Raw genomic sequence first — 576,716 nt, forward strand, 5'->3', positions numbered from 1 at the left:
TGTAGCCACACCTGGAGCAGGAATGTCACAGCAGGTGCTTTGCCTTTGAGATGGGAAAAGATCTAAAGCAGAAAGCTAATCTGAACACAAAAGGGGAATGGGAGCCTCAGTTGTTTGGCTATGGTAAAACGATCTTGCAGCTTTATTGCATAATGAGTTCTGCTCACAGGAAGGGCTGCAGGATAAGAAAAACTGATATTGCATTATTTTCATTAAGCAGTTAGAAGTTAGGCTATATGACCTGTTTGAGCTAATTTGCCTTCTTGACTCATAATAAATGTGTGATCATTGCATGTTTGCTGCTGCATCCTCAGATGTTAGTGCGCGTTCACACCGGAGTACTTTTCCCCTTACTTTTCCCGTTTAGTTCCGTTAGTACCCCTTATGTCGCGTTCACACCAAAAAGAGTACTTAGTGCCGGGAACTTTTACCCCCATTTTTAGTGCCTGCTAGAGAGGTAGTACCAAAAAAGTACCAATTTCTATTGGCCGGGCGAATTGCAAACCACGCCCCGTAAAACTCTGAAAGGTTTTTTGAAGCCGCCATTGTATTTGCTGGCATTAGCATTATTAGCATTAGCCCCGCACACCAACGGAGAGAGAATAACTTATGGCAACACAAAAAAAAACATGGGAGCGGTGGAGTGATGAGGAGGTGTCGGCGTTCTGGCGATTTACTCGGAAGGCTTCAGTAGAAGCTGCTGGGAGTCCCAGCTTCTACTGAAGCCAGTCCCCAACTCCGGGGACTTCCGGCCGGGGACTTCGGGTGGCAGTATACGCTGTGAAGTTGTTTGCGGCCTGCCAGTAAACCCAAAGCAGAAACGCAGAAAACGATAACGGGTCCCTAGGTGGGTAGATCTGCAAACGAAACGCTCTGGGGGGGGCAAACGGCTCCGTGTTTACGCCTATACGATCATGTCCTGATAACGATGACGCAATAGCCCCGCCTCTCCCCACTTCTCCTGCTCAAAGATCAGCTGCTGGGCTCTCAGAAGAGGGGGAGGAAAAGAGAGGCTCCGTTTTTTATTCTTATATTATTATATAGAGTCGTTATTCATTTGTTTTAAAGCTCAATAAAGAAGACCTTTGACCGGCACTTTTCTAATTTTGTCTGGAAGATTTAAACTTTAACGGACATGTTGACCGGCGACAAACAATCTAACTGAAACTCTGCCGCACGGTCCCCTCGTCCCTTGGAAGAGGTGGAGAGGTGGGTGTTTGTCATCTGCTGCGTGGACTACCGGAGAGAATTACAGCGCTTGCCTCGGGGAGGGAGAAAAAGAGCCAGAGCGTCCACATCGGAGAATAAACAGAAGGGTAACCATGGCAACCATGCGCGGGAAGTCTTCTTCGCTGCTTCTGTGGTAGGAGTACAGCGCCACTTACAGGACTGGCATATGTACTATAGCGTCTCCAGCGCTTTCGAGCGGTCTCGTGTTCACGTTTCTGGTGTGGACGGAAGACCTTTTTGATAACGATTGCGGTCCGTTTGCGTTATCGTCCTAGTGTGGCTGCCGCCTAAGTACGGCAAAATACTTGGTGTGAAAGCGGCCAAGTACGCTGAAAATTGTGACTTTTCTTCTTGTGTGTGACTAAAGATAAGAAGTAAAGAACCTTGATTTTATATTTTTATCAATTTCTTTAAGCAGCAGCACCAGTACAAATTACATGGAGGTGCATGATGTGCGTTGTAAGGCATCACTGTTATTTCTGTATACCTCACTTTCACTCTTTGTGTTTACCCCTATGGTTTACCCACAAACTGTGACTAGTTCCCTTCTTGTAGATTCAGCTACTTTCAAAAGACATGTCCCCCTGCTGTAGAGAGAGTTCAGACAGCTCGTTCAGCCAGAGGTCAACCTTCTTAACCCAGTGATAATCTGCTGGATGGAGCAGGAGCACAGCAATTCTCTGCCGCTGCAGTCTGAGTTATCTCATCGTCGTGTGTCAGCAACACCCTACAGCAGCTGATCTTTTAATTTACTCACAGCTCTTTTCAGCAGATTAAGAGTAAACGAGGGCGTGGGCGTGTTAGATAGGAGTTTATGAGGCAGGGACATGCTTACTTGGCATTGCCTCATCCTGCCTCTCCATGACTGCTATCTCTTTTTGTCACATACTAAAAATCACAAAAGAAAATGTTGTGCCCCAGTTCTTCACTGATATTGCATTGGATCTCCTAACCTTTTACACAAACATGAATAGTTATAAACATCCAATACAGTCAAAAACACAGTCATTCACACACACACCTTCTTTACATTACAGTACATTGCATTTAGCTGACGCTTTACTCCAAAGCGACGTACTAACACACACACTTCCTTCCTTTCGTTCACATAGTCAGCTTAATTTGTTTTCCAGCAGAGTGTTTTCATCAAATGCTTTCCAGTCTCTTCTGGTCCTTTACAACACTCACACACCCACAAGAGATCCTATTCTTAGCTGTTAACATTTCACTGTGAAATGTCGACTGTCTTTACTTCACATTTATTTTCGCCCTGCTGGCTTTTAACTTAATCTCCATCTTCAACACCGTCTTGCTGTTCCCTTACCTCTCTCTTTCCCTTCCTTCATTCCAGGCAGATTAAAAACCCAGCTGTCTTTTATCAACATAGAGTAGAAGAACCGTGTCGGCGGGACTGTTTTCTCTTTTTCCATCGAGCTAGAATGACTTGCAGTCATTTACTTGACTCTGCAGTAAATGTAGCAATTCATTTCATTTTCTCTAAAGTGATTCAGGTTTCAGGCGGGAAAATCTATCCTTTGGCTTTGTGCACGCTCTGCAGAGAAAGTGTTGAGACAATTTGTGAGAACAAGTTCACTTTGAGACACAAAGGAGTCGCGAGTCAGCGTTACCCCACCGAGGGAAAGGGCTCACATTGCACCTGTGGACTCTCTCGCTTTCTCTCTCGTGCACATACTCTGCAAAAGGATGGGTCATTCGTCCATCATGTGTAAATACTGCCTTTTTACTTCTCATATCACTCCGGTGCTGTTGTAGTAACTTAACAGGGCCTGTCTCAAGCTTGATCCACTGGCATTACAAAAAAAGCATAGGAATCACTTAATCATAAATGTTGGGGAAATATTTCCTAGGCCCATAACTTTGACCCAGTTTATCAGTTTGTAGTGCCCTCGCTGACTTCAGGCCTGCAACCTGTTCCTGCCTGTTGGTGTCAGCTGATAGAGGTGTTATGGTTTTATCTTGTTATGAAACATGTTGATTATTCTGTCAGAACTAGCTAAATACATGGGTCTGAGGTAGAGATCTTCAGAGTTGGTTTGGTATCCGCTGTGTCGCCTCGCGGCACATGACATGTCTTGTGAATTCTCCAGCCGAAGCTCCAAATAAACCCTCAGTGTTTGCTATCAAAGTCCCTGCTCTCCCTGTGTCTCTCTGAGTCCTGTCTCCATTGCTTCAGAAGTTTCCATCACAATAAATATGATTGCAGAAGTTGTCCCGCTGTCCCAGTAGTTACCGGGCAGTGCTCGGTGTCCACGGTGTTCTCATGTGACACCGGGACACAGGACCGCAGAAACCGAGCCGGCCTGCGGGGGGGCGAGCGGATCAGGACAGCTCCGACAGCCATAGGTAGATCATGTACCTTTTCAATGCTGCGAGTGGGGGAGGGGGTTTACTGTCCATTCACACACAATGCCAAGAGTCCAGGACCCCCTTCAGAGCCACTTCACAATCCCCCCTTTCTCCATAGTCTTATGTTACAGTGGGATTAAAAGGCTGTCTATCAGCTTTAAACCTCGTTGATTGATGGACAAGAGACCAGAGAATCAACTTGGGTTGCGATCTTGATATTAAAAAAGGTATTCAATTATCTGTATTTAGATTTGTAATGGATGTTTTCCAGTTCAGTGTCCATGTCATTACAAAACGGATATTTTTACATTTGTGGGGGGATTTTTAATTATGATAATACTTTGTCTGGAGATAATCTAGTAGCAGTTTAACATGCATATGACAGGGCAACTCCACAGAGACTGGCTTAGTGGAGGGTAAAGTTGATATGTTTTGCTTTTATTATAGCTTTAAATGACAAGCTTACCAAATGTGATCTGCATTTTGAAACGGCTGTCTGTTTGTGGAAGTTGGATGACATGAGGGTTAGTGGTCTCTGGTTCTGTGTACTAAAATATGTAAACTGAGCAGTCTTCTGTGCTGTGTCAAATGATATTATAGACGCCAGGCAGGACTTCTCTCTTTATCACCTATACAGAGAATTTCCTCATAATTCGCTACACCCCAGCCAGAGCTTTAAGGTCGGCTGACCAGCTGCTGCTGATAGTGCCCAAGACCAGGCTCAAAACCCGAGGACACCGAGCCTTTGCAGCAGCAGCTGGCCCTAGGCTCTGGAACACTCTGCCTCTCCATGTGAGGTCGGCCCAGACACTAGGGTTTTTTAAATCTACACTTAAAACTCACTTCTTCTCTCTGGCCTTCTAGTCTGAGCGGAAACTCCTGAAATGTCCCTGTGTGTTATTTTTTTATTTGTGCTGTTGTATTTGTTGTAAAGTGTTTTTATTGTATGTGCAGCACTTTGGCTCGACCAAAAATCGTTTTAAAAATGTGCTATATAAATAAAACTTGATTTGATAAGCTGCTAGTTTTCCGAAACTGCTGTATCTGTTTGAAACAAAGCAATCTATATCTGATCTGTACTCGGCTTTCCAGCAGATCAAGGAGGGGAAAAAAACGTTTAGCTCTGCATGCATCCTATCTGAAAATGAGGTACAAATGTGGATCAAACAAATAAAACACAGACGGAGAGCATGTGGTTCAGATCTCTCTCAGCTGCATTTTCTCAGGCTGATTCTTCAGGTCGCTCTCTTCTTACATTCAAGTCAGTGACCACAACGTCAACAGAAGCAGCTGAAACATTAAAAGCTAAACTTAAACATGAATGCATTCAAAGTGTGTACAGCCTATATTTAAAACAACAACGAAACCAGGTCTTCATACGAGCACATGTTCTTCTAACACTTCTAGGCAAACACTTTCTCAGTATTTTTAATATCCTCTGCTCTCTCAAAAGCAAGGTTCAAATTGTGGTGGCATGCAACATGTTATGATTGCAATTCATTTAATTAAAGCCAGTGACTGCTGGGTTTCAGTTTACAAAGCTATGTGTGTGCAGCTTTTGCCCTGCGGCGTCTCTTGATTTATTCACCCTCTGCTCCCCAGTTGGTCAAACTCCAACCCATTTTGGTGAGCTGTCAACTCCGTAATGCCGTCAGAGTTTGATGTAACTTCAATCTGAAAAGCTGCCACTGGCCATTAATACATCTACAGCAAACAGGGAATCTGAACTCTGCCTCTCTGACACGTTCAACGGTTCTTTTGTGTCTTAAACATTGTTTCTGCTATATTCTTTTGCTGTTTTCAATGTAGTCCCGCTAACTGTGGGCCCACAGCAGAAAGCATGCATTAAACAAATAGGCAATCCTTAAACCTCACAAACATCAGTGGCACACGCAGGGTCACAGACAAAACCAGGACTTTAAAATGTAAATTAAAATGTATTATTTTAATGTATTTTCATCATTTGGCTCAAGTCAATGTTAAAGAAGTGCACTTAAACTGCGCTAGTGCAGCATGAATTGTTATTCTCGGTGTAGCTCTGCATGAAGCACGTCAATGATTTGATTGAATTAAAGCACAACACCGTCGTAAAACACCTTCATTCTGGGCTGAACCACCTGCTAACACTAACTTCTTAAATCTAACCAAAGAGTGAAAACAGGCCCTGTGCTCCCTGTCTTCCCCCCCCCCCCCCCGAGCTCTCCAATCTGGCTGCAGGAATGTGTTCGGCTCTGTTGCACCCTGGGGAGACATTAAAAGGAGGCACGGAAAGCCACAGATTGTCCTTTTGCAAGACAAGCTCTCAACAAGGGTTCACTTGTGTTCACCGCCCTGCTAAGCATCTTAAATCTCTGTCTCAAGATCATGTGTGGTGGGTGTGGTGGGGTTTAGCCAGGGCTAGGGGTTTCTAGGAGTGGGTTTGGAGAATAATCATAGGGCACGCACAAAGAATTAAACTGTGCAATTAGCCAATGATAGTGCTGGAAGTCAGGCCTCCTCTTCCTCTTTCCGCCGCAGAATAAATGAGTGTTTTCTGTTTGTGCTGTGGTGGTCACCAACACGTTCTTCAAGCTAAAAGCATGAATTAGAAAAGGCATTTTTAGTTTTGGGCAGAGCTAGTTATTTCCACATGAGTCAAGGAATTTTGTGTTTCCTCAAAATGTTTTTGTATTCAGTTGTGAGGAACGGGCACATCATTTTCACAGTGGAGTGAATTTGAATCTTTTTAGAGAGTAGGAAAACATTAGCCTTGCCAAATACTCTTGTCGTGGACAAAAAGGCCTTTTCTCCACGTCTACTTTATCCTGGATTCTGTTGCCATGGAAACACACAGTCTATCTGGCAAAGGCTGTGTGTTCTTGCAGGAGACTGTTACAAATGTGCTGTCTCACTGCTGTTTGTGTGTTTTGGTGAAACAGTTTTCCTTTTTTTCTACTTGAGAATGTTTGTGCACATCTGTGTTTGTGTGCAAGAGATTTTCTCTGTGAAAAGTTTGTTTTTGGAAGCTTTTGTGTTCCACTTTCCGTTGCTTCTTCAACCTTTTTCTCTCTAATTAGGAATGATGAGGATCCATCACTCAGAGTTAACAGAATCACCAGATTAAGTATAAAGTACAGATAAAGTACATATTTGTACATGTTTGCCACAGTATAAGTGACAAAACAAATATCATTCTAGTTCAATGAAGTCAATATAATACATTACATTGTTACATTTCTCATCAATTATCTCCTGAATTCATTTCTTATGTAGCTTTTGAATCAGTCAAGAGTTATGAGGGTTATGAAATCAAGCTGTTCAACTACATCAGTCAATCAAGTCAGTCAAAGTAAACTTTATTGTCAATCTTTCAGTTTGTGTGTACAGACAGAGATCGAAATACTGCTTCCCACAATCCCGAATACAAAAATACAAATATATATATAACAATATACAAATATAACAAAATACAAATATATATATAACAATATGTATACAAATATGTATGCAAATATGTATGTATATGTAAATATGTATGTATATACAAAATAACAATCACTTTAATATCTTTGTGTATACATTGTGAATCAGACAAAACAATCGTAATTCACAAGGATGCAAATTTGCTATTTTTTTTAGCAGCAACCCAAGTTGGTGTAATGCAGAGGTGCCCAGTACGTCGACCGCGGGCGACCGGTCGACCGCGGGGGCAATGCTGGTAGATCGCGAGTCATTCATAAAAAAAAAAATCCTGTTCCGTTAAAATAGACAAAACAGTTTTTGATCCCTCCTCCCTTGGCCTCCCTGCCACTTAATTCAGGAGTTTACTTGATTGACAGAAAAAGCGACCTATCGCTTTCCAGTCTGTTAACCCAGAATGCAAAGCGATACAAAATCAGTCAAGTGCCGGGAAAACTCAAATTAAGTTTAAGAGACTAACAACAAAATGAGTGCGGGACCGAGCAAAAAGCTAAAGACAAACCACTTCCACCCAGAATGGGAGGAAGAATATTTTTTTGTGATGTCACATTCAAAGGTTATTTGCCTTATTTGTAAAGCAAGCGTCGCTCTGCCAAAGAAAGGTAACGTGGAGAGGCATTATCGGAGTGTTCACAAGGCATATGACAGCGACTTCCCTCCGAGTAGCGTTGAGAAAGAGAAAGGTCATGTATTATTGCTACACAAATATTATCTCGCAGTCTTAGTGTCGCCAACTCGTTTCTAACATGCAAAAAGACAAACAAATGTCGGTGTATTTTCGATCTTTCCAATCGAGACGAGATCTCTCTCCCCCGTCTGTGCGCGAGGGGGCGGGGCAGTTTACACACACGCGGCTGCTACAAGCAGCAACACACGGAGGAGATGGCGGAGAGAAGCGCTCCAAGGTGTGGTTAAATGTTACCCGTCTTGAGGTGGACAATGCTCCTTGCCAAGAGAGTTTAGCAAGTGAGGGCGGTGACACGAGCAATGTGTCTAAACATTTATCAAAAGTGCACCACATCCAGACGGAGGAATGCACCGGGTTCCACTGTCTTTCTAGCAGCTCTGCAGCCCCATCCACGAGTAACGTTTCCACGTCAGGTGTTATGTATGCTAGCAGCACCACACGGAGTTAACTCAATGATTCAAACATGGGTTAATGATTAGAGGTAACTGAGTTACTCTTTATTTTGTTAAAGTTTCAGCTATTCTGTTCACAGTTCTGTCATCAGATTATTGAATACGATTTGTTAAAACATTGTTGTTTCTTTTGATGTGAAATATTATTTATTTAATTTAAATAAAAAGCAATGTTAGTTTTGTTCACAATTTGTTAATTTAATAATATATGTATTTTTGAATCAAGTATTCATCTTTATTGTCTTCATTGTTAGTTTCCACATGCCTAAAACAACCTCAAGCTAAATCTAAAAGTTGATGGCTAAATAAGAGGGTTTGAGAAATTGTGCAAGGCATACAGTAATAGTCTGAATAGTCGATTAGTCGTTTCATTAATCGATTATCAAATTAGTCGTTGCAGCCCTATTATCCCATGTATAAATAAAACGTGTTATTCAGCAACCCTTGCCATTTGGGATTTTATTTTTGGTTGGTAGACCTCGGTGAGCTGGTCATTTCAAAAGTAGCTCACCAGCCAAAAAAGTGTGGGCACCCCTGGTGTAATGTAATTCAGAACAGAGTTACTTGTATCCATGAGATGCTGTTTTTGTTGTTCTTCCTGCTCCTCCCTGCCCATCCTCAGTTTCATGAGGACTTGCAACAATAAGCAACAGTTTGACCTTTGTGCTGAAGGTAGTGGCTCGCTGAGTGGACTCCATGCTGCTGTTTCTCTGTCTGTAAACTTCCTGTTATGTATCCTCCTTAGAAGCCCCCGCCTATAAACACACTCAGTTACACCATTTCATCAGACTTCTAAAAATACACTACTCATATCTTCCATCCTGTGACCTCTGCACCACATCTCTCTTTGTTTGTCCCCTCCAGGCGAGTGTGTTCTTCAGCGAGCTGTTATGGTGAGGAAGAAACTCTCTGCCAGGGAAGGAAGAGGATGGGTGTCTGGGACCCTTTTCTGTACCCACTTCAGAGTGGCCTTCGTGCCCCAGGACAGCCCCAAACCTGACGTGAGTCCCTCTGAACAGCTGTACTTAAATAATTGTTATTGTTGTTCAAAGGATGTCATTGGAAAAACATTTTTATTTGAATAACTAACTCTTAATTCCTAATGCAGGACAATGCAGACCCAGTGCTTTTAGGAGATCATGATGTGGCGCTGGCGTCCATAGAGAAGGTTGTGGTTGGTAAGTCATACCTCATCATGCCCACATTTATTATGACTACTATTTTAATTGATGCAATGAGTAGAGATTTGTTTTATGACAAGTATTTATTTTTATGACATTTGGGAGAGTCCCTGTTTGTGTCCAATCACAGACTAGTACACTGTCTATCATGCCTTTATAACATGCAGGCAGTCAAAGGGATTGTTTTAGTGAGGTTGTATGAAGTAGAGACGGAGAACCAAGCAATGCACTGCTGTGGATACGGAACAAATCAATACCAGTTTGAGTGTACGCTACATTTGGAATATTTTAACCGCTTTAGCCTGCTGTCAGACAGTGTTTCCAGACGAGGAACTGAAGCAATAATTTGTTCTCTTTTTTGACAAAAACAGTAATTTGACCTTGCAGAAAACCAGGGTTGCAGAGCTTCCCGTCCTCCAATGCTGTGTCACTGTCTGAGTGTAACTGAATCCGAAACAAACCAAACAAAGTTACACAATAACACAAACTAACCAATCAAAGCAGCAACTTATGAGTCATACAAGGGAATTATTGTTTTTGTCGAGGGAGTCGGCCCTTTTATGATCCCTTTTTAATGTTAAAGCTTACTGTAAAGGCATATGATGAAGAGAAAACTGACATGTAGCCTAGTTTGTTAAAGTGTTCAGTCTTTGATGAAGCATCTGTAGTTACCTTTGTAGAAGGTACAGTTTATTACCACAGCAAATGTGTTGGCAAACGACCAATACCAATAAAAGCTACTATACAGAAAAACGTATTTAAAATCTTAAGGGCTATAAAGTGGCACAATAGACCAACCAAAGTGTTTTCAAGTTGTAAAAGCATTTCTCTGAGATCATTATTACATTAGAGTTATGCAAAATAAGATGTTTAAAAATGTTTTTGAATGTGCAGGTTTGGGCTCACTTGTAAAGTTATTTTGAGTGGAGCCCTATAGGTCTAACCTACATACTGTAAGCATTTATGTAACCTATACTCAAGGGTTCTTTGGCTCTGCTCCCACTTGTCTGTTTAATGTTTAATTAACCCGTCCCCCCTCCTGTGTTGCAGTGGGCCCGAACCGGACCAAGCTGGTGACCCCGAACTCTTCTCTGAAGTTCACCCCCGAGGAGCTGGTGCTTTACTGCAGGGACCTGAGGGTCGTCTGCTTCCTGTTCGACCGCCTCACTCCTGACGCACAAGTCTTAGAGGTGTGTGCGCATCTCCTGATTTTAGGAATGTACTGATCTCATCTCTAAACATGACTACATCTTACACCTGCTTATAAACTAAGTGTGTGCATTCAAAACAATAATTAGCATAAAACCAGGTATTTTACAGCCTTTAAAATTACTTTATTTATATGTGTACTGTGCAGTTTTATGAAGTTTTCTATTTTTCGAAGGGCATTTTTGTGTGTGTGTGTGTGTGTGTGTGTGTGTGTGTGTGTGTGTGTGTGTGTGTGTGTGTGTGTGTGTGTGTGTGTGTGTGTGTGTGTGTGTGTGTGTGTGTGTGTGTGTGTGTGTGTGTGTGTGTGTGTGTGTGTGTGTGTGTGTGTGTGTGTGTGTGTGTGTGTGTGTGTGTGGTGTGTGTGTGTGTGTGTGTGTGTGTGTGTGTGTGTGTGTGTGTGTGTGTGTGTGTCTCCCAGGCTCTGGTTACTATCATACTGTTCATCAGTCATCTCAGAGACTAAAGACTTCTGTGTAGAGAGGTTGATCTGTGCCATACGCCAATGATCTGACTCTGTAGCACGTTGAAAGCTGATGACCTTTGTCATGCTGATGGCTACCTGTGGTTTCCCTCCTCAGATAACCTACACCATCGCCAAGACCTACCAGCCTCCTAAACCAGGGTCAGTGTTATCTTTCCAGAACGCTGCCCTCGGGAGTGTAGGTGAGTAGATTATTGTTTGAGCGCTCATGTATACAACCATCTATTCCCTCACTGTCACTGATACCAAACCTCATTTGTCTATCAGTCCGTCTGTCATCCTGCGGCTGTGTTCAGTTCCCAAACACATAGGGCAATACTCAAATATAATGTCATACCTTTTATATATGTATATCTATTTTTAAAGAATCTATGGCTCCAGTGTTTCCCACAGAATTTGATTCTATTTGTGGGGGAACCGCCAAAAGCCCCTTAACCCCCCCCTCAAATAAGAAAATACATGTGAGTTCATGGCTACTGTAGACAACGTTCTTGTTGCTCAGTGTTGCGTTGTTAATGAGTGAGACACACCGGAGTTGAGGATCTGTGGGGTTTATTCTCCCAAAAATATAATTTACAATTTAGCAGATGCCTTATTCCAAAGCGACTTACAAATGACAGGGACGTTCTCCCTGGAGTAACTGAGGGCTAAGTGCGAAGTGCCCTAAGTGACTCAAGGACACACTTGTAAGGGAAACTTCTGTGTAGCAATGCAGTCACCGACTCAGGAAAGAGACTCGGGAAGAGCAGGAGCTTTGATGTCAAACACTGATGGTTTATTTGGAGCTTCGGCCGGAGAATTCACATCACAAGTCACAGCAGCCACGGTCTGACTGCACGGGAGAGTTGCCACATCAATTCTGGAGCGCCTCTCTCTCGTTAGCCCATTTAACTGGTTTCGCAGAGAGTAATCAACATATTTGAGAAGATAGCCTAAACAGTTGGGAACCCTGAGTTACTTGCGTCTGACACTTATGGCCTCGAAGATTTCACACCTTGGAGTACACAAACACAGAGAAGGAAGTGTCCCAGTGTACCCACAACAATAAACCATCTGTGACCGTTCATAGAATGGGAACAACAACATTATGGCTTAAAGGAGATAAAAGACGTCAGGGTTGGTCATGCACGTCATATCTAGGAGTCTAGGACAATTATTTCCCTAACAACACTAGTAGTGGTGTTCCAGGCGGGATTTGAACTCGCAACCTTCCGATCATCAGCCCACCTCACTATCCATTAGACCACCAAAAAATAAAATGAATAAAATAAAATAAAAATAAATAATATATATTTTTTTTTATGAGATCCATTTGTGGCGGACGATATTTAATTGTGGCGGCCCGCCCTCAAATAAATCAATGTATGGGAAACACTGCTCTGTAAAATTGGTTAAGTAGGTATATTGATGGCCTTTTAAATTAATAATGATTACACATATTAATGCTTGTCCCTAATACAGCCGATAATGTGATATATTTTGGTGATATTATTGATATCATATTTAGCAGTACTATTATCACTAAAGGGATATTTATCATATCCCTTTAGTGAGATCTTTGCCCATAATAAAGTATTATTTCATCTTTTCTAAAGCCTTACCCGTAAATCTCTTTAGATTTGTAATGGCATGAAAATGATCACATCAGTAAATGTGTGTTTAATCTTTTTTTCTGTTCATGTTTCACTGTGAGGAATATTCTAAGAAATAACTGCTAAGTGAATGTGAGAACCGAATGCCAACATGAATCAGGAACACAGCATGAACCTGTTAGTCATGTGATGTTCTTGCTTTTTAAAGCCTTAAAGATGTTCTCTCTTCCTCAAGCCTTTTCTCACTTTGACTTCCACCGACTGTAGCTCCAGGGACAGAATGTACCCAAAAATCACAGTTTGTCATTCACACATGACTTAAACTCATCTATTTTAGTTTCTGTCTAAGTCTACTCTCTGACTCTGATGTTCCAACTCTTAAGACTGGAGAGAATATTAAACAGGAAACATGAAGGATCTCTGAACAGAGCAGACTGACATTCAAAGCTGACATCCTCTCTACTCGGCAAAATGTGAAACATTCTCCTTTATGAGACGCAATGAAAATACTGTCTCTGAAACCATGCCCAGCTGTGAGGAAATCTCTGAGTGGTTTTTAAGGCGAGCCGCTATAAAACTTTCAAGGTCAGATTTTCACAGTGATTGAAAGCCTCCATTTATGAAGATTAAACCACCATGATTAAATGTAATTGTATGCCATCGGAGAGAAGGAATTCAATTCAGTGTCAGCAAAAAAAGGACACACTTAGCAGTTCACATACAAAATATAAACTCTTATACATATCCCTGGGCTGTTTACCTCGACCGTATAGAGTAATATGAGCCTGTCTGTACAATACATTATGCTACAGTATGTTAAGCTATGGCAGGCTGACCAGGCTGTGGAGGACTGTCAGCTCTTGGATAAATAATGCAAGCCCCCCCCCCCCCCCTCACTGTACAAGTCTCTAGATGACCCACAGCTCAACTCTGCCGGGTCAAGTGTGTCCGGTGTGTGGTCACTGTGTCGAGGACAGCACTTTAAGACTTTACAAAAGATCGCTCCAGTGCCACTGACATATGTTTCTCAAATGTTAGTATAAAGTAGTTTGTAAATAATTGTATATAATTGTACTATTATGATGTCTCCTTTTTAATATAGTTAAGAGGAAAGGGAGCAATGTCTCAGACTCAATATGTAGAGAGGCCTCTCGCATTCAAAGCCTGTTCTCCAAAATGTCTTTTCAAGTAGCAATATCTTCATATACTGTACGTGTTCTTTCTGACCTAATCAACACAACACAATGTGTGCACACTGACATTGTAAGATATTGTGTATTAATAAGATGTTTGAATCACTTTCTTTCTACAGAAATGAAGCAGTTCCTAAGCAACCGTCGCCGTAACACCGACATGAACTGGTTTGAGTCGGCTTCAGACTGGGAGCACGAGCTGGAGCGGAGCGGGGCCTCGGGCTGGAGGGTCAGCTCCGTCAACGACCGCTTTGAGATGTCCACCAGGTAAAAACACTCCTCAGATGGAAAGTAACATTGGGTCTGTTGGATTTCCAAATCCATGTTTAGATACAGTCAATTATGCTTTGAACGTTTTCTCAAGTATCAATGTATGTGTGGGTTGTTAACTGTATTAAACTGCATACAATTTATCTATATTTCAGTATTTCACTATTAGTACCTCCTAGTGTGGGATTGTATTGTAACAGCAGCCCTGTTTTTTACCTTTTTTGTTGGATTTGTGAATACATCTGCCCGCAAGTAACCTTGAAAGGAGAATGTTTGGAAAGCAATGTTTTGCAAAACATGTAGGAAACTGAATGTCAGGAAAAGGCAAGGCCAAACTCTTATAAGAGACACAAATAATAGCACTTAGTGTGCTGCATTGATGCGTTCTACAAAGTCAAAGTTGTGGGCGTTTTGAATACAGAGCATCTCGCCTGTCTCCCATGGCTGCTGTCGCTCCACAGTTTATACTCTGTCAATAAACCTGTGTGTTCTCTGTTTCCTTACAGCCTGCCGAGGTCCATCGTGGTTCCACAGAAGGTGTTGGACACTGAGCTGAAGAAAAGCTTCGCCCACTTCAACGAAGGACGCATCCCTGTGAGTGCACTTAGTAATAATAAAGATTCAGTTTAAAGCTACCACCACTCATTAAAGATTGGTTCATTAATTCATGACTTTAAAGCGTTAATTCTATGATTTATAATTTATGTCATGGCATTTATAATACATAAAAACCAATCATTATTTTATTTCATAGCAATATTAAATATTGTTCTGATGGAACTGGCCTTTATACCGTATACAGTCACAAAAACATAACCATTTTCTATAAATGTAGCGCTGACAGACATATTCCAGTTGCTTCAGGGAGGACTCAGTTCAACATGCTGGAGATCAAAGCCCATTTTTCCGAGTATAACAAACCGTGCTGCCATAAAATAAATGTGTAATTAAAAGCTCAAACAAACATGCTGAATGTCCCTAAAGACCCATGTCTCTCAACTGGAGCCTTAAATGCAAATACATTACAAGTTTAACATTTTAATGTTTCAAGAAGGAGGTGCTTTTTAAGATTAACGTTGGAACCATAAACTAGTAATTATAATATTTACAGCAGTCATAATAATTTTCCCCTTGTTATTAACATTCCTGTGAAGTAAATTACACGATGCAGTTACTGTAGTGCCTTTAGTGATTTTAACTGTGGTAAACAGTGTGAACATTTTTGTTGTTGTTGCAGCGCTGGTGTTGGCGGCACCCTCGAGGCAGCGATCTACTGCGAATGGCTAGCTTCCAGAACAACATCTACCACGAGAAAGACGACATCAGGTGTGTGTTTTCAAAAAGCATTTCAGTGGTTAAGCGACTGTCAGTGTAGGCCAGTGGTTCCCAACCTGGGGGGCGCGCACCCCTTGGGGGGGCGCCAAAGATCGCAGGGGGGGCGCCAGGCCTCAGATGATTTGAGGCCAAATATCATTTTTTTTTACATATAATTGTAACTCAATACATGATTGTCACTAAAAGCCTTGTCTCTTCATTACAATACCATATAAAAAATAATTGATTAATTCATTTGAATACAAATTCAAGTTAGTAGCTATTAAAGGCATAAAAATACAAAAATGTATAATTTTTTCTTTGATAGAAATGTTTCTTCTGCCCGTAAAGTGTCCAAACCAGGCTTTGCTGGATAAGCGCATTTTTAAAACATAGTCATTGTCCATGCCGGTTTCAGTTGGATTATTTGTCACAGTTGCTCCGATCAGATCAGTCTCCTCCATTTAGATTATTTCCGACTTTTAAATCCACATAAACACATCGGCAAAATCCGGTTTACTTTGAGCATGTGTTTTAAACAGTTTAATCCCTTTGTGAATTGTTTCCACTTGTGCCGTCCTTTAATTTCTTCATACAGCGGGAATCCAAATTAATTAATCCTGAGTCCAATAACCATCAAAGTCACTCCAATAGTGCTCCTTAATTACGCTTTATCCTCCTTTAACAAAATACTTCACATTCATCCAGTTTGTGACAGTAGTTGTAGCATTTGTGAGACTTTTAAACTTTAATTACCGCTGTTGCGCCCCCCCCCCCCCCCCCCCCCCGTGAGTGTGTGTGTGTGTGTGTGGGGGGGGCAGCCCTTCCAACAGGAGTCATTTGGGGGGGCTCTTGGGAAAAAAGGTTGGGAACCACTGGTGTAGGCAATCCATATTTGAATGGCTTTTATCCGTAGTCTTGACTGCAGGCTGTAACCATCACAAGGCAAAGAATGGGTTACACTAAACTAATAACAGGGTTGAAGCTGCTGTAGGAAACGTTTTGTGTTAGTAGGGCAGCAGAGTTGACTGTGTGCAGTTTAGTATTTCAGTCTGCATGGCTAGATATAGAGGATGACTTTTGGTGCATTTAGCTTATGTAATCTTCCTGTAGAGAAGTTGCAGCTTTATGTTTAATGGTTATCTGAACACAGGAAATCAAATGGCAGAGATAGTCTTCACTCAAACATCAGCTGACCACAGCCTGTACAGTACAGCAAACTGTTGAAGAAGCTTCAGACTGCAGTTTTTAAAGCAACATTATACACAGCAAAGCAAGTTTATTTGTACAGCTCATTTCAGACTTAAAGGCTATTAAAATAGAATATATTCAATATAACAAAAGACAAAAGCAAAGTCACAAACAAAGGATTTAAGAGGTGGGGAAATATACAAATGCAACACTCTTTGGAAAGTCAGTGGCAAACAACATTTTTTAGCCTCCATTAAAAAAACAAAGGGCTGTAGCAGACCTCAAATGTTCTGGAAATGTATTCCAGATCTGCGCTGCATAGAAACTGAAAGCTGCTTTTACATGTTTTGTTCTCATAGATCTAGATGACTTGTAACAGAGCAGATTATCAGACATGTATTAAGGCCCCAAATCATCCAAGGTGAAATCTGAAAAGCACTCTCAATTTGCACTAATGAGGAGCAACATTTAAACCAATTACTTCCACACAGTTCTTTTAAAGGCTTTTCACTTTATTTCTTCTCTCAAAGGTATATATTAAAAAGCCACAGAGAAGCTAACTTGCTTGTTAACAGAGTAGCGTGTTGCAGATGTGGCAGTGTGTTAACGGCAGGATGTTCTGTAGGAACCTGGAGATGATCCTGTTTGGGTGCCAGTCGTCTCTGTGCGTGGTGGTGGAGCTGGACGAGGAGCTGCCCTCTCCTGCAGATATCCAGCTGGCACACAGCCGGCTGCGCGCCCTCTGTCTCGGAGGTGGGGATAAGACATGTACACACACACACACACAAACAAACAAACAAACAAACAAACACACACACACACACACCTGAGCAAACATGTATTCACGCTCAGCACAAAAGGACCTCCAGCATACTGTATAAGGAAATGTGACGGATGAAGCGTCCACATGGTTACATAAACCTCCATCACGTCAGGAAGGCAATCCAAAAGGTCCCATTTAAAAAAGAAAAGGATGATACTTGAACTCATTATTAAATGCTTTATAATGTTATAAATAATTATGAGTATTTATGAGTGCTCATAACTAGGGATGCATATCGTTGACTTTTTTACGATACCGATACCACTGAACGATACCGATACTCATCCGATACATATCGTGATACTTTGAAAATGTATCATCCCACAATTACTCCCATGAAGCGCTTTACGATATAGTTAACATGTCAAATGAATATTAAATTCAATTGTGGGACTTCTTGGACCTTTTAGTTCTGAACAAACAATGAAAAATACATAACAAATATGAAGAAAACCGATTATGGAATATCTTTTATAACACATCAGGTGTGCCGCATGAATAGCACATCTTGTCAATACAAACAGACCGTTATAGCACCGTTATAATTAATGTTAAACCTGAGATTCGACTAGAGAACAAATAAATAATAGAATAAAGGTCATGAGATCTCGGCATTGCACAAACAAACAAATCTCATCTTTAAAATCAACATTTACCTTCACCGGTGAGAGAAAACAAATCCCATCACAGTTCATTTGTGGGACTGTTACCTTTCTAGTATTGAACAAACAATGAAAAATACATAAAATATGAAGAAAAATTATTATGCAATCTAATTTATAACACCCGCCATCACGGGCCACGGACTCACTTTTAAAATTAAATTAAAAAAATTAAAATAAAAATATATTTTTTTTATTATTATTTTATTTTTTTTAAAGTATCGAAATCGGATTTGATTTCGGTACGGTATACCGTAGCCACCAGTAACCAGTATTTCGGTAATACCGGATACCGGTATGCATCCCTACTCATAACTATGATTTTAAAGTTTTATAAGCAAATGATTATATATCTTTTTTGTGTTAAGTAATGCATGAGGGCCATGGGCGTCATAGCAAGTGTTACTTTATCATTGATTCCCTTGAGTCACCTATTCATTTTAAGATTTGAATTCCATTCACAGCTGAGGCTTTCTAAACGTTTCTACAAAATGCCTGCTTTCTTTGTCACAGTCGATGTATATATAATGAAATCTCTGTTTTGCAGTTGTTTTGGTCTGAAACTCAAACAGTGGCAGCTCAAAACAGGCTTTGTGCGATGGCCTTTATTTTTGTTGTTGTCATGTGTGTACGCACAGCACATTCCATGGTTGAGTGAACAGAGAGTTAACAAAACTCAGGGTCGTCTACAACTACTGGCCCTGGGACTGAAATGCTGACCAGTCTCTCACACGCTGTTTTTTTGCACACAAACAATGTGTAAAGGTCGCTGATTTATCACGGTTCAAACACTTGTCAGCTCAGGGTTTTGTCTTCTGTGGGTGAGTTCACAACTCAGAGGATTGTCCCGTAAAAACATCCACTGTATTTGGTCCGTTTACTGGCAGTGGGCTTTGAGTCTTCACAACAGCAAGATAGAAAAAGGAAATAGACTTAAGGGACTGTATTAAAACTAATCTACCTGAGATGATGTGGATTTTACACTTTGGGTCCCATTCAAGATGTGGATGATTTATTATGAGGGCCAAAACTAAACATTTCACACCAATAGAAAAGTTAACGCCACAGCAAATACTTCTCCATAAGTAACAACGAGACAGCAGTTCTTTACAATTTCTTAATTGGTTTTAGTGAAAAATAATTACAAATTAAAATATCTATGTACAGATATACACAAAACAAATTAAAACAAAATTCCAAAGCAAGGTGGAAGTAAAGGAGCACAACGATCGTCTCTAAATGTTCCCCACTCAATTTTCAAGATATCTTTAAACATTGTTTTTGTTTTGACACGAGAGGTAGACACGTTATATTTTTTTGTTTGACAGAGAGGTAGACAAGTTTATAACAAAGCAGTCTTTCTACTTATGTTGAACACTTGATGTCATGTTGCTGTGTTCTACATTGACTATTTGTGCTTCTGCTGATATGTACTGGTTCTAACTGTCCAGTCAGTTGATGTGAAGATATGAGCCTTACTAAACACTTTACAAAATGTCTTGAGTATGATCTCTTTTTTTTGTTATTTTTCTTGTTTTGGCTTCTAGATATCTCCACATCTGTGTCAGTGCCTGATGACAAGTGGTTATCTACCCTGGAAAGCACCCACTGGCTCGACTACACCAGGTAACCGCTCTGATTGGCCTGTCTGGCCCGATCCATGTTACCCATAACAAAAACTCATCAACTCAGGTTCTTTCAACCCATAATCAAACATGTGCTTTAAAATTGTTAACTGACAACAATTAAAAAAATGTTAACTGACAACATTTTAAATCCTCAAAATCCTGTTATTAAGAGCAAACTGTATATATTTTAAATGCATTATCCTTGATGCGGAAACCCCTAAAAGTTCCTCCTATTAACAATAATTGTTTTACTCAATGGTACCATCAATGAATGTGCATATCAATGTGTATTGATGTATTTGTATAACTTCACAAAAGGAATCAGTAATAATAATAATAATAATTCCTTACATTTATTATAGCGCTTTATCAATGATAATAAGATTAATATCATGGAAACATGCATACAAAATGATAACAGTAAAGGGAAGAAATACATATTTTGTTGCCATATTTATGACGTGTTTACTGTGTCTGTAACTGAAATGAGATGAAGGTGATTTGATATCATCCCCCGCCTCTCTGTCTCCAGATCCTGCCTGAGGAAAGCCTCAGAGGTAGCCTGTCTGCTTCGCGGCGGTCACCTGACTGTGGCTCTGCAAGGTGAGTGACGTGACTTAGTCTCATATTATTCATCCATTCATTATTCACTCGCTCTCATTAATCCCACATTAGGGCTTGCCCTGAAGTGGCTGTATACTGACGACAAGCACACTCCACTGCATGCACATCGTCAATAGGCCTCCATACAACAACAGGCTTTTAGAAAACAAGGTAACAGGCAGGTTTATCTCAAGACTTTCGTACATAAGGTCAAATGTGTCAACTTTTAACACAAAGGAAATGGCAATCGTGCATGTCGTTCTACACGTATTTTAATCAGATACATTACTGACAATCTTCAGTGTACCATCTGTATCTGTTTAAAGGGTTTCATCCACAGTATTTGTATTTGAAAGACTGTCTGACCGGGACAGTTGTTAACTTGTATTGCAGTCAATGGTGTGGATATTATGCTTTGTTTGATTGTTTGTGGTGCTCACTGGCTCTACTGCTAAAAAATGTAAGTTTCAGTTTGAACAGAGCAGGTATTTGTAAGCTAATCGCCCACAAGACTAGGTGTAGTGGTCCGGCTTTGCTATTCCAGGATTAGGAGAAGGCAGTGGATTTGATAATCTGCCCCCTGGCTACAAACACTGGCTCTTTGGACATTAAAGGTAATTTCTCTGGTGGGGAAGGAGACATAGCTACTGTGGTACCACCCACCTGTATTAATAGCCTGGCTCATCTGTTCACATAGCACTGCTTCTGGCACCAAACTTTTGGAAAGGGGTTAGATTTCCCTTTATTTTTCTGGTGTTGCCCGGGACGCAAGCTTTTTGGGATACTCTCAATCCCCCGTCTGAATGTTACTGTGTTGGAGTTTACTTCTTAGAACAACAGGGTCACCTCAATGTGACTGTTGTTTGTTGTGAAGAAGAGGTGTCAACTGATCACCACCTGGCAGTGAGATGGGTCAGGTGACAGGGAAAGCTACTGGACAGGCACGCCTAACCCATGTTGTGACTCATTTAACAGACAAGAGGCTGTTGTTGTTTTCCAATCTGGATGCCTGTGGTTCATTCGTAAACACCCAGAGAGACAGACCCAACACTTCTTACTCAAACAATGGCCATGTACAGCTACGGATGTTTACATCTTGCGGCTGGTGTTTGACTTCTCTCTGAAACTCTGCAGCTGTAAGTGACTCGACATCAGGCCTTTACGACTCTTCTTCAGCCAAGAGGTTCATATATCAGTCGTGATGTAAGTCTGCTTGTTGCGGCAGGAGCAGCCGTAAATATCCCACTGCAGTAATGACTCACTGCGCTAGCAAACTTTGTCTCCGAGTGCCTCTCCCTCTTCTCCCGTGTCCAGCTCTGGGTCTTTGTCTATGTATTCATAATCATCTTTATTTGGCTCTCGTCCTATCAATACTTTCTTTGTCTAAACTCTTTCCCCCTTCCTCTCTCTATTCTTTAACAGTACAAGCCTCAAGTGGATTAAGAACAGAATGAAATGTTGGTTGTTAGTTAAAGTGTTGTTTGTACATTCTGGTGCTTTCACATGTAACACTGCTAGAGGTTAATACATACATTGAAATATCTCACACAACACAAAACCATTATATTGAGGACAGTGGATGCAGGAGGAGGTTATCTACAATCCCTCTAAATGCTAACATGATTATTACAAACATTAGGAATGCATTCATGCGACAGATGTGAGAATGTTCTTTTACATGTTGCACAGAAAACTAATTTAGAATCTATATTACTATGGAAGGGAACTGTAAGGGGTATGGTACATGGTAAGTACAGGTAAATCGGTGTAGGAAAGGGGAACAAAGGAAAATGGAGAATCCTTTTGTGTTTTTAAATCCATTTTTATTGGTTAACAATAAAGTATGGACCTGTAGATGGGTTTACGTAATTGATGTATAGTACTTTGAAAGCAGTCGATTTAACAGCAGTTGATGATAAAAGGGAAATTGTGAAATTTAAAAGAGAAACTCATCAAAATAATGTATAAGCAATATGGTGCTTCATGTACTTTATCAGAAAACTGTGTATAACATGTCATCCTATATGCACTGACTGTATATGCCACATACTGTCAACAAATGATGCATTGCATTAGCCGAAGACACCAAGAAAACGTGCTACATGGTAAATGGAGCCAGAGTTCCCAATACTATAAACAACGGACTCATCTTTAGCAGCTTGGTTCTATTTATAGGTAATAAAATAAGTCCTATGACCTTAGTCAGCGTGTGCCTTTCTGTTTTGACGTTTCAGAGGCGGACGACCGGGACATGGGCTGCGTTGTGTGCAGCCTGGTGCAGGTGATGTGTGACCCCCACTGTCGGACCCAGAGCGGTTTCCAGAGCCTCGTGCAGAAGGAGTGGGTGATGTCCGGACACCGCTTCTACAGCCGCATCAACTATCACCGCGACAACGACAAGGAGGAGGTGAAGGGTCAAGCTTAACACCAAAATTGACCATCACAAGTTTATGTTTCAAATGTATATTCATACAGTGATGTAGTAAAGGAAAGCTAGTTATACAATACAAATGCCTTGTTTATTGTTATTTGACAAATGAAAGATAGTCCTGTCTTTCATTTAGGGTTGGACAATAATTCAATAATAATTGCATGCTTGTATGGTGTGGTGATTATCATCTTAATCGAAGTCTCTGCCACACTGTGATATCTTGTATACTACTGTAGGGAAAAATGTTCAGTTTTCTCAAATATAACAACCAAATATTACCTTGTGATTTTATATTTACCTATAAAGCCCCATGTTACTTTAGTTTTGAGACACGCTATAGATAAACAAATCAAGTTGACCTACTTGCCACCTTCCCTTCCCTCTGCAGGCTCCAGTCTTCCTGCTCTTCCTGGACTGTGTGTGGCAGCTCTTGTCCCAGTATCCCTCTCGCTTCCAGCTGACGGGTGACTTCCTGTTGGCGCTGCACGACAGCATCCACCTGCCACTGTTCTCCAGCTTCCTGGCCAACTGCCAGCGGGAGAGATGCAAACGCTCCCAGGTACTGGACACCTGAGAGGGGCTTTAGTATTTTGGCAACTCTATGATGTCATCTTTAAAAATAGAGCATTTTAAAGTCATTACAATATGATTAGCTGCAGACACAGATACTGTATGTCTTGGCAATTCCCAAACATTACAGTGGGTACTATTTATAATACACAGGATAACTTGTGCAAAGAAAGAAAATATAACGTTTGAAATGTTCATCCTTCTCTCCCCAGAACCCCGGGCAGTCCTACACACCAGTGAATGGCTGGAGGGATATGCTTCATCCGGATTCTTCCTCCGACCCCTCGGACCCTCCTCTCCCCTCGGTGTGGGACTGGTCCCTGCAGTACAGCAAGCACAGAAGAGACCGCTTCACCCAGCCCATGCCCCCCATCCCTCCTCTCCAACCGCTGCTCAATGGAAACCTCAACACCAACCCAGACTCACACAGGGTAGGGCGCAGACTTACTCATGATGCAACACTCCCTCTAGTGGCCAAGGGGGGATCTTCAGTTTAACACTGGCTGACACCAGAGAGCATTTCATGTTTCTTTCCAGCTTTTGACTTGAAGAGAATAGTTATAGATCTGAAGTATTTTGGACAAAGAACAATGTCAGTTTATAGTGTTACTATGATATTGTTAGAAAACAACACATTGTTTTCAATAAACCATTTTCACTGATGAATAAGGTCACAAAGGCAGGACAATACAGGCAAAACATAATGTTTTTATGCACTGGTCCTTGGACTATTTTGCTTCCTTTACTCCTTTTCAGACTCAGACTTGTTGATAGAAGTGTGTACTTTCAGGTGTTTATTTGATTACACATTGTCTTTATGTGTCTGTAGATGTTTATACATTTTAAGAATGTAGTAATAATAATAATGTATTCATGTCCTGAAAGTAAGACATTTATTAAAAGAAGGCCTCATTTACACATTTACATAACATCATTAAATAAAACCAAAAATATTACAAAATGATTACAAAAGGTTATTGATTAAATGCAAGTTTTCAACTGGGGAAGTTTCAAGCCACTGCACCCTCTAGTGGCAGCCATAAAACATGCATCCAATTCAAATGGACTCCTTCTGACCAGGCTGCCTATAATGTCGTATACATTATGTTATTTCACGGATTGATGCCCATCTTTGGTTAGGGATGGTTTAGATCAAATAAGGAAGTCCAGCCTTTACTTTTGACTAAATACCGACAGAGCATCTCTTTACAATCATAGCACACGGTTGAGACCCACAGTACACAACATCACCTCACTACTGTAAATGAAGCGTTTAAAATGTAACTGTTGGGTTATTTTTGCAGGAATCTGATATTTAAAATGTTTACTGATCCTATCTTCTTCTCCCTCGTCTGCCCACCAGCTGACTGACACCATACCCGGATCGGTCTTCCTCCTCTCTCGGGGCATCTTCTCGTGTCCGGCTAACCTGCTCCCCTGGCGCAGCGGCAGTTCAGGCGTTTACAAGAAGAGCCACCGGAGAGCGGCGTCCTCTGAGAACGTGCCCGGCCTGGAGAGGCTGCTGAAGGCCTGGGCGCAGGCCGAGTTTCCCCAAGGCCTCACCTCCAGCTCCGGACCCCAGGGGCCGCTGGACCCCTATGAGCCCTTACTGCCCCTCCTCATGGGGCCCTGCATGGGCCTGTGGAGGGAGTGCTACCTCCGGGGGGCGCTCCACGCTCAGGTACGATGGAAGTGTCCCTTTAGGGGGTTAGGGACATTGAAATAGGAATTATTGTGAATCAGAAAAAGACAGCGTCGTTCCATATACTTCTCTAGATTTAAAAAGAATGTGTGTTTGACTTTATTCCTTTCGGCCATTAGCATAAGGAATTCAAAGAGGCCCCACATTTTCTTAAAACAGTTTAAACATATAAATCTGAAGGGTTTAATAAGTGATAAATAAATAAAAAAGGCTAATTTCACATCATCCGCATGCATTAAGATCCAAAAAACGCAAACATTTCCAACTTTGGGATCAACAAAGTACATCTTACCTTATCTTATCTTAAATATAAATGGCAGTAATGATCCTCGAGTATACAGAACCATCAGACAGGCAGCGCTAAACACTGGCTGGTATAATGGATGTAACACTGGTTACAACTATTCCCTAAACTGATCCTTTTAACTGTCGCTTATCTATATTTCACCTTCGTCATGTCTTCTGTGTTGCATCCTCTCACATCAAGAAGGCTTGTTCATGATATGACATTGTCTCTTTGAGGTGTTAATTAGTTTGAGCTGTTGAACTCCCATCATGGACGTGGTACAGTCTTTGTGATGTCTGTGCAGCAGCGCGTCAATCAGTGTCCCCATGGTGATTTTGAGGATATTTGGAGGGCTGTGTGGGTGCAGTTTTTCTATTTTAAGGGAGCTGCAGAGGAACAAGTGAAGCCTATCAAACCGCTTCCAAAGATTAGTAGTAGAGTCAATTCTGTTCATCTGTGTAATTGAAGTGCTACCCCAACAATTTCACACATCATTAAAGTGCCCCTAAAGGCCAACAAAATCCCCTTTCTCTCTTCTTTTCTCAACACAAGATATCTTTTCATTCAGAAATCATTGAGCATGTGTGCACCGCTCAGCTCTGGTGTTTTTTCACAGTTGTATCCAAGTCTTGACATTGCTACTGTAAACATCTCATGTATTATGCATTTCAGCACAACAAAACTGCTACATCTACAGCTACTATACACTTTCTAACAATGATGGCAATGATTGAGAATAGATTTAAACATTGCTATATCAAAACAGCATTGTTTGTTTGTTAAAAGATAAGAAAGATTATATTCTGTATTTGCCTACCATGTGTTGGTCTGTTTGTTTGTATACTATCCTATCATGGCTCTTAACTACAAGCCCATGTGTTCCTGCTGAAGACCAGAATCTTCACAGGTCCAAATTCTGTATATGATTTACGGTACTATAATTTAAAAGCTACATGCTTTTCTGAAACAGGCAATGTTTTATGGCCAATTGTTACTCAAACAACATTATAATGTTCTTCATTGATGCCTTAAAGAGACAGTTTACTACAATAATACATATCATTCCTCTCATGTGGAGTGCTATTTGACAATGATGATGTTGCAGATGTCTTGCCTCCCTCCAATATAATTGAACTTGAAGGCACCCAGATTGTGCAAAACAATAACATTAGTGAAACATACCAGCCATGTTTTCTTTCTAGAAATCATGACCCAGTTACATAAGCTAATCCACAGAGCTTGTTGTGAGTAGCTTCAAGTACTATTTGTTTCTACACATCTCACACCAAACGATTTCAATGGATAAATAGCACAACAAGCAATAAGAAAAGAATGCATTCTGGATTGTGTGGTTATCTGTTTCATTGATGGTGAAGCTTAAATAACCATCTCCTGTAATAAATATTAACCATGTAGCTCTCCATCCTCAGGCGTTCTCCCACCCCGTCTCAGCAAACCACCCCCACCCCGTGGAGCGCCTGGCCCGGGAGGTGCAGCAGCTCAAAGACAAGCTGGAACAAGTGTCCACGGGCACCGATCTCAACCCCCCCACCAAGATGGCCGAGCCCAGACGCACGGACACCAACCTGAACCAAAACACCAACAACGGCACCTTCCTCTTCCCAGCGTCCAGGCCTCAGAGTGCGGGGAACCCCAGAGCGGCGCCCCCTCCTACCTCCACCAACCACCAGACCTCCCAGGGGTTCCCCCCCGCCTCAGCTGCACCGTCCAGGCCCGGCCACAGAGACAATGGGGGCAGCAACAAACACACCTTCCTGTTCGGGCACTCTTCGGTAGCAGAGGCCCGCCCTGATCAGCGCTACTACCCAGCACCTCAAAACGCCAAGCTGCCTAAAAGCAATGGGATACAGAGCGCCCCTCCCCACGACAGACTATAAGCAGATCATAAGCTCAATATCAATATGTGTTTCCTGTCAAACCATATTAAATTAAGCATATAGTGATAAAACAGTGCAGAAAGTATGAAAATAATCCCTGCAAGATCTCTTTAATCTCCTACTTATCGTCTGTACTGTATGAAATGTGACAACTGTTTTGTAAATTTGTACAGACAATCTTAGCCTTCAATATTCCACCTATCAAATATTAGAAGAAGAAATAAAAAGGGCTGAAGGTGCTGAACACTGTGTAACAGCAGAACATTAGAAGCACATCTTGCCGTATCTTGAAAAGCAGGACATGACAGATGTTGTAGGCGTCCCCCTTGGAGAAAGACAGAGAGCTTGTAGTTTCCATATTTAGCTCATTATCCGAAGAGGGACACAGATAGCGGTGTGATAAGATGATTCTTAAGGGCACTTTGACAGGATGTGAGACTACATGTCTCCAGAAGACATAACTCTTTAGATCCTTATTAGATGATGTCTTGATAATGTGCAAAAGGACATGTTCATCTCCTAGGTTTTGTAACTTAGCTTCAAATAGAAAAGTAGAATACTGTTTGACCAATGATCATTTTTGAAACTGTCATTTTTTTTTAACTGCAGGCTCTGTGGCCGCCGGTGACTTTAATGTGGAATTTAGGGCATGAGAGCTATTTTGGTACCGCTCTCATATCTCTCCACTTGCTTTCATGCTTGGGTGCAGTGAGAGGCCTATTTTCATTCAGTGTTGTTAGCCTGGATGTGTCCGACATGATTTCAGGGCTTTTAGTTATATAATCTAAACTCATCTTTATTTCCAAGTATTTTTTACTATGATCTGTCACTTTGACATCTTACATGTAGATAAGTGTGGTTTTTGAATGTTTTTTGACCAAATTGAGTATTATTGTGAGATTTTCTCCATCATTTTGTGGTGGAATTAAAGAACTCAAACATTGTTCTGCCTTTTTGAATGACGTACCTTGAGAAGGTACCGTGTTGGAAGCACATTTCTTCCTGTGTTTACTTATCATGTTATATCTTTTTTTTCTTCTCCTGCCTGGAGGTGTGTTAGCACACAGCCAGCATTTAGGTCAAGGACGTGTCTGACTGTATTAAAGCACAGAGGGAAGTATCGCCTGTGCCTTTAAATCCAAAAGGGGTTTGTTTGCATGATGTGGGAGTCCAGTAGGTTCACTGACGTCATTCCCACAGATGGATGAAAGTGTTATTTTCCTCATTTTAATTTGTGCAGGATGACAGTTGTCATGTGTATGACTGATGCTAATCTCATGTCAAAAGGTACATCACTTGATAGCACTATGAATTATTAAACTGTTGTAAATATTCATCACATCAATATCAAGGCACATTGATATCAGATCTTTCCAGGTGTGATGCCAACGCACTCGCTCGTCTTCCGTGGAGAGAAAACTAAATCATGTTTGTTCTGTCGCATTGGAAAATCTAATTTGATCTTCTGCATCGTTGTGTGTTTGGTACGAACATCACTAACATTTGCCAGATGTACATATTTTTTGTATCCGCATGTTTTGATCCTGATAAAATAAAAAGTTATCAGTTCACAATCTCTCCACTGTGTTCATAATCTGTTCCACAAACAAAATACAAATCATTTCTCGTACACAGCTCACAAACTTTATTTTTTTAACAAAATAAATATTTACGTATGATCTGTAACACTTAAAAAGTAGCACGGCACTGTACATATAATTTAAAATCCAACCGCCTTGCATGATATGTATAGTCAGAATAAAACAGTTTGAGAATCATGTGCAAAATGCTCAATACTTGCAAAGGTAATGTACAAAGTAAAAACTCGGAAATGTTGAATATACAAAATATCAGTCGCCCCAGTTTGGTTTAGTCTCTCCAGTTTCCAACGTTATGGTCAGTAGAATGAAAATCAGTGTTTTGACAAAGAACATTTGTTTTCTGGCTCATGTTTCAACTAAAACCAAACTATTAGACTTGTTTTCCAATTTTGTTTGAACCATGTTTTTAGATGCATTTTGGCACTTTAAACCTATGGATGTAAGTCTTTCTCACAAGTAACACCAGACACTCACAGGAGACTAAAGTAAAGTGACCATTAGTTGCAGTCCATATCAACACATAGCTCTCACCAGCTGAAGAAACACGTTTAATCATCTTAAGAGTTAACATCTCTCCCATTAAAGAGCGTCACCCCGACCTGCTCCCATGCTCCTTCCCTGCACACTGCTCCTGCTGCAGGATGCCGTCCGGCCCGTAGAAGAACCCAGAGGAGGACGGGCAGGGGCCCCCCAGCTGGCGGATGGACTTGCACATGGGGCAGGGGTACTCGGACAGGCCCTCGATATCCTCGAAGGCCAGGTTGACGATCTGGTCGCAGCAGGGGTCGCAGTAGAGGTGTCCGCAGGAGAGGCGCTTCAGGCGGGCCTCGTAGGAGATGCAGCACTGGCAGTGGGGCACGTCGGGGCCCAGAGACAGGGAGCCCGTCAGGGAGCTGCTCTCCAGACTGCCGGCCTGACTGGAGCCCTGCTTAGTGGGAGACCTGAGGGGGAGAGTCAGGACGAGAGGGGACAAAAGAGTCACACACTGTAGAGCGGAAACAATGAGTCGACAACATGAATGGATGGTGAATGGATTCATTGTTGAAACTGTTGTTTTTAAAGCAGAAATATCATATATTGTCCAGCTTCTCAAATGTGAGGATGTTCTGCTTTTCACTGTTTTATATCATTTTAAGTAAAGACAGAGCAGGGAAATAGGGTATATATTCGAACTTATACCACCACAAATGTCCTTTTTGGATCTCCTTTGTGAAACTCCATGAATCAGAACAACATGTCAACAGCCATAACAAGCCATGTTGTCAATGTAATATAAAGCAGGCTTTGATTTGTGCATGAACAAACCCCTCAGGCAAAACCTCCAGAATAAAGATGGGAATTAAGTTTAGTGTATGTCAATGGTGTCGTGAGATGGAGAGTTCTGGCTCAGATAACAGCAAGGGAAAAAAAATGAGTTTAAAAGGAAGATCAATAGATGAATCAGTTTAGCACTGTTCTATAGTATAACATTTATCCAGGTTTGTCTTAAGGGTAGATTAGCTTGAAATCTAAAGCAAGTCAAACTGGGGCCTTAACTAAAGATATGTTCATCATTAACCTCACAGTTTTTTGTTGACTTATTGCGGCATTTCAGATATATAGTTACATAGTTAGTTAGATAGATATATAGATATATAGATAGATAGATAGATAGATAGATAGATAGATAGATAGATAGATAGTTAGATATATAGATAGATATATAGATAGATATATAGATAGATAGATAGATAGATAGATAGATAGATAGATAGTAGATAGATAGATAGATAGATAGATAGATAGATATAGATAGATAGATAGATAGATAGATAGATAGATAGATAGATAGATAGATAGATAGATAGATAGATATATAGATAGATATATAGATAGATAGATAGATAGATAGATAGATAGATAGATAGATAGATAGATAGATAGATAGATAGATATATATATATATATATATATATATATATATATATATATATAGATAGATAGATAGATAGATACTGTAGATAGATAGATAGTTCGTTAGATAGATAGATAGTTAGTTAGTTAGATAGATAGATAGATAGATAGATAGATATTTTATTGATCCACATTTGGGAAAAAAATGTGTTACATAAGCATCAGTGTATTCAGACATTATGATTTATAAAATGCCAAAAAAAGGACTTTTGAAGCTAACTTTAAGTCTGGTTTTGAGCAGCACATTAGATACACTGGCACCAGAGAGTTTTTGACATTTATTAAGGTAAAATGACTTAATAGTATCACATCATTGTTCAACCTAGAAGCCAATCGTCTGCCGCCTTAAACCAAATCTTAAAAACATGATACAGCCATTGAGACACGTGGGATCAAACTGGCATCAGGCTTTGCCTGTGCAGTGTGCACACACGAAACTGGTCAAACCTGAACTGCCCTCAGTTAGGGTGGAGCTGCGTGATTGTGCAATAATTTAAACTCTGGAGTGTTCCTGCTTGCTTTTATCTGTCTTTAGATCGAGACTTTGTGTTTCTTTAAAACAAATATTTCATAATAAAGGAACACATAAATAAACACAAGGCATGGTGTTTAAGGGTTTTGCAGATGACAAAGGTTTTTGACACACTTACCAGCAGACAGTGGCTGAATGACAGATGACAGTTACTTTAAGTAATTATATAAATGACTGGATGCCAAGAGACTATATCTGTGTCAGACTTTGGATTAGGTACAGTCTGTTACTTATCTGATGCAGCTCATTAAAAGGTGCAGTGGGTATAATTCATGAAAATGAACCTTGTGTTGCATGAAGCCTTATTAGCCATGTTCTTTAAATGATAGTAGAAGGTGCTCAGGTTTCTTATGATGTTAATTTTCCTGGATTTGATAATAAATGGCTTTAAATTATTTCTGATGCATGCAGAAAACAATGCCTCAGAAAACCTGTTGCCATAACAACTGTGAAGTGATTTATTTTATATATTTTTCTGCCTGATTTGTAATTAAATCATGTCACATATCAAATCCCCCCTCAGTCATTGAGCCTTGCTCTTTGCAGGATTATACAATTAAGATAATCCTGAGTATTATATGTTTTTTTTTTATTAATTTAAATATAGGCCTAGCTTACAAGCACATGTATGGCTACAATGAAATCACAGGAGAATGAGGAGATTGGTAAAGGTGCCTAATGAAGTCATTACTGGTGGCCACAGACCCACACAGCAGTATTCTCGGAATAAATCAGGATGTGTAGGTTATATCCGGGGAAATATAGGTAGATCACTCACTTGGACGACGATGAATCTTTAAAGCAGTCGAAGCTGAGAGCTGCTAAGATCCTCCACAGCAGATCCATGCCGGCTCCTATCATGGTAACACCGAAAAAAAATCATCGACCTGGTTTGTGGCGAGCGTCATATTTAAAGAGAAAAGGAGAGACGGAAGCACGACACCACCAGTATCTGTTGTCCTTAAATTCACAACAGCACAACGGGAAAAAATAGGTCTTGTACCAACTCACTCCCACGCTATGTTGTTAAATATACGAATGAGAAGGATGTGCCATCATCATCATCTGCAGGCATTTGAATGGAGGTAAACAAAGCGTCTGTGCCTGTCTGTTCCTCTGCAGTTCTCTCAGTGTCCGCAGGGAGGCGCTGCTGAGGCTCATTAGCATCAATCAGACCATGGAGCAGACTCTGAGAGGACATCAGAACATCCTCTGATGGTGTCCAACCAAGGTACTGTTAATGTTTCTCACAACCCAACATATACAAATAATTACCTCACCACACCTCGGGTTAAAGATGTGTAAATGCCATGTTGTGTCTATAGTATATTTCTATATATTCCTGTATAGCCTAATGAGACTGTATATTGTACTCAATGTATTCAATATTTCGGTATATTATTTAGATACTCTAAGGATATATGTCTTTCTATTCGGAATTTGTATACTTGCTGCTAATGTTTTTTTAATTTTATTTGTATCTTATTGTATCTTTTAAACATGTTTAGGTCGTGTAATGCTTGACACTGCTGCTGGAACACAATCATCTCCCAATTGTGGGATAAATAAAGATGATATCGATCTAACTATCTAAATCTAGGTGAGTGATTTGCATGTGAATAGGCTGTTTACAGTCATCTTCAGTTTGTATATTATAGTTTGTCAATCTAACATTTTAGTGAAAGCTATTTTCCTAACAGACTGCCTCTTGTTCTTTATTTGCATCATTAAGTGTCTGTTATTGACTTATGTCTTTTGTTTTCATAAGAAATGTATGTTGATAATATAGACTTTTGTATGAACAAACATCGATATATATGTCTGCTTCTCATAAAAAGTATATTGTATGCCTGTTTAAAAATATGTATATAAAGTCTCATGAAGAGGTGTCTACATAAAAACATTTTAAAATATTTTTACTATGTCTATAATTTTTTATAAATACATATATATATATACACGAATAGAAGAAAAAGTTGTTTTATTTAAATATTTTTTATTTATTGTAAAGATATATCCTCTTTATTTCTGTTATTGGGCTACTATGGCATGTAATTTCATTAAAACCTGTATGTTAAAAACATGTATTTAGAACGTTTTAAACCAACTTATTAAAAATCAAATACGATTTATAATTTATTTTTTTAAGTCTTTAAATAATTGTCATATAATTCAGAGTATAGTATAATATGACATGTTACATTATAAGCATTACAGGATTTAGCCACCAGATGGCGACGTGTATTTACCTTAAAATCAAACTCAAAACATTTTTTTCATTGGGGCAAATATAATACATCTATCATTAAAGGAAAAAATACTATAATCTCTGACTGTTCATGATCAACATAGTGTATCCTACGGTAAGCTCCCAAAGGAATACAAATATTGACATTGAATTCCCCGTAGAGATGAATGAGCCATATTTAATCATGGTTAACACTGTGGTATTTAATTATGGACACAACGTGAGATATATAAGCTACTAAGCATGAACCTTTTAGGTAGTTTTACATGAGATGTCTGTGTGTCGCTGATTTATTACATTACATTTACAGCTGCAGATAAGCCCTGAGAGAGGCACGCCATTAAACCCTGACTGTGTTATTGTGTCCAGGAAATGTGATCCTGTGAAAATTAAATTGTGTGTCAACCAGGCATGAGCATTTGCTTTTTGTCCTGGCAGGTAAAGAGGACACAGCTGCAGACACACACCGCCTGGAGAGCTGCAGGTTGTTTCTGGGAGTGTATTTTGGTTTGTGGAGATGATGATGTGGAGTGTCAGGGCTTCAGACAGTCAGCTGCACTGCTGCGGGGAAATGTGATCATCTGATCTCTGTCACATTTCCAACAGGTGCCTCTGCAGGGCAGAAGATGAAGAGCTGTTGCTTATCTTCTATGTTCTACCATGTACAATGTCACATGATTATGGGGTTTATTTGTGCCAAAATTATGTTAGTTGACTGATGTCTATTCAACTTTGGGCTATACTTCAGTTGTGACAAGCTCTTGTGGCCATCTTACTGTGTGTAGATTGCTTACCTGACAAAACATGTGTCGCTCAATTCAACCTTAATCTGTACTTTTGAATATGATTGTTCTTTGAAGTAATTATTTTTGTTTAAAACACTTGACAGGGACCAAATGGCAGGCTTGGTTAAGTAAAAATCTTAGGGAAGATAGCTTTTAGATGCGCAGCTCCTCTGTCTTGGAATAGTCTGCAATTGAAATGGAAACTGAGCAATCTGGTGCCACTAAATGTTTTTAAAGCTCGGTTGGATGCTACTCAATCGGAAGCTGTTGGTACCTGCTCATGTGGATCGTTATTGTAAATTGTAATCCCTGTAATGATGCTGTAACATGTCCTTTTTGTCTGTTTTGTTTATGTTTTTATGTTTCATGTGGAACCTACTTGAGCAGGTCTCCCTTGAAAAAGAGATCAATGATCTCAATGGGATACACCTGGGTAAATAAAGGTAAGGTTTGAAATGAAAATCTGGTAACAATAATGACAAATTCAGCAGCTAAAGAGCAAGATATTGTTCTTGATGTTTCATTTTGAACAATGTTGGTAGAAGCTCTGCTCTTGCTTTGATGTCAAACTCAATCCTAGCAGTTGTTTATCTGGATCTGAAGCTACACTGGTGTCCAGGTGTCGGATTACACAGAAAAAAGCTGAAATTCTACAACACTGAAAAGTGCTCGAAACCTTTTAGTATTTCCGTTAAAACCAATGCAAAGTCCTCTATTATATACTTGCTGTGTCTTAGAAACATCTAAATGCCAGTTCATCCTGAAGAGAAGATATACCTTTACTGTGAGGTCGAGTAAGATGTCTTATTTAGCTAGGCCTTTTTAAAATGGCCTATGTTACAAGTAAAGTCCTTCATTCCCTATAAAAGTACCAGCAAAACCTTTTACTTAAATGAGTAAAACCGCTCATTTTGAATGAGCTTTGGCCCATGTAACATCACTAATGTTGCAGCTGTTAAATGTTAAGTTACATAACTTTAATGACTGTTAGGTAGCTTTATCAATAATAATAATACATAATCATTTATGCAAGAGTAAGTCTAGTCAACAATAACCAGTAACTTATTTTGTCAGGTAAATGAAGAAGAGAGAAAACTACAATATTTGCCTTTGAGGTGCAGTAAGGTAAAAGTGTAAATAAGCAGAAACCCCAATTACTAAAGTAAAGTTTAGTACCCGTGTAGCTTTTCAAATAGGCTAAAGCAAATGCATCTTCCCCCACCAATAATGTGGTGTCCATTTGTCACTTAAACAGCACTCTGCTCCATCTCTCCTCACAGTCACACAGAGGTGCACACAGGATGGAGGTCCGGCATGGCCCTGCAGATAGCAGCTGATCAATAGATGGCCCAGACAGACAAAAGCAGCTGAAAGCCTGAAGGGACATGAAAGGCCTCATCTGATGGGGCGACAATCAGACGACAGCTGGACTGTCAGGAGGCTTTTAACACGTACTGTAGGTGGCCATGAAAGAAGGTCATTTGGTTTTGGACCAATCACAGATGTTCATTTCCTAAAAGGAAAAATAAAAGCATTTATGGTTATTTCTTATTTCCAGGAGGCATGAGATAAGGATTCCTCTGTTCATACATTTTAAAACTGTTTTATAAGTGAGGCCTGTTTTAAATAGTTAGTATTCTGGGTGTAAAGATCTCTATTTAATGATTGACAATCTAATTTCAATGGATGCAAAGTGAAAACATTGATACATACCAGCAAGATTTTGAAATCTCCATGGTATGTTTGTGTCATTATTTTGATCCAGGTGCACCTCCAGTCCTACCTAAACATTTAAACAGTGCCTAAATATAAGATATGTGGACATTTATCATCTTTATTAGAAGATCCCAGTAATAAAATTGTCTAGTTGCTTTTTGTGAATTTAAATGTAACTGCAGGATTTGTGAATAAACCGTCCAGGCAGCTTCTCCAGAAGTCTACCTGTTTAATACAAAACATATGAGACTGAACGAGATACAAAAATGAAATCATATAACTAAAGTCAATTGTGTTGAAAAGAGATACATAGAGATGCACCTATAGTCAAAAACAACCGTGTGGGCATTTTTAGCTTATCATCCTGATAGAAGTATTTTCATTTTTTAAATAGTTTTTGCGACGATGTTCTCACAGTTTATTTTCAGACTTCATCGCTGGCTCATATTTATCTAATATATTGAGTCAGATAGTTAGACAATTAAAAGGATGTCAGTTGTTTTCCACTGGGGCATCCTTGTCATTTTTGTTCTCTTCTTAACATGGCCAATTACAGGCACGAGCCCAGGCACGTGCAGGAAGAGGCTCGTCTTGCACAGTTCATTGCACCAACCATTTGGTGCATATGGAGCCAATGACAGTCCAACTGAGAGACACTGAACACGAGCGTGGAGATCACAGTTGTCCCCTGGATGTGTATGCACACTCTATAAGTCTGACCTCGTAACATTTCGCCTCACCAATGATTTAAACATTTAGGAGGGAAATAAATCGCCTTCACCCTTTCAGGTTTCATGCCCAAGCAGCAAACCCCCCTGTTCTTCGGGAGAGGTGGTGCCTGCTGGAGGAGGAGGAGGAGGGGGCGGTGTCTCTGTGCAAGAGGGATGCTGTGTAGTAAGTGAAGGGGGCGGAGGGGGAGGAGGGTGCAGCTCTCAGCTAATACGTCAGTGCACATCACAGGACCCTCTTGCTTCAGGTACTCGGGGTGACTCCCTGCACGGAAAAAACGCGAATCCCGGTCACCCTAAAAAACGCTGACCTTCCCACCAATAAGGTAAGAACCGGAATGATCCTGCTAAAATGATACATTTACCCCAATCTTCCCTTTTAATGCATTAATTACCCTACTTTCCTCGTTTGGTGCTGTTTTTTTTTTTACCGTGCATCCAGGTGCAGGAAAGTAGGAAGATTGACATGTGTTTTTGATACAACTCGACATTTATTTATCTCTTAAAAAACAGTTTAAAGGCCTGCACTGCGCGACAGAATGACCCCTAAACATGTACCAGAAGTGAATCAAGAAATAAGTCGAAATATGGATTTGACAATGTACGCTGTTCGTTTGAAATGCTGTATTCAGGCAATAATTCCATTTCTTATTGCGGATTTATGGTGAAATGCGCCTTGGTTCTTGTTCTTGCTGGGGGGTCTTGTGCTCGAACAGCGATCATCATCCATCCCAGTGCAGAGATTTCTCTGTGAGGAGGAAAGGAGGTTAGGATAATTGTGTTTTAATGTCATTAAACAGGACATTGTGTCCAACTTCCTGTCATCGATCTAAATGTGTTGTATAATAATTGGGGATGGTTTTGGCACCGATGCCCTTGTCCCTCTCCATCGCCTTTTTATGCCTTTCCTCTCCACTACACTTATACATTTCTAGTTCTGCCTTAACCCCACTTTTCCTTAAATTGTACAAAGTGCACTCCAGCTTCTTTGTTGTTAAATGTATTAATGCAATATCACTGAAAGCGTCAGTGAAGCCTCTCCTGCATCGTGCGCCAAAATGACCTTGTAGAAACCCAGTGGGGGAAATATGATGGAGAAGAGTGATGGGCTCTTTTTTTTCTCCTCTTCTAAACTATGGTAATGCTTTGCGGTGGTTTCTGCTAGTGGGGCTGAAACGACTTTGCCCAGAGAGGGTATCAGCTCTCATGATAATGTGAGAGCCCTTTGACTCTTGTTTGAAAGGGCAATAAGGAGAAAGAGTAAGTAGCTGCTGGAACATGATATGTGGCATGGATTTATGGTCTATTCCGTGTTTGGAGTTGGTTACAAATTGGCTTGTCTTGTCCCTGTGGAAGCCATGATTTCAGCTCAGGCTTGTCTGAGCTATTTATGCATCCAACCCACATGGGGGGGTGGCAGAAAGGGGAGCAGTGAGTGTTCCAACCCTGCAGGACTACTGACAGCCCTCTTTAAAAAAAGGTAAAGGTACAATGATGGTCTGTGATTGAAGGCAGGACACACATTCAGCCTCACAATAAACAGGTATGGCTGCAATAAGAGCATTACTGTAGTAACATCTTAACCTGGATGTATCTATAACCGCTGTTGCCAGTATTGTTTTTAAATTAGTTTTGGTTGGGATATGTTCGTGAGTAGACTTTTGATGCACTGATGTCTTCTTTAGATTACAGTGTAGTGCTTGGCTATATCCTTATGACATGCATGTTTGGGTGCAGGAGGAGAACATGCCCTTTATAGAAAGGGAACCCCAAATCTTCTTTCTGTTACAGTACAAATCATTATCTAGGTTAGAACAAATATCACTCGTCACCGGCTTTAGCTTCAATATCGGGATACATGTAATTATTATCCTTGCAAGAATGGAAGTAGTCAACACATACAGGGCATATGGTACAACTAGTTCCCAGAGCAGTGTCCTTCACATGCTTATATACAAGAGAGGGTGTTACAGTCACAAGATGGAGGAATACCGGTTCAAACCAGTATACAATGTTTAGTTTAGATTAGCTAAGGCCCACGTCAGAAATGATCATGCTTGTTATATCTGTCTCCATAGAGGCTGAATCATCATGTTAATCGTTGTCACATAGCTATCATATTCCTAAAACAGTGTGTCCTGACGCTCTTCTAGGTAATCATACATCCTGTTACGTACACAGCTACGTAGGGCTTTTGTTATCATGTGCTACTCTGATATTGGAAGAATACATTTAGTATTTTCCCATCAATCTATATTTAGGTTTTCAAAATGAATCCTAGTTAAGCTGCCTCTTTACATACAGCATAGGCTTTAATTATCTGTTCAACTTTGCAGATACTGATAAAGATTGCCACAAAATACCTACACTCTAAATATTACTTTTAGAGGTGCACATTGCAATTTGTTTTCTTATTTATTAAATATCAACTCACTCAAATGAGTGGTTTATGTTATTTAAAGATTTGGCTGTACTGGCTTGTATTTGTTCAAATCACTAGAGCAGGGGTGTCAAACTCAATTTCAACTCGGGCCACATTAGCATCATGGTTGCACTCAAAGGGCCAGTTTTATATATAAGACTATATAAGAATAAATATATAAATATTTTATATATATAAAAGTATGTATTATATAACATTATTGCATCTGCATTGGATTATTATCGGATTGGGTAATAACTTCATAATTAACTACGCCTGAAAGCAGAAGTCTAGGGCAAACAATTGCAAGTCTCTTCAGTGCGCATGTCACAAAATGATTTTAAAAGAAAAGCCAAATTCTGGAAAAACAAAAAAAAAGAAGTGACATTTAGAAAAAAAAAGTAACATTGTGAAAAAAACATTTGATGGGCAATGTGCTTCTGTAAAGCGGCATGTAACCGTATAATAAACATATTATATTCCTTGCAAGCTCTTGTGGGGCCACATGAAATGAAGTCCCGGGCCTTGAGTTTGACTCCCCTGCACTAGAGAGATGATAGTTTTCACATATCTTAATTGTTAGTTAAGCCTATCACGTACAATGTTGGAGCACTAGCCAATAGCGTGCAAGTGTTACAGAAGTAAACAAAGGATTCAAATTGAGACGTTTCGGTTCGGGGGCGGCAAGTGTGTGGTAAAGAAACTCACTTAGCTCATCATCACCGGGCATATCAAAGCAAAGTGACTTGGCCTCAGTGTTGCAGGTGAAGCTGTTCACACAGTGTAACACACAGTGTAACACACAGTGAAACACACAGGGAAACACACAGGGAAACACACAGGGAAACACACAGTGTAACACACAGTGAAACACACAGGGAAAACACACAGTGAAACACACAGTGAAACACACAGGGAAACACACAGGGAAACACACAGTGAAACACACAGGGAAACACACAGTGAAACACACAGTGAAACACACAGGGAAACACACAGTGAAACACACAGTGAAAACACACAGGGAAACACACAGTGAAACACACAGGGAAACACACAGTGTAACACACAGGGAAACACACAGTGAAACACACAGGGAAACACACAGGGAAACACACAGGGAAACACACAGTGAAACACACAGTGAAACACACAGGGAAACACACAGGGAAACACACAGTGAAACACACAGGGAAACACACAGTGAAACACACAGTGAAACACACAGGGAAACACACAGGGAAACACACAGGGAAACACACAGTGAAACACACAGGGAAACACACAGGGAAACACACAGGGAAACACACAGGGAAACACACAGGGAAACACACAGTGAAACACACAGGGAAACACACAGTGAAACACACAGTGAAACACACAGTGAAACACACAGGGAAACACACAGTGAAACACACAGGGAAACACACAGGGAAACACACAGGGAAACACACAGTGAAACACACAGTGAAACACACAGGGAAACACACAGGGAAACACACAGGGAAACACACAGGGAAACACACAGTGAAACACACAGTGTAACACACAGTGAAACACACAGTGTAACACACAGGGAAACACACAGTGTAACACACAGGGAAACACACAGTGTAACACACAGGGAAACACACAGTGTAACACACAGTGAAACACACAGGGAAACACACAGGGAAACACACAGTGAAACACACAGTGTAACACACAGTGAAACACACAGTGTAACACACAGGGAAACACACAGTGTAACACACAGGGAAACACACAGTGTAACACACAGTGAAACACACAGTGAAACACACAGGGAAACACACAGTGTAACACACAGGGAAACACACAGGGAAACACACAGGGAAACACACAGTGAAACACACAGGGAAACACACAGTGTAACACACAGGGAAACACACAGGGAAACACACAGGGAAACACACACAGTGTAACACACAGGGAAACACACAGTGAAACACACAGGGTAACACACAGGGAAACACACAGTGAAACACACAGTGAAACACACAGTGAAACACACAGGGAAACACACACAGTGTAACACACAGGGAAACACACAGTGAAACACACAGTGAAACACACAGTGAAACACACAGGGAAACACACAGGGAAACACACAGTGAAACACACAGGGTAACACACAGGGAAACACACAGTGAAACACACAGTGAAACACACACAGTGTAACACACAGGGAAACACACAGTGAAACACACAGTGAAACACACAGTGTAACACACAGTGAAACACACAGGGAAACACACAGTGTAACACACAGTGTAACACACAGTGTAACACACAGTGAAACACACAGTGTAACACACAGTGAATCACAATGTAACACACAGTGTAACACACAGGGAAACACACAGTGTAACACACAGTTAAACACACAGTGTAACACACAGTGTAACACACAGTGAAACACAATGTAACACACAATGTAACACACAGTGTAACACACAGTGAATCACAATGTAACACACAGTGTAACACACAGGGAAACACACAGTGTAACACACAGTGAAACACACAGTGTAACACACAGTGAAACACACAGTGAAACACACAGTGTAACACACAGTGAAACACAATGTAACACACAATGTAACACACAGTGAAACACACAGTGTAACACACAGTGAAACACACAGTGAAACACACAGTGTAACACACAGTGAAACACAATGTAACACACAGTGTAACACACAGTGTAACACACAGTGAAACACACAGTGAAACACACAGTGAAACACACAGTGAAACACACAATGAAACACACAGTGAAACACGCAGTGAAACACACAGTGTAACACACAGGGAAACACACAGTGTAACACACAGTTAAACACACAGTGTAACACACAGTGTAACACAATGTAACACATAATGTAACACACAGGGAAACACACAGTGTAACACACAGTGAAACACACAGTGTAACACACAGTGAAACACACAGTGTAACACAATGTAACACACAGGGAAACACACAGTGTAACACACAGTTAAACACACAGTGTAACACACAGTGTAACACAATGTAACACATAATGTAACACACAGTGAAACACACAGTGAAACACACAGTGAAACACACAATGTAACACACAATGTAACACACAGGGAAACACACAGTGAAACACACAGTGAAACACACAGTGAAACACAATGTAACACACAGTGAAACACACAATGAAACACACAGTGAAACACGCAGTGAAACACACAGTGTAACACACAGGGAAACACACAGTGTAACACACAGTGTAACACAATGTAACACATAATGTAACACACAGGGAAACACACAGTGTAACACACAGTGAAACACACAGTGTAACACACAGTGAAACACACAGTGTAACACAATGTAACACACAGGGAAACACACAGTGTAACACACAGTGAAACACACAGTGTAACACACAATGTAACACACAGTGAAACACAATGTAACACACAGTGAAACACAATGTAACACACAGTGAAACACAATGTAACACACAGTGAAACACAATGTAACACACAGTGAAACACACAATGTAACACACAGGGAAACACAATGTAACACACAATGTAACACACAATGTAACACACAGTGAAACACACAGGATCTCCACCTGAAGGCAGGCGGTGCTGAGGGAGCTGCTCTGTGATCCTCTTGTTCTGCCTGCTGCTCTGTGATCCTCTTGTTCTGCCTGCTGCTCTGCTGATTGGCCCGCGCTCCACTCTCTCTGCGGAGATTAGCTCTGTCACAAGTTACAACTCGCCTCTCCTCGCAGCTGGGAGCAGTGTAGCCAGATACATTAACACTCAAACCCACAGGTTGCCATGCAGCAGAGCACAGATATCCCATCCGGGTGGTGTCAGCATCAGCAATTAGCACCGCTGTTTCAACATCGGTGCTTCAAAGAAACACCGGCTTATTTGTGCTGCTTGGTTTTTCCAGATTGATCTGTTTTTGGCTCGGGATGCTGCTGCTGAAACGTTCCCATCTGCAAAAGATTTACTGCGAGTCGGAGAGAAAATCGATGGCCTTCTCCGTTGGTCTCCAGATTGGTGGGTCGAAGCAGCGATTAGTGACAAGCACACAACTCTCCATTAACAACTGACAGTGCAGTTGTCTCCTATAGAGGAGAGGAGGTGTCTTCTGCTCTTTTACCAACGCATATTATTCATAATCATTGGCCCTGCCTTTTGTAATTAATTTCATATTGGTGAATCCTGTTTTTACAAACCTTCCTTATCATTTAATGGAGAGGAGCTTATGTGTTTGTATAGGCTGTAACTATACAAACAATAAGTTATTTGGGCAAATAGAGATGACGTTCAGCTGGTACACCTCTGATTTACAATGAATTGATGGCATGTTCTTCTCTCACCAAAAGGACCTCATTGACTTGTAAATGCAGCTGCATGTAAAAAAAGATATGTTTCTATGTTATCTTAATCTATACTTGTTGATTAAGAGTAGATAATAGAGGAAATATGGTATCCAAAGAACTAATCATTTATCTATGCTAGTAAGTAATATTTATTTATAAAGTGCTTTTCACATATTCACAAAGCATTAACACATCATACGAATAAAGACGTGCTAAAAACACAATACATTGTGAAAAACCCAATACACGATAAAAACATACAATACAATAGAATGCTAGTTCTCTCTAATAAACTTTGAAATTCGTTGGTACTTAAAGAAACAGTTGGGAGTTGGAAAACATACTATATATTCTCAGAATATATAGAATATTTAGAACATTTTGATTGTCACATAATCACAAAGTCCTCTCAATAATCCTCTTTAGAAATCTTAAAACCTATGCAATAAAGCACCTTTTTCTTTGTTGATGTTTGAGATGTTTTGTAGTTTGACCTGAGCGTGGTGTTGGGAGGAAAAACAAAACCGCAGCTCCAGCAGAAACACAAACAGCTTTGATGCTCAAAGAATCAAGAGCAACGCAACCATAACAAACATCACATCCATTGTTCACTGAGAGAGAAGAGCCTCTGCAGAGAGGGAGTGGTCTGCACGGGTTGGTCTACATTTCTCTGGTGTCTTGGAAGAATTCACTTTCTTTTTGGAAGAAGTGGTTTGTTGTAGTGCAGAATTCACTATTACTCACAGCATGGTAACCGGCTTAAATATCTTGGGGCCTTTTTCTTATTTTCACAATAAATGTGTTCCTTTCAAGGTACTGTGGAGGTACTTTAGCCTTTCTGCTTTATGTAACTTTCTACTCCACTACATCTCAGAAGCTATATTTTATACTTTTTACATTGCTTCATTTGTCTGACATCTGCTGCACTTTTTAGGATTACAATTTTCATCTCTTCATGTAAAGTGAAAACTAAATGTGGTGATTTGTGAATATTTAAAAAAATCTGAAATATGAAGTGTTATTTTGTGTTGAAAAAAATCTCCTATGTCTTAAACTAAATTCACAATTTTTAATCCATCCTTGATCATAATCGTCCCAAATCTGAAAAGCTGTGAGCTTAAAAGTTGACTTTATAGATCCATGGTTTTCACAGGACAGCAACGCTACAAACCTGATGAATGTACAGAACATGATGCAATGCTGTCGATGAAACTACCCGCCGGTAGTAAATAAAGACAACCCTTAACTTGCAGCAGTACAATGCGACATACACTTAATGCAGGAGTAATATTAATCCAAAAACCTCATAAAGAAGTAATTTAAGTGCATGATACCTATACTTTGACTTAAGAGGTTTTGAAATCAGGACTTTCTCTTTTTAGTAGAGTTATTTCACATCTGGTGTTAGTACTTGTTTCCAAGTTAAATATCCGAGTACTTCTTCCACCACTGGTGATTAGTCCGTTCTCAGCATCTCAGTATTTTTTTAACAACAGCCATGAGTTTAAGTAAGACAGTTTGAGATGACTGCCGGTCATAACACCATTAACTTGTGGAGGCAGACGGAGTGAATGCTAATGAACTTTGGTTATGGCCCTGATGTGAGCTGTGTGTACAGTATGTGCTGTTACTCCCTCCCTCAGCTGTATTGTTTGTACAGTTTCTCCTCCGTGCTGCAGGGTTAGAGCTGCCCTCAGTCTGACTCCTCTTTAGTCCATTTTGCACCGAGCAAACCAAAATGGATGCAGAGTGCTGACGTCACAGTGTTTGCTAACTGCCTCGGTGCCACCAGGGTGACGGTGCACAGTGAGAGGGGGGCAATGGGGAACAATAACGTGACTCATGTTGGGCTGCAGACCTTCCCAAAGGGGACTCTCCATCCGGGGAGGAGCTATGACCCAGAGAGCCTAACAACCAATCATCACCCCCCCTCCTCTCAGGCTGCTGTTATCTCCTCGCCCTGGATGGGCCTGGAGCCGTACAGGAACATGGGGCAGCAGAGCTGTCACTTCCTGTGTGACTCTGATGTCACTCTCTGGTGCATATGAGCCAGGCCGAGGCTGCTTTTTTTAAACCTTTTTTTAACCTTTATTTAACCAGATAAAAGCATTGAGATAGAATCTCATAAATAAGAAAACAAAAGACAAAAAATCAGTCACTACATTGTTTCACATTAGGACAGTAAGAAAGGTGCTAGTGGTAAGGTAAGGATCTTGCCTACGTCTGTTTCCGGTTTCGTTGGGTATTATCGGATCATTCGTCACTGCTGAGGGCCGAGTCGACCCGAACATCTCGGCCCTGTGTCCCGAAAACAAGACATGAATAATTGATCCTTAACACAGCTTCAGGAGGACTTCCCTGGAAGCTCAGACCAGAACAGTGGATAGGAGAAGGATGGATGAGGAAGAATACAAAGTGCTGGTAAATGGGTGAAATATCACAATAGGCCTTGGCTGGGTCAAAACAATGTGTGTGTGTGTGTGTGTGTGTTTGTATGTCCGTGTGTCCGACCTCACCCTGCTTCACTCTAGAGGGCATTTCAATGACATTACAAATAATAAGTAAATAATTCAGGAAGTTCAAATATTTCCTACAAAAAATGTATATACATTAATATAATATAATATGTTGTTGTGGCGAGCCTTATGACCAATACATTGAGGCCTCATCAAACATCTTTATGAATTACTGCTCAGAATTGTCTTCTATATTTAATGCATTAATGTTACGATAAATCAATTTAACTTTTAATTCAAGAGCAGAGATTATTGCACTTCTTTTTTAAAGTAACTTGAGACCTCTACGTTTAACAAGATTAAGAGTCTACTACAGTCATTATAACATGAATGTGAAAGCTTCCACATACTGCATATTCATTGAATGACTACAGTTTGTTGCATTTAATCAATTACTCCTGTTGCTCAGCAGTCTGTACCCTCCTACAGTAAATGTTATACATGTACACAAACTACTCTGGCTAGTTGATCAGAAATGAGCATATGCGGCTGAATGTAATCTCCTGTGGTCTGAACAAGCTTTATTATGAGCGTAGGTGTTTGTTGACTGAGTCTTATCTTCAAACCGAGCAAGCGTGTGGGCTAGGCTGACCCTACCCAGAATGCAACGCTCCTGATGCGCCCATGAGAGCAGAAAAGACTCTCCAACTGAGAGCAGAGGCCATTTAGTGGATTGAGCATAAAAACAAAGTCAGAGTTTTATTAGTGTGCGCTGCAGGGGTGTCTTATGCAGTTCAGCGGGTCGTGAGGAATAATGATATAGATAGACATGTTTTAATTTGTTATCCAGTGGTGTTTGTGAAAAATTGCCCCTGTGACAGTATGATTATGACACGAATCATATTGATGTTTGCAGAAGTGCTGGAGTCTACTTTTATTGATTTATAAAGCGCTGCCTTCGACTTCATCTCTCCCCTGGATGATTGTGGTGTTTGGTTTCTTGCCATGTGAGGAGTTTTCTAAAATGACAAATCCACCTTCGACACAAATCCAATTCATACACTGCACATCGTTTGTATTTCCAACCTGTACCTTGGAAGAAAAATATAAAATGTAAACAGTTCAAGAATGAACTCATTCACCGTCTAAGCTTACTCTTGATCAGGATCGCACTGAGCCTCGAGGCCGATCTCTCAGAGGAGAATAATTATCTGCGTGGGTCTCAACGAGAAATCAAAGAGGTCAAGAGAAATGAATTCAGCGCCGCATGCCATTCCCAGCCATCTGCAGCTCCCAGCATTCACCACTGACCTCATCATCGCTACCTATCACACACTCTCTCGCTCTCACACACACACACACACACACACACACACACACACACACACACACACACACACACACACACACACACACACACACACACACACACGCTGCATTAAACCCTTAGTTTTGCACACATGCATTTCTCTTTGGCACACACATTTCTCTTCACACAAATGTATAACACTAATAGAGAAAGACTATTATTACTCACGCTCTTCTCTGTCACACTCGCCAACCGCAGCATCTGTGCCGTCAAAATGAGCGTCAAGATTTAATTCAGTTTGTGAATGTGTGAACGAAAGTGGAGAAAAGATTGCAGCAGTAACACCAAAACTGCAATTTAGACACATTATGAGTCCTATTGTATAGTACAACTTCAACGTTTATATTTCCTGTTATCTTCATGTTCAATTCTGCTTTTATTTTAATTAAAAAATGCTTTGTATTAAGAGTAATTTATTGTAACATTAGCCTTTTTGATTGATTTCCTACAAGTTGACTACTTAATTATAATGAACACACATTTTATACATTGTACATTTGAATATGGCTGCCATATCACGATGCATGTTAAAATTGAAAAAAACACTCGCAGAAACAGTAAGCTAAAATAACTTGTAAAGAAATAACTATTTGTATTCATTTTCATTCTAGTAAAAACATTTGTTTGTGTGTGATATTAAACTAAATATCTGTATTTTAGACTCCTTTTCAAACAAAAGAAGACATGAGGATGTCATCTTGGGGTGGAACATTTGAACAGGCTTTTTTTTTTAAATATTATGTGACATTTTTATTGAACAAGCAGTAAATGAATACAATTATTATGTAAAATGATCGTAAGCTGCAGCTCCAGTAGAGAGGGAGTTATGGATGAAGTAAGGTGTTAATGTGGAAGGTGTGTTAGTCTGCGTGGTGATGAAAACTGAGGTTATATTTGGAGACGGGAATGACTCATCCTGGCTGCGAACCTGAGAGCTGTTAATTAGATGCAACTTTAATCGAACGTGAGAAATTAAAATGTAAAACAACGCACCTGAGGCACTGAGAGCTCCGGTAACTTCAAACGCTGTTTCAACTTTTAATCAAAAATCATTTAAGTCCAATATTTCTTCTTTTTGTATGGAGCTCTGTTTCTGATCTCCAAAACTTAAAATGTCTATCTCTCTAGCTGCTTATTTCTCAACTATGTTGTGTTCAGGGGTTTATCAGTGATGAGAGTGATAATACTGGATCAAAACCCTAGTTGTGTTCCAGAAAACCAAAACAAAGAGCTGCAAAAGGATAAATGCCTCGTAGAGTTCAGGGAAAACAGCTGGGTGAAGTTTCTCAGTGGATAAATCACTATGATTTCACGATCTTAGTTTTATCTCACGGTTTTATTTTGGTCTGTCTTGTCATGGTTTCATTTTGCTATTCTGTTCTCCCTGCCTTGTCTTCCTGCCTGTCGTTAGTTTCCCTGGTGTGTCTGATTGTCTGATTGTGTTCACCTGTTGCCCTTGTGTTTCTCCTCCCCTGCCCGGCTGTTTCTCGTCTCGTGATTACCCCTCCCTGTATTTAGTCTTGTCTCTTCCTGTGTTCGGTGTTGGTTCATTATTTGTCGTTCATGTCTCCCTTCATGTTGGTCACTGTCACCTTTTGTTTGGATGCTACTTCGTACCTGTTCATGGATTCTTGTTTTACCTCGTACCTGTTCATGGATTCTTGTTTTACCTCGTACCTGTTCATGGATTCTTGTTTTACCTCGTACCTGTTCATGGATTCTTGTTTTACCTCGTACCTGTTCATGGATTCTTGTTTTTTCAGCTTTTGAAAATAAAGCTCGCCTTTTGAAACCTGCTTCCTCCTCAATCTGCATTTGGGTCCTATGTTTCCCAAACCGTGACAGTCACCCTTCTCATCAGAGTAGACATTTGTCGTAATGTTAATAAAACAATATTAGTCACACTTTCTACAAAGACCATGGAACAGGGCATTGTGAGAGCATTCACTCAACATGCATAAACTGTCATAACACATTTAAGATGTGACTTATAAAGAATTATAAGTGTCTTGATGATGCTCTTGATTCATACGTCAGAGGTTGACTGATGGGACTTCATACAATACATCATAAATACTGTACCTATTCTCACCTCACATTGAGGGACTCATGGCATGCTACAGTATCAGAGTCCATGCAGTATCATAAGTTATTACTGTATGTGTTAGGTTAAGTACATATTGATGCATCTGAATGCCCTCATAATGCACTTTAGATGCATAGAAAGTGTTACAGACATATTGATGAGGTAAGCATGAATGGAACTCTGTTGTCTTGTGATATGATTTACAAATGATACAATGGTGAACACTATTCTCAAAAAATGTGTCATTAATTCTGTGCAAACCAAACATTTTAAAGCTGTAGAATGTCACGTTATTGTCCTGCACAATCAAATAAAAGCTTATTTCTTTTTTTAGATGCTAAAACAACACCTGGGCTTGTGATAGTTTGAGTTTGTCCCCACCAGTCGTAATGAGGTCAAACTAAAGTGTGCAGCAGGTGGACAAGATCAAAGTCTCAGCAGTGATGCGGACATGAGTAGGCCTAGTGGTGTTAGACTAATCTACAAACAGATGATGAGACAAAACCACAATGTGGACATAACAGTCAACTTCATTGATAAAGATCCGTCTCATGATTACAATTTGATTTGCTATCAGGAAGAAAAATCCATCAGAGAAAAGATAGCAACCGTGAACCGATGTCAAGAAAATAAATGGTGCTTTGAGTGTGATGAGATTTTCCTCAAAGCTAGTTTATTCAGAGAGCCTTTTAAAGTGGTGTGGGGTATAAGGGTGATGGCCGCGATGCTCTATATGAACCGTTCACTGGTTTCTTCCTCCTCATCCATCTTCTCTAAACGCTTGTCTTTTGCCCGGCCAAAAGCTGTCTGCTGCTAAATGAGTCTTGCATTTCCACTAAATAAAGTGTCCCACTCCTATAATTGAGAGCCACGACCTGATGTGAAAGGGGAAAATCATTTCCGGCAGTTTAGCAGATGCTTTTAGCGTTTGGGTTTTAACAGTGCAGTAAAGAGTGAGTGTTAAATGCTCAGGGCTTTCAGCGAGAGTTATGAATGGCCATTATGCGCTGGTGTTGAAAGAGCTGCCTTGTCAGAGTCGGACTAATGAGGTTATCACTCCTCCAGTGGCAGCTGCAGATCTGTAGTGCTCCTCTGGACGTAAATAGTTGAGATGTGGGGCGACTTCATATAGATAATATAATATTCCCAATGTGCTACTCTACTGCAGACTAAGAGCATGTTGTACATCAATAAAGTTTACAGATCTAACATCCATCGAGACTCACTGTAACATTACTCACGCTCACAACTCTACGCTCTCTGTTGCCTTAACATCATTAAATAGAATGCCAGATTAAATGGCATAAAACACCTCCAAGTGCTGTTTTTGATAGGGTCAGTTCACCATTACAAATATATACCAATATTCTACTAAATGCTTCAGCTTGAGATTGCAGCACAAGTATCAATCGGAGATTATCAAAATGTCAAACCCTTTTTCGAGATAATGGCACATAACAAAGCATTTCCCACACACTTGAGTACATTTTTTGTTGTTGTGACAATTTCTTATATTTTAAAGCATTAACTTCTACTACTAATCGTTTACATCACTACAGGATGCAGAGAGGGTATATTAAACCTGCATGCATTTATTTTTCTGGCCACACAGCTGGACATATTATCATTTTACTAATCCAGGAACAAAGCAGAATTATTCATCTTTTATCCTTCATTTACCTACTAATACATCTAGCAGACAAAGAGCAACAATATTAATCCTTTACTTTTGTTTTGGTCAGATTATAAATGCAACAGTCATATTTTAGTTTTCCCTTAAACATCAAGGTGTGTGTGTGTGTGTGTGTGTGTGTGTGTGTGTGTGTGTGTGTGTGTGTGTGTGTGTTGTGTGTGTGTGTGTGTGTGTGTGTGTGTGTGTGTGTGTGTGTGTGTGGTGTGTGTGTGCGTGTGTGTGTGTGTGTGTGGTCCCTCTGGCATATTCTCTTGCTCACTAAAAATAATGGGATTACATAATTAAGTCTTTCATCAGCGGCAAATGACAGCACGGGTTTTCCCTCGGTCCCTCCCTGCGACCGTTAATTTATTATCAATTTACACTTCATTACAGATGCCAGAGTAGTTTGGAAAAGTGCTTTGTTTCACTGTAAGTCTTTTTATTGCAAGCTTATCAACTTTCTCTTTACTCCAAACACAATAAAGCCTTCAGTTTGGGCCAGTTGCATACAAATACATACAATTTGTATATTTAAATTGTGTGGTTATATTTTTACTGCAGTAAGAAAGCAGCCAGCATGGTAACGCTAAGCAGGTATTTGTTATTCATAGGCAAAGAGACCATCAACTCCCGCTCTTGTTTCTCGTTATCTCCAGCTTGTAAAAGGCTAATCGGATGGTGATGGGCGCCCTCACTGCCTCGAGAGTCTCCTTGTACAAAGGTCGTGACCATGGTGACGAAGGAGGATCATGCAATCATCTGACCCCTCAGAGATAAATAGAAAATGTATTGAATCAGACATTAGTGTAGACAGAGGACTCCAGTGTCCAAAGTAAAAATAATACAGATATATTGTCAACAATGCACCAAACGAATACAGCTGATTATATTGTAGCTTAGCGACAAAAGGACAAGAAACCACATGTGTATTTTAGAGTTAAAATGACTCCAATCCTTTATCGTTAAGGATTCGTCTCCTTTATGAAACCAACAGTGGCTTTCTCTCAATTTGTGTGACCTCTTTTAGACTGTGCTTAAAATGTATGGAATGAGCCCCAGTAGCTACTACAGAAGGGTTACATAATAATAGTAATAATCACAGAGACTTCCCGAGCAAATGAAAACGAAATCATTCAGACCTGTTAAATAAAGCAACACCAACATCCCTCATTGATTCGGCCTGAGCATGCGAGAAGTTCCCATCACCATTTTTACCTTTTTATTCATTTCTTTCCCAAGGTGTTAGTGCACAGAGAAAATAATATAAATGGCCGGTTAACATGAAAATAAGCAGCTTTGCAGGCGGTCAACCTTATAGTGTTCATAGATGAGACTTTTGGGAGTCATAATGGTTTATATATAATCATTTTTATCATAAAGAATATTATTGCACACAAACAGACCATTATTTCTAGGAATGAATGCATCTAACATCATGTTATCAGCACAACACACACAGTTATCTTGGCCTCCTCTTATTCTCCATTTAAAAGCTATATTTACATGGCTGTACAACCCTCCTCTGGCCATTAACATTATGTGTCTTTTATGGGAGTGGTGCAGGCTGGGTAAATGTCAAACTTGATAAAGATACAAAGCAAACTCATTGATTGTACAGTAGTGATGGGAATTCCGATTCCCTTCGGGGACACGAATCTTTTGATTCAGTTCACTTGAAAGATTCGTTCAAAAAGAACGAATCGTTCGCGAACGACCCATCACTATTGTACAGTAGGCCTACTCCCTGGCTGCTGCTGTCATCCAGCATTATTAATCTTTCGCTGAATAGTATTTTCAGTGTGTAGCCAGCTCTCTGTGCAGCCTGCATAAAGATTTGAACATTTTGAAACATAACACGGGCCGTCCTTCCTTTCAATGTATTTATGAAAACTGCAACAAGGTCATTTCTTCTTTTCCACCACAGACCTTATGTTTAATTCATCCGTTTGCACTGCAGCTTTACTGAACCACAGTCTGCTGACATTAGTCAACATGACATAGTGAAATATAATCTGCTGGTGATGTTGCTTTTACATTTACTGAAGGGATGGTGGTTTAAGACGGGGACTTTGAGTTTATCACTTGCTGCGTTCTTGACAGTTACCTTGAAATCCAATGTTCTGCTGCAGGGTGGAGAGGAGTGAGTTAGAACAGCTGTCATGACTTCCAAAGCCTTTAATATATTCATAATAGAGCAATCACTCTCCAAATTGCTTCCAAGATGTAGATTAGAGAGGAGTCAGGGTTTAACTCTTTAAAGGTGGGGTAGGTAATTTTGGAGAAACCAGCTCGAGTGCGCTAGAATTTGAAAATACACAGCCGGAACAAATCTGCCACTTCCTCACAGAGCCCCTCCTCCAACACACATGAACGCGCACATGACCAATGAGGGCACGAGATAAGTTTGTGCACAGATGGAAGGCTGACAGGCAGGTTGGCCATCCTGTTATTTTAGCCGGGCCGGCTAAAATGATTGGTCGTGCTTTTTAGAGTACTAAGGCTTCCACAGATGATATTTCTTTATGGATTTAAGCACTTAAGATATTCATTGCTATCGGGATGTTAAGAGCATTCCATGGAAAATAACAAAAAGTGTATCTCGAGCCGGTTTCTCAAACTTACCTACCCCACCTTTAACTGGAGAAAACAACTAACAAATTCACCGTTTTGAATGAAGGTGTATTTTTCACTTGCATTACATTGTGAATATGTGTGTCTCTTTTGTCATGCATGATGGTAAACTCATTATCTTTGGATATTGAAATGTTGTTCTGTTGGTTTGAGGAAATAACAACATGAATTTCCCGTATTTTCCTGATATGTTGCAGACAACACAATTATTCCGGCCATTTAAATATAATATATTATAATAATAACTTGTTGCAGTCCTAAATATATCTTTGAGAAGCACATGCCCAAATTAAATTCACATGTCTAAATCTGCACATCTTTGTTGCAACATGCATAGCTTTTTTACATTTGTTTGGGGACTGACTGACGAACACTGACTTACCAGCAGCTGGACATGTGAGTCAAAGCTTATACTAAAACAAAACAATTCATCAGACTCCTTTACAAATGCCACATGGTTGATTTTCCTGGCTTGGACATCATGAATTGTTTACTCAGTTACAGTATCACAAACATGCAAGTGAAAACTAAAATGAGCAAATGATGGGTTGCCATAGTGACAAAGCACCAAATGTTTTCACAACATTTGCAGATGATGTGATGCTGCCTGTCCGAGTGAGAAATTGAACAAAAAACAAAGACAATGCTGCAGTTTTCTTCGACCACAGATTGAAGGATAAACAGATGATGATGATAATGGACATGTGGTGATACATTGTGTGATGATATTGGAGCTCAACCTGGAACTAACATTTCTGAGGCTGTGAATCCATATACATCATTCAGTGACAAATTGTTTTTATGCATTTGGATAGAACAGAGTTACTAAGTGAGGAATTGAACAAGACCTGAGCCAAAGTCACTGCCACTGATACTCCAGTAACTGATGCTCACCGTGTTCATTGATTCAGCCCTGGCTGGTTCCTGTAGTTCAGCCCGAAGTGTTTCTGTTTTGACCCCCAATGATGCAGTTCAGCAACCTTTAAACTATCTGCCCGCCTGAAGTAATAAAATCAACATCAATCCAACATGGTGCTGCTGTGGTGGTGTATGGTGTACTGATTCTTATCATATGCCTGTGGGGAGATAATGTGCTGCTCAGCTATAAACCAACCTTACCTTGTCTGCAGGCCACATTTTGGCCTCTGTCGTTGCTCAAAAACTGACATTCATAGAAAAATCTGGTCTCGTTTTTATAGCAGATTTAATTCATATCAAATAGGCTATGCTCCAGGAAATGTGGGCATGATAGGAGATGAATAAATCCACTTTACCTTTGCCACCATCTTGCCTGCCTGTAATCAATGTTTGACATCTGGTTAAATACTGTTCAAAGACTTGCAAAAGTAGATTTGTAATCTGTGTATTTATTGTATTATTCTGTCCACATCCTTACAATTTGAGTGGTGGGGAATCTACAGTAAACTTCCTCCCTCCTTCCCCAATTTCAGTTGCTTTCAGCGAGTGTGTTCTCAGAAACTCAGTGGTCCCAGCAGACCTCCGGGCTGTGTGACGTTGGCTTGGCAGTAGTCTGTGTCTGTTCGACCCCCCCGAGGCTACACGGGAAGCTTTCAAAGGTTTCCTCCCTCCTGCCTGCTCCCCTCCTCAGACTTTTCTGGAAAACATCTGCTGCTGGTTTTTTGCCATAATGATAATGATAATTATCATACAGAAATACAGTTATTCAAATAGTTTGATAGATTTCAATGAACAGGAACGTCGATAATAATGTTGTCATTAATTGGCACTCGGCAATTAACATTGTAATGTAACACCGCCTTTCCATTGTACCAGATCATAATTACATGGCTCATTGATGTATTGACACTGACTGAGCGTCCTGATCACTTCCTGTACATCCAGACAGCAATAAATACAAAGCCATGGGGGCATGATGTTTGCCAAAATGTAATTGATCGACTCAGAAAAACTGATGTTAGCCTCTATTGCTCCTGCAACACCTTCTGCGCAATTGTTATAATGCAGTGGATTAAGGGAGAGTATGAATACTTTAAACTCTGCATTGTCATCCATTTTACTTTAAAATATTTTTAAATTACAGGTTTAGTGTAATATCTGCCACCTACAGCATTGTCTGCTACTTGATAGTGTATGGCTAATTATGGGTGCTTCTGGGTTTTTTAGATAAACGGGTACGGAGAAATAGTGATGACTCACGCGAAGGAAAAGTAATTGAGTATTGTTGCAAAATTACAGACAAGCAATTAATTTTTTCTTCATTCACTTCCAGTGTAAATGGGAGTATGACGGGACATTAATTAAGTATTAGGTAACAAATGTGGCACTTTAGCAGACAGTGTTCGGCGGTGCTGTTACACATTGAGCCAGTGTTTGTGTTGTTGCGTGCTGCCAGCTCTCTCAGGCTGAACATCATCTCCCCCCCCCCCCCCCACTGAAGAATGACTTCAGTGTTTGCTACAGCTGCAGCCGAACCCAAAGACTCGTTCTCTGGGCGCACATCATCTCTGCTGAGTCTCAGCACAGACATGCTGGAGCTGTGTTTGTGTGGGAGACACGCTGAAAAACAATCCCTCATCTTAGAGACATTGCGTCAGTAGACCAGGGTATACAGGAAGTTATGATTGGTTACTTGATGAGGCTATAAGTCTTGTTTTCCTATTCATTTTTATTGTAGTTCATCAAAGTGTTTGTAACAAACTTTTAGATCATGAAAAATGTGTCCCCCAAATATTTGTAATGGCCAGTCATCAACTATCTCCAAACGTTTAAAGTAAAGCTAGTTTCCTCCCCTCAATATTTAGTGTTTAATTGAGTCCAAAACATAGTGGATGGCTACTCTTGCTTGATATTTGATTACATGTCAACAAGCATCATTGAACACAACAGATGTGCTCACAGCTCAGAAGCAAAGGCCAATGCAAGACTGATCACTTGCAGGTCTACTACACACATACAAAACTGCTCAAAAGACACCATCACTCAGACACAGCCTAAATATGTTTTGGTCAAAAATATATGTCTGGCTGAGCTTTGCCCTTCTTTTGATAAAGCTGCTAACACACTAAGACATTGTTTATACTTGGGGTTGAAATACAGTATATTATGTGGATTTGGGCATTTTATCTGTAAAGTACATGTTATTAGAGGTGTAAGGAAATATCAATAGGCTATACTATCACATTGTAATATGTTTTGCTTACTGTACACTTTTATTTTTAAGCTACCCAGCTGCCAATTTAGGCTGATTTATTAACCAAGAGGTTCTGATTATATTTAAACTACAATTCATGAAAAACAGATGCTACTGATGTTTGTTTAGCCCTTCTTTTGTATTCTTGTTCAGTTGGAAAAACTAGGTTAGCATTACAGCGGCAGAAGTGTCACGGAAAAGATCAGGGTGGTGCTGATAGATTCACAATGGCTGTTCTTTGTTTTTCTCTTCTCAACTTAAAGAGGACAAAGATAATGGAGGCAGGAAAATGAAAGTAGTGATGGAGAGGGATGTGTGAGAGAGCAGGAGGGGGAGGGGGATGAACAAGTGGAAGAAAGGAATATAAATCCATGTTTGTGAATAATTGACCAAGAAGAATATTATGAGACAAAATGATGTTCTATATTTTTTTGATTAGTGCAAGGACATTTCCTGTCAACACCGAAACAACGTTTAATCACTTTGATCTGTTTCACACTGCATTAATTACGCATTTGCATTTTTGCAAAAACATTACTTCACACTTCACAGCAATACATGTTGGTTTTAACATTCGTCTCAATTCACAGATTCAACTCACAAGAGGGGTCGCTTTGCCATTTTTTTTGTATCTAATACTGCAACCTTGATTATCTTCAGACACCAATCCAATTCCTTCTTTTTATCTCTCTTTAACAATTACTGTAAACTAGCTAACCTAACCTAACATCTCATGCTTAAGCTGTGGAACATATTCTACCCCTATTAAAGAAAGAATCATGGCATTCCTCAGTGATGCAATACTGCTGCTTCTTTATATTAAAACGTTGTCATAGACAGCACTTTTAGTTTACCGCCACTGAAATCCTATCCAGTGGATGAATCCAGTATTGGACCTATACCGATAAACTGGATTGTGTCGCTGCAAACCCAACACAAGTGTACTCAGCGGGACATTCAGCCTAACAGCAGTAGTACTTTCTCATTCCATTGACCTTTATTGCACCATGCAGTATTGCAGCCATGCTTGTTATTCACAGATGTCTGTGTCACAGCATGGATCCATTATATGTTGGCTCTGCGGTGTGCCATGATGTAAATGCCACCGAGTGATTAGTGCTGCGCTGAGGAGAGAGCCATGAGATAACTGCTGTTCAGTCAATATAGGTCACTGAGCTCCAGGATTCATGTCAGCACCTTAAAGCTGTCATGTCTTTTTGTCCCGCCATTAGTGCTGAGACAGATAATGTAAATGCCAATGGTCCTTCAGTGTACATTTCCTCTGATCTACATTGTTGAAAAAGGTGCTAACAATGGATGTGTCTGCCTCACATGCACTACACTGCCAATCGATCACACTAACACAGACCATTTTTCTTCGCTTCTCCACAGGATTTATTATCCACCCGCAGGCTGGCCAGAGTCCCCCAGCAGCAGAGCCGGAGCAGGGAGCTGTCCTCGGTGCTGAATTCACCAGAAACAGAAATCCACATCGCACCCTCATGTGCCTGGGTTGCTCCTGATAGCTCCCATTCCTAGCAGCAACTGACCACCTCCTCCACTTCCAAGATGGAAGACGACGGGCGTTACAGAGACGGCCGCTCAGACTTTGTCCGCGGCGCCAAGGACATCGCCAAAGTGGCCAAGAAACAGGTCGGCAAGAAGATGGGGCGCGGCGCGGACAAAGTGGCCGACGAGTACACCAAGCGCTCCTATAAACGCTTTGAGGAGGAAGACGATGACGACGACTACGGCGGCATGCCGGCAAGCAACGACGACGGATACCATCGCAATGACAGCCGGGCCAATGACGATGAAGGTCACAGCGACTCCACTGAAGGTCACGACGAGGACGATGAGATCTACGAAGGGGAGTACCAGGGCATCCCCAGAGCCGAGTCGGGGAAGGCGGGCGGCGTGGACGGCGTGGAGGCCGCCCAGGCGCAGTTCAGGGATCTGTCGGCCTACGAGGCGGAGAGGAGGAAGGACCAGGAGGAGCTGGCCGAGCAGTACGAGACCATCCTGCAGGAGTGCGGCCATGGGAAGTTCCAGTGGACGCTTTACTTCGCACTGGGCCTGGCGCTGATGGCGGACGGCGTGGAGATCTTCGTGGTCGGCTTCGTGCTGCCCAGCGCAGAGAAGGACATGTGTCTGTCTGAGCCCAACAAGGGCATGCTGGGTAAGATTCAAGATGTATTTATTGTCATTTGTACATAGCTACAGTGTAGATATGTCAATGAAAATCTCTGGTCACAGGCTCCTCCAACAGTGCAACACAATGAAACAGATAAATATAAGCTTTCCAGATATCTTTATTCTAGCGTTAATAAGATACTTCTATAAAATGCATTTAACTAAACATGGCAGGAGGGATTACACTGGGAAACTCAACTTGTTTTGACACTTTTACAAAATCACAGGAGGCCAGGGGCCAGATAACAAAAATAAAAATGATGAGATAAAATGAATACACATTAAAAGGCCCATAACTCATCGGTCTTTATTCTTAATCTAACTAATGTAACTTGACTGCATTTAATAGTTGCAACTTCCTTTTAGTTGAGCAATCAGAATGATTCATAAGCATTACGATTTTGTGGGTGTTTTAGCCTTCTCTAAAATGTGTAAAACAGTGCTTCTCAAACTTTTTTCAGTAATGTACCCCCTTTGAAACATTTTCTCAGCCAAGTACCCCCTGACCGACCCCGAACATTTTTGATCGAAAAAGCCTATACAAATAATTCCAATATAGTGATGTTCCCTCAGTCTGTGATGTATTAACTTCTTCATGCGTGCATTACAACAAACTAAGGATATTTTCATTGTATGCATGAAAAAAATAACATAACGAAAACAAATGTAAACTGATTTTTCCAAGGAGTTTTTCAACTGACGTAATATCTGTTTAACAAACCAATGAACAAAATGATATATTGACATGTTTATATGAGGACCCCCTTGGTGGTTCTAGGAATATTTTATATACAATTGTGTTTTCTATTTAACTTATTGTACTAAGATTATTTTTGTAATCATGCATGGTATTTTTTTAATTAACTTTTTTTCGTTTTTTTAAATCTCACGTACCCCCTGCAGTACCCCAACGTACCCCTAGGGGTCCGTGTACCCCCATTTGAGAATCACTGTGTTAAAGGACAGCAGGCTGGATTTGAACCTGCGTCCTCCGGGACTGAGCCAATGGGCTCCAACTTTAATGTTTGTATTCAAATGTGAAACATGGTGGCAGGCCTGTCTGTAAATGGAGTATCACTGTATTAGGCATAAACATATGCTAGCTTTAGAGTACAACTTGTGCTCTGTCCACTGAGCCACCCGTCTACTGTCTTCTGTGCCCTTTCTCTGTTTATTTTCATCTTCGTGCCTCCTTTGGGAGTTTATGCCACCGCTTCACATTTTATCTCCATCTTCTCTTAGCGGTAACCTCTGGCGTTTATCCCCCAGTAATTGGTTTTCTTCTGCCTCGTTGGCAGAAGAACTACAGCTATTTAAGATTCAACTGCCCGTGCAGAATTGTAATCGAACTCACAGCCTCTCACTTCTCTGCTTCAGTGGGTGTGTGTGTGTTTCAGGTTGTAAAGGTGATCGTGGGCACAGTTTCTTTTTTTCTAAAATGCACATGTTCAATTTGTTTATCCCTAATAGTATATATGGTGTAAATGTGTGGCTTTGCCCACTGCACAGCATACAGACAAACACCAAATACCTTGTGATAGTTTCCTTTCTTGTTGTAAAAGATTTCACATCTGGAATGAATTAGATTTGAGTTGGTTATGTGCTTCAGAGAGCCATGTATGGATACATCTTACATGCTCTTGTAATTACTCTGTTGCTGCCTGGTCTTCTTTATCTGGAATCTAGACTGATTATGATTTTAAGAGATTTAAAATTGAAGTTTCTTCAACACTTTGATAAAGAATAATTTGTTGATACATAGCGCAATGTTTATTTCCAGCTCTTGCACATATCAGTGAGGTGAGATATGTGCGTTTTCCTGCCTGACCTTTGTATCACTGTGCAGTGTTCTCTCTGCATAAGACACACACACACACACACACACACACACACACACACACACACACACACACACACACACACACACACACACACACACACACACACACACACACACACACACACACACACACACACACACACACACACACACACACACACACGGCATTCATCCATGCCTTTAATCAGTTACTGGGTTGTGTGATTTTCCCATAGAGCATAGACAGCACACGGTATGAATTGCAGTGCTGACATCTAGAGTGACCAGCCTGTGTGTCTGTCTAGTACTATATATCAACATAAAAATGTGCATGTGTGTCATCCTACTCCTGATGTGTGTGTCTGTGCATTTCAGTGGTGGGGGAAAAGCATCCGCATGATAAATACGTGAGGAAAGGTCTTGCAGTAAAGGTCTGTTAAGAAAGGAATAAATGCAGAAAGCAAAGAAATAAATAGAATGATAATGTTCCTGCAGCCCCCAGATTAAACAGTGTTCTAAGAAGTACACTGAACAAAAATATAAATGCAACACTTTTGTTTTTGCTCCCATTTTTCATGAGATGAACTCAAAGATCTAAAACATTTTCTATATACACAAAATAACCATTTCTCTCAAATATTGTTCACAAATCTGACGAACCGGAGTCAGGTCGAGACCCCGATGAGGACGACGAGCTTCCCTGAGACGGTTTCTGACAGTTTGTGCAGAAATTCTTTGGTTATGCAAACCGATTGTTGCAGCAGCTGTCCGAGTGGCTGGTCTCAGACGATCTTGGAGGTGAACATGCTGGATGTGGAGGTCCTGGGCTGGTGTGGTTACACGTGGTCTGCGGTTGTGAGGCCGGTTGGATGTACTGCCAAATTCTCTGAAACGCCTTTGGAGACGGCTTATGGTAGAGAAATGAACATTCAATTCACGGGCAACAGCTCTGGTGGACATTCCTGCTGTCAGCATGCCAATTGCACGCTCCCTCAAAACTTGCGACATTTGTGGCGGTGTGATAAAACTGCACGTTTCAGAGTGGCCTTTTATTGTGGCCAGCCTAAGGCACACCTGTGCAATAATCATGCTGTCTAATCAGCATCTTGATATGCCACACCTGTGAGGTGGGATGGATTATCTCGGCAAAGGAGAAGTGCTCACTATCACAGATTTTTTCAGATTTGTGAACAATATTTGAGAGAAATGGTTATTTAGTGTATATAGAAAATGTTTTAGATCTTTGAGTTCACCTCATGAAAAATGGGAGCAAAAACAAAAGTGTTGCATTTATATTGTTGTTCAGTGTATATATCCTTGTGATGTTGTTTTGTTTTAACAATCAGGCCCTAAATAATACTTAATGAAAACAGGCTCAAATATGTACCTACATTATTTTAAGTAAATATACTGAGATGCTTCTAACATTTAATCCTCCTCTCTCTCGATTGTCTCCGATTCCCTCCCCTCTCCCTGTTACGCAACAAGCCTGACTCATGCTAGAGAGCCTCCTTTGCTCATGCCTCTCTGCATCCCATGAGTCCTAAGAGGCTTCTCAATACTCAAATTTCCCCTCCTCGACTCCCCTCCTCGGTTCCCCTCCTCGAGACTTAGACCCGCCCACAGGAGATGCGAGCGGAGGACCGAGGAGAGAGGAGGGGAAGCAGCAGACGTTTAAAGAAATGAGAACTCCTCTCCTCTGAGCGGTCATTTTAAAGAGACGTCCGTTCATTATTACGTGGCAACAGCTGCATCAGCTGTCGAGTGTTTTGTCATAGCGCTGTATCTCTGTTAGATCAGCTGAACATTGTTCCCCCACATATTTACTTTGAATTCATTGAGAGTGCGGTATAATGAGACAATAACAGGCTACAGATGCGGACACACACACACAAATATATTTATATAAATATATACAATTTAAAGTATGAGAGCACTCTCATAATAACGTAACACAATCAGAGACTGGATATATCCCCCCCTCTCTCTGGTCGCTGAAATGGGGAATTGAAATTACGGGCCAAAAGTTGTATTTACAAGTAGGCCTATTAAAAGTAAGCAGAGGACACCAAACTAACTGAGACCCGTCTGTCCGCCGCATTTACGCACTGTACAACACACAAATACACACTGTACACACACCTACAGCTCCTAAAGTATAAACCGTTGTGTATTGTATTATGTGAAGCAATGGTCTTAGAAAAATATCGACTCTTTGTTTGTAGATATCTACTAAACTAAAGCAAATAAAGAGAGTAGGCCTGTTATACTGAGTGATATATATTATACACACTGCTCTCTTTCTGCACGGACCTCACAGCTGTTCTCTCTGGAAACATCGCGACGCGATGAAAGCAGTTTCTAAAATAATATCCAGGGGATGCATGCATAGCTGTCATTGGCTGAGATAAGTCCGGCCGTGCGTCACGCCTCCACCGTTCCCGGAAATGCATCCGTGGAGGAGCCGTGGAGGAACCATCAGTGTATCCTCGGTTATAGCTCCTCCAGAGAGCCTCCTCGACGCTCGATGCTCGGTCCTCGGTGTGCATTTAGAGAAACGAGACGTCCTTCAAAATGGCGCGCTGAAATTCATTTCCGGGTCACTACCGGAGGACCGAGAACCGAGGAGTCGAGGAGGGGACATTTGAGTATTGAGAAGCCTCTCTAGTGTCCTCTCCCCCAACCCCCATCCTCACCCTCTTCTTCTCCACACGGTCCAAACGGAGCTTCTTCTGCCAGCCAATCATGTATAATGTGTGTGTGTGTGTGTGTGTGTGTGTCTACTGTATCGTGTGTGACAGAAAGCGCCTGCACATGTGTGAGGGGTAATCGCCTGCAAAATATGAACTCCCTTGCAGCAGAAAGATTTCAGATGTACCCAGAGAGAAGGATTCAGAGGGAACACATCACAGCTAGTTAGGATAACATTTTGTTTTGACTTTGTTAGATATGTTGTTGTACATATCCTTGATCCCATATTCATTTTATGTTTCCAATAGCACAGAGATATGGAAATGGCAAGGCAGAGTGAGGCTCTGAAATGGCAGCAGTGATGCCTGTGGTGCAGCGTTTCTGCACAGTGATGAGCAAGAGGAGACACTCTCACAGCAGCAGAGAAGCACAGAGGAGTTGTCATTGAATCGTCCTTGTTGGAGGCTGCAGAGGTTGCAGCTGCAGTGATGTTAGTGTGCCATCATTGGGATTCAAAGTGGGGCTTCATTACATACAGGAACTCTTGTATAGCTTTATAATACATATATGTGTAAGTATCAACATATCTGTGCGCCCTATATACCCAATTTGTGGGTTGGTGGAAAATGATACATATACAAAATATATAAAATAACAATTCCTTACACCAGCAATGTGACATATATGTTGAGGACATCTTTGACTACACATACAGACACAAAATAGGAGATTTGTTTGTATTGTCTCGTCATAAATGTACAACTTTGTTCTGGGAAATGTTCAGATTATCCTTAAATGTTACACCCCTCTTCAGTCTTTGGCATTTCTTTCTTCAAATGACCTTGAATGGCCCTCATATGCCATTATGTACATATGGCCCCATGGAACCACATTATTTTGGTATGCGAGCCATACTGCTGCTTGATATATTCAAGAGATGCAGCTACACGCACCATGTCTTTGACAAAGCTATGACTCAGTTGCTCCTGAGGTTAAAAGAAACCTTTATGTACAGTAATGTGTCTGTGGCCTTTACACTCACACAGAATCAAAAGCTGACATCAAGGGAGATAACCAGGATGTGAATGGGAGTGAAGAACCTGACCGTGGGTGTTTCTCAATCGCGAGTAAGCTGCTGCAGAGCCACTATTTCAAGCATACTACGTCATCGAGTGCCGTCGAAGTACTGTTCCAATGTCCAGTATACTTGGAATTCTACCGAGCCCGGCGTACTTCGTTTGGAGAAATTTCGAGGCTGCACATGTGTAGACTCCGCGGTCTTAAAATCCCCACAATGCTTTGCGCACGGACCAATTCCCCCAAATCTGTGGCGGAAACTATACGGCGGGGCCTCTCATATGACGCAAACATGCTCCTGTTCCACTCTTTGTTTTCCGAATGCCAGGAAGGATTCTTGCCTCGCTTCTGAAGCAAGTGACTCGGAAGACATGTGCTACCAAGCAAGCATAATCGACATTGAGAAACAACCTGTGTCTGTTTTATATGTTAGCACCTGTTGGAGATGCTGGTAGAGGAAATAATAAGAATTAGTTTGATGGAAAATATTTGAAAGCTATAATAGATGCATTAAGTAACACACAAACCACAGCTTCTGTCTTTACAATGACTCCACTGTTTTGTATTACATTACATCTCATTTAGCTGATGCTTTTACCCAGATTGACTTACAATAAGTGCATTAAACCATGAAGATACAAACTCAGAGAAGCAAGAAACAAAGAGGCACATTAGCATTAAATAAGCCAAATCATTGTAAGTGCTGGTGCGTTAGAGTCAAGCGAGCTAAACCTTTTAAGAACTAGTTTTTTGTGTTAGGTTTAATCGCAATGGAGGAATACTCCATGTGTAAAATGACACTTTTTGTAATTTAGATGTTTCCAACATTTGAAGGTGTTTTGATTTAGTGTGAAACCTGAATTGACATCCCACATTTAGCACTCACTGTCACAGGGCAAGGCTGACTGGCCTCTGATGAGGGAATGCTTCCTCCTCGGCCCCCAGCTCATTCAAAGCGCTCTGTGCGCTCTGGCAGAAAGGGAAAACCGGCTATTAATAGTGCCCCCCTGCCCTGCCCCCTCCCTCACTCGTGTACACAGACACACAACCCTCCAGTGGCACACACTCTTCTTTCCATGTACACACACACACACACACACACACACACACACACACACACACCCACACACACACACACACACACACACACACACACACACACACACACACACACACACACCACTTCAGGGGACATTACATTGACTTACATGCATTTCCTGGAGACTTATCCTAACCTTAACCATAACCAACACATGCCTAACCCTAACCCTTAACCCTAACCCTAATCCTAAACCTAACCAAGTCTTCACCCTAAAACTAATGATTCCCCTCATGGGGACCTCCATTTTGTCCCCATAAGCGAGGCGAGTCCCCACACGTGACTATGTAAACAGATGTAGGTCCCCACAAGTATAGTAATGCTAGGCCACACACACACACACACACACACACACACACACACACACACACACACACACACACACACACACACACACACACACTCTACCCTGGAGCCTTTGGGAGCTCTGTCACTGCACAGACTGGCCACCCTCCTCCTCCTCCTCTTTCTCCCCCTGCTCTCTCTCTTTATGCTCCCCTCCCCCCTCTTCCTCTCCAGAGTGACGAGGTGCTCAGCTGTCTGAAGACGGCTGCTTCTACTCTCCTGTACTATCGCTCCTCATCCCATCTCTCTCTTCAATACTTCTCAATGTTTCCAGCTCTGATTTCCTTTTCTGTTATATATATATCTTAATTGCATATCATATTAATTCTTGAAAAATATGGAATGAAAGAGAAAGCAAGAGCTCTTGTGATATTGCACATATCCTTTTCTGTTAAGTTTACTCATCGACTGGAAGTCATAGTAAGAAATGTAGACAAACCTCAGGGGCTTAAAACACATTTGATAGGAGACTTATTGACATGATCTAAGGTGGAAATTGTTAAATGAATGAAACGTACAAGACTTGGTAGCTTGTTTTAAAAATGCAAAAAACTGATGAGAATAGAATCGTGTGTCCAACCTTGTTCTGGCTTTTGAATCTTCTCTTTTCAACACTGAAAACAGACACATACAAATCCCAAATAAACGGTGCACTCTTTCAGAGCACTGTAGCAGAAGTAAACAGTTGCTTATTTACACAATCTAGCAGTAATGGAATAACATTAATGCTCATTTAGATGGTTATTCCCCCGTTATTCGAACCAATACAACACGGTTTACAGATAGGCACGTTTTGATCTCCTTTGGCGATCTGGAACTATTCTCAAAACACCAAAATCCAGTTAGCAACAGTTACGAAAAAGCATACAACTAAATGTTTAAGTAATTTTTGCCACAACTTCTAATCAATAATTTTGCCGATACATTACATAAATTGGGAATTGTTTTAACCCTGTGTCAAATGCAGCTGCTTACAAGTCACACAGATAAACAGACTTGATGTGACCACAGAGGGCGTAGAGAGGGCAGATAGTGATCCATTGAGTGCTGAAAAGGGTGAAAGGTCAGCACAGACCCTCAGACTTTGAGGTGTCATGGTCACTGTTTATGACTTCCTATCTGTCTGTCCTTATACTTCCAAGCTGCTGCATTGCGGCAACGGATATTGTGTTCAGTCATCATCACATGGGTTGTTGTTGCATTTTCAGGAGAATACACACACACACACACACACACACACACACACACACACACACACACACACACACACACACACACACACACACACACACACACACACACACACACACACACAGAATAAGAGTACACACTTGCAAAACCTGAGAACATGGGAATATTTGCACAAATCCACACATATGTTGGACTCACTTTTTTCCTTTGAAACACGTCAACATACTGAATGCAAACAAAGAATCCTTGCATTCAATCAAACAAGAGACTGAAAGTCACCTTCTTCCCCAATTCAGCACTGCAGTGTTTACACAGAAATAGGCATAGAGACAGATGGAGGGAATGAGTCACAAACACACTGCTATCAATACATCAAAGGTCTTTTCATCCAAAATAAAAGGAAACCCTCTGGCCTCTCCATATTATCCCGAATCAGGAATATCCTTCCGCAGTGCGAAACGTATCGCTTTCTCTCCGTTAATGTTGTAATTCTAGCAAAAGACTGTGTCTAATGTCATCATCCCAGCAGTAAGCTTGTTAGACTGTGTGATGGATGATCTTAGCTGATCAAACAGATCTGTTAAAAGCTCATGTGGGCGTCCTCTTGTGTGTTTATCCGTCTGGTTCACTCACACCATTTAGCAGTATGAAGCCAGGGCTGATTGGTTGTCTTTTGCAGCAAACCCTATCGGCTGTCGTGTGGTGATTCCCATCGAGTGGAGACACAAGTTGCACCTTAAAGGTTGCTGCTTTGAGGAAAAGAACAAGCTACAGGAAGCTGGTCATTACTACCAAAGAAGCTTTGACATGCAGCATGAGGAATATCTCAGTCCCAGCGTTGTTGGATGAACAATAATTATTAGTACGACTGGAAATCTGTCGTTCTCTGCTGCTTGATGCTCGTTTGAATTAAAGATCGATTTAAATGCACCAGTAAGCTGAGTTATTTATTTAAATACTGTTATGGATTTTACATTTATGGCTATTTATTCTTATGATTATGACTTGCTTACAATCCTCAAAATACCATAATTTTAGGACTCTGGCATTATAGTTAACATTTTCCATGTGTCATTGCTTGTGCGTCCATTTAAAGGGAAGATGGTTAAGAAACTTGTGGTAATGAGGAATACAATGAAATCACATAACAATGAGCCTCTAACCACCATACAAACACTTTTTGTTGCTAAGATTACAGTTGCAATTAAATGTTTTGCAACATTTGAAACTTTTTAATAAAAGAAAGGCCACAAAACGACTTGATAATGTAAAGGAAAGGTAACAAATGCATCCAATTTTGTAAAAACAAGTTTCAAAGACGTAGCTTGGTATGTTTTTATGTTATTAAGCTGACGGATGTTCACTTTTGGTTTTACAGGTGGCACTAACAGCAGTCTCCTTGATAAAGTCCTGTGTACTTCTCATCCATGTTGCCTTCAAAATTAAGCTCCTCAGTTAATTGTAGACCTTTTAAAACAAGAGTTAAAAAAACAATCTTAAATCAGATGAGAAGGTTAAAAGCTCTGGAACAAATGGACCTTGTCAATTGCCAATTGAATGCCTGCAGTAATGAGGTAGTAGCATTTTATTGGTGCAAGATGTTAAATGGATCCAAAAATCACAATCGACTCCATTTCCCTTACCTGGTTGATTGTCCATTCAGAATGGAGTATTGGAAATAGGGTTCAGTGGACATACTGTACATGTCTGTGTGCTGCGTTGTTTGATTGCCCTATTTAATAAAGGATAATAAAGCATATATTCCAAGCTTTTTATATATTAAAACTAGGAGTGACATTTTGAACGCAGATGTCAAGCCCAGGCACTAAACAACGCCCCTGTCCTTGTTTTCATTCTGCGGCATTTCCCCCATAACTCGTGTCACTGCAGGCTCAGGGAGCGTGGAGACTGTTGACAGGATGTCAATAAGGCAGGGATCTCAAGCGAGCAACGGGTGTGTGTGTATATGAGTGTGTGTGTGTGTGAGCATCATGTCTCAGAAAGCTATAGAGACAGACAGAGAGAGGCTGGCCTGGATAAGCGCTTGGGATGTGAGTCATGTTAGCACCTCATATCACAAGACTTGGTTGAAAACGTCTTCAAGTCATACTAAATGCTCGCTTCTGACCAAATCAAAGAGACATACCATTTTAAACTTCTTGACTTGACGATATTTTTGAAAATATGTTTACATATTTACAATTTGAAGCTCTCTAGGATCAGCAGCTAGTGCTACATACATTGTGTATGAGCCCATCTAGTTTCATTTATGTATTTGTTCTTTGTTTACTTACGTTTAAACCCCTTCTTTTTTTTTTAAGACAAATGGTATAAAATAAAGGTTGGTATTATTTTGATTGGTTATATTTTATTAAAATAATCTTGCCTTCCCTCTGCTGTATATGGTTCAGATGATTATGGTGCACTTCTCTCTGTTTTGGGCTCTACTCAAAATCAGTAGTCCAATTAGGCTGCCAAAAAAGCTAATTTTCTGGACCGTGGAAATCTAATGAGAGGCTGGAAGTAATATCAATGAGTTTTCTGATGAATAATAACTCATTATCATGCCCTTTGTCTCTTCACTTCCTCATTCTCTTGTCTCATCACCCCCTGCCATTACCCCCCTATTCATATCCACCATCTCTTCCCATTTTCTTTCTCTCCCTCTTGCTGGCTCCAGGTCTGATCGTGTACCTGGGGATGATGGTCGGGGCCTTTGTGTGGGGGGGCCTGGCTGATCGGATAGGCCGGCGGCAGACGCTGCTCATCTCCCTCTCCATCAACAGCGTGTTTGCCTTCTTCTCGTCCTTCATGCAGGGCTACGTCTCCTTCCTCTTCTGCCGCCTGGCCTCCGGTGTGGGGTAAGAAGACAGATGGGTCACACAGGCACAGGGTGAAGTGAGACCACCACCACTGTGGCACGTCAGCTGATTTGACAAGCGGGCAATGCCCTATGTCAGAGGAGAGATACAAAATTCAAAACATACATTGGGGTTTAAGGAAATCCCCCATCAGAGTCTTGGTTGTGTGCAGTTTGGCAACTTTGATAAAGAAAGACACTACAGGCAAAAACATCCTATTTGTGGTCAACTTTCAGAGTTTGGCTATTGCTCCCATTACAACATGGTGATTATGGATGTTTCTGCCATTTGGGCATTTCCCCCTTCTAAATGAAGTCATGGAAAAACAAATCTCTGCCCCTGTTTGATTGTAGAACTCTGAGTCTGATTATTGCTATCATTTCCCTTCTGACTATAGTGGCTAAAATCGGTGCTTTTGATTGGAGTCATCCATTATTGGTCCTTTTTAAGACTTAATCTTAATTCATATTCATCTACAAGGCTGCTAAATTGTCCCCCTATTATCTAAAAAAAAAACACTCTTTTCTATTTGTTGTGTTAAATGTACTTCCTTTTCATCCTCCCGCCTTAATTTCTTTTTGATTTCACTCTTTTTTCATAGCAAAACTAATTTATATTCTTTCCATATTCACCACGGTTTAAAGAAAGATTGTCTTTTTCGTTTTCTTTCTTCTCCGGTGTTTCTCCTCTCTCTTATCTCACCTATTATTTTCATCTCCTCCCGGATCCCTTATCTTGCTCTTCAATTAATTGTCTTTCCTTTTTTAATTCCTGCTTCTCTCTTGACTCCACAGTATTGGCGGCTCCATCCCCATCGTGTTTTCCTATTACTCCGAGTTCCTGGCCCAGGAGAAGCGAGGAGAGCATCTGAGCTGGCTCTGCATGTTCTGGATGATCGGGGGGATCTACGCCTCCGCCATGGCCTGGGCCATTATCCCACACTACGGTGAGAGAAATAGACCAATCACAGGCAGGGAATTAAGATCCAAGGCAATATGTCTGCCTGTTAGTAAATGTGTCAGTTAGATAAACAGACATTTTAACTCTTATCTGTGGAAATGCCATTTACATTAGAGACTTTTGAAAATAACTGAATACACTAACATAAGTAGCCTACTCTACTTTGAAATACGTGTTCTTGAAAAAGCAAATGGAAAATCGAGTTAAAGGTTTAATATGTAACATTACCAAATTATAATATCCAAAAAGGACTAAGCCTATAGAATGTTATGTATTTGGTTCAGTTGTCTATTTTTTCCCAAATGTTTCCAACAGTATTCAAACTTAGAGAAATCAGTAGTTTTAAGAAAAATGTAATATTCCCCAAAATGTGTCAGCGTTGAAGAAAGTACACTTGCCGGCACTCTGCCACGATTGTTGTCGTCAGAAACACCTCGGAGAAACACTGATTTGTATTATTTTACGTACCTGCATGTACCAGGTTTTTTTTAAAGAAGAGGTTACGTCTAAAGGGAATTGTCTCTCTTCTGAACAATGAATATTGAAGGAATCAAACCTAATGTGAGAGGTTGACTGCAATTACAACAATGGTTAATGCTTCGCACATTCAACATTTTAATAACTTCAAGTACCTGTCCAGAATGTTGAGTTATTTCTCTTATTACAATTGCTGATTGGAAAAAACAGGTCAGTCAGATTGCAGACAAAATGTAAATATTGTAAATGTAAAATTAAGAGAAGAGGAGAGCAACTTACTAAACCATACTGGAGCAAACCTGACAACTAATTGCTGCAGTTTAAGGACATATACAGAGCAGGGGCCTCATTTATGAAGCCTTGCGTAGGATTCACGTGGGAAGGTTGCTTACGTAGGACAAAGCAAATAAATACGCACAGACATTTTCCGATTCATAAAACGCGTATCGGCGTACAGTAGGACTTCCGTGCGACACGTCCTACGCCGGTTTCCTTTTATAAATCACAATCAACTCGAAATGCGGCGCAGCTTTTGCGGGCTTCGCGTAACGCCCATATTTGTCTATAAATAGTCAAAGAAACGCCCCGTATTAATATTCATTTTGACTGACTGCATGAATAAGATCGCAGGAAATGACGACAGAACAGCTAAAAAAGACATTTCACACCGTGTCAGATGTTGGTTCTTTTGGGGAGGTGGAGACAAATCACATTGTTTGGTGGATGCAGTTTGAACCAGAGTAGCTGCAGCAAGGTCAGATCGTCACCAAAATAAATACACAAGTGGTCCGAAAAAAGTTAATGACAAAAGTTACTTCCTCAGGCAGTGTGTCAGTGTGTTTGTGCCGGGGACAGGAGACCCCCCCCCATGATGAGAAACTGTAAGAAAGGGGGGAGTTTTTGTGCTTAGTGCCTCCGCATGGTTCAGAGTTTGCGTGGAGTACCGCACATTTTCCCGTCAAGTTTGTTTTTTATAAATCGCAAACATTGCTTCATGGCGTACATGGCGTACGCCATCTTTTGAGCGTACGCACCGTTTGTAGATGAGGCCCCTGACCATTACAGTATGAATAGAGGAAGTTTCCTGTGCTCTCAATTCAAGTCTTGCAGCTGCCTCTCACACCTCCCCTCTCTCACTCTCCTCTCACACCTCCCGTCTCTCATCCCCTCTTTTAGGCTGGAGTTTCCAGATGGGCTCGGCCTACCAGTTCCACAGCTGGCGAGTCTTTGTGTTGGTGTGTGCCTTCCCCGCCGTGGCTGCTATCTCCGCCCTCACCATCATGCCCGAGAGCCCCCGCTTCTTCCTGGAGGTACGCCTGTGAGCCCCAACCACACCCAGTCTTTGTTTAACAGCATACTTGAATACATTTGACCTTAGTGAATGCATAAACAATATTGAGAACTCAAACGTCTGGAAACTTGCAAAGTGGAAGATGCAAAGTGCTGCTTGCACACTTTTTCAGAATATTTCAGAGTTAATAAATATGTGCATATATACATGCTGGAGCAGGCTAAACAGCAAGGCACTGTGAGAGGCGTACATTACTGCTGAAGGTTTTTATCTCTATTCAGTTTATTGGAAATATTGACACACTAAAAAGTAAACAAGGGAAGTAGAGATAAAGCAATATTTTTTTAGTTTGATGAGAGATTGACTACTGCTCTTCAGCCATGAGCATGACAGTGGTTCAGTATCAATCTTTGGACATTAAAGCATAATAAACATGTCACAGTAGAGCAGGGGTGGCCAACCAGTCAGAGGTTAAGAGCCACATTTTTTCTATGTTACTGCAAAGAGCCACATCAAACACACAGTCACTGATAACGCTTGTTTCAGTTTTTTGTTTTCTGGAGACAAGATTTCAACCACGTCACTGATGCATCTTTGTGGCATTGGGATATATATTTTTTAAATCCTCTGGAGCAGAGAGAGGAGCTGTGGATTATTGTTATTGATTAATGCATCAGTGTTTCTTAGGGTCAAAAACACTAAACTCACAACTTAAAATGAAAGCGTTTAGTTTATTTAATAAAAGAGCACATGTTCAATGTGAAAAGTGACAGTAGTTATAGATTATTTGCAATTTGGTGCTATATATATATTTAAAAAATATATATTATATATATTTTTGAAACACCTTGAATTTCAGGGGGGGGCGCGGGGCTCCGTTGGCGGGGCGCAGCGCCCCTCCAACACAATGGTAGGGGAAACACTGGATAGTGTTTAATCAACGATAGGTTTCCCCCCCCTCAAAGGTGATTGGTTCACTGCATCGCAGGTATTATTGTGATTGGCTCTTGGGTCACATCAAAATTAGACGCGCTGTCATCCTCTCATACTGACACCTGACACCACACATACACACATAGGGAGAGCCGGGACGAAAGTAACACGGGACGAAAGTAACACGGGACGAAAGTAACAGAGCGATTTTATCCGAGCCCAAACAACTTTGACCGGCCAAATTACGTCAGAATTATCAGCATTCAATACTTAACAGACCTACTAAATATCAGGTTTAACTGTCAGGAGTAGCTAGTGTTGTCACGGTACCAACATTTTGGTTTCGATACCAAGTCAAGAATTGCGATTCCGATTCTTTTTTGATACTTTTCTTAAAAAAAGGGAAACAGTCTTAAATGTAATTATTGTGCTTTATTTCACACCAGAACCATAACCATAACATAACCTTTTAAACAATGAGAACAATAAATAAAATAAATGACAAGAATTCGTATTAAATAAAATTAATACATGTCTCACAGACAGGCCTCGTGGTGTCCGTAGGCTTGCCCTCACTGTCAGAGATATAGCTCAAATACTTCCAAATTTCGCTTCTGGCGTCTTTTTTGTCAACAAGCCGAGGCGCAGCGGCAGCTGCACTCCCACTTGCAGCCATGCTTCTCGTTTTCTCACATGCTCTGGCAGCTAGCGCGTGCACGAGAGAGGGGAGGCACTTAGAGCGTGCTTGAGAGGGGAGGGACTTAGAGCGTGCTTGAGAGGGGAGGGACTTAGAGCGTGCTTGAGAGGGAGGGACTGCAGGCAAGGCTGCAGTGCAGGGAGTGGAAGCAGAGCGCTGAACACACACGGCTCTTATTAAAACGGCGCTTTCTCACCGGAGTACTTTTCCCCGTCATTCTTAAAGTACCGATACTAATGAAACGGCGGAATCTTAACGTTTTTAACGGCAGGGTATCGCGGTACCTTTCAAGTATCGGTACACCGTGCAACACTAGTCAGGAGTCAATGTCTCTCCCCCAAACTCACACATATACAATTCGATATGAACTGAAGAGCCGCATGAAACTAGGCAAAGAGCCGCATGCGGCTCGAGAGCCGCGGGTTGGCCACCCCTGCAGTAGAGGCACAAAATTCAAATATGAACCTCAAAATAAGCACATTAACACTAGAACCGCCAGAGGTCGCTGTATACCTAAAACCGCCAACGGGTCAAATGTACCCGCTATTGATTTTCAAGGTACAATGTTCTTTTATTTATCATGTAGAACAGTGAGTTTGGATCGCACAGGGATGAAATGTATACCAATATAATCTGTGGACTCTCAGCTTTTCATATGCTATAGTTTGTGCAGATATCATGAAGTATAACATATCGCTACCAGTGCTGATTTAAACGCTTGGTGTTAGACTTGTGTTTTGTTTCGGTACAAATCTCTCGATCTATAACTATCTATCGATCTATCTGTAACTATATATCTGTCCATCTATCTGTCTATCTATCTATCTATCTATCTATCTATCTATCTATCTATCTATCTATCTATCTATCTATCTATCTATCTATCTATCTATCTATCTATCTATCTATCTCTCTCTCTCTCTCTCTATCTCTCTCTCTCTCTCTCTCTCTCTCTCTCTCTCTCTCTCTCTCTCTCTCAATCTATCCCTCTATCTATAAGGAACCGCAGTAGACAAAAGGCGTTGCTATAGCGACACGTCATGTTTACGCTGCATTTTCTATGAGGTAAATATTACCCGCTGGCGGATATATAAATGGCAATTTCTTTGACGATTTTTTTAATCTGACTTCATATTGACAATTTTTAACAACAGAGGGTGCTACATAATAACACACTTTCAGGAAAAGTCACGGACTGGGAGACTTTCATATTTTATTGAAAAAAAGTTACATACAATCAAAAAGCAGCTGCGGGTAAAATTGACCCGTTGGCGTTTCAAGTGTTAAGGCCCCTTTAAACCTTAATTTCCAGGGGGGTTCAGTACAACATGAGGGATTACTAACATGTTAATGTGCTTTTTGTTTCTCTCCTCCAGAATGGGAAACACGACGAGGCGTGGATGATTCTGAAGCAGGTCCATGACACCAACATGAAGGCCAAGGGATACCCAGAGAGGGTCTTCTCAGTACGTCACACTCAATGCTTCACACTTTTGTCTGTATGCAGGAGAAAACATGTTCACACAGTGCACGTGTGTCTGGCTGCAGGCTGACACACTGCAGCAGGTTTCCAGCTCTGTGCTGCATAACATTAGCATATTAATGAATTGAAAACAGATTTTCTTTAAACTACTGTAATCTCTTAAAGCTTCAAGCCGCACAGTTCACATTAATGCTTAACTGAAAATACGGGGAGAAAATGCTTTAGTACGTCTTCTTACCACTCGAATGAGAAAAAATATAATAATCATTGTAATAAAACAAGGTGTTCATGGTGAGACATTAGGCAGATCAGGTGCCTCATTATTAAGTGGAGCCTTTTTCTGTGTTGGGGTAGTGTGACAAGGGAGAGCAGGTTTGCCATCTGTTGTAAATATACTGCACAGAAATGAAAATCAAACAGTGTTAAAAAATTCCACAATTAAGGATTTTGCACTGCGTATCTTATAATGCATGCTGAGGACAATTAAGTATTTATAACACCAGACTGCAAGATAAGTTCATCTATAGGTCTCTGACTGACTATCTTTCCATTTACTGCAAGAAACATTTATACAATCTCAACAAATCTCACATTATTAAAAAGGTTTTGCTGTTGCTTCCAGGTGACCACCATCAAAACGGTGAAGCAGATGGATGACCTGGTAACCCTGGGAGACGGTGCCGCCTGGCATCAGAAATGGAGGATTAAGCTCACCTCACTTTTCCATCAGGTGACAGTTTGCTTCTTATTCCATTGTTTTCTTATGTAGCAATATTAAGTGTAAAATACTCTATTAGGATTAGTATGATTATTTTTAGCAGTTTTAAACAACACATTTGAACAAACAAAATCAGCTCAGCTTTTTGTTTTTGTGGACAGTTTGTATTTATTAACAGGATGTGTTTATCTCTCAGTTTGTGCTGCAGAGGCTTTATTTACTTCAAGCCTTGAAAAGGATTTTTTGGTGTGTGGTTTATTTATTGCAGGTGATAGGGAAATCAATCAATCAATCAAATCAAATCAAATCAAGTTTTATTTATATAACACATTTATAAACGATTTTTGGTCGAGCCAAAGTGCTGTACATAAAATAAAAATAGCCTACAGTAGAGACACTTTACAGCAAATACAACAGCACAGATTGTTCAGAATATCAGTATGAGAAAAACGACACCCTCTATCCTTAGACCCTCACATCGTACAAGGAAAATCTTCCGGAGAAAACCCACAGTTTAAAGGGAAGAATGGGAGAAACCTCAGGGAGAGCAACAGAGGAGGGATCCCTCTCCCAGGACGGACAGACGTGCAATAGATGCCGTGTGTAAATCGAAGAGATAATACATTTGCAACATAGGTAGTCCAAATGTTTGTAAATGCATGTGTGTATAATAGGAAGATGAATCCACGAGGATATCCATCCAGGACCACAGCCACGACTCAAGATCCAGGGCTCGCGATGCAGGACACAGGACCGCAGGATCATCCATGACTCCGGATCCCGGCGTATATAGACACCAAAAAGAAAGACATTTGGGGAAGCTGGGTTAATCGGAACATGAGAGTACACAGGTATAGACAAAGAGAAGGAAGAAGTAAGATGTCCCCCGACAAACTAAGCCTATGTCAGCAAAACTAGGGGCTGAATCTAATCAGCCCTAACTATAAGCTTTATCAAAAAGGAAGGTCTTAAGCGCACTCTTAAAAACGGATAGGGTGTCTGCCGCCCGAACACAAACTGGAAGCTGATTCCACAAATGTGGAGCTTGATAAGAAAAGGCTCTGGCTCCCATTGTACTTTTAGAGACTCTAGGAACAACCAACAACCCTGCATTCTTGGAACGCAATGCCCTAGTAGGACAGTAGGGTATAATGAGTTCTTTAAGGTAAGATGGCGCATGCCCATTAAGGGCTTTGTAGGTGGGAAGAAGAATTTTAAATTCTATCCTGTGTTCTATAGGGAGCCAGTTTTCCTAACTCTGGTTAGGAAAACAAATGTTTTCTATATCATCCGGTGTATGCCTCGTTTTTATCACTACTACCTTATTCTTTTGTTCTCACTGTGTCTCTTTCTTTGTGTGTGTTCTCTCAGGTGTGGTCTAATTTCCTGACAGTTTTCTCCCCCGAGTACCGCCGCACCACCTACATGATGATGGCCGTGTGGTTCTCTATGTCCTTCAGGTAAGATGAGGTTAAAGAACGGACCACCCCTACAGATTTGTCCGGGTCTTATTGAGATATATAGTAGAGTTCACACCATAGATATATATATATATAAACACTAGATGACTCACCCGCGATGCTGGCCAATGGCCAATGGCCAATGGAGACCGACGTTGCCACATGGCGGCCATCTTGCCACAGGCAGCTCGCTCATTCATAACATTATGTCTATGGTGCACTATTGAAATAACCGTAGATTGCTCAATTTTCAACCATTTTCAAACGGTTTAGTTTGTTATAAACATCAAAGATGTAGTTATGATACTGCATACTTATAATTATAATAATAATTATATAATGTACTATGGATTAAGTTTGTATGTCCTGTATTATTATTGGAATACCACATTGTAAAAATCCTGCATTGCAAATAAAATCTTACACATTTACAAGTTTCGGTAAAAAAAAAAGAAGTGTTTATTAAACAATAAAAGTTACAAACGAAGTATATCCTTTTCCTGGGAACATTCATGCATGCTGTAACAATAGAGGCCTCATCTCATTCCAAAGCCCTTTTCAAGGTTTTTTTTTTTTCTGACAGCAGTGCTCTCTCTTTCTCTCTGTCCTCCTCCCTCTCCCTCTTTTCCTTGTGCAGCTACTACGGGCTGACTGTGTGGTTCCCCGACATGATCAAGTACCTCCAGAAGCAGGATTATGCCTCACGCACTAAGTTTTTTGCCAAGGAGAAAATAGAACATGTCACCTTTAACTTCACCCTGGAAAACCAGGTCCACCGCCAAGGAGAGTACTTCAACGACAAGTGAGTCCGCTAAATTATCTAGTTTGTTTTGGAAGTGTGGAATGAGGGAAACATTTCATTTTGAATTAGGTTACATGATAGTCAAGTGCCGTCTATTCCAATAATATTACATTTGAATTATTTCCAACTTTTGTCGGAGGAATTTGTTCACAAAGTCTTTATAATAAGGTGGATGATAGCCAGATAGATAATAATATGAATGAGGATACAGCTAAATGTTTTATTCTGAGCATTGCTTTGATTTCTTGTTCATTTTTTAACAAGTCTTTGAAGGTTTCTTTTACCTTGCCTTTTCAACCTGAACTCTTCATGTTATTTGAATTCAAACAAACACTCAATGTCTTTGCATCTCTCTTTTGTTTCCCTCCATTCCTCACTCCATCTACTTGTTGTCTGTCTGCCTCAATTTCTCCATTCTCATCAGGTTTATGAACCTGAAAATGAGATCCATGGTGTTTGAAGACTCGCTGTTTGAGGAGTGTTACTTTGAGGACATCACCTCCAGCAACACCTTCTTCAAGAACTGCACCTTCATCGCCACCCTCTTCTACAACACAGGTAAAATACACTCACACTAACACCAGTAATCACAAAATAGCTTGAGCAAGTGAAGGTGCATCTAAAAATGTATTTTTTATCCAACAAATGATGAACAATTGTGTGAATCGTTCTATAAAGTACATTTTTGACATAAATGGAATCCTATCTGATGCACAAATGAGTGGAAGATGTGCTGTGTGGATGTAACGCAATGAGAACAACTTTTAACAAACAAAGAGAGGAAGACAGAAGACCGGCTGCCCGAAGGGAGAGGTGACGAAGTTTGGAATCCAGTCCGAAGATAGTCATCACAATTTAATCAAATAAAATCAATAAGTTGATTGTGGTGATTATGGGCATAACCTTGAATATTGACATGAGGAGGATGAAGGCCTAATCATTTATGATAACCTAATTTATGATAGTTTCTTTGCTTCTTTGACATGAATTAGAAAAAGTGAATAAACTCTGTTTTAAAGATCTAAATGTGGTGAAAGCTGTGCATTAACCCTCTGGCAGAACACCATTAACAAACACACTGTACATTTGATCATATCTGCTCCCTCTCTGCCCTGATTCTCTCTCTGCTATTTATAGTGCTTTAAATATCTCCTTATAAAACGCTCTCTTAGGCAAAGCTATTGGCACAATCCACTCTTTTGTGTTGCTGGCTGCAAATGCAATCTCATGAAGGGATTGTGTCACATTGTTGTTACCTAGACAGATTGGAGGTATTTCTATTCATGTTTGTTTATTACATCCATCTAGTAAGCACATAGTCACCTGCACCATGGTGGAAAGTAGCAACGTAAATGTACTAAAATACTGAACTCAAGTATAGTATTGAGATCCTTAGTTCAGTATTTAGATTTCCTGCTACACAATGTCTACTCAACTACATCTCAGAGGTAGATATTGTTATTCTATCTGCATACAATTTCTTTTTAATTTAACATGCCTATTGAAATATTAAAATAGGCTCTGCCTTAATTTGAATCATAATCAAATACAGTAAACATTATTGTTAAATGAGCCAATCTGAATAATGATAACTTTGTTGATATATTTTGATGCTGATACCTGCTGATTTAATGCTGTAACCGAAGTCCATTTTGAATATGTGTGTGGTAACCGTGACTGAGGTTACCATATGTAAAGCTAGTCACTGACAACGCCACCTCCTGCTAAGGGGCAGGAGGAACCCGTGGACCCTAAATTTAAGTGTATGTCGTGGACCAATTTGAAAGCTTCCCTTAATAGGTTCAATTATGACAGAGGCATGAATTCCAAAAATATACGCAGCTTTATTTAACAAGTGTTGGAAACTGTTTAAAATGTCAATTCATGTAAAGTGTTAAAATGGCAAATACAATTCAACACGTAGCCTATATAAGTTACCCTCCTCAGTTGGGCAGACCTGGGGCCTCATTTATAACGCCATGCGTAGGATTCACGTGGGAAGGTTGCTTACTAAATTTTCCGATTCACCAAACATTGCGCACCGGCGAGGAAAGTGCGTACAGCACTTCCTACGCCGGTTTCCCTTTATAAATCACAACCGACTCGAAATGCGGTGCAGCTTTTGCGGGCTTCACGTAACGCCCATATTTGCCTATAAATAGTCAAAGAAACGCCCATTCATTCATTTTGACTGACTTTATGAAGAAGATAGCAGGAAATGACGACAGAACAGCTAAAAAAGACATCTCACACCCAGGGCCGCCTTAATGCACGGGCTGACCTGGGCTGAAGCCCAGGGGCCTACGGAGATCGGGGCCCTATCATGAGCCAATACAAAATAAAAAAAATATTTAAAGTTTTTTTTAAAGTTTTTTATTTCGGATGTTTTTTTAAAATGTTTAAATAAACAAAGTCTTGGCTTTCAGAATATGAAACTTTTATTTCAAAAATCACACGATAAATACATTTTTGAAGCTAGTAAAGGGAAGAAGACAGCTCTCCCTCGCCACTCTGCTGTTCCCCTCCCTCCGCTGAAATTGTGAATGTAAGCGTATAGTAATCATAGATAACACGGCAGGGTCCCTTACAGTTTGTTTTCATCTGATTTCAAATAAACAAAGTCTTGGCTTTCAGAATATTAAACTTGTTTCGGCAAATTCAGATGATAAATACAACTTTGAAGCTTCGGCATAATTACAAGCGGAGAACGGAGTAACTTGACGTCACAGCAGGCACAACAACAGCCGGTGTTTCTCGTGAGTGGTTTCCCCGGGAAACAAACACAATACACACAAACGCAAAATTACACAAACACACACACACACACACACACACACACACACACACACACACACACACTCGTGAGCTTCCCCCAGACCAGTAATTCAAATGAAAATATCTTCCCTCTGTAGTATTTTGATCATTTGCTCCGCTAATCAATCAGATCGATGGATTCCATTTTTCTCAAAAATGATGACTCCGAAACAGTCAGTGGGCACCACTTAACAGCCAATCAGAATGAGAATATGTTTCACATGTGACTTATTCAAATTGCGAGTGATTGAGTGACAGATGAAGGTTGTTTAGGAGAAAAAGTTTGAGAAGAAAAAGTTTGAGAGTGGCGCTCGGAAAAGGAAATTGTTGAGGGAAAAGGAGAAAATGCGGAAGCTTACAGGTTATTTTAAACCTGTAGGCCAGGATGAGGAGGAAGAACAGATGAGTTCTGTACCGAGCGGCAGCGGTGCCGGCCTCGGAGCCAAGTAGGCCGTCTGGTTCTGATAGCGATGGAGTAGCGGGAGAGGAAAAACAGACAGGAGGGACATTATCTGTTGGAGGAGATGGAGAGGACGACGAGGACTTGCTACGTGGAGGGGAGCCAACGGCAACCGGACAAATACATGAGGTAGGCCCGATACGTCAGTCATCTGGAGGAGAGGACCAGGCGCGCGTAGAGCAGAGTGGAGAAGTGCGATCACAGAGCCTGCCGAGGCTATAAATGACTTTGATTTGTTGTTTAAATAGGGGGCCTATAAAACCATCAGCCCCAGGGCCTGATGGCAGGTTAAGGCGGGCTTGCTCACACCGTGTCAGATTTTGGTTATTTTGGGAGGTCGAGATAAATCATATTGTTTGGTGGATGCCGTTTGAACCAGAGTAGCAGCATGGAGGTCGGATCGTCACCAAAATAAATAAATAAATGGCCCAAAAAAGGTTAATGACAAAATAAATACACATGACATAGCCTTCCTCAGGCAGTGTGTTTGTACCGGGGACAGGAGACACCCCCTTGATGAGAAACTGTAAGAAGTGAACGGGGAATCCCCCCGGAGTGGAGTCATGACGACTGGATCTGAATTATGTTTTTGTATTTGGTGGTTTGTGTTCCAGCTGTCGATCAGCTGTGCGCAGCGTCTCCACTGCAGCCTGTGCGTCTCAACCCCCCCGCAGCAACCCTATATCCACGCAGTTAAAGGAAATACAACTAATGTGTTGTGTTATATTAGCTGTATAATTTACCACATATGGTGTTCTTAGTTTCCATACCTCCTGTGTTTTACGAGCGACTTATCAAGTCTTGGCAAACGGCATAAAACATGATTAAACATGGTAGTAGGCTATATAAAACCATGCTCGTATCTACAACCTATAGAAATGCAAAACGGCGTCAGTTTAGACGTAATTCTGTCCTCCTGCTTACCGCATCATTTATGAGAAAACATTTCATAACATTAACACAACATATTCGAGGTGGTTTTAAATAACATATCCGTATTTATTTATTTCTCCAAGTTATGTTTTTGTGTGCACTGAGGAGTCTCAAACAGGCGTTTGTTTAATCATTTTAAGATTGGCTTTAATCAATGTTTGAAAATGAATTCTTCATATAGATGAGAGTAACAAATGCGTCACTTCCGGGCAAAAATAACGTCTCCGCCCACTTTTGGGGGAAAACAACGCTGTCAGTTGAACGGCGGTCAATACAAATTCTGAAGTTTTTGCCAATCCGATCAGAAATTTAAGAAAACCGGAGATTTTTGGATCATCAAAGAGCCCGATTCCAATGGCTAGACAGGCAAACAATTGCATTAAGCCATTAGAAATCGACGATCGGGCTCGATATATGGTTAAATATAGCAGTAGGCTATCGATTTTCATAGATGAGAGTAACATCGACGTCACTTTACGGCCCCGCCCACTTTTGGGGGAAACAACGCTGTCATTTGAACGGCGATCGAGCCTGAAGCCACAGAGCTCTTCTTTTACTGTCCTTTCTTCTTAGAGGAAGTACAGAAACACTGAACTCTGGATTCTTTTTAAATGTTTGAGGTGCAATAAACGACACGGCAGCTTGTTGGCATGATACAACTATTTTGTTCCGCCTCGCTCATGAGAGTAACAGCTGGAGAAATTACAGCCTCGTCTACTGATTTTAATTTAACCATATATCAAGACCGATTGTCGATTACCAATGATCAAATGTAATTGTTTGCCTGTCTGGCCATCGTAATCGGGCTCTTTGAAGATCCAAAAATCGACGGTTTTCAAAAATGGATAGGATTGGCAAAAACTTCAGAATTTGTATTGACCGCCATTCAAATGACAACGTTGTTTTCCCCAAAAAGTGGGCGGGGCCGTAATTTTTGCCCGGAAGTGACGTAGGTGTTACTCTCATCTATATGATAAATGAGAGGTAATATTTTATTTATGGTATTGTAGCGATCCTGATAGGCTACTCAGGGTGTCACTTAGGCATCCCCCGTCTCTCTGCCAATCATAGAGCTGCACCGTGATAGTGGCTGAGGTGCGGGCCTGTGGTTGGTGGAGCGGACGGGGGAGGGCGGGGAGTTGTGACGTAGACAGTGCTATATATATGGGTATGTGTAGAAGTTAGTGTGAGTGGAGTGTGCGGTAGAACCCACGAAGTGTACTTGACCTGTTATCATCTGTCTTCAAATACTAGTTATTAAAGCCTAATAACTACAAGCCTGTCTCCGACTCATCTTGGGAATGTTACAGTATTATTTCCACATATTTCTCTCCATTCTTCCTTCTGCCAACGGTGTCGCAGTTTCTCGTCTCTCCCGTTTTTGTGCTTAGTGCGTACGCATGGGTTAGAGTTTGCGTGGAGGACCGCACGTTTTCCCGTCAAGTTAGTATTTTATAAATCGCAAACATTGCGTAGAAACTGGCGTACGCCATTTTTTGAGCGTATATCCCTTTATAAATGAGGCCCCTGGTCTTTCACAGAGTTATTTTCCAACTCAGCTTAATCCTGCCGGGGAAATGGTCACTTAATATCCCGGGTTGCTTGGCCGGTTGTGTACATTAAGCTCTGTAAAACACATAAATAGGTTGCTTAAAACACAATTAAAAACGTTGGTTTAAAACGCCATTTAAAAGCAAATTGCTCGTAACAGACCCGGTCTCGTCAACACATCCTCACTCCCAGGTCGGCCTATGTTGACGTTATGTCAAGTCCCCTGTCGGCAACACAGAGCACATGGTGTAGTCCAAACGATAGCTGGGGATTCTGGGTAGTGTAGTGTCTTCTGCCATCCTTTACTCCGAAAAAATATTTGTTTCTCCGAATCGAAGGGGAAAAATACAAAAGCATTGCACACAATTTAAACCAATCAATGTTGTGTAATTAACAAGGATAATCTGGTGTTTTTTAGTCGATGAGTAGTGCAGATATCACTGTAAAATCAATCGACAGTAAGGGGAATACTTACTTCCAGATGTACAATTCTCCTTTATCCAATGAGAATGGACGCTCACATTGCCTTTAAGGGCAGCCGACACCAACGAATGCCGTGCTTCCATGAGCGTCCATAGAAGCATATGGACATCCCGGAAAGCTGAAAATGGACGCTAAGGGCCCCCTCCTTGCGTTGAAAATGGACGCTAAGGCCCCCCCCCCTTGCGTTGGAAAAAGCCGACAGGGGACTTGACATAAAGTCAACATAGGCCGACCTGGGAGTGAGGATGTGTTGGTCTCGTGGCTGTCGGGAGAGTTTCCCTCCGTCAACGGTAAAATCTCGTACATATTTCTACCCTGTGATTTAACTACTGTTGCTAAAGTACATCTAAATACCTGAGTACCCTACTTATTTCCCCACTGACTGCAATTTCACATAGTCTAGCTATTATAAATACAATGGCGTTGGACATCTTTTAATATTTGCTTCTAGCAGTTGCAGTATTTCTCTTTCCTTCCCCTGATGTGTGAAAGAGCAGCAAAATCTGCTTCAACTGTTTGTCAACATGGCTCAATTACTCTCTTATTTCTCTCCACTGGCTGACTGGCACTATCCTTAATGCAGCATTGCAGAGCTGCTATGTCTCCTAGCAACCCAGGCCGAATCCACCATTATTTCTGCTTTAAAATTGCAGAGCTGTCTGTCTTTTCCAACCGTCAGATGGATTTCTCTCCACTGTAATGACAGCAAAAGATGTCAGATGTAGAAAGCCTGTATCTTTTGTACAATTTAGAAAAAAGAACACTGCCCGCCATAGACTCAGCTTCTGGATCCACACATGCAAACACAAGCTATATCAGCAGGCCGTGCTCTCTTTGTTTGTTGTTTGCTTACTCAGTCAAGCAATCACTCACAGCTGCTATCAGTGCCGCCCAGGGGCTCCTCACTAGAATAGTAATTAGAAACGTGTTTGCTTATTAATGCTCAATCGCTCTTTGGGCTCCCTGATCAGAACTTAATGCTGTCTGAAAGTTGCCAATGTGTAGGCCTACCTTTATTGTCACAGTGCGGCATGATGGGAACAAACCACATGGTGTCTGCATCTGTGTATGTGTTACGGTACATCATGGCTGCGGTAGGTACTCAGGCAAAGGCTCAAAGGGCAATTCTTCACAGACAATACAGTGTATATGTAAGATTACTGCATTTGATTAGTCCAAATGTTCACTTAGTCACTTCTCTGCAAACCAAAAGAGACCATTTCTCAAGTTATTCAAGTCAAGTTAATTCAATTCACTATAAAGAGGGTTTTAAAATGTGCATGAGACCTTTTTTCCTTTGACACTTTCCACACACAAACCCGTTTACAGGAACAAACTAGAAGAGCAACAGAGAAGGAATACCAGAAGTACAGAATATACAGAATATATAGCTAGCACTAAAGAGCTATAGGCAGTCTAAGTATATTGTAATGTTTAAAGGTTTCATTTAATTTCAAACCTTTATTTATGCAGGTGAATTCCATTGAGATCGTTGATCTCTTTTTCAAGGGTGACCTGCTGCAAGTAGGTTCCACATGAATACATATAAACATAACAGAAAAACAAAAAGGGCATCATACAGCATATTTACAGCGACTACAGTTTACATAGTAACATTTACAGGTTCCAACAGTTTCCGATTGGATAGCATCTATCCTTGCTTTAAACACATTTAGTGGAACCAAATTGCTCAGCTTCCATTCCTTTTGCAGACTGTTCCAAGACAGAGGAGCTGCGCATCTAAAAGCTTTCGTGCCTAAGGCAGTCCTAGCACTTGGCACATTTAATAAAACCACAGCATTCGATCTCAGGCAGTAGCCACTTACAATTCGCCATGAGATCAGGGAGCAGATGTAGGATGGAAGTTTCCCTAACATGGCTTTGTATATAAAAATGTACCAGTGACTGAGCCTCCGTACAGTTAGTGAAGGCAAACCTGCCCTTGCATACAGGGTACAGTGATGGGTTAATGCTTTACAGTTTGTCACAAATCTCAGTGCGCTGTGATAGGCGGCATCTAACTTGACCAGGCAATTGGCAGGTGCATTCATATAGATCAGATCACCATAGTCCAGCACAGGTAAAAAGGTCACAGTGACTAGCCTTTTCCTGGCCTCAAGCGAGAAACAGGACTTGTTCCTGTAGAAGAAACCTAGCCTAACCCCCAGCTTTTTAAGCAGGTTATTGACATGAAGTTTAAAAGTGAGACAATCATCAAGCCAGATACCAAGGTATTTGTAACAGGTAACCACTTCAAGTTGTATTCCTTGCGTAGTTACAACATCTAAAACAGGCTCTGATGTCTTTTTAGCTTTTGAAAAGAGCATTACCTTGGTTTTATCAACATTTAAAAGAAGCTTAAGCTCAGTTTAGAGCTCAGAGGATAAACCTCTCTTGTCAAAAGCAGTGAGCATATACATTGTTCCAAATAAAGCTGGACCATTTTCAGTTTCTCTTAGTCCATCTACTTCTTTGCATTAAACATCTCTCTGATTTGTTTGTGATGTTCCCTTGTCTTTATGTTTTTACAATACATTTGACAAACACATTTGGTTGCATAGAATGGTACATTTAGAGATGTGTTTTTATTTTCATTTTAAAGCCATAGTCATGTTATTGTGCCATTGTTAAAAAAACAAAAAACTCATTACATTTAGCATAGCCTACTGTGAGAGTGTCTTAAAGCAAATAATCATGAAACAGGAAATTGTTTTGCGGAACATTTTATTGTCACAAGAAATTCAGGAATTGCACGAAATGAACACTCAATCCACAGGAATAATAATTATTACATTGCTTGCTGTGTTTTAAACAACTTGGTTTATTAGATCGCGAAGTGGAGGATTGTAATGTATAGGGGTGTAACGGTTCACAAACATTTCGGTCCGGTGCGTACCTCGGTTTTTAGGTCACGGTTCGGTTCGGTACATTTTCGGTACAGCAGAACAAATTATCACAAAACATAAAATATATATATATTTTTTTAATTATTATTAAACTGTGAATAATGTATTCACTCAAATAAATACAAAATATAATAAAATAAACATTAAGGTGCAGCATTTCGATGAACTGAAATCATCTGTATTTGAACTGTACTGTACTAGTACCTACGCAGCCAGCTTGACATTAGGCTTGTCATTGTATTTTCATGTTTTTTTAAAGAAAGATGAACTTGAAAGATTGCTTGCCGAAAGGGCAGATCTGCTGGCACTAACAATGTCTCCTCCTGTGGATAACACCCTATCGCTAGGGACAGAGGTAGCAGATACAGCCAGGTAGCGCTTTGCTAAGGATATTTGGCGTTTGTAATAGCTCTGGCTCGGTCTGAACTTGTTGCGAGTGATGGAGGCTTAAATGCTAGTGGGAGTTGGGTTTGCATTTCAGTATTTTTTCTTTTGGTACCGTGATATTCACGTTCGGGGGATGCCTTTTCAAGAGTGTGCAAGTTTGATGTATAATACATCAAACTTGCGGCTGGCAATACATCATGTATTGCCAGCCGCGTAACCAATTTTAGTTGAACAATGCCGACAAACAGCTTTGGTTCGGTCCACCTGTCTTTGTCCGTCATCCTTGTACGTAACTGCGAAACCAAAATGTTCCCAAACCGGAGACTTCAATGATGCTGGAGGATTTTCGAGCTCAACTTTATCTGCGTTCGCCATTTCGCCAGTTTCTCAAATTACTGACTAAATTTGAACGCATCCCTGTGACCAGCTCTCTAGTATGCCTCTCGTCCAATTAAATGACTTGGTCGCTCTATGACGCGTTGAGCCCAATGTGAGCAAATTACTCTGAATGCTGCGACGCAGCACCTGAGATTACTTCCAAAAAGTTGTTCACGTTCTCAATTGTTTACGTTTAACGTTATATTCGTTCGGTACACTTCGGTACACACGTGTACCGAACCGAAGGGCCCGTACCGAAATTATTCGGTACGTGTACCGTTACACCCCTAGTAATTTATGTTTACCTCGATATTTACGTAGCCTGCACAAATGAAGCCACTCGCATAAAAGGGGGCCGCTTCGGTGCGTAAAGTTTACTCTGAAAAAGGTCTGATAAATGGGACTGAAAGGGAGACAATCCGGGCGGAATTTAAACGGAAACACTATTTAGTATGTTCACAGTTTCACCAAAACGCATTTCAAAATCCAACGTTAGAGGTGAGATCGAAAACGAGTAAGTTTAAAACGTATGTGCATCAAATAGGTTACTTGCACTCACACACTTGTGTTATCTAATGTATTACAAACACATTTGTAGATTGTCTTCGCTGTATGTACCGTGCGGTTTAGGTGAAACTGGAAACATTCAATTCAATCTCCTGGCGCTCTGTCCATGGTGCTGATCATTGGCGGGAGGCGTTTGTATAAGAAAAACCCAAAACAACTTCGAAGTATTGCGGATACAACTGTTAAAAAAACTGATAAAAAAAGTTTGGTAAACTATGGTGATATACTGTATGGTTATTCATACATGTTTTCAAGCTAATACTATGTTATGTCATTACATTTGACCGCTTGATTTTGAACACATCGCTACATATCTGTACAAAAAAAATGCAACCTGACGCAAATTACGTAATGTGAAATCTATGAAGTAATCGACGATACCACGTGATCTTGGAACGCTTATGACGTCACGCCCACCAACGTCGTATTCTATGACGCAGCTTGCCTTTGTTGTGGCTGCACCAAGTCTTAGAGTCTAATGTTTAGACCTTATCTCAGTACCAGTTACTGTTACTGACAGGACAGACGTGGATTGACTTCTCTTCCATTTTCTGTGCGGAGTATAGAGAAGACACTTGTTACATTTTACAAGACTCAACTCAACTCCATTTAACTGCCTTCATCCACCAAAATGCCGGTCTTACATGTGGGCTTAGTTGTGGTTCCTTGGGCCACCAAAGCTGCTGGTAGTCTGATCAGGTCTGGTCTGGGACTTTATTTCCCCAGTTCACCTATCACTGTACACCCAGCAGAGCCTGTGATCCATGAATCACCGATAGACAAATATTTGAAACCACTAGCCCAAACAGACTTTGGGATCAGAAGCTACAGAAATCTCAGGTTGAGGTTTCAGGATGCTGCCAGCCAGCCTACTGGTCTGGACTGTTTAAGAAAGGAAACTCATCAAGAGAAACTACAGCAAACAGAGAGTGAGGGGCTTAAGCTTCCTCGTATTGCTCTCTTCTTGTCTCTTTCTCTGTGCGATTCTTCCTCAAGAAATGAAACCGACAGGGACATTATTGAAGCTCTTGACCCAGAGCCATCACAGCCTGTTAGCAGAGAGTCAAAAGAAATGGAAACAGTACTTTCTTTAGCCAAAGCCAGAGTTGCAGCTGCTTATCTTATCACCAAAGTTGCTGTTGTGTCCCTGGCACAAACAAGAGCTGCTAATGTTGTCATTTTCACCCAGGCAAGACTTGTTGAGTTTTCCTCCAGGGCGCAAGCAGGAATTGCTATAGTTCTTTTTCCATGGCGCAAACAACAATTGTGGATTTCTCTTCCATGATCACTGAAGAAACTGCACCTGTTCTTGTTCAGGCTAGAGCAGTGTTGTCAACTCATTTCAACATAGCCCAAGAAAGAATTGGATATTTTTCGTCCATGGCAGAAGAACACAAGAATTGCCCCTTTTTTGTCAATGGTTCAAGCAAGATTTTCATCATTTCTGTCAATGGCACAAGCAAGAATTGCCCCTTTTCTGTCCATGGCACAAGCAAGAATTGCCCCTTTTCTGTCCATGGCACAAGCAAGAATTGCCCCTTTTTTTATCAATGGCACAAGCAAGAATTCCAAAATGTCAACTTCTCCCAACATAACCAAAGCTAGGATTGCATCTCTATCAATCACGGTTCGAGCTAAAATTGCATCGGCTATCTCCGGGACTAGAGCAACAATTGCTGCAGTTTTTTCCACAATCAGAACCAGAGTTTCAGATTATTTTCTCGACAACACACGAGACATCGAAGATAGAGATTTCAGGGAATATATCCTACAGATGATGCAAGATCTGCCTGAAGCTATGGGTCATTGGGTCAGCGTAGCTTCTCGTAACCTCATCCTGTATCTTCAGGCCGCTGGTTCTAGGCCCGGGAGAAAAGTGGTAAGGGTGTTTTACAGAGCCTGTTCAAGAATTGCAGCCGTTTTTTCCAGAGCACAATAAATTATTGAAGCTTTGTTAGACAGGGTCCAAGTAGAAATGGAAGCTTTATATCCATGGTTTGAATAGAAACTTCTTTCAGGCCTGCCACTGTTTTAAATGCCACTATGTGCTGAACAATTAGTAGTAGTCATTATTTCCTGATAGACATTACATAATGTATTTCCGCAAATGATGGTGGCATGTAGTGAGGGTTTTTTCTGGGTTCTTCAGTTTTGTCCCGCATATTGAATCATGTAAAAAATAATAATAACCAATAAGTTATTTCATGTAGCAGTTATTTCATCACTCACTTTAAACAATATATTTACATTTGTAAACATTTCCTTTTTCAGAGTTTATTTATGGCACACAACCTTGCAATTGTAATGAAATAACAGCACAACATTTCCGTCACTTATTTTCTCTTTACAGAAAAGGAAAATTGTGCAAAAAAAACAGTTTTAAATAAAAGTTTGTTAAGATAATATATCTCTCTTCTTTTCCTTTCCCGTTATTTTTGATCCACTGGTATTCACGCTATTGTGATCATGATGTAAAAAGGTTTTAAACATATTTGTTCCTGAAATTCACTTGAGGGAAAGTGTTCTCTTGGCTTATTTAAACACAAATCTAAATACATTTTCAAAATCAGTTAGTTATTATACATTATTTAGTCTCTGGGTATATGGGCCTCCTATTTTTCCTCATCTTCCATTATAAATTAGTAAAAAAACAGTAGTCCCTCGTGCCTGGAAACTTCAAGGATAAGGACATGTACAATCAAGTATTTATTACATAGGAACTCACAGCAGGTGAATATTAAAGATAGGTATCCTTACGCTGAAAAGAATAACTATGACCTTGATAAAAGTGTGATTTCTCATGTGATCTCAAAATGGCAAAGGTGTTCTTTTAGATACCTGCTATTCAAAATGTCAAGACTTTAAACAAATCAAAACAAATGTTATGGCATATTTCTTTATTATAGTGCCTATTAGACTTTCGACATAAATGGGACTAACTTTACTTCCTGCAGGTGTTTCACATTTAAACCTTTGACCTGTAGGGATTTAAAATGTCCTACATAAATAGAAGATTAATCACGGGTATCTTTGTCCTCCCATCCTATCAACACATTAACCTTTTCGTCCCCCTACTCTGCTCCGTTTCTGTCCCCTCCACCTTCTTTCCCCTCAGATCTCTTCAAATATAGGTTGGTCAACAGCAAGCTCATCAACAGCACTTTCCTGCACAACAAAGAGGGCTGCCTGCTCAGTGACGTGAGCGACGAGAACAATGCCTACATGGTCTACTTCGTCAGTTTCCTGGGCACCTTGGCTGTGTTGCCAGGCAACATCGTCTCCGCGCTGCTCATGGACAAGATCGGACGGCTGAGGATGCTAGGTAATATGACCGACTGGCCACATTACTCAGCACCTTGTGTATTCAAGAAGAGAAGAATGAGAGCTAGAGGAATCACTTTGTGTGTATCAATTACCTACAAGGACTCACTGTGTGTTAGCTTGACTTCTTGACCAATACTTGAAGAATCCAAAAACATATACAATTGCAGTACACTGGTTTATACTTAGTCCCCAGGCTCAAAACCCGAGGGCACCGAGCCTTCGCTGGCCCTAGGCTCTGGAACACTCTGCCCCTCCATGTGAGGTCGGCCCAGACCCTAGGGGTTTTTAAATCTACTCTTAAGACACACTTCTTCTCCCTGGCCTTCTAGTCAGAGCGGAGCACGACTCCTGACTTTTCCCTGTGTTGTTTATATATCTGTTGTAATTTATTGTCTTTTATTGTGATTGTAGTAATGTGTTTTTATAACATGTACAGCACTTTGGCTCGACCTAAAATCGCTTTTAAATGTGCTTTATAAATAAACCTTGATTTGATTTGATTTGATACTTAGATGCAAAACCAAACAAAATAGCTAACAATAAAAGCAACAATGGATGATGAATACAAGTTAAAATGCAGGATGCTAAACATGCTATGGAGTAGATCAAAACATTCAAAAGAGAAATAGGCTACAGTGAAGTATAAAAATAGTTAAATACAAAAAATAACCAAATAAAGATACAGTTGAAAGCATTTACAATAAATTCGAACAAGATCTGAATGAAGGCCTTTCGCAGATGGTTTCATTTATGAGGAATAATTTTTAAAAGATACTCTTAGTCATCGATCAAGAAAATATAATTCAATTCCCAACATAATTTTTTAAATCTTAAAAAAACTGCTTTTACAATTGTTCAGTTAATAGGCAAAGCAGGAATTCCCTCAGTTTTTATTAATACACTCTGTCCCTGCACCTTTCGCTTTCTCCCTTTTGTCTATCTCCAGCGGGCTCCAGTGTGATCTCTTGCATCAGCTGTTTCTTCCTGTCCTTTGGCAACAGCGAATCAGCCATGATTGCTCTGCTCTGCTTGTTCGGAGGAATCAGCATCGCTTCCTGGAACGCGCTGGATGTGCTGACTGTCGAACTCTACCCCTCTGACAAGAGGTAGGCAATTTAGGCAGGCCCTGAAATCTCCTTGACACCACAAAGACATGGTCAGTGGTGCTGAATGACGTGGCTAATGATGTCAGACGAGTTGCCCTGCAATGATTGGTTGGCTTGAAGGGATAGATGACATTGTGGGGTGAAATCATTGGTTGGGCATGTGATGTGAAGCACTTTGCTGCCTTGTTGCCACCTAATAATGGCTTTAGTATGATGTGTTCTTAGTGCAATGCAAGTTAACATGTGAATAGTGTTGTGGAACATAATTGAAGCATTTTTCCAATGCAAGAACATGTCGTTTTGTGATGCCCATCTGTAAGAGGTGGGAACAGCTTTTGAGTTTTTATTTTAGAAGATGTAGCTCCACCTTGTGGTTGTATAAAGTCCATACAGTCCATACAGCCTTTACAATGAATGTAGTGTAAATGCAGATAACACTCTTAAACACTGTTAGATTTAGACTCAAGCTGTTAATTTCTCTGTTTGGCATACAGAGTAGAGATACATCTTCCAATGTATCCATAATTTCCCTGCTTTCTCCTTTGGATGTATTTTATCTTGTTGAAGGGAAAATTCAGTACAAATTCAGAATACGTCTCTTACCTTTTGTGCTATTTATCAATCAAGATTGTTTTGGTTGCAGGCTGTTAGAGATATATATATAGTGGTTGTATAGATGTTTGGCTTCTCTCTAATATATAGAAACTAGTTGTGGTGCCCCAAAACGCCATCAAAATGCGATGTCTCTTAACAGAAATCATCAGCTGATTACTTAATATATTTCACAGACCTTGTTATGAGAAGCTTGATGTAGGAACTATTTTTCTTCTGCCAAACTGCACCCACCAACAGTAATACCTTGCAGAAGGAAGCTTGCATCACTTTAGCTCGCTGAAGTTACAGCTCGACAGAGGAGGATGTCAAAAATGTTTTCATCTCCTTATAGCGCAAGATTAAATCAATGATCGATATATTCAACACTCTGCAAACATTAAACTTTATTATATTATTAAACAACAGACTGTAACCTGACTGTTCTGCTTTTCTGCCCTCTTTCTCTTCTCAGATGTACAGCGTTTGGCTTCCTCAACGCCCTCTGTAAATTAGCGGCTATTTTAGGGATAAGCATCTTTACTTCATTCGTTGGTATCACCAAGGCAGTGCCCATCATCTTTGCCTCGGGGGCGCTGGCGGCGGGAAGTTTTCTGGCCCTCAAACTACCGGAGACGCGGGGTCAGGTGCTGCAATAGTATGGCGCTTCAACTTTCCCAGGGGAGGGCAGATGAGTTTTCACAACACTGTGAATGAACAGCTCAAGAGCCCTCTAAATCCTCCTCTCTAACCCCTCCCTCCAAATGATAGAGTCAAGTTTGTACACATAACACAATGCAAAAGAGCGATGCAGATCTGCTGTAAATATTTAGGACTTGGTATTATTTGATAGTGAAGATGTGACAAATCATTAGATTGGTCCAATAAATGTTGAGACAACATTGCTCATAATTGGTGCCAAGGCAAAAGTCATATTAACTTGTTCAGTGAGAGCATGACATTTATTTTCCCTGGATTATTATATTTTATTTAGATATACCCACCCCCCAAATACAAGTACAGTACTCACACCTGGGGTTGGAGGTCAGGGGATGGGGGTTCTTGATAATGAGCCATGCAAATAGACTGACCACTAGCCATTGTTACAGAGTTCTCTGTAGTCACCTCCATTCAACTCACCTGTCAAGTCTTGAGTACTTTGCCATTGTTGGACATCAAAAATGCCTTGATTTAAAGCATTTTTTTACTTTGCGGGTTAAAACCAGGACACAGCTCTTGGCTTGCTCTAAAAACAAAAACCTGTCCTCATTTTTTATCTCTAGAGGTTTTTTGTGTTGGTGTATGGACTTACTGCCATTTTATAGATTATAGAACATTCCAGGTTTGTTTTTGTTGTCAGAATGTGACAAATCAAGCCCCTTATTTCCCTTTAAGACATTGTTTCTTATCACCTTCAAACAACCATGAGATAAATTAAATCAGTTCATGGATATGTTTTCCATACCAGGTTAAAATGGTGTGCTGTCATGATTTCATCACATATGACGCTGTTTGTCAAAGTGTACATTTAAAGCACAACCATTTGCCAGTGTGAAAGTCCATAACATTTTCTTGACTTGATGAAAATGTTCAGAATCTCACATTCAATCACCACTTTTCAATCACACTGTATATCCCTTTGTAAGAAATGCCTTTTGAGTACCTCTCCTCCCAGGCTTACATTATGTTTGTGTCTTATAATATAGGCCTATGTTTTGAGGGTGTTATGCATGTCACAAAGTATGTATGCACATTTATGAAAATTGAGAGTACATCTTGTAAACAGCATTAGGGGCAAGTTGATTTTGCTCACTGGTTAGTCCGGTTTAAGTCACAGTAATATTTTTTATTTCTAAAGACACCACTGAGATTTGATTCTGCTGTTGGTAGCAGTAATATGAAGGTTTCTAGGTTACCTTATCAAACTCTTTCCAGAGATCACTAAATAGGAAGTCCTTCAAAATATTTATTTATTGCGTTAAATAATACACAAACGTGGGAAAAAATACAGGTGATGTCAAGGGAGAAAAATCACGGCTTAGTTTATGATGGTTTCAGTGCAGGTGTGTGAGAACCGACAGGTGAACTATAATCTAATTGTTTGTGTGAACTGAATGTTTATATAAATGTGAGTGTACTTTTTAGTGCAATATTGAACCTCTGTGCAATATTGAGATTTCATTTAATTTTGTGTGTCTTTTACCGTTTCATGTATCACAAACACTATTCTGATTTGTAAAGTGTTGTGGGGTAGCTGTCTTATAAAGATAACTGATCATGGTGTGATAACATGCTGGACTGAACTTGTTTTTTAATAACACAGGCTGAAAGAAAATATTGCAATTGTTGTAAAATACTGCTCCAAAATTTAAAAAAAAGAAAGGTGACATGCAGCAGAATTGTTGTGTTTTAAATGTCCCTAATTGGGGAGTTCCTTGGGGCACACAACATGTTAAATAGTGACTATTAACTGCAGTTGCAAATTAGTGGTGGGGTACTGAGGGTATGGATTTGGAGTGCACTGGGACCCTGTGTTTACTTGTGCTTTATTATACAGATGTAGCTTAATATAACATGAGATTCACCGTAGAGAACTCACTGCCAAGGGCTGATTGTCATATATCCCACATTGATAACAGCACAAAGTGTTGGTGACAATTGCCACATTACCTTGATTTACAAAAAGCATGGATGATATGTTCACAATTGCATGGTATAAGAAAAAACAATCATTAACACATCAGATTAACAGCAACAACGTTTTCGTCCAAACTGCCATTTTGTAGGATAGCAGCCATACGTAGACGCAAGACAGTTAAATAAATAGACAACCCATTGCACTAAATGTACATTGTCGTACATGCACAATTGTAAATGCCTCAAGATCTTTAAGAAACAATCTAATGTAGCCTTGCTAGAGATTTAATGAAGAACAAGGTTAGCGTTTAGCAAGAGCACAAAGACCAAAACATACCAAATGATAAGATTGTGAACATGAGTGCAGTTGTGAACATGAAGTGCTTCGAGCTTTGACGACATGCCCCTTACATTTCACTCCCTTATTCTCACACTGATCTAACTTCACATCTGAAATCATTATCCATGAGTGTGCCATGAGTATCACCTCTCATTAATTATTGCCAAATATTTTCTATGGCCTGAGTTTACACATTATACCATCAACTCTCTGATATAGATATAAATATATGTAAATAAAAAATACTTATAATGTAACTAATAAGATTGCTCTCCAAACATTTTGACCCCTGGAAATATTCTGCAGTAAAATATAAAAATATATATATTACTTGACTTATCATGGTAGGTGGTCTGCACTGCAAAAATGATGGCTACAGAAGCCAGGATGGCCAAAAAGTAAGAACATTTGCCCAAATTCCCTCCTAAAAGCACATTGATAGTATATAAACGCACATTAACTGTAAATTATAAAAGTCAGAAGTCCTATTCTCTGTATGTTTTCCTGTATCATCCCTACAATTTAACAGCAACAATGTCAAGATAACTGTATTTGTTCAACATTGGATGCTGTTTAAGCGCTAACCTTTCTCAGTGACTCAGTTCAGGCTCCGTCCAAGTTAAAAGTGTCTCTCGTAGATATTTATCTTAGCTTATGTTACAGGGTTTTTTGTATAATTGCCTGTGCAACAGACAGTCGTGAGTGCAAAAAGTTAACAAAGCAATAAGTGTTTGGGTATTTGTCTCTTATTCTCTTCTTTGAAGCTATTGGGAATTGGAGAACACTACTATATGCTGGCCTTGTCCACTAAAATGCTGTGTGTTGGCTTAATAATGACACAGGACTTAACAGCTAACCACCTTGTGTACTCTCTAAAACAACCCTAATTATTGAGGCTTTTTTGCAATAAGATTGCAATGCCATTAATTAAATGTAACAAAGAATTTATCACCTTTGTCATTGTACTGTGCTGTAGAATCTGTAGTTGATTGTTTGTAATAGAAACTGTTTGTGAAACCATGAATATACAAAAAAAAGTTATAAAAAAGAAGTGCAAATGAACTGTATGTTGTCTTTGGTTTTGTGTATTTTGTAAATGAGAATGAAATATAAGTAAATACATCAATGTTAAATACCGGTTATGAATCATAGTTAGCCTAAATGTGACAACATCAGTTCTGTTTAAAGGTGTGTGAGATTTTTCTTATATTTTATCATTGTTGATTTTTGATTGGGTTTGCACTGTGCTGTGCAACTGACCCTTTGGAATCACAATGGATGACAAAGAACCATGAAATAAACAAAAAGTATAAAAAGTAAATCTTTGTCAAGCCTTTATGTCTGTTTTTTTACGATTATAATAGAGACTACAAAACGTTAAAAGATGCCTTCAGCTGCAACAGGACTACGTAGGCTTAAAAACTACACCACCCAGTGTTCTGGCACTTCCGGTGAGTGTTGCGTCACGGTACCAGAGTAGCAACTGACTTCACTAGCAAGGTGAGTAGTTCACAAAAACACTCTACACTTTATCTTCAAGACTAGATAAAATGTATGAATAAACACATACATATGGTATATTATCGTGTATGGAGCTGTTCGGTTTAAAAACGCTGACAGTCACATTTTTCTTACGTATTGTTTGTGTGATGTTTATTATGAGAGCTAACGGCTAATGCTAACAAACAAGGATGAATTAAGCTACCTAGCTATCACAAAAACTGAAATTGAAAGGCATTAAAAGACGTGGCACCAGTTTAAAAAAACATCTTTGCAGTTTTGTGTGATGAGATGTGTGGACAACACAGGCTTTCTAGTTATCAAACGCGAGGCTTTTCTATGGATCTGATCTACAGGCTAATGTACTAGCTCAACTTCCAGCTAAATAGAACATGTTCGCGAATGGCACGACTCGCGATTATCTTGAGAGATTTTGCCGTGGCATTGACATCTCTGGTACACATGGATCTGTCCCCATAATTAATGTACACTTTAGTAATAGCTACACCTGTACTATATATTGCAATTCAATAAGTGCAAGAGAAGAGTGGCTACCCCACCACCAGCATGTATCACTATGTATTTCTTAATATAAAACACAAAGGCAACAAATCATCTCAATTTGAGAAGATGAAAAATGTTTGCTCTAATTCAATTATCAAAGTAATTGTAGATACATTTTCTGTAGCTTGATGTAGCTGTTATTTATTTTAGATTAATTAAATCAATGCCATTATGATTGATATGCACAGGCTTAGTTGGAAAACAGGATGACCTCAAATACAACCACACAAACCAAGACAAATACACAAGGTTTAAATGGGTGATTTATTTTCTTCTCTGCTGTAATTACTCAACTATAATGTTTTTAGGATTATATATCTACTGATCAAACTTAGTCTCTCCTGAATCTATTTATTCTTCTTACATTTCGGGTATCTATGCCAAGTACAAAGCATTCAGTGCAGCACCTCAAAGCTTTTTATTAAATCAAAATGCCTTCCATACAATAAATATATGTATGGTCATTAAATCGCACATCTTCTGTATTCATACCCATCTTGCTTTTCATAGGTGGTCTCTTGCCACTGCCTCTGATGCTTCCTTCTGTTCTCCGCTGTGTTCGGCCCGTCTCTACCAGTCTTTCCTTAAGCCGGCCTCTGGCCCACTTCAGACCGCACATGGACCCAGACCCGAGCCGGCCCGTTGAGAGGTCTATCAGAACCAAGCTGACCGACCAACTTACGCCGGACCACTTGGAGGTCCACAATGAAAGCCACATGCACGCCGTGCCCCCCGGCTCAGAATCACATTTCCGCGTCCTGGTGGTCAGCTCCCAGTTTGAGGGTCTGCCATTGATAAAGCGTCACCGTATGGTTAATGAGGCTCTGAAGGAAGAGTTGAGTAGCTGCGTTCATGCACTGGCTATCCAGGCAAAGACTCCTGAGCAGTGGGGGAGTAATCCCTCTTTGGCCAAAAGTCCACCTTGCCTGGGAGGCTCGAGGGGAGATCACACGGTAGAGGAGAAACTGAAGGCCGGGCGGGAGTGAGAGTCGGACTCATGAAGCTGTTGGACTGAACTGTGAAGAAGGCAGGTGAATGCTGCACTCGAGGTACAAAGAGAACTGTCATTAATGGAATGACAGTCAGTATTCTCTTGCAGATTTCAATACATACATTTGTTTCTATGGTTATTCTATCACAATAAAATATGAGTCATAAACATCCAATCAGGTGTATCTGTTTATAGAGGTTAAATCCGTGGATAGCAAAAAGATATTCAGGTGTTACTGGATTTTTGAAAAACAGTCTTATTTAGGAAAATGGTCGTGCTAAAGTTTTCAAAATCCTGTTTTAGTAAATGTGGATAGTGAGTTATTAGATTAGGTTCTAATTTCTTAATGCCTCGTGAAATTGACATGTGATGCATGTGCTTTGGAGTTTAATGTCAGTACCGCATGCTTAACACACGAGGGCAGTCTGTGCTCACGTTATGTGACAAACTGGATTGGGCGAGTTGGCCGATGAAAAAGAGATGTCTTCATTATTCACCTGCAAATGTTTCAGTCAGTTTTTCATTTTTATATCAGGGTTGTACATGTAGTCTTACTAATAACACAATTGAGTGATACAATAAGTTACCCTTAGGACTAACGTGTGAGAAATTCAGCTTCCAAATATATTTTATAAAGCTAAATAAATCGATATTTCAAATCAAAGGTTTTAGTTCACTGCATGGAGGACACAAGAATTAACCATTTTCTCTGTAATCAATTGGTTCAAAGGTTTTGATATTATTATCTAGAACATTACAAATCAATGCTCAAATATATTCATTGGTTTAATATTGTTCAGCGTTTCATAACATTTCAAACCAAGCCTGTGTGTGTGTGTGTGTGTGTGTGTGTGTGTGTGTGTGTGTGTGTGTGTGTGTGTGTGTGTGTGTGTGTGTGTGTGTGTGGTGTGTGTGTGTGTGTGTGTGTGGTTGTGTGTGTGTGTGTGTGTGTGTGTGTGTGTGTGTGTGTGTGTGTGTGTGTGTGTGTGTGTGTGTGTGTGTGTGTGTGTGTGTGTGTGTGTGTGTGTGTGTGTGTGTGTGTGTGTGTGTGTGTGTGTGTGTGTGTGTGTGTGTGTGTGTGTGTGTGTGTGTGTGTGTGTGTGTGTGTGAAGGTCTTCTTGTCCTTCTCTCAAACCTTGATGACGGCCAAAAATCATTCCTCAAACCCGTGAGAGTGACGAGACGGAAACAAATCCGTAAAGAAAAAACATTTGTGGGAATCTAAAAAAAACAAAGGTCCGTTACCCCAATAATCATACATCTGCCAGATGAATTCCCTCCATAAAACCTTTGAAGAACAAGTCCAGATTTGACAAGAATGACACGGCACCAAACTCGCACCACAGAGCCAAAGCAAACTTTTAATGCTTTGCTGCAAAAGCTATTCAAAGTTATTGTTAGCTCATAAAGACCGGCCTTCAGTGGAATGCGGTGTCACCTCAAGGTAATGCGTGTCGTCTTCTACAATCATCCTCCGCCTGGAATTGACAGCCTGTCAAGCCTCACAAAAGGCCTCGGTGAGGAGGTTGAACAACTGGTGTCACTGGTTTGGAAAGAGGAAAACGGTAACACAACCACTTTATGACCCCTGCTCGCCCATTAGAGCCAGGCCTAAGGGGGCAAGAAGCAAGGTCGGGCTGTGGGAGAAAGCAATAAGCTGGGCTGTTCTGCCCGGGGTCTTGCAGACTGTCTCTGCACATAAGATTTACGTGTCGCAAGTCCAGGTGCTGTTATGATGAAGAGGGAAAAGATGTCAAGTCGTCAAGGGTGATGAGGTGGAGTGCAGAGACTTGTCTTGCACTTAAAAGGTTGGGCTGTTTTACATGTATGAGTTGTACATCATGTGTTTAGTCTGTGGCAGTTATACAGCAAAATAACGGGTCGCTCAGGTCACATTCGTAGATTGGGACTTGTTTGGACCAGAGGTGGATTTTGTTAAGTGCTCGAATTGACTTTTGCTTCATGAAGTTGTCCTGTTTTTTAGTGTGCTGCACTTCAATTGATGCTGACGACATTATTTGCACAAATACTTTTGGAAAGAAACGAAGCAATTTGAGCGTAGCCTACAGCTCTGCAATTAAAGTCTAATCAGGAGAAAGGTCCACTTACGTTTGTTTTTGTACCTGTGTGTGCAGTCTGTGAGCAACACTGGTCACTGTTATAGTTTTCTCTTCATCAGCAATCTTCCACTGCAGTACTTTAAAGTTGAAGTACTTAATCATGTAATTATAATACTCTTTGTACTATGTTATGGATTTCTTATGCAGGTACCGTTGTTATGCGCGTTACTCAATTAAGATGTTATTGAAGGAGCGTCGGTGTTTTTAAAAATCAGTAGTTTTAGTTATAATTGGCAATTTGTGTTATGACATGTTTAATTGTACATACACAAAACTGATATGAGATGTTCATTTTTAATCTATAGTTTATTTTCCATAATGTAATGGCACGTTTACAAATGGGGTTGGTCTAACATTGTTATTAATTCTGGGCCTAACCAGTGGTGGACAAAGTACTCAGATCTTCTATAGGTAAAAGTACGGATACAACAATGTAGAAATACTCCATTACCTGCAAAAACTGGCCAGATGTAGCTTTTGTGCTAGCAGTTCTGCACATTAATCAATGGACAATTGTAATTTGATTTAAAACAACTATAAAATAAATGTTAATAAGCAATAAACCACATTTATTTTGACATTACATTTACACTTTCATGGAGTTGGTGTAATGGTTTTCACTTTATTGTAAGGATATCCTCTTATTTATCTACCTAACCTCAATGTTCCCACTCTCGGCTCATAGAGATGTGATGTACAGTAGATGTACAGCCAGCCCCTCTCCACCATGTCCAGTCTGCAGTGGTGATGGATCTGTCTCCAGGTCTGCTCCATATGGCCTGGTGGGTGCAGCAGGTCAGTGGGAACCCACCTTGGCAGCGCTGCTCCTGCGTCAGAGCCCCGGGACAGATGGTGCCAGGCTGGGCTGAGACCTCGGGCAGGGCAGGGTTCCCGCGATGAACAGCCGCTGATTTACGCCGCGGCTCCGGACCGAGGGCAGGGGTGCGGGGGGGGCTCCTTCTGCGCAGCTGACCCCTGCTGGTTGCAGGGTCATCCATCGGGAGGGGGGGGAGGAGGTGGGTACAACACATGGGTGTCTAAGAAAGGGTGGTTTGGTCATCCCATGGGACTTCATCCTGTGGTCAGCTGTAGGATCTGTGCAGCATGTGTGTAGGAAGAGCAGCCTGTTAAACACATTTCATTAAAAAACCCCACTAGGAACAACAATCGTTACTTTTACTGTCTCAGGCAAGGCGCTGTAGGCAATAACGTTGTTTTTTATGCATTGCCCAATTTTAAAAGTCATGCCTTTTGCCTCCATAGTCTTATTTTAGACTGGGTAAAAGAAAACAACCACACTCCGCTTTTAGGTGTTTCTTTTATTTGCATAGAATCCGGCTAAATCAGCCAAAAGGCTGTATCAGACAATGCCTAATTTGCATAATCTTAGTAAGTAAAACCAAAAAGTAAATGATCAACTCAAAACGTCTTATTGTGATATCTATTAGTAAAACATGTTTTACTTTTTATCTGTGGGCTTTTTTCCTTTCTTTTTGTCTCATGCTTTCATTCAGAAATCTCCACTTCAGTAGCACTCACAAACACCAACCTTTCCAGTCTCATTCCTATCTATATTCTTAAGGCTTTTACAGAGGCCTTTGTTGATATATCACTCATAGCCTAGTTTATGTCTCATTGTATTCCTGAACACATGGTGGAAATAGGTTATTTATGGCTGTTGACAGTAACCTTCGGATTTGAAGTGATATAAAGAGATACAACTCTTTGACTCAAAAATGTTCAATGTTTATCCCGTTATATATTTACTAAAAATAATAGCTAAATTCCACATTCAAACATAACATTTCAGAAAATACGTTTTATGATATGTATTATTTACAAATGTTACCCTATTCAACCCTAAGGTGTCTCCCCTTTTAATGCTCAATCATTGCACAATATAATTGGTGTGTCATAAAGAAAACTATGAGAAGTAGCATTGTCCTTGTAATATTTAAATAGTGACTACTACATGTTGCTCTCTGTTGTAGTCAAATCCTTCTAAGGCAGCTCAAATCCATCACTCCTAGTTAAAGTTCATTAATATAAGAATGGCTTTTAAATGCTCCCACGCTGGTCCCGTGATTTATCTTTAGCGGACTTTGTGTAGTAGAAAAAAAACACAGAGTTGAATTTAAGGTGATGGTAATAGGCTATTAAGGCGTTTTAATTGGGAACCCCCCCCCCCCCCCCCCCCCCATGGCAAACTCTCCCTCACACCACACCGCAAACTAATGAAATCAGTGAATAGCCAGCTTGAAAGGGAAGGACAAAGCAGAGATAGAGAGAAGACAATATCCTTGTGTGGGAGAATTAGTTACACTCAGTAGTCTAAGTATTCAAAGCGCACAGCAAAAAGAAGCAGGGGGGTTGGGGGACTAGAGAGGGATTAAGAGAAAAGTCCACACAGGTGGGTTTCTGGGAGGGAGGAGGGGTCACATGACAGGACGTTACCTCGTTTGATAAACAACAGCCGGGGCCCACAGGAAGGAGGAAGGGAGTTATTTTATAGGCGGAATTAACTGCTTCACTACATCAGGTGTTCATTATGGTAAATCTCCCAGGTGTGCTCTACATGCAAGTAAAGTCAAACATCTTAGGAAGTTGGGTTTGATGCAAAACTATTGAGACTGGTACATATTTGCCGTGGACATTTAGGGTGGGAACTGGCAAGGACCTCACAAACTGATACCAAATCACAACTGACGTGTTATTATTAGTGATGCTTAGCGATTTGTTCTTTATTTTTTTCAGCTTTTGTAACAGAAGAACTGGCCGGACAGGCACGATTCAATACAAAATCATTGGTAGACCTTTACAGCTTTTTTGGAGTGGATATACTACGATGAAAAAGTGCAAAATGGGGTCTAAATTCTGATACAACATCTGCAGTTGAAGCTTGACGGATAACACAAAGATAACAAGCTTTACTTTTTAAATGTATATAAAAGTGCCTGCAATTTATTTTACAAAATGTAATATTTATAAAATGCTGAAAGTCAATATGTTAAACCAACCCTAGAGAAATACAATCTTTATAGTCACAAATAATTCATTTTATGATGAGAATGGGCCAACTGTTCTGTGATGAATGATTTCCGACAGGTCCTGAAATAAATTCCCCAAATATGACTTTCAGGAGGTTAAAGTGAAAGTATAGATAACTAGGCAGCTGGTTTTCATTTCTCCCTTTACCTTCCTAGAAGTAAAGCTAGTGATAACGTTTTGGATAAGAATAACAGTGATAGCACATTTTGGAATTCCATAGTTTCGTGGTTCACTCATCTGCAAGAATAAAAGTTGCCTACGTATCTGATTTATTGTGTTTGTTTTAAAGTCAATAACACATATTTTTACAACTCCAAAAATTCCCTGAACACACACACACAGTCATCAGACGGCCCCTTTGCCGATCTGGTGATCCTGTGTCTTTCCCCAAATGACCAAAAAAGAAAAGAGACGCCACTGACAGAGTTTGTGACAGATCAGCTGACAGCGCAGATGAAAAGTTAATTGTCAAAGAAAGTAACATCTGTATCTTCACTGATGTGTGACAGCCTTTTTTGTTAATGTGTTTTCTTTGTTCCTCTTGTGCGGCTCAGTCAATCACATGATCACAGCAGTAAGTCATGAGAGTTTTTTCCTGGGGGTGTTAAGGCATAGGGCTGGTTAGGCTGGTTTTCGGGCCAGAGTGCACAGGCCAAGGCCTTAGCCCTAAGCCCTGCACACTCAGTCACTGACACGCTGTTCCCCCCCCCCCTCCCCCCTCCTTCAGGGCACTAACCAGAGGAGTGTGCATGTCAGGACAGATGGGTCACAGATAAGGCTCTTCAAGGCCTTCTTTCTGGGATCCCTCTGTACCCTCTCAACCTTTTTGCTCTGTGATCTTCCCACTCCACTCCTAGCTTTGAACCTCATTCATATTGTACCCCCCCCCTCGCTCCCACTCGCTGTCAATCACATCTGTGCAAGCTATGACTCCGTTTGCACACTTACCCTTTGCCAGAGAATATCCCTAGGGCTGTTATGTCACTTAATCAAACAATATCAGAAGATGGAGTTTGGTGACGTGAAGTATAGTGTGGGATCATGGGAGTTGTGGTCCTTACCAGCACTGTCGTCATTGCAGCGGATTCCTCCATTGTTCAGCTTTCAGGCAGTTTTTACGAGGACCCGAATGATCTGCAAAGGCCTCCTCCTCTTTAACTGTGTAAACGGCATACTCGGCATGGTCGTTGGCAAAAATAATCTGAAGAACCATGATCCTCCAACAGTGCAACATATACTTAATGCCTTAAAATGAAAAAAAGAGTAAAGTAGTGCAATAAAGAGTGCAAATAAAATGCAGGAATAATTCTCTGATAACCTAAGAGTCAGACATCCCACGACCAGTTTAAACATTTTTTCAAAGATCTTTAAAGTGTATTTAAAGTGTACACATGCAGCTTTAAACTGGATTACATTTGTGGATTATCTAAGAAAAGATATAGCATAGGTCTAGTCGTTTTTTGAATGTGGAAATGTTACATGTAATACCTTATTAAGCAGCTTTCTCTTCATAAACTTCTGTTGACCTCTTATTCACTTCCATTCAGCATTTCAAACAGCCCTCTCTTGGCATAACGATTGCCTCGAATCTTCCCTCAGCCTCTCTCTGGCTCCCAGTTGCTCACGTCTGAACCCTGACACATGACTTTCTCTGCCTCCCTTTTTCTTCCTTCTTTAGCTCTGAGTCTCAACGAGGATTACATTCACTTAACCCCCTGGAGTACTCAACACCCTATATGATCATGTTTATATCTCAAGCACAGCCTGAAGCCATTATCATATCACCATATTATGTTATTGCTTCTCCCCCTGGGTATTACTCAGTGCTGATGTTTTTAGTCAAGAGGTTGTAAGTTATTCAAACACCACTGTTTAGAATATTTTTGCGGTATTTGAATGAAAGCCAGCACGTAGGAACACGCAGCACAGCCATGAAGCATATGATATTCACATAGCTGCTTTTATAGTCTCTGCAGAAAGACCCAGCCACACTCATAAACTCCCACTACGACATGTTTATCATCATTAAACCAAAGGGAGAGTTAACAGAGATTGAGCACATTTATGGCTCAGCTTCAAATATCATAAAAAAAAGGATTGATTAGCACCAGGTTTTCTCCTGCAGGCAGTGGTGTCCCTTTGCACCTGCTGAACCCTAGGTCTAGATGATATTCATAAATGTTTGTGCTGGTTATTATTTCTCATTTTGTAGAGATGATCGTCGCTATGTGTATTCGTCCGCAACTTTAATCCAGACTGAAATATTTTAACAACTTTTGGATGGATGCTGTGACATTTGTTGCAGACATTCATGGTTCCTAGAGAATGAATCTAAGTGACTTTAGTGATCCAATGACTTCCTCTAACTCCACGAAGAGGCGGACATTTGTGGTTTTGAGGTGACGATTGTTATTACATTTGATAAAAACGTGTTTATGTTCCTCTGAGGATGAATCGTAATGAAACATTAGCTCATGACCAAATACCTGCAAAAACAATGACATTACAATCAGTGTAGCTACCCCTTGTATTGAGTGCTAATAAGCTAACGTTAGCATGCTAATATGTTGAACCCAAGCCCCCAGTAATACGCCACACTTGAAGCCAATGTGTGTGGTGGAAACCAAATTATATCCGGGTTATTTCCGTTTATATTGTTTTGTTGGGAGAGAGGTTGGGATGTGTTTTTATACCCAACATTTAAAGGTGTTTGTCTTCATGCACCACTGATCTACTTTCATAGGAATAAATGTAGGCCCAGTCTCTAACGCTGTGTCCACTTCTCGTTATCCGTGGACTAACTTAAACAGTAAAAGTGTTCAACATGCTTTCTAAACATCAGCATGTTGGCATGCTTTGTTGTAGTGTCTTGTTTCACTTTTCCTTTTCAAACAGCGACTTGCTGGTAATGAGCACTTTTGCATTGATTGGATCCCAGTCGCTTCTAAAGGGATGATTCATTGATGCCGACTAATAGGGCGTCTTTGAGTCCTATATTAACCCATAGGCGATATTGTTGAAGCTGCGGTTTGGGTCAAAAGGGGTCAGCCATACGTGAGGCCGGTAAACGGGGGTTTAATCTTAGCTCTTCCAGATGTACCAGCCAACTCAATGGATCTGCGAAGGCTCCACTCGGACTTCCACAAAACGTGATCTATTGTTCTTCTGTCAGCGGCGCCGTGATATATTCTATTCTACACTCGTGGACAAAACATACCCCGGCGATTATACAAGCGGAGCCATTCGCCCTGCAACAACGCCAGCACGGTGACTGTGGACACCAGGCAGCTTGACCTCGGGGTCTCGCACTCCTTTGTTTCCACTGACCTATGTTACTTTTACCCCCCTCTGAACCTAAAACCTCTGTCCTTCCAGCTCCCCCTCCTCTCCCTGCCTTCTTCTCCCACACACTCTTCACACACATACAAATAAAGAAATGGGCCCCCTTCAGTTTATTTTATTAGCACTTTGAAACCCAGGCCTTTTACAGGGTAGTGGAGGGAGAAAAAATAATAGGTAGGGGCTTTAATTAGGAGAGTTATTAGGGCTTGAATAAAACAACGGGGTCAGGGAGAAGCACTGGGTCAATTGGGAGTGTGTGGGCTTTGATATGAGGACTTTGTCATCTTTGGATTCAACACTCATATCCTCAGACTAGTACAAAGCTCAGGGTTACTCTGAAGAGCTTAGTCGTTGTGCAAGGGATGTGCACACTCTCCCCGTTTGTAGTGGCAGGAGCAATGCCTTTATGAATTGTGGTTATTGTAAACATTGGAGATGCACCCATGTTGCATTTTGGGCCGAAACTGAATCCGTTTAATTGCTAAAGTTCTGACTCATTCGTCGCTGCATTAAAAAGCTACATTTGAATTGTAATTCCTGTTGTTTGGGGATTTTTTACCAAGTTGCCTTATTAATAAACGACTATTCCATTAATAATAAATAATCTATCCATGTATTTATTTGTTACATTTAGTATGACAACGTTAGGAAAGCAAGTCAATCCTGAGGTTGCATTAAACCAAAAAGGATGATCCTAGTAATTTTCACACTGAGGCATACATCCTAATAATCAAACACTGGTATCGAATCAGTATTTGGTATCTTCCGATATTGGTATCCAGACTGAACATTTTAGATCCATCTTACACCTGATGGCACTTTCTACAGGTACTATCTATGTAATGGTTTACAATGCATGCGTGCCACATGAGAGCACAATGTACAGCTGTGTGTCTGTGTATACATATGTGTTTGTTTAGTGCCAGGTGTGCCCTCCCCTTCCTTTGTGATCAGTCCAACGGAGGATTGTGACAGGGAAGCCCCCTACAATTTCCTTTACTCAACTCTTTACCGGCTTCCGACTCAGTCATACCTAGGGTTGGGAACCGAAACTCGGTTCCAGATGAGAACCGATAAGAAAATGCCGGGTACCGGGTACCCATACAAAATACACAATTTCGGTTCTGCTTAACGGTTCCTAAACGCGGTAGACCCTGTATTCCAGCGGGTCCGTCTGCACCGCGGTGCTGCGGTGACCCGGTGGAATACAGGGCGGACCTGGAGAATCACAGAACGTCCGGTCGTCAGCGGGCCGTTGACGGCCGGCTCGGTACGCTGACGGCCGGCACCGCCCTTCATTTTTTTAAACGGCATCATATAAATTGCGCTGACAGGCGACAGAGGTCCACAGTTGCCCCGCAGCGATGCTCCCCCGCCCTCCCGTAGACATTTCACGAGCTCAGTCACTTCATAACACCAAAGATAGGTCGCGGTAAACACTCTGAAGTGAGGCTCCACTACACTAAAAAATAAAAGGCAAAGTGTAATGCCTGTTAATAGCTTGCCACAGGCATAGCTCAGTTAAAATAAAGCACAGCTATTGTGCAATACATTTGTATTGCATGTATATTTTTTAGTAACAATTTCAGTTAAAGCTTTTAAGAATAAATATATTTTTGTTATCTAAACGTTTGACCTCTTTATTTTACAATTTTGGAATCGAAACGGGGAATCGATAAGAACCGGAATCGATAAGCAGAACCGGAATCGAAATCGGAATCGATAAATTTCAAACGATACCCATCCCTAGTCATACCTCAGCGTACGATTCCCTTCTGTCCTCCTTCTCGTGTTCCCTCTCCTCCACTTCCCCTCTTCCTCTGGTCCCGTGTAGCCACTCCCTTCGGCTTTCTCGCTGTTTACCAAACACACCAACTGCCTCCTCTTCCTCCTCCTCCCTCCCTCTTCCTTCGCTCCTGCGCATGCATGTCTTTGTTTGTGCTCATCTGAGTAGAAAATGCTTTCCAACCATTGGCGGGGCTGCAGTGTGAGACAGGAGGCCTTAAGTGGTGCTCCCCGGGGGGAGAAACAAGAGGCTCTGGATGCCGCTGAGTGCTGCAGACGCTCCATCAACCTCCTCTGGGGGTGTAGAGGGGTAAGGGAGGGTGAGAAAGTATTAGGAAAAGGAGGGGAATCCCCAGAGCTTGGCACAAAGAGAGACTGAACGGTGGAGTATTTGCTGCATGATTGCTCCTTTTGCTGATTTACTGTAAATACTATATTTGACCATCATACCGACCCACCAAAGGCAAACAGTCCTTATATTTTTTAATAGAAATTCTCAGTTGAATTGTTCAAATGAAAGTACCTCTCTATGGTTATATCCTTTGTTCAGGGACTGCATATGTTTTCCAGGGTGGTCATCTCCATATAAGTTGCCTGAAAGTGGTAGCCCTCCACACGTGAAAACACATGAGAGATCCTGAGAGATTTGGATTAAAAAATAACAAACAGAAGGGCTGGAGAGCGCAATGCTTTTCCCAGAATTCAGGAAGCGGTCAAAAACAATATTTGGCACAAAAGGGATTAAACCTCTATCTCCTAACGTCAGCATCAGTCACAGTCGGAAGCCACCGAGCCCCGCAGACAGAGGAAGCAACAGACAGATGTGTATGAGGGAGAGCGTGCTGCTGGGTAAGATGTAGGTATTATAAGTGGCTTGCTCCAGGATGACCATGTAGGTCAAGAGAATCAAGGCGGGAGTGAACGAGCTCACAAAGCTGTGTGGGGAAGCTCAAGCGTGAAATCCATCTCCCCTTGCCACTGTGACCCCCCAGGGAGGAGCTGTGGACAAGCAGTATAGGTTGTAGTAGAGTATAGTGAAGACATGGGCATAACATGTGGCATTGGAAGATACATTCAGTACATAAAAGGCCTTTTTGTTGTACCATTTAGATGACACAACCACCTGTCGACGTACACCAAGAATGCTGGTTACACAGGTAATACACAGGTACACAGGTAATACATTGAGTAATATACATTTTCTCTAAAACAACATCAACAAAGCAGTTTTCCTTCTACATGTATGCTAATTAGATTATTAGGAGACGATGCAGGCTCGTAGATTTGTTGAGTTGAGGTATTTTTTGTGAATGTTTTGAGTTGAGTTGTTTCTAGACATTTGCCTGAGCATGTAAACTCCAGCCTTGTTAACAGCCTTACCTCAGGCTACATTCAAATACATTCAAGACTGGTTCAGTGAACTTCCCGACACCCTGAGGAAAGTTTCTGATGTACAAGCCGAGGGTGTATGATTGCTTTCAGTTTAATGAGCTCTGTGTTGGCATCTCTTGTTGTAAGGTAGTTTCATCAGGTGTTTTTTGAGGACACGACTATCAAACTGACCACATGTTGAGGAAGAATTGCATTTATGCGCAGCAGGTACATCGAATGGTGCACAGATGCTGCAGGTAGGCAGGACTGCTCTGTGTGTGTGTGTGTGTGTGTGTGTGTGTGTGTGTGTGTGTGTGTGTGTGTGTGTGTGTGTGTGTGTGTGTGTGTGTGTGTGTGTGTGTGTGTGTGTGTGTGTGTGTGTGTGTGTGTGTGTGTGTGTGTGTGTGTGTGTGTGTGTGTGTGTGTGTGTGTGTGTGTGTGTGTGTGTGTGTGTGTGTGTGTGTGTGTGTGTGTGTGTGTGTGTGTGTGTGTGTGTGTGTGTGTGTGGGGATTGATTTGAACTTGGAATGTATTACTTAACGATCAGTGATAAACCATTAACAATGAAATGTAGGTTGCTAGGTTGTGAAACATTATTGTACCTGCTCTATATCCTCACCCATCAGAAGCTGTATTGTCGATTTACCTAGCATTTTTATACATTAGTTACAAATTAGCTAAAACATTAAAGTGACTTCTAAGTGTTTTTTCATTTAATGTTTTGAGGCTTTAAACATGTTTCTGTTAAAGGTTCATAAATACTTTTCTAAGGTTTAATATTTAAGTTATAAGAACATCTTTGGAGTTGTTAAAATACCCCTTGACTGATTGAAGCATGTTAATACATTAATTAAAAAGTTAATTTATTATTCAATGGATTTGCCACATTTACAATTTAAAAAAACATACCCCTTACCAAAAAAGATCCCTTATAAGAAAAGTAGTACCAACATTTTAGATGTGTGATTGGTGTGTGTGTGTGTCTTTGTGTGAGAAAGTGAAAGATTCCTACATGTGCGCCCTGCAGTCTGATGGCTCATCCGGTCACACCCCGTCGCCTTCATGTCACTGCTGCACAGCTACTGCTTTTTCTCGCCCTCTCTCCACCTCAACGCCCGGCAGCAGCGACATCCTCATCTCCACTCACCCTGCACTTCCGTTCCTCTTCCTCCAAACACTTAGTGTCGTGTTCATTTAAGCGTCAATGCCAATTATACACATTCTTGATTAACTGGTTGATCAGTTTTTTTTTCTTTAAGGCGTTTCAAAAGTATTTAAGAGGGGTTTGAGCTACAAACACACACACATAAACAATACGTTTTAGTTTCAGAATGTGGTACACTCTTAGACAAACATAAAGAAAAAAAATTCACCATTTAAAAACTGGAATATTAGCAAGATGTGTTGACAGTGCTGCATGATATTTATTTTTCAGACAGTAAACACTCCTAGAGCCTTCGCAGATCCATTGAGTTGGCTGGTACATCTGGAAGAGCTAAGATTAACCCCGCTTTTACCGGTTTTTGACCCCTTTTGACCCAAACTGCAGCTTCAACAATATTGTGTATGGGCTAATATAGACGCCATATTGTCGTGCATCAATGAATCATCCCCTTAGAAGCGACTGGGATCCAATCAATACGAAAATGCTCATTAGGCATGTTCTGTATACAGTTGTGAACTCTTTATGAGAATAAATGATGTACAATCCTGCAAAACAAAATATCAGGGTCAGTATATAAAACAGTACAGGAAAAATCAAAGGAGTAGCTTGGGGAGCTATTGTGACTGATTACCGTTAGCATGTCGCTTTAGTCGTTAGCTTACAAGCTACAGTAGTTAACAAATAAGCCTTGAGAGAGTATACTGTAATCACTTAATCAAGAAACTTTGAGAACAAAAATAATTGTTAAGAATAAAATGTTTTGATTTGCCCACAGATGAACTTTGCTAAGCAGCTTCCTGCTAATCCGATTCATCTATAGCAGGGGTAACCAGGGTTCGAGTTATAAACTGAGCTCTATGGGGGTCTTTAAAACTAACGCATGCGCCTTATGCGCGCGTGCACGCACGCGCAGGCGCGCACACAGTCACAGATTGCGCAATAATGTATTGCACACCTTGGAGGTGCAGACTCCAAGTCTCATTAAACATGCTGGAACTCAGTTCTGCAACTTTCTTCGGAAGCACTTCTTTTAGTTTGAGCTCCGCTTTTTCAACAGCTCGTTTATGAGCAATATGTAAAAAATCGCGGTGTATGTAAAAAGATGTCCGCAAATGCTTCTGCACAGGGCTACTCACAGTCCCATTGGTCCAGGCATCAGTGGCGGTTCTAGACCAATTTGACTGGGGGGGTCACTGGGGGGCCAATTATTTTCTGAGGGGGGCACAATAAATGCAGGACGAAAAAGAGAACTAGACAGTATGAAGTAATTGTGCATAAGAAAACAATGCAATACAGTTATTGGCATTTGTTTCAGTACACTTATTTATTTCAGATATATCTTATAGTTATTACTGTTAGCTTCAGCTTAAGTTATAGTGCAATGTTTGCACTAACACCATATTTATATAAAAATAAAGACAATGAACAATTACATCTCTACTTTACATAAGGGTGTCTGCACAATTTCACATTACAGAAACAAAATCCTGCGGTTTTTGGCAAACCAAGTACCAGAAAATATACATTTAAAAAAAAACTTTTCATTGTTAGGGGGGCCACAGGGGGGTCAGAGGTCAGTGTTAGGGGGGCACTGGCCCCCCCTAGAACCGCCCCTGCCAGGCATCCACCAAATGCGTTCCATATTTTTTCTCCGAAAGTAAGAGAGTCTTGGCTTCCTTACAGACGAGGCATCCAAGACCAACCTCCTTTGAAAACAGCCAGGTGTTTCTTTCTTTCCAGGATCTCCACTGATTGTGTCCCCAGTTAAGTGGTGGTCCTTCTGTAGCAGTACCTCCTGCCTCCTCATGCCGCTCCGATTCGGATCTTTCTACTTGTGTGCAGGTGGTCCCACATTCAACAGCATCAGGTCCGCTAGCAAAGACAGCATCCTCCGTAGCAGCAAGGTTAGTGCTAGCTGCCACGCTAGCAGGTGCATTTTGGTTGTCAAAAGCTGTTTCTTTGTGAGAAAACCAAAACTAGCCAGGCTTGTAGACCCCGTCGGCGGCAGTGGCCTTTTTTTGGGCGGCATGGTAATCGTCTGCTAGCCTACGGTACTCGTAGTATGTGTGTATCTGGTCAATATATTTGAATGTCTGTTGATATACGGTTCATTCTTCGGGCGCGCGTCCCACAGCCTCACAGGCATAGATTGCGCAATATTTTATTGCGCACCTTAGAGGTGAAGTGCAGGCATATTGTCATTCAAGAGAGAATACGATGCGTAGTTCTTTTGGAAAACATTGTTTTGTTTGCCTATTTACCTCGTTAACGTAAATAATACTCATTACATTGAAAAATGCATTATTTGTGATCAAAATAATGGTTATTGGTAATGTATATTAGCGACCCCCACAGATGTTTGATTTCACTGGGTCTGTGGGAGCTCAGGCCCCTCCTTATGGGAGCTCAGCTCCCATTGGCTCCCACGTAACTCGAACCCTGGGGGTAACCAACAGGTCGATCGCGATCGACTGGTCGATCTTCAAAGCCTTCACTGTCGATCCCTAGCATTTAAAAAAAAAAAATCCAAAATAAAAATATTTTCCAAAAAAATAAAAAATGTTCATCCTCTGGTTGGTTGGTTATTTAAACAAACTTTTTAGACCTAGCTCTTGTTTGTTGATTTGAATCACGCACAGGTCATTTTACAAACTCCAATTGGTTATTAGATATGTTGATGTCTATGAATTGCTGCATGCAATTGTGGGTGGGGTTAAAAATGGTATCTTAACGGTCATCTTGAGGAGTAACTTAAACTGTACCAAGTTCTGCTAATCTTTAACCAACATCGATATGGCTGAGGGTCCGGCGAAAAAGAAATCAAAAACGTATTATTTCCACCCGGAATGGGAGCATGAATTTATTTTCACATCAGCGGACGAGAAGACTGTATGCCTCATATGCCAACAGGCGGTAGCCTTGGCGAAACGGGGCAACATGGAGCGCCATCATGCGAGCACCCATGGTAAATTCAAAGACTCATATCCACTCAACAGCGCATTAAGAACCAAAATAATTGATGAACTGAAAAGAGGACTATAAGCACAGCAGTCGCTTTTCATCGTGCCTACAGCAAAAAGCAATGCAGCTACAGAAACGTCCCTCCGGATTAGCCATTTTGGCTCAGCACAAAAAAACATTTACGGATGGTGAGATGATAAAAGAAGCAATGAGCGCCACAGCTGACGTCTTGTTTGCGGATTTCAAAAACAAAGAGGACATAAAAGCAAGGATAAAAAGTGTACCACTTGGTGCACCTACCATAGCCAGAAGAGTCGAGTCATTGTCCGAAGATGTATCCCAGCAAGTATTAAAAGACTTGTCTCTCTCTGAATACTTTTCAGTTCAATTTTACGAGTCTACCGATGCCACAGACACATCCCAGCAGGTGTGTTTGTCCGGATGGTTTTCACAGATTTTATTGTCAAGGAGGCCTTTCTTGCTCTTATCCCATTGAAAGAAAGAACCAGGGGTGAGGATGTTGAGGACAAGGCATTCAAGGACTATGTTCGTCAGTACAAGATTCCCATTCATAAAATAGTGTCCTTCACAACCGATGGGGCACCAGCGATGCTCGGTGTTCGTTCAGGATTTGTTGCGCTGTGCAGAAAAGACCCAGACTTTCCACCATTTGTAAACTATCACTGTGTGATACATCAACAGGCATTGGCAGCTAAAGCAATTGACATGTCACATGTAATGAATGTTGTTGTTAAGATTGTCAACTCAATTCGCGCAAAAACGCTCCAGCACCGGCTATTTAAGTCTTTATTGGACGAGCTCGACTCTGTGTATGGAGATTTGATCCTTCACGCAGATGTAAGGTGGCTCAGTCGGGGCAAGGTGCTCCAGCGTTTTCTGGATTTGCTGCCAGAGATCATCAGTTTTCGGAAGTCGAGGAACGAGGAGTATGAGCAGCTGTCAGACGATACTTGGTTATTGGATTTGGGGTTCCTTACCGATCTGACTGCAAAACTCAATGACCTTAACCGAGAATTGCAAGGGAAAGACCGAGAGCTTGGTCACATGATTAGCGCAGTGGAGGCATTCAAAGTGAAGCTCAGTTTGTGGATCACTCAGTTAAGACATGCGAGGCTGACACACTTCCCAAATCTCGAAAAGGTGTCACAAAACCTCACAGACAAAACTGCTTTCCATCCTGAACAATTCTGCGCCCATTTGAACAAACTGACATCAGAATTTGGTGCTCGATTTGTGGAGCTACAAGACATGGGGCAAGTAGTTGGTTTTGTATCAAACCCTTTCCTCAGCGTTGACATTGAACAGCTGTCAGCTAAAATGCAGGAGGTGTTTACATTACCTATGGGTGTTGACATGGAGATCATTGAAATGCAAAGCGACATTGAATTGAAGGCCAGAGCAAGAGATCAGGACTTTTGGTCACTCGTGAGTAGAGAGAGGTATCCACTGATTGTGTCATGTGCGCTTAAACTGAAGGCCTACTTTGGCTCCACATACTTATGTGAAACGGCCTTTTCACAAATGAAAATAATTAAATCCAAGTATAAAACTCGTATGACTGACGCACATCTTACTGACTGCCTCCGGCTGGCAATCACTAACTATCAGCCAGATTTCAAAAGGCTTACAGATAATGTGCAGTCACAGCAGTATCATTAAAGGCAGGCTGATAGAGCAACTTGAGCATTGAAAATATATTGTGCATTGAACAGAGAAACTTAATATGGATTACATTGAACTGTAGGCTAATATCTGTACATGTGAATATTACTAATTGAACTGAGAAACTAAATGTAGTGCATTGAACAGATACTGTAAATATTAATAATAGTTTGTATTGAACAGATATGCCTACCGCAAATATGAATATTGTACATTGCACAGATAACTGTGCATAACTGTGTCTTTCTTTGTGTGCATCTTTACACGTACATTGAGCCTGTTGTAACATAAATTGATTGCAAAAATAAATATGACGATGAATACTTACTCCCAAGTGGGTTTTTGGAAGATATCGGATTGGTAGATCTCGGTTTACATTTTGGAATAAAAAGTGATCTTGGGCTTGAAAAGGTTGGTTACCACTGATCTATAGCAACCCAGTCTCATGGCATTTCGTGTTCACCAACACGATTTTTAATCTATTGATTCGTGTTATTTTTATTTTGAAATTCAGTTCCTGACGGACGCCAAAAAAGCCTGAGATTATGGAATTAAACCAATAAATAAAAGCAAGGATAATTGTGTGTTATTGGTGAGTAAATAACAGTGTTATTTTGAAAAAAATAACAAATTAGAAGGAAAAAAAGATTTTAAAAAATACAGATTTCAGTATCCTGAGGCTCTGAGCCCCATTTATTTTCCTCACAGGCAACAAAAGTCCGAAATTATACGATTTAAAATAAAAGCAATAATTGTGGCTTGATATTGAGTAAGAACATGTTTTTATGAACCACACAGCTTTCGGTCTTCCACGACCCGACCGGAGAAAAAGACGTGCTGCAGGCACGAAACACATTACCAGTAGAAATACATTGCTTTTAAAATCGTGCTGTGCAACACGAAAAAAAGGGGGAAATCGTGTTGGTGAACACGAATCAATAGATTAAAAATGGTGTTGGTGAACACGAAATGCCATGAGACTGGGTTGTCTATAGACCAGCTATCTAAGATATTAACAGTAAGTCAGCTGCGGTCTGAACCGAAAGTTAAAGACTTATTTCTTACCATTTTGCGCAGACATTCTGAATTTAGAGAGGAAGCCATCATGGAGGAATCAGAATGCATGCAGAACACTAGTGTTTATTTGAGTATGGCTTACTTTCTTTCTCTTTTTTTACCAATAGGAATACTTCCCCTTTTCCTTGGCCTGATGTTTTTTTTTACAAATCCACACTTCACCCAGTATAACTACTATCCTTTCATTTTTGCCAATGACTATCTCTTTTTGGGTTAGTGGTTTTGTCTTACTGTAGCTGTATTATCATCTGGCAGCGGTTTTATGAAGAGCATCAGATTTCTGTATGAAATCCTGATGTACGGTTATTTGTTGAATGGAACTCTATATCAATTTGACATTTAATGGCTTTGCATTTTGTATTTAGACCCACCCTTGTTTTTCCAGGATAGGGCCTCTGTAATACCCAACAAAGGAAATAACTACTCAGGATTAAAATGGGATAATGACTTAAAGTCAGAATCAGGAAGTATACATTGTGACTGTGCAGGACGGGAACAATTTAGAACACAACTAAACAAAAATGAACAACTTCAATGAATCATTGTCATTAATAAACAACCGAAAACACACCTCCTCTTTGCCTGCTCGAGGTAATTAAGCTGCAACACGTCTAATTACTAAACTGGCCTCTTTTACAACGATACATCATCATCATCACAAAGACATACAATACATGAGAGCAGAGAGATTGATTTCCCTTGTGAGGAGAGGTGTTTCTCTGCTTCAGGCTCAGATAATCAATGACCAGTGAACTATTTTAGCTTTTGATTGACAGCTTGTAAGTGATGACTTAGAGGTTTCCTTTAACACGCTGTCCAGGGGAATAATGCTGCTGTCATGGAAGAATGTCTTAGTGAGTTTTTGGTGTTTTCCCTTACTTGAATTTAAAGGTTGAGTGGGTTTCATGTCCCGTTTGGATGGCGTTGAATCATTAAAACAGAGGAGAAGTTTCTTATATGTCAACAGCCGTAAGCTATGTGTGCAGTGAGGTTAAATGAGGTGAACAGGCTGCTTTGTGCTCCAATGTGAAACATTTAGCAGGATTTCAGAAAGTGAAGGTATTTAAAGATTGGAGGACAGGTTTCCAAATCCACATTTCTTCAACCTCTGGCACGTGCATACCCGACGAGAAGTTTCTTTGACATTATGCCACAAACAAACTGTCAAACAGTGTTGGAGGAGATGTTAATGCAATGTTTAACTGACACCTGCCAACCAAGAATTTGCTGTGCCCATAAGTTGTTATTTAATTAAATTGTCTTATTTGTGTATGAAGACAATGTGGGTGGAAGGCAAAACAAAAGTGACCAGTCAGATTCAAACAGAGGGACGTATCAGTTACTTCTTAAGACCAGCTGGTACGATGTGCTGTGTACGAACACTTCTGAAAGAGAATGTTTATGACTGTTTTTCCCATCACCCCCCTTGGAGGCGTCTGTTATATAGAGATGGCAAGGAAAGCAGTTTCCAGATATTTGCAACTAAAATGAAAAAAACTGCTGAATCATGTTTAAAGGAAAAACATCATTGATTATGACATATGCAAGTCAAAGTCAACTTTCTTTTTTGAGGCTCAAACTGTTATTGAAATTAAACCATCTGCAAGATTTAGCTTTAGGAATGGCATGCACTACTTTTTTATAATTCAAGAGATCACAAACTGAATTACAGTACTCACATTGGATGAGTAGCTTGAAGGCAAGGCGTGTGAGCAAAGTTATATTAAATATTAAGGTTTTATCAAAATGAATGTATTTGGAAGCTGGTGAGCATACTGTACATATGGATAAATGAGACTTGGACTGCACGAGTTCTGTGAGAGTTTGTAAATGGATGTTTTTGTCTAGTGTTGCTGTTGTTAAACCTGGCCTCCGTTAACTTCAATTCGTCAATATTTTTCGCATTTTTGGAAATTGTGGTGGCATGTCAGGGAAAAGATCAAGATAACGGGAGACGAGTAATTGAAATACAAATGGACTTTTCGGAGTGATGTATTCCTTTAGCTACATTACTTGCATACTTGCTTACCCTCTCCATGTGCATACAGTCCGTTTGCGAGAGTGAAAGTGTGTATATGTGTATTAGTGAGCGGGAGGCGGGTTTGTTGGTGGAGAGGGTCAGCGGGCAGAAAGGCGGTGGGCCGAGCCGGCAGCCGAGACCCTCCCGGGGGTCAGGGCAGAGAGGATGAAACCTGTCATTAGGGAGGTGAGGGGAAGAAAGCTCTCAGCGGGGGAGGGCATTGTCCTGGGGGCGGGCGGGTGGGATGGCTCTTTAGTGCCTCAAATAACACGGCCCCCGGCGGCCATTGTCACGGAGTGAAAGGGCCCAATGGGGGGGGTCACAGGGGTGAGGGGGCAATTCTGAGCAGTGGTCAGTGGGAGAAAGGAGTCTGTGGGTGCACGGAGGGTAAGGGATGGTGAGTGAGTAAGAGGGGGGGGGGGCTTTTATACAGTTGTTTTCCTCTTCTTTGTTGACAGCTCATCCAGAACTAGGTTCCTCCTGAAACCTCAATGGATTGTGTGTGTGTGTGTGTGTTACAAAATCACACCTCAGATTTTCCTTTTGCATGCATCATTGCTGTCTCTTTTGTCGTTGCATGCAGAATGCAGGTTTCTGTCTGTTTGTGTGTCCTCGCTCTGCAGTGGGGGTGTACGAGCGTGCAGGTTGAATAGCAAAGGTTGACATCTATGCCGGAGCTCAGTGCAGAGTCAGGACCTTTCACTCGTACGAAGTGTTTTAAGGGGATGGGTCACACAGATAATGGGGAACCCGAGAGAAAAGACCAAAGACCAAAGCTTCCCTCTTTACTGGAGGTCGTGGACAGAGCCTTTGACGGCCTGTCACTCCTCTGAGCTCCACACAACCACTAGGACACAATATATCGCCATGACAGCTTAAGTTAGAAATTGAATTTGCAACCGATACAGCTGCAGGTTTAGGAAAAGAAAGTGAGTGTGCATAGAGTTATCAGACAGTAAATATAATTAAATTACAGAAATAAATTGTGAAGGAATGTAAAGTAAATTGATTGCTGACGTGTTTTTAGATGTGAAACTATTCTGTAAATTACAGACAATAACATTGATTGCAGTTGTTTTTTAAAGACAAAATATATATTGTCTACTGCATGTTTACTTTTCCCCACTCTTCCTTAAAACAAACCTGATAAATACTATTTTTTTACACTTTATTCAAACAACATGCCACCCTGCTAACTCTGTTTTGACGAAAGGATCTGGTTATTTGCTAATGATGTATACTTTACTTTATACGTCAAAGCTGTTCCCACAGCCAGAGCAGCTAATAAACTGATAAACTGGACCAATTACTGACTCCATTAGAGGGCTTTCATCCAATCCCAATGCACTGATGACTTTAGAGGGCCAATAAAACTGCTAGGTTGTGACCTTAACGTTAAGGGACCTTAACAGAACGAGAGGGGACAGACAGGGGTCAACAACATCTCACACTTGTCACACTCCAGTGTGAAAGTGTGTTTACATCTCATTTCTGCATCAATACTGTTGGCAGTGAGGGAAATTGAATTGTCAAAATGTTGAAAAGGGAAATGAAACATAGAAAAGTGATGAGTACCCATTTCATTGTGGATTCATTTAGTTTTTGACATTGTTTCTATTTATAAAAAAACAAATGCTATACCATTTTAAATTCTATGTTGTTTGGATGTATTAGGCTTCACAAAAATAAGATAAGACTTTTTGGATATTTAGTATTTATATAAAAACCTTGTCAGCCATAAATAAGTGTGAATGATGGGTTCTTAGTCAATGTGATGATATTATTTATATGCTTTGGGGTCAATATTCAGGCTTTTAGGGATATGTCAGGGATAGTGCAGGTTATATTTGTCTTTGTATATTAATTCCCACTCCCGTTGGGGCGTTTTTTTTATACATAAAACAACCTACAAATGAAAATGTCCTTTTCTCTAGATAGTTTGGTTTTTGGATGAAAACGTTTCTTCTTCATAATACAATGCAATAATCTTCTTTTTCACCCTGTTACTTGTTTTTTTTTGTTTTTTAGGTCATAGTTCTGGTGTTTCTAATATTCTGCTCTCCTCACGGAGGGGAAAAGACACTTTTTGATTTATCCTGAAATGTTCTTCTTTTTGACACCGGTGTTTTATTATATGTTTTATTACTGAGATATAGTATATATAGTGCTGGTGTTGTAATCAATTTTTTTCTAGTCAAATCTAAATCTTGCATGTATTTTTAATTAAAAGCCACAGACTAAAATAATTTTAACATTTTTTTTTTTTTTTAACATTAAGTTTTAAAATGACAGGAAAAGCAAAAGGAGAGACAGAGCAGTTCATCAGATTGTGGATTGCAGGTGTAAACGTTGTGTATTGAAGACATAAAGGGCTACATTAGGGAGGTGAAGAAATTAGCAGCAGGCCTCATTGAGAGGCCCAAAACTGTTACATCCAGCATTGAGGCGAGGAGGAGGAGGAGAAAGAGGAGGAGGAGGAGGCAGGCCTAATCACTTTCCCTGCTGACTTCACAGGAGGGAGGGAGGTAAAGATCACAGCTCCACCAGCACATTGCAGCCGTCCTCCTCTCCTCCCTCCTCTCCTCCCTCCTCTCCTCCCGGCCTTTTGAAGGAGCGCCCTGGGGGCCTGCTTCCCTCCCTCTGCCCACTGGGCTATTGAAGGAGTGATGGATGGCTTCATAAGGAGACAAGGTCCGTCTCTCATTCACCAAATCTCTCTCTTTCATTTTCAGTCCGTCTCTCGCCATTTCCTTTCTGATGTCAATGATAACGGCTCTCAATTTTTTCTTTTATTCTTCATCTACTTTCTGTTGATCCCCTGCTTTCTTTCTTTCCTTCTTTCTTTCTTTCTTTCTTTCTTTCTTCCTCGTGGATGGAGGAATGTTTCCCTCTCCGTCTCGTTCCCTCACTCTTTCCGTCCAAGGCTTGGGACAGATGTGAATGCCTTCCTTTCCCAGCATTCCCTTGGGATAGTATGGACAGGTCTTAACACCCTCTTGCAGGAGGGAGGAGGGCGAGGGAGGGGGGGGGGGGGGGGGCAGTTTGTTGTCCGAAGGGTCACGTATTGGGAGTCAAGTGATGCATAAGTAATGCTTTGTTTGGACTGATCTGGGGGAAGGAATTTACTGGATTTGCCTGTAATTGGGTTATTTTCCTTTGAAACGGCTCATGAAACAAAGATCGGGGAGGTGAGAAAGGTCAATGCATCATGGGAACTATAACAGTTGGTCAGAAACATAAGAATTTACAATAATGCATCAATCAATGTAACACGATAACATTATAAAACAAATAAGTATAAAATGTCAAAAGACAAATACAAATTAAGGTGTGAGCTAATCAAAGATGCTTTCAAGTTACGCGGTTATCGGGAGAAATCAGGTTCACACACGCAGTAAATTCAATGTAATGTAAAGAGATAAGGCTGATAAGATTGTTCATAACAACATGTTAATTTTACAGAAAGGGTGCAGCAGTACAAACTAATGATTTTCTCTTTATACTTTCATTTTTCCTTTTCTATCCAAACTCATGCACACGTGTTTTTATGCATGCAGCAAAACTACCCTGTACACTAAGCTGAACAACGTCACCATTTTAAAAGTGTCTCTGTTTGTTTGCCAATGAAGGGATTCAGTTAATGTCGCATTAAAAGAAGATGTCACCAGACTCGTTGCAGCGATCAGCTGAGAATCCTGCATACAGTGAGGGAGGTATTTTCCATAGAGGAGAACGAAATACTATGACAGGACCTGGTTTTGGAAAAGGGACCAATAAGGTTAATGAAACTAAATTATTATTATTATGATCTGCTCAGCTCTTATGTTGATTTCTGCTCAGCTCTTATGTTGATTGCATAATGTGTCCTTGATGAAGTGGACAGAAAACAATTAAAGATGTATTATTTGTTCCACTGGAATGCTACATCATTCTTTAATTGATGCATCATTTCAGAAAAGTTTGCCCAGGATGTCTTTTGATTCTTTATTTGAAGAAGAACTTTACAGGCTGAGCCGAAAATGAAATCTAGTGATGACAGGTGACTTAATTTACACATCACAAAGTCTGTGTAAAACTGGACATGAGTATCAAACGTGTACCTTCCCAGCCTGCTGGTCATCCTCCTCTTCCTCCTCGGGCTGCTGGAGTGACAGCACACTGTGGTCGTGCTGTGAAGAGCCATTCAGTCCTCGCGGCCTCCGAAGCACAGGCGTGAAAATCGTCTACATTTAATCAGGCACGGTTGAGGATTTAGAGAAAAGGATCAAGAGAGCTTTGTCTAAATGGATTGGCTACAGTTTAGGGGTCCACCATCGAGTTATACCTAGTTAAAAGCACATCACTCGCTAACACTATAACTCAAACCACATGGCACCACCCTGAAACGTACCCGCTTGGATCTTTATTCCACATTTTGAAATGGAAAATATGTCGGTTCAAACAGTGATGTTGCTGTTGATCTTGCATGATTTGTATAGTGGTTTCCAAAATCAACATACATAAATACAACCATCTAGAACCAAGTACCATCAAACACAACTTTAACAGTAGAATAAGTCTCAAAACAAAGCTTGTATTGAAAACTTACCAACATCATTGTTCTTTTTTCTAAGTTATGTTTTGGCGACTACATTTGTGCAGTTAGACTAAAAGATGATCTTCATTGATTCTTCGGTCAATCATTTCATCCATGTTCAAAAAACAGAGAATTAGGAAATAAATCATCTTTTGTGCGTTAGAGGTACATCAAATGACTCACACACACAGTGGGACAATTCTTTCCATCTGTCTGTACATTAAAATTTCAAGCTTACGGCCATGGCAATTTTGACCAATACAGTAAGGCCATACAAGACGGAGGCGACATTCAGAAAAAGGGCCAGTGCAGTCAAACAAAGCACTAAATCAAGTGGCTTGACACATGCTCACAGACAGTTTGCCGTTTGTCACAGAGCCTGAATGGAACTAAAAGCAAAGTTGTGGACGCATCGGGCTGATCGGCATTGCTCAGATACTGCACAAGAGGCCTTTTCAGACAGCTGCAACACTGATTACATTGTGTGAAGGCCAATCAAAGGGGAAAATGACGAGAGCAGTCATGCCGGACACACACAATGCACAAATGGCAGCGGTCAGATGGTGGAGGGGAGAGAGATTTTAGAGATGGATTTTGGGATACAGGGTCTCATATATGGGAAACACTCACAGCAAGCATACAGTGTGTCACGTAACTTGATTCCATACGTTAAACAAAATACTGCAGCTTCTTTTGTTAAATGGCCATCAGTACAAGTAAATAAACAAAGTTGATCTGTGTCCGGATTTCATGTGAAAAACGTTCATATGGTCATTTAGAATATGTTCATGTAACTATGTTCGAGTTTTAGATTTAGCCTAAACAGACCAAACATCTTTAGATGTGTTAAACATTGCAACCTGAACATCTACTGATGACTATATCCAACCAATAAATTACCAACTCAAAATGGTTGCTCTCGTTATTGTTGCTTTTCTATCTGTTGGACCAAATTTAAGAAATGTTAAAGGGACAGTTTTACTGCCATTACATTGGTATGTTTCAGTTGGCTAAATGGCCAAACTGGTCCTTCCTGTAGTTTGTGCAACGGGCAACGTTTTAAACACATCGTCAACTTTGTAAACAGAAATAAATGTACTTGTTCGGTTTTGACGGTTTTGATGTGTTTCAGTCGGGCTTTAGACCTAACCACAGCACTGAAACTGCACTTGTAAAGGTCTTGACATTCATTTAAACACAGACAGTGGCAGAATATCAGTTTTAGTATTATTAGATATCAGCGCTGCCTTTGATACTGTTGACCACAACATATTGCTAGACCATCTAGAAAACTGGGTGGGAGTTTCAGCAACAGCTCTAAATTGGTTTAGTACCTACTTAAAGGACAGAAAAAACTTTGTCTCAATAGGCAACTACACTTTGACAAATATGTCATGCGGGGTTCCTCAAGGCTCCATCTTAGGACCTTTGCTTTTTAATATTTATATGCTACCTCTGGCTGAAATTATTAAAAAGAGCGATCTAAGCTATCACGTCTATGCAGACGACACCCACATTTATTTTAAAATCACACCAGGAGACTACTCTCCGATTAGAACAATGAGCAAGTGCATTGAGCACATCACTGACTGGATGACTCAGAACTTTCTCCAACTGAACAAACAAAAAACAGAGATCATTGTTTTTGGAGCAAAGAAGGACCGATTAAAAGTAATCGCAGAGCTTCAGTCTGCAGACTACAAAACCACTAATAAAGCCAGAAATCTAGATGTAGTGATGGACTCAGACCTGAATTTCAACAGCCACATTACAACAGTCATTAGGTCTGTTTATTATCACCTGAAGAATATATCGAGGATTAAAAAACTAATGTCACAACAGGACTTAGAAAAGCTTGTCCATGCTTTTATTTTCAGTAGACTCGACTACTGCAATAGTGTATTCACAGGGCTGACAACAAATATCCATCAGAAAACTGCAGCTGATTCAGAACGCTGCTGCACGTGTCCTCACTAACACTAAAAGAGTCACATCAGTCCGGTTCTGAAATCTCTACATTGGCTTCCAGTCGGCCAAATAATTGATTTTAAATTACTATTGCTAGTTTTTAAATCATTACATGGTTTAGGACTAAAGTATATTGTTGAACTCCTACATAATTACGAGCCATCAAGGTGCCTCAGGTCTTCTGGGACGGGTCTGCTATCGGTTCCGAGAGTAACAACAAAACATGGAGAGGCAGCATTTAGCTGTTATGCCCGACACTCTGGAACAAACTACCCAAATCATGCACGTCCGCAGAAACGCTTACTATTTTTAAATCGAGACTAAAAACATATCTCTTTGCCGCTGCTTTTAATTGAGATGATCATATTCGAACTACAGTATGCCTTTTAAACATGTATTGTATACCTGTGGTGTTTATTTTATTATTTTATTATCTTTGCTTTGTAATGCCTGTTGTAAAATGCCATTGTATAATGTGTTTTTACTGTATGTATTCCTAAAAAGTATTTTAATTTGTTTTGTAAAGCACTTTGAATTGTCGCGTACAGAAAAGTGCTATATAAATAAACTTGCCTTGCCTTGTTTAGCTTGAGGAATAGATCATGGTTAAGATAAAATAGGTACATTTGTCAAGCAACAAACATAATGTACTTAACTTAGGTAACCAACAATAAGTAAACACATTGATTTTTGGTTCCACAGGGCAGATAAACAGCTGTCTCTCAGCTGAAATGTCTCAAAGTTTGGACAAATAAAACTAGACAAAAGTGAGAATAGGATGTAGGAGTCCAGAACCATAATGATAGTCACAATTCAAACAACCCCTTATTGCCACTAACAAGGAAGTTACATCTGCCATATCTCCGACTTTAGAACAGATGGAGGCAGGTGAGACTCTGAAAACAGAAGAAATGTTATTTACAGAGACACAAAACACACTCGACACCACATAAACACAAAGTCAGGGGCAAATGACAGAAACACATGGCCCTGACACTCTCCTTGCTTCTCACTGAAGTATCTTCCTATCTGTTTATGAGATCAATGATGATGATGGTAATGATAACAAGTACAGGCTGTTCACTTAAACATCACAATCGCTCAGTCGTGTCTTTGTGAACGATGCAATGAAGGGATTTTAAAAGTCAGTATTACATTTTTTTCCTGTCTTATATCAAACATCATTTTGATCATGTGCCTCACAGAAAACCAAAGGGTGTTTTGCCTCAAATGCATCCCAAATGGAAATCAGTGTGTGTGTCTGCCATGTTTATGTGTGTGTGCGTGCCCGTTCATGTGTGGGAGGGCTGCTAGAACAGGGGATTTTTTGTGTCGGGGAAGAGAGAGGCTTGGGCACTTCATCTTCTCTTGTGTGCACTGCCAAAAAGGGCAGAGGTCAAAAGTCAGGGCGATTGGAGAATTCCGCGCTGCATGCCGACAGATCGGGTTTCAAGCGTGGGGGAAGGGTCGTGGATCGCCCTAGAGGGATAGGTGCTTACGCATGTGTTTGTGTGCATGTGTGCATGTATACATGTAGGTGCTGTGAGCGTGCGTGTGTATGTGCATGTGCTGGGCCTGCATGTGCAAAAATACGTGTTTATGTGTGAGCTTGTTCGGGCAGCCCTTTTTTTTAAAACATCTTTTTGCAGCTTTAGTGCTCAGAGCATTTGGAACTTTCTCTTGATGTTTACTGCTTTGTGGGAGTCATTTGGAGGAGACTCGCCCATCATAAGGCAACAGCTAAACTCCCCTGACCTCAATGTCACATCGTCCACAGTTGAAAGACATCTATTCCAAAAATGCTTTAGATCCATTTTGGGCCGTTTATCAGACAGGAGCTTTGAAACCTGTCAATTGTAAAAACCTAATTGTTTTTCTTAACAAATAACTTGTTGTCTTATTTTCAGTGTTGTTATTTGAAAACTGAATCATTCTTGTTAGATGTGGCACTTTGATTGCTTAGATAATACTGTATTCTGTCTAATGACAACAAAGTAAGTTTAAGTAGGGCTAAGGGATCAAAGCCTAGGCCTCCTTAACTGAGCAGGATAAGAGAAGATAGACAGATCTTAAGCAATGAATGCTGGAGCTTATTTCCCTTGAGTTGTTGTAGAGCTCCAAATGGCTTTACGGTTTCACAAAGATTGCACGAATCACGTATCAAACAATGGTTCAAACCATTTCATTTAAAATGTTTAAAAAAGCTGCATTCTTAACTAGCAATTAGGAACTTTAAGAGTGATCACCGACTAAAGCTGTTTCTTTATAACCAACAAAAACCTTTTAACAACTTACTCGGTAAGAGTTTAAACTGTTGACTCAAGCGCAATCAATCCAGGGAGACACATCCTGGGTTTAAACATTTAGCAGAAGGTGCAGTCATTCAAATGGTTTCAGATGCAAAGGAGTACAGACCTCAGCGACTACAGCTCCCTTTGTGGCCTTTGTAACTGATCATTAACGAACATGTGCTCCGGGCCTCCGCTGGCTCCCGGGGAGCCCGGACTGATCACCACAGCTGTGTTTCTATTGTGCTTACCCGCGGTGCCGAAAAATAACACAACACCCAGCTCTGGCTATGTGCTGGAATTTATTGTATTTACTTTTCTAAGCGTAAAGAAGCAAAGGTTGAAGAAAAAGCTGCAGTTGGTCCAGCAAGTAGGAAACATTGAGGATAACGAGAGAGCTTTTGTAAAACTGAAAAACAGAGTGATTTATGTCGGTGGGATGTTAGAGTTTCTTCAGGGATGAGGATGTTACACGAAAACTGAGGAGACTAAAGGTAGTGTGAACAAAACTGAGACACTTGACGTCAAAAGACAGATATTCAATGAAATCCTTGATCTTGCCATGCCTTGTAGATTTATTTCAAATGATATCAGAACCTTGAGATTTTAGATACATTTACAAAACCAACTTCTACACTTTTTGATTCTGGAGGTCTTTGCAGAAGATTTAGGAACTTTCAAAAAACGCAAAAGCGCTATCCATTAACAATAAAAGCTCTTTGTCAGCAGTTTCAATGTGACAAAGAAAACTGCGCAGCTCCCTCATGACGCTGGCTTTGACTTATACCCTGGCTCACAATATGTGTATTGTGAAATGATGCCTTTGGCACTTTGCGGTTCTGTGGTTTTTGGGGTGGGCAGAGGAAGTGCCATACTTGGACTGTGCACTAGCAGATCCAGAACAATTAATCCTCTCTCTGGGCCCTCTGCTGTTTTTCAGGGGAGAAATTGGGGTCAAAGAATCTGTGAAATCACACAGAAAAGTATTGTATGCGAGTGTATGCAAATTCATTTAACCCCTTAACAAGCCAGCCGGTGGGCATCACTCATTACAAACTCATACTGTGCAGCCAAATACTGTCAACGGACAAATTCATATTTCAGTTTACTGACAATCTCAATGTGTTCAATTTACTCTGATTTGGTGGGAAATGTCTATACAATGATGCAAAGGAAATCCAATCTAATTACATATTTGTATTAAATTCAAAGGTTGAAAATTCAAAGAAAACAAAACTTGAGTCTTGGGTTTTATTTGTTTATGATATCACTAAACTCAATGACGAGTTGGAAACTAATACATCACACAATCTGACAGTATGGAGGGAAATGAGTTTAACAAGCTTAACCTAAGGCATGTTCATACTTAATATTGACACAAACATCTGCACACTTGCATGAATATACAAATGTGCACTAGAAAACAAGATAGTGACCTCACAACAGAGAGAAGAGGTCCTGTGTTTGTGATATTTAGCTGAACAAAGAGAACTTTTTTCACTTTTTAAATGGTGTGTTCGAATAAAGAAAGAAAACACGTTATTCACATTGGTGCAAGCAGTTTGACATTTTGCTCTTCTAGTTCATGCGTAGTTGTAGTTAGTGTGTGCTCACAGTTTTTCGGATACATGCACAACGGCGTCGACCCGTGCAGCCACACGGATGCGGTAAGAGTTAACTGGGCTTTACTGGAAAATGGTTCTCCTGTGATTCCAAATCAAAGCAACAGTGGCCAATACTAACTTCTAGTGCATGAAATAAGCCAAGTTTCAGATGACTTGATCCCACATTTCCCATATAATGTAACAAAATATGATCTTAATTTTATTCTACCACACTTGTAAAATGCCCTTATCTTTCAAAATCCACACCCATAGTTCATAAGCCAGGTTTTTTGTATATTAGGCTTTATTCAAAAGTATTAGAAAAAAAGTATAGACTTTAGAAAGCTGCCACAGAAGACAGTATACAAATGTTTTCACAGGCTGAGTATTACTCTCCAAGATGAGTAAAAACACCTTAAAGTGTAAGAGAGAAGGGAAACAGAAAGCTAAATGGTATTTTAGGGTTTTTTTCTGTTGAGTTTCTTTACTCAACAGATTTATTTTGCAACAGATCTGTGAGAAGGTTCCACAGACAGTAGTGAAACAGAAACACAAATAAATACAGTGGAAAATCTTACGTAATGTACATTTGTTTTTGTTCAAATGTATTTATATAACTGTGAATATCAAATTATCCACAAGTGTGACACTCCTAAAACTAGCAGGAAGATTGTTTCCCAGTTACTCTCACCAGCACCTGCGCTCATGATCAAAAGCATGAACATGTTATCCACTCGCACACGCCTCACTTCCTTTACTTCTTCCTGTTCATGGGGAAGTTGTCACTTTAAAAGCCCCTGTCCACTCAAGTCCTTTAACAGTATCAGATCCTTTACTGCCCCGTTCATGCTCCGCTGTATTTTCTCTCTTTTTGGACATGGCCAGGGATCATGAAAGAGTGCAAACGAGTCATTGATGGATCGGATGGAACAGTGTAAACGTTGGGCTTGACCTCCTCCCTTCCTCCACTCCCCGGGCTGTTGGAGCAGCGTTCGGATCAGGACCGACTCTCAGGCCCTAATGGAGGCAACTCATTGAGAAGCTGGCTCGTATCTTTGATGCCGAACCCGTTAACAATGCGTCCTTTCTGTGACTGGGTAGAATTGGCCAGCAGGGTTCCTGCGAGAGGGGAAATGTAAACGGGGGATTAGCCGGACTAATGGCTCCAACTTGTCATTGATGTTAATTATCGTTAATTAGGACCCCTTCATTTAGCAGGTTGGACTGAAAGGCGGAGGCGAGCTGCTGGTGTTTTTGCAAATGTCCTGGCTCATGTTTGTGCACACATGGTCCAATTCTCATGCACACTTTTTTCACACACAAGTCAGAGCACTCTCTCGTTAATTCCAGCATCTCGTTGCTGCTAGCACTCGTACGCTGACGGGTTCCTTCTGTTTATTCTTCGCTCGTTGTCGGAGGCCATTTGCACTCGCCACAATGGCTCCCTTTCACTGGGTTTGATCTTTGCAGCTATTCAGCCTCCACTTTTCTGGTGGTCAAGAGAAGAAACCACCATTTCACCTCAACTCTTTGCACAGCCTTTAAGCCAGCTCTACCCCCTCCCCCTCCCCATGTGTGTGTGGAATGACAGTGGTAGGATTTGGGTTTTTTTTGCTGCCAAGGTTCCTCCACAGAGACATAATCGGCCACTTTGTTGGGTCGGTTAACCTCGTATTGTCCCGGAGGCCCCTTAAAGCTCTGATGCCATTTAGCCCGCTAGTATCTCCCCCCCCCCCCCCCCCCCCCCCCCCCCCCTCTATGCTTGTGGTGGCAGCTTTGTGCAACCGTACATGTGCAAACACACACATTCAGGAAACGTGTGACACTTACACGTGCATACAAACACAGAGAGGGCATGTCCTGCACCCTATCTGAAGCTTGTTTTTACTTTGACATGCACGGCCAAACCCTTCCACCGGCTCGCTCTCAGGCTCGCTGTCCCAGCAGGATTCAGTGGTGTGAAATGGGGGGCCCACAGCTTGCTGCTGGTGGGAGTTAAGAGAGAAGAAGGGGGGAAGAAAAACGCTTCTTTCTGGCCAACACCTGGTATCACTTTATTAACCCTCGGCTGTCTTGACCCCTGAGAGCCAAGGAACAGCAGGGCCAAAGGGGGCCGCAAGGGAGTGAGAGGTGGGGGGGATGGAAGAGGAGAAGGGGTGCAAGGGGTGTATGGACGTCACCGCGCAGCCTTTGAAGGGGGAAGCGATGCCCCCACATCGGAGCCCCTGCGATGACTTTACCAGTACTGTGACCCCCCTTGACCCTGACACCCCCCTCTGCCCAACCCTCTCTCCCTGCAGCTGCTGGTTCCCATTGGCCCGCCGTGGACCGCTGTGGCGGAGGGGAAGAAGGAATGGACGGAGGGAAGGAGAGCGAAGGAAAGAAGGGAGAAGGGAGAAGGGAGAAGGACGGGGAGCAGCAAGAAGGGGGCTATGCAAAAAGGTCAACTGTTGGTCAGAGGTTTTTATTGGGAGTGCTGAAGGGAGGGAGCGGGAGTGGGAGTATGCGTTAAAGACCACCGTCTGAGATTTTAACTGCAGGGAGGGGAATTTGGCCTTTTTCCACCCCTACACACGTTTAGCAGTTAGAGGACAGGCTCTGAGTAGACCTGTGTGCTAGCGGCCGAATGCTGAAGTACAGAGAAGTGAAGTGAAGTGACGCCCCTTGGCACCGCAGGGTCATTTCAACTTCAACTGCTTCATTCAATGATTTTGGGGACTGCTTGTTGACGGGTGCCCCACAGCAACCAGACAGCAAAATTGACAGAATACCCTGACGTCACACTCATATTGAAGATCTCCGGGGTCATGTAATTACCGTCGGATGGTAGGCATGTGGAAATTCCATCACAAAGACGTCACACTGGAGGATTAGCGCTGATTCAATCAGAGGTTACGATCAGTCCAAGGCAACTCTGAAAACCCTATGAGCCTCTGATTAGTCGCTGGCACTGTCGATAGGGATTCATGATCCACAAATAGATCCTGTCGGAACAAGTTAGCCCCTTTGACCTTTCATTAAAGTGACCATTAAGATGCTTGCTGATGAGTTGTTAATGCTGATGCACTTTAACGGACAAAGTTAGGGGAGCTTTGACACTGCAGGTAAATATATTTAATACATTAATGTTCTAATTGTTTTGATAATTAGTAGTAATAGTTGAAAATGATGCAGGGGGAATTGGTTTCTTATTTGGTTCCACTATCAGTCGATATTTAAAGTGTATTTTCCTTTTGTGACTTAATTTGGATGTGTGTCCTTCGCTGTGCAGTGTGTGACACTTGAACGTTGCTCCATCTGTTGAAGGAGGAAAGTGTGTCTGTACTCACCTTAAATCTGAGTTTAATACGTGGACGTACAAGCGTATAGTTTGGAAGCAGTTTGTGGTTCAGTATGCAATTTGGACAAGTGGGATGCGGAAACTTGAAACCTCCAGTTCAAATGTGCTGAGAATGAACTTTTCTGTGAAGTAGGAGACATTTTGTGTGTTCAACTTTTGAAACAAAAACAATCTAGTTTAAGTTGATATACAAATTCCTATGGGGATTATTAAGCAGGGAAAAGGAGTAGATGTGATTTCAGAAGGTTAACTTTAATGATGTGATTGAAACACTTTTGTGTGGTGTAGCAGCCTCCTTACAGATATGCAGCTTGTTCAAATCACTCAGGAGCCACTTGGAGATGAATGAACTCACCCTCACTATCTCCAGTCCCTCTGCTCTGAACTCCCTTGTTGCCTAATTTTGCTGCTGGCATCCTTATCACAACCTGAGTGCGCACAAAGATGACATCTGTCAGAAGACACAAGTCCTCTCAGATACACAGAAGTGGGCATGTGGAGTTTCTATCTGTAGAGCCTCTAACCCGGAGAACAGGTTACAGGCTCTCTCTGGGTCCAGTTGGGCATTCGTCCAGACTTCAGTCCACAACCAGGAAGACATTGTGAAAAACAAGGTTATCTCCTGACTCAACCCCTGCAATGCTGAGTCAACACCGCTCTGCTGCGGCTCGCCTCGACCGGAGAGTCACAAGGGCTCAGCCTTCAGCCAGGGTCCAGAGGTTAATTTATTGCCTGATCGCATGACCGCAGTTTGGAGTAAAAATGGCAGTAAAGGTTGCGTTATGACGGTGGAGGAAGGGTGGAGAATCTGAGTATACTCCGCTTGGTTAAGTGCATTGGTCACAGTCTGAACGCTTCATGGTTTATAATCAGGCCTGCTTGACCACCACTGACCAAGCAGGACAGTATGTCTGTGGAAATTAATCATTGATTCAGATAGATAGATAGCGACACATATAGACGGATAAATAGAGATATATTGATGGATAGATAATGATGAATGACCTTTTTTTAACTGCAAATTATGCAGTTTGTCTAATATCTGTTCAATCTAATTACACACATTTCCGATTTCTCCTTTTTTGTATTGTCTAAGTAACTCTCATTCTAGCTGACATCAGGGAAAATAGATCATCACTATTAATAGTGTATATAATAAAAGATTGATAGCAGTATCAATACAATATTGCCACGGTAAATATACCTAATCCTAACCCTTCCCCACCACTAGATAGATGTTAGATAGATAGATAGATAGATGTATACAATAGATAGATTAGATAGATAGATTAGATGTAGTTGTCCTCTTTCTCTTTACTCTCTGTCTTCTTTCATCCGTCTTTCTCTTTCTCTCTGTAGGCATCTTTTTATGGAACTGACATTCCTGGAGTGGTCGAAACAGAAGCCCTTGTTTAGAGGCGAAACCCTCCCTCCCTATCCCCTTTTTTCATCTTCCTAGTTTTGGAGCCCTGGGTCAAAGGTCGAGACCCCCTCCAGCTTCAGAGACATGTCAGGTCAGGCAAGCCACATAGCATTCCCTGTATAGCCCCCCCTGCCCCCCCACCCCCTTCACCCCAGCAAAAGGCCCGCTGCCTCTTAACAGCGACAAACCCCCTTACACAAGAGGTGTGAGAGTATGTGCGGCTGAGTAAGCGTGTGTGTGACATTTTGAGAGATAGTGAGTACTAGCAATCACTTGAGGATTTTACGTTGTTGAAGGTGGTTCTTGAGATGTCTCTATGTTCCTAGTATGTTCAAGCAACATTCAAACACAGAATGAGACCTGGTAGCTTGATAGTAAAACATGTAATTCAATATTATCTAAGAAGCTGTTTGCATATAGTCATTTGATTCTTTGGAGGACTGGCTGATAGATTTCCCACAGTAAAACTGTTGAATTAATATATATAATCCACTTCCTGGAAATGTTGTTTATTGTTTTGACACTGTGATGAATCTAAACTGCAAAAGCAAATAAACATAAGATGCTGGGTTGTAATAATAAATTGGTGATGTGTATTGATGATGATTGTTTTTTAAATCTGGGAACATTTTCCTGTGTGAAATGATAAATCAAAGTTTCATCTGTCAGGATTGTAAACTATGGTTTGCTACCATTGTGAAACTCACGCACTTTCATAAAATAATGCAAAAATAGGAAATAAAGGCCATAAATTAAAGTGCAGCTGAATTAAAACTGTCAGGAAGCAATTAGGAAAACACCATAATTCCTCCAAATGGGGGCCAAAGTTGAACAGATAGCAAAATACGTGTTAAATGAAAATAACCAATTTTGGGAGTGTATCCTTGCCAAATGTTAAAGGTCACTAGACTCTGCGGGGCCTTCCCTCGTGTCCTCTTCTCTTAGTCAGCAAATGCATCCAGCGCCACAATCCCACAAGAAACGACATGAGAAATGGGTTTGAGATGCACAAACAGGACTGAGATGTAGTGCAGAGAAAATGGTGACCCCGTCCAACAGATAAACAAATAACTAAATAAATCCTGGGGACACTGGGGGTGAGGGAAGCTACCCCCGAGGGGGTCAGAGCAGGAACAGATAAATCTCCCTTAAAGACGCCATGCCTCTGCACAGTTAACCTCTTAATCAACCCCAATCGGCCAAAGGAAACAGCGCTGACTTTCAAGAAACGTCATCATCTGTGTCTCTGCCGTGAGTAAACACCCTCGCACATTTGCACAGTGTGACTGTATGTGAATGTGGGGTCAGTCACTCCTGCATTATGACAATGTAATGCCTTGCAAAAAGCCCCTAAAGTGTATCCTCAGTGTGTCTGAGATTGAGATTTCAGTGATTCACTTATTCACATGCTGTCTTTTTTGCAGACTCACAGTACTTGGTAAGCTACAATGTACTTCTTCCCTGTCTGTCCATCAGCGAGCCTCTCCAGAGCAGCTCATCAGCGCTTAACCTCCTGTGAGCACAAGAGCATCCAGATACGATCTGTTCACGGGTCATGCAAGACACGGGCGGCAGACGTAAGACCTCCTAACAAACATGTCATTCTTAGCTTTGAATTTCTATTTCGGTAGCACGCTCAGGTTACATACCTGCTCGCTTGATGGCTCCTTTCCTCAATGGGATCATATTTAGCAAGCGGAGCATTGCATTGTGGGCTCTTGTGTTGTCAGGCCGTCCATAAATTAACAAGCAAACCGGTGGCCTCTGCATTTCCTAGGCCATCCGGTGCGGTCATGTTTACCACCCCCTGCCCCTGCCCTGACACCCTCGTGTGTCAGAGCCTCGCAGCACCAGTTGGTCCAGCCATCCATCACTGAGAAACACACACTGGCAAGCTATTCTGTGCATTTGTTTAACTTACTTTTAGGTATGATAGTGCAAGGTTCACTGTGATTAGATGGTTCAAGGTGTAGCAGCTAAATCAGTCACAGAAATGATGTTGCATTCTTTTTCCACCTTCTTATTGGGATCCCAAAAACAAAACTGAATGTCATGACCTTTATAATTAGTTTTTGAACTGTGACAAATACGCTTGAATACAAGTCTGCAAAAGTCTATGAGAAAACATGTGTTCATAGTGTGGTGTTAAGAAATACTTGTGTCCCCCTCAGGTCAGCTTTTATCTCCAAACATTAAACATTTGGCAGGATAAACATTTAGAAAATAACAGTGGTATAAACTAAGTACGTACTTTTACTCGCATTTGTGTAATGCTATACCTGTATGCTACTTTATACCTCTACATCTCAGAGGCACATTTTGAAAGCTTATTTTTATGTTTGTCTGAAAGGTTTAGTTACGTTTCAGATTAAAGTTGTTGTCTTCTTCCTGTCCAGTGATACATTGAAGGATTATTTGTCCCTAGCTGGGTTGAGAAAGGGATCAAACTTAAGCTAAATAAACGATTTAAAAACCTTCTTGGATCAGCTGGAAAATGCATTATCAGAAAGATGAAAACAGGGCTGTTTTTTTGGGCTCATTCAAAGTTGCCTTCATTGAGATTTGTGGTTCTCACCAGTCAGTGACAATATAGGATCATTTTAAAGAATATGATGCATTAGATTAAACTATCTATCATACATAGTGTAATATAGTAAAAACCTGTATTATTGATGCTGACTCTTTCAGACTTTTCCCAGTTGTAAAGGGTCTGAAAAGTTCTCTCATCACTAAAAATACACTTTAACGTCATTGTGTGAACCGTCTAAATGCAGCCAGGGAGATTTCACAAATGTCACTTAATTTGAACTGTTTACGAGTTTTAAAAAGAGCAAGAACTTTACTTTCTAAAGAAACTGAGGGAGATGTTGTCTTTATTGAGGGATTAATGTGTGGAGATCACATACAATAGTAAACCTGAAGTTGATCCTCATTTAATGAACCCCTTTTCTGGTCAAATTCATCATAAGCCTCAGCTGTATAGAATTACACTCTAATTATTGGACCCCAAACCCTGAGGTGCCCTTCGCCACTGGCCTACAGCTCGTGGAATCTGCTAATAGCGAGTCACGGGGCTAATTGGGAGACAGGTAAGGTTACATGTGACAGCAATTAAGCCGCGCGCAGGGCCAACCTCATGGCCTCGGGCGAGAACCGTGTTCAGGACCCCTAAGTGGGGTTTTGTCTTTTAGGCTTTCTTTCCTTTTGGGAGAAGCAAAGTTGGGAATTACAGTTCCTCTTTTTTTGTCTTTAGATAGATAAGATTCTGTTAACCGGATGTAAGTTGCTGTTGTTTCGTAATTCAGCTGCTCTTGCTCTGGGCATATATATATAAATATAGCCCAAAATAATACGTTATTTTAACAGCTGTTTCTCTTGTTTTGTTTTTGTTTATTTGTATCCAGTTTATTATCATTATTATTATTATTATTATTATTATTATTATCATCATTACAGTAGTAGTAATGGTATGGGTAATGTGCTGCGTAAGTATCATGAAGTTTGTTTTGGCATCGACACGTAACGGCTATTAATTTGAAAATATATTTGTTATTTATGACGGAGTTCTTGGTGTATGTATGATGTATGCATGTGCTTCAGAGGGGAAGTGTGAGAGCGTGTCTAAACACATTATCGCTTCTCAAACCCCGGTCCCATGCAGCACAGGCTGATGGGACACTCGCCCCCTGGCAGCGGTGTTGTTGGAATTACCTTCACATGACAAATCAAGACCGATCTGGGAAAATAATCAGGTCCCCGCTGCTCTCGGTGTGGAAAGAAACCCATTAGAGAACAACACTGTCACTGTTAATTACCGCAACAGCCTTTTGTGCGCTGCCAGAGACTGTATAACACAACAAAACGACAAAATCAACAATTTCTCGACTGGTAAACGATTTAGGGAGTTTTATGGCTTGGTGAGAAGTTTGGCACCTTTTGTTTCTGTTGCAGAGCTGAGAGGAGCATTTCTGTAAAGCTAAATAATAATGTATTATTCTGCAAGATTGGTTGTTAGTTAACTTTTTAGCACTTTTAAGATAGAATATTTAAAGTTCTAGGTGGGGTTAAAATGTGTTGACACCAGTCTGTTAGAAAACATCTGTGGGATTACATGCACAAGACAGCTGCCTAAGATTAATGGCAAGGCAATGCTGCATGGTAGATAAAACGGTTGGTAAACCGTGACCTTCAGTCGCTGATCAGAGGGCAAAACAATAAACAACATGACATTATATTTTCAGAGAAAACATTAATTTTTATTTCATGTCAGGAAATGACCTTAAAATATGGGAACCAGACAGCCAGTGCCTACATATCATTTCGTAAATCGTAAAGGACATGTTTTAGTCGTATGCAAATGCTTAAAACAATAATAATGTAACATTTTCTCTATACAAAAATTAGGGGAGAAATTGCTTTGTTCAAACTCTTATTAAATACCTATTTCTTATCTGTCATTGAAAAACAGAAGCTGTAAAAATGCAATTATTGTTTATTTCTACTACTACTTCACTGAAAATAAAATATGCTGGTTTCCATATCCGCCAAATTACTCACAAAATCATGATCACAAAGCTTAGACTGAGATTTAAAGTAAGGACAGAGACACTTTCCAGTCTTTACCCCCCTGTAAAGTGAAGGTAAAATATGTAATTAAATAGCAAAACACATGAGTGGAGAGGAACTTTAAATCCCTTCTCCCTTTATTATAAGTATGCATTATTATCCTTTAAAAATATAACGATTAAAACAAGTAAAGTAGAACACACACGAGTAGTTCCCAGAGCTTATTTAACTTTACAAACGTATTTAAATTACAAACTAACAACATGTTTATTGCACCTCTAAACAAACAAGATGCAGTACATAGTATTTTCAATGGGACACTTTAAAGTACTTGTATCACAACAACCGCGCCTGTCAGTCAAACCCATCTAATCGACTGCCGTCCAATCAGAGACGCGCCTTACTTTTTTAACAGACTTTTGTGGCCAATCACTGCAGACCTTTTATGTCTCACCTCTCCCGCTGAGGGGAGGGGACACTTCCTTATATGGTACGTATGACCTAATATGGAGCGCCGCCAGGGGGGCAGCCGTACGAGGCAGCCTGCTAGTGACACTTTCCCCCAAATTGTAGCTTTGCCTCTCTGAGATTGGACGGACAGTCGAAAGCTGACGGGATACACTCGAGCGGCAAACACTGGTGTGCGCGTAAAGTGTCTGCCTGTTAAAGCTGTTCTACCACACGGACGATCACCGAGGATATCTGGACTGTCTGTTGGGTAAATAAAGATCAGACGTCGCTCTTCAAAAACCCCACTGCGGCGCGCAAGAACAAGAGGAGCAGGGATTGCCTTCTGCGAGTCATATTGTCTCCAAGAGCTTGCTGGGACTAAATACATCTCTAAACACCATGAAACGCGGTCAGTCTGGGGGTAAGATTTTCAGTTGCGTGAATCCAAACGCAGAACGCTATTGATCGGAGGACATACTGGGGCGACTGGAGGGGAAACATTGCTGTCTGTTAACATTCCCCCGTGTTTCAAGTTATATAAGCGGAGAAGAAGTAAGATCAGATTTTGTTTTCACAGCCGACACGCTGACTGTATGGACTGAGTTTTCCGAGAGGTTGCACTCTGAAGAACCAACAACGTGTTTATGGATTGCTGCGCAGCGAGGAACCCCGGGAGTTGTAGGCTACGCTCTTATGCATCGATCATGTTGATACCTCGCTGTTGCTGTGAACTTTGATTAGATGTTTATGGGAAGAACTCAGTAATTCCGATAAACCATTTAGATAAATACGCTCAGATAAGCTCAGATTGACCTCTGGAGGAAGTGGGAAGCGCCTGTTCGCCCTTCCTCGTTTTTTTCTCTCCCAAGACGTCAGCAGGATCTCAGTCTCTCCTTCTGTGATTTAAACAAAGAGCAAAGTGTTTGGGGATAGCATGGCAATGGTAGTAAACCAGTGGCCAGAGAACATTTCTGCAGATCCGGGGTCTCAGCTCCAGATATGCAGCCAGGAGCCCGGCGGTGCACCGGGGACCCCCAACGGTTCCACCCCGGGGACTGACACACTTTCCGGGGACAAAATCCCCAACGTGGACTGCATGGTGTGCGGAGACAAGTCCAGTGGGAAGCATTACGGTCAGTTCACCTGCGAGGGATGCAAAAGCTTCTTTAAGCGCTCGGTGAGGCGGAACCTCTCGTACACCTGCCGGGGGAACCGAGACTGTCCCATCGACCAGCACCACCGGAACCAGTGCCAGTACTGCCGCCTGAAGAAGTGCCTGAAGGTCGGCATGAGAAGAGAGGGTAAGACTATAGGTGTGTGAAGGTGGTCAAGTGAGGCATGCATTTACTTATTATATTGCTGTGTTTGAAGTTGTGCGTAATGTTGATCACTGTAAAATATAAATGTTAACAGGCCATTAAGTTTGCAAGTCAGCCATAACATATTTTACTGTTTTAAAAACAAGTTAACTATTTAAACAGGCGTAAGCTCTGAGTGCTGTTTCACATCTATTGCTTTGATTTAAAAACAACATATTTGCCACAAAGTTTAAAACTTTAGATCATCTCATGTGTAGCATTTTAGAAAATGTTAAAACTAACACAACCTGTTTGGAAGCCCTTGTTTTACCACATTGACAGATTTTTTGCATTTCACATTTGAGATCAAACCTGACACTTAATTTGTCCTCTCACTTTTCGAACTGAAAAAGTGCCATTGGGATATGTGCGTAAAATACGCTCTGGGAAGCCTGTTGTTCCAATGTGCTACACAGTTTATATCCACTGTTGTTATTCTGAGTGAATAATCACTCACCACCTGCGGCATACACAATGCTTATTTCACATTCATTTACCAAATCTAAACCATTCACCCTGGTGCGCGGTGTTCTGTGTGAAATCCCTCTTTTGTCCCCCTGTTTTAATTATGCTGTTTGTTCACCGACACCCAGAGCCGCAAGAGGATGCCGCTACATTTGTTGTATTGTGTTGGATTAACAACGGGTCAGTTAGTGCCAAAAGGGAGCAGTGGAGACGTGTTGGTGGAGGACAGCGCTTCCCTTATTAATTATCCTTCAGCAGCGCCGTCCCATTCATGGGAGATGGGATGGTGCATATTTAAAAAATGTTTTCAACAAATGGAGCCACATGTATTTCTCTAAACATCTGTTTGCAGCTTTACTGATGGGTTATATTTTTAGGTTTGTTAATTCACCTTAAAACACTTAACTCTGGCCATCATTAAGTAGAAACATTTGGGTAGAAATATTACATTTTTTTTTAAAAAGAATGAAAATAGCCAACGGCAGCATACAAACCGCAACTCTAACACAGGTGTTAAATGGCAATAATGCTTTAACCAATTTACCCACTCTTTAATGAAGATGTCACACAGCACTCCGTTAATTTTCCCTCTAAGAGGACAGTATAAGGTCAGCAGCAGCATCTCGGTGAGCAATCTTGCTCAAGGACACTTCGGCAGGGGATTGATGAAGGACAGATAGTGTCTCACACCCACCCTGCCGCTCTTTGTTCTCCGCCTGTGTTCCGTACACCCTGAGATGAGATGATCCCTCAAGGGTTCCCGCTCTCTGCTACGCATCTCAGGCTGTGTGTGTGTGTGTGTGTGTGTGTGTGTGTGTGCGTGTGTGTGAACACTGTACAACCAGTCTTATCTCCTGTAAAATACCGCCAAGCCACACTGACTCGGTCGTGCTTCTTTCTTCTGAATGAACCCGTGTATACATCGCGTGCCTCGCTGCAGAAAACGTCTCATTCAGTGTGTTATTGAGACCCGAAATACAAAGATACATTCTAAAGTTTAAACAGGCGTAACCTATCGGTGTTTTTATTTTTGCGAATCAACTCACCTATTTCGTATCTTGGAAATAAATAGATACACAATGAATTGCATATATGAAAAGTAATTTTTCATGCATCTTTCATTTTTAACAATACCGATCCAGCCTTCAGCCTTAAAAAACTGTATGTTGCTCATCAGATTTAAGATAACTTATTTGCCTTAAGGGACGCATGAAAGGGAAAAGCATTCTGTTCAGATGAGATAACATTACAATGCTTTGATGCACCCAAATAAGTATTCACCCATACACTATTTCAGTGACTTGAAATACGTTTAGAAAAAGTTGTAACTTTAAAATCTGTTTTAGGATAGGCCTAATCAGTACTTTCTATATTTGTCCATACAAGAAAAATGCATTTTCTTTTTTTTAATATTGAGGCTTTAAAACTCATTATCTGCATCGTATCTCTTTCTGCAGTGCTCTGTTTTATTTGGGGCAAAAGGCTCAAATGTAGAGCAGGTCTCTCATTGGCTGAGCTCATCTGTTGGTGCATTCGAGGTCAACAGGATTAAACTGTGTCCTTAAAATCCTCTTTTTAGGCTGAATTCTGTTTATGAGCATTCATTTATCTACTTGTATGAATTTGTTTAGGATACATTAACCGTCTGTTAAATTAAAAAAAAACTGAATTGGTTATCATAAATAGTTATTTTGTGTTAAATGAGAAGCTAAGAAATAATCGTACTCAAATTGTGCATGAATAAAGTAAATCACAGATCCTTTAGTTATTTAATAATGGCTCCCATTGTTTGAATGAAGGAAAAATAACTACTCAAACACATTTGAATATTTGTGTAAACATAAATATGCAACAAGTATTAGAAACAATATCCTGGCATCTTTATTTCATGGTAACATCTACAGTAAATTAAACACTGCTGCATCCTAGAATCCAAAGATTGAGGGTGTCAACTGGAAAGTGTCCAGACTGTCCTCCCCCCCCCCGAGGTCTTACATAAGTTATGTTTCATCTGCATTATTCAACGGGTTGAGCTAAGGTTGTCAAGGGAACGCAGTGTTTATGCACACATATGATCCCGGGTGCAATATGCATTTGATATTTCCGTTTTTACATTTCCAGCAATATCCAAAATTCTTGAAAAGACAGTGTTGAAATAAAGCAGAAACTCACAAGCGAAAATGCATGTTTGCTGAGCTGAAGGAGTTTGACATGTTATGAATCATTTAAAACCCTTTTACTTAGTTTCAGAGCATATGGGTCACAATGTGCGTCACATCCGGACAGAGTATAAAAAGTTTGAGGGGAAAGTTCTGGTGAATAGGAGAGGTTATGGGATATATTTAGAACAATTTAAATGTGGTTTTATTTACATTGCTTTTTACGTAGCAGAACCCTGATCACCAAAAACAAGTTTGATACTGGTTATTCAAAATGACAGCATGGTTTGAGATCACTCACCCTGCTGCATGAGTTCTCTGTTTAGACTGAATTAATATTTAGTTTCCTGGGAAGACGTGCTAAAAGTTTCATGACTGGACCTTGTCCGATTTAGAAGTTCCTTGCTCTCAAGTGAGTGTTTCTGTTTTGTACCCCAAAGGAAGACATTTAACCTCTTTCTGCAGACTGCTGTGTAGAACATATCATGTGTTGCTATCCAGAGCACCTTCCAGCACCATGGCAGCAAACATTTCCGCGCTGGCCTCAGTGGGAATCAAACCTTGGCAGCATTAGTGTCATTGTCTCACCACACAGCTACACTGAACCTTGTCTTGTTTCTCTGTCGGCACAGTTTCTAGGTTGAATAGGAAGCGGGGAGGCAAAGAGAATCAGCATGACAGCTCCTTTGAGCTGGAGTGAATGTTTTAATTTTGAAGCAAGGACAAGGTGACTTCACTGACAGAAAGTCACTTGTGTTTATCACTGTGATTAATGCATGCAATTATCATCGTACCTTGTTGTGGGTCTTTAATCCATGTTTTCTTACTTTTTCAAACATGTAAACAGTAGCCTTATTCAAGTGTCAAATATCAAAGTAACATATGATTACTTTCCGTTTGGATTACCCCAATTTTCAAGCATCCAGAGAAAATAAATACCTATATATTTACTTTTAGTTCAACTTAAAACACAACTGAATAATGTTTAGAAATTAAAATGGGGAAACTACATTTTGTAGCCTCACAAATGTGTCTACTGCTCAGTGTATTTCTTGAAGCTAATGTTCTCAAATAAGATGTTGAGTCCTTGGATGATGACAGTATTTTCTGGAAGGCATGACCTGCACTCCACTATGAGCTTGATCTCCTTTCCCTTCTTAAACACCAAAATGATGGCAACATTTGCTCCCGGTAAAAGCATTTTATTTATAGAGTCTATTGTGTGAGTTATAAAGTGCTGTAACATGTGCGGTGCATATACATGTCTATTAGTGTGTCTATTTTTTTTTAAATGGTATAATTGTAATCCTGCTAAAAATGTCTACTGGATGTTTAATATCTTTGTTTTCTGTTCCTGCTAGAGTCAGAGCACAGCAATGAGAACACCAAATACCTGCAGACACAAGACGTTAGTATAGTTATAGTTAATAACTTAATCATCCATTTGTATCAAAGCCTAACCCAGATAAACATTCACATTCACTGCAGTCTCCTCTGACCCACTCTGACAAAACACCAGCAGCAGCGACAAAATATAGGTCAACCCAAACTAAAACATTGATAACAGACGAGATCATGTCAAAGTCCAAATGTGTGAACACGCCGGGGCCTCTGCAGTGAGTAAATACTCCACTAAAGTCTAACAGGCAGCGTGTATTGACTAATCCCTATCCTCCACAGTGGGCCATTTAACACCAAAACACCGCAGCCTCCTTTGGCTCTGTAAGCCTTTACATATCTCATTTAGCGATTGACAAATTCAAATACTTAACCCCTGTCACCATACTCACAGTCATTATCAGAGGCCTCTCAGAGGAAAATGACTCCCATTCACAAAATTGCTCACTACTGCAGCCTCCATTAAAGTGACACACTGAAGCCTGTGGCGTTATCTCCAAGGCTAACTTCAATATTGAATAATGGATGAGTGATGCTGTTTTTAATGCTTTTGGTAACATCAAGGTGAAGAAGCTTCTCGTTGCAATATAACACATAATGACCTCTTCCCTTTTAAGCTTATGCCTCCTTCTGTATCACTAATGTGACTAGAGTAATGTGACCCTCTCAGGTGCATTCAGTCAATCACTAAACTGACTGGACTGTTTTGCTTGAGACTTAAGTAGCTCAACCTGTTTTTGTGTGTCACTCGGGTCACTTGTAATGACACACACACTTGAGAAAGAGGCAAAGAATTGGTCCGAAACATTTAATCTCCTCAAGGTTTCTGCTTCAGTCTGGCGGACATTCATTCTCTAGTATAGCGCTGTGGGAGAAACTGTGCATTTATAATTTAGGCTTTTAGTTGATGATCTTATGTATGCTCAGTGAGTGGGAGTGCAGCAGCAGTGAGGACAGAAATAGATTTTTTAAAAAGCCAGAATGCACCAATACATTTTCCTATTTGGATTAATATAATTCATTTTGGCATTTGTAGAGGTATAGGATAGTGGCCAGACATTTGTTTTCTTCTTATAGGAGACTGACCACTACATTATTATTATTATTATTATTATTATTATTATTATTATTATACTTTGAGATATTATATCTCAATTTGACCTTTATGGTTACTTTTAGGATAAATAATTAAGTAAATGGCCCTTAGTCCAATGTCCTTCATCTTAACTTATTCTTAACCCCAACATTTGGTTTAAAGTCAGGTTTCAAAGCTTTAAAAATATCCTCTAGTTTACTGTATGAGAAATAACAAAAGCCAGTCTTTCTAAGAGAGGCATGTCTTATGCAATGACCCACTAAAAAATACATAAACGTATAACCTGCTGTGGCCCATATTGTGTTAAAGAAAGAGTAGGGGGTGTATGGAAGTGTAAATATAGGGATAGGGTGAATCAGAGTCACACAGGCTGAATTTGGTTTACTAATTAATTTAAGAACTGCCTCATCAAAGTCTAAGAGAGAGACTGAGGCAACATCTTCCACACACAGCAAAGCAACCTCCTCTGCCCTTCATGACTCTCTCTGTCTGTCTCTCTCTGTCTGCGTCACTGTTCTCCCTCTCTTCCTGCACTGCCTCCGGTATTCCTGCACTCACGTTGTGTTGACTCTCACGTTGCATCGCTGCTATTTCATGTTCAACACACAACTGAGTCAGACGTCTTTCAGTGTGCAGTTAGATCGTTAGAAGGGTTTGGTTTAGAGTAAAGTTTTTATGAGCAACACTTTTATAATAACACATATCCAAATCTGCTATTCCCTCCTTCTTTTTCATAATGGTGTGTTTCCTTATGGGATGCAACAATGAGTAATTGTCTGTGGTCCCTACTGCTCTGTTAAGTGCCTTTTTGTACAATTAAATATGCTACACAGGCAAGCATCACTTACTTTCTTCTTAGCAACTATTTTTACACACATTGTAGCTGATAAGCCTCTATTATTGATTTTATTTTTAACACTTGGGGGCAGCGGAAATGACATGTAACACAACACTGACATATTATCTCTTTAAGAAATTGATATGGGGTCTTGTTTGAGAACAGTTACTTATTTACACATACCGCTTTTGCTTTCCATCAACTCCTGAGGGAAATGATCTGGCTCTTTTGTTTCTAAATGCTCCAGTATGTTTAACAGCAAGGTACTAACTTTGTCCATCTGTTTGTTAGTTCTGAGCAGGTCGTGTACGGTGAGTTTAAAGAGCTTTTTGAAAGAGTAGTGAGAGTTAATCCCAACAGTAAGGTTTATTGGCTGAAAAACCTTAACTATGAGCTTGAATACACCAAAACACTCTGTCCAGTTGTCATGTCATCCATGTTATCCATGTCAGCTTTGACAGAGAACTGTTTTAAAATGTGTTGGAAAAGCTGAACACAATGTTTGGTTGATTTGTATGCACAAAAAAGTTCTGGCAGTACGAAATGTCTCTTTAAACCAAACAGAGAAGAACGCTCACTTGCACAATAGTTTGGGACTAATGCTGTGAACCATGGACTCACCAGACTGTGTGAAAGCACAGTTCACAGTATCTGTACATATAAAAACCCTTTCAAATAAACTATTGAATCCTGTTAACAGTGCAGTGACCCCAAGAGCAGTGTAAGTCAACCCCAATGGCATCCCAATGTTTGATTGACATATTGTGAGAACTTAATAGATCAGGTATTCAGACAAATATTTGCGGCTCCTTTACTTCACCTTGTTTGCCCCTTTATCTCTTACTCTCTCTTGGTTTACACATTAGCTCCCCTCTGCCTCCTATCTGAGTCTCTGTGGGAGCTTTGCCCCGCTGCAGAGCAGTGACCTGCAGGTCAGAGTTCAGAGCCAAAATAAAAACTAGGAGAGTCACAGGGATATTACCTTGGTGTCACATCACACACAGCCCTTTGATCCATATCACACCTATGTGCATTTACACAGGCTGGTGCAGTGTGACACATATAGGCACTGAAGCATATTAAACAAATATATATTTTACTTTCCAAATCTTTTTTTCAGTTGATAAATCTACTTTATAGCTTTACAAACACGTGTTTTGTAGTTTGGTTTGAAAAAATTTATAATGTTGTAAACCTCTCTCAAATACATAAACAGACATATGCATAGTCAGCAATGAGGTGTGGCAAGCTGTGATGTGAAGACGCAGGCGGAGGTTCATCCAGGAAAATGTGTTTATTTTCGCTGGCCAATGGGAGCTTTAGAAATGGAAAACCTACTTATTAAATGCAACCGTCAGACAGAGCCAAATCTATAATGCGTCTGTGTTTCCCCGGCACTGCGACCTTTTAGTCCAAATGTTGATAGGCCTTAATTGTATTTAGCTGCTGTAATTCCACGAACAGTCTGACCCAGAGGCTAATCCAGGGCAGCCAGGCAGCGAACTGTGCACTCTGCCAGCTGCCATTTGCTGAAGTGGCATTTTAAAAGTCGCAGCTGAAATGTCCCATGGGCGTGCATCTCTCCTCATCTATCTCATTCTCCTGCCCTCATTTTATAACCCTCCTTTGTACATGTGATGCTGTTTTGGGTTTTAGGGATTTGCTGGGCTTTGTCTGCCCTCAATTTGGTGTGTTACTTACAGTCGATGGCAGTCGACACGCCCCCAGTTTGAAGAAAGCTTCCATCCGTCTTCTCCCGCTTATCCGTGGTCGTGTCGCGGGGGTAGCAGTTCCAGCAGAAAGCCCCAAACGTTCCTTTCCCTGGCCACATCAACCAGCTCTGACTGGGGGATCCCAAGGCGCTCCCAGGCCAGCGAAGAGATATAATCCCTCCACCTGGTCTCTTCCCAGCTGGACGTGCCTGGAACACCTCCCTAGGGAGGCGCCCAGGTGGCATCCTTACTAGGTGCCCGAAAGGTGAAGAAAGCTTCAATAAGTAAATCAATACCAGGTCAAGTGTTTGCTAATTTTAGCACATTTTTCCTACTTTACCTTGCAGACCATGGGAGTTTCTGGTCTACTGCTGCCTCATGTTTTTGTGTGATTTTGACTAGTTTAGATTCACCAAAATCAAATAAACAAACTTATAAACGAACCGATCCAGGCAGCAACTCCTGTGTTTAGTAAAATCACACTTTTCTGCCAGCTTTTGCAAGAGCTATATGGCAAGATACGGCGAAACTATTATAGTTTCTATGTTGCACATTTCTTTCCTACTCTAGGTAATACAGTGACTTGACAACCCCACTTCAAACAATCCAAATTATCCTTCTAGCAGTTCAAGCTTTTTCCTCCTCTTGTTTTCTGATGACAAATTAAATCAAGCTAAACCACAGTGCACACCAATTAAAAAGCAGGAAACTGCTAATGGCAGACACCCAAATGTGACTTTATACCCCCCCCCTCCTTTATTCTCTATCTCTGACCCTGCATTCCTTTTTGTCTTATCCTCAGGCATCTGTTCCTCCGTAATGTCATTTCTGTCTCTGCGGCTCTCTCTCTCGCTGCCCTGCTCTTTGCCAAGACACGACATCTCTCTGTCTCTACACTTGTCTGTCTTCCTCTATTCATTTAGACCTTTCCTAAAATCTCCCCTCTCTCCCTTTTCTCTCCTCTCTGCTCTTTCGTGTCATCCAGCAGGCTGTAGGCGAGGAAAAACAGAGACTTATGTGTCTGAGTCAGAGCTACTCAAGTGCTCTGCCCCTCAGCCACGAGTGACCTCCACAATGAGGCTTTTGAAAAGTCAAGTGGATCAAGTAGATTCGCCACCATCTGCAGGATTAACCACTAATCAATATGAAAGCAGATTCATAGCTATGAATTAACATAGCAGACACATGAGAGGAAGCCGGGTCCCAACAGGTCGTGGCATTTTTGATGCGTTATTTCATTTTTAAGAATTTAAGCGAGGGACATAAATGTTTGGCATGATGAGTTTTTACAACTAGGAGATTTTTAGGTCATAGGACTGCTCTGACTTAGATTAAGACAATAAGGGAAGAGCCCCCCGAGGAACAACAACAGAATTGGTCCTTTTAGCATTTGCCCCGAAATGTCAATATTCAACCCAAAGCCCTCCAGAGGCCTGAGGAGTTGTGACTGTTGTCCCTTGTAAGCAAAGGACGAAATATCATTTTGGTAATTCAGAACGACAAAGTCTTTGTAGGGAGAAGTTCAGGGAATCCTTTGTCATCAAGTCCTAGACTCAGTACTTCAAAAACACGTGTGTTTTTGCTAAAGTCTAACTATTTTGCTATAGTATTGCTAATATTTCATCAAACATGTATTCCTTTCTTTGGGATTCTTCATTGACGGTGGAAGAAAACGTTTTTATTTGCTGCTTGATTAAGAGCACTTGTTGAGTGAACACTGTGGGATGCACCTCAGTGACTGGAAACATATCTCACCATGCAGGTTGACTTTGGTAAAGCCTTACACTCGTACTACATTCCCCCCCTGCTACTCAAGGCCGTGTTACATATTCTTTTGTTTGTGAAATCCTGCAAAGACAGACACGTGCGGCTAATCTGACAGCCTTCCTTTGCAAAGCGAGACGAGAGCTGCGGGAGAGCGAGTGACAAGGAATGTCCCATTGTGCAAAAACATCTTTGTGACAGGCAACACCTCTTCATATCTCTGCGCAGCGCTGTTTGCTCAAGGAGACCACATTCTTGTCCGGGAACACACAGGCTGACACAAGTTCACAGGGAAAACTGGTAGTTTGAGGTCAACACCTTTTTGTACCCAGGTATTTTTTCTGCTCAGAGGACAGGCTAGAATTAAAGGCATTTTTATAACGCTCGTGAGTGATTTGACCTCTCGTTTTTCAGCCTGTGCGTTCAATTGACACAGCTGCTGCGTGTGAGGTGACAGGTGATGCGGAGTTGAAAAGCATTTTCCGAACCCCCCCTCCTCCCTTTAATTTCACCCCTCTCTCCACCGCCTGCTCCCACCTGTCTCTTTATGTAAACCACCGCTCTCTATCTGAAGCCTCATCTCAGGCTGTATTCAAATACATTGAACTCTACACCTCTCCTCTCTCGACCCTCAATCTCTCTTTTTCTCACTTTTTCTCCCCCTCCACCTTATCTCACCATTTCACCCTTTTACCTAATTTTCCCCCTCACATGTCCCCCTCCTCCCCTTTGCATTCCCATCGCCTCTCTCCCCCTTATATCTCTCTGTGTAACAGTAGATGGAGTTATTAGTGAGACAGTGGGGATGACTGAACAGGTGTTTTCCAAATGGGCCTTTGAGCACTCGCTGCATCATCATTGCACCACAGGGGGGGGGGGTTGGGCGTTAGAGAGTGTGTGTGTGTGTAGGAGAGCTTGGCCTCTGCGTGCCCTTTTCGCCTCAGGCTGAGCCATTTGCCAGTAGAGGGAGGGGAGGGGGCAGCATGTTACCGTATGTATTCATGTGAGTATGCATATGTGGGTGCATAACATGCGTAGGTGTGAAAAAGTGTTATATATTTTCCAGCTGCTGCTTGTCATTACTCATTGATGCACTACATCCTTGGTCAGGCCACTTTCCACCGCTCCACTGAAAAGACGAGCGCTGACATATTTAGGAGTCGGAGAAATGATCCCGTCTCCACACTTTTTCGCCCCTTTGACCCCATTCTACAAACCCCCCACCCAACACATTTGACATACCCAATTTCACTCTTTCTTTTTTGTCTTTGTCTCCTTTACTTACAGTTTTTCCTTCAGGCTTTAACGTTTTACTACGCTTTACATGCAGATATTTTACGGTCCGTTAAAAGTCTTTGTGTTTACTGAGAGGAAGACGAAACATAAACTGAGTAAAAATTTCGCCCATTCATGGATTCTATATTCTGATTTATGCTGCTGAAGTGTCAATTTCATGTATTATTTTTTTTCCATCAGCTGTACAGCGAGGACGCACATCAAACTCCCAGACCAGCCCGGGGCAGTACCTGACCAACGGCACCGACCCGTACAACGGCCAGCCGTACCTCTCCGGCTTCATCTCTCTGTTGCTGCGTGCCGAGCCTTACCCCACCTCTCGCTACGGGGCCCAGTGCATGCAGGGAAACAACCTGATGGGCATTGAGAACATCTGCGAGCTGGCGGCCAGGCTGCTCTTCAGCGCCGTGGAGTGGGCCAAGAACATCCCCTTCTTCCCCGACCTGCAGCTCATGGATCAGGTGAGAATTTACACTAAATTATCTTAACAGCAACGTTGAAGGGATTATTTAAGAGAATCAACTCACTAATGGTCATGTTATATCTCATTTGTATTATGATTAATAAACGTATTCTGTATCTCACCCTCTCAAGCACTTTGAAAAAGATAAATAATTGATTTTTTTGTTTCCTTATCTGTGAATCGACATCACTCAGTGTCACATAAACATAATTCAGTTTAGTTATTATTCACTGAAGGCAGGAACAGGCGTGGTGTCAATGGTCCTCTTGTAGATTTACACCAGCTGTAAATTCCTGGCACGGAAAGAATCGCCTGACCTATAAATATTCACGTGCACCTTGGGCAGACATAGTCATCACACGTATGTCATGCTGTAGCTGCACCATATCTTATATATATCATTAAAGTCAAGTCAAAATGTAGCATGCATCGGTCCTGTCTCAAATTGTACAAGCAGCTCGGAGCTTTATATAAAACCGTTTTGTGTGATTATTTTCAATGTTCTTTCAAAACACTACACCTGACATCCACACATGTCTTGAAACTGAACTGCTTCTATGTTAACAGTCTGTCAGTGTAGACAACATCATTTAAATGCCTTAAAGTAGAGAACTTAGCAATTAACCATCATTTAAAATCCTGCTACAAAGGTGGGTCATATATGTGAAAATAAATGGCTGTTGTCCTTAAAACCATTAAAATAATTCTACAGTTTTTGACATACGATCTGTAATATTCATAAATGATTCACTCTCAGGAGCTATGCAATTCTCATTTAAATTCCCAATGCAGATTTTAGTATTATTATTTTAACCCATACAGTATAAATTAAGATTCATATGTTTACATATCAAAAGACTCGTCACATCCTCTTATAATTTTATGACCTTTAAAACTGACAATAAGCGTTTCATCACGGTTATTCATCCTTTTGACAGTTTGCCTGATTTGCCTGATATGTTCATGCTTCCTTCTTCCTTCCTATTGAATATATAACTTGTGTGTGTAGATATCATGTGCATGAATAGAGATCCTGTTGTCTGGCTAGTTAGCATTTCCTCTTTTGATAATGTGACCAAATTCTGACCTGGTTAAGATTATTAGATGTTTAGTGCTTTTCGTGTCTGGCACTTAACATTAGTGCTATTGAATTACAGTTTGACACGTGTTAATGATAGCTGGAAGTGCTGCTTGAAGTATGCAAACCATGAGCACTTGCCAAACCTGCGGCATTTACACATCATTCCTGAGAGATACATTTTGATTGATTGGATCCAATTAACAAACCTTTAGTATTTAGAATCATTATCTTGTCCCCATTACGTCCATATTTTGGATTAAAACAATGTTTTGGTTTTAAAGGTGACCTATTATGCAAAATCCACTTTTCCATGTCTTTTATACATAAACACGTGTCCCCTCTGTGTAAAGAGATTCTGAAAGTTTTAGGAAAAAAGATTCTCTCTCACTTTTGTCCTGATCCATTTATATAAAAACCTGTCTGAAAATGAGCTGATCAGATTTTGGCCACTTTATGATGTCATAACAATTTTTTTGCTTGTGTAACCATTAGCCAATCACCAACCAAGGTAACCCCCCCCACACCTTATCACCTGAATCTCCTCCTAGAGCACCATTGTGTTCTGTTTAACCAATATCTCTCTGAGGGGCTCCTTATTTTCAGAATCAGCACTTTTGGAACAGGGCTGAAACAGAGAGGATTATGGGATGCTACAATGCATGATCTGTTTGATATTTCGAGCCAAACACTTCAGAGACATGTTTGTATATATCTGAGAGCTATAATATATTGATCAAAAATAGTATAATAGGGGACCTTTTAAGTGACTCAAATCCAGACCTATCGACCACTTCTGATTTGACCTCAATCTGATTTCCTAGGTGGCTCTTTTGCGTATGTCCTGGAGCGAGCTCTTTGTCCTGAACGCCGCCCAGTGCTCCATGCCGCTCCACGTGGCCCCTCTGTTGGCAGCGGCAGGCCTGCACGCATCGCCCATGTCAGCGGAGCGCGTGGTGGCCTTCATGGATCACATCCGGGTCTTCCAGGAGCAGGTGGAGAAGCTGAAGGCCCTGCAGGTCGACACGGCTGAATACTCCTGCCTCAAGTCCATCGTGCTCTTCACGTCTGGTGAGTTTCATTAAAGCTTAATAAAAACACTGAGAGAAACTGCATGAAATGTCAAATGTGACGCGTCTCTGTGAAACAGGATTTTACTAGCAGTGGATGGCTCCAGAGTTGGTAATAGAAAGGATAGAAAGGATAGGAAATTCATAACCCAAAAATGTCATGTCATTGGTATTTCTGCTTTCTAAGCTCTTAAATGTTGCACAAAAATGAGAAGAGGAAAAGAGAGAAATGCTGCAAGTTGTGAAATGCATCTACAAATCTAGTTTTTTTTCTATAGCACTATCACAAATTAACATGAAACCACTAGGAACATTTATTCAGTCATCGTAAACAGACAGTTGTAACAATTCATAATTGACTTAAGTTTGAATAAGTCTGTATTTATTGTAAAATAAATCAATTATTAATCAAAAAGACAACAAATGAATTGTTGAGACTAACTTGGGTTGATTGTACCTGGTGAAGGAACTTTTAAGATGCTCTGATCTTTACTCTCTCTTTTCTTGGTAGATTCTGATAAAAAATGCAACACAATGTCAGGCTCTCTTGTGAGTGGCTTTACTCCTGCTCTGGCAGAAGGGAAGGAATTAGCAGGCTAGTGAGCTGACATTCATTGGCACAAAAATGTCCTGTTAATAGGTTTAATCATGCTGACAGGGACAGTTAATCACAGGGTATCAAACAACATGCAAACAGCTCATGGTGAGTAAGGGAAATTGCAGATTATTTTGCATATTTTTACATAGCCAAGGTCAAAGAGTAGATAAAAAAGGCATTTTGTCCATCCAAATACAACCACTGAACTCAATAACAAATGTAAAAATACACAGTATATTTATTTAAAATATGTTACTAGTGTAGAAATTAAGAACTTAAAAGGGAACTTCATGCTGGATTCATGGAAAATGCTGTTGATTCAAGCTTTAAAAAGATGTAGGCTCAAGCTAATTGATAAAAGATAAAAGTAGTGAGAATCTATAGCTTCCAAAATGTGTGTAGATTTGATGCAAAAATAATTTTAAAATCCATCAGTCGTTTAACTTTATGGACTTTCACATAACTGACATTTATGTCTACTTTTTAAAAAGCCATTTCACGTAGATGAAGTCAGTGATGTTACTAATCCATGTGTCAAAAAAGCTGACTAATTATCAGCATAAGACAATGAGAGATTATGGAGGTATTCATTTGTCTGTATGACTCAAAGACCATAGATAACTAAATTCCTGTCTGTGATTATACATTTGAACTTTTACTTGATGACTTAACCGCAGAAGAAGAGCTTTTTAGTGTGAAGAAATATGTCGTCCCTCTGATGAGTTGGAATCCGGTGTTACGCATGAAGCTGGCTTCAACTTTACTTAACTCGCAACTTTTTCACCTCGCTGAGCCTGACCGAGGCGTGACCTCCAATGCTGCAGCAGATATTGTCTCATTGGCTCCATATGTAAATGCTTCGGCTACAGTCTTCCCACTAGTCAGTCATGGTCTTTGCCCTCCATGAATTTCACTGTAATTTGATCGCTCTCTCCTAATGTAAAGTACCGCTACTGACCCTGTGAGTAGCTGCTTCTGCATCACTTAAATCACTTTTTGGCTGTTCTAGTTAACCATAAGCTTTTACCTATGTATTTATCCTGGAGATCCCTTCGCTTAGCCTTAATTTGATGTCTGCCCATGTAATAAACAAACATTTTGTGGGGAAGACTGATATGCAAGTACATTATACCATAACACATAGAGACTGATCCATTATTAATATACTACACACTTGCTTGAACTCCAAAATCCATGTCTTCGACCTCCTAATAAAATGGAAACGAGCAGCCTTGATCTGTAAAGTAGCTTAATTTTGACATTTATTTAAGATTCTTATATTTTTGATGATGGACATATTCAAACCATATTAAAACAATTCTCAGTCCTTCCTAATGTCAAAGAAAATACTTTTGTGCCATAGATTTGTCTATTTATGGCTATTCACCCCCAAAGATCATAAAAAAAGTCAGGGGTCTTGAGCCTCACACCCTTACCGTGTCACTGCATGTGTTTCCCACTGAGCTGCAAACAGGATTAAATCAAAATATAATGGTGTTGCATCTTGAGGAAACTCATGGCATTGTTTTCATACTGCTTACATACAAACACTGTTGAGGTTTATCCCAACAGTCACTGCACTCCAGTGCCAGCCAAAATACTGTCACTTCTGGGTTACTTCACTGAGAGATCATGCTTTGTGACCCAGGGGGAAACGGATGGTGAAGAAGCCAACACTGAGATGCCCCTCTTTGCATGGCTTGTCAGATTAACTCTGTTTGTACCTAGCGTCACTCCTCTGTATGTGGGTGTCTCTGGGTCCACCGCTCCCTTCTCCTCCTTGCTCTCATCAGCCATCCTTCATGATCCCATCTATTATTGAAACCAGTCATCCACCCCTCCTCCCCACGCTCCCCAAACCCAAGCCAAGCCCAGCCCAGGCCCCGGGACCCCTGCCCCCACCACGGGAGTTGAATTATGTATGGTGGGTTTCAGTGAGACGAAGGATTCGCAACAGCCACGGCCATGACCTACATAACCCCTGTAGCCCTGAGCATCCCATGTGACTAGTCTGTGTGCGGGCAGATGTACTCACATACACGTCACTAAAAACTGCAAATGTCTCACCAAAAGAAGACAATACATTTAGTGAATCGTGCAGAAAATTGAATTTAATGGAGAAAGACATGCTCACTCGCACACTAGATAGACTGGTTCATAAACCTGACTCCTGCAGGCCTGGTGCGACGAGCTAACAAGCTGAGACAAACACCGATAGACTCTCACCTCCCTCTGAGTCCCTCCCTACACTTCCCCTGTGAAGCCCAGTCCCGTCAATGCACATCAGACCACGGGCATCTCAGGCCTGCCACCCTGATCCCTCACCCCATTTACCCAGTGTGTGCCCAAGGATCAGACTAAATAAAACGCCACTAGGCGTGTAAGGGCGCCCGCAGAGCTGTTGCTTCGGCACGTGATGTGGTTTCAGTCCCACAGACAGCTTTACTAATCCCACCCAGGCAGGGACTGCTTTGTCACGCAGGACTCAAAATGGCGGCCCAGCAAAAAAAAAAGCTATTCAGTTGCCCCCCGAGTGGAGGGAAATAAAGCCGAAGTGGGGGCAATTATTCACTCAGAATGATAAGAACAGTGGCCACTGGAAGTGAGTCGAGGTTGACACGCTCGATTAAAAAATGACGTCAATCAAATGTTTTGTTGTATGGAACCCAGCAGGGTTTAAACAGGGGGCAGATCAAAGTGTGAGATGACAAAGGGGACCTACGATGCAAGGTTAAAACCTACGAGCCAGCTGTTTCAGACCGAAAGAACGCTCTTGAGGAGAAATTGCCCTCATCGAAATCCTGTCCTCCACCCGAGGGTTCACTCAGGGGGCAGAGTCAGAGAGCACTCCCCCTGAACGTACAGTATGTGGCATAGTACAGTGAAATGTGTCTTTGTTTTGAGTTCACACATCGTGACCTCTTTTGCTAAATCCCCCGTGCTCTCCCCTGCACACAGAGGGTGCGAAAAGTATTGCGCAGTGTTACACACTCTATCGGTTGTTTGAGACTCTTGCCAAGGCGGGGGCCATCGAGAGGAGGTGTGAGGAGGCGGGAGGCAGAACATGACTTCCAGCTGCGGGGAACGGGACTCTGTAGTGTGCTGTGAACACAGACCACAGGGGTGTATCAGATACGCATCTCTGTAGTGACAACCTCGATTTTTTCAAGTTTGAGAAAGATTTCTCTGACTTGAGAAATTTAAACTGAAAACAAAACAAAATACGTGGGCTCTTTATTACATTTGATTACCCCTCTGTTTCAGCATTTATCTCATATAATCAACACATTTAAAATCAGTGTCAGGTCAAGACTTCAAATTGAGCCTCCCAGTTATATTACACAACTAGTTAAATCAAAATAAAATGTTCACAAATTCAAGCCTCAGTTACAGACTACGGATGTCAACTTGAAAACGTGATTGTTATAAGGAACAAATTAAATGTCACACCTGGTCATTAGGAGTTTTGGATTTGATGTGTTTTTATTGCAGGGTGATTCAGACACTATAAGGACTCTGTTTAATAACTGTTTTTATTCTCTTCCTTCCATCTAGATGCAATGGGGCTGTCAGATGTTACGCATGTAGAAAGCATCCAGGAAAAGTCCCAGTGTGCCCTGGAGGAGTATGTAAGGAACCAGTACCCGAGCCAGCCGAACCGCTTCGGACGCCTCCTCCTCCGCCTGCCCTCCCTGCGCATCGTCTCTTCTCCGGTCATCGAGCAGCTGTTTTTCGTCCGCCTGGTTGGCAAGACACCCATCGAGACGCTGCTCCGCGACATGCTGCTCTCAGGCTCCAGCTACAACTGGCCGTATATGCCCACCGTGCAGCGCGACCGGCCCATCTCCCTCCACTACAACGAGAACGGGCCCTGAGGAGGACGGACAGTAAAAGCTGCGGGAGAAATCAGGCTGAACGTCCATCAAACTGGTCATCCATCCATCCATCCATTCTCCGCGTTCAACTTCCTCTCCCAGCTTCTCCCTCACCATTCCGCTTAAAAAACCCAGACTGACGATACCATCCGTTTCCCGGTTCCTCAAGCCAGCCAATCATTCATGGCCATTGCAGAGACTTGACGGCCCGTCAGCCAACAGTGCAGGCTACATTTGAGATGTGGCACGAGATGGACAAGTTGGTAGAACGGGTTATTGCGCAGTTCACTAGCAGGTCTGATGGACTCACTTCAGATGTCACTTGTCTCAAACCCCATGAGAAAAGGGGGTAGCAAAAGACAACATATTTGCTTTGCTGTTGGTGCCTCAGTACGGTGAATAATGAGTAAGGGCTTTGCCAATGGGACTCTACAACCAAGAGCACAAGGCCTATGTATATTCACACATTTTTGAAAAGAAAGCCCGAAGCCATAAAAAAAAAAAGACAAATGCCAAAATGTCTTGGACTTTTGCAGAGGACATGTTTTATTGTGTGTTTGTATTAGCACTGTTAATATGGAGAGAAAACTCATGATTGTGTCCATATGTACAGTATATCGTTGATTCATAGGCATCTATAGCATATTAGAGTTCAATGGGAAAAGCTCAGGTTCAAAGGGTGGGTAGAAAGACATGCCAATATCAGTACAAAAACAAAAAGACAAACACAGTAAACATTTACACTTATCAGCAGCCTTCGCCAAAGCTGACGATGCATATTGTTTGCATTCTTTTGTGATAGTGTTGGTGATGAAAATTGAATTTTTTGTTTGTTTATAATTTGACTATATAATTGTTTTGGGTCTCAGTGGGAAAGAAGGTGTTTGTAAAAAAGAAAATATACAAATTAAAGCTTATAGGCACTTGCATAGTCAGAACCAACACTTATTCACTCCCGTAAACAGCACTGGTAGATTCTTGCTACCCATTCGATTGATCTACCTTTTTTCATAATTCAAAAGGCCTACTAAAACTCCTCACATGTTATCACAGGAGGGACACAACTTCTCCTCATTATTGTTTTATTTTCATGATTGTCAATAGTGGTCCTTGGGGGGGAAGCATTTTACAAAACTAAATTAGCTGTACTTGCCTTAGAACAAAGATTTTGTCACTGAGCATTTATCTTATGACTGTGCCATAATCTCTCGTTACCTGTTATAACAGGTATTATGCCCTGTCAGGGGAGGAAATGAACTCACATGATGTACAAATTGATTAATGTGCACATTAAGTCATAGCAAAGTGATGCAAAATGCCGATATTTTCTAATGCATCAATAGAGAGAAAAGATAGTTCTGCTTTAATATCATCAGCACTTTGATTTTTCAGGTCTCATGAGAGTTATTTTCCTCTTCTTGATGAAATTGTCATGTTGGGAAAAAACCCTCGTCTCATGTCATTTGAGCTTATCGTAACGATACCGTAGAGAACCGTATCACTAACCTCTGAAAACCTCAGTCTATGTTACAATATTATCCCAGTTGGACTTATGACTGTGACTTAGTTTAGGACTATTTTACTTTTTTTTTTCTCTTCCCTTTGGTGGAAGCAAGTTTCTTTTGACAACCTGTCTCACATTTCCAACATGACACTGTGGTATCAACTTTGGCATTGGAAAAGCCATCTGGGACCTGAGAAAGCTATCTGTTGATCAATGAATTCACAGAAAGTTTGTTTTTATCTGCTCTACTTTTGTTTGGAAATATGGATTATCCAATAATTGAAATAAAAATCTGTTGTTTTTCTGTTATCTTTCACTGTCATAAATTATTAAAACAGTGCAAAAATATGTTCAAACCAGCACATACAATTAGTACTTTAGCCTGGTCTGAGATTGTTTGTTTAGTGCCTAAATGCACCTCTGAGTCGTATTTATCTTGTCCTCTGAAGTTTTTCTGTTCACAGGTGTAACTTTAAATCAAACAACCAGATATTTTCTAATTCAGATGTTCTTATGTACTGATGATTCAAGAGTTTCATTACCACACAAACCAAGGAAGTTTCCCAACTGGGAGTCTTGTTACATTATCTATAGCTATGAAAAGATTCATGTTGAGGGAGGTGACAGTCTGCACTCAGTTCACACTCTGTAGGAGATCAATGTTCATTGTTACATTACATGTCACTTGTTAGACGCTTTTATCCAAAGCGACTTACATACTCAATACTGTGGGCAATCCCCATAGGAGCAATTTGGGGTGAAGTGTCTTGCCCAGGGACACAACGACATGCTGACTGCAGTGGGGTTTGAACCTGTGACCTCCTGATCCGAATACCAACTCACAACCCACTGCACCACACGCCTCTTGTTAATAGTAAAAAAGAAGAAACATTGCAAAAATGTCAGACATCATATTATTATAGGTTTGGGTAAAGATTACCATGGCGTAGTAAAAAGTAACCTCTACATTACAAGGTTAATTTATTCATTAAATTACAAAACAGGGATGCACGGAAATGTAAGTTTGGCCTCTTTACACCACACACACACACCATATCCATATTCCATATAAATACAAGTAAACAATATATCATTAATAAAATAAAACAATATAAGTGAAATACACTAACTTGTACACCAATCCTATATGCCTACCTAGACACACTTATTTATCATTTATAGTGAGAGTAAGAGCACACAATACTGATTTAATACATCTCCTGGCCAGCACACTAGATACCCGAATCAAACACACCTAAAATTGGAACAGGTGCATTCTGGGTATAGTTAAAATACTGTACTAAGCTAGCATGCCATGCTTATGGTGGATGCTGCAGGTGAAGTGTGCATTTACTCTGAAAAACGTTTTGAGGAGCGCAGTGGGATAGAGAGGATGATTGGACGTATTTTATTTATGAATTAAGGTTGTGTCTGGAGTAGTGTTAATTTCGTTGACTAAAACTATGACGAAATATGTTCGTCAACGACCTTTTTTTCCATGACGAAAACGAGACGATGACGAGACGGCACCGACGGCAGTAAACAATAACTGCAACGAAATCATCATGCAATATCGTTGACGAAAAGTGACGAGACGAAAATGTAGTTTACTAATTAAAAACTATGCCAAAATCACTCTTTACTTTCGTTGACGAAAAATGAGGAGACAAAATATTATCAAAGATAACGTTACATCTCATAGTCAGTTTTTCTCCAAGCAGTTCCATTTCCGGTGCTGCGGCTGGGCAGCAGCTGTGTGTCTGTGCTGCGCGCGGCGGTAGATTTGAATTACACCGGGCAGCGGCACAATATGAACTGTCAAGAAGATTCGGGTCTAACTCATGGTCTAACTAACCTTATTTAACAGAAAATAAAATGGCAACAACAGGGCTTGGGAGCAGTGATCGCACTCGCGTTAACCGAATACCCCCCGTCAGCGCGAGTGATTGATAAATTGTGCACTCGACGGATAATAATGGATTATGACGGAAATGTTACGATCCTGTCCGTCAAAATGACTGACAACGAAAAAGTCTAAAGCCACCACTGCTTGGGAGAAAGAAACGATGTGATATTTGGGCCCATTTTCGGTACAATGAGGCGGAGAAAAAAAGCGAATGCATTGTTTTATCAGAAGGGAAGCAATGTGGCCATAACACAAAAGCACCACAAACCTGAGCAGATACTCTCTGCAAAGCTTCTTAATCATTCAACCTGTGTTTTTCATCAAATAAGGACAAGATATAATCTTATTGTGAAATACGTTTGACTAAAATGACAACATATTGGTTTTGGCTAGACTAGTTTGACTGAAATGTTCTATATATTCTGATGACTAAAAAAGACTCAACAGTTTTCATTGACAAAAAGTAGACTAAAATAATTAGTTTGCTTTGACTAAAATAAGACTAAAATGCTCAGACTTTTAGTCGACTAAAACTTGACTAAATAAAAACAGGATGAAGGTGACTAAATATGACTAAAACTAAAAAGGAAATGTAACACAGGACTAAGACTAAATAAAAAAATAGCTGACGAAATTAACACTAGTCTGGAGTAAAACAAGACGAGCACGAATGACGTTCAGACACGTGAGTGTAACAACTAACATTGTAACAATACTAGTGGGTGCTTGCATATGTTTGTGTGCTTGTTGCACTACATACTCTCTTTCTGCTGTCATGTGTGTGTTTGTGGGCTGTAGCTGTTGTCATGTTTACTTTGAGTTTACATCTCTGTGCTGTTGTCTTGGTGTATTTATTATTCAGCTGAAATGGCAGGTTATTTACTTACAGTAATGTAGCCTTATGCGCGCTCTTATCGATTCTCGGTCACTTTAGTTGATTTCTGACTGATTTCTCTTCTTTTGGATTCTAATGTGGCTGTTCAAATATAGGTGTTTTTATTGGGTTTATTGATCATCGAGTGTATACACAAGCAAATACCCATTCATAGAAAAAATGCATTGTTGGTATGGCAGTGTTGAAATCTAACTAAGGCCACCCTAGGACTGCACTTAGAATAATTGTAACATTCTTGCACTTTTCTTAAGTATTTCCATTTGTTTCCCTGCTTTGTAGGCCTACTTCTACTCCATTTAATTTATGTTTAAAGCTTTAGATATGTGTTACTTTTTAGATTCAGGTATTGATTAAAAATTAAATTAAACAAAGAAGTTATTCTTTCACACACACATACGGGTTTTGGGCCGAGGGCGACACCGTACTTCCGGTATCCGCCATTTCACACGAGGTGCAAGCAGAATATCATAGTCTATTGCCTTAATCAATATAGTCAACTCTAAAACACCACATATATGCAATGGCATGATAATATTATTGTGACAAGTGAGGTATTCACCTGGTGTTTCCAGAAGATAGACGTAGATGCTGCCAAAATCGACCGAAGGCAACTTTCGAGAGTCGTTTTTCCATACATCTGCAGGCAGTCTGTAAGGGCAATCGGAAAACCCACACAGCTCTAGTTTACGCTGGTAACGACCTAGAGCACACCCCTCAAGTCCAGAGATGTAATCCGAAGACATGCAGCGATTTCTTCGGTCGTTAATTCAGAAAAAAAACCTAGTGCACTCTGCCTGGCTACGTTAGCTAGCTGTTTATATTAGCACCTCCAGAAAAATGGCGTATTTATATATATATTAGGGCTGTCAAGTTAACGCGTTAATAAATAATTTAAAAAAAATTAACACCACCAATTATTTTAACGCGATTAACGCATGTGTATTTTTTGTCCTCGGCCGCCCCGTAGCTTCAGAGCGCATCGAGTTTAAAATACCATCTACAAGCTGATGCTGACAGCCCCGCTCCTGCCGCCCGCTTGTGGCAGACCACACTTCCACGCTCACCGGCAGGCACCGACTGGCTGTTGGGAGGACCGGGAGGGTGTGTGTATGTGTGGCCTGAGCGAGCGAGAGAGAGACCTTACGTGCATTGTTGTTGTTAGCATCTGGTGCTAGCTAGCTGCGCTAACGGATATGGAGCTGTTTAAATGAAAACAGAGGAGTGACATTTCGCCACAACTGCGCCGAGCACTTGACTTTATGCAGGCAGCCAGACAGTGGGACATTGCACGAAAAGTCTGCACACTCAGCACGGATAGTGCGCAACATGATTGCAGCGTCCAGGCAGCTCCCGTTCGAGCATATGCCTTGAGTTGCACATAGCTCCAACGATCCATCACACACACAAAACACACACACCAACACGTTCTCACTCCCATCCCGTCACATATTGACGGACGGTCAGGGCCCCTCCCCGTCGCTATGTGACGTACAGGGTACCCCTTGCCCGTCAGGCTTCTACGGGCAGGGCGTCCCATAGACCTTCATTGCGGACAGCGGACCCCTTGACCGTCAGGCTTCTACGGGCAGGGCGTCCCATAGACCTTCATAGACCACGTGATCAACAACAATGGCCGACCTTCGTGTTATTCTCGGTGGAAAAGGCCTATTTTAAGGTTCATTTGGCCAATAAAATGCGTTTTGATGTCATTTTATGCGATTAATATGAGTTGTTATTTCTGATTATTTGTGCAGTAGCCTACATGTACATGATGTTTAGTTCGCTAGTTATGACGAAGATTACTTCATGAATGTGTACACATTCATGGTTGCTAAGGTGGTTGCTATGGACGCTGCAACAGCTCCCAGACCACGTGATCAACAACAATGGCCGACCTTCGTGTTATTCTCGGTGGAAAAGGCCTATTTTAAGGTTCATTTGGCCATTAAAATGCGTTTTGATGTCATTTTATGCGAGTAATGAGTTTTTATTTCTGATTATTTGTGCAGTACATGTACAAGATGTTTAGTTTGCTAGTTATGACGAAGATTACTTCATGAATGTGTACACATTCATGGTTGCTGACGTTTTTTTGGTGGAAATGTGTTTTTTCACAGCAAAGTCACCCTCTGTACTTGGACTTATTGGGAGAATCTAAAGGCAAGAACATCCCAAATATTCATTTAGGTCTTTATTTTAGACCTTTAGTGTTGCCGTCTGTGAGGAAAATAAATGGGGCTCAGAGCCTCGTATTTTTAAAATCTTTTTTTCCTTCTAATTTGTTATTCTTTTCAAAATAGCACTGTTATTTACTCACCAATAACACACAATTATCCTTGCTTTTATTTATTGGTTTAATTCCATAATCTCGGGCTTTTTTGGCGTTCGTCAGGAACTGAATTTCAAAATAAAAATAACCGGAAACAGACGTAGGCATTTCGAGCGATTACCCAAGATCCTCAGCTACGCTGATTGGATGTTTTAGCCGCAATGCATGCTGGGATTTGGTGTTTATATTATATGAAATCCGGAAAACATTTAAAAAGAATAAAATAATACTTAATTCCGAGTGCTCTTGCTTTTCTCTTTGAAAGTCATCACATAACGGCATTGTAATACACGGTTCGGCTGCATTGTATATTACAGATCTGCCGTAGTTCTTTATTTATAGAGCCCTGATGAGAAGACCTTTGGAAAAACTGAAGAAATGCCGCCGAAACTGAATACTTGACGTGGATCATAAATATTTCAACAATTAAACAACATCTTCCATTTCTCTTCACACAATACGTCTCCTTGCAGTATCAACACTAATTCGGCTGACTTTTACATTTGATATAATTCATAGATAGGTTATATTTACACCATAACGGTGCACAGCTTATATAAAAGGACTTGTAGTTTTTAAAGATATTACTGATTAGAATTGGATTGCATTTTGAATGTAAGAATGTAAATACTGAGTCTGAAATAGTATAGCAATATGCTGTAAAATTATGTGAAAGCATGAATAAAACTACACATCTTCAGATGTTGTACATACAAGTGTCCAACACTAATAATACAAAGTTATTATGGCTGTGTGTACCTTGTGTGCACCGCCTAGTGGTTAAAGCACGTTATTGAAATATTGTTTTTAAGTGTTTTATTTGTTTAAAAAAATATTAAGAGTACATACTTTCATAGGGGGAAAAGTATAAATATAGAATATAAAAAATCAAGAAGATACTATAAGTGATCTCTACAATAAAACAGTTTAGTGCAGAATGTACAAAGATATTAATAGGAGGAGGTGAAAAACAGAAAAACGAATTAACCTTTATTTAAACATTAAATAACAGATTAAGGTCTTCTTTTAAATAAGAAAAAAACGTTGGGGGTATCTATCTACAGATAAATATTAAGCCTGACAAAGTACTTAACGTCTAATATATTGCTTTCCTGCAATGTTAACTATGTTGAAGCACTTATTTTAACTGATATTATACATATGGATTATACTCTTATGTAGATTGATAGAATAAGAAATGTGCAGAATATGACAGTTTAATGGTGGAGGGACACACATATTGATAGATGTCTTGTAATAAACTGTTGATTGCATAACTACACCGTAGTTGTGTATATGATATCATATGTCAATAAACCTTTGAAAATCTTGAAAGGGATGTGCAAAATAGCCATAATATACAGTCTTTAATTAACTATTAGTAGAGAATAACGAGTAATTAATATACTTTATTACTCGTTTCCATTCATGTCAATTGCAGATACATGTTTAGTCTTCTCAAGCACCAACTATCAAATATCTCTCCTGATTGTTGGCACTTGACAATCACCTTACCTGAATTTTACTCAGGTGTAACTAAAGTCTGATTTAAGGGTTGTTTATATTTCACATCATTAATCAGAATCTGCAAAGTAACTAAAATAAGTGTAGTGGAGTAAAAATACCAGGTTAACCTCTGAATTGTAGTTGAGTAGAATTACAACGTATCAATGAGCTGTCATGTGGGTATATATTAATGCTATATATTAATGCTGCGCATTATGGACAGCGATTTTCACCCATTTATTAATTATATGTTTTACATTTGATAACACCAATGTGTTTAATACTGGCAACTTCTAATTGTGGGGAACACGTTCAGTAGAGACGTCCCATAGAACATTTTGCGAAACACAATAGTGTAGTGTATAGTTCTGGGGGGGGCGTTCGATTCCAGTTTTGGATAGTCTGGCGTGGTTTCGTTCCATTTCAAACAGCTGTTTGACGCTTGGCGTAACCTTGGCGCACTCCAACATCCAATCCCAGACCTTGAAGATTAATCACGGGGACTGTAGTCCTAAACGATAGCTGGGGATTATGGGTAGTGTAGTGTCTTTGGCCACCCTAAACTAAAAAATGTTGACAATCGCAATGATGCTCGAAATGTCCCTTATAGGCCTATGTCTGTTTCCGGTTATTTTAATTTTGAAATTCAGTTCCTGGCGAACGCCAAAAAAGCCCGAGATCATGGAATTAAACCAATAAATAAAAGCAAGGATAATTGTGTGTTATTGGTGAGTAAATAATAGTGTGCTATTTTGAGAAGAATAACAAATTAGAAGGAAAAAAGATTTTAAAAATACGAGGCTCTGAGCCCCGTTTATTTTCCTCACAGACGGCAACACTAAAGGTCTAAAATAAAGACCTAAATGAATATTTGGGATGTTCTTGCCTTTAAATTCTCCCAATAAGTCCAAGTACAGAGGGTGACTTTGCTGTGAAAAAACACATTTCCACCAAAAAAACGTTAGCAACCATGAATGTGTACACATTCATGAAGTAATCTTCGTCATAACTAGCAAACTAAACCTCATGTCCATGTACTGCACAAATAATCAGAAATAAAAACTCATTACTCGCATAAAATGACATCAAAACGCATTTTAATGGCCAAATGAACCTTAAAATAGGCCTTTTCCACCGAGAATAACACGAAGGTCGGCCATTGTTGTTGATCACGTGGTCTGGGAGCTGTTGCAGCGTACATAGCAACCACCTTAGCAACCATGAATGTGTACACATTCATGAAGTAATCTTCGTCATAACTAGCAAACTAAACATCATGTTGCACACACACACACACACACACACACACACACACACACACACACACACACACACACACACACACACACACACACACACACACACACACACACACACACACACACACACACACACACACCACACACACCATTTGTATTGTATTATTGTATGAGAGAGGTTCCAGGTTGAATTGAGGCGAATATTTGTAATGTTCAGAGGTTGTTGTGTTTAATATTCATGAGAATATTTGTCATTGTTCAAATGATAATAAACATTAACATAAAGCATATTTGTCCACTCATATGTTGATAAGAGTATTAAAAACTTGAAAAATATTCCTCTAAGGTACATTTAGAACAGATAAAAAATGTGCGATTAATTTGCGATTAATCGCGATTAACTATGGACAATCATGCGATTAATCGCGATTAAATATTTTAATCGACTGACAGCCCTAATATATATATATATGGCGCGCGTTGCATTGTGGGTAGCTCGTGACGTCACTGTGTGTGAAATAATTAGGCTTGTTTGAGACGCGTTGCGGCTCGCCTCGAAAGTAGACGAGAATAGCCGATCGCAGCCGGGGGAGGTCTCAAAAAGCTCGCCTGAAGTCGGACAGCCCGGGCTGCTTCTCAGGTCGATTAAATGAAATCCTTGCTTCCCTCACTTGCGTCGTTTCCCTGCGTTTAGTCCCTCCCACCAGGGAAGCATGGAGGGACGCAAGGAAACCACGAGAAGCAGGGAAATTAGTTTTAAGAGCAATGGGACGTCCTTTCCTCCGGAGCGTCACGTGAAGCGACGTCCGTTTGTGATGACGCTGCACAGCTGATCGTCTGACAGCAGCTCTGTCCCCGTTATTTCCACACACCCCCCCGCCTCTGTTAGTACACATTTACTGACACAAACATTTGTATCATCTGTTGTAGACCCCAATAAATAAAATAAAATAAGAACTAATTCTCAAAAAAGATAAACGCCATTCTTAAAATTTATAAACGAACAATAGTTTGATTAATATTGATTAGAGTGCACAATAGAAATACAATAATTGAGAGAAGAAAAAGAGATATGTTATCTATCAAAACCCAGTTAGATTAACATTCATTGGATTGCACACTTTGTTTGTTTGTTTGGATATGTAGTAAATTAACATTTTAATAGCACTTAATGACTGACTGAATGGAAATGACAATAAATGAAAATGTAAAACGAAAAAAGCGATCATGAAAATGTTTCCAATAAATGAATTAAATGATTTTTGACCACTTTGTTGTTCAGATATATCACATATTTGTAACTAAATGATACATGAATTGAAACAAAACACGGTATAAACTGAGGAGTGACTCCCGTGAGGTTCATGTATTTTCTTCACTCTGCTCTCATGTCAAGAAGCATCAGATCAGTGCATGCACTGCCTCGTCCAATCAGTGAGCGATACACAGTAAGGGGGCGGGGTGAGTATCTGAGGATTTCATCGGAGGATGGTCTGGTGGTTCCTCGGTTATCGCTCCTCCATGATCGCTCCTCGCTCCTCGCTCCTCGGTCCTCCGGCAGAAATAAGAGCCATGGGACGGTACTCCAGATGGCGCAGGCAAATCAACTTCCGGTGAGACCGAGGAGCGAGGAAATGAAAATAGTCGACCTGAGAAGCAGCCCGGGGGGAGTCGGCTTCGTCTTCTTCTTCTTCTTCTCTCGGTTATTTGGCGGATTGCAAACAACTTTAAGGTGCATACCGCCACCTCCGGCGTCGGCTTGACTCGGTTTGCATTTATAAAGAATGCACACATGTGTTTAATCGTTAATGTCAGATATGTACTAAGTAAATACATTTGTTCCTGCTCATTAGATTCAACTTTATTGTTATTGCACATATTACAGGTACTGAGACAACGAAATGCAGTTTAGCTTCTAACCAGGTGCAACAAGCAGTAAAGTGAAAAGTAATGTACACAATAGACAGAATAAAATATAGAATGAATTGAATGATGAATAAACAGTGAGGGGTATGAATACACTAGATAGCCTGTGAGCAGTATGAACAGTGTGTATGAATATGCTAAGATATATAAAGTATGAAAACGGTAAGCAGTGCAAGTATAGTATAAAATATATGGATATTAATTTCATGATGATAAACATTGTGGAACAATGATGAAAAATGTGAATGGAAGTGGCGACGTAAAACTGACACAAAACAACAACAAACTTTTACCGAGCCAATTGGAGAGTTTCATCAGCAGCACGTGGTAAAAACCACCAATGAGCGCTCAGCTCGAGATACCAGCGAGTCGTTTCCCATCAAGCATTTCGCTACCGCAGCCCGTGGAGAGGAACTGCGCCGCCTCGCCGCGCCTCGCTCTCAAGCCTGCGGGCGTCTTTGTCCCGCGAGATTTCAACGTCTCATGTAGGCGAGCCTCCAGACAGAGCAAGTCGGACAAAATGACTAACCATCATGCAACGCACTAGCAAGACGTCGATCGCAACTGCGCAGGTCTCGCTTGTCTCAAACAAGCCTACTATCTATTATTATAGATTGAGATAAATATCAGTGTTTTCATTGATTAAATTACCTCCATGTTATCAGAATCAACTTTCAAAAGATGTTCACATTAAAGGTAGGTAATTCGCTTCAGAAACACTTTTTGTTATATTCCATGGAATGCTCTTAACATACCGATAGGCGAAGTCCCTCCCCTTCCGGGGGACCTCCATGGGACCTTGGCTGCTTCTCAGGTCGACTATTTTCATTTCCTCGCTCCTCGGTCCTCGGTCTCACCGGAAGTTGATTTGCCTGCGCCATCTTGAGTACCGTCCCATGACTCTTATTTCTGCCGGAGGACCGAGGATCGAGGAGCGAGGAGCGATCATGGAGGAGCGATAACCGAGGAACCACCAGACCATCCTCCGATGAAATCCTCAGATACTCACCCCGCCCCCTTACTGTGTATCGCTCACTGATTGGACGAAGCAGTGCATGCACTGATCTGATGCTTCTTGACATGAGAGCAATACCCCAGCGGAGTGAAGAAAATACATGAACCTCACGGGACTCACTCCTCAGTTTATACTGTGTTTTGTTTCAATTCATGTATCATTTAGTTACAAATATGTGATATATCTGAACAACAAAGTGGTCTAACATTTTTTTATTCATTTATTGGAAACATTTTCATGATCGCTTTTTTCGTTTTACATTTTCATTTATTGTCATTTCCATTCGGTCATTCATTACGTACTATTTAAAATATGAATTTGCTCCACACAAACAAACAAAGTGTGCAGTCAAATGAATGTTAATCTAACTGGGTTTTAAGAATGGCGTTTATCTTTTTTGAGAATGACTTCTTATTTTATTTCATGTATTTGGATCTACAACAGATGATACTAATGTTTATGTCAGTAAATGTGCACTAACAGAGGCGGGGGTGTTTGTGGAAATAACGGGTACAGAGCTGGCTGCTGCCAGACGAACAGCTGTGCAGCGTCATCACAAACGGACGTCGCTTCACGTGACGCTCCGGAGGAAAGGACGTCCCATTGCTCTTAAAACTAATTTCCCTGCTTCTCGTGGTTTCCTTGCGTCCCTCCATGCTTCCCTGGTGGGAGGGACTAAACGCAGGGAAACGACGCAAGTGAGGGAAGCAAGGATTTCATTTAATCGACCTGAGAAGCAGCCCTTATTTCGGAAAAAGTAGGCTTGTTTGAGACAAGCGAGACCTGCGCAGACCTGTGCAATTTCGATCAACGTCTTGCTAGTGCGTTGCATGATGGTTAGTCATTTTGTCCGACTTGCTCTGGAGGCCCGCCTACATGAGACGTTGAAATCTCGCGGGACAAAGACGCCCGCAGCCTTGAGAGCGAGGCGCGGCGAGGCGGCGCAGTTCCTCTCCACGGGCTGCGGAAGCGAAATGCTTGATGGGAAACGACTCGCTGGTATCTCGAGCTGAGCGCTCATTGGTGGTTTTTACCACGTGCTGGTGATGAAACTCTCCAATTGGCTCGGCAAAAGTTTGTTGTTGTTTTGTGTCAGTTTTACGTCGCCACATCCATTCCCATTTGTCATCATTGTTCCACAATGTTTATCATCATGAAATTAATATCTATATATTTGTATACTATACTTGCACTGCTTACCGTTTCATACTTTATATATCTTAGCATATTCATACACACTGTTCATACTGCTCACATGCTGATATCTAGTGTATTCATACCCCTCACTGTTTATTCATCATTCAATTCATTCTATATTTTATTCTGTAGATTGTGTACATTACTTTTCACTTTACTGCTTGTTGCACCTGGTTAGAAGCTAAACTGCATTTCGTTGTCTCAGTACCTGTAATATGTGCAATAACAATAAAGTTGAATCTAATCTTGAGCAGGAACAAGTGTATTTACTTAGTACATATCTGACATTAACGATTAAACACATGAGTGCATTCTTTATAAATGCAAACCGAGTCAAGCCGACTCCGGAGGTGGCGGTATGCACCTTAAAGTTGTTTGCAATCCGCCCAAAAACCGAGAGAAGAAGAAAAAGAAGAAGAAGAAGACGAAGCCGACTCCGAGCTGTCCGACTTCAGGCGAGCTTTTTGAGACCTCCCCGGCTGCGATCGGCTATTCTCGTCTACTTTCGAGGCGAGCCGCAACGCGTCTCAAACAAGCCTAGTATGTATTGAAGTCAATGGCGAGAGCAAGATTATCTTTCGATCCCGTTTGATTGTGCCACGAATTACACATATGATGTTTGTCAATTTAAAAGATAATTTTGCAAGTCAAAAAAATAAAAATGTGTCGTAAATCTGTGAAGTAACACTTTGTTTGTGTGAAACCGCTCAATGAACTACATCTCGCACCACACACCAAGACGGCTGTCACCACGTTGGCACATTTTACTTCTTTCTTTCAGAATGAGGCGAAAAGTATTAAAAGAGGTGAAAATCACTAAAAGTCTGGGCATGTTGAGAGCTGTACACACACACAAGTGGAGTTAGTCGGTTCCGTAAGAGCCAGCATGCGGGACCGGGATTCTGGGATTTGTAGTCTTTCTAGTTGCGTATTTTTCATAGTCTTATATTTCAACAGTTTTACGACAAACTGTGACTTTTTTGACATGGAAATGATTTTTTAAGATTGACAAACATCATATGTGTAATTCGTGGCACAATTCAAACGGGATTGAAAGATAATCTTTCTCTCTCCATTGACTTCAATACATAATTTTTCCGAAATAAGGTCCCATGTGTCGGAAGTAGATGGGCGGGACTTAGCCTCTCTATGACTACATCACACACCTCCACACGCAACCTCTGCTCCACAACCAACCATCGGCATCGCCCCCCGAGGACCAAACTCCGCACAATGGGGGATCAGGCGTTCTGTGCAGCTGCTCCTCACCTGTGGAATCCCCTCCCAGACCACCTGAGGACTCCACAGACCACTGACGCCTTCAAGAAAGGCCTAAAAACCTTTCTTTTAAAAAAAGCTTTTGAATAAACTTTTGTTTCTTTTGTTTGCTTTTATTATGCCTCCTGTAGCACCTTGGGATTGCTGTTAGCAATGAAAGCTGCTTTACAAATCGAATTTATTACTATTATTATTATAATTATTATTATTATTAAATGCTTTGACAATAAATACATCAAAAAAATTCATATGTGGAAGCCGTGGCGCAATAAAAAACACGACCAATTATTTTTGCCGGCCTGGCTAAAATAACTGGATGGCCTACCTGCCTGTCAGCCTTCCATCTCGTGCACAAACTTATCTCGTGCCCTCATTGGTCATGTGCGCGTTCGAGTGTGTTGGAGGAGGGGCTCTGTAAGGAAGTCTGAAGGAAGGGGCAGATTTTTTTCGGCTGCGTACTTTCAAATTCTAGCGCACTCAAGCTGGTTGCTCCCTTCTTACTACCTTTAATGCATCAATGTAATAATCCAGCTATATAATGTTTAATATTCTTAAATGGGCAATTCTGCATAATGAGTAACCTACTTTTTTGTAACAGCAAATTACATTTTATTTGACAATTCTATTTGGGATACTATTTGCCCATCTATCCAAAAATAGCAGGGTATTTGAAACAATCCTGCATTAACACAAATAACACTTCAACCACAGAATATCAAGGATACATAATTCTACTGCTTTCAGATATTTCGTTGTCAAAGGCCCTTTGATTCAATAATGGAAAGAGGAACAAGCGCCAATCAATACCTTGAATCAATCAATTATTTTAAACAAAGTGGGGGTCCCCCGCACTCATGCTGGGATACGGCCCAAGTGTTGATACAGGCCTGCTTGGTGCGTGACAGAAAGTAAGCAAACACTCAACTGTGTGTGTGTGTGTGTGTGTGTGTGTGTGTGTGTGTGTGTGTGTGTGTGTGTGTGTGTGTGTGTGTGTGTGTGTGTGTGTGAAGGAGAGACTCTGAGAGAAAGAACACACATGGTCTTTGACCCTGGGTTCAAGGTGTGTGCGTGTGTGTGTGTATAGTTGTGATTCAAGTTGGGTAAATATAGCTGCTGGTTGCTCCAAGTGTTAACATTCAGACAGGGACCAAATGGAAAGAAAGACGGATATGGACAAGAACAGGTTGGTGCATTTTGACTCTTAAACATAATGTCGACTTCCCTATATACACACACAAACACACACACACAACCCACTCCCCCCACATGGTAACCTTGTGCCCCTTACACCAGTCTCCCCTCCTCCAACTCCCTCCCCCAATCCCTCAATCCCCACCCTCGATCCCACCCGCCCACCGCCATCACGCCTCCCCATGTGTGTGTGTGTGTGTGTGTGTGTGTGTGTGTGTGTGTGTGTGTGTGTGTGTGTGTGTGTGCGTATAAGAGTAGCCGATTGACTTATGCCTTCATTTCTGAGCTGTCACTCCTGGCCAAACACCATGACCCCTCAACCTCCATTTTGGAGGCGCACATTTTTTTCTTTCCTTCAGCGTATGAATATAAAAAACACATGTGGCCCAAAAGTGTGTGTGGGGGGCTATGTGTGTGTGTGTGTGCACATGTTTATGTGTACAGGTAAATCAAACGGACACAGCTCCTTTGAATGGCAGGAGCTGAATTACTTTTGCACTTCAATTTTGCACACCTGCCATTTATGGCGAACACCAGGCTCAGCATAAACCATAAAAGCGAAATATGTTGCTTCAAGATACAAATCAGAGCCCGTAAATATCAGAACCAGGTGCAGCAATTACAGGTCAATCCTTTCTGGGTAAATTACTTTGCATATTATATGTATGTGGTTATTAGTGTAGGTTTAAGTTGTATACTATTAAGGGTATTTACTAAACATTTCTTGCTTTGATGGCAGTTTTTATTTTGAATCCTTAACAGTGTACAGATGGGGAAAAAAACAATAATACCTCACATAGGTTGAAAACTTATGGTAGCTTACGTGTCAAATCAGGGGCCCTGCGTACTCAGGTTCCTGCAGTGGTTTTATCGGACTCCTACTTTAACTATTTATTCGTTTTGATGTTTTTAAGAGTGACTCAGTCGTAATAGATTTTTTATTTTGGGTTTCTTTCCCTGTATTAATAAAGCTCTATAAACTACATTGATGATGATCAGCATCTTCTTGTGCCAGTAAACACACAAATGTTAACCTGCATGGGGACAGAACATGTATGTCAATAGACTTGAGTTAGCTTTAAGCAATTTCAAAATTGAACATTATGTCCCAGTCCCAACATGCTCTAGATATCACCAAATCAGGAATAATATATCAATTACATTCAAAGGCAATATAAACATTTGTGTATTTCTTTTTGTGTTGTGTAGGTGTTATATTTATTTTGACTCATTTTGAAGTCCATATTTTTCCTCCCATGCCACAGGAGAGCTTTACCAAATCAAGTGAGGGTCATTTAGGTTGCAGCGCAGTGCTATGATGCACACATTTACACATGCAGGACAGAAACAATGCGTCCGTCTTGGCCGTCTGTAGGTCGCCAGCCATACCAATCAGGTCCCAGCCAGAGGTCGAGATGACAAACACAATAAGGCAGCAGATTCATCACCCCGTGTGCTCTGACAGTAATTGTCCTGGGTCCATGTCACAGTCCCCCTGTTAAAAAAACAAGGGATGCTCTTCTGATAGAGATGACATCGGAACCAGTCACATATATTTAAGCCAGACACCTCCTCTATTTGTTATGACATACTTTCAATTTAGCAAAAGGGCCCCTCTGAAGATGAACGGTTCCCTACGTGGGAGGAGGTAGACCTGTGAATGCAGGTCGCCGTGTGTAATTTAGAATTTGGTGGAGGAGGCGAGACAAGCGATGGGATTTTGTTTTTAATAAAAAGGCATGTTTTGCCTTGTTGCTGAATGTGAATGTTGGCAGTACAAGGGCGAGCTAGACGTCTGTCTCTGGGGGATACGGCAGTCCAGATCGATAGGTGGAATGTCAGATTGAATTGAGGTCACTCTTTGTCTCCCCAAAGAGGTCCCACTTACTGACTTGCCATCAAAATGTAGCAGGGTATTAAGTGAAAGGGAGGGTGTGAAGGGGGAGGAGGCCGGACAGTTTGTCCCGCTGACCCTTGTCTTGTCAGAGCAGCGAGGCTTTCTGTTCTGCAACATGTTCATCCTCAGCTATCCTGAGACACGGTGTATGGGTGACACTGGTGTTTGAAGGATCAATAACCTGATGAGATGTGATCAGGCTGTTGTTATTTCATTCTATTTAAATGTTAAACAGACTGACCATAGTCTTCTGCACTGTTCGAAATTAAATAATGCACATTTGTGAGAGTGAATATGGTGGCGTGATATAACTTGATTTTCATTATGTTTCAACATCGTAACTAATAATTAAAGAACGATTATTGAACCAACAATAAATGTACTAATCAATGCTGCACTTTTACTAGCAGCTCTTTGTTTAGGTCTAACGTCCCATAACGGAGCTGTGACGTTATTCACTCTTATCGCTGTTGTAGAGTAATTATATTTAGATATCTTTATGGGAAGTTGTTTGAGACCAGACTGAATCCAACAGAAGAGTGATTACTGGACTTAAATGTGTCAAGTGGCCAGAAACACGACTCCAAACACAAGCTAACAATGCTCACTGTGTAAATGCTGACCCTTTTGTCAATGTCCACTCTATAAGGGGGTAATAGATTATGACAGTGTTTACAACTTGCTAAGCAAAACAAAGTACATTCAGTTAATACTATTTTTAATTGATTAAGTCATAAAAAGAGGGGTATTTTTCTAGCTTGTGAAATTGAATGGTTTCAATTTACTAGTCATTTCATATATTGAAAACACTCAAACTTCAACAACCCACAATGTTTATTATAGCATGACAAATGTGACTAAGAATCTCATCCACCAGTGTGGGTATTGCATACTGTTTATGAAAACAAGACAAAGCCAAAGTTCATTTTGAGTTTCATTAATTTCTGTTTTTTTTTTTTTTCTCTGTATGAGTTAAACTTGAATGCATGACAAAAGAGCCAGGCCTGAAACCCTTTACTGAGCACACCTCTCGACACTTGATATATAGAGCATTAGTTCTCCAAAGCTAATATTATAATGAATTGGATCTGTGTCTACGTGTGTGGCCCAACATCGGACTGTTTGTGAAGATGTCCCAAAGGCAATACCCCCTTCTCCAGAATCAACAGACCCCTATTTAGCATTCCCAGAGCCCCTGAAATGAAACGTTCATTTTTCCATAACTGTCATCTCCGGCAAAGCATTGCGGGGGAATTGGATCTGTCTCGGCACAACCCCTCTCTCCTCAGATCTCATCAAGCCTGTGTTGGACTCGCCCCTCTCCCACGGAAATTGCTCTGAACGGCAGGAAAACGCACATCATTGAGGTGCAGACCAAAAATGGTATTGGCCCCCTTTCGCATACAGACCCAACCCCCCCTCCAGCGCTCCTCTTATAAATCCTTAAAGAGGGTCCTGACTCCAATGTATGGCAACACCATCAATATTGATGTGGGAGAAAGTTCTTCCAAAGCCGCCACAGTCACAGAACATTAATATTGATAGTGTTGTGCACCAGCCCGGACGCTCTAAAATGGTAATGGCATCCGGACTGGGGGTTAGAGGCCAATATCATTGCTGCATATGGATATGGCTGTTTAGCTGCAAGTAGGACAGGAGGCCATGCCAATCTTCTTGTTCTCTTTTCAACCTGACAAACCTTAGCAAGGCATGGCTGGGGTCACTGACAAACTTTGACTCTGACTTCATTTGATTTGCTTCTTCTAATGAACTTTTAAGAAAACATTCCCAGTGAGATTAAGGATGCTTTTCAATGGACCAACCAAAATATACCACCAGGAATCATGATTCTTATCTGTGGTAAGGATGGCTCAGCGGATGGAAATGTTAGTGTGTCTTTCATTCAGTTAACCACCTACCGTATTTTCCGGACTATAAGTCGCTCTTATCGAAAAATGTGTTGTTAAGAGAAAAAAAACATATATAAGTCGCTTCGGTGTATAAGTCACATTTATCCACTGAAGTCTTCATCCTCTGTGTTGATGGAGCAGCATATCCTGCTCCGGGCTGTCGTGGGACTCTCCATCAGAATCAGCCCCGATTAGACCTTTCTGAATCCCGACAGGATGGTGTCGGTCGTCACTGAAGCCCATGCAGTGTCGATCCATCCCACAACATCCTGGAAAGTTACGTGACGCATCCTCCCGGTTGCCGTGATTTTTTTCTTTTTCGGTGGTACAGCAGTTTTCAGTTGTCAAGATTGTATACAGTGCCATCTCTTGGCCGTAATTTGAACGCAGTCAGACAAAATACAATATATAAGTCGCTTCGGAAACTTCTATGTTTGGGATTTAAAAAATGCAATCTCTGTTTGGATTTGAGAAAGTTTAACCCAGGGGCTCAGAAAACACAGAACATAAAGTAGTTATTCGGTTTTTGTTTTATATAAGAAATGACCACATGATGTCTCTAAATGAACTTGATGCTGTTGGTTGTGTTATGGGAAATGGAAGACTATGTGTTTTTGGAGCTTGACCCATATTAGAGACTAAAACTCTTTATTTTAACCACTCTTCCCCTTTGTTCGTCTTCCGTGACATTCAGTACTAAATTGCTGCAGTGCCCCTTTAAGAACATACAATGCCAAGTGACCAGATTTATCTCTTTTTGCATGATTTTAATGAACCTTATATAATTGGCAGTTTAAACATGTCCTTCATGTGCAGGTGACTTTGATGCATTAACCAGCGGTGAACAGTACAGCATGTATCATGCGTTTTAAGAGGAACCGTCAGCCATAATGATATCATGGCTCTGTCGCCCTGGTGTCCTCTGCTTGTGCAAACATATTATACTGAGGCAGTTTTCTGGGTCAGTAAGTTAAATATTTCAGATGGTTTATTTTTAGCACCGTCTGTTTCCACTTTGTGTATGTGCTGCATCTTGTGTGTGTGTGTGTGTGTGTGTGTGCATCTCTCTATCTGCAATAACTGCAGGCTGCATTTGACCCACTAAGTTATCTTCACATTCCCCCGGGGCTAATCAATTGAGTGTTGTGTGCAGAAGGGGGCCATTATAATTGCTTGCAACTGACTGTTAACACATGCAACAACATACAGGACATGTAGGGGCTGTTTTGACAATGGAAGTGAATTATTCCTTATTGTAATGTCAGTTTTACCCACAACCTATCAGTTAGGCTTCACTGTGTGCTTGTTTCAATTAAGCCATGTTTTAGCTGCTATGTTTACTGATCAATGAGCCATTAAAACCCTTAAAACACCATACAGTTCCTATGGGAGACACCTGGGTATCAAAAGCCAATTACTTTATCTATTTTCCAACTTTATAAGGTTGCTTGCACCCAATCCATTTAATGTGAACATAATGGTCGTGCACAGTAGTTTGAATAGTCGCTGTGATGAAGCAATCGGAAAAACTAAATCACATTAGATCACTTGTACATGGCATTGAACTGTCTGGGTGCAAAGAGGGCACAGTAATTGCTGCAGAGATGAGTGGTCATTGAACTGTGAAAAGCAGACAAGTTTTCCACAGATTATGAGAAGCAGAATGATTGGAAACTGCCCAGGGGCAAAGGTCCCATGATAGTTTTTGACCTTACAACATATGTGGAATCAATGCAGGGCTCTGTTGTTGACCTTAGCCTTTCAATGAAACACATACCGCTGCTCTGTTTCGTAAAAACAGCGCTGTAGTATCAATTCTCCTCCTCTGCTTTGCTTCTCTCTTTTCTCTTATTTCAACTTTCCCAGGCTTTCTTCAGATTTTTTAGACTTGAGAATACAGTCCATCAAATACAGATTAAAATGCATGTACTTACAGACTTGTATTCCTTCCAAAATTGGTCAATATGTATTTGAATTTTTTTTATTTGGTACCATAGTAAAGATGGCAGATACAAATTACTCACATAAGTCATATGCAACAATTTGTTTTATAAAATGAACAAGATGTCTTAGAAATAAAACAGACTATTGCCTTCATAATTGCATACATGAGAGCTGCCTGCTCTTGTGATGAGCCTGCTGGGAAAGTGCTGTTTTGTTTGGAGCACATGTGAATGGCAGAAAAAAAAACTAAAGTTATAAGCTACACCATTTATTTATTGTTTTATTCATTCGCTTGGCAAGTTAGGCACTATGATTAGACTGCATAGCAGGGCTTTTTAGATGAAAGCACAAGTAAAAAGAGTAACAAATAAAAACTTCCGCTGACTCTTGTTGTTCCTGTCGGCATGTGAAGTTATTCAAAGCCTAAATGAAGTGGATCCATACTGACCGTCTTGCTCAGAAACCCAGTGATATAAGCTTATGAACACACGACATACAGAGAATAAAGATACTTCATTTTGAAAGCTCTGTTTCAAAAGAAGTCTATCATGTCACTTCATCTGTAAACGGGCTTGCAGCCATTCCAGGCGCTGCCACAGGGCCCCATTGTGCCTCTGCCAAGCTGTGACAGGGCCCCGTCCAACTTCTCACCTGCAGCATTGTCCACCGGAGAGCTCAGTGCGGAGTAATTGGGAGCCGAGATTCCAGGACAAGTTTCTTTTTGTCCATTTTGTGGGAATCATTGACCCGGACGTGTGAGGTCACAGCTGTGGTAATTGGGGCTGTGTGATGCAGCTGTGTGTGTATCTGTGTATGTGTGTGTACAGTACAGTCTTTGAACATTTGTTCTGAATTACACTGGTTGTGTATGGAAAGTATTAGCAATGCGTGTTCTCCTGTTTCAGGCTAGTGTGTGTTCCTACTCTGTCCCTGAGCTACAAAGGCATGAGCTCTAAAACTGAGCGCCTTTGTTCGACCACTCAAAGAATGTTAGTGCTCTGTGTACCACACAATCACAGCTTTATCTATCAAGAAATGGCAACAATCATGTATTCAGACTATGAGAAATAGCACTATGTGAAAAAGGGGGAGATCAAAAATCAGCTTGGCTCTTGGCTAAACTGCTTCCACTGCACATACAGATTGTCACACTGCATGAAGCAACACTCACACCAGTGGCACTCTGGATTAAGGTTAGGAGTATAAATAAACAGGAAAACTGCAGGACACACTCAAAACCATTCCCCATAAGCTGGGAACAGAAAATGTCAACATTGATTCTGATAGGTGCTTTGTTCATTCAGCTGTTCTCGGCTATTCCTCTGTTATAGGCCTACCCCGAAAACAATGACCATACCCAAAACTCTCTTCCTTTTTTTCAATATGGTCTTAGCTACAATCATTTTATGGATGTATCTAGCCTTTCTTATGTTGGTGCATTTTTACATTTAGTGGAAAAGTGTAAGATCAACATCAGGGTGTGAATCATATCGTGCTAGCCAGAGCTATGGACTTGACTCACATGATTTGATTACTGAAGACACCTGACAAAATAAAAAAGAACCGCAACTCAACCTTGTATCCAACAACATGACTCGCTTCTTCCCTTGGACTTGCTCCATTTGACCTAAAAATACTTGATACATTTCCCCAAGCCCAAAGATTATAAAGTACGTTATTTAAAAAGTGTGCCACGAATCAATTAATTTTCCTGAATCAATTAAAGCTAACACTATTATTCCCGCACTAGTTGGCACTTAGCTCCCTAGATCCACTTTGTTTGAACCACCCTCACATCATCCAATCTACTTGCAGGAGAGAATTATGCAATATACATAGTAATATACATTAAAAAAAAAGCCGATCCAAAATAGATTTTGGTTAGTTCAGGATTTTGGGACATTGCAAAACAATGACTTGGTACAACCTTTGACATGCACAATACAAAACATGACTTCATAAACACTAGTGGTCATAAACTCAGAAAGCAATTGGACATTTTTGGCACACATATTTGAATCATTATGACAAAATCATATAAATCTGATAAAGACTTCAAGTTTATAAAATATAATGTAATTTCTTTGTGCATGAGTGTTTACTCTCTTTATCTCTTCAATAATTTCCTTAGAGGAATCGTAGTTTCCAACAGATAAAGAGATCAATGCAAATTCAATTACAAATATTCATGAACACACAAGATTATTAGAATCTTTAAAGAATGGACACTTGGAATCCCATGTGGTTAAAATCATGTTCAAAAATCGAATTGACAAAACAATGAAAGATTATATGTTGACATTGTAAACTTTTGGACCTGGAAACGGGGACCTCCATTTGGCCCTAGAGGTGAAACCCCATCCCAGGTCATCGGCCTGAACCCCGACTGACCAGCTGTCAGTCTGCACACCGCCCAGGAGTCCTCCGCCTGCTGTCGTTTCCACTGTCACAGCCCCGGGACGCAACCACCTGTCATGACCTCAGGGTTCACTCACTGTAATGCAATAGTCACTAACAGTGTAGGACTGAGGCATCAATCTTGGAGGATTTAACAGTTTAAAGCCAGTTAAACTTTGCTCGAGCTCTCTAGTAGTGCAGCAGGATCCGTCCAAAATCCCTCATTGGGAGACAGAGGCATGTTTTCCCAGACCTAGACTAATCCTCTTTACAATTCAGAATCTGGTTTTAACAAACAGACTTTGCTCAAGTCTGGACCAATTTACAAAGTTCAGAGCCAGGTCATTGCCATCGACACACAATCTAGCTGTACTAAAAATAAATGAAGGAAAGCATTTGAAATTCAAAAATCAAATGTAAAATTGCCATGTCAAGATTAGTAATTATTAGGGATGTGACGATATATCAAATATCGCGATATCGCGGTAAATAAATGTCTCAATACCGTCGTGAGACTGACAAAATATACAACATTTTTTTTAAAACATTTTTTTCAAGGGAGACCTGTCCAACATGGCAGCAAGTAGGTTACAACATGAACATAAAATAACAGATAACAATAAAGGACATTGTATTTACAGGGCTACATGTACATACCTAGAGACATTGACAAGTACCAACAGTATATTTATATCTCGCCCTGTCAATAAGCCTATTGTAAACGACCAAACCTCCCAGCTTCTACCTGGAAATGTGGACATGCTCATATTCCTAAAAGATAACCTTGATGATGCTGAGTGAGTGAGTTAGTGAGTTACTGTAGAGTTGAGTTACTTGAAAAACTAAAGTGAAACTTGATTTATTCTATTGCAGGGTCTGATTATTATATTGTTGACACTTTAAAATACTACTATCCTACTAAAATGCTGTACAAATCAGATGTATTATTTAATAAAGAAAAACAATTCAAGTAAAAAAAAGTGATTTTTTTTAAATTTATTTTTCAATATCGCGATATTATCGTACCGTGAGTTTTTGGTATCGTTACATCCCTAGTAATTATACTTAAATGTATTCACCCATAGTAGTAAGTGGTTTTCAATAGGTTAAGGAAGGCTTTTTTGGGAAGAATTAATAAAAATTACAGCTCAAGGATAATCTAAATAAGGAACATTTATTTATTTTCCTACTAATCCCTTTTTTTCGCAGCATAGACCCCGACCTATTTACTCTGCTTAACAGATATTAATTGGTCAGATCATTATTACATCAACGGATAACTTTCAAAGATAACAATAGAGTTTCTGTTTGAACGAAAAATGCAAAATGTGGTTACTAGATTCCAGTCTATGATTGTTACTGTAACATGTTAAAGTAGAACTATATATAATTGTAACTGTTTTGAGTTTTAAAAGATTGAAGATTAAGTATACACAGCTTTAAAACACTTGCGTTTCTTGTATACAAACTTCCGAAACAGACTTCATATTAGTGTATAATATAGAAGTGGGAGACAGTATCAGTCGATGAACGACACAGGGTCTCCCAGCCAGTCCTCCAGGGACAGCTCTGTGACCTTTTCATTTACGATGTGTGTGGCGGCACAAGTAACACGACTTGTTCTGGCAGAACTCTGTGATGCCCTCCAGGCTGGACACCAGCATGTGGTCCATGTGTGACGTACGCACACACACACACACACACACACACACACACACACACACACACACACACACACACACACACACACACACACACACACACACACACACACACACACACACACACACACACACACACACACACACACACACACACACACACACACACACACACACACACACACCAAACACACACCCCGTCCCTCTGACCTCTCGTTGACACCCTGTGACCTTACAGGAGGGCAGAGTTAATGCATAGATATGAAACAGCAAGGAATCAATTAGACATACTCCTTTCCTCTTATAAAGCAACAGCATTCTTTTCCAAAATATAAAAAGCTTTGTGTTAACAATACTTAGTAACTCATTTAAAACTGTCTCTGTGCCTAGACAAGCATCAGTGTCATTAAAGGGTGTGATACAGACCAGACTGACCTCTCAACAGACCTCTTTATAACAAGCTTAGAGGCAGTGTTTACAATGAGCGAAAGCCTCTTTGTACTTCAATCCGTTTGTGTCTGAAGTTACAGTACAGCATTTTATTTGTTTTTCAGAGGGACAGTTTCCTCATATCTTTCTTTCCTGTTGCAAAAAATGTGTTCTCCTGCACAATTATTTCCTTTTATAAATTAGGTTAAGCATTTTACTGCATTGTGACCACACTTAAGTGTATTTCTAGTCATTTGTGTCCATTTATATTTAATCTTTTTTGTGTTTACTCTGGTATATCTAATTGAAATGTAATACATTGTATTTTTGTAATGCACCTCATGTTAAACACTTTGCATTGGCTCTGTGTTACTACAAAAAACAGATAAGCCACATTGTTATTTTTGAAAAGAAACCTTTCAAAGTTAAGGTCCCTTTAATAATGGAGGTCTGGACCCTTATCAATACTTTGATAAATAAAACTGGACAGATAGACATTTGTTTATATTCTTTATTAATAGTTAAACTTCCTGTAGTCAATCGTTGACTTTGAGAAAAGCTGCCATTCACAGCATTTCTGCTACAGTTTCCAAATCCCTTTATTATTTTCAGAAGAGCTTCAACACTGAATTCAGACATTGTGTCTTTGAGCTCTGACAGGCCAGCCTTTAATCAGCTGATGCCATTTGTCAGCTAACATGTGATGCGAAAGGCCATTCAATAGTCCATACAGTTTTCTGCCTAAAAAAGAAGCTACAGATGTGAGCTTTTTCTGAAAGACAGAGAGATCTTTTCAAAGTGAAATCCTTATTCAAAGTTTTTGGTGTGAAACCTACAAGCAGTTTGTGGCATTTTGAATATAACTGTTTCATGTATGTATAACTATCTCTTGGCGAGAGACAAACTGAACAGAGCACTGACATGTTCATATTTCAAAGGATGCATTAAACTCGCCATCGATGCGTCCGGGGGAAACGACAATATTCACAGATGTTGCACAGATTAAACTGACTCCAACAAACTGCTGTCCTTGCCATGTAGTCACCATTCATCAGAAACAAACATCCACTATACTTTACATCTGCTCCTACCTTACTGTCTTCCTCTGTCTTTTATTAAAATAAACTATTCATATATATCTTTCACTTAATTGTATTCTCCTTTTTAAATCATTGTTAAACCTAATTGTATATATTTTAGACCGTGTGTATCTTATCTTAAGGCCTGCTTTTGTGTAATGATAAGAAGTCTGAACTGCCCCTTTGATGAGCGCTGCTGTAAAAGCAGCGTGCCTTGCTTCTGCACTTTGAGGTTAAACTCAACCAAGAAAATATCTCAGGGTCCAGAGAAGCTCTGAGGAAATGTTTGTATAACTTAGATGCCTATCTGCCCTTTAACAACCACTGCTGGACGCCCTGGACCCCCGCTGCCTGGGTGGAGGCAGGGTGGTGGGGGTCCTGAGCAGCCCCCTGGTGTGAATGTGTGTAAAAGTATAACTCTGAGATGTGTTGGTAAAATAAAAATGAGCATGCATGCTTGTAAATCTGCTCTCAGGATAAAGGGAAACCTGTCCAACACTGACAACTGGCTTTCCTTTCAGGGTCCATTTGTAGAAATACAGACTTCCACTCGTGGCTTTCTTCTACCTCGCAGTGTACCTGAGGGATATGAATAAGTCATTAGAGGAAAGTCTTCATGTCGTCAACCAGCTGAATGTAAAACTGGGGTTACTCTCCAGCTCACAGAGGAAGGTGCCGGGGTTGTTTTGCCCCCGTAAGAGGGGTTGTTTCATGTGTTTCTGTTTCCCTTAAATATTTATTTTTGCTTAGTGTGTGAAGTCTGTCAAACATAAAGAGGAGAGAACCTGCACGTTGTGAAGTTTTCACACATTTATCGTGATTTTTTTATTTAAAATATTGATGTTTACCCATTATTTATTTTTAATGCATTTCTATTGTACGGCAGAAACTGGGGCATGATGGGAGGCGAGAATATAGAATTTCCATCTGTATGGAAAGGGGGATTTAGTATTAATGCAGATATATTATATTTTACCAGATTTGGGAGGACGGCTCACCAGACTTCCAATTTAGGAGGAATTCCCAGAAGATTGATAGGACAGTTTGGATCTGGTAAGTTTATATAATATATATGTAATTTTTCATTTAAAAATAGCTGTTTTTAGCCTCTCAAATATTGTGATTTCCTTATTTTATTCTGTATTCATATTATTAAACTGAATACCTCTGGGTTTATCACAATTCAATCATTTCTACCAACAGGTTTCAAGGCAGGAAAAAACAGGAAATGCCCTTGTTGTTTATTTTCGCTCTAACCTCGGCCATCACCACCCCTCCCTCTCTCTCCATCTGTCTGTCGGCTGAGCACAAGACAGAACCAGGATCATAATGGTTAGTGGTGACCGGTGCGTGACCCCGCTGCATTCTGCTGTGCCCTTCTGGGTGTGCCACAGTGGGGGAAGCTAAAGAGCTTCCACAACCCCTGACATGTCTGCTGGGCTGTTTTGTTAAATGCACAAAAGCACGTGTGTGTGTTTTTGTTGTGTGTCGTTGTGTGTACATGCTACACCTTTAGGTTGTTACTTTTCTACATGATTGCAAAGCTCTGTGGATTAGCATGTGCCCGCTGTAAAGGTATGTAGGGCAAAGGGCAAAGTGAACATGCATGTTCAGAGGATCAATCTTCGTGTGTGTGTGTGTGTGTATGTGTGTGTGTGTGTGTGTGTGTGTGTGTGTGTGTGTGTAGGTGTGTGTATGTGTGGTGTGAGTGTGTGTGTGTGTGTGTAGGTGTGTGTGTGTGTGTGTGTGTGTGTGTGTGTGTGTGTGTGTGTGTGTGTGTGTGTGTGTGTGTGTGTGTGTGTGTGTGTGTGTCATCCCGTAGCTCCCAGGGAGATCTGTGACCAAAGATCCTCAAGTTTAGAGTTCATCTTCAGTTCATAGAGAGGTTCATCTGGCGGTCAGCGGGGCCACTGTTAGAGCAGCTTCATTCTCCCTTCCTCTCTCTCTGCTCTTACTCTCTCATACCAACCCCCCCTCACACACACCCACACATACTCTCCCTTTCTTTACATACAGCTTTCTATTTTACTCAAATTCTTCCCCTCTCTGTTTCTCTCAGCTGATGTGCCTTCAGTTTGACCCAGGATGTGGGCAGTCAGGTGGCAAACTACAAAAACAAGACGCTGTATTATTATTTTTCACTTTTTGTTCGAGCATTCAAATGACTGTCTTAGCCTCGATCAAACTGAATGAATGAAACATTGTTTTGTAAAACGTACCTGTAATATGTTGTGGAACATGTCATAAATATGTAAAATATATATTGTAAATAAATATATTTTATTAAATTACATATTTTTTGTGTATACAGTATATACACAAATACATATAATAGCATGGGAAATGGGGCTTGCAATTAGTAGCAAAGTGAAATTATTTGCAGCTGTTAGCACTTATCTGCCTGTTGCACAAATAGTTTGGTTAATTTGAGCCTTTTTGTCTCGCATGTTTTTTCTCTGATTTGCCCTATTTCAGTACATATGGCAAACAGCTTGTCACCAAAAGCCAGACATTTAGATTTTTTGGCTTAAATTGACTCAACATTAATCCTTTTTTTCAGGTCATTTATCCACATCTTATAAATAAACCTGAAAGCTTTTGTTTTTGTTTTTTATGATTGGAATTTTGATGAGGACATGCAGTCCTTTTTTCTGCTTGACTAGCATTTGCCGTGAGCCTGATGACCGTTATGGCTGCTAAAATTTAATCAGAAACCCCTTTGTCTCTCATTACAGGAAAACGATGACCTATTTCAGCAGCTGACCTCAAACAAAGTGCTGCAGAGAGTGTCGGGACTCGATTTGAGAGCCTTATTTGTGGGCAGTGCCTCGCAAAGTGGCCGACCTGACCTGACTGACAAAATTAAAACCAAATCACATTAAAATACTGTGAAACATACAATTCCATTGAGGCACACGCTGTCTAAGACACTTCATTTAACTTTGCATTGCATTATGAGAAGTAGTATTTCTCTTATTATAAATCTAAGGACGAACCTGAACACCCCGAGTACCGGTTTTCATGTTTTCCTCAGTTATTCTGTTCATGTTTATACAATCTGTCTGGCATATGCACTGTATAACTAATTGCTTAATGTGCAATGACGAGCATTATTATTTCCCAGCAGCTGTTTCCTGTCTGCGTTTGCAAAGTGCTGCTATCTGAGAATGAAATTAATGAAGGTAAGGCAAAATATTTAGTTTTAGAAAAATCTCCAACAAATTAATTGAATCACTTTAATTGACCCGATGTTTTTGCAAATATATCAGATAAATGAATGAACTCCATTTGAATGTTAAGCTTTGGAGATTAACTATCAATTTCCTGATATTTTATGAGTCATGTTGCCTGTTTTTTGTTTTGTTTTTGTTGACAGAATGACCTCTCCTATGTTGCTTTTAGCTGAATTTTATCACCAGCGTTGTGGTTAGAGAGGAAAATCCCCAGTGGAAGAACAACTCAATAAGCAACTGCTACAGTAAGTACTAAAGTGAACTGTTTTTGTTCCGGCTTCACCAAATCCCAACCAATGTCACGGCGGGCTTTGCTGTGATATACAGTGTGTGTTTGCTCGCTGTGTTCCCCCCTCATGCCTTCACCCCATGCCTGTCTGCTCTGATGAGGCGCAGCTTGTTAAGCCAGCCCATTGGCTTTGATCCAAGATGGATAATGCCAGATTGAAGAGGTTAGAGGCAGGGTAAGAGTTTACCACATGACACAGCCAGGACGTGACACAGTACAAAACAAACCAATCACACGTTATTGGCTTAGTTAAGAAGAGATGCTTCCACTACCAATATGTTGCACTGTCTGAGTATTTGTAAGAATGTTGATAGTATAAAAGGGTTTACTGTGTATTCTTAAGCATGATATATCCAATAAGAAATGTGTCTACACACATCGTACCATGTATATCATATTTAAAAAAGAATTCAGCTGATAATGATTTGATACGGTTTTATCATCATTGTGTGCTCATTCACAAATTACATTCACAAAATATGAAAATACATTTTCTTTTAGTTTCAGCAATTAGTTTTTAATTTTGAATTTCCCCTAAGGCTATAGCGGTTGATGTTATGACTCTCTGCTATTGCTTGCTGATAGTGTTGAATGAAGTTAGGACTCTTAAATTGTAAACATGTGTTTTTTAGCTATTTCAATTTGTATCATATCTCTTGGCCTTAGGTTACATTAACCATCTGAAGCCAGTAGATGAATGGCTCACTATAAATGATAAGTTTGGTACTTTTTGAACAATGGATAATTTAGTGTGGAGTAGAGTATGAAATCAAAAAAGGACTTCATGTAATTTTAATTTTGAGGATGAACTTTTCAAACAGCTCACTCATGCAGAATCATTAAAGTAGTTTATCCACAGGGATATACAGGAAGTTATTACTATGAGTGACTCTATGCAGACTCAGGCAGCTTTTTGCATAGTTGGAGCAAACTATGGGCTCAGCAATGGCACCTGGCGATGAAACCATCTTATCAGAACACAAGCTCTGCTGCCGCTGCTCTTTGGCTCCCGCCGCGATATCGTATTGCTGAGTCTCACTTTGCATGAGAAATCGAAGTGCAATCCCGTTCTTTATGGCCACTGCCTGCGACCTTTGTCAACCCAGCGAATTAACCTAGGGGCGTATCAGCCACGCTGGCCCTTTTCTCCCAGAGCCTTTCCTATTAACTGAGTGAGGAGCACGGTGCGGGTCACACTTAAGTAACCTTATCTTGTAATTGGGTTCAAGGTTAAGTGACCCTGGAGCACGGAGGTCCGGGGGTTAAGGTCACAATGTCAGGCAGAAGGGGGAGCTTTTAATCACTGATGGGGCTGGAAATCAAGGTCCGGGCTTCTGCTATCTGGCTAGGCCAGACCCGCCCACCCCCATCTCCCCCAGCGTCATCCACATCCCACGTGAAGCTGTCTGTGTAGGCTGGAACAAGGTGGGGTTAAGGGGGTCGGATGGAACAGTTGCCAGGCAACCATTATTAAAGCCAAGGTCTTGCAAGCTTTTAACCTTAGCACAAATCGATATAGATGGCAATTGGGCTAATATTCATCGAGCAGATGGGGAAATTAGGCGCAAGTCTGCCTGCTGGAGATAGAGGAGAGGAGCGCTGTTAGTCTGACGGGCGCAGCATCATTCAGACTCCTCCATGAGTGTATGCACAGTGAGGGAAGGCTCTGAATACTGGGGAAAGGATGACAGAGAAATAGCTGTGACAAGCCATTTATTGAAGCACGATTGGTCAGACCATTCTTCCTCTCCTGTGAAAGCTTTCTTCTATTCATCATGCATATCACTTCTCTAATCACTTCACCTGTCCTTTTTCTCATCTCACTCATTGCCTGTAGCCTTTCATCTTTCTCTTTCTTTCTTTCACCCCTTCCTCTTCTGAATCTGTATCAAAGCATTATTTGTGTTTATTATTTTTTTCAGTTAGAAATGTATAGTTTGTTCCATGACAACATATGCACATATCAGCAAGAATGTGAGATAATCATAAGCTTTAGCAGTCTTATTATGTAGTGTAAAACATAAAGGATTTATGGCTAGTAGGGACAAAATGTTGCATTTTTTTTCTATAGCAACATTGGTAAATAAAAACAAGATGAATAGTTTTACATTTATCCTTAAGGAAAAATACATCCCAACGTTCCATGCAAGAGAGCAATCTTTTAATTTCTCACAACTGCCCTACCTTCCCCCTCTCTCCCTCCTGTCTTTTAGAGAGGGAGATGGATGACCACTGGTGGAGGGGTTCAGGCAGCATGACCCATAGACCTATCCATTGCCAAGGGCGAGGAAATAGCCCAGATTAAAGAGCTTGTAAATAATGGCCCATAAACATCTGCCTGTTAGCCAGGCCAATCCATCTCAGTCTCCATCTGGTCCTCTCTTTCTCTCTTTCTCTCCCGCTTTTGATTTCCTCATTGCGAACGGTCCACAGGGCAAATGCATCATCAGACCAAAGTCAGTCATATTCCAACACAAATAAACGCGGAGATTGACCCCCAGGTCGTGTACAGTTCAAATCCCCAACAGTCACTGCATCCATGACTCAATCCAAAGACAACAAAGGAAAACATTAGCTTTGTTTTCTTTCCTTGGGCTCCTTTCATTTATAAAAACCCCAGTGTATATTGCTTTGTTAGATTAGCATAAGGCAAAAGTGAGTGTATGTGCGTATTTACGTACAAACACAGTCATGAATACCCCTAATTATTGTTGCATTATGACAGTCCGCCCTCCTGAGTCGAACCTTCATGGGGCTCTTGTTAGCCTCATCACAGCCCCTCCCTAATTAGTGATTAGGCGTTGTTAATGTCGGGTCCCAACATCTGCTCTGGCCACTTGCACTCCCTCAGGTCTCCTGTGAATAGACCTCTGGCCGTGATATTAACCACCTCAGTCGAAGCCTGACTGCAGGTGGCAAATTCAACCAAAGAAAAGGGCCGATTGCAGGCAGACTGAACTCTGGCTAACAAGCCTCCTTTTATTTCTTATCGATGAAAATACAAAGCTGAAGATTAAGGGGAAGTATGTGCGATTCAAATGTACATACAAAGTAAAACCTCTCCATGCAGTCTTCATGTGCATGCTCATAACTTATGCAGTTATGTGCTTACCTTGGCAAAGCAGCTCTTGGTGTCTGAAGGGAGTGGTTTGGAAGTAATTGTTATTTGCTACGCATGCAAAATTGAAAATGAGTGAAATGCAAGCTCAGAGAATCATCAAATAATGTATTGATCTCATTGCACTTCTTAATTGTAGAAGTAGCAATCTCGTACATTTTTGTAATAACTCAGCAGTCAGTGACCACTAACATGTGACTCTGTGTTACATGTCATGTATACCAAGCATCAACTCGTTTTTTTTTTCTTCTGGAAAACTGATATCTGAAGGTGAATCGAGACCTAAGACCAGCATCAGCGCCAGGTTAAAACAACACATGGAGTTGTGTCGGTGATGGTGTGTGGCTTCGAATACCATAAAGATCGGAAATGTGATCCAGAAAACCCAAATATAATAACTAATTCAATCCACCAATCTGAATGTTCCATGTCTTCTCAGATGCAAGTAATCTATATTAAGTTAACAGCAATATAAATACAAGTTCTTGGTTGTGTGTGAAATGGACTTTATCGTAGCTTACCGTGAAAAAGTGTGAGTATTTGCAATTAAAAGTGGGCTAAATATAATAATTAATTTCATGATTTTGACCTCCCACAAGCCTGTTGACACATAGAAAGTTGATCTACAATAGATATAAAAAAATGTGACGGTCGAGAAATGTTACGGGTCAAACAGCAGCCTGTTTTGTGAAAAGTTTTATTGAGGACTCGTCTGAAAAAATGAATTTTAGTTCCAAACAAAGTTGACAAACTATTTGTTGTAGTCTGTTCAGAGATGGCAGTCACTCATCCTTCCTCTCAGTGACACTCAATGTCAAAATAGATAGCACACACAGGCCTCAACAACAAGTAGAGGCAGGTAAGTAGATTTTCCAGGCAGCAACTAAAGCTTCATGATCTCACGTCACTGAGAGGGACACTGGCCTTCACTTCCTAAATGAGCCCTCTAACCTCACACTGTCAAAATGAGTGATATACCATCTTAGCGCTGGATCTCACTCAAGGTAAGGTGTCCAATGATGGGCACCTTATGTGTCTTGCTTTTATGCATCTTTAAATTGCACCATATTCTTCTCTAGATTGTTTCACGTTTCTTAAGTCATCACATTTTTCATTCGGAAACATTTTCCCTCAAAATCACTATTCCCCTCGCTTACCTTTTTTTAAGATGGCATCAGCTTCAATTTATGAGCTGCCATTTTTGACCTAGTAAGTGACCCCACACCTTAAACACATTCCAATGGAGCCAGCACATTTATTTGGCAGATAAATCATTGCTTACCAAATGCCGCCGGTGTGCAAGGTCAAAGTTGTGAAAGGGGATAAAAATGAAATCACAGAGATAGTGGGTCAAGCTGTGTGCCAACATCAGTGTTCCATGAGTTGGTGCTTACACACAATTGACATAGAGTTTGGGACCCCCATTGGTTGCATGCATTAAAGACATGTAGCCCTATTGTGGAGGCGTGTGGTGCAGTGGGTTGTGCGTTTGTGTTCGGATCAGGGGGTCACAGGTTCAAAACCCACTGCAGTCAGCATGTCGTTGTGTCCCTGGGCAAGACACTTCACCCCAAATTGCTCCTGTGGGGATTGTCCACAGTATTGAGTATGTAAGTCGCTTTCGATAAAAGCGTCTAACATGTGACATGTAATGTAATGTATTGCCGCCGGACAAGAACATAAATATTTGAAGACGCCAAGAACTCTCGCTTTCGCCAATATCATCGAAAGATTGTAGATTCAGTGAATAACAAGTTAAATGTTGATTGCAGATATCTGACAGGACATGAACTCCAGTCTTAGAAAAGTCTAATGTGCCACTAATCCATCTACTACAACAACCCCAGATCTACTTTAAGTCTGCATATAAAGGGCACACTATACACTACAACTACAACACATGGAAAACTCCACACAGAAAGACCCTTTGCTGACAGTTAGTATATGTATAAGGCCTATGATGCCCCCAAGTCCTGATAGCTTTTAGGTTTAAGATGTTGACCTGTACAGGAAGTGTAATGCTACCTGTTTGAGTACAGTAATGGAACATAGTTGCATGTTATCCCCTCTCTTTCTCTCCCATCATTATGAAGAATGATGTTATTTTGTAATGAATGAATCACCTTGTAATCAGCACGGTACAGTTTGCATAATGATCACGCAGTTCATTTAGTTTTCGTCCTTCTATGTGGGCTGGTGTGGCTATTTGATACCCTTCTGACACTCATAATCTATAATGATGATCATCTTCCAAATAATGAGTGTTAAAGCACACCAGACCTTCAAACACTTTATAGGTGGAAGCAGCACAGAATATACTAACTAAGGGAAAGGGTGACACAGAAAACAAAAACATTAAAGGAATATACCAATTATCAACTGTATCTTTAATTATTAATTTCTCTTTGTACAGCTCTGATACCACAAAGATAAATGAAATGAAATGTGCAGCCACCTCCTCTAATTCTTCATGGGTGGCAGTTTAAGAGCGGATCACCAGGGGATGCTAATTTGATTTGTCTGACCAATCATCCAATAGGGCGGCTTATCTGTGACCTCTGAAACTGTGAGTTTTCCAGTTGGCTGATCAGGGCGAGAACCTTCACTTGACCCTTCTCCGCCTGTATGGTAATGTCATTTAGCAAGGGGATGATCAGGGGAAAAGATGTGCAGCATGGGCTCAAGGCCAGTCGCCTCCTTACTTCTTATCATCGAAAGAATCAAACTTGTTTTCATGAAAAAAAGGAGCAGATTACATTTTGATAAAAAACTTTTGCTGTTTATTTTTTTAAATATGTGTGTCAACATTTGCTATAGTTGTTACTATACACGCATGCATGAATTCAGACACCTCTCACTGGTGTCTACAAAAAAAAAGTATGAGTTATATAAGAGTAGATGACTTAAAGGGGACCTATCATGCATGTGATTTGTGATGTCTTTTGTACATAAATATGTGTCCCCGGTGCGTCGGGGAACTCACGCAGCGTCAGAAAATAAAACCCTCTCTCTTTTCCTCCGTACCCAAATCTTTTAAAAACGGTTGTACAACGAGCGGATACAGATTTCCACACTGACGTGTCCATCCGAGGTGACGTCGGCGGACCCACAGAAAGTTGCTATCAGAAACAATGCCTGACATGTTTTGGACGTCTTTGTTTATATTAGCAAGCCTCGCTAACACTCAGAGCTAACCTGTACTGAAGAGCACATGTGTTTAAAAAGCAGGAAATAAAAAAAGAACTCACCTTGTGATAAACCTGCAGGAGAAAAAGCATTTGAGCTCCATACTATTTCAGAAATAATCTTTGATGTGGTTTAAACAGGATGGCGTTTTTTCACAACCGAATTTAACTTTATCTCCGGTAGAATTCTGATCAGGCATTAGCTCCGCCTCCTCTTATTTATTTTTTTCAAGCTAAGGACCCAAAATCTGCGTTTCTCTAACAGGGCTTCAAAAGAGGGGTTTGAGCAATTTGAGGCATGGCTACAATGGGTGAACTGTTTGGTATTTTGAAAGAAAAACTTCACAGACATGTTTTATATAGGTATGGCCCTACAATATATTGTTCAAATATAGCATGAGGTCCACTTTAAGTATACGTGGCAGGTCTAATCCACACCATAAAAGAAGCACTCTTTAGTCTTGTTATCATTAAGAAAGAACCCAGTTGATTTGAATAAAGGCTCTGATACAGTATGACCCCTTGATGATCCGTTGTGCTGCGTTCACTTTGTGGTGGAAAAAGTTGGCCTTTCCACATTTCTTACTTAAGTTAATAAAAAAAAGCAATATTACAGTGTCGACTACTTTTACTCATGTACAGTTAAAAACATTAAAAAAAAATCTTGAGCAAAAGTACAAATGTATTAGCATCAAATTATGCTTTATGTACCAAACCTTAAAGTGGGCTACTCATTATGCAATAATGTCAATTTCAGAACAAAAGTGGGGCTAACAAACAATACTGCTGGGTGGTTTAGTTTATAACAACTAAAGTAACAACTAAAGTACATTACCTTAAAATAGTAAGAGTAGTACTTTTTCTACGACTACATGTATCATCTTTCCAACATAAGGCATACTCATGCAAACATGTGTTGGAGCATGTGGATAATCCCATGCCAAATATCATCAATAATAGCAGTTAGACAGTAACAAGGATTTCCTGGTCAGACTCCAAAGCCCTGTGAAAGCATGCGGGGCTTTGCATGGAAGTGCTGTGATCAGAGCACTGGAGCTCAATTAGCTACTGTTGTGGGTATAGGGGTGGAGAGCGAGCGGAGGTCCAAATCCTCTCTTGCAGGCCCAGCTGGGGGATTAAGAATGGTTCCTGTCCCGTGGCTGACCTCTTCAAAGCCTGCGCAGATGTCCTGATCCCTCCCTTCACACACACACAGATCACCAACACACACTCAAATACCCCCTCTTCTCAAACCCTCCCTTGACCCCACAACCAAAACAAAGCACTCAGGTGACATTTCTTATCACAAGAGCACTCACCCACTCTTTGAATTGGTATCTCTGGTATCTCATCTCCTCTGCACTACATCTTTCTTTCTCTTTCTCGGTCCCTCTATCTTCCCTCTGCTCCTGAGAGGCCTACCTCCTGTCCTTTGACACCAAGCATGGTCAGATTTCTGAATGACCTTAGCATGGAAATTAGCCTGTCACTCTCAATACTCTGCCGCCCTTTGGTGGCTGTGGGTTTTCAAATAGGAAGCCAAGGTCAAGAGGCGCCGACGAAAACACTGAGTGTGAGATTTTGAATGACACATCTAAATCAAAATAGGAAATGAACACTTTATATGGAGATTGCTGAGAGGTCCTCTGGGGTCGGTGGTGGTCCTTTGAGGTTGTGACCCTTTTTTAAGGGGCTTTAAGTCATGTCTTGGTCAAAGTAATGGCCACCCAATTGGAGCTTCATTTAAGGCTGAAAGGGGCACGATGGACAATGAATGGATTAAATCTCTCTAGGGGGCACAATCCAAGATTACTTTCAATCAGTAAAGACCCTCACATATCTTCTGAGAATAATCAAAATGTGAGATTAGGTGTTGGGATAATTATTTTCTCTATTAGTACCTTCTTTGGTAGGCTTAGGCTTTACGTTTTTTCCCAGGAAGATTGGTTTCTACATCAGAGAAACAACTTATAGGGTTGATGAATACTGTAAACAAATATTTAAAGTACATACCTTTCTTGGTTTAAGACTTCTGTATTCCACAAAAGATGGAAGTGAAAACAAAACAGCAATTCAGTCGAGTGTTATCCTGTTTCGCATTGATGGTTGTCTAATTAGCTGGCTCCTTATTAAGTAAATGTTATACTTGAGTTAAGTAATCAATTCTACATAATGAAGTGTCTCCATATAACAGCTTGGTCTCTTACAAATTAAGTTTACATACACCAAAACTGCATTGTCAAGGACTTTTCAGGAAAACATTTGTATTTTTATAAAAACATTTACATCCAGAACACCAATAATATAACACACTTACCTATTTTGAGCCAACAAAGTATTTTACTAAACCTATAAATGTGGTTTTGTTGCCTAAACGTTACCATGTTTTTTTGTTTTTTACAACGTGATTGCATGGTTGATACTGTGACCATAATCAGTGAGAAAATGTGTTTTCCTCAAACCAAGATTGCAGTTTACTTGTATAGGGAACATATTGTGTGATCGACAGGATGGCATATACAGGATAATGGATGATGCTATGCAATTGAACACAACTAATAGCAGAAAGACATTTGTCAAAAGAATGTCTGTTTGGATTATGACAAAACTACTCGCCTAATTTTGATTAAAGGTCACCTATCATGCTATTTTTAGGCAATAGCATACTGTAGGTCTCAGATATATAAAAATACATAAAAAACATGTCTATTAAGTGTTTCGCTCAAAATACCAAACAGATCACCCATTCTAGCCATGCCTCATACCCCTTTATTTCACTTCCTGTTTCAAAAGTGCTGATTTTGGGTATAAAGCTTTAAAAAATAAAAAATTGATAGAAAATAAATAAGGAGGGGGCTGAGCTCATGCGGGACCCGGCAGCTACTGTCTAAACTAAATACTGCCGTGATGAAACGCCATATCATGGATTATCAAGGATTATTTCTGAAACAGTTTGGAACTCAAAGGCTTTCTCTCTTGCCGGTTATACCACAAGGTGAGTTCCTTTTTATTTCCAGCTTCTTCACACACATGCTCTCCAGTACAGGTTAGCTCTGAGTGTTAGCGATGCTAATGTAAACACCGACCATATTACGTCCAAAACAGTCGGGCATTGTTTCTGATAGCAACTTTCTGATAGTGCCGTGGGTCCACATTTCCGATATTACGTCATATGGGACGCAAATCTGGATCAGCTCCGTTGTACCCCCGTTTTTAGAGATTTGGGAACGGAGGAAAAGAGAGAGGGTTTTATTTTCTGACTCTGCCTGAGTTCCCTGGCACACCGGGGACACATCTTTATGTATAAAATACATCAAAAAGTGCATTTTGCCTGATAGGTCTCCTTTAAACTTGGTGGATGTAGCACAGGCCAAGGTAGAACCCATTGCATTTTCAGTGATGGTTACATGTATTATTTTCATCTTGGGAAGAGCCTAGGTGAAGATCTGCATTCTGAGTGCCTATAGGTCTGTTAAACATAATGAGTTGGCCGACCTGCACTTGTAGCATGTTATGCTATGGATATGTCGTTTCTTTGTACAATGATTAATAATGATAACCTGTTTACCGGTAGGGTGGCCTGTTACATTATTTTTAATTGGAGACTGTCTGTTAATGGGTATAAAAGCAGATCAGAATAAGTATGTTGTTATGGTCATCAGAACAAGTGCCTCTCTGTTTAATCGAAACATCTGCTCCCCATCTCCTGCTCATCCTCAAATCTATCCATCTTTAGTTTTTACTGTCACTTTCATCGCCTCCACCACCTCATCCCTCCATCTTTGCCCTCTTCCTCATTCCTTCCATCCCCCCCCCATAACCCCCCCCTCTCCGTTATTACCCCCCACCTCAGCGCAAGGCTGTCAGAGTTTTAGGGATCCAGTGAGCTGTGAAATCGCACAAATTGCTGTTGCTTTGCGTCTGGCCCTGCAACAGAGGGGGGAGATAGACAGAGAGACATAGAAAGAGAAAAAGAGAGAGAGAGAGATTTTATGCTTCAACACTTCTGAACCTGAATGCCCCCCCCCCCCTCTCGCTGCCCTTTCCTCCCCTTATTCACTCAGACTTGGACAAGCACACGCACAGCTGCAAGACTGCATATCTACCCACTACAACCAAAATACTTCCCCCCCCTGCCCCCCCCCCCCACACACACACACCCTCAACTTCTTCACCATCACCACCACCTCTGAACATGTGACCGCACCACGGCCCTCGCCACCCTCACAGTAAAGACACCTCCACCACTTTGCTTCACTGTGCGGGTCACTTGACAGAACAACTCTACGAGAGCCTGCAGCCCTCCAGAGGGATAACCCCCTTCTCAACCTGCGGAGAGCTGTTTCAGCCACCTCTAATATAAAGAGCAAAGCCCCCCCACCCCCAACACTGTACCCGCTAGGAACACCCGCTGAGATATGACAAAAAACTGGCTAAAGGTCACAAGCATACATGTTGTAACTGTTTGTGCACTCTTAATAATTAATGTTTTTTCTATTCTATTGTTCCCCACAAGCTAACAAGTAGGTGCCACACAGTGTGGATTATTGCATAACTTCTACTGGACTACTTTACCACCTGATGTTTTCTCAAATTACTCACATTTAATGGTACATTTTCTTGCATATTTGCACTCCGCTAAGGAAGTAATGTTTTCGTTTCGATTTGTACGTTTTTATGTATTTTTCGGAGTATTACAGCAAATCTACTTGCTCAGTTTTCATGAAATTTGGAGGAAGAGTTCAGCTTGGGCCATGGATGAACCCATTCGATTTTGGAGCAGATTGGACAGATACACGTTACTTTTCACTCATGGAAACACGAAACAGCCTTGGCTTTGTTAGGTTCATGTTACAGCATTTGTGTGTTACATTAAGTAGAAAATGCTAATACAGGAAAATGAACACAATCTGAGACCAAGACACGTTTTGACTTTTTCTGTTTAGTTAAAATCTATTTCATCAGTTAAAAAAAACACACATTATTGTACAATATATCAGTTTTAAAAGTTACTTTGTGCATAACTTAAATTAATCCCTTGACATTAATTCATGTTGTGTCTTTTGGTTAAATGCAATCATGCAAACAGATGAAAAAAAGAGACTTGTAACTCCATTCTAAAGTACACTGAATGATCAACTCCTTTGAGGCTGCAAATACAGAACTGTTTCTTTGACATCTATACTGCCCTCTAGTGGACCAAGCTAGCTAATGTCAACAATGATGCACCCCACAACCCAAGTTTAAATATTTTCATTGTATTCTGTATTTGTAGTATTTTGCAGAACAATTTTACATAATAGACCACATAGAAGGATACACACATAAAATATAAAAATGACCTTATGTCCAGGTTTTGGTACATTTTAGCTGCACACTCTTGCAGACTAACTTGTTGTGCGAGACAATACATACTGCAGTCAAAGACAAACTCAGCCAGAATGTGGCTGTCACAAAAATATTTTAAACAATATGTCACCATTTAATTATTTGTGTTACCTCTAGCCTACAGGTGGTGCACTGGCAGTTAACTCAAAGGTGTAAAGTGTAGTAAGGTCTGACATTTACATTTTAATTGTATTAGTTTAGCACTGATGACTGACATCTGTCGCCCCCAGGAAAATAATTTTCAGCAAGAACATTGTTATAGTTGTAAGGATTTATAGCTTAAAATAGCTAACAACTTAGCCTATTTAATTTTGGAGATACTGGGAAGTGAATGTATGACTTAATCTACAGAGAATTTGTTTGTTCTATTAATGTGATCACGTTATTGTAAGAGGGGCTTCTTAAACTGCACCACTGAACTTTAATTTAATGCGTTGCTTAAGGACATCTTGAATGATTCTTATTCTCACTACGAAAGAAAAGGCGTAGGAGTAAAACTAATACTTCAAAAGTAAAACTGTGAATATTATGGTTTATTCCATTGTGTTATTTTTAGACCAAGTTCATTTAGGACACATTTCTGAATGAAGTTGCAGATATTTTCAGCTGATACATATCTGCTGAAGTGTTGAGTTGCATTTTCCCTTCACACTAAATAGGCTGCAACACAAGGCGGTGATTTGCTGTAACCAGTGACAAAGGTTAACTTTTAACTACATCCTGTCAGATCAGTTCCTCGAATGGTCTTACACACAAACACTACGGCACGTAACAGTAACAAAAGCTTAAATCAGGAAAACACTGCTTCCTTCCCTTTAAACTGTACGTATTTGAAAGACAATTGCTCCATATATTTTGTTGATAATCAAAATCATATTTTATCAAAGTAACTAAGTAGGCCTTTATATTCAACCAAATAGTGTACTTAAGTACTTTTTAAATTTATTTTATGGTAGACCATAGGCCTACTTTATACTTATATTTCTCAGTAGGACTCTGTGTTGTTTTTTTTAAATTAATCTTGCAATTTAAATTAGGTTAGATTAACAACTGAAAATATGATCTCCACCTTTACCACCTAACGCTGAAAATATGTACATTAATCCATGAAAAATCTAATATAATCCATTATTACAAAGCATTACCCCCCAGATTAAGACCAGCTCTGCCAGATTCAGAAAGCCCCCTTTAATATTTCAGAGTAAAAGCTTTAGTTTGCTGAAACTAGAAGGGAATACATGACACAAGTGTGATTTTTGTGAGATTGTGAAAATGCACCGTTGAAGTCACAACAATGCAGCACTAACAAGGGGTTGCTTTTTTTTAGTGCAGTAAAAGTGGCCATTAAAACTGCAGTGGACTCTGAAAGTGATGGTTTTACTATCTTAATGTGATCTATTTATAATCGAGTCTGAACCACAGTCTATGTTAAAACAAATAAACAAAGCTGATTCTGATCATCATTACATTACATTACATTGCATTTAGCTGACGCTTTTATCCAAAGCGACTTACAATAAGTGCGTTCGACCAACAAAATACAAACTTGAAGAAAACAGAATCATATAAGTAAATCAGGCTTCATAGACCACAGTGTAAAAATTAAACAACAGACTTCATCACGGAGTTCCCCAGTGAGAACGATTCGGTAACTTTGTGCTTCAGTTCGTTCATGTTATTGAATGTATGTTATAAGAATTCAACAGCATTTACTTTTGGATGCCAATACTAATATTCCCTTGGGCTTGTTTTTAACCCAGAAACTTAGAAGATTCCCCCATAGCCTAATCTTGTGAAGTTTAGTCACTTGTGATTTGTTATATATGAATGCACCTGCCAATGACCTGAGCAAGTTAGATGCTGCGTATCACAGTGCATTGAGATTTTGGACAAATTGTAAAGCACTTGCGCATCACTGTACCCTGTATACCAAGGCGGTTATGCCATCACTTACTGTACGGAGGCTCAGTCACTGGTACTTTTTCATTTACAAAGCCATGTTGGATAAACTACCATCTTATATCTGCTCCCTGATCTCTCGGCGAATTGAAAGTACTTATTGTCTGAGATCGCATGCTGTGGTTTTATTAAATGTGCCAAGTGCTAGGACTGTCTTAGGGAAGAAAGCTTTTAGATGTGCAGCTCCACTAACATGGAACAGTCTGCAAAAAGAATGGAAAATTACCAAGCTAGTACCACTACATGTTTTTAAAGCTCGGTTGGATGCTACAAAATCAGGTGCTGTTGGTACCTGTACATGTGGTTAGATATGTAAATTGTAATCCCTGTACATTTTGCTGTATGATGTCCTTTTGTTGTTTATGATTTTATGTCTTCTTGTGGAACCTACTGCTGCAGGTCTCCCTTGAAAAAGAGATCATTGATCTCAATGGGATTTTACCTGGATAAATAAAGGTTTTGAATTGAATTGAATTAATATTTAATATTACTCAAGGTAACTATTCGTTTTAAACATCCATTGTCAAAAATGTAATATCAGTCTTTAGCCAAATGTGTACGCAACAACTTTTGTTTTTACTTATTTCAACCAAATAACTTTACATAAATGTTTCTGTTGATGATTCGGCTTAGAGAAGACAACTAGAGGAATCATAACTGGAAGAAGCTGTCTGCCATGATCGCAATGGTGGAGAATAACTATTATATACCACAATCCCATGGTCATTTCCACCACCAATATCCATCTTTTGCTATTGTTTTGATTAAGAGACCCATGGGGGCAGGAAACTAGCCCACATATTGTGTGTTTAGGGTGTCATTGCTGGTGTTAAACAGTGGAAACTTGAATACAGTGAGTATAAGATCCCCTTCTTATCAGATGTAGAATCACTGCTGACATCCAATCTATACCCCCCCCCCCCCCCCCATCACTCTGTGTGACTCCCCAGTAACTGCTGTGAAGTCTTTCCGCTTCCTGGGCACCATCATCGCCCAGGACCTCAAATGGGAGCAGAACTTCTGCTCCCTCATCAAAAAAGCACAGCAGAGGATGTTCTTCCTGAGGCAGCTGAAGAAATTCAACCTGCCAAAGATGATGATGGTGAACTTCTACACCGCCATCATCGAGTCCATCCTCACCTCCTCCATCACCATCTGGTACGCCGCATGCACAACCAAGGATAAGGGCAGGCTGCAGCGTGTCATCCGCTCTGCAGAGAAGGTGATCGGCTGCAATCTGCCATCCCTCCACGACCTGCACGCCTCCAGGACCCTGAGGCGGGCAGGGAAGATAGTGGCCGACCCCTCCCACCCTGGACACAAACTGTTCACCCCCCCACAGTTTCTTCCCCTCCGCTACCGGCCTCTTAAACAAGGCCCGGCCCCCCCACTGACACTTTACCTCAGCCACATCATAGACTATAGACTATATGCATTACATTAATGCACACAATGTTCATACTCCTTACTGTACATATTCTTATTTCACATTTCATAGTTTATATTCAAAATGCATTCATAGCATTCTATTTCCATGTAAATTACTGCTTTATTTTTTTTTTTTATTGCTATTTAACTATATTTTATTACGGTGTAAAATATTTTTTGTTTTATATTAGATTTCTTGTTTTTTATATTTTATGTATGCACCATGACATCAAGTCAAATTCCTAGTATGTGCGAACCGGCAATAACCCTGTTTCTGTTTCTGATTCTGATACAGAAAGACTGTTGGCCTATCCCCACCTCGCTGGAAGACATGGTTCTCTCTTTGCTCTAAAACGTCTTTCTCTCTCTGTGCCTTGAAATAGAAATAGATGGCATACCATGTGGTCAATCATGCTTCAGCCACATGGATCCCCTATCCTCACTGAACACGATGGACTCACTTGGCACTAATGTCTCCAGCCCTTTGGTTAAAGATGAGTAACCATGGGACAGAATTTAAAGGTATTGTAACCTACACAACATATTTCTGTATTCAAGGAGCTATTCCCGAACATTTCCTTATTTATAAAGTACAATGTGACATTCATCATATGTTGCCACCTGCATATCATCTCGCACAGGAAATTAGCAAACACAACAGAAACTGATTCCTCCTCCTTGAGAATGTTGTGTTAGTGTCAGGTAATATCTGCAGTCTTTATCAGTATGTACTTGTGTTTAATGTTGTGAACACAATGTATTCTACCTCATACGTTAGATATCTTAAAAGTACAAAAATAATCGTGTTTAAAGAACCACAATTCATTGAAAGTTAGTGCAGCATGTTATATACAGTAGTTGGCAAAACTGCATCGAAACAATTGAGAAGAACTGCAGCAGGTTAAAGTTAAACCTCAAATACAATGACCTCTAGTGGCAGAGAAGTGTTTGTACAACATTTAGTCCAACCCTTCTTAGGTCGCAAAATGGGGTTTTAGATTGTATTAGACTGGACTTGACTTTAGGCTCCAACCTGCCATCAAGCTAGAATATAATTACCTTACAAGGTAATACCACAAAATGCTATGAAATACTACAGGATGACCTAAAGTGACTTTATTAATTTACATGGGGAAGTGTATCCGCTCCATTTGACTCTTTCGAACCTGCAGTCACAGAACAGTGAGGTTTTTAAACCACAAATGCTTGTCTTTCTTTTTTGTAAAATAACGTCAACAACGGATGTAGCATCATTTATTTGCAAACTACGTTTCTATCTATCAATTACTGATTAATCGACTCACTGTTGCACAATGCAGCACCTGGAGGTCAATACTAGTTTTAAAGACATTGCCTTGTTCTGCAGTGGCAGTAAATGCTACAAAAGTATTTATTGGTCAGGTTGTTCTAAGCGGGTTTAAGAGCTACGTGCTAAGCTTTGTTTCATTTTGTGTGATCAAATGGCATTTGGCTTTGACCTTTACTGCTAGTGACATTAAGTGAAATGTCTGTACACTACCTGGTGATTTCAATACCACAAAGGCCCACCAATGTATGTGACAATAATTAATTGTGTTGTTAAATAGTTAAGATGGCATTTTATATACGCATTAAAAAGGTGTGTTATGCTTTGACTCCTGTTGGAAAACATGTATATCCAGTTGTAAATGATTGAAGTTAATATTAAGAGTTAATTTAATTATTAAAATTAAGCTCTTAGGGGCTTTAGAGCACGGTGGTGACTAATTTAGCTTCAAACAACTGCTGAAAACCCCCTGATAAGAGTCTATTAAGGGTATCAAACCACATCTCTGGTGTTGGTATTCAGAATCATCTCAGTACTGAAACATGTATGAGTTGTGTTTTGAGATAGTAAATTAAAACAAGTGGCTACCTTTGTAATGATTATTGCAGTTCTTGAAATGCAGTAAAAGAAACACAAACTGTTGAAGTTGAAAGTATCTCCATTTTCCTGAATTTTCTTTGACTGAAAGTGTATTGTTTTTCTAAACTAGTATTAGTATGTGTCTTCCTTTTATTGAGGTGGCATCATTATGACGGCTACATTTTTTTATAGAAGATAATTTCGGTTTCCTGTTGACTTTTTTTTCTTTCTGGTTAGCTGTTGCATATTCAAGCAGAGTGGAAGTGGGTGGAAGGATCGACACAGACTCAAAAGCTCAAAGGGTCTGAAACCACATCCTTCGTCACACCACGAATGATGATGATGTGTTCGCAGTGACACCAACATTGTTCCATGAAACATTCACACAGACATCAGCGCGTCAGTGACTCAGTCAGATGCTGAAAGTTTAGGTGGAAGGATTTCAAATTTAAATAAGGTAAGATACGGTTGATTTATTACATTTATTTGTAATGAGAAAAAGAGAATAGTGAATAAAAAATGTTTTATTATAAGATGTTCAGCTGGTTTAAGAGATGATTTATGTATTGCCTTTAGTTCTGACCGGTCAATGTCGATGCTCTTTAATGACTGCATTCAATTATTGCTGCTAATGCTAATGTTTTTGGTAGACAGACTTTGCGCCTTTGTGAATTAGATAATTAACTAACCGTTGTCTCAAATAAGCAACGAATCTCACACATAGTCTCAATTTCTTTTTCTTTTAAAGTTTAACCACAAAACACATTTCTAACGAGAATGTCTATATTTAGTTTCAGATGCTGTTTTATTCCGTCTAACCAGATAACAGTGGGTTTTCCCCATGGCTCTTAAACACCTGTTCTTATTGTTGCTGTGGGACCTCACTTTGATTCCCCATGTTGGTAAGTTTCCTTAACTTATTGTTATCTTACTCTTGTATTGACATATATTTCTCTCACAATCATTTCATATATTTGAGATCAAGTTATTATTTTACTCTTCTTCATTGTGTTTGTCTTGATGCTGTGGCCTTGCCCGACTTTTCCTTTAAAAACATTTCTGTAGTTCATTGAGATTTCGTTATAGAAACAAGTTATTAGACGTTTGTAGAGCATGCATTTTAAATTAAATAAATGCAATAATCATTGACCACACTTTCCTTTTTTGATGCAGTCTCGTCTATGTGCAATGTCAGCTGCACGACAGATTTTAAGGCCTCACTGAACTGTTCCTGCTTGGGCTCTGTGCCGCCATTCGCTGTCCTTCTCAATGTCACATGCAGGTACAGTACAAAATGTTAAGGGTCACTGATGATTCTGATTCATGTTAGTGCATTTCAAGTTTGTAAATGTATTGAATATAAACAATACTATATCATATCAGATGGTCTATAGTCTGAGAGACAGCTGTTCATTTCCCCCTCTGAATTTGGTTTTAGATATTGGGCTTTTTTGGAATATCCATGACATTTAGTTTAATCCTATGGCGTCAGTTGTTAAGTACCTTGCTTTGATATGATGGAAACACTTGTTGGAATGTTTATCTGATTTAACACTGCGTTATCTGTTGCAGTTGTGACGACCTTGTGTTTCATGGCAGCTGTGAAGTCAAACCCCCTCAGTCCTGGTGCGTAATACAATCAAAGGACATTGATGATGTTGCATACGTTGAAACCAAGTGTACCACGACAGTCAGTCAACAGGGTGATGATCGACTTTTAGTGAATGCCAGTGAGCCGTGGAGGCTGGCTGATGTGGGTAAGTTAAAAACCCTATGTGATTTTGAAGATTCAGTGGTTTGCATTTCGCTGAACAGATAAGAAGATAACACAGAATTAAATAAAGGTCACAGCATTTACATCCCTTATGACGTGTCGAGTGACATGTATGATGAAGTAGTTTTTGAAATATTTGTAGCATGAGAATTATTTACAAATTTAAGACATATTTAAATATTATACATATTTTTATATATATATTTAATACTACTTGAACATTACATTTGTATGTCTTTTTATATGTTTCTAGTTATTGTGCTTTTTATTATGTTTTTAATTATTGTTTTATTATTTTACTCCCATTGTGTTATTTTATATTGTATTTATTGCCTGTACAGCACTTTGGTCAACTGAGTTTTTTTTTAAATGTGCTATATAAATAAATAAAGATTGAGATTGAGATTATATTTAAGAGATATTTAATGTGTATTAAATATGAAAATTAGACATATTTGAAGCGCTTTCTCTCCTGTTGAATACTGCCACTTCTTCAGCTTTCGTTTGAATTACTATACATTAAACTATTTTCTGGTTTGATCGAAGGTTTATACGAGTCAGAGATGACTATAAGCATACTTTGTAATCCTCACAATTGGCAGCAAACGCCCTCCCACCTGCATTACCCTCCAGATTAAAACAAACTAAAATAATGCTCAGCTGCCACGCGTGGTGTAGAGCATTGTTGGCAAACATTTTTCAATTTCATAATATTCCCCTGTTCCCCCTGGGGCTTAACTTTCACAGTGAAACCTCCGCCTCCTGTCGGTGTCCAGGTGACAAACACTGACGGATTCTACAACATCACCTGGCACCTCGTCAACAAAAAAGACTGTCTCATATACAGTGTGCGCATAAGAGAGAGCAATAACTTGTCAAAGGTAATATGTGGGCAAAAATCCCAAAACAAAACAAAAACAACAGGCTGTTTATTATTGTCTGTGAAGAAAAAATAAGTTATATTCTTTATTCCCTTCTTACAGGATCCAGTTTACTCCCTTTCACCGGTACTACAAAGGTTCTTCCTGTTAGAAAGTAAGAGGCTCCAATCACATGTGCGCTATACTGTGGACATTCAGGCCAAAATGGATCCTGATAATCACTATCTTGGTCCTTGGAGCGAGTGGAGTTCCAGTGCAGAATGGAGAACTACAGGAACTTCAGAGATTAAAGGTAGAAGAGCCTGAAGCCATTCAAATAAAAAGACGTGTCTCAATATAAATCAGACTGATCAGACTGCCAGTCCCATAATGATACTTCATCATGTAAATAGTTCAGAGAGTGTGAAAATAGTTTGCAATTAAATGTATTTTTCTATGTTATATGTCCCTTACAGGAATGAATGAACAGTGGTGGTACATCTCCCTGCCTGTCATTTTTGTCCTTCTTGTGTTGCTGGGTTATTCCAAAAAATCGTGAGTACTGTAAACACTGAGTACTGTTACACGGCCTTGAGCCATGGCGTCGTAAGTGCTGAGTTCCCAGCAGTGATCCACCTGTCCATTTTATCAAACTCAATACATTTTTATAATGTCAACCCATCAACCACAACAACTAAATTAATCTGTCGTCAAACTGGTCGTCTTTGACATTCTACTAATCGCATTTGGACAAACTTGCAGACATTAATACATTTGGACTGAACTATTATCATTACAGAATTAAAATAAACAAAGTGTGTTATAGGTTGACTGCATCAACACATAATTAAATCTGCAGTCATTACACAAAAAAAGAACTGAGCTGAGAGAAATCAAATGTAATCCTAAGGTCACAGCACTTTGTCTTCCAGTAAATGATTAGCGAAGCTTCTCTCTCTGCTTCGATCAACATGTTCCTGGCATCACCTCCCACATGTAGAGAAACCACCGCTGTGCTTCATGCAACACATTGCACCAAAATGGCTAGCAGACATAGGAAGTCATGCATAGAATCAGAGAGCTGAAAACACATCACGGTCACGTGAAGAAAAAACATAAGCTTGAACAAATAAATGAACTTGCATTTTTGTTTCCATCTTTGATAGAGGATAATATAAGATGATGAGAGCAATAATTCAACTGTGGTTCTGTTTAATGCACTGCTTACATAAGCTATTTGCAATTCATCTAATTAGTTGCAGCAGTACAGGCGTCCTGATCACTTTGCAGACGTGTGATATTTAGATTTAGCTTTTGCTTCAAGATGTGGGATGTTGATTTAACAGGAAGCTCATTTTAGAGGCCGCACTTTGTGGTACAGTCGATATGTATTGTGTTATACTTAGAAGCGTTTTCTTATATTTACCCAACTACTTTCATATCAATGAGGGATGAAAAAATACTAAATACTATTTTAATGAATTAGCAATGTAAGCCACACCCTCTAAAATGAAATTAGAAATCCTTTATTTGTCCTGCAACGGAGAAATGTACATGATGGTGCAGATAAGGTGAGGGAAAAAATAATAAAAATGGCTAATGCAAATGTTAATAATAGCACAATAAGTAAATAAACAAAAACAAAATAGCAGATATGTACACCATGGTAAAAAAAAGTAGCAGTATATTAGTGACCATATTGGTATTGAATCAAAGCGCTAGCTGGTACTGTAGGCCAATTGTACTGAGAGACATTTTTTAAATCAACCCCTCTTTAAAAAAATGTCAGTAAAAACATTGTGACCTGAAGGTGCGACAAAAAAACACAAACAAGGCAAGATTTTACATCAACATTATTTCCACTGTATTAATTGTATCCATTTAGATTATTAGTGATCATTATTAGTGATCAATTTAATCTATCTTTTCAATATATTTAGACTTTAGGACTTTGCATTGAGTTGTTGGAAATGTTTGGATCACACAAGTTAGATATAATCCTTCCTAGCCACCACTTGAATCTGCCCTCACATACTGAAAACAAAATGAGCTCATCAAAAGTGACAGAAATTCAGAAATCATTTCATATTTGTTTCAGGTGGTGGCAGAAAAAACTCCAGCAGATTGTATTCATCCCCAAAGCAGATGAGTTTTTCAAGCCACTCGACCTCAGCTATGGAGGGAACTTCAAGGTGAGAGAAAACAAAACTAACTGGACTGTGTGTGTAGTTTCCAAAATACCCAGCAGGTGTTGCCCTACAGGGGTTTTTTAGCACATCTGGACCGTGCTTGATGGGACTTTCCCTTGACTTCACATGTAAGGCCTTTATGGGTTGAATGACTCAGTGTGCAGGGGCTTCAAGAGGCCATTTGTTTCCCTGTCTGTCTGACATGCTGTGGGTTGATATCTGTGTATCACAGCCTGTTCCACCCCAGTGGAAAATACCCCTGGTGCATTCTGTCAGTCTAAAAAAGGCCTGTTTTCCACCTGGGGCACAGAGGGAGAATTATGTGGGTTATAATTGTTATTGTTAAGCTTACCTTTTAACCATTATCTTTTCCATCACCTTATGTAAATATATATTTCCTATCTTTTGACACCCAAAGAAAGACTGATTGTTATTTTCTATGAAAAACTGCATCTTCTATGTTCTACAAAACGTCACTGCACATGTTTTTACTCAAACCTTACTATTTAAAAGAAACACACATTACTCATTGCATGTGTTACTGTTACTCAGTTACATTTTTTATAAAAAAATTACTTTACAAACTATTCAAGTTTGATACAGTGTACCACAGTATTATTATTATGATTATCATCAGGGGTGTGCCAGAGATGTTGTCTGGTATCATACTGTATCTTAATATTTGGAAGTAACTTTTAAGTAATCTTTTCCTGGAATTAAAGACCTATAGTATATTCACACTTGTATACTGAACTCATCTCACAGTTTAGGTTCAGTGGAAAGAACAATAAATGCCTCTAGTGTCACCTGTGCCATCATCATGTTCCTATATGATTTATTGAGTGTTGTTTAAATACCGTATCTTTATCGTCACCCCTGTAATATCATCCAATGTGTATTGGAGTATTCTGCTCGTAGTGTCACGTTGTTACTACGTCTAGCTCCAAACACGAGTTTAAAATCTGAGTGCAGTTACAAGCATTGGTCAGCAGAATGCGCTACTGCATCAAATAAACATAGAAACCATGCTTTGAGAGAGGAAGTACTGAAAGGGAGAGGTAGCTTTTGTAGCCTTTTAAAAGTGCTTAACTGAGCCTTATGAGGACAAAGTTCTGCTTTCATTTGAATCAATTTCAAATACTTTGTCCTGAAATGGGGTAAGGCAAGCTTGTTTAAAACAGACAATTAGTAAATAAAAACATAATAATATATATAATATAGTAATATGGTATGGAACAATATGTGAAATTAGATATTGTCTGTGGCACAAAGGCAAATGATGTCAGAAAGGGCAAGTGAATTAAATAAAATTATTACATGGAGTAAATGAAATGGCTTCTTTTACCTGGGCTGTTCTAACATGTATTTTTTTTGAGGAATTTAGTGGAAATAAGACAAATTTAAAAGGAATAAGATGTTGACAGTAATCTGTAGTCCACTTTTGGTCCACAATTTTGAGAGGAATAAAAATGTAGGCCCCAGTGTTTGGACCTAAAAATCATTCTTTAAATACAGATAGTGCGCTAGAATGTGAATATTGCACTCTCAAATTCATCAAACTGTTGAATTTCCCAAAACGCACTTATACATCATCCTAAATCTGTAACTGTGTATTACTGACAGTGAAACAACATTATATTGGTCTGCGGTGTGTAGTGCTTTGACAGCTTTGAAGTATAATGCTCTTTACTCTTAAAAAATGCTGTGTATGTATATATATGTACACGTATATATATATATATATATATGTGATTATGTATATATATACACACGTATATTTATATACATAATCCCTCTATATCAAATCTTCAAGATCTCTTCAAAAAACTGAGCTCGCCCTTTTGTTCTAGTTTGACTGCACTATCTCAGTCTTGTGGTGCAGACTGCTTACCTTTCAGAGATGCTGTTGAGCTCTGTAGCTCAGGATGTGGTGGCTTTTGCATATGAAAACGGAGTCATGCTTATCTGGTCATCACTTTGCTGAATGGAGACTATATATGGCTGCAGAAAGTTAACAGAGTTGTGGGGAGAGTCGCATACAATATACATTAAAGTCAAAATCACAATTGTACCTACTTAACTGATTTCAAAACATAAAATGGTCTCTTTTCATAATGGAGTGAATCATTGCAATATGTCCACATCATTTTCACATCTGGACTCACTGAAAATACTCCTGTTTATTGCTTGAAATATAAATATATTCAGTGTAAATCAAGAACGTTTAATTATTATAAAAACCGTGTTGAAACAAAACAACATTTCAGACACTAACTGATGTTCTCACTTCAGATAACCCAAGAAATATTTTCCTATACTTCAGCATCCTGTTGTGTCCGTACCGGCCTAATTATTAGATGTATATGATCCTTCATCATAGTAGCTTAATGTTCTGATGTATCCTGCTGAACACTGTGAAATCATCCGTTAATAAATACATTTAGGTACTTGCCCGAGTGTCCCACACTTCAAACAAGCAGAAAGAGTGGTAAAAAAAAAGTGATTAGATAAGGAGTAGGTTATTTCCATTTATGAGGTATAAAGTTGCCCTCATGCACTTTAAAGACAAGTTTTTTTTATCAAAGTGTGTCACACGTGTGTCATTTCCTCTCTTGCAGCGAGATCGAAGGGAAGATCAGAACCATTCTCGTGTCTCTAGGGTTTAAAGATTCCCTCCATGTTCTTATGTTGCCTAATATATCCTTGACTACACCAACATGTATCTGAGTAAAGTCTATTATAAGAGAGATGTTCACACATTATTCACATTATTCTGAAGGGCAGATCAGAGATCACAGAAAGCAAGAGTTTTATAGCAGTGAAATTGACTGTTTTTGATGTAGCTTCCTTCCATACCTTCCAAAATATACTATTGTCTGTTACACAACCACTAACATAATGTCAGCTTCCAGTGGCAAGCTAACAAACTACATCAAATAAAATAAATATGCTGACTACACTAACCAATATACCACCGCTAGCCCCTGATTTTCAAAATTAATGTTCTATTTTTCTTTAATTGTTGCAGGAGTGGGTGAAGCCTGTCTTCAGCGAGTGTGATTACGTGAGGATCAACTCTCATGCTCAGATGATTAGTGAGAAGCAGCCCAAAGTCCTTCAATGGAACAACGAGAAGCAAAGTAACAGGGAGGGCAACGGGATGAATGGAGGTGTTGATCTCTTCCACATGCTGCAGCCAAACAGCGACTCGCTGCTGTTCTTCCAGGACGGAGGCAGTTCACAGGGCGCCGGTCACTCCACAGGACACGTCTCCATCCATACTGTAACGCTGTCTGGAGAAGAAGAGTTTGAGCAGGAAGTGGTGTCACAGAGCTCAGTCAACACCTTCAGAAGTTACCAAGATGGAGAACATATCGGTTCATTTGAGGGGGACAACAGAGAACAAGCTCGATATGATTTAGAAGAACCTCATAGGCAAAGTGGGTTATTACCACAACATGGAATATCTAATGACTTATTAGAGGAAAATAGAAACTTTCAGCCGCCTGCTCAGATTATTGAACCAGAGAGGGTATCACTGGTCTCTTTCGCCTCAAACGAGCAGTCAGAAGATGGCTACCCTCGCATGGACCTGGACACTATTGACAGTGGATTTGGAGAGTGCAGCAGCCCTGGAGCCTCAGACTCAAACATGGCAGAGCAGATGGACACTGAATTGTTTCATGATCACAACAGCTCCAATTCTAACTATGTCAAACAGTGGATGATATGTGGCTCTATACAAGAAGGCTCCAGCAACTCAGAGAACGAACTTCACGAAACACAGTGATTGTTCTGCTGATTTACTGCCATCATCACTGTGGGACACGTATTCAACCCTTAAATGTTTTCTGTATGTCTTTATGTCTTGTGTCTTTATTAGGATCCCCATTAGCACTAGCATGAGCATTGGCTATTCTTCCTGGGGTCCTCACACACACAAAACATACATAAACATACATACAACAAAATTAAAACAAAACAAAACAGCTCATAATTTCATGGAATTTTACAGTGCTGTATTAAATGAAAACTAAAATGGTCATCCAATTATCGCCATCCTAAGGCCAAACAAAAGTAAATACAAATAAGAGTACATAATAATATATGCATACATAGCCACAGGCACAGTTCAAATGTACTTTATAATACTTTAAAAAATGTTTAGCAACCTTTTGAAATGTACTTGAGAATGTTCCCGAATGATATGGATGGGTAAAGAGTTCCAGCTGACCATGGCTCTGTACATGACTGTTTTCTGTCCCTTATTTGATTTAGATTTGGGTAATACAAACCTTCCTTCTATTGTATGTCGTGTTTGATAGTTATGTTGAGCATACTGCGCTATAAACCTTTGTGATAATATATGTGGTGAGTGAGTCACTGTAATATTTCTGACAAAATGTAACAAAATATAATTAGACCTCTGTCTGACACCATTTCAGTGTCTCCAGCATTTCAGTTACTGTGGTTCTGTAGGAGCACTGCAGTGCACATCGTGCTGCCTTATTTTGTGCTACTTTTTCTGCAGCACGAGACCATATAACCAAACAATAATCAAGCTGCGACAGAACCAAAGCATCCAGAACTTGTCTACTGACATCTATTGGCAAATATTTTACAATTATTTTTACAAGTGACACACCCCTTCCCATTTTTACAACATTATCAATTTGTTTAGACCAAGATAAGTTATGATCCAGGGTTATACCTAGCAATTGTGTCTCCTTGACCTGTTCAATTTGAATATTGTTTAAATGTAGTTGCAATTTTAGTTCACCTTTTAACTGATGATTTGATCCTATTAATAAAGATTTTGTTTTTCCAGCATTAAGTACTAACTTATTATATATGACCCACTCTGATATCAGTTGTAGATCTTTATTCATAACATTTGTCAACTCTCTTATAGTCGATGCTGCATAATATATTGTTGAGTCATCTGCATACATTACAATTTTGGCTTTTTCTAACACTAATGGTAGGTCATTTGTAAAAATAGAAAATAAAAGTGGTCCCAATCAACTACCCTGAGGTGCTCCACAAGTGACTGTCTTCATCTTTGACAGACTTCCATTGAAAAAAAACCAGTTTGACTTCAATTTGTCAGGTAACTTTCTAACCACCTCAGCGTATCAGAATTAAAACCATATTGTTCCAGCTTGTGTAACAACAAAGAATGGTCAATGACATCAAAAGCAGAACTAAAATCAAGTAGTACTGCACCCACTAACTTCCTATTATCCTGGGCGATGTATTAATCTGACAGGATATGTCGCTTTGTAAAAATTAATGTTATAACAGTGTAATATGGGGTTAACGTTGGTGTAACATGGATGTAATTTGGGTCTAATAACGGATGCAATAACAGTAACATCGCTATAACATGGGTATAATATGGGTGTATAACAGGTGTAATAATATTGTAACATGGGTGTAATAATAGTGTAATATGGGAGTAATAAGAGTGAAATTACGGTGTTATTTGGGTGTTATATTGCTGTAAAATGGGTGTGATATGGGTCTAATAACAGTGTAACATGGGTTTAGGGTGCGATGTTGGTGTAATTATGGTGTAAAATGGGTGTAATAATCGATTAATATGGCTGTAATACAGATGGGGCGAAGCCTGCGAGCTAGTTCAGGCAGTCAACTCGAGCACTTATGCTGCATTCATACATAACGCCCCCTTGCCACTCTACAACCAACCAAACAGAGTCTCCTTCATATGCCGCTCTATTTAACCTGCCAGATCTCTCTCCATGCATTGCTTGCTGCTGCTATTGCTGCAGCTACCTCTACGTCGCTGCTGCTTGCTGCCCCACCACCACCCCAGCTTCCACCCCAGCTTCCACCCCAGCTTCCACCCCAGCTTCCACCCCAGCTTCCACCCCAGCTTCCACCTGTAGGCTCGGGGGTTAGTTATTTGATCATCACTCATCGTGCTATGTATATCTATGGAGTGATGATGCCCGAGCCTAGTCGCCAAACTCAACTATATGCTGCTTCTAATAAACATGTTAAAGGAACACGTGAGTTGTCTGACTGAAGTGTATTAATGGTGTAATAGAGGTGTATTCATGTGTAATATGGATGTATATAGAGTGTAATATGGATGCAATGTAGACAATAGCAAGCAATAATCTTCACAAATATTGAGTGCCCATTTAAGGTTTAAAAGACATAATTGTTGACATTTCCATAAAATACACTTTGATTTGAAGTAAATTGGCAGTATCAGCTCAGCATTTACTTCTGTATACTGTTCATCAGTTAGCTGTGAACTTTGTTCTTTGTATATATTGTGTTTCTTAAAGAAAAAGAAGCCCCCCAGGTTAGACATTTTACATTTCCAAATACAATGAACTGATTTTCCCCTTTTTTCTGCATCATTTAAAGTTATGTATTGCTTCTTTTATAAAGAAACACAATTTATTGATAGATCATAATAAAGCATCAAGAAAGAGGACATTTATTTGTGGGCACTCATAGATTCATAGATGTGTATTCAAAGTGCTGGAGGAAATGTTCTGTTTATTTTATCACTGTCTAAAGGAGCTTCATTTTCTCATTGTCTTGCATGCTTCATTCACACGCATGAATGTGGCCTTATCAAGATGTCAGATTATGTCTGTTTTTCTCGTGCATGCATTTTCTCACTAACCACTGTAACCATCCGTCCTGTTATTTTGCAACATCAGTAAAAAAAGCAAACTTGTAGCAAGTGTTCATTATCTGTAAAAAAACAAGATTATTATTTCTCTGGCCTTTACCCCGTTCATCAGAAGGAAGTGGAAAAACACTCGCTTTGACAATCTATTCTTGAACGTTAAGTTATGAAGAGAATATTTGCCTATTTGTTGTTGTTTTTATTACCAAATGTCATGTTTCAGATGTATATAGTTACTTCACGTACACTATGGTGGAGTATTTTCGTAATTCAACTCAGGAAATATGACTATTTATTATAGGCACTGTAGTTGGTACGACATAACATACTGTAGGTATATTTAAGAGTTTTGCGCTTTTGGTTCTGATAAACATGTTTCTAACAGTGTACGATTATTTTTCCTACTGAAAATCCCCCTTATGGTTGTTGTTGTAGTGGGAGGGGGAACTGTTCCTCATTTACTTTCCAAGTCCAGAATTTCCCTGACAGCTTATTGTCTCACTGTGTTGATTGATGTTGAAATACAAGTTTGTCCCCCTACATTACATTACATTACATGTCACTTGTTAGAGGCTTTTATCCAAAGCGACTTACATACATACATACCCTACATTACAACACTCTGCCTGCAATTGTCTATACTTTTAATTACCTTCTGGTGCAATGAATATTGTTTTTTCATCAGTAAAATCTATATAAATATTGACAAGAGTATTTAAAAACGGGGACATGCGAACAAAGCAAATATCAACAATCAATTGTCAGAGGTAAGAAAACAATTTGGGTTTATATTACCTCGACAGGTTTAGGAAAAGATAAGAAGTGTTTATATACAGATTCTTAGATGTGAAAGCGTATAGATCCCTCTTTTTGTTGTATTTGTCATACTCCAGCTTCTGATGCTGTCACGATCTGTCTGTGTTGTGTTTTGTCTTGTCTTTTTCTGTCTTTGGTTTCCTGTTTTATTTTGAAAAGTGTTCACCTTCTGTCTTGCCTGTTGCTTTCTGTCTGTTTTCCCTCCCTGATTACCCGATTGTGTTCACCATGGTGCCCCTGTGTTTTCTCCTCCCTCCTCACCTGTCTCTTGTTTGTTTGATTAGTCCTGTGTGCATTTAGGTTCTGTGTTTTCTGTTAGTCTTTGTGAGTTCCTTGTTGTAGTTTGATGTTGTTCACGGGGAAGAGTTCTGTTTGGTTTCATTTTGCCTTGGAATAAAGGTGTTTTTTCTGAGAAATCTGTGTTTGGGTCCTGCCTGCTTCGCTCATCCCTGACAGATGTTGTGGTGAACTAATGTCTAAAACTCTAATAACTAATCATTCACAGTGAAGGTCAAACATACACAATAGGCAAAACACTTCAACATTAAATGATTAGGTACTGATGTAAAAATAAGGTTGAAATGCAACTACATTTTAGTGGTCAGATCTGAAATTAATATGCAAAGAATGTGACTTTACTTTGAACAGCTGTAATTATATTACATCTCAGCCCTATTAAACTGGAGAAAAAATATATCCAATCAATATCTTAAATCATTTGGGTCGACATTGAGAGATATGTTCCTGTGCAAAGGAATCAATATATTAATGGCTTATTATGTGACCAATGGAAAGCATGTAGATTTAGAAAGTAATGGGGCCCATAAACAACCCTTGGGGTGCACCACAAGAGAGTTTCACATGGAGAACAATTAAACTATCAAGTTAAGTGTACTGCATGTAGCCTATAAATATATGTGTTCATGTACATAAGGTGTGTACATTGCATGATGTTGATATGTTTTATAAAGTGTTTGATTACCGTCCACATATATATTATGTTGCACAGTAACGGTACGTCCACACGGTTCCGTTGCGTTGAAGCTTGCCGGTGGGCGTGTCTGGCGCCGGTGTCTCCCGCCCCGGACACACAAGCACGCGGTTTGATTGGCTAGCGCTTGTACTGGCATATGATTTGATAGACTGGCGCTTCCATCGACACTTGAAAAGTTGAACTTTTCTCAACTTTTGAAGCGAGCAACAGAGGCAAAGTGATGCGACGGAACCACAATGCAGTTCACCCCATTCAAATGAATGGGAAGCGTCTCCGTTGAAGCACGCGACGGAACCGTGTGGACGTTACGTAATATTGGTCCAGTTGTTATTGCAGCGGAAGCTATTGCTTTCCCATAAATTCTTCTAGTTTTCTATTTCTAGTCACTCAGTCACTCACTCAATAAAGAGTCAATATAATAATGAGTTGTTTTTTTATTTTAGGTATTATTTTCGTGTTTTTCCTTTCTTCTTCGTACTGTGTGTTTTGTCAGTATATGTAGGTGACAGATTAAGGAATTAATGGAGGTTTGAATACAGATGCTCTCACAAAATTTGTTAGAATCACTGACTGGTTTGTTGAGTATTATATGAGTTATATTTTGTGCAGTACACAATTTAGTTACCACTCTTTCCCACCTTCATCAAAACATCAAATTGAGAAATAGGCAAAGGAAGTCTGTTTTTTTGGGCTTGAAAAATCTGAAATTACAACATAAAATCCAGTACAACAAAAACATTATTACAAATAAGTGACACAAAAGGACAACGATTTAAAATAATATTAGTAAAAGGTGGCAATGCTGCAAATAAATGTTTCACTGGCATTATGATCAAAAGCAAGAGCATGTGCCCATAACCACACCAAAAAGGTAGAAGATGAAAAAAAACTGTGACGTAAAAATGGTTTGACTTCCTGTGACGCTACCGGTGATAAGGTGAACCTCAGTTCCACCACTCATTCACCATCTGAGACATCAACACGTCAGGACATCCCCGAGGTAAAAGCACTTTTCCATACACTATACATCATAGAGCACATGGCAAATGTTATATTTCTTGTCTTTTTCAAAAAATCTAAACTTGAGGTATATTCTTTTGTAAATGGGTTGTATTTAAGGTGTATACAGAGTGATATATTACTGCTAATGTTGGTGTACTGGAATGATACATGATTTGTTTTACTGATACTAATACATTCAAAAAATACACTATAATAAGAAAAGTTAAATTAATATCCACAGTGTGATACTTTCATCAATGGAGACATGAAGTCTCTGAAGCTCCTGTTCCTGTGTTGGATCTCCAGCATCCTGACAGTGACCAGCTGCATCAGAGGTACCGCTCACATGTCTGATCACATAGATGTTTTCTATTGTGGGAAATTATTTAATAAGGCAGCGTATGGCAAATTAGGGGATTTGAGGGAAATGTCAAACGTTAGAAATGATTTCATCATTATATTATCTGGCTGTCATCTATGATTAAGTGATGTGATGTGTTTTTTTTGCGTCAATGATGGGAAGTACATTTACTCAAGTAGTGTTCTTAAAAAATGACAGCTGGGTCGACAAGTTTATTTATTGAGATACCCTACTAAAGGTTAGTCCAGAGGCTCCGACCTTTTTGGATGATGATAGTTCAAAAAGCAGTGAGTAGTTATCATATTTTAGATCTCCGTGGCATTTACCCTCTGAACATATCTGATAGTGTCCTGTAAAATAACTACACCAAAATAATACAAATGATCCAATATGGATTGCGGATACTTTTAATTCTGTCCTACAAATAACAGAACAGATCATAACAAAGTTCATACCCGTAAAAAAATCATATAATCATATATTATATATATAATCACATAATCATATATTCATATATTACGAATGGGTAAAAGAAAAATCCAACGGATAAAAAACCATGTCATACATTTTTAAAGTAAAGGGTTTGTGTAAGTCATTGTTTTATGTTGCTCTGTTGCACATGTGTGTGACAGCACTCATTTGTGTGACAGCACACAGTTGTGTAACTTCAATCACTTTTTTTTAATAACATAAAATGTGTCAAAATGTACATGGCGATTAAATCTTTTTTCTTCCCACTTTCATACTCTAGTTGATGGATACTCATGTGTGACTGCCTATTGGGACACAGTTACTTGTGACTTCAACATCACTGGTATTCCTGTGGGACAGACAAACACCATCTACAACCTGACATTCACTGACACTGACACTGAGGGGTAATTGCACTTATTGCAGGATTATATGGATAAATATTACCTTCTTTTTACTGCAATTATTGTTGTGCCAAACTCATACATTAATGGTCTTTTGTTGTTTTTGATGTTCTAGGCCGACTGACCACTGTCCACTTGTGAAGAGAACTCATACTTACAGTTGTGTCTGTAAAATAACGGAATACTCAAATATAGGCGGTGATTATTATTATGACATAGCTCTTTGTTATGAATCTGGCTGTCATCCTGTAACACAGGACTTTCATCCATCAAATAACAGTAAGTATGAGTTTATTGTAACTTATAACTGATGCTAGAGTGACCCATATGTGTGTTGATGTCTTTTTTCATACATGCCTGCGTGATATTCGAACATTACAGAACATCAAGAAACTAGGATATTTTACAGTACATTACTTATATTAGGGAGAGATACCAACATCAAATAATAGGAAATAGCTGTGTTACAAAATGGGTTGTATATATTGGAAGCATTCACATAGTTTATGTTTTTATAAATGTGTTTGTAATCAGTTCAGCCGACACCACCGCATACACCTGAGGTCCAAGGAACACCAGAGAATTTCAACATCACCTGGATAAGTGGGTACGAAGATCACATGTACCTCAATACTGCCCTTGACTTTGAACTCTTACTTCAAAGATCTCAAAGCACTGAGAGCAAGGTAAGACCAGTATCATAAATAATACTTTGACAACATGTTTTGCTATACTGTATGATATATCTAAAAATGATTCATTTGTTTTATTGTTTTAACCCTTCCCCAGACCCTTAAAGCTACTTCACAAAAGATGTATGAACCGATTCCAAGGTCTGAACTTAAACCAGGTGCTACATATTGCATTAAAGTGAGATCTAAAACTAATCATGCTGATTATGATGGAATTTGGAGTAAATGGAGTCCATCGACATGCTGGAAAACTGAAGCAGAAGAAGGTGACATGACACTCTTTCAGTATCACAAAGGTTTTGCAGCACTGACTGTCACTGATATTCAGATATATTGTACATGTTAAGTCTGCTCTTAGCTGTATTGCGCTATGTGTATATTTTATGAATAACTTGAGTCTGAGTCTCAAAGATCTGTATCAATAGCTTTGTAGAATAATGCAAAAGATTCACCAGCCCCCTTATAGACTTACAGTCATCTCTGTAGTATGATTTACTAATTCTGTATTATTTCAATACACTTTCTCAGAACAAGATAACACATTAGTCATTTTGATCAAATCTCTGGTCCCGCTGTGTGTGGCTGTTGGAGTCATGCTGTTTTTACTCTACAGTCCCACTGCAAGGTAATGCCTCTGCACTTTCAAATGTTGGTGAAAGGAAAGTTCAAGATCCTCATAATTGCCTAAATGTGCTCTGCATAAATGGAATGTACTCAATCTAATCTGGATTTGTGTGACAGAATGAAGATAAAGACATTGTCGCACACACCATCCCCAGCGCCTTTCTTTCAACCATTATTTCAACAACACGGAGGCAATCTCCAGGTGAGGTGCTAATGCAATGTCCTTATTCTTGTATTAGTGTCTTATTTAAGGAAATGTCTTAGGTAAGAAATGTAATCCAGAGGTCTGTTGTTAACATGAAATGTAATTCAATTTCAACTTTACCACAGTGGAAATACCTTGCAATACAATGGTCTGAAATACTTAAAAACAAAATGATGCAAATGCAAGGAAATAACAACACATAAATTATACATTTTGCAATTTCCTTTCTACTCAACTGCTGTGTTACTTAAGAAACTTTACACGGAAAAAGTCACAGAGAATGCCCGCAAGCATTCGGTTTACTAAAAGAGTTTGTGTAATAATCTGTAAGGTATTTCATCTTTAAAAAGACCATAGGGAAGTTAGTGTCTCTGTGAGGCTGTACTTAGACACCGCAGTGCTTTCTGCTAAATGCATTACAGTGTTACACTTCCCTGCTCAGAATGAAAATGCTAACATGCCGATGATTGGCAGTTTCACTATTCACCATGATCATCTTAGTTGTTTGTGTTTACTTGCTAACACTAAACACCATGTCAAATGAATGCCTTTGATTTTCTTCTTCTTTCACTATACATCCATGTTGACCTGGATGAAAAGTCAGGGGATCATTAGGGATTACCTTTAGTCCACCATGAATATGTGAACCAAATATCAGATATTTTGTGGTTTACTGACCAACAGACAACATTGCAATATGGCTAACAAATATCAACTCAATTGATCCAATGTATTAATTATGAATATATAATTTTGATTAATTTTAACATTAGCTGTACGTTTACTACATGTGTGAAAATGACTTTATCACGCCTAATGTATCTCCATGCTTCTGATTTTTTAGGAATGGCTTTCACCTAAAGGCAAGTATGTGTTAGCATACAAAACTGAGGAGATCTTGACAACCGATGATGTGATTGTTGTGCCGAAACCCATTACAAAGGAGCCAGAAGAGAACGTGGACTATCACAACCCTACAGTCCATCTGACCTTCACTCAGGGTCATAGCTCCTATGTTGGTTTACCCGGTGTGCATGAGGCTTGCCCTCCTTTAACTATGATCTATCCAGGAGACACGTCTTACACCCAGCTCCCTTCCTCTGTGTGGGGGGTCGCCGTTGGAGAGAAAGAGGTTGCCTCCTCTCCACCTGAAGATTTCCTAAACATCAGCTGTGCAGACTCTGGCTGTGAGGATCCGACCCAGAGCCCAGAGTGCAGTTTACCAAACAGTCCTGTGGAGGACATCCCACCACCGTGTTACTGTAATGATTACTGCATTCTCAACAAAACAGCAGAAGGCTTTGCTCCTGTTTTAGTATCCAGATGAAGCAGCAAATTTTTTGATTCCCTGCAAAAAGATGAGAGTTGGTTCATCCAAATGTGTCTGACTATAATGGCTTTATATTGCATCGCAGGAAAAGATCATAATCAGTCTTGATGCTTGTGTGCTCGCATACACACGTTTGACCTGTCCCAGATAGCACTTTTTATTTTGCAAGTATGTGTGTGTTTTGTGGTTTGAATTTCCTGCATCATAGATGAACCAGTTGCATTTTATTGTTGTATACACTCCCTCTGCTTTGGCTTACTTACATTTGTTACACTTGACACATTAGCAATACTGACCGCAGAATGTAATGACCTGAATGTGTGTGGTTTGAACTGCTGACTTTAAACACACACAAAAAAGCAACATGTTTTTTATTTGCCTGTGATTTTACTTTATCTTCACTTATTAAAGAAGATAAACGATGAGAATAAACTACAAATGTATTTTGAGAGGAAAGTACTGTTTTGAAGATGCTCAGGATATATCATTTCCCAAGGAGATCAATAAATAATAATTTCAATCAGTCCATCAGTATTTCTGGAGGTGCTTGTATTGTATCATGTCTTTCTGATGATTGCTGGAGGGTGACCTTACACTTCTGAGTTATTATGTTGATTGTTTGGAGCATGTGATGCAAAACAATGATTAAATGATCAATTAATACCAATATTGTTTATGTCCATACAATCACTAATAAGGCTCTATAATACCAGTATGAGCAGTCATACGACCCACCAGGGGGTGCTGTGTGAGACTGCGATGTGCCGAAGAAGTACACGACACAGGAAGCAAACCGCTAGAGTTGCTGATTCAACGTTAGCTAAAGACACTTCTGTAGTGTTGACGCTTGTTTACACCACGGGAAAGCCTTTAAATCTAGTTTTTAATGGGACTTTATTAACTTTAAGCAGCGTTTGTGCACGGTGTCTCATCGAGCTCAGCGTCTGATCCTCTTTGACGCTCTCCTAACAGCTTTGCTAACCTGGTAGTGAAGATGAATTTGGTCAAAAACAAGACTATGCACCCACACATGCACGATGAGGAAGCTCTTGTGGTGGAAAACGCCATCAGGCTGGCAGTGGACTCGATAATAAACGTGCTGTACGGTGTCAACAGCGCCAGGTCTCGGGAGTACCAGCGGACGGTGGCCGACAGGGACAAACAGATCGAGCGACTGCAGGGCAGGCTGACGGAGGTCGAGCAGGAGCTGCAGGGGCTTCAAACACCGGGATGCACCTGCGGGGGGTTTGGAAAAGAGCACAGCCTCCTGGGATCTCAGACCTCCGGTGAACCACAGAGCTGCAGCCACCCTGAGAAGAGAGCAGAGCAGCAGGAGTGTGACATATGTAAGTAAACACAAGTTCATATTCGAGTTTTAGAGCAACACCAGAGGGGGGAGAAGTACTCAGATCTTGTCAAATTAGAAGCAACTAAATGTAGGAATACTGTGTGACAAGTATAAAAGTCCTGCAATCAAAAGGTTACTCTAGTAAATATACAGAAGTGTAAATATACAAAAGTATAAGCATCCAAAAGTACTTAAAGCACAGTACTTATTATGCAGATGTGGTAATTTCGGAGTAATATATTGTGTTTTGATTATAATTATTGATGCATTAAAGTGTTATCCAAGCTGGTTAAGGTGCAGCTAGTTTTAATTACTTTGTGTGCTGCAGAAAAGCTTGTGAATGATACTCCAAGTGTCACTAAAGTCTTATTAATGTGTTTATATTCCACATCATTAAACCAAATGTATTGGAGTACACGTGTGTTGTGTTTTGACCTTCAGAGCCACCATACTTTGCTGTTGTAAGTCTTAGATTCATGGTTAAAATAATAATAACTACTGTACCGTTTTAGTATGAATATTCAACATACAATCACCATGGATCAGGTTGCACTTGGAATCCCTGTCACATGACGTGGACATTTTTGAAAGAAATGGGACTTTTGAAAAAAAAACTGCTAAATAAAATAGAAAAAGCCTTTTATTTATTTTTTTGTGAGATAAACTCATTAAGAGGAAGGCGACCTAAACTTCAGGGCAGTCTTTCGATGTTTTTTATAATATTTAATTCACGTTTTTTACTTTATCCAACCTTACTTCTCCCATTTGTGGAAAGTTTAGAGGTGCTACCCCTATCTTATTTACAGACTGGGCTTGACACCTGCATTGTCTGAGAACTGTGAAAAGCTTCGGATCATATTTTAAAATATAAACAATATGGCTGTTTTTCTTCACAGTGGGTCTTTTTGCCAGACCCCCCTCACACGTGTCCTCCCAAAGCCACGAGTCGGCTCTTCCATCTTCCCCCAGCAGAGTGGGTCTGGACCAGTCCTGCACATCCCACTCCTCAGAGACTTCAGGTGTGTTCGACGAAGCCAGGAATCTGCCTACATCTCCCAGCAGCCTCGTCATCAAAGAGGAGCCGTGTGATATCGACACAGTTTTAATAAACTGGGAAATTAGTGACGAGAGATTCGAGGAGCATCAGGAGAGCACAGGCAGTCAGTGTCACGACAATGAGAGCCCAACTGAAAAAGGTAAAATACCTTTTATCCTATTTAACGTGAATATTTACAACGTTACATAAACAAAATGAACTCTCAATTCGTGCTTGTTTTATGTTGCACCAATGCCACGTTTTGTAACACTGGGCATCAGACTTCAAAATAATCAAGTATTGGCATCAAAATACTTGATTACTTGAAATAATACATGACTCTCTAGTCAGATATTTCCTGACTGTAGCTTAATTTAAACTATTACATTTTTATTAAATAGGGATAGCACTCCTCATTATTGCATTCAAGAATGTTGGCTTATTGTAAAAAACTAAACATATGTTTAGCAAAGTGGATTTTTAAAAACTGTATTTCTTTGAGATTATGCAAAGTTATGAATTATTTTCAAATAAGACCCAGCTCTGTGTACCAGCCTTGTAAAGACAAAGCTTGTCTAAATCTGTCATTGTCTGTGGCGTTGTATGACTGAGCAATTGTTTATTCCTTCTGATCCCTTAAGACAAAATGGAGAACACAGAAAGAAGAACGTTTGGGGAGAGACCTCATGCAGATGCAGGAGGACATTACAACCCTCACGAAGAAGACCTCAGGTGAGTTAATTAATTCAGATTAGCCAAATGAATATAAGACAATTGAACTAATTTAGATTTGTACCTAGAAGTCAACCCCAAGTCTTCCTTTGGATAATTATTTCAACTATATTCTGTATACTTCTGTTTTTAATAGTTCATAGTTTTAAAATCAGCATGTTCAACTGTGGCACCTGAGGACTATTTTCAATACTGATATTTCATGAATAATTTATACAAACACTTTCCCATCTCAATTTGAAAGACACTTTTCAAATTCCTTTTTTATTTCTCTTATTTCAATGTATCCATATGTATTGGGCATTGTTGCCTCTATTAGATAGGACAGTTCAATAGTAGACTGTAAACAAGAGAGATGTTTACCATGAATGTTTATTTATTACAGAACCCAAAGTTAGAACATTTTTAAAAAATCCTTACACATTACTTTTTTTACTCTATTTGATTAATAACTTAAATGATGACTCCATTGTTGCAGTTATCGATTTGTTTTCTCTTGATCCACTAATTGGATATTCGGCTAATCTTTTAACTATTATTAAAACATTAAAAAAAGAAATGATGAGATTATATGTTATGTCACATAACAGGCTGGATAAGGGTTAAAAAAAACTAATCTGTGTGATCCTTTCTGACTTCCTCAGGAACAGAAATCAGGGCGTGCCAACATCTGAGCGGGAGGAGGAGGCTCAGAGTCTGAAGAGGGCCGCCTGGAGAGCAGCTTCCAAACGCTACTATGCCAGAAAAGTAGCCCGCCAGCAGGCAAATCCCTCACGCTCGGGCCCCTTCCCCCCACGGCCCAACTTCCTCCCTTCACGGTCAGCCCCTTTCCCCCAAAGGTCTGGCCCCTTCGCCCACATTACCGATAACCAGTTTTCCCAGCCGATCTCTTTTGTCGATGAGGGAAGGAGGTCGCAGACTGAAGAGTCTCAGTCGCTGCAGAGGGAGGCGTGGAGCGCCGCGTCCAGGAAGTACTATGCCCGAAAAAATGCTGACCACCAGACGGAGCCCACACAGTACCCTCACCTCCAGAACGTGGAGCCGTCCAGAGAAACACTGGGACCCAGCAGGGAAGGGTCCCACTCTAACAGTGGAGGCATCATGTGCAGCTGAGAGACAGGGAAGCTGTTGATACATTTTCTATGATCTCAATATTGATTTCATTGTGTAAAGTAAAAATACTATTTTTGACGGTTTGTACTGATGTTGATATTGGTCTCAGGTCTTCTGATATGATTAAAATAGTATGCACCCTAATGTTTGAAATCATTAATCTGTGTTTTTCTTCATAGTTGAATTCTGCCACTAACTCTAAAATCAACAGTGCATTTATGTCACTTAGATTAAAATTGATCACCCTTTTATTATTTTCTTCATTATAACATGCTGCATTGCATGCCTGTGGGAAAGTATGACTGCAAGTGATTAAATGAATATATTCTGGGGCGATGTAAAGCTTTTTATAAGTAGTACTCATGTAACAGCATCTGCATTAATATAGCGCCCCTGGAGTCAAACATATGTAACTACAATGAAGGTAGTGCTCAAATTATGTGCTTAACATTTCTGTGTAAATAAAAAATAACAAATACTGGAAGACTAGTTTGTTTGCTTATTTTTTTTTAAACATAATTTAAATGCAATTGTTCAATAGTCTTTTAATGGCATGCTGTACAATATTTTGACATTTCTAAAAGACTTGTCTAATGAGGACATACTTCACTGGCTTTTTTAGGATGTGAATAAGTGAATTATCAGATAAAACGACCGAGTATAGTGTCGAAAGAGAGGAAAGAAAGTAGTAGGCTACAGGATGTTATAGGATAGTGGCACAGAAATATGAGACAATTATAAAAGGAAAGCATGTCAAAAAATATGAAAATGTGAGAAAAGTAATATAGCATGTTGAATTAAGTTATAGATTAGTATGTCAAAAACATAATGAAAAGGCCAAAGTATAGTATGTCACAACTTAAAAAAAACAAAAACGTATAGTATAGTGTTTCTAATAATTTAAACAAAAATAAATGATGGTATCATATGTAGAATAAATGACAAAAAAACATAGCTTAAATTGCCGGAAAAAAAGTCTTAGTATAGTATGTTGAAAATATCTGAAAAAAAAACGTATAGTATGTGGAATATATATATATTAAAAAAAACATAGTATGTCTTACTTACTTACTTGATAGTATATGTCGACAATATCAGTAGAAATGTACTATACTTTTAACATATCATACCATTACTTTTTTTTACTATCATATGATTGAATACATACATTCTGAGGCCCTCTAAAACTAATGTACTAATGTAACAGCTTCTGTGGCAACATGGCCACTTCAGATAAAAAAATAAGCAAAATGACCCCTGATTAAATAAAGCTTTCTTTGTATCTTTTTCTGGAAATTCCGCACAATAAAGACAAACAGTATTTCCATATATTTATTTTAATTTTAAAATATTCACACATTTAATGAAATCAGACAATATTAGGCTTGTGTAATGTCAATTACAACAATACAGTAGCCTATGCTCAGTGCTATATATTTTACCCAAATAGGCCTTCAATATAATTAACGTTAATAGTCCGTATTTGTACCCACACCTCTCTCTTGTGCTGTGTATACTCACTGCCTGCAGAGATCGTTATTGATGTCAACAAAGCGCTCCTCCTGCCACCAGCTGGAAAAAAAGACAGATCGTCTTGCAACAGAAGCTGTTTGTCCAACCTGAACATTACGCATTTTGACCGCCGACCGACTCACAGCTGATGTTGCACAAGTGCGGTTATTACAGCACCATATAGGATCTGTGAGTAGGTTATTCATCGCACTTCAGTTTGAAATATGATCTGTTTGACAGCTGCTGCGGCAAAAAGCACAATGAGGACAGGCGCGCGTCCGGCTGGAGCTCCGGCTGTGGGAGTGTATTGACTGATGGGCTACACATGCGCCTGTTTTTTTTCATTACCAAGAATACATCCGAGCATGAGTTGTGGACGGTCGTTTCTGAGCAGATAACAAGGTCTTTGTCATTTCTAACGGAATTCACTCGCCTTTCATTTCTATGTTGTCTTCCACTACAAATAGCGAGGACAGTGCTTCTGTTGTGTTGCTGTTGCCTTAGGCTTGGCATCTCACAGGGAAAGAGATAGAGGGGACACGGGGTCTTTAACCTGCTGCAGACGCCCATCATATTTGTGGCTACTACGTGTTGTTGTAATACACGACGTAAACATCACAGACATCACAGGCTCTGAGGGGAACAGGATTGTCCTTTAACGGTTTGCTGGCAGCTGCCAACATAATTTGCATAGAGGTTTATTTAGGGTAAAACAGCTTCAACCGTCGTCATCGTCATCCCCCACACAAGCATCCACTGGATTTTCTGGAGGTTTTACTATTTTTATGCTGCAGGACTGAACTACTGCTTGTTCAGGTTTGGATAAAGGACCAGACTACTTTGGCGCACTGAATGGGTGCGTTTGTAGCTCAGGTTTTGACTCTTTTGTTGCTTCTGTTGGTCCAATGGAACATAATTACAATTGTTGAGGATTTGTTACTGCTAGTATTAACACAAATATATTTAAGTAATTCACATCTTTAAACACGTTAAAGTATTTACTCTACGGTCTGTAGTGCTAGCTGCACCATTTGGTACATTTGACTCTAAAATTGACTTTAAATTCCAAAATATTTGAGTGTAGCTCTCGATTTTTTTATATAATTTGTAAGATTTAAAGAAAAGTGTTGTTATAATTACATTTTAAGTCAGGCAAACTTACTTGTTTTCCCTCCTGAAGCCTTTAAGGGCTCTCTGCCTTTGGATGCACCTGTGCACTTTTGGAGAAGTCCATTTGGATCCAAAGAGCTCCCTTTGGCTGGTTGGATTCTACGCTCATGAAAATATTTTTCTTCCAGTTGTTTTGGTCCAGTTAACAAGAAAAGGGTCCAATTGATTCATAAATACAACCAATGGTCTATTTCTAGGCTCTACAAGACGCTCTGGGGCTTGGCAAACGCACAACAGGCAGCAAAATGCGCCTGAGAGTTCAGCTGCGCACCAACTAACAATCGCCCTTCAGTATCAACTGTATGACTACTGGATGGACCATAATAAGTGGAAAACATAGGGGTGGTACATGGTATATTTGAGGAGTGGGTTTTGCTGTTTAATGCCATTAACATGCCATTTTAAAATTTAAATATGGAGAATATTTCTATTTGGTTCCAAAATGGCCATTCCTGGGTTTTGAGGTCTTTCTGGGCTCTTACAAATGAGTCAAGTTCAATTTGATCACCCCTACATGTTCAACTTACATGGAAGTGTCCTTTTTTGCAGGGATTGCTGGGAAGAAGAAGGAGGCTGTCGAAGTAGAGACTTTGGAGAGGGAGGTTTAACCATAGCCACTCTCAAAAGGTAAGAAATCCTCTCTTCTGCTGTTACCAATGCTGCCTAATGTTGGCTTAGAGGCAGATGGAGGTTATATACTACACATTTAGACGAAGAAAATGAGGTATATTTTGGTGTATTTGCTGTGTAATAGATCAGGGTGGGTCAGGGCATTATGGTGTGCATTAACAAGGAAACATGGAGGCACGGCTAGGGGGAGCCATAGCTGGAGGAAGGCAGCTGCCTGGGCCTGAGCTGTTAGGAGAGAGGCTGTTTTATTTGTTTTAGTACTCACGAAACAGAAGAACTCCGGAAGATACTTCATTGTTGTATGTTCGTCTCATTAATATAGTTATTGTTTAAACTGCAGCAGCCTCAAGGGTGTACACTTCCTTAGTAAAAGTGTCCCAACTGCCAAACAGGCTGTGATCTGTAAAAAGAGAGCAAACTGTCATTTAACATGAAGAAGTGTGAGGAAATCATTCAAATAAGTAATGAAAACATAAAATACGCACTTTGGGAATCATTTAAAAAGAATATAATGTGTAAATGTGGATTAGCCTAGCATTGCTGCTATCTTAGAAAACATTCAAGATGGCCACTCCACTGCAGGGAAGCAGGTGAGAGCTGCCTGCCACTTCCTGATTAGACAGACTCTGTTTTATTTACACTAAGTCAAATGTTTCTCCCAATATAACTGTACATTTATATTTTCTTATGGGTGGTTGAAGCATAGAGACACAACAATGTTGAACTCATGCAACATTTTGAGCCAAGGCTTTCCTAATGCATTTGGGTGTGATGTGAAAGTGAATTCACTAAAGGCCATGTTGCTGCAGATCAGTGATTGGTTAACCCACGAAGACATGCATTTTGTTTATTTACCCTTTATTAATATTATCTTACTTAATTACAAATGTATTTTGCACAAAGGGTTAATTCTGTAATGCAGATTAATATCAAGCTGCAGGAAGCTGTCCAAGTCACCAAAAGCTTCACCTTTTTGATATAGATATATCGAATATAATAACCAGTAGGCCTACTGTGAAAAAATATCACCATTAAATATAAGATTTTTAAATGGGTAAAAGTGTAACATTAACTGTAATTAACCGTTTCATTACCTGCATCTCCTCCTGCAGTCTGCCGTCATCTGGTGAGACATGGGGTGGTTTCTGTCATCCTCTGTGAAAACAAGGACACAGAATAGAAGTAAAACACATTGAAGTAAACATTTGTTGATAATTTTTTGGTTTTGAATTGTCAATTATTAAGCAAACACATTTTATCCGCAGTCATAATGGGGGAAAAGCAAAAAAAAGAGGCATATTATGGGCAGAGCAGATGTCTTTTAGCACAAATACTGAGAGACCGAGTTTATGATAGGACAATATTGAGCACTAGTTTTATTTTAAGAAGCATCTTACAACATTTCATAACAATACTTATGTGTAGTCAACCCCAGTGTTTGAATAAGACCAACATATGCCTATTCTTTCGTTGGATTTGTGCATTTAAACACAACATTTTGAGTCAATCAGAATCTAAAGGGTTAAATCCTGCTCCTGAGCGTCATTTCTTTCAGTCCACAGTGATGGTGCTGAAATCAGAGGGAGGACATTATGGCTGTTTAGTCGTTATAGGTAAATGACTGCCCTCTCTGGTTGACATGGGTATTTTAAAAATAGATTCTGTAAAAACAAAACAGAAACTCACAGCTGTCTCCTCATTTCAGTCTCTGGTCATGTTTGAACATGCTCAGCCTGGTGGTCATCCTCTGTGTTTTTAGTATCTTTGGGAGTGTTTTGTTATCTCACAGTGGTATGTGTCTGTAGTACCAGAGCACACAGCCGAGCCATTTCTGAAGTGTAAGATAACAGAGTGCTTCACACAAACACCTTTTCAGTGCTCTGAGTCCATGAACCACATCTACCTCAGTAGCTGATGTCACTGTGCTTGTGTTTGTAGTGAAATACCCCTGTATAATGCTGTTTTTACAAACACAAGTGTCAACAAGAGATTGTACTGCTCCCTCTTGTAGCCTTCAGCAGCTCACATATAGTTTACTTTAAACATCCAAATCCCTCCTCTTAACCTGCTTGTAATCATGTACCTTTTCTGTACGGTAGCTATTGTGAGGTAATAAACAAGTCTTACAGCTCAGTCAGCTGTAGCACATTTGTTTTTTCAGTGTACTGCTGCAGCTCTCTGTCCATTAGCTGCTGCTAGCAACTTAACATGCCGTCACTCCTTTAGCTCGCTCCTGCTGCTGAGGAGCTATCAGCTCAGCCCATAGGAACACACAGAGAGCAGCCTGGTGCTGAAAGGCTGGAGTGCTGAATACAGCTCCGTCACACAGGAGAGGCTGTTAACTCCTTCACTGCTGAAAGCTGCAACCAGCAAGGGAGAATAATCTGTTCACTTCCTGGTTTCAGAGAGACACAATGAGCCAAAATCCAATGTGTTGGGTATATTTGAATCATGTGAGTCTTGTGTCTGAATCTTTGTCTGTCTTTTGTTTCAGGAATCACCCTCATAAGGACCGGTGTCCCTTCTTACTGTAGCAACTGCAGGACCAGAATCCAGTGCTAGCTGAGCAGAGGAAATCTGATGTAAGATGCTCTCTTCAACTGTTACAAATCAGACTTTTTACAATATCATTTGTTTTCCATGGTGGAATATCATGTCAAACTGCTGTGAGATTCGTATTAACTATGCATCTGTCTAAGTAGTATGAAAATATATCAGTCTGAAAGGAACTGGGAGAATCAGTTACTAATTATTATAAAACGTTAATTTGCTTTCTTCTATGAATCTGATATATACAATTGTCAAGGATTTGGAATCATGATTAGAATACTATTGTAAACTGTGATAAAAACATTCATATCTCCCAAAAAAGACTAACTTCCTTCTAACACAACATCCACAGTTAATAACAAAGCAACTGAATAAAGAACTGATAAACTAACAGTACGTCCACACCAGCATGCGTTGAAGGTGGGCGTGTCTAGCGTGCGACCAACAACCAATCACATTAATCTCCCGCCCCGGACACACAAGCACGCGGTTTGATTGGCTAGAGCTTGTACTGGCATAGGATTTGATTGGCTGGCGCTTCCGTCGACGCTTGAAAAGTTGAACTTTTCTCAACTTTTGAAGCGAGCAACGGAGGCAAAGCGACGGAACCACAATGCAGTTCGGCAAAGCGTAACGTCACCCCATTCAAAGTGAATGGGAAGCGTCTCCGTTGAAGCACGTGACGCTTCCGTGTGGACGGGCCTTAACAGCTCGTGTAAAAAATGTATGGGATGGCTCTTAATGCTTTGTGTCCCATAAACAACAAAAAGCCTTCTTTTGATGACTGGCTGTAGCATCCTAAAACCATCAGTAATAGTCAACTGTGATGTTTTCTCTCCCATATTCTCCACAGACATCCACATCTGCACCTCAACATCTGCAGCGCGGGAGCATCATGATGGAAGAGGAGATCCTTGAGGACCGGGCTAAGCTGAAACAGGGCCTGGTCAAAGTGCTCCAGTGTGTGGCCACCATCTCCTCAGCAGCAGCGGTGGTCAACCCCATTTTTGGCGTGGCAGGTTCCCTGATCCGGGTGGTGCTGCACCACGTCGACGACGAGGACATCCGCACCCTGAAGCGTGAGTTTGGCTCAGTCAACCGAGCGCTGGACGAGCTCTCTCAGATGAACCGCAACACGCTGGTTCAGATCAAGAAAGAAACGCTGGACGGCCAATACTGCCGCGTGGAGGAGAACCTGAAGAACCAGTTCAGGAAGTTCATGGAGATGGTGGAGGCGCGGCCGGATCACTGCGAACGCAAGAAGGGCGACTTCGAAGACAGCTATTCCAATGACTTGGGAGACCAGAACCTGCACACGCTGTACGACGGCGTGGTGGGCAAACCCAAGCTCTTCAGCAGACCCATCCTGGAGGTGTACCTGAAGCACTCGCAGGGCGACCGCCGCACCATGGAGCGCCTCTGCACACGCCTCACATATCTGTTCTGCATCGGCCTTATCGCCCTCATGGGATACGCCGCCGTCATCGGAGACGACGAGGAGGGCCTGACCGAGGAGTGGGCCGAGAAGATGGAGCACGTGCAAGAGAAGATGCAGGAGGCGCTTCGCAGGTGCAAATGAAGAAGAAGAAGAAGAAGAAGGAGCTGCTTTTGCTTCATATTCAGGACTCGCATGTCCACATTCCCTCTGTGACTCCGTCCTCTTAGCTTTTTCTCTCCCAGTAAGCACCTTTCATAACATCTACGTTCACTGCTTGATAGCCCAGTGATAAAAAGCAACAATATGCAGGCATGCATGTTCTGTCCAAGGTAAAGAACTCTAAATTATGTCACTACATTTGCTATATAAAAGAGTGATGTGATGAATTCAGAAAGCACTACAGTGGTTTGAATTGATTGAGAACACTAAGACAAATAGGACATGGGAGCCTTATCATTAATCATAAATCTACTCTGAAAGCAATGTAGTGACATAACAGGCTTTATATCACAGACATCTGTAACTCAGTCTTAACATAAATGTATGTAGATATTTTGTGATATAGCAAAGCGTCCCCCGCATTATGCACTTTCTTTTGTATTACACTACAAGTTGGTTGGCATTGACAACGATCCTGGCCATGCAAGTTTAAAGAGGAACAGGAAACAAGCTTCATTGCAATGTTACTCCACTAGAGGGCCTCGTGAGATCCTCCAAGCTATATAAGGCTACATCATCTTTATGCAGATGTCGAACAACTCAACAGGTTGAGCTATCAATCAAGTTATAACAGAACGAGCAAACAAACCAAAACATGGAACAAATATCAAAATTTCCAGAGCTATGAATGTACCAGATATGAAATCATATAATCATTATCACACACTATAAATGATTTAATGACATGTGCCACAGATTGTTAGTTTTCCATGCATGGAGTTCAGTATACACAATGCATGATGTCACTCTCCGTGATTGATTAATATTCATAAACAGATCATTTACTTTTTAAATGTGCTATTTAAGGAAAGTGTAATATAACTGGATGAATCCTTCCACTCTTTAATTATCCATAACGTGCAAGAGGTGCCCCAAGTAGGGTTTTAATATATAGATACTATTATAAATTGGTTGTTTTTTGCTGTAGAGCCAAATAGACCCTATATAAGATTGAATATCCATTATTTGAGGCATTTTATATTTTATACAAAAGTTAAAAGTCATTTTCTCTTATTTAATTCCTCATCTGACCAACGTGCCTAAATGTGAAAGTTTTGTGATATTTAGTTTTTTTTTAATCTTAATCATTTAACTATCAGTATGCAACACTATGTTCGGAATGCTTTATACACTACAGTGCATATGTCAAAGTCGTGGTTAAAGTCCTTTTTGTAAGTGTTTGTCTATTTTCTTTGTTTGTCTTTGGGTGTTATCAATAGTACCAGGTGGGTCAACTAAACATGTGAAGCACAGTATGATCATCATGTCCTTACTTCCCCTACGTTTTTCATACTTTACACATTTCTAGTCCTTTTTACTCTCATCCCCTCAACACATAACTCCTAAGTGGTTTATCGTTCTGTGGCTTTGCGCCAACTCTCTTATTGTTACAACAGATTGAGTTTACGCGACGTGAACTCAGTCAGAATGCTGTCGATATGGAGGAATATTATGAGAACCTCAAGGCTTTTTTGAAATGCCATTATGTGAATATGTTGCCTTTTTTGTTATGAATCTTTGATGTGTGGTTGTATATGTACCACTATAAATAAACATGAGTGAATATTACTGATATGGAGTTGTCAATTACTTAAGACCTGACCTCAACCCCATCCCATCCTGGGATTAACTGAAACGCCAACTGAGAGTTAAATATTATACATCATCTTTGGATGGTCATTTGTATTTAGTCATATAGTATATTTAACTAAATGTAATTCCAATGAATTGTTCAAAAACATCAAAAAGGGCCAAAGATATGTTACAAGTATGGGTAGGAAAAAAAGTATTGTATAACTATTGTGTACAGAATGTCCTCGTTTTTCAATAGAAAATGTAAAGGAATATAAACATTAAATATCTGCCTTTTTTCCGTCAGAAATGTACACACCCCCTAACAAGTATAAACCTCTACGACTAAACAAGCGTTAATCTTAAATATTACTGACAAGAAAACAAATAATGGAGAAAACCCAAACAGTGAAATTAAAATAGAGAATATTGTAGTTAAATGCCAAACAATTGTTATAAACCTACAAAACTAGTTTTTTGGGGTAATTCGCTTTCATTGAAACGTGTTTTCCTCTCAATGTAAACATTTTAAGGAGCTTGTATATTATACTATGTGCCCAAATTCTAGTGTCGTTGGTTTCTGGAAAATCAGAAACCTTCATTAATATTAAGTGTATATCATTTTAGATAAAATGTCTACTTGTAAATGTCCCCTCTGTGGGACGAATAAAGGTATTCTGATTCTGATGTCTAAGAAGGGACGTTAAAGTGCAGTTTGCTGATGTGCACACAAGAGGGCGTGAGTACTTCGCTTGCTCCACCATTACACCTGTTTCCACAGAACTCCCCGAGGGCCCTCGGGACTGAAGCATCACACCTGTGTCTCAGAACTGACAAGCTATTAAAGCCTACGTCCTTCTTAAGGTCCACACTAAAAGACAATCAGAACTAATTGATGAGGAGGCTCAAAGGGGGGCTAAGCCTTTGCTTCAGGTGAAGTAAAATAGGCACCTGGCCATAGGATAATGCCTCTGGAATGGCCCTCATCTTTTTCAGGTTTGACAGCTTAGAGTTGGGGAACCGAAACAAGACAATGTGCATTGCAGGCGTTGGAAATGCAGATTACTGAGAAACAATGATTTAAGGTGCTTACCTGCCACAGACTGAGTGATGAGTGTCTCTGAAGCCACCAGAGCACGTCTGCATGTGATTGAGCTCAGTTCTCTCTCCTTGACACGAGCTCGTTTCGGATAATCAATTTCTATCTGAAGAAAACAATTGTTTATTATACAAAAAAATCATGAGTAAAGTGTAGCGCATGATTCTAAAAGACACCATCATAGATGACGTGGGTCTCTTCGTGGTTTGGAGAATAAACGATTTACGTAATGATTTTTCTTTTTAAGGGAGGTTCAGATAAGGCTCTCACAGGGTGCGTCGTGTGCGCGCAGATGAGGGGATGTGAGGTGTTATAGGCTAATCCTCATAAAGTCCTTTGACTAATACATACAAATACTCAAATCGTTTTTAACTTCGATTTGAATTCAACATGATCGATTACATTAGTGAACATTATTGACCCTGACATAATATATGTATTCCAAATCTGGGTGGAGAGGTGGCACACATAGTTATAAATAAACACTGTGTGGTTGACACATCCCTGCACATTAACATTTATATGAATATGATATAACATATTCTGAATTCAAACGTGTATTTCACGCCACAGCTGTGTGAGCACATCCATGTATTATTTTAGATGCAGTCATTGTAATGATAAAACAAATAAATACATCAAATCATCGTATTTTAACACTGAAAAGGCAAAATAACAATAGTTTCTCGATGTCTTACCTCAAGTTGGGATCCTACGTGGATGGAACAACAGCTAAGGCACATAATGGGAATGAGACATTTGCACCATAAGCGCAAGAGACCTCTTAGGCAAAATCCGTCGACATTTTTTTGGAAATGATGAAAAGCAAAACATATTTACTTCTGATGTTGAGAGGAGACTGAATCCTCCTTTCGTGCTGACATGGAGACTGAGAGGAAAATGGAACCGACCACATATTTCACCTTTTGCAGTTTGCGCCTGTCTCTCTCTCTCCTTTTCTCTCTCTCTCTCCTTTTCTCTCTCTCTCTCCTTTTCTCTCTCAACGTCTCCTCTCTCTCCATTCTCTCTCTCCTTTGCAGATATTCAGTGCGCATTTCGTCTTACTCTCTGGATCCTGTGTTTGGACCCCTGTTCAGCTCCACAGTGGATGAGAGAACCGTGGGAATTTTCTCAGACTTGAAGAAAAAAAACCGACTTTTTGCAGCTGTTGTTGCTCATCAGACGTGAAGGAGCAGCAGAGCCGGTTCGTTCAGGTACAGAACAACGCTCTTATTATAGGAATGTGATGAATGTCCTTATCTTCCATCCAAGGGGTAAATATGCTCTAAGGTGTGCCCGATGCGCTCAGGAGATTTGTGCGTAAAAAGACCTGCAGTTGCGCATTTCTTGCATGCGCATGACAGTTAAGGGTGACGTTTGGACACATGACAAACCTTTCTTACGATTTTCTTCATAATGCATACTTTTTATAACCAACTAAAGGATTTCCAGTGGTCGTTATTTGTTACTCTTAAATATAAATATAGCATAAGAGAGATATAGTGTTGTTTTTAAACAAATGAACGCAATTGATGATCATCTGTTGAGGAGTAGGGTGACGCAGCATCTGGAGTTCATCCTCAGACAAACATCTGCACAGAGAGGAGGTCATTTATGGATGTCAGGTAGCATGGAGGATGAAAGGGGATTTAAACTGGTTTGGCCTTGCTCTACTCTGAAATGAGACACATGCAGACAAGGGCATGTATGTCATTTTCTCATCCAGGCCCCCATTTTGTTTATATGACATCATTACCTGCAATCTTCTGGGTGGGGAGGTTTAGAATATGAATCACCGTCACAACTGGGTCAAGGTAGAGATATGTTTATGCTTGAAATCTTCTCCATTTGAGCCGGACATTATTCACCTTCATATTTATCTCCCAAAGGAACAAAAACAAATATTTTTGACAACTTTGAGTAAACATATTCCATGGCTGCGTTAATGTCTATTTTATTATTATTTGCCAATTGTTTGAATTGTATGAAATGTCCAAAAATAGTCAAAGATCATCACATGAGACAAAGAAAAACAGCAAATCCTCTCATTAGAGGAGCAGCAAGCGTCTGTTGACAAATTGACTAAGTATTTCAGCTCTGAAATAATGGAATAACTGTTCACCAATGTATTTTATAACTTCTGTAATAAAGAGGAAAGCTTCTTCATACTGTTTGCTTTATGGGAAATTATCTCCAGAGAAAAATGAGATCAAGAGTCTTTGAAAATCATTTAACTTCTCTTTTATTTGGCATTTACTTTTAGTAAGTTGCTCTGTTACACAATTATAGTGTTGTTTATTTGGCCCTCATATTTGAACTTTGCTTTCTTTTTGGTGAAATAGAGGCTAGAAGAGGTACAGCTACCGTAGCAGTTAATAGATAAAAAAACAATCTGAGGTTTTTACAGGGAAACACTTCTTGCATTCAACTGCTCACAAAAAACTGTATTTTTTCATGAATAAACAGAATAAGACTCCAATTGTATCACATCCTTCTTCTATGTTTGACACCAGGTGTTATTCCTATGTGTCTCAGACCATGAGCAGTCCACTTGAGAGGGCTGTGGCCCAGAAGAAGGAGGCCATCGAGGCGGCGATGGACATGTTTGAGAAGGGGTCCGAGGTGTTGGCCAGCGCTGTGGGCGAGCTCTTCCCGCTCTGTGAGGCCGCCGCTCCCGTCCTCCGCCTGGCCTTAGACAATGTCCTCAGCAAAGAGGTCTTCTACGTCAAGGAGCAGTTCCTGGCGGTGAGGAACAAGCTTGACGTGCTCTCCACACAACTGGAAGACATTGACTGCGAGATCAAGAAGGGGAGACTGGATTCCCAGTACTTCTCTGTGGAGGAGAACATTAGGAACCAGTTTCGGAAGTATATGGACATCTTGGAGGCAAAACCGCAGTTCAGGGAAGTGAAGACCAGACTTTTTGTGGAGCACTTTGCCAAAACCGGAGGAGAGAAGAACCTGTTTGTGCTGTATGACGCTCTGATGGGGACAAACAGCTTTGGAGAGTCCGTTTTAGAGTTAGTGGAAAGGTACGTTGTTATATTTGATTCTGTTTTTGATTAATTGCAGTTCTTTGGTTCTCCTATGTCTTTGTCAACAACACTGCATGCTTCTCTGGTTGTTGCACTATATGACATACATGTAAATAGTTATTTTGTTTTCCAGGTATGTAACGAGGAACCGTCGTCTCCTGGAAGATTTCTGTGTCCGGATGAAGGAGCTCTTCTGTCTGGGCCTGATTGCTCTACTGGGCCACTGTGCCTTAACCCAGCGCCAAGATGAAGAAGATGACAAAATCCAAGAGTGGAGCAGCAAAATTGAAGAAGTAGAGTCCAGGATGAAGACCACCATCGAGTTGTGCATCGCTGCTTTCCCAGAGCAAGCGCAACTAGATGCCAAACACCTCCTGCAAGAAAAGGAAGGCGATAATCTGCAAGATACAACTCAGCAGCTTCTGGAGTTCTTGGTGAAGAAGTATGATTGGATTAGCTGGTCGGTGCGGCTCATCAACCACTCAGGAAGCACCTACCGGAACTGGAGAGCAGGGGAGCATTTCCACCACGTGGCGGGGAAGAACTGGTTCGAGGTGCTGCAGGTGAACAACATCAACCTGGTGGTGTCGTACAGCACCAAACCACAGCCGGTGCCTCAGGGCTGCATCCAGCAGGCGATGGAGGGCCAGGGGAAGAAGGGGAACGCTCCGGCCGTGGTGGAGGTGTTGGAGAAGCAGCTGTGTGGGTTTGTTGTTCACGCCGTCAGTCGCCACAAGGAGTCTGCAGCTGCGTGGAGCTTTCCGGAAGACTGTCACTACTGGGAGAGACACAAGAATGTGGCAGTGTGTGTGCACTCAGAGTAAAGCAGACAGGTGTAAAGATGGTTATACAGATGATTATCATGGCAAAACATATATAGATTATAGATATGTTTGGGGGGGGGAAAGCAATTATGTTATCAGTATAATGAATCGTTGACCTTGATTATTATACATTTGTCTTTTTTTAACCAACGAATTACACTTATTTGTGTGTATAGCGGAGAGACAAACTTAAAAATGATTTAAGATTTGAGTATTTACATACACAACATTCTGTATTATAAGTGTATTGTTAACAGAATATCAATATTTAATTTCTGAAATATCACAGTTATCGATACATATATATATTGCAGTAAGACACCCCTACTTGATACTGTCATAAATACAATTGTATTGACCTGGTGTACACATAAATACCTTTCTCTTTGGAACTTTTATAGATGTCAATAATTTCACCTTTATTCAGTTGTATCTGACTGTTGACTGAATTCTGAGCACCACATATCCTTATGTTTCCAAACACTCATAAGAATGATTCCCATCAGATCAATGCAGTGTGTTGATTTTAAATTGGGTAAAACATGCACTGGTTCCCTATCAGAAACAATTTCCTTTAAGATGATTTGATCACAAAAGCAATTTCATTAGCTTTTTGGGTTGCGTCAACTCTTTATACAGTAGATATTTAAAATAAAGACATTTGATGTTAATTTATTGTATATTGTAGCTGTTTGAATATGAACTGCTTACATGTTTGAGCTGTGTTGCTTTGTATCAATCTGTAAATTATGAGTCACTAATCACTTATATAATAATGGAGAGTGTCTATGCTTTTACCTCAGCTGCATACGGTAATAATCCAGTCTCCCATGAGAAATGGCTCCTGCACCTACAGCTTTAAAGGGATGGTTTTGCTGAGGCTGCATCTACAGAGCTGTGCTCCCATTTTGTCTCTGCTGAGCAAGCTGGCCTACATAACTCTGAAAGGGGGGGGGGGGGGGGGGGGGGGGGCAGAGGTTACTTTTTCAGGCGTGAAAAACAAGAGGCATGGAGTTTGGCACCGGAGACTCCACAATGTGCCTTGTGTTTTAAACACATTCAAACCCCTCCAACCAAAATAACCAGACCTCACTGGTTACCAATGCTGTGCCTCAAGTTGTGCAAGGGATAAGAAGTGATTTCCTCTGCAAGATTCTCCATTTGTGCTTTTCATTTTTGTAACATTTGGTGTTAAATTATAAATGATTTGTTGTTTTCAATCCTCTGCCAAATGTGGATGTTTTTTATGATTTATTTTGTACTAACAACTCACATTTCTTGATTATTTCATCAAGCACTGTGACTTTTGTCAGTGACTTAAAAGTTAATTGTGCACCAAAGGATTTTCTCAGAAAAGATAAATCTATCACAACAAAGTATTTATTAATATAAAAATGTCATGTATTATTATTTAAACCACATCAGATTCATTATTCAAACTATATTATGTCAATAAAATCAGCGCATGATCAATGTTTACCATAATCTTTCTCTGCCATCAAATCAAATCAAGTTTTATTTATATAGCACATTTATAAACGATTTTTGGTCGAGCCAAAGTGCTGTACATATAATAAAAATAGCCTACAGTAGAGACACTTTACAGCAAATACAATAGCACAGATTGTTCAGAATATCAGTATGACAATACGACACCCTCTGTCCTTAGACCCTCACATCGTACAAGGAAAAACTTCCAGAGAAAAACCCACAGTTTGAGGGGAAAAAATGGGAGAAACCTCAGGGAGAGCAACAGAGGAGGGATCCCTCTCCCAGGACGGACAGACATGCAATAGATGCCGTGTGTAAATCGAAGAGATAATACATTTTACAGCATATAGACCGAATGTTAGGAAATGCATGTGTCTGTAATAAGAAGATGAATCCACGAGGATGTCAGCTACAATCCTGAGGAAGCCATTAGGGAAGCAGCATGGCGAGACCCAAGGCAGGACCGCAGAGACAGGTTCAGCCACGACCCGAAGTCCACGACTTAATCCAGAACTCGGGATAGAGGATCCAAGACACAGGACAACAGCAAGAGGATCAGCCTCGACTCCGGTTCCCGGCGTAGATATAGATACAAAACAAGAAAAAAGATTTGGCTGGGTTAATCGGAACAAGAGAATACACAGACACAGACAGAGAGGGAAAAGGTCATTGGATAAAAGTTATTCTTGATAACCCTCTAGAAAGATCTCATGAACTTCCCCACTCAATCTATCAAGACCCGAGCACTTCTATTAGATATAGGATAAGAAACAGAGATAGGGAGCACAACAACCTATCTCTTCGTCAGATGCACTCCCCCGCTTATCTAAGCGACTCTGTACCCCGTTACCCTCTACAAGGCCATAGACCAGCAGAGGGAAAATGGGGGGTGTGTAAGGGTAAGGGTTTTTAAGAATAAACCGCAAGGGTCTAAAGGGAAAAAAGATGAAATATAAAGGTACTATATTTTAAGTAATCCTATCTACTATTCCTATATTCGAATAATGTATAAACTATTTGAAAAATACTTTATGAAATCCTATGTTATGCCATATGTCATGTAATGACCAAATGCATAGTAAATGAATGTGTAAACACGTATAATCTAATAAATGCCTCTTATTTCTTGTACAGATGTGATTTACGCAGCACTGTTAGCGGCTGTGGCCAGTAAAATGAGGCAGTGCACCCTCAGCAACAGGCACTCCCACTAATTTAATTGATATTTACACGCAAGTCAGCATTTCCTGACCGCAGCTCTTGTTTGATAGTCTATGAATAACCTTTGGCTGAGCTAATATCCTGCAGACGAGCAGCAAAGTGCTGGGCTTAGCAGGATGGTATATTTCACAATGCCTGGTGTAGGTGCAGAGCCAGTAGAGACGGCCATCATTTCATATCTCTGTGGATCTGGAGGGTCTCTAGCTGCTTGTGAATCCAGCCTGTCAAAATCCATCAAGTGCTATCTGTAATACACAGCACAGTGCAGGAGGAAGTGTGTCGGCTCATCTGAGAGGTTTCTATGTCTGCAGTGGAAATCAGCTGCTAGTGGGAAGACACGGGTGTTGTGGATAGGAAAGACACATTTCAATTCAAAATGATCAGTTAGACTTTTTACTAGACTATGTAGTTAAATCTGATTATAAGCATTCCTAAATCTCAGTAATGTTATATTCTTTCTTAATTGTATACAAACGAAATGAAGTAAAACACAACACATTGCCAACAAGTCCAACCCCTGGTACAATGGTCAATTCTAATTGTTACACTTTCTGTAAGGATTTCACAAGGGGACCATTTCAAACTCAAGCTGGAAAACCTTCCAGAAATTATATATCATTTGTTGTTATTGGTCTCCAGCATTGTCATAAACAAATAGGCGAACTGTATTAAAGTGGTACGAGTTAAACATTGTTGTAAACATCCTGAACAAAACAAAAACAACTCTTGACACCTGACAAGAGTTTTTGTCACTCATCATTATTTAATCCAAATCAAATATGGTGGAGTACAAAACCAAAACAAAGCAAAATGCGTCACTGTCTAAATACTCGTGAACTGTAACACACAGCACTGCTACCTTGTTGGCACAAAGCCTTTTTATAATTAGAAATCCCAGACAGGTGACTAACATCCACCTTTGATATATCAGTACTTTAATCCTACGCTTAAAAACTGAAAAAGTGGAGCAGACAGACGGATGGGTGTGCCAGACAGCGACGACTCAAACACAACGGAACCAGTCCCAGAGCACAGACAACTGACATGGTGCAACACGACAAACAAAACTCTCTAGTGTCATGGCAATAGGCCTGTTCACCTCTCTATATACAACTTATTTTAATAAAACGCACACTAATCTCTTCATTTTGTTTCTTTCAATCCAATGTGGAGGGTATATTTGGATGCATATTACCACATTACCACAAAAAGTGATAAATATGTCCAAGCTTTGTCTCCTGTGTAGAGCAGCCTGTTCTGTAAGCCACTGGATTCATTAGTGGTTGTGTGGGCTTTGCCTAGGTAACAACTATTGATCCAAGAGGCTCTTCCCCTGCATAAAAGGCTTTGGCTGTGGTAGCCCGTCAATCCTGACTGTCATTAAGGGAAGACTAAAGCATCTGTTTACTGACAAGATCGACTGCATCCATCTCGCGCTGCAGGAGCCAGAGTTAGCTTGTTTTGTGGTTTAGGGTTAAAGAAAGCTTTTCTAAATAAAAGGGAGATCTGGTGAGGGACTGGTAACAGGGGTGGTTTGCATACAGAGGGCGCTATCAACAGGCAGATCTAAAAGACATTATGTTTGAAATGTTGCTGTGGGCCTTGTTGGTAAGCATTGAGTATTTAATGATGAGCATGAGTATTTCTGCCTGGATCAGTAATTCAAATATAAAAGTCTGCATTGCCTTGGGTTGTTTAAAGTGTTGTAGTTTAAAGCATTACCTCTCCTTTAAGGCTTCAATACACGGTTAAAAAGTAAAGTGATCGCAGTGTAACACAAAACTGCTGAGCTTTACGATTTACAGAAAAACTTACAAGGAAGCAGGTACAGCTGTTTCCCTTTTCTCTGCAGGGACTTTACTTTTAAAGAAGGAAATATGGCACGAAAAGCAAAAGCCTTCATGGTGTAATTCTGGAAATAATATACCGATTACGTCTGCCAGAGAAAAAAGTACTTTCAGTTCACAAAACCTTTTTCCCAACATGTCTAAACGCTTTAATTTCCATCAAGCGGAATCTCCCCATCTCCAAGAGGCGATAGAAAGCCAATATCAATATTTCATAAACAAATGAAACCCTGGATGGAGGCTAGCATCAGAGTGGCCCTGGAGGGGAGAGCCGATCAATGATAGGATAGCTCTGTCCGCCTGTCTGCCAATCCACAGGCCCATGCAGGATAATGCTATTATCCATCAGTCGGAGTGGACCATCGACCAGCCTGCTGCTATTTGAGCCCACTAATCCAATAAAAAGCATTAAAACATTTGTTCAGTGACACACTCGCTGCAAGTCTGAGCCCAGGAATCAGGACTGACGATCCTGCCTGACAAAAGACTGCAGCAGAGGGTCCCTAACTGTAAAGACCCCTTACAAGATACCTGGACCCCCCTCATTTATGGCATTGAAACAGTTTCATTATATTTAAATGTAGGAACTGAAAATAGTACAATTAATAATCTCATCACAATTACTCAGAAATGAACTCCCTGAACAATCCTCCCACGGTGTTGTGCTACACTTTCCTGTAAAATCACCTATTGTCTAATAACAAGTATGATATTCAAATTTAAAAGAGTAGAAGTAGCATACTATCTCTCTAGGTCGTCCTCAGACGAGCCCTCCATCGTCGCTTCCAGTCATCCCGGTTCTCCATACATCTGGCCAGTTCATTGGTACTTTGTGCTCGTGCGTCGTTCTTGAGTACGTCCACGTATGTTTGTGCGGGACGTCCTCGTGACCGATGCCCGTGTGTTGGTTCCCACAGCACCAATTTGCCGGCTGGCAGCTCTTGATGCCTTTGGCAATGTCCTGCTAGTCTCATTCTCCTGGCTGCAATTTTCTCGCTCACCCTTGGTATTCCCTCGTACAGGATGTTGTTGGTTAAATGTACACTCTTGCTGATGTTAAATACTGCTCGCAACATTCTGGTGTAGCATCCGTCTAGAGACTTTTGCAGGGTTGGCTTCAGGGTCCAGCATTCAATGCCATAGAGGAGAACAGACTCTACCGTTGCATAGACGAAGCTGAGTTTGATTTGACGGGGGAGGTTGGAGTTCCATACACTGGTCATGCCGTTCAGGGCCCTCCATGCAAGTGCCTTCCTCACCTTAAGATCTTGCTCGGTTGCGTTGACCCATGAGCCCAGGTACTTGAAGTCCTTGACTTCTTTAAGCACAGTACCTTCTGTTGTTGTCAGAGGTGGATGTTCCGGTAAGATGTTATAGGTAATAACCTCAGTTTTCTTGGCGTTTAGCCTCAGGCCAACCTTGGTACACTCTGACTCCACTCTGTTCAGGAGTTCCTGTGCTTGCTCCACGCTGTCGGAGAGCAGGCTGATGTCGTCCGCATAGTCCATATTGAAACACCCAAGTAAAGTACAAGTACCCCCAAATTGAAGTTAGGTTCAGTTCTTCAGTAAAAGTATTTGTTTACTTCCCCTCTTGTTCTATCAACTACTAGCCACTATTAGCTTACTATTTAGTCAGGCATAATACAGTCAAATCATACAATAAAACTAGTTTAAAGCTGACATTATCTCAATGAAAATCAGATGTGGTCTAACAGTTTTGAAATAATAACAAAACGTAGAAGAAAGTAGCTGTGCTTTCTGAATTGTTTGAATGATTGTTTTACCTTTTTAAGATGCGACTACCAAGCCAGCATCCTCACCATTGAGAAACACCCCAAGTGTTTCCATGGTCAGACAAGGACACTTTACAGAGTGGTTTCTGGCTACTTCAACCATGACACAACTCAGTCCTTGCTCATTGTGTTTTAGAGACAGTGGGTGTTTCTCAATCTCGAGGATGCTGGCTTGGTAGTCGCGTACTTCCAAGTCACTTCCTTCAGAAACGAAGCAAGTATACTTCCAAGCCACAGCTTCGGAAAACGAAGAAGAATGGAACAGGCTAACAAGTGTGCCACTCTCTCTAACGGTTTCAACATAAACTGTACCGAAAATAAATACCTCACAATGTCTATCTAATTATGAACTTGCTTTACTTTCATGGAACACATTTTTGGTGATAACAAACAAATGTAACAAAGTAACATATTTACCAAGACATGTTCTACGCCACTACATACTTACATTTAAATTAGGGCTGTCAAACGATTAACAATTTTAATCAGATTAATCACAGTTTAAAAATTAATTAATCATGATTAATCACCATTCGAACTATGTCCAAAATATGCCATTTATTTATGTATATTGTTGTGGGAATGGAAAGATAAATGAAAGAAGGCGGATATATCCATTTAACATACAGTAGGCCTATCTATGTTTATTATAACATTTTTCTGCGTGTCAAAATGAAAGACAACCCACACACCTATCAATCATCAAACCGTGGGGTCTTAATTCATTACGTGTTGATTTCTATCAACGGGGGAGTACTTGAGGAAAGTCGACAGAGGGGGGGGGGCGGCGGCGGCGGCTAGTGGAGTGACCACAGAGTGTGAACGATCAGCTGTTTTAGCGCAGTTTTCCAGTGAAGGGGGGGTCTCCCTCCGCAGCCGGTTGGCGTAGTTTTGGCACAGTTCCGTTGTACAGACCGACGTTAACAGCAGCCCTGTCTGTCTGTGCACACGGAGACCGACTCTGTCGTCCAGTGATCTAACCGCCTTCTGGAAAAGCTTCACAAGTACGTCGGTACGCAAATGCGCTTTGTGACACAAGTGACGGTACGCATTTCAGATTACACACATAACCTGCGTACCAGTTATGTGCACCCCTGTACTACAGCAAAAGTATTCTCCGTCGGGACTTCCTGCAACAACACCACGCCGTTATCAAAGATGTTCTATTGAGAAGACGATCACTACGTGACAAAAGTTTTCAAAACCGTGGCTACTGAAATCAATCTTACTAACTGCTGTCTGTGCAATTTACTCCGCGCGAGTTGGCAGACTTTATTTTGCTTACTTTAACATCATTTGTCATGGTGGGGCTAAGCCATTTATTGGTATGGGTGTAGCCCATGGTGTAGCCTACCCCAGCCATACCCTGGCGCTGCCACTGGTGGCATGTATGGGGCGGGCCATTCTGCACATGCGTTAAATGCGTTAAATATTTTAACGCAATTAATTCAAAAAATTAATTACCGCCGTTAACGCGATAATTTTGACAGCACTCATTTAAATGTGTGCTGCGTCGGTTCAGCCATTCTCCGCAAGGGTTTTTGAAATTGGTCCGTGCGCAAAACATTGTGGGGATTTTAAGGACGCGAAGTCTACCCATGTGCAGCCTCAAAATTTCCCCCAAACCAAAGTCGCGGCCTCGGTGGAATTCCAAGTATGCTGGAGATTGGAACAGTCCTTCGGCGGCACTCGATGACGTAACATCCTTGAAATATTGGCTTGGAAGCCAGTATCCTCGAGATTGAGAAACGGCCACTGATTTATACAAAACAAAATGGCTGAATGTTTCTCAATTATCCAATCAGAACTGGTTTTAGAAGGTCAGCCTCTAAAGGAAGCAGCAGCCCCCAAAGACATTTCAAAATAAAAGCACCCCCAAAAAATGTCCACTAACATTTAAGTACCACACAGTCGCAATATACGATATAATAAATAAGGAAAGTTTGCATTTAAAACCTAATTATATATTAAAAACTGGTAGAAGATGGAAGCCTTTTTCAGAAAAGGTGACATGAGTTCAGGGGCCTCCCAGAGGAATACATTTGTATTTTTGTACGACAGAATGTTTTATGTAATAAAAAAATAGCTTTAACAGGCATGTTACATAATAAACACGTTCTAATATTGCTTATTTTGATAATTTCCCAGGTTGAAAATATTATACTTATTCAATTGTACTACTCTTCCTGTTACATGAAGTTCTCACATGGAGTACTTTTACCATCAGGAGTTAGTTATCAAGTTTTGCATGGGTTGTCCCAGTGGGAATACAGTTTTAAATCAGCACCACCTTTACCAGCTGCAACACTAAACTTTGGCTTTAACATAATATAAATAATTATTATGAAACTGGCCATTCTGCATAATGACTCATTTTACTTTTGGTGCTTCAAAATTGAAACTATTTAGTACTTTACTGTAGATTTTAAACTGGTATACACTTTAAAAGTGATTGAAAGACTTGACATGTAGCAGAATATGTTGTACTGCTACTTGTAAATGTATAATATCTACGTTTTTAGTGTAACTTGCATGTACAGTAGGGCCTTCATGTGTCTGAATACATTACACTATACTGAACACAATGTCTTGGAAATCCATCGGTCAGTGAAGCTTTTAAGTGGAAATCCACCGGGTGGTAAACACGTGTCTTGGCCATCTGCAGCGCCCTAAACTTTCCCTCATGTTTTCCAGCAGTTTCCTTTCTGCTCTGATACCATCACCGTCTGGCTGCCCTCTGCAAGGCCCCATGTTGTCTCACTCAGACCCCCCCCCCCCACACACACACACACACACACACACACACACACACACACACACACACACACACACACACACACACACACACACACACACACACACACACACACACACACACACACACACGTAGCATGAGATGAAATTCCTCTATCTTCATTTGCAGCAGGTCATCAGCCCAAGAATATTAGTTCTTGTTTACCCCGACCTTCACTTTCCTCACTCTGTTTTTGCTCTGATTCTCCTCATTTGTAGTCCTGCAGCTCTTTACTTCTCTTTCTGTCTGTCTGTCTTCGCTCATCCTGTCATATTTTCTTCAACAGGTAGGATAAATCCCCATAAAAGCCTCACAATTCCTCTATGTTCTGCAAAAGAAAAAGAACTACGCTATAAACATTAGTGATTTAGGAATAATAAGTAAAAGACTGAAAGTTTGAGAAGGTCTTTGATCATTATGCAGGTCCAATCTGGTAAGTGAAAGCAGCAGAAACTTTGACTATCATTATGTGAGGAAAAATACACCTTGTTTTCATCAGTATCGTATACTGGTTGTGTGACACCAACGGGGGGAGGTGAAGTTGTGGATAAAGACCCCAAGGGAGTGGGAGGTGAAAGAGTGAAAGCGTGAGAAAGAGGAAATGAAAGAGAAGAGAACCAGGAAATACCATGTCACAGAGAGTCATTGCCTTCAGTGAGTATATCCCTGCAGTCTGCATCTAATCCTCATGAGAACATCAACAAATACAGAGGATCAGATGCAGGAGCAGACTTAATGATTTAAAGGTCCCACAGTATCTGAACTGTATCTGTCCTGAATGAGAAAAACCCTGTTTCCTAGATATCAGGATTATATACCGCTCATTTGTTTTAAAACTTTTAATACATTAAGAGTAAAATGATATTGCTGCACAGACTGTGTGGAAAGTATAGTTTGGTTGATGGTGGGTCTAAAAAAATGCAGAACTTTGATATTAAAGCAAACTCTTATCGCAATTTACTTTAAGCCCAGGTCATCTGTCAATTAATTTATGATGCATTTTCCCACTTCTAAAACTTTTTATCGTCTTCTGTTCTTTGCTAAAAACTGAAATGCAATACACCTGTTATCTTTGTTTTATGCTGTAATTTGATTTGAATGTGGCTTGGAAAATCCACCTCACAATGATAAACGATTAATTCAGGCAGACTAAAATCAGAATGCAAAATACAGTAAGTGTAATTTAGCAAGTGTTGTTCATTTATTTACAACACAGTTCATGCGTTCATTGAAACCAAATATACTTTGTTTCTGTGTTGGATTTGTTTTAGACACTTAAGAATCTCCCATATTACCATATCAATATTTCCTATAATATTTGCCTTTGGCCCTCACTAACAGTTCAAACAGAGCTGATGTTTGTCCAGTGGATTATATAGCAGCCATGTTTAAAGTTAAGGCAGCAGTAGACTGTTGAAAAATTCTAGGAATACCCAAAGGAAGATTTGAAGGATATCAAAGCTTAACAACAAACTGAATGAATGAACCCAAGATAGTTGTTGTCAAAAGAAAATGTTACGTTTAAACAAGTGTCTCATATCAAAGTAGCAACTCATTATTTGCATATTTGTGTAGGAGTTCACTCTGTAACTAACTGTGCGGTTTCCTACAGAAGCAACGGTATAATTTTAGGAGTGGGCCCGCGGGATGACGAAGTGTGACCTCAACATTCAGGGAGGCTCTGGGCGAGTTTCTCCCTCAAGCAGAGGCATTCAAAAAGGCTAACTTCTCTGTCCACAAAAGCCTTAGTGAAATACAGATGTAATTGCTATATTGATTTGCTTCGTTATGTTCTCTCCACTGCATTCATTTCTTTTTTTTGACCCAGCAGTCTTTACAATACACATGATGATATGCCTTGTCTCTGTGAATAACTGGGCTACATGATGGAGCTGGTTTCTCTACATAAAAGACAGACATGATGGCACAGACATACATTTTATTGTGGAAATAAACGTAGCTATATAATATATGATTACGTTTGAAAATACAGTTAGATCATTTGAATTAGTTTCACTTCTGTGTGATGTATGTGCAGCCTTTTTTTGGATGTTTTTGGTAAATCGGGAGTACAACAATGTGATTAAACAAAATGTCTGCCAGGAGGAGTAATTGGATTTACGCCGAGCTTGTAGGTGGTTTGATTCACTTGTGTAAGGGCAAACATGGACTCGGGGGTGAATTTGCTTGCAATCAATAACCCGCCTTCTCCCAGGCTCTGAACCTTTATCTGTTTCCTCAGATCTAACTGGAGCTTGTATTGATCTGTGTGAGTGACAGATGGGCTTGTATCGAGGCGGTCTGCTGGCCTTTTGCTGCCGCAGTCATTGTTGTGCATACAGATCGTTGGTGCGTGACTCAGACTGATCAAAGTTCAGTCGTGTCATGGATCATGAGCAAACTGTACACAGCAACACGATAAAGACAAGCTAGGAAGAGATAAGTGTCGTTCCATGATACTGTAAATGTAACAATAACAGTTAAAGTGATAATTATTAGGAAATCAGCTGTTGAATGTAAAATAGTGTCTGACTTTTACCCTGTAAAAATGATCAAATCTCCTCCCTTAAAAGTGCCATCTTAATCATTCACAACTTTCAACTTTAAACCTTTCAAGATATAGCACTAGATAAGCTATGAACAGTCAGCGGAGAGGAACTGATATCAGTCCTCTCACTTTTATTTTCCATGAAAACGTCCTTGAAATGAGCAAAGGAAGCACTTTCCCTCTGTCCCTGCCGTCCTATGACTTCTCTAGACCAAGTGATATTGAAATCTGTGACCAAACGCCATGTTTTCTGTGACCTGGAAACATCTGTAGGGGGGGAATACCGACATTACTCAGAATAAAAACATCACTTCGAAACCAAAACTGCAGGCTGTTGAAATACAGTGCTTCCAGACATTCTGGGCTAGTTCACTTATTCATAGAAAAATCCCTGAATGACACAAATTTAGAAACAAAGAAGAACTGGTATTTCAGTCAAAGTGTGAAGTAGGGGTTAGCTGAGTGATTCCAGGGATGTTAATCCATCCATCACGTTCATCCAGACATCTAAAGTAACAACTAATGGAAACTATTAGAAATTGTACACTGACACTCATGTTCCCCGAAAGATAAAGCATATTGACTTTGTTGATCCCCTGACACTCATTTAAATGTGCTGTTTTTAGTCAAATGTCCTTGTTAGTTAAGTGCAACGAAATGTTGGTGCAGACAATCACATTCACCTCAGGATGAATTGTAATAATTGTGCGTATCCATTAACTATTCACAGGTGTCTGTTTTTGCCGTTCATACCTGGTGTCAACATACAGTCGTTACCTGGGAACATGTCTGGTCAATGCTCTGCTTATGCCAACAGTAGAGGCAGAGTTAAGTGACCTTTGAACTTGTCAGGTGGATTTTCTTTTTAATTGTTTCCTGCATTTACTCCTGACCAGTGGCGGTTCTAGAACATTTTACATGGGGGGGAAAAGGGGGGGGGCAAGAGGTCATGCCAGGGTGGCATGGGAGGGCGGACAGTACATGGTATTTTATACTGTATATAACCTATTTATTGTTAATTCATGCCCTAACACAAGTGTTCTTAATGCACAAGAGAAACAAGGTGTTCAGACAAACAATCGGGTGCCCTTTGAGTCCCCCAAGCTTACCTCAACCATTTTAAATGAAAGGAAACTACAAAATGTATTTTAAAGCAATGAATTAATGGAACAGGTTTTTTTGCATTACAATGTAAAACTAAATATATATTTTGTTTTAAAAAAATTGGTTTTCTTAGTATTAAACAGACATATTTGCATGTCCTCACTAAGCATTATTACATATTAATTTAATATCAAACCAATCAAAATGGCCAATTATCCCAAAATGTTGCTGCTAATATAATCATATGCTTGTCAACTTTAACTGATCAAAAATAAATTCTGAAAAAATACTTGAATTATCTATGAAATTGCAATATTGTCCCTCAGATTGTTTCAACCCCATCACGCCATACCATTTACCCTCCTATTAAAATAATGGATCAGTCCATGTGTGATCTGCATTGAGGGAATTACATCACAAAAGTGTCAGTTTCTTCTCTTACCTATATTTCAGTTTTTTATTTTCAGATTAAGATTGACAAACTCAACATTTCAATTTATAATTAAGTACACAAATGACATCACCCATCTCTTCAGAGAGCTGAAGGTGACCTGTGCAGCAACACATTTCAATCAATATTTGTCAATACTAAGAGCTGCTAGATTGTGCTGCTGTGATGGAATATGTAAGGAGAATAAGAACATACCATGTGGTCCAGCTGGAGTTTCATCTGCCTCCTGATCCCTGCCTCTGTCCCTCTTTCTGATACTTCATCTTTATTCCTAACATACATTTATTCTGCTTCACTAATGTCTTCATCTCCTCCTCCTGCTCTGACCCTCCTGGTCTCTTCATCTCCTCCTCTTCCTCCTGCTCTGACCCTCCTGGTCTCTTCATCTCTCTTTTCCTTTTCCTCTTTCTGTTCGTCCTGATCACTTCTCATATGTCTTTGTGTTGTTGTTGAATCACTCCTATACTCTGGCCTGCAAGAGTCTACTTGTGAAAAGCACTGGTACAAATGCTTGTATAACTTTACGCGTTAGGGCCATGTAACCTAGCTAATATGTAGCATATCATATAACATCAGAAAGTATTGATCAAGCGCACACAGGCAGCTGTGTTTGGATCCAGTTTTTACAGTAAAGGATGTATCCTGGTTTCATTGATCTGGCCTCATGGCTGTGATGTTTAGTTTACGTGGATTTAATAGTAGGCTACCGCGTAGTTTAGCAAAGTGATCGATCTCCCAGCTAACGCTGTCTGCGTAGTATTTTGTAACGTAACGCCCCAAACAGCGCCCGTCTGTTAAACGCTATCGATTCAAACGGCAGCGTTTTATTAATATTTAGTTTCAAGCTCTCGTCCTTAGTAAAAACAAAACTAGTGGAAAGGAAATCCTCCCAGGGGAAGCTGATCCATAGGTGCTGGGACAGCTCGCTCCCTCTCTGCAGCTCTGTGAGCCGCGGTCTGTGTGAACGCCGCTCCGCAGTTTAATGCAGGGCCGTAGCTGCGTTTTTAACGGGCCTAAAATGATATTTAAAATGATTCACTTTTAACTAATGTAATGCTTGTTTTGTTGCTTGAGAAGCTTGTGGAAATAGTGTAGGTTTGTTTTAGTACAGTTTTAGGGAAACAAAAGTTAGGGGGGCAGCTGGGGGGGGGCAAGGCTCTACAGTGGGGGGGCAGCTGCCCCCCCGTAGATCCGCCCCTGCTCCTGACTAGTCTGATCACAATTCGAGTCCAACCACCTTCAAATGTGTTCTGCATGCATCCCACTACAATATGTAGACAACATTTACAGACAACCTTTTAATCTCAGGGTTTAATGGGCTATATGACTCCAATAATTATTTGTTTTGCATATGAAATGTCTTCTTGATGCTGATATCGAATGAATGAGTTCTGACCCTGTAATGCCTGCAATGTTCACCTTCACAAAATCACACAGTGTGGCAGCGAAAGCAGAAATAAATTCATTGTATATTCACAACCTCAAAAGGAAAAGGATGCCACAGATGTACTCTTTGAAGACACATTTTGGACAAACTGAAGAGGTATTTATCTTTCCAAAAAGCTTGCTATGAGATTATAAAATGATATCCACACGCTGCAGTGATGTTATCTCATTAGTTTTAAACACCTCAGCAATTCTTCATCTGGATATCTTTTGTTCTTATTGCATGAAGTACTTGTGAACACACCCCTTACTTCTATTCAAATGAAAGCCGTTTCTAGGGAGCTATTAATAGGTGAAATTGGGCATGCACCAACTTTGTATCTGCTGTTTGGGCCTCTGGCAATATTTCACAATCAACCATCCATCAAAAGGAGAATGTTTCCTTTTGAACGCTCAGCTGTGTGTAAAGAAACTGCCCACATTTATTTTCCCACGAAAGTCAAATCCTGCATGACTGGTGCTTAATCCCATCTTTCCCAATAACTTTCTCCCTATGAAGCAACATTTCACTGCACTGATGTGATACTGAGGTGTGGAGAAAATCAGAGCACATATGACTTATAAAGTCATATGTGCTCACAGAAATGTGTGTGTGACAAAAGTATCTTACAGTAATTGTTTTGCACTGCCTGTTTAGATAACAGCGTACTTTAGACCAAACAAAACTAAGAAGGGTGTACAGTTTGTGCAATTGAGTATTTGGCATTATATCCTTGTCTAGGCAGCTTGTCAACATTTTTTATTGGCTTTGTTTAAAGCTCTGCCAAAATGAAGTCTTGTATTTCAGGCTTAACATCTTTGTGTTTTGTGAAGTTCTGCCCTGTGAAAATGTCTCTGCATCCCTTTTGTGTGAAATAGCTTTTATTATCTGAGCTTATTAATAATACAAATCTCCTCTTATATGTGAGTGCTTTCTCTCGGGTCTCAATTAGTGCCATTGACGTTTTCAAACACCGATCCTTCCCAGAAGATGCTGCGTATGTTCTGTGAGAGGATGAGCCACCGGGGGCTTTTCCTGAGCTGAGGAGACATCTTGTGGTGAGGGGGAAACACTAGCCATTGGACAAGGTCAAAAGATTAAATGTGGTAGATTGCTTCCTCGGACCAGGAAGTTATTTATAATTTTAGCTTTCAGACACCAACAACAAAGATGGCACAACCTCTTGGCCTAAATACTATAGATTTATAGAGAAAAATGTATATAAAAGGAACAAAAAAGCTTGTTTTTCTTATTTTAGAGAAAGGAGACTCATGATGCAGCTGACTCTCATGAATCTCATGACTTTTCACTTCCTTTTTGTTGTTCATGAACACATTAATCATCAGCAAGGATTTAAAGTTACACCAGGACATTTTATTATAGTACTTAAAAGCATGTTTTCTTTATTATATGAGGGATTTTGTTCGGAAATGAAGATCATGATACTTGAAATATTAATGCCAACTCTATCCTATTAAATGAAAGCAGTAAAAGGTTGAAACAAATACCTCCAAGCAACTCTGGATTACACAAAACCATGAACGATCAGTTCAGCTTGCCCAACATGCTGAGTGGATGCATGCTGAGTAAAGCCAGACAAAACAGCAGAAGGCAAACAAACTCAGCTGGATGTCATTATCGCAAATATTTCAACCATGTTTCCACCTGGTGAGCATGAAACAACAAAGGCAAATTTTTTCTATAAATGAAACACTTTTCCGTTGATGCTGCAGCCAGAGCTTCTAAAGACTGTGTTGTTTGTTTGGTTAAAAGCTGTGTGTGTTTTCAGATAATTTGTACTGCCAATATAAAGAAATTCAACAAACACACAACACCAGAGAGGAAGAAAGGTCCTCCCTACTGAGTGATGTTACACTGAGGCCTTTACAGTGTGTGTTTCCCTGCGTCGGCTGTACCACCCATCACGCCACATACTGTTGAGTCCCTGCGAAAGCTCATTTCTACTTTCTGATGGTTAAACAAGTGTGAGATCTGACAGAGGGACGACACAGGAACAAGGCGGTGGCGGACGTGCTCGCCTGACCCTCCTCTGCCTGGCTGACCAGTATCAATTTGTAGCACACATCCTTCCCTCCTCTTCCTGTTCCCGCCCCTTTATGATCCATTTAAGGGGATGGCTGACAGTGACATCGGGCTGCATCATACAACACAAAGGCCTTGAGTGAGCTCTGACTGTCATGGTGTGTACTGGGAAACACAGACTGTCTTTCACTGGGCGGCACTGTGACTGACTGAGCGCTGCCCCTGCAGGGAAAATGACATCCCTTTTTGCAATGCTTGATTCCAACAACCAATAGCTTTGCATCCCCAATAATCAATTTCATAGTAAAGTAGGTCAGCATTTACAAAAGAATAGCTTCAACAACCGATCTTAGCCTGCTAAGTAATGGTTCATTTAGTTATTTAGGGTACTAACTTCCTGTGAATCCCAACTTGTTTGAGCACAGTGTCACGAAGTTAGAGGACCCACTGCAGTGACCATGGCAACCTCGTTCAAGCCACAACAAGAGGGGTTTTGTCCTCGACGGCCGCTCTAGTGAACCCTACTGCGCCTGCTCTCCTTTTTATATCTCTTTCTCACTCTTTCTCTGTCTGTCTCTTTTACACACACATACACAAACAGGCACACACACATATACACAAAAAACACTTTTTTCCCTTAATTTTCCCAGGGTGCATGGTGTGCCTGCATGGTGGAGTGTTTACGGGATGTTATCTCCGTCAGTGCCGGCCCCCCATCCCTCTGAGTGGGTTTTCTGAGGAATGCTGAAACGGGATGGAGGAGTTCCAAAGGGGGAGTGACGAGAGAGAGACAGGCAGACACTGGGAGAGAAAGGGAGAGAGAAGGAGGGAGGGAGGGAGGGAGAGAGGTAGGGAGTCTATATATGCATCCCAAAGAGGCTGGTGCTCACAGGCACAGCTGGACTACTGAATAACTGGACTGTAGCCCACTGGATATTTTGCTAGAAAGGTGAGTTTTTACATTTTAATTGCTCTAATTCTTTGTTCAGCATCTCCATCATCAACTTTTACCACTTTACCATCATTTTAAATGTCCAATTAAAGGTTCAAAAAGAGTGGGAAAAGAATAATAGACTAGGAAAGCAAGAAAAAGAGAGAATGGAGGAAACAAAAACCCTCAATATGTAGTGTTGTTGTTTAGCTTATCTCACCATTGTCAAAACCGAATCTTTGAAGAAATTAATTTTACTTTTTTTCTTTAAAAAAGTCTTGTATTTCCTTAAAAGTTAAATGTTTTCAACCAAAACAGTTCAAATCTAAGTGATGTTCAAGAAGTGGAGATGAATCCTTTGGAGTATGTGGTCTTGTTAAGGCTCTGCGGATGTGGTTTTCTATGTAAGCTCTGTAGCTCTATAGCACAGCATATCACATTGAAAAGTGAGACCAGTGTTTGATCAAGTGCTGTGTAGGACTCGCCTTTTTCCTTTCACAAAATATATTCAACTTTCTTTGCTAAAAGACGACAAACTTTACACATTTTCTGAAGATATTTTCAAACACAAACCAAGATAATTACTCAGTAAGTATTTATTTCATTGTTATTTGTTTTTTATTTAAATTAGAATGGAATTTAATTATTTTATATGATTACAAATTTTAATTTAAACAGTGCACTTTTGTTTTCTATCACACAGAAATGTAGAAATATTATAAAAGCACTGATGGTATGTGGCTGAATAAATTAAACGTAACGAGTGCAGTGATAGGAAAGGCTGTAAAAGGACACCACTGATCTCATCACTGCAGCAATTATTGGTGAGCCTGTTTTCTGTGGTTACACATGTAAACCTATATTTGTATATTGTTCTCATACAATAACCTCTTACAGATTTGTATGTGATTTTAATTACGGGGCTGTGATAATTAAGGAAGTGCGATTGCTTTATTGAACAAGTGCATTAAAGGGGATTTCTTGCTCTCTCAGACCTGGGTGTGCCTTTTTCTAAACTGGATATTGGCTTCAGGGAACGAGAGATTGGTTAGATCATCTCTCTTGTGTATTTTACATCGAAAATCATACTGTCGTTACCAAAGTAAAACACCCTCTTTTACCATGATGTGAACATCTGTGTTTGCTTTGGGACTTGGCTATTGTTAGAGCAGCACAAAACTAACATCCCAAAGGGCCAGTTCTGCAGTGTTGCACAATACTCACATCATAATTCATGATATTTGTTCTGAATTGCCATCCATGTGTGTCTCATTTGTACTTTCATTAGCTTTTTTCTGATAGCCTATGTGTCAATGGCACCAAGGCTTAAAAACGAGTCCCTGTCATTAGCTGAGGCTCTGAGGGTGCGGCATGAAACTGGATGCCTACATGTGCAGACATGACCTGCCGTTTGCTTTATGATAGGGTTTTGTTTCTCAGGAAAAAGGCCTGTGAGAAAAAAATGACTTATTGTCAGTGGTTTATGGTTTCATTGCCAACTCTGACTGAAAAAAAGAAAAAGGAGTGCGTTCATTTTTTACTGAAATGTCTTCACACTGAAATGAACTTTACAAGGGTTTCATTTTTCTTCTTCTTTCAGACACAAGCAAAGCCTCTGGAAGTGGGAACCATTTTAAATTAGTAAGTGTGAAATACATAAAACAAAGATGAACAATGTGGCAGATTGGCTCGTCCAGAACAGGGACAAGATCGAGAAAGGTGTGGAGATCATGGGGCAAGCCTCTGAGGTGCTCGCTGCCACTGTTGGCCAGCTTCACCCCATCTTAGAGGCTGTGTTCATGGCCTCAGCCGAGATACTCAGCAACCCGGACAGCAAGGAGGCTCGCTACCTGACTCAGCAGTTCGAAATGGTCAACCAGCAACTTGAGGGAATCCAGGATGAGATTGATCAAATTGCCCTGGAGCTGCAGAAGACGTCACTGAACAAGCAGAACTTCGACCGTGAGGCGCAGATGCTCAGCCAGTATGAAAAGTTCCAAGACTTTGTCAATGCCAAGCCAAAGTTCAAGGAGAAGAAGATGGAGAAGTTCATCAGCCATTACGAGAACACCGATTCCGACTTGAACATGGACGCCCTCTACAATGCCGTCATTGGGGAGAGCACAGCAGGAGACCCGATGCTGGAGACAGTAGTCGCCATAGAGCAGAGAAGCAGAAGGGCAGTTGAGGATTTCTGCGCCCGGCTGAAGAAGCTTTTTGTGGTCGGCATTATCTCCATCATGGGCCATTCTGCCCTCAAGGAAGGGGTGGTGGGGGAGGATATGGTGAAGAAGTGGCAGGGAAGGATGGAGGATGTCGAGAAACGAATGAAAGCGGCTGTCGATGAGTGTACAGAGAACTTTGCAGATCAAGCCAAAATGGACATTGAGCACAAGCTTCTTGAGAATCCCGGCACCGTCAACCAGGACTTCACCAAATCCCTTCTGGATTCGCTTGTTAAGAAATACGACTGGGTGAACTGGTCCGTCAGGGCTTTCAGCAACAGGGAGCGCATTTTCTTTTTCAACTGGCTGGCAGGAAAGAAATGCCATGGAAGCGGAGGAGCCAACTGGTTTGACATTTTGACCAAGACCAAGATTAAAGTGGTGGTCTCTTTCTGTGTTGACCCCAAGCCCATTAACAAGGGTCAGATCCTGGAGCAGATTGAGAGTCAGAAGATGAAGGGGAACATGATGGCAGTGGCTCTGGCGTTGAACAAGAGCTTTCCCAACTACCTGGTCCATGCTGTCAGCCATTACAAAGAGGTGGTGCAGTCCAACAACTTCCATGAGGACTGTTACTACTATGGGAAACACAAAAGGGCCTACCTGTGTATCCACTCTGAGTAGGCTCACAGAGAAACATAAAGTGTAGCCGCCTGCAAACAGGAAGAAATTAGCTATACATAAATTCATGAATGTCTACCAGAGCCCTGAAAATCTCTCCATTAAATATAGAAATGGATTCATAAATATTGTCTGTGTTGATGCATAATCTGCCCGGTGATGTGTGATTCATTGTCTTACTCCTATCAATTTCTATTATTTTACATAAATCTTTAATCTGTTGATACAGCAGCTTCAGGGCCGTATATCTCCATGCCAGCTTTGACTTAATGTCATAAAATGTGATACTGTCCCTAATTTGATGCTAGGATTGGGCGATATGAGAAATTAGTCAAATAGCTTCAAGAAACTTTGCCATGAGTTTATTGGATTGATTCATACCATTGAGGGCAATATTGTAAACGGATTAGCAGGACTACTTTATGGCGTGATTTGATTTGATTTTGCATTAATGTGATGCCTTGTCCATTTGGGTTATTTTGAGCTTTACAGTTTATTATTTGCCTTTGAAAGCTGTAGAATAAGTGAATGGACTGTGAGTTGATGCCGTTTTCTCAACTTCGGATTCTGATGTCAAAAATGTTCTTTGAAACTCAACATTTAAAGGAATACTTTTACATCCTGGGAAAAACACTCACTTACTTCCTGTCAAGAGTAAAATAACAAGATTGATACCACTGTTGTCTGTCTGTAAGATAAAATACTATAGCCAGGACGCAATAAACTCAAATTAGAAAAAAGACTAGAAACAGGAAGTCTAGGAATGTTAATTTACAGAATATCTACAGGAGTATTTCTTGGTGGGTGACATCCCGGATCTTGACACAAAACCTCCTGTAAAACACCAAAGTACACTTTGTTTTCTTATACAATTAAACAAACAAGATATTACTCTAAGCTTAGATAAACGCCTCCTGGCTGGAGCTTCATATATAGCAAACAGACATGTTAGTGAGACGAATCAGAAGAAGTCATTTAAACTTAATTTGAGATTTTGTTGTTATGTTTTGTTTCTCAATTGATTTTCCAGAATGTGCACCACCTAGGCATATACTTTATATCACAAATAAATGAATGACATGTACTACAGTAATTGATTATATTGATATTATCGCCTACTCCTCGATATAAATGTGTATAAAATTAAATCAATTCAAAGTTTCTTGCTGCTTTTAATGCAATTCATGGCTGCAGGGCAAACGTCCAAAATCCTTATTATACAATCACTTAATCAAGAGAATTGTGTATATTTTTACTTTAATTTGTAATAAACAAAAATATATGAATGGTTTTGTCATCATTGGTCATTATTACTCAGCTATTTTAAAGTACTTAAAAACTATTATAAATATTGAAAAGTCATGACTGATGAAGTGCATTGTTCTGCTGACAGTATTTCTACTCAGAACGAATCTCCTTCAACAGTAATAATGCTTTATTACCATGCCATTGTGTACCAAATGGGTGGAGGTAGATTTGTAATAATATCACCACATCAACAACCTATTATGCTCACAACCTTTTTTTTTTTTACCTCCAACACCCACGTTTTTTTTCTTCTGGGTGTGCCTTTGCTCTGTAACTTGAGAGCCACATGACCAATAGGAAGACAAACAAACTCTGGAAGTTAGGGTATTTCTTCCGCAAACTTTATGAGGTGAGTCCATTTCTGTTCCAAATGCTTTATAGTTGACAGGCTTACATAGGTTAACTGTGGTGGTAGTGGTAAAACACTTTAATATGAAATGATCGATTCAGCTTCATCGACTCCATTTCAGACTCGTTACATAATCGAGCTTCCCCCCCCCCCCTCTTTAAACACACTGGAGTGCCGTTAAAACACGTCCAATACGGGTATTTTGTCAACGTAGCTTTGATTTAATAAAGTGAAGTGGGCCATTAGATGAATCTGCACTTTTAAATGCAGTTTAAACAAAAAAGAAGTTTCGATTTTCTGGGCGTTGGTTGCCAGATCTGGTGCCACCGCTTCACTTTTTCCAGGAAGTGTCAAACTTACAAGGCGTTGTGTTGCGCTGTAACAAAAAAACAACGTATCTGTGGTGTTAACCTGCGATGTTTGTTTGGCACTCTGTCCCTCGGCTGTAAAATGATACAATTAGAGGCCTCGTACACGGACTGATCGATACTTTTCCATTAAGAGGGAGCATTAACAGAGCGCTTAGCTCGTCTCTCAGTGGCCAGCTGAGGGGTTGGTCATCTGTGTTCAGAGGAAGCTCTGCCACATAACATAAATGAAACATGAATCAGCTCAGCTCTTAAGAGACATTATGTGTGTCTGTTTGAAGTAGATACACTCAGATCAATACACTTCGGTATGCTATGTTTTGTTTTGAATCATTATAACAATTGCTGATATAGCCTTATAATAAAAAATATCAAGAAACAATTCAGTGGACGTTGCCTATTCTACTAACCTTTGTAAGAATACAGCAAACGCCACACTGTGATAGTAAAAGTCCAGCATTAAGAGTGTTACTTAGCCATAAGTCAGTACTTTAAGCTAAAGTTAATGTCTGTAAATGTACTTAGGGTATGGGTATATCCAAAGTAAAAAGTGTTAACATGACCAGATCAGAGATGCATCGATGTCGAGTATTTTACAATAGTAGGTCAATTTTGAGCTATTTTAAACTGCTTTTACATTAGTAGGCCAGTGGTTTCCAAACTATAAGGTTACAAAATTAGTCTGAGGTGTCTGGAGATTATTAAAGGGGTAGGGAAGACAAAAAACAAAGCTATTCTAAACAAATCTGCTTTCTTCTTTTGTTTACTTTTCTGTAATCTTTTCTTTTTTTGTAAAATACATTAATCCATTGGGCCTTTGAACAGAATTTATTAAGTCGTAAATTAAACCAATGTGTCAATGTTTCCCACTTAAATGTTGTACAGCGTAGTATAACATGGAAATATGAAGGTATCTCAAATTTGAAGTAAAGTACTTGATATATAAATTAACATTTCTGCTTCTGTGTATCACTGAATTTAAGTGGAAATCGTTGCAAAAAAACAGACATGTTATTCTTCTCTGCAGCCTGGCATTCATACTGTATCCTCTATGGTGAGAGTTGCCCTCCCAGCTCTCTGTCTCTGAAAATGCGATTTCTTCAAGCACTTTTGTGTTTGAATTGTGTGTGTGTGAGGGTGCTTCACATGCACTCAGACTGCAGTTACATGACCCCTGGGACCCTAGAAAAAGATACATCAGTAGGAAACAGGAATCACAATTTTAGCACGGTCAAATCAAATAAGATACAGTAACTGTAAATGTTCCGACATCCTGCCTGGATTTCCTGTTCTGTTCTCAAGTCTTACAAGGACATCATGTAGATATGACATACTAGTATTGTACTTTTTCCACAGTATTCATGGTATGCAGGTGTTTAATGCATCAGGTTGACAAAATGAGTGCCATCTTCTCTCTGCAATCTTCTGCAGTCTAGCTAAATAAACCCTGCAGAGCAGACCTCAGCAGAGAGACAACAAGCTGACAGATTATTTTCCATTGTCTTGTTGCCCTGGTTACTTGCTGAGTTTCACTGGAAAACGCACCCTTGCCCAGCAAGTTTAACCTCTTACATTAATCACTTCCCACGCCTGCTGCTCTATTATTGACTGGGCTGCAGCACTGCTGCTTCGCCGTTAGCCACAAATATTTTTTCAACTGAAGGCCAGAATCCTGATTATAAATGTGAGGCCAGCTTCATCACCTTGAGCTGTTGCATAGACAGTCATTGTGAGACAGAGTATGTGGTCATCATTTTGCAGCAAAATTAAACATTACCAGAAGAGCAAAAATGGGATATGTCTGAACATGCCTAGACAATCCATCTGGGTTGCTCTCACAGTCAGCCTTTTCTCTGTTTCCTGGCCTTGAAAGAAACTATTTGTGTTTAACAGGATTTTCCAAATCCAGTGGCCCCCTTTTTTCAAGTCTAGGCTTAAAGTGCACAGCAGGAATTAGTTTATATTATATCAATAATGCCTAGCATATGTACTTACATCTTAATCATTTGTATTATTATGTGAGAGTAAATGATTTACCACCTGGGTGAAAATGTAGCTGACTTATTTACAGACCGACTTATAAGAGGTTTCCATGCAGACATATTTGAGATATAGATATAAGAGTGGGCTTGATTTGCTTATTTAACTTTAGGCAAGAAAGTGTGTTTCCCAAAAACTAATACTTATATTATATATTATATTTTTTTGGACAGTCTGGCAACATTTAGGGGAGATAATATAATTCATTATTTCAGGCACATGCTTTAGTGTTTTCCAGACATCTTAATGTATACTGTCATTGCATGCTGTCTATATCATAGGTGAGCTCATTAAAACTACTCCTTGTCCCATTTCAACAAGTCACACTGTACTGAGAGAAATGGTAAATTGATTGTTGAAGTAAGAGTTACTCATCTAATTATCACAATGTAAACCTAAAATAATCATTAAGCCTTTCAATGAAACTTGTTGATTTTCCAAAAGTAAACACACAAATAACAAACAAACAGTTCAACCCTTATTGGCCATTCGTCACGGCTGAATTCCCTCTGCATTGTTGACTCATTTCTCACTGGGTGTGGCCAGCCGCCAGCTCTGAAGCTCACTTGGCTGTTTCTCTCTTTCCTTATCAGTTTTGCTGTGTTGTAAGCGGAGCAAAGGAGCAGGCCGTAATCCAACAACACTGAAACAAACGGTAAGTAAATCTAGAAAACCCAACATTGTTTTCTGTCAGTGAAACTAAAATGTCTGATACTTTCTGACTAATTTGTGTTCAGTGTTTACCTGTATGTTTGTTTTTAAAAGATGTTTCCATGCGTAAATATCACACCAGAAAATGTCTAACCTGTCCATATTTGTTCTCAGAATCAGTCCAAGAGACAACAGCAAAGATGGCAAACCAGCTACAGAAGCTTGTAGCGGAAAGGAAGGATATGGTGGAGACCGTGATGGATGTCTTTGAACAGGGGGCTGAAGTGGTGGCCAGCATCGCCGGCGACCTTTTCCCCATTTTCTCCATCGCTGCTCCAATTGTTAGACTGGCTCTGGACAATGTGGAAAGCAAAGAAGCTGTGTTCATGAAGGAGCAGTTTCAGAAGGTTCGAGATCATCTGGAGGTGATATCAGAGGAGATTCAGCAGATCAACGATGAGATCAAGAAGAGCGGATTGGATGCTGTGTATTTCCCAATAGAGGAGAACATCACTAACCAGTTCAGGAAGTACATGGACATCCTCAACGCCAAACCCAAGTTCAGGGAGGTCAAGAAAAAGCTTTTCTTGGATCATTTTGCCAAGACCGGCGGTGACAAAAACCTTATCACCCTCTACAACTCTGTCACGGGAGATAACTTCTCTGGGGAATCTGTGCTGGAGATCACCCTGAACTACGAGGAGAAAAGTCGCCGGCCGGTTGAAGACTTCTGCGCCAGACTAAAGAAACTCTTCTGCGTCGGGCTCATCGCACTTCTGGGCCACGCCGCTCTGAAGGGATACGACGAGGAAGACGCACTTCTGAAAGACTGGGGTGAGAAGATGAAGACTGTCCAGACTAAAATGAATGCCGTGATCGAAGACTGCATCGTCAGCTTCCCCAAACAGGCTGAGAGTGATAGCTGTCGTTTGGTGCGTGACGAGTCAAACCTAACCAACCAGCAGCTAGCTGACGCCATCATAGAGAAACTGAAGAAGAAGTATGACTGGGTGGGCTGGTCCGTGCGTGTATTCAAGTCCCCTTCAGGCCTGTTCGCCAGCAAGAAGGATTACCACTGCCCCACAGGGAAGAGTCGCTTCCAGATCCCTTCATCAGACGAGAAGCTCAACGTCTGGGTGTCCTACAGCTCCTCGCCCGAGCCCGTGGACAAGAATCACATCCAGCAGCTGATCCAGAGTCAGAAGAAAGTCACCACAGTCAGTGTATCAGAGGTCCTGTTTGAGAAGTTGCCCGGCGCCTGCGTGGTCCACACGGTCAAAACCAGCAAAGACCTGGCCTGCTCCTGGAGCTTCTCAGGTGACCTGCACTACTGGGAGGAGCACAAAAACTTCTACGTCGCCGTCCACTCGGCCTGACGTTTTAGATGGTGAAAAAGACTCTGAAAAGTCAGTCATTCTGTGATTGTTGGTTACTTCATATTAACATGGATAATCATAGTCTATGCCTCTCTGCCTGGCCTTAGCAGTGAAATACTACAGAGTATGTGCCTTAATTGAATTTCTCTATTAGCCTTTTTTTACTGACGAATTCCCTTTTTCAAAATGTGTAGCGCTGATGGTTTCTTGCATCATATCAAGTAACAAAGGTGCCTTCATTGGGATCTTCAATCTGTATGGAACAATACAAACCCTCTGACCCTTGATTTGGAGAAGGATTGGAAATTATTTAATGGGGAAAAATAAATAAATCTCAGGGAGGATCCCTCTTCCAGGACTGACAGAAATACAATAGCTTTCAGATGACTTTACTAAGAATAATGACCTTTTTGTTACAATACAGCTGTGTTTTGTTTATTTCTCAAAGCAGACAAATGAGCTCATCCCTTTTGTTTAGACTGTATTATATCCCAGTTTCTCTTTTTGTTAGAAAAAACGTGATATGTCAATGTAATTTCAGGAGGTTGTTTTGTTTTGGGGGAAGTTGTTGACCTAGAATCCAGCTGTCATACAGAGATTATGTGTTGCTGGTAGTGATAAGGCTTGACCTCGCCTTCTTGAGGACAAACACAACAAGGCTGTGTGAGAAAAATGTCTCAAAAATGTACAGAGACAGTGACAGAAACCTTATTATTGATTGCACTCCTACTCATCTGATTAAAAATAACCCTTGTTACAAGAGACAAGGCCTCGAACAACATTAACTCATGAAACTTTATTTACAAACCCTGCCAAGGACATGCAGAGGCGTAGTGACGGCAATACTTTGTTTACATACAGATGCCTAGCATAGCTATTCTTGGGTGGTTAGGGTTAGATTTCAACACTATGCTGGGAGAATATAATTATGTCACGGAGACACCACTGACTTGTTCTAATTGTTGCACATTATTTGTTTTACATTGTAAACCGCTGTAATCTGTGTGTTTCTCCTTTGTTGTGTTTTTTTCACCAATAAATGTTTTCGAACATTTTATTTGACCAACACATGCCCTGTATTTACTGTAGTATTGATGATGTTCTATTTTATACAATTTCTTTTTCCATACAGTTTATTCAGAGTCTTATATTCAATTCCTGTTGGTACACCAAAGCAATGAATGTAATAAATCTTCCAAATACACTCATTTGTTTGTATATGTTTTGTGAATTACTTGCGGTTTGACTGACTGTCACACAATCTCTTGACAAGCATTTTTATTACTTGTCTTATTTTTGGATAATTGGTCATGTTTTTGTAGTGGTGTTAAAAGTAAAATAAGACAAGTTGCCATACTTGTGCAACATTTTCCAGGAAATGCTAAAATGCAATATTATTTATGATTTTATTTACAGTTACAACAGTTTAATCAACAGTTTAGGTTGATAAAATTGGTGGTTATTCTCATCCAAAACAGCAAAATGTCTCAATTTTGCTAAAAGTTCAACATTAAATTATTAGTTGTCAAAAATAAATAAATGTCTTAGCTGTCATTGAGTGAGAGAATTAACACCCAGCTGTTCTTTGCAGACATCGTAAAGCACTGTCAAAAAAAGAGGAAAAGGATATTATGGTTAGTTTGGAAACACCCTTAGTGCTCTATAATTGTGCGGTTGTGGCTTTTCTATATTCAGCGCATAAAGACTCATGGCCCTGCAGTACATCACACAGGCGGGTCAAGTGCCTCAGCAGAAATGAACAAGTGCAAAGTAAAACAAGTGGCTCAAGGATTGTTGTCTACATGTATTTTTACTGACATTTCTTGGATTTAAAAATGGATATAGGAGGAAATTCTTGAGTTACCACATACGGTAATGTAATTACATGCTGTGGATCTACATGATGACATTGTATAATACAGGATGTATACAACTAGAATTAAATGTGTAAGACTTTTATTTCACTATGTGGACTTTTTGATCTAAGTAGACATGACTGATGAAATCACAAACATATCCCTCTCAGTAGACTGCACCCCCCAACATATCCAGAGATAAGTGTGAAATGTTACAAAACAGGTAACACGTTGGTCATGGAGAAAAAACAACAGGGTTATCTTGTCTTTTCTTACTTGTGATTTATTGGATAGTTGCAGTTCTTTAGGCCTCGGATATTCAAATGATCTGAGAAGGTAAACATGTTCTTTGCTTGAAATGCTAAGCTCATAGAAATATACAACTTTGAGAAGGGGCTGTGACATGGTTTTGAATGTGTAATATATCTCTCTGTATTCACTCACAGGTTGTAAAAACAAATACATACAGATAGTCACAACCGAGTCTCAATGGACTCCAAAAAGATTAGAGAATCTTCTAATAAAAAAAAGGAGAAAAGAGAAGGACTGTGCTACCCTGAAATTCTCTGAAAGAAATGTAATCTATGCAGAATGAATGAAGTGGAGTTAAAGCTTATATGAACCCAAAGAAGAGGTGGGATTTATCTAGTGTCAGCAGGACATGTGTCCTACATTTGGAGCTATAATCGTCTTTCGTGTCAGGAAAAATACTCCAATTACAAACCTAACGTTGTCTTTGTTGTCTGGATACCTGTTTGCCAATGGAAAAAGACTGAGAAGGAAGGAATTTAAAGACTTTCCCTTCACTTAACGAAGCCAATCTCTCAGAAATGCTTTCCAAATTTCCACTGGCAAGTTACATTATTACCCAGTGAGCTGAGACCCACACACTGCTTGATCAGCAACTTTGGGAAAAAAGCTTACAGAAAGTGAGCCTAGAAATGTATCAGTATTCACAAACACTGACAAACATTTGCAATATAGGAACACTTTAAATTATTCTGTGTATATTTCAGATGCACAGTTCTATCTAAGACATTTGGGAGAAGTGGACTAGAGATAATCCCCCTAAAATTGATGTGATTAACTTTAAACAGTTGCTTATTTGCACATCCAATAGATACAGAGCAATGCATTCATACATTTGAAGTCTCTCATGTTTTTGTCTCTGTCTTTTAGCTCATAGTTGGGTCTGCACTTTCCCCTGATGGAAATATCTTACTCCATGTTCTCCAGCTAGTCGTTTACTGTGACTCTCTGATGTTTGGTGCTCGGCAGGTATAGCTGGTTTTAAGTTAGTGAGTTTTTCTTGCAGCAAAAGACAAACAAATACCCAACAATGACAACATGAGAGTGGTGAGGGAGAATTAATTGGTAGTTTTGAGTTCACATGATTTCATACCTTGACCTCGGACTACAGACTACAAAACTGTGACTATAAATGTGACCTCTCTGTAGGAGTAAACATAATACAATATCACTAATAGAGTCATACATGTTCCAGTTTTTGGCATGGCCCCCCCATCTCTGTTCTCCATCAGTATGGAAATGCTGCTACAGGCCGGTTCCCGTCTACGGCAGGTGGGCAAGAGGGGCTGCTGACACACAATATCCGAAAAGGGGACGTGATGCTTTTAATTAGAATAACTCTTCATTGAATATGATTTGGCCACACAGCCTTGCATTGAGCCCGGTCCATCAGGTGACCTCAGGAACGCAGAAAAACATCACGCGGCAAAGGAAGGATTCGCCCGCCATGCAGGAATACATTGTGCTGACACCTCAGTGTAACCAACTCTGCTCACATATAGTCTCAATGGAAATAGCAGTCATTTTGGTTTAAAACAACAACAAAAAAGTCACATATTTTAATCAGGTGGTGCATGTAAGATGGAGTGACGGAGGGGCTAGTTTCCTGAGAGACATCATCTACTTCTAAGGAAACCTGAATGCTTATTAGACTAGGATACAGATATGTTTAGTTTCTATCATGAGGAACCAGAAATAGTGTGTTGATGCTGAACAAGGTGAAGGGGACTTCAGAGAAAACCAAATTAACTTAGTGACTAATATGCTCCCACATAGAGCTTGAAGGTTTGAAGCTTTGATCCTCTTTGAAGGCCTACTTTGCGTTTCAGCTGCTGTAAGCTACATGCAGTCTAGCAGTAGAAGGGTTGGGATTCATTATTTAACTTTAAAATACACGATTGAACAATAAATGCAGTTACCATGTGTCATGTTTTAAAATGTGTCACAATGGATAATCTCTTTCAACTGCAAACCAAATCTATCTACGTATAAATGGCCTGAGCCTGAACATAATTGTTTTATTTGTTGTAAATGTATTATCTTTTCGATTTACACACGGCATCTATTGCACGTCTGTCCGTCCTGGGAGAGGGATCCCTCCTCTGTTGCTCTCCCTGAGGTTTCTCCCATTTTTCCCTTTAAACTGTGGGTTTTCTCCGGAAGTTTTTCCTTGTACGATGTGAGGGTCTAAGGACAGAGGGTGTCGTATTGTCATACTGATATTCTGTACAAACTGTGAAGTCCACTGAGACAAATGTAACATTTGTGATATTGGGCTATATAAATAAACATTGATTGATTGATGATGTACCAGTATAGCTTAGTTTTTTAGCTTAAGTGGATAATGCTACTTCTGACAGCCAAAAAATGTAAAGCTGATTTGATGAGAGAAGCAAATATGCACTATGCTGGATGACACAGTGATTATACTTGTTGTGTAAACTGTCTACACTTCAAGTGTCTCTTCACAAAGTGAAAAGGGCTCTTTCATATTGGATCACATGAGTTTGCACTTTTCCGCAGCCCTATGGAGCATGTTAGCGTTTTTCTGCTCTTTTTAGGGGGTTTTAGGCGATAACGTGTGTGTGTCTGATGTGCTGCCCCCAAGTGGCCAGAAATCAATAAATGCAGGTTTAATGTTATTGATTGGTGGCAATTCTTTAATTATGAACATATTATGACTTTGGCTTCTGTATCAACTATGAGAACCAGGAAGAGGTTGTGCAAAAAACCCACAAACCTCTTGCTCTATAATCTTTGTCATCAAACACCATGTTTTCACTTGTGGCCCCCTTCCTCAGCCTTGCTACTGTGATCCTCTCTCCTCACATACCAGCGTCTGGGCAAGACCCAACAAGCTCATGTGGCACTGCTATCTGACGACGTGTCACAGAAAATACTCTTCTATGTAGCATTAAAGGGGTATCACACGTCTGTTATTGTTTTCAAAATGTAGCCTCAGGCGTCTTTAAGATCCTTTCATACCTCTTTCCTTGTTTAACATTGTATGAACATGTACTCCAATGTCTGTTATGATATAGAATTACAAACCAGCACAAATTATGCAAAGCTTCAAGCAATCATCTCCACCTCTTTAGTATTTACAATAACTCTAGTCTGGTTTCTCACCTATTATGCAACATACCAAAAGTTTACAAAAAGAAAACCTTTGACTTTAGAAGAGCAGCTGATCCCACAGTTGTGTTGCAGTAATGTGGCCAACAGTTATAACATATTGCTCTTAACCAGTACTTCTGTTATTGTATGAGAAGTATCGCTCAGAGCAGGGCTTACGTTTACAGGAATACTATAAACACCTTTAACAGCTCTTTTAAAAAAATAGAGCACATGAAACATTTGTATGTGCTGCCTATCCTTTCTATCACGTGTTTATTCAAGACCATATCATGTAAAATATTCACATATAGGCATTTCGTTTTTGTACATTTCACACATGACAACTAACATCGTGTTGGCAGATTTGTATATAAGAAAAGTCATGTGAAAAGGAGAATTTTACTTGTATTATGTCATGTAAAAAAGCCTTTCTCATATGATAAATTCACATGTGTATGCATGTGAGATATTTGAACAGTATATATGTAAGATACGATGTGCTATTTCCCATGAAAAGATTGTATTTCCTGTATCAAACATGCATTTCACATGAACTTTGAAGTGAGAAAGTTGGAGGGTTAAGAGTCTGCTCAAGGGCATCTCAGGGGTGGTAATAAGTGAGCTACATTGTAAAATGTTCCTGCTAATTTATGAGTGATATCAGCCTCCAATCCTTGATATTGGCACAAGGTACTACACCTTTAAACACATTACGTAGACATATTACACCTCATCATTCAGGATTTATAATACATGAAAAAACATAGACATACCTGTGGCTCTGCCTTAAGCCACTCTCTGTGTTGTGCAACATGAATTCAACATGAATCAACAGGTACTTTCGAGACACCTGCTGCAATTTACATTAGAAACAGTATCGTGTTGGCGGCATGAAAATAGGACAGGTGCATCCGTCATGCTCACCTGTTTGTGTGTCTACAGCTTCCAAGAATAAAGCTATTGTTCTATCTGTTCTATTGTATTGAGACTTAGTCTGCATGCAATTGACATTGTCTTGTGTGTCAGTAGGTAAAAGACAAGTTAAAAACTCTGGTTTTGTATACAGCTTCCAGGAATCCCACAATTTCCTCTCAGCTCCGTGTTGCCATTTAAAAAAATAAACAAAGTTTTAAAGGGTTATATTTGAGCAAACTTGGATTACATTACATTACAGCGCCATTACAAAGTCAGGGATTGTATTATTTTAAAAGATAGCTTGTCTGACTGAACAAAAGCAAAATATCTAATGAAGTCACTTAGACGGTGATTAAAGAGCTCTTTCAGCTTGATACTGTATCTCTCAATACATTTAGAATAACTTGGTGAAAATCAGTCTTGGACCAGATCTGTAAAAAGAAAATTGTGTGGAAATACAAGCAAGTGTAATAGAAATACTTAAGAAATAAAAAAGTTAACATAATATGCAAAGCGTCTGGTCCACTTCCTGTGGTGCATTTATTGAATTAGCAGCAGGAATTCCCTATGATAATATTTGTATATGATTACTGTTCATGCTTTGTCTCCTCCAACATTCCCCCCATTTTACCCAAGCTTTCCCCCTCAGTTTAAAGTCTGGAGTTAGGGAAACATTATGTAAAAAATGTTGTTTGTTGTTGGTTTTTGCCTCACAAATGCTGCATTGGTATTTATTATTTCTTTATCTAATGCCTTTTTATGGGATTCAGGCCTATATTTTCAACATCATTTACATAAAGTCAGATGGGATGTGTTAGTTCAATGGCACTGTAATCCCTTCTCCCTTTTCATAACAATTAAACAGTGAATCAAACACCCAGCAGGCAAAGTTCAGGTAAGTGACTTTAAGAGAATTACCACCACCTACTGGCAAACCGTGTTGTTGGGCTGAGACCATGGCTGATAATAATTGTGCTTTATTGTCAACAAACTGTAGGGATATATTAATACTGTATATAATATACACTTATTTTTTTGTTGATAATTCTGGCTGTGTAAATGCATATTGCATAGATTTTGGTTTGATTTTATTTGGGAAGTTTGGAAATAATTATGCTGTGAAAACAATTAAAAAACAATTTGTAATGAAAACAGGTTGAAATTACAGATTTGTATAACCATTTATTAGAAAAAACAACTTTAAATTACTTAAAACAAATGTAATGTATTGTAGTGAAGTAGAAGTAAAGTGTAGATACAAAAGATAGTATTAAGATATATTCCAAAACTTGACTTTAAAGACATGGTTCAGTTCATATAGTCCCATATAGTACATATATTCTACAGGTTGGATTTGACTCTGAGCAGACTGTCTTTAATCATATTATCTAAACTGGAGCAAGACATGTTTTTTGCTTTGATAGCCTGATTGGTAGATTAATGACACCATCAGCGTATGGATTGGTTCCTCCTTAAGAGGACAATTAAAGTTATAATCATGGCATTAAACAGTGGGAAATAAAGTGCAGTGTGTCCTGTGTAATTTTAACATTTTCCTATTGGAGATAAGATATACTTTATTAATCCCAAATTGTAAATAAATAGTCAAAAATAAAACAATTATGCAATATAAACATCTCCAAATAGCAGATAAAACCGAAATAAAAGAGTGAAAATATATAAGTTGATCGTGAAGAAAAAATATGTAAACCATCTGACAAATAAAAAAATATTGAAGGGCTAAATTACAGCTCACACAATATAAAAGTGGGATATGATTTACATTTAGTTTGCAATAAAGGCATATTAATTAAATATAAATAAAGAGTAGGTGGCACTAGCTCAATAGGTAATATAATTACCTTTTCAAATTATACTTCCTTAACCTCACACTTTAGTTATCTTTCCTGTTTGTATTAAAATACCACAACTAAGTATTGAACTCATTCAATATCTCAGAGGGGTTTAATATAAAGCACACAATAAACTACAAACAGAGCAAGTGTTTTTATTGTGACAGTCAACAGTTTCGATTACATTACTTTTTTTAAATGACTAAATAGTGCAATAGAGCAAAGAAAAACCTTTTCAGTATTTCACACACGCACAAACCTCCCTTTTACCTCCAAACAAGCTAAACGTAAGGTACCTTATTCAATAGAAATTGTAATCAACAGCTTTAAAACATTTACACAGAAGAAAGAGACACCAATATAAAGCGTATTATCTGAGATACAAAAAAATAAGTGAAAACGTTTTTTAAAGAAAACGTGTAGGAAACGGGCCAGAAGATTGGCAGCGAAAGTACCAGCTGAGTTTGAGTAAATCATTAGAGCACATTCAGTCCACTGTTTGATTATAAAACCTGTGACTGATAGCAGAAAGCAGGATTGTTTTTTAGCTAGACCTTGGGGTTACCAGGGACTTCGTCCAGCAGGGGCTTGTAGTATTCAGGTTCCTCATTCTTGTAAAAAAAGAAAAATAATATCATTAAGACATACTCAAATCTTGACCTGTTTCTAACCCTTAAGGCCACATTTAAACAACTTGTAAAGTAAAGGAGTCTTTCTATTGAATATAAATGTTTACAGTTCTGACAGTGAGATGTTATTTTGGAGACCATACCATCTTTTCGTCCTTCCCCCTTCTCTTCAGAGCCTTGATCCCCAGGACGGCGGAGCTGATGGTGAGGCAGAGCTCCAGGGCTGAGAGGACAATCATCAGACCGTGCATGCTCCACAACAGCATCTGGTGGGACACGAGAAGCAGTGCTTTCTTTAAAGATTCAAATCACATCTGCTTATTATATTCAGGTATAATTACATTTGTAGACTGTGTTCTAACTTGCACAATTTCCTTCAAATGTGGCTTTTTGTGGGACTTCTTATTGGTTTTAATGATGTTGAAAATCCCCTATTGATCTAGCACAGATATAAAACATTAACTCTCTGTCCATTAACATACAGATTACACATTACCACCAGTCATCAGGACATCTGGTTATTTACTCAGGGCAAAAAATACCAGAAAACCACAATAATATCCATATAACTCAAATAACGGTGATCACAATTTTCAGAAGAAGAATTTTAATTTCAGAAGCTAAAACCAGCTCATGTTGGACATTATCATTTGATATATTACTAAACAAATATATTGATTAATTAACAAACTTATGGGTGAGTTCTTTTTTGTCAAAGGACTAATTATCAAATAATTGTCATCGCTGATTTTTCTTCATTAGTTTATTCTTAGTGAACCTGTTGTAAACAGTTGTAAATGGTGATCATTCAAGACAATATCCAGGTAAGGACATTTTCCACACTCACCAACATCATGTCCTTGATTTCCAAGCAATTCTGCTCCATTCTCTTTTCCCCAGAAGATGCAGTGGGTGAGTGATGATAGTAATATTGATTGTCCTCACACAACCAATACAGCCAAATGCTTGTTATTCTGAGGCTGTAGAGTGTGATGGCTGTAATGGCAAAACCAACTCCTGCAAGATTCAGAATCACATTGACGATGACCTTGAATGAAAGACACAAAAACACAGCATGACAAAAATGCTCATCAAGTTCAAAAGCCTCCAACTTTCTCCCACTTAACAGCTGGGTGGCATTGCTCCTTCATTATGCCCTCCCCAAGACAATGTAGGTATAAATGCTCAAAATGGTGCGTGTGCCAAGTACAAAAGCTGACATACTCACCAGACATGGACTGGGGTACTTCTCAGACAAAATGGAAACGATGCCAAACAACATGAACTAGAGACAGAAACAAAAATGTTTTACCTACATTCTTCCATGCAAACACTTAAATTCAGCCAAGTAATTCCAGTGTCTTTAATTGGTTCAACTGAACAGCATTTGTAGCACCAAGAGGGAGGTCATACCCATCTGGCGTTTACATTGGCCTGGGTGTGAGTGCAGCCTGCTACTAGATAGGAGATAAATGATCTGCTTTGTATCATTTGAGAGCTAAAGAAGAACTAGAGAATTAAGAAAAACACACTTTGGTTTTGGCAGAAGTCTGTAATATATTCAAAACACAGCACAGTACAGAAGTGATTGGTTTTAACTGAGCCATTCATTTGTTCTTGGACGGATATCTGATTCTGAATCTGAAGGAAAAAAAGCCTTTAGGTTAATCTCTTTAGGACTAAGTCACTAAGTAGACAACCCAAGAAACGTACTGTTGGGCTTTGGTTATGATACAAATAACAATATAAAAAAACATGTAAGCATTGGTTTGCTTACCAATGCTCCTAACCAAAAGGAAAACCCGGTCATATTCCAAATGGGAGTAAAAGCAAAGATCGCACCAATGCCGATGTTGAGCAGCCCAACCATAATCTGCAGAGTCTGTGGAGAAGAAAACCTAGCATGAACCACAAACATCTGTACAGTACAACAGCACATAACAAGTCACTATGTGGTGCAGAACTGTTATACAGTATAATCTTATATTGTATGTATTTATTGCAAGACAAAAGACAAATAACTCACCCCCAGTACTGTCTGAGAGGTGTTCTGGAGCCTCCTCAGGTGCTGGGACACAGAGCAGCAAATTGGGCTGCAGCACAGGTTTTTGAGGATTTGGTACAGAGGAGGACAAACACTTTGGGGGTCAGAGGTCAAAGTGATTACAGTGCTGCCCTCAGTCTTGGAGATTGAGAGAGACATCCTGCCTGCTCCTGTAGACTGAAAGAAACAAGAGAGAGCTTTTAATTTGCTATATTACGGTTTTTTCTCAGCCACAGTTTTGTGAAATTGCCATTTTGGCTGTAAACCCAGGAGTGGTTTTCTCATATCTATCAGGTTTCTAAAAACCCTTGCTTTTGTAAATGGGGCTGCTAACCTGTACTATGAACAGAGCAGCTACCACTAAACGGCGTAAATAATGAACTTTTATAGTAATATATATAATAAAGAAAATAAAGGGAAAACAAGTTCCTTTTGAGACATTTTGTGAATCGAATTCCTTCAAAAATGTAACAATGAGTTTGAGGAAGTGATTGCGTTTGAGGTAGTGATAAGTGATAATAAGCCTATGTTTTTACTTAGAGAGAACTTATAAGGTTGAAGTGTCATTATTATGAGAATACTTTTCATTATATTGAGAAACTATGTAAGTATGTTGAGAACCTGCGTTAGCTATTTTGAGATATTATTTCTAGATCCTTTTATTTTAGTATTAGCCTATGTCTTTATTAAACAAGGAGTTAGCATTTAAATACATTAATCTCAAAAGCAGAAGAGATGGTTTATGCTAGATTTATAAACTAATGTCTTTAGTCCTATAGATAATACAGAAATATATAGGCTACTAAGCCTTTATTTTCAAAAACGTAGTCATTATGTTTTAAACACTAGGCTACGTCTTTATTTTTTAAAAGTGTGTCCTTTTAAAACCTTACAGAGAATGTTTTCCTTTACAAGTCTTACTTTTTGTCTTCCCTTGTTCCCGTTAGCCTTAAAAGGCCTTATGCGGAAATGGGCTTCGATAAAAGAACGGAGCGAAGCCTGCTACTTTATTTGTTTTTAAAACATAAATTAGTTTAATGTAATGTACTGTATGCTTCGAGCAGGCTTCGAGACACGGTTTGCCACACTGTGGCGTTCAGTCCGTAAATGAAGACAAGAGTAATAAAGTTGTATTCATTTCAATAAGAAACATAACCTCATTGTAATGCTTTCCGTCTGTATCTGTATCTCGATGTATAGCCTACTAAATAAAACACGACAGAAGCCCTTACCTGCTTGTATGGTTACAAATCTAGCGAGTTCTTTCTACCTGAAGAAATGTGTCTGGTTCGGTCTGGTTGTTGCGCAGTTATTATTTGGGAACCGGGAAGAGCGAGAGAGAGTTCCCAGAAGTACCGCCCTTCCCAGGAAGCAAAGGTAACCCTTTACTGATCATCAATCTGCACACAACGATACTGGGCGTGATTTTCATTGATATGCTACTTCTACGACTTAAACATTTTTGTATTTGTTAATTGACCTGCTAATATACTGTATATTACATATTGTTTATCTGACTATGTAATTATCTAAAATGTAGGACAATATTTGTATTATTATTATTATTTTGTGGCATAAACACAGTTTATACATGAAGAAATTGAAACAATCAAACAAACACCTAACTAAGCTTTTGCACATGATACTTTTACCTATAAATGAAGACAGTATTGCAGTAGTTTGGTGAAATAACATCAATAAGCAACACAAGCTTCAGATCAATGAGAAAGCAATATAATTGTATTTATTTTTGTCATAATTATGGTCACAAGATGCAATCAGCTTGCTTTATGATTTCCAGTTATTCGGCTACATAAGAATGTACAGTGAAGGGAAAGAATGAAAGTCATCAGTGAATCATCAGATATAAGCCCACTCAAGCTCATGTGGGGTGCATTGCATTATCATCAATAGTTTAAATTGATAACAGTTTGAATGAGGTCAATGCCGGGGAAGTCCATGGCAATGATACCAAAGCATGGTCTGGGCTGATTTGGGTAAAACTGTCTCAGGTATTGATTGAGCCATGGGTTTACCTTTTCAGCGACTCGCTTTGGAGTCAGAAACATTCCCCTGAAAGTACCAAAGCCTGTGCCAGTACTGTCAGTCAAAATAGCATTATCACCCCCACAAGCTTCAGTGGCTTGGTTCAGCTGCTTACTTATCATTTTGTCTTTCTTTTTAACTTCACTAACCTTATTGTAATGCTTTCCGTCTGTATCTATGAGGGGAATTCCCAGTGTGAAGGTGCTCTTTTGCAAAAAGACAATTTTCCCCCTGACCTGACCCATATTTGGCATTGCAGTGTTCACCCACACATTCTGGTCGTTGCCAATTAGACTCTGCACCATTTCATTGATAGTTTTCTTCTCAAAAGACTCTGGTTTGACTCTAATGAGCACAGCCTCAGTCTTAAACTCTGACAGGAAGGCTTGGACAGTGTCAATGACATCCCTGAGAGTGCTGTGCTGGTACATCACCCCATGCATGACATAGAGGGTGTGACCCAGTTTAATTACTTTGAGATCTAGGAAACGAATGCCGGCTCTAAGTTGATCCTTCAGGGACCAAGCCTGGTGTTCAGCCTCTCGACCGCCGTGCAGGGCCATGCTGTCGTGGGCACCGGGGAAGGTGAGGAGAGAGAGGGTGCGGAAATCCTGAATGCCCGCCATCCATGGAATATTGTAGGACCCCGGGAGAATGAGGTTTGCATCGTCATTGAAGAATTGGTCATTTCCATGGCAGAAAACACTGAGGGTTTAGAAAAAGATTATTTAAACTCAAATGCCACAAAATTGCAGCCTAATAACAACATATCTATTCTTGTGTTTTACTTGCAACATGTTCAAAGTATACTCACGTGACAGATACCAATATGAACTGGAAAAGCAGGCCAGACTTCATTGCTGAAATGCAATCTAAAATAGAAAACACGCATTCATCTAAATCAATCATAATCTAAAAACATGCATTCATAAATTACTCATTTGAAATCCAAGGTACTTTCACTTGGAATATTTTATTAACACCATCAGGTCAAATTGGTACTATACCTTACAGCCAGGAGGATTTCACAGCAAACTAACCCAATGCTCAGAATGTGGACGGCTCAACTAAACATCCCTGATTTATATTGCTTGGTTATCTGCAAAATTGTAGGCGTGGACCACAAATATCAGTCCAGACTGATTGTTCTTGATGTCAGACATACAAATATATTAGTACCGATTGTGGTGGTGTTTGTTTTTAAGGGTGTTTTAGAAGGGGAGTTCCTAAATCAAATAATTGGTTAAGATTAGATTTGATCTTTAACAGGAATTATCTTGAATGCAAGCAGCCACACCAGTGCAATACTAAGATAATGACTAAGCTATAATCTTGACCACATAACTGGTGACATTGTTGAGAGTCTGCCAGCCAGAGGTGGCGTTAGAGTTTTTCGTTGCCCGTCATTTTGACGGACAGGCTCATCAAATTTCCGTCATAATCCATTATTACCCGTCGGGTCTGTACACATCTCGTCACTAAACTAAAGAGGGGCTTCCAGATGTGGCAGACCAGGCGATGGTGTTGCCGGATTTGGCACCGGCCCCACTATAACTTTGTCCAAGATAGTCGCAGGCTATCTCCAAAATGACACTGGTGTTTGGTCTGCACTCGTGTTGACCGCCCTTGACCGCCCTCCCAACTCACGTGATCTTCACCAATTCAGCCACACTTGCATGCTATCTTGCCTCCCAACACACCTCACTTTGCCTTGAGGTGAACCACCAAACCTCTGGTTTTTAGGCATCCATTTACCCCTTCAGCCAAAGACACCAGTACATATTCCAGTCACATTTGACTGTCACAGCCATGCAGTTATCATGTTGATTTTTCTTTGTGTGCTGCTGGTTAAATTGGTTCGTGATCTCACTGCTATAGTGGAGAAGAGCTTCAAATCAAAGATCTCAAACCTGTTAAAAAATCCCATCCCTTACACTCCTGTTACTGAGTTTTAGGCAGTAGCAAAACCTTTAATAGCAACACAATTGTTGACGCTAATAAACATTTATATCTGGCTCTTGAGGGCTCTGAAGTGAAGTGTACTTATTGAGCCAAATCTATCAATCAAAGTCAATCAAAGTTTATTTATTTAGCCCAATATCACAAATTGTACTTTTGTCTCAGGGGGCTTTACAGTTTATACAGAACATGAATATGCTGGAAATTCCCGGTGCTGTAAGCTTTTGAAGAGAGAAGAGTCACTGTGTTTCTCCTTGCATTGTGTACAGCTTGACCCAAAGCTTCCAAAAGTGGGACTGGTCAGAGGAGGTGCAATCAAATATTATAGCAACTGAAAGATGTTGTTAAAGACAGGTGAGCTTGTTGAAACTTTCAGAGCAATTGAAAGTTTGTTATAAATAGTGTCTATCCACAGAATACAAGGCTACCAATTAAAACAACTTTGTGTGAAACACGCACAGACAAATAAATATATAAATGTAAGTGAAAATGAATGTAGAAATACATTAAAGATGTAAAATGTGTGTTCTGTTTTATTCTCAACTTTTATTTTTGTATTTATACATTCATTTATTTATTTCCACATTTAATTATTTATCTGTTTTTTTCACATTCATTTATTCTTCTATTATTTTTCTACCTGCATTTATTCCTGTTTATTTATTTTTGACTTATTTCATGTTCTGTCCTCCATACTTGTGTGCTCATTGTGTTCATAAAGGTTCAAATTCAATTCAAATCACATCACAACAAGACCTTTAGTTGGGCATTCATTAATCTAAAAACACATTGGTGGTCTTAGTCTAGAAGACGGTCTATGCATTGGTTTTTCACACAGGTGCTTAAAGTTCAACACCCAGGGGAGGGACATATTTTGTCTTCTGCTATGCTGTTGAATCTGGAGAAATTTTCCCCACCACTTTTTCTAACAAAGTGACGCCCATGGTGAAATGTAACCTTGTACATTTAATCAAATACAGCTTAAGGGATTTTTGCCTACAAGACACATGATAAGAGCTTTAAAAAATGTAATGTTATATTGTATAAACATTAAGATCCAAACAATTACATACAGATGAAATAATAGGTCAATTAATCAATTATTCAAGTGGGAGACAATATAAAGGCCTACATTTATACTCGAGATCAGTGCTTCTCAAAGTGTGGTCCGTGAGCGCCTCCTAGTGGTCTGTGAGTATATTGGTAAAACATTTGAAATAAATAAATAAATAAATTTAAATTTTTCGCACTCTCACGGTAATATCTCCGCAATGGAGCGAGTTCAAGTTTCACTTTCAATTGCATGATATAGCAGCACAACACCTTCGTCACACGTGTATTTGTGGAGTTAGGTGGTCCGCGAGTGTTTTTGTATTGGTTAAGTGGTCCTTGGTATGAAAAAGTTTGAGAAACACTGGTCTAGATTATATAGAAATATCTGAAAATTAAAGGGGCCATTTTTCAGCATTGACCATTTTTACTTTGAATACTTAGAAGTAGTAGCCTACATTTTCCATTTCACACTTTAGTACAAGTAACATTTTAGTTAATGGTTTATATTTGCACTTCAGGACATGATGTTGATGACTGCACTGTATCATTATACATACATATCATTTTTTTAATAATTTAAATGTAATTTAAAACGTTTTGTATTGTTTGTATTTGTTGGTTTTGATGGCAATTTTTGTATTTATTACCAGTTTAACTTTTTTCTTATGTGTTTACCTACCTACCTTATTTTAAGAACTCAAGGAATCCGATTTGTATGTAAAAGAACTAAAAAGAAAAAAAAGATATATATAAAAGTATACATCTAAATAGTTATTACTAAGAACAAATCTAAGTAACCAAAAACGTTTTTTTTTTATTCATGACAATGTATATCCCAAATATGCAACAGTGTGAAGACCGATGGGTGGTGGCTTCAACTGCACAGGAAGTAACACAGAAGAAGAAGCAGTAGTAAAGATGGCCGACAATAACAACACAGATCGCACGGAGGATGACAACATGGATAACACTGTTGCTTCAGGAGGATCTATGATGGTGATCACTGTCAAAACCCCCAATGGAAAAGAGGACATTTCTATATCGGAGGACTCTTCTGTCTCAGAGGTAACAGAGCTTTTTAAAAACCGGCTGTAGAAATCATGCATCTGTAAGCCATCTGTATGTCAAATATGTCATGTCTTAAATGACATGATGAATTGGAAATGGGGGACCCTGATGTAAACAAGACGAAAGTCTTTCTCTGGTCTGCATCCCCTTAACAATTGTATGTTTTGAGCTGTACTGTACTGTACCCAATATACAAGCTGTTAATAAACTTTTCAATCAATCAATCAATCAATCAGCACCCGTCATCACGCGTTTACTCTAAACATCCGAGGAAAGGTCAAAACGTATTTTTAATTAACTATCCAGCAGCGAGATACGTTATAAAATCTATTTTCGTGGTCTAAAAAACGTTTACTATATTACTATAATACTAATTTCAAAAATCCCGGTGCGAAATAAACGTTTAAATATTTCCTACGACGGTGGACCTGCGTATGATTAGCAGATAAGAGCTAACCATATTTGGCTAATTTCGACACTGACGTCGTATAACGGTTTATTCATTATAACAATGAAACTGCTGTGAAACCAATTACTAAAAAAGTTACTGACACTAGTGTAAAGTTACTTGCTTACATTTTCAGGGACTTGTACTTTAGTTGAGTATTTACATTTGCTACTCTGTACTTCTACTCCACTACAATTCAGAGGTAAATCGTGTGCTTTTACTCCACTTCATAAATAATACTTAAATAATACTTTAGTGACACTACTAATTAACACTACCTTGCAGTATACAAACGTATTTTTAATAATGGGGGAATATTATGGGGTAAGAAGTTTGTTCTTGCACATCTAGTTGGTAAAAGCAACATTTCCATTTTAACAATTCTGCAATTCCACAGATAATGGACAACCTGTTTGGGAGGTGCGGTGTTGGGAGCGCACCTCCAGGCACTCTTGTTTCCACCCCTCTATTACCCACTGCCTCACAACCATCCACCACACTGCCGTGTGCCTCTGAGGCCCAGCCTGGTCCCTCCATGACCCTGCCCACCACACTGCCGTGTGCCTCTGAGGCCCAGCCTGGTCCCTCCATGACCCTGCCCACCACACTGCCGTGTGCCTCTGAGGGCCAGCCTGGTCCCTCCATGACCCTGCCCACCACTCAGCCTAGATCAATCCGGTCTCGAGTCTCCCATCCCTCCTTCTACGACCTGTATGAGGCCCACTCGGAGAGGAGGACCAGTGCACTGGAGACACTGGTGCGGCCAGAACAGGAGCGCCGGAGAAGGCTGAAGGAGAGAAATAGGAGGAGGTTTGAAGCTAAAATGTTGACTGCGATGGGAGAAGTTGTTTCCCAGTTAAAGTCCATTGGGAGCCAACAAGAGCGCATCATTGAGCTTTTGCAGGACAAGCCCAATATGCCATAATTTCCCCCACACTGGGTATTCCCTGAATTAATTTGTTTATAAAGAACACCACCTCAGTTTGTTTATGGAAGTAATATTGTTTAGATTAGTTATTTATTTTCCTCGTTATGCAGTTGAGTTATTATTTCATCCCTGGCAATCGCCTTGTAATATTTGTATTTGTATACACTAAGTGTTCACAATGTTTATATGCAATTATTATTTATTTGCCAAGTACATGTGTACATATGTATATATAGTTATTTCATTTTCAAAGAAGATAGTCAACTGCTATTGACATGTGCAGAAAATGACCATATCTAGTTTTCATATATATGCATTTATTTTTTACTTGCCCAATCATTTTGGATGACATTACATGTTAGGCGCTTTAATCCAAAGCGACTTACATACTCAATACTGTGGGCATAAAAGGAAAGGAAATAAAAAACAAATGTCTTCCACAAAGAATATGACAGTGGTTATTTGTGTGTGTGTGGGGGGGTGTGTGTGTGTGGGGGGGGGTGTGTGTGTGTGGGGGGGGGGGGTGTGTGTGTGGGGGGGGGGTGTGTGTGTGGGGGGGGTGTGTGTGTGTGTGTGGGGGGGGGGGGGGGGGGGTGTGTGTGTGGGGGGGGGGGGGGGGGGGTGTGTGTGTGAGCTCTTTACAAAAGGTCACAAATCTGATTTCTGTGCAACACTGCATCTTGGTTCTGGGGATGCGGTGCCCTGTTATCTGCTGCTTCAACCTGCTCATCAACTTCAATTGCTTCCCCTTCCTCCAAGCACATGTTGTGAAGTATGCAACAGGCAGTGACTGCTGTGCTAATGTTTGCAATGTTTTTCATGTACAAACATTTGAGCCTCCTGAACTTCGTTTTCAGTAGGCCAAAGGTATGCTCAATGACCACGTGTGCAACATTTAATTTTTGATTGAAACGACGCTGCCGAGCAGTTAAATGGCCATTGTCCCTGTATGGCCTCATAAGCTGAGGCAATAGTGGGTAGGCAGAGTCCCCAATGATGTGCATTCCCTCAGGCACCAGGGACTGGGGATCTTCATCAAGCAGCCTTCCAACAGCAGATAACCGGAATGCCCGTGCATCATGCCAGCTACCAGGGTGGCCCACATTAACATGACAGAATCTCCGTTTACTGTCACAGAACCCAGTAAGCACAACAGAATAAAACTTTTCTGTTGATGTATGCTACTGGGTTCTCACAGTGTGGTTTCACAATAGGAATGTGGCATCCATCTACCGCACAGACAGTGTTGGGAAATCCTGCTGCACGAAATCCTAACTCAGAATTATGTCGGGCTTGCCCTGTGGGCCAGGAAATGTGGTGAGACAAATATGTGGTGACAAGACTACAGAATTCATGGAGATGCAGGCAGACAGTGGATTTGGTGATATTGAAACGATCAGCAACCCCCCTATAGGACTCCTGGTTTGATAGAGTCCACAGACAGGCAAGAACACTGTTTTGAAGCGGCACTTTACTGTGCTGTCTGTTCCAGTAGAACGGGCCAATAGTCGTCATCACATCCTGTTTGGTAGAAAGGAATAAATGGCTTTTAATATCACCAGTCCAGATAATACATATTTGATGTTATTTGTATATATATATATATATATATATACACACACACACATACTTCCACATGTCCCCTGGACAATCGGAAATGACTTTTGAAGTCTGAAGGACTGTAGGCTACTGTGGGACCACTTCTTCCACAAATTGTTGGACCTTTGGAACGGATCTAAGGAAGGCAGACACAGGAGCAAATGATGACCATAAATCATTAGACCTATTCAACATTCTTTATATATATATATATAACTGCTGCTGCTGCTGTAGGCCTATATTATCTTCACTTGATTTCAGTTGTATTCTTGTTTATTTATTGTATCTTTGTACTACTATCTTGCTTGCGTTCTATATCTTTAGTAAAGTAGCTTTTATCTTATCCCATTGGACTAAAAAAGACTAATAGTGTCATAATTTTGCACAATTTGTGATCTGTAAAGTAATCAGTCCGGATAATCGATCATACTTTTTAATTTAGACTGATGCAACAATATATTGTGTCTTTTTACTTGTGTATTGTATTGTGTATCTGTTTTTGTTACCTGCCTAGGTAGCCTACTACGGATGTAAATTAGCACGTTTGCTCAAACACATTTATACTTCTTGTATTTTATACTGATGTTCATTAACATGCTCTGTCCCTATCAAATTAAAAAATAAAAAGATACGTAATTACCTCGGCAGACGGTGTTCATCATGCCATTCTCCATACAATACATGTGGGATTTCTATTGCATCCACTTCATCTGCAACGAAAAACGCCAACACAATTGCCGCCATTGCAAACCCAGCCAGTCAAGCCGACTCCGACTCCGAGCTGTCCGACTTAAGACGAGCTTTTTGACACCTCCCCCGGCTGCGATCGGCTACTCTCGTCTACTTTCGAGGCGAGCCGCAATGTGTCTCAAACAAGCCTAGTATATCCCAAATATGCAACGGTGTGGAGACCGATGGGTGGTGGCTTCAACTAAACCGGAAGTAACACAGAAGAAGAAGCAGTAGTAAAGATGGCCGACAATAGCAACACAGATCGCACGGAGGATGACAACATGGATAACACTGTTGCTTCAGGAGGATCTATGATGGTGATCACTGTCAAAACCCCCAATGGAAAAGAGGACATTTCTATATCGGAGGACTCTTCTGTCTCAGAGGTAACAGAGCTTTTTAAAAACCGGCTGTAGAAATCATGCACCCGTCATCACGCGTTTACTCGTAGACATCCGAGGAAAGGTCAAAACGTATTTTTAATTAACTATCCAGCAGCGAGATACGTTATAAAATCTATTTTCGTGGTCTAAAAAACGTTTACTATATTACTATAATACTAATTTCAAAAATCCCGGTGCGAAATAAACGTTTAAATATTTCCTACGACGGTGGACCTGCGTATGATTAGCAGATAAGAGCTAACCATATTTGGCTAATTTCGACACTGACGTCGTATAACGGTTTATTCATTATAACAATGAAACTGCTGTGAAACCAATCGTTGTTTAGTTTGTTCTGAAGAGATAATGCCTTCATGTTATCTTACATTAGCCCATTGACATGTATCTGGGTGTGGTGCTGTTGACCAATATTACTAAAAAAGTTACTGACACTAGTGTAAAGTTACTTGCTTACATTTTCAGGGACTTGTACTTTAGTTGAGTATTTACATTTGCTACTCTGTACTTCTACTCCACTACAATTCAGAGGTAAATCGTGTGCTTTTACTCCACTGCATAAATAATACTTAAATAATACTTTAGTGACACTACTAATTAACACTACCTTGCAGTATACAAACGTATTTTTAAAACATGCTCCACCAGCTCTGATAACACTTGAATGCATCAATACTTTAAAGTAAAACATATATATGATTCTGAAATGGGCCAATCTGCATAATGAGTACTTTTACTTTTTGGGAATTTAAGTATATTTTGATGCTAATACTTTTCAATTTGTACTTGAGTAACATTTTGATTGCAGGACTTTTACTTGTGAGCGAGTATTCCTACTCTTTGGTAGTACTGATAATAATCACCCAATCTGTGAAAATTAAGCAAAAACTATCCCTCTTGTGGCCCCAAGAAAGAAAACAAATGTGGGTCTGGAACAATCAAACAAAAACGAAAAAACACACAACAGTTTAAAATAATAATAATATATATATATATACATAATTATAGTTTATTCATACAGCACCTTATAAAACAAAGTTAAAAAATACTTATTGGAAAAGCTATAACAATTGACCGTGAAAACAGCTTAGCCTCTAAATTGTACATCAATTGGGAGTTTAGTTGCTACAGCAATAACATTAATAAAGTATGACAAATCAATTCATCGAAAACAGATTAGTAATATTCTATTTTAATTGGGAATAAATTGATCTGGGGAGATTTACCATCTGGTTTTTAGATCATCTGCACACTGGCAGTTTTTTTTATATTTTGCCGATATCATCAACCAACCAGTTTACAATAATACTATCCGATCCTGGTTAGCTAAATGTGTGCACAATACAAACAAATATTATAAATAATAAAGGTTTTACAACTAGATTTGGAAAAAGCATCCCTCTTCAAAACAGGGCCACGCGATACATATTAATGCAGTTGATATTATATTTAACTTAACAACTACTAAACATTTTTTTAGGGACTGAAGAGGAGTGGCTCACTTGCTTTTGTTTTATTTGTCCAGTTCAAACAGGAGGTATCCAAAAAGTTTGAGGCCCAGCAGGACCAGCTGGTGTTGATATTTGCTGGAAAGATTCTGAAGGATGGTGATCCTTTAAAGCAGCACGGTATCAAAGACGGGTTAACTGTTCACCTTGTCATCAAGACTGTCCCAAAGTAGGTACAATTTGTGTGCGGGTCACAAAGCTAACACCTTGTGAACGTTTTATTTAATGGTTGCTCTCTGTCTGTAGATCAACAGGTGATGGCCCATCTCAGACAAGTTCCAATTATGGAAACCCTCCAAGTTACAGCAGCATCACCACAAACCCCACTGTAGCAGACAGAGCAGAGGGTGGCATGAGTCAGACTCCAACACAAACTGCTAATCCAATGGGTAAGATTTATACATTTAGAAATGTAAAAACATTTTTGGGAGGTCTAATCAAAGCAATAAAATCCTATGGCAAAAATATATTTTTGTTCCAATAGTCAACAGGTTTGTGTTCCTGCAAGTATCTAATCTCCAGCTTTCCTCCTCCTCCTCAGGTGGACTCGGGGACCTGTCTGGCCTGTTGGGTCTGGGCATGGGTTCGTCCAGCTTCATGGAGATGCAGCAGCAGGTGCAGAGTCAGCTGATGTCTAACCCAACAATGCTGACGCAGATGATGGGCAACCCCATGGTCCAAAACATGATGTCCAACCCAGACCTGATGAGACAAGTGTTAGCAGGCAATCCTCAGATGCAGAATCTCATGGACAGTAACCCGGACGTCTCCAGCATGTTCAACAACCCTGAGCTCATGAGACGGGTCAGTGCTGCTGAGCCCTAAAACAAAGATGTATCTTGTGTTAAAAGTTGCAGTAGTTAGGCTGTCTTAACTATATAAACAGATTCTGCTATCACGTGTAGAAACTGAATGTAACGGCACAAATTGTGGGTGCAGGAAACATTCAGGTTTCGAATTGCGGCCTGAGTAGTATAAACCAATCATATTGGAGCAGGCTTTTTGATATAATTTGATAATGATTTGGCTACATATTAGCTTAAAACTAGCTTGTAAACTAGCTACATTTGAAACAATCCGATCTTGCACGTTTTGCCACAACTCCAACCTTGAGTTTTAATTTTATAGTCACTAGACTGTCACCCACTCGTTTTAGATTATCTTGGCCCTTTATTTTTCCCTTCTCTGACTGTACATGTCCTGACATTGCAGTTTGTTTTCAATCACATTGTAAGGCTACTAAATTATTGGTTTCATCATATCTTTTCTCTGTCTTAGTTTTAACCTTTGGTGTCCCCCGATAAATTGCTTGCACAGACTTTGGTTTTATTAGCATTTTTATTTTTTCAAAATCCCTGGTATAACTAGATAAGGTACACTTTGGGTTTAGAGTAGGGTTGCCAGAAACTGACCATGATCAAAATCGATTATTCGGCAGCCCTGGCGAATAATAATCGATTATTCGACCGACCCGCCCCCCCCCCCGCGGGCACGCAGGCTTCCTCCAAGTTTACAGTAAAACAAACTGGTGGTGTGACCAATGGCCATTTACAATTATTAATACTATTACTATTATTAGCATTAGTCTATATTTTGGTTGAAACTAAGCGAGAAGAAAAAAAAATACATAAATAATAATAAAAAAATATATAAATAAAATCGATTTTTAAAAATAATATTCGATTATGGAGACTGTAACGAATAATCGAATAATCACTGGCATCCCTAGTTTAGAGTTAAATCCCAAGTCCAATGAGACATTAGTTGCTTGCCTGACATCTTCCTCAACTCTCAGTGTTTTTGTCGTTTTAAACATTCAGTACCTCGATAGATCTTATACCATTGCAATGATGAAAGAGATTATGTGTAACCAGGTCTGGGTGCTTGGTAACCTTAAGAGCCTCCCCAGGGTTCATAATGCTCTATGGAGAATGTATGCATGCATCCAAATTGCTATCTGTGTAAACAAGATATAGAAAGTATCATCTCTGAGGATTTGGCTGGGATTTTAACTGACTTGTTTTGTGTCATGTTTGTTGTTGAACAGATTCAGAGTCCGGAGACACTGTCCATGCTGACCAACCCCAGAGCCATGCAGGCCCTCACCCAGATCCAGCAGGGCCTGCAGACCCTACAGACAGAAGCCCCCGGGTTCCTGTCCAGGTAACACCTTCATGCTCTTAATAGGATGCTTTAATCCTGTATAATTGTCTTAATCTGGTCAAAATTGCTTCTGTCATTTAAATCATGACAAAGGAAAAATTCAGGGTATTCAGTTGGTTCCAATCTGATACACTGCAACACTAGATGCCGCCAAATCCTACAAACTGTTGTTTTAGAAGTTGGTTGTTATTTGTAGTGGTTATTTCAAGTCATGGTACATCTGGGTTGTTGACATTTATCTCTCCACTTTTAGACTGTCTCCTGGAGGTCTCACAGTTCCTCCAGTCACAGGGGGCAGCATCCCCCAGGTGAACCCTCAGCCTCCTGCCATGACAACAGCATCCAGTCCCTCTCAGCAGCAGCTCATGCAGCAGATGTTACAGATGTTCTCAGAGGGCGGGCCATCAGTATGTTTCGTCTAATTGCCTAAAAGTGTTCTGTTTTCCAAAATCAGAGCAACACGAATATTCCAGTTCCATACGTTTTGTATTTGTCTTTTTTCTGGTCAGCCTTTGTAATGCAATATGTTGCCCCACAGTTACTGTCGACAATATGGGCAACTGTAACATTATATGTATTATGATTTACATAAGCAAGCAAGCTCACAACTTTAACTTTTAATGATTTCAGTGGATTGTAAATCAATTACAGTTGATTAGCTCTTTTCCCTTTTTGGTAAGGTTAAGATTGTAACACGTAAAATATGACATGCGTTTGTTTATAATTTGATAGTTAGCTGTTAAAGTGTTTCATGTCAGTTTGATTGTATTTGGACAAGAAAAATATTGCGTGTTCTAGTATAAGCATACAGAATAATTTGAAAAAATCTCTTCACTCACTAAATAAATAACGTATTTTAAATAAAAGGTACCCCTCTGTAGATAAGCAGTTTCTGACCTCATGCCTCCTCTCCTTCCTCACAGCTTCAGGGCCCAGATGATCGGTTCAGGCACCAGCTAGAGCAGCTCAACACCATGGGCTTCGTTGACCGCGCAGCCAACCTGCAGGCGCTCAACGCTACAGGAGGGGACCTCAACGCCGCCATCGAGAGACTTATAAATTAACTGGTTATTGTGCGGTTGACGGTGGAGAAGTGTGAGAGTTGGGGACTGGCATGGTAGATTAATAGTAAATACATGAAGACGGCCCTACTTTATAGGCTGACCTAACACCCTGTTAGACGCAGTTGTAAATCATAGTGAGAGAGTTTGAAGGATGTTGTTGGTTTAAAATGCTGTGGCAGCGCTGCTACTGTAATATGGCAAATGAGTTATTCCTAACTGTGCAGCGGGACAGGATTTCTGACATAAAAAGTGCTCATTCAGTAAAATCTGCATGAGGTTACCATGAAATATGATTATTTAATTTTAACAGATTATAATTGGGTAGTAATATAAAGAGATTTGATTTAGGATGTTGTTGCCGTATAGGTTGGGTGATGGTCTTTGTTCCAAGCTTGTTTACACATTTTTTGTCATATTCTTGCCTGGTATTTATTGAAATATCTCACCATTTAAGTTTTTTTTTAACCTGACAGGTTCTTCTTCAATTTCCCCTAAAACATTGTCAGTGCTGAATCTTGTTTGTAATGTTTTACGAGAATGAAAAGTGATAGTTTTCAGATTATAGGAGGACCAAAGGTGTGTAAAATGAGCATTGGGATAAGGGATGGAAAATACAACATTATAGCAATGACAGGATAGAGACATTTCAAATGGTAGAGATTTTGCAATTCTATGATGTAAGCATACCTTTAATATCTCTGGCTGTATTGCCAATAGTGATGCCATACAGGGATTTTGGGTTTATAGGGATTATTTTTTTTGCAGAATGGGCCAAAACAGCAATTTACATTTGGTTGTTTGAGTCTAAAAATTGTTCTAAAATAGAAATTCCAGAATCAATATATCGCCTTAAGATCATATTAACTTTGACCTAAAATTCACATCACCCACTGTTACTCATGTCATGTGATTTCCTGTCAACTATGAACTAAATACACTTGCATTCATTAAAGATTTCTTTTGTTCTAACATATCAAATGGTATCTCTGAGAAGTGTTGTTGTCCTCACTGAGGAATGAGTATACATTTTGTAACTATGTAAATCAGAGTTGTGGTTTTTTCAGGTGTTGTGCCGCAGATTGAAGGCTTGCCGTATTTTGTCACCAAAATCACACTGTTGGCTGTTCATCTCTATTTTATAAATCAACACTCTGAAAGAGCATTAAAGCCTGTCTCAACGGGATCTCTTGTAATTCCAACGATATCTCAATAACAATAATCTATCATGAAATTGATTTACCAGACGAGGGCTTTTATTTTTAAATAACCTCCTAGCGCTCCGCCAAGCCCCTCGCTCCTAACCTCTCGCCATGTAAAGAGCAAAAACAACAACTGGTCTAAGAAAGGAAAAGGTACACGGATTTAAACGGATTACTCAAACTGAATTTCAGCTCGTGTCTTTAGTAAATATATTTGGCACATTTAGCTTTAGTAGGAAGTAAATCCCGTCAAAGCCTACAATACCCACAATGCATTGGGAAGATAGCCGGAAATGGAAGGAGGCAGTCAGCTGACTGTGTTGTTGAATAGTTTTTGACTGTTTAAACGCAGTTGTTTAGTCATTTAAGAATTTAAGTTTAGGGTTGTTTGCATTGTTATATGTTAGTGAGTTGCTAGCTATGTTACGACCAAAGGCATTAACGCAGGTTCTCAGCCAGGCGAACACAAACGGAGTCCAGAGCACACTGTGAGTACATTTAGCTAGCTAGCGACATGCTAATCATTATTACTACGTGTGTTCATTTGTTTTATTGACGTTGTACGAGTTCCGTCAACATATTGTTCTAGTGTTAAGTATTATATTGATAAACAGATAATACCCCCGTAGCAGGTATAACAATCTTAGTTATTAACCAAGATGTATTTTTCAGTAGTAAATATTTGCTATGTTATATGTAAGCATCTCTGTAGTGATTACACCTTACATCTAAATATAGGGCTGTAATTAACTGAGTAATGTTAACTCGTTATTGTCGATCGTAGTCACTGTGTATATAAAACGTCAGAAAATAGACGACCATGTGTTCCGGATTGACTGGTTCCCCGATCAACTGGTTGACAGATGTGGAGGCGTGGCCTCGACTGAAATACACATTTCGATCGCTTCTTCTGTCGTTTACATACATCTTTTGGTATATTTGGCTGGATAGGAACACTTTGATGCACATTCAGTACCAGTGTGTGAGGTTGTGCTTACGATGGCAATATCCGAACGCGAACAGCGAGGACTACAAAAAGAAAAACGAGTTGATCGGGGATGTCTGTTCAAAACATTGCGAGCTCCAATAAATCAATTAAACCAGCTATTGTTGCTAGACTTATTTCTGAATATCGTTCTTAATGTGATACCAAGTCCATCTGAGACCTGTGTACACCTTCAGACAGCCTCCAAGTGAAGCACATGTTCTTTACTCACAGTTTGAAAGCAGCGTGGAGAAGTCTTCAGCTGTGTTAAGCTGTGATCCGCTCGAATAAATCCTTAAAACCAGCTATTGTTGCCCGATTTATCACTGAATATCGTTCATAATGTGATACCAAGTCCATCTGAGACATGTGTACACCTTCAGACAGCCTCCCAGTGAAGCGTACGTTGTTTACTCAGAGTTTGAAAGCAGCGTGGAGAAGTCTTCAGCTGTGTTAAACTGTTCCTCTCAGGTAAACTGTGATTCGCCCATGGGAAAATGGGATCCGCCCAGATGAAACTGTGTTACGACTTCTGTGGCTATCTACCAGCGATCATGTTTAATATGAAAGACACACACATCTACATCCCTTATAAAAACAGTATTCTGCAGCACTCATCCAGATCAAATGTGACTGTTAACTCGTTTTGCAAAGATAGCAGCAGAAATGTCATTGCTGCATGTGCAGGGATATTAGACTTTAAAATGCTGATGGGTCATTAATGTTGGTCTCGGCAAACAATATTAGGAATCCTCTATTCAAACCACATAATATTCAGTGTCCATCGACATGAAAATAACAAAAAAGTTCATGCTGGACTCAAACCCGAGTCCCAACAGCAAAAGTCACTCCAGCCCTGCGCGTCATGAGTGCGCCACAGATCAACACGACGTATCGAACCACCACACTATAATATTTTAGATTAACCTTGTTAAAAAGTTACAGAAAAATGCAACCCGACCATCATTTATAATGTGAGCGAATGTACACTTTAAGCCATATAATATACATATTATAATATAGTATAGCCTACTGACTGAGGTCTGTATCAAGCCTCATTAAGACCCACCGAGATCAGATATCCTAGTTTATCAGCCTGCGAGCCCACATTATGTTGTGATAAGTGTTAGTTTTACATATAAGTGTGTTAAGGTTAATCTAAAAATATTATAGTGTGGTGGTTCGATACGTCGTGTTGATCCGTGGCGCACTCATAACGCCCAGGGCTGGAGTGACTTTTGCTGTTGGAACTCGGGTTTGAGTCCAGCATGAACTTTTTTGTTATTTTCATGTCGATGGACACTGAATATTATGTGGTTTGAATAGAGGATTCCTAATATTGTTTGCTGAGACCAACATTAATGACCCATCAGCATTTTAAAGTCTAATATCCCTGCACATGCAGCAATGACATTTCTGCTGCTATCTTTGCAAAACGAGTTAACAGTCACATGTTATCTGGATGAGTGCTGCAGAATGCCGTTTTTATAAGGCATGTAGATGTGTGTGTCTTTCATATTAAACATGATCGCTGGTAGATAGCCACAGAAGTCGTAACCCAGTTTCATCTGGGCGGATCCCATTTTCCCATGGGTGGATCACAGTTTACCTGAGAGGAACACAGTTTAACACAGCTGAAGACTTCTCCACGCTGCTTTCAAACTCTGAGTAAACAACGTATGCTTCACTAGGAGGCTGTCTGAAGGTGTACACATGTCTCAGATGGACTTGGTATCACATTATGAACGATATTCAGTGATAAATCGGGCAACAATAGCTGGTTTTAAGGATTTATTCGAGCGATCACAGTTTAACACAGCTGAAGGACTTCTCCACGCTGCTTTCAAACTGTGAGTAAAGAACATGTGCTTCACTTGGAGGCTGTCTGAAGGTGTACACAGGTCTCAGATGGACTTGGTATCACATTAAGAACGATATTCAGAAATAAGTCTGGCAACAATAGCTGATTTAAATGATTTATTGGAGCTCGCAATGTTTTGAACAGACATCCCCGATCAACTCGTTTTTCTTTTTGTAGTCCTCGCTGTTCGCGTCCGGATATTGCCATCGTAAGCACAACCTCACACACTGGTACTGAATGTGCATCAAAGTGTTCCTATCCAGCCAAATATACCAAAAGATGTATGTAAACGACAGAAGAAGCGATCGAAATGTGTATTTCAGTCGAGGCCACGCCTCCACATCTGTCAACCAGTTGATCGGGGAACCAGTCAATCCGGAACACCATGCTGTTATAATTTGAAAGGTGACATTTTGTAATATCCCATCACAAAGAAAAACCTTACATAAAAGTCAGTCAATGCTTTCCAAAAGCACGAGCAGTGAACTCCAGGCCCACGTGACTGAACTCACAATTGAAAGAAACAGACTAAGAAATGACGTAAGCTCCATGATCAAAACTGCCAAAAAGAATTTCATCAATGTCAAAACTGAGGAAAACAAAAATAAACCCCGTGAACTTTGGAAATGACTCAATAACCAGCTTGGCTGCAGTAAAAAACTCAAAACGAGATTTTCTAACTTAAACATAAAGACAGATAACAGGCTCATCACAGACAAACTGGATGTGGCCAAGTACTTGAACATTTTTTTCACAAACATAGCCACAACTCTTGTAAATAAATTACCCTCCCACTCAGAGCTTTTTGGAGTAGATCACATCATGACCTACTACAAAAACCTAGGGGTACGCAAAGATGATTTCAGTCTAGCAAGGGTAACAACAGCAGAGGTACTCATTAAACTGAGCACCCTCCAACCTAACAAGGCCACTGGCCACGACAATATCCCCTCCAAATTCCTCAGAGACTCAGCAACCGCCATCTCACCAGTCATAGCTCACATAATTAACCTCTCCATAAAACAGGGAAAAGTACCCAAAGACTTCAAAATTGCAAGAGTAACCCCCCTGCACAAAAAGGGCAGCAAATTGGACCCAGGCAACTACCGCCCTGTTTCTATACTTACCTCCATCTCGAAAGTCATGGAAAAAATAGTATATGAACAGGTCGAAAAGTACCTCGCGGAAAATAAACTAATCTATGAATTTCAATCTGGCTTTAGAACATCCCACTCCACTGACACATGCCTTCTTTATTTGAGCGACCACATCAAACAAGAGGTGGACGAGGGCAAGTACTGCGGCATGGTGATGCTGGACCTACAAAAGGCTTTCGACACTGTCAATCACCCCATTCTGATTGACAAGCTAAAAGCAATTGGTTTTGATAAACTATCGGTGAGCTGGATGCAATCCTACCTGGAGGGGAGAGAACAGATGGTGGAGGTAAACGGTACTCTGTCCCCCCCCCTCCCAGTGAGCTGTGGTGTTCCACAAGGAAGCATATTAGGTCCGTTACTGTTCCTAATTTATGTAAATGACATGTCATCAGCATGTGACTGCAACTTGTTCCTGTTCGCGGACGACTCAGCCCTGCTGGTCTCTGACAGGAACAGGTTGCAGGTTGAAAAAACCCTCAGCTCCGAGCTCGGCAGAATCTGCACCTGGCTCGCCGATAATAATATCATTACACCTGGGTAAAACAGAGTCCATTCTCTTCGGTTCGAAACATAATCTCAGCAATTCCGACGACTTCTCAGTTGCAGTGGGTGACATTATTGTCACAAGTAAGAAGGAAATTACATACCGAGGATCTATTCTTGAGGCAAACCTCTCCTGTGACAAAATGGCATCCAATGTAATAAAAAAAGTCAATCAAAGAACTAGATTCCTATACCGGATCTCCTCTCTGGTAAACAAAAACACCCTGAAAACTCTGGCAGGAGCACTCATTCAAGGGTACTATGACTATGCTTGCACGTCATGGTACCATAGCACCTCCAAGGCGCTAAAAATAAAACTTCAAACATCGCAAAATAAACTGGTCAGACTACTGCTTGACCTTTCATCTAGAACCCACCTCACCTCTGCCCACTTTGACAACCTAGGATGGCTTAGAGTAGACGACAGAGTACAGCTACTTGCAATGGGCCTGGTCTACAAGATCCACTACACCTCTATGGTACCCATGTACATGTCAAAATTCTTCCCAAAGGTCAAGGAATACCATGATCATAACACCAGAGGGAGCTCCACAAATCATGTGAAACCCAGATTTGGCACAAAAAAGGGGGAATACACGTTTCGCAATTATGCCACATCAAGGTGGAACGCTCTTCCCACAACTGTAACGATGATGTCTTAAATGTCCGGTTAGGATGTATTAGAACGAAATCTAAAATTAAAATTGTAAATAAGCAATCTGTATATAAAAAACCACCTGTATGTAAATTGTAAATAAGCCATCTGAATGTCAAATATGTCTTATATGTCTTAAATGATATGATGAATTGGAAATGGGGGACCCTGATGTAAACAAGACGAAAGTCTTTCTCTGGTCTGCATCCCCTTAACAATTGTATGTTTTGAGCTGTACTGTACTGTACCCAATATACAAGCTGTTAATAAACTTTTCAATCAATCAATCAAACATTGGTACAGATGAGGAGCTGGTATTGCTATTTTTTAAAATATATTTAAAATATTTTTTTATAATCAAAACATTTCCTTATCAGTTTTTTGTTATCTATCCATTTCAGTTCACCATTTACTGCATTTCTACAGATTCCTTTGATTTGTTGTTCTTATTTATTATAAACAGTCATTGTTTTTTTAATTGGCATTCAAACTGACATAGTTCAGCCATTTTAGTCTACTTCATATGCGTTATACACTATGGTTAATTTGGTAGATAATAATAATACATTCAATGTATATAGCGCTTTTCCTGGTGCTCAAAGCACTTTACAAGCAAGTAAAGAAGATAAATATAAATATATATATATATATATATATATATATATATATATATATATTTATATTCAAATAGTGAACCACGTTGGATAGCTTGATAGAGATAGTTTGAGTACATCTATATACTGAGAGTCTATGCTAAAGCTTTTTAACATGTTCGTCTTCTCAATACTGAAACTTTCAACTCTACCTTTTCTCCAGCTTACTGAATAATGAAGGATCACTCCTGGCCTACTCTGGGTACGGAGATACTGATGCACGGGTGACAGCTGCCATTGCTAGCAACATCTGGGCAGCCTACGACAAGAACGGCCACCAAGCCTTTAACGAAGACAAACTGAAATTCATTCTCATGGATTGTATGGTAAGACATTATTTTTTAGGTATGTCATGAATTTGTGTGATATGAATAGTTTATATAGGGACTCATTTTCACTTACTGTTTTGTCTCTCAGGAGGGGAGAGTGGCCATCACCCGCGTCGCCAACCTGCTACTGTGTATGTACGCCAAAGAGACAGTGGGTTTTGGAATGCTTAAAGCCAAGGTGAGTTTTTCATCAGTCGATGCCAAAATCACATAATGGTTCCCTATACAACCAATGTCCTGCCTTTACTTCCATGGAATTAGTTGTACTGGCCAATGTCATTTATATAATCCCTGTTATACAAATGATATTGAAGGTACTCTTCCTCCATCATGTCATAGTCAATAGTAGTTTATAACTTAATATAGCAACAAGTGAACGTGTTGGACACAGCTGTTCATGGGATATGTAAAGATGGAGGTTTGCAAGCCCCATACCCATGTGTACCCTCATCTTTTTAAATAGAAACATGATGGGTTTCTGCAGCGTTAATGTTGATCCCGGTGAATAATTCAACCCCTGTGGACATTCAAAAAGTACTAGTATTGAGAAGTTAAAATGACCAAATATTTGACTTTTCTTGCAGGAAATGTTGTCATATAGAGGAAGCCATATACTACAGCTTGTTACACTACAACTCATAAGGCAAAGGCTTAAACTAGTTCAGCATAACTCGTCAATCTGAATGCAGCCTTTGTCAGAATTGTTCTGTGTATGTTGTGTTTACAGGCAGAAGCTCTGGTGCTGTACCTGGAGGAACCATTAACACAAGTAGCAGCATCCTAGTGGAGATGTGACTGAAGCTCTGCCTGTTGCCTATGTGTGCATGGGGAAAATACATCATGTGACCCAGGCATTTCATGGACTACTGTAACATTCTGTGTACATGCATATATCTATGTGTGTGTGTTGGATTGAGGGGGGTTAGTGTATTTATATTCATGGTATTGAAACTATTAAGTTGTATTGAGTTTCTATTGATTTGCCCAGCTTTATGACTCTTGTGCTCATCTAATTGTCTGTTCTGAAAGTCCACATTAATTGTTAATAGTAAGTTAAGTGTACAACTGCTGAAATGATCCGATCCACTGTATCTACGGTTGATTAATTCATTTGCAGGTTAAGCTCAGGCAACTAAGCAGACGATGTAACACCTTGAACCCTGTCGGTGGAGTCAAATGGTTTCTGAAAACGTTCAGGACAATGCAGTTGAGTTCATTTGTTTTGTTTCAAAGCTATCAAATAAACAACTTTTGGTTTCATATTAACTTTTTTATCTTGTTTTCATTCTCTGCACTGGTGCTTGGTGTGAGTGCTACTCTTTTGGATGAATGTAAAGCTACAATATCAGGTCTACCTGGATTTTTAGAATAAGAATTTGAAAGTTGACAAAGTTGAAGTTTTCTTTGGTACAAATTAAATTGAGAAGTTTTCACTTTCATCATGGCAACATTGTTAGACACAGATAACTTAACAAATACAGAGCTAAAAGAGGCCGATAAAGCTTTTATGGCCCTAAACATAAACCTTTAAAACTCCAGACAGTTTGAGTGACCTTGAGCTCTTTGGCAAAGGAGAATTGGAGGAACATGAAAGATGGCTGATTAAATTAATCAAAATAAGTCTCAAAGTCATATACACTTGAAAGAAATGAAGGCTTATTTCAACAAGGCATTTTAAAGGACCTTATTCAGTGATACTCAATTTACTTTCCACTGGCCACATTCATTCTCTGTGCTTTCAAAGTTAATTGTGTGCCAGGGTGCATTAACAATGAAAAAAACATCAAAATAGACCAGAAGATTTAATTCAACATTTTAGAAAATAAATATATGCCCCATGAAAAAAAGTCTAAACTGAACTACACGGTACCACCCAGGAATGGGGATATTCAGATCCTTAAATGTGTGTTTTTCACAATATCTTTAATACGCTTGATCTTTGGTCACTTGTAGAGATGGTTTGTGTTAATAGTTTATGTTTACGAATCATTAAATCACTTGAGTCATTGCAGGATAGAATAAGTTATGTTTAATGTTGTTTAAACTCTCAAACAAAAGCCTTTACAACTAAAATGCATTTTTGAATGCAGTAAAGGGACTGTGTCAAGGTTTGTGCCAAACTAATTCCTAGTTAAGTGATGTTAATGAGTCAGTTAATTTGAAAATAACATTGATTATGGGCCTTTCCATGTTTGATTATACTATATTTTCCCTATATATCACCCAGTCCTCCTGTCATGTTCAAAACTGGTCCAAGGAAAAAAGCAAGTTGAGTATCCCTGACTAATTGTTTAAATAGAGAATATGAACATACCTGGATTTTTTTAAATAATTATGAAGAACAAATGTATTACTCTTTCTTGGCTAAATGAGATGGACATATGAGTCTGAAGATAATATAATATATGATGTACTTTATTAATCCCAATTTGGGAAAACATGTTGTTGCAGCAGCATAAATAGAAACAAGGCATTGCACATAATAACAAATTAAAAGAGTAGAAATAAACAATTCTAAAATATAAACATCTCAAAATAGAAGGTGCTTTTAGTTATTTGTATTTGCGGTATAATATAATAAACCTACCATGTTCATACTGGTTTATGCTGGGATTTAGTGTTTTGCTTCATTTAGTGATGAAGCAATACACTTGCTTCCTGCTTCCTGCATGCATTACTCGTATTGGTCCAGCAGGAGGCACCTGGCAGCCCTCAGCCTTACCTGCCCCACCTGTCCAACCTGCCTGCAGGAAGCCCCGCCCCCTCAGCTGCTGCCCCACCACTCCCTGACAGGAGCCCCGCCCCCGCAGCACAACAACCTGGATACACTCAGCATGTCTTGTTCAAACAAGCCAGCTTTCTATCACCTCAGATAGGGAAGGGTAGCAGAAGGGCAGAAAACTGGCGACTGGCATTCATGTGTTGAAACATTTCTGCAGCCATTTTTCCTTCCTGAAGCCTGAGGATCTGAGAGGCAGACTGCGGTGAGAGCCAGTATCGTCTTACATCCTGCAGGAGTGTGTGAGTGCTGGAGACACGGCAGTAAACCGAGGGGAGGCAACACTGGATGGACAGAATATGGGGTCAGATGAGGCTTACAACTTTGTCTTTAAGGGTGAGTGCAAGTTCTCCTGCTTACTTGATCCAAACCCCAGATACATCCCTAAAGTTTGAAAGGTTTTATGTTCTGTGATGTTCCTTTGTCCTTTAAATTATACTTCCTTGTTTATGATTAACCTGGTTGTTTGCATGCTAGGAACAGGGATATGTGTGGTGTGGTTACAAAATGCAATACATATTTAGTAATAAACATTTTACAACTCAATCCGTATAATAAAACAACACATGGTAAAACACAGATAATACAGCTATACGCCTGAATCTATATGTATATGAACAGTTCAGTCAGCTGATTAGATGTTGGATGTTGATGTTTGGCAAGTTTTAAGGTGAGTTTTATTACTACAAAGTTGAATTGTACTACAATCACATTGCAGGTTCAGCACTTTTCTCTGGGAGTACATGGGAAGCATACACCACATTTTGTTCAAACCAGGATGTGTACTTAAAATCCTTGTATCCGTTTATTTGCAACATAACAATGTTGTAACATAGAGTTTCTAGTTTAACACCCTGTGTCACAGCAAAGACACATAGTTCATCACTCGTAAAAGACAATACATCCAGTTTGTAACAGTGTTCTTTAATAAGAAGCAGATGCTCTCACTCACTTTATTCATTCTGCACTAAACCTTCATAGCACTATAATAATTTCTTATATGCAGCTTGGTAAGGTACCAGATGGCTCTTAGCAGATGTAAGTGAAAGTCATTCAGAGAGGTGATTTGGTTCAGGTGGTTTGACATTTGGGTACAAACTGCCATGCTGATAAAAGGCACTGCAGGTGAATGTGAAATCCAAAGAATCGGTATCCTAAACATCAAACAGCATCACATGCACTGGTCCCACTGCAACATTAGCAATAGCTTAAGAATCATAAAAGAGTTTGATATCATTTCCTGTCTGTATCTATTGTCAAAGCTATCAGAAATGGCCAATAATAATCTTTTCAATGGTAAACCTGCACAGATGAGTTAAGTTGACAGAAAAAAAACGTGTCCAACTATTTAGTTTAATAGTACAAAAGTGGCACAATATGCTGTGTTCTGCATCTCAAAAAAGATATTGCTGGCTTGTCCTTGTTTTATAACATAGTAACCTGCATATCTCTGGGACATTTATAGACATCACCTTGGACTTGGATGGATATGTTTCACTAGTATCTGACATTTTAACGATCCAACAATTAATCAATTCATCTAGAAAACAATTGGCAGATGTTTTGATTCTTTCTGTCTCACAGGAGCAGAGGATTAGCCTGTGGTTGAGTTGCAGTTTCTGATGGGGCTGAACAGTCAAACTCAGTCCAGTCCAAGAGTGGCAGGCCCTGTCTAGACTCTATGTATATGTGTAATCTGCACCTGGTAATGATGACAATCTCTCAGCCCTTTTTATAAAAGTAAGGGGAAGTACAGTCAGTACAACATAACACCCTTTACTCTGGTTTAGTTAAAAAGGAACAAAAAAGATAACTTCATATTTTAAAACTTTGGGAAACATGCTTTTTTGCTGTCTTACTGAAGGTTACACAAGAAGATGGACAGTTATGTTTTACAGTAAATATAAAGCAGTAGTTTAGTTTAGCTTAGCATAAAAACTGGCTCTATCCAAAGATGGCAAAATGTACCTTCTAGCACCGTTAAAGATTACTAGTTTTTAACACATTAAGTCCAATTTGTTTAATCTGTGCAAAGACTTCAGTGTTAAATTAACAACGCATGCCTTTAAAGAGCCTTACAGTATACGTGCAGGACATTGCTACATATCCCCCAGTCTCCAGTCTTGGCTAAGCTAAGCTAACTGTCTGCGGGTTGTGGAGTCTTATATTTATCATACAGGTGGCTTTTGATTTTCTCTAGTTAACTCTTTAAATAAAAGCAAATAAGCGTAGCCTATTACCCAAACTAATAAACTGTTCTTTTAATGTGGAAAATAAATAATAATAATAATAATAATAATAATGGATGCAGTAACGGGAGCTGGAAAATTAAACTCCTTCTTAAGGAGTTTAAGAAGGAGTGCTCCTTCGTAGTGTGTGTTATCTTGCAGGTTTTCATTCCCCCCAGTGATTCACAGAAAGCTCAGAGAACTAATCAGTAAAATCAGATTACATGCTCTCGTGCCCCTATATACTGTACATGGCAACATTGCAGAAGAAGTTTAATTATTATCACTTCACAACAACTAAAGAGAATCAGTTGCAAAAATAACATCTAAAGACGTAAAATATAGGGCAGAAGTTAAAATATATCGAAAAAATATAACTTTATTGCATATACAATTTATTATCTTGTGTCAGACACAGTAATGGAAAAATGAATAAAATAATATAAACAGATGGATAATAAGTGCATATTCATAATCAGATGAAATAAACATACATAGCAATGTAAGCAGTTGTAAAACAGTAAATAAAAGTAAGCCTATGCAAAGGTTAAGGGACACTAGTGATACAGTAAGGACGATGCAGGAGTGAGTTTATTTTATGCAAGGGTTTTTTAGTTTTGCCAACCACTCAACATGTGTATATAATGAGATAACTAGACATTTCTAAAGAAAATATAAGAAACAATACAATAATGAATATTTTGAACACTTGCATATGTGAATATTGTCGAGGCATGAAACCTTGTTGTTGATTCTACTCCTTAATCACATTTCAACCAGGACTTCAGTGCAGTTCTGTTACATTACCTGTCCTGCAGGTCATTCAAATCAAAACAAAAGGAAAGGTTAATACTCCCTGCATTGCATCAAGTGCTTCCCAGTTTTCTCAGAATCAACAAACCAGGCTTGAAGGCCTCTTGTCCTGCATCGCCATAGAAACCAGTTGTTGGTTTTGTTTGCATAAGAAGTCACTGAGTAGTGGAGGAGAGGAGGGGGAGAGCAGCTTTCTCACCTCACCCGCTGAGAGAAAGAGCAGTAGTGGTCTGGCTGCAGAGTGAACAATTACCTTAAACAAGCAAGAGTAGAACAACTTGTAAAACATTCTTTGCCACAATTGCAGACTTCAGGTTAGACATACTGTAAATCAAGCACTGGGGCAGAAGTGGTTAGGAAAATATTTTTGTATCTGTTGTTGTGTGACAGGTGAATAGTAAACTAGTGACGTGTTGTTTATTTGAACGAATTGTTGGTTCAGGGTGGCTTGGAAAGTTGAAGTCAAAGTTCCTTTTGGACTGTGGAAAGGAAAACGGTTAAAAGACAGTCTCACTATTAGGTCAATTAAGTTACTGTTCTGGCACTTTACCTCAGATAACATGACCTTCATCAGTAAACAAGGTGTGGCTGATCATGTGTTTGAAAGCATGTAAACATTATGATGGGTCTTGGTGTAAGATTGCTCTCAGACAGCAATTTATTCAGGGAATGTACAACCAGTTCAGATCCTCCACCCATTGAAATGGATATTATTCTATTGGATGTTGTTTTTCTAGGAGTCAGATACAAAATATAAATGCAATATGTTTTGGAAGTATCACTTCATTCATTGATATGATATATAACTAGTCCTGATAGATCAATAATCAGAAGGCTATTTATTGTAATTTTGAGTTAGGCATTTTGTTGTCACGCTCAGAAAAAAAAATGTAATACAAATATTTTGAAGACTATTGATTTATAAGTGCATTTAGAGTAGAAATCCACCATTACAATATTTGTTTTGTGTTTGCAACATGATTGGGTTGTGTTAAACAACCTTTTGAGCAAATAATCCATTGCTAGTAAGAGCCTGGATTTGAAATCATTAAGTAAAAGTACAAAAGGCTAAAGCAAAATGTACTCTTGTGCAGAATATGTAAGAATCAATTATCAACACTCTTAGGTTAAATACAAATCCCCCTACCAGCACCAATGTGGCTCACTAATTAACATGTTATATCTGTATTAAAGGAAAATGTGTGGTGTAATTTAGTTTAAACACTTGAAACAGCTAGCCTCGCCCTGTTTAATTCCAAAAGCTTGTGACATAAAACTCCCGGTTAAACCTTATTTTAACCTTTTGGACAGAGATGGACTAGCTGTTTCCCCCTGCTTCCAGTAAATGCTAAGCAACATGTTTAGTGTACAAACATATTGATAGTGGTATCACTATTCTGAAAATAATTTAAAGCATATTTTCCAAAATGTCTCCCAAATCCCATCACACCCTAACTCTATACTTAATGGCTGTCGAGATGTCACAAGAAGTAGGATTATTATCTCTAAATTCACCAGCTCACACCCTGAGCAATAAGCTGTGACTGTGTCTTATGTGCAGTGATCCCAGTGCTATGTGTTCACAGTCATATTTTCCCATTCTGTGCCAATTAGGCCAAGCCTTTTTCTTTTTGAGTCAACCACTAACAACTGAAACCCAAACATTAGTCACTGAAATGCACAGAGGGGGTTTCTGTGTTATTTCCCGTCCTTTTTGCTCAGTAGCTCGGTTCTTCTGACCAAGATAAAAGGCAGTGGCAGCTAAACTTGTTCTGCCTGATTTGGAATCACCTTACACTCAGAGACTGTTTCATTTCCTGAAACAAAGGTTTACTTGTGAGAGGTTTTTACCTTAAAAGTTTTCAGCCTTTCCGAGAGGGAAGTATGTCCTCCCCCTTTAGGAAAGTTCATACATGTTTTGCTAAAATAGGTTTCTAAAACATCAATAACTCACACCACGAGTGATGCATGACTGATAGTTGTGCTGCACAGCTTCAATGACACTCTTAGCCAACTTAAAGGAAATTACAGGCAAATGCAGACATCCCTGGTGAAAGAAAACTACATGAAATCTTCCAAATATCGATTGCAAAATCCACATCTCTGCCCCAATGAGTGAAGGTTTTAATCTTGCTTGTACTCTGCTTCCTTTACTTGGCATCTTCACTCTTCAGTGTGAAAATAAAAAGATAAACCAAAAAAAATTCACCATATTTTAGAATTGGCATCTCACCAGTGCATGCTGGGATAGCCTACAGCCCCACATGATCCTCGGTTATCTCCTCACCAATCAATAATCTGGTGTAGTCTCTTTCAGGCCAACAAACCACATTGTTCCCCAGTACTTTCCTCAACATGCCTTCTCATGCCTGCCTGCTTAAAACCATTAACCTATTTACAATGAGGGTGTGGTGCTGTTTTTCATTTGTATTAAATAGGACATGTCTTAGACAGGTACTAAGATTTATGGAACAACAAAGAAAGGCACGCCTATACTAAAGGCTTTGAATATAAAAGACTGAAAAGGAGGAACTGGAAAAAACTACATCTGCTATTATTAGGCTTTGTAAATTAGTCTAGTCTCTTTTATCCAAGAAATACAAGGTTTGGTATGCCACAACCAAACTATATTCAATAGAGATACTCTAGGAGGTATACATATTTCACTGTTGACATGCAGTATGTATCTGTTTTGTTTATTTGTACATTTGAATGTGTAATACTTGTGGACATGCTGCTGTGACAATATAATTTCCCAAACCGGGCTCCACAAAAGTATATCTTATATCTCTTATCAAACCCAAATATCTCAAAAGGAAAAAACTTGTGTTCACTTTGTGTTCTCTGTTTTCTGTCCTCCGCAGTGGTTCTAATAGGAGAATCTGGTGTAGGAAAGAGCAATCTGCTGTCCCGCTTCACCAAAAACGAGTTCAACCATGACAGCCGAACAACCATCGGGGTGGAGTTCAGCACGCGCACCGTCCAGCTCAGCGGCATCACCATCAAGGCCCAGATCTGGGACACGGCCGGGCTGGAGCGATACCGTGCCATCACTTCTGCGTGAGTGTCAAGACCCTCACAGCTCTCATAGATCCATTAGTGTATACATGTTTACTCCTCCACACAAACACACAAACACACACACACACACACACACACACACACACACACACACACACACACACACACACACACACACACACGCACACACACACACACACACACATATGAGTCCGATAGCCCTTTATGTATGATGTAACACGTCTTGTGGTTGTATTATTTTCAGGATACTTCATGTCAGTAAAGTCATTAACATATTTGTGTAATTAACAATGATATCTAGCTGCATTCATGTTTTTTTTAATATTTCATTTTAGAGTTTTCAAAATTACAAAAATGATTAATTCTAAAAATGTAATACAACCACACACAAAAGAAAACAACAAAGTAAATAATTATAATAATGATAATTACATATATTATAAAAGCACACAATTCTTATATTAGCAGCATTAATATGTAGTACACAGTGCCTGTATGCCCCATTTAGGCTGTGTGGCAAACAGGTACTGTAGAGAGACAACATTTAATCTGAAGCTACACCCAGTTAGTTTATGTTAGTTTAGCTTAAAGACTGAAGGGAAACCGCTAGACTCAGTATAGCCACAGTCATCATTGGCAAACTGGTTTTTGCACCACTGCTTAATTCATTATTGGAAACAATAGGCTAATGCAACAGGGAGTAACTAAGCCTAAATGTCTTAATAACGCAACTTTCAGTAACATCGTATAGCCTATGCATTTCCCTTACAGGTTTAGTCATTACTAAATTAGCATACATGTACGTTATGCCAGCAGATGTAATGCTTTGAAAATTGCACTTCTTTACATTACATGTTACTTGTGTTAGACGTTTTTATCCAAAGCGACTTACATACTCAATACTGTGGGCAATCCCCACAGGAGCAATTTGGGGTGAAGTGTCTTGCCCAGGGACACAACGACATGCTGACTGCAGTGGGGTTTGAACCTGTGCTCCTCTGATCCGAACACCATCGCACTAGTCCACTGCGCCACAGCCTGCATTGGTTCCCTCTTTAGAACCAAGCCTACAGATATTCAAAGCAGTTGTGTTTTTTTGGATCAACATTTTCAGTTGCTTTCTTGCTCAATAGTTGTTGTGCAACCTGTATGTCTGCATCCTAAGGTGGTGCTGTTAGTGGCCAATACACACGTAAGAACAGGTATTGAGCTTTAGTTTCCTCATACACTTCCTGAAAAACCGCCTGCACATTCCTGTCTCCTGCACAGACTGTATATATAAAGGTCTTCTGTCAGTTTCCAACAGGCACAATTGTGTCCAAAAATCTAACTGGTTAGGGCAGAGACCTTTATTTAAATACTTGGCCCAGAGCGGGTCTTTGCTCTGTGAGGGTGCTCCAGATTCACTATTTGTTTTAATTAAACTCGAAGGATTAACAGTGTGGAAGCTGGTTTTAAAACAATAGTACCATGTCAATTCTGTTAAGACATGGAAAAATCGGAGGATATGCTACGCTGCCGGATTAGCTCTTTTCTGACAGCTTGGCTTTTTGGAGTAATTATTTGCCGTCTTATTCCAGTGCGCAAATTCTCACTCCCATGGAATTTCCCATTTGTGCTGTAACAAGCAGCTACAACCTATTTAAGCAGAATTCATTATATTGCTGGAAGAAGGGATCAGAAATGTGATTGTAAAGCAAGTATTTGATTGGTTCATGACTTTAGAGCAATCGTCAGTCATTACATATTTTAAGTTGACAGCAGAAGAAACTACTCTTCTTAGTGAAGAAAGAACTATGCTTAAATTTGCCATTATCAATATTTTTGATAGAGCTGAATTTGCTTCAGAAGTTGGTGGAGACCAAAAACAGAGCTGCAATGACTATAAATGTTTGGATTGATTTCATTAGTTGGCCAAAATCCTGACACCAATGATACATTAACACGTGACGCGCCTCGTCCCTCTTACAACCAACCAAACACATTCTCCTAAATCTGCCGCTCTATTTAAGCTGCAAGATCTGCCTGCCTCTGCCTCGCTAATGCTGCTTCTAATAAACATATCAAATGTCTCATGAGGAGTATCTGTAAAGTCGATCTCCTCTGATCAGGTATTACAGAGGAGCTGTTGGAGCCCTGCTGGTCTACGACATCACCAAACACCTCACCTATGAGAGCGTGGAGCGCTGGCTAAAGGAGCTGTACGACCACGCTGACCCCCACATTGTGGTCATGCTGGTGGGCAACAAGACTGACCTGGATTCAGAGAGATCTGTGCCCATCGACGAGGCTAAAGACTATGCCGGTAAAAAGTGTTACCTCTGTGATGAAATTCACTGCATTGTATTTTTATGTTCATTGTTCATAATTAGCTATTGGAAACTAAATGTATGTTGATTCTAGGGAATGTAAATGTGTCTGCTCATCAAACTGTACAAGTTGTCAATGTGACTCAAGTCAAGTTCACATTGGTGACTCTAAATTCCCCTTTTGTTGATTCTTAATTGTAAATAAAGAGAGAAAGAGAAGAGGATCAGTGATGACTCCAAAATCCCCCATTTATTTGAAGATAATATATTAAAAGATCAACAGTGAAATGTTGTGGTTTTGGGACACTAGATAGAAAACGACAATGACTAACTGACACTGCTTATTTGTGCTATCTAGAAAAGAATGGTCTTTTGTATCTGGAGACGTCTGCATTGGAGTCAACTAACGTGGAGGCAGCATTCAACAATGTCCTACAAGGTAATTTTGCTTCAAGTATTTCACTTTTTCCCACTTAAAAGCTGTTACACTCATGTGTGGTTCATGTCCGGATCTGCAGAAGGACAAAGTGAGGCATATTATTCTACCTTGAATGTATTTCCCTCTCTCTCTTGACCCACCTAAGACATGTAAATGAAGAACTGGATGGACAGAATAGGGCTCTCCCTATGAGCTTAAATGTAACCTTAGATGAATACCTACATATTCTCAGCTCAAGTAGGTTGGGAGAAGGTCAAGGTCTAGAAGGGTCAAGATGAAATTACCTTTGGTGGTCCCATGGCAGCCAGATGATCCACTGCCTTAGGTAGAAACAATTTGATGTTGGTAATTGATAACTTTTACCAATCAACTTTTGTAGGATCCTGAAGGTCTGGCTTTTTTTTATAGTATTATCATATGACTATCTTTCCTCTCAAAGCTTAGGAACACTGCAGCATATTTCTATTCTAGCCTAATGTAAATGTATAATACCTATTATTTTTCTGCCACAGAGATTCACAGGAAGGTGAGCAGTAAGGAAGTGGTCCGGGGCTCCATCAGTGCTGTGTCCTTGAACAGCTCCGTAAAAGAAAACACAGAGGACAAGAAGCCCTGCTGCAGGAACATCTGACCACAATGTCCTCCAGGAGCCAAGGGGCCTCAGGGCGGGTGACCTTCAGCCACAAACCTGTACAAAATCTCAGGGAAACGGCATCTGCGGGTGCCTAAATGAATGGTCCTGGCTTAAGAGATGGTGCTTTGAGATGACTGATTTACATGTTTTACAGGCTGTATGATGAATTCAAAAGATGATTGTGAATGACAGTATATGGAGACCAACATCAATCCTTGAAGAGTCTCTGCTGACTATTGAACAAAGTTCAAAAGTAAAACACTTAACCATGTTACCTGCAAGATTATATTTGTATATAATCCATGCACAGAATTGGAGAAACCCAAATACATAATGGTATTTGTAAATGTTAATGACTCATGACTGTTTTATGTTTATTGGTTGGTGACACTATTAGTCTTGGGACGGCGTTATCTCTGTGCCTTTGGTAAAGAATGGTCCAGTGTACTTTCTGCTAAGGTAAATAAGACAGGAAGCGTTGAAGCACCTTTACTTAACATTTAGGAAATTCGACCAGCTCTTATCACTGCTGCCATTTCCAGGTCATTTCAATCCGTCAGGAACCTTCACAAGCAAAAAAAAGGCTTGCTGTCACTGCTGTGTGTGTGCTTGAGCTTATGATTAAGGATGAGAATGTTGAGAAATAAATAATTTATAAAGACAGCTGGACTACTGTGTTTTATTTGTGTCTGATACTAAGAGAAAGGTGTTTTTCCAGAAGACATTTTGATATGTTTAAATAATAAATAATTATGATAAAGCTGAAATCCATTTTGCTTTAGTCATGTATTAAGCATATTGGCTCACTATCACGGTGTAATGAGTTACTGGAAACACTAAAACAGATCAATTGTTAGATTTATAAGTAACGCATGTGCTTTTTTTTACTGTAACAATTAAAGTGTATGTTGTAATTGAGGCCCTTAGAATTCAAGTAATTATTAAATACGTACAATTGACTACATGATTTAATTCAAGTGAAATTGTAGTTTTCAATGCTTGGCCATTGTCATGTTCTAATCCAGGCCCTTTTTAAACAGTTGTACATGAAATGCTTGGCTGCAGCAGAGGTTCATAACCTTAAAGGAACTCCATAATGAGGTATATAAATGCTGTAGACTCCAACATATTAAAATGCAAAGATGTTCAAATAAAAAATGAATTAAGACGCACAGTAGCATCTGCGTTTGACAGACTGGGTCAGGGGTAAGTAACCTTTTCAAGCTTGATATTTATATTTCCTCTGACTGTGCTGCGATAATTAACTGGCCCAATTAATGTTGATAAACTCTGCCAGAATGTTGATGCATGTATTTAATGAGTGCAAAAACCTCTTTATAGGGCTCAGGAGATAATGGTTTAAATGTGTTTCCTTTCTGCTGCAAATGTTACAGTTAAACCATTTTTATAGGAATGAGTGGATTCATCTGATAAGAGACACAGGGAACAGGAGTTGAACCAATATGATGAGGTCTTTTATCAAAGTAGGATCACTGTGTTATCCATATCTGATATGATGAATACAAATATTCCTCCCTCAGCACAACAACATTAAAAAAGTGTGTACAACTTGCTGTGAAATTCTATTTTATTGATACGTTTACACAGTGACTCATTAAATGCTGCAAGCCTTTGCAGAGAGGTTCTCAATCTACCAAATAGAAAATGTGGGAAATACTGGAAACTGTCCAACAATGTACCATTTTTGGGTATCTATTTAATATTATTCACTTTAATTCAAAAAGCTATTTCATGCATATATAGTTAATGAATCTGCATCTTACATTCAAATATAAACAAACACAATACTCAAACGTTTAGTGTATATTGGCTAATAATGTTTACAGGCACGTCAGTATAAAATAATAGCATTTGAATCATCCTTACTAATAGTCCAAAACCCGCAGACAATCTGTCAAGTAGACTTTAACAAAGAAAAACATAAAATCCTCACAATTGAAAAGGTGGAACCAGGAAATAGTTTGCATGTACTGTAATTGACATGCTTACAGATTAGTGCTTCAAATGTATTTTTCTTAATTTGTAGGCATATTTACACTGCCAACTTCACACCTCTCTAGCAAATACAGATGAAAACTAGGCTAATAATGGATGCTTCAGACACATATTGGAATGGCCTGCATTAAAATACACAGTCAATAGGATATACATGGGGTTGGGGCTAAAGAAAACACAGTTAACAATGTTTTACAGCTGGGATCTCTGAACCCCGAAGCAGTAATGCATAGACCAATCTAACAAAGCATGTACACCATCATGTAATCAGTTAAAACACATATTTATTAGCAATTAATTTCCATTTACAAAACAGGCAATGCGTTAAATCCACATTGCATCTGTACTTACAGACTGCAGTGACACGTGTTACAAAGAGATATTTGTGATACCACTGTTTGCCAGATGGGCTTTGCTGCTGTTGCTGCTGCTAATTAACCTGAAGCTTGATATTACCTGTTGAGGGTTGGGGCCGCATACGTCATCCTTGTAAACGAACAGCAGCCAAATGACGACCGACAGCACGAAGAACCAATCACAAAGAAGTTAGTGACAGGTGTCGATCAGCTATTGACCATTAGGAGCGAGCCAGGGGCGGGACTAAGAAACTGACGTTACGTCGCAGCCTCGGTAATGGCAAGTGACACAGGGTGAGGAAGACGAGTAGAAACTTTTTCAGGTACTAGTTGCTGTTGGTTGTTTGTATGCTTGATAACAACAATAGTGTTACGTTCTTGTACTTATACAGTTTTTTAACGGTTGTGTCGTCTGAGTGAGAGTTAACCGTCTTCCGTGTGAGGCTAACAAACGTTAGAGCCGTGACGGTGGTCTGTCGGTGACGGAGCTGAGATACACCAGAAGTTTGTTCGACTTCGAGTTAAATACGTAGAGACGCCGAAAGAAAAGAAGCTATGACAAACAGAGAAGACGAATACGACTATCTTTTTAAAGGTGAGTAGCTGTTTTATTTAAAGCTAAGTTAGCTACACTTCGACATCAAGCATTCACCTGTGAGCTACTGTCATTTGATGCCGAGTAGTTGGATGTGTTTTAACCTATGGTTTTAACCCGCATGCCTAACAACAAGGTGTAATACGACATAAGACCGAGACACAAAGGCACCTGCTGTTAGCTTTTCCTTTGGCTGAAGACATACATTACGATCGTCGTTGAACCATAGTATTACAACATAAAGGCAGTTTATAAGTACGCTTATTTATTAAGCAGCATCTGCAGTAGGGTCGTCATCTTGCAGGCCGATGATGCAATCATGTTAGGATGCGCTCATGGTCAACAAGGGGGTCGTACTCTGTGGCAGGAGTCAGGACAGACGAATCAAAGCACCCTCCATCACGACTTTCTTATTGATTGATTGAATGCTGTTTGGTCCATTAGTGTGAGGCCTGAGGACTTCAAGTTATACTTGTTATTATAATCTACATTCAGGTTTTGTCACTTGGACAAACCGTCCTCTTTTTGTCAACATCTGCTACCTGCTCCAATTGTTGCACCACCTTAAATATTTAAATATTAAGATTGACAGATATGTTTCATGCGTTTTCTAAGTAACATTTAGAAAAATACACTTTACAATGGAAACACAAGGTACAACTAACCAACCACAATTTGCTTGCTTGGTCTAAACTCTAATACTTGTATCAATGTGCTCTAACAAACATTTACAGTCTCTTTTATAGATATCGGGAAGTTCTAGGTGACTAGATATCTTTTAACAATCTTGATATTATGCAGAACCATTCTTCTATAAAGTGTCATATTGTGTAAATGATACTGTAACTGTATACAGTGGGTGGTGGGGGGGGTCATTGTTCCCACATTGATGATATCTAGTACAAACAGTTCATAGATGTACCTTGTCACAAGCAAAGGGGAAATGAAGTGCTCTTGTTTTGTTCAAATATAGAACACCAAACAAGCATGTCAAACTGGAATTACCTGCATGAAGTGTGTGTGTGTGTGTGTGTGTCGCCACAGAGAAGCTCTGTCCCTGAGCATAGCGAAGATGAGATTTACTCACTCCCTCTCAGATCAAATAACATTACTTCCGGTGACCAAATGTATCTCAATCATGTGCTGCAGTGCAAGGGCACGATAAGGTATTGGCCGCCCTTCAGGCTAATGCTTAAACCAGGAAAGTGCTAACGTTATTGTGAAGTCTCTCCTTTGTTCCTACAACCAATCTGTTGTCGCTCGCTGTTAGATAGCATGAGTCAAGTTGGGTGAGCTGTTGGTGAGTCACATACACCTTTCCCTGCTGATGGAGACATCAGCGCAGGCACGCATCCCTCTGTCCTGCTGAGGCATTCCTCTTGTCTTTGTTCTGCTCTTGTTCATTTCAGTGACGTGTGTGAGCCTGGATAGTGGCTAAATGTCTGGTTTTGTCAATCCAGATATATCCTGTTAAACATGGTATAAAACAGGAAGTCTCGATACCTGGGGGTCTAAATACGTTTTCTCTTTATTTCTGCATTAAATGATTGTGTCCTTACTTCTCCCTAATTATTATTTAGTTTAAAACCAAATATGTCTACCCAACTCAAGCCATCTGCTCTTTTACATAGATATACATAATACATTTTAAATGAATTTTAAATGCGGTAAAATTGGAACTTAGAAAATCCTACTTTCATGGATAGTATAGTATTTTAGGATTGCACGCACCATCCTGCATTATACACTGCTTTTCTTCAGAATGCATTGAAACATGAAATTGGACCTTAAATGGTTATCTTTGATTCCATCTACAGGGATTCGGGAGATATCTATATTAATCCAACTGAACAGACAGAAAGACTACGATTCCCAGAACAACTTTGTCCGTTCTTCAACCCTTCCTTCAGACAGTTGTAGGTTAGGCCACATCACTGGGTGCAGTGTTGTACAGAGATGTCATATCTCTTCAGCTGAAGAATTCACACCCAACAATTAGGAGTGAATGGGTGTGAAAGGTAGCCATGATATTACCCGTCTGATGGCAAATTACCTAGAAATGGTTGCATAATGATTTTGGTCCACCGCCCCAAATCTTTTGTCCCTGATGAAATGGAGAATGGCAGTGTTGCCTCTTCAGTCTTATAGGAGAGCCACACTTTTAGTACAGCTTACACATATTTACTGATACAGACTGATTATCTCAAAGACTAAATACGCCAGCCCTTAATGTGAACAGGTTTCTACTTGTGCCTGTTACACCATAGTACCACAGTCAACCTTTAACACATACTTTCCTTTAAGAATAAGAAGTGTTGCTTAAACTCAAGTGTAGACACAGTGGTCGGTTTGTTAATGCAGTTACAACATTCCATAACAAGTTCCTATTTCATAATGGCAGGGTGGTGAGAGGTTCCTTTTGACACACTGACTCACCGGACAGTTGCAGAAGTCATTATCTGACAAACACTCACCCTAATAATGCTCGTTTAATTAGGCCTACATTTGAGGTGGGGATCCAATAGATGAGTCCACACCATTTCAAGAATACTCCCGTGTACATTGAGTCATTGACCTCTTTCACCCCATGTCAGTAATCACTGCTTTTTAAGTGTAGTCATCCTGAGGGAATTTAGAAGCAGTTTATTGATTCGTATGCTTAGGGGGAATTACAAAAAGGTGGCTGTATTAACTTAGGCAATTTAGCTTTGTGGGTGGGAGTAGGTTTAGTACAAACATTTAGATTCTTTTTATTATAAACAAACTCTAAAACAGCAGGACCACCTTACTTCTACATATATATTGATGTGTTGTGTAGGTCAAATACGTTTGAGTTATATCAAGTGGTCTAATAAATCATTTTGAACGCGATTCCAGTCAAATACTGTCATATCTGAATCACGTCGGATTGGTCGAATCGGCAGCGAATCACCGTTTTCACCTTTCCTCATTCTGAGGGTACTTCCTGAAAAGAGCAGGTGGTTTATTTTAAATACTCAGTGGGAGTCCCCTGAGTTTCTGCTCCACACGCATGCGTCACTGACGAGAGAGGCGATTTAATCACAAGGAGAATTTAATTTAAACAAGTCAACCCACATTGTAGCTTCTCTTTGTTTGAATGAGCCGTTACCTCAAAGGTCTACCACGAAGTTGCTGTTTCAGCTTTAACCATGAAGTATTGTTTTGTACCAATCAGTCCAAAGAGTTTTCCCATTAAACAACTTGTGTTAGCAGGTGGAGTCCACAGTGCACCGTGTGCTGATGACGATTGTTCCTCTTTCTCTGTCCAAAACCCATTCCCCCTGTAGTGGTGCTGATCGGAGATTCAGGTGTAGGGAAGAGTAACCTGCTGTCCCGATTCACCCGCAATGAGTTCAGCCTTGAGAGCAAGAGCACCATCGGGGTGGAGTTTGCCACGCGCAGCATCCAGGTAGAAGGCAAGACCATCAAGGCTCAGATCTGGGACACGGCTGGACAGGAGCGGTACCGAGCGATCACTTCTGCGTGAGTACATTACGTCGTTAAACCCTTACTTTGTTGAAGCACCATTACACACAAAAGACGTCCACATATGACCTAAGATTTCCATCGTCATAACTACACTGTAGCTATGCACGTATAAAAGCCTTGAAATACCCACTTCACACAAGTACGTGCTCACTTGAAGAAAATAATGGCACTTTTTATAGATTGAATCTCGCAGACAAACACAGCTCTTTAAGCACCGGATACAAGAAGCATGTTCTTGTTGTGCATGCATGTGAAGCACAGGAACTTTAAGTACCTCTTGCTTCCTCACGCATGCGCATTGTGCTCTTGTTTCCGGTCAAGTGTTATTCACAGTCACGTGTGGCTGCATTATGAATGGCTGGGGTTGTAGGTTAAGGGTTACACACTTCCACTCAAGAGTCATCCTCCATCTATGAAATGAGTTTAGAATCAACGCTCATGAAATAGTAAGAAAGAGATGAAGTGATTAACTCTGCAATAATAGCAGCGTTTTGCTTTGAAACAGGAAGTGTTTGGTTAATCACAGCTTCCTCATATCAATCTAGTTCCCGTCCCAAAATGTGTCACTTTTCTAAGTTGTCTATGCTAATGTGCTAACCAGCCTACCGTATTAAACACCCACAGTCGTTGAGGAAGCAGACAAGCAAGCTCCACCAGTCTTAATGAAGTCATGTCAGACAATGTTCACTTTGCGATGTTGTCTGCAGTGTTTTTAGCCGTACTGTTGCTAAGCGCATGTTACACACCGGCAAAGGTTCCTGAAATCTACAGGCTGGGACAAGAAGACCTTTTCTTTTCCAGTTGATATGAAGTTGAACTCCTCTTGCATTGTCCAGGTACTACCGTGGAGCAGTTGGAGCTCTCTTGGTTTATGACATTGCCAAGCACCTGACGTATGAAAATGCTGAGCGTTGGCTGAAGGAGCTGCAGGACCATGCAGACAGCAACATAGTCATCATGCTGGTGGGCAACAAAAGTGATCTCCGCCACCTCAGGGCGGTGCCAACCGAGGAGGCCAAGGCCCTGGCAGGTATTGTCTGTGTGTTCGTGTGTTCGTGTGTTCGTGTGTTGTTCCTATGAAGTTTGAGGACTCTGCCTCAATAGATCATTGTCAGGTTAGAGCTGTGGTAATGATCATAGGTGGACTAACCCCAAGCTGCCTTAATTAGGTGCTTTAAAGGGACAGTACACCTAAAATACAAAAAAGCATATCTTTCCTCTTACCTGTAGTGCTTTTGTATCAAGTGTTGGCAATATATGCTGGAGAAATTTCTGCTTTCTCTTGAATGTAGGGGCATGTAATCATGGACGAGAGGCTAACCTGAGCTAGCTGTTAGTGCTCAACCGAGGAGGACAGCGTTAATGTTTACTACCTCTAGCACAAGCCTCTCGTGCATGATAAGATGCAACTCCCTCTGCTTGCCGAAATGTCCCTTTTTTAGGTGCGTGTGGTGATCAGTAAATGAGTGCTTATACATACGCTTCCGTTTGGGTTGTACTGTTTTTATAATACAGTCTAGTGTGATCATTCCCAGATGTAACACTCAAGTTAGAAATGTTTGCACTGTGACGATGTTATGCTTCTTTAGAAATATGCCTACAAAATGTCCTTGGCTGGAATGTTGAAGAAAGCAAAACATGAGGTCAAACTACTTAATTCAAATTCATTAAAATGTCTATTTATCCTGGCCCTTTGAGAATTGCAGGGCCTTGTTTTTCAAACCCAGTTTATTTGTTACAGCCAGGCTCGCAGTGTCATTGGGGAAACCTTTTTGACCCTGACACTCTATTATTTTAGAGAATTTGGGCCACGTGTTTACTCTTGACCTTGAGTCTGTGTCTGATTCACTGTTGCACCTAATTTGACTGGTAAGTGGCTCTTGCAAGGACTGCCTGTAAGAATGTCAAATACATGAGCCCCTGTTGATCCCGTGTAGAGGAAAGGAATTCATTGTCATTGTTGGATAAATGAATATATGTACTCGTCAGTGCCTTCAGTTTGAGCTGATTTCTTTGTCCGTACCACTAATGGACTCACTGATGGCTAATTTACATATAGACGATGTGGTAGACACGTCATGCAAAGGGTTTTGTAATCCAGTTTCAATAATTAGTTCATGTTAATTAGCAAACTGTTTTTGACTTTGATTTGCTTTAAAAAGGTGTTTATGTGATCGCAATGTAAACCATTCTATTATATACTCCTTCTCTTTGTGTTTTACATCATTGCATTTCCTGTAAGTATGCTTTACACAGCAGACCAGTCAGTTGTCACACAAACCATTCGATTTTTTTATAATTACAAAACAGTTTTATATTTTGCAATCAAACGGGAGCAGTTGAAATGAGTGCATTTCTAGGCAGAACCCTGGAGCGAGCAGATTATGCAGCAGAAATCAATCCTTGAATCAGTGCCGAGTGAATGCCAGTAACACCTCAACTCAGTGGTAGATTTGAAAGTTAAAAATAATGCAGACTCACAACACTGTGTGCATGTTTGTTTTCCAGAGAAGCACGGCTTGTCCTTCCTGGAGACGTCAGCGTTAGACTCATCTAATGTGGAGCTGGCTTTCCAGACAATTCTCACAGGTGAGTTTTATGTTTAATTCTTGCTCATTTTTAGTGTTTACATGAAATGTTAAGAGTTTTTTTCTTGATCCTGAAGCCTGAAGGGCACTGCTGTCTGAAGTTCCTCAGAACATCTAATGATGCCCTGCATATACTGGTCATTGTCTGAAAGAGATTCATTTCAATCCAGACTGCGATGCTTTACGTAACAACACCAACCCTCTGCCACTAGATGGCAGCAAAACCCATCTTATCAGTTGTCTGTGCTCCTCACTGATGTGCAGCAGTCTGTGGCGAGAACACCACTTTCATCTTTTCTGAGGTGTATAAGTCATTTGAAACAAAGAAAGACAACTTAGCCGATCAGCCTGGTGAGAGCTGCTATGTAGTTATTCAATTGTCAGCAACGAGTAGTGTTTTTTGTTTGTGGTCACAAATCCACTTTAACCTACTCCACCAAATGGATCTTTTCAAAAATGACATTCCTATGCTGGTCCATAGATACGTTTCTCAAGTCAATGTCTTTGAGCAGTGTCCTCAGGAGGGATAAAGCCACGCTAATAAGTGCATTTGATGTTGGAGATTTGGTGGCATGGAGGAAAAAGCAATTGTAGCGACAACCCCTGGAGTGCCTAAAGGGGCAACCCAACAGTGAGTGGTGCTTCCTCTTCAGTTGCTCCAGGGGCTATCAGTCTGCAAGTTTGCGCCGCTTTGTATGTTTGTATTCTCTTTCTGACACATGCTCAATTCCCAGACACCTCCGCTCGAGCCGTTTGAAACATTCTGCCCACAACTTTGTCACTCATTTCGAATTCATAAAAACTTCAACCCATTAATCCTCATTGAGCTAATGTAGCTAATTAGCTCATTAGGGATAGACAAGAGGAAGTTAGCAGTGCAGCATTAAAAGCTGAACTTAAGGCCCAGTGGGGCAGGGAAGATGTCTCGTGTGTAGATATCAGCAGCCGACACATCGTGGATCAGAGGGGGTCTTCCTGCTGGATTATATAGGTGCAGCAGCTGGGGCTGTGTGGGGCCCGTAGTAATGACTCATAGTTTAACCACCTGACGTGTCACATCACAGTCAGCCAGAAGTCTTATTTTGCTTTAAACCTTCTCGCCGCACAAGCAGTTTTTATTTCAAGACAGTTTTGTTCCACATCTGGCTGTACTTTGGAGTTAAAGCGGCAGTATGCAACAGGAAGCGAGACGGCTGTTGGCACCCGTCCATTTCTCCTCTCTCAGGTTGATCAACTGACCACCCAAATGGCATCTCGGCCAAAGTTCAGGGAAATTAACAACATAAAGGCTGTTGCTAGTTAAAAAGTGAAATCAAACTTAAGTTCACTTTTGCATTTAAACATTTAAAGGTGGGGTAGGTCATTTTGGAGAAACCAGCTCGAGTGAGCTAGAATTTGAAAATACACAGCCGGAACAAATCTGCCACTTCCTTCCAGAGCCCCTCCTCCAACACACACACGAACACGCACATGACCAATGAGGGCACGAGATAAGTTTGTGCCCCGATGGAAGGCTGACAGGCAGGTAGGCCATCCAGTTACTTTAGCCGGGCCGGCTCAGATGATTGGTCGTGCTACGGCTTCCACAGAAGCACTTAAGATATTCATTGCTATCGGGATGTTAAGAGCATTCCATGGAATATAACAAAAAGTGTATCTCGAGCCGGTTTCTCAAACTTACCTACCCCACCTTTAACCTTATTGTTTTTTTTGTACAAGCATGAGCATGCAGGGACACAGGAGCAGACCCCACAGCATACAATCTTTATTTAAGCATGCAATTTTGATTTAAACTGTATTGCAGATCGCAGCATTGGGCAATGCCTGAAATTAGGCTTTTTTTTCCTGCCACATGACATAACGATGCCAGTTTAGGGTGGAAAGAATCCTCCACTGCTGCCAGGAGTCTGGATAGAACAGTTGTTGCGCCGTTTTGCCATGCTGTTTGCCTTTATCACAATATGTCCCTCTGTTGGCTGGATTTACAGCCATGTACACATGACTCATTCTCTTGCACTCTTCTCTCCATCACAGCCATCTACAACATCGTGTCACAAAGGCAGATGTCAGGGCGAACCGACTCAGACTTCTCACCGGCCTCCAACGTAGTGCCCATCACGGTCGAGCCCACCCAAAACTCTTCCAGTAAGGGCGTCTGCTGCCAGAGCAACTGAGACCCTACCACTGACCTCCTCCTTCACCTCCAGGCAATGAGACATGACATAGACAGACAGACGGACAGGGAGAGACAGGTAGTGATTTACAAGGACACTTGTACTGGGTTTGTCTATTGTCTGATTAAGAATAAAGAATAAGAGGGGGACCAGTGATGAAGGGATAGTAAAGAGGTTTAGACAAGGGGTGTGGTGTGGGAGGAAACGAGTGGGAGGCCTTGTACCCAGTGCATTAAGCTTTTGAAAGAGGTACATGATCAGAACCGAATCACTATAAAATGAAAAATGTAACACATTACGAGATCCTTTTTGTGTCTTTGAAAGCTCTATTTACAAGCCAGTAAACGCTTTCTCTCAGTTTTCCACAAGCAGGATATAGGGCAATAAAAATCCACATCAAAAAGACTGAACTGCAACCCCTGTCGCCACAGTCATTCCCATTTTCCTAAATGTTTAATACTTAGAAATGAACGTCATCTACCATATTTATTGAACACTATATTACGGTCTTGGTTGGGTTTTCAATGTAACACTATTTGGTTTAGATTTTCCATTCTGATCACTTTGCAGCAACGGAAACTGTCTTGCTTTTTTTCTGCTATATCATATCTTTGTGTGAAGAAGGGCGACTACTCCTCGTCAAATAGAGGAGCAAATGCTTAAAGGCATTTTTTACTGAATGCACACACTGGAATTTGGTCAAAGTTGGTTGCTTCAATGTGTGTTTCACCAGGCCAATAACATCCCTTCCTACCAGTGACATGTCATTTATTTTTGATTGCTTTTGATCTTGCTTTGGAAGGCTTTCCTGCTCTGCGCACATGTTGTACTCTACAGATGAGTCATGCTCTTGCAGCCTTCCCATCACACTGAGAGTTAACGCTGTGCAAAGCCTGCATCACTGGTGAACGGGTTAACTGGCTCGTTGTTGGCTCTTCCTTTGACTTTATCAGCCCTGTCTGAACCTTTGGGTGTAGTGGGAGAGGTTATGAAAAATGGTTTGAACGCGTGGGCAACCCTTTGGTGCTTCTGCTTGCTTAGATAGCTGGATGGAGGGATAATATTTCAGGAGATGAGGTAGTGAGGGCACTCAGCCCTCCCCTGCTCCTGTGGTCTCTGATGTACCCGACATGGCTTGTTTTACTGTAAGTGAAATCCTCCACTGCCTGCTACCTACTCCTCTGTATCTCTCTACACTGCATGTAACTGGAACAGGACCCTGCCCTCCGGGATCTCCCTGAGGTCTGCCCTCACTCGCTTTCTGTATTTCCTGTGGAGGGGCGGGGGATGTATTCGGGAGCCAAGATTGGCTTTATTAGTTTCTAATAGTTTAATAGATGAGAGGAAGGATGGTAGTGTTAGGAGGGGCTTAATTAAATCCAAAGGTTATGTGTTTCCACAACACACTTCTGTTGACTTCACAGGTCTTAAACTGGGTGGTGTAGGTTAGGGCTTTTTAAACATTTATTCTAATATGTATATTTGGACTGCATATGTATAAATAAATCTAATTTGTTATAGCCTGCCTCTTCTCATGTCTCTTTAAGATGTTTGTAAATGGTAAAGGCTGCAAGTAGCTGACATTGTTATGAATGAATCTGCTAGAGAGCAGACTTAATGTGTCTTTTATATAATAATGAATGCCCACTGTAAATGAATAGATCTTTGCTTTAAAATGATAGTTCCTCTGACCATCAGGATGGAAATATAAATATATCATCGTGAAAAGAACAATTTAGACAATCAAATGCCCTCTTTAAACAAAGAAATACAATTGATATCAATTGGAGATCATTTCATTTTTGTTTTATTAGAAACATTTACAATACATCTTGAATCTTGGAAAAATAACAAAGAACCAGAACTAACATGGCGCAGATACAATAATAATAATAAAAATGTTTCCAAAAAATGTAATTCACAAAAAAACATGTGCTATAACAAATAAACCTGCAATATCACATGCCGTGTAACGACATGGCATACTGTAACAGAGTTCAAAGACTTCTTTTTTTTTTCCACCCATCAAAGTTGACGGTCAGCCGCTGAGGGCCACATTATCAAACCCTCTTTCACTGTTCACAGAGAAACCAGAAACTAGCGCCAGCTGATGCTGGCCCAAAAGCTAATGCACTACGACCACTATTAGACCGGTATGAAACACTTCTACTGTGCTGGAAAATGTGGAAACGCTACCAAAGACAAACTGTCAGACTGTATCGGCCTCTTTGGAAAAAGTTGCAAGTTTCACCAGCAAGCGCCACTTCAGTCCCCATCCTTTACATGCAGCAGAAAATGTGCTATTGTAGTGTTTTTGTCAAGTTTTTTTAGGTGTATCTACACAAACTGGGAACTTCAAGTTAATTCAGATGAGGTGCGGACATTCTTTCATCACTCACAGGTTACTGAGAGTACAACATCCAGCTTCCATGTGGGGACTGAAATAGTCTCTTTGCCTGGTTTCAAACTTGTGTCAACTTTCCTGTTTCCAAAGAGACTCCAACTATGAAAATCTACAGTGGAGAAACAGCCCAAGTGCACTGACGTTAAAAGATAACGCAGGACTTGCACCATTTCTCCTTTCTAAGTGACCATACAACATACATGCAAGCTAGTACGGTAATGAACATGTTATGTGTGTTTGTGTGTATTCGTGTGCATCTAGATATGTAGATCTACTACACAGTGCGCTGTTCTCTCGTGGATGTCTCTGCTCCATTTGCACATTTCACCTAAAAAACACATTAGGGAAAGTCTCATCAAAGCTCTGTCCCCACCAATCACAGAACTGAGTAGTAGATGTAGAAAATGTTCGAATGAAAGTGTACAAATTGTGTGTGGCCCATTGGCATAGGGTCACATCTGCCTCATTCATTCCAAGCATTGCAGTCGTAACATGTTCTAAACATTTGATAAGTAAAAGCGAGTTTAGATTACAGAGGAAATGAGTTATGCGTTTCAGTCAGTAACATGGGGTTAGTCGAAGGGGAGAGGGGGTAATAGCAAGCAGCACTGCACAAAGAATGCTGATGCAGGAAAAATATATAATTGAGGCACAAAATTGATGCTCTGTGACTAAAATATCTCCAAATTCTAAAAAATATTATATTATTTTCTGTAATTATTCCATTGTTAATGCACCGATGTTAGAGTAGTGCACGTCTGAAGTTACAATTTCAGCTATGGGAAACTCTCGTTCCATTCACTTCATTAGCAGGAAGTATGTGGAAAAGGCGAGCCTCCATAACTTTCATAAATAAAACTTCTAAACTTCTTTTCTCATTTGACTTACTTGGTAGAAACTGACCTCCCTGTGTTTAGAAATATATTAACTTCTCGTCATTCTTAATTAAAAAACAAAATGTCTTGAGGTTACTCATAAATATGTTGCTTCATTTTTGTACTTTTCATAAATAACATCCAGATACTGACTTCTTTTCCTCTGCTTTCTACCAAATAATAACCCATGTTAGCAAAATAGATTTGAGAAACTGTCATATGTTTTTTTTTTATTCATTTTAAGTTACTTTCTATAAATGTATGTGGAAGAACTCAAATATAGTCTACGTTGAAAATCGCAAATTCTTTCCATAAAACAAACCAAAACGTAAAGCTCACTTGGAAACGTATAAAACGATAAGCGTACGGAGTGCATTGAGTGGTCTTTTTATTATTTTTTTACATTCAAATGCATTACTTGCTCAATGTGATTTAGACAGGTTGGTACAATTGCTTAAGTGCATCCATTGAAAATAAGGATTTCCTATCACTCCTTAAAAGGGATTCTACATAAATGCATAAAGACCTTTTCATATCAAGAGAAGAAAAACATCAACATTTTCTACCATTACTATAATAGTAAGCTTAATACAATATTGTAAATAATACTAACAAGAACTTAACAAATCAAATGTCACTGAGTCACCCACCCCTTTGTTGCTCCACTGAATTAAAAAAGTATTTCATACTGGGTGAGTTAGACAAATGAAACTTACACCTTAGCATATTCTTAAACTTTATGTATCAATTAGTTAGACTACATGGTAAATATATGATTTGAAACCGATGTTTACTTTAAGGTCTTAAAGCTGTGTATACACTCCAGGTATCAGGCTGATGAATTATTTATGTGATCTTAACTTTGTTTCTGATAAATCTTACCTATTTTACTAACATGCAGTTAAACTTAAGGATACAGTTAAAGGGCTCTCCAAACGATATTTAATTTTGTTCACTCTCTCACCGTCGCCTTACTAAAGGTCTTAACAATTAGGAATCCTGCCTGAATTCTCAATGGCTTGTCATTGTCAAAACAATTCCATTTTAAATATTAAATGATGTCCCGTTTGATCTGAAATTCACCAGATCAGGCACGTTTTCCAGAAAGATGAAGACATTCCCATGACTGTGCTTCTCCCACTGATCTAACCATGACAATGGAAAACTACTCACAGGACTTTTAAGTGCCAGGATGTGCTTTAAGCTGATCTCTTTGGGGAGAAGTGAGTCTGTTACGGGCGCCTCTGTAGTATTAAACTAATCTTACAACACTGAAACATGATATGCCTTCATTTCACTGATATCGATTTAGTTGGCCTCTAAGACGTTTGGGTAAACAGAGTTATTCTAGCTATGAGATTATTTCTTAATAATCCTGATTTGATAAAGTTTCTAAAATAAGTTAACAACTTGTCCTCTCCTTGTGTTTTGTTCTTTGGCTATGTCTGACCTTTTTATAAAAGAAAAAAATACAAATGAAAGGTGCAAAACTAGTATAAAATAGAGCCATAAAAAAGAAACTCCTATGTAAACAGAAATCATTTTAAGATTGCTATAAGTAACACGTCTGCCCCTGTATGTGACTTTAGATAATGAGGGTAAAGAATACAAGCTCTTCACATGGACAACACACCGTGATATCATGTTGTCTCACCCTCTCCTCACGGCTGCATTTTGACCAAAGCCTTCGAGACATCAGTCTGTCATACGCAAAGTCACCAGCTCCTGCTTTTTTGAAAACAAGACAGACGCTGGTGCTCATGCTCTGGTCGTTTGAAAGATCACTTTTACAGCGCAGTGAGATTTCCTCAAAGTCACAGAAATGTCAGTTTCATCATCTCAGAAGGAGCAATCCTTAAGTTTGTCTCACCTGCCCTTTGTTTTAATTAACAATCAAATGACTTAAGACCCTGATAAACACAAAAAGAACAATTACTTATACTGAAACTTTTACTAATTATTAATAAGATCTCTGTTTCTACGCTGGCATTTATCCATGACGAATTGTAAGCAGATATTATACAGAAACGTTATTCCCTAATAATCAAGGTCAATTTCTGGATAGAATATTATTTAAAGAACTGAGTAAGCAGGCTCTTCAGTTTATTGTCCCAGTATAGTCCTATTATTGCATTTCATCCTAATATACATAGAAGCGGATTTATTCATCAGGGGTTATTACACATACTATTTATTCCAGTTTTCATTTGAGATTTGATTTATACATCAGCGGCTTTATAAAGGATATTCGTTATTACAGTTTATAGGAGTGTCTGGTTAATTTCCATCTATATATTTGGATGAAACACTTAAGTTAATCAGTTTAAATAATATTTCTTAAATGTATGGATCTATCTAATATACTATTATAGTCAAAAAGGATGATGGGACGCATATATAAAAGATTTGCCCTCCCTAAAATCAGAGACATATTGGAATTCTTTATGCTGAAACATTGACAATGACACCCTCTGCTTGTAAAAATAATCCAAACCTCACTTTTAGCAGGCCTTTGTCTGGATGTTCATAACTGGTACACATGATGTATTTACATAGAGTGCTTTCCCATAAAATACAATACTTATTAACTTATACAGCGTCTAAACAGGGAGAATCTCCAATAAGCCCTCTCTTCACTAAACCAGTGCAAAACTCAACCAAGTCATCAGCATTGACTAAATGGTTGAGAGCTCTCCCAAAGAGCCACTAGTACTACTGTAGTATTAAGAATAACAAGAACCACCATAATACAAAAAATGATAGGGAATCCTTATGTGCATGTCTTTCAAATCCTATGAAATGTATTTCACCATCAGTGGTCGGTTTGGTATTATTCAATGTTTTTGTGATCAGGTGCTTTACTCTATATTTTAAGTAAAGTGTTAAAGAGCCTAATTTCCTGAATCCCTCTAATCCCCACCCGAGCAGTTTCACATTCTTTTCTCTAAAAATAATTACTTTAAAAGTTGTTTTAGGGGAAGATACTATCAAAGGCCAAAGTTGCTACCTTGTATGCCAAAGCAATGGCAATCTTTTAATAAAAAATATTAAGGCAGAAATCAAAATAACAAAAATACTAAAGTTCAGAGGACAGTGTCATACTGCCTTGAATTTCACGCTGAAAGCTTCGGCCAAACCACTGTGCATTTTCTCCATCCATAAAAATCACAACTATTATTTCTACATCTGATAGATTTCAGAGTACTTTCAGAAAGTACGGTGCTTTCCCTGCAGGACACACGTAACGCGAGGGGTCTGCTTTATATGTTTGTTTAAAAAAAAAGGAGGTGCCTATGTGTGGAAGACACAATCTGTAATTGCCAATAATTTTGAGACAGAAGCCGAGTTGAATTGTTCTCCTATACAACACAAGAGATGCTCCCTGTAATCAGCTCTGGCTCACAAGTGACAAACACTGAACACTCGCAGCAGGACTCGAATGGTCAATAAAATAGCAAGATCTGCACTGTTAAACATTTTGGAGAGCATACTTCTCTCTTTCTTCAGCCAAAATGAATCCCCCCCCTATCATTCAACAGCTTTAATCCCTACTCCCCCCCCCCCCCCCCTTCTCTAGCCCTCTGAAATCCCCAGGCTGGGGCTAAGGCAGACGCAGAGGGTGTGTAATTTGATTCAGCATGAGTGCTGGTTAAATGGGGCGTTTCCTCTGCTTTCCTGTCAATTACAATTGTCTGATTTTATTCTGGAAGCTCAAAGTGACGGGGGGGGACGACGACGGGGGGGCTGCCACTGGCTGAAGCCCGGGTGTCCAAAGTGAAGGGGCAGCTGCAGGATGTCCCATACAGTAGCGTGCTGACACGATCTGCAGGACCCCATCCACATTTTGGGGCGGTGCTTTCAAGGAGTGAAGGAGGCGCTTTGACTGCACCCAGTGTGAAAATCGAGGAATTATTATGTATGTTCGTTTTCATAATTTGGAAGAAGTAAACAGCAAATCACGCTGAAAACAGGTAACTGGGCTTTCCCCTGATAATTGTAGATAATTTATTTCTATCCTAAGCCTCCATTCATTTCACTGGCGCTGCCAAATTCAGCTAGTGTCTTTCAAATGTTGTGTGTGTGTGCGCTTAGGGACAAAAGAGGCCCCCTACTCCCCAGTAGGGATGGCTCAGAGCAGCAGAAAAGGAGAGGAAAGGGGGGAGGAAGGGGCAAGAGGGAGTGGAAGGAGGGGGTCCCATTCGCCCAGCTGCATCCAGACCATCCTGCCCCTTCTGTGCTTGTAACAGTGGGGCGGGGCGGTAAAGGGCTCACTGCGGGACCCTGACGTACCACTCATACAGCCCCAGAGTCCCCACACGGTCCGCACCTGGACCAACCCATTTGCCTAATTATGAATGAGTAGATCCGGGCCGTGTCCGAGCACTCTGCAGCCCACGCTGCTGCCGAGCGAGGACAATACGCCCCGCTCAGAAAGGCCTCGAAAGCAAACGATCAAACTGTAAGCACGAGGGGACATAAAAGCCACTCCCAAAGAAAGGAGAGAAAGAAAGGGGGCTAGGCGAGACCTCCAACTCGGGGTCACAGCTACAGTGTGCCGTGAAACACCTGCTCATGTACAGCTTCACTAATTACAGGGGGGGGGGGGGGGGGGGACAGCTGGCCCCTCGGAGCTCGCACATAATGCTGTTATTATTGCGGACGTGGAGCGAGGATTACTGATTTGGGACTCTGTATTTTACAGTGTCAACTATTTGAATCTGCTGCTGATTTAGGAAGCATTTTACAGTTCTACTTGGCTTCTGTCCACACTCTAATTCTCCTCTTTATTTACGGTGCACACCTCAGAGAAATGCTTGTTGACTGGGGCTCTTGCTGTGTCCTATATTGTTCAGTGACTGTGGCCAAATGACCACACGAGACAATAAAGCGCGGTTAAGGTGGCTTTGAAACACGTCTATTGGGGAGACAGACATGGAGAACTAGCCAACTGGATGAATTCCAATGCTTTCGGCCTCACAAATTAAATCAGTGCTTTAAGCCAACCGAGGAACCACATGCTTTTCAAGTGCCACGAGGAGCAAGCATTACTGAATCTTTACAACAAACTGCAGTGACCAAAGTGTAATCAACGGCTACTGAAAAGAAAATGTTGCTGATACTTCATACAACTTTCATCTATCTCTGTGAATGATGATGCCAATAAAATGTTACTAGTTACCATAAATAAATGATGTAATGTCCTATTTCCTTTTAACATCAATCTGGTTAATAAGACTTTAAGGTAAAGTATGAAATAAGAGGGCCGTCTTTTCTTTACTTGTAGAGATTACAAGGCTTTGACTTGGATCAATCTATTAACGTTTTCATTTTGTTAAAATTAATATCATTTTGGACCAATTATATCAGACCACAATCACAGTAAAAAGTAAAAGGCTGAATCTACCTTCACATCAGCTCTCGAAATTCCAAGGTATGATTGAAATCCTATTTTAGACCAAGATGATTGTAAGGTGCAATGAAAATTCTGTTTTTTCTCCTTCTAATAACAACATTGACTTTCTGGGTCAGTCAGGTGCAGATTGGGTACCTCCACAATCATCTTCTTCCTTCCATATAAACCCACTTCATGGTAAAATAAAAAATTTGAATAATAAAATGTTCACATTACTGTCTACCTCTGCCTACACTGAGATTCATGAATGAAAAACAGCAGCAGTCAAAAAACTGAAAATGCAAGGTACTATACTTCTCTTATAAACAAAACTTTTATAAAATATATATGCATATATATATATATAAAAGAAAAACTTAAAAATATTTCTTATACTTTTTAGTAAAGCAAGCAGTGCCTTCTAAAATATCTGCTTGATTGTTTGTAAATTTTCTGAAAAACAAAAAATGTGTATCATAATAATAATCATAATAACAGTAAATAATTATTGAACAAACACTGACAAAACCAATGATAAAAACTGATGTGGTTCTTAAGAGAATATTCGGATGGCCTGTGATACTTGGGTGTGGCACACTGGGCACTCCGGGTGGTTGAGCTCACAGATTCGGATGGCACACTCCATGCAGAAGAGGTTATGGCCACATGGCACCAAGGCAGCCGTCACTTTGCTTTCAAAGCAGGTCATGCATTCCCGCACAGTGGCCGGGGGCGAGTCCGGCACTGGCAGGCGGCCGGGGAACCCATCGCCGGCTGAGATGGGCTCGCTGTGGGCGCGGCGGGCCTGGGCATGAGGTGAGCCGGACACAGGCACAATGCTGCTGACTGAGTTGTTGTTGTTTCCACCTCCGCAAGACTCGGACAAGCCAGGGGAGAGTCTGGTCAGGGGGAGCGGGAGGCCCCCGAAGCTCTTGGAGCGCTGCTGGGCATAGAAGGCCACCTGTTTGGGGTAGTCAGGGTCGCCCCAGCTCTGGGTGCTCTCTGATCCAAAATAAGAGCAGGGCTTTTCTCCGGAACTGGAGAAGTTGCTCTTATTGTAGATTCCCACTCCGTCGCCTCCTCCTCCTACCCCTCCAACCATGGCCTCTGAGAAGTTCTGGCGGTAGCTGCTGGTGAGAGGCTTGCGCTGGCCCCCCTGCAGCCCCCACACCTGCTGTAGCCGGCTCTCCAGACCACCGCTGCTGCCCGACGGGCTGCTGCCACCATTCGGCCCCAGACAGTCATTCTCATTATTGTGGTCATGCAGGCCTCCTGTTCGGAAGGCGATGTGTGCTTCAATCTCCTCGCGGGCCCGCTCAGCGTTGCTGGGCGACCCTGTGATTTCAAAGACAGGGTCGCGGTCCCGACTGGGAGTGACGATGTAAGTGCAGGTTTGCTGCTGGATGCGTTTGATGGTGGAGCCTTTAGGCCCGACTACCAGCCCCACCACGCGGTATGGCACTCTCACCTGAATGGTGGTCTGACCGGGCAGAGGAGTGGGCGGGGAGCCGCTGAAGGAAACTCCCAGCTTGTTGCGGGAGGCCCGGAGCATGGAGAAGTGCTCTGCGGCAGAGATGATTTCACGGCGGGCCAGGGCAACATCCTCCTTCCGGCCAGTGATTAGGAACACCGGCTCCTCTCCTCTAACGGGGGTTTTGATATAGGTGTTGGTCTTAGCCCGCAGGGCTTTGATCTTGCAACCTGCAGAGTCAAAAACAAACATTTTAAAATAGGTAAATATAATACATCAGTTAGATAGCTTGACTAACAAATCAAGTTAACATGTTGTTATCAACCTGGGCTAATAGATATTTTAAAATGTAGATGTATTCACCAATCATGAGCAGTTTAACTTAATATGTTGCAGGTTTTTTCTGGCAAAGGATACACAGAGTAATTAACATGATTTATGAGGTTTCCAGCACTTAAGCATTAGTGCACTTATTTATTAGCCCTGAATCAGACAAACATCTTTCTAAGAGATACCTTGGTGGTGCAGAGGTATTTCCCAGCAACGACATAGCTGTTTTGCTCCTGATGCACTTCCTGACCTCTCCTTGAACCTTACAGTACAGTCATCCCACATATGCTTTGTTTTTGGGCCATTTATGTCTGTCTCTACGTCTGCCCGGTTTCTGATCAGAGTGTAATAATTGACTCTATTAAGTGCTTTTAAGGGTAGTTTAAGGGTAGTTCATGACACATTACCTGGTACTGTAATGGGACAAAAGAGGACATACAGTAAATCTGTATCTATTTAAGAGGATTGTATTTAAGTTTAAGAGAAACATGATCAGACTCTGTTTATATTACACTCCATGAAGACTGCATCCAGCATCACTCCGGTTAAGTTTCATTCAGAAATGTAGGCAGCTCCCTCATTAAGACTTCCGCATTTATTGACCACTTCTCTGCCGAGTCTTAAAGAGGGCGGTGCATCTCTTTGGACAAACAAGATCCATTAGACATCTGAGCTCATCTTTCCAGACTCACAACTTGCATCTCCTATCTGAAAATCACAGCAGCAGGTAGCAAAAGGTTCAAAGAGACCTTAAGTTGAAGATGAATGTCGCTCTAATGCTACTTAATAGCTCCATATTTTCCAGGGACACTCACTTCTCAGGGAGCAGAGGTACGGACAGAGGGATAGTGATGCTCTGAAGGTTTAGTATTGCTCATACCGAAAATCTGAAAATGCCCTTTGTGTTCATTGCGTGGTATTACACAAATAAACCTGTTCCTGCCAGGGATCAAAGAGTGACTGCTAAATTCCTTTTCTCATACGACATTACCCCTTTTAATTAGTTCAACTTAAAGTATAAATGTAATTATTATCCACAACCAAAAAAGGCAACAATTAATTCAACAATACCAGGAATGTAGGTCACTAGAGTCTAATTTATTTTTGCAACTGTTGAACTGTGAATGTGATTCAAAATAAAGCCATCCTTGATTTGAGGGGCACCAGCAAAATGTAGTAGAGCATCCTGGGGAATCACTGCCTGTTACTTTGACAGGAGAAAACAATGCTATCAAACCCTTTCTTCATGGCAAGATGCTACGTTTGCCAGATATACTAGGCATGCTGTGATGTACGGTGCAGAAAACAAGGGGGTGTGCACGCCGACTAACGAAGGGCCTGAATCAAAAGCAGCTCATCTCAAATCCTCCAAAATCAGCACTTCTTCCCGGTCAAGTCAAAGGAGCCCTCTCGCTGCACTTGTCCTCACTGGATCCACCCTTCGGTTGTCTTCAGTTACCCCATTAAAATTCAAAACTTACACTTCAGAGTAAAAACAGGAGGCGCAATGAGATACAAGGGGCAGTTAGCAGCACAAAGTAAATCCAGGTTACCGCCGAAGAAGCAAGAAAGGGGAGTAAAAATAAGCAATCTGAACTCATCTGAGCCCATTATTCAAGACCTGTTTGTTTTCGTTGCTAGATAAATCAGGATTTGCTGAAGGTACCTTACCCACCCTGCAGTCTTTGTACTTCTCTCAGTCCAGCCCCCTATTTCTCCCTCTCCTGACAGACAACCATGTGGTATTGAGAGTGTGCAGTGAAGTGGGGCTCATGAGGAGCCCCTTGTGTTGAGCGCCAAGGCGTGACTCCCATTCTGCTTTTGGATGCTATACTGCCCTTCCGTCCCCATCCTTGTTGTTTTCTGCCCCTCTCACCCATGGGTTCATCACAACAATGGGTGCAGCCACACCAACACCAAGCTTAAAATCCAACTTAGGTTTAAGCTTTTTAGCAGCCCCATTGTGCACAAATATGGAACTTGCATATAGTGGAAATTACCTATCCAATTAACTGCAAATAAGCACAAACATATGTTTTTTGTGTTTTCCAAAGGAGTCACAATTCCTGGAGCCACTTATCGCTGAGTCACCCTTTAAGGCCATCCCGTGTGCCAAGCAGCAACACAGTCTTAATGCGCCCCTCCCCTCCCCTCACCCCCCCGACTTTCACACCTTTGTTTGACAGCTGCTGTCATTCAACTTAAGGTCTTTGTTCATTAAAAAACCTCCACGTGTCAGAAAAACGAACAAAAACCTATAACATGATTGAACTGTACAACTCCACTCAATTGAGAATAACAACAACAGAAAAAACAAGTGGAGCACGCTTGCTCTATTGTCCAATTGTGTCACTGGGGCAGTGCGCAACATAAACAACGAGCTGCCACACATATTCCATCAATCAGACTAAATGTGTAATATTTGGTTATTTTCCGAGTCATTAACTCAAAGTAAAAGACATTCCTCTCCTCGCCAGCAGCACGTTGCCTTTTTGAACAGTCTGGCGCGTCTCAGACGACAAAGGAAGTGCTCTCCGTGCTCCAGTGTGTGTCTGTGCGCTGACATTGATGGCGTGGATGTAGAATAATTCACCCAGGAGGGAACGGGGCTCTCTCCTACCTCTGTGCACAAAAAAATCACTCTAAAGCAAGAAATAAACACACAGCAACGACCGACTAGTTCTAATGAGTGTAATGATGAGTACAAGAGAACTTGCTAGCCGGAAAAAGTGGGAGGCTGATGTCTCGGGGGAGTACAAAAAACACGCGAGCACACACACACACACCACTCCCTTTTCTTTGTCAAATAACACCAGGTAACAGTTAGTGAACAAAAAAACAAAGCACACAGGAAACCACGGCGGGGATAATGCAGCACTGTTAGCGGGATAAAAGCACAAGTTTAGAGGGAAATAATTTGCAAGCCAGCGGTTTACCTTGTCTCCCCACTATTTCGGCCACATGTTCAGAGCTGGGCACTGGGACGCATTCTGTTATGTTGCAGCCTCGTCCTTTCGTCTCACTTGAGGAGCTCTCGTACAGGGCGCACAACTTGCTCTTCCCTTGCAGGATCGCCGAGTCCACGCAACCGCCGACGTTGTTCGTGTGGTTGTGGTGGTTGTTGTTATTGTTACTCCGGTCCTGTACTCCTGTTGTTGGGGCTCCGCCGCCGTCCTCGCCTTCCCCGAGCCCCAGCAGAGACAACTGGCCCAGCGCGACCCTGAGGGCACGGGAGTCGTCTTCCTCCTCGTCGGGCGGCACCAGGAGACCTTCGCCTCCGAAGCCGGAGCCAGCCAGATCCCCGGCATAGCCCCCATTTTTCTCCATGATCCCTGCTAGAACCAGCAGGCTAGGCATGGCTAACAAAAGAGTGTGTGAGACAAAGACAGGGGAAAGAGACTGGAGAAACAGCACCCGTGCCGCCTCCTCCTCACCCCCTCCTCCTTCCAATTCCCCCCTTTGCGCTAGTCCCTCCCATAGACCGGCCCCCTCTCTCTCTCTCCACCAGACTTTCAGTACAGTAGTCTCTCTCCGAGCTCCAGGCAAACGGGACACAAGGCCGTCTGCACGATAGATGGGGCGGGCGAAGTGTTGCTCCACCCAGTCTGGTTTACACAGCTCCCCTCCTCGCCGAGACAAAACGAGCCGCCCTCCCGTTGTACCATTCCTTCTCAGGTTCCCCAGCTCATGGCATCCCAAACCGAGCAGCCCTCACGTCTCCTATAGAAAAGAAGAAAACACCTTTTACATCCCGCGCCATTGCAAACTCGTTAATAGCCCTATCTGCAGTGCAGCCTGAAAACCGCATGTAGGTGACTTATGTAAGAATAGCCCTTTAGGATGTAAACAGTTGCGTATGAAAAGGTGCTTGTTCGGTGCGCACATGGTCCTCTGTTGCTGCTTCTGCTGCTGAAAATACAACTTTATCAGTTGATAAAAACGTGCATCTCCTTATTCTAATAGGGGGAGCGTGGACCATATGACATGATTTTTTTGGGGAGTAAAGGAGTTTGGTAAATTTTGGGGGGGTCCGCCCACCTCCATGTAACCGTGCTTTGCGGCAGGTCACCGCGTTGTTGTCTCCGGCGCCGTTGCGCATGAGGATGTTATGTATAGGAGGGAAATAGGGTGTCTGGGGGGCGGGGGTGAGGGGCTGTATACGCGGAGGAGAGGAGAAAGGGAGTTGTCAGACAGGCGTTGCAGACCCTATGCAGCGGGGGAATATCAGAAAAGCCCTCGCACATTTCCCGTTAAAAAAAGGGTTTGCAGCAGCCCGGTGAACAAAGAACCGCGCTGCTCGCGTATAGACTCCCCAAGATGTCCTCGACAGAAACCACGCCTGACGGCATGGTTGTAGTACAACACAAAGACTCAAACTGCAGTAATGAAAATAGTATTATTATTGAATTAAAAAAAATATATATTAATACAGATATTGTATTTTTGTCACACCCCTTTCCTTTTAAGAGATTTATAAGGTTTCAAACTGGTAGCAAAGTACCCAGAACTTCCCTTAATTTCAATAACATTCTGTACATTTGGATTTATCAGTAGTAAAACAAATATGAAGAAGAAAATAAAAAGTGGGAGCACTTCTCATATGACATCATTATTTTCAGTGAGTGAGTTTTAAATTATTATTACACTTGGGTCACCACCCTAAATAAAGCTTTCAGGATACATTGGACCCGGTCTATTAATTGCCACGCAGTGCTGAGCAACAACTAATGTCCATGTTTTCAGCTTTTCTCATACTGTCAGTCTAACTCAAGATTAGCATTATCATCACCATCTGTGCATTTGCATGGTGGGATGTATAGCAAGTATGTGTTGCATAAGGCTTCCTGAATGACAAGGCGAACTCTGGGGATGTTTTAGAAAACATTAGATGGTCTACTCACTGCATCACCGTGTGTTTGTTTTAATTTCTCACCCCCTACAAAATAGATAGGCTTACATTTATATACGTGACAAACTGAGTTGATGTTTACTGATATTTAAAATGCAGTTAGAGAAAATATCCGTGAAATCTCTTGATGTGTTTCCTGGTGTTCCCAAGGGATGTTTTAAATTCACTCTGTAGATACTTGTGCAGTTTAACCCCATCTAATTAAATTCAATTTAATATTCCACATCACATGTGTTTCCCCTGCACTTTAACTGGGTTACAACTGTAATGACAAAAATAAACACACAGTCTACCATTTTGTCTTATATGACATACTGAGCATGGCATGTGACTCTTTTAGAGTGATCAGCATGAATATCTTACCATTTTTGAGTGACAACGCCTTCTGCCTTTTAATGACACAGAATGGAGCAACAATATAATATTACATTTTCCAGGTCTGAATATAAAAAAACAATACAAGTGTTGTAATAAGATGGTACGAGAAAGATAGAGCAGGTGTATTTATATTGATAATTAGAGTAGACTCGCTCTCTGGGTGCCAATCAGGAAGGGGTGCGTTCCCTAAGGGTGTGCTGCAGATGAGAACTCACAGGGAGACTCCTGGTGTGAGTCCAGGATTAAAACCTCCATACTCCAACCAATAACAAGAATACAATAATTAAAAAAACAGCAGCAGGAGGATTGCGTGATGTATGAAGGGCCAGAGGGTGGGCTCAGGCGGTCTGCCCCCAATCCCCACCCTATAGTGGAGAGGCCAGAGGATTGGGTGAGAGCTTGGTGAGGACGGGACGAGCAGCCTCTCAGTGAGGCAGCCAGTATGCCAGTGTGTCCAGGAGGTCGTCTGGATATCCATTAAAAGGGGTCTGCTGGGACTCCAGAGCCCCAATCAATAGGATAGATCTGGGATAGTGCCCCCCCCCCCTTCCTCTGCCTGGATGTGTGAGTCTGGTGTGGCCTGATGCTGTTGTACCACATAACCTTTGTGACCATGAACTAAACCGTCTGTGCGCTGTGAATGGACCACAGCAGGTCTGCTCTTCATTCACTGTCTATAGCTGTGGGCTACAATTGTCAAAATGTACACTTATGTTTCTGTGTGTGTATGCGTGTGTGTGTGTGTGTGTGTGTGTGTGTGTGTGTGTGTGTGTGTGTGTGTGTGTGTGTGTGTGTGTGTGTGTGTGTGTGTGTGTGTGTGTGTGTGTGTGTGTGTGTGTGTGTGTGTGTGTGTGAGCTGCAGGATACATGTGAAACCCATGAGTGCTGAGGTCATGTTACTTGCACATAAAAAAACCTCAATGATCTTGACCATCTGGTCGTCACACCAGTGCTGTTTCTCCTTTTCCCCTGATGAAAGGCTAACTGGCATCTTTGGGGACACGCTGTGGTTTACTGTGCCGCAGAGACACACACCATCCTCTTTGTCCAGAAGCCCGTGCAAATATCCCTTTCACCTATATGGACAGTATCTGTCTCTCACGAGGACAGGCTTAATAGGCTGTAAAGACACGTCTAAGAATCCCTAAAGGACATCCCTTTGACTTCCATGGCCAGATGTCCTTTTCAATACTTTTGTGGTGCCCCGCTGTCTCTTGAATGAGGCTTCTGCGAGCACAAAGGGACATGTTGGCTAAGCACCACGTGCTGATGCCATAGTGAGCGGGCTCTCAGGGATGATGTAAGACTGCATGCAAATGATACCACATCTTGTGCTTTAAAGCTGACAAGAGCCCTGAAGTTGATCAGCTGACCAGATAACACTAAATCCAGAGGCCACTTGTGTGTGGGGTTTTCCCTCCTCTATTGTTGTTCTTCTTTTATTTGGTTGCTCATTTATGTTTGTTTTTATTGGTTGTAAGCTTTTTCCACTGAGGCTAGGGCAGCAGCATCAGAAGTTCTTACAGACAGACTGCACATAATCATGATACAATAAAACAAAATACAAAACAAGCAAACAATAGTTTAATAACAGATGAAAAATCGGGTTTTGAGAGGAAGTACAACTGAAATGAAAATAACCCATCACACGTAGAGTGTTTCTTTCTCAGTTTTCCTGCAGGTTCACCCCCATGCAGGGACTCTGATGAAGAGGCCTTTTCATCACAAACTCGGTTCCATATTTGTCGTACGTCAGCAAGAATCTCTACACCAAGCTCTGCTTTCAATATCAGAAAAAGTGGAGTTCAAAGTGTACGTTAATTTCACAGATTTTAAACTTCTATTGGGTATGCTTTTTCATTTGCACAATGCTTTACCATTTGCTCAGTGAGCAGTGTGACCCATGAGTACACTTACTCCTGTTTGTCTGTGTGGGTGAGACAGCTCAGAGGGCTGCCTTACCTCCATCTTTGGCTGTATGTCATAGGGCTACAACAGTCTTTTATTATTGATTCATCTATTAGTCTTTTTCATCAGTAAAGATTCAACATTTAGCCTTTTGAAATAGTGAAAAATGCTGATTTCCAGAGCCCAACTTGACATGTGGATATTGCTTGTTTTTTCCCGATAAATGGTCCATAAGATGTTCTATTTATAATGATAGATACAGAATCAAACGGCACAGCTTCACATTAGAGAAGCTAGAACCAGAGTTTGTTTGACACATTTACAAAAAAACAAAATCCATTATGAAAATCACTGTTGATGCAATTTAATGTTGTGTTTTTCTTTATTGTTTCAGTGTTTCCTTGGTTTAACAAACATCTCTGTAGCTTTGTTCTCCTGCAGTGAAATACTGACATGCATGAAGCTGTTGACACGCGCACAATTACCTCACCCTCTAACAACAAACGCACACACACTCTCATACACACACACACACAAACTGGGGTGTTGTGATTGGAAAGGCTGGTGTCAGTTGGGAATATGAGTCAGGTAGTATGACTTCATTGCTTTTTACAGGGTATTAGGTCATCTCTCTCACTGTCTCCCCCCCCCTCCTCCCCCCCTCCATCTCTCTAATCACATTGGTGCTGTACAGCCAGTGACACGCCTAGTGATGAGTAAGGCTCACCTCACCTCCTGCTTCAGTACGCTGGTGATCTCACACACGTCACTGACAGCTTTGAACTCAAGAGTCGTGCTATGTTGTGGCTTTAATCTTTACATTCATGTTTTATCAGCAGACTATGGTTTCCGTTGATTTGGACAATGCTTTTACTTTACACAATGAAATATTGCATTTTTTTCATCTGCTAAAGGATTAAGTCACTGGGTCAGTATCACACTGTAAAGATATACTGATTGGGTCACATTTGTATTATGTAAATGCTGTCAGTGAAGTCGGATGGCTTGCTAGAAATAAACCCCCCAACAACTGATTGCACGTGAAGGCGCTTTAATTCACTACTAAATTCAGTTGTGTTTGTATCAAATAACATACCAAGTAGAGAAGCTTTTAAAACCTTTTCAGATGTGTATTATGCTTGATGGAAAGTCATTAAGTACCTTTACACAACTAGTACAATTTCATAAAACTCAGCCATACTTGAGTTTTGTATTTCACATCAAATATTCCACATGTGTTACTTCATAGATTTTAAAAAGGATACAGATTTGTACTAGAGCATCAGCAAATTATTTGTATTATTAGTTTGATCATGCAATAATTACGGGGTTACAGATGGCAAACTGATACTTTCCTCAGGTGCAGATGTAGTACCAAAGTCAAGACAATCACAGCACATTATCTTGCCTTGTTTTCTCTGAGATCTTCATACCTCCAAGTGACCTACTGTCCTGTTCCATCATTTATGAACATTATGAATGTAAACAAACCATTTACAGCTCAGTAACACGGGTCATGTAAAATTCATGTTCATCTCCTACATAATGATAAGCATATAGGAAAAGAGCTCCGTAAATGATCTCCAGCAGCATACTCGAGGTTTTTTTTTTTTTTTTGTGTTTATTTGTTTGTGTTTAGAATGAGTTTAGGATCATGGGGAATTAAACTGACTGCACTTTTCAACTGGCCCATCTGTACAGCTCAATAGTGGCAGACTTGAGGAATAGTTGTATGGTGCTTTCCTGGAAAGCCGGTTTAATTGGATTATCAATTTATGTGAAATCCAGCTCGGTCACAATCATTGCCAAAGTGGAGTCCATGTGGATTGATAACAGGTTTCTGAATTGTGATGTACTATTTGATAATATTTCTGTATAATTGAGATACTTAAAGGCCCATGCATTAAAAAAAATGTACTCATTATGCAGAATGGCCCATTTGAGAATTATATAAATATATCGGCCTATATTACTGGATTTTAATTAGCGATGCATTAATGTGTTCATTACTTTGACTTCAACATTTGAATGAATGAATACATTGCTGTGTTGCTTAACCTATGGTTAACCCAGTAACTAAAGCTGTCACAGAAATGAAGGCCTACTGGAGTAAGAAGTGGACCTTTGGGATGCAGTGTAGAAGTAAGACATTGCATAAATGGTAATACCAAAGTTAAATGACAAGAACATTTATTTCTTTATATGTTTTTGTGTATTTATTTTCATTTTCTTTAATATTTGTTATTTATATATTAATTTGTTCGTGCTCTGATAATCCCGTCCAGTTGAGCGTGAGTAATGGCCGCCAGGTGGCGCCGGCAGGCTGCATTGTAATTAGCAGAAGATTGGCAGTCTAATCAGGTGTGTTGATTTGCAGGTGGTTGCTGGTTGCTGGCTGCCTGTTCGGCTCACATGAGTTCACCCTCACCAATTTGTTCAAAGAAAAACCAGGATTTACTCGACTGACGACATTTTGAAAGGTCAATATAGACGTCGGAAAGGACGGGACGTGTTTCAAACCACCGAAGAAAAGCGTTTCCAAAAATAGACGGTAAGATTCTTAAGTCAATAATGTCACAGTGTAAATACCTCCAGAAGTTGCTTATATGTTTTGTTTTGAGGCATTGTTTTTTAAAGGAGACGAGCAGACAGGGTGGTGAACTAACTCGTGAACTCAATGACCGATTTGCAGGCATAAGTTTCCATTCAGTGTGTCAGCCAGTGGGGGGCGCTTAGTATCCTCTGTGTGTGTGTGAATGACTGCATGTGACCGGCAGACAGCAGCATGGCCGACAGGGGGCGACAGAGAGAAACAGCGGCTCCATTATTCATGAGCAGAAACACTACAGGGACCGACAACCAGGGGGGAGACGTATTCATATCCATTTTTAAAGTATTTATACACAGAGATGGGAGGAGTACTCATATCTTGTATTACAGTAAACGTATAGATACCAGAGTGTAAGAATACTCTGCTACAAGTAAAAAGCCCTTACTGTTACTCGTGTAAAAGTACAAAAGGATTGGCATCAAACTATACTTACAAGTACCAAAAGTAAAAGTACCCATTATGCAGATTTACCCATTTCAGCTAAATATAAATGATATGTTTTGATTATAATTACTGATGCAATAATACTGCATGCATACAATATATGCATTACACTGTTTACCTCTCAATTGTAGTTGGGTAGAAACAACAATTGAAATACTTGATTTCAAGTACAAGTATGTTTTTGGATTGGTATTCTGTATAATTGTCTGTTAGATTTAACTGCCGCAGGTGTTTAATTTTGTGCTTAATTAAACCTCTGTATGCTGTTTGGTAGTTTAATCTACAACAATGTATCTATTCTTGTTCTGTATTCCTATAAGAACCATTTTTTTTCTTCTGCAGATTAAAATATCCAACAGTTTATGAAAATGAGATTTGCACAAACCCAAATTTACATAATTCAAAAGTAATATTAAAACTCTTGATGGGAAACATTTTACTGTACTATTACTTTCCATTCTATAAATACAAGACAGACTTGACTAATGCCCACAAGGAGTAAAGATCATGAAATAAAACAGTATTGAATTAATGGATCTTATTTGACCTATTTTATACAGTTGGGTGGTTGAATCATTTATGTGCTTTTTATAGTTTTTTAAAACTTAATCTGAAAGTAAATCTAGCTGACAAATAAATACAGCAGATGTAAAATCTCAGAAATGCAGTAAGGTAGCAGTGAAGTAACATCAACAACAACTATATAATTGTTGTACTAAAATGAATTGGTTAGTTTTGCCACTGATATGTTTATTTTGGCAAATTACAAATAATATTGGACATACATGTTAGATAAAACAAAATATGTTGGTGGGAGCAGGTGTGGATCCAGATGTGAGACACACTTTAAAGCCACAGTAGTTGAGAATTGTTCCATATAGTTTCCTAAATTTCCTCCAGGGATAGTCACTTCCTCGTGTTGTCGAATGAAGTAAACAGACACGTTTTGGATGGCTTACATCCGTTTAGACGCACCCAAGAAAAAAAGATCCCTCATTAAGATAACACAGTTGGTACTCAGCGGTTTTTTGTCCTCCTATGAGCCAGTGGCGGTTCTAGACCAATTTGACTGGGGGGGCCACTGAGGGGCCAGTTATTTTCTGAGGGGGGCACAATAAATGCAGGACGAAAAAGAGAACTAGACAGTATGAAGTAATTGCGTATAAGAAAACAATGCAATACAGTTATTGGTATTTGTTTCAGTACACTTATTTATTTCAGATATATCTTATAGTTATTACTGTTAGCTTCAGCTTAAGTTATAGTACAATTTTTGCACTAACACCATATCATATTTATATAAAAATAAAGGCAATGAACAGCAGAGGTTGCGCTAGACTTTTTCACTGCCCGTCATTTTGACGGACAGGATCGTAGAAATTCCGTCAAAATTCAGTATTACCCATTGGCCTTTACACTCTGGGGGGGGGGGGGGAGAGAGAACTGTCAACCGGGGGGGGGGGCGGGGGAACTTTGGCGCTGTTCCGAGTTTGTTCTAATCCGTCAAAATGACCGACTGCTTTCAGATTTTTCTGTCATTGTTAAAAAAAATCCGTCATAGACGGAAAATATTCAGTTAACGCGACCTCTGATGAACAGTTACATCTCTACTTTACATCTACAATTACACGGACACAATAGTTTAAATCACCTTCAATTATCGTGGTAGTCTCTCGAAACGTAGGTTTCAATCAGTCTTTCTTGGATGCAACAGCCTCTGATGATCCGAGATGAAAAGTGTTTGCTTTTCGCCGCTTCAGCCGGACAGTGAAAGTGAGTGCACCGCTCTAATGGGTCCTGAGTGCACCGCTCTAATGGGTCCGACTAGAATAACGAATAACGTTAGTTCCGCCTATTCCGTCATTCAATAAATCGTGTAATAAATCATACATTTTTATTTATTTTTTTCACTTTTCATTTATAGGGGGGCCACAGGGGGGTCAGAGGTCAGTGTTAGGGGGGCACTGCCCCCCCCCCGCCCCCCCTAGAACCGCCCCTGCTCCTATCCCTGAACAATATGAAGAATTATACAAAATAATTTACATAAGACTAAAGGTTGGCGTGATCATGTTGTGAATAATTTGCATGGTAGGCAAAACAAAGACACACAAAGCAACACTTTTGTAATGTTATGCTGCATGGTATACGTGTAGAAATGGACAGAATATGCAACTAATATTTAACTTTACTTTGAAAAGCAAACTGGATTTTTGAAGTCTAACCAGCAGACTCTTGTGTGCTTGACATTGATATGTAAACTGTCTTTTTTTTAATGAATGATTAATGCACATTGTGTGAACTACAAAGGTCTTTGAACAGCAGAGATAACAAAGTGAGAGACTGCTCTATAATTATAGCTGCTGCTGAGGTACAAAGCACACTGAAGGACAATCAACGTGTTTCTCTGTAACCGACTGGTCGATTGTCAAATGATACATTAACTGTTAAATTATATAAATTAGTAATCTTTCTTTAGCTGCGTTATCTGAAAACGAATCAAGATCGGAGATATCCTGTACATCTGTGCAGGAAAGGGAGATAATGGAGGAAAGCGAGCTGCTCCTTAGGTTTTAAACTGGAATGGGTGGACTGTTTATAGTAGCATAATACTTCTGAAAAAAATCTTAAGAGTTTCCTCCCACACCAAATATTCTCATACTCAAATCCTTTCTTGTCATTGCACATTTTGTCCCAGGTGAGCAGCCAGTCAGTGGCTCATAATGGAGAAATAAAACATTTACATTGCACAACAGGCACGCCTTGTTTTCTGCTGCCCTCTTGGAATGCCTGCGAGGGCAGACAACAAGTCAGGGGGAAGCTGCCTGCTAACACATTGTTCAGTACTCGTCTCGTATATGTAGTTGCATCAGAGTCTGTCATGCCTGCTCCTGTCTTCCTTCTTGATGAGTGAGTGGATCTGGGATTCATACTTCAAGTCTGGTGGCTAAAGACTTGAATGCATGGGTAATGAACCTTGAACCTTGAATGGTTCATAAAGCAGCATTCAAATACAACTATTAACTCTTTAATTCTATTTCAAAACCTTTTTGTCATGTCCTTTTTCAACCGATGAATGTAGGACAGCTTTATTAGCAGAGATCCAACTGTGAGAAATACATAACAGTAGATTATGTAAAATCTACAGCTAAATTGAATAGTCATTGAACAAAAAATACATTTGCAATTATTTAATAAATGGCTAGATTATTTGAGGCTTTTCTCAGTTTAATTGTACGCTGAATATGGATGGATGGGGACGTCTTGTTGGGTTCTGAGGAATTGTTGTATTTTTTTGAATAATCGAGATATTTTAAAAATGATTATTAGCCTCCGTCAAAATGGTATAATATGGCTGTGAGCACATCCGCTCACTCGCAGGTTAAAAAGACAGAAGGAGGCAGATGAATAATTATTGGTTTATTACAAAATAATCATACGCCACTCAAAATAGCGGTGCGGGGTCGTCCTGATCAGACCCGTTCTGTGGCCAGGAAATCCTCCCATGAACCAGCCTACTGCAAGACAGACCAGAACCAGGTTACCAGCAGGCTTCTTATTGAGAGCATAATTACCTAATCCTGATCAGCTGTCTGGCCTCCGGCAGCCGGCGCCCTAACCACACCCCGCTGCCACAATGGCCTTTAGGGTTTGTTTGTTTTTGCTCTTTTAGCCCCAGAGTGAGCCGTTAAATTAGCACACTTACAAGTGGTAAGGCAACACGTTCTTGTCTTCAAATTCGAATTAGCAGCGGGTTTAAAAATACAAAACATGAATTCATTATTGCAGTTTTGTTCAATCATCTGGGAAGCATGTCAATTGATGCCCCTTTCTGTTGCAGGGATCGTGTTTGCATCGCTAAGCATTTCTGTTTCATCATGATCGGATTTGTGATATGCAGATTTGATTATTATTGGTGCACACAGATGGCACAAGAAGAGCTCAGAATGTTTGGACAGTTGTAGAAAAGCTTTTTTTAAGAAAGATGCTCAAACTGCCAGCCGGGCATTCTTGTCTTTGTGTGATTGCCATGGAAACACAAAAACTTAAACTGGAAGGAAAAAGAAAGAGGGAGAGGTAGAGAGGCGGGGCCGAACAAGTGAGCTGTTTGTGTCGGGATGTGTGAGTCAGAGGCAGCTTCAGAGGCTGACTGCGCCTTTCCACTGGAAGGCCACACTGCAGCCCGCATACTCCCTGAGCCACTGGGCCTGCCCCATGCCCAAAAACAGAGATGCTGTCTTGCCCCTTGTTTAACCAAACACACACACACACACACACACACACACACACACACACACACACATACACACATACACACACACACACACACACACACACACACACACACACACACACACACACACACACAGACTAACCTCCATTTCCATGGTGAGAAGATTCATACACACACAGAAAACGTCTTTTCCCCCTGCATCAGAACTTGATTGGACCTGTGACTCTATTAACTCCACCCCGAGGAAATATATATATAAGACCGGAATCAACTTGATTTGAGTGTCAGACCTTTAGACATTCAAGATGACTTGTGGGAATTATTCTTTCACTCATTGGGAATATGACACAGCATATTTGAGGACCTTTTCCTCCCTGGATTCAGTGGAGGAGATTGCCGAGAGGTTATTTTTCTGCCATGGATGAGAAAAACACAACGCTGCTATAAGGTGATGAAGGATTTCCACAGCGCTTTGGACTTGTTTTATTACTTTGCGATGTGACTTTGTGTTTGCCAAGGTCACCTCTGCTGCTTACAGTATTATTTTTTTCTGATTAAACTGAAAGTGAATTTCTTCCTCCATGTATTAGCTTTCGAGCCGGCTGTCAAAGCTGTTTTTAAGCCAAAGTGTGCAAATAATGTGTTCTCCATAGCAGCAGGGTGAGATTCACACACTTTTACCCACCTGGGAGCTGTTCAGTATCATCCCTGTCGCTGCGATTTATTGACAGACCACTTGCAGCAGGCGCTGAGGTCAGTGTGTCTGCGAGGGCTCTGCCTGAGTGAAATGAGAAAGGGAAAGATAGGGCCAGTGCAGGGAGAGATAAAGCTCAGCAGCTGCTTTGTGTGTGTGTGCACACCATAAGCACACACACACACGCTCTGTCTCGTCTGACTCCTCCTTGCTCTCTTGTGCTCCCTCCCCTCTCTCCCTCTCCGGCAGTAGGTACATGTGCAGTGAGCGACAGCTAGGAGAACAGTTCAGGGCACGAGCCAAAGGCGCACACACCCACTAGCAGAGAGCAGGACTGCATTATTCTACGGATCCTCTTCTCTACGCACCTCTGGGGTATGGCACACACACACTCACAGCAGCTCACACACACTCAAACCAGCAGATAAACTTCTAGAAAGATCTTGTTCTCTCACTTTTAGTCCCTTCAGCAGGCTGGAGTCTAGAGGTTTCCACACAGCAGAGTTGAGGTTAAGAAGGTTTAATCAGATAGTGTCTCTGTGAGACTTTTAGTTTGTTTCAAAGTTAAATAGTGTTGGTGTGTGTTTATAATAATATACTTGTTTACCTTAAATCAGCTCAAACTAAGTTTAGTTAGTGTGGAATAGCTTTGTAACTTTAAAAAGTTGTAGCTCATTTTACTGCTAGTATAGAAGAGGGGAACATCAGACAGCAGTTAAACAGTTGCCACATTTTGGGAGCGTGAGTGGATGCTTCATTTATTCAAATGTAATCCAAAGAGTACTTACGAGTGTATGGGTTGGCGCCTGTGGGCGTGTGCACGCGTCATTCATGTGTGCGCTATTCCACCCACATGGCTGTGAATGTCCTTGTGCGCACTTTAGGTAATGGCCGGTGGATAGATGGATGGAAAAATACACCCACTGCTAAACCAATTTGAAGTAGGTTTTCACGCTGTTAAGTGAAAAAGTGCTGTTGGTTGTGAGTGGTTAGCTGCTGAGAAATAAGATGGAGTTTGAAAGTCACACCTGTTGAGCCACAGAGGCTTACCATACTTAAACATACTAATATTGTTGAAGTCCTTATCCCTAATTGCAGGGCTTTTCTGATTTGTATGAACTAAGTCCTTTCTCAATTCAGTAATTCAGAGTTAAAGTGTTCTTACAGTTGCCATGTTGGAAGCATAGTTTATTAAAGGTTTCATTAAAGGATCATTTTACATTTTCCCCATTCTTTTCCAAAAATAACCCCACGTGTTTTAATTCATTCTTCTTCTGTAAGTGAAATCTGAAGCAGATGTAAGTCCTTATCGGGACATCTTGTAGCATTTGTTGATAGTGTGAGTCAACACTTTGTTATTTTGATGGGTGCTGGTAGTTGTGGGCGATAATATCACTGGATAATGCTGGGAAAGTAATTAAAAGCTTATTTGTATGTGTTATTGCCTCTATTTTACCCAAAGGTCTGTGGAGAGCAGAAAAGGAGGGCCATGTTTTAATTTATTAAGCATTCCTGGCTATGGATGCATATTATAAGAGTAATTAAAATAGTTATATTTGCCTTGTGAGTGAGCCGAAGCTACGAGTTGATGTTCGTGGGAAATGTATGTTTACTCAGGAGCTGCATAAAGTTGCATAACTGCTCCTACAACAATGTAATGGAACTGGAGAGAACATGAGGCATATTTTATGCCAGTGTGTTACTCTTTGCAGTGGAAATAACAGTCACATAAGGCACGTTATCAGGAGCACTAAAAGTAGGAAAACCTCAGCTCCTGCGTCTGTGAGATGAAAGGTTTTTTTTTTTTTTTTATCCAAAAAATCGGAAGTGTTAGAAAACAAGAACCAAGGAAAACAAATCGCATCTGTGTGAACAAGCTCTGCCTTTGCAAATTACTTTTAACCCACCACACTTGAAGTACAGAGGAGGGTTGGTATTCAATGACGTTTTATAGATGTGGAAAAATGCTGGAATACAAAATCCTGCAGATCTGTGAGTAGAGCCAGCAGGGAGGCAGGCTGCCCAGAAAGGATCAGGGCTACGCAAACTGGAACATTTCTTCACCATAAACTCCTTTTTAAAGTTTAATGTGTGATTCAACACAGGATTGTTGTGCAATGCGTTCCTAGTGAAGGTAGCTCAGATAGTTTTTCATTAACTCTTCTTCCTCTCCCCTTCTTCCCCCCACAGCCAGTGACTCACACCTCTGCACCTCTTGTTGAGCCATTATCACCATGGAAACCCCAAGCCATAAACGCACCAGCCGGGGTGCCTCCTCCCCGACCCGCATCACCAGGCTGCAGGAGAAGGAGGACATGATCAACCTCAATGACCGGCTGGCCGTCTACATCGACAAGGTGCGCTCGCTGGAGTCGGAGAACGCCGGTCTGCGAATGCGCATCACTGAGTCGGATTCCTGTGTGACCCGCGAGGTGTCGGGCATCAAGGGGGCCTACGAGGCGGAGCTGGCCGACGCCCGCAAGACCCTGGACCAGGTGGCCAAGGAGCGAGCACGCATGCAGCTGGAGCTCAGCAAGATCAGGGAGGAGCACAAGGACCTCAAAGCCAGGTAGGAAGAGCATCTGGGGGCGGGGCTTAAAAGGGAGTGGCTTTGTTACAAGAGTTATGTCACAAAGTGGTTGTGGCTACAGTTATCACATTTATTGTACAATATCATGTATTATAGGCAAACGGCACACTTACGATGTTGTTTTCTAAAAAAGTTATAATAATACGTTAATTCAGTTGTGCTTCAAAGTCAGCAGAACCACCCAACACTCTTTTGAGTTGTGTTGCAGTATTTATATAACATTTAATTGCTGTTTGGTTTCATTGCGGGGGAATTCCCTGCCTTTTGGGAAACTGATCAAGTAACCTGGTCTTGTTCCCGTCTCTCTGATGCATAAGAAGAATGGTTTCACATTATAGGCAGGTTAAAAAAGAAGAAGGTTCAGATAAAGGCACAATAGGAAGATGATAATAAGATAATTTGTGGTATAATTGTTTTTACTGAAATGCATACGGTTCCTACATGCTCTGGCACATCAGTCGGTGCAGGTTTCTTCTTGCATTTGGGTTCCTTTGTTTAGAATAAGCATTATTCTTAATGTTCCAGAGCCATCAACATTTCAGAATAGAGTTTTCTGATGTGTCCAAAAGATTTAATCGTAGTGATTAGTGTAGTCAGTGATTGAACATTTGGATCTGAATGTTGTAGTTGTACCTTTGTGTGCTGTTACGCCCTGTTGTTACAAACTGAGGTGGAACAACACCCACATTTTAGCAGGAATGCAGTGAAGAGTGCGCAGCCAAACATTGGCATCGTAGAATACATTCCAGGTTGATTACTTGGTATGACTTGTCAGTTGTGTTGCATTTAGGGCCGGTGGATGTTAAAATGACACACCTCCAGCCAAACGGGCTACACCTTTAACACACAACCTGTGAAGGTGCAATTACTGACCTAATGACAGAATGTATTTCATTACAGTGTGTGAGACAACTGGGCTGCAAAGCTCTACAGTATGTGATAACGTTTCACAATATTAGCACTATGGACAGAAGCTAAGAATGAACATCTGTTGTACTTTGAATGGACTTGTATTGTTAACACGATGCCAGGTGTTCACAGTTCGCAGTGGATCCAGAAACGTGTGGACTAGTGACATATTTGAAAATAGAAACTTGGAACGCAGAAATTGAATCCTCCCTGGCAGTGGTAACAAGAATAAGAAGAATTACCAAACAATTTTAGTGCCACAGAAGTCTTAAGGTAACTTCCATGCTTTGAGTTAATATCTTACTAAGAAAATGTCACATGCAAGTCACATAAAAGTGAACTGGCACTTGTGTGGCAAGTAACACATTATTTACTTCTGGTGTTGTAGCATTAAGAGCATGCAATTATATCATTCCTACTTTCACTTCTTCTGTACCTCGCCCCTGGCCTGAGGTGTGATGTTAGCAGCAGGTTTGTTGTCTGTGTTTCCCCCCGCTTTGATTCAGCTACTTGGGTGAATATCTGCAGATCAGACTGCTGCCGTAGGCCTCAGGCAATAGAGGCGGTTAAAGAATGTCTCACAGTCTTGGCAAAGTCCTTGGGTAAGAGGACTCTGAGAAAATAAAAGTACAAGATATAAAGTATTACTACTCCTACAGTACATCTGACTGCATGTGCTCTACTTTTGTAGCCCAGAGATTCCCTGTAGTGACAGAATAAAGAGATTCAACACATGCCTTTTTAAAAAGGGACATTGACTTGTTGAAAAACATTTCAACAAGTCTGTGTTTTAACAGTGAATCGACAGGGAGTGATTGACCCAATTAGTGCCATTGTGTTCTCCTCACTGAGGTGACATTATTATTGAAAGTAACCTGTGAAGCATGTCCTTGGTAATGTACACAAAACTCAATGGGTGTGGCTCAGTGCTACATGTTGAATGAGGAAAACGAATGTAAAAGATCAGCAGGAAATGTGATGATGCTCCTTTGTGCCATGGGCGATTACCTTCATTGTTGTGTCCCTGTCCCAAGTTCCTCAATCTGTGGTGTGTACATTTGCACAAACTGGATGATGATGTTAACTTTGATGTGCACTCTGAATAAAAGGCGAGTGTTAAGAGAGCAGTATTATTACATTTTCTATTCACTTCCATAAAATCCCAAATGTCAATGTAATTCTCCAGCGACTTGGAAAGAGAAGCACAGACGACTTCTGCTGCATTATTGTTTCTAGTGGAAGGATTTCGTTTGACGCATGTGTGGTGGAAAGGGATCACTCAATCCAGCCTGTGCTGGCTTTATCTTTATCTTATTATATACAGTTTGTTTAGTGTTTGGTTGCCATAGCACTCTGAAAGTCTTGGCTTGGTCGTGTGACTGTGGTGACTCAGAGGGTTTTTTCATGGCCTCTGGAATGGGCCGACTGTAGACTCACTGTAACGGGAAGTGAGGTTTATAAATACCCACTGTCTGAGGGGCTGCTTTGACCGGCTGCTGAGATTCAGGTGGAGACAGCAGCAGAAGGCAGCACAACAAACACTCACAATATGTTGACTTTTTGTTGGTGTGTTTGGTTATTGCTCTCATGTTTGACAGAAAATCAGCAACAGGTGTTGCAGTTCAGTTGACTGGACACACCTGTTTAGCCCAAAGGCATGACTCCGCTACTACACACACACACTTCCTTGTATGCAGAACCTCTACCGGGGGACACATGCTATCCTCCCCTGAGGCATAACCCCAAGCTGTTGGGCCAGAATGCCAAACAATCACACAAAAGCTTTCCATTTCCTGTAAAAAAATTCAACACTGAATGGCTTGGAGCCAGGTAAACGAAAAACCAAATGATATGTGAGCCACACACTGAGCCCTGAACCACAGCATGAGTTACAGAACTATGTTCACAGGTTTGTCAAGACCTTGTTTCTTTTTACTACTTAAATATTGCTTCCGGCTGTCGTCTCGTACCCAGGCTAACCTCCAGCTGTGCTGCTGGCTGTGACACAGGAGCCTGGAGGGTAAACTGGCTCCTCGGTGTCACTGGCAGGACTCGTTCTCTGTTGGCACTCCACTCAGGCAGATGAGCACATCGTTAACTACACATGGAGAGTTCATGTCACTCTGCTTTTTTTGTTATATTTGACAAAAGATGTATGCCTGTGAACTATAGATAGACAAGTAGTTTAAAAACTATTTCGACAATCAATGTAACTAACTAAATGAATGGTAGGTACATCTTAATAATATTCTGCTACACGCTGTCTCAAATCAAAAGCGACCGCCTTTTTCCTTAGTAAATTGTTAAACTTTGAACTGCTCCTTTGTGTTGAAGTCTCTCTGATAAGGATCATACTCAACGGTAGGGATTGAAAGTAAACCGCCAAACCCTTTTCTGCATCAGATACACTTTGAATAAGAGAAGGGATTTACCTTTAGTCTGCCCCACCCGTCTGCACAGTGTGGTTCAGGGTGTGGCTGCAGGTACATGCAGCTCTCAGACATTTGTTGCAGCGCTTCATTTAAAAAAACAATGGTTTTTAAAAAAACTGTTTAATAGATGATGTGGTAGTCACAATGTTTTTCTAACGTGTCCAGACGTGGCTAACACACCGGTCTTATAGCGTCACTGTACATCTTCTTGTTCTGTATTCAAAGAGACTATCAGAGAACACAGCAGGAAGTGCACTTATCTCACCGCACTCTCATTTTCTTTCTTTGGAATATTTGCTTTCTATAGAATATGACCTATATGTCGTTGCTCACCATCACACACGATTGTCTTTAAGTGTTTATTATCCAATAAACTACATTTCAATAAACTAAAGGCGTATTTAGATGTAAAGCTTTATTCTGATATTGTATTTATTACTATATAACTTAATTTGCCTTGTGCAATACCTTTTTTTTCACTGACATTTATATCACAAAAGAAACCAACCTCACACACTAAGCAACCAAAGAATGTGAAAAACAAAAGCTTTTGAATAATTAGCCAACCTTTGTCTGGTGAGGAAGAAGGAACCTTAGTCAAATGAAGGAAGCGGTGGCAGAGCTAGACGTAATAAGAAGTGGTCTTATGTTGAGATTAGCTGAGTAAGGTTTCTGTATTTAACTTGGGGAAACTTTAAATACGTTGCTAGGTGACACATCATACATCTGTACTGGTATAGGGCCATGTTGAGGATAACAGCAGGAGCCATTCAAGCTGCTCCTGTCAGGTTTGTTGAGATAAAATGTGTGCCTTCAAAGGCCTTTCCTAAAATGGACAAGAGCAAGCCTGAACTGAACTTCTGACCGTGCTGTCAAGGCTTTTAAATGCCTCGTCTGTTTCTTTCAAGAGTCTGGTGGTGGCAACAGATTCTGCATAATTCTTTCTCTTATTTCTTATTCAATTGGGACAGTACATCTGACGGCATTTGAAGCTGTCAAAGTACTTGAGAATCTCAGGCTCTGCATTACAAAACAATCTTGAGCATCCAGAAACTAGAGCTTTGTCTAACCATTACTCTCTATGAATAATCGCGTGATGTCTAAAATGTCAGGGAATAGTGAAAGATTTGAATCACCTTTTTTTTTTTTTTTAACTCCAAGATGACGTCTTCAGATTTTCTTGTTTTGTCCAACAGTCCAAAACCTTAAGAGATATCATTTACTATCACAAAAAGGCAGCACGACTTTAACATTTTAGAAGCTGTAACCAGTGATTATTTACCCCCCCCCTTCCCAAAAAAAAAAGACTCGAAAGATGAATTAATTGTCAAAATAGTTGCAGATAATATTTTTGCCGAAAGCTCTTGAATAATAAATACATTCTGCAGATAAGATACGAGTATGTTCTAGCATTAGTCGCCATTATAGCACTTTGAACTGTATGAACCTTCCTTTAAACCTCTAAACATCTAATACTGCAGACTTGGGGTGACTGTAACATGCTTTTAATAGGTACGAGTGAGTCGAATGAAAAAAACAATCTTTACCAGGCTGTTCCTGTTAATCCTGATTTCATTATTAAATGTCCAACACCCACATTCACACATTTATTTTAACACTCACTTTCGTAAGATTCTGAACAATTCATCCAATTTTTCTGCATCACCATAAAACAATGCCAGCTGCCATTAGGAAACATATTTTATCCTTTATCTTTAATAATTATTGCACCAATAGACCTTTTTATGAAGGCAGACATTTTCACTTGTCATATCAGAAAAGCTTAAGTGGAACTAATTCAATGAACAATGGATTAACTCCCAGAAAGTGTCACAGTAAGTCATGCCAGTGAGACAACGTGCACAATGCCCAGAGCCTGGGACTGCCTTCATTAATGTTATTAATTACACCAGAATGACATCAATCAAAATGTCTGCTGGGAAAAATTTCTATCTTTTTTTAATCCGTCTTATTGTTACTAGCACCCTCTCAGGTTTAAATGTGGAACAAAATAAAACTCTTAAGCTCAGAGTCCCGAGGCCAGAGACAGGCTGTGAACCAGCAGAAGATTTCATCGTGCTGCTGAACGTCTTCCCTCATGCCGTTTGATCTCACGTCTCCTCTGTTCTTGTAACTGCCTCGAGGGGGAAACCCTGTACGATGATCTCAGCTTGTATTATGTGACGGCAGACAATTGTGTGTCACATTGAGAGTCCTGCCAGGGCAGATAAGAGCCCGTGATTCTAGGTGTTTTTCCAGCAGTGATGTAAATAAGAACACTCCACGCATCACAATATTGAAGACACTAACCTGTAAAAAGGATCTGTTCAAAAGTACATTAACACTCCTTTGTTGTGCTTTACATATCCGAGTGATACATAATTTAGACCCAACTGTATTTAAAGAGATATGTGAATATTGATATGAATGGGGCTGTAATGGAAGAATTGTTACAGATTATTTTCATGATTAAATGTTTTGCACCTGGCCAAAATAATTGCATTTTTGATGTTATCTTATCATCAAAATATGCTTAAATCTTTTTAATTCTATCCCTGTAATGTATATTTTGTTGGGATAGAAACCTTTTCTATTTCACCACAGGACAGAAATATGTATTTGTATATATTGCCACATTGCGTCTGTTTTTTCTTACATTATAATATTTGTAATCAGGCTCTATATTTGCACTTTTCAAGTGACTGAGGATTCTCACAGTTATCTGGAAAATGCAAATTCACCACAATCAAGTCATTGTGTTTTTTTTTCCTGATCCTCAATAATATCCTGTATTGTTCCTGGTTGTGTGGCTCTCTGGTTTGTTGACTGTTGGTTTTCTTGGCCCCTAACAGAGTACTTTGTAATGAAAAACAGCTGTGGGAGGCCTGTAAGTGAGCTGAATGGCTGCTGTATGGAGCCGTCTCTGTTGGCTTTATTGGTGTTCGGGTAATGAGAGAGCTGGTCTTGGACCTCAGCGGACCAGAACTTGGTACCAAGCAGAGGTTTTAGCAAGCTGCTGTGTGAATGTGTGTGTGTGTGTGTGTGTGTAGAGTTTATATAATTCGAGTTTCTATTCCTTCAGAGCCAGCAAAGCCCTCGATGACTCACTCGCACATGGACTGGCTGGGTAAATCACTCTAAGATGGTGGGACTCCAGACTCTCTTTCTCTCTCTCTTTTTCTTGCTCTTTCTGCCCAGACCAGCCAATTGATGGAGGGGGCGAGGTTGGGTGCATCGTAGCCTCAACCATCCCCTCCCCATCTGGTTGATTGTGTAACAATTATTCCGTTTCCAGATCCGCAAAAGACTAATTTACTCTGAAATTAATATAAATGGAATGTGATGTTTGGAGCAGTTCCACTATTACAATCTAAACAGGGCACTGAGTTTGAGGGAGCTCTTTCAACTGTGAATACATCTGATGCTTCTCAGATGTTCTGCCTTTACTCTTGTTTATTAGGACTGAGGAAATGGGATTAGCGGCCAAGTTTTCCCTTCTTGATGTGGCTCCTCATCACTTACAGTTTGCTTTGGTGAAATAATTGGACATGCTGATTAGTTTAAAATCGGTGTCACCTTGTGAGCAGAACACCTCTGCTATTTTTACAGTTGTGTAAATGTGTTCACAACTGAAAGATCATTTTTTAAAAAGCAGTTGGTGTCTACCACTCACTTACACACACACTCACACACTCACTCATTCCTGTGGCTCAGCAGAATGGGAAAAAGCAAGCTTGTGCCATGATGGGTGGGGTTTGCATAGAGAATAGGACGCATATTGCCAGAGTTTAGACAATCACAGGAAATTAGACAGTGTCGTTTTCAGGGTTTTACAACTCACCTGACTCTTTTCATTTTCCTGATGCAAACTCCATCCTTTGCTTCAGTGAGCTCTCCTGCATTTCCTGTATGCTGTGCCAGTTGCGTGAGAGCACCCGATCGGCAGGCTCGACCCACAACCACAACTTGGTTACAGTATACTCCGAACAACAAATCCTTTTTTTCCCTCGTATGTGAGCAAAAGCGTAAGAATGCTGACCAGAGCTCATCACAGCCCTATAAACTCCACATGGGTTTTGTTTAGCTCGAAGCTAACATTAGCAGCACTCTTTCTACTCGTGGAGTTTTCATTGTAACTCAGTGCAGCTGGGAACATTCCCGGCACCTCATTGTTGGAGAGGCTAGAAAATAATCTGTTACTGAGTGCAGCATACAATGGGGATATTTCTTGTTAATGCAAATTAGAATCAACTCTAGGATGCAAATAAGACACAGCCCAATCTGACTATGTGGATTGCTAACTTGGGAAGTACAATTAATGTGCAGAAATCCAGTTTCTTCTGGTAGCAACATATTCCTGTTTACTTTAAGCATACATTGTTGAGCCAATGCAGATTAACCTGTTATCTAAAGAAATGCTCTTCAAGTTCATTGAAGCTCCTGCAGACTCGGGTAAGGTGTTATACGAAGATAATAAAAGCTGGTTTATGTTTGATTGTCATCTACTTTGAATTGTACACAAGAATGTTTTTCAGATCTGATCCTGATCAGATTTTTTAGAATGAGTAACTTGTAGTGGGCATAGTAACCATTAACACTTCATATCTGGACTTTTACTCATTTCACCACACTGTAAAATGAGAAGTGAAATGGGTGAAGGGGCGAACTCTGAGGCCTGGCCTTGTTCCTATCATTGCAGCTAATCTTATTAAGTACCCGTAAAAAATGCTATAAACTAACACAAAGACCTGGAAAAGGCGTCTGACTCACTCTGATGAATCATCAACTAATCATGAAGGGAGGAACAAGGCCTGTTTCATGGGCTGTCTCTGGACACACACTTTTCTAAAGGCGGGACACCTTTCTCTTTCATCAGTCGTTGAGTAACCGTATTAACAAATGCAAATTAGCGCAGGCATGAATGGCAGGAAGAGTACATATGCTTCTTTTCAGTTGACACTGTTTGCTTTGGAGGAAGCTTAAACAAAACCATGAGTTTGACATGAGAGAACATTGCCACTCCTCTCTGTCTGTCCCTTCCCTCTGTGGCTTTTCGCATCAGAAGTCTGCTGCCTGAAATCAGACACGGTCGACATTTGCTCTGCTTTAGGACTGAAAACACTGGCAACTCTGTTCCCATCTGCCACATGTTGATGTGTACGGGTGGCCCCTGGCAGAGGCTGCGTTGTTGTTGGTTTCTTGTGATTTATCACACGCCCATACACACACACACACACACACACACACACACACACACACACACAATCCCTGATATTGTGCTCCTCTTCCCTTAAGAGACACAGGAAACAGTCATGTGCCAGCCTGTTATGTTTATTTTACTGCACATTTTTTGGGAGAGTGTTGCACAACCCATTTGGAAAAGTCCTGTTGACATTTGAGAGTAGGTCCAAACGGCTTTTAACGTGATCGTTTAACATCCTGGTTAAAACACCACCTGTCTTTTCTTGCTGTATTGCACATGTATGCATCTCAGAGGTTTTTAATTTATACAAATAAGTGCCGAAACAATCACTTAATTTACCGAAAGTCAATCAACTGAAAACTAATCGGCAATTTATATCAATTAATAAATTAGATAAACTGCTTATTTGTAATACCAACAATTCACTTTATATTAGTGTAAATGAATGTGTAAAAAAATGACATTCCTGAAAATTAAATAAAAAAAGCTGTTGAACTCTTTCGATTATAGTCCTGGTCTCCGAATAAAAGTTAGAATTAGTCACAGAAATACTGATCTAAATTAATATGGGAACTTATTTATTAACACTGTAAATAATTGCTATTATTATATATTTAGTGTGGATTCAACTGGAGTCATTCCCAAATAGTACAAACCGCTCTTCCTCCTTTATTTGGAGCCACTGCTTGTTTAGCGTTTAGCCAGCTTAGGGTGCTGGATGGTGGTTACCCAAAACAATTTGAAGATGTCACCTTGGGCTCCAGGAAAATGTGATTGCAATATTTCTATAAACAAAACGGTCAACAACAAAAAATAATAATTGCAAAGTAGATGGTAACAATGATAAGTAGTTGCAGCTTGCTTCAAACAATGTGCGTTATTGTAATGACCATACATTCTATTGAACGAAGCTGCAGCATTCTTTTCCTGGTGCTTGGTCTATTTCTGGGCCCCTGCGTTTGTTTACTGAACACCCATTATTCATCCACCTTCCCCTTAGTCACCTTTTCCCTCCACTGTTGGCCACATAAAGCCACTTTGTGAAGGTCTAAACTAAACGTAGAGAGGGTGGAAAAAGGAAAGGGGCTATTCTGGGAGAAGGGAAACATTTTCGTCAATCTAAAGGGACTTTGGGAGAACCCCTTTTCTCTCTCCTGAGTGTTTGAGCAGTGACTCATCGGGAAACCCCACCCACACGTGCCCACACATGCTTGCCAGACTCATGTGTGTGTGTGTTTACATAGTAACATACAGTATGGATCAATGGACACTCACACCGCACGTCAGAGTTATTTGAATGGCACTACAGGAAATGAACGAGGCGATGAATTGTTTGCCGCTATAGCAACCTCTTATACAGAGGGACTGGTGGAAACACACAAGCACGGAAAAAACTTTGGTGGGTGAAATTAATTAGATGCCCCCCCCTCCTGCTCCACTATGGCTTCAGCAGATGTGCCCATGTGCAAAGTGCTGACCCCCTCTACTGCTTGTGTGTGTGTGTGTGTGTGTGTGTGTGTGTGTGTGTGTGGTGTGTGGTGTGTGTGTGTGTGTGTGTGTGTGTGTGTGTGTGTGTGTGTGTGTGTGTGTGTGTGTGGTGTGTGTGTGTGTGTGTGTGTGTGTGTGCTGTGTGTGTGTGTGTGTGTGTGTGTGTGTGTGTGTGTGTGTGTGTGTGTGTGTGTGTGTGTGTGTGTGTGTGTGTGTGTGTGTGTGTGTGGTGTGTTGTGTGTGTGTGTGTGTGTGTGGTGTGTGTGTGTGTGTGTGTGTGTGTGTGTGTGTGTGTGTGTGTGTGTGTGTGTGTGTGTGTGTGTGTGTGTGTGTGTGTGTGTGTGTGTGGTAACTAACCATAAAACCTTTTCTATTTGCCCAAGTTTTCTGTCACCATTACAGGAAAATGTTTTATACCAATTTTTCCCAAAACAAAGGAGGTTTCTAAAAAATCTCTTATTTTTTATACTTTGTACACGGTCTGGTTTATCCAATCAGCTCATCGCTATGAAACTGTTGACAGTGAAGTCTGTGAATTATCCAGGGCAATGGGGACATTGTTTCCGGAAAGAGATGTTAAATTAAATTTACAAATGAAACAAATTTGCCATTCAGCTGAATTATACCGGGGTAGCAGCAGAAACCTCAGGACAATTATCTCAAAGCCTGGGTAAAAAAAATCCATCGGTTTCGGTGGATAGGAGAGGTGGAGACAGAAATATTTTTTATTGTACATTTTTTACGAGATCAAATGCAGCCGATAGCAGACAGAATAATAAACTGAGTTGACCCTCAGTGGTAAGAGCATTCATTTGGTTTGGATTCAGTGCAAAGCTTATATGATGAGGCTTTAACGTGTTTTAAATGTATGAGTCTGCTAGAGTGGCCTTTTTTGTAAAGAAATATGTATTCATAATCTCTCAATAGAGCTTGTGTTGGCAATATTACGGGGCTGGCTTTACAACAGTGCAACATACAAATGTTGTAAAACAAGACGACATATTGCAATAGACATACTGGTGGAAGGAAATGGCAGAAGTGAGAAATGATATGAAATAGAATAAGATGACAGAAAGTAAATATCAATTCTGCACACAGTTTTAATTTCAGAGACCAGAGTATTACATAAAATATAAACATAGTGCTTTTGCTAAATCTTAAAGTATACCTGGACAAATGTGATGCTTTTTTCCTTTTGCATTTAGTTTTGTACCTGTTATGTTTGAAATTGAGGTATTCAATGCTGATGAACTCCTTGGCACCAGTGTTGCTGAGGTCTCATAAACTCCTGTGTTTGGCTGTGTGGCTTCAGTAATAACTGTGGTCATATCTCTTTGTAGGAAAGTACGACCTATAGTTTCAGACGGCTACAGCAAGCTCACACAGTCTGGAGGTATTTAGAAAATCAGCACAAAAAAGTAGACACTTTATTTATTCCATTGCGTCCACAGCTTGGTTGTAAATTGCATACTAGCAGGCCTGGTAACGAGGCCTTGGTTGCCACGGTAACGGCATCGCAAAACAAGGGGGGTTAGTGGGCTTTTTTTTTTCCTTCTCTATTTCACTCCACGAGGCAGGGTTAGTTTCTCCTTACTGGGCCAGACAAAGATAGCTGTGAGTCATCCTTGAGGCTGGGAGCGGAGCCAACACATTCCTCCTCCGCCTCCTCCTCCGCCTCCTCCTCCTCCTCAGATTTCTCGTCTCTATTATTTCCCCTCTTTCCCTTTCTCTTTTTGTCTTTTTTTCTTGCATTTCCATTTCACACTCCCCCCTCCACCAGCCTCTCCTCCCCCCCATCTCACACTGTCTCCGTCCAATAGCTCCCATTTTGTCTTTGTGCTTTAAAATATGTCATTTACTCCATTTGCTCGGTAACAAATTGCATTAAAAAGCACTAATATCGCAGCTAAAAAGGGGTGAATTATTCTGTGAACCTTTGTTTTTTTTCAGTACTTTATTGTGCAGACTCTTGTGTGTGGGAGGAAAGGAGACAACTAGTCCGCACTTATGATAATAAGAACAATGTAAGCCAAAATGACACTTGTTTTCTGTATTTAATTCCTTCTTGCTGAGCAAAATAAGAAGCCTGCAGTTCTGCCCTTTCGGCACAAAGGTCTTTCTCAGTTTGCAGGCTTAGAAACAACTCTGCAGCTTTGTTTTACCCGCAACAGATTTCCCTTATCTTGATGAAACAGGCGGTTTTTATTTTGGCTTTATTTACCTAATTTCCCAAATGTAATCTGAGTTTGGTTGCTCATCTGTTGGCCCGCTGCCATTCTCAGTACCCAATTGGTTAGCCTCATTCTGACTGTGTATTGTTTTGTAAATATTAAGTGTGATTCTTAAAAAATAACTGCAGTATCTCCACACGTGTGTACAGGCTGTGAGGCGCTGATGTAAACATGATGCTTAGGCTCTCTAATTACACCCTTCATATTGAATTATATAAACAAGTAGTCCCAAGCAAACGCCTACATGAAGAACTCACACGTTACGTAAATAGTATATAAGAATAAAACATGCGCAGGGACATACATGGACATATTCTTTCTGTATCTGCACACACATATACAGTACACAAATGCACTTAACACACATGGTGGGCTACACAGTGTTTGCAGCCAACACTCCCACACAGTGCAGATCAGACTCAAACATGCATAAATACACCCACATACACACTTAAGAGAAACACAGACACAAGGTTTTCCACCGTCGTTCAGTTATCTTCAGACTCTGTTTTATTCCGACATCCAGCAGCAGCACTTAGAGGTGCCAGAAACAAAGAGAACATGTTAAGTACAGTCTATGGTACAGGCTTTTAGTTGCTTACATTAAACTGAAGCCACGGTTGTTGTTGAGATGTTTAAGCATCGTTTCCGTCCGCTGTTCACAGATGATTTTGGCAGGGCAGTAAAACCATTTAAACATTTAAAATACCTCTGGTCATTTTATCATATCTTTTGATCGATGTGTGCTAGCAGAAGAAGCACAAATGCTCGAAGTCATGAACCAGGGTCACTTTACGATCAGAACATGTATTTCAAGCTTTGGAGTGAAATTAATAAAAAAAAATTTTTTAAATGATGGTAACTTGTAAACTCACACTAGCTAGATTTTAAAAATATCGAAGCTACGTCCTATGATATTAATTTGCAGCAGGCTTTTCTAATTCTCCTGTAATGTCATGTGTTAACACCATGCAGGCCTCTTTACGTGAAGTGTTTCAAACTATTGGATGGCTGGAAACAACATGGTACAACCCCTCTTCTTCCCCTCAGGATGAATTGTAAAAACTCAAGTGAGGTTTTTAGCTACTTAGCGCCAGCCACACCGTGTTTGTGTGTTTATACAGAGAACACAAACAAGCTGGATGGGAATATACCAAACCCACTTCTCTCCATTAATTCAGTGCTCGAGCTGATCAACTGGGCCTATTGGCACTAATGAGCCGCAGCCACGTCCACACACACTCGCCTGCCTGCAGAGTAACACTGTTTCATTGAACAATATATTGAAATCTAGACAAAGAGTTTTAATGTTTATCTCAAGAAGTGAATGAGAATAAATAGTTGTCGCTAATGCATTTACAACCAATTTAAGTAAAAACACAACACATCCCTCTTTGTCTCAGAGCTGGTTTATCTGGGTTTATTATTAAAGTGTTCATGAGAAGCATTGTGGAAAACTTAAATTCTCCTCAGCAGCAGTCTTGAGGAATGTAAACACCTAGAGAATTCTACAAGTCTCAGCCAAACTATAATATTCTTTAAAGCATTTTTCTTTCACAGCAGTAACCATTTCACTGTACGTCTCGTAGGCGTTTTGACACTGATGGATGATACATGTTTGAATGGAGAGCCTCTGTTAAAAGGCTCCAGTCATTGTATGTTCAAGAATGTCTTTTTTCTCGACACATAATCATCTCAAGTGCTAGTTCACCTGGGTCTTTAAGAGTCACATTCTGGACTCTCTTTGAGTCAAACATGTCGACTTCTTAGAATTCCTGCAAGTCTTCAGTTTGTACTTATTGCTTTTGGTAAAAAGAGGTGTTTTATGTTATTAAGCTTACACTCAGTGCTATAATGGGGTTGACAGAATAATGACAATATACAATACAACTAAACAGCACCACTAGGGATGGGTATCGTTTGAAATGTATCGATTCCGGTTCTTATCGATTCCAGTTTGGATTCCAAAATTGTTAAAGAAAGAGGTCAAACGTTTAGATAACAAAAATATCTTTATTCTTTTAAGCTTTATCTGAAATTGTTACAAATAAAAAATATACATGCAATACAAATGTATTGCACAAAAGCTGTGCTTTATTTTCACTGAGCTATGCCTGTGGCAAGCTATTAACAGGCATTACACTGTGCCTTGTCTTTTTCTTTTTTAGTGTAGTGGAGCCTCATTTCAGAGAGTTTACCGCGACCCATCTTTGGTGTTATGAAGTGACTGAGCTCGTGAAATGTCTACTAGAGGGCGGGAGGAACCTCGCTGCGGGGCAACTGTGGACCTCTGTCGCCTGTCAGCGCAACTTATATGATGCAGTTTAAAAAAAATTAAGGGCGGTGCCGGTCGTCAACGGCCCGCTGACGACCGGCCGTTCTGTGATTCTCCAGGTCCGCCCTGTATTCCACCGTGTCACCGGGTCACCGCGGTGCAGACGGACCCGCTGGAATACAGGGTCTACCGCGCTTAGGCAGAACCGAAATTGTGTATTTTGTATGGGTACCCGGCATTTTCTTATCGGTTCTCATCTGGAACCGAGTTTCGGTTCCCAACCCTAAGCACCACACACTGGAGCCTCAAAAGTGACAGTAGGGTTGAATCAACATCTCTAAAAACTGTTTAAGCAAAAACAACTACTAGTGAAGGTGTTTATTAATATGAAATGTTGCATTGCTACAAAGGAAATGAATGCATGAACATCTGGTCCCAACATCTGGTCATTTCAATGTGGTCAAGGGCTCTGGAAAAGGTCATGTTGAGTTACCGTAGAATCCTCTTTAGTTTCCACACTATTAGGTACAGTGTAAAACAATGATACAACTATATAAGAAACTCACTATATAACAACACAATTAATTTACCTCTCTGAAACTATAAAAACAGATGTATTGTTTTAACTTGGGGTTGTTATAGCAACTGACAACACCGGTATGATTTGTATCCCTATGATACAGGTAATGAATGCAGGAATTCTGTCTGTTTCTCAGAGCTTATTATGTTTGTCCATATGTTTATCCATGTGTTGTGTACTTGGCGGTCATGATGGTGATTTGATTTGGACCCAATCAAACACTGAGCTGTGCCTCCTTTTTTTTAAGCTTTGAATCTAAACAATGAGCAGTCTGGGAGGCTTTTATATAATTACCCATTCAAGTTCGCTAGGCTTGATTGTACATCTGTTAACCATCACGGATGTTTTCCCTCGATTTCATTTTCAACTTTTCTTGCAGGACATAAAAGACTCATTCATATTTCTCCACTTACTCCTTTTTTTTCTGTTTCTCCCTGAAGCGGTCAGCCACTTTATCTTGTCCGCTTTGTACCGGCCATTTGAGGAAGCACAATTGCATTTTTCAAACTCCTCTTATGGGCGTTAATTGAATTCAGTCAAAGATAAATTGTTGTATCGTAAACTCATAAATTACAGTTTCTCTTCTGAGATAAATTGTGAATGGACTTTACCCTTTGTTGTAAATCATGTTTGTGCTGTGGAGCAACTTTATAAGTGGTGTTTGTACAGTGTAGCTGTAGCTCTCTCTCCCTCTTGTTGTCACACTGGCCGCTCTCTCTCACGGCTGGCAGTGACCGCAGGACTGTGTGTGGGCAGCCTGGAAGCCATCTCCCCCAGCAGATGGCCGTTATTAGTGACAATAAAGACTACAGGGCCAGATAGAATAAGAGGGAGCCCATTTCCTTCTCTTTCTCTCTCTCTCTCTCTCTCTCGCTCTCTCTCTCGCTCTCGCTCTCGCTCTCGCTCGCTCTCTCTCTCGCTCGCTCTCTCTCTCTTTTTTTGTTGTTTTTTTTCCCTCCCTTTCCTGGAAATATATAGTTTTTTCCATGGCTGTTTCCAAGTTATTTATTCTAACCAGAACTTTAAATTGGATCCTGTAGAGAGGTTAGAGGCGTGGCCCACATGTTAATGCGCATGCGCAACAAACACGAATCCTCTTTATGCAACGCGGGTTCCCTCGAGGTAGAGTTTAATGATCTCTTATTCAGTACAGCAGGCTATTCACAGTACGATGATATGTTCCCATCAACAGTGGACAACTGCTGCACTGCACAATGGTAGTTTGTCTGCCAAAACTTCTGTCACCGCCGCACACTTATCAGGTTTCTCTTTGAGCAGACATGAAAAAACATTCTATCATTAGTATTATGATGGACTTGGCTCATATGACACTCTAGTGGAAGATACAAATTAAACCATGACTCAAAGTTACTAAAGACATTTGCGTGAACTGGGGAAAGATAATTTATTTGATCATGGTAGCCTCCCAGAAAATAACTTTTTGTGCATTTATGACACCTAAACACATTGCTACAAAGGCAGCTTCACGTGTAAAGAATCCTACAATCCTTAATGACTGATTTTAAATGCCATTTTCTGAATGTCTTTCGTTTTTTGTAAAGCACTTTGAATTGCCTTGTGTTGAAAGGTGCTATATAAATAAACTTTCCTTGCCTTACAAAAACAAGCTTTTGATGTCATTTACACAAAAAAAGGAAAATGCTTTAGAATAAGGTAATCTTAGGTATTAGGTTTAATGCCACTCCGTTACAGTTATCAGCTAGGGATGTAAAGCAACATGAGGTGAGCTACTCGGCTCCAAAGAGGCCCAACGGCAAAGTCAGAGGGAAATTATGTCGAAGAAAAGAGTCTTGGAAAAACGTAGACAAGCTGTATTGCCGAGAGCCAAAAGAGCTCACACCACACACACGACATGTCACATGCAGTATTGAAGGGATGGAGAACTGACATATTGTCTTTCTCGTGTCTCCACAGGAATGGCAAGAAGGAGTCTGACCTTGAGGCGGCTCTGATCAGGCTGAGGGACCTGGAGGCCATGCTGAACTCTAAAGATGCTTCCCTCTCCACGGCCCTGGGGGAGAAGCGGACCCTGGAGGCGGAGTTGAAGGACCTCAAGGCCCAGCTGGCCAAGGTACAAACATCTCTATTAGAATGAAAGCCTTGCATGGTTGTTGTTGGCAGAGGGAGCATGCTCTAAAGCATTTAGCATATTTATATCACCTCAACTGACCTTTTTTAAATAGAAAAAATCTTCTATAAAGAAAGGCGAAAATAAAAATGCCCCATTGTTTACTAAAAAGTGCCACATTTCTCATCTTTAAGTGCAAATATTTTCTAGAGTTTATATGCAAATAGTAAAACAGACTAGCCATGTGCATTTCAAAATGAAAGCGTATCTGACTGATGTATATCAAAGATTTTGGATTACTGATTCAGTCCATATCACTGGCTTTTATTATGCCTAATAAACATCCCTCTAAATTGACATCATATAAAAATCAACCTGGGCGTGACAAATGTTAAAATCTGTCTTGCCACCTTTTTGAAAAAACAATCAGTAGATTTTGCAATGCAAAGCTGCAGTGACTGATATTTGATGGAGTGCAGAAATACCAGCTGGGAGTAGTCATTTTATGTAAAGCCTCCAGGCAGTCGATTGTGAATGAGGACAAGGTGGCGAGGCGGACAAGGTTACTTTCCCTGCTGTTTGTTTTATCAATGAAGTTCACCTAAGGACTGACGTAGATACAGTTGTGGCCCTGCTCCTCCTACTGGCCACAATCAGGAAGTACAAGTTGTCTCTTCAAAGAATAACTGAAACAATGCTGCACAGATCACACCCTGGGCTTGGTTTGATTTTTTTGAAATGCATCCATTAAAGAACATTTCTCTCTCCCCCTCCCTCCTTCCCTCCCAGTTGGATGGCAGCTTAGCAGATGCCAAGAGGCAACTTCAGGATGAGATGCTGAGGAGAGTGGACGCCGAGAACCGCCTGCAGACCGTGAAGGAGGAACTGGAGTTCCAGAAGAACATCTTCAACGAGGTTCCCACTCTTCACCTCAACCTTTCTATTTATATTCAGCCGTCTTCTGTCTTTTCCACAGGATATTGATTTGCTTCCCAACCTCCTGCATGTTTGTTTTACATTTCCCCTTCAGATATGTCTCCTCTTTTGTTTCTCACCTCTCCTTGATTTTATTCCAAGTTTATTCTCTCATACATAACAAAACACAGTACAAGTAGAAAGATATATACACATTGTAAAGTATTAAAATGGATTTTAATTATTGCCGTCATCAAAGTCATAATTATAAAAATATTGTGGTTTCAATCAAGTCCTGACCAAATCTAGCAACAGTCATAATAACTTGGAGTTGCTTAAAGGTCACAGGGGATGTTATGTATGTGGATTTCTTGCCTTAGTGCGCTACTTTAAAAAAAATAATTACTCCACAGCGACTGAATTATCAATGCAATTAAGTTTATTGACTATAGTCATGGCCTTAAGCAAAATGAGCCGTACATCAATATAAAATGTCCAAGTTTGAGTAGTCACATAACCAAGGTTAATCCCACTTCATAGTAAGTGCTCTTGAGACTGATGACCTCTCCACCCTGCTGTGTCTGTAGGAGCGGCGTGATAGCGAGCACCGCTACAAGTCCCGCATGACGGAGGTGGTCAGCGGGCGGCAGCAGGAGTTTGAGAGCAAGCTGGCCATCGCCCTGATGGAGATGAGAGCTCAGCACGAGGAGCAGCTCGCCCTCTACAAGGAGGAGGTGGAGAAGACCTACAACTCTAAGGTACGACTCACTGGACGCTGCATTACACGCAGCTCTGGCGCCACCTAGAGTAAAAGAAAAAGGCTGTTACTCTCTATAGTGGTGGTGCCTTGGGTGTAGACTTTTTGAATTTGCAAATTAATGAGCTGCTCATTGTGTAATATCCACAGCTCAGATCATGCATATTGATTTATTCCCTTTTTAACAATCAATCAGTTTACAAATGCCTTCATTAGCTTTTCTGTTGCCTTATGCCGACGGGAAATTAATTTAACAGCCATTATCACTGTCTAGTGCAGGGGTGTCAAACTCCAATACACAGTGGGCCAAAATTAAAAAATGGGTACTAGTCGAGGACTGGTTCAATGTTTATTGCAAAACGTATTGACGTTAACTTATTGCCCATATTAAACCTGGAACTAACAAAGCTTAAATTATTGCCTATAAAAACAACAATAAACATTAAATAATCGGTTGCATTCATTTCTTATGGCTCTATCTGCAGCTTTTCCTCAGTCATTTCTTAGGATTACATTTTTCCACAGGCCAACAACAGCTTCAACAAAACTATTTCCCTCAAAGAAAAAACCAAACATGCCCTGTTGTCGTGAGAGAAAAAGTGCAGAAGGAAACATCCATTGAAACTCAGGTTGCTGCTCTGTGATGCTAGTTCAAGCCAGATACTTGGCATCTCATCCTGGGTGCAAGTTCATCAATGTTTGGGCTCTGAGCTGAGAAAACCCTCAGGATTGAGTGAAGGTGTGCGTGCAATATACCGGCGGGCCAGATCTAATAGTAATGAAAAATTATCCTGCGGGCCAAAATTAAATCCACCAAGGGCCTGATTTGGCCCCCAGGCCTTGAGTTTGACACATGTGGTCTGGTGGATAGACACACTTTTAAGTTTTTTCATTAGAATTTGCTGTTTAATTTTGTGAGTAAATGTTTCTAAATCAGTTAACAGGCAAAAATTGCAGGATGCTGAAAAGTATTTTACTATTATGATGTTTGGTATCCAACAGAGCCAAAGATTATTAATATTTATGAATGGAATACTTAACCCTCAAAATGACCATTGTAAATCAGCTTTAATTTTTTTTAGAAACGCTTGATTAATTGAAGTAAAATCGTGGAAGTCAGATTTTTCTATTCGTACACTTAATCTTACTTTCTAATAAACTTCTCCATAAATAAACTTCTCCATAAATGGTCACATGCAGGTGCACTTCATGTCTGAGTGAGTACTGTTCATGTGGAAGTGTTTTATTTATAAGGTTTTAAACTACTTGTTAGAAAATTAGTAAGCATACAATGAGACTTGGATTATATTGCTCAAGTGGATTAAGAGTTAGTGAGCAGTTTTTCTGTTAAACGCAGCCTCCATTAAATTCAATTTATCACATATTCCCCCCCATTTTCTCATTTTATTCACTGTGGAATGGATACAAGTTCATTTATATACAGAGGGTCAAGTGTTCATTTAAATAATGACAGTCCCTTGAAATAAAGTTGACCCGATTCTAAGTGTATTTCAAACGGCACAGTTTTAGCCCGGTTGTTCAGGGGGGGAAGCCACTGCTGCAATCTGACTCTACCTTTTCTGCGTCTTTCAGCTGGAGAACGCCCGTCACTCTGCTGACAGGAACGGCCATTTGTTGGGAGCCAGTCATGAAGAGGTGCAGCAGTCCCGGGTTCGAATTGAGAGCATGTCAGGCCAGCTCAGCATGATGCAGAAACAGGTATACACACACACACACACACACACACACACACACACACACACACACACACACACACACACACACACACACACACACACACACACACACACACACACACACACACACACACACACACACACACACACAGGATGCTGTCTTTCCTGGCCACGTTGCTTTGTGGATGACTGAGCACCATTGAGCTTCACCTGGCTCATCAAGCGGACCCACAGTGTTTGTGCTGTTACAAGAAGTGCACTGACTCCCTAATTAGTTGTAATTTTTTAACCTTTCTGTGTGTCTTCTGGTGGAATCAGCTGTCAGCGAGCGAGGCCAGGGTGCGGGAGCTGGAGGAGGCGATGTCAAGGGAGCGGGACCTGATGCGGCGGCGCCTGGAGGATAAAGAGCGGGAGGTGACTGATATCCGCAGTCGACTCCAGCTGCAGCTCGAGGAGTACCAGGAGCTGCTGGACATCAAACTGGCCCTGGACATGGAGATCAATGCTTACAGGAAGCTGCTGGAGGGAGAGGAGGCCAGGTGAGATTGTTGTAGAAAACAAACCAATTGAAAAACATAAGCCACTTTTTCATGTGAGCTCTGGACAGTGTCTGAAGAATCAGGCCCGGGTTTCATCCAGAGTTTTGCTTCCACGCTTTTGTTAATCGATATCAAGTAAACTGACAGTGAGCAACGTACAGGCTGAGGGAAAGCAATCACAGGCAGGCAGAGAACTGTTACTAACAGGTAAGTAAGTTACTAAGAATGGTTTTAAAGTAGCAGCAATGTGAAAATGCAGTTCTGACACAGCTTATTCTACAATACAGCTGCCTTAACAAAAGGTCATTTATTTCCTAAAAAAAGGTCTAGTTTTTGTAGCTTCAACCACCAAACACTGGAGAATCTTGGTTATATAATCTGTGTTGAGACTCAGAGCAGTAAGCAAGAGATACATGAAGTATATAAAGGCTCTTTACCAACAGTGATTCTGTACACTGACTGCTTTGGTCTAAATATCTGAACCTCTTCTTTCCCTTTTTCCTCAGGCTAAGTCTCTCACCCGGCACTACACCCACCGCCAAGGTCACAGTGACACAGTCCTCTGGCTCCGCCCACATCCAGATCAGTCGTGTGGTCCAATCTTCCGGCCTTGCCGTTGGCACCGGCACCGCCTCCAGCAGCCGTAACTCCTCCGGAACAGCCGTCTCCAAGAAGCGCCGCCTCAATGACAACGACAGCGAGACCTCCAGCATGGTGGGGGGCTCTGTGACCAAGACTCGCATCAGTCAGAACGCCTCAGCCAGCGGGCGCGTCACCGTGGACGAAGTCGACCTGGAGGGCAAGTTCATCCGTCTCAGCAACAAGGCCGACGAGGTGAGTGGGTCCATCCAGCCGGGGGATTTCAAACCCTTTAACCTGGTTTTATTTGATTTCATGCCACTCAGACTGCCATCAAAAAAGGTGGTAAAATATGTTTTAAGACTGATTACAATGTGGTACTACTTTTAACAATAATAAACCAATTTTACGGTTAACATTTGCTTTCTGCCATCACTTTTGATGCCAGGATATTCTAAGAAGGACGGTTGTGTTAATCAGTACCATTTCCGTGTATAAAACTTTAATTAAATCTTTATTGGTTTGTCTTGTCCCCATCGCTCTTCTCATTTACTTCTCGCAGGACCAATCTCTGGCTAACTGGCAGGTGAAGAGAGTAGTAGGTAACACCACCCCCATCATCTACAAGTTTCCCAGCAAGTTCACTCTGAAGGCCGGAGGAACTGTCACGGTAAGTTGCACCAAATCCTCTATATTGGTCTGTTTGTTGAATTGTCCTTGCTTAAGTTGCCAACACTTTTGACCATGAGGAGTATTACTGAGAAATATTTATAATGAGTGGGTCCCCATTTTGTTTGTACAAATTAGTGCTAATGTACTGATCCTTTTTTTAACTAGTCAATAGATGGCAGTAATGCATCAAGAAAAGTATCAAACATCTACAATGCAAAGAAGAAGATGGCAAACATTCTGAACATTGATTAAACATTTTTTTAATTATTAGCTTAGAAATTGTTAGATTTTGTAATAAATGTATTTAACAGGCCTTGAGAATACACACAATACTTTGAACTGAGACAGAAGTAACGAATCACAATCTCTTGACCTTTGACCTTCATAGATCTGGGCTGCCTCTGGAGGAGGAACCCACAACCCTCCCACTGACCTGGTGTGGAAGACCCAGAGCTCCTGGGGCATCGGAGACCTCATGCAGACCATCCTCATCAGTGCCAACGGAGAGGTGCGACTTCACCTGAATGTATCTGAGCTTGTCTTTTATTGTTGTTTACCTGCAACTTCCTCATCTTTTTATCACTTTACTCCCCATCAGGAAATGGCCATGAGGAAGGTGACCCGCACCCTGTTCCATGAGGATGAAGACGATGACATGGTAAGCATCTCTTCTGTAAGACTGTAAACTCCTGCAGCACCTCAATGGAGCAGTGTGCAGTAACTGGTGTGTGTGTCGCCCCCTGCAGGGAGCTCACAGTACGAGCGGGGACAACGAGTACAACCTGCGGAGCCGCACGGTGATCTGCGACTCCTGCGGGCAGACGGCGGACCGTCCGGGGTGCGGCGGCGGCGGTCTGCCTGAAGGCCTCGGGGGACACTCCCTCTTCATGGGGAGCAACGAGCCCAGAAAGGTACCATACTCTGTTACTGGCATAAAGCAGACTCTGCTATATTTCATGATGAAATAAGACTTTTGATGATTTTATCACTGGTTAAAGTAATTGTATGAATTAAGCCAATAAACCCAGCCAATTAAGTTACTACATAATAAAAAGTAATATGTGTGACCCTTTTTATCCTACAATTATTATCAAATTATTTCCCAGAAGTTTTCTTGGATATAACAAATAAATAATAATTGTATTTATTGCTGACAACTGTAGACAAATGTCATTGTTGTTGGTTCAGACAACCTACTGTACTGTACTGTACTGTACATTGGGTTGGTCAGCAATCATTTGGAATACATTTATTCAAAGTGTACCAATTGAACAGCTTTTGGCATTTTAGATTTTTGGACAATCATAACCTAATTATTTATGGGTGATCAGGTATCACAATTACACTGTTTAACCACTGAATTACACAAGCAGGCAATGCATTGACCATTTCTGTTGATTATATTTGATTGTAGTTGACTGGGAAGAAGTAATCATTGAATGGAACAGCTGACTTTTTTTTCTCTTCTCATAAATGTTGCTTACAAGATGTCTTGTATTGTAAGTTTATTGTTAATATTCTTCTAGTTTTTATCTCCACATGTAACACCACACTGTCACTTCCTCCTTCAGGGCCGTGCAAAGCCTGAGAACTGCTCCGTCATGTAGAGCCAGACCTCACCTCACCTGACCTCACCTGACCCCACCTCCTGCAGCCAATAAAGGACGAAAATATGTTCTTCCTTTGGGTTGTTTGTCTCTATTTTCTTTTTTTTATACGATATTATTTTTTGTATTCAGATAAATCTGCAGGTTAGGATTGCTTTAAGGTTTTCGGGGCAAAGGCTTTTCATATTCAGCTTTTGATTTTGTATTTCAAGTTGTCATTGCATGTGTGTTGCGCTAAACGCTTGTCTTGCTCTTGTACATTCTCACACACACACACACACACACACACACACACACACACACACACACACACACACACACACACACACACACACACACACACACACACAGTTCCATTGACCAGTGCTTGCGCTTTGATCCCAGCCGGGGTTTCACATTTAATGGCCATGCTGTCAACTCTCAACACGCACAGCTAGTGAACCCTGTCAGGAATAAGTCTCAGCCTTAGGAAACTAATCCTGTGGTGTTTTTTTTTAATCGTGTTTATTGACCATCAAATCAGGTGAAATCTTTATTTGAGATGTTGATGTTTACAATGAAATTTGCTTGTCCGTCTTTTTTGAAACAGTGTTTTGCTGTCTCAAAATGCTATAGAAAATACACTGACGTTGGTTTTTGTTTTGATAATCATGTTGAAATGTTCTCCAAAGATAGCCTTAGTACTGTAAAATCAGGATGTTCTGTTTTTTATTTAACCTTAGACAAACACGTCCAAGTAAATGTTGTAAGTGGATCCAGATCATATGATGGGCTGTTATGGTGCACACAGAGGAATCTTTTTTTCCTGCAAGTCGAATCTCAAACTGGTGCATTTGATTATGTTTTTGAACATGTGTGGAACATAAGGAATTGTTGTTTGCTGGACAAGTTGAATGTACCCAGTAAAATATGTATCTCCGTATGATATACATTGATATATGTTGCCTTACAAAGATGTTCAGGAAGAGGTACTGTGTTTTGAGTATTTACTCGTGCCATATATACAGTATAATGGTGAGCTTATTCCACCAAATGAACATTATTCTAATAAAAAGCTGTTGCTGCTATTTTCAGAGTGCAACAGTCATTTTTGGAGACATTTTAACAAGCTTTTTTACAGATATAAAAACAACAAATGTGCCTTTTAGCAGACAGAAAACCACAATCACTGTTCTCTGAGTCTTGTGACTGTCAGCTGTCCGATTTGTGTTGCTCATAAAAACTGGTCAAAGGGTTTTTTTTCCTTTCCTGTAAGCTTACTGGCTTTGCAAATCCCTGTGCATGATTTTGGGACTTTTTTTTAACGTTTTATTTTGAATTGTACTTGATAGATGGTATTTGTGCCACATTAGATCCTTTTTTACCTTAATTAGATGCCTGATTTTGTAACAATGACCTAAAGTGCCTTAAAAGGTCCATAACACTCGTTAAAGAAGTGGACAGATCCAAAGATGACAGATTTATAACTAAGAGATAGTATTTATCGTTTATGCAAGTAAATAGGGTATGAATATAATTGCTATGTTATTGTGAAAAATATGCAGCTATTAAGTGAAAGATCCCACTCAAAGATCATTTTAAGGCTTTGGTTCAGGGTTTTTCAAAGGCCTCTCTGACCAGAGAAACGTTCCTGTACAACGCTTTCCTTTTATTTTTATTCTCATCGACAGCTGCTCTTAAACATGTATACGCAATGTTAGTTCAAGTTAATGAACAAGCAGGACACTAACAGATTCAAACCACAGATGTGCTTTGTGTGAAAGTCTTGAAAGGCCTTTTTGAAATCTTGAACCCTCTAAAAGTCCTTATTGAAGCCTCAAAATGTTACTGAAGGGATTTCTTGTGAGCCTTTAATGCCGAAGTTGTAATTTGCTTGAAGTAGAATTTCCTAACGATGCTGTCCACACTATGGAAAAGCAATCCTGTTGTTTCTTTAAATAATGCTGAGTAAAATGATGTTTTTCCCAGTGACTGACTGTTGTAGTTATTTCCTTCATAAACCAACGCCACTCAACACGTTCTTATACATCCATGCTCAACACCAATGATGAAAAGTGCAGCCATCTTTATTTACACTATATACACACATGTTTCCATGGTTACATTCAAAAATATATGTTCATACGTAGAAAAAAGGCCTCTAGCTATACTGCAAACGATAGCATTAAAAGCACAAGGTAGATTCTTCTGGTAAACAGGGTTTCTGTAATCCAATTGACAGAACAATAAACTTCATTTGATAAAAACAAAACACAAATAAAGGATATCGGATGTATTTAGACGCAATGCAAAAGCAATTAAAGTTTACCTCTTTTGGTTGAGCCCGCTCTTTAAATACCAGGCAAAAACAAACATTGCTGTAGCGCGCTTCAGTGACATCCAAAATGCTGCTTTGATTTGGCTTGCAACTTCCTGTTTGATGTTTCCTTTTCACAACAATGTTTCTGCCCACGGCGAGTTTTTGGCATCTATAACTGAGCAAATGTGTGTGAACGATGGTCACAAACGCCTTTAACCATCCTAGAATAGGACCGTTCTTTTACATTAGTGTGACCCCAACAATATATTCCATTGTATATTTACAAAGTTTTCATCTGGCAACAGCAATATGTGAGCCACATGTGTTGAAACAAACAAGGAGCACGTTTTGTTTGACGAGATTATCATAAAAAAGAGGCTCATCTTGGCAACAAAACTTTGGTTAAACAACCTGACTTAAAACCTGAACACGAGAAATAAAACTAAATTAAAATAATGTGTCTCAGACCAGAGACTGGCAGTATATTTAGCAGTACGCATTTTTTCCATGAGCAAAACAAAAGGAAGTCCAGCTGTGTGATGAATTCAAACAAAGCTTCTTGTGTAAATAAAAGGATTCTATATATAACCTCAACAAAATTAAGACTTTAAAAGAAAACTTGAATGAGGGCCTTTTGATCATGCACCCCAGCTGATCAGTAGCAAGCTAAATGTGTGGGGAACATCAATTACAGCATGTTTACATGAGCTCAAAAGCAAAGAACTTCCCATGCTGCATTTCACCATGAAATCTTCTGGTGTATTTTTCCCATGGGAGGTAAATGCAGTCCCACAGACCGCCCCCCCCCTCACCGCAGCCCGCTGGCTCCACTGTCTGGATGACAAGTCTGTCACGGTGAAGCAAGTACCCCTTCCGCCCACAGGGGGGCAGTGTGGAGCTAACAGGGGGGCGTCCACACTCAACAACAGTTCCTCCGCCTATAGGCGCTGCTCTGTGGGTGGTCTGCAGCTCTGACTGACAGAAGCGTAAAAGTTCGCTCCTTCTTTGCGAGCACACACATGAAATCCTTCCCAAAGTGAGAGGGGGGAAACTGCCTCTGATGCTGGGACCTTCACTGAGGGGATCTCCTGGGGGAGGGGGGGCGGCGGACAGGCGGCAGGTCGTAGTGTCCCGGGATGTGGCTGTTCACCGGGAGGTCGTAGTGGCTCTGGGGGTCCTCGTGTGGAGCGTGACCGAGGGAACTCTGGCGCTCTGCGGGGTACAACAAAAAAGGTGTTTTGTCCTTTTAGTCAAATCTATTTTATTCATATCACAAATTATAATATACAACAACACCATGCGACACCTTATCTGAGATTTCTTTTTAGCCTTGCTTCAGATAAGGAAAAACTGCAACATTAGGGCTCTGCAAATCAGGGGTCAGCAGTTCGATCCCACCCCCTGCAGACAAAGTGTCCTTGAGCAAAATATCCCAATTACCTCCCGTAGCCATGACTACAGTATTGTGTATGTAAGTTTCTTTGGATACAAGCAAACAATACTTCATAAGGAAAAATATCACTCCTCCACTTCCATTGTATATATATATATTTTTAATGCCACATCTGCTAATCATATTTAAGATTTCTTGGTTTAGTCTTAGGGAAAATGTTAACTTGAAGGTCTGAAATGATCAAATATAGAGTATAGAATTTAATTTAAAACAGGTTACACTCACAGATTTTTTCGGTTTCTTCACTTTCTTTGCAGGCATGTGAAAAAAAAGTATTCTTCAAGAATTCAAGGTAAATATGGGTGCGTAACCTGTGATACTCAAATGGTTATTTTGTGGGTTTAGTTTTCCTTAAATGTGTGTTTTTCTGCTTTCAGTAGAGCGAGTGTAAAAACAGGTATTGATGGAAGTGTTATTTTCTCTCACTTTTCCACCCAAATGTCCCAGACGACAGAGGATCCAAAATTATGATATTTTACTTCACTAGAGGAAAAAAATCCGTAACATTGAGCCAATATTTCCATCAATTTGGCATTTCCTATCCTGCGATACAACGTGACCCGACATCATTTATTAGTCTGACTTCGTCTTGATGAATTACTGATGCTAAAAAAGAACCCCTTCCCTCCTGCTCTTCCTCTTCCCAGTAAACAGTTGTTCATTTGTCAGACCCTGGCTTCAGGAAGCCCGTCCTCCCCATCTTTCAGAGCACAAATCCTGACATTTGAAAGTTCCTAACTCTGAAAGAAAATATATTAGTATTTTTCTTGAGATGTGATCATTATTTTAAGTATCAGGGTTGATTCTCTCAAAATGCCACTATTGATCAAATAAAATGCCAAACATTCTCTTAATCCAGCTTCAAAAGTGTTAAGATTTACATGCTTTTTAAAATCGTCTTGAATAGTTAATAGATTTGTTTCTGGTTTTGAAGTGAAGTTTTTAAGAACCCAATGATTCACGGAGAAAAGAATGAGCAGAATAATCATAAAATAATTGTTAGTCGTACAGAGTGATAAAATGATAGTTGCAGTTACAAATCTCTAGTGATTTCGATAAAGCGTACTTCTATCTTTTTCTACTTCTTGTCATCTCAGTTAAATTCTTCCCCTTTATACTGAATATCCTTTATTGGTGTAAAAAGTGAAGGTCCCACTTTTGTACCGTCCTGATTGGCTCACAAGAAAAATTGTAATGCAATGTGAAAACTGACCTCCTAACAACCTAATCTTCTTCTTGTAATACTGAATATGACTCACAAGTCACACTGTTCCAAAAAAAGAAAGAAAAAAGGACACCGGCATTCTCGGCTGTTTTGTAAAGGAGTACAACTATCTCTGCATGCTGAAGGAGTCCAGAGTGACGCTCACCTCTGCGTAAGGTGGCGGTGTTGAACGGCGGGCGGATCTCGGTGTACGCTCGCTCTCTGGGCACGGTGCACTGCATCTCCATGTAGCTGCTTTCGGGGGGGCAGAAGGGCAGACCAGGCAGGTCTTTGATGGTGGCGTAAGGATTCTCGCTGTTCAGAGAACTGCTGCTCGCCGCCACCACGTCTTTCAGCTCTGTCACCACACAGGATACATAAAGAGAGGGAAGTTAAAACACATCTGAAGTGCACACAGAGTCAGAAACAGCAGCATCAAGGTCATTTTAAAGTCTGTGTACACTTTATGTGAAGGGTGGGGGTTACCAGGACCCAAACGCAGAATGAGGAGAAGGGGTGTAAAGTATAACAAAAAGAGAGCTTTATTTAACAAAAGCCGATGTTAATGAAAAAACAAGAAAATACATAAACCAGTAGCGCGAGGAAGCATCAAGACAAAAAACCGACAGGGACAAACATGGAGGAGCAAGGAAGACAACGACCAAACATGGAGCAAAGGGGAAGACAAGACCAAATACACAGAAGGGTAATCACAGGACAAGACACAGCTGGGGAGGGGAAGTGTTCCTGGCAAACACAGGAAGGAAGTCCAGACACAGGGAGAACAGCATTTCAAAAATAAAACCATGACTAAACACACAAAACTCAAATCATGACACTTTTAGCCACAAAAATACTCATTTCTGTGGCTATTACCCATGTAATCTCTGCATTAATGCTCTCATGGTTTTGATTCATCCTTTTTCTGTAGCAGTGTTGGTATGCCTATTTCTCTCGGAAACTGAACAGGAAAAAGGGTGACATGGGTTGATAAACTACCTTTGTTGTAATATTTCCCGAGGCTGGCACTGTAGCTGTAGCTCCGATCGATTCCAAAAGCTCCTGTAAACAATAAAAGAGAAAGCTGGCATCCTCATTCCTCATTTATGGCAAACTAATCAAAAGCAGATTATCTGCCTTGGAAACTTACAAAATCAATCCCAGGTGTGTGAATGCTGCCAATGCAATTACCACTTCTTATAAAGTCCTTATTGATTGTATAGTCTTATATCAAAGCATTGTTGATTTCATAAATGTTCTGCCTGAAGGAAATGTATTGGTCGATAAAGTTTGATGGATATAAAGAGAACGTGCAAAGCTTTCTCCTTAGCTGTTCCTTCATGTTTCTGAATTTACACTGAATTGTTACATCTTTTTGCATCATATAGGATATGTGTATGTTGTATTCTGCTGGTGTTCCATCTCTTTAAGAACGATTATGTTTATTTTAACAAAAAAAATGTAGTGTTTCACATTAAAAGATTATTCTGTCTCGCTGATAAAAGTTAAGGTTCTATTCATCACTAAGCTCTCCTCTGACACTCAGAATAGGGAAATACTTGTAGGTGGTTAGCAGAAGATTATATTAGCAGTGAATTGAACGTTTTACAGATTATGTTTAGCTGTGGTCAGGAGGTCAGGAAACCAATTCCTTACGTTTATTATCTTGTAAATGTTAATCCACTCATTTCCTTTTACTCTACCGCTCCAGGTCAATCTGCATTATGTGTCTCCACTAAATTGATGAAGTGACAGATCCTAAATGTGAATAACCCATTGCTGACGGACCTGAGTCTTTGCGAGGCTCGTGGTGTTTCCAGTCTGCAGGAAGAGTGGCGTTGCTCTCGACCCCAAACAGGCCCCGCCTCTCCCTCTCCATGTTTTTCACACTGCAGAACAGCTGGTTATTGGTGTTCTGTAGGACACACATAAACGGAAAATAATCAGAAAAGCAAAGCAAATACCAAGATAAAATATGCTTTTGACATGAAAACCAGAAGCGCTGTGACATACTGGGTCAGCATCTGACGATTTATGATCTCAGGGCCCTGAAAACACAGCCTGCTGGATACATTACCCAGGTCTCCCGGCGCTGCACTATGAGGCCTAGAAATGTCCTAAAGTCTCAGATCACTGCCCTGATGTAGCAGAGGTGACATTCACCTTGATGGTGCGGTCGTGGTTGTTGGGGAGGTGCGGCAGTGGAGGCCTGTTCTGGCTCAGCGTGTGGTAGCTGGGGTTTGAGTAGTAGTGGTGGTAACTGCGAGGAACATCTGTGAGGCCAAAACAAACATATGGATAACGTCTGCTGCAAATAAATTACCTCAAGGTCAATAAAAAGCATCTCTGTGGGACCCTAATAACAAAAACAGTTAGAGTTAGATATAACTGGAACCACATCATGACCAAGAGCTTAAATAATCCTACCTGAAGTGTACTAAAGAGCATTTGTCTCTTATGCAAACATATCAATCAGCATGTTAACATTATAAGCATTATAATTTAACATCATTACCTCATTAAATAGCACCGTGCTTTTGCAAAAACGTAAGCGATGAAATGTATAGGAATTGTCCATCCTCTGTTAGTGCTTAGGTTTGCGAAACATAAGCACTAACAATAGCAGAAGACTTGCATATGTCTCACTCGTTTTAGAATCTAACTCATTGATATAAACAATATTTTAATTATTGCCAGTTATGAAATGCCAGTACTCTCTTAGATCAAACATTAGGTTCATTACAAATATGCAGAGAAGCTAAGAACATTTCTGTAGTCTCTCTCAAGTCTAGCTTTTAAAGATACCGCGTCAGTCAGGCAGAACCCAAAGGAAATGATTGTTGAATAATTGTTGTATTGGTAATTTACTTAAGTTAAGCCTCTGAGTACTTCTTCAACCACGACATAGACGTACCTGGCACGGTGTACTCAGAGTTGACGGTGCGGCTGGTGGAGAAGGTCACGGTGGGGGTGTGGTTCTGCTTGTCCTTCTGTCTGCGGCGGTACAGCAGCAGCAGAGCGAGCAGCAGCACCACCAGGAGGACCAGCACCACGATGCCACTGATCGCTCCCCACGACTCCCGCTCACCGGGGGGAAGGGGCACCATGACGCTCCCCGACAATACAGGTGTTTCTGTCAGAGGAAGTGGAACGTTTAATAGAGTCCAGCAGCCTTTATTAACTTTCCACGTCAAAGATGGAATAAGAACAGCCATGAATTCAAATGTTCAATGTGTAGGCTCCTATGTTCATGAGTGAATCGGTTTGTATCCATACCTTGTTTGCAGTCATCTTCTTCACTCTCACACACACAGTCTCCTGTGTGTCGGTCACAGAGGAGGTTGCTGGGACAGGAGCAGGTCTGAGTGCAGAACGGACCAAAGCGACCCGCACTGCAGGCTGGAGAAACACAAGACACACATCACATCCATGCATTAGACACATAGACACAAACAGAGGAGAGAAATACTCTACTTGCCCTGTCATGTTACACCGTATTTTTGAGAAATGGGGAGCATGACTAATGGACTTCTTACATTAACAGTAACTATCTTAATATATTATTCTATTTGATATGGTTGATTACATTTTAATTTAACTTCTGGAAACGTTTTGAACTGTAAAGCTCATTGATTAGTCGATCAAGAGAGAATTAACCTGAAACAATCCTCAACGATTCAGTCTCAACTTTTTTTATTTAAGGATTTGGAGAACATGAATATTTAACAGGGCATACATGACATCTGTCAAGTTATTGGGGGAAACAGTTGCTTTTGCACCCTTCGTATCAGTAAGTTAATTAGCACATTTAGCAAATTTCATGTTAGTATTTGTAACATTTTCTCCCAAAAGAGTGTACTTTTCTAGTTGATGTATGAAGTTGCACTCACGTATGGAACAGTCAGTCGCAGTCCATCCAGGCAAACACTCACAGTGACCGTCCCGGTGGTCGCATGTGGAGTTGTTGGCACAGTTAACACACACCTCAGTGCACTGTTTGCCGTAGTATCCAGCTGGACAAACTGTAAAACACACAATGTGATATATAAAAATCACCTGCACTCACGAGATTTAATCCAAGGGATTTTTGTAACATTTAAGTGCTTATGTTTTAAATGGTGGATTTGCACATAGATGGATGATTATTGGTGTTATTCCTAACCTTGATCACAGTTGGGCCCTGTGTATCCTGGCAGGCAGTCACACTCTCCTGTCACATGGTGGCAGCGGTACGAATGGCCACAGGAGGGGCAAGGCATGCCGCACTGCTCTCCATACACACTAGCTTTGCATTCTGGGAGAAAAACAGATATAGTGTGAGGCATGGCAGATGTTGCACACTAACAGTAAATGGCATGCATTTATAATGGTGCTTTTCCAGCCTTTACGACCACTGGAAGCGCTTTACAACAACACAAGTCAGTATTTGTTCATTCACACACATGCAGTCAGAGTCAGAGGACGCCATACAAGATAAAGCGGCGGTCCACCAATCAGAAGGTCATTACTCGACCCCCAGCCGCTGCAGTCAACCTGTTGAAGTGCCCTTGATATCGCACCCAATATTGTTCCCGATGGCATTGCCAAAGATAATGGTGTGTGAGTGTTTATTACTTTGTGGCACATTGTATGGAAACCTCTGCCTCTGTATGAATCATGACTTGTGTACAGCAAAAGTGCTTTGAGTGGTTGCAAAGACTGGAAAAGCACTATATAAATGCAGCCAGTCTAGTACAGTTCTGGTTTTGATCTGATTTAGCAATAACACTCACTGTTCTGACAGGTGACTCCCCAGTAGCCAGGGCGGCACACACACGCTCCAGTTTCCCTCAAGCATGTGTCGCTGTTGGGGCAATGCTTGTTACAGGTCTGGTTACAGTGGCGTCCCCACAGGCCCTCTGAACACGGCTCATCACAGCGAGAACCTTGAGGAGAAGAAAATTAAAGGTTTTAATGTCATATGCACATAAGCAACAGTGTAGAAAGGGCAATGAAAATCTTATGACTGAATGAAAAGCAACAGTGCAGGCCCGGTGTTTTCATATCCAAGTAAAATTGGCAATACCACAATGGACATGTTCTACACCCAAGTCCTGCATTCATAAATTAACTTCAGTAAGAGTAAGCAAATATGACTAGTACAATATACCATAAAATGGAAAAAAGTCATTGCGAAGAGGGGTGTAACGGTATCCGTATTCGTCCCGTACCGTCACGGTTCGGCACATGCAGTCACACGGCGAATACGCCTTTTTTTACGGGTGGGAAAAAAGTCTGTCACTCAGGGCAGTATTACACTATATATAATCCAGGGGGCGGTATTGCGCCTAAAAGCCAGCCGCCCGTAAATAACAAATGAAGAACAAGAACAAAACACAACAAAACGAACACAATACATGAAGAAGAAAAGTTAGTAGCTATGGCGAGTTCACACAACACACAGGAGCTAGAAGACCCACCTGCTTCTTTTAAATCAGCTGTGTGGGAACATGTTGGGTTCCCTGTGGACTACAACAATGATGGGGTGGATCGGACGAGGACGGTGTGTCGGCGTTGTTCCACAGCGGTGCGGTATGCTAATGGTAACACGTCAAACATGCTCAATCACCTCCGAGTCAGTCTCAGTCCCCAGCGAGAGGGTTTTCTCGACGGCAGGTGACATAGTTACCGCCAACAGATCTGCCCTCACTGACAACGTAGACAAACTCATCTTTTTGAGGAAAAACTTAAATAGAGTAAAGCTTGAGTACCTTTATTTTGGCATAATGGCCTCACACACTCACAAGTTAATTACACATGTTAGACATTGCTCCTAAAGGTACAGATTTTATTTTGTTTTATATTTATTATTGTATTTATTTTATATTTTGACATCAGGAGATGTTATACAGTTCTGTATTGCCTTTTATTGATTGTGATTGAAACACTTTCTTATTATTTATTTTAATATTTTCAAGACATTCTTTTTAGTTGTAGGCTACAGCTTATTTAACCTTTTAGTTTGACATTAGCCATTATAAATAATATGGCCATCTGAGTGTGTGTGTTACTGTTTGTGGTTTGTTTTTAACTGTGTAATACAGTTAATGATTCCAAATGTTAGAGTTCCTTATTTTCACACCAAAACTTGCACGACTGTTAAAAATAAATAACAGCAAAAAAAATTCTGCATTTAGAACTTTTCTTTGCTTTTCCGTGACTTCTGTGAACCGTTACACCCCTACGAAGAATAGTTCCCTTCAGAGTTTTAATGCAAAAATCTGTAAGTGCCTGTTTTAGTCGATTAACTACACATTATGTTTACTTTAAACTGGCTGATGTATATTATTGTACAATAAGTATGATTCTCCTCCATCTTCAAAGACACTGGTTTACATACATTTTATAACTGTATGAAAAGCAACGCGCAGAGAACAAAGTAGTTGCAACAAAGACTGATTTTGTAGACTAGTTAACCCCCCCCCCCCCGCAGTGGGACTAATAAGGATTTCTGATTCTCATTTAAAGACCTTTTTTCCGGACAGGAGATTCTTTGACTATACATTTTCCATTTAATTCTACTTTATACTTCTACTCCACTTCATTTAGGGTAGAAAAACTGTTCTTTTTACTTGTATGTGAAGTTGAGTGGTACCAAAGCCAAGCTGGCAGCGACACAGGCGGACGTCGTCACTTACCCCCCCACCCTGGCAGACAGCGGCACTCCCCGCTGGTTGCTTGGCAGCCGTCATCATGGACACAATAACACCTCTTCAGGCAGTCTGGCCCAAACGTGCCCATCTGCACATGTGAGCAAATGCCAACGGGCAAAGAATCGTCAGGGGAATCTCTTCAACGTTCGGCCAGCTCAGTCAGAGTCAGACAAAATACTACACTGGCAATGTGTCGCCGTATAGACAGCCTGGTGGTTGGCATGGCAGAGACAGGAGGGGCACCCGGCCAAAACACAGATGGAAGCATGCAGAAGTAAGAGATGAAAAGCTGGACGACATTTCTACATACTGTCCAATCAGAACTGACTTGTTCTGATTCATTTCGGCCCTTATGATTTCTGTATTAAGTCTTATCAAAGATAGCAGTTAATTTGTCCACTCAGCTTGACATAGAATACACATATAGTGCTTTTTCTTATCTTGTATAGTCAGTATTATTTACAGAGCAACCTGGGTTTTCATGCAGTGCTGTGGCTGAAGTCCAGGACATTTGTTTCCATCATTTTGGAGGTGAAGTTAAAGATGTTTACCTAGCATTTATTTCTTATTTGTTTGCATTTCTCAAAGATCATTGGCAGGATGTTAAAGTTCACGCACCTTTATTTTTAACAAACTGGTGGTATAATCTATTCTACAGTGTACAGTACACTTAGTGGTTTAGAACCAGTTATTTCTCTGGTTTAACATTATCTCATGGATCTTTCACTTCATATCAAAGCACGTACCGGGCACGGTTGGTCGCATCGCGGCCCCCTCCAACCGGCTGTGCAGGCACAGGATCCATCTGCAGGATTACATTTTGCCCCGTTGGCGCAATGGCAGGTGGCGTTGCATCCTGGGCCCCACGTCCCCTCAGAGCAAGGGGTGGAGCAGTGCGGGCCCCGCCAGCCTGCAGACAGACAAAGGAGCGTCAACCATGTTTGATAGAAAGTTATTTGGTCTCGAGTCATTCATTCATCAGTATGTTCAATAAATAGGTAAATCATTCATCAAACCATATCTTCTTTAACAGTGACCTTCTTTTTGAATATTCTTTACCCTCTTTGCAGAAGCAAGCCCCGTCAGTTGCCGAGCAGTCAACAAAGTTTTCACAGGAGCACTCCAGGGAGCAGTTCTTGCCATAGATGCCACTCTTACATGGACTCTCACAGTGAACCCCCTGCAATAATAACAAAGCTTCACGTTAACTATAAACCTACAAGGCAGTTAACAGGTGACATAGACACACAGCACAACAATGATGATTAGATCTGAGCACAGAAAAGGAATAGACCATCTAATACCTTCACTACACACTAATTCCTAACTAAATCATGCTAAACTGCTCCACTCACCGTATACCCGGGGGTACAGTGGCATTTTCCGGTGGCGCTATCACACACCCCTCCATTCACACACAGACACGGCTCCAGGCAGCCGTGACCGTAGAAACCGTGAGCGCACGTCTCATTACAGAAGAGTCCTGCCCAGCCTGGCTGACATGTGCATTCTCCTTTCATGGGGTGGCAGCTGGACAAAGACAAAGAGATACATATGACTCAACTGCTACAGAAATACAAAGAAAGGGTGAGAAAGGTCTTACTCTGCCAAAGAAACGAGTTAATCTTTCCAGTCAGTGAGTGATTTAGTATAGTCAGTCTGAAAATGATTGGTGTTGATAAAACTATCTCATACAGTACATGTGTTGTATGAGAGTTTGTTGAACACCTGTAGTGTTTCTTTTCCTCATTATGTGTCCAGGTGGGTTTGTCTGTCCATGTCTGTCTGTCAGCAGGGTTGTGGGAAAACTACGAGGAGATTTGGTTAAAATGTGGGGGAACGTGTATAGATAAAGAAGAACAGTTTACATTTGAAACATGCACACCCACACAGGTGTTGCCAATTATACTGATAGATTTAGCGTTAGTTGCCCTTACTCCAGGTGCAACAGCTTCACCAGCTTCATTTACACCAGTGGAAACATACATTGAACATTACAAATAAACATTGCTGCTCCCAATACTTAGCCAAACAATGTGTTTCTTTGGAACTGAGGTTTCGCTCTATCGAGATTGGATTATTTCTGCTTCCCAGAGGTGCACTGCCTCAGAGAAATGTTTGAAAAGATGAATCCCCTGTTTCTGACAACCTCCACTCTTTTTGTTGTTCTGTTTATGTTTTTATGTTTCATGTGGAACCTACTTGAGCAGGTCTCCCTTGACAAAGAGATCAATCATCTCAATGGGATACACCTGGAGAAATAAAGGTTTGAAATGAAACTCACCTGAGAGTGTGTTTCTCCTGGCAGAGGCACGTGCGCTCACAGTGCATGCCGTATGTTCTGGGTGCGCACATCCGGTCCCTGCAGTGTGGACCGCTGAAGCCCGGCTCACACAGGCAGGCTCCATCGATGTTGTAGCAGCGCGCCCCGTTAGCACAGTCACACACACCCTTACAGTCCTGCCCGTAGGAGCCTGCAGCACACTCCTCATTACACCTGAGGGACACGGAGAGGTATAGTGATACACTGAGGATCTGGACAACATGGGAAGCAATACACAAGTCTGCTGTTGTTTTGTTAAATATGACAAATCAAATCCAACACTTTCATTTTGAATGGTTATAGTCACTGTTGGTGTTAGGGTTAAGGCTGTACTTGTTGGTCTTTGTTGTATTTTGAAATTGTTAGAGTTCATTCTATTTTACATAAAAAACTCCATTGTTTGACAGATCATTGTCTTCTTGACACTTTGCAATCAAACATCAGCTAACTGCATGCAATATGCTCATGTATAGCAACCACGTCTGGGTGTGATGCTTACAAAGGACATCAAGTGTATGATGGCGACAACACGTTTTTTACTTTGGCATACACTTGCAGTCTTAAAGGGGAACAAAACAATTATGAAACATTCCCTTTTTTGTATTTTTCAAAAGAAAGGCAAGGCAAGTTTATTTATGTAGCACCTTTCAGCACCAGGCAATTCAAGGTGCTTTACAAAAATGAAAGACATTCAGACAAAGGCATTTAAAAACAGTAAAAGATAATAAAAGACACATTTAAAAGAAAAACAAAAAATGAAAGACATTAAGAAAATGGCATTTAAAATCAGTCATTAAAAAGAAAAGCTAATAAAATAAACATTAAAAGATAGAAGTTACAGTGCAGTCTAAGATATGACTAGTTCAATTATTTCAGTTCTTGATTTTTAATTTATTCACAGAACCTCCCTTTGGAAATCCGAACATTTCCGTCCCGATTGTTAATTTAGACTGATTGTTTTCACCATGTTATGCTCGCATGACATCCACAATCGGACCCTCAGGAGGGTGTACTAGCCCCCTACTCTGCTTTGCGTTCCATAACAAAGTCTTTAAGTGTTACCTGAACACCCCGTGTTACCAAAACACTATTTGTCACCCGTCTGCGATGTGAAACCATGATTAAACAAGCCATTTAGATGTGACTCACTTTTCCTTGTCACATACAGGCTTATAAGAATTGACCAACACCTATTTTAGTAATTCCACAACATCTTGACAGGCTGTTGCTATTACTCTTACAAGCCAATCAGAGCCAGGCTTACAAATGAATGGTGGGGGCTTTCAATTAGAGCATGTACAAATATTCTAGTCGAACCCCAAGTATGAGCCTGAAAACACAGTTTTGTGTTTTGTTTGTTTTACTTGTGGTGGATAAAAAAAACACTGTCCCTTGATTAGATAATTTTATACAATAACGTTGCCTTTAATATTAGTCAAAAGTAACCACAAAAAAACAACCCACCTGTTACCAGTGAAACCTTTAGCACACTGGCACTGTCCAGTTTCAGGGTCACACTTGCCCCTGTTGTGGCAGAGACACTCATTGGCGCAGTTCTGTCCAAACCGTCCCTCTGAACATCGCTCTGTGCAAACGGCACCCTGCAGAATAACAAGGCAAAAAACATTGAGGCAGAATGAAATGCCAAGAAAAGGAAGATGCATCATTGCACAACTGGAATGAGACACCAACATTGCAACCTTACAATTTACGGTTACTCAAAAAATGTTTTTGTTCTCTCTCTGGTATCACAATCACGTCTCCTCTCATGCATATTTTCCAAAAACAAAGTAACCTCCTGAAGGAATTTTCACATTAGTGGAAAACCATGCAGCTGAGTGTCCCCAGAGATGACAGGTCGTTTCAAAGTGTCTTAAAAATAAGTTTGTCTCTTAGAACAAAGTAGGAGCCATCTGGAAATGTACATGAGGCCAATTCAAACTCTGGCAACCTCCACGGATGATATAATGTTTAGTGTCAGTGCAAGCTTTGAGGTAGAGACGTACCGTCCATCCAGGTGGGCAGTCGCAGATCCCTTTGCCTTTACAGATACCTCCGTTCTGGCAGGGGCATCGCGCCTGGCATTTCCTGGGACACGCCTTCTCACAGCTGGGGGACAGGATAGAGCCCATGCTTAATAACAGCTTAATGGACCACTTTAGTCAAATACACTCCATGTGTCCTCATGAGACATTCCTGAAGACTTAGGTAAATGTTTTCTTCTACAGTCAGACTTTTTGTGTTGAGTAGTCTTTTTTCCTTCATCTCAACCATTTTTTTTAAAGACCAATGGGACTTTTTAAACCTGTTTTAAATTATTATTTTGTTTGCAGATAAATAATGATGGATTGTTATAGAATGTAATTAAAGATTATGGTCTAGGGAAAAGTAAAATACAGGGGTCACAAGCGCTGATCTCTGTGATTAATACACACAAATCACCTAAAATGCACACTTACTGTATGGGATATTATATTTTCGAATGCATCCTTTATGGACATATTTTAAATATATGCAAGTTATCAAGAAGTTGTATCCAGTCATCTTTGTGGCAAAGCCCCCATTTCTTATTTAACTCAAAGTGATGTGTTGTGTGTTCACGTTGGCAGTTCAAGAGTTTCCACTCCACAGGGAAGATGTTTGTATTGTTTACTCATCCTCAGGGTCAAATAAAAATGCAGGCGTAACAGACGACTCATGGATATTAGTGAAGTACGGGCCTTTTTCCCATCTTAAAATTCATTGTGAAAACAAATTGCTTGGTAAAGACAGACCTGTGTCCGACAAACATCTAGAGAAAATTAAGATACAAAAATCAACTGTTATTACATGAGGTAGTAAGTATCTCCTCAATCAAATAGCAAGCATTTCAAGTTACATTTGTGGCATGACTTGGCAAATTCAATTGCTGCTGACTTTTGCTCTTGTGGACAGATAACCCTTTTGTGTGTTTGTAAACCTGCTTTGATACCATACTTTATTAACTATAAAAGAATAATATGTATGTTATCAACATTTGGAAACTGAACAGGGGAACCATTTCAAAATACCAATATTTACTATGGAGTTAGAGAAAAACAGACCATGTTAATACTACAATCATGTTTTTCAGACAATGTTTGGCCCTATACACAAGAACAGCATGTTGTAATAAATCTTCCAATATGCAATGCTCCTATCATACATATATTTTTGTGAACTTACAATGTCCCGGTGAAATTGTCTCGGCATGAACACTCTCCGGTTTCTTTATCGCAGGATCCTCCGCTGCCACACTTGCACCTCTGCAGACAGCCCTTCCCGAAGGTGCCTGCAGGACAGGACTCCTCGCAGTGTCGTCCTATAAACCCCGGGGGACACTGACACGTGCCCTTGCCTGGATGGCACAGAGCTTTGTTCTCACACTTGCACTGCTGACTGCAGCCTGCACCCCAGTGTTTCTCATCACACGCTGAAAGGTAACAAGAAAAAGTGTTATTGATTATAAATAAGACTACTGATCCAGACTGCTAATAATTCCTGAATATTGCGTTGGTCTATTCATGGTGAGTTGCACTTAAAAATGTGAATTGTGACCCTAGATTTATATAAACTCAATCTCCGAATGTATTATCTACCATGATGATAACAAATAGGAAAATGTCAATCTACCCTGGGAGAAAAGGATACAATGGAGATCACGCGCTACATCTATACATAGGGCGACTCGTTATTTGAATTCAGAAATGTTGAGATTAAACAGCCTCACTCGTTCTGACCGAGGAGGTTCTCACTTTGATTGCCAACATTTTCCGACGATTCAAACCAGCCTGCTCTGCTATGCTGGAAATGGAAAACAAAACACTAAAGCAAAATAAGATTACTCATGATTATTATAACATGCATCCAGAGCCTGTGCTGCAGGATCATTTTGTCTCTGTTGCCTTTTTCTAATTCAATCTTTTCCCCCTACACTGTGGAGTACACTGACACTATATGATGTCATGAAACACACATAAACAGACACAAATCTTATTAAAATAGACAACTTGAAGATGGAAAACAGAACAGAAACAAGAGAGTGCTTTTGGATGACGTAAAGCTTCCACATCTAAATCTCGCCTTTTAGCCCAGGAGTTTTATATTACCAACACATCATTTAGAATTGGCAGCACGATTTGCATGGAGCTCAGAAGATGGACGAGTTTTAAATGGATCATTTTACAGAAGCCTGAGGATCGTTTCCGGTGGGGTTAATGTTCAGGGGAGATTCACACAAGGTTTGGATTTCATTTCACTATGAAGAGATCTCAGTCCACTGGGTCGCGTCATGAGACCCCTGATTGGTCACGGGTGCATTCTTCAAATATCTCATCAATACTTTTTGAAGTCTTGGATATTGGACAACATGGAGTAACTGTGATATCCAATTGCACTGACGTCACACATGGAGGGGCGAGAGATTTCTTTGAAAGTAAAAACAATTCCAACTATTTCATGCTGAGCCCCGTGAACCATCTTTGTTAGAAGTAGACATTCACTAAGGCCTAAACTACACGTCCATGCTCCACGTTTACCCCCCCATCCCCCTACCCTCTTCTGCACGTATGCCTGGCCACAGCTTTGAAAAGTATAAGGACTGCTTTGACAATAATTACACAGAGAGTAGAGCAGAGCCAAATTTGGCCTGGAGCAAAGCGCACCGCCATGGATTACAAGTTTTGTTTATTGCACTAACGTGGAGCAGGACCCTTGCCTCTTTTGTTTAAATAAATCATACCTTTGCTTGTTCTGCGCGGGCATTGGAGAGGGGCTTTGCTGGATTGTGTCGCATTGACTAATGGGAAACTCAGCTGGAGCAGCGGTGGTGTTTACAGACCGTCTGCAGGACAACGTGCAGATTTACTGAAGTTCTGCAGGACCGTCGGCCTAAGAGCTGAGAGGCTGGAGCGTCCAGACAGAAATGAATGAGTGGGTGAAAACGACCGGATTGGACGTGTTATTTTTGAGCAACCAGCTGGCAGAGAGTCAAAGCCCCTCGGCGCAGAAAACTCTTCTTATGTGTTTTGTTTATCTGCATGTAAACATAAATCCTCATCTCTGAGAGTGTTGCTGAGTTTGTTTACACCCAACTAGGGGGGTTAATGTGTTTCCAGAAAAGAAACTTGTAATATTTGTTGAAAATCTCTTAACATCACGACGGCAATAGATGAATCGAATGCTCTGACAGAAAGGAAAATACTGTCGGGTTGTCAGCTACTTTTGGAGCTAGTGCTCCCTGCTTTTATTGGGGAAGAGTTGGGAACACTGGGTGAGGTTTTTCGGTCAGATACATTTTTGTATTTAGCTTACTCCTGCTGTTTTCTCCAATGTCACCTACCCAAGATTAAGTATAATTCACTTTGATTTAATCTTTGTTAATGACAAGCATTGATCTACACAACATTGCCAGAATCTTCACATTTGAAAACACCGAAGCGTTTGTGGCCGTTTTTCTATCTGTGCATGATCACTCAGTAATCTACTGCTTGTTTGATTACATCACCACACTGACACACAGCGTTAGGACTTCACAGACTCACTGAACTTTCAGGTTCACACTGAGACTTCCTAAATAATAATAATACATTTCAGTGATGGGGATATAGATATGCATCCATTCAGATGCTCTGCAGTTACCTCCACAGTGAAACAGTATCTAATAATGTGTGCATGTAATCCCACTGATGGACACGCACTTCAGAACTGGCATCTCTTGAATATCATTTATCAGGAATGCACACTGGTATGGTGGGAAAATTCTTTTTTTTCCCCTGACAGTTGTCCAAGCAGTGGTTAGAGTCCTGCTTGCGTACAAAGTCCACTTAATCTTCTGAATATCTAAACAACCCTCGCTGCTGGTTTTTGATTCCAGCTCTTTGCGTATATCTTTTAAAATGTGCTCTGGAAACAGGGCTTAGGTAAATAATAATAATAATAATGCATTACATTTTTTATTAGAGCTTTAAATACTTTGACTTGACATTTTGTAACTCCCACTGAACCACATTATTCCTTTTCATCATTGTCAAAACCATCATATTCCCATTTTTCATTCTGTTCCCAAGGCTCCTCTCTTTCTATCAGTGAAATGTAACTGAGCACCCTTAAGTACTGTACTTGAGTAGAAGAACGTCTAACTTTACTACATTTGTCACTTTAGTTGAGTTTTTCTTTACAGATTGTAATGTGCTTCCATGTCTTCCTAAATGTGGTGATTTATCATTTTTCTCAAATATTAAATGTCTCTTTTTAATGTCTCTGTTGAAGTCAATTGTCCTTAGGCTTTGTTCTTAAACTAAATCTACTATTTAAAACCTCTTTTAGATGAGCTGGAAACAATCGTAAACCTCTACAGCAATAAAAGGCAACATCATGCTAATTTTATATTTACAAAGAACATCATATATACTAATAAAACATTGACACTGTGGACATTGTACATCAGAATGAATGAAAGAATACTATATTGATAATACTTGCATGTGTTTACTTCTACTGTTTGAATGCAGGGCTTTTACAAATAGGGACGTTTTATAGTTATTATAGTTATTGCATTTTTCCTAAAGATATGAATACTTCTTTCACTTTAACGTACTGTACGTTGTTGCTTTTCCTTCCCTTTTCTTTTTTCCACAAACTAAAAGTGTTTGGTATGAAAACCTCATCCCCTCTCCTCTTTCCCTTACAGTACTTAGATAGCTCAACACACAGGCATCCAGGAAGTGTCAGGGCTCATTCTGCCAAAAAGACTCCATTAGAAGAAGATAAAGTCGAGCCAAGGCTGGAGAGAGGAGGAGGAGGAGGAGGAGGAGGAGGAGGAGGAGGAGGAGGAGGAGGAGGAGGAGGAGGAGGAGGAGGAGGAGGAGGAGGAGGAGGAGGAGGAGGAGGAGGAGGAGGAGGAGGAGGAGGAGGAGGAGGAGGAGGAGGAGGAGGAGGAGGAGGAGGAGGAGGAGGAGGAGGAGGAGGAGGAGGAGGAGGAGGAGAGTGAAAGCAAAGAAGAGTTTTTAAGTGAGGGTTAGAGGAGGGAGGGAGTGTAAGGAGAGACGTGGAGAACTGGGCCATGCAAGAAAGAGAGGGGTAACATTTTCCATTTCCCCTTCCCATCATCCCCCTGTCAGGACATCAACCGCTACCCGTTAAAGCTATGATCCCTTCTTTCTGCACAGGAATACAGGGGGAAATGGAGGAAGGCTGTGTACTATTGACCCAGCTGACTGCAGAGAAACGGGCTGAAGTTAGTGGAAAACTTCATTACAGTGAGGGGGACAGAATATGTGGTTCTGGTTTCACACTCCATGTTGTTTAGACCATTAAATCAGTGGGATTTGAGTCAGGACAAACTACAGTAGGTTTGACTCACTGTTCTGAGTTGGTGCCTTAAATAACAATTGTATAACCATTTCTGCTGACTACAGTTTGTAAAAAGAAGACATAAGTGGGTAGAAGCAGTTGGCTTAATGTCTCTGTCTTCGCTCTTATTGGAACTGTGGTAACTTTTTAAGTTACTGCCAAGGTCTTCGGCCCCTAATTTATTTGTTGTTTTGTCTGACTGCCTTTTGTTTTTGTTTGTAAAGCGACCTTGGGTCCCATGAAAGGCGTTATATAAATCTAAGATATTATTATTATTATTATTTAACTCGTAACCCATTGCTTTTATGGTGTGCTGTTACATTTATTTGAGCAGAAGTTTGTCAGAAGTTTCACTTGTATTACACTTGATTGTTTTATGCTTTTGACTTAAGAGTACTTCTTGAGAAGTTATTATTTTGAACAGTAACTGTGAGAGGTGGTTGTGCAGCTCCTTCTGGTCTAGTAAACAGTTTTTTGGGCTGAGGCTGACATTAATGACTCATTGCTGGGGATGCGGTAATGCTCCCTTGCTGTTTCCATTGGAAAGGCCTTCAGTGTGTGAGAAGTGATGTATGTGAAGCTGTTTGATTAATGGCCTGTTGTCAATTTCTGTTGTGTGTGTCAAGTTTATTTCTGTGTGCACCTGAAAAGACAGAAGAGGGGGAAGGAGAGAGAGAAAGCAAACAAGAGCGAGAGTGAGAAAATGTCTGAGGGAGGGGAAAAGTCTGATTCATACCGCTGGAACAGTCGTCGCCTCGCCAGCCGCCCTCACACTGGCACCGATCTGGAGCGACACATCGACCGTGGACACACTCCTTGGTGCAGCGAGCTGTGGACGAGAAACACACTTTATAACAGAGCTGGCTTTGTGGAGAAAAGTCAATACAAAGATCTATGCCACGTCTGTGTGTTATCTGAGAGTAAAGATCAGGCGGTGCTACCAAACTTTATTTTGTCTGATGAATCCCGCAGATCAATAGCATGAGTTAAAGACCTCCCTCCCCCCCTCCCTGGATGTCATTTTTCATTAACAAGATGAAGAAGAAGATGAGATATTTCTCCCATCCAAAAGACAGAATAAAGTGAACCTATGCACTCTAGAACAAGCCATTCAATGAACCGATTGTAGGCCTTGTAAAAGAAGTGGACATAGCCTTTGGGTCTGAACAAGTGAAGCCAATACAGATGTGTCCAGCAGGGGAGAACTCCACTGTGTGCAAAACTAAGTCTGGTTGTATAAAAGTCTATGACAAAATTCTCACTTCATATATTATTCGGTAAACATTTTCCTGATGAGTAAATTATCTTGATTGTTTTTATCCAGTCTTCTTCCATACATCATGACGTTCCTTTTTGTAAATGATAGTCCCATTTAGAGTCAAATAGTTGCTGGGTATGCTTTAGTGTGGCTATCTTGTGATTGACACCTTGCTGTCATGGCAACTTGTCAGTCAGCTAAGACTGAGCAGCAATACGGTGGTGCAGTGATGACACATTTATTTAGGCCATCCCTTCACAAAAAGCAATAGGATTCACCCATTGCATTTTGGTATATCACAGAAAATAAGCTTTATGGTAAACACACATTAGCAGTACTTGACACATTTTGTTCAGCAGGATTATCTCCACATATTAACCCCACGTTGTGATTTTTTAAAGCATGAATTAAGCTTAAAAAAAAGCTAAAGTAATGCTATGAACAAACTACACTACGGCTGTGGATCGCCACCGCTAAGCTAAAGGCAGACTGGTGTTGGCGTGATGACTTTGTTTATTTAGTCACTTTATAGCAACCGCCATTTTTACGACACATTGAAGCTTCGGATATTCAGGAGTGGAGTATTTACTGATGGGTTTTATGTTGTGGAACAAAACATGAAATCTCATTCAAGCATTCACTTCAGATGAGAATACCGAAAGCGCTAAAATGCTAAGTATTTTCTGGGTGTTAGGACTCATTACTGCCTCACTGTGTATCGCTGCCTCACTCTGTGTATCGCTCCCTAGCGTCCCATCAAATCTGGCATTTGATATAAAAGAGTGCTTCGGAAATGATGATTAATGTTTCAAAAGCGTACTTTTTCAAAGGTGTTTTTCTATTCAATTAAAAACCTATTCAACTAAACTATATTATTTCCCTTCGCAATAGACAGAATAAAGCTGCCAGCTCGACAGCTGCGCTCAAACCACCACCCTGAAAGCCTGTCAGACGCCATTCATATTGACAAGGAGCCTCTTAGAGAGTCTTTGAGTTGCCAGCATCAGAAAAGGTGTTGCTATTGAATTAATCCAAACATGCATTCATGACTGAAAACGTATAATTACATAAATCCACCAGAGATTTTTATATTTGTGTTGCACTAGATGAGTGATCTCTAATCACATACTGCATTTTGCACGGGGGGTTTTTCTTTTCAATAAGCAATCATTTCACTGATTACTTTCTCCTTTAGTTGCAGGTGTGTTCACACTGGAGGCTGGAAATTCTGATAAAATGCTAACTAGTCATCAAATAAATGAGGTAAGCATAATTGTATCTAATTATATGTATTTAGAAAATAAGGAAACACTGTACATTGTACAGAAAGTGGGTGTAGGAGGAGTCATAGATGACACACTGGGAGGAGAGATATTTCAATTATAAAACTTAAAGTAGCAATCAGTGGGCTCCAATCTGTGTCAGTCAGTAGAATCAAAGGCTTGTTTGGCTCCAAGAGAAAAACTCCACACAGAGAACGGCGTCATGAGACTACTGTGAACGTTGGCGCAACCAAAATGTGTATATTCTCGGCTGAACTAAAAAACATTTATCTCCAAAATGTCAGTTATTGAAGCACTAAGCACGGAAACCTTGTTATTACCATCCTGCACTTCTGAGATCATCCAGTGATGTATGAGAGAGTTTGCAAAGCTAAGGTAGAATTTCCTAAACCATGGAGCTATGTGGGGTTTCCCTTTATTTATATATGCCACCGCTGATTGTCAGCAATAACAGTGTGTCAAACTAAACGGTTGACATCTGCATCAGTTTGGTATTTTTAGATGCTAAAAATGAATCTGTTGTTTATTTTAACTACTGCACCCATACATTTATTTAAAAATAAAAACACTGCCTAAAATTGACAATGGACTTTACGTTAGAGTACTTCAAGTTAAGATAAGGATTGTAGTTATAGGTTAATGATTACTTAAATCACATACAACGTTTGTGATGTCAAAGAAACTGAGGTAGAAATGAAATCCATATGAAGACATCTGTCTCCCTTCAAACATATTTGATGTTCATGTTAGTTTTGAATTTACTAAAACATTTTGAATTCAAAGGATAAAACGTTAAAGTACACGCCAAGATGTTAGAAGAAAGACACTCAAAATGTAGTCTATACAGTAGATAAACAAAAGAATCAGTATAAACTAAAGCAACCTTGATAAATATCCAAATCAAAAATACACATCCAGATGGATTGTGTACTTGTTTGTTTTCAAATGTAACTTTACTCTATAAATAGTTCCTGACCAATGTGTTAAAGTCCCTTTTTGTTTTGGACGACGTTACTTTATTTCATTCAAGGCTTCAGCTCTGTTTCCATATTATCTTGAGGCTTGAGTGTTTGTGCACTGAGGTTCACATGATGCTATTTCTGTTGTTCTACCCTAAGCTGCATGCAGCCGAGTCACAACTTTTAAATCCATCAGGGACAGTTGCTTAGTTGATGAAATATTAGTTGCTGAATTATGTGGAATCCTAGAACTGAAATAAAATGTGAAAATGATGTGGAGGGTTTTTTATGGTGTCAGCAACACACACTTTAGTTTAGTTACAATTCCAGCTGGTACAGCCAATATCAGCATGAAAATCCCCAGTGGGACCCGAACCCATAATTGTGGTAATTCCAGCATCATGTGCAACTCATATTGACTTTGCATGTTGCATGGAAAAGAAAGAAATGTTGGTATTGTGCTAGATTACTGCCCAAAGTATTCATCCAACATCAGGTTACTCTGTTGGTTCAGCGTCTCCTCAACATACGGGGTTTTAACGGTAAACCTGCGTATGGATTCATGTATCTCCTAGCATTAAACCATGAAGACAGAATCAGTCTGCCAAGGACTTGCAACACTCTTAAATGTCCCTTTCAAAAAAATTGTATTAACTTACAAAATATTTCAAACCTGAGCTGTCTCTTTGTCGAGTACACGGGAATCTGCCAGAAACGTCACATTAGTTTCCAAATTCCTAAATATGTTTTGAATATTTGTTGATTTAAAATATGGCACTTAATCATTTTGTTTATACACAATGTTAGTTTGCCATCTACAATAATGTTGCGCACTCATGGGTGGGACCAGGGGGGTAGCTACCCTTGAGGACACAGAGGTCATGTCCTCAGCATTTTTGAGGGGATTTTGGACAATTTAGCAACAAAGTATACAATATATAAATTAAGAGTAAACACTCTCAGAGGTTTATTCCAGTTTCTTTTTATCTATATATTTAGATCGGACTACTTTTTAAGGCGCACCAAAGGAGACAAATAAAGGATGTTGTTAATGTTTAGAAATTATGTTAATAACTATGAATGTACTTTTCCTAAAAAGCCTCTGATACAGTATGTGCATGAATATTTATTAATATACGCTGTCCTTGATGAATAAACTAATAATTAAAATAAGAATGTATAATTTCTTCATTATATGTTGAGTCCTAACACAGGGAAGATTGGATATTAACACTAAATATACAGTAAATGATCAGGGAGATTTGGCGCAGTTTAAATAGTTATTTAAGGATAAAACACATTGCATTTTGTTTTTGTGATGCGGGCTCACTTGCACTAAGCCTTTTTTCATTATCCTGTGTACAGCCCAGTGTGGGACAGGATTATTTATTAACAAACTCACACATTGGTTTGGTACCTCAGTACATGAAATATTCACAATTTGGGCTTGAAATGTACCTTTTTATTTGAATATAACTGAAATAAGGGGTACTTTGGTGTTTAGTTTGACAATGATGTTAAACCTCTTAATTCCCATCTTGAAAACACTTTTCCTCTTCTCCTTCACCATTTATTGTTGATTTCCTTCTGTCTGCCTTACTTCTAATTTAAAAAGTACACAGCTGAGTGTATTGTTTCAAGTTTCACATCATTACTTACGGACACATTTGTCTCGGCTCTCGTAATAGCCGGGGCAGCACTGGTATCTCTTGCGATAGTCTGTCTTCACCGCCTGCCTGTAGGCCGTCTTGTAGGTGATCCTGAAAGAATGACACAGTCAGACAGGAAGCTTGGACCCTCCACTGACAGGAACAGGAAGTGAGCATGAACAGGAAATGAGTCATAACGCTGCTCCTACCTGTGGCGCAGGCATCTGTAGGAGGTCCGAGGGTCGGAGCACGGCTCCTCCGTCACCCGGTCGTAAGGATGCGAGTAGGACTCTTTCACTGAGGTGGTGAAGCTGAAAAGCAAGGCAACACATTTTAAAACATTCACAGAATAAGATACAAAAGCTCCATCTTTGAACAAGGCCCCTGTGAATTATGTGAAGAGGGGGTCAACATATGAATTGCCAGTTGTACGAGACCCTGTCAACAATTAATCAATACATTGATACAGTTGGTTAAAAGAAAGGCTTCTATTTAAAAATGGAATGTGATGGAATTAGTCATTTTTAGGCAAACATGTCAAACGTTTTATGTTTCCAGCTTTTCAAACGTGAGGACTTCATTATTTTCCTGATAGTAAACTGAACATGATCGAACTTGATTTACGGTATGATGGTCAAATAAAATAAGCATTCTCAATTCTCTCCTACAATAATTTCATACATAAAGCAATTCATGGATTGATTGAGGATTTATGTTGTGGATTGGTTAATCATGAAAACAAGTGCTGCCGTCTATGAACCCTAATGACTGTGGAGGTTCCCTTTGGCTGCAGACGCTTAATCTGGTTTCAAAATAGTCATATCAACATTTACATGAGTTGCTCTTTCTTAATAAACATGTTAGAAATGTTGTTGATTCATAACATGTTACATGTCTCGAGTTGTCCAATAGCAATGGCCCTAGTGGTTTGGGTCCAGTTAAATCACAAAGTGAACTTTCAGCACTATGAATGCAGCAGTGCTTGAGAAAAAATGTTGTATATTTGATATAAAAACAGTGAAAAATGTTCTGTTTGACTTTGTCAAACAGGCCTCACCTCTCCCACAGGCTGCACACATTCGGGTCTCTTGGGTTCAGAGAGTAGCTCAGACCAATCAGGAAGCTCGACAGCAGCAGGACGGCGGAGCTCTGCAGAGTCACCATGGTCCTGAGGGGTAAAAAAAAGACAGACATTTACAAAGGGATGCAAAAACCCAAACATTTCAGCAATGATGGCAGCGGGCCATAACATATTTATTTTGTTAGAGAGGGAAACTAAACTGAAGGTGGAGACAGTAGCAACATTTGTACAATGCAAAGCAATCTGGTTCTGCAACTTGTACTATATGTACCATTTGTTTAGGCTAGGCTGAAGAGGTGATGTTAAAAATGGCCATTTCTTATGAAGACGAATTGAATTAACATGCCTTAAACACCATTTTTAAGGAAACCTTTCAAAGAAGAAGTCATTTTGAGGTTTTGTTTTACTGCGGGATAAAGTTGAGCAGCATGAAACACAACAATAAACCTAACCCTCGCAAACTCACTGTGGAAAATGTTGCACACCCAAAAGTTCCAGTCCTGCTCTCTATTAGACATTTACATCCATTGTTTTTTGTTTACTATAATTAACATTTCACATTGTGGCGGACAGAAAGATTAAATGAAATCTGTTTCTCGGTACCTCTAAACTGCGGTTAAGTTTTGAGCCTGTGATTGTAAAAAGAGTTTGTTAAACACTCAGCAGAGGTGAGGCGAAGAGCCAGACTTGAAGCGTAACGCCGTCTCAACATGGTACATAAAACACAGAGGAGTAAGATCGGGAGTACAAAACGAGAGTCAAGAAATCTGACTCCCAACTCCTGACCCCTATCAATCAGAGCTGAGCGCGGCCTCCACGCTCCTCTGCTGTCCCGCCACACTCCTGTAGCATCTGGATCTGATCAGTGCGTCGGCCCCAGAGAGCGCCTCGGCACGGGGACCCTGTTGGGCTCTCAGGGAGCAGAAGGGAGGCTATTTTTTTTTTTTCATCGTAATGAACAGAAGTTCAGCAGGTCAGTATTGTGAGCCCTCTGCTGAAAGCATCGTGGGAATGCAACACTTTTTAGAAAACGGGGTCGTAATGTTGACATAGGATTAGTCGAGCGTGTTCCTCTGTTTTCTCCACAAGTCCCGTCTGACAGAGTTAATGTACCAAGGCTTCTCATGTCATCTACTCATGGCCCGAGAGAGATGTGTGATATGTTGGGATAGTGGCATCGCAGCAACCAATCAAGATTGTCTTCTTCATGGATAAACATCCCAGATCTAAGGAGTAACAACAAATGTCTCCTATACTTTGAAACTTAGATCCTCCCTCAAAGTTTCATAACATTATATAATATGTCTTTTGAGAATTGTATGACCACTACAATCATCACATAGAGTAAGGTGACGAAAACTTTAATACCGTAAGAATTGGAGTAATATTTTGGTCAACAAGGTCAGTGAGGCCCTACTTTCTCTACTGATTTGCTCTGATCGAATATATGATGTTTATCTGGTTGTTGTTAAATGTATGACTTTTTTAACTGACTGTTTTCACACAGAAATGCTATCAGTGATGTTTAGGTGGTAAACATTGGTAGACATTTGGTAAGTTCTTGGTCAAGGTTTAGTTAGAGAAACTTAAACTCAATAGTAAGTCAGTGAGAAAACGATGTATGAGTTAGAGGTTTGTACCCGGTTCCTGGCAGTACTCTGTACCGCATTGTTTTAATGTCAAACAGCTTTCTGGCCCTTTGTCCTTCATGTCATCTGTTCCTGCTGGAGAAACATACTTTGTTAACTTTTCACGCACATATTTGCATTCTAAGTCACACTGCTGGAAAATTGGGGAAACTTCCCGCGATGAGGAAAATATTTGCCTGTGGCTTGGTGAATAATGCATGCCTCTAATAGTGTCAAGGTCAGCGGTTCAATTCCCATTGGAGCCATTTGATGTGTGTTTACAAAATGTGCTTTTGTCTTTATAGTGGATTGCACGAGAAAAAGAACAAGGTCAGAATAAGGATTATTTGAAGAAACAGCTCACCATAAACACCTCTGAAATCAATCAGAAGCTAATTTAATATAACTACATCTATGTTTACTCTATCCAGTGGCTGGTTATCACTGCTGGAGATTTGGCATGGTGAGCGCAGCATAAATCAGTGCGACTGCACAGATCTTCTGCTTCTGATAAACTGCGTCTGAGTACTCTCCTACTCAGAAGGTAATTCACTCGCTGGCACAAGCGCTAACGCCTCTGTGCCACAAAAACAGAATTTTATGAGAACAGGCATATGGCTTTTATTACGAGGAGTCATCAACTTCACCAGCCACTTCATTGGACTAGGGGTAAATATTTTTCATTACCTTCTTTTCATTTTAATTGTGCTTCATTAGAGAAAGGCTTCAAACCGCATGGGAATTCTGAAATGCTGAGAAAGAGAGCTTAATGACTGCAGCCGGAGTTGTTTTGAAGTCGAGCTCAGACGTTGTTTGCATTGCATGTTTGAGTTACCTACAGAAGGGGGGAGGCAGGTAGACGTCTGGAGCTCCAGGTGGTAGTATCATCATCTGGAAACTGAACCCTTAATGGGGTTACCCTGCTTTAGAGGAGTAAAGGAGTTCAGGTACTCTAAGAATTTAGTTTAACCCAAACTCTTCACCGACTGTTGACGGATTGATTCCTTTCCTTTCCTCCTTTTCACATAATAGCTGTCCACTCATTACATTCAGGCCTAAGCTATCATTATTTCCTTTGAGTTCTCTCCAAACTGCATCTCTGAACCCTTTCACTTGGACAAGCTTGGTTATGAAGCGGAAAAGCACGAGTAGCATGATGTATTGCAACAGTTTTGCCTTTCATTTTTTGTACGTGATGTACTTTATGCACCTTCATACTTCACATCCACTGGTCAAAGAGACTGGACAGAGTTCAGTGAAGAACATCAAGGGTAGAGGTTGCGCCAACATACAGTATTTAGATCTTTGTAATAAAAAACAAACAGTCAATCTCATCCAGTGCAGAGAGACTTTCATGTGGCTCTATAAACCGGTATTAAATAGACAAAATGCCACACACACAGGAAAATGTGAATCTGCACTCATCCCACACATATAACGTCAACATGAATGAACACTCCCACACCCAATACACAGTTTGTAACTGTAACGATTGATCATGTGTTTTCATGTTCTGGCGACATTACACACACATAACAAATGAGTCCCATACGTTGAATTGAGTTCAAAGGGAGACTATATTTAGTAACTAAGGACATTTAGCTAATCCAATGAGCTTCTCTTCACTGACTCATTCTGTCGCGGCCCAAAGCAGCGTCCCACGCACACACCAACAGAGGAATGCTGTGAGCTTTAAGGGCCCGAAATGCTCTTAACAGAACCGCACAGGGGCTTCAAGTGAAAACAAAGCCCAAATGAAAACAGATGCCTTGGTTTTATATTAATCCTGCTAGACACTCGTACCCAATACCATGTTACCATATTCTGCTTCAATCAAGAGCCCTTCAGGAATCATAAGTGCTGACAACTAGAACATTATTTTGATTCCATTTTATGCAAGAGAGCCATTTCTTGACAGATATATATTCCCATCAGACTGCATGTTCTCTTTAGTTGAACAGTCAGTACAGAGCCTTCAACCACATAGGATCTTCTTCTCTAATGTGATTATCAATATATTGTTTGCCAATTTAGATCAGAATATTGATACCACTATCATGTCTGTCCGTTAAAAATGAAGTGTGTGATGTGTGACAGAGATTTCCCTTTTATCTTCGCTTAAAGACTGGAAGCAGGGGGAACAGCAGGCCTGGTTCAGTCCAGGGGAAGTGAAATCTGCATATTAGCATCTCTCAAGTTAACTTTATTATATTTGCAGTGCTCATTCAGGTAGAAAATGTTAGTCACACACTGGAAGGGAAAGTTTGGTGTAGAGAAATGGATAGAAAAGCATTGGCTGGGATATTAAGAAATACAGCAAGAGAGAAAGATGGACAGTCCTGCCAAATACAAGTTCATTTTCATGTCGACGTGCTCCTTCTCTTTGTTATGGCTGTTTCTAAGCTTCTCTTGGTAGTTTGGACGCCAGTATGCTCTTCCAGAATCAACTACATCAACAACTTTAGATGTCTTTGTTCTGAGCAACTCAAACCAGTCAGTGGACTACAAAAGAAATACAACATGGTGAAATGGAATAGACTTCCCTGAGTTATGACACTGTGCAGGTGAATCCTATTACTGTGTGTCTTAGAAAAGTGAATCAAACTGCAGGTAATTGATGTCTTGTTTCATACTAACCCGGTAAATAGGGACTCTCATATCCGCACAAATCCCCACTACATGATTTAAAAGAGATCATTATAAGGTAATTCATGACATTAAAGGTGGGGTGGGTATGTCATTTATTTCAGATACACTTTTTGTTATATTCCATGGAATGCTCTTAACGTCCCGATAGCAATGAATATATTAAATGCTTTGACAATAAATACATACAAAAATGTAATCTGTGGAAGCCGTGGCGCTGTAAAAAGCACGACCAATCATCTGAGCCGGTCCGGGTAAAATAACTGGATGGCCTACCTGCCTGTCAGCCTTCCATCTGTGCACACACTGATCTCGTGCCGTCATTGGGCATGTACGCGCTCGTGTGTGTTGGAGGAGGGGCTCTGTAAGGAAGTGGCAGATTTCTTCCGGCTGTGTATTTTCAAATTCTAGCGCACTTGAGCTGGTTTCTCCAACATTACCTACCCTACCTTTAATGGATGCAAGTTTAGAGCAGAAAGCATGTTTTCCATTGAGAGTACAATAGAAAACAGATCTGAAACTGATTGTACAATATTAAATAAGATGCATGCAAATTTAAAGGATTACTTCTGGGCAATACTTTCAAAATAAAATCAAGATACTTGGAAAGCTGTTTAAATATGGGCAGGTGTTCTTTATCAAGTTGTATTTTAAACATGAATTACGTTTCCTGTAGTTTGTCATAGCAGTGCAAAAAGAAAAGTGAATCATTAAGCAAATGGCAGTCATCTGAATACGTTTTTTGAGATTGCTCATTACAGTTTAAATGCAGTGAGAGACAGTTTCAAAATAAAAGTGAGTGATTTAATTTACTCGTGGATCCCTGCGGGAGGGATTAGAAGTGGTTTAACCCAAATGTAAAGTCAATAAATCAATGAGAGAGCAGAAATGAAGAATTGTTGCTCTTGTATCAGCTTTACTCCCAAGTGGTCCGCTGCCCACCCAAAGTGAGCTCTCTACAAATACATCTAATTAAGCTCCCTGAGACACAGTAGCAGGCCCTTTAAATGGTCCTTGACATGAAATACTAAGTGAGAAACGTTGTTTTGAGCATTATAAATTGGCAAAACCTCCAATAACATACAAAGGAAAGAGGAACAGAGAACAAAAATCAACTAAATTGTTTCCTGGCAACACGATGGTCAAACTGCACATGATTAAAGCATGGCTGTGCACCATTACACTTAAAAATGGGCCTTTAAAGTTGCGGTGTGTATCGCAGGCTTAAGGAGATTTAAATGATCACCCTGTGATTGTGATCATCTCTGGTATCAGAAAATACCCTCCACAGGAGAGAAGAGCCAAAGTGTTGCGTCACACATTTACAGTTCAGCTGTAAGAAAAACAAATCTACAAAACTGCTCGAGGGCAGAAACAGACAGAAACTGGAATATATCAGCTTCCATGTGACACACCGACCGCAGTCCCCTCTCTCTGACTCCCCCCTCCTCTCCATCCCACCCTCCTGTTAAACCAGAGTTACTGTAAACTGAAAATAAAACCCACAATCCTTTGCATATGAGTTCTCTTCTTGGCGCGTAGGAACGGTTCTGCTGTTAGACCGCAGTGAGGCTGGCACAATGTCGCTGCTATGCCTCATGTTGGGTGGGTGGGAGCGCAGAGACCCTTAGCAACACACTGGGGACTCGGAGGAACAATTACATGCCACACCCAAATACTTATTGTGAGAAACACACATTTAACTTCAAACAACGCACCCACGTATTAAATTTGCCACATTAACCAGCGTAAATCCAGAGAAATATCCCGACGCCTACATCAACACGTTTCCCCTCTGTTGACAGCAAAGACATGGTATACGGTAAAAGGTGGTACTCTGCCACCGAAGCTGAACCCCTACAGTGGAAAAAAGCTTTCAGTGGAAAACCCTTGGCAGCTTAAGTGCCGTTGATGGTTCTGGGGGGAGTTGCGTGACAAAAGGATGATCTAGCGAGGGAGAGACGAGAGGGAGGCATTGCACAGGTCTTGGAAGGCTGAATTGTGCTGAGTGAGATCTGCAGCGTTTGCTATCTGCAAGACTGGAGAAAGTGAAGATTCATAAACTTTTGACCTCTTAAACAGCTGTCACTGCAGCAGTGCATTTCTTTTTAATGTCTCTTTCTTCTGTTTCCTTTCTCAGGTAGATTAATAGTCCTTTTCTGCAACTGTATCTTATAATTATGTCTGCAGATCTGTCCCACACATTTGCTAAATTTTCCAACAATAACATGGGAATACATAATTTAGATCCTCTTGAACAAAAGACTTCTTACCAACAGGCTCTTAAATACAACGACAGATGCTTTGTGCAGCCTGCCAATCTGTCCTTGTGTTCAAGTCATTTAAAGCTCTGTTTAATTAGGGGAGTTGCAATGGAACAACTAATGAAATCACCTCAAGTCAACTCTATGTCATTTCTACGGCAATGTGAGACCAGCTTTCACTTGGCACTCAGTCTTCGCGGTCTGGGATCCTTTATTTAACTGAGAAAAACAGGAAACAGTATGTGTCCCCCCCTCTTTCCTGGACCCAAGTTTAGGTCCCAGGGGAACCGATGACAGATTCATCTAAAGTAGATCTGAGGTCAGTTAGCTGCCTTTAACCTTTTCTTTATTGTCCCATCATATCACCTTGCAGCAGCCAATACAAATACAAAAACAAAACATGCAATCTACTGAATATTACAAATGTACACAAGCCAAAAACATGGCCATCAAAATATCAAGAGGCCTCAAGGTAGGAGACCAAAAATGTAACTTAACAATTAAAAGACAGGAGCAGATTTAAGAGGATGGTATCTAAGAATGTGCATTAACCACAACCTTTCCTTTAGTGGTAAATAACTAATAGCAAGATAAGATTGTGTGTGTGTGTGTGTGTGTGTGTGTGTGTGTGTGTGTGTGTGTGTGTGTGTGTGTGTGTGTGTGTGTGTGTGTGTGTGTGTGTGTGTGTGTGTGTGTGTGTGTGTGTGTGTGTGTGTGTGTGTGTGTGTGTGTGTGTGTGTGTGTGTGTGTGTGTGTGTGTGTGTGTTTATGTTGGACAGTGCTGGATTCTCTGGAGCTCATGTGACATCATCTGTCCCCACGGTGATGGAGAGCAGAGTCTGTGGATGGCAGTGGTTTTGGTGATAAGGTCACCATGGTAACACAGTTGTTTTGGAGAGCATGAGAACATCAACATGAGGCGAGCTGAGGTCAGTGCGGGGTTTACATCGACTCCTATCTGCACCGAGTAGGAACTGCAAAAACATTGATAGAACTTGAACTGACAAAAAAGTTTCTGTTGCGTAATACTGAAATACGTTTTGGCTTGAAAACCCTTTTTTAGTTTCACAAATCCAGTATAAGACACGCAACTCAGATTTCTGAGTCTGGTGAGAGTGCTACGAGAAATATATTCTTTGTTTTGGCATCTTAAACCACAAATATCAGGTGACTCAACTATTTCACTTTAAAGGACTATTAAAACATTCTTTGTTGGTATATTAATAATAATACAATAATAATAAAATACTATGCCATGATTGAACCTTTCATATTAACCAAATGTTCCACAAATACCTGCGGTTCAAAGCTATATCTTCATCTCTAAAGCTTTATCTTTTGCACGTTTGTGACTTAACAATTAATTTAAGGTCTTTCTATACTCTAGATCACTGCATATGATATGACACATATTTTAATGAGCACTATTATGCTTTGGGGATTTTCCCTTGACTGTAATGTAGGTTTTTGTGCTTGTAAATGTTCTGCAAAGGGTTCAATCCCATATATCCCTCCCAACGTTTCTCTACCACACACTGAAAAGAGGTTCTGCAGCACAGGCAGTTAGAGAAAAATAAAGACCTTTTTGAAGATGAAAGCATGTATGAACATGTCTCAGGAGAGGCACAAAATATGAAACCTGAGAATAAGCATAAAAGTGCCTTTTTAACATGATTCAACAGTTAAACTGCAGAGGGACTTCAATTAAAACAAATGTTGTAACAGTTTTTGGTGGCATTGATGAGAAAGCAAATAAATAATCCTTGTTTTCTTCACTCACAAAATGTTGTCTTTCTGCAGATGTGTGTGATCTGATGTGGTTTTCATCGAAATTCTCGTTCTTTTTTTATTAAGCTAGGCTTCTTGCCAGTTGGCGGCCTTTGCTCTCCCCGTTGAATTGCTCTGACACGTTTGAGGCTCGTGCGCTCTCCTACAGAGACCCACAGTGCAAAGTGCTGCTCACACTCCCGACCGAAACCACAGGCAGGATGGCTGTGGTTTCAATGGTCAGAGAGAGCAGAGGATCCTCGAAAACAAACTCAAACACAGAGACACTGTAATAAATACAACCGTTCACCTCTACAGAGCAGAATAAACAAAAACACAGACTGAAACAGCTTGGATTGAGATCGTGTCTGGTCTCTTCAAACAAGTGATTTTTCTAAACCTTAGTAAGCGAAAATGGTGGAAAACCCAAAATGGAGGCCCTGGCTGAGGTTTCAGAGGGACATGACCATACAGAGCTGTAATTATATGTGCTGTAATGCTCTGTGGATCACACTGGCGCAGAGACACATAGAGTCCTTGTAAAAGAAACAGCCTTTTCCACAAACCGTGACCAGAAAACATAGCTTTGCATTGTAAACTCTCACAGTAAGGACCAAGGCGATAAACCTCTCAGTCCACAATATTAGACGGCCACAGCTCGTAAAAAATGTAAGTGGTGTTTCTAAACTCAAATGTATGTAAGTCCGTCACGTGAAACATCTGCGTCCACATTGTGGCTTTGTCATATAGCAGAAGGATAACATGCAAACTTTTGAATGTCAATTATACTGTAATTAGCAGCACAATGGTCCTTGTGACCTTGTGATAGGACACACAAAAAAAGTCAAAAAGTCAAACTTTTTTAATAGTGGAACCTAAAATGAGCCAGATTCAGTCATGTAACAATGAGGAATTGGCATTTTCGTAATTTTTCTACTTATTTACTCGTCATACTAAGCTTATGTTCAAGTCTAGCAGATGTACCCTTGTACCCTTGATGACAAAAAAGTTGTACAAAAATACAGAAACTGTTATATAATGAAGGCACAGGTGAAAGACAGATTGAAGCGTCTAAAAAAATAATAATAATACATCCAGTTTATAACAACAGCTAATACTATTTGCACCTGACAACAGAGTCGTTGTTTTACAGGATTTTTGTGATAAAGATATTACACATTTTAGGTTGAGGAGAATGTCAAAAGTGACTCAAAAGTGCCTGTACTGAATTCAGTAAAAAATAATTTGTATTGTATATATCCAAAAGGAGTCGGCAACATCGTCTGTAAACCGAGAATGTCAACAAAAAAAAAATGGTTGTGCAAATGCACCAAAGCAGATGTTTAGAGATTTCACAGGTTAAGTGAAAAATGTGACCAGCTGGTGGCACTAAGTGAAAAGCCAGTAGACCCTCAAAGTCATTAAGATTCCTCTTCTTGGTATGACTTTCTTCAACATTTGATTGCAATCAATCCTATCGTTCTTTAGATATTTGTAGTCTGAACTTAAAGTGGTCTATTAATGGCCATTACTATCCCTAGAGCCAACGTGGCCTACAATAAGAGCCAATTTGTAATGGACTGCATGTTTCCCAGAATGAAAAACACATTGAAGACAGAAGAGCACAATCATTTCTAACTTCCCTGAATCATATTCTAATTACTTGTAAATATCTCTGCCACGTGATTTGTGGAAGCAGGATATTTGTAATGGCAGTGACGCTCGATTGATCAGTGGGAATGTCCTGTGGGCCATTGTTTCAGCGTGTTTCACCAACCAGTTGTTGATTCAGACGCACACTTCCTCCTCATCTCTTCCTGTGCTTCACTCTCCAACTCACTCTCTGCTGCCATCCAGGAAGCTCTCCACTCTCTGGCTATTAATGTGTGAGTCAAGTCATTCTCCTACATATTAATGTCATTTTTTGAATAAGGTGATGGTGCTTGTACTCTGAAATAGTGCTATGATGTTGTATTATTTCCTTATCTCAAAATGTGTTAATAGTTATGGTATTGAACAAACCTCAAATCAATGAACTAATTAATCATTGCAGAACTCACTTTAATCTATCCTAATAATAAGTAAAGTGTTCTGGAGGATTTACAAAACAATATTTGCAGTTTGCACTCGCATTTCATTCAGTTTTGTTATTGGTTTGCTAATAATGGGGGCGTTGAATCTTTACAAATATAAAACACAAATTAAATGGCAAGAAATGCATCTTTATCTTTGCACTAAATTAAAACTAAAATCTAATTAGTCAAATGAAATCGGTTTAAATAACCTAAAATCTGCTGCAGCATTTCTTAAAATGAACAGTAATTCTTAATTACACTTTTGACCCCTCTGGTGTTTCGGTCGTTATCCTTTTAACACATCAGAGCATCATGATCATGTTCACTTTCCCACCATGACGAGCAAATCTCTTTGATAAATAATTTGTTTTTCTTCGCCGACTACTCAAAACAAAGTATTTCTGTCGTCCTCTGTCGGGGTCAGGAAGTTGTGGGAAACACTGCTTTATAAGAAAGATTATTAATAAACTTTATGCTCTGTGTCTTCAGCTGATCTTCCCATGATACAACTATGCAGAGGCTAAAACTCTTTTGTCCATATTTATTAGAACAGTTCCCTCAACATCAACAGAACAGGCCACGAGGTCAAGAGCGTTCACATCTTCAGAGGAGCTTAAGAAAACAGAAAGAACCTCCACTGAACTCCTGCAACAATCGTGTCAGTGTCTCTGAAATAAGTAACTCTTTGTTTGGAGAAACTAGAATTGTCTCCTCAGGGTTTAATGTCTTTGCCAAAAAAAGTTAAATTGCCGCCCAAAGATAATTTTCATTTGTGTGAAATTGTCATATTTGGAGAATGAATCCTTGAGTCATGGTCACAGTGACCTTTTCAACTTTGAAAATTACCGGGCGTACTGATACACGGGCAACAAAAAAACATAATGCCTCTGGCCTCGGATGTTACCAGGCAAACAAGTTGTTAATTATTTTAAGCCACCAACTGACTATTGATTTGGGTGCAATACCACTTTATTTGCAGTCCTTTCTCTTGGACATGTATTGATCTTGGTCACACAGACTGTTTGATTCCAAATACATATATGTTGACACTGCATTGGCAGTTTATTTTCTCCCCATGTACCCCAACCTGTAGAAACCTCCGTGCTTTATAGTTTAGCTAAACTGATTAGTAGCTGTAACTTTCTGCACATTTCAAAAATACATTAAAGTCCTATCTTTTTCATTTAGCTTTTAATTTGGACCAATTTTACTGATATTATTGTTCATGTTTTATTGTATTGTGATCAAACTCTTTCTGCTTTGTTTGTATAACTTGTTTTAAAGGTCCCGTGTCATGCTTTTCTGGTTAGTAGCCTACCCGTCCCCTCGTGTGTTATGAAGGTTTTTATGCATGTAAACAGTGTGCAGAGTCAAAACCCTCAAAGTACACCCTGTAGTGAGTAAAACTCTAAAACAGAAAATACCTCCCCAAAACGCCTCGTTGGAGATACGTCATTGTCCATTTGATTCTTCCGGGTACGCATGATGTCAACCGTACCCGGAACGAAATGGACCAATCCGTGGAGCCGTTACGTTACGTCCGTGGAGCCGTTACGTTAAGCCCCCGCTGATTGGTCCAAATTGACCAATCCACGGACTTCCTCACACACTCAGTGCAAACAGCTAAGCTGATTTCTCCTCCCTGGCTGCAGGCTGATAACAGACAGTTGAGATCGCGGCGAAATTCTCTCTGCAGACCCATTCTCACAGCGTTTATCAACCTTTTTCTTACTCAATATCAAGCCACACTTATTGTTTTTACTTCGGCTGTGACTTTGTGTGTGCTCAGGGTCGCTAAACAAGGAAACAACACCTCCACGGAGCTTAGCGCGATTCACAACGTCCCGACCAATCAGAGCACACTGTGCTCACAGGGAGGGTGGGGGCTGGAGCTATTGGAGCTACAACGAGCCGTTAAAGGCAGAGAGTGAAATTCCGTGAATACACGTAGTTTACAGAGATGCTGTATGAGAAACCAATGTGAGTTTGGAAAATTGCACAGTATAAATCTATTCTAGTAGACCTCAACAATGGAATTATGATCCGTGGAAATGGCCATGACATGGGACCTTTAACTTATTTAAATGTCATTGTTGTTTTTTCTGCGTCTCATCTTGTTTTGTTAAACACTTTGGGCTGCATCCTTTCATGAAAGGTTCTATACAATTAAAGTTGGTATTATTATTGAAGTATTAAATTGACCTGGTTTTAAATGTATAAAGTAGTAGGGGGAACCGTTTTAGAGTCAATCCAACATACGCTGCTAACAGCTGTTAACATTTTAGCATAACAAATGATCAGCAGATAAAACTGTCCCACTGAAATGTGAATTGACCTCCATTTCAGTTACATGTGTTAGAAACTGAAATGTCCATCTGCTCAGCAAAATAACTGGATCTTTTCAAAGGTTTTCTTCTTTTTTTTAAAGATATATGTTTTCAAACTGAGGGAGCAGACAGAGCAGGGTATCTCAGACAGTATTTAGATACAGACAAACACATTGTTGGTTTTGTGGTTTTCATATTTGTTGACAACAAGAAAAGATAAACAAAAACACCAGACCCATCCTTCAAATTCATCACTGAAAAGCGAAGAATCGTTTAGTCACACTATGATTATAAATTGACTGCCTGGTGCAAGGACTCGTATACATTAACGGCTCCAGGGTGTCATATGCATTGTGCACATCTGGATGTACTTAAAGTCTGGTGACGAATTCAAAAACAATCTGAATCTCTTTCACAGCTTTGCTGAACTTTACAGCCTGTCCTTCACACACAGGTCGGTCACCGGTGTGCACTTCTCCAATCTCTTGTTTGACTTGTAGTTCTGAGGGGAAACAGACGATCAGACAGCAGTCACCAAAGAGAAACACTGAACCACTGCATGCAGCCAAAACTGCCAAGTCATCACAAAACTCTGTATCGCACATCAACATAAACACAGATGTGCACACAGAGACCTTGCCTGTTCCCTGTACCTCAACACACGCAGGCACACTGCTTTTTCTTTCCATTATGACATTTGTTTTTTTGAATGAATACCGTGCAGATTGCTTACTCTTGCGGTTTTGACCTTGGTGGTGGGGGGGCTGCTATCCAAACTCAGTTGAAGAGGTGTGAAATCAAAGCCCATCTGCTTTGGGGGAAAACCCACCACGAGCACAGAAGCTGAATTTGTCTACAAAACCCAATTATAAACGTTCTGAATTGTGGCCTAAAACAGTTGTGTTGGTAAATGTTTTGTAAAATATGGGCTAAGTGGGGGGTCTATGGCGACTGAGAAGATTATGTTGATCCCTCTTAATGTCTGCGGCGTCTGAATAATATTACGGGAAGCATTATCCTCTACTGAGACACAATGTCTTCGAGCGACATATTTCATACTGCGGATATCTTTCCCATCAGCTTTAATGTTAGTCTTTGAGTCATGGTTGTATGAAAGAAAGGGCAATTTACAGTAAAAGGCTTTAACCACGCCGCATCTGGTTTCGATTAAGACAACACTTCTAATGTGACTCGATGGCAGCTTTTTTCTCTCTCTCTTTGCAGCTGCTCCAAGCTGCGAGCTGGGAACCATTTGGAGCTGGTGTGGCCATTTCATCTGTTTTTGTTGATGATGTTTTTCTGCCACTTGTTTTCAGGATAAATGCATAGTCCATTTCTTCTACAAGGTAACATATTTAGTGATTAACCAAAGACTGAAGAAGTGTTGCTGCCTTTAGGGTGCTACAGCCATCATGCAAGGAGAGTAGGAGCTGCACACTGAGACAGATGTGCATTGACAATTAATGCCATGAGGTCAAACATCTGTAACTGAGGTAGATGTCCAGGAAAGGCTTGGCAAAACATGAACACAAGAAGCAGGTAGAGTTCAACAGCTAACGTTATCAGTTATTATCTCTATTGGCTTTCCTTCTCCATCTCTATTTCCAGGAAGTCCAGTCTGGGCCAGTAAATTCCTAAAAGTTAAACCCCATTGATTTACAGGCCTACCTCAGGCATATGGTGTGCTGCCTTTCTGGAGGACACCTCCAGTGGAAACCTGCAGCTTATTAAAGCGATCATTTTAGAGCCTTTGCTTTTCTTTTTTTGACCCAAAAAAAGCTCCTTCCCCCTCCTTCTCTACAGATGGGCCTCATCCAGAAAGCATCTGGAAGTTAAAGCCTTATTTTCTTCACTCAAACGCTGCAGCCACGTGTGTTACCCTGAAGGTGAACCCCACCGAGATGTTCCTGTACTTAGTCTTATCCCCCATGCTTTTCCAAGCAGTGACACTTGACTGTTTCAAACCCCACAGGTGGGGCCATTAGTTCTCTTCATTGGAGCACCTCGTGGCTAACAAAGATGAAAGTAGGCCCTGCAGAATGTGCTCATGTTAATTGAAAGCACTGGCATGGTCATCTGTATTGTGCAATTTATTAGTCTCTGGGGGCTTTTTGGTATGACACCTGCATGTCTGGCCAACACAACAGGAAGCCGGGGGGCATAGAGGAGACAAGAGCCAGAAAGGAGCCACCACAGGACATCCTGGGCCACACTGTAGGAGGCAGAGCATCCAGGGGCCTGTCATCTTGTTTGGGAATACATTTCCAACTCAAGGAAACCAAGTGAAGGGGAAGCTGTTAACACTTTTCTTTTTCTGGATTCCCGGAGGTAAACAAAAGGAGCGGGACACACAGCAGGTCTTCTGTGAGTCATGGACATGTATTGTTTTAGTGAGGCTTCTTCCAGCGTCTAAAAAAGGGCTAGAAATTATTTTAAAGTAACTGACAGTTAATTAGCAAGTAAGCCATTTTTTGTATTTACGCGTTGCATGAGCAAGTTACCACAGATTATCTTGTCACCACTTTATTCATATATTTTAAGACGGCATGCTTTTCTCATTAGTGTTTAATTGACTACAACTCCCTGGTTCATTTTCATCTGTTTGCAACTAAAGTTGTATCTCTTCAGGGTAAATCCTTTCAGTTTTTAACACAATCAGCTGTCCCCACAGTCCCTCAGGTCCATGCTCTGTCTTCAATCATCTTTACACCACGTGGCACCAGGTGAATGAGAACTAGGACAAACAATAGGAAGCCGATAGGAAACATCTTGCATGTACATCCAGGTCTGCATTTCAACAGTTTCTTCCTCTGACATGTAAACAGAAGAGAGGATAAATCCGGCGCCTAAGAGGAAAAGTCCTTGAACGATGCCCCACACCGGCTCTACTGCTCACACTTTTTCCAACAGCAAAAAGCTTTCTGGCTTCCCAATCCCTTTTTTCCAAACAGAGCTTGTGTTGTTTTGAGTAATGTGACAAATTGTCAAAATCTGTCATCATGCCTTTCCTGAGCCTAGGTTTGTCTTTCAAAAGTGCCTGGAAAAAAGAATTTAAAAAAGAAAATAGTCCTCTCCTCTCATAAAATACAAGATGGACGACTCCGGGAGTCATAGCTTAATGCAGCTGGTGGAGTGGATCTGGGTATGAGCTCAAGAAAAACATCAAGAGTTCTAGCAGTCCATGTGTGCCTGTTGCCAAACATGACACAAAGGCCATTTGTTCTTCACATGCAGCTCACATCTTGACTGGTGAACTCATGATATTTCATTGCATAACTGATTAAATAAACATTCAGCGCTCCTTCTGCACAACCAATTTGGCTTGGGAAAATATTAAAACCAAATTAAAACCATTTTAATCACAGAGATGAAAACAAAAACTAAGGAGCCCTTTGGAGCTTGCATCTGGATCTGTATTTCCTCTAATTCTACGTCTCAGGTTTCACTTGGTTCCAGTCATCCTGCATAGACACCAGTCGAAGCCCCTGAAATCTTAATGAACAATGTCTCCACTTCTGCTCCACCCACCATCCCCAAACGACACCCACCAACCACCAACATAAGCAACTTCAGGAAAGACCCTCACCACAGTACAAGTAGTCTGTGGTCACTTCACCAAGCCGCTGTAGGCTCCTCCTTCTGTTCCAGCCCCAAACCCCCCGACCTCTGTTTTTTATGGTTCGTTATTTGAGCCAGAGCCCAATGAAACTGAACATGTTCCACGGCCAGAGCAGAGTGAGCGACCCAAATCCCCCGAGCTGGAGGACTGCAGTCCAATGTGCTCCAAATTACTTGCACGGCTGCAGAGCACATGGGGTCGAAAGGCTTATATAAGCCTGTGGTAGGAATATTCTACCCATTCTTTTGAAGTCCCTGTGCCCTTTGTCTTTTTCATCACGACTTTTAGCATCTAAAATAGAAACGTGCCGTGTAGAAAAAGGTCATTTTTTACATCTCATGAACTTTCATAAGGAAAGCTTGGTTACTGATGTATAAACATGTGGGTGGTGTTTTAACAGCATTTCCAGTGACATGCAACATGCTGCACATAAATAAAGTCAGTGTAGCAGTGTAAAAAAACAACCCACAACATAAGCAAAACGAGTTCCACCGACATGATTAATGGTAACAGAGAAACCTGACAACAATTACAAAAATATAGCCATCAAAACTAAAAAGAAGCAAACAAGACTACAGGTGCCTTCAGACAATGACTTGTATGGCCGTCTCTGCATCTAACAGTTTCATTTACAAAGCCATGTTGGGTAAACTACCTTTTTATATCTGCTCTCTGATCTCTCGATGAATTTAAAGTACGTATTGCCTGAGATCTCAATATGTTGTTTTATGAAATGTGCCAAGTGCTAGGACTGTCTTAGGGAAGAAAGCTTTTAGTTGTGCAGCTCCACTAAATTGGAACAGTCTGCAAACATGTTTAAAACTGAGCACTTTGGTTCCCCTGCATCATTTTAAAACTCAGCTGGGTGACATGCTGTTTGATACTCATGGTACCTGTCACTGTAAATAGAGTTTGTAAACTGTACCCTGTACATTATGTTGTATGTCATCCTTATTGTTGTTCTGTTGTTTTTATGTTACATGTGTAACTAATGTCCTGCAGGTCACCCTTGAAAAATAGATCTTTTGATCTCAAGGGGCTTTCACCTGGTTAAATAAAGGCTACAAACAAACAAAACAGTTTCATCCATTCCTGTTTGCCTGTTTTTAAATGCCTTTTTAATAATGTATTTATGCTGTATTTGTTCTTAAATGTCTTTTGCTTTTAATCTGTAAAGCACTTTGAATCGCCACGTGCTGAAAAGTGCTATATAAATAAAATTGCCTTGCCTTACTAAAGATCCATATCATACGCTATAGGCTGCTGCTATCCACCTGCTTTAATCTCATCAAGCGGCTAAATACAGCCAGAGTGTCAGTGGTTGCCAAGTTCATCAGCGAGCCAAGGTGGCAATTTAGAATAAGTTGTGATGTGTTAAAAACAGCTGTGGTTGATACCAATGTTTTAAATTGGATATATTCTGATATTTTTCTTGATGATGGCAGTTGTTGAAAGGTTTACAATTCGTCTTTGGGGTTATATGATTGTGTGTTGCAATTTCAATGGCAAGCTATCCTATTGTTGTCCATCATTTCACTTCAAAACCTAAAGATGTCAACCTCAAAGCGGTGTAGAGAAAAAGTCACATTATTCATGAATGTCATTAAGTTTTATCTTTTGGGAACCATGAATGTCAAACTCTATTGTAAAAGTTGAGATTTAACATTGTATTAGTGAAAGCTTGCCGGTGGCTCTGCAGGAAAAGTCAGAGGATCACCAAAGCTGGTAGGATTCCTCCTCTGGGAGCCATGAATGTCTTTACAACGACTCATGGCCGTCCATTAAATATATATATCGAGATATTTCACTGAGGACCAAAGGGATGGACCAACCAAGCCTCTCTTTCAAGCAGAGCTCTGCAACAGTTAAAAGTACACGGGTAATTCTATAGCGCAGAGTCTGTGCTTCAAAGGACAACACAACACTGTTATCACACTTAAGTAACACACAAATGGTGTGTGGCCATCGTGTATAAACTTGTCAAGTAAAAAATGTGGCCTTCAAAAGACAACATGCAGAGACGGTGTGTGTGCCCTGTGTGGTGTCACAATACATTTGAAATACGTCCACACACTGGGGGATAAAATGAACACTAATGCCTCCTACATCAGTTCTACTTTCTTTTTATTTCTACCTCATCTCTTTGTGTCTCTGTCCAGCGTCATCTCCAACAAAAACATATCCAATAGCTCGAGACCTCTCCTGGACAAACAGAAGGTAAGTGATCCAGATCTCCAGCTGTCAGACTGGAGACGGGTTAGTGGTTCAAACAGACCAAAAGAAAATGGGTCATCACCACTCTTTTTCCAATGATAGCTGAAACAGCCTGGAGGAGGACAGACACTTTTTAAGAGGGAGATGATATTTCTGTCTATTGAGTATCTCAAACACTAAAGAAAACAGATGGTTTCAGGGAGGCACAGTTGTGTGTTACTTGTGACAGGCTGAAATCAACTAATGAAACCAATATATCTGAGTAAACACACATTTAAAAATGGCATGGTACATTCTTGAGGAGTTCTTGAAGAAGGACAAAGGAAAGTCTGAAGTCAGAGAGACTTCCTGGCCATTTTTGTTTGCCAGAGCAGATGTGAGTTCAGTAGTCCAAAGCAGGTGGCTGTGATTTACTCTGATAGTTCATCATATCTGGCCTTCCTTAAGAAGTTGTTATGCCACGGTCTCTTTAATCAAAAAACCTTCATTCATAAGTCATCGACGATAAGTGTTGAAGTAAAATTATGCTGAATTTAGAGGCTGATTTTACAGCTCCACTGAGGCAAAGAAGTGAGGAGGTTGTTTCCAAAACGGTACGCTTCGATGCAGAGCAGTTTATCATTTTATAGCTCTAAATGTACAGAGACTTAAGGCTGTAGAAGTTTAAGTCGAAACATCAACACATGATAGTGAACAACCCGGAAAATGCATTGTTACTGTATCACTACTGCTTCCTAAAAACAGCTTTTTGAACAAATCTAAGTCAAAATGAGGATGCCATCAGTTAATGAAAGCACCTTTATTGAATCATAACCCCTTTCTTCAGAGGACCCTAACATATCAGTCTTGTACACAACCAGGCACATGCATGAGAACAACAACAACCCACTGGAGCCTTTCAACTCTGCAGAAAGCAGGGAAAAAACCACTTTATCTCCATCTGCTTCACCTGATTAACTCCACTGACAGGATATGAAAGTTGAGTCAGACCATCACACACAGGATGTCAAGCAGTTGTTTGGGTTGGAGCCATCTCGCCGCCACGTTTCGTTGGCCTGAGTCATAGCTCCTCTGTGACCAGAACCCAAACCAGGAGATTATTCCAACAATTGTATAGAGACAGAACATCAAAATAAAACACAACAGACAAGTAGAAGATTGTCATGAGGAAACAGCAAACCTACTCCCAGCAACTTCCTCTGTGAGGAACTGATAGAGGAGACATGCCAGAGAAGCACAGATTGTCTAAGTCGTATGATAGTACTATCATACGACTTCTCCAGCTACTATCATAGTAGCTGGAGAAGTTTTCAAAGCAGAGTCAGAGATGCCAAACAACTCTGTCAGCCAGAAAAAGTACGACAAGTGCATAAAGCTGTGACACAATGCCAGAAGTTCAGTTGAGCAAGTGGTTTAATTACATTTTTAAAGGTGACTAATGATAAAACATGTTGAACAGTTATTGATAGTGTGTCCCTTATGATCAATAAAGCAACAGAAAACACCAAACCATGTTGAGCAATCTTTAAATTAAATTAGTAATTGAAATGGGATCTACACACTTTCACAACAGTGTTGGAAAGAAAAAGTATATTTTTGTAATCTTGAGGTAGTTGTACTTGACTATACAGTATGCATTTTATGCTACACATACTTCTACTCTTCAATATTTTTTCAGATATATTTACTGTTAAGCTTTGCAAAATATGATTTAAAATGCAAAAAAATATAAAATATATATTAATATATAAAAGTATTACCTATTGTATAAAGTAGGCTACTTCACATTGACTACATCTCAAACATCTGCAACATGGCTGTCTAAGTGATCAGTATTGATAAAACAGTATTATAATTATTATATACATAATGCTGTGTTATACAACAAATTATGCCAGTAGGCTGTGGATCAAATATCCAAATATACGAGGTAGGCCTACCATCTTTTTTTAAATGACGTATCTTCCTATAGCCTGAACCATTTAGGAGGATATTAATGCCAGATTGCTCCAAATGTGCCAAGTTTACGCATTGTAGCAAATAAAGCCCAAAGTAAATTAAAACATCAGTTAAAAAGGTTTAAAATAAACTACTCTAGAGTTGCTCTTAAAGTTGATATGGTTGTACATTTTAGAATTTCGGGGGACTTCGCTACAGACTTGCCTCTAATTTCCAATAACAGCACACACACAGTAGGCGAAAGTATACCGAGTTTAAAATGCGTCTAATTATCCATGAACGTATCGTCATAACATGTCTTTAAAAAAGTACATGGGTAACAAATAGATCGCCGAAGCCTCCGTGTAAATCATCCCGGTAAGTTCCGTTTTGTTTTGAATAATTGACAGCAAATGTACTCACCTTGACGGCCAAGGACTCCCGGATGATATGCTTCTCTTATATCGCAGTTAAAAAACAACTTCCAAACACGAAATAGAGATGAAAAAAGGCGTTTGTTTTTAAGGGCTCAAAATCTTCAAGCGGTGTAAACATTTGGAAAAGTGTAAAGAGAGAGAATGAGACCAGTTGCATCCAATGGGGGAGGGTCCTGAAGTGGAGCCAAAGAAGCTGGAAAAACTGTGACAGCGAGGGGACTGAGGGAGGAGGGGAGGAGAGGAGAGAAAAGAGGAGGGATGGTTTTTCAGATTTAGGGAGTTCAATGAGGAGATTCATCCTTTGTTGTTGTCCTGTGCAGGCCTGCAAACCTCGATGTTTGATTATAGATAGATAGATAGATAGATAGATACATGTGGAATTGGTCTTCTTCATGTATATTGTCATTGAAGGCAAGCCAGTGGAAAACATCTGCAATCACATATTGTTAGTCCTTTGCTTTCGTTAGTGATTTTGACTGATAATAAGGAAACTAATGATCAAATACAATAATGTGTAATATACACATAATTTTTGATTAAAAGCATGTGGAGCCCTAAACTTTTGGCTGCTAAACCAGCCTCCATTTCTTCTGAGAAGATTTTCCACACAATTTTGGATGCAGACATTTGCTTCAGTTCAGACACAAGAGCATTTGTGAGGGCCCTGCTCTTGTGCCTGAACTCAAGCAAATCTCTGATGTTGGGAGATAAACTCAGTTCATCCTAAAAGTGTTGGAAGGAATTTATGCAAGTCAGTCTAATATTTTGACGATTCATTTTTACATTTCTGTATGAACCTTGATGTATGTACGGGGGCAGTGTCATGTAAGAAACGTAAAGAGTTTTTATCCAAGCTGCATTGCTAAAATGTGGATGTACGATGTTGCCTAAAACTCTGAAGCATGAGGATTTACCTTAACACTAGAACCGCCAATCGGGTCAATTTGACCCAGAGCTGTTTTTTATTGTATGTAACTTTTTTTCAATAAAATATGAAAGTCTCCCAGTACGTGACTTTTCCTGAAAGTGTGTTATGTAGCACCCTATGTTGTTAAAAATGGTAATATGAAGTCAGATTGAAGAAATCGCCATCGTCATATTGACCCCACCCCTTTTCGCGCTATTGATTTCGCGTGTAAACAAACATGACGTGTTGCTATAGCAACGCCTTTTGTCTACTGCGATTCCTTATAGATTGAGAGATAGATTGAGAGAGAGAGAGAGAGAGAGAGGAAGGGAGAGGAGAGAGAGCCGTATGAGCAAGAGCTAAGAGATGAGGAGAGAGAGAGCAGGAGAGAGCAGAGAGAGATAGAGAGACGAGAGAGAGAGAGAGACTAGAGAGAAGGAAGAGAGATAGAATGGAGAGGAGAGAGAGAAGAGAGAGAGGAGGATGAGAGAGACGGACGAGAGAGAGAGATAGATATATTGATAGCGACAGTCTGTATAGTGAAGGAGCGTGCTCCCGCTCACGGGAGACTGCTCGCGCTGTGCTCCGCAGCAAACAGCTGTTTGCTTTTCACCCAACAAGACAACCGCCTCACGAAACGCTATTCTTTCACACACACATACGGGTATTGGGCCGAGGGCGACACCATACTTCCGGTATCCGCCGTTTTACGCGAGGTGCAAGCAGGCCAAGGGTTTAGCCGTACACAGTGCTGGAATTGGGCCGGTACTCACCGTTACGCAGTACCGGCACTTCTGGTTCTGACCCATGGAGTACCGGCACTTCTTGCTCAGTACCGGCATGCTGGCGGTACTCCGGTACTCATGCACCGTGCCAGTACTCAACACTCTCCCGCCGTTCTTATTATACATCCATATATATATATATACAGCCGCCCGGTACTCAGTAGATGCGTCATGAGGTGCCGAACGGACATTCTCATCGCTCTAACCGCTGGAGTTTCACAGCGGCTGTCAGCTGTTTACTCCTGTCATTCAAACAGAACGTGCTGGAGAGGGGGCGGGGCTTATCTTCTCCATGTAAATACTGTGGTGGAAACGACTATGTCAAAATTAACCTATTTGACCGTGATTTAATAGTAATACACGTTTCAAAATAATAATAATAATAATAATGCCGAAGTAACAACATACTGAAAACTGTTAGTAAAACCATGTTTTAATGCTTTACAATTTACATACCTAGATGCACGTGTGTTGTGTTTATGCAGTGCAACTCCCACCCAGTGGGTGGCTATGTAGAGTGATAGAACAGAGCAGGCACGCCCCCGAGAGAAGGAAAGCAAGTCACGTCACAAATTAGCATTTCTAAAATGTTAGCGTGGATTAATAAAAGTGCAAAAAGACAGCGGTTGTCGCCGGAAGAAACTTCAAATACAGAGAATGCTGTGTCTGTGTTGGAAATTGTGTCTGATGGGGAGCTTTCTTTGGTTGATCCTCCTGCTCCAAGTTCTAGTGCATTAGCATTAGCACTAGCTCCGCCGCCTCCTCCAGAGTCTCTAACGTTAGCTGCTGCTGGCGCAACTGCCACCACCAACACCGGGCAAAGCGATGCACCTGACTGCTGGACAACTGACCAAGTGCAATATTTTTGCAAGACCAATGCATGGCTCCTTCTTAAAGATAAGAAGCTAGGATGTCGGATATGCAGAGATGTCAAATCTTTGGGAATACACACTGGACAAGGACTGAAACTGTCAACTGAATGGGGTGAGTGTGCAGTGTCTCATTTCGGTGTTGACAAGGGCAAACAACAAGCTAGCCTGAGAAAAAAAAAATCAAAGAACATAAAGAATCACAAGCCCATGTAAAAGCTGCTGACATCCTTACATCTGCTTCACGTGAAACTATTCAACATCAAGTGCAGTCTATGCATAAATCTGAATTAGACACCACTATCAGAGTTTTTCGAACGACATATAAAATTGGCAAACATAGCCGGCCATTCACAGGCATGCCAATTGATTTGAATGTACAGAAACTGAATGGGCTGAACGTGGGCAGGGTTTTGCACTCCAATAAAACCTGTGGCGAAATCATCGACCACATAGCTCATGAGCTGAAGAAAAAAATGGCAAAAGACATTACAGAAAACCAAAGAAAACTCTGTGTTTTGGTCGATGAATCTACCACTATTAGTGGTAAAACGGTGCTTGTTATGTGTCTACGCTCAGCATTAGCTGATGCTGAGCCCGAAACGTTTTTTTGGGAGCTGATCGAGTTGGATGACATCACAAAGGCGTTAATGGAGTGTCTTGGAAGAGATTTTAACGAGGACTTTTTAGGTCAGTGTTTCGTTTCTTTTGCATGTGATGGGGCTTCAGTCATGCTAGGGAAGAGAACAGGCGTTGCTACCCAGTTGTGTAGTAAATTCCCAAGCCTGTTTGTGTGGCACTGCTCCAATCATCGGCTAGAGCTGGCAGTTGGGGATGTGCCGTGGTCAAGGAGGTCTCAGGGCTCAATCATTTCCAGATCTTTTTTGACAAACTCTATTCCTTGTTCCATGCCTCCCCCAAAAATCAGAGGCAGTTAGCGCAGTGTGCGCAAGCAGTCGGACAGCGTCTCCTGGTGATAGGGCGTGTTTTGTCCATCCGCTGGGTGGCTTCAAGTGAAAGGAGCGTCAGAGCAATCTGGGAAAACTACCGAGTGCTTCATGATCACTTCACAAATGCTGCAAATGACACGAGCAGGGATTCCAGAGACAGAGCAAAGTACAAGGGCCTGGATGATGTGCTCACATCTGCAACGTTTGTCAGCAATCTGGGACTGATGTACGATGCGCTCACAGAGCTCAGCGACCTCTCTCGGCAACTCCAAAAAAGAGAGATGACACTGCCTACAGCAGATAGGCTCTTAACTCGAGAAATACGAGTTTTTGAATCCATGGTCACCATGCCTGGCCCACACATGACTACAGTTCATACAGCTCTAGCTGAGAAGTCCTTCAAGGGTGTTGCCCTGCGTGAGAATGGCAGGCTTGTACAGATTCATGCAGGTCAGTTTTTCCGCAGTATGGTAGAGAATCTGAGACACAGAATGACTTCCACAACCTCCTCTCATGTCAGCACAAGAGAAATCCCATTACATGGCCGGGAGGCCCGGGACAATCAGCTAATCCAGGACATGAAAGTTATCCATCCTGGAAGTTGGCCTGAAGAGGAGTTAGACGTACAGTATGGGGACGTAGAGGTGCTACGTTTGTGCGAAGTGCTGAAAGTGGACAGAAGAGAGACTGTTCAGGGCTTTCGCGAATACAAGGAAACCAGGGCATCCCGTACACCTGCTGCCATGGAGCCTCTACTGAAAGCAGTCCGAACTATCGCTGTCTCCACTAGTGAGTGTGAGCGGGCATTCAGCTGCATGAACGATATCCTTACTGCAAAAAGGAATGCTCTCTCTGTCAGCCGACTGTCCAGCCTGGTTTTCATTAAATGTAATGGACCATCACTAGGACAGTTCAATCCGGAACAGTATGTGAGGTCCTGGCTGGCAAAGGGAAGGATAAGTGCTGATGAAAGAGCCTGTCCAGCTCCAGCCCCTGATACTGATGTCCCCAAGGCCTTCTGGAGCCTTTTCTAACAATGTGAAGTATATTGCAAAGCAGCTCACCCAGTGAGAAGACTTTTGGCATAATGTGCCGATTTGTACAGATCCTGGAGATAGAAGGACTTCAGACCAACCAGGGAGTTATCTGATCAGCTTGGTGTTCAATGTAACTCTTTACCATGGCTCAGACTTTGTTACTTGCAGTTACAGTTTCTCATTTTAGATTGTGCAAATTTTGCATTTGTTTTTACATGTTCTTTGTTCATGCTCTTTATCATTTTTCTGAGTTGGAAAGTTAGATTGCATCATAGTTTACTTTATACATATTTGTATTCTTCAGTGGTGAAGTATATTGCAAAGCAGCTCAGCCATGTGAGAAGACTTTTGGCACTTTTTCGTTTTTCGTTTTCTGAGTTGGAAAGTTAGATTGCATTCAAAATGTACAGAAATACTTAATAAGCTTTTTATAAAAAATGCTTCTGACCAGAGCTTTGTTTCCTTGTCATTAATGTTGAACACCACCAGAGGGGCTCTCACCTGAAAGGTCTCTGCTTCATGTGTCTTCAGCAGAAGATCTAGACTTTGATTGCTATATTTTCAGTTAATATTGACCTTACTGAGCTTTAGCCATATCCGCTGCCTATCATAAAAAATGTTAAGTACAGTGAACCTTTCTAAAATATACAGTAGTAAAGAGACAACCCCACCAGCATTATAGTAGCCAAATTCTTGTTTGTGGGCTGTATATATAAAATTGACTTGAAAAAGTTGCTGATTTTAGAGTACTGGCACCTTTTTCATTCCAATTCAAGCACTGGCCGTACACCGTCTAGGTGTTGCTAAGCTTCCTGTACTGAATATCATAATCTATTGCCTTAATCAATATCTAGTCAACTCTAAAATACCACATATATGCAATGGCATGATAATATTATTGTGACAAGTGAGGTATTCACCTGGTGTTTCCAGAAGATAGACGTAGATGCTGCCAAAATCGACGCAGTCTGTAAGGGCAATCCGACAACCCACACAGCTCTAGTTTACGCTGGTAACGACCTAAAGCACACCCCTCAAGTCCAGAGATGTAATCCGAAGACATGCAGCGATTTCTTCGGTCGTTAATTCAGAAAAAAAACCTAGTGCGCTCTGCCTTGCTACGTTAGCTAGCTGTTTATATTTGCACTTCCAGGATATTTGCACCTCCATGAAAATGGCGTATTTATATATATATATATATATATGGCGCGTGTTGCATTGTGGGTAGCTCGTGACGTCACAGTGTGTGAAAGAATTGTAGTGTTAATAAACTAAACAATTTAACAAAATTGCTTGTCAAAATACCAATACCACAGGACCATTTTTCTTTTTAAAGCAATACTTTTACCTTGAAAATCAATGCATTCTAATGCCGGGTCAATTTGACCCCAGTGGCGGTTTTAGGTATAACAAATCTCTGGCGGTTCTAGTGGTAATTGGAATGAGTCTTTCTTTATGTTTCTTCCAAGTTCTCTTTCTGTCTCACTATTATTTTTTGTATTGACAGCTGTGTAAAAACCTCCTCTTGATAACTGTCTGTCAGCCTTCTCAGCAGTTGGAGGGCTTCCTATTGAACAGTAGCCCCCCCCCCCCCCCTGCTGAGTGGTGACACAGATAAACAACTCATGGATGGAGGCCTGGTGGAGCAAACATCCTCACTGCACGGAAACCAAGAACAGGGGGAAATGTAATGTTTCCTGCAGGCCACATTGGGGCTCTGCAGCAGTCCCATGCTGAGCACAGAGAGGAGGTTTCATCACAACATGTTTTTTAAAAGTTCTGTGAACAACCTTGAATCAGACTTTTTATTACACTCAAACAAGGACCATCAGAAACAAGATTATTAGATACCATGTAACATTTCATTTGAAAAAGGGATTGAGATTGAATGATAATAAAAATGTATGTTGTAATGATTTGGCTTTTGTTCTCTCATTGTTTGTAAAGCAGAGAGCCTGAACCTGTTTTCTGTTGGATATGATATCTGTAGATATCTCTCATAAAGGGAGATCCTGAATCCTGCAAGCCCTTTCTTAAATAATGTAGTATCCATCAGATATGTTGTGATCAGAGAGGAGTGCAGCCACTTACTCAGTTGTTCTTCTGCATGAAGATATAAACCAGTAAAACTCCCTTTAGTTAGTACACCTTTTTGTTGCACAAGTCTTTCTTAAAAACTAATGCTGTTGATGTGTATAGCGTAACATATTTGCACCTGGGATGCTTTTCAGACCACTACTCTGGTGTGAAACACTGCCATCTACTGATGTATTTTAAATGGGACACTCTGCCTAATTTGTACTTTTACTTTGGCACTTTTGTATATTTTGATTCTAATTATTTTGCAGACTCTTTGTATTTAGGTATGCAGGACTAGCAGTAACCAGAGTAGGCCTATGAAGATCTGAGAATTTAAACACTAACTCTTCAAGCACTGGTTTAACTATAGTGTAAGGTGGCGATATAATATATCTTACATAAGCATATAAAGGCTTTACATTTGTCTTTGTTTCTGGATATAATGTAGTTTTTTCTTTGTGAAAAACGTGGTGTACCAGAACCATCCATGACCAGAACTCCCACTCGATGAGTCTCTGCTGCATATTAACACCGAGAAGAAGAAAACAGGGCGGGAGCCATAGTGACGTATTTCCGGTATCATGTCAGCCTTCTGCTGAAACCTCATGGCTAAAGCTGCCGTATTTAAATCTATGTTTGTTCTCGTTACAGTTTAAATGATATCGTTTTAATAAGACAACATTAAGAGAGGTATGTTGTGTTTTCATTTCTAACATATTAGCGTTGTGTGTGAAACGCAAGATGACGAAAGGCTGTTAGTACGAGCAATATGAATGTTGGCTTGTGTTAGATGCTATCCTCAAGTCAAAGAAAACAGACCTAATGTTTAAATGGAGTTTATCCAAAACTAACGGTTATTTACTGAATGAGAGTGCAATTCACATGGCAGTAAAGATTGTGAATAAACCTTTGACTTGACTGTTTACTTAAAGTGTTAATACAGAGAAGTGTTTCCATTTGAATGGTTAGTTACAGTAAATAATGTGGGCATAATCAACTAACTACCCAAACACATAGTGCATTACATTATGAGGTTCTAAACCTATTCAAGTTAAAATACTTAAACCACAGTGAAAAATACCTCATGACAAGTAAAAGTTCTGCATTAAAAACCTACCTAACGTAAAAGTATGTTATTATTATTAGGAAAAGGTACTTCAAGTATGATAAGTAAAAGTAACTTAAGTCATTCTGTGATAAAATGATCCAATATATGATGTTGGAATAATATCAAGGTTCAATGTGTTTATGGCATTTTACTGCTGCAGATGCTTTAGGTTGCACCAATTTACATTTGTGTATCTTTTAACTTTTTAACTTTGTATTGCTATTTTATTTATATTTCTGAAATATATTGGACTGTTTATTAAAGTGTCTTAATTTCTCTTATGTACATTGCCTTGTGTTTTTTATGCTGCTGCAATGCAAACATCTCCCAAATTGGAATCAATAAAGTATCTATCTATATATATACCGTTTCGTCGTTTAATCTTCAGCAATGTAAGATCATTTAAGTATGTAAAGCACTGTCCTGTGAGGAACACATTTCTAAAACTCCTCAAACAAACCTTTCTTTCTACAGATGGCAGGAGTTGTACCAGAGAAAAGTCGTGCCTTGAAGTTTGCAGAGAAGCAACTCCTGCGTCATGGCTGGGAACAGGGTAAGATACTCTGATCTCTTTTGTGTAACCTCTGAAATATGTCAGACAGGTGGAGATTTCTAATTCAGTCCACTCTCACGCTCAGGCAAAGGACTGGGGCGAGCTGAGGACGGCATATCAGAGGCTATCAAGGTCAAAATAAAATGTGGCAAAGGAGGGGTGAGTGACATTTAGTTGTATGCAGGGTTTTCTCTCATCACTTTCAACGGTGTGGTCCCTGTTGTAGACTCACACGGTGCTCTTTTCTACCAGGTTGGTCATAAGGAAGGGGACGAGTTCACCTTCCACTGGTGGGATCATGTCTTCAATAAAGCCTCTGCCAGCCTGCAGGTGGAGTCTGATCAGGTGAGTCCTACTTCACATATTCATCATATTTTATTATATATGTTGCATTGTTGGAGGGGCTCAGGTCAGAATCATTTCATTGCCATTTCTACACTGTAGCTTTGTGCATATGACAATGAAACCTTTGAATCTTGAAAAATCAACAATCACCTGTACGCAGAACATGGTTAAGGGACATTTTAACCTAAGGGCAGTGAGTGAAGTAGTCTTGGTATATTTATTTATTCAAGTGAATTGTCAGCTTTTGTAATGATACCTTGATGACACAATTACAAATAAGGCCAGGACAGTTTTGGCTGATGGTTCGAGTACCTTCCAGTCCTCCCGCTGCACCACTGGGTGTAGAAGAAGTTACCCTTTAATCTACCTTTTAGTCACTTTCCACAACAGCTGGTTTAATCGTTGACAGGAAGTAATGTGTTTTCTGTGCTATCCAGAACGGTACCAAGTTGAAGAAGATCGTGGAGGAAGATGAAGACTTGGGGATGATCTCCAATAAGAAGCCACGAAAAGCCACGCTAGCAAGAGACAAACTTTATGGATGCTTTGTCAAGGTACTTTTGTTCTTTCTTGGCTGTATAATAATGGGTAATTGATACTCAACACCTATGGCACATGGGAATAAGCTACACAGAAATACTTCAGAGAATCCATTGTTAGTTTTGATCTTTTCATGGAATTTGTTGATGACAAAAAAAAATCACCTGACTAGTCCTTTACTGTTTCAAACATGCTGAAATATGAGATATTTACAGACACATTTCTATACTTTTATGGTGCGTCCCTATGTGACTGGTTCTGGTCTGAACTGACATTGACATTCTTTGTTTTTGCGTGCTTCTCTCTCTCAGTCGTCCACGCTGCTGTCGGGTCAGGAGCAGCCGGAGCTGAAGCCGAAGCCTTCCAGCTCCGACGACAGCAGCAGCTCAGAGGAGGACGACCAGAAGTTGAATCTCTCCAGCACCACAAAGTAAGAACTTCGTCTGATGCAGCCTTTGATGACATTTATCATAATTTGTTATCAATATCTTTCTCACAGTCAACGTGACTACATCTACTAGATCTTTTTTGTTATTTAGTTTGGAGGTGTTATTTGTGTCATTTCTTTAAAATCAATCAGGTTTTATTAACTATCTGATGTTATTATTCATTTGCAAAACAGGCTTTCTGATGCTGATCTAATGAAAGCTTGTGGAGGACGCACAGCACACAAGTAAGTTCCTTCGTAATATTCTGAACCAAGTTTTATGTAATATTTCAGGATACTTAAGTTAAAGGTCCCATGTCATGGCCATTTCTACTGATCATAATTCCATTGTTGAGGTCTACTAGAATAGATTTAAATTGTTCAATGTTCCAAACTCACATTGGTTTCTCATACAGCATCTCTGTATAGTATGTGTATTCACTCTCTGTCCTACACGGCTTGTTGGAGCTCCTGCCCCCCCCTCCCTGTGAGCCCACTGTGCTCTGATTGGTCAGCTCGCCCACTCTGTTCTGATGAGTCCACCACCGTTACAGCGGAACATCAGTGATTATGTGTTACAATGGCATTTGTTAGCAACCAGAAAATGACACCAGCAATGACAAACAGATGAGAATCCTGCGTGGGGTCTGGGTGCCGTGTTGGCGGGACGTTGCGGGGCTCGCTGCTGCGAGGAGCGGACAGTGTGAGCTGGCTTACTGGTGTGGTTTCCTGGTTGCTGCCGTGGGGACAGCGGGACACGGACCGGGCCTCGCCGTGTCCCGCTGTCTCAGGCTGAGAAATCCGCGGAGCTGCAGCTGAGGTGTGTGTGTGTGTGTGTGTGTGTGTGTGTGTGTGTGTGTGTGTGTGTGTGTGTGTGTGTGTGTGTGTGTGTGTGTGTGTGTGTGTGTGTGTGTGTGTGTGTGTGTTGTGTGTGTGTGTGTGTGTGTGTGTGTGTGTGTGTGTGTGTGTGTGTGTGTGTGTGTGTGTGTGTGTGTGTGTGTGTGTGTGTGTGTGTGTGTGTGTGTGTGGGTGTGTGTGTGTGTGATGTGTGTGGTGTGTTGTGTGTGTGTTGTGTGTGTGTGTGTGTGTGTGTGGTGTGTGTGTGTGTGTGTGTGTGTGTGTGTGTGTGTGTGTGTGTGTGTGTGTGTGTGTGTGTGTGTGTGTGTGTGTGTGTGTGTGTGTGTGTGTGTGTGTGTGTGTGTGTGTGTGTGTGTGTGTCAAGGCGTTCTGGGGCAGCATAGACAGGTATTTTCTGTGTTAGAGCTTTACTCGCTACAGGGTGTTCTTTGAGGGTTTGTAACTTTGCAGACCGTTGACATGCAGAAAAAGCGGAGACGGGTAATAACCGGAAAAGCATGACATGGGACCTTTAATATTTATAATGAAGCTCATCTCTGAAGCATTTTGTTTTGTTTTTTCAGAGGAGCACGACATGGCTTTACAATGAGCGCCAAGTTGGCCAGACTAGAGCAGCAGGAGGCCGTGTTCATGGCTAAGTGGGGCAAGAAGACCCAACCAGTCAGTGCTCCACCTGTTTGTGTTACACCGACTGCACCGACCTCCAAGTCAGCTGAGAAGCAGGAGGAGGCAGTAGAGGACTCTCACAGAAAAAAGAAGGGATCCACTGAGAATGTTCAAGAGCCAAATGATGCATCTGAAAGTACTGAAACGGATGTTAAACACAAAGAGAAAAAGAAGAAAAAGAGAGCCACTGAGGAAAGAAGGGATACAGTTTCAACTGAAGTGGATGTGATCTGCGCAGGAACCGGTGAAGCAGAACTTTCTCAAACAACAAAGAGGAAACATAAAACAAAGAGAAAGGATGCAGAGCAAAATGATGAAACGCCTTCACCTGCAGCAGAGAGCGAGCGTCCAGAGGAGGCTGCTGAGCTGCACGCTGACCGAGAGGTGAGGAAGAAGAAGAAAAAGCAGAAGTCTTCCAAACAGCACAGAGAAGCTGCTGAGGAAGAGGAGGGTCACGATACAGAGCAGGACTGCGCTCCTAAAACCACAAAAAATCAAAAGGCTGCCGATTTATTTGAGGAAGCTGAAGTAAAAGAGGAAGAAGCGAGAGTGAAGCAGAAAAGAAAAAAGTGCAAAAAGGACAAGTCAACAATAGATGGCGATACAAACGAGGAGGAACTTCCCCCAAAGAAGAAGAAAAAGAAGAAATCAAAAGAGTAGTACATTGATGATTATCTGTCTGGCTTACCTTTTGAATGGGAAGTTATCTGCCAAACTTCCGGATCCGATCGGAGAATGTCTTTCTAATTCAGACTTGAAACCAGATAATGACTTCCATCAGTATTGTATGCAAATAGGGTTCTCCATCAATATTGTCTGATGAATTTATGATGTTCCAGAAATAACGGAGCATAAGGTATATGGAGTGGTGTGCTGAGGATGCAGACTTTGTAAGACTGTTGATTTGTATACAACATGAAATGTGTTCATTTGAATCAGTCTTTTAATTTGATGCTACAGGTCATTCATTTGGAGAGTCAGTGCTCTACTCAGACGCAGTGTTCAAGCCCAGCGTTTCCAAACGTAGACGAGATAAAAAGCAGGCGTGGATGTGTGTAAGATGGGACATGCAACTAATTAGAGCTCGGAAAGCTAATAGTAAGCTGCCTGTGGACCACTATGTCAAATATGCATTTGGTTGAAAATGTATATGAAATGTAAGGAATTCAGTGTAACTTAATGCAACATGAATTTACTCTTAATGGTGTTTGAGAAGTGTCATTATTTTATCGACAAAACATCGAAGTACACAGATGAAGCTCTTTGTATTCCATGAAATTCTGAACTTTGTATGCAAATTAAATGACACAATGCTTCAAACTGAACAACTTTGTATGTGTTCGATGTACTGGACTGATGCTGCTATTTGTATCTTGGCCCTTTCATTTCTCCAGTTCATTGTCTAACTTTTATACCCAGAAAATACCAAAAATCGTTAAGCCTTTTTTCTTTATAAAATCTGAGTTACACCTGATTATAGAAAAGGGAAGTTTGAGAGGAGAAGGACATTATTTGTTATGTCAACAAGGTACTTCTATGTCTAAAACATCTTTATATCATACCGTTATCAACAGAAAAAAGGCCTTTTATTACCTGCAAAAAAAAGTGATGTGAAATATTTTTACAACATAACTTTACATGATACACTCAGCTGCATTCTTTAAATGATTACCTATATGTAGCAATAACAATTGAATGAAGAATAATAGCAGTTGGATACAACAGACCGACTGATACAACAGAAGTAACAAAACAAACTTTAATACCAAAATATACAACAATGTAAAAAAAAAAACACAACTGTTGGGACATGTATGTAACACCAGAAACGTGTGAGTGCAAGACGACCGCAGGAACAAACATGAGTTGCAAAAGCTTTCATTTGGTGAAGACGTTGCGGAAAGTTTAAAGGAGTTTGTGTTTCAGATCATTGGAGGCAACACTTCACATGTTCCAACCACCTTATCCTTCTGAGTTAAGATAGTACATACAGGCTTTGATGTCTCCTTTGAGAGTCTACAAATGAAAGCTTTAGCGCAAGTTCAATAAGGAAGATCTAACACAAGTCACTTACACGTCACTCTATGGCTCCCTTCCCCCCTCATTAAATACGAGGGCGTCACCCCTCAGCAGCCAATCGCTGCACATGCGAAATTCCTTAAATGCCTGCTCTTCCTCCCTGTCAGTTGTCATTTCAGGTGACTACACGCAACCCGCCTCCACCCCTCTCGCCTCCCGTCTCCTTCAGGACAAAGCTAAACCTTCCTCCTTCAGACCGGTCTCACCTACTCATCACCACCACCAGTGTCTAGACCCCGGGGATTTCATCGGAGCGGTTCTTTCCCTCCTGAATGATTATCCTGCAGACCGGGGCCTAATCGCCAAACACCATTACATTCTCCTGTTGTATTATCGTGGCAATCATTTCATTCATATGACGTGTAAACAATAAATATGTAATTCTTACATCACGTCTCTCCGGTTTGAACTGTGGTTTGTCATCATTAAGATCTCTAGGTTTAGTAGTTTCACGTTCAGACAGTCAACATAGATATCTGTTTACACAAACATTAAAGCTAATAAAATACATTTTAGAAACATACTCACTTTTTGAAACAGTGGTGCAGGTTTCAGAAGGATGAACACTTACATACTAAATCATTATCTTTCCAAATTGGTATGCTACAGTTAGGAAAATGCAGTTCTGCCAACAACATGAAAAGCTACTTGCTCACATCACAGCATTAACTAGTTAGACCTTAACTAGGACGTCGCTCTCACAGATGAATTTGTTTTTCATCCCACAGTCTGCTGGATCCCAGCTGGCTGTCACATTCCTCCCAGGGATCATCAGTGCACACTGGCCTACATCCTCAAAGCTCTCCCCTATCCAGTACCTTCAAACACACAACATGGATATCAGTACCTTTGATTGATTGATTGATTGAAAAGTTTATTAACAGCTTGTATATTGGGTACAGTACAGTACAGCTCAAAACATACAATTGTTAAGGGGATGCAGACCAGAGAAAGACTTTCGTCTTGTTTACATCAGGGTCCCCCATTTCCAATTCATCATATCATTTAAGACATATAAGACATATTTGACATACAGATGGCTTATTTACAATGTACATACAGGTGGTTTTTTTACATACAGATTGCTTGTTTACAATTTTCATTTTAGATTTTGTTCTAATACATCCTAACCGGACATTTAAGACATACCAAGTCTACAGATATACAGTTAGTAACAGAGTCTAAAATGCGAGTATATACATAGATGGGGGGGGGGGGGAAGCTGTCCATTGAACGACAGGTTGAGATTTGTACCATTACCGGGGCCAGTTTTGCAATGCTCTCCCCCGAAGGTGCTCTTTAAGAGAGGTTTTGAAGGTAAGTATAGTTTTACTTTCCTTTACAGTTGTGGGAAGAGCGTTCCACCTTGATGTGGCATAATTGCGAAACGTGTATTCCCCCTTTTTTGTGCCAAATCTGGGTTTCACATGATTTGTGGAGCTCCCTCTGGTGTTATGATCATGGTATTCCTTGACCTTTGGGAAGAATTTTGACATGTACATGGGTACCATAGAGGTGTAGTGGATCTTGTAGACCAGGCCCACCTTTAATTATATTACTGCCAGTCAAGGAGGAAGTATATAGAACCTTTACTTAAGTGAAAATACTAATAAACACCATAGAAATGTTACAGGTCCTGCATTGGAAATGGTAATTAGCTAAACGTATGTAAGTTTAATCAGGAAAATGTAATTAAGAGTTAAGTAAAAATACCAATGCATACCAATCCCCCTATAACTGCTTGTATATTATATTTGTTTTTATCATTAAATATTTTTGAAGCCTGAACAAGACATATTTTTGCTTTAAAAAGTCTCTAACCAACAAAGTGTTTCTGGAATGCGATTGATTGACTGATTGAGATTTGTTTCTAACATATTTTGTAATATTTCTAAATAGTTGCTCTTATTTTACATCTTCATTTTTCTGACTTTGTCTGCACAACTATACACCAAAGCACATTTTGTGTGTAAACCTCATGGTGATAAACCAGATGCACTGCCTTGCTTTTCTGAACAACCTTTTATATGTTTCTAAAAAAACACCATGTTTCTTGTCATGAGTGTGAATAGTCATTAGGCTAACATTTGTATATTGAAAATAAACCTCTCTTACCCTAGAGTGTCATTACGTCCATCAATCCAACCCCAGTCTTTGTTATTCATTTTATTCAACCCGAGCCAGTATCCATGAAACCTGTCGTAGTAATGCTTTGTGTGATTACTGATGAATTCCTGTAAGTCGTACAGAGAGAGATCATCAGAAGTATGCACAATGTAATAGATTACATTTGGATATTGTTACTATGCAAGGACAAGTACTTGAAGTGGTTACCAGTTATAAATACCTAGGTATCTGGCTTGATGATTGTCTTACTTTTAAACTTCATGTCAATAACCTGCTTAAAAAGCTGAGGGTTAGACTAGGTTTCTTTTTCAGGAACAAGTCCTGTTTCTCGCTTGAAGCCAGGAAAAGGCTCTGTGACCTTTTTACCTGTGCTGGACTATGGTGATCTGATCTATATGAATGCACCTGCCCATTACCTGAACAAGTTAGATGCCGCCTATCACAGCGCACTGAGATTTGTCACAAATCGTAAAGCACTTACTCATCACTGTACCCTGTATGCCAAGGCAGGTCTGCCATCACTTACTGTAAAGAGGCTCAGTCATTGGTACACGTTTATTAATAAAGCTTTGTTGGGTAAACTCCTGTATTTTATCTGCTCTCTGATAACACAGAGAGTTGCAAGCAGCTATTGTCTGAGATCACATGATGTAGTATTGTTAGATGTGCCAAGAGCAACGACTGTCTTAGAGAAGACAGCTTTTATGTGCGCAGCTCCACTTGCTTGGAACAGTCTTCAGCTAGAATTTAAACTGAGCAATCTCATTCCTCTGCATGTTTTTAAAGCTAGGCTAAATGAAATGCTTGTTGATACTATGGGCACTTGTAAATGTCTACAACTATGTAAATGTATCCTGTAAATATAATGTATGATGTCCTTTATTGTTTTATGTTTCATGTGGAACCTATATGCTGCAGGTCTCCCTTGAAAAAGAGATCTATGATCTCAAGGGACCAATCTGATTAAATAAAGGTTTGAAATGAAATGAAATGATTACAACTTTTCCCATTGCATTTTGGATGTAAATGTATGTTTTAAGTTATATTGCTAGGTCTGAATGTTCATGGTATGTCTACATTTCTATTGAAACACAAATAAAAACTTGATTAGCTTTGGCTGCATGCTGTTAGAGCTCACCTGTTCATGCAGACTATCGATAACAACCAGATCTGCAGCTTTGTTTCTGCAATGCGTGTGGCTCTCTCGCGCTGTCATCCAAGGAGACTTTTTATTGTAAAACAGGTAGCACTTCTCCTTAAACTGAATCCAGTCTTTCAGGCACGGCTGACACTCTGCATTCATGAAAAAAAGGATAAGTTTAAATCTGTTCTTTTAAAAACACACAAACAGAAACAAAGATATAGGAAATTGAAAATGATGCTCACAAAAATGATAATGAATGTGCTTTCTGTTGCAGTTTCAGTTTGAATAAACCACAGGTGTTTGCAATACCTCTCTGCTGACTCGACAACCTAAATAAAATGATGCAATTTATTTTACAGTTATATTTTATCCAACTCAAAATGTGTTGCTGGTAAAAACTTCAAGTCAACAACTGTCTTTAGATGCATAGGGGAATATTGTGATACATTCAGGGCCATTGTACTCTTCATCATCCCTACGTCCTTCTAAAAAAAATGGATTTTTGCAACAAGCTTGTATTTTAAGATGAATAACTACTGGTGTGTCAACATAGCAGGATGCACCTACCTTTATCTGGGCAGTAGTCGTGAACGCGGAAGGTGTCCAACCTCAGGATGATTGACAGCGTCCAGTTCAGGTTGTCAGTGACTCTGCTCAGCTGCTCCGTCTCTCGCTCTCTAAGGTTTCTCTCCGTTATCAGCTGCTCATTTTCTGCTGTGAGGACGCTGAGGTTTGATTTCTGCTTTGTCATCAACACACTGACTGTGGCGAGAATGAGAAGTACACATCAAACACTCAGACAAAAAACTGTGGCACATTCCCTGTTATAAGAGAAGCCTTATTTTCCATACATTGTTTTTGTAGACTGATTTTCTACCAAACTTACTTTCCATCTTGTATAGTCTTTGAAGATCATATTAAAACAGAGAAAACATTCTAAAGTGTTATTGTCATATCCACGTTAACCAGTTCAGTTTTTGTCAATGAACGTCTAGTAATAGTCTCGTACAACAAGGCAACATACCTTTATAACATAAATAAATAAAACAGTCCAAGAGACACAATGGAGCAAGTAAAATGCAGGCATAAGAAACGTAAAATATATATTTAAATATAATGAATACTGTATACTGTAATATTATACAATAAATAATAATAATAATATACATATGTGGAAAAAACATGTGTGTATTAGATCTAACTGAACAATCATAACGAAAATAAAATTGATGACTGATATTTAAACAACAGCAGGCACAAATCTGAGAAATCTGAACTCATATGAAATAGCAATACCAACCCACACGGACTCAGCTGGCCTAAAATATATTAAAGCTGCCGTTATTATTTATTGAGAGTTCCTCGGTGTGTTAACTCACGGTAGACGATGGCACTGATGCTCGCCACCAAGAGGAAACACAGTATCCCCAAACACACCGCCAGCAAGTGAGAGTGAGAGCATGCAGCTGCTTCACCATCTGCTTGTAATGAGACAAATCATACTTCAATCACAGTTGTAATTATAACCAAGTGATATCAACGTGATGATGGGTGCACAGAAAATACATTTGTCATTTTGTAATACACTGTTGTCTCTTTTTCTTCAGATTAAATGATTGACATTTACGAGCACAAAACAAATCCCTTATGACCAACATGTTAACGTCTATAACCATACAGGACATATTAAAGATGATTGATGTATTTTAGGCGCTTTTAATTTAGCAAATTGATTTGATACAGAAGAACATCCATGTTTCAATTACAAAATGTTACAGGACAAATGTAGCTTTCTTTCATTATCAAGTGTTAAGTCTTACTTTACAAACAAGTAAATAATATGTTTTCGTTTATGAGGTTGTAAAACTTTAGTGATGAAATAAAAACTGTTTTTATAGCTCACTTGGTACAGTAGAAGCAGACCCCGAAGGTTTTACTTCGGAATAAATAGTTGGGTCCTCTTTTCTTTCTGGACAGCACAATAACAACACGAGGACACAAAGAAACAAATGAAAGCTTTAGCGCAAGTTCAATAAGGAAGACCTAACTCGAGTCACTCACACGTCACTCTATGGCTCCCTTCCCCCCTCATTAAATACGAGGGCGTCACCCCTCAGCAGCCAATTGCTGCACAGGCAAAATCCCTTAAATACCTGCTCTTCCTCCCTGTCAGTTGTCATTTCAGGTGACGACACGCAACCCTCCTCCACCCCTCTCGCCTCCCGTCTCCTCCAGGACAAAGCTAAACTTCCTTCTTCAGACCGGTCCCACCTACTTATCACCACCACCAGTGTCTAGACCCCGGGGATTTCCCTCCTGAATGATTATCCTGCAAACCGGGGCCTAATCGCCAAACACCATTACATTCTCCTGTTGTATTATCATGGCAATCATTTCATTCATATGACGTGTAAACAATAAATATGTATTCCTTACATCACGTCTCTCCGGTTTGAACTGGATTAACATTGAATGATTCTTCACTCCGATACATTAACATGTCTCGTGTTAATAATGGGGAAGTAAAGCACTTTCTGTTGATAATTGACGTCAATGTCCATTCCAAGCGTTATAGGATGGGACACTTAAAGAGGTCAAATATTATAAATTATTTCTTTCAATGGTAGTGGTGCTGCACGTCAAACAGTTTTTGATATTACATCAGAGAGGACAGCAGACATGTATTCCGTTACAACCCAACCCTGTGTATAGCTCTCCGGACTGTCCACCAGCAGATGAAAAACACCCACCTCTCCGCCTCTTCCAAGGGACGAGGGAACAGTGCGGCAGAGTTTCCGTTAACATTTGTTTTCTTCTGACAGCCCAGCAGCAGGAGAGGGAGGCGTGGGGAGAGGGAGGCGTGGGGAGAGGGAGACGGGGCTATTGCATCGTTATCAGAAAATGATCGTATAGACTGATTGATTGATTGATTGATTGATTGAAAAGTTTATTAACAGCTTGTATATTGGGTACAGTACAGTACAGCTCAAAACATACAATTGTTAAGGGGATGCAGACCAGAGAAAGACTTTCGTCTTGTTTACAACAGGGTCCCCCATTTCCAATTCATCATATCATTTAAGACATATAATACATATTTGACATACAGATGGCTTATTTACAATTTACATACAGGTGGTTTTTTACATACAGATTGCTTATTTACCATTTTCATTTTAGATTTCGTTCTAATACATCCTAACCAGACATTTAAGACATAATCGCTGCTAGATGAGGGCAGTGGGGGCTCTTCTTGGAGTCTGGCTTTTAAAAAAAAAAAAAAAGTTCATTAGTGAACTTTGAGCCATCATTTATTTTGCAGGCAGCTCTCTGCCTCTCTCACGTTATTATGGAGATATACACAGGGTTGGGTTGTAACGGAATACATGTAGGCCTAATGGCGTTACGTAATCAGAATACAAAAAACAAGTGTATTCAGCTGGCGGTATTTGAAAAACGAGTAATCTGATTACAGTTACTTTCGTAAACCTGAAGTGAATACATTTTGGAATACTTATTGGAATTATGTACGTATAATTTGGAAATCATAGTCTTTTTGCTGTCTTGACTCAAGACAGCAAAAAGACTATGATTTCCAAATTATATCTTGAGTAAGCCTCTTTTTTGTTGCCTCGTGTTTGGATGTACGCTAGACTGTGTATCTCATTTGGACACCTGTGTGATGCTTTTTGTCGATTGTTTAAAGAGATTTAACAACTTCCGGAAGATGCATTTGCTGCTTTGGTGCTTGTTTCACTTACAAATTCCTGCAGCAACACTATGGAGAAAACCAATTACTTGAAATTGTGGTGTTGATAAAAGTAAATTAAACTTGTATGTACGATAATGTGCATCATAGAAGTGACATTACTTTACATTTCAAACTTTGTGTTCATTCACAGAGCTTTTGAAATCTTGCAAACGAGTGAAAACAACTTATTTATGTGACTAGAACAGTTTGATTCTCCCACACAGAACCCTTCAATAGATATGAAAAAGTCTACACTTTTAATAGAGCAACAGTCCCTTACCTTTTGGAGCTGCACGTACATCTCTAAAAACAACCGTAGAATACTCGATTTCTTCCTCCATCCTTAAAAGTCAAAGATCAGCGTTCAGAGAATGAGATTGAGTGTGTGACTGAAAACATTTTCAAACAAAAGATAAACAAAGTAGAGGTTCCTCTTCCCCTTTTCACTCTGTTTATTGCAACCTATCCGTTTTATGATTACCTCAAACAGAGAGGTTGGAGCTTCAGCTTTGCGGGCATAATTACACAAGATGTCCCTATTTAAGTAATTTGTGTTTTCAGAAGTACCTCTGCTGCTGTAACAACCAAATGTACACACTGTTGCAATACAGGAAGTTGACACATTTAAACTGTATCTCTTACTGAAGTTCACTTTTTAACCTGTCAGGTTCATCGTCTGGTCATTGTTACTGATAATCAGGGTTACAATACACATCATTGATAAGATGAAATCACTTATTGTCACCATGCTTAAAAAAGGCTTGCAATATACTCAGTGCTTGAATTGGAATGAAAAAGGTGCCAGTACTCTAAAATCAGCAACTTTTTCAAGTCAATTTTATATATACAGCCCACAAACAAGAATTTGGCTACTATAATGCTGGTGGGTTTGTCTCTTTACTACTGTATATTTTAGAAAGGTTCACTGTACTTAACATATTTTATGATAGGCAGCGGATATGGCTAAAGCTCAGTAAGGTCAATATTAACTGAAAATATAGCAATCAAAGTCTAGATCTTCTGCTGAAGACACATGAAGCAGAGACCTTTCAGGTGAGAGCCCCTCTGGTGGTGTTCAACATTAATGACAAGGAAACAAAGCTCTGGTCAGAAGCATTTTTTATAAAAAGCTTTAACAAAATTAAGTATTTCTGTACATTTTGAATGCAATCTAACTTTCCAACTCAGAAAACGAAAAACGAAAAAGTGCCAAAAGTCTTCTCACATGGCTGAGCTGCTTTGCAATATACTTCACCACTGAAGAATACAAATATGTATAAAGTAAACTATGATGCAATCTAACTTTCCAACTCAGAAAAATGATAAAGAGCATGAACAAAGAACATGTAAAAACAAATGCAAAATTTGCACAATCTAAAATGAGAAACTGTAACTGCAAGTAACAAAGTCTGAGCCATGGTAAAGAGTTACATTGAACACCAAGCTGATCAGATAACTCCCTGGTTGGTCTGAAGTCCTTCTATCTCCAGGATCTGTACAAATCGGCACATTATGCCAAAAGTCTTCTCACTGGGTGAGCTGCTTTGCAATATACTTCACATTGTTAGAAAAGGCTCCAGAAGGCCTTGGGGACATCAGTATCAGGGGCTGGAGCTGGACAGGCTCTTTCATCAGCACTTCTCCTTCCCTTTGCCAGCCAGGACCTCACATACTGTTCCGGATTGAACTGTCCTAGTGATGGTCCATTACATTTAATGAAAACCAGGCTGGACAGTCGGCTGACAGAGAGAGCATTCCTTTTTGCAGTAAGGATATCGTTCATGCAGCTGAATGCCCGCTCACACTCACTAGTGGAGACAGCGATGGTTCGGACTGCTTTCAGTAGAGGCGCCATGGCAGCAGGTGTACGGGATGCCCTGGTTTCCTTGTATTCGCGAAAGCCCTGAACAGTCTCTCTTCTGTCCACTTTCAGCACTTCGCACAAACGTAGCACCTCTACGTCCCCATACTGTACGTCTAACTCCTCTTCAGGCCAACTTCCAGGATGGATAACTTTCATGTCCTGGATTAGCTGATTGTCCCGGGCCTCCCGGCCATGTAATGGGATTTCTCTTGTGCTGACATGAGAGGAGGTTGTGGAAGTCATTCTGTGTCTCAGATTCTCTACCATACTGCGGAAAAACCTGCATGAATCTGTACAAGCCTGCCATTCTCACGCAGGGCAACACCCTTGAAGGACTTCTCAGCTAGAGCTGTATGAACTGTAGTCATGTGTGGGCCAGGCATGGTGATCATGGATTCAAAAACTCGTATTTCTCGAGTTAAGAGCCTATCTGCTGTAGGCAGTGTCATCTCTCTTTTTCGGAGTTGCCGAGAGAGGTCGCTGAGCTCTGTGAGCGCATCGTACATCAGTCCCAGATTGCTGACAAACGTTGCAGATGTGAGCACATCATCCAGGCCCTTGTACTTTGCTCTGTCTCTGGAATCCCTGCTCGTGTCGTTTGCAGCATTTGTGAAGTGATTATGAAGCACTCGGTAGTTTTCCCAGACTGCTCTGACGCTCCTTTCACTTGAAGCCACCCAGCGGATGGACAAAACACGCCCTATCACCAGGAGACGCTGTCCGACTGCTTGCGCACACTGCGCTAACTGCCTCTGATTTTTGGGGGAGGCATGGAACAAGGAATAGAGTTTGTCAAAAAAGATCTAGAAATGATTGAGCCCTGAGACCTCCTTGACCACATCCCCAACTGCCAGCTCTAGACGATGATTGGAGCAGTGCCACACAAACAGGCTTGGGAATTTACTACACAACTGGGTAGCAACGCCTGTTCTCTTCCCTAGCATGACTGAAGCCCCATCACATGCAAAAGAAACGAAACACTGACCTAAAAAGTCCTCGTTAAAATCTCTTCCAAGACACTCCATTAACGCCTTTGTGATGTCATCAGCCGTTGTTCCATCCAACTCGATCAGCTCCCAAAAAAACGTTTCGGGCTCAGCATCAGCTAATGCTGAGCGTAGACACACAACAAGCACCGTTTTACCACTAATAGTGGTAGATTCATCGACCAAAACACAGAGTTTTCTTTGGTTTTCTGTAATGTCTTTTGCCATTTTTTTCTTCAGCTCATGAGCTATGTGGTCGATGATTTCGCCACAGGTTTTATTGGAGTGCAAAACCCTGCCCACTTTCAGCCCATTCAGTTTCTGTACATTCAAATCAATTGGCATGTCTGTGAATGGCCGGCTATGTTTGCCAATTGTATATGCCGTTCGAAAAACTCTGATAGTGGTGTCTAATTCAGATGTATGCATAGACTGCACTTGATGTTGAATAGTTTCACGTGAAGCAGATGTAAGGATGTCAGCAGCTTTTACATGGGCTTGTGATTCTTTATGTTCTTTGATTTTTTTTCTCAGGCTAGCTTGTTGTTTGCCCTTGTCAACACCGAAATGAGACACTGCACACTCACCCCAATCAGTTGACAGTTTCAGTCCTTGTCCAGTGTGTATTCCCAAAGATTTGACATCTCTGCATATCCGACATCCTAGCTTCTTATCTTTAAGAAGGAGCCATGCATTGGTCTTGCAAAAATATTGCACCTGGTCCGTTGTCCAGCAGTCAGGTGCATCGCTTTGCCCGGTATTGGTGGTGGCAGTTGCGCCAGCAGCAGCTAACTTTAGAGGCTCTGGAGGAGGCGGCGGAGCTAGTGCTAATGCTAATGCACTAGAACTTGGAGCAGGAGGATCAACCAAAGAAAGCTCCCCATCAGACACAATTTCCAACACAGGCACAGCATTCTCTGTATTTGAAGTTTCTTCCGGCGACAACCGCTGTCTTTTTGTACTTTTATTAATCCACGCTAACATTTTAGAAATGCTAATTTGTGACGTGACTTGCTTTCCTTCTCTCGGGGGCGTGCCTGCTCTGTTCTATCACTCTACATAGCCACCCACTGGGTGGGAGTTGCACTGCATAAACACAACACACGTGCATCTAGGTATGTAAATTGTAAAGCATTAAAACATGGTTTTACTAACAGTTTTCAGTATGTTGTTACTTCGGCATTATTATTATTATTATTATTATTATTATTTTGAAACGTGTATTACTATTAAATCACGGTCAAATAGGTTAATTTTGACATAGTCGTTTCCACCACAGTATTTACATGGAGAAGATAAGCCCCGCCCCCTCTCCAGCACGTTCTGTTTGAATGACAGGAGTAAACAGCTGACAGCCGCTGTGAAACTCCAGCGGTTAGAGCGATGAGAATGTCCGTTCGGCACCTCATGACGCATCTACTGAGTACCGGGCGGCTGTATATATATATATGGATGTATAATAAGAACGGCGGGAGAGTGTTGAGTACTGGCACGGTGCATGAGTACCGGAGTACCGCCAGCATGCCGGTACTGAGCAAGAAGTGCCGGTACTCCATGGGTCAGAACCAGAAGTGCCGGTACTGCGTACCGGTGAGTACCGGCCCAATTCCAGCACTGAATATACTGCTTTTTTGATGTTGTCAACAATTTGTCGGCCTTTCCTCCCGTCTGTCGAACACTCTGCCCAAACACCATTTGTTTCTACGGACTACATACATATGATTGCTCAGAATCAGTGGTTGACATCACAAAAGTCAGTATGTTATACACAAGTATTGTACATAAGTACTTTTTGGACATATTTGTACTTTAATTAGGTATTTCCATCACATGCTACTTTATACGTATACTCCACTTCATTTGAAAGATGAATAACATACGTTTTACACCGCTACATTTATTGTATCACTCCCAGTTACTTTGAACGCATAAAACACATGATATATTTATGATGCAGTACTGACAAACTACAACAGTAAAATACTCTTAAATGTATAAAAACAGGATAACATAATAACCCTACAAATAAAATACTGTGAGAAGATTCATTCTGCAACAAATACTTTTACATTTGATACTTGAAGTACATTTAGCAGATAATACTTCTGTACTATATTATTCTGAAACGGGTCATTGTGCAGAATGAGTTACTTTACTTTCTGTACTTTAAGTATATTTTGTTGCTATTACTTTTGTACTTTTACTTAAGAACAACGTGAAATCACGACCTTCACTTATAATGGAGTATTTTAGGACCATAGTATTGAGTACTTCTTCCAACAGGGCTCAGAAGTTTCCTAAAAGAGAGGTGCACTGTAGTGTTTGGTAAACGTTACTCAAACAGGAGCAAACAAGGAGACATGTGTTTATAAAATTATTAATTAAAGTTGTACTAGATTGAATTATATTGTTTCTAATTTTTGTCATACTTTTTTAAAATCCAGTACAACAACACAACTCAATATCAGCTCAATGCTACATATAGTTGAATTATAACCCATATGACCGTGTACCTTGAACATGATGTAACATTGCATTAGCTTGTACACGTGTAGCCAACAAGTATAGATGTATAGGAAAATGAGCATGTTATAACACATACACAGTACAAAGTAAAACACATAGACATTGGATGGATAGTTTTTATTGACTTTCTTTAATACACACATGTTTTGAAGCATACCATATCTCAAAGGTAATGGAGTACTCTGCAGCATTTGTAGAACTGGCAATGAATTACAAAAAGTACAAAAACTCAAACAGGAGAAACACTATGAGACAGCTTTGAGAGGAAGACATAAAGAAGAAGTATTACATGTTAAATAACCCATTTGGATGATATAGCCAAAGCCTAATCTTGTTTGATCAAAGCTCTTGTTTCACAGATCCAGCGGTTCTTCATTGAGCAGCTCTTTCCGCACCAGTTGGCCAGAGGATCTGCTCTCTGCTGACTCAAAACACAATTCCCTCTGCAGCCATCTTGTGGTTTCCAGAACCTGGTGAAGGAAAACAGATCATGGAATCAATCAGTGACAAATGTTTTTGCAAATACATTTGTTCGCTTTCTTGGCCGTCAGGTTTACTGAAATGTGAACATCAAGATTAGGCACTATCTTACTATATAGGTAACTGACCTAGGCCTCACCCCCAATTCCCATTGAGCCACTTGATTTGGGGGAGTGGGTCATCGGTAACTGGAACTATGGTCTAGATATATAAACATTGGTTTCAAAATTCTTGTTTGAATTTGTTGACATACTAGAAACAACGTTCTTATAGAGGGAATTTAGGATATCTCTTTGTATCGTTCAAAAATTCAAAAAAAAACATGAACAAAATCATTTTAAGCTATATGTTTTTTAGGTATACGGTGTTATAGAAATCAGGTTGTGAACGACATTATGACAAAACATCCATTATTGTGAGAACATTTTGAAAAGTTTTCTGAAAAGTTATACTTAAATATTTAAATTTGACATTATCTAATGGCAACAAATAGTGAATATTGGAAATACACAGATACAAATTGGCAAAGTATAGTAAAATAAATGTGCATTTTGGAAGTGGTCTTTTTGTCTTAGGACATTTGCCTCTGGTGTCACACCTTTACTTTTATACTGTGTTGCGTTTGTTTCTTCATCCCTCTTGCTTTCTCTGGCAAGGTTTGGTCTTTGGTGTTACTGAAGGAGGCCGACATGTTGAAAGGTGTTTCTCCATCTGCTTTTTACTCATTTCACCTTCTGCCATTTTAAAAAACCGGGCGATTGTTGCATAATCTTCCCTGTGTGTCATATTTCACTAAAACCCAGTCACACAAAGTTCAAAATGCAGCACACAGAGGGAAACGGCTGCCAACCTGGCCTGGTGTGTGATAAAGACATGTGTCTAAATCACTGTGGTGATGATGTTCTGCATGTGGCAGCTTTTGAGTGATCGTGAGTGTTTGTGTGTGCTTACATCACAGTGAGGTTGCGTCCATCTACCCAGTCCCACGTCCACATGCCCGTCTTCCTCAAGCCGATCCAATATCCATGATTATCATCCTTATGATAGTCCACTGTGTGGTTATTGATGAATTCCTAGATGTTTTGATACAGTTGTCAATATAGAAAAGTGTCATATAAAATATAACTATAATTTAGATAACACATTTCATACAAAAAGATGCAATAAAATGTACATCACAAAGAAATACGCATTAAAAGACAGAAACGAACATTAAAAAACATAGCAGAAAGGATTAATACATAAATGAGATTTATTTTAAAATGTTTAAAATGCAGAATTCAACTGTGAGTGGGATTTAAGAGAAATTAACACAATATTTACACTATATGGTTTACTGCATAATATATTCTTAAACAATCATCTTTTTGGCAGTTGTCACACAGTATATTTTCTGGCTATGAAACAGAGATGGAGATGCTCTTTGGCTTTATTTGAGCATGACATAACAAATTAAATCAAATCGTTCTTGCCTGTTCCTCGAGGCTCTCAATCACCACCAGATCTGCACGCATGAGTTGGCAATCAGAGCGGCTATCCTGCCAAGTCTTCCAATCGTAGAAGTATTTATTTGCTTTAAACAGGTAACAGTTTGACTGAAACGGCACCCAGCCGTCCAGGCAAGGTTTACACACTGTTGGACAAGAGACAACACAATCATAGTCATTTTCTACTACATATAACATAAGTATCATCCTTCCCTTTCTTAAAACAGCTTATTTCACTCAAAATAAAAGCATTTCAGTCAGACAACTCACGTGTTTCTTAATATGTTTATTATAAGCAGCATATAGTTTGAGTTTGGCGTCTAGGCTCGGGCCTCATCACTCCACAGATGTACAAAGAACATTGAGTGATGGTTAGATAACTATCCCCCGAGCATACAGGTGGAAGCTGGGGTGGTGGTGGGGCAGGCAAGTACACTCTAAAAACGAATTCAGGCGACCTTTCACCTCCACTTAATTAAATGCATGGTTGCAAGATAAAAATGTGAGTTAATTGATTTAGATAAACATTTGAAGTTGCAAACATTAATTTATAAGTTGTGTTGACGTAATAATGTTGGTAATTACATCAACTTAATATTGTGTGTAATTTGAACTCTGATTTCTGCGTTAATTGACTTAAAACTAAATTAAAGTTGTAGTAAGTAATGCAATTGGCTTGATAACTTAATTGGTCTACACCTTGAGTTAAGGATTTCAAGTCCACTCCCACTTAACATGCCTGGACAAGTTCCCACAGTTAAGACAAATAGAAATATACAAAGGACATTTTAAGGTGAGTGTCATCTTTTGTCATTCAAATAGATAGCCTTGTAGTTGCACTGTAGGCAAATTGCTGTTTGACCAAAATTAGCAGCCTTTGAACTGTGAATAGTTCTGTGAGAGGATACAAAGTAGTAGAGGCTACTGTGAGAGTAAAAATACTTTGGTTACTATTGTGATATCTCTTTTTATTAAAAATGAATCTCGGTGAAGCAGATCAAGGACATGCTTCTTGAGGTAGGATCGTTATTTAGAGTTGTCATTGAAATGCAAGTTGTTGGCAGTCACCCATTCAGAATATATTCATTTAGGTCATTTCTCTTTTTTTCCTTTTTCAAAAATAGCACAATACAATTGAAGTACGCAGAGAACTATAGCCATCCGCTGCCTTGTCGTGTACCTTGGAGAAAAGGAAGAGGACCTTTTCAAGGACTTTAGCGACGTAATTAAAAATCTTGAAATAAAATTAAATCCACGGGCACAGTGGATTTTACACAGGACAAAAGCACTGCTCTCTGTCAGCTACATTTTGAAGCATATTGCACTTTTGGCCACACCCCAATCAATAATGCTTAATAAGTGCTTCAATAGGACATGAATATCGCCTTCATCAGTGACCGGTCCACCCCAGGATCTGACCACACGATGGCAACCATCGTGGTGGAGGGAAACAAATGAATGAGCAAGCATTCTGCGTTAAATGTGTTCATACTGTTTGAAATAATGACTGTCGGCAGTGTAAACATCTTTGTTACATATTTTGTAAAATTGATGTGTGATCTGCAGATTGGTGGCCATTGAGAGTTTCTGTTTCTGTAGTTTTACAAAAACTTTACTGATTTGACATATTTGGCACTGGTTTTAAAAATGCCAAGGCCTCTAACTTCGATGTGATGGCAGCATGTATTTGCTGTGTCCCCATGTCCCATGGTAATATGGCTAATGTGTTTATTTATTATTTGTGGGGCAATTTAAATTTGTGTTATTTATCTTTTTTTTCAAGATTTAAATGAAGCTCAGCGCAAGTTCTTTCAGGAAGGCTGGGTGTGTATACATTCACTCCACAGCTGCATATAATCAGCTCATCACAGGCGTTATCTTTAACCTATTACATTTCACCTCATTCTCCAGCAGCCAATCAACGTGCTGCAGCCAAATGTTGAGATCTTCATAGTATCAAGTGAATACTTAAAACAAAAGTTAATTATAAATCATATATGATCAATCATATTCTTGTATGAACCCATAATGACAATGCTTCTAGATGGTTTTTGAATATGTATGTATGCTTACAATTTTATCTGTTGCTGTTTGATAACTTTGCGTTTTAAAAAGAGGGTGTTGAGATCTTCATAGTATGTTGAATACTTAAAACGAAAGTTAGTTATAATCAAATATAATCAATTATATTCTTGTATAACCCACAATGAAAATGCTTCATATTTTAGGATTTTCTATATTTACAGTATAAACAAAGCCAAGTGGTTTGTTAAGTTGAGTGTAAGACCTATAATGATGTATGGGTGTCAGTGATAAGAGAGTAGGCAGTTTCTTCCCTCTCCTCTCACAGCAGTTCACAGGGAGGGGGGCTCCGGACCTAAGGAGAAATACATTGAGGCCTCAAAAAGGTGGTTATGTCATAGCCATAGAATATGTCTGGTCATGTCCCTTTTTACACAAACATGGGAAGGTGTGTCTTATGCCATAGCCAATAGAATATGTCCAGTCCTGTACATCAGTGGCCATGCCCAGGTTTTTTCATTGGTTGGGTGGAGGAGGTGTTTTTGGGGTTTTCTATCCGGTTTTTTGAGCATAAAGAGACTGGCTTTTTGGGAGGGAGAGAGAGGGGGGGGGGGGGTTCCCCTCGTATACTCTCTCCCGGTAGGCTCTGGCCCTCAGAGCTGGGTTAATAGCTCTCTGTAAGGTTCTCTCAGACTTGGTAAATATCTCTCAAATTTCTTGGTTGAATGCTGAGTGAATTTCTTTGTTTGCTGAGTGGAATGATTTGATGGGAGATGTGTTTGTGAATATTAGTACCCGCCACCTGTGAGGATCTTCCTCCGAATTAATGCGGATAGGAATGGGTTTTTGAATGTTATTCCCGCCGTCTGTGTCGGAAAAAAGGTATGAAATTGATGTGAATTGATTGGGTGAAAATGAAAGTTTGAATGTGCTTTTTATTATCACCGGTCATTTATGAGGAAATGCCTCTAAATTCTATCGGGAGATTTAGAAATCACAACTGAATTGGGCAGTTGAAATTACAATTTTGGTAATAAATGTAAGACTGTGAATTAAAGTTTCATATTTGAACATGATCACAGCATAATTTTGTTTAGTATGATTATAATGTTGTAAAGAGAGAAGGTAAAAACCCTGTAGAAGTTTGGACCTATTTTTCTTCAAATAAACTGATCCCACCTTTTGGATTGGGACAACTTAAAAGACATCAGCGCTCTCTCCTCTCCTGCTTCAAAGGTAAGACTGCACCCTGCCACACTCACACTTAGGTAGGGTCACACCTCATTACTGATATCAAAATCCTTCGGGATCGCTTAAACAGATTAAGAGAGTTGTCTGAATTGAAACAGCAGTTAATTGAACCTGGTTCTCCAGGAGTTAATAGAGGTGAGATCTTGCTGACGTTGGTGGATCTGAGCCAAGCAGTAAACTTACATAGAATCAATAACTTCGGTCAGGTCAATTAGTAGGTCAGAGTAATTTCCCGGAATAAATTATCAGGACCTCGCCCACTCTAACACAAACTATAAAATGGTTCTCCTCTCTCCTGCAGTCAGCTGTGATTTCAGGTGTTCATGCACCTATCATATGGCATGTGTCAATAAATGTTCGAACAAAATGAATTCTCTCCTGATTGAAACATCATGTGTTGAAATAAACAACTGCAGTTCAAAATAAAAAGTGAATTGCCTAACATTTTTGTTGTGGAATTAATTAATTTCTTTCTTTAAAGGCAAAAACATGAAAAAGATAAGAAAAAAAACTATTGAATACAATATATTTGGAGCAACTTAATTTATAAATGGTTGACAACTTAAAAACGTGTGTTCACAATGATGGTAATTAAGTACATACAACTTAAAATTCCTTTTAAATCATACGGTAAAACTAGTCGGAACAATTTAATCTTTTGAGTAATCAACTTCAAAACTTGTGTTTATAATACCAATTATTAAGTAAGTGGTAATTAAAAACACCTCTGATTGTAGAGGAAAAGCCTTCTCCCCTAACTCAAATAACTTTGTTGCTTTAAGACAATCTCATTAGAAGTTGTCTTAACTCAATAAACATCGATGCAAACTGTTGCGTTGATTTTCTTTGTTGAGCCAAGGCATTTGTTTTTAGAGTGTAGCAGCAACATGAAACAGTAGCAGCAACATGAAACACAGCAGGAACATGAACGTAGCAATAGCAAGTGATCACAGCAGTGGCAGCAGCAGCATTAGCGAGGCAGAGGCAGGAAGACATGGCAGCTTAAATAGAGCGGCATGTTTAGGAGAATGTGTTTGGTTGGTTGTAAGAGGGACGAGGTGCGTCACGTGTTCATGTATCATTGGTGCTCAAGTTGACTGCCTGAACTAGCTCGCAGGCTTCGCCCCATTTTGTGCCAAAATGTACAAATTCTGAAAGATGAATTATGTTTTTTAACAATGTTCACAAGAAAAACTAATCAAAATGAAATAAAAGGTAGTGGTTATATTAACAAGTTAAGAGCTCAGAAGTAAGTGGCTCGGTAGACGAGCGATGACAAACATCCAAACAGACCCCTGAAAAACTTAAAATAACTTAAATAAAAGTACAAATACTGCACACTTAAATAGTCCACAACAACCTTAAAGCAACACAAATTAAAGTAGACATTGTGCAGTATGTGTAATATGTCATATGTTTCCTGTGAGTGTTTTACGATTATATATGATGTTTTGAATTAGTATTACTGCATTCTTGTGTGTGTTGCATTTGACTCATGTAGATTAATAAAGTTGTGCTAATTTGAATAACTTTATATATTGGTGGTAAGTATATTGTTTCAAAAATCCTCAGGCTTGTAGCATTGATATCCTCTTAGAACTGTGTGTGTCTAAAAAGTTAACTTTTAACTAAAAACCAGCTGGAAAACAACTCTTTATCCCTGTGTTGAGCTTTGACGATGTGTTTTACTCATTAGCCAAGAGGGTTTTAGAATGAGACTTTCCTCAAGCCATGAAGGAAAAATAAAAGTAGACATTGTGCAGTCTCTGTAATATGTATGTTTCCTGTGAGTATGTTATGATTATATATAATGTTTTTGAATTAGTACTTAGTGTTTGTCTAAAAAGTTAACTTTAAATTAAAAACCGACTGGAATATATTTTGTATCCCTGTTTTAAGCTTTGTGACAATGCATTTTACACATTAGTCAACGGGATTTTAGAAGGAGACTTTTCTCAAGGCATAAAGGAGCATTACATCCTTCAGTGACATTTAGAGGAGATGCTCATTTCAGGATCATAATTGTATTTTGTGCCACTATTGAGACATGTCTCCATGCTTTCGTGTTCAAAAAGGTCTTTATTTCTCTCATACTGCCTGTGCTGCAGCACCTCTGTTCACCCTCTGTCTGATACCAGAGCCCAGTCTGCTCTGATTGGGTAGCTGCTTAGAGATGTCCCGCCCCTTAGCCTATCATGTACAATGTGTTGGAGCGCTAGCCAATAAAAGCATGAGGGTTACACAGTGATGTCATTATGTTACGGAAGTAAATAAATGAGTCTTATGGAGGCGTTTCAGGAGGGTGGGGAGTGTTTGCGAGGGAAACTCCCCCTGGACGTAACTTTGCAGACCCTTTACATGAACAAAACCGTGCATAACACAATACAGGAAGGGGAAAAATAAACAAAAAGGATAATTGGGTCTCCTTAAAATAGCTTTCTCTGTAAAGTTGTAATCTAAAAATTAAAAACTGTCTGAAGTTCAACTGTCAGACAATAACAATGGAGTAAAAAGTTTTCCCTTTGAGATGCACTGGAGCAAAAGTGACTCAAGTAAAGCACAAATCTAAAACATGTTCTTAACTTGAGTTAAGCTCTTTCACCAATGACACCATGTGTTTACCTTTCTGTGGGCAGAGTGTTTTCACAGGGAGGTCTTGATATTCCATGATGACTCCGAGGGTCCAGTTGAGTTGGTCTCTCTCTCTGGTCAGCTTTTCTCTCTGTCTCTTTAAATCCGTCATTTCTGTCCGCAGCTGCAGATTCTCTGCCATCAAGTTGTTTCCTTCTCTGTGCTGCTCTGACATGACTGTGTTGACTGCATTAAGAGAGGAAACTGTTACCTTTGCACTCACTTGTTGTTTTAACTAAACTAAACCATGTAATCAGGTAGACAGACTTACAGTGGATTCTGACGGTGATGAAGGCCGACACCAGGATGAAACAAAGTATCCCCAAAGCTGCTGCCACCAGATGAAGCGGAGTGTATCTTTGAGCTTTCTTTTCCTTTTCTACAAAGAACAGAAAAAACGATCAATTCATAAAAAAAATGTATAACAAATGATTGTCATTTTTTATTTCTTTAGATCCATAACGGACCTGGTGTGGCAGGATCTGCATGCAACACATTCTTCTCCAATGTCTTCACCTCATCGTAGATTGCTTCCATGTCGTATGATTTCTCTGCAAAATGCAAAAGAGTTTGAAGGAAATTAGAACTTTGAGATCACACAGAGATTAATTTCATTTTACTACTACTTTAGTTCAGTTTAGATCATACATCTATACAATACTGGAGCTGTGTATACTGAGTGTAAAAACATGTATTAAGTCCTGTTTATATATAAGTTGTTTTAAATGAAGTTGTACAGTGTAGTACAGTGGATCATATTATGTTTGCATGTAAAAGTTTACAAATGCATCTATTAAATAAATCCAATTACATTTGTTTTGTTCATGATACCTTTAGCTTCTGCTCTACATTCAAGTATACTACAGTGAAAACTGTGTGCAGTACCCTCAAATGATGTGCTTACAGTGAGTATTACAGTTTTATTTCCAACGCTGCCCTTGGTGCAGTTAGGCTGACAGAATATGTACAGCGTCAAAACAAAATGCATGACTCACCATGAGCAGAATTACCCTTAGTCTTGAAAGTCACCGTCACGTAATTCAGCTCTTCTTCCATTATCCTGTCAGGTTAATCCCAGACAGAACGCACCTCACCTCAGAGACCAACACTAACACCATGGCAGCAGTTTAAATGCAGGATATCGTGAGTGCACTTTGGCTTGGTTAAGGACAAAAGGAAACCCACTGTGAGGGATTACACATCATGCACTTCTTCTTTTTGCAGAATGTGGTAAGACTGACTAAGTCGTGTTCTTTTGCTTTTTTACAGGAACACATTTCATCATACAATAAGAAACCATCACAGGTCTTATTATTACACGTATTAACAAAATAACAAGATAGTTAACATGTGTCAGTGACTTCTTGTCTTGAGTTCACCAGATGGCTGTTATGTACTTATGTTGTTCAGCATGTTGAAACATTTAGCTGGATATTTTAGTTTTAAATGAGGAAAAAGACATAATTTCTGTATTGAATGTCTGTATCCATAACCTGTCTTTTATGATTTTGTTTGACATTTGGTACGATGCTCGAACTTCTTTTTGAAATCTTGAACTCTGAACTTGAATTGAGTAAAAATAAAAAGAACATGTACAAACATGGGGTTTTCCTCTTTCAAATCACTTGATCGTCTGCCCTTGCTGACTCATGATTTCCGTTGACTCAAATATTATTTGATATTTTGTTTATTTAAATCCAGGTTAATCTGGTATTTAATTTAAAATGTTGTTCAATCTTCATTTATTTTGCAAATGAAACAGAAATGTTTTATGAACACTCAAATTGGTATTTCAATGAAATGACCATGGCCAGCTCTACCTTTAATCAATCAATCTGTGTTAAATGTAAATTAAAGATCAGTGAGGATAATTGAGTAAAATACATGACAGATACATTCATTCATCAATAGACATGTTTTACTTAATAAATTGTAAAACTGTTTGTCCAGCAGATGGCGATCAAAAACTATTTGTACACAACATATAGTACACTCAGTTGCCAGTTTATTGGGAACACGCAGCTGAAACTCATACAGTCCAATGCAGCATCAGTCCTTACATAAATCCTACCTTTTTAACGTTTTCAATAAGGGAGGTGTTGATTAAACTTTATAATCATTTGGGAGGTTTTGTTTTTGAATATTATTCCCTTATACTCTAGGTGTGTTTCTATGATGTTGGCCATCCCATTTTGAATCAAGGAGGGTAGACACAATAACATAAACATCTCTATTTGTCAAGAATGTTGTTATCTCAAACGCATAGGCCTATGCTTAAAAGTAAGGGAGGTGTTTTTTTAAAGCAAAAACATATTGTCCATATCCAATAAAACATATCAACATATTTTTTAAATGTGAAGTGGAAAAGACTAGATAAAGATATCTTAGTTACCCTTAACATAAAGTGACCTACTGATCTGAGTTTAATAATATGTCCATAGGAAAATAATAATCTGCATGAGGATATGACTCAGGTGTAATGAAGGTGACTGACCAATCAGCGAGCTGGATTTGTTTTCAGGAAATACTCCCTGGTTTCCACCTGCGGCCTAAAAGCCACAAGGAGCCGGAGAGCCTCGAGACTGAAAGCTTTTCCTTAAAGCCCTGGGAAAAGTAGGAATATATCAATTTATTTTTATTTTTAAGGACTGTACCTACTGGCGAGCAGAGATGGTTTGCGGAGGATACGTTTGCACCAAGAACGCTCTCTGCGTCCTCAATATACTTTACATCGTGAGTATGCTTACTGCTGTTGAACCGATGGGGATTTAACTGGAATAAGGCTTTAAATGTCAACACATGTTTCTGCTTTCATCATGATTTGGGCTAGTTACCCGTTTGTTCATTATTTTAAAAGATGTAAGCGTTTATTAAGAGTCGTTTCCTTGATTTGGCAGCAGGCAGGTGTTTGTGGTAAATGATTCGGCACAGAGTTCATGGCTGGTGTAGCTAGTACTGCTGGCTTCACAAAGAAAGGATAATAAATGCTTAATCATAAATAAATGTAGGCTTATTCAAACTTTCAGGCATCTCTGAGTCTCTGATTAAAACAACACGACATATCTCTTTATTTTGTTTTTATTTGACCTTTTTAACTAATTGTATTAATTGAATGTAGTTTTATTTCATCCACAAATAACACGACATTCACTACATTCTTTTTTTAAAGTATAAATATACTTCCATTTACCATAACACGTTATGATGGATTTGGTTATTGGGATATCCATAATAGTACTAACCCTATAGAACTAAAAGGCTATGTAAATGTCTTGTTCTTGCACTAACCCCACATGTTCAGTCTCAAGCAGGTCTGACATTACAGATCATTTAAAATGTGCATCTTTGAAACAAAGAGCACAGTCACCGTAAAGGACGGGTTTTTTTGTTACGACATCAACATTAGTACAACAATCTATACAAATAGGGATTAAAATATATTTTGTATACAAAACAAATCCAAAAGAAGTCAAAGTATCATGGTGAAACCTGCCTCTTCTCCCGCGCGGCATAAGGCCTCCACGTTAAAGCAAAGGAAGCCTTTGTGTTGCCGGAGAGTACACATATTTTATTAGAAAACTAAAACTGGAAATGTTGGGGGGACTTTTAAAGGCAGTTCTATATCTATACACTCTGGAGACTGTCTTGGAGAAAGAGTTTCAATGAAAATAAAATGCTTAATTGTATCAGCAAGCAACTATGTGGCTAGTTTGAGAAGTATGTTGATCTTTACCTCAACTAACACGCCTTCAACCAGCTGGTATACATAATCGAGCCTCCACATGACATACAATCAAACGTCCCTTTCATAGGCTCAATATAAGACAATAAGCCTCTGTGGTAATTTTGTGTGTCTTTGTAATTATCTTGGTCTTTCTGTAGTTCTTTCTGTCTGTGGTCGTGTGTCTATCCATCTCTTTTGTATCTATGTTGTCATTTAATGTTTCCTTGTGGTCATTTGTATTCTCTTTTTAGCTTGGTATGTGTCTCTTTTGGTATTATTTTGTAGATGAAGGCCATGTTGTTTCCTGACATGTTGTGTCCCTGGTCTTGTGCTCTTTAGGCCCCTTCAGTAATCCTACATGTTCCTTCTTCTCTCAACATTGTTTCCTTCCTCCTCAGTTGGTGAGTCTGCTGCTGGTTGGAGTGGCAGGTTGGGGGAAATGGTTTGACCTGGTTTCCAGCATCAGAGTGGTGGCGGGGGTCATCGGCGTCGGGGTCTTCCTGTTCCTGGTCGCCTTTGTGGGGCTGTGCGGCGCCCTGAAGCACCACCAGGTCCTGCTCTTCTTCGTATCCTTTGGTTTGTTTTACTGAGTACAAGGAGTCGCATCACACATCAAATGGTTGTGTGCCAAAGGAGGATGAAAAGTAAATAACCCAAACACTCTTGTATCGCTCTGTTAAGCTTGTGTTTCATTAGTTCTTGTGAGATTTCAGAATGTTTTTTTTAAATCTTATAAAAACGTCCTTAACTTCCTTCAGTACATGATGGTCCTGTTCATAGTGTTTGTCGGGCAGTTTTCTGTGTCCTGTGCCTGTCTGGCCCTGAATAAAGACCAACAGGTATGTTCATTTTGTCTACATCGGTTCTATGATGAAGTTATTTTGGCCTATTAGAGTCTCAGAAACATTAATACTCGCACATGTGTTGAGTGAAATGTATTTATACAATTATAAATTCAGAGTGATTCATGTTAATCCCTTGTTCTTTTCTTATGCTTTCTAATGAAATAAATGAAAAGACAACCAGACTGTGTGCTTTTCCTTTACAGAAACTTCTGCTGGAAGTTGGATGGAACAAATCCGAGGCCACTCAAAGGGACGTAGAGAAAACCCTCGACTGTTGCGGCTTCTCCTTTGTTCCCATCAATGGCTCATGTGCTGCTGTAAGTAAACCCAACTGGAATATATTTATATTTTTCCTCTTGGGAACAATATGATCTTGACTTGTATGATCTTGATGTTAATGAATGTTCTCTGTTACTTCTACTAGAGTTGCTTTGACATCCACCCTGAGACGTGTGTAACGTGCTCCACCACCATACTGCAGTATGCCGGAGAGGTGCTACGCTTTGTGGGCGGTATCGGACTCTTCTTCAGCTTTACAGAGGTCAGTAAATGTCATAGCAACAAATAATTCGGTGTAGTTCGAGTGCTGATGTAGACGTTTAGATTAATTGTGCTGGTTTTATCAGAAATGCAACAAAAAATGTGACACTAACACTTATCTCTTTTTTCTTTTAGATCCTTGGAGTTTGGCTCGCTCACAGATTCAGAAATATCAAAGATCCTCGATCGAATCCTGGAGCCTTTCTATAACCACTCCTACAGTAAATGAACACTGCTGAATAATTGTTGTTCTTCTAACTTTGAAAATCAAACTTACAAGGACATTTGTATTGAGTTGGACTGTTAGTTGTGACCATTATATTATAACGGTAGTATGTAGAGAAAGTGCCTTGTTAGCTACACATCTTTGTAAAGATTTCTCACAGATGATATTATTACCTGCTTCCTTACTTTCATTGAAATGATGCAGTTTTTGTTTCTTCGAATGTTGTGTTTCTTTGGAGAAGTTGTTAGACATTAAGGGTGACATTTAACATGTCCGCTTTCTTGCATTTGATGGCACCATCATGTCTGTAACATAAATATGAAGCTAAAGCTAACGGCTGCTTAGTTTAGCTTAGCGTAGCATAAAGACTGGAAGCAAGGGGAACCAAATCCACCAGAAAGAAGTGTGTTTGGTTTGATGGAGGGTTACATGCCAGACAATTACTTTCCTGAGAGGAAACGATTACAACCACAGGCTGTTTCCCCTTTCTTCCATTCTTAATGCTAAGCTAACCGACAGCAGGGGTAACTTTATTTGTACAGTTGTTATAATCTTTAATCTGACTTCTGGCAAATAAAGGCAACTCCATAAATGTTGAACTCATTCTTAAGCATCACCTCTTTAATTATCTCTTTCATAAAGAAAGAGTTCTCTCATAAAGAAAGAGTTTAACAGCTGCAACACACACACACACACACCTTATGCAAATAAACCGCAGGTTAGCACCATGATGGCTGACTGCTCACCACTCCCAGAGATTAAATGATAATGGCTGAACACAATTCACTGTGTTTTGCAGACAGTGGATTTGGATGTCTTAAGATAACATTGAATTCAAACCTGTTGCAGTTTGACAGATCAACTGTTACAAAATCATGCTTTTGTTTTCTATGTATATTTATTTCTGTTTGTTTCTTGTTTGAAACACATCAAAACATTGTATTCCTACTAAATCATGCTTCATCATATTGTTTGTCTCGTTTCTTTCATTGTCAAATAGATAAACACGTGGGGTTGCAGTAGACGTATGGGAAATGTTATGCTAAGCTTGTCTAAGTGCTGATAAGGACTTGGGAGTAGGAAACTTGGTGCCACATGACTGCGTCACATTCCCAAACAGGATGCCAACCAGGAACTGTTTTCACGGTTTAGATTCCTCTGAATAAAAGGCAGGCAGTCCAACCTGTTTGCTGGTGCAGCTTCAGCACTGCCATTGTAAAAGGAGGTCATGTGTGCACACTGTGTAAATAATTACCAGCGTTTTATATTTAGATCCATCTATTCATTATATTAAGAGCTCATTCTGTAATAGCATTAATTGGCAAGGTGGATGAATGAAAACTTTATTACAGACTCAGGGTCCAGATAAAAGACAAGGCATTGCATATAATAAATTACATACACAGCATAAAAAAAATGCATAGTCTAAGAATAATTTAAATCAGTGTCCTACAAAGAGACAACTATACCAATGTCTCCACAACTGTGATTGGTAGCGTGTCTACATCCGTCTACATAAAACATGGCTTTATGTAGACTGATGTAACATTAAAATATTCCTACAAGTTTCTGTCCGAAGAGACTTTTGATATTTTGGTATATTAGAGAACCTATTAAAGATTTTAAGTGTAGCCCATTTCGGATCATCCCTCATGACCCTTTAACAGTGTTTTGTTATTGCTTTTCAAATGCAACATGTCTGTCGATATTTTATTTCACTCAAACTGTGGTTAGCAGCAAAACAACCTATTGTTATTCACTTCACCACAACAGCCATGCAGATCAGATTTTAGGCACTAGTGAAAAGGAGAGGGAGTGAGATCATGAAGCAGAACTAAGAAGTCATGCTACTCTGTAAGTATGCACTTAAATACAGCAATGCTTTGAGCTAAATGAATGAATTGACTGTGTGTAAAGTCAGACACTAGACTACATCACCTGTATTTACAGCGATGTAGAAACATGAATGTTTTAAAAGTCATTCTTACTCTTCAAATACTCCAGCATATATGCTGCACATTTGTTCTCATAGCTATTTAGTTAATTGCAGTGAAGTGATGCCTTTAGACTCTGTTTAATATATCTAACTATTTATATAGAAAATGACCATAATTAAAGTTTTGTTATATGATAAAAAAAAAAGAAACAGATCACAATTTGATTTTTTTTCTATTCAAGACAAGGCCACGGTAAAACACAAAAAACAAAACGGTATCACCCACACATCTGGGCTGGAAGACTTGGATGTACTTCCAGGGTCAAAGATCATTTGGGACGAAGTAGGAAGGAAGCACATGGTGAGTGAGGCAGTTTACTTGACATCTTCTGACCCTTAGCTGCTAAGTTGTGATTCGGTGCGGCAGGATCAACAATTTATATTGAAACTAGCAGAGATGGTGAAAAAGAGAATTGCTGGCAGTGGGCATGCAAAATGTAGAATTTGAAAGTGTTTGCTCTCCGAGTGAACTCAAGTCACCTCCATCTCAAGAAAATACATGTATTCCTTGTGTTCTTTCATTTCCTTTTTCTTCAACATGATCAAAGCATTTATTTTGCATCAAACTCACGTTTCTTTGCTAAACATGAACCTCTGTCACATTCAGCTGAACGCTTCAAAGCCATGTCTTATAGTTTGAAAGGCCTTGAATCTGCTTTTCTTCTGCGGCTGGAGTCTGAAATATGTCCAGCTTGTATCACACTGTCCCCTCATATTGTCTGCAGGGATCTTTGCTGAAATGAGTGCATATCAGATATATATTTATTGTATAAGTATGAAGACATTACTGCGCATCATCTTGTCTTCAAACTTCTGCAAAGCTTTTCTTATGATATGTCTACTGGATCTGGGCAGCAAGTCTTTTTCTCAGATCAAGCTGTTTGTCAGCTTGAGAGAGAGCTTGGTAAACCCCGGCAAAGTTCAATCTGGTTCTCGTCACTTTGGGCTGCAGACTTTTAAACGATAGATGTTCTTTCTGTGCAAGATGATGAAGGACCATGCAGAGACTCCTACACCTAACCCCACGGCTTTCACAGTAAGTAAGATATAAGTTAATTTATTTTTGTGGTCACAATTAAAAAAAGATGTGATTCTTTATTTGACTCTTTTTCTTTGATAGAGCTGAATAAACACTACAATATACAGTGAGAGGTAGGTTTAGGTATTAGTTGTCAATGTAATGTATTGCAGTATCAAGTCAGAGCATGTCCCTGTTCCTAAGTGAATAGTAACTTTACTAAGCACAAGTACATTAGTTTGGTTCATTCATCATTTAGTAGAAAGATAAACTTGTTAGCGCTATCTGGTGGACAAACTATGCCACAGCAGCCCTGTTTTCAATTACCACATTTAAATCCTATGAATTGAATTATCTTTCTTGGCATTTTTGCAGTGGTGGAAAGTCAGTAAGAACCTATTGCTCCTACCTAGTAGGCTCCTATATTTTTCACCTCCACTACAATTCAGAGGGAAATATTGTACTCTTTACTACACTTATATTAAAAACTTATTTCCTACTTTGCAGTTTAATATTTATAAAGAAATATAAAAAAATACATGATATATTAATCTATCATGCATTATATAAAGTTATGTCCATCGTTACCTGCTGCAACATCAATGTGATTATAATGCATCAATAATCATAATCTAATATTATTTATATCCTGATATATATTCTGTTATTTATTATGAGTCAAATGTTAATGCAGTACTTGTACTTATAGTATTACACTGTGGTATTGCTTAGGTAAATGATCCGAGTACACCACTGCATTTGAGTGCTGCAAGTTCTTGTTCCTTAACCTCAGAACAGATATTACAAAGACTCAAGAAGAATACTCTTGTGTTGTATCAAGATTTTTATTAAGCTTACTGTACATTCATGTAGCAAACAGCTTGTCCATTACATGAAAGTATACCCTTGCGTTTGAGAGTATTGACAGGAAGGCTAAAGTCCACTAAACAATTAGAGTCCAGGCTCCATATAAACAAAGCAACACAAGGATATGTGGGCAAAGAGGACATACAGACAGAAGTAGAAGAAGACAGAAGTAAAGTGATGTGATTTAGTCAAAGTTAAAATCTGAAACCTTTTCACAAGGAACGTTCTCTCAGCAGAAGTTGGACCAAAATAAACAAGAAGAAATAAATAGGCACTGGGAGAAGGAGTCACATTAGCATGAGGCAATTAGTCAAGAGAGCGGCTAACTGCTTAAAAAGCCATACCGACAGTTTTAGGGGGCGAAGCTGCAGTGAGAAGAAGTCGAATGAAGAATCTGAGAAAATAATAAAAAGGAAAGCGGCTTGCGGGTTTCATAGCATTTGGACCTGACTACGAGTCTGATAAGAACGCTCTGTGTGCGTTAGGGGAATGCTGAGGGTTGAAATCTGGGTCTTCCCTCACTCGTTTCTTGATGTCTGCTTTAACCTAAGAGGAAAAACATTCTGATTATTATCATGGTGGGAAATACTAACAGTATGTCAGAAGGGGTTTTAGAGAGGCAGTCATGTGACCACAGGTTTGTTCCCTATGATCAGCATTTAAGAGGAGGGGAGAAACCCTCATTCAAAACCCCATGTGAACGTTTGTGCTGACTTTGCTTTCCTAAGATAAAGGTGCAATATACATACAACTAGAAAACATAATGCTTACAAATTAAGATAAGAATATCAGGCATATATGCATCACATGGTGAAACTGGTCGCATTCACAACTACAATTAGTGAGGTAGGTCAAAAATATTTTCTCAAATCAAGTCTAACAAATATAGTTAGCCTAAATGACGTGCAGTGCCGTTTGTTGTAATTGACATAGCCCAGTTACCTGCTCTGCATACGCTTCTCTGAGCTCCTGGGTGTCCAGGTCCTCCTGTAAGTCCTCAGCAGAAGTGATGGGCTTCACTCCTGCGGTCCTGGCTGCTTGGCTCACGGCGTCAGAGAGGGAGAGGAGGCTTCCCCCACTCAGTCCGGTCTGAAAACACAGAGACAGCTTAAAGACGGTAAGGACACGTGGCATTCGTACAAAACAAGTAAAGTTACAACTGATCTGATTACCTTCCTGCGTTTAGCTGGCATGCCGTGCACATAAGCGTCAGACAGTGGGGGCTGAGCCTTCATCTTCCTCTGGGTCATCATGTCACACCTGATGATGGGCACCCATTCCTACAGTGCAGAGTAATAGAAGATACAAATTGAGGGTTCACATCTTTCAAAACCTCTTTCCGTTACTGTTCCTCTGTAGTCGCAGTATTGAAAAAAAAATGGGACATTTAAACTAAAAAGACAAACTTTTTAAATGCTTGGAGAAAATGTTTTGATGAATAGATTTGCTATGAGGTCGAATCCAGAGTGGACACAGTGACAGAAACAAACGGCTTACATATGGACACGTGAGAAATGCATGACGACTGACTTGCAAACATTTAAACCTCTCGGTGGAAGTATGTGTACACGATAATGAAAATATAAATGAATCAGTCTGACGTGTGCATAAGCCTGAGCTTGTCTGGTATGAGGGGCTGAGCTGCAGGATAAGGGATGTATTTTCTAATTCTGGTGGGACACAACAAATAACTAGAAAATGCATTTCCTGCAGAAAATGCGTGTGAATGCTGTAAACTGTGAACATTTGTGGCTGAATTTAGCTGACAATGCAGAAAAAGCTGAATATTTTATTAGCTGCTTTTAGGTAGCTGCTTTTAGCTACAAAAACCAAGTAAGTGTGTTGCTGAACTTAGCGGAGAAATGCAGAAAATAAATGATTTGAATAAAATTGTTACAGCTCAAATGCATTGCAATGACTTCCATGTTAGAAAAAGACTTTAAAAGGCTGAATATTTTAAAAAGTATAACATATTTTGAAAAAGTTGAAAGTTTCCCATCATGTGCTGAAAAGGCTGAATAGTTTGATATTTGAATGGTTCCTGCAGCTGAAATTAGGCTGAAGGAGTTAAATAAAGATATTAAATGTAAGTAGTAGTGATTGAATGTTTACAAACACCTGTGTGTGTAAACCCAGAGATCAAAGGTTACCATGGTGATGAAGTTATTGAAAAAATCCAAACCTCCAGTCTGCGTGTCTGCTCTGATTAGATGATGTCACTCAGGTGTGTGGCTCCAATCTGCCCAGCAACACCATGGCAACCAACTGCAGCACTGAGTGCCATTAAGAATGCATCGAGGATTATATCTGACAATTTTGCCACCTGTTCAAAAACTATGGCTCCTATCAAAAAATTACCAGCCCGTGAGCATCAGGGAACCCCAATGAACTGAAATATGTTTTTTTGGGTTTTGTGTGGTAAATGTGAAGATGGGAGCAGTTTGTCTAAAGTGTACTTCTCTCTGTTCTGAAGAAAGATCCGGATTTGTTTTACTAGGAGTCTAGGTGGACTTTTTGTCTCTTCATGCCCTCAAGAGGCATTTTGTTTAATTTTTTTTCTTAATTTTCCAACCTAGGAGATGTTTTCCTACGTTTTTCATGAAAAATTATGTCTGAGGAGTGTAGGGTTTGGGAATTATGGCAGGTGTAAAATATTTTTTAGGAGAATTTCAAGCACTGCTCCACTCTGTTTTGAGATCAAAGCACTCTAGACTTAACGAGCTGCTCAATACACACTGATGTTAATATCTGAAGAAAGCCTCTTTACCAAGCTCCAAACTAAGTTCAATATCTCAAAAAGTGTAAAATATATCAAAAATCTGAAAAACAAGTTTTATAGCTGAAGGTCTTGTGATCATTTTAAAGTTGGAATGAAGTCTCTAGCTGAAAGTATGTGGAAGGAGAAGCATTTGGTCTAGTTAAAAGAGGATTTGAAGAGTCGTCCCATTGACTTCCATGTTAAAAAAAGAGTTTAAAAAGCTGAATATTTCAAAAAGTATAACATATTTTTAAAAAGTTGAAAGTTTCCCATTCACACTAATAAACTTCCAACCCAAGCTTTAAGTGTCTTTCCAGAAAAAAGGTTCCAATTGTTTTGTATAATCCACAGACTTCAGTAAAAACAACATTTAGTGGGCCCTTCCCTACAGAACAAAAGTTCCTGTATAAGCTGTTGACACTTAGCTCCTGGATTTTCCAATATAAGTAATGAGTTGACACTGTACACACTTTAAGTGTGAAGCAGGGCGGTGCCACCACAAAACATGTAGTCATGAAAACAAATCATTGTAAAAACAGAAAACTCTTACAGGTGGAACGGAGGCGGCCCAGGCCTCAGACTCTCGAGCAGACTCCTCGCTGCCCCCCTCAGCTCCTGCCGCTGCCATGTCGCCACCTAATGGTGCTGCTCCTCCTGAGGCCCCCAGGTCTCCAGGCAACACCCTTGGTTCCCTTGACGACGCCCTTGTGTCGTGTGACACGTTCATGGCCTCCTCTGCTGTGGTGGCTGCAGCTGGAGAGAGGGTGTCCGCGATCTTTGGAAGTAGAAAACAGACCACATGAGGGAACTAAAAGGTTAGAGCAGTAACTTACACATTAACTGAGATCATTTGAAAGAACATTTAAGACACGACATGCTCACCGTTGCACTTTGTGCTCGTTCAGGCACTTGTGGGCCAGTGGCAGAAGACGTATCTCTCTTTGAAAGAATGCCATACAATATTTATTAGCCTTTTCTGTGCAAAGTAACAGGATATGCAACAGCCATCGGATAAGAGCGACTGCTTCTCTCTCTGCAACATGTTTGGCCAACAACTCAGATCGAATGTATAATTGGGAAAAAAAACATATCAAGTTTAATTTTTCCAGTTGTTGTTGATGAAAGATAAATGATTATTTTGTTCTAAAGGTAGACGGCTGCTTCCTTACCTGTGTGTGAACTATGTAGTTCTGGATCTGGTCCTGGGTGATGGGGATGTGCTCCAGAATCACCTGCAGCCTCATCGTCATCATGCTGGTCATCCAGTTGACCAGGCTGGGGCTGATGTCACTGGACATCCTCCGCTGGAACAAGAGAAAATAAAACATTTACGTTAAGGGTTCAACTTTATGTTTCTTCTGTATTTTCTTAAAAAGTCTAAGTAGCATCAAAACATTTGCACAAAGCACTACACTTGAAATCCTTTGCCAGACATACTAAATTCAGTTTGATGTAGAGTTAGAGACAGAAACAAGCAGTGAGTGAGTCAGGGAGAGATTGAATACTGACGATTCGGTGGTTGATGACTGCGGTGAGGGCTCTCTGGTCTCCTCTCAGGCAGTGCAGGTTGAGGGCCAGACACTCAAACAGCGCCTGGTTACACATCTGGAGCAGCCGGGGCCCGAATGAATCATCTGGATGAAAAAACATTGATATCAATTGGCAACAAAATGCAATCCTACAAGACAATATCATATTTTATACGTTAGTACTTCAGCTCTTGTCATTACTTCTGATAAACATAGCAAATATTGTAACTTTTAGTGCTGCAACCAACACTTACAAACAAATAGCGGCTAAACAGGAACCACACAAACTATAAATAAACCAAGTCACTCTTAACAATCAACTATAATGTTCATTGTTTACATGTGCAGCGCAGGATGTGTGTGGCAATGAGCATCAGCTGCTGCCTGAAGAAGGACATGTTGGTCTGAGTAGCATCGACGCCTTCCAACACTGTGACTGAAGACTCTCTCTGTGGGAGTCACATAGAAAAACACATTTACTCAAATGTTAATGCCCCTTACCAACAACTATTAGAAGTATAATAACATGTTCTGTATATTTTAGTGTCAGCTTAACTTGCCTCATGTTTTACATGAAATAACAATGTTTTAATGCTTTTATTCATTACCGCCATGTCTAATAGTGTAGTCATTTAGCTGACGAATACAATTAGACTCTGAGTCCAGCATTAAATCATAAGGTTTTGTAAGTAAGTGGACATCAAGGACTTACAAAGCTCTCACTGATATACTCCTCCAGTTCGTTGACAAGAGTGTCAGCCGCAGCCTGGGGGGTGGAAGCAGAGGACGTGAGGAAAGCAAGCCGGTGCATGGAGGGAGAAGACACAAATCTATCAGTTGTTGGTCAGTCACACAAAGGGATAACAAACACAAACCATCTAACACAAGACCAATAATGAAGCTATGTCTACGTATAACTACTCCTTTACTAAAATATCTAAACAACAATGTAAAAGAAAAGCGATTCTCTTCAAACTGGCGAGTGTTACTTACAGCAATGTTCTCATCGGTGGGCTCCCTGCCGTTGAGGTAGTTCTGCGTGAAGAACTGGGACAGCTGAGGCTGGATGCGTCCGAGAGGCTGGTGCTGACCGTGGAGCAGCATCACCAGGTCTGACATGGTGAACGTCTGGCACACCAACATCAGCAGCTCGCCGAAGAATCCTGGGGAATGACATGAGAAGCTGAGGTTAGATTTATTTTTCTGACACGCTCCCTTTTGATAACTTAATATACTTTGTTCTTTACCGGTGGGATCCTCCGGACTGATGAAGATGTTGGTGGCCTGGGACAGCCTCTGCATGAACTGGGCGATGCTCTCCGTGTCGTTCTGACCCTGGCCCAGAGAGCCCATCATGGTGCTCAGGACGCCGCGCACGATGCCCGTGAACAGCTCGGGGTTCAGGGCCTCAGCTCCCGCTGCGGCAGGGTTGGGAGTGGGAGTGGGCCCGGCGGCAGGAGCAGGGGCGGTGCCAGAGGGAGGAGGGGGAGGAACAAAGACGGGCTGGGCCTAGAAATTACATAAAAAAACAATGAGTTAGGATTAATAACCGCTCCCTTTACTTGAAATTAATCGTTTTCGTTAAATGAAAAGCCCTATATTCATATTTTGAGGAATTTAAATAATCCTTGTTGGAAAACATACAGTCAAAAAATAATGTTTTATTCGAATTAGCTCTGTAGCTGATTTAACATTTGAAACGATGCACTTCTTGAAGATGATCTGTGTGCAGGTAATACAGGATTACATCAATGATATGCAAGTTCAGGTGAAGTCTAAAAGTGCACTCGGGTCAAAGACTCAAACACTGACCTGCTGCATGAACTCACTCACTCCCTGGATGAAGGCAGGCACACCAGACGTGGTGACAGTGATGGAAGGGGCTCCTCCAGGGCCCACCCCGGACCCCCCCAGCAGAGAGCCCAGGAGCTGGCTGAGGTCGGGGGGCATCTCCTGGGACTGCGGGTCACCGGCGGTGGTCTCAGATTGGCCCGGCTGACTTGAAGGGTTTGCAGTGGGAGGAGTTGGACCCGAGTTGGAGAAAGAAAAGGAGGAGGAGGCTGAGGAGGTTTGAGAGGAGGAAGAAAAGGAGGATGAGGAGGATGTGGATGTGGAGGAGGAGGAAGTGACTGTTTGACCGGCTGTAAAAAAACAGATTAAGTTATCACTGATTGATAGCAATCCTCAAACCAGTCATTCTATGCTCTCAAGACACAATGAGTAGGATTTGTTGGTTGCCTTTTTAAAAAGCAAAATATAAAAGTTGTGCCAACCCAAGTTTACTCTTGTTTTAGAAGAACAATTTAGAATTTCATCTCACTATGTGTGTGTTTTTCCTGCACGTTTTTATTGAGGTCGGTGCCATAAACGTCCCCAAGAAGAGAGAAAATGGATGCAGAGGGCAGGGTCTGCAGATTCTGAGACGAGCACACCTTTCTGTGGTCCATATGATGGAATGGGATTATTTTTGTTCTAAACATTTTATTTTGCATTGTTGGAAAACCCTACTAATTGTGCCTTTAAACTATCCTAATCCCAGAAGAAAAAAAAATGCTACAATTAATAAATTACACATTTGCTGTTCATTAGGTATGACTCGTTCATTGTAACTTCAATCTGTCACCTTTACAGAAAGATGCTGCGAATAAAGAAACCATTTTAAAAAGCTTACCCATTTGCCCTGGCAGCAAAAGCTGTCCGACCAGTCCACTAATCATCTGGTTGAGAGCAGCTGGGTTGAAAGCCTGTGGATGGAGATTTTTCACAATTAGTCAAATGTTGGCATTTAGCCTCAGAAACGAGAAGCAAAATCACAAAACATTATCGTCACCTGTCCTGGCTGCTGGCCCGGTATGGCAGCCCTCACATTGATGGTGGTTCCTCGAGCGCCAAAGGCTGGGGGGGGCATGTTGGGTGCAAAGGGGGGACGGGTGAACACAACCCTGGCCTGGGGCTGGGGGCCACCATGTGGGGGTGGCGGGGGAGCAGTAGGCGTGGTGGTGGGTGTGTTGGGACCCGTGGTGGTAGTTGAGGAGTTGGCTGTGGAGTTGAATCCGGGGGGAGTGGGCTGGGGGGGGACTGGGTGTCCGGCAGCAGCAGCAGTGGCAGCGCTGGTAGCTACGGCGGCGGCATATTGGCTTATCTGTTGCATCAGATTCCGCATGAAGTCAGGGGGGAGGGCACCTGAAGGGGGGACACACAAATAAATGCATTAGAAATGTTTTGTTACCAGCAGAAAACTATTAACTGGAGTCACAAAAAGAAGGATACATTTCAGATCCAAACAAATGAACAGTGTTATATTGAACTTGTTGGGAAGTTTAAAATAAAATGGATAACCTGGAAAAGGCTTTACACTAAAGGACTTTTTTTTTTTTTTTTTTAAATAAAATGAAGTATGTCAAATATATGAATTGGCCTTTACCTGGTTGTCCCGGGATTTGCTGTCCGGCTGCAGCAGGGTTTGCTCCTTGGCCTGCACAAACAAATAAGTTTGAACTATTTGTAAAATACTACCAATACTCTCTTTTACAGGAGAGAAGAACAGATCCATCATGAAAAAAAAAACTTGAAAATCAGATGCGATCAATGTTCCTCTCTTCATGTCACTCTGATAGTAGCAGCAGTGTGTGGTATGAGCAATGATGTAACTCCAACGCACTGCTGCCCAGCAATAACACACACAAACACTTTTCAATCAGTGGCGGGTAGGGGACAACTCACCATCCGTGTTCATCTGCATCATGACCACCGGGACAGCCTGGTGGCTGATCCTGATGACACGGGGGCCAGCCTGTCCCGGTCCAGCCTGTTGATTGGACGGGGAAGACTGAGAGGGAGGGGTTTGTCCAGGACCAGCCTGCTCCGATTGGCTGCCAGGCTGGGTGGGCGGTGCCTGTCCGTCAGTGCTGTTACTCGCAGCAGTCACTGTGGCACCCAGGTTCATCTGTCGGTGACGATGCAAACACAGTCAGTCTCATAACATTAAAATGAAGTATGAATAATAACATGGGCTTAATATCACTTACTTGCACAGGGATGTGGTGGTGCACGGCTCCAGGCATATTGACTGGGGTGGCATAGTGGGAAAATGGCCGGACCACATGCAGGTGGCGGGGCACAGGGTTCATGAGGTTCAATCGCAGGTCACTGAGAGCCACAAGGGCGTTACCAAGGAGACGGAGACACTCCCACGTCATGATGAGAGTGCGCTGGTCCTCCTCTCTTTCCTGTCACAGAAGACAAACCATTTTAGGCCACATCTTAATTATATAATCTACGTTAGGTACACCAAACAAACAAAGATTGGTTCCTTTTTCTTGTCATATGATATAACATCAGCAGCTGTTTAGCTTAGCTTAGCACAAAGACTGGAAACAAAGGGAACTAGTTAGCCTGGTTCTATTTAAAGATAACAAACCCACCTACAAGCAGCTCGAAGTTTAGTCCTTCAAAAACAGCATTTGTTATAATCCTATTAATACAAAAATAATGGCAAAATAATAACTTTATATTAAAGTTGTTTCTTTCCTTGAACTACCATGAATTAGCAATATGGATATCCAGGCCTGTCTTTGAAATGCATTAGTATACTAAAGATTATATATTATTATTTGGCTGTTTGAATCTTACTGTATTGTTGTTGTATTCAGCGTTGGTGGCCGTCTCCAGGATGGTGTGAGCTCTCTGAATGAAAGGCTGCAGTCTCTCCTCCACCCTGCGCAGCTCAGACAACATCTCCGCCAACTCAGCTGGGCTGGGGTGACTAGCGGGAGAGAAGAGTGCAGAGCTGATTACAATCGAAAAGAACAATATAAACAGTATTACTTTGTATATTGAAAGCAAGATACTATAAATAGACAGATACAACAACTTTTGTTTCAATAAAACGATAAGAAGTTATGGTTCCTGCAGTTCCGGAAATGATATCCATTGTTTCTATGCTGAATGATTTGTATGTGAATCTGGGAGAGAGAAAGGAAGTCTCACTGTGGTCCAGGTTGGGGGGCTGGTCCCTCAGATGGTGCTGAAGTGGTGGGTGGAGGTGGGGGAGTTGTTGGAGGTGGGGAGGTGTCCATGGGCTGGGCAGATGGGGAGGGAGTAGAGGTGGTGGATGAGGATGATGGAGGAGGAGGCGCCGCAGCAGCAGCCACAGCAGCAGCAGCAGCAGCCGCAGCAGCAGCCGTCTCTGTTTGAGTGGACGAGTCGCTCGGGCGACTCTGAAAAAAGGAAAGCAATTTTTATTAGTAATAAGATTTCTCTGGAGCTTTGCTACTCAAGTAAAGTTCTCACCTCCATCCTTTGGATGACATCATTGATGTCCCTCAGCAGGTTCTCGGCCAGCACCAGCCTCAGCCGAGGCTCACTCTGCACAGGTTGGTCCATATCAATGTGCACATTCACGGACCCATTGCTCTGAAATAGAAGAGGGTATAAATAAACAAAACACAGGATTATGTCATTTTGCTTTGTATGTCGTCATTTGGCATCTTACCCCAGTGCTGGTTGTGACTCTGGCGTTCCTGGCATTCTCTCCCATACCAGACACCATCTGCTGAACAGACATCTAAACAAGAAGAACCACCTTCGTAAACAACACTTGAGATGCAAGACCAATTTCTGAGATGATATAATGGCTGGACAACATTAATCAAAGTAAATAAGCATGTCTGCTTTTCAAGTTGTTCATGTTTTTGTCAGAAATCATTGGGAGCTCACCAGGAGAACATTTGACTTAGTAATTGTTCTATCGTGGAATATGTACAATATTTGTTGAAACTACAGCATTATGATAGATGTTTAAATAGTATGTATATTAAAATAGTACTGTGGAACTCTTGCAGGAAAATTGAAAAATGGAGAGTGCTACAGAGGTCTTGTAAGCTCACTTATACTAACTCCTCTGGAACCACAAAAGGCTTTTTACTTTTGTAAACACACTTTGATGTATGGAATAGATGTGATTCCCCTTTAGTGCCCTAAACATCCTTACCAAGTGACAAGGCAGACCTACCTGTATCTGCTGGGGGTCCATGATGTTCACAGGAAGGTTGAAGGTGCCTAGCATCACGTAGCTGTTAGCATTGCGATCATGTGGAGGCCCTTGTGACGATCCTTGGGAGGAAGAGGAGGGTCCGCTGTCGGCTGAAGTGCCTCCGGACCCTGAGCCAGGCTGGGAGGGTGGAGGGGGCGCACGCTCCACCAGATGTATCACCTTGCCATCCACATCTGGGTAAACAACAGAGACATATGGTTTATCTGTACATACATGATGGTGGGTTGACTTCAACTTGTTTCAAGACACCAGAGAATGTCTAGGTGAATTCTGAATTGCTTCCAATAACTTGGGGAATAGTATATGAATATTGACCGACACAATAAAACAAAATGCACAGAACCCGTTGACTTACTGTAGTCTGCCAAAGTCAGTATCTCCTGTAAGACTCTGCCCTGGTAGATCAGCCTCTGTTTGTCCACAGGGATACCCACTGAGGGGGCAATGTGCTCCTTAAACTCTTTCACTGTCAACTATAAGAACATGGTACACACTTGAGTCAAACTTCCGCAATCACTGACAAAAAACGAGACTTCATTCCAGAGTTTGCAACAGGAACAGAATAACTTACCTGAGCACCAACAGTGTAGGTTCTGCTTTGGGAGTCGAGTGTTTTGACTGTCACCTCTATGTCTGCAGTTTGTTCCTCCATGGTGTTCCTGTAGCATACAATAGTGTGTCATGTCTTAACAATACTTTATGACAACCCCACAAATCTGTTTTTAAAGAATTGTGACTAAGAATATGTTACATGTGACTAAGAATATGTTACATGTGACTAAGAATATGTTACATGTGACTAAGAATATGTTACATGTGACTAAGAATATGTTACATGTGACTAAGAATATGTTACATGTGACTAAGAATATGTTACATGTGACTAAGGATATGTTACATGTGACTAAGAATATGTTACATGTGACTAAGGATATGTTACATGTGACTAAGAATATGTTACATGTGACTAAGAATATGTTACATGTGACTAAGAATATGTTACATGTGACTAAGTATATGTTACATGTGACTAAGGATATGTTACATGTGACTAAGAATATGTTACATGTGACTAAGAATATGTTACATGTGACTAAGAATATGTTACATGTGACTAAGAATATGTTACATGTGACTAGGAACTGTTACATGTGACTAAGAATATGTTACATGTGGACTAAGAATATGTTACATGTGACTAAGAACATGTTACATGTGACTAGAATATGTTACATGTGACTAAGAATATGTTACATGTGGACTAAGTATATGTACATGTGACTAAGAATATGTTACATGTGACTAAGAATATGTTACATGTGACTAAGAATATGTTACATGTGACTAAGAATATGTTACATGTGACTAAGTAATATGTTACATGTGGACTAAGAATATGTTCATGTGACTAAGTAATATGTTACATGTTGACTAAGAATATGTTTTACTGTGACTAAGAATATTGTACATGTGGACTAAGTATATGTTACATGTGACTAAGGATATGTTACATGTGACTAAGGATATGTACATAGTATGAACTGTGAAAGAATATGTTACATGGACTAATATATGTTACATGTGACTAAGTATATGTTACATGTGACTAAGAATATGTTACATGTGACTAAGAATATTGTTACATGTGACTAAGTTATAGTTACATGTGACATAGCATACAATGTGACTAAGAATATGTTACATGTGACTAAGAATATGTTACATGTGACTAAGAATATGTTACATGTGACTCAAGAATATGTTACATGTGACTAAGAATATGTTACATGTGACTAAGAATATGTTACATGTGACTAAGGATATGTTACATGTGACTAAGAATATGTTACATGTGACTAAGAATATGTTACATGTGACTAAGAATATGTTACATGGACTAAGAATATGTTACATGTGACTAAGTATATGTTACATGTGACTAAGAATATGTTACATGTGACTAAGAATATGTTACATGTGACTAAGAATATGTTACATGTGACTAAGAATATGTTACATGTGACTAAGAATATGTTACATGTGACTAAGAATATGTTACATGTGACTAAGAATATGTTACATGTGACTAAGAATATGTTACATGTGACTAAGTATATGTTACATGTGACTAAGAATATGTTACATGTGACTAAGTATATGTTACATGTGACTAAGAATATGTTACATGTGACTAAGAATATGTTACATGTGACTAAGAATATGTTACATGTGACTAAGAATATGTTACATGTGACTAAGAATATGTTACATGTGACTAAGAATATGTTACATGTGACTAAGAATATGTTACATGTGACTAAGAATATGTTACATGTGACTAAGAAATATGTTACATGTGACTAAGAATATGTTACATGTGACTAAGAATATGTTACATGTGACTAAGAACATGTTACATGTGACTAAGAATATGTTACATGTGACTAAGAACATGTTACATGTGACTAAGAACATTTTACATGTGACTAAGAACATGTTACATGTGACTAAGAATATGTTACATGTGACTAAGGATATGTTACATGTGACTAAGAATATGTTACATGTGACTAAGAATATGTTACATGTGACTAAGAATATGTTACATGTGACTAAGTATATGTTACATGTGACTAAGGATATGTTACATGTGACTAAGAATATGTTACATGTGACTAAGAATATGTTACATGTGACTAAGAATATGTTACATGTGACTAAGTATATGTTACATGTGACTAAGTATATGTTACATGTGACTAAGAATATGTTACATGTGACTAAGAATATGTTACATGTGACTAAGAATATGTTACATGTGACTAAGAATATGTTACATGTGACTAAGAATATGTTACATGTGACTAAGAATATGTTACATGTGACTAAGTATATGTTACATGGTGACTAAGGATATGTTTACATGTGACTAAGAATATGTTTACATGTGACTAAGAATATGTTACATGGGACTAAGAATATGTTACATGTGACTAAGAATATGTTACATGTGACTAAGAACATGTTACATGTGACTAAGGATATGTTACATGTGACTAAGAATATGTTACATGTGACTAAGAATATGTTACATGTGACTACGAATATGTTACATGTGACTAAGAATATGTTACATGTGACTACGAATATGTTACATGTGACTAAGAATATGTTACATGTGACTAAGAATATGTTACATGTGACTAAGAATATGTTACATGTGACTAAGAATATGTTACATGTGACTAAGAACATGTTACATGTGACTAAGAACATTTTACATGTGACTAAGAACATGTTACATGTGACTAAGAATATGTTACATGTGACTAAGGATATGTTACATGTGACTAAGAATATGTTTACATGTGACTAAGAATATGTTACATGTGACTAAGAATATGTTACATGTTACTAAGAATATGTTACATGTGACTAAGAATATGTTACATGTGACTAAGAATATGTTACATGTGACTAAGAATATGTTACATGTGACTAAGAATATGTTACATGTGACTAAGAATATGTTACATGTGACTAAGTATATGTTACATGTGACTAAGGATATGTTACATGTGACTAAGAATATGTTACATGTGACTAAGAATATGTTACATGTGACTAAGAATATGTTACATGTGACTAAGAATATGTTACATGTGACTAAGAACATGTTACATGTGACTAAGGATATGTTACATGTGACTAAGAATATGTTACATGTGACTAAGAATATGTTACATGTGACTACGAATATGTTACATGTGACTAAGAATATGTTACATGTGACTACGAATATGTTACATGTGACTAAGAATATGTTACATGTGACTAAGAATATGTTACATGTGACTAAGAATATGTTACATGTGACTAAGAATATGTTACATGTTACAGCTGAAAAATGAATTAGTCAGTCAAATAGTCATATTGTTATCTGATTATTTTTAACATGTCATTCTACAACGGTAAAAAAAGTTATTATTCCCAATTAGTCTGTATTTTTGATCAAGAGTTGAAAAAAGCCCACGATAATTGTTTTTTTACCCATTATTTCAAAGACCAAAGATATTCCCTTTACCAAAATTAGGGATCGAGAAAAGGCAGAAAATGCAAATCGCTAAGAAGATTGATGATGTGCTTTCATTTGAGAGATTAGTTGACATTTTGAATAATCCGCAGTTTCGGCACTAATTCAAAGAATAAAATGTGTTGTGTGACTATAGCTGATTAATCGACAGAAATATTTATCAAAAAGTATTATTGTTGAATCGTTCAATTCACTTTGAAAAGGAAAAATAATACTTTTTTTTAAAAGTGTAGCTCGCCTGCTTAATGTTACTATTTAAACATGTGTATAATAACCTCTACGAGTCTTATAATTCATACAAGTCTGTGTAAATATAATGTCTGAAGATTTGTCTAAACTCCTGGTCATTAGAAACATGTAACAGCCTGAACAACTAGTCACTACATCATACACGACTAACCAAGCAATACACATTATCAGCAGGCTTCTACAAATACCAAACACGTATATACACAAACAAACAAGTAGGAAAACACTCAGATATTGCACTTATGTAAAAGTCGAAATACCAGAAGGAATACTCTAACATGTAAAAGTCCTGCAATCAAAATGAAAGTCTTATTTGGGTGCTGATTATAATTCAAATCGTTGATCCAAATCTGCAAAGCAACTAAAGGTATTACATTAATGAAGAGGAGTACAAGTACACGATTTACCTCGGAAATGTAGTAGGGTAGAAGTACATAGTAGCAAAGCATTGATTTACTCAAGCAAAGTACAAGTACCTCAAAATGGTACTTAAATAGAGTACATCTTTACACCACATCAATCAATCTTTACAAAACTGGCAAATTGTTGCTCTCTTAATATCAGTTATAATAACAGCAAACACATACACATTTGTTTAAGTAACTTAAGCCATGTCTAATTGTAGTACTAAACCGCAGAGGCTTAGCAGCTAACGTTAGCTAAGTAACTTGCTAGCTAGCATAATAATGTTAGTTAAACATCAGCTCGTACGGTAACGCTAGCTAAATTAGCGTAGCGTATGTATCCCGCGAAGCCTGTCAACGACACTGTTTTTTACATTTCAGCCCCAATTCAACAGTGACATGTAACGCCAACAGTCATTACAAACACCGTTAGTAGCTGCCGTTAGTTAGCATCAGCTTGGTAGCAGGATTAGCATAGCTTAACCTAAAAACGTTGGCAACGAAGCTAACTATGGCCAGCGTTAGAAAAGAGGCTAAGCTAATGCTAACTACGCCAAACATTAAAACAAACATACATCAGAGACGATCACATATGTTATTTTCATGAAGACCGTGGTGTGATGTATAACGGTTACCTTTTAAGACACACTATCCTTTCAACTTATCCAGTGTATGCAGCTGTTTCTTATCACCAAATAACATGCAAATGACTTCCGAGTACAAGCTCTGGTACTTGCCAGAAGCTACCAGGCTGCACGGATGTGACGTTGGGCCGACACCGGAAGCGCAGCAAATAGGAAGGAAAAATGGCGAATCTCGTGGAGGCGACAACAAATCAGCAGTTTGAGGATTTCTTAGCCAAAGCTGGAAAATGCCTGACTGTAGTGCACTTCCAGGCAGCATGGGCTCCTCAGTGCGGCCAAATGAACGAAGTGATGGCCGTGCTGGCGAAGGAACATACGCACACCACGTTTGTGAAGCTGGAGGCAGAGGCGGTCCCGGAGGTGTCAGAGAAGTATGAAATCGCTTCTGTGCCCACTTTCCTTTTCTTCAAGGGAGGGGAGAAAGTAGACCGCCTGGACGGGGCCCATGCTCCGGAGCTGACCAAGAAGGTAGAGCGCCTGGCAGTTGCCGGAAATGCTGCTGCAGGGGTGGACAGCAGCACCACGGACCTGAACCAGCGGCTGAAGAAGCTGATCAACGCGGCGCCCTGCATGCTCTTCATTAAAGGATCCTCGCAGGAGCCCCGCTGCGGATTCAGCCGACAGATAGTGGGCCTGCTGAAGGAGCACAACATCCAGTTCAGCACCTTCGACATCCTTTCCGACGAGGAGGTCCGACAAGAGTTGAAGACCTACTCCAACTGGCCCACCTACCCTCAACTGTATGCGAATGGAGAGTTGGTCGGAGGGCTGGATATAGTGAAGGAGCTGGCTGAGTCTGGAGAGCTGGAGAGCACCTGTCCAAAGACTGTCACCCTGGAGCACCGTCTGAAAACCATCATCAACCAGAGCCCAGTCATGGTGTTCATGAAGGGCAACAAGGAGGCTGCAAAATGTGGCTTCAGCAGGCAGACACTGGAGCTTATGAACGACACCGGGGTAGATTATAACACATTTGATATTCTGCAGGATGAAGAGGTGCGTCAGGGGCTCAAGACCTATTCTAACTGGCCAACCTACCCCCAACTCTACGTGAAAGGAGATCTGATCGGTGGTTTGGACATACTAAAGGAGCTGAAGGAGAGTGGAGAGCTGGTGTCAGTGCTGAAGGGGGAATCCTAGATGGATTTGACATGCCATCTGCAAGGGGGAACAACAAGCCACTGCACATGCCCAGCATCGACCCTGTGCCACTGATCCTGAGGGCCAGGAAATGAATGCATTTATGAAAATAAATATTAGATCTAACAATCAAATTGTTTCACATATAACCAAATCTGTTGTAGCATTTAGATACGTTTGTGTTCTACTAAAGGCCAACATTGAACATGCAGTTAATCATTATTGAGTGAAATGTTGAAGGTTAATCTTAATTTTACAAATCCCTATCTGACATAAGGTAAATGCACTCAGAACGGCCAACTTTAGAACATATCTGCTATTTGTTTTTAGGTTACATCTAACCTTCCAGTATTCACAGACTCACACGAGAATGGATTTATATTTAATAAAACATTATTTACCCAGCCTCTGACTTTTCATGCCTTCCTCTCCACCTTTATTTTATTTAAGACAGAAAAACGATGTCTAACTACATTCAATATCACTCTAGTTTAAACACTTATAATTAACTCTAGGTGGCACATACTTCATCAATAATATTATGAATAAAAATACAAGAAAAACCTTTAAGATCTGGTGTTTTTTTGTGCTACTTCTCTTATCTAGATAACATGCTTGAAATGTCACTAGAATGTGTGAACAAACAAGCACAACATAATCCTTCTACTAGAACAGCTCTTTAAGTACAAATATGTTTCGATTTAATTGTGCAAGACCTAGAAGTAATGAACAGATTGCAATGAAACATAAATCGTAATACAGTAGACTGATATTCATTAATAAAAACATGATTAATTTAGATAAAATCATGTCTAGTGGACATTTGTTGATCAGTGGATTTGATGTAGGAAGCTGTTGATATCAAAATGTGTTTCTTCAGGTGTAATCTGTAGACAAGCTAGTTGTTTGACACCACCTGGTGGAAGTATTTGTAAAACTGCAGTGAAACATCTCAGATATAAGTTTACATCGAGATAACTTATATAAGAGATGAGCAAGTAGGTTGAATCAAAACACATTTAATGGGCCAAAATAATGAATTCTCAGAAGTCAAAAAATGTGTCTGCAATTCTGTTTCTCAAAACCTGATAAGGACAGAAAAACAAGGTGATAAAAACCACAGTTGGCTTCGCCTTCGAACAAGTAGTTAATGATTCCTAGTAGATGTATGTCGACAGAGTCAGACTTATTTATTCAGGACATTCTCAAACAAACAAGTTAACAATGTTTTTTCTTGTTGATATTTCGAAAAGGATACATGAGGTTGTATCATGGTGGTTTTCTTGTCAATACTCACTTTCTATCATTTACAGCTTTTTTAGAAGTGATATAAAAGAAATGGCTTCCTCCTGAATGTGACGGTGACTTAGTCTTTGTGGAGAGTTTTAAGGATATTTGAAAACAAGCTTGCTTAGTGAAATAATTATTCATTGACTATAAATGTGTTTCACCTAAAGCCAGAGGGACAGAGACTGGCCATATTTCATTGCTTCTTCTGAAGATCAGGGGTATTACGGCCCTGCATGTTTAATCATTTACCTACACCCACTCTCCTTTTAGACATGTTGGCACAAATAAATTGTGCCCTGAGGAAAAACAGACATTCTGATCGGGTTGTCGAGTATAAACTCTGATTTGCAGTTATGTTGGCTACAGTATTATCATATGTTCTGTGTTTATATGGCTTGTTGTATCAGGCCTTTGTTCTTTGTTCGGTTCCTGAACAGTTGCCTGCCAACACTGTCGACCATCAGCAGGTGAGAAACCAAATATATAGATATTCTGTTTATCAAAGTGTAATAGCTACTCATATGATATAGATTATTATGAAAAAGGTAAAGCATTTGATGTATGTCAATGCCTTTGTGTATGGATGACTATCCAAGGAAACTCCTTTTTAAGAGAACAATTGTAATTTGGGACACATATAAGCTCATTAATGTTAGTCTTCAGATTTTTGTGAAATGGTTTACCCACCTTAAAAATCGAATTCAAGGACTTTCCAGGCCCAATTAATAGTTTGAGAAATGGATCAGGGTTACTTTTGATTACAAATGTACCAAAGATCACTGAACACATTTAAAAAAAGGCTTGAATGTTTGAACCCTTTCAATGTTGCTGTGTTGCTGTGACGGTTCACTCCTTTTCATAAACTGCACAGTAAAACATTTTTTGTTAAAGTTTAGTGATGGAGCACTTTCAATAACCCTTGTTTATAAATGTCTCTTTTCAAAAACCTTTAAGGCTTTAATTTCTTCCCCACCTCAAATTCAGAAACGTTTAAAGATTTCAACAACCCGAGTGAATTATTGAATAATTAAAGCAATGGGATTTTCTTTAGATGCATTACTGAGATAAATTCAGAATGTGGTCCGACAGAGAGTCTTTCCTCCCCCTATGTTATTTCATACTGTAAGTCGTATCATGTTTTTCCGCATTGTTGGTTTCCACCTTTAAATAGGTTACGTTTCTGTCGCCCCACACTGTCAACATCTGTGTCTCCTTCTCTTTCAGTTTCTGGGGAAATGGTACTTTAAAGCAGCAGTCAGTCAGAGAGAGGCTGACATCGAGAGGTTCAAAGTAATGGACAACATGTGGATCACCATGGAGGAGCCGGTCAATGACACACTGCTGGTGACCGGACAGATGCGCATGTGAGGCAGCAAATACACACATTAGCTTATAGTGAATACATATCAAGAAAAACAAGAAGATGTTTCTCAACCCATCATGTGAACATGAGATCAAATACTTATTTTTCTAAAACTAGTATGAAATGAAGAAAGAATATTACCATTACAACTATAAGGAGGTGAAACTGATTTACAACATGTTAAAACAGGACAGAATAGAACAACACATCATAAATAGATACCCGACTTAGGGAAGTGACGCGGTGAAACTGTTACAGATGTGAAAGTGTGTTTCAAAAATGAAAGTATCTTATGATGTCATTTTGTGATGAAATATAAATCTGCTACATACTTAAGGTGTATTTGTTTTTCAAATCTTCTTTTAGAGGAGATGATTGCATAAAACAGACCTGGACCTATCATATACTTCCTGAGAGAGATGATGTTGTACTGGAAGGTAAAAGCCCCATTTGTATTCGCAGATTCAAACCATACAGATCAAAACACTCACACACACACAGAGAACTGAAGGGATCAACAGGTACAGGCCCTGGAGACAGAAGAGGCATTGCACAAGGGAATTTCATGCCAATGTTAAAATAAATACAACTTCCTCCCAAAGCATTAAAGGGATTTCGTTTGTTTCTTTTATTCTTAGCAGGTGGGAAAACCCCTGAGTGTTTCTGTAAAAGCAACTGTAACAAACTCGTCAAGTCTAATTCTTAAATATTGCTGTTTTCATTGTAGAACAAGTAGTATGGGAAAAATAGATTAAAATCATTTTCTCCATCCTGACTGGTTACAAAGTTTAACTTGCCTAAGACTATTTACAAAATGTTTCATTGTTATGGTAAACTACATTCTGGCCTTTCGTAGAAAAAAAGATAATTCAACATATGTATAACTTACGCACAAAGAGAGACATTGCGTAACTCAGCACCACAAATTACAACAAGAAGCTTTTTCCCATTTGTAGTATTTGTTTAGAGCCTCAAGAACAAGTAATCAAACAAGAACCGCCTTAAGACTCCATTCCCAAATTGAAAACCCAAAGAAACGCACCCTGGGGTTTTAATAGTACGTTTTGAGTGGACAAGCAATTTTGGTTTGGGAAGTTGTGAGCATACTACTGGATAAATGAGTCTTGTAAATAGGTCAAGATGTTTGAAGCATTCATAATCTATATCTATGTTTAGTTTTTTAAAACATGTCCAAGCGTCTTGTCCAAAGCCAATGTAGCAATTGTGTTGAGTCACCTCAAACCAGCGAGAGTTTGTTAACGGATTCATACGTTTGCTATTGTTAAGCGCTCATTTACTTCAATTCATCCAAACTTTTCTACATTTTTTGTTCACACTGATCACAATTGTTGCCCCGCTGCTGTCTTCTTGTTTTGATGCAGGATTGCCGAGGCAAAGGACCCTCCTCTGGAGTGGCAAGTGGGCCAACTGCCCCGAGTGCATCATCATCCAGGAAGTAGAACCACCTCTAAAGGAGACAGACTCAGAAGACTCCCTCAACAGATACTTGCTCTATAGTAAGTGTTCGGAAAATATCACTCATCACCGGCTTAGTCTTCATTATCAGGATACATATTATTATCCTTGCAAGAATGGAAGTTCAAACCGGAGAGACGTGATGTAAGGAATACATATTTATTGTTTACACGTCATATGAATGAAATGATTGCCATGATAATACAAAAGGATAATGCTGGTGTTTGGCGATTAGGCCCCGGTTTGCAGGATAATCATTCAGGAGGGAAAGAACCGCTCCGATGAAATCCCCGGGGTCTAGACACTGGTGGTGGTGGTGATAAGTAGGTGGGACCGGTCTGAAGAAGGAAGTTTAGCTTTGTCCTGGAGGAAATGGGAGACGAGAGGGGTGGAGGCGGGTTGCGTGTCGGCACCTGAAATGACAACTGACAGGGAGGAAGAGCAGGTATTTAAGGAATTTAGCCTGTGCAGCAATTGGCTGCTGAGGGGTGACGCCCTCGTATTTAATGAGGGAGGAAGGGAGCCATAGAGTGACGTGTGAGTGACTCGAGTTAGGTCTTCCTTATTGAACTTGCGCTAAAGCTTTCATTAGTCATCACATACAGGGCTGCGTGGGTCAAAAAGCCTAGCTAAGACCTACGTCAGAAATGCTCTTGCTTGTCATATGTCTATCTCCAAAGAGGCTGAATCATCATGTTAATCGTCGTCAGGATGTAATCATACACCCTGTTACGTACACAGGTACACATGTGCTACTACTATTGGAAGAGCACATTCAGTATTTTCCCAACAGTAAGACTACTCTTTAAGTTATTATAATGCCAATTTTAGCCTTCTCCCATACTATTAACAAATACTAAAGTTACAAACCCATGACATTTGCAAAAAAGCCTAAGATAAGCCTTGTTGATCACCAGAGGGCAAATTCAGTATTGAGTATTATTTATATTAGTATATATGTTCAGAGTATTATTTTGGAAAATAGTGTGAATTTTCCTACATTTGCTGCTAGGTGATGGTCTTAGGTAGACTGTCAGCCCACTGCACCAAAACATTTGCAGTGGGCTGACAACTACTGAATTTCCACACAGGGATTAATAAAGGTCCATCTTATCTTATCTTGTCTTAAAATGTTTGCTTTCTACCCCAGCGCGGCAGAGTGACGTCAACCATGAGGTGGTGCAAGTGTTTCTAAATAACCTGGCTTGTCATAATGCGTCTGCAAGTGTCAGACTACCTCAAGAAAAAGGTTTGTTGTTTAGATAAACAAGTCAAATTAAAGAGGATGCTTTTGAATCTAAACATATTATTTGAATCTAACAAGAATGTCTCCATTTGCAGAGTTTTGCACCTAAATATTAACAATGAGGTAGGAATGAATATTAAATCTTACTCCCGCTGTCCTTTCTATGAATTGTCTTCACTTAACATGGGCTGTCCTTGTTGATTGAATTAACTGTCTCTTGGTTCTACACAATGTCTTTCAGGAGCCATGGACATCTTAAAGGACAATGCAAATATGTTTATCTTTTTACTGTATAACGGTGAAACAAATAAAGGAAAATAAAAACATTGCTTGAGGAAATGTTGTATTTAATTTACTTTATACAATAGGAAGAATGACTACCAATATTAGAGCTATAACGAGTAGGGAAATGAATCAATCAGTCCGAAAGAAAATGAATTACCAACCATTTTCATAATTGGTTAGAGGTATTATGTTGTGCAAAAATGTCATACAATTGCTGTTTTAGTCTCTTATATACGGAGCCCGTATCCTAAAGGTTCATGGAGGGAGAAAATGAATGAATCTCGTGCGCACAAGATACTTTCTTATGGTTAGACACATCGAACTGCCCGATTATTACGCCATATTATTAGTTTTATGAATAAGATGTCTGGTCGTGAGGGCGTGTGTGTGGTGTGTGTGTGTGTGTGTGTGTGTGTGTGTGTGTGTGTGTGTGTGTGTGTGTGTGTGTGTGTGTGTGTGTGTGTGTGTGTGTGTGTGTGTGTGTGTGTGTGTGTGTGTGCGTGTGTGTGCATTTGTTTTCAGAAGATATTAAATATAATGTATGCACTGCCATTTCCCCACATAAACATAACAGTCTGCAATGAAACGGTTGTCCTGTGTGCTCCACTTCCTACTTGGCGCACCGGTAACTCTCGTTCGCACGAGATACATTGCTTGAGGAAATGTTGTATTTAATTTACTTTATACAATAGGAAGAATGACTACCAATATTAGAGCTATAACGAGCAGTGAAATGAATCAATCAGTCCAAGAAAGTATCTTGTGCGAATGAGAAAATATCTCTTGTGCACAAGATATATATATATTTTTCCATGAACCTTTAGGGCTCCGTACTTATATAACAAAGGTCCTGCTTTTATGTGTTTTATTGGTTTTATCATATAGACATTACATATTAAATTAAATACCTTTTAAATTGATAGTTTTAGACATTAAAGATCTAACCTTGGAATGTAAAAAACTGTGATGGATATTGTCCATTGTTTTTTGGAAAACAATTAACAAATTATTTATTTATTAAGAAAATTAGCCGCAGAATAGTCAATAAATGAAAAATAATCATTAATTGCAGCCATAAAAAGCATTTTACAAACATCAAATGATATCTTAAGTTAGTTGTGTTTGTTTTATTTACACAGAAGTGAAGCCACCCATGGTGTTGTTTTTATTGTCATACACTTATTAACACTTTCGGTCCAAACAACCAGAGATGATATAGCTCGAGTCGAAAAAAACACCCACAACCACCCTGCCAAAAAACCCGGGGAATTACCATGATGCAGCTAAACAGAAAAACCTGTTCACAAAACTTGAATGAAGGTAGCACGACTCTCTTCTGTTTTTACACTGATTGCACACTCAGATTTATATAAATATATTTACATATTTTTCTGACAAATGCCAAGAAAAAGATGGTTTATAAGGACTGTATGATATTACAACATTATTGGTCATATTTTGATACATTATTGTTTTGTTATATTGGGAATGCATCTCTTACGGGAAGTGATGAGTATATCTCAGAACAAACAGAAGGATGCTATCAGCAGAAAGATGTTTGTGTTATGCTCCTGTTGTTAGGACAGCAACTGTTCCTCAAGGTGATTACGTAATGTCTTGTCTCTGGGAAAGGGGAACCAACCCAACTCTGCAACTGTTGTATACAGGAGTACATGTGTTGTGTTAACAAAGCACAGTCCCTTAGTAGCAGAAATATTTGCGAGATTGAAAATATATATTGATATCCCATCATCGACTTTCTCGGGCTAGTTTGTCTTTAATTGTCTTTGCTTGGTTAACACGTTAGACCAGTTTGCCATCTTATTCTTTGTCACAACTCACTGTTTAGGTTCGTCACCTGATTGCTCAAGCACAGTTAAAATACCAATGCAAACACTCATTTACATGTACAGTACGTGCCCATCACAACAACTGACGGTATTAATAGCAAAATGGAATTGAAGTATCAAAAGTAAAATACTCAAAAGAAAAAAGGAGCACTTTATAATCATAGAAGACATTATTAAATGCTTAATACAAATGCATCAGTGTCTAAGCAGCATTTCACTGCAGCAACTAGTCATGGTGAAGCTTATTTGGACTAACTTAATATGCAAAGACATATCTTTTTAAAGTTGAACTGCGGGACACAAGATATTGAAGTGTCCACATCACACTTGAATAAGTTACAAATTGGGCCGGGATTGGCTTCATGCTTATACCAACATATTGTAAAGTCAGTTTCAAGGTGAGCAGGATGAAACCTTCCTTCTTTAGCAGATGAATATGAAAACAGGTGTCAAAATATGAAGTATGAATATGAATATTGAAGGTCAAACCTCCAAATGAAGTAACAGTAAACAAAGCTCATCATTCAGTGAACTACCTGATCACAAACAGTTTCAGACAAATAGAGGAAGTTTAATTTCCCTTACGGGTATCACAGCAATGAATGACATGATTTACTTAGTAGATTATTTTTGATACTATTTCATTTGTGCCAAGATGAGAGCCTTGGATTTATACCACAGTATTACGACGTGTGACAATTCATCATAGAACTGAATGTAGATCAAAACTGATTCAAGATTATTTTCCTTGCTTTTCCAATGCTGATGAAATTAGGCATTTTAAAGTTGGGGCTTGATGTTCTTTTCATGGATTCATATTAAAGCATGTGCTTGTATCAGCAATGTCTCAATGTATGGAACAACAAAAATCAGTGGGACTGAAATGAGTGACAACATGTTCTTGTTAGGGAGAGATACTTGACATAATGACTCACCACCTCAACTAAGGAACAACTTGGGTTTCTATATGTTGAGTCTCGAGGCAAACAGTTCTTTATTTCTGACCACATTGACCTTACATATTCATTTTGTGTCAGATCTTTGTTTGACCTCAATTCCTACATTGACATATCCCAGTATCCTTTCGTGGACATGCGCAAGAAGAACAACTAATACCAGTGTTTTCATCAAACACTTTAGTATAACAGGCAAGATGTCCAGGAGGCTTGTTGTTTTGAGAAGGGACAGCACCCTTCATCTAGCCCACCGGTCTGTTTGGCTGTTTGTGTAGGTGTGCATGTGTTAGTTTATTTGTGGGAACTTGACACAGATATAATTGGTGACATTTACATAATCTTAGAGAACATTGACTGGTTAGTTGGGGATGTCCCATGCATGGAGAATGAAACCAAAAACTGTGAAAAGAAAGTGACATGGAAAATTGACCCTCTGACTCTCTGGCTCATAATGTTTTAAAAACCCAACCACAACTTTCACTACTGATTTCATAACAAGATTTATCCTCCTGATATCTGCATGGGAAATACTGTAAGAGTGTTCATTCTGAGTTGAATTATATCCATGATGAAGATTCAAAAATATTTCCAATGTTTTCTAAACAAATAGTCAGATTTCCACTTGCACTTTTAATTTCCCTATGAATGTTGTTATGGTTTATGGCCATTCATATTGCTGCCCAATGTTCTGTTTGCGAAGACTAGAAAAGAAACCGCAGTAATGAATAACGTATGTGAACTATTTATTTTTCTTTTGGGGAATACCATAGCTGTTTTAAAGATCATCATGGTTTGGACATGACAAAGTGGTATCAAGCCATCCCTACTCAACTTAACTTGTTACTGTATTTCCTCATCACACATCACAGCCAAACTCAGATCAATGCAGTGTGAAGAAAAAGCCCCTGTCATAGTTGTTTGGGTGACAATGTGTGACAGTGACCTATAAACGTGGGGAATCAAAAACCACCCACACCTACAATAATGTGTAGGTTAGGGGCTGCACTACACACTTGGAATGTCACAGAAATACAACACATCTTCACATTTGATTCAACATGTAACTTTTGACAATTTGTTTTCCTTTCCATTTTACTCTTATTCTTATTTTTGGAGAATTTAAGGCAGCATTTATTTTCCATGAATCAAGGTGTCACACCTGTTATTCAGTGCTTTTCAGTTTTTCCCTGCATGCAGTTCACCTTGCCAACCCAGTGTGGAGCCACCTACACCGCAGCCTCCACTCAGTCCAACCACAACTCTCTCTATTGAGGGGGAAAAAAAACTCCATCTCATGTTCACAACATGGCCCATGTATAAGGGAAAACCCTGGCAGCCTTTGACTTGACTTTGACACATGTCTCAGAGAGGAGCAGATGAAGTTGGACTCTGAGAGCTCAACACACACTACAGTAGGTGAGTCAAGATTTAATGAGTGCATTTCATTCCTCTATTAAATCGGTGTCAAAGTATTGTTTTAGATTCCTGAGATATCTTTGAGTATAATGGTCTTTATTAGTTTGTATTCAGTTGTATGTAGATAAGATAATTATTATTATTCATTTATTCTTTCTTTTATTATTAAATTGAGCCATTGTCTCAGTATCTCTGCTTTATTTTCACCATGGTCAAATAGGGAAATAATGACACATTTTGGTCCAATGTCCTCAAAAGAGTCAAATGTGCTTAATTTGCACAATGGGTCAAAGGTTAACATCTGAATCAAACATATTTATCAACAGCCATCACATTATTTGGATTTATTAAATGAATAATTAACCTAGTAGTTCTTAACCTTGGGACACACTCTTTAGATTAATTCAGATACTACTGTCCTGTATGATAATATCCCTTTCAAGAGTGTTTTCACCCACTGCAGAACACACAGGCATAGGCTAAATGATGTGTTATAAGTCTATTTGTCAGCTTGACATTGAGTCATTATTTTACAACGTATCCTTTCACTGTGTAACGCATACAGCGCAGATTACATCATATACAGTGGAATGTAGCAGAGCAATGTGCTTGGACCAGTATGCAAAGTAGCTATAAAAGTCTGGAGTTGGATTGACATCCACTTGATAACCAGTGGTATTTCAGCAGCCTCAGATAACAGCTTCTAGTGTGTTTCAGTCGCGGTCATTACAAATAAATAACCAAAACACCGACATGCATGACCAAAAAAAAAACACTACGCTGAGGTTAGATCCTTTGAGCTGATGGTACATGTACCCACGACGTGTGAAATACAGCTCAGCTGAAACATGTGAGAGGTTAGAGAAAGTACTTATTGTTTTATAACCATTACAAGGTTTGACAAGTATTCTACTGAGTTTGCATTATTCCACTAAGAAAAAGTTATTTCAGTCAGTCTTCATTTTCTGTTAAAGCTGCTCAGCAATGGAACTCAATCCCATCTACAATCAGAGACCAGACTACATTCAGTGTATTTCAATCCAAACTCAAAATATGGTTAGTGAGGAATCAGCTCTGTCAACACTGACACAATCATTGCCATAAAAGTACCCGTTATAGTGTGAAATTGCCTTTGTGATTCATTGATTATCATGTATCTCATTGTTCGATGGTAACACTGATGCATTGGTAATAGTGGGACTGCTAACAACTCACACACATCTTGAATGTGACAAGTGCTCAATGCTTCTGTGTAAGAGTTCACAAGCTGGTTTAATCTTTAACAATTCATGTATTAATAAGTGTTTTCTTCATATTAAACCGTAATCCTGAAAAACAACTGGCAACTATAGCTGTCAATTGAAATTAGTCATTCATTGATCATAACTTCATTCTGAAATATAGAAGTGCAGAATTATAAAGTAGCATAAAATACAAATACTGACCCTTGAGTTGAATACAAGTACCTGATAGTTGTACATAAGTTACATTTTTAATCACATGAAAAGTTCGACGCTGCCTAATAGACTGTCATAAAACTTCAAGGAATGTCAGAAATGAAGATGGTGAATAAAATGTAATCACCAATACCATGTGTGTGTGTGTGTGTGTGTGTGTGTGTGTGTGTGTGTGTGTGTGTGTGTGTGCGTGTGTGTGTGTGTGTGTGTGTGTGTGTGTGTGTGTGTGTGTGTGTGTGTGTGTGTGTGTGTGTGTGTGTGTGTGTGTGTGTGTGTGTTTGACAGAATGGATTCGAGGTCTTCTCATATGTACCTGCAGGTGTGGTGTGGCGTCCTCACTGTGGCCATGGTGGTTATGGCTGCACTTCTCATTTCAATCCACCCAAAGTCAACTGAGGTGAGTACATCTGTCACAGGAGAAGATAACATGTAATTTATATTCGCTGCTCATGGGTATGATTTAGTTGTCATCTGTTACCTGACAGTTTATTTAGCATCTAAATCTACTGTGCTAGACTGCATAGCTTGCTTCTTATACTTTTTTGCTTTGCAATACGGACACTAAATGGACTCTAAATAACCCCAATGAACAATCACAATCCATCACACCTTGAACTTTATGTATATATGTCATGATGTATGTATTTGCCCTGTGCTGTGTGTTGTGCTTTTTATTGTATGTTGAATTGTATGGAACAAGCTGTAATAATCTGCACTGAACACGAATTCCACCAGCCTGGCTGTGTGGTCATTAAAGATTATAATCTACTCTAATATGTCACGTGATTGTTTTTGTAGCCATGTCTTCAGTGTGCTTGTGAAATTCCACTCATGATGTCACATAAAAACACAAGTTATGTGTAAATTGTATTATAACTTTATAAAATTTTAAAAAGATGCCTTTCAATTTGTTTATGTAATTACATAGCAAATCTGTATAAAATCTTTGTTTTCACAAGTTCGGTGAGGTAATTCCAGATTACCAGTATGTGCCTCTAGATGGCAGTAACAAGATCTATAAGCAGTTAAAGGTATACATTTGAAATACTGGTAGGTGTCTCAGTGTAGTACATGTCTACTTAAGATGTGAAACATACAACACATGTTTAGTATAATGTGAATATAGTACAATATTTTCGAGGAAAATTAAAAGATGATGTTCCTTAATTGGTTTATTGGATTCTTTAAAGTTAGAAAACATTCAATACACCCATTGGATCATCAACAAAATGCACATTTCCCACCAAGTTTATAGAAATGCAAATAGAAATAGATCATTTGAAAACATATGGTTTTCACTTAACCTTTATTCTCTATTACCATAGGGGCAACACGGATGATGATGATGATGATGATGATGATGTTTTTTATTTCTAAGGGAGAAGTCTCTACACTGAAACCAGATAATGTCAGTCCAACAGGTCCAACAGGTAGGTGCCAAAATCTCACCGTTCACTTTAAAAATACCTTTTGAACCAACCTCAGATTATTGCAGAATTTGAGATCTTATCATTATGTTAATACAAACATAAAAACATGCTAAATGTGAATGAAGCTGGATTTAACAGATAACTTTTATTTTTTTGGCAGTCAACAGTATTGTGGCTCCACCCGGGTCGATCGGTAAGTTTTCACAAAGAACATTTCAAACCTGTGAGAAGAAGTTATAACAAACTGATAGATATTATTGCTATAACTCAAAACAATTCAATATACTGTGAACATTTCCACAGTTATTGCATCAGGAAATAACATGTGAATGATGTTGTTTTTCAGGATCCACTCCCTCGTACATCCAGCTAATCAAGTGTGAGTTCACTTCCTCTTGTGGTTTATTCAGATTTATTTCCATCCCTTCTTCTTGTGTGGTATATTAATGAGTTTTGATGATTGTCATGTATATATATGTTTTAACTGAAGATAGGTAGCTTGCTCACAAATCACACATTTATTTGGTGACAAACGTATTCCAAAATCCTTATTCCTCCCTTTTTGCATTTCTCTGTTCCGTTTTTGGTTTCTGTCAAAAAAGTGTTCAAGTAAAGAAAAAAAGGGAAGTTGGTCTGATATATTTCCAATGACAAAAATCACCTTTCTATAACATCAATAGTCCGTGTCAGGTTTTTTTATCAGTGCCAAAAACTTTGAAGAGCGTGAACTTCCCCAATTGTACACAAACGTTCTATGGTCACACAGAAAGCTGCTTTATAAAAATAGAGAGAGAGAGAGTGATCGCAGTTTATCGCCTGAATAGTTCTCCACTGCCCAAAATTCTAAATGTATTTTTACATCAAGGCCTGACTCTCCCTTTTTGGTGAATCTTCTTGCTGTCACTGTTCTTCTACTACATAACAAAAAAGCTGCCACACTTGACGCCTACAGATACCTATTCAACAAGTTCAGACACGTCCTCTGAAAGACGCTGCAAGTCATTATGAAATGTGTAGGAAGACTTTACAGGAAGCAGAGGATGACACAGCAGATTGAAGAGAAGTTAATGCACCAGAGAGTAAATAATAACAACGTATAGCTCCTGATTTGGATCCTTTAACTGATATTTTTAAGTAAAGAATTTAGATTAAGGCCCGTCAAATCTCATCATGAAAGGGGCCCTCTTGCTTTTGGGGGGGTTGTCCCTTTCCTGTTGTGTGTTGTATAGGTCTTTGTGTAGGTACATGTTCTTCAAATGCTAAAATCCCAAAGGTCACGCTAAAGGGAGCAGACTGAGCTCTGGTTTCAGACAGAGGGTGAGAAGAGGTTCTGCTTTACAGGCAGTATGAGAAAAATAAAGACCTTTTTGAACATTAAATCATGGAGACATGTCACATTAGATTAGAGGCACAAAAATCAGGGCCCCTGTAAGATTAAAAAGCCCTAATAAAGAAATATTTCTCAATCTTCTTCTTGTGATTGGGTTTTACGTGAATAAAAACACGTTTTGCCAGAGTTACAACAGTATTTGTATTTCTGTGGTCTTGGTTTTTATCTCTTGTTTAAAGTGGTTGGGACTCAGCTGGAAATAGGATGTAACCTGTGTCGGGAATTGTATGGACATTAAAAGTTATTTGACTACCTTTTCGACTTCTACAATTTAACAGTAAAGTATGAAGTGTAGATCTACATTTACGGCCCCTACACAAGGCGGCGTGCGTTGCCGCTTCAACGCTTCTGCCCATTCACTTTGAATGGAGTGACGTCACGATTCACCGAACTGCATTGTGGGAGCAAAGCGTAGCTTCTCTCGCGGTGCTCGCTGCAAAAGTAGAGCAATGTTCTACTTTTGACGCCTCGACGGAGGCGTCAGCCAATCGAATCATATGCCAGTACAAGCTCTAGCCAATCAAACCGCGTGCTTGTGTGTCTGGGGCGGGAGATGTTTCCAGTCTCATGCATTGTGTTCCTCCCACCACACTATATTTTTCCTCTGTGAAGTGGGTTCTTAAAACCTAAAAAAACGGATGCGGAGCTCTAATGTGGGCTCTGCTAACCTGCAGTATAATTACAGCCAAACATCAGACAGTTTGTCAGAGGATGCTTTGTCTGACAAAATTGAAGGAAATTAGCCATTATAGTAAGATCAACATTGTTTAACATATGTCTTTATTGAAGTTGAGATGAAACGTTGAGGTGACTGTTTCAAAGGGCTTTGGTTTATAAAAGATCTACAATCTGAGCCCAAAAGGTCTCAAGACTAAAGTTTTATAAGTGAGGTGAAAATGTTTGTATAGCTAAGCAACTCAAGAAATGTGAATCAAATCTCTTTCAGTTAATCATAATGACTCTTGGCAAGAATCACCCCCCGGCTGTCGCTCCTGCCCTCTCTTCCTGAGTAACGAATCTATCCACTTCAAGGAGAGGAGCACCTACTTCATCTACGCTCAGGTCAACTTCAGTAAGCACCGTGGGAGGGGACAGCGAACTGTGATTTTGAAAAGAAATCCCACGAATGGTAGAGGTGAACATATACTGGTTGAGGGGACATTTCCGGAAACGACAGTCGGCTCCGTGTGGGTCAGTAACATTGTAGACCTCAGTAAGGGAGACAGTGTCAGCTTAGAAATCACAACAGAATTTAAGAAAGACAGCCAGTTGACCTTCTGGGGAGCCTTTCAGCTTCATTAGCACTGCTGGTCTCAGGATGTGTTACTATACAATAGAGAGTCATTTGGGGTTGGACTGGTATGTCTTAAGTAGGCCTTTATGTAAATGCACCCAGAGAAGCTGTTAATCACCTGCATTTTCCTCCAATATTTTATGATACAAACTCAATTTAAGGCCAACAAGTGATATTTAACTATTACTGAATCAAATATATTCAGTCATGCAACACTAAAAAGCTCAAATCTGCATCAGGCAGACTGGGTAAGCTTTACCACACATTTAACCAACCAATTAAAAAAAGAAAACGTAAAGATAAAGGGTAAAATGTATAGGCCATTTGACCTTTGGACAAACATTTCATTATCTGCCGGTCTAACCTTAAAATGTCTCTACTTTTAAGTATGCCAGGTGGTTCTCACTTTTGAAATTGTGTGGCGTTTGGTGGTCATTTCTAAGCTATTAGGTTTTACGTATTTTAAATGTAATATAAACTGTGACTGCCATGAGCATGAATGTTTTTTTCTGCTATCTGCTTGTGTAATTTATGAAGTGTAATATCATAATTCTTTGGTTTGATTTCAACAAGGAGAAGAAGGGTAATAAAGTTTGTATTATTTTAACCTTTGAGTCAATTTACCGACTTTTTATTTGCACAGTCGACCACATTGTGGTACCATGTTATATGTATCATGTATTTCCATCACTCACAGCCAATATATTAGATCATTTTAAAACTTAACATAATCTACTAAGACATAACATGGATGCCTGAGAAACATCAGGAGCATTGTAAAAAAACAAACTGCCATCTAAAAAAGGGGTGTAACTCATCTCATTGCCATGAGGCTAACAGTACACACATATGGTACAGGACAATGTACAACTTTGATTAAGCATTGCATTCAGCAGACAGGAGCAACAGGTGCAGAACAGGAAGCCACATATTTGGTGCAACATTAGTCACACTGTTTCCCCAACATCCACAGACGTATTTCAACTCAAATGCCCTCAAATCAGACCCTTTGGATGCTCTCTCTTTCTAAGTGTTGTACTTTTTATTTGACTCAGTTTTAAATGCATATTATGTAAATGTGTGATAATGTCAATGTCTGTTTTGCCGTCTAAACTTAGTGAGGCTTTTCTTAAGCAGAGTGGAGCAACTTTTTAAATAAACAGTGACCTTATGCACTCTACAATGAAACACAATAGTGTACATTATTATAAAGTGTCTGAAATCCCAATCTACTGTCTAATGTTGATTAAACTTTAAAGTATGCAAATGAGGGATCAACGGAGTGTTTTCCGACACAGCCATGCTGATATTTGGCACTTCTAAAGTGTCCTTGAGCAAGGCAAGGCACATGATCCTAACCCTGCTCCCCGGCACTGGGTAGCTGCCCTGCTCCTTATACTAGTATGGCTTTAATGCAATGTTATACTGAGTCTAAATGTCACTGTGTGAGCTGTGTTTTGTGACAATTAAAAGTAGATTTGATTTTAAACCCCAATTTACTAGGTGTTTACTATGTCAACAATCTTAGTTTAGCATTTTAATATTTATAGCTCCTCGAAGTACAATCTGTGGCTGTTTGTATTAAGTTTTCATGTATTTAGTTCAGTCAGACAACTCACGTGTTCCTTTAACATGTTTATTAGAAGCAGCATATAGTTGAGTTTGGCGACTAGGCTCGGGCATCATCACTCCATAGATATACATAGCACGATGAGTGATGATCAAATAACTAACCCCCGAGCCTACAGGTGGAAGCTGGGGTGGAAGCTGGGGTGGAAGCTGGGGTGGAAGCTGGGGTGGAAGCTGGGGTGGTGGTGGGGCAGGCAAGCAGCAGCGACGTAGAGGTAGCTGCAGCAATAGTAGCAGCAAGCAATGCATGGAGAGAGATCTGGCAGGTTAAATAGAGCGGCATATTAAGGAGACTCTGTTTGGTTGGTTGTAGAGTGGAAAGGGGGCGTTATGTATGAATGCAGCATAAGTGCTCGAGTTGACTGCCTGAACTAGCTCGCAGGCTTCGCCTCATTTCAGTCAGACAACTCACGTGTTCCTTTAACATGTTTATTAGAAGCAGCATATAGTTGAGTTTGGCGACTAGGCTCGGGCATCATCACTCCATAGATATACATAGCACGATGAGTGATGATTAAATAACTAACCCCCAAAACTGCATGGAGATTAGATACTATCCCCCAAAACTGCGTAGCCCGAGCCTGACGCTGGTGATGTAAATCTGGGCCTGGCGAGCTGCCATGTGGCCATTCCCCCTAAGCACAGCGGCTTTAAGGGGAATATACTACTTAGTGACTGCTATGTGAAGGCCCGGGAACAGCCCGAAAAGCCATCCCCCTTAAGCACCACGGCTTTGAGGGGAATATACTACCTAGTGACTGCTATGTGTAGGCCTGAGGAATAGCCCAGAGCCGATTCTTCCCTGAGCACAGCGGCTTTGAGAGGAATATACTATGTATATATGCTACCTAATGAAACTGCTATGTGAAGGCCCGGGAACGCCGGAAAAGCCATCCCCCTTAAGCACCACGGCTTTGAGGGGAATATACTACCTAGTGACTGCTATGTGAAGGCCCGGGAACAGCCCGAAAAGCCATCCCCCTTAAGCACCACGGCTTTGAGGGGAATATACTACCTAGAGAGACTACTATGTGTAGGCCTGGAAGTGACCAGTGCCGACCCCCCCCCCCCAGCACCGCGGCTTTGAGGGGAATATACTACCTATCAAGACTGCTGTGTCTAGGTCTTTGAGGCAGCGACAATGAGCTTTCCCCCCCAAGCATGCAGCTATGAGGGGAATATACTATAATGAAATAAATATAATCTAACCCAGCAACCACCTGGTATGCAATAACAGAATTCTACAGATATACATCTTTGAACGTTACTCATCATCGAGTAGTGCAAGAGCTCATGGTTGTTTGTGCTGAAAGGATCTCATTCATGTGAGGCATGATATAGCGCTGGTGGGCAGAAGATGACCGACGGCCCAGGATACTCAGGGTTGAGGTAGGCGGATATAGAGCTGGGGTTGTGGCTGTGCAGATTCTTAAACAGTGGGAATAGCGATCTGGGGGCAGGTCGCAGCTTAGGCAGAGAACACGCAGCTTGGAGGAGAACCCTCGTCGTTGGGTTTGCAGCCATCGAATAAACATGGGTGCCGACCCATGTGTCAGAGGGCAATGATGCGAGAAGTTCAGCATGGAAGATAAAGGACAAAGAAAACCGTGTTAGTTTTAGCAATGATTATTCGGGGTTCCTTGACTCCCAAAACAGAACTGTCAGACATTGAATGTTTCAAAAAAGTGTGTATATTTGATCTCCAAAGTTAATTCAGTAAGGGAGAGATTATGCTGAGGATTAAAAGGTGAGAGGTCTGTGTATATTCGCCACCTGAGAAACCAATAGAAAGCTGTAACAACTGCATCTGACGTTTATCAATGTATAGTGAAACCCCTTTGCCTGAACTTATACATTAACCTTTGCACGGGTGCAAAGTTAAGAGGCAGTCTTTATCATTGCGTGGAGGACGTGCCTTCTTAAGGCCCTTGAGGAGCAAATTAATGAACTCTAGCGTGGCTTAATACTTAGCACTTGAAGATTGCAGGATTCGAATGAAAATACAATTAATGCATGAACAACTATTATATCTATTGCATAAGTACACCGAGGAGGTTGGGACAGAAGAAGATAAAGTACCAAGCTGAATTGTATGCTTTGAATCATGCTCTTGGTTGGAGGCAGAATATGGGAAATCCTTGAGGGGCTTGACGTGTAGATCCAAAGTAATTTGGTTGAACGAAGGGCATGGCAAGCTGGTGGGGCAAACCACTCATTGTGAAATCCCCCAAACCAGCAGAAGGCGCAGCATCTGTAAGTAACTAGAGAGGATCTGAAGACACCGCAAGGTCATTATAAAAGAATGAACATAACATTCCACTCGTCGCAGAGGGGCTAAGGACCAAAGATCTGAGCAATAACCATCTCTAAGATTGCATTCATGCCGAATAGTCCGCGTCTTTACACCAGACGCAAGTGTATTACATCGTTTCATTTGCAGAAGGTTGGGTTTGCGTTCACCCAGGCAACCTCAAACAGACTATGAACTGTAAACTAAAGTCATTGTACGGAGATGCTTTTTCAACAATTGGCGGGACATTAAGCGGAGAAAATGCAGATCCCAGCAATTTCTACAGTAGCCTGCATCATGGAGCATTGGCAGGTTATTTTCATACTGCTGTTAATCTGGAGAGTGCATCAACAGACTCTGCGGCTGGCGCATAGGATTATAAATCAGACAACGTGCATTAAAAACATTATAACACATAATGAGACGTTATGCAGTGAGGAGTTTTCACCGATGACAGGTGGCTCTGATGAGATTGTACCACTGCCTTTTCTCTGTACACAGGGGACCAGTGAGGTAAGCAGTCACCAGATGAATGCATGACCCTATAGGTTACTGGATGTTGCACACAGCATAGATAGCAAAACAAGCGATGACGTGCAAATAGTTGTTTCCCATGTTTTGATGCGGACTGCGTCACACCAGCAATGAACCTCTCCAGAGTTTACTAGCGAGCGACCCGAGACCACCTCTTTTAGGCGGAGCAGAGGTATCGGACTGCTTCCACACCAATCCAACGAACTGCATCAAGGGGTTAACGCTACAGGGACCGATTCAATAGTACTAACGAAGCAGGTGTGAACGTGACCTAAGACTATGGTGCCTTAAGGTTTGAACAGAAAGGCCAGCGCTTGTTCCTTATAAATATAAAATATCTCTTTTAGAGAGACTACCAGTGGGAGACCATAATTGAAGGCAGTAATCAGTATTGAATGTATTACAAGTCTAATATGTAGTATAACGTAGAGCACTTTGAACATTTGGAAAGGCGCTAAATAAATAACATGAATTGTAATTATGGCTGTTCTGATGCGGGACAGCTTGTCTGGTGGCAGTGAAGCTTGCATCAGCACACTATCGAGAATGATACCAATAATTCTAGACGTGTGGAAGGGCTTCCAGTTCCTGTTCTGAAAGAGGTAGGCCTAGCTGTTGAAAAGTTTTATCTAGGAAAGTTAACAACTAGGAAATGGTTAAAAGATGGACACCAAACGTTCCTACTTCTCAAGATAAATAAACTATTTGTTAATGAAGCCCTGACAGGGACGATTCTTTTGCAGGATTTTACCAACGTTTTGCAGATAATAATTATGCATTTTTACAAGTGAGGTTTTAAATGTTTGTGTCGTTGAATTAAAAGCACATCACCGTCAATATCAATGTTCTCTTGTTATTATACTCTGAGGTGAGAGACACCATGTTTCTGCCAAATAAAGTCCCCTTTGAACAGCTTGTATGAAATGAAGAGATTACAACATATATATAGCCTATAATGGAATTGAATGTGTACAGTTAGACAAATATAAAAACACAATTTTATATTTATGAAAGTGTTGATTAAACATACAATGAATAAATACAAGTAGTAACCAAAATGCGATGCGGTTAAGAATTTAGGAAAGGAGGCGAGGGTTATGGAGGATGGAGTTTGGGGTGGAGTAAGGGGGAAGGAAGGAGGTGAGGTACATAATAACAATAATAATACATTATAGGGGGAGTGAGGTGAGGTAAATAGGGACTTAGTGTTGATGTTTTTTAAATCCTTATTCACCTATGAATATTGATTGCTGGAAAACCTCCTATCAGGAGAAAACCCTATCTGAGCAAAAAGTGAAGGGAGGTAGGAGGAGGGGGGTGAGGTAGGAGGAAGGAGGTGAGGGAAATGAAGGAGGGAAGTAGGGGCTGGAGGGAGGAAGTTACTGTTGTCCAGCAGGAGCTGAATCACCAGCAGCCTTCTCTGTCTCCACTGTCTCCTCTGAGGAGGAGTTTTTCGCCTCAGGTTCCCCCCTCCTTGATTTTTTCCTCATCTCCTTCTCTTGCATCTTGCTTAGCATTTTCTGCAAGACGACGTCTCTATCCTCAGTCTCCCTCCTGCGAGAGAAGAAACCTATCCTCTTGTGCTTCATGTGAAGACAGGTCTTCCAGAAGTTTATTTTCCTCCTCCATCTTTTTCTCAGTCGTTGCCCAAGTCAGACTTTTCTGAGCCAGCTTGTCCCTCTGCTCCTCCACCTGTTTCAGTTGTGTCTCCGTCAGATGAACTTTGGTCTCCCAGCTGTGGTGTTTCTGGGCCAGGTCTCATTCATTTCCTCCTCAAACTGTTTGACTTCCGTCTCCAACAGTTTGACTTCCGTCTGCATGTTCTGGTGTTTCTTGGCCAGGTCGTACTTCTCCTGAGTCACCTCGTTTCATTTGGTCTCCACCAAATTAACCTTGGTTTTCCAGCTCTATTGGTTCTGGGCCAGGTCTTTGGAGAACATCTCCTCCTGCTCTCTCATCTGGTCTTTCAGCTGTTTGACATCCGTCTCCCAGCTCAGGTTTTTCTCGGTCAGGTGATCTTTCTCCTTCTCCACCTGCTTTAATTTAGCCTCCACCTGTTTGAACTCAGTCTCCCGGCTCTGGTTTTCCTTGGCCAGGTCGTTCTTTTCCTCGCACTGAAGGAGTTCTTCCTCTCTTCTCTGCAGCAGGTTGAAGGTCACCAGGTTGGCCTCGTTGTTCTGGTCTGAGAGCTTCTGTTGCTGTGCCTCATACCATGCCACCTTCTCGTCCAGCTGCTGCTTGTGTTGACGCTCTGTCGCATCGATCTTCTCCTCCAGAGCGCTGTTTTATCCTCCAAAAGTGTCACACACTCGAAGAGTTCATCCCCTCTTCTCATCAGCAGTTGTAAGTCTCTGCGTCAAACTGCAGAGGACCATCATTGTTCTGGCTGTCAGTTGTCACCTGGTTGCTCTGGTCTGAGAGCTCTCTTTTCTCTGCCTCATACCTTGCAACAAGTTGGTCCAGCTGCTGCTTGTGTTGGCTTTCTGCAGCTTCCATATTCTCATTCAGACAAGAGATTTCAGCCCCACGCTGTTTGATGGTGTCAAATTGCCTTTTATGCTCTTGGGGAAACCCTGAGTAACTCAGGAGCTCCTCGAGACGTTTGACCCTGTCTTTTTCTATGCGCATGCTGTGGAAGAATCTCACCCTCTCCTCCTCAAAGGCACCGCGACACTCATTAAGGCTGTGTATCTGGCCATTTCTGCAGTGGATCTGCCTGTAAGCTCGATCAACTTCAGCTGCATGGTTAAATGGTCTGGGGTTTCCCCTGTTGTTCTGGGCACTTCTTCTATCCATGGCACAGTCTGTAGACTTGTGTTGTGCGTATAGTAAAATAATCAATGTTTCTTTGGAAGAAGTGTTCTGTCTAGAAGACTGTAAAGGTTGTCTGAATGCGTCTTACCACTTACGGCTGGAGTGAAGAATGAATTCCGTCATAGAAGATACATCTAGGCGAACATACTCTAGTATGTGAGGATGTCCTTCAAAAGATGTCGTACGTGATGTCACTGAAATAGTTTGGTTGTATGGTGTTGCCATGGAAACACAAACTCGGCATAAAACACAAGTCAAAAGTACATTAGACACCAAACGTCACATGATAGTTAACGCTCCGGCCCTGAACAGCTCTACGTCAAATCTGATCATCTCATAGTATGCTGTTGCCATGGAAACACAAACTCGCCATAAAACACAATGTCAACGTGGACTCAATGGTCTGAACATCACCAGACTTTAGACGACCGTTAATGGTAGGGCCCTCAACTCGTCTTTGATAACTCCACACATCCGATCACTTCTTCATTTCATTCTCTCTAACCCTTTCCAAACATAACAAACTAATCTCTTCTCATCCTGCACCTGTCCGCCGTAACCTTCGTTCCCTCTCCCCCTCTACCTTTGCCTCATCGGTGCTCTCAGCCTTCATCTGACTCGTTCCAACTCCTGCCTCCAAACTCTGCTGCAGAAACTCTCCTCTCTACTCTCTCATCCTCTCTGGACTCTCTCTGTCCTCTCACATCTCGGCAGGCTCGTCAGTCCCCTCCTGCTTCCTGGCTAAATGATGCACTGCGTGCTAATAGAACCGTCCTTAGGGCAGCAGAGCAGAAACGGTGGAAATCCAAACACCGTGACGACCTCCTAACCTATCAGGCTCTCCTCTCCTCTTTCTCTGCTTCGATCTCTCAGGCAAAAAGCACTTTCTTTCAAGATAAGATCCAATCTTCCTATTCCAATCCCAAAAAACTATTTTCCATCTTCTCCACCCTCTTGGACCCTCCCAAAGCCCCTCCCCCCTCCTCACTTCTGTCAAGCGACTTTGTTATCCACTTTGAAAAAAAGTTTGATGATATTCGCTCTTCTTTTTCTGACTCACCTTTACTTACCGCTGGGTCACCACAGCCCCCTTCCACCCACACACTAACCTCCTTTTCCCCTCTCTCTCCAAGTGAGGTTCTACCCTCATTACCTCTGCCCGCCCTACCACCTGTCCTCTGGACCCTATCCCTTCAAACCTCCTTCAGACTATCGCTGCTGATATTCTACCGTTTCTCTCCCATTTCATCAACACTTCTCTAACTTCTGGTCACTTTCCAAACAGTCTCAAGGAGGCAAGAGTAAACCATCACCTAAAGAAACCCACTCTCAACCCGTCTGATGTTATAAACTACAGGCCTGTCTCTCTACTCCCGTTCCTGTCTAAAACACTTGAACGCGCTGTCTTTAAACAACTCTCCTGTTATCTCCATCAGAACAACCTTCTGGATCCGCACCAGTCTGGTTTCAAGGCAGGTCACTCCACAGAAACTGCTCTCATTGCTGTCACTGAGGAACTGCACACTGCCAAAGCAGCATCCCTCTCCTCTGTCATCATCCTGTTGGACCTGTCTGCTGCATTCGACACGGTGAACCATCAGATCCTCCTTCGCACTCTCCAAAAACTTGGAGTTTCAGGCTCTGCACTTTCCCTCCTCACCTCATACCTCAAAGACCGTACCTACAGGGTAACTTGGAGAGGGTCTGAGTCCGACCCTTGTCAATTAACTACAGGGGTCCCTCAGGGCTCTGTTCTTGGTCCCCTCCTCTTCTCCCTGTACACAAACTCGCTCGGATCAGTCATTAGCCCGCATGGTTTTTCATACCACTGCTACGCTGACGACACCCAATTAATTCTGTCCTTTCCCTGCTCAGAGACCCAGGTCGTCGCACGCATCTCTGCTTGTCTAGCTGACATCTCTCAGTGGATGTCTGCTCATCACCTCAAGCTCAACCTTGACAAGACTGAGCTGCTTTTCCTTCCGGGAAAAGATTGTCCCACTCTTGACCTGACTATCAACATCGGCACCTGTGTTGTTTCCCCGACTCAGACTGCAAGGAATCTGGGTGTGACCCTAGATAACAACCTGTCCTTCACTGCAAACATCGCTGCTACAACCCATTGCTGCAGATACACGCTTTACAACATCAGGAAGATACGTCCCCAGCTGACACAGAAAGCGACGCAGGTTCTGGTCCAGGCTCTCATCTCACGCCTAGACTACTGCAACTCCCTCCTGGCTGGTCTACCTGCATGTGCCATCCGACCTCTGCAGCTCACCCAGAATGCAGCGGCTCGTCTGGTCTTCAACCTTCCTAAATGTTCCCACACCACTCCGCTCCTCCGCTCCCTTCACTGGCTTCCGGTAACTGCTAGAATCTACTTCAAGACACTGGTACTTGCTTACCATGCTGCGAATGGATCTGGCCCTTCCTACATCCAGGACATGGTTAAACTGTACACCCCAGCGCGTGCACTACGCTCTGCATCAGCCAAACGACACGCTGCACCCTCGCTGCGAGGGGGACCCAAGTTCCCATCAGCAAAAACACGTGGGTTTGCTATCCTGGCTCCAAGATGGTGGAATGAGCTCCCCATTGACATCAGGACAGCAGATAGCTTGCACATCTTCCGGCGCAGACTGAAAACTCATCTCTTTCGACTCCACTTTGAGCGATATAATTATTAACAAAGCACTTATATACTAATAAAGGACTGGCTTATCTATAGCCAGTTGAGTAGCACTTGAAAGGTTTGGCTCTATGAAACCTGATGTACTTATATGATTCTGTTTTCTCCAAGGTTGTGTCTTCCTGGTCGAATGTACTTATTGTAAGTCGCTTTGGATAAAAGCGTCAGCTAAATGCAATGTAATGTAATGTAATGTAATAACGAGGCAGCCCTCAAGACATCTGAGCCAATTGTGAGTCATCATAAGACAGATTCCTCGACATGAATCACAGTGTTGCTGTAACTCCTATATACATTGTCCGATTAGCCCATAACCTCACACGTTTCTCGATGGTCCAGTCCTGAAGACATCTACGTGACACATCGAGTTGCGGACAACAGCGAATCTGTGCAGATCTTCGAAGACCCATTCATTGCTGCTTGCAGCCTTAATTATTAATCTTATTTTAAATATAATAAATACAAATACTTTAGGAAGATACATCTTATAGAGATACAACTCAATTGGTAGTTATTGTAAGCAAGCAATATGTAACCCATATTTTAAGTTATTATTAGGGCCGGGACTCGATTAAAAAAATTAATCTAATTAATTAGAGGCTTTGTAATTAATTAATCGAAATTAATCGCATTTTTAATCACATATAAATATTTGACCACATATAAATATTTGACCTGAGAACAGTGAGAAGCAATTTTTTTCACATGGATTTTAGTATACCATTAGGCGCATTCACACCGCAGTACTTTTCCCACAAAGGTTCATGAGAACTTAGTTCATGAGAACTCTTTGAACCTGGGGGAGGATTAGGCAAATGAAGCCGCTGACGTCACTTCTTCTTCTTCTTCTTCGGGTTTACTGGCAGGCCGCAAACGGCGTATACTGCCCATGGGATACTGCCGCCCAAAGTCCCCGGCCGGAAGTCCCCGGAGTTGGGGACTGGCTTCAGTAGAAGCTGCTGGGAGTCCCAGCAGCTTCTACTGAAGCCTTCCGAGTAAATCGCCAGAACGCCGACACCTCCTCATCTCCACCGCTCCCATGTTTTATTTTGTGTTGCCATAAGTTAGTCTCTCTGCGTTTCTGCGCTGGGCTAATGCTAATGCGAGGATAATAAAATGGCGGCTTCACAAAACTTTTTGGGAGTTTTACGGGGCGTGGTTTGCAATCCGCCCAGCCAATCAGAAATATAGCTCTTTTCTCACAAGAGAGCCGTACGAAAGTCCCTGCTCTCTAGCAGCTCTCTGCTCTCTAGCAGGGACTTTCGTGGGGGTAAAAAGGTTCTCATGAACTAATTTTAGTACCTGCTCTTTTTGGTGTGAACGCGATAAAAGAGGCTAACGTCCACGCTAGCTTCCACGTTAGCTGCTATATGTTTTGCATTGAGGTGATACTTGAGGCTTGATGTGCTGCGGTGATATGCGAATTCCTTTTTGCATAATTTGCACACAACCGTGCTCTTATCGACGCTTCCATCCGTCCGTTTTTTAAAACAACATTTCCCACTGTTGTTCACTGTGGTTTGTTGTTGTCTGAAGTCATGAACGTTAGTTGGTGCTCCAGTATAATCGGTACGCCTGAAACTCATCCAGTGAGAAACGTTCCGCGGTGCAAAAATAAGTGCGATTAAAATGCGTTAATTTTTTTAACGCGTTAATTTTTGTGTAATTAATTAATCTTAATTAACGCGTTAAAGTCCCGGCCCTAGTTATTATGTATCATGATATGCATTAAAAATCTTGAACAGATTCTCCATAGTCCACATTTCTTGCATCTATCCATGTTTAAGTGACACATTTCAAATGTTGAGCTGAAATAGATCTACACATCTATATGATAAGTGATGAGCGTATTAAAATGTATGTTTAGAGGGAGATAAATAAATGGTGGTCCATAGTTGTATTAACTGAAAACCACAAATCCACCTCATTGTTGCTCCAAAGTAACATTTAAATCCACGCTCGTAAAAATGGTAGCTTTTACTTATGCACCCATGAACACACACACTCACATGCAGATCAAAAGCTGACTTAATAGCTTAGAAGTTGTTACACTCCAATTAATATGTGATTCACTTTGTTTCCAATACTTTAAAAATAGGATTGACTTCCTATGACGTGTTAGCAAACATTCCCTTGTGGGTGAGGCCTACACTCACCCCCCACCTTATCAGTGTTAACAGGGCCTGTGGACATTAGAGCCACTTTAAGTTCAGGCCAGAGCAGGCAGCATGATGACATCACCTCCAACAGGTATCCTAGGCTGGCTACATGCTCACACATTCCCCACAACACTTGCTCCTCTGTTCTCTTCTGCCTTTGTAGTTCTGTAGGGTATGTTTGTCAGATTGTTAACAGGGCCCTGATGACATGTTATGTGTGGTTCAGTCAGAATAAGACAGTTAAAAAAGCACGACCAAACATTCAAAGATAAAACATGGAAAGCAGATAAGACACTCTGATGGTAATGTGGAAGAGATAAGCATTAGTCATAATTATATACATAGTCCTGTATGTTAACCTTTTTTGTTGTTCTGAGAGCACTTTATTATAAAAAGGGTTTACAAAACATTATGTTTATTTGTGCAGGACATGTTTTGGCGTGGTGTGTATCACATATTTACATTATATATAAAAGTTTTGATTTTCTTATATGAATGTTTCAATTAACTTTTTATCAAGTTTGCAAAGTGTTTATAATTAAATACCTTTTACGAAACATGTGATATGGGCTATAGAGGTTATGATATTAAAGGATAAGATAAAACAGATTGTGAAATGTGAAAACTGACACTTCCTGTGCCTCACACTTGCCTCATGCACGCCACCATTAAATGATATCAGCTATAATTAGCTCTTTTTGTTATGTGAAGGATGTGTTTGCATGCAGTGCTACAAAACGAGAGAAAAAACATCCATCACCACTTCCTCTGTCTTGTCAGTAACAATATTCCCAAATGTCAATCGTCTGACTTTAATTCATTACGAAAGGATTCCTTTATTCTATTGGGTTTTTCTGTGTATTTATGTTTTGGCTTGCTTGATTTTTATCTTTTGTCACTTGTAAATGCTGAACCAACTGTTAATCATATGATAGTGTACATTTTCTGAGAGCAAATATTGGACTAGAGAATTTCTCTTTTTAATTGTAGATTTTATCATTTTAGATCAAAGCTGTTATGTTTGAGTTAATGGTCTAAATTGGCTCTGACCTTTGGCTTTTACTTTGTTGATGTACTAATGTGCTTATTGTAAGTCGCTTTGGATAAAAGCGTCAGCTAAATGCAATGTAATGTAATGTAATGTTGAAACAAAGTTAAGACTTGATGACCACAAATATCTACATCCTGCTCTTGTTGATATATCAACAAGAGTAAGAGGAATCAACTGACAAAGACTTACATTTATGAAATGCCAGAATATAACCCCGAGAGATTAGAGAAGTGGACCTTGGACTGGAAGGTGGCATTTAAATCCCCAGGCACTGGGGAAAGCTGGAAACAATGCTTTTCATCTCAGCAATATATTTTTAAATGCCCTTTAGCACTTTTACCATCAACTTCTGCTAAAAGGAACAATAGTAGAAATGAAACTGAGAAAGTGTTTGCAAGTCTTCAAATGTCAAAGATCTTAAACTCTAAAAGTAACAGTAACAGTAACGCATTGCAAATGTCTCTCAGTCACTGTGACATTTGTCTACATTTTGAATTCAATTGTTTGACACAGCCAAGACATATTGTATACGTCATAATCAATTATTAGTTTCTATGCTACTCATCTTTGTAAAACAAGCTCCCTAACTGAAATGTGCTAAGACTCATTTAATACATGGCTTAAACATTTTTCTTTTTTGGGGCTTGTTCTCGCTTTTGTTTTTTTAATGCAGTATTGTGTTCATTGATTGCCATGGCCCACTTTTAAATTGCTTGTATCTTAACTGATCTATTGCTAAATACACTTAGCTTACAACCATGGCTTTATGTGCTTTGTCATGTTTCAAAAGGATCTTGTTTTTTACCAGTAACATTACACTAATGCCCCGGCCACACGAGGACAAAAACGGCCGTTTGCGTTACTGTTTAGTGTCATATAGACCATTCGGCCACACGAGGACGACCGCATACGGCACTAAACGACTGAGGAAACGATAACGGGTCCCAAGGTGGATAGAACGGCATACGCAACGCTCTGGGGGGTCAAACAGCTCCGTGTGTACGATCATTTTCTGATAATGATTGCGCAATAGCCCCGCCTCTCCCCACCTCTGCTGCTCACCTCCGCGTACCCCGCGCCATTGCTGATGTGTTTCGCCACCAACAACAACAACAATGGCGGATCGCAGAGTTGCTATCGTGCTCCGGACGCTACTGACCATGCTACAGTTCTTTGTGCAACATCTACAGCAGACTTACACATCCGGGGGGGATCTTACTCGCTACTTTTGTGGATATGTACTGCAGCTTCAGCGATCATTTTCTGATAATGATTGCGCAATAGCCCCGCCTCTCCCCACCTCTGCTGCTCACCCCCGCGTCAAAGTAAACTGCACACTGAATTCAGATTATTTATCTTTCTCTCGATATGGACATAAACGCGAGTGAAGTCTAATCTGACAGGACGGAGACACCTCTCAAACTACCTAAACTAGTTATAAATATGTTTATTTTTACTGTCGGCCGGGTCACTCATTACTGGATCAGCTGCTGCATGAAACAGACACTGGCGCTGTCCAAAGAGAGGGAGGAAAAAGAGAGGCTCCGTGTATTTTTATTATTATATTATATAGAGTCGTTATTCATTTGTTTTAAAGCTCAATAAATAACAAAGAAGACCTTTGACCGGCACTTTTATAATTTTGTCGGAAGATTTAAACTTTAATACACGTTGACTGGCGAAAAACTCTGCCCGGTTCCCTCGGCCCCCACCGCAGAGAATAAACAGAAGGGCAACCATGACAACCATGCTTCTTCGCTGCTTTTGTGGAGGAAGTTACAGCGCCACGTACAGGCTCCTGCATATGTACTGCAGCTTCTCCAGCGGTTGGAGCTAAACGGAGCGGTCTCGTGTGGGCAGACACTAGGCTTGTTTGAGACGCGTTGCGGCTCGCCTCGAAAGTAGACGAGAATAGCCGATCGCAGCCGGGGGAGGTCTCAAAAAGCTCGCCTGAAGTCGGACAGCTCGGAGTCCATGCTCGGAGTCGGCTTCGTCTTCTTCTTCTTCTCTCGGTTTTTTGGCGGATTGCAAACAACTTTAAGGTGCATACCGCCACCTCCGGAGTCGGCTTGACTCGGTTTGCATTTATAAAGAATGCACACATGTGTTTAATCGTTAATGTCAGATATGTACTAAGTAAATACATTTGTTCCTGCTCCAGATTAGATTCAACTTTATTGTTATTGCACATATTACAGGTACTGAGACAACGAAATGCAGTTTAGCTTCTAACCAGGTGCAACAAGCAGTAAAGTGAAAAGTAATGTACACAATCTACAGAATAAAATATAGAATGAATTGAATGATGAATAAACAGTGAGGGGTATGAATACACTAGATATACACAGCAGCCTGAGAGCAGTATGAACAGTGTGTATGAATATGCTAAGATATATAAAGTATGAAAACGGTAAGCAGTGCAAGTATAGTATAACATATATGGATATTAATTTAATGATGATAAATATTGTGGAACAATGATGAAAAATGTGAATGGAAGTGGCGACGTAAAACTGACACAAAACAACAACAACATTTTTCCCAGCCAATTGGAGAGTTTCATCACCAGCACGTGGAAAAAACCACCAATGAGCGCTCAGCTCGAGATACCAGCGAGTCGTTTCCCATCAAGCATTTCGCTTCCGCAGCCCGTGGAGAGGAACTGCGCCGCCTCGCCTCGCCGCGCCTCGCTCTCAAGGCTGCGGGTGTCTTTGTCCCGCGAGATTTCAACGTCTCATGTAGGCGAGCCTCCAGAGCAAGTCGGACAAAAATGACTAACCATCATGCAACGCACGAGCAAGACGTTGATCGAAATTGCGCAGGTCTCGCTTGTCTCAAACAAGCCTACTATCCGGATAACTATTGCGTGTGGACGGAAGCTTGTTTGCGATTGCGTTTGCGTTTGCGTTAATCCTATGCGTTTAGCCGTTTTCGTCCTCGTGTGGCCGGGGTCTAAATATTGCTGATATCACATGTCACTTTATTGTTAACTTTGTCAGTAAATAGGACAGTTTGTAGTTAGAATTATGCTAATCTAGCTAGCAGCGCAGCATGGGTTACCATGGTTATCGTTAGCTTCTTGATACCGAAAAGCCGAGCTAAACTAGCTGGCTAACCCACTTATCCTAAACTACATAGCGGCCAGACTGTTAGCGGCTAAAGTCAGTTGGTGAACACGTTGAGCATGTAAAATAAAATGAGAGTTAAAAAAACAGTGGATTTTATCCTTACCTGCTTCAGGTGAACAGGACTAGACTACAAGTCAACTGAATGCTAATGTTGCTCCAATTTTAGAAATGTGTAACGCCTGTGAACACACTAGATAGAGTTAGCAGATTATTTATATTCCGTCTGTTAAAAAAAACCCTGCTTGGCTATATAAACTAGGGCTGTAGTAACATCTCAGTATTTCCTAGTTTAGAATAATCAATTGATCGTTTGGCCCAGTTTTAAGAATACATTAATAATATTTATTATATAATATTTATATTTTAATGGATTATTTAATCATCAGACAAGTTGACAAATTAGGCATTTTATTTGAAACGCTCTATGTGAATGAAGGTTAAACTGAAATGTAGGGCATCCATAATGTTGGTATTAATCCTTGAATGCACAACCATAGAAAAACTTGCTATCCTGTGTTTTCTTTAAAATACCTTTCCATATACTTGAAATGATTGCCCAATCTTGATTTTTTAAAGAAATGTTTGTTCCCTGACCTCCAAAAGGAGCTTGAATAGACTATACCGTATTATTATTACCAATAAGAAATAATAAGAGAAACTCTAAACAATGGGACACAAATTGTTATAAATTAGTATAATCCTTTAAAGAAAACTATGGATCTTTGTCGGTTTGTTCGCTGTATCACACAAGCTGTGGCAATCCAACCATGACACATTCATATTGCATTTAATAAGGGTATATTTTGATCCTAGTAGTGCAAATTCTGCCCCTGGAAAGCAGTGGCTTCCTCATGCCTTCTTTTTTCACACACGTAACATTTAAAACATATTGTGTAAGAACTTTTGAATGTCCTCTAATATTTATTGTACTTATCTCAGGGGCACTTTCTCAAATGAAACCAAACAAATGTATTTCACTTAGTTCAATGAAAATGTTGACCCTGTAAACCTCTAGAGTTTGTAAATAGCTAATATGGTTATGGCTAATGGATAGTGTAAAATCCCAGATTCAGATAAGCACCTAATCTTATCTTTTGGTAATATAAGGAAACGAGGAGTTAAACACTTAAAGCGTACATTTTTGGAGGCCTAGCGGAGGCATGTAGGCCACCAGACATACAGACAAGTGGCAGCAGAAGCCACTGTGCCTTTGTAGTGCAACCTCATTTTGGCGCAGGTTATTCCCTTTCACAACCACATCTTGCACTGAGCCCACATACGGCAACACTGAAGAAGGAATGATGAGAAGGAATACGAAACCTTCTTGATGTGGCTTTTTTGTTTCTTCAAAATCTGGCACCTGTGATTGTGTCAACAGTCAAATCCGAAAATGAAACTCACTGCATAAACGTTGAATGCTGTTCGCCTACAACAGCTTCCTTTCTCCATTTCCTATGTCCTTTCCCCCCTGTCCTCCTTTCGCTATTCTTTCCTAAATCGTTTTCTTCCTGCCCTGATGTAATCTTTGTAAGGAATTATGACTGAGCTCCATAGCCTGATGACCACATCCTGGGATTTCATAATGCAATCTAAGAGCAAAATCAGCAAAGAACAAAAGGATTTTTTTTCTAGATTTCACAGGGGGAGTTCAATGTTGGGAATATGTCACCATGCGATTAGTAGAGGACTGATAATGATTCAGGCTCACAGGGGAAGGAAAAGGGCACCCAGATATGAAGGCTCACACTGGGGAGCTTTAGTTACCAGTTCTATTCCCCCGGCTCCATGAAAAGAGGTATTTGTCTCTCAACCAAATCCAGTGGGTGTTTGTGAGTTACATATTACAGATGACCTCTGACTGGGAAAGGGGATGTTTTGAAGCTCAACAGATTGTACAGCATGATATAAATTATAGTGAATGAGGTGGTCATTTCAGAGCACATTCGGGCATAAATCATGGTTATTTGTCACTTTTTATTTATTTATATCAATTTCAGTAAGCTATATTTTACAAAAGAAACACAGGTAATATCAACAAGGTATGGGAACTAAGGGATACATGGCTTGGTTTGATGATTGTATGTCTATTTCCCTTTGATCTAGCAAGATCTTATATTTGACTGTTTACATAAAAATGTGCTATCATCATAACTGCTGCTATTAAACCTGAGTGCCACATAATGTGCAATGTTGTATACATTTGTCTCACACTCTTTTTCATGCATGTGTTTATTTATGTATCATATTTTATGTTCTCATATGTCTTTCCTTTTTCTCATTACATTTATGCAATTATTTTTGGATGAACTTTGTGACTTACATTTACTTCACCCATGGTGGCATAACCAATGCTGCTTGAGAATGTGTTCATGTTAATCTCTCTTGAGCAGGTAAAAAAAGCACTTTATCAAATGTCTATTTGTGTGATTATGTGTCCATTTTTAGTAAAACTTGAACATGTTCTAGATATAACAGCATCCCTATTGTTTGCAGTGAGGATGATCCACTTGTCAGAGTTCATGGGCTAGTTCTCCCACTCATAATGTGGGGGAAATTATATGTTTTTCCATTGTATGTATATCCTGGGAGTTTTTAGGAGTTGGATCCGTCTAGCTAAATCTAGGACTGATTTGTGTGTGTGTGTGTGTGTGTGTGTGTGTGTGTGTGTGTGTGTGTGTGTGTGTGTGTGTGTGTGTGTGTGTGTGTGTGTGTGTGTGTGTGTGTGTGTGTGTGTGTGTGTGTGTGATGTTGTCGCATAAGATGATGGTGATGATGATATCATTCTGCAATACCTTGCGTTCAGTTTGTGTTTGCATGTAGGAATGCAACAGTCAGATTCGGAGGTGTGATTCCACCACGGATTTCACACATCAGGAAACACGCACACACGCACGCGCGCACACACACACAAACACAGACACACACACACACACACACATACACACACACACACACACATACACACACACACATACACAAACACACGCAAATAATTCAAATACAAGGGAAATTAAATGGAAAATATCAATAAAGTGTTGCTAAAAATAAAAAATGCACTGGACAATGGAAACAAAACTGAAATGACATTTTAGGCATGTGTGATGAAATGCCCTCACACACTTGTGTTGTCAGACGTCAGGTGAGAATGGGAAATGGAAAATCCAAGGTAGAGACAGTTGCCAATAAGGAGAAGTCTAAAACCAGTTTGTCTAGTTGCATCACTCCGAGTTCTGAAACAGAAAGATGACAGTGTTGCCAAGTTTTGCTTTTAAAACACTTTTCTCTTTAGAGATTGAGATCAGGGATTTCAAAAGTATGAAGTCATAAAAAAGAAAAAAACAAACTCATCTAACCTACAATACTTCTCATGCAGTCTGAGAATGATGTTTCACATACTGTAATATTATACAAATGCATGGTGTAAAACACCAACTATTACATGTTTATATGGTGCTTATGATTGCTTAAAAGGGTGAAATGTTTACACAATCCACACATTTTTGTGGTGTTAGAAAACATCTGGTCTGACCTCTTGTTGTCGGTGAGTCGGTGGATTTCTGTGTAAGCCTCAGCAGTTAGGGACAGCTTACATGCTGTGGGTGTCTCGAGTCAGTAATGAGATCAATATGTGTTTATGACTTTGTGTCTGACTCCCTGTGTGTGTACAGCAGCCTATTCATGTTTGTGTATGGATAACTGTGTGTTTGTGTATCAATGTGTGTGGTATAGCACGTACTGTAGCATGTCATTTTATGAAGCCTAAAAGTAGAGACCAACCACTTTCCCATCTTGAAACCACGACTCCTGTTGGGTTCGGCACTGGTAAACTCCAGTGACTTTCCCTCCAGTTCGAGTTCCTCTCCATAGCTCAGGCCGCTCTGCTGCTGCTGCACAGTCTCCACTTACATTGTGACATCACTGGAGTTTCCCCACTGTAGAGGCCGCTGCCACAGCATAAATACTACAAGCTCTCTGGCAGAAATTCACTCTTAACACAATAGCAACACAAAGAGAGAAGTATCAACATCAGCATCCAGCAAAGTGTTTCAGTTGCTAGATTTGAGCTTTTAATTTAAACATTTAACATCAGGGATTTGCAGTATGGTGGCCTACACATCTGCACCAAGTGACATGGAGATGGGTCTTGAGCAGAGGACGGTGGTCTTGGTAGAAAAGAAGTCCTCCACAGAACGGATATTAAAGTTGTCTGTGGCCCTTCTTGTCATGGCCCTTTGCGTAGGGGGCATCCTGGTGTTCGCTTGGTACTGGAGTGGAAGGCCAGACAAAATGGTAAGGAGTAGCTCCGTCTTTCTGTATTTGACCTTTTTAAACCTTGTATTTTTACTGAAATGCACTTTTTGTGTTTATATTTTGTAATTCATTTGTCATATTCTCTCCTTACAGACGCAACGAGGCCACACAGATGCGCTGATCGACAAGGACACAGCTGAGAAAACAGGTGATTACATGCATAGGTGCTCATGTAGTAAAAATGCCATCGGTGGTTTGTTAGATATACTTGGGGCTTTACTGATTATTTGAGACAAGCTCACATTTGTCTTTCTCTCCTCAGATCCCCACACCACACTGAGGCGAATCAGCAGCAAAGCCAAGGCAGCCATCCATCTAGAAGGTGAGTCATGGCTTGGTTTCATTCGGTTCTCAGCAAATAATGAGCTCATGATCTCAGCGTTCAAATTGTCTTCCTTCCTCTTTTGTGATATTTTTAGCTTCCTTCTTTTTAGAAGTATGATGATCAGGTGCACTTTAAGGAAGTTGTTGCACGAGTTATTCATTGGCCTCAATCAAATTCTGTTAATAATTGAAAACCCTCTGTAGAAAACAACCAAAGTGTTTCCGGGCTTTAACAATGTGTCTTATTACTCTTCTTTCAGGGATCTACGAAGAAGGCGAAAGTTTGAAAGACCAGTTGGAGTGGAGAAACGGTCAAGGTCAAGCGTTCGCTCAGGGCGGCTTTCGACTGGTGAACAACCAGATAGTGATCCCACAAACAGGACTGTACTTCGTCTACAGCCAGGCGTCGTTCAGAGTGTCCTGCAGCGATGGCGACGAGGAGGGAGCGGGTAAAGGCCTCACACCTCTCAGCCACAGGATCTGGCGCTACTCAGACTCCATTAGCAGCAACGCCTCTCTGATGAGCGCCGTGAGGTCGGCTTGCCAAAACACGGCGCAGGTGGACAGCTACAGAGATGGACAGGGGTGGTACAACGCCATTTATCTGGGCGCAGTGTTTCAGCTGAACAAAGGAGACCGACTGTGGACCGAAACCAACCAGCTATCAGAGCTGGAGACCGATGAGGGACGGACCTTCTTTGGTGTGTTTGCACTTTGAAATGACTCTTTGCTGTGATAGTAACAGATACGATACAAAGCCCTGCACAGTGCCATAAGTTCTGGCATTTTATTTTTACATTGTGTATGTTTTTTTCTTACTTTTAATATTATTCATCTCCATGGTGATGTAAAACTGTTTAAATCTCAATGGAGATAAACTTGTAGCCGAACAGGCAGTGCAGACTTTTTTTTAAATCCTATAAACTGTAACAGTTTGCAACATTATTTATATTTTAGGCGCTTTTTGTACATTATTTATGCTGACCTGAGATTGTAGTAGGCTAGACTTTCTCTGCTGTACCGGATACAGACACAGCTCTTCACTGAAGAGATTATGTTCAAGAGTTATGTACAGAACTATTGTCACATGTTTGTATTTATTTGTATTTATTTGTATTTAAATTGTTTGTAATAGGTGTCCAAGATTGTATTTATATGTTAATGTGAACATGAGTTTAATTAAAATCCTAAAAGGAAATACTTACAGAAAAGATCACTGAGTTTTTCTAATTACATAGGATGAAGTCATTTCTAAGCCGAGATAGTAAGGGGAAAGTCGAGTCGGCAAACATCTCAAGCCAGCCAGGGCAGTAGCTCACACACACACACACACACACACACACACACACACACACACACACACACACCACACACACACACACACACACACACACACACACACACACACACACACACACACACACACACACACACACACACACACACACACACACACACACACACACACACACACACACACACACACACACACACACACACACACACACACACACACTGCTCCTAAATTATACTTAGACACACACACACACACACTTTAACGCACTCACACTCACACACACGCACACACACTCACACACACACAGATGCAAACACACAATTTGGCAAGAGCAGCTTTGAAATTCCTCCACAGCCAGCAAATACTTCCTTTGTTAGATTAGACAAGATGAGGGGAATTTCCTATTTTTCTGTGCTGTAGCTGACTGCTGTGTCAGGTGGAGGCCCACAGAAGCCTCAGCCCAGAGCGGGTTTTCCCCAATGACACCCTCCCACCACCCCGATCCCACACACAACCTGCCTCCTCCTCCACACCAGCAACCCCTTTCCCTCTATTACCACATACTTCATCTTCAGTCAGCTGGAAAGAGACATGACATGGCAGTGTGTGTGTGTGACTGCATTCAGTATGCATAATGTGCTATCCTGCTGCACAGCTGGCCTCGTCACATTGTCATCATGTAAAAGCACTTTTCATACAAATATCGGATGTACTTGGGAACCATTTGTCTACTTTTGTGTCTTTTTTTATCCACAAACATCCACTTATTGTCTCAGTAACAACATTCCCGCTAGCCTTTCACAGCTGCTCATTGTGCTGAAAACCATTTCCCAGTTTTGTTTAATGATTTCTTCTTCTGAATTTGCTCTTTGCCTCCCGCAGGCTGATCCGGTAAAAAATAATCAAGTTCAACAGACAAATAAACTCAACGTAACAGAGTTAATTGCTCTAAAGGTCAAAGTGAGTTAGAAGAAGCCACAAATACAAGGTGACATCTAGTGGATGATGTTATTAAGCTGTGCTGTGCAATTAAAATGCATTGAAATTGTGGTCTAACTCATCAAATAGGATCTAGCGTTTCCCGAGCTGAAAAACCTCTGAAGAAAATCCAGTTTCAGTTTGACTTCACAGTGTAGTTTGAAAAATGAACCCTGTACTTCCCTTTTGTTTATGTATTTTCTGTGATGTGGAAAGAAAGGTATCACTGAAACACAAATACACAATGAAAAAACAATTATTTTTATTTATGGTACCCATATATTTGCATACACATACTCTGAAATATATTAACATTTACGATCTTATATATAGTGAATACAAATATCCCCAAATCCATATATATTGTCATATATGTGCAAGATAATAGAACAACTCCTAAATTATTTCTGCATTCATATGTTACACTATCTCTTCCAGGTACTGCACAGTTAATACATATGGCCTATTTCATTCATTGATGTCCTCCTCCATACCCTGAGCTAAAATGTATTAGAATACCAGCAAACATGAAGTGGAATAACCAGTTTGTTCAGTTTAAAGTGCGCACTGACATATATTTGAAAAAATATTTGACAAAGTATTGTTTTACCTGCTGATAAAGCTGTTCAGATATAATTGCTTTTATAACATCTGGAAATAGCTCATGAATGAAATAGTACCTCCAGATTAACTGCTGAATAAATACAGTTTGTCACATAACTTTACGTACATCCTTCTTTGATACATTTACAATTTACCCAAAGGCAAAATGGAAAAAAATAAAATAAAATATAGCATCCATCCAGATTGTCTGTTATGGGAAAACGTAAGAAAAACATCCTATAAAAAAAAAGGCTCACAAGAATAATGTGTATAAAAACTGTGCTTTCTCTAAAGACCCACAGAAATAGCCATCATAGAAGCCCCACGTCTCACCGCACTGCTGCTGTGAAAAATATAAATTGGCTTTCAGTTCCAAGAGGAAGAAAGTACAAACTATTCTTCTGGCATGTTGGAGTTTTCCCGACAAAATGTGAGAATCAGCTGCATTGACTATGGCTGCAGCAGGGGGGGTTATTTGATGGCTACGACTGTTCTTCACTGCTAAAAAGGTACAACACAAATCTCAAAAAATACCATGTAAACATCATCGCAAATGGCAAAAGGTTTCCCTTAACATGAGAAAGCTTGGATACTTTCCTCCTTTGAAATTAGTTAATATTCAGCAAAGGACTGTTTTTTTTTTTTTAGATGCAGTGTTGTACTTGAATACACAGTCCATACATGCCAAGCTCTTAGGCCCTTTCTAAATTATGGCTATTTAATAATGCACATTATCATCTTTCAGTGAAACCAGTATTCACGCGGTGGCGCTCAGCGGACTTTACAATCCTTTGTCCCTTTTGTAAATTCCATTTCCACAACTCCCCTGAAAAGTAAACAAATAATTGAACAACAACTCCATGACAAAACAGGTCAGATATTACAGAACAATATAAACCACTACTGTGTGTGCTTGCCTAGTCAACAAACTCGAGAGACGAACGGTGGAGACGATATAACAAAGACACAAACGTTTCCTTTCAAGATCCTCGGCGAGGTGTCTCCACAACAGAACGAGATAACGAATGGGGGAGAGGAATGATTAAGAGACCTTTCTGTTCACTTTGAAAAAAAAGGACCTCGAGTGCAGCTAGTCTGGACAGTCACAAGTGCCTCATTGCTGGGTCGGACGCAGTGAGATCAAGACTGTGAGGAACGGGTGTTACCTGCGCAATCCCCCCCGAAGCTGCCGCGTGTACAGCGCTCCTGTGAACTTATTTGTGCTTCCACGCCGTTTCTTTAAAACAGTGTCACTACACCGCTGTGCCCCAAACAAGTGAAAGTCACAGTGTGTCATTGTGTTTTGTGTCCCCGTGTGTGTGTGACTCTTGCCCCCCCCCCCCGGTGCCTCGCCTACTTGTACAGCAGTGGGATCTGGCTGTTCTGACAGTGGTTGCGGCTCATCTTGCTGTCGGCCGGGTAAAGGTTGGAGGAGTTGGAGAAGGAAGGCGGGAGGGAGTGATTGTCCGTGGTGGGGTTGGGGTATCCGGGCGGGGGCAGCAGAGACTTGGGGTCGGGCTGGGAAGAGGGCGGGGGGGGCGTTGTGGTTCTGATTCTGGCCAGAGGAGGGTCGGCGGCGGTTGCGTAAAGCCTGTCGCTCAGCCAGCTGGTTGCGGAGTGCGGAAACTCTCTCTTCTTTCTGAAGACACAACGAGAGAAGAGAGACACGGTTATATTTACTGTTGTGTAGCATTTCTGTTTATTTTCATTTTTACAAATCAAGACATATCCTGGACTTTTCCATTCAAATGACAAATAATAATATGGTAAAACAGAATATGAAATACAATTAAGTAAAAAATAAATAAATAAAGTAAAACAGTTACAAGTTAAAATAAGGAAATAAATAAGATCATTATAAAAAATTAATTAGCAATAGTAAATTAAATACAAGTAAATAAAAGCATTTTACACAAGGAGTGACATCTTTAGCAGAGCAGGATCGGTTGGGGACATTTTCCATAATGTTCTTTTGAAACTCAATTAAGTTAAAACAACCCTTTTCAACTAGCTAGACATCCAGGTATCTTTTAACTTTGAGTAGCATTTATAAGTACAGTTACACGCCATAGTCCTTTCTCAAGCAAAAACGCAGAACATTAAGCTAGTTCCCGCTTCTCAAATGAGGATTTGCATCTTTTTCTGGCCGAATATGATAATAAATAAAATATATTAAAGTGTTGCACTGTTGCTCTCAGAGTTCCAAGGCTCTGGGAAACTATGATGAGTAGTTAACAAAATGTCGTCACGTTTATCGGATGGGAGATCCCAGATCTCTGGATCGTCTTACCTGCTGAGGTTAGCTTTGCTTTATCCATCACTGCTGTTAAACCTCATTGAAATTATTTTAACTATGACGTAATGTGTTTCTTGTTGTGAACAATTATATGAACAGTTAAAACAAGTACTTTATGAATAGATTTTTATGAAAATGTATATATTATAGGCTATACTATAAGTCAATAATCGTGAAAATAATTTTTTTCTCAGACATATAAGTGACTTACTGAAGAAATTTCAAACCTTTTTTTGCAGTAATTTCATGGAGCTAAACTCTCATAATTACATTGAATAAAAGGGGAATGCTTAAAAACTATCTTTCACATCTATTAGTGTGAAAGCTAATTATGGAAATAATGTTATATTATCAAAAATACTTAAAGGTAGGGTAGGTAAGAATGGAGAAGCCAGCTCGAGTGCGCTAGAATTTGAAAGTACGCAGCCGAAAAAAATTTGCCCCTTCCTTCAGACTTCCTTACAGAGCCCCTCCTCCAACACACGAACGCGCACATGACCAATGAGGGCACGAGATAAGTTTGTGCACGAGATGGAAAGCTGACAGGCAGGTAGGCCATCCAGTTATTTTAGCCGGCTCAGATGATTGGTTGTGCTTTTTACAGTACAACGGCTTCCACAGATTTTTTAATGTATTTATTGCCAAAGCATTTAATGTATTCATTGCTATCGGGATGTTAAGAGCATTCCATGGAATATAACAAAAAGTGTTTCTGAAGTGAATTACCTACCCCACCTTTAAATGTATTACATACATTATAAAGCGATGAAGGATACATGATACCATAAACATGTCTCTATTTGTAAGTCACAATGTAATGTGTTATTCCTTTTCCTGTTTAAACTAATGAAACAATGTAAGTGTCGGTATAACGCCTCACCTCCTGGATGATCTTCTGCAGCTCCCTGTTCTCTCTCTCCAGCTGTCGGGACTTCTCCTCGTCGTTGTTGTTGGTGGACGAGCCGGTCTTCAGAGTGTCCTGCTGCTCCGACTGCCACTCGCCGCGGGTGATGAGACGCCGCATCTGCACCGCCACAGGAACAGGAAGTCAATAAAACACAAAGATAAGGCTTGAGAGCACGGTTTGCTGAATGAATAATGCATCTTATAAATTTGTTTTAATATCTGCAGCCCTTAAAGCCAAGTCTCTCTCAATGGCCTGAAGGCTAAAGACCTTCTTGTTGTGCTTGGCTCTCTATTGTGTTTTCATTGGATATTCTGTTGATGTCGTTAGATTTTCTGTAGGTGGCACTCTTTCCTCTGTCTGCAGCAGTGCACAACCCAGCTCTTCTTCTGTTCATTCCAAACAAAACAATTAACATTTCTCACTTGTTTGCCAAATCATTTTGTTTTCCTAACACCAAATATTTAATGCAGGCACACATTCATAAAGTAATGTGAAATGTCACAGGTTATTAGAGATCATAGACGGATTAGAAGATTAAGAGATTAGATCTTGAGTGAGAGCTAACTTTGATCATTTCTATAATCTTTCCTAACTTCTTTAACATCACAGTCCCCTGACTGCTGGACCCTCCCTGTATCTCTCTTGTTTTGATTTGTCTTATGTTCTAGGGTTATACAGTTTAAGGCCTTTTTTTGTAATGACATTTTAAATATTATTTATGTTTGACATTAGTGGAATACTTTACTCTTCATTTTGTTCTTTCTTTATGTCATGATACACTTTTTTTAAATAACAAAATATAGTTAGGTTTTAATAGCATAATACATAAAAACATTTGTTCTTAAACAACACATACAGTGCAAACAACCAGGTGTGCAGGTTGTCCAGAGTAAGGCCTTTTGATTGGATTATTGAATATTCTAACCCTTTCTTTCTCATAAACCAACATTGTTTTTCTTATATTATGGGCTATATCTATTAATACAAATATTAAACAAAAATACCAATATTGTTTTGCACCCAACATCAAAAAACAAGTTTTGACCTTTGACCTTTGACCTTTGACCTTAGTGCAAAACAAGTGAATCTTTTAGTGTGTGCAGCATTTCCTAAAGGTGTCAGGGGGGAGTCAGAGCACCTTGGGTACGAAGAGCACCACCAGAGTGATGTAGGCAGAGAAGACGACTGCCAGAGCAGCGAAGGCAAAGGAAGCGTCCTGCTGCGAGGTCAGGATCATGGTCACCGGAGCCGTGATCAGGCACAACACCTGCAGGAGGACAGAGAGAGAGACAGAACCAGATGGAGGGAAACGAAAAGAAACACAAGTTAAAAAATAAAGGAGGAGGAAAAGTGTTGTTTAAAGTCGAGAGAAAAAAGAAAGCAGGGGAAGTGAGAAGAAAGGAGGTGCAGAATGAAGTAGAGATGGAGAGTGAGAGAATGAGAAGGGAGGGAAATCACATCCATAAAAGCATTAAGCATCTGTTTATCATTCCGGGGAGGGCTCCCATGTGAAAACAGCATTCAAAAGTCATGACTGAAGTGGCTACAGCGCGCTGACAATCACCACATTGTCATCTCATCAGAGCCTGGAGCTCACAGCTTAGCGAAGAGGAAGGAGGGCTCTTCACAGACGCCATTAACTATTGACATCATCATAAAACTGAGATGTGTATATCAGAACATAAAATAATAACATTAGGCTCGTCTCACATTACGGAACCACGTGATGAAATGAGCATGCGAGCTGCATTCAATGCTCTCATGAATAACCATGATTGATGGATCCATGGTGACTGAGACTGAGAATTAACATCAACCCTTTTATTTATTACTAAAGTATAAGCTGATAATTGGTGGATGGTCATTAGAATCGTATCTTTTTAAAAGTAAATCAAGGAGAGTGCAGGAAATTCTGGCAAAAAAGCCTGTTTAAAAACAAATAAAAAAATCATTGCCTGCTTTTGATGAAAGCTAAAAACTCCTCCGGCAGTTAAAGTGACAGAAACCACTTTTCTGTAGATTTTGCATCAATTACAAAGTTACCGTGTGTCAAGAGTGTCAGGAAATGGCAGCGAGTATGTGTCTAAAGTTGCTAAAGTGAACATAATGGCAGAGTAAAGTGCATCCTAGGTGCCTCCGTTTAAGATGAGTAGCTTGCTATTAACAGAAGCAGAGGGAACCCCACTTTCCACTGACGGCTGCGTTTTTACCACTGAACTTTAGTTGCTAAATTGCTGCAATTTTAAACCTATTCCGACTAAAGGGCAGTATAACAGCTCCACACTGTGTGAATGCAATCCCTGCCACACACACACACACACACACACACACACAACCATAACACATAACCAAAACTGCACTTAGTTTCCTTCCCATATACAGTTTATGCTCAGCATGAGATTGCAGCACTATAAAGGTTTAGTGTTTCACCTTTCAGTTTATTTTGACTTATTCACTTTTATTTCAACAGGTAGTCCTTTTGAAAATAATATTTATTACGTGAAAAGTCACATGAGACGGTCGTTCACAGGCACCATAAGCATCAACATGTGTGATTCGTACATACAGCAGCCTGTTCTGGAAGTATTATGATTTGGATAAGAACGTGTCGAGGGATCTGCATTTTAAGGAAGCAAAGCTCAACATGTGCTTCTGGGAAAGCTTGAATATTTGAAATAGTGTTTCTGTGTCTCCTATTGCTCTAACCGATCATTACACCATCATGTACATTTCTGTATTTTATACTACATCATTAATCTTTAATGTTCAGAACATCCCAGAGGTTATTTCGCAAGAATCATAAACATTAATACTCTGTTGTGCCCACAGGGGACTTTATGTTGTGTGATTTATAAAGATGGATGCAAACGATGAATGTAGAAATCTTGATTTTGAGACGAAAGCCTATTTATTCTTTTAACTACATTTTATCCTTATAGGATATACTTTAATGTGTTGTTGTGCCATGTTCAGCCACTTATCTACTTACAAAAGGAATATACACCACACTCATTAAGGGGGCATTACGTTATCTATGAACTCCATTAACTTATATAACAAAACAGCAGAAAGAAGAGTAGCCCCTCGAGAATGAAACTTTTAAGCTTGTGTAGATATAATATCCATCACTGGTCTGTTGCCTCTTTTGCTCTGAAATGAGCAGTAAAGCAAAACAAAACATGAGCCTCAGACAGAGTAATCATGGAGGCAGTTGCATTGATTAACCCACCCACAGTTATAATACGGCCATTTTATAATATGGGGCATACAAATCGTATTTATAGCCACGTTAAAGTTATTCATTGTGCTTTTAGCAGAAGGCAGCATCCAGAAACAGGAGTTTAGGCGTGACGGTGCCATTTCTTTTTTGGACTCACAGCGACATTGTAAATAGCCATCCCCACGGCCCGGTGGTCATTGATCTTCTCTGTGGAGACGGACTTGGTCTCGTAGGCCAGGAATATCCCCAGGAGCAGCAGGAGACCCTTGTAGCCGTAAACCACACCTTCAAGAAGAAAGAAGCAGTGGAAAAACATGAAAGGTATATAATACGATATGTGTAATGCAACTGAGGCAATTATTAAAAGAAACAACAGTACTGTATGGAAACAAATGCAGGATGAATAATGTGAGATTTTGACAGACAAAGTAACAGAAAGATAAATAATGCTTCCCTGAAGAAAAACTCAAATGCTTCAGCATTCAGTTTCGCTTACCATTTCCAATTTCTCTTACACGACTATGCACTGCAACATTTGTTTTGTAATTATTTATTTTACTTGTTCGAAATAAAATGTATCAATCAATGTTGTCTTTTAAATTGACAAAAATGTGGCCCTGTTGGTCTCCATGTAGGAAACAGTTATTACGGTAAAATCTTAACTTAATTGAGGTTAAGCAACTATCATGACAAACAGCTGTTAGGACACACAGGGGGGGGGGGCGGGGATTCACAAGGAATGTCGATAAAAACAACCATGAACTGAGCATCATTTGACACCGCTTTCTGACTCATCCCATACAGCGCAAAACATAGCCATAACGTTTTGGGGCTGAGCGCAATTTGACCTTTCTTTGCAGAACTCATTTGCTGAATTTGTTCATTGTTTTTTGTCTTATTTAACTAACCCTTCAAAATCTGCACTATGCTTTTTTGAATACAATATTCATATCATTTGAACTACAGATTTATTTTTTGGATCAAAATATAAGATACACATATATATATATATAAATATGACATAAATCTTTAAAGCAAGGAACATGTTATGCACATTGCAGGATGAGGAGATGCAGTATTAATGATATTTTAGGACATGAAACGAATAGAAGGTCACCCTTGAAAAAGAGATCTTTTGATCTCAAGGGGCTTCACCTGGTTAAATAAAGGCTACAAACAAACAAACAGAAAACCTGCAAGATGACATGAACCCCCTTTGCTTCTAGTGGAGGTTACATTGTGAACAGATCGGTGTGGCCATCGACGGACTATGACCGAGTGGTGCAGGGAGAGGAAACCAAAAATGTACCTTCAATAGAAACTAAATTGCAAAAAGGCCGAATATCCTGAAAGCTAGTTAGACTGACGGGGGAAAGTGAAAGAGAGAGACGAGGGGAATAAAAAGAGGACGTGTGACGGAGTAAGTTGGACACTTCTTCCCACTGTCCATTGTCTCCTTATACCGCCTGATATTAAAGCACCATCTTTTCTTCTCTGAGAAGGGAAATGCTATGGGGCAATGGCCCAGTTTGTGACCCACATTATTTGAATTCCAGCACCATTATATTTTCATAAGAGCTGCCACGCTAAGGAAGTCAGCAGAGAGACAGACAGGGAGAAAGACGGACTGCGTGGGCCGACAAAAAGAGAAGCAAAGAGAGAAAACAGAGGAATCAAACTGAAGAGGGGTGGTGGGGGCCGAGCGAGGAGGCTGTGATTTGAGGCCTGTTTAATTCAGAGTGAATGGTAGTGACATGTGTGTGTGTGTGTGTGTGTGTGTGTGTGTGTGTGTGTGTGTGTGTGTGTGTGTGTGTGTGTGTGTGTGTGTGTGTGTGGTGTGTGTGTGTGTGTGTGTGTGTGTGTGTGTGTGTGTGTGTGTGTGTGTGTGTGTGTGTGTGTGTGTGTGCATATGTGCCTGCATATGGCCATGTGTGTGACAAAGCTTGTTCAAAACCAGAGCAGGGCAAAGAGTGATAAAGAGACAGATTGTGATATGAGAGAGTAAAAAAGAAAGAGAGACAACGCATACCGAGCCACGTGTTCATCTTCTCTGAGCTGCAGTGCTCCAGCAGGGGCTGAATCAGGACATCCAAATCTTCTTTAGGGGCCTCCCTTGTGAACTTCTACTCGCACGGCAGACAGAGGACGAGGAGAAGAAGGATAAAGAGATAGAGGAAAGAGAGAGATATTGAGAAACAATGACACAGCAGCTCTCTGGAGATGGAGGACAAACTGCACAGTAAGCTCGAGCACCAGTGACTGCACGGTTGATCCCCTCGAGCAAATAGCTCTTTACCATATGTCAGAAATAAATGACTGAAAAAACTGAGTATAAGATATCCAATAAATATGAAATATGGCTATTTAAATTCACAATTTGACAGCACTGTGCAGATAAGGGCTAATGATGATGAATAGAGTCTACTCTTGTTCCTCCAGAGGTCGACTGCACTGAGTGCGCACTACATGCACATTAGTGTCTCCATGTTGTGTCTCATGGAGGTTTTTAATGACATTCTAGATATGCTGTTTAAAGTTGAAACAGTATCACGGTTTCTGTGTCTTGATCTTAGAACATGTCAGCCACTTATCAATGTACTGATTGTGTCAGATAGGTTTGTGGCTGTGCTTAAAGAAGCGTGTCCATCTGATCACTGGGAATAGAAACTATAGCATCTATGACAAAGTGACTAACAGAGTTCATCTGAACACAAAGGATTCAACTAGCTTTGAGGTTTCTAATATTGGGGCTTATCAGGGAAATCAGGATACTCCACCAAAGAGTCACACAATGGAATCATGAGGTTTCACCTTTGTTGTAAATATGAAAGGTATTCTGTGGAGTTTTTATCTACTAGTGGCAGTGTGGAGCTTTGCTTTTGTAGTGTTTTGCATATTATAAATCACTCACGTGTACTGTAAAAGTGCATATGAACAGTTGATGGTGGTAACATATTGTAAAATGTAGTTAAATGTAAGAGGGCTGCTAACTGACGTAAACATGAGTTTCAGATCATCAAAGCGGCTGTATACGAATATATTAAAGTTTCAAGACAATGTATCTACTTATACATGTAAAGTGTCACTTCTATTGTTGAATACACAGAGGATTACTGCGTGTTCCTTCAGGCTCAGCACTAAATCGTGTTTTAGCATTTTCCAGCGTATTGTTTTGTTTTCCAGGACAGCGACTACTCTCAGCGCTCTCACAGTGTCCCTTTCGGCTGCTGCTGCTGTCAGCTGTTTTCAGTGAAAAATGATATAAATATCCATTGTCCACTACCTGCTAAGCACCAAACAGGAGAAATACAATTTGGACCCAAGCTGGTGAAATGTGTGGAGCATTAAGTCAGCTGAATAGCCATGTATTTTCATTAGGAGTGTTACATCTTAAAGCATATGAAGGTTGCTAACTCGTAAATATGCTGTAAAACCACCACAATAAGATGGGCTGGTTGATAAGTGTGTGTTTTCTGCACTTTGAATGCTGAAAATGTGCGTCCCTTGATTCAGTGTTAATCAAAAATATTAATATTAAGAGCAGCTTTAATGAAGCTAAACAATCTCATAAGACCTTTAAAAGATAAATGTTTAATAAGCCAGGATTTTTCATTTTAATGAATTTAATATGTGTGTTCGCCCAGTGGATTTTGGTTCACAGTTTGTACCACAGGGTATCTTTAGCAGTGCTTACACTATTGAACACAAATCAATTGGATTATTCGGGTCATAAATGTCACTGTTTTAGTGCTTCTGTGTGGCTCTGCTTTGTGATTGCTATCCTTGTTTTGGATTGTGCTCTTTGAGTGTAAGATGAACCAAAATGAAAGAACATTTCTACAAACGACGCGCGGTGTCTCATTACTGCGCTATTGACTCATGACAACGGCTGCCCGGTCTGAGCTCACGGCCGGTGACACACACATTATCTCATCTGTCATTCGCACTCTACCTCCACCGTAATGTGCAGGGGATCCACAATCTGCCAGATCACGAGTGACAGGAAGTCGATAGCGAGCAGCACTCCAACTGTTGCGTAGAGTTTCCATGGCTCCAAGTGTTGCTATGAGCAAAAAAAAAAACACACATGAACACACACACACACACATAGATGCACCACAGTTATCAGTTTCCAAGGGCATCACAAGCCATTCCACAAACAAAGACAAACAACCAGGACGAATAATATGACAGGCGTCCTTGTGATTTCTGGATGACTGGGCGCGAATTGTCTTTCTGAATGTGTGCGTTAAAGTGTGTGTGTTTGTGTGTCTAAGTATAATTTAGGAGAAGTGTGTGTGTGTGTGTGTGTGTGTGTGTGTGTGTGTGTGTGTGTGTGTGTGTGTGTGTGTGTGTGTGTGGCCTAGCATTACTATACTTGTGGGGACCTAAATCTGTTTACATAGTCACGTGTGGGGAGTCGCCTCCCTTATGGGGACAAATTGGAGGTCCCCATGAGGGGAATCATTAATTTTAGGGTAAAGACTTGGTTAGGTTTAGGGTAAGGATTAGGGTTAGGCATGTGTTGGTTATGGTTAAGGTTAGGATAAGTCTCCAGGAAATGCATGTAAGTCAATGTAATGTCCCCTGAAGTGATGTATACATGGTGTGTGTGTGTGTGTGTGTGTGTGTGTGTGTGTGTGTATGTGTGTATGTGTGTGTGTGTGTGTGTGTGTGTGTGTGTGTGTGTGTGTGTGTGTGTGTGTGTGTGTGTGTGTGTGTGTGTGTGTGTGTGTGTGTGTGTGTGTGTGTGTGCGGCTGATATCAACTCCATTATTCTTAACTTAAGCTATAATGGAAGCAATACAGCCGTAACCAAGAACAAGAAACCACAAATCAGCTCTGCTACTGCTACTCCCTCCTCTTTCTTTCAACACATCTTTTTTCATTCGACCACGCTGGCTTACCCCCAGCTACTCCGAGGTAGTAACAGCTATTCAAGCGTACAATAACTAAAACTGAAAATAAAATAAAGCAGAAAACACATTACACAGTCCTCGGCCTCTTCACTTGAGTTACATGAACAATGATTGGTTAAGCGCTCATTCTCCCTTCGATTTGTGAAAATTCCTTTAAATATCATGCAGAGCTCTCTAGCAAATGGCCCTTCTGTGGACATGAAGAGAGTTGAAAGTCAACCCGATTCGTTGTGCTTTGGCTCAAATAATAAACCCCCCTAAGGTTGGAATTCTGCAAAGAACTTTAACACTCATCCATATTCATAAATATTCCATAAATGGCTTAATCTCTTATTCTTCTGATTAGGTCTTAGAACATTCCCACAACACATCACAGACTGTATCTGGCTGGCTCCAGGACACACTATCTTCAAGAGGAGGCACACACACTCCCACACACACCAGCAAGTCAATACATCTGATGACGTGGGTAGCAGGGGATTGGTTTTATGTGCCCCTAATCTGCATGTGTTTTTATGCATAATTGTTGCATGTGTGTAGAGATGCATGTGCATATTTTAAGTACAGTATCTATGTCAGTGTGTCTCAAACACCCTTATCCCTGCACGCTTTCTACAACCCTGCAGAAGTGAATGATGCCGAGCTGGCCTCTTAGAAGCTTATGTTACTAGGAAGCCTGCAAAGTTTTAAACTTGACTTTTTATCAGCTGGCGCCACACATGCTGCGCGGCCCGGCCTCCCTCTCTCCCATCCTCTCTCTGCTCTCCAAAGACCGCTGAGAGGCTTATCCCTCCCTCTCTCTCTCCCTCTCTCTCTCTCCTACACTTCCTCCCTACCTTCTTTTTCTCCTTCTTTTCGTCCTTCTTCGTGAAGAGGGTGTGGACCCACCAGATCTTGGTGAACATGCTGCCGTACGCCAGGCTGAATCCGAGGCCGAGGAGCCACAGGCGGAACTGGAGGAGGGGAGAGGAGGGGAGAGGAGGAGAGAGAATTTTAATTAAAAAATTATTCAAGGGTGTAGGTTTCAGAAATAGCAGCACAACTAAGGGAAAAACAAACAATCTTCTTTTTCTACAACTAAAAATATAATATAATATAAAGAATTCATGATAACATTGGTTATTTTTCATAGAACTAGTCAAATATATATAATTCATATAATATATATATAATTCTATGCATTCATAGAAATGATAATGTTGTATTTGCATTTTTGCTGCAAAGCGTTCTAGCATTCTCCTAAAGACAAATATTTACTGTACATATAAAAATATAGATCTCATGCATTTTTTAATCCTAATGCAAGTTTTTTCAGTAGATTTATCCCTGAGTAGTGTCAGCAGAGAGAGAAAGATAAATAGAGAAGGTGATGAACGAAAAAGAGACAATATTTATTTGAGGAAAGTTATTGCAGCAGATAAAGAAAAGCTTTCCAGAGTAGGTAGAGGGTCAGAGGCGGAGTGCAAGAGAGAGGAAGAACAAAGCCTGAGAGAAAATAACTGGACAGGGACAAAGAGCAGGGAAACGACAGAAATGGAAATCTCCCTCTCTCTCCCACAACAAAAAGACTCAACACGGGCGACAGAGGAATCACTCCCACTCCTCATTAGTGCTGGGATCCCTCCGCCTGCGCTACTCTGCCAGCCAGCATATCATGTCTGTGCCACTGAATACCAAAATACATTCAAATACCTAATGAATTATATTAGCGTTTGCGTGATCAAACTCCTGAAATAAGGTTCGCCGGTGTCTGCTTTCCACAGGCAGCAACAACGAGCCTGTCAGAAAAACCTAAACGTGGGTTTGCATAATGGCTGTACTAAAACTGACAGATATAACTGTAAATGTTTGTCGCCCAAAGAAAGTCCAGCAATACTGCCAATACAATATTAAATAAAGCAAAATGGTACGCTCTTACAGATTGTCGACATTTTAAACTTTGAGATGCTACGTGTTGATGCGGGTGGACCAGCCTGTACAACTTCCTGCTGTGCATCCAGACATTGTGATGGTATTTTAAGATCAGTTGTGATGCCAAAATGCTCACAGATATCAAATGAGTGAGAATTTTTGGGAAACATGATTCACAGTAGATGTAGAATGGTCCACTCTGATGGAAAAGTGCCGCCATAAAAACATTGATTTCTTTGCAATTCACTCAGCGTGGACTCCACAAAGCTTTACTTAAAAGCTGGAACACAATTAAACTCAATTTTAACACAATGTGATACGGTCAAAAACTGTGAAATGAGAGGAAATTCTCAAACTTTAAATGATAACAGCTCGAATAAGATGAATACTTTATATTGAAGTCTTGAAATCGAATGCAAGTGTATCTCAGTTGGGTAATGAGGAAGGGGAAAGCACTGTTTGTTAAACTCTTTTCCAACTGATATGTATCATTTATTTTTTAAATGTTAATGTAATTTATGTATATACAGTATGTCTATGCTTCTGTTGGATTTTGGATTTTTTAAAGAATTGTTTTATTATCCAGAATATTTTATATTGTTTAAATTTGATATGCTATTTTCATTTTCATTTAATTTTGAATTGTTCATTCTCTATTCCACTTTTTAAGTATGTGTATTTTAATGTTAAACAAACCCCAAATCCCATATTAAGCTCAATAAAATATATCTATCTATCTAATCTCAGTTGGACTGGGTTGGGTTTTCATTACCAAGGCAACAGGAGTTATATTTGTCACTACTAGTTCAAAGGTAAAGATGAACAAATGGATAACAAACCATAAAAATCTGAGTTGAATTGCTTCTATACTTCCTCTGAGCTCATTTTCAACACGTCCTGTAATCAAAATGAGTTGTTGGGTACAAACATCAAGTCAATGAAACCAATTATTTGCAGACAATATGCAGCCCTCCTCCGCATCCTGCCCTCTAGCTGTTTCCTCCCTCTGTCTGTCTCTCTCTCTCCTGTTACCTGGCAGACGACGGGGAACTGAGATCTGTGGACGTGGTGACCATCAATCCCCAGCGGGAACACAGCAGCCAGAGCCATCATGCAGCCCACCGCTGTCATGTTGTTCAGGTACGGCTGAGAGTTCTGGATGTAGCTGGAACAGTGACAGATTCACACATGAGGACAGGGAAACAAACACATTCAGGGAAACAAACACACTGGTAATTACAATTTCTGCTTAGAGGCACGAATGGTCAATTTGAAGGTAAACAGAGGTTAATTGTGTAGGTGACCTGGCTGTCTGCTCGTAGAAATGTTATCAATTGCTGTTCATTGTTTCTTTTAAATTCATATTTTATCTGTATTTTCTGATTCTGACAGCAAAATGCATTTCCTTGGATGTGGGGTAGATAGTCATTTGTCTCATAAGTGTAATTGTTACAAATGTTTTATGACAAAAATGTAGTGAATGTTAAAAAAAAAGGACATTTGTGAAACCGCAAACCAAACTAAACCGTTTAAGTTAATAAACTCAAGCATACTCAAATGAGACAGTGTAAAAAAAATGGGTTGGTTAATTAGTAATGGTTATTCCCACAATGCAATGCAGAAAGAAAGTGCATGATCTGCTTAAAGCTGGGTGAATAATAATGAAATAAATCTTTGTTAGATAAACTGATCCAAAAAGATATTGGAAAACTAGGAGAAAATGTAACTTTACAAACGTCTGTTGATAAAGTTGAATTATCACTATTATTCCAAAAAAATCTGTTTAATGGACGTGTGATCAGCCATGTTTATTCACTTTACACTTAATCTTTCAGTTTCTCAGAAATACCCGAATAAAAAAAACTGGACTTATACTGGACAGAAAGGTTAAAACAAATGTATATCTGAAGTGTGAATTAAGCCTTCAGACTAATTAAGTAAACAGTACAATATTTTCCACATTGATTTTCGTGCATGGGCAAAAATATTTGGAACATTTGATCAAGAACACAATGGAAAAAGTGAAGCACAGTATTTAAGGAAATGTACTTGGTTACATTCCTCCACTGGTGAGTTCAACCCAGTGTTTTATACATGCTGCTATAGAGAAAACCTCACTATTATAATACTCTCAAAGACTCCAGATTTGGGTGTTTTGATATTTTCTGCACTTTATGATAACACCAAGTGAAGCAGTTTTCCTCTGGCCCTCAGCTCCAGCTCTTCCTGCAGCAGAAGGTGTGTCTTTAGTTCTTTCATCCTGCTGACCTGCCATTGTGTTGCCCAAGGCCACACTGCTTATTTACTGTACAGCAACACTATGTACAGCCTGCATACACACATACACACACACACACACACACACACACACACACACACACACACACACACACACACACACACACACACACACACACACACACACACACACACACACACACACACACACACACACACACACACTCACTCACACACACACACACACACACACACACTGGCCCCAATCCAACCTTTTGATACCTCAGAGAAACCTTTAATGCTGTTACATACCATGCATATGTGATGTTCAGTGCACTGCAGGAGATATTTTCTCATGTGGAGTGCTGCTTTCTTCCGTTTGTTTGCACCATGTCTAGTGGTTGCTTTGAATCCGAGAATATGTTCATGTCTCTGGGAATTTTTAATAAACTAAGTTCTTGTTTGATCTTCAAGGACCAACATTGGATTGCTCATGATGTTTTAGATCACTGAGATTTTCTGGGATCAAACTGAACTGTAGCTTCCCTGGACACATTAGAAGATCATATCAATTGGCATATTTATCAAATGGTTAATATTAATAGTGTTTTTGTCAAACCGTTGCTTAACCACACATGTTTGTATTGAAATAAAAAAATATGATTTATTTAGCAAAAACTGTTTTCCATGAGCCCTTAAATGGAAAACACATGGATATTTCTTCACAGTATTTTGGGATGTTTCTCATTTATTTTGCACATTTTGAGGTTCAAATTCTTAATAAAGTTCTCGAAAACCAAAGGGAGCTGCATATTCAGATGATAATTATTGAGCATTGCCATTTGATACAGGGCTATGATTAATAACAACATCTATTGTTTTTCACTTTTCTTTGTTCCCAAAATTGTTATGTTTTTTTGTCTCTCACAAGGCAGTTGGCGGCAAAGTCTTTTTGTGAAAACAGCTTACAGAATACATTTGATTTGATCTGACTCATACTGTTTTGGCTGCTAAAATCAGCCCTCGTGAAACTGTTTTTGAAATATAATCAAAGCCAGAGGAAGGCCTGACTGGCACACCAAAGCCAGTCTGAGATCCCAAACGAAACAAACTTTTTCCAGCTTTAGGAAAAACTCCTGATAAGCTCGTGGACTTGTGGGACTTTAAATCCCTTTGACCTCAGTCAAACACAAAAATACTTTGTTGAAAAGAAATCAGAGATATGCTGCGGCGGGTTCACAGAAATATATTAAGCTTAGAAATCCGAGATGAAAAGGCAGTTTTTAAAGGAGGTCTATTTGCATTTGGTCTAGGGCTAAGCTTAAGCTATGACAACAATACCAGATGCTAGACTGGAAAACGCCACACCCAGATAACTTTGGATTCACTGAACTCGAGAGGCAGCGATGCCTTTCAGCATTTACATTAACCCCAACAGAGGTGAGGTTCTCTGTTGAACAGGTGAATTCTTTTTTAACAGCCTACAAAAACTCCCATTCACACACGCAGGCTCCACAGTGACCTGCTCTGATGGAGCAGATGGGTGTTGTTAAGGATGTTCTTCCCATTCACTGCTGCACAAACAGCTGACCTTGATGTAACAATGAAATATATTTAACCTCCGAGGCCCAACTTAGTTTATCTATCAATTTTCATTTTTTCCAAAAATCCTTTTATTGATGACCTCGTTCTCTGAAGGACACATTTACTTTCACAATTCCTCGAAGCAGTAAACATCTTTTTTTTCAAAGATTTTTTCAACTTCATCTGCTGATAATTTTCTCGAGGAATTGGTTAACTGTTTGGTCAACAAAATATCAGAAGTCAGTTTAAGATACTCCTGACAAATTCTTAAAGCCCATTGCTTTAAAAATGTCTTATTTATTCAGCCAACAGTTTTAAAAGGCAAATATATTAAATATACTTTATTGTAAGACCAAGAAAAGCTACAAATTATCACATTTGAAAAGATAAAATCACTGTTTGGGAGTTTTGATTAAAAATCGACGATTCATTGATTCTCAACATTTTCCTTTTCGGTCAATTGACTATTCACTTATAGCTGACACACTTATAGCCCCAATGAATGAGAGAACTTCAGCTGACCGTTGGGCTGTGATTCAAACAATAATATTTCCTGTTAGTCAACTCACCGGACGTTTCCGTTGTAGATGTTGAAGGTCAGACAGACGATGCCGAACAGGATGCCGAGGCCAGCGAAAACGGACAAAGCTGCAAACAGCTTCTGAGACAAGTAGCGGTACTCTTCGATCACCACTGTCCGATCAGCCGGAGGTCCAGCACCTGAAAGAAAAGAGAGATAATTAGACAACTTCACTATACGTTTCAGTGACATATATTGAACTTTTTATAGAACATATTAACAATTTTGAAACTTTTCAATATTGAACATATGCTCTGCTAATTAAGTATGATCTATTTGTACAGATACATCTAGAACAATCATGAAGTAGCTCCACCTTGACCAACAACGACATTGAAGTACTGCTCACATATTAATACAACAATTCCAATTATATAACATTAATACATTTAACGGTAGACACTCTTTTGTTGCTAATACATCGACACTTCTACTGAAGTGACATTTCAACAACTTTTACTTTGAATGGAGTATTTTTACACTGTGGTATTGTTATTTCACTGAAGTAAATAGTGTACATATTTCCTTCACCACTGCTATATTTCAGTAGATAACATACACATGTACACAGCCAGCGGGTTAGCTTCAGTGCATAAACTCCAAAACCTCCATGTAATATTGGTAATGCTGAAGCACAGCCAATATACAGCCATGCCAATGCTAATTTGGTTACTACAGTAAAGTTGTAAGCAAATAGAAACATTTGGTGTTAATTAAGAGTAAAAAGTGTGTGTGTGTTTATGTGAACGACCCCCTTAGTTATGCTTGTGCTGCTTTTGGATTCCTCAGCGAGAAGAGTTCAAAGAGTGGCAGATGGGCATCGAGCCTCGGTTCACCCTCAACAGCCTCCGACTATCCGTCTGCTAAACCTAGGACTGATTTGTGTGTATGTGTGTATGAGTGTATGTGTGTGTGTGTGTGTGTGTGTGTGTGTGTGTGTGTGTGTGTGTGTGTGTGTGTGTGTGGTCTGCAGTAGCTGTATTTGTGCTGCCACCTGAAATCGTCATTTATAGGAATGAGTGTGTGTGTGTGTGTGTGTGTGTGTGTGTGTGTGTGTGTGTGTGTGTGTGTGTGTGTGTGTGTGTGTGTGTGTGTGTGTGTGTGTGTGTGTGTGTGTGTGTGTGTGTGTGAGAGAGAGAGAGAGAGAGCGAGAGAAATAGAGGGTGACAGAGTGTTTGTCTATATGTCAAGGGGGAAGCAGAGCAGGAGTGTCAGCCCGGCGTGAAGCTGATGCGTCAGATGGGGAAGTGTCGGGGTGTCGTCCCCTCAGGGGTCGCAGTGTCAAACCAACACTCCCATTATGCTCTCTGTTTAGATCATTGTCACTGTCGTCACACCACCGTCGTGTGTGTTGTTTCAGCTGAGGTATGACGACATAAAATACTTCTGCAGGGTTTACAGACTTACATTTTAAACTTTTAATGCCACATCTAAAGCAATTTATTTCAGGATCATGCTTGCCAACGTATGACCCTGAAACAGGGATTAAATTAGAGTCTGATGGAAATCCAGTAGTAAACATATGGCCTAGAATTATTAATCAGTATATCACATTTCTGACTGTTTTAGAGTATTCTGTATCAATTATTTCAATTATTTCCTGAATTCAACAGTTGTATATTATGAAACGATTAGCTTTATTGTTAGTAGAACTACTATCACTGTCTATGCCAGACAAAACTCAATATTTTGGAAACTAAATATAACTCTTTTTAAAGAGGCCCTTTTATGCTTCCATAACATATGACATCACTATGTAACACTTCTATTGGCTAGCGCTTCAACACCTTGTATGTATAGGCTAAGGGGCGGGACATCTCCAAGCAGTTGGCCAATCATAGCAAAGCAAGCCAGCTAACCAATTAGAGCAGACTGGGCTCTGGTTTCAGACAGAGGGAGGAAAGAGGTGCTGCAGCACAGGCAGCATGAGAAAAATAACGCACTTTTTGAACATTAAAGCATGGAAACAAGTCACAGTAGAGGGACAAAATACAAATATTAACTTGAAAAGAGCACAATAGGGCACCTTTAAGACGTTTCAAGACCTGCAGATATGCTTCAATGTAAGCGTTCCACATTTTTCACGTGACATAAAGAAGATGTTGTATTATGAACATGTTTGTCCATCTGTGCAATTTACAGCATATCTCCTATACGAGCAACATGAAAGCATTCAGTTCCACAAAACTGCAGTGACCCAACTCGTCACATATATGTGTTTTACAAAGGTAGCTTTAAACGTGACAGATGCTGCCAGTGATTTGAGAAAAACAGGAAAGGAGAGCACTTAAAGAACCAAAATGAAGCAATAATTTACAAGCAATGCTCTAGAGATGAGAAGAAAATTACAACAATGCTGTCTGATAAATAAACATACAACCCTGCAAACATATATTTCTTTTTTTCGGCCTTCCTCAAAGCTCTTTTCCCACAAGCTATTAGCCTGCAAATCAACAACTGTTTCATAAATATCCCATGTTTTTAATCTCGCTTTTCTAAAGTCTATAACCTTGCTTTTATTAAATATGACTAAAAGCTGTGTTATTTATTATGACTGTGTTTAATGTTATTTAAATTGAATTATTCTTATTCTCTGATGTTTAATTGTATTGTATTGTTTTGTGTGCCCCCTTTGAATTCAGCTGGTTAGCACAGAATTTAACATAAAGCCCACTTTTATTACTATAATGATATGCATTAAAGCGAAGAATATGTGAATAAATTAGTGCACAGCATGAAACAGCATAACTAATACTGCGTGTGTGTGCATATGTGTGTGCATTTGTCCACGGTCCATTCAGTCGACGCGCAGCACTATTTAAACCCTCCTCCGTCCTTGATCAAGGAATCAGGACAGGATGTTGCCATGGAGACCCAGCTCTATAACAGTTGCCACAGCGATTAGAAGAAGAGCTAAACTGAAGTGGTTGTTAGGGCGACCGTGCAGTGAGAGTAAGAAAGGGAGGCAAGGGAGACGCCTGGTAAACAAGTGGCGGGGTTAAGTCTAGAAAACCCCCCTGTGTACTCCACCCTGTCAGCGTGGAGCAAATCAAGCGCGCCCCAACTGTCGACTGTACCCCAACTGACAGAAAGCAGGAAATTACTCATTTCCTCTCAACGGGAAGATGTCAGATGAATGTGTCTTTGTTTGGTAAACAGCATAAAATCAAATCATGCTCCAATGTATTCAAGTCCATTTACTCAAATATTGTAATTAAGTACGATTTTGGTGTACTTGTACTCAAATTGAGTATTTTTATTTGATGCTTCTTTATACTACTGCACTTCAATTTGGAAGCCAATATTGTACTATTTACTCCATTATATTTATTAGACTAAGTTAGTTACTACTTACTTTACAAATTAGGATTATTACTAGCTAATACACTATTTTTTTCTCATACTGATATTCTGAACAATCTGTGCTGTTGTATTAGCTGTAAAGTGTCTTTACTGTAGGCTATTTTTATTTTATTTACAGCACTTTGGCTCGACCACAAATCGTTTATAAATGTGCTATATAAATAAAACTTGATTTGATTTGAATATATAAATAAATAAATAATATAATTATAGGTTAAGATGTGAGCGGTAGAATATAATTCAAAGTCCCTCCACCTTTAGCAGCTGTGATCATGCCCGGCGCCGTGGGAGGGCCAGGGAGGGCCAGGCCCTCCCATTTGACAATCCTGCCCTCCCCCAATAAACACGTTTTTTATTATTTATAAAAATTAAAAAATATATATATTATATTTTTTAAATTATAAATAAACTGTGAACTTTTATGCTACGATGTATGTGATGTCAGAACTAAAAAAAAAAATCGCAGGCGCCAGGCTACGTCAAATAAATGCAAGTGTCTGTTGTGATTTGTGATTCGTCCCCATTTAGACCAATCACAGCGTCACACTCTGCCGCCTATTCTGGATTTGTTTATTGTGCATTCTGTAGATTCCCATTTCTGTTTGAATTACAAAATGGACATCAAAAATTGGCTTAAAGATCAAATGCAAAGGTTTTTTAATAATTGGCAGTAAAATCGAAATCATATAGCTACAACACTATCTAGAGTGATATAAGATATTGCAGTATTAAAATCGGAGATAAAATGCGTCTGGCAATGCGCAATATTTATTTTGTTCAACACCAAGTCCGACGATTTATTTTCTCAGCCGCTCCTCCGCAAGATGGCGTCGCGTGACGTCACAGTGGCCAAACAAACAAACCTTGGCTTATCGCTCACAGCTGCTTCCGCCGATAGTACAACTTAGTTTCGTTATCATGTCTGATTCTGAGTAGACGACAGACTAAAAGCTTTAGGAATCAAAACTATAAGATATAATAAGTACCCTGTATCAAGATTGATGCAAAACAAGTGACGTTTGACCTTTTTAGAGAGGTTTAGAAAAATAAAGTCCAGGCGGACTCACCACTGGGTAATTTGGGAACCATCACAACCAAACACAATGCTAACAGTGAGACTCTGAATTAGCCAGGGAGATTGTTTTCAGGAAAAAAGCGCACTTTTGCCGCTGCATGGTACACAACAGACCATGGCTTGAATATTTGTTAAAAGCAGACCCAGCCTTTTGTTTCCCCTGTAGACAGTTTAAAGTGAATACGTCTTCACCTGATGCAGCTTTTACTGTCAAAGGTGTTTGCGACTGGAAACACGCATTACAGACTGATAAAGGACTGTTAAGGCATGCCGCATCAAAAGAACACATTTCATGTGAGAGTGTGTGGAGAGAGAGAGAGATACGCGAGGAAACAAATAAGGAAATTAGAACTTTGGTGCAGATCAGCTGGCACGGAGCTGTTATTACGTGTCAGCTGTCGTTGATATTATAGCTTTTTTAGCTGTCAACCAACTCCCTCTCAGAGGTGACTCGATTCACTCCACAGCATGTCCGAGTGCAGTGCATCGGAACATAAACCATGCCCAAGGGGGGCTAAACAGTTCAACATCTCCGTCTCTACTATTTATCTCCGAGTGCAGCGATGAGGAAGCTGCCATCCGTAACCAGTGTGCCTTGCTCGTGATTTACCAGTGCCTGTGCTGCCACGCACACAATGTTTCAAAGTGGTTGCTATGTTGCCCTTTATTTGTGTATGTTTGCGATAAGTGTGCGTCTTTACGCAATGCCGTTGGCCTTGCTGTTTGATATATATTGTGCCGCAGGCCCGCAGCACGTGACGGTTTTGTGTGCCCTCCCATGAAAATCATATGCCCTCCCCTTAGATTTGTTCTGGCGCCGGGTCTGGCTGTGATGAACACATTAACGCAGCAATAGTTATACTCCAGTAATTTCATATATATGATTAGAAAATGGGACATTTTGCACAATAGGTGCTTTTACTTTTCATGTCAATACTTTTGTACTTTTACTTAAGTAAGACTTAAAATGCAGCACTTTTACTTGTAACGGAGTGTTTTTACACAGATATTTTATTTATTTTAAGTAAAAGTAGAGTACTTCTTCCACCTCTGGAAGCAAGGCAACATAACCCGTCTCTGATAGGTAGGAGAGCCAGTCGGTTTCTATCCAGCTGGTGTTAACTGGGCTAACACAGAGCCTGTCACGTTGCAACACGGCGAACTGATGGAGGACATGTTTCCTGTGTGCATACAGGTCACCCGTCCCTCGCCACCGATGCTGACCTGGAATCACTACCTCTCTACTGGGTTAAGTTTGGCAACTGATCGTTTCTTTAAAGGCCTAAAAAAAGGCGGCTCTCTACGGACCACTGAGGCGTACAGGATTGATTAGTGGCATAGTCTGTCCAGGCACAAGTATGTCACCTCTCCAGGGAGGGACGGACCGGTAAACAACCACAGAATTGGTCTTGGTGTCTGAGGAAAATCAGCAGTAAAAGGTTTTCACAGCAAACTAGAATACAGGCAGCAGGAGTTAGAAGAGAAGGTTTGTGTGACCTGGGCTCCAGCCTTTTCAGCAGAATGGCGTAAAAGCAAACTCTTATTCTGCTTTTGAGGCTTAAGGTGATGAGAGAGAGACTTGAGGCAAAGGTGAAAAAAACAAGAGCATGCCGGTGTTTTATAAACGATGGGTTGACCCGTTGGCTTGGCCCACTTACCAACTCGGTCAGCAGTTGGTCAGCAGTCGGTGCGCAGCAGCGGCTGTGACACACAGCTCAAGGAGGCAACTCTACTTGAATAACCTTAGCAAACAATTGCTGCAATTTGCCTCATGCTTGCACTCTTTCTCACTCATAACTCAAATCCAAGCCCACAGAAACATGCTAACCAAAGGCATCTCTATTTTATTGAGTGTGACTTGAGGACATCATTATCTCCAATGTCCATCACAAATAAGTGTATATAAATCTGCCAAGAAATCTGAAACAAAAGGTGCTCTTTATGTCCCAGAACTTGGCTGAAAATCATCTCTTATTTACAGTTTTGTTAAGAAATCCAGTGATAGTTGTTGGTATATCCATGGGTACATTCCAAACAGGTACAGCTTACAGCTAATTCGTCATACTTTTAAAAGGTTTAACATTTTTGTAGCCTACAGTTTACTAACTGGGGGAGGTCAGTGTTAGGAAGGCTGAGTTATCTTGATTTTGTCTGCGGTTGAACCCACAATGTCAGACATTGAAAACTCCTGGCTTAGTCAAACGTAGTTCTGCCCTGTTTGATAACCGAGCATCTGCTGCACCAACACTTAAAACCTGTTAAACCCCGAGCCTGTTTTTCAGGTTTCAGGCTCGAAAATGACATTCCCAGAACAAATGACCATATCTTCCCTTCTTAAAGGGTTAAATTAATAATCTTTTTTCTCAAAGTAATGATAAACCTGTGAGTTGGATGTAGAAAAGTCAGATTCAATATAGATGTTTTGTATTTTAAAGAAAATTCAGATTGAACATGGTAAAAAACTGTAAATTATAGTGTCCGTCCAAAAAATATGTTGTACTTATAGTGAAAACTAACCTTGGATGATGGGTTAGTAGACTAAAAGCTTTAGGAATCCAAAGTACAACATATAATAAGTACCCTGTATCAAGATTTATGCAAAACAAGTGATATTTGACCTTTTTAGACAGATTTAGCAAAAAAAAACCTCTTCTGGGGCCATTTGGGTGGATTTTCCATATCTCTGGCCCCCCTTGCTCGATTTTGACATGTGACATCTCTTTCTGACAGTCAGAGCCAATGGAATCGAGGGGAACTCCCACATAGTCCTTATTTGGTCATGTGTATGTGTGAGACTGCTGCATCGCCGAGACCGGAAGCAGCAGCTAGCTGTGGTGGCTACCATTAGCAGCTAGCATTTACTCTCCGATTTTTACATTAAAATGGAATTATGGATTATAAATTCAATCAGTTTTTTATACATGGACGTTAAGAACCTATGGATTAACAGATTCAGCCGCGTTTTTTCTCATTTTAATGCCATTGAACACGTACTTTGATCAGATTGACAGCTACTTGTGAGACGATCTCCCTAGAAGGTACGTGTTGTGATGACTGTATTTGCTTCCCCTGTCGCGAGTCCGGATCACTCAGTGATGATACTATATACCTACATAATCTATGGAGTCTCAGCTTTAATCGGATATATTGTATGTGCAGCTATGATAAGTAATAAGGGTACTTTTATCTTGAGTTCTGTGCCAATGTCCGTTAGCATTTTTCGCTCAGGGGTAATTTAGATGCTTCTTTTGAGACTTGTGTTTTGTTTTGGTAAACATGGTTTGTATCGGCAGTTAGCTGAGATTATTTCCATTAATCTGGTATAACACATTAATAGGTTCTTAAATATTAAGATCCCCTGAGACACAGTATCGTGAAAAAAAGACCCAGGGTCCCCGCTGGCGGGGACCTTCGGGCTTAACAGGTTAAACACATGTTGGAGAGTGGGCGGCTCCCTTTGGGCGAGCATCAACTTCCAAATAACTAGCTTCAACCAATCTAGCGGTTAGAAGAAATCCGGCACGATTATATGTCTTTTACACAGTAAGGAATCTAAATCAAGCCACACCGAGGAGGTCTAATGTCAAAGCCCAAAATATGTGACTGTTGACACACAGCCTGACACACAGGATGCAAACACAGACGCAGGAAGCTGAGTGAAGACAGTGTCATGATCTCCATCTTACCTATCCAAACATCATTGCCAAACCAGGAGAGATTCTTCTGGGAGCTGTCATAGTAACTAATCTTCTTGTAACTGCCTCCTAGATGAGGAAAAAAAGGAAAACATAGAGTGAAAGAATGAAAGGAGGACACAACATCACGGAAAGAAATAATTGATTGTGTAATTCCTTTCCTCCCCTGGATTGTGATCCCTATACAACTTGACATAACTACTCTATTCATAAACCACTATTTAGCTATTATTGTATTATTCCTGTGCTTTCACATTAATGGTTTGCGTGGGTACAGGAAATACACACAATGAACTGAAAAGAAATGAGGAATGAAAAGGTGCATAAAGAAGGACAAACAAAGAAGTACCAAGGGGAGAAGAAGGAGGAAAGAGAGGGAAAAAGGAGCTTATGTGGCAGTCTTGACCAGGAATACTGATGAGGTCCCCGAGTGGCTCAGGGATGCGAGTCAGGTCGTCTCATTGTGGATGTCAAATTACCTCGACACCACAACAGGAAATATGAGACAGAGTGTGAGGGGAAAGGGGCAGGATTATAAATCCTCATCCTTTAGGACGCCAAAGGGAACAGAGGTAGAAAATAATCCTCACCCTTATCCTGTGCGGGGAAACTCATTAACTCACTGGTGACAAATAGGATGCCAGTTCCAGAAGCGACTTAAAACTGAGGTTTGTGCCCAATTAGAGTTAAGCCTTGAGTCAACAAAATCCTGCATCAGACCATTCGCATGTTCAATTATAGGATATTGAGACCAATCTCACAGAAGCCCGCAACAATCCCTCACCGAAAAAAGAGGCTTTGCTCTGAAATGAGCTGAGAGCAACAATCGATACATAAGGGGAAACTCTCAGCTGTGATATTTTCTTTAAATTAATAAGTGACATTGTTTACTTCAAAACAACATCTGTGGGAGGACAGTATGGGAGTGTTTTACCTTGCAGTTGCTCGATAAGAGTCATCGCCATCCTGGATCCCTGGGCGTCAAACACCACTTGGCCCTGAGACACAGAAGAGAGGAAGGATTTTTTTTTGCTGCAAATGATGAATTACTTCCTTGAAGGAATAGCTTGACATTTTGATAAATACACTTACAGGCAAATTCACAAGAGTTGAATTGCAGCCGCTGATAGCTCCAAGAAAGGCAAACACTATCTGCTCTTATCTCAAGGTCCAAATCAAATATATTGTGGTAATGGTACTACTGCATAAACACTGCCATAAAATGAATAGAAATGTTCCCTTTTTAAGAGTGTGATTGCAATTATCCATGTGGCGAAGCATAAATGTTGCCTAAAAAAACCAGAAATGTTTAGACCGCAAGCTACAGGTCCTGACAGACGAGGTGCAGGCTTTGAATTATTATGCGCCAGAGATAAATCATATTTAGGATTTAATATCCCAGTCTGTCAGTGCTGCTGGTGTTTTTATCCGCACACCTTAGGACTGTAAAAGAAGATGGCATGATTTGAAGCAAAGAACAAAAGAAAGTCAGGGCGTGACACCCCTTATAAACGTGCTTCAGGTACCACCAACTCAAGTGTTTTCAGTGATACTGCAATATGTGCTGATATTTGTGAATGTTTGTTTTTCCAATAATGCTCATTTGCATAGAATGGGGCCAATCTTGCGCCAAATGTATGAATTAGCTTATTTATATACGTGAAAAACATGCATTTTGCTTGGCGGCACAGTCAGGGGTACGTTTCACTTTGCTTCGAGGATTATACGATTTCCTTTCGTCCTTTTTATTCACATTTAGATTCCAAGAAAGGCCACACAAATTCACTTCTGAATTGCTCAAGGACTGGAAACACTTGCTTTGGTTGGTAACAGCAAAATATATGGTAATAAATATAATCTTTTTGTAAAATGGGATATTCTGACCAACATTTTTGATGTGTTTTTATCTCCTAATATATACGTTTATATAACCTGGATAGAGAGTTTGCTTGTTTTCAACCTGTTTGATCATCTGACAGTGTATCCACTTCATTCACACACACCTCACTGTAGCACTTTTGCAGTGTTCCCATTTGTAATCCTTAACAGAAATGATGGATAAAAATAAGTGGTAAATTGTCTTTAACATATTTGTTCTCTTTAGAGAATGTGGAATCTAATGCAACACACTACAACAGCTCAGCCAAATCTTAACAACGAGAGGTGTCAATTTAACTATATGTCTTTTATTGAGGTTGTAATATAGTTTGCAGTGGTGATGAACTGGACTGCATTATATTGACAGGTGCATATCATTTTTGACATGCTCTATTTAACAAAACATGAGGGGGAAAGATGACCAGAAACAGTTTTCAGTATAATGCAGTGCACTGCAATACAACTGAGAATTAAGATTTAAGATATAAACAGATAGTCCAAATTACAAAAACTGACCATCAGAAGCTTATAAGCAGAATATGAGTAAGAGCTGCTGCTCTGGATTGCAGTAGATGTCACAGTCTTGCTAATGAGGTGTACAGGGAATGCATGTGAACAGTTATTAGTACATTAATTACACTATATTCAACTATTTCCATCCTGAAATAGTGTACACTCTGGTCCTTTTATCCTACCACAAGGACTATTTCTAAACATTGCATTTTGATTTATAATAAATAACTTAACAGGAGCAAAAAAACATTATTTGTTTATTATCTATAATTCTTTTTTTATCATCCTTCTAACTTACCGAAACACCTTCGAAGGAGCTGGTGTTGAGGGCCCTGTAGATCTCGGAGGTGATGTCATGGTTGTTGTAGTTGAAATCCTCCAGTCGTCGACCCTTGGCCTTCAGGGGGGCCACGGTCTTATTGAGGGCGAGGGCCAGAGCCCACACTGCATCGTAGGCGAGAGGAGCCTCCTGAAACCCCCCGGTGTCCTCTGGGTTCTTACCACCGAGACGAGACATCAGGGCGGCGATAAACTCCTGCGACGTCTGGAAGAGACATGACAGGAAGAATATCACAGATAACTCTTTCCTAAGAAATGCAATGCTTCAAACAAGACAATAAAGTGTCTGTGAGGCCTAATCAATGGCAAAGAAGAGGAGAATGTAAAAGGGAATGAGTTGTGGATGATCTGGAGGATTTATGGGGTAACGCCTACATGAATCCACACTTTCCCGATTAAAGTGGTTTATTTTGTTCAAGAAATCGTCTTAAAACCTCAGGGTTTCCACCATTTTTTTTGCAACCGCGGCAACCCGCCAGGCCTAAGTCGACCCCCCACTAGGCCTAAGCATCTTACTACAACGTATATTGAAGATGTTAAAGTTTGTGTTGAACACTAGCAAGTGCGGTTATGAGAAAGAGAAAGAAAGACAAACACAGAGAGAGAATAAAATACAGTGAGAAAGGAGTGTGTGCGTGTGTGTGTGTGTGTGTGTGTGTGAGTGTGTGAGTGTGTGTGTGTGTGTGTGTGTGTGTGTGTGTGTGTGTGTGTGTGTGGTGTGTGTGTGTGTGTGTGTGTGTGTGTGTGTGTGTGTGTGTGTGTGTGTGTGTGTGTGTGTGTGTGTGTGTGTGTGTGTGTGTGTGTGTGTGTGTGTGTGTGTGTGGGTGTGTGTGTGTGGTGTGTGTGATGGCGAGCTGGTAATTATAATATCATCAAACTGCCAATCTGCTATCACCTGCAAATCATCTCCTTTCAGCCCACGGTATCATGCTGAGTGTTAGTGCAGCGGTTTGGTTGAGGGAGAGAATGAGTGAGGGAGAGTGTTTGTTTGTGTGTGTGTGTGTGTGTGTGTGTGTGTGTGTGTGTGTGTGTGTGTGTGTGTGTGTGTGTGTGTGTGTGTGTGTGTGTGTGTGTGTGTGTGTGTGTGTGTGTGTTGTGTGTGTGTGTGTGTGTGTGTGTGTGTGTGTGTGTGTGTGTGTGTGTGTGTGTGTGTGTGTGCAATGAGTATGAAGTCAGTGGTAGCAAATCTGTGCAGTGTGTGTACGTTTTATTTGACTGTGATTAAATGCTACTAATGCTCAAGACCACCTGCTGACTGTGAAGGAGCTGGTTAGTTCCGAAGCTAACAATTCCAAACACCTCCAAAGTTTTTGCAGCAGTTTAGTTTTGTTATTTAAATGTAAGCATAACACCCCAACATTTTTGGTGGATTTGAGAATAAAGACATTCAGTCATTGTATTTATTTCGTAAATTTAAGCATTTTTTTGTAATTAGTACCATTGAGAGTTCTCTCCCGCTAAAAGCAGGGTTACATGACGGGAGATTACAGCTACAAATCATCCAGACGTCCCTGTGGAATTTCTGAGGCCAATTATGGCCCACACAGCCCCAATTCACGTATGTCAAATTCATCTCATTGAAATTCCACCTTGGCATTTGGCATTTAAATCTGCCACTACCTACTGAAAACTAGCTGACAATGTGCTATTGCAAAACCCACAGTACTGGAACACCGGCTCCACCTGAATGCTCTATCTAAAAGAAAAATGCCAATTTCAAACCTGGAAATTGAATTTGAATAGATTGACTATGAGTTCAGGCTGTAATTCTTATCACCCATCGAGCAGCACGTCAACAGCAGAATCAGCAGGTAGCGGCAGGTGCTGTATGAATATAAACAACAGCTGCTGATGGAGTGCTAGAGAGAAAAAGGAGGGGTGTTGGGAGAGATGGGGGGGGGGTGTTGGTGGGAAAGGTGGGAATGATAAGGAGAACTGAAAGGAAAGGTGGGTAAACAAGAAGAATAAAAAGATGATCCACCGTAGACCAGCAGAGTCAGAGAAGGTCGAACAATGGGGGAGACAGAGAGACGCAGAGACAGTTTAAGAGGATTAGAGGAGGCGAACAGAGAAGAGCGACGGGCAAAAGAGAAGCAAAGGGCGACAAATATAAAGAAAGATGTTCAGAAGGAGTGTGACAACATTAAACATCTATTTTCTACCTCTTATGAAACATAACATTAATTCCTGTCACGCGCAGTTCACTGTAGCTAGGGAGAAAAATAAATATCTCATAGGAATTGATCCTTTTATATGAATGGCCGAACACTTTTGTTAGGGATACGGATAAGAAGAACTGAATAGTTAGAAAGAGAACTGAGTTAATTATAATGAACAGATAAAAAGAGCTCAAAGACAATGAACAGAAAATCCAATGAGGAAGACATCACAGTGTCTGACTGACTGACAAGCGACCTCTGGAAAACTGAGAGAAGTGGACAAATATATTATTTTACACCATTTTAGAGCTTATTATTTATTTGTATTTGGTTTTGCCTTTATTCTCAATATAAAACAAGACTATGAGTGTTCGTTAGCAGCTCTTTGAGACTTGACTTGGTGCAGCAGAGCTTAAACTAAATATCAGCACGCAAACATGCTAATTATAAACATGTTTTTCTGGTGACATTTGCAAATACTTTTTACTTAGAGGTACACAATTAGCACTTTATCTGCACTTAATCCCTGTTTTTTCTTTACACCTTTTGGTGATAATTAGCGTGAAGCTAGTGAAGTGTTTCTTTTCTCAGGATGGTACCCCATTAGAATATGTAAATGGATTATTAAACGTTGTTTTCCTCACCTGTCACTGTTGCAGGTCACTGAACATTTCTACCAGCCACTTCTGAGATCTATGTATGAGTCAGTGGAAGATATATGGTATATATGTAACATTAATCCGTGATTAATTTAGGATGACCCAAATGTTTACCCGCCACAGCCACATTTACCCTGCATCTGGCAGGTGCTATTTTTATTCCCCGTTAGTGGTGTTGCGCTTCAAGAGGATTTAAGGATGTTCTGGCAATATTTACTTCCATAATTGTACTTCTTATATTTATGTTGGTTTCTGATAGCTTTCTTTAACGATTGTTCCTTAGGTTGTCTGATATGTTGTATTTGCATTTTCATGTATTTATACCTTGGGAAATACTATTAAGAACTTCATTTCCCATGTGTACAGGTGTGCTCTATTTGATGTCGGTATAATCTCGTAAAAAAATGGCATTGTACTTAACAACCTTATGTATTTGTGACCCGCTCTATCGAAATCAGTCGGAAGTCGCAACGGCTCATTTCAAAATAAACGTGGATTTATGTAAAAAACAATTTTTTCGGGGTTCGGGTGTTTTGTTTGATTTTAAAGAAACAAAGTCTTGGCTTTCAGAATATGAAACTTTTATTTCCAAAATCACACAATAAATACATTTTTGAAGCTTGTAAAGGGAAGATGACAGGCACCTCTCACTCGCAATCTGCTCTTCCGCAGCGCCGCCCCCCCCCCCTCCGGCTGACATTATGAATGTAAGCGTAGAGTAATCATAGATAACACGGCAGGGTCCGTTACAGTTTGTTTTCATCTGATTTAAATTAAACAAAGTCTTGGCTTTCAGAATATTAAACTTGTTTCGGCAAATTCAGATGATAAATACAACTTTGAAGCTTCGGCATAATTACAAGCGGATAACGGAGTAACTTGACATCACTGCAGGCACAACAACAGCCGGTGTTTCTCGTGAGTGGTTTCCCCGGGAAACAAACACAATACACACAAACGCAAAATTACACAAACACACACACACACGTATAGACACACACTCGCGAGCTTCCCCTCCAAACAAAAATATCTTCCCTCCGTAGTATTTTGATCATTTGCTCCACTAATAATCAATCAGATCGATGGATTCCAGAGAAGAGGAAACTTTGAAGGCCTTTTTCTCAAAATGATGACTCGGTGACAGTCATTATATAATGTGACATATTTCGCTAAATATTTGGAGAACAACAACAATCCTGATATCATTAGAAAGCTAGGAATATCCTCTTTCCAACAGTGTATACAGCTCAAAATGTGTCTTCGGGTCAATGCGACTGATTTCGATGGAGCAGGTCACATTTGGCATTGTGATGGAGATCATTATCAATTAGTTTACTCAATTTCAAAAATACAATATATTATTGTCAATTACAGGAATGAATAAATATCTCTAGTAAAAATAGAATAGTAGAGGGTGAGATGAAAGTGTTTTGTGAGTTCCCACCATGTTGGAGACGCCGCGGACCGTCTCAGGATTCAGCATGACGATCTCGGTGGTCACGTGACCCTCCACGGCCTCCGTCATGTTCTCCACAGTACAGTCGATCGCTGGGTCTTTGATCTTGAACCAATTGTCTGCGTACCAGCCTATCAAGAACCACACAACCTTCTTCCCATAGAGCTTCTCCTTGAACACCTGCAGCAGCAGGGAGAGAGGGAGCCAGATACGAAGGGTGGATGAAAGGGTGGAAATTATAAATAAGATAATTATTCCCAGAGATGTGTTGAGGGACAAAACAAGGAAATACAGTCAGACACTCAAACAGCTCATTACAGTGCTCACTTTCAGCTAATAGCCCGCCAGGTTCAGTCTATTGGGATCAATTGAGCAGGAATTCAAAAAAATATACTAACCTCACAGAACACCTTCCTGGCTTCGGTCTCATAAAAGAGCCCCACAATGATCCTTGCATCTTGGCGCTGCGTCAAAACATCAAAACAAAACATTGCTTAGTTACACTAGCAGAATATAACTTCACTACAGCACAGCTTGAAGTGGAAGCGCAGCACGCCAAAGTGCCTGCTGCTTCTCAGGACTGCACGTACTGCTGTTCAGGAGTTGCTAATTAGCATGGTGCATTCATTTCCTCTATCAAATCGCCTCTATGCTAATGGTATCATGTGCAGCTGTGAGCCGGAGGAGGAAGGAGAGGGGGAGAAACGACCAGCAGCTGAGGTGAATTTGTAATCAAAGCACCTTGAGGTTTTTGACAGCGACAGCCGGGTCGGTGAGGAAACTCTGACGAACGCTGATCTCGATGCCTGCCTCCTTCGTCCTTTGCTCCAGATCGTCCAGAGTCTGCCAGATGAAAGGGAAGGACAGAGGGAGACAGACAGGGAGAGGGGGAGGTTAGAAAGGCAGCTGAACCGAGAGAGGTGCCGGGCTGAGATCATACCCAAAAAAGAAAAGAAAAAAGAAACCAAGTCCGAAGAGATCAAAAATAAAAATTCTGAAGTGTATATGAGAAATGTCAAGAGATGGAAGGAGGGTGTGTATGATAAACAAGAGAGGCAGCATTGGAGGGAATAGATTTGAACACAAGGTGAAAGCAGAAAAGAAGAATGTGAGAAGAAGGAGGAAAGAATGTGAGAGGAGGATAATTAACCTCCATTACAGGAACCAACCCAAGTGTCATGGTATCGACCACCGTGCCTGGGAGAGATGTATTGCTTGATCAATATTTCTCACAGCCAATACTCCGACAAATTACTTCAAAAATCCTCCCTCAATCGCCTGGAGAGATTGAAGGAATATCGCATAGCCTGAGAACACAACGGCTCTCATAAACAAACATAGAGAAGCTGGCAGGCAATAAGGCAACCTGACACTTTCGCAAAAATGATGGAGCCAAAGAAAGTGATACAAAAGTGAGGTGTAGGTATGAAGAGGTAAAGTTGCAGTAGAGTAGAATGTGATGGAAGCTTCTGAAGCAATGGAGACGAAACTCAGAGAGACACGAGGAGAGCTGGAACTTGATGGCAAACACTGATGGTTTATTTAGAGTTGCGGCCGGAGAATTGACAAGACATGTCGTGCGCCACGAGGTGACACAGCGGTTACCAAACCAATTCTGAAGAGCTCTTCTGTAGCTCGAGGTTTTAACTTGTTCGCAGCGTAATAATCAACATTCCTCATCAGTGAGACTAAAGCAATAGAGAGGCGAAGTCCCTGTTCCGGTGGACCTCCATGGGACCTTATTTCGGAAAAAGTATGTATTGAAGTCAATGGCGAGAGCAGGATTATCTTTCGATCCCGTTTGAATTGTGCCACGAATGACACATATGATGTTTGCCAATTTAAAAGATAATTTTGCAAGTCAATTTTTTTTTAATGTGTCGTAAAACTGTGAAGTAACACTTTGTTTGTGTGAAACCGCTCAATGAACTACATCTCCCATCTCGCACCACACACCAAGACGGCTGTCACCACGTTGGCACATTTTACTTCTTTCTTTCAGAATGAGGCGAAAAGTATTAAAAGAGGTGAAAATCACTAAAAGTCTGGGCATGTTGAGAGCTGTACACACACAAGTGGAGTTAGTCGGTTCCGTAAGAGCCAGCATGCGGGACCGGGATTCTGGGATTTGTAGTCTTTCTAGTTGCGTATTTTTCATAGTCTTATATTTCAACAGTTTTACGACAAACTGTGACTTTTTTTACATGGAAATAATTTTTTAAGATTGACAAACTTCATATGTGTAATTCGTGGCACAATTCAAACGGGATCGAAAGATAATCTTTCTCTCTCCATTGACTTCAATACATAATTTTTCAGAAATAAGGTCCCATGGGTCGGAAGTAGATGGGCGGGACTTCGCCTCTCTATATGGACCCTTAGTCTAACTAGAGCTGTCGTCCATAGAAAATAATGTGCGCCAGGAAACCTACCTTCCTGAACAATAAACTACCTCCTGGCAGCTTGTGCTCTGTCATAGACTAGCAACAACAATGCGCACAAGCTGCCCCTCCTAAAGAGAGATAGCAGCAATACCCAAGGACGTAGAATGATGCCATGGGAAAGGAGACAGTGAGAGGAGAAAATGATGAACTGTGTCAAAGGTTTAAATACCTGAGCAAATTATTCCCCAACATAGAATATAAAAGGTACTGACTGAGGTGAAGACTTCGGTGGTCTGCTGGATGGTGGCAATGCGGGTCCACTTCCACTTCTGGAAAAGCCGCACCCTGGTGGGGTTGTGAAGGGTGGCCGACGGGTGCGTGCGGAAGAAGGTGGGGAAGCGCTGGCGGTTGGACAGGGCCGGCGAGCTGGAACCATAGGACAGCTGGAAACAGACAGGAATAGAGTAAGAAGCAAACAGTGACTCAGGCAGGAGGAATATAAAAGTCTAGGGGGGAAAAATACTTCTGAAGGGTCATTCTAGGCATCGGTACTAAACAGACTTCAATCCAAATGTATTCAAATCTGGACGTCCTTGTTCCTCGCCTGTACACAGTGTTCTTTGAAGGCGAATGGTTCAAACAGAAAACAACACAGAGGAAAGCCAGCATAGAGACAGAGAATCAGGGAGACAATCCCCACTCCCATTTTTCATTTTCATCCCCAACCGCTCCATCCTTTCAGCTCCCCTCCGGCTTATCAGGTATGGTGATAAACACTGTAATTTCAATAAGAAATAAGACACTTCCTGCAGGGTTTTGCATGCCTACATTGCCATGAAATTGTGATGACACATTCTGCTATTACAAACAGAACAAATAAAAGAAGGATATAATTATTGTTGTTGCAAACAGTAGCACGATTGATTATCTGTTTCTTTCATTTGGACCCATATCCTTTTAATTCCCACAAGACACATACAGCTAAGATGTGTGTGGGATGAGGGATGATGAAAATGAAGACACAAACAGGGAAAAGGCTTGTTCTTCAAACAATTCGTTTCATAGTGACAACTGGAAATGAAATCCTCATCCTTTAAAACAGAACCCTGGAGTTTAGGGAGCCATTACAGAGAGTAGAGCCTCCTCTCCATGTGTCATCTCAGCCCCATTACCCACAAAGCCCTGGGATGTTCACCAATGGGAGCGAGAGGGGGCTTGACGTTAGATGACAAATGTCATGTCAAAGGTGGACCACAATTATTAATTCCTGTGGGAAGAGGTAGACGGAGGCATCGATACAATGGGAGGTAAAATATAGAGGAAGTGACAGCTGACCTGGGCACAGCATCAAACGGTCTTCTTTGTCTGACATATGCTCAGTAATAAATATGAAAGGGGCTTATAACATACTTGAGAATACGCAGGGAGGTTAATTTTGAAGGTTATTTTTTATATTTTAGTTACACAAAACGATCAAAACCAGCAATGAATTGATGCTATTAACAAGTATTTCCCGAGTAGAAAAAAGCTTCATCGGTTATTTCCCCGTGCTATAGTTTTGCATAGATAATAAGTCAGCAAGGGAAAACTAACACTTTGAAGATGTAATGGATGCACCGTAGAAAAGTGTCTTTTGACTGGTTTCACATGAAGCACGTACAGAATGTCCAAAGCAGTGTCTGTGTGTGAGACACAGACACTGCTTTGGACATTCTGTTGGGTTGTTCATTCAGTTTGTGGAGGAAGCACAGTTGGCTGTGAGCCAGCACGTAAATAAGGGTAATTATAAAAGGTATTTTCCACCAAGTTTCTGTAATATGGGTAGGTTAATTTCTACACCGTTTTAATTTTGTCTTAATGAACATTATTCAATTTAATATTGAACTCATGTCAGAAGACTTTCATTGCCATTTCTACACTGTAGCTTTGTGCATAAGACAATAAAACCTTTGAATCTTGAATCTACAGACTGCAGTAATCTAAGTAAGGGACCGATTTGCAGAGGAATTTCCAGCTGATGCTAGCAAAATGAATGGCAAAAGGCAGATCAAGTTTAATAAAAAGAAATAAATATTGAGATTTTGACCCATTTCTGTGCACACCTTGCGTGAACAAAATAAATAGGTGACTGGCCTATTTTTATGCCTGTAGAGCAGATATGGGTGGCGCATTAGCACCACTTACGCGCTGCTCTCACGCATGGTGTAGCCAGCTTCATTGATTATAGTGGAAGCGTAGTGTTGCAGCAGCCAATTTGCAAATGGTCAGCATATGTTATGTGTTTCCTGCAGGCTGCCTGTGAGAGAGGATATGTCAGGGAAGGTGAGACCAGGAAGGAAGGAAGGAAGGAAGACTGGGAAGAACATGAGATGATCCGGCAAATGACTGGGCAAGAAGGAGGATAATGAGGTTATACAGTATGGAAGAGCTGACTGGCGGGATTTCGTAGAGGGCAGGTGGGCAATGAGAGGAATCTAACATGAAAGGGCGGTAATGGCAAAAAACACAGAAACAGGGAGAACATTGTCCAAAAACAAAAGTATCCGTGTGACAGCTGCATTGTTGTCTAAAAACACATTATCAATGGGACACACCACTGCACTGGGTGACGTGTTCACAGCTATTGTAGTTTATTTTGAGTCTAACACACACACACACACACACACACACACACAACACACACACACACACACACACACACACACACACACAACACACACACACACACACACACACACACACACCACACACACACACACACACACACACACACACACACACACACACACACACACACACACACACACACACACACACACACACACACACACACACACACACACACACACACACACACACACACACAACACACACACAATTCTTTTGCTGTAAATAATCTTTAGCACCATAGATGGGTTTATTCAGAGCATGTAGATGGAACTTTGCTTGTTATTTTACTGCCATTATAACAGCTCTGTGAGGCTGCACATAGCATGTTAAAATGATAAGAATTACAATAGCTATAGTTTAGCAATATACTATAATCAGCAGAAAGGCTGTACACGATTTGGAGCCAATTCATACATGTCAATCAATAGAGAACCGCAGTGACGCGTCCTAAAACCCGGAAGTAAGTTAGCATTTTTACCACGTCCGGTTCCTTCGATAAAAAGCAATGCAATTTCTCCATAGGATTTTGGAAAATAGCTCCAAATAAGGTCTGTGTTTGACACAAATTGAAGAGACAGATCACGTTTTGTTCTACGACATTAAATACATCAGCAGTGACCCCGCTGGTGATTTTTGAAGAGTTTACGTGTCTGAAAAACGATGGTTGTTAATAACATTTGGCTGAATAGGACTACAGAAGTTGTCGAGGCCGTTGTATGTCATTACACCGAACACGTAAAACACTCCCGCTAAGTTTGTTTGCCCTGTTCTGCTTGAAAGCAAGTACCTGCCTCCTGCAAACTGTTCAAACAAACGCTTCAACTTGTGCCATTTACAATCTGTATGTTTGAATATGGATCTTAAGTTGGCGTGACGTTGAAGCAACAACCCTGCTGTAGTTCCTTTATAGCATAACGTTAGCATTTTTGCTTCTTGCGACTAGATTTATGCTTCAAAATTATAAAAGTAGGATAGACATGTGGATATTATCCGGCTGAACAAAACGTGATCCGTCTCTTAAATGTGTGTCAACCACAGACCTTATTTCGAGCTATTTTCCAAAATCCTATGGAGAAATTGCATTGCGTTTTTGACAAAGGAACCGGAAGGAGTTTACATCCGGGTTTTAGGACGCATTTCCCCCGTGTTAACACTCAAATAAAACAGACACAAAAACGGTGGCAAAAACATAACGGAGCAAAAGCTTCTGCAGCAGAAATAGACGGATGTTAGCAGCACTCTGCAACTGAAAAAGTTCCGCATTGAAGCTTCGCAAAAAACGACAAACAATATCTCTTGATTCTCAGCGTTCTCCAGCAGCCTAGTAGTACATCAATGCATGTCTTTGGCTTACATTGCTTTTATAAAAGGAGATGGGGGATCAAATGAACAGTTTCCCATGAGAAGCCGATTGAGAGCCACTTCTTGATCAGCGTCCAGAAACGGATGTTGCTTTTGCCTCCCTGATGAGGCTGTTTGACATGCAAGGAAGCTTCTGCAGGCAGGCAGCGTACCAAAAATAATTGAGTGTGGCGGTTAGGAGGTTGTGCCAGTGGTGGCGTGTAGTAAAGAGAGACGGATCCCTTTGTGTGTGGGGAGAATCAACTGCTCGAGTTGACGGAACGAGGCGGAAATTAAGAGTGGGAGAGAAAGACGGCAGACATGGAAGGAAGGAAGGAAAGAAGGAAAAATGATCTGTTATAATAGAGAAGGCCAGCTCCAGGCAGCGACCGGAAGACAGGGAAAAGAAGGAGGCAAAATGTGGAAAAGAGTTTTTAATGACGAGGAAAGAAAGGGTGACAACGAGAGAGAGAGAACAGAAACCAGAAAGAGGGGCAGATGCCAACCACTACAACTGATTGTTCCCGATGACTAATCTCTAGATGAAACTTCAATTATAGGACAAAGCTAATAAGCAGAGCACTGTGAGTGACAGAGAGGCAGATCAAGAGAAGACAGAGAATGAGATCAACAAAATAAAATAACTGGCGTAAAGGCATAAAAAGCAGCAGTGTTTGAAAAAATGACGGCAGCAGAAGACATCTCTTGCTGATCTGGGATGTGTTTGTATTTATTATAAATGAATTATTATGCAGTATGTGTTGTCCTGAATGTGGTGCTGCTGTCAGTGCAGTATTGTGGAACTGCCATGTAAAGTGTCATCGCTGATTGATTTAAAGTGCAGTGTGAAATACTTCAAAATCAATAAACAACTACAGCATTGATTTGGGGAACCTAATGATCATATGTACAAGGGATCATGATTGAGATGCATGTCTGCTCTCAACCATCTTTTAAATACATTGTATGTTGCACAAGAAAGACTACTTTTAAACAGAAGGACAAGCCAACATAGTTAAAGATTTAGATGTCACGTTTTGTTTGTCATTAGTTGAAATCCTTCTCTAGAAGACTTTAGTCAAGGACAGCACAGAGACAAGGACATGGGATGAGAAGCAACGTTGTCTTCTTAGCTGTTTGTTAGTAATCTCGCTCTTGATCCCTGCGGAGGCTCAGTGCCGTTATTTAAGTTGCTTTGGACCAAGTCCAAATGTGTGCATTCATACAGAGCTACCATGCAGGATGTTGTCATGTTTATGTGTTCAGGTTTTGACATATCACTCTTTTTCAACCTCAAACTAAATACAGTGGAGGTGAAGCAACCGACCTTGCTGCGAAAGCTTGTCAATTTTCTGCTAAAGAAATAGTCCCTATGAAAACTGTTGACAGTGTGCTCTGTGGATTTTCCAGAGCAACAGGGATACTGGAAAAAGATGTTGCGGCAGATTTTTTTTAAATGTCATTTCTCAATGCTGTAAATCCCACAAACAAAATCCCATTCACAGGTATTGTTGTCGGTGCAGCGGCTGACATCTCTCGGGGATATCTCAGAAACTGAAACCACTAAACCAAAACTATCTACATGATTGGATCCCACCAGAGGTAATTGAGAAAATGGGTCTTCTTCCTTTGCAGTCAAAGTGAGCAGACGCTTTAAACTGATGCATTTTTTGGCAGTGGTTTAAAGCGGTGCAGATGGGTTAAAAACGTTTTTTTCCATACTTGGCAATGAAGCCCCCCGCCCCAACATAGCCTATATTTAGCTGAAACGTTGACTTTAATTAAGTGTAGTATATGAACAGATGTCACATAACGGTATTATGTTAGTTGAAAGTAATAATATTAAGTTGAATGTTGTATTTAAACTTTGCCAGTTATGTGAAATCTGTTGACATAATACATTTAATTAAAGTCAACGTTTCAGTTTTTTCAGTTGAGGTGCCACTAAAAGTCTGCCGAATACGCTAATGGGAATTCCTGTTTGCAATGTACTCATGTGTACACGGACAACTATCACTGGAGTACTTTAATAGTGGGGAAACTACTATTTAAAAAATGTTCTGGAGTTATGAGGACCATCTGCTTTCTGTGATATTTAATTGGATTAAAAGATATTTATTTGTGATGGATAACATTATATATTTAAATGATAGAGTGGTGCAGTGACGAGACCTAAAACCCGGAAGTGAGTTAGCATTTTACCACTCAAAATAAGGTCTGTGTTTGACACAAATTTAAGAGACGGATCACGTTTTGTTCTACGACATTAAATACATCAGCAGTGACCCCACTGGTGATTTCTGAAGAGTTTACGTGTCTGAAAAACGATGGTTGTTACCAAGTGGCTGTTAGGACTACAGAAGTTGTCGAGGACGTTGTACGTCATTACACCGAACAGTAAACACTCCCGCTAAGTTTGTTTGCCCTGTTCTGCTTGAAAGCAAGTACCTGCGCTCTTGCAAACTGTGAACATTTTGAAACTGTATTTTTGAATATCGATCTCAAGTTGGCGTGACGTTTAAGTCGTGCGACCCTGCTGTACTCGGCTGTAGTTCGTTTATAGCATAACGTTAGCATTTTACTTCTGGTTTTATGATTAGAAAATTATAAAAGTAGGGTAGACATGTGGAGATTATCCGGCTGAACAAAACGTGCATTTATCAAACAGGTTCGTTTTCCACAGACCTTATTCCAGCTATTTTCCAAAATCCTATGGAGAAATCCCATTGCTTTTTGTCGAGGGAACCCGAGCACAGCTTACTTCCGGGTAAATACGTCAACCCTGCACTACTCTATATGAGCTGAATCTTAAAATATGTGTTGCCATGAGAAGGAACACACATTTTGGAGCGGCAGGTCACGTCTCTCCGAAAGCCCCCCACCTTCACAAATTGAACATCTCAGGGGATGGCGAAAATGTGCAGAAAGTGTGCCCTTAGGTACAAACAGTGAAGGACACTCACCACTATGAGGTTCCACATGCGAGCAGCCTCGGCCACCAGCGTGGAGACGCCGCTGCAGCCGGGCATCAGCACAATCTTGATGGGCTCGGTGTACAGAAGGTCATACAGCAACTTGGTGGCTTCTCCTGGGTCACACTGGAAGGACAAAGTGACAAGAGTGTTAAATGGACGGGCGGATGAACAGATGGGATGGGCGGATCGATAAAAAAGGATGAGAAATTACTGGAGGTGACCGAAAGAGGGATAGAGAAAGGGGGGGGGGGGTCAGAGCGAGGGAAATGGGTCAGATAAGGGTTAGAGAAACAGATGGAATGAGAGCAGAGGGTTTGGAGCAAATGAGGAATGGATTGTGGGGGGTGGGGGCTGTTAACAGAAAGAAGAAAATAGGGGAGAGTAGATAAAGGAAAGGGAAATGTAGCAGGAAGCGACTAAAAGGCCAATGTGATAGGAAAAGACAGATACAAAGGCAAAACAAATTAAGGAGTAAGGGAAATTAAAATAAAACAGACAAGGTTGAGATCAAGCAAAGGCAAATGGCACCAAAAAAAAGCAGAGAGCAGCAAACACACATATGCAAATGTGAAGGGAAAAGATAAGCTGAAGGAAGCAATGAAAAAAGAGTTCACGAAAGTCTACGTAGCCAATGTGTATCATGAAAACACAACAGGCTGCTCCATGATCAAAACAGAAGAGGCAGGCTGGAGCCAGACAGAAGAGAGCCGAGGAGCACCACAGCAGCACATCACAAGTCATTACAAGCCTCCAATAAAGTCATTTACAGCGCGTCGAGGTGGCGAGAGTGCGGCTGGAATGATCCATCACAGCTCTGCCGGCCAGATTACCGACAGGCCGTCACCGCTGCACCGCTCATCAGAGTCACTGATAAACTGGCCTGACACATCTAATGATTCACCATGGAAAAGAAGATGTGGCTCGCAAACACAAACACGCACATGGTAAAAAAAATACACTCCAGATGAGTGTCACAAACGATCGGACCGCGGCCGATGATGGCGGCGACCAATATGGCTCCTAATCGGGGTGTTTGTCTGAGCGTCTGAATGGTCTCTGTGAGGCCGCCCTCTGCTCTTTGTGAAGAGGTAATCACCACCAGGGAATGTGGGGAATAGCTGCCCTTCTTATTGATTGATGTGTTTTCCATTCATTCTAGATTGGGTTGAATTATAGGGGTGTCATGTCATCGCAGAGAAAAGTGAGGATGTTGTCATGCACATAGATAATTCAATCTGAACCCAATTAAAGGAGAGCTCTGACTGCTGACTTTCTACCCTTACAGTCTCCATACGGTTTTCTTTATTGGTCCGAATCCAACTGGGAAATTCGGCTCAACGTACTTTTATTTATAAGACCACATAAAGACCTTTAGGACATGTTTGTGTTAACTGTCCATGTCATCAGCGCGATCACTGTATACTATAGAAAAGGTCACAGCATTTGTAACAGCTCCTGCATAGGCGCAGATTCAGTGGGAGCGAGGCCCCCCCCCCCCCCCCACACAGGGAGATAATACTGTGAGGGGTCCATAGCAGGAGAAAAGGGCATCGCAGAGTCTTAACTGTGAAGGAAACCTGCTTCCGTTCCTTTATTAATCTTTGACACTAAAGATTGGTGGATTTCTCCCAGCAGAGTTATATCAAAGTGTGGAGTTTAGCAACACCTTCTGCTGCCGTCTGCCCTAATTAATAACTTTTGAAAACAAGGACTTTGCAAACCATCCACCAATGCGCCTTTATAAATAATTCTTTGCCATCTTTTACATTTCCTGAAAGGATATTTTGAAGCTTGCAGTTATTTGTGGGTACGTGTTATTTGATGACACATAATTGCACATTGATTAGAGCCAGATTCGGTGTAAAGGGGGGTTGAGGCCGGTAAAAATGTCCTTAAATGTCATTAAGTATTATAACCTAAAGCACCTACTAGCTGACACCAGAGCCAGTATCATTGTCTTAAAAAAGCAGGGGATTAAGCATTGCTATTGAATAGTAAGACTCACGATGGATGATTTCACAAAAAGATCAAAACCGAGCAGCAGAACCAGAGATATCTTTCATTAGAAGCATTCTTCTTTCTTGTCAAAACCTGGTGCCTACATTACCCACAATTCAACTCATCTAGTGACAGTTCAATTAGAGTTGCTGTGTTATGTTAGCATAGTAGCAGCTAATATAGCCTCAAGCTTCAAGCAAAGATGAGGAGGGTGCAGCTCTTCACACCTTTAGATTTCAATTTGTAATATCAGTGGGGTTCCCTGAAAAGGACATTTCAAAGAAAAGTGGACACACTTGAACGTTTTAGAAAAGAGCTTGAAGAACACCTCGAGTAAAAAAGATGCTATGTCACAGTTATGTATGTTCAAAGTGAAGAATGAATCTCAACTCTTTGATGGCAGGTAATGGAGAGAGATTTGGTTAGTTGGACAGAAAAATGACAAATAATTAAATGAGTAGAAGAATTTTCTGTGAATGTTTTTACACCTTTTTAAAGATTTATTTTGTTATATGACAAAACGAACAACTTTTAACGTTAACAAGAAATGTGTCATATGTAGAACTTAATGATCGGTAGTACTGTCAAAAGTTACATGAATGTGGTCAATAACAATATGTATCATTAGATAAGGGTCTCAAAAATACTCAAGTGCCCGAAATGTTGAGCTAGATCATTTGTTTTAACATAACGCCAACCACATATTTGTCTAAACAATTACGTACATGAATTTCCTTATTTGACGACATCAAATTATCTTAATATCGTCCTAAGGGGTTTCGGAGTGCATGCCTGTAAAATACTAATTCAGTGTGTCGCCATGTGGGGCCGAGGGACTGCAGGTTCTCCTTCCGGCAATCAATCACTAGAGCAGCTGATTTCACAGATCCCTTCCTCCTCTGGGTAAAATCAGCCTGTTCCTAATAAAAACAAATTGCTGTGTTAACTAATCATGTGATGCATACAGCTTCTTTTTTTCATTTGAAATACTGTCTTTCCCGAAGGTTGTTTAAGGATGAGGTTGTGTTCACTGACCCTGCGGCTGAGCGCTGGCTGCATGCTGAGAAGAAGCTTGTTAGCCTCGTTTTGTTTTTTTCAAACTATACCCTGATGAAGTGTAATTCATCATCTACGCTGATTATCTTTGAATTATGTAATCATATCTGTTATTATTACCATCCAACCTCACAGGTTTTAATAACATGCTTACTTGCTTACATTTTCCAAATTACTAGCTGCGTATAACATGTTTAGAAATTAGAATTAAATTAGAAAAGCACTTGGAGATTGCAGACATTTGCCACGGCCATGCTCTACCTCACAGAGTTAACCAAAGTGTACAATAATTAGTGTATCATCCCATGGTTTGCACTCCAGAATGTAATGGGGTTTTTCTTGGCCCATGCGTCACTCATCCACACTTTTATTATACGAGGCCAGTGATTTCTATGTAAGCATACTGACATTCAGACCAACAAACAAACCCAATATGTAACCTCTCCAGTAAGGGTATTAAAGATGTGAAGATTCTGACCTCTTAAAGGAAAGTTAAGTACTTTCACCAAGAAAATGACCTGAACTGGGGCGGTGGTGGCGAAGTCGATAGGGACTTGGCTTGGCAACTGGAAGGTCACTAGTTCAAGTCCCGGCAAGACCAAGTGCTACCGAGGTGTCCCTGAGCAAGGCACCGTTCCCCACACTGCTCCCCGGGCGCCGTTCAAAATGGCAGCACACTGCTCCTACACTAGGATGGGTTAAATGCAGAGAAACAATTTCCCCACGGGGGATTAATAAAAGTCCATCTTATCTTACCTTGTTGTTTAATTCCTATTATTTTCTTCATAGTATCAAAATTGGCAACCATGTATAATGCTTAAATATCGATACAGGCAGGTCAATTAGACAAACCGCAACTAGTGGATTAACATCCTTAGATCACCTTCAATATTCACATATTCAATAAATCTACTGTTTTAAGTACGTTTGAACCTAAGGGATCAAATGTCCCTCAAATGCAAGATTTTAAAAAAGGTATGAAAGGCATACAAAAGCAACAGCTTATACTTGACTTCATTCAGTAGTTTGATCCCTTTCAGTTATAAATATCGAAGGCCTTTTCTTGGACACAACACAATCAGCGTCCATACCTGAACCTTTTCATCATTGAAGAGCATCTATGGCTAAAAAGAAATGAAACCTTGTGGTTACACAAAGGAAACACGGGGAAGTAAAGGATGAAAAAGCACACAGGCTCCCTTAAGAAAAAAAAAAAGAGAGCAAACAGGCTTGTTGGCAGGTATGCCATAAAGGTTGAGAAATCTCTGCTATTCTTGGAGGTCTTCTACAGCCCCCTGGAGTCATCACCATTTTCACTTTCATTTTCTAGCCCTCCTTGGCTCATGTCATGAGAGTGCCTCGATTGATGGCCCCCGTTGTCGTTCACACACACACACACACACACACACACACACACACACACACACACACACACACACACACACACACACACACACACACACACACACACACACACACACACACACACACACACACACACACACACACACACACACACACACACACACACACACACACACACACACACACACAGAGATTAGTGCAAGTGTGTGTACATGGTCATACAAAAAGCCCTCATACAGCTACACGTACACACACATGTGATACAAAATCGCTTTTGTTGCTGTCCTTGGTGCTGAAATTCCCTGAGCCAATATCAGTGTTGATGTTAACATGCCTATGTAGCCTTTCCAATCAGTAAAACCCTGTTTGCGAGAACCTTTGAAAGACAGTGAAGGTGCCCTGGGCTCGGGGAAGAGGGAGAAGATACTGGCTCGTCATGATACACTCTCTAATTACACTACAGATAGAATAATATAAAAGAGTGTGAAGAGGGGATAACATAGGGGCCTGGGGGACATCCTATGTATTGCAACTCAAAGCATGCGCAGCTACATCTCATCATTTCCTCATCATTACGACTGGCACCCGATTCCAGGCCTGTATGCCAGTGCATGACATGCATGAGGAGGGCCAGTGATGAATACTGGTTATGCCACAGTGGATAGGGAAACAGTGTCACGGCTGCCAATTAAAATAAAGGGTGGAAGTGAGGGAAGCACCTCGTTTCACCATTTCGCTGTATCTCCACTGTCTCACTCCATCACTGTTAATAATTGATCAAAGTTTGCAGTCTCGGCTTTGATATATCCATGGCAACGGCCTGCGCAGAGAGTGTGTGTCTGCAGAACTGTATGTGTGTGTATGGGTCTGTCTGTCTGTCTGTCTGTGTGGTCTGTGTGTGTGTGTGTGTGTGTGTGTGTGTGTGTGTGTGTGTGTGTGTGTGTGTGTGTGTGTGTGTGTGTGTGTGTGTGTGTGTGTGTGTGTATGTGTGTGTGTGTGTATGTGTGTGTGTGTGTGTGTGTGTGTGTGTGTGTGTTGTGTGTGTGTGTGTGTGTGTGTGTGTGTGTGTGTGTGTGTGTGTGTGTGTGTGTGTGTGTGTGTGTGTGTGTGTGTGCGTGTGTGTGTATCTCAGAAGGCTGTAAATAGTCTGATGCTGTCGCCAGAATAGCCAGAGAAACAAGCCGTTCTGCTACCACAGGGTATCTGCATCCATTAAAGAGACAGGCTGGGATTAAGCGTTGAGATTCATGAATATTGTATGATGTTGAACAAGCTGAGGACATCGCTTGATCCTCCAACCCTAAATGGTAAAGAACTGGTGTGGGAATGTGTGTTAAAGGCACCCGTTTGCCTAAATCTATGTCAAACTTGAATGCCTTTGTTGTATTTAATATTACTGATAGACTTTAAAGACGCAATAAAAGTTCCTCCTGCATAATTACGCTCCTCCAACCTTGATCTTGAGATGCAAGCAAACAAAGGGCCAGTTACGCCCTTGTCTTAATCTCACAGTCAAACAAAGAGTTGGGCTCCCAAGGTGACCAACTCGAAAGGAATGAGACGTATTAACTGCATGTAAATATCATAGCTAATTAATCCCTATTCTAATAATTGCTTTTCTGCCTCTCAGAGAGTAAGATCCTCATTACTATTCCAGCCAGGTGAAAAGTGTTTGCAATGAGAAGGTAAAAAAAAAAAAAAATCATTCCAAACACACTGTAGCCAGAGCAGGAGCAATACATTCCCCCTTGACTTAATTCAAGGAATTAACCAGCGTCACTCTCACAATGTTATACCAGCCTCTTTGAGCTGTTCTATTCAAAGGATCTGCATCTAGTTATCGAGCCGGAGGCGCCACTGACTCCTGAAGCGCGAGGAGTGATGTTTCCCAATCCCTATGAAATCTGTTCATGCCATTTCTTCATCTTTATGTTTATGGCAGCTATATCTGCAGCTGCCTGCTTCAGTACACTTGTAATCAGGACACACACACACACACACACACACACACACACACACACTTGATCTGTTTAGCATTTGATAGCAAGGAACAAGGTGTATGCAGAACAGAATGTGATAAAGCATGCACTGTATTATCAGCTGCATACATCCAGCATATGAATTTGCACACGTATTTTCACAGAGCTGAAACCTTATTTGTTTCTGTGGTTTGCTTCAAGAGTAACTGTGTTGCCATGCCAACTCTCTCTCTCTCTCTCTCTCTCTCTCTCTCTCTCTCTCTCTCTCTCTCTCTTTCTATCACACACACACACACAGACACACACACACACACACACACTCACATTTGCTCTCTCTCCCTGCTATTCTGTTTAACAGGATTCCAATGCAGAGCCTTGTACACCAATCAGAATAAAGCTGGTAGCAGATTTCTAACCAG

General features: G+C 40.3%; 30 protein-coding genes and 1 long non-coding RNA gene across 53 annotated transcripts in view; 21 read left to right on the forward strand and 10 right to left on the reverse strand.

Moving 5' to 3' along the window:
• mtmr11 (myotubularin related protein 11) overlaps positions 1-28,806 on the forward strand; it is a 41,194-nt gene extending 12,388 nt beyond the window's left edge. Inside the window, exons 3-17 of the mRNA XM_034211426.1 lie at positions 9,061-9,197; positions 9,305-9,374; positions 10,428-10,567; positions 11,165-11,249; positions 13,972-14,119; positions 14,629-14,716; positions 15,360-15,448; positions 17,253-17,380; positions 19,660-19,738; positions 20,273-20,343; positions 22,578-22,750; positions 23,163-23,333; positions 23,557-23,775; positions 24,708-25,025; positions 26,763-28,806. Coding sequence (XP_034067317.1) covers positions 9,061-9,197; positions 9,305-9,374; positions 10,428-10,567; positions 11,165-11,249; positions 13,972-14,119; positions 14,629-14,716; positions 15,360-15,448; positions 17,253-17,380; positions 19,660-19,738; positions 20,273-20,343; positions 22,578-22,750; positions 23,163-23,333; positions 23,557-23,775; positions 24,708-25,025; positions 26,763-27,230 — 2,384 coding nt within the window. The 3' untranslated portion in view covers positions 27,231-28,806. The remainder of the gene's footprint in view (positions 1-9,060; positions 9,198-9,304; positions 9,375-10,427; positions 10,568-11,164; positions 11,250-13,971; positions 14,120-14,628; positions 14,717-15,359; positions 15,449-17,252; positions 17,381-19,659; positions 19,739-20,272; positions 20,344-22,577; positions 22,751-23,162; positions 23,334-23,556; positions 23,776-24,707; positions 25,026-26,762) is intronic.
• An 8,163-nt stretch (positions 28,807-36,969) lies between these two features.
• sv2a (synaptic vesicle glycoprotein 2A) lies at positions 36,970-98,899 on the forward strand. Of its 3 annotated transcripts, none has more exons than XM_034211399.1 (13): positions 36,970-37,119; positions 58,397-59,183; positions 70,100-70,280; positions 71,075-71,226; positions 72,894-73,027; positions 76,015-76,104; positions 76,744-76,851; positions 78,211-78,299; positions 78,937-79,101; positions 79,526-79,659; positions 92,696-92,902; positions 93,851-94,010; positions 95,077-95,260. In XM_034211399.1, exons 2-13 carry the CDS (start codon positions 58,574-58,576, stop codon positions 95,258-95,260), a joined length of 2,214 nt encoding a protein of 737 aa, XP_034067290.1. In that variant the 5' UTR covers positions 36,970-37,119; positions 58,397-58,573. The 3 variants fall into 3 exon arrangements, with proteins under 3 accessions (XP_034067290.1, XP_034067291.1, XP_034067289.1); XM_034211400.1 differs by lacking the exon at positions 36,970-37,119 and adding an exon at positions 45,735-46,036; XM_034211398.1 differs by lacking the exon at positions 36,970-37,119 and having other exon boundaries at positions 58,574-59,183; positions 95,077-98,899.
• Positions 98,900-99,017: 118 nt separating this feature from the next.
• Positions 99,018-101,297, forward strand: bola1 (bolA family member 1). 2 transcript variants are annotated; one of them, XM_034211263.1, is made up of 2 exons: positions 99,018-99,078; positions 100,153-101,297. In XM_034211263.1, exon 2 carries the CDS (start codon positions 100,176-100,178, stop codon positions 100,626-100,628), a length of 453 nt encoding a protein of 150 aa, XP_034067154.1. In that variant the 5' UTR covers positions 99,018-99,078; positions 100,153-100,175; the 3' UTR covers positions 100,629-101,297. The 2 variants fall into 2 exon arrangements, with proteins under 2 accessions (XP_034067154.1, XP_034067155.1); XM_034211264.1 differs by having other exon boundaries at positions 99,024-99,078; positions 100,220-101,297.
• A 40,214-nt stretch (positions 101,298-141,511) lies between these two features.
• Positions 141,512-162,403, forward strand: nr2f5 (nuclear receptor subfamily 2, group F, member 5). 2 transcript variants are annotated; one of them, XM_034211339.1, is made up of 4 exons: positions 141,512-142,733; positions 153,687-153,967; positions 155,872-156,118; positions 160,271-162,403. In XM_034211339.1, exons 1-4 carry the CDS (start codon positions 142,355-142,357, stop codon positions 160,588-160,590), a joined length of 1,227 nt encoding a protein of 408 aa, XP_034067230.1. In that variant the 5' UTR covers positions 141,512-142,354; the 3' UTR covers positions 160,591-162,403. The 2 variants fall into 2 exon arrangements, with proteins under 2 accessions (XP_034067230.1, XP_034067231.1); XM_034211340.1 differs by having other exon boundaries at positions 141,515-142,721.
• Positions 162,404-206,954: 44,551 nt separating this feature from the next.
• On the forward strand, positions 206,955-218,051 carry il21r.1 (interleukin 21 receptor, tandem duplicate 1). Of its 2 annotated transcripts, none has more exons than XM_034211461.1 (10): positions 206,955-207,035; positions 208,636-208,855; positions 209,190-209,300; positions 209,572-209,680; positions 209,971-210,155; positions 210,920-211,053; positions 211,156-211,345; positions 211,509-211,587; positions 213,131-213,224; positions 216,250-218,051. In XM_034211461.1, the coding sequence occupies exons 3-10, from the start codon at positions 209,240-209,242 to the stop codon at positions 217,009-217,011; spliced, it is 1,614 nt and encodes a 537-aa protein (XP_034067352.1). In that variant the 5' UTR covers positions 206,955-207,035; positions 208,636-208,855; positions 209,190-209,239; the 3' UTR covers positions 217,012-218,051. The 2 variants fall into 2 exon arrangements, with proteins under 2 accessions (XP_034067352.1, XP_034067353.1); XM_034211462.1 differs by having other exon boundaries at positions 209,221-209,300.
• A 6,432-nt stretch (positions 218,052-224,483) lies between these two features.
• Positions 224,484-227,308, forward strand: LOC117543209 (interleukin-21 receptor-like). The gene is made up of 5 exons (XM_034211332.1): positions 224,484-224,625; positions 224,729-224,897; positions 225,160-225,256; positions 225,373-225,457; positions 226,305-227,308. The coding sequence occupies exons 1-5, from the start codon at positions 224,560-224,562 to the stop codon at positions 226,785-226,787; spliced, it is 900 nt and encodes a 299-aa protein (XP_034067223.1). The 5' UTR covers positions 224,484-224,559; the 3' UTR covers positions 226,788-227,308.
• A 251-nt stretch (positions 227,309-227,559) lies between these two features.
• On the forward strand, positions 227,560-231,503 carry LOC117543208. The gene is made up of 4 exons (XM_034211330.1): positions 227,560-228,136; positions 229,035-229,334; positions 229,816-229,906; positions 230,551-231,503. Exons 1-4 carry the CDS (start codon positions 227,785-227,787, stop codon positions 231,017-231,019), a joined length of 1,212 nt encoding a protein of 403 aa, XP_034067221.1. The 5' UTR covers positions 227,560-227,784; the 3' UTR covers positions 231,020-231,503.
• On the reverse strand, positions 231,496-242,538 carry LOC117543211 (putative uncharacterized protein DDB_G0271982). 4 transcript variants are annotated; one of them, XR_004568537.1, is made up of 6 exons: positions 242,050-242,538; positions 241,908-241,941; positions 241,204-241,315; positions 235,426-235,486; positions 234,597-234,731; positions 231,496-232,591 (listed from the first exon to the last, which is right to left on the reverse strand). XR_004568537.1 is itself a non-coding variant. In XM_034211334.1 (5 exons), the coding sequence occupies exons 1-5, from the start codon at positions 242,262-242,264 to the stop codon at positions 234,695-234,697; spliced, it is 459 nt and encodes a 152-aa protein (XP_034067225.1). In that variant the 5' UTR covers positions 242,265-242,538; the 3' UTR covers positions 233,312-234,694. The 4 variants fall into 4 exon arrangements, 1 of the variants encoding a protein (XP_034067225.1); XR_004568536.1 differs by having other exon boundaries at positions 233,694-234,731; XM_034211334.1 differs by lacking the exon at positions 231,496-232,591 and having other exon boundaries at positions 233,312-234,731.
• LOC117543210 (protein rapunzel-like) lies at positions 234,264-239,710 on the forward strand. The gene is made up of 3 exons (XM_034211333.1): positions 234,264-234,328; positions 236,826-236,913; positions 237,735-239,710. Exon 3 carries the CDS (start codon positions 237,777-237,779, stop codon positions 238,458-238,460), a length of 684 nt encoding a protein of 227 aa, XP_034067224.1. The 5' UTR covers positions 234,264-234,328; positions 236,826-236,913; positions 237,735-237,776; the 3' UTR covers positions 238,461-239,710.
• On the forward strand, positions 242,216-245,460 carry LOC117543207 (protein rapunzel-like). 3 transcript variants are annotated; one of them, XM_034211328.1, is made up of 3 exons: positions 242,216-242,423; positions 243,723-244,241; positions 244,378-245,460. In XM_034211328.1, the coding sequence occupies exons 2-3, from the start codon at positions 243,748-243,750 to the stop codon at positions 245,066-245,068; spliced, it is 1,185 nt and encodes a 394-aa protein (XP_034067219.1). In that variant the 5' UTR covers positions 242,216-242,423; positions 243,723-243,747; the 3' UTR covers positions 245,069-245,460. The 3 variants fall into 3 exon arrangements, with proteins under 3 accessions (XP_034067219.1, XP_034067220.1, XP_034067218.1); XM_034211329.1 differs by having other exon boundaries at positions 243,745-244,241; XM_034211327.1 differs by lacking the exon at positions 242,216-242,423 and having other exon boundaries at positions 243,593-244,241.
• LOC117543212 lies at positions 243,147-244,983 on the reverse strand. The gene is made up of 2 exons (XR_004568539.1): positions 244,742-244,983; positions 243,147-244,618 (listed from the first exon to the last, which is right to left on the reverse strand). It is a non-coding gene; the product is annotated as an uncharacterized LOC117543212 (long non-coding RNA).
• Positions 245,461-262,609: 17,149 nt separating the features above from the next.
• On the forward strand, positions 262,610-272,865 carry LOC117543247 (protein rapunzel-like). 4 transcript variants are annotated; one of them, XM_034211397.1, is made up of 3 exons: positions 262,661-262,737; positions 270,224-270,285; positions 270,456-272,865. In XM_034211397.1, the coding sequence occupies exon 3, from the start codon at positions 270,482-270,484 to the stop codon at positions 271,655-271,657; it is 1,176 nt and encodes a 391-aa protein (XP_034067288.1). In that variant the 5' UTR covers positions 262,661-262,737; positions 270,224-270,285; positions 270,456-270,481; the 3' UTR covers positions 271,658-272,865. The 4 variants fall into 4 exon arrangements, with proteins under 4 accessions (XP_034067285.1, XP_034067288.1, XP_034067286.1 ...); XM_034211395.1 differs by lacking the exon at positions 262,661-262,737 and adding an exon at positions 267,123-267,222; XM_034211396.1 differs by lacking the exon at positions 262,661-262,737 and adding an exon at positions 267,204-267,222 and having other exon boundaries at positions 270,184-270,285.
• A 6,981-nt stretch (positions 272,866-279,846) lies between these two features.
• LOC117543178 (transmembrane protein 176B-like) lies at positions 279,847-283,752 on the reverse strand. 2 transcript variants are annotated; one of them, XM_034211281.1, is made up of 7 exons: positions 283,613-283,752; positions 282,363-282,557; positions 282,114-282,218; positions 281,565-281,621; positions 281,184-281,384; positions 280,480-280,602; positions 279,847-280,318 (listed from the first exon to the last, which is right to left on the reverse strand). In XM_034211281.1, the coding sequence occupies exons 2-7, from the start codon at positions 282,537-282,539 to the stop codon at positions 280,256-280,258; spliced, it is 726 nt and encodes a 241-aa protein (XP_034067172.1). In that variant the 5' UTR covers positions 282,540-282,557; positions 283,613-283,752; the 3' UTR covers positions 279,847-280,255. The 2 variants fall into 2 exon arrangements, with proteins under 2 accessions (XP_034067172.1, XP_034067173.1); XM_034211282.1 differs by having other exon boundaries at positions 283,651-283,742.
• A 346-nt stretch (positions 283,753-284,098) lies between these two features.
• Positions 284,099-292,448, reverse strand: si:dkey-152b24.7. Of its 3 annotated transcripts, none has more exons than XM_034211406.1 (3): positions 292,122-292,448; positions 285,241-285,298; positions 284,099-285,131 (listed from the first exon to the last, which is right to left on the reverse strand). In XM_034211406.1, the coding sequence occupies exons 1-3, from the start codon at positions 292,162-292,164 to the stop codon at positions 284,288-284,290; spliced, it is 945 nt and encodes a 314-aa protein (XP_034067297.1). In that variant the 5' UTR covers positions 292,165-292,448; the 3' UTR covers positions 284,099-284,287. The 3 variants fall into 3 exon arrangements, 1 of the variants encoding a protein (XP_034067297.1); XR_004568543.1 differs by lacking the exons at positions 284,099-285,131; positions 285,241-285,298 and adding exons at positions 290,492-291,403; positions 291,503-291,617; XR_004568542.1 differs by lacking the exons at positions 284,099-285,131; positions 285,241-285,298 and adding exons at positions 290,501-291,403; positions 291,513-291,617.
• LOC117543254 lies at positions 288,301-290,353 on the forward strand. 2 transcript variants are annotated; one of them, XM_034211408.1, is made up of 3 exons: positions 288,301-288,503; positions 289,352-289,471; positions 289,526-290,353. In XM_034211408.1, the coding sequence occupies exons 1-3, from the start codon at positions 288,357-288,359 to the stop codon at positions 289,877-289,879; spliced, it is 621 nt and encodes a 206-aa protein (XP_034067299.1). In that variant the 5' UTR covers positions 288,301-288,356; the 3' UTR covers positions 289,880-290,353. The 2 variants fall into 2 exon arrangements, with proteins under 2 accessions (XP_034067299.1, XP_034067298.1); XM_034211407.1 differs by having other exon boundaries at positions 289,352-290,353.
• On the forward strand, positions 292,313-298,327 carry LOC117543252 (ubiquilin-4-like). The gene is made up of 7 exons (XM_034211405.1): positions 292,313-292,599; positions 294,140-294,291; positions 294,369-294,511; positions 294,664-294,926; positions 296,170-296,285; positions 296,539-296,692; positions 297,209-298,327. Exons 1-7 carry the CDS (start codon positions 292,453-292,455, stop codon positions 297,347-297,349), a joined length of 1,116 nt encoding a protein of 371 aa, XP_034067296.1. The 5' UTR covers positions 292,313-292,452; the 3' UTR covers positions 297,350-298,327.
• A 475-nt stretch (positions 298,328-298,802) lies between these two features.
• Positions 298,803-306,000, forward strand: lamtor2 (late endosomal/lysosomal adaptor, MAPK and MTOR activator 2). Its single transcript, XM_034211302.1, has 4 exons — positions 298,803-299,036; positions 304,569-304,731; positions 304,823-304,912; positions 305,462-306,000. Exons 1-4 carry the CDS (start codon positions 298,969-298,971, stop codon positions 305,516-305,518), a joined length of 378 nt encoding a protein of 125 aa, XP_034067193.1. The 5' UTR covers positions 298,803-298,968; the 3' UTR covers positions 305,519-306,000.
• A 1,558-nt stretch (positions 306,001-307,558) lies between these two features.
• rab25b (RAB25, member RAS oncogene family b) lies at positions 307,559-317,641 on the forward strand. The gene is made up of 5 exons (XM_034211479.1): positions 307,559-307,849; positions 313,419-313,614; positions 315,708-315,901; positions 316,264-316,344; positions 316,857-317,641. The coding sequence occupies exons 1-5, from the start codon at positions 307,813-307,815 to the stop codon at positions 316,973-316,975; spliced, it is 627 nt and encodes a 208-aa protein (XP_034067370.1). The 5' UTR covers positions 307,559-307,812; the 3' UTR covers positions 316,976-317,641.
• Positions 317,642-319,603: 1,962 nt separating this feature from the next.
• On the forward strand, positions 319,604-329,742 carry rab11al (RAB11a, member RAS oncogene family, like). The gene is made up of 5 exons (XM_034211437.1): positions 319,604-319,945; positions 323,254-323,449; positions 324,292-324,485; positions 325,964-326,044; positions 328,078-329,742. The coding sequence occupies exons 1-5, from the start codon at positions 319,906-319,908 to the stop codon at positions 328,215-328,217; spliced, it is 651 nt and encodes a 216-aa protein (XP_034067328.1). The 5' UTR covers positions 319,604-319,905; the 3' UTR covers positions 328,218-329,742.
• Positions 329,743-329,997: 255 nt separating this feature from the next.
• mex3a (mex-3 RNA binding family member A) lies at positions 329,998-342,123 on the reverse strand. The gene is made up of 2 exons (XM_034211436.1): positions 341,626-342,123; positions 329,998-338,589 (listed from the first exon to the last, which is right to left on the reverse strand). The coding sequence occupies exons 1-2, from the start codon at positions 342,044-342,046 to the stop codon at positions 337,442-337,444; spliced, it is 1,569 nt and encodes a 522-aa protein (XP_034067327.1). The 5' UTR covers positions 342,047-342,123; the 3' UTR covers positions 329,998-337,441.
• A 6,130-nt stretch (positions 342,124-348,253) lies between these two features.
• Positions 348,254-382,398, forward strand: LOC117543222 (lamin-A-like). 3 transcript variants are annotated; one of them, XM_034211347.1, is made up of 14 exons: positions 348,254-348,435; positions 354,114-354,239; positions 356,055-356,433; positions 373,508-373,664; positions 374,451-374,576; positions 375,164-375,334; positions 376,927-377,052; positions 377,349-377,569; positions 378,076-378,403; positions 378,711-378,818; positions 379,209-379,328; positions 379,419-379,478; positions 379,567-379,731; positions 380,392-382,398. In XM_034211347.1, the coding sequence occupies exons 3-14, from the start codon at positions 356,099-356,101 to the stop codon at positions 380,425-380,427; spliced, it is 1,953 nt and encodes a 650-aa protein (XP_034067238.1). In that variant the 5' UTR covers positions 348,254-348,435; positions 354,114-354,239; positions 356,055-356,098; the 3' UTR covers positions 380,428-382,398. The 3 variants fall into 3 exon arrangements, with proteins under 3 accessions (XP_034067238.1, XP_034067241.1, XP_034067239.1); XM_034211348.1 differs by having other exon boundaries at positions 348,277-348,435; positions 354,117-354,239; XM_034211350.1 differs by lacking the exon at positions 354,114-354,239 and having other exon boundaries at positions 348,276-348,435.
• Positions 382,399-382,475: 77 nt separating this feature from the next.
• pear1 (platelet endothelial aggregation receptor 1) lies at positions 382,476-429,083 on the reverse strand. The gene is made up of 23 exons (XM_034211346.1): positions 428,901-429,083; positions 407,976-408,086; positions 407,128-407,229; positions 406,929-407,029; positions 402,506-402,598; positions 397,603-397,849; positions 396,405-396,507; positions 395,863-395,999; positions 394,360-394,572; positions 393,431-393,605; positions 393,135-393,255; positions 392,822-392,985; positions 392,061-392,163; positions 390,156-390,308; positions 389,546-389,677; positions 389,274-389,405; positions 388,660-388,782; positions 388,298-388,516; positions 387,547-387,656; positions 387,172-387,298; positions 386,383-386,445; positions 385,550-385,741; positions 382,476-383,938 (listed from the first exon to the last, which is right to left on the reverse strand). Exons 2-23 carry the CDS (start codon positions 408,080-408,082, stop codon positions 383,799-383,801), a joined length of 3,057 nt encoding a protein of 1,018 aa, XP_034067237.1. The 5' UTR covers positions 408,083-408,086; positions 428,901-429,083; the 3' UTR covers positions 382,476-383,798.
• A 7,010-nt stretch (positions 429,084-436,093) lies between these two features.
• Positions 436,094-441,366, forward strand: gpatch4 (G patch domain containing 4). The gene is made up of 8 exons (XM_034211493.1): positions 436,094-436,231; positions 437,124-437,202; positions 437,288-437,361; positions 437,455-437,547; positions 437,985-438,101; positions 438,399-438,517; positions 438,710-438,760; positions 439,936-441,366. Exons 2-8 carry the CDS (start codon positions 437,124-437,126, stop codon positions 440,696-440,698), a joined length of 1,296 nt encoding a protein of 431 aa, XP_034067384.1. The 5' UTR covers positions 436,094-436,231; the 3' UTR covers positions 440,699-441,366.
• Positions 441,367-441,780: 414 nt separating this feature from the next.
• Positions 441,781-449,536, reverse strand: LOC117543315 (C-type lectin domain family 4 member G). 2 transcript variants are annotated; one of them, XM_034211495.1, is made up of 7 exons: positions 449,420-449,536; positions 447,292-447,357; positions 446,768-446,866; positions 445,956-446,150; positions 445,383-445,537; positions 444,233-444,351; positions 441,781-442,935 (listed from the first exon to the last, which is right to left on the reverse strand). In XM_034211495.1, exons 1-7 carry the CDS (start codon positions 449,478-449,480, stop codon positions 442,791-442,793), a joined length of 840 nt encoding a protein of 279 aa, XP_034067386.1. In that variant the 5' UTR covers positions 449,481-449,536; the 3' UTR covers positions 441,781-442,790. The 2 variants fall into 2 exon arrangements, with proteins under 2 accessions (XP_034067386.1, XP_034067385.1); XM_034211494.1 differs by having other exon boundaries at positions 446,768-446,869.
• A 5,077-nt stretch (positions 449,537-454,613) lies between these two features.
• LOC117543284 (C-type lectin domain family 4 member C-like) lies at positions 454,614-463,538 on the reverse strand. Its single transcript, XM_034211459.1, has 7 exons — positions 463,382-463,538; positions 462,854-462,937; positions 462,658-462,765; positions 462,378-462,572; positions 456,468-456,628; positions 455,947-456,068; positions 454,614-454,985 (listed from the first exon to the last, which is right to left on the reverse strand). Exons 1-7 carry the CDS (start codon positions 463,440-463,442, stop codon positions 454,841-454,843), a joined length of 876 nt encoding a protein of 291 aa, XP_034067350.1. The 5' UTR covers positions 463,443-463,538; the 3' UTR covers positions 454,614-454,840.
• A 1,375-nt stretch (positions 463,539-464,913) lies between these two features.
• Positions 464,914-468,689, forward strand: LOC117543181 (tetraspanin-13-like). Its single transcript, XM_034211288.1, has 6 exons — positions 464,914-465,119; positions 466,509-466,676; positions 466,869-466,949; positions 467,159-467,272; positions 467,380-467,496; positions 467,631-468,689. Exons 1-6 carry the CDS (start codon positions 465,057-465,059, stop codon positions 467,703-467,705), a joined length of 618 nt encoding a protein of 205 aa, XP_034067179.1. The 5' UTR covers positions 464,914-465,056; the 3' UTR covers positions 467,706-468,689.
• A 2,872-nt stretch (positions 468,690-471,561) lies between these two features.
• On the reverse strand, positions 471,562-487,591 carry LOC117543217 (large proline-rich protein BAG6-like). 3 transcript variants are annotated; one of them, XM_034211343.1, is made up of 25 exons: positions 487,326-487,591; positions 482,516-482,603; positions 482,300-482,417; positions 481,903-482,117; positions 481,384-481,455; positions 481,182-481,304; positions 480,879-481,108; positions 480,522-480,654; positions 479,918-480,118; positions 479,613-479,835; positions 479,314-479,364; positions 478,720-479,072; positions 478,561-478,633; positions 477,702-477,949; positions 477,137-477,398; positions 476,883-477,052; positions 476,602-476,655; positions 476,230-476,338; positions 475,870-475,994; positions 475,530-475,664; positions 475,243-475,299; positions 474,911-475,135; positions 472,775-472,882; positions 472,545-472,709; positions 471,562-472,148 (listed from the first exon to the last, which is right to left on the reverse strand). In XM_034211343.1, exons 2-25 carry the CDS (start codon positions 482,594-482,596, stop codon positions 472,053-472,055), a joined length of 3,627 nt encoding a protein of 1,208 aa, XP_034067234.1. In that variant the 5' UTR covers positions 482,597-482,603; positions 487,326-487,591; the 3' UTR covers positions 471,562-472,052. The 3 variants fall into 3 exon arrangements, with proteins under 3 accessions (XP_034067234.1, XP_034067233.1, XP_034067232.1); XM_034211342.1 differs by having other exon boundaries at positions 472,545-472,691; positions 477,702-478,030; XM_034211341.1 differs by having other exon boundaries at positions 477,702-478,030.
• Positions 487,450-489,044, forward strand: glrx3 (glutaredoxin 3). Its single transcript, XM_034211344.1, has one exon. The coding sequence runs from the start codon at positions 487,497-487,499 to the stop codon at positions 488,472-488,474; it is 978 nt and encodes a 325-aa protein (XP_034067235.1). The 5' UTR covers positions 487,450-487,496; the 3' UTR covers positions 488,475-489,044.
• A 970-nt stretch (positions 489,045-490,014) lies between these two features.
• apom (apolipoprotein M) lies at positions 490,015-494,188 on the forward strand. Its single transcript, XM_034211345.1, has 7 exons — positions 490,015-490,231; positions 490,989-491,128; positions 491,494-491,564; positions 492,510-492,644; positions 493,754-493,852; positions 493,945-493,972; positions 494,091-494,188. The coding sequence occupies exons 1-6, from the start codon at positions 490,118-490,120 to the stop codon at positions 493,956-493,958; spliced, it is 573 nt and encodes a 190-aa protein (XP_034067236.1). The 5' UTR covers positions 490,015-490,117; the 3' UTR covers positions 493,959-493,972; positions 494,091-494,188.
• Positions 494,189-524,236: 30,048 nt separating this feature from the next.
• On the forward strand, positions 524,237-526,051 carry tnfb (tumor necrosis factor b (TNF superfamily, member 2)). Its single transcript, XM_034211427.1, has 4 exons — positions 524,237-524,514; positions 524,629-524,683; positions 524,798-524,857; positions 525,120-526,051. The coding sequence occupies exons 1-4, from the start codon at positions 524,326-524,328 to the stop codon at positions 525,575-525,577; spliced, it is 762 nt and encodes a 253-aa protein (XP_034067318.1). The 5' UTR covers positions 524,237-524,325; the 3' UTR covers positions 525,578-526,051.
• Positions 526,052-527,372: 1,321 nt separating this feature from the next.
• Positions 527,373-576,716, reverse strand: part of gabbr1a (gamma-aminobutyric acid (GABA) B receptor, 1a) — a gene marked incomplete in the record, with an annotated part of 59,743 nt that continues 10,399 nt past the window's right edge. Inside the window, 18 exon segments of the mRNA XM_034211433.1 lie at positions 527,373-529,273; positions 529,275-529,376; positions 530,914-531,057; positions 532,079-532,207; positions 534,318-534,445; positions 536,190-536,283; positions 538,113-538,223; positions 539,916-540,032; positions 542,023-542,155; positions 545,382-545,532; positions 553,517-553,594; positions 554,460-554,523; positions 556,215-556,460; positions 560,518-560,709; positions 560,928-560,993; positions 561,271-561,372; positions 563,186-563,356; positions 569,888-570,022. Of these exon segments, the coding sequence (XP_034067324.1) occupies positions 529,091-529,273; positions 529,275-529,376; positions 530,914-531,057; positions 532,079-532,207; positions 534,318-534,445; positions 536,190-536,283; positions 538,113-538,223; positions 539,916-540,032; positions 542,023-542,155; positions 545,382-545,532; positions 553,517-553,594; positions 554,460-554,523; positions 556,215-556,460; positions 560,518-560,709; positions 560,928-560,993; positions 561,271-561,372; positions 563,186-563,356; positions 569,888-570,022 (2,346 nt within the window).

The sequence above is a fragment of the Gymnodraco acuticeps genome, unplaced genomic scaffold (genome assembly GCF_902827175.1).
Source record: "Gymnodraco acuticeps unplaced genomic scaffold, fGymAcu1.1, whole genome shotgun sequence".
Classification (NCBI taxonomy): domain Eukaryota; kingdom Metazoa; phylum Chordata; class Actinopteri; order Perciformes; family Bathydraconidae; genus Gymnodraco; species Gymnodraco acuticeps.

Coding starts and splice junctions, on each gene's coding strand:
- LOC117543178 (XM_034211281.1), bottom strand. CDS start 282,539: ATGTCTCTCTCAATCTCCAAGACTGAGGGCAGCACTGTAATCACTTTG. Junction 281,622..282,113: donor CCTTTTGGTTAGGAGCATTG/GTAAGCAAACCA, acceptor TTCTGTCTCTAG/TTCATGTTGTTTGGCATCGT. Junction 280,319..280,479: donor GGGGGAAGGACGAAAAGATG/GTATGGTCTCCA, acceptor TTTTTTTACAAG/AATGAGGAACCTGAATACTA.
- sv2a (XM_034211399.1), top strand. CDS start 58,574: ATGGAAGACGACGGGCGTTACAGAGACGGCCGCTCAGACTTTGTCCGC. Junction 73,028..76,014: donor GCCCCCGCTTCTTCCTGGAG/GTACGCCTGTGA, acceptor TCTCTCCTCCAG/AATGGGAAACACGACGAGGC. Junction 79,102..79,525: donor GGAGAGTACTTCAACGACAA/GTGAGTCCGCTA, acceptor CATTCTCATCAG/GTTTATGAACCTGAAAATGA.
- LOC117543217 (XM_034211341.1), bottom strand. CDS start 482,596: ATGGAGGAACAAACTGCAGACATAGAGGTGACAGTCAAAACACTCGAC. Junction 480,119..480,521: donor CTGAATACAACAACAATACA/GTAAGATTCAAA, acceptor CTTCTGTGACAG/GAAAGAGAGGAGGACCAGCG. Junction 478,031..478,560: donor TTTGCTGCCAGGGCAAATGG/GTAAGCTTTTTA, acceptor GTTTTTTTACAG/CCGGTCAAACAGTCACTTCC.
- LOC117543208 (XM_034211330.1), top strand. CDS start 227,785: ATGAATTTGGTCAAAAACAAGACTATGCACCCACACATGCACGATGAG. Junction 229,335..229,815: donor TGAGAGCCCAACTGAAAAAG/GTAAAATACCTT, acceptor TGATCCCTTAAG/ACAAAATGGAGAACACAGAA. Junction 229,907..230,550: donor CCTCACGAAGAAGACCTCAG/GTGAGTTAATTA, acceptor TGACTTCCTCAG/GAACAGAAATCAGGGCGTGC.
- mex3a (XM_034211436.1), bottom strand. CDS start 342,046: ATGCCTAGCCTGCTGGTTCTAGCAGGGATCATGGAGAAAAATGGGGGC. Junction 338,590..341,625: donor CGAAATAGTGGGGAGACAAG/GTAAACCGCTGG, acceptor TTGACTCTGCAG/GTTGCAAGATCAAAGCCCTG.
- il21r.1 (XM_034211461.1), top strand. CDS start 209,240: ATGGCTCTTAAACACCTGTTCTTATTGTTGCTGTGGGACCTCACTTTG. Junction 209,301..209,571: donor CACTTTGATTCCCCATGTTG/GTAAGTTTCCTT, acceptor TTTTTGATGCAG/TCTCGTCTATGTGCAATGTC. Junction 211,054..211,155: donor AGAGCAATAACTTGTCAAAG/GTAATATGTGGG, acceptor CCCTTCTTACAG/GATCCAGTTTACTCCCTTTC.
- LOC117543207 (XM_034211327.1), top strand. CDS start 243,664: ATGAATAAACAGAATAAGACTCCAATTGTATCACATCCTTCTTCTATG. Junction 244,242..244,377: donor GTTTTAGAGTTAGTGGAAAG/GTACGTTGTTAT, acceptor TTTGTTTTCCAG/GTATGTAACGAGGAACCGTC.
- LOC117543284 (XM_034211459.1), bottom strand. CDS start 463,442: ATGGAAGAAGAGCTGAATTACGTGACGGTGACTTTCAAGACTAAGGGT. Junction 462,766..462,853: donor TGCAGATCCTGCCACACCAG/GTCCGTTATGGA, acceptor TGTTCTTTGTAG/AAAAGGAAAAGAAAGCTCAA. Junction 456,629..462,377: donor AACACTCTGCCCACAGAAAG/GTAAACACATGG, acceptor CTTGTCCAACAG/TGTGTAAACCTTGCCTGGAC.
- LOC117543254 (XM_034211407.1), top strand. CDS start 288,357: ATGGCCGACAATAACAACACAGATCGCACGGAGGATGACAACATGGAT. Junction 288,504..289,351: donor AGGACTCTTCTGTCTCAGAG/GTAACAGAGCTT, acceptor GCAATTCCACAG/ATAATGGACAACCTGTTTGG.
- LOC117543252 (XM_034211405.1), top strand. CDS start 292,453: ATGGCCGACAATAGCAACACAGATCGCACGGAGGATGACAACATGGAT. Junction 292,600..294,139: donor AGGACTCTTCTGTCTCAGAG/GTAACAGAGCTT, acceptor TTATTTGTCCAG/TTCAAACAGGAGGTATCCAA. Junction 296,693..297,208: donor TCTCAGAGGGCGGGCCATCA/GTATGTTTCGTC, acceptor CCTTCCTCACAG/CTTCAGGGCCCAGATGATCG.
- bola1 (XM_034211263.1), top strand. CDS start 100,176: ATGCTTCCTTCTGTTCTCCGCTGTGTTCGGCCCGTCTCTACCAGTCTT.
- LOC117543210 (XM_034211333.1), top strand. CDS start 237,777: ATGATGGAAGAGGAGATCCTTGAGGACCGGGCTAAGCTGAAACAGGGC.
- LOC117543222 (XM_034211347.1), top strand. CDS start 356,099: ATGGAAACCCCAAGCCATAAACGCACCAGCCGGGGTGCCTCCTCCCCG. Junction 356,434..373,507: donor CACAAGGACCTCAAAGCCAG/GTAGGAAGAGCA, acceptor GTGTCTCCACAG/GAATGGCAAGAAGGAGTCTG. Junction 379,479..379,566: donor AGGATGAAGACGATGACATG/GTAAGCATCTCT, acceptor CGCCCCCTGCAG/GGAGCTCACAGTACGAGCGG.
- LOC117543211 (XM_034211334.1), bottom strand. CDS start 242,264: ATGCGCACTGAATATCTGCAAAGGAGAGAGAGAATGGAGAGAGAGGAG. Junction 235,487..241,203: donor CATCACTCAGTCTGTGGCAG/GTAAGCACCTTA, acceptor TTGTTTTCACAG/AGGATGACAGAAACCACCCC. Junction 234,732..235,425: donor GACTGCAGGAGGAGATGCAG/GTAATGAAACGG, acceptor CTCTTTTTACAG/ATCACAGCCTGTTTGGCAGT.
- apom (XM_034211345.1), top strand. CDS start 490,118: ATGTTGGCTACAGTATTATCATATGTTCTGTGTTTATATGGCTTGTTG. Junction 491,129..491,493: donor GTGACCGGACAGATGCGCAT/GTGAGGCAGCAA, acceptor ATCTTCTTTTAG/AGGAGATGATTGCATAAAAC. Junction 492,645..493,753: donor CAACAGATACTTGCTCTATA/GTAAGTGTTCGG, acceptor TTTCTACCCCAG/CGCGGCAGAGTGACGTCAAC.
- glrx3 (XM_034211344.1), top strand. CDS start 487,497: ATGGCGAATCTCGTGGAGGCGACAACAAATCAGCAGTTTGAGGATTTC.
- LOC117543181 (XM_034211288.1), top strand. CDS start 465,057: ATGGTTTGCGGAGGATACGTTTGCACCAAGAACGCTCTCTGCGTCCTC. Junction 466,950..467,158: donor CCCTGAATAAAGACCAACAG/GTATGTTCATTT, acceptor TTTCCTTTACAG/AAACTTCTGCTGGAAGTTGG. Junction 467,273..467,379: donor TCAATGGCTCATGTGCTGCT/GTAAGTAAACCC, acceptor TACTTCTACTAG/AGTTGCTTTGACATCCACCC.
- LOC117543247 (XM_034211394.1), top strand. CDS start 264,387: ATGAACAATGTGGCAGATTGGCTCGTCCAGAACAGGGACAAGATCGAG.
- rab11al (XM_034211437.1), top strand. CDS start 319,906: ATGACAAACAGAGAAGACGAATACGACTATCTTTTTAAAG. Junction 319,946..323,253: donor ATACGACTATCTTTTTAAAG/GTGAGTAGCTGT, acceptor TTCCCCCTGTAG/TGGTGCTGATCGGAGATTCA. Junction 326,045..328,077: donor TTTCCAGACAATTCTCACAG/GTGAGTTTTATG, acceptor TCTCCATCACAG/CCATCTACAACATCGTGTCA.
- LOC117543209 (XM_034211332.1), top strand. CDS start 224,560: ATGTACCTCAATACTGCCCTTGACTTTGAACTCTTACTTCAAAGATCT. Junction 224,626..224,728: donor CTCAAAGCACTGAGAGCAAG/GTAAGACCAGTA, acceptor ACCCTTCCCCAG/ACCCTTAAAGCTACTTCACA. Junction 225,458..226,304: donor AACACGGAGGCAATCTCCAG/GTGAGGTGCTAA, acceptor CTGATTTTTTAG/GAATGGCTTTCACCTAAAGG.
- tnfb (XM_034211427.1), top strand. CDS start 524,326: ATGGTGGCCTACACATCTGCACCAAGTGACATGGAGATGGGTCTTGAG. Junction 524,684..524,797: donor GGACACAGCTGAGAAAACAG/GTGATTACATGC, acceptor TTCTCTCCTCAG/ATCCCCACACCACACTGAGG. Junction 524,858..525,119: donor GGCAGCCATCCATCTAGAAG/GTGAGTCATGGC, acceptor CTCTTCTTTCAG/GGATCTACGAAGAAGGCGAA.
- lamtor2 (XM_034211302.1), top strand. CDS start 298,969: ATGTTACGACCAAAGGCATTAACGCAGGTTCTCAGCCAGGCGAACACA. Junction 304,732..304,822: donor TCATTCTCATGGATTGTATG/GTAAGACATTAT, acceptor TTTGTCTCTCAG/GAGGGGAGAGTGGCCATCAC. Junction 304,913..305,461: donor TTGGAATGCTTAAAGCCAAG/GTGAGTTTTTCA, acceptor TTGTGTTTACAG/GCAGAAGCTCTGGTGCTGTA.
- gpatch4 (XM_034211493.1), top strand. CDS start 437,124: ATGGCAGGAGTTGTACCAGAGAAAAGTCGTGCCTTGAAGTTTGCAGAG. Junction 437,203..437,287: donor GCGTCATGGCTGGGAACAGG/GTAAGATACTCT, acceptor TCTCACGCTCAG/GCAAAGGACTGGGGCGAGCT. Junction 437,548..437,984: donor TGCAGGTGGAGTCTGATCAG/GTGAGTCCTACT, acceptor TGTGCTATCCAG/AACGGTACCAAGTTGAAGAA.
- LOC117543315 (XM_034211494.1), bottom strand. CDS start 449,480: ATGGAGGAAGAAATCGAGTATTCTACGGTTGTTTTTAGAGATGTACGT. Junction 446,151..446,767: donor CATCAGTGCCATCGTCTACC/GTGAGTTAACAC, acceptor TTCTCGCCACAG/TCAGTGTGTTGATGACAAAG. Junction 442,936..444,232: donor GGACGTAATGACACTCTAGG/GTAAGAGAGGTT, acceptor GTGTGTTTGAAG/GTACTGGATAGGGGAGAGCT.
- nr2f5 (XM_034211339.1), top strand. CDS start 142,355: ATGGCAATGGTAGTAAACCAGTGGCCAGAGAACATTTCTGCAGATCCG. Junction 142,734..153,686: donor AAGAGAGGGTAAGACTATAG/GTGTGTGAAGGT, acceptor TTTTTCCATCAG/CTGTACAGCGAGGACGCACA. Junction 153,968..155,871: donor ACCTGCAGCTCATGGATCAG/GTGAGAATTTAC, acceptor CTGATTTCCTAG/GTGGCTCTTTTGCGTATGTC.
- rab25b (XM_034211479.1), top strand. CDS start 307,813: ATGGGGTCAGATGAGGCTTACAACTTTGTCTTTAAGG. Junction 313,615..315,707: donor TACCGTGCCATCACTTCTGC/GTGAGTGTCAAG, acceptor TCCTCTGATCAG/GTATTACAGAGGAGCTGTTG. Junction 316,345..316,856: donor ATTCAACAATGTCCTACAAG/GTAATTTTGCTT, acceptor TTTCTGCCACAG/AGATTCACAGGAAGGTGAGC.
- pear1 (XM_034211346.1), bottom strand. CDS start 408,082: ATGGTGACTCTGCAGAGCTCCGCCGTCCTGCTGCTGTCGAGCTTCCTG. Junction 397,850..402,505: donor AGGCGACGACTGTTCCAGCG/GTATGAATCAGA, acceptor GTTACCTTTCAG/CGTGTGATGAGAAACACTGG. Junction 390,309..392,060: donor CTGTCTGCCAGGGTGGGGGG/GTAAGTGACGAC, acceptor CTTCTCCTCAAG/GTTCTCGCTGTGATGAGCCG.
- si:dkey-152b24.7 (XM_034211406.1), bottom strand. CDS start 292,164: ATGTATTGTATGGAGAATGGCATGATGAACACCGTCTGCCGAG. Junction 285,299..292,121: donor GATGAACACCGTCTGCCGAG/GTAATTACGTAT, acceptor TTTCTATTTTAG/ATTGCATTTCAGCAATGAAG. Junction 285,132..285,240: donor TTCATATTGGTATCTGTCAC/GTGAGTATACTT, acceptor CTAAACCCTCAG/TGTTTTCTGCCATGGAAATG.